General features: G+C 39.8%; 6 protein-coding genes across 19 annotated transcripts; 2 read left to right on the top strand and 4 right to left on the bottom strand.

The window, feature by feature from the left end:
• Window positions 1–31,120: 31,120 nt before the first annotated feature.
• On the bottom strand, window positions 31,121–34,690 carry CLIC5 (CLIC family member 5). Its single transcript, XM_088796331.1, has 2 exons — window positions 34,160–34,690; window positions 31,121–31,252 (listed from the first exon to the last, which is right to left on the bottom strand). The coding sequence occupies exons 1-2, from the start codon at window positions 34,688–34,690 to the stop codon at window positions 31,121–31,123; spliced, it is 663 nt and encodes a 220-aa protein (XP_088652457.1).
• A 45,415-nt stretch (window positions 34,691–80,105) lies between these two features.
• ENPP4 (ectonucleotide pyrophosphatase/phosphodiesterase 4) lies at window positions 80,106–93,106 on the top strand. Of its 3 annotated transcripts, XM_074333032.2 has the most exons (5): window positions 80,106–80,327; window positions 81,652–81,728; window positions 86,413–87,271; window positions 87,940–88,110; window positions 90,108–91,981. In XM_074333032.2, the coding sequence occupies exons 3-5, from the start codon at window positions 86,446–86,448 to the stop codon at window positions 90,467–90,469; spliced, it is 1,359 nt and encodes a 452-aa protein (XP_074189133.2). In that variant the 5' UTR covers window positions 80,106–80,327; window positions 81,652–81,728; window positions 86,413–86,445; the 3' UTR covers window positions 90,470–91,981. The 3 variants fall into 3 exon arrangements, with proteins under 3 accessions (XP_074189133.2, XP_019590286.3, XP_019590287.3); XM_019734727.3 differs by lacking the exon at window positions 81,652–81,728 and having other exon boundaries at window positions 80,120–80,327; window positions 90,108–93,106; XM_019734728.3 differs by lacking the exon at window positions 81,652–81,728 and having other exon boundaries at window positions 80,226–80,562.
• Window positions 93,107–106,232: 13,126 nt separating this feature from the next.
• Window positions 106,233–117,873, bottom strand: ENPP5 (ectonucleotide pyrophosphatase/phosphodiesterase family member 5). 2 transcript variants are annotated; one of them, XM_019734742.3, is made up of 4 exons: window positions 117,614–117,787; window positions 114,502–115,365; window positions 112,399–112,575; window positions 106,233–108,750 (listed from the first exon to the last, which is right to left on the bottom strand). In XM_019734742.3, the coding sequence occupies exons 2-4, from the start codon at window positions 115,328–115,330 to the stop codon at window positions 108,323–108,325; spliced, it is 1,434 nt and encodes a 477-aa protein (XP_019590301.3). In that variant the 5' UTR covers window positions 115,331–115,365; window positions 117,614–117,787; the 3' UTR covers window positions 106,233–108,322. The 2 variants fall into 2 exon arrangements, with proteins under 2 accessions (XP_019590301.3, XP_019590302.3); XM_019734743.3 differs by having other exon boundaries at window positions 108,175–108,750; window positions 117,753–117,873.
• A 41,129-nt stretch (window positions 117,874–159,002) lies between these two features.
• On the bottom strand, window positions 159,003–406,658 carry RCAN2 (regulator of calcineurin 2). 6 transcript variants are annotated; one of them, XM_019734722.3, is made up of 6 exons: window positions 406,321–406,648; window positions 404,679–404,728; window positions 363,689–363,915; window positions 180,958–181,131; window positions 177,029–177,200; window positions 159,003–161,614 (listed from the first exon to the last, which is right to left on the bottom strand). In XM_019734722.3, exons 3-6 carry the CDS (start codon window positions 363,911–363,913, stop codon window positions 161,454–161,456), a joined length of 732 nt encoding a protein of 243 aa, XP_019590281.1. In that variant the 5' UTR covers window positions 363,914–363,915; window positions 404,679–404,728; window positions 406,321–406,648; the 3' UTR covers window positions 159,003–161,453. The 6 variants fall into 6 exon arrangements, with proteins under 6 accessions (XP_019590281.1, XP_019590277.1, XP_019590278.1 ...); XM_019734718.3 differs by lacking the exon at window positions 406,321–406,648 and adding an exon at window positions 405,832–406,104; XM_019734719.3 differs by lacking the exon at window positions 404,679–404,728 and having other exon boundaries at window positions 406,321–406,658.
• Window positions 406,659–455,786: 49,128 nt separating this feature from the next.
• Window positions 455,787–529,864, bottom strand: CYP39A1 (cytochrome P450 family 39 subfamily A member 1). 4 transcript variants are annotated; one of them, XM_088795674.1, is made up of 13 exons: window positions 529,513–529,864; window positions 520,966–521,101; window positions 518,503–518,677; window positions 516,898–517,047; window positions 515,876–515,969; window positions 510,310–510,414; window positions 504,656–504,746; window positions 488,029–488,162; window positions 481,228–481,323; window positions 480,306–480,394; window positions 459,485–459,572; window positions 457,098–457,249; window positions 456,230–456,435 (listed from the first exon to the last, which is right to left on the bottom strand). In XM_088795674.1, the coding sequence occupies exons 1-13, from the start codon at window positions 529,702–529,704 to the stop codon at window positions 456,366–456,368; spliced, it is 1,572 nt and encodes a 523-aa protein (XP_088651800.1). In that variant the 5' UTR covers window positions 529,705–529,864; the 3' UTR covers window positions 456,230–456,365. The 4 variants fall into 4 exon arrangements, with proteins under 4 accessions (XP_019590272.3, XP_019590273.3, XP_088651800.1 ...); XM_019734713.3 differs by lacking the exon at window positions 457,098–457,249 and having other exon boundaries at window positions 455,787–456,437; XM_019734714.3 differs by lacking the exons at window positions 457,098–457,249; window positions 520,966–521,101; window positions 529,513–529,864 and adding an exon at window positions 520,517–520,627 and having other exon boundaries at window positions 455,787–456,437.
• Window positions 529,865–530,099: 235 nt separating this feature from the next.
• On the top strand, window positions 530,100–554,699 carry SLC25A27 (solute carrier family 25 member 27). 3 transcript variants are annotated; one of them, XM_019734686.3, is made up of 9 exons: window positions 530,100–530,422; window positions 532,984–533,175; window positions 535,130–535,214; window positions 538,044–538,166; window positions 540,380–540,492; window positions 540,840–540,924; window positions 545,726–545,818; window positions 546,714–546,816; window positions 552,622–554,699. In XM_019734686.3, the coding sequence occupies exons 1-9, from the start codon at window positions 530,317–530,319 to the stop codon at window positions 552,676–552,678; spliced, it is 957 nt and encodes a 318-aa protein (XP_019590245.1). In that variant the 5' UTR covers window positions 530,100–530,316; the 3' UTR covers window positions 552,679–554,699. The 3 variants fall into 3 exon arrangements, with proteins under 3 accessions (XP_019590245.1, XP_019590244.1, XP_019590246.1); XM_019734685.3 differs by having other exon boundaries at window positions 530,103–530,422; window positions 552,368–554,699; XM_019734687.3 differs by having other exon boundaries at window positions 530,134–530,422; window positions 552,522–552,997.
• Window positions 554,700–555,355: the final 656 nt, after the last annotated feature.

Here is a 555,355-nt window from a genome sequence, read left to right as displayed (position 1 = left end):
AGTTGGACCTACAAGCTGGACCCAGGCATTTGGAAGCTCCTTGCCCCCTCCCCGGTCCTTTGCAATGTGTGTTCTGCTTGCCTTCCCTCCTCCCAGAAGCTGCCCCAGGGATCCAGCTCTGAGATAAAAATGTGGCTGAGACTATCTCGACTGTGTAAGTGATTGAACTATGTTAGGGCCTTGTATATAAACTTTCAAGATTTGGTGGGTGAGTGCGGAGATGTACTCAGCTTGCAGCCACCCAAAACAAGCCTCGTATGTAATTACCCTTGCTTATTAAACCTGCCACCTACCAATCTGAAGTGGTCTGTCTCTGTCTTCAGTCTTTCTCTGCCCTTCACTAATGGAGTCTGGCTTCAGATTGTACCTGGGAAGCTCCCGACCAGGGTCGTGATGCAACATACAGTACAATAAGTTTTGGTCAAAATCAAATGATGAGTTTAAGAAGAAAGTAAGCATATTCTTTCCAATTACAAAAGGAAGAAACATCTGATTTCCTAATATATAATTAGATATAAAATAGACATGTTAGAATACCAAAAAAAAGCTTGAAAGATAAACATTATAACATATAATGTTGTAAATGTTAAAGGGAAAGCTTTACCATAGAAAATATATAATCGATCTAATTATTTAAGGTCTATATACAGTTTTTATTCAAAATGAAGTCACAGGAAATAAATGAAGGGTTTACACACATGGAAATGTAGACAGTAAACCACCACATGGAAAAATGCTCAGTCTCAATAACAACTAAAGAAACGTAAACAAAGACTTTTGAAACATCACAGTACATTGATTAAAGTAACTACAGGCTTTGGCAGTTCAGAGAACGGGATTTGGAGTCAGAGAGATATAGCATGGGTCCTGAACTTGCCATTTTTAGCTGTCTTTTTTCAAGTGTCCTAGGCTCTCAACATCAGTTTTCTAATCAGTAACATGAAGCTATTATATATCTCGAGGGTTATTGTGAGGACAAAATGATTAGTATAAGCAAATATCTATGTATAGTATTTGGCACAAATCAAATGTTTCCATTAATGGTCGATGACAGTAGTGGTGGTGGAATGCAGTGATGGTAGTATTAGTGATGATGTTGGTGGTGGTGAAGGTGATGATGGTGGTGGTGGTGAAGATGAGGGTGATGGCAGTGTATGTTGACAATGGTGGTGTTAAGTTGTTAGCAAAAGTAATGGTGTTGGTGATGCTGGTTTTGGTGGTGGTGGTGTTGCTGGTAGTAATGGTTGTAGATGAGGACTGGTGATGGTAAAAGTGGTGGTGAAGGTAACAGATCATGATGGTTGTGGTGGTGGTGAAAATAATGGTGGTGGTGGTGCTGGTGGTGGATTTGATGATGGTGATGATGGCGAATGATGGTGATGGTGGTGGTGGTTTTGTTGATGAAGTTGATCATGATAATGGTTGGTGTTGTGGTATTTGTGAAGGTGATGGTGGTGGTGGATGATGATGATAGTGGTAGTAGTATTGATGGTGATGGTAGTTGATGACAGTAATGCCATTGTTTTTGGTTGAGTTGGTGTGGTAAAAATAAGTTAAAATAATAAATACCAGTGTTAGCGGATAAATCAGAAAAAATGGAATGCTAAAAATGTAATGTTGTTTGCCTTGTGATCTATTTTTTCGTCTTCCTGGGAGGCACTCTAGTCATAGGTAACAAAAGATATAAGACATTGTACACTTTGACACAGAAGATAAACTCTAGGGAATGTACATCAGAAAGAATTCCCCCAAATTAAAAATGGCCTGGAAATGGTATAGCAGTGCTATTTATAACTTGGAACAATCCAAAGCCTCAACAATAGGGAAATGACTAAGCAAATCATGATACATCAACATGGTAAATAATATTATGCAGCTATTTAAAGTGAAACATGAGGAAATATGCATATGAAAAAACTGTGCTTAGTCAGGGTGCATTTGAGTGTTTTTACCAAAGAACAGAAGAAAATATAAATACATGTTTATAGAGTTTAATAAAGGTTTAATATGAATTAAGCTTTTTCCTTTTATATATACTCACTAAATTAACCATTAATTCATGAAAAGTCATGATTGAACCTCAAGATACACTCACTCCAAATTAACTGGCCTCTAACTGACCAACTCTGAGGTAAGCCAACTCCTGACCTTTCCCTGGAGTCCCATTTACCTCCTATCTTTTAGTCTCCATTGCAACTCTCTCTTCCTCATTTTATCCTCATAATGGTTAGGAAGCACTTTTCAAAAACACAAAAAAAATTTGTTTCAAAACGAAAAAACAGAGGTCATCAAAAACCTAGTGGTATCAATCTAAGTATATACGAGTATCTATTAATTTGAATGTGAGTTCGGTTTTGGGTTGTATATAAAAAGCCCACAAGTTATGAATATTGGGGTAGTAACTTGACTTCTCCGAGCCTCCGTTTATCCGGTTATAAAATGGGAGTAACAACAGTAATGAGCTCATTGAGCTGTTGTAAGAATTAAAGGAGGTACTCCATGTGAAACATGGCAGAACGTCTGGCACATAGTAAGCTAATGTTTATTATTATTTGTATTGAGTATTATCCTTGCTATTCCCATTATATCTATGCTTCCAGAAAGTACCAACGGCTCTGGATTAGAAACAAAAGCATGGGTTACAGCTTCCTTATCTATAAAATGGGAGAGTTAGCCCAGGTGATTTGTGACATTCTATGATTCTCTTATCCAGGAGAGAATTCTCTTTTATTAATTTTTGCCTTGTGTCAGGAAGGAGAATCATAAATAAAAAAATATAAATTAAATGGACTTTCAAAAACCCCTTATTTTTAAAAACTTAAAGTATATTGCATTGATAAAATGTTAAAGTTTATCTTGCTTAAATATTCTGAATACTGTCTTAATTATCTCAATGGAGACATTAAAAAGACTGTACTTTTTTATTAAATGCTAAATTTATCTTTGAAATAAATAAGGGCTGCTCTCTTCAAGTTGAACTTGATTTTTTCTTTTTTTCCAATAATTTCCTGCTCGACTTGGGTTTCTGTGCCTCCAAGTTTTCTCTAGGGTTTTTGTTTTGGTGTTTTTTTCCTTTGGAGATTTTTAATTTTTCAAAAATTCATTTCAGTTCCCATCAAGATAGAAACAACAAGTAAGGCCCGCTTAAGAAGTAGGGCAGGTAACTAACTATAGGCTTCAGGACCCACAGAGCACCCAGGTGCCCACCCAGGTGATTTTCACACTCCCATCCTCAACATTGGCATGCCTCTGAAAAACCCTAGAGGGCGCTGTTTTCTTGCTTGTTATCGCTCCTGCCTTGCCTTCTCCGTTGGAAAAATGGGAAGAAAAAAAAAAGGAGTAAGCGAAGTAGATACATCATAAACAAAACACAGACTGTCCAAGCCCGAGGGAAATGAGAATATCAAATCTAAGTTTCTAGTTGCGTGGGGAGGATGCAGAAGCGCAAAGGGTTGAGGTGTTCCAGCAAAGTCACTTTGCTACTCATTAGTAGCTGAGGCAAAGCTAGAGTTCAGATCTCAGACACTCAGACCTTCTCTGCTCCACCACCTGCCTCTTTCAACAAATAAAACACAACGTCCATCAATCAGGAAGCCCTAACACATACTTCTGGATGCACATTTTTCTTTGCTTCCTTGGTTTTGTTTCTATAGAGCAGAGTTGCTGACTGACAGGCAGGGATATATTTAGAAGTATACAGTTAATTCACAGGGAGCTTCTCTCTTATGACTAGCCCACGCATAAATCACACCTAATGACATTGCCTTGTTAGTACCAACAGAGTTGGTTGCTGCTATTGGATATGATGGTGATGATGAAACTTTTGATGATGATGATGGTGGCTCATATTTACCGAGAGCACCTTCTGTGTGCCAGGTACTGTGCTAAGTGCTTTACACACAGTGGTTTATTTACTCCTTACGATAGCCTTATAAGGCCTGTATCATTTTTACCCCCATTTTATAGATGAGGAAAGTGAGAGTTAGGAGTATGAAGTAGCCAGCCCAGCATCACACATTTGGTAAGCAAGGAATCCGACTGCAAAACCAAACCGATGTCTCCGCCATGTTTTCAAATACTTGTGAAGTACAGAAAAAGAGAGAGTGCTGGATTTAAGATAAAGATTTGAGGTGGTGGAGGTATAGCAGTTACTTTTCTATCTTTTGTGCTGCCAAATTAAATAAGGCAAACTCCTAATGTGTTAGATTCGTGGTCTATTTAGAAATCAAGATGCGAAGAGTTGTCTCAAAATTGGAGGGTCATTGTAGCATTTACAAGAGGCTAAGGTTAAGATCCACGTCAAGGACGGCTCAGGCAACACAAGAAAAAGATGTGAGCCGTGGAGAGGCTCACACAATGGTTGGTGGTGTGGTATTGTGAAGGTGATGAAATATCCCTTCGCTTCTGCCTCATTGACTTCCTGAGGACAGTTCACTCACCTTGTTGTATCTTCATTTTCCCATGTGAATAATGAGGGGAAGCACAGCACAGGGCACCAAGCTCAGGCAGAGAAGCGCTCTGTATACAGCTTGCATAGGGCATCCTGATTTGCCATGGCATGCTTAAAGGGATTGATTGGTACCCCATCCTTCAGTTCATAGACTCACCAGGTGCTGGCTCAGCCTGCTATGTGCAATACCCCATGGATGGGGAAGCGGGGGTGCTGCGGGGTTTGTAAAACAAAGTAAGATGCATTGCCTGCTTCTATAAGCTCACAGTTCTAGCAGGGAGAAAAGACATCACCCACGAAAATGCTGGAGGCAAAATAGTGCTTAGTGTCTATATTGGGTGATGCTCAAATCCAAAAGCAGGCATAAGCCATACTTGGCATAGTACTCAGGGCTTCTCTCCTTGCAAAAATACAAAATTCAGGGGTTCTTTTTTCGTAAAACATTTGAGACCTGAAATTTTCTGAGGGTTTCTTGCGATCGTGGAAGGCTTTTTGACTAATAGCGCAAATATCCTGGTAAAAATAACCACCTCAAACCATATTTATGCTCTGACGTGACTGCACTTACAGGTTCTTTGCTAAAAGCAATGCTCCAAGAGGGTATTTATATGCAAAGAGAGGGGGGTGGGGTGCCAGGAGCAGAGACAGGAAGTAGGTGCAGCAGGGAAACTGTAGCTTCCTGAAGACAGATTTTTACCTACTTATCACTTTGCTTAAGACAAGATTTCTCTAGAAATGTATCTAAATTGGGAAATTGTGTGCTGTGCTTCTGAGTTCTGCTTTCAGGAAAAGAGCTGTAATGAACGTTCCGTGCACAGGTAAAGTGTAAATGGAGATTTGATGAACCTTTGCTTCACATCTGGAAAACAGACCTATTTATTAGTGCTAAATTCTAGGTTTGTTTGGATGAGACTGAATGAAAATGGTTTTGGCAACTTGATTCTCTCATTAAACAGTCATCTAGTTCTGTCACACAATTTGTCTTTGGGGGCAAAGGGGGGGGCGGGGCACAGAGACGCTAAAGGTGTAAAAATGCATACCCAGTGATTCCTAGGATTACAACACAATTAATAAAAGCTGAAATATAAATTTTACCTACTGAAGCCAAAGAAAGCGAGTGATCAGCAGCTTGAATTCAAAATGTATCTTGAAAAATCATCTGGTGACAAGGAAAACCAAATTCAAAACTGTCTCATAAATCATCAAGGCTGTGGTAGATTCATCCGCTATGTCTGAGGACTTTTTTCTTGGAGACTCAGCTTCCCCGGAGCCCCGCTGACACCTAGCACATTTTCCATACATAAATAATTCTTAGTTTGCTGACCTGCAGCAGTGAGTAGGCAGCAGCCCCCTCCCCACCCCCACTCTCCTCTGAGAGTAAAATGCCCTCTTGCATTTTTAATGCCACTCCCAAGACTCTGTGTCAAGTTTCCACAAAGTTTGCCAGAGGAATTAGCTGCTTCTTTTTAATAGGCAGTTCCAAGAGGTCACAAAATAAACACATTTAACAAGAATTTTTGAAAAATCAAAAACCAAAACGAAACAATTGATCCAACATATTGCATTTTCCATTTTCAGAAAGGCTGGCTTCTATAATTTTAACACCTGGCCGGATACACTGAAATTGACTTTAATTCTATAACAAACAAGTTATTATTATTACTTTTGTGTGTGTGTATGTGCTTCTTTTCCTTCCTTCCGCTGGCAGATGCAGGAAGCATGACTCACCCTGGACTGACTCAGAGCAAGTGACTTCATGAAACATTCAGAGAATTGGGTCTCAGGGGGTCATTCTGCATGACACTGGCCACCAAGAAATCACTGGCCTTCTGGGCAACAACATAGTGTACCCCTCAATTTGGGGATCTTGTGTGGAAATCTACTTACTAGGACCTTAAGGAAACATCAGTTTGCATTGAAGGTAAAGAAACAAAGTGCACTTGATTTCCAGAGATGAATCTTGCCTCACTTACCTCTCTGTGTACCAATTCTGATATGCAATTTTGCCTGTTGGGGCTTTAGTTCCCTCCCACCCCCACGCAATGAAGATCATCGCTATGACTCCTTTCTTTTCCCATTGCCTCGGATGCCATCTTGTCTTCCTCACCTAAAAACCTTCCTAGTCAAGTCAACTTATCAGCAAAACAAGCTCATAAATCCCACCTCATTGGAAACAAAAGAAATATCATGAAGGATTAATGCAGTTTCCCAAAAACAGCCTGTGACTGCTGACAAACTGCCAAGAGGGTGGATGAAAGTCAAAAGTCTCTCTAATGTCCGGTCACCTGGTACTGCCTGTCCTGACACTAGACATTTTACTTAAGCCTGTGTGCTCATCAGTGTGGTCACCAGAGACCCCATTGCTAACTTGAAAACTGTTTGTTACATTCAGTTGGGTGTATTATTCCCCCATGCTGATTTTTTATAAAGGCTATTTGAAACAGAGTGCATGCAGAGTAATTTCAATGCCCTTCTGTTAATAACGGTGATTTCCTTACATAGAAATGTGTGGCAGTGAGTCTAACACTCGGGGGGTGTTCAGTCTTGACAGACATCACAGATTCCGGCAGGGAGGCACCCGTTCTTACTGCATGCTGGGAGGAAGTAGGAAACCCAGGATGGCTCAGGCATCGTGTATGTGATGGTTGAAAACTCAGGACTGAGACAATCTGTGTCTATGTACTCAGTTGATATAGGAAGATGCTTGGAACCCTCTGACCTAAAACCAAATAGCATTTATTGTGACATTAATAAAACTCGAAATCCTTGACCCCCTCCTTTGCATAGGTCCCTTCCAAGGCCAAGAAAGGGACCTACCATAATGTTCACATGATCATTTGTTTTGGAAAATTTGCAAATATAAGATGTTCAAGCTGCATTTGGTTAAGACCCATGTGTCCTTCCATTGAAGCTTTACCTGTTACACTGTCCCTAGAACTCGCATCGTGAGGACTTCACCAAGTTAAATTTGGGGTATATTTAGTTTGGGTTTAATGAGATATACTTGTGTGGTTCTAAGTCATTTCTGGTAATAGTTATGTTATTGTTAGTTGTCCTCATGAAGGACTGGCTTTGAGTGATACTTTGACCACCTATCCTGCTGACTTACCTCAGGTCATGATGCAAAGGTGCAAGGTCAGAAGTCACATCGCAATATAAATGTGTCTTATGCACCAGGCACCAGTAGTATATGGTGTGGACGGAAAAGGGGCCACATATTAAACCTGACAAGCTCAAGAGACTGAAAATAACCACATAAGATGGCATGAGCATTAAAAAAATTTCATAACTAAGTGGGCCATGGCAGGAAGTCACATCTTTAGCCAAAAGCTTCCTTCGTAAAGTTAATCTGTACCTTTAAGTGGGCCTGTCTGTTGTCTTTTTGCACCTAAGATGACATCCTGGGAATGTCAGTAATCCCTTTTTCAGGACCAGAGCAGGAAAGTATGGAGTCTCTTATTATTATTCTTGTCCCTTGACTAACATCTTTATGTGAATTATTAACTATCCTGTACCCACCTGTGTGAAAGAAGTACCTATCTCTCCAATTTACTTTTATCCAATCCCGGAGACTTCCCCACTTTGCTTTCTCCCACCCCTTTAATCTATCACCAACGGATTTCATGTAACCTTCTCCTTTGATTCTATGTATAAAATAAGCTGCAAACCGCCATTTTGTGGAGCATTTTCTCAATCCATTGAGATTTTGCTTCCCGGCAATTGTCGTCAGTTTGGCTCAAATCAACTCTTATAAGCTTTCTCTTAGGCTGGATGCTTTTCGTTGACAATGGTTAATAGGGGAGAATCAAGGTTTGAAATATACAGAGCCAGAAGCTAGCCTGTGGTAAGTTCTCCCTGTTATCAGACATGGAAAATTGCAAGCAGAGGATTCATTTCTCACCAACACCTAATCAAAATAGAAGTTCTCTCCCGTCAGGAATAACGCAGTATATACAATAATAAATGCACCATTCATTTTTAAGGGTAAGTACCCCAAATAGACTTTTGTATTTGTAGCATAGAAACCTGTAGTTGTTCAATACATAATTGTACTTTTGCATGCCAACTACCAGTGCTAAAAATCAAATATTGATCAATTGTGCTAGTGGAGGAATTGTATTTCTCTTTGTCCAAAGGAAAGGATATTGCAAAATTATTGTCAAATGAAGAGGCCATCAATGTGTACAAAGTCAAAATAAAATATAGGTTAAAAAAGTACTGTAGATGTGTTTTAGACACAATAAAACATTAAGTTACTTTTCTGGATTTTTTCACGTCTGTGGTATTTGACAGCCATTTGTGGAGAAAGGCTGCTTGGTTGTATAAGCTTTAGACCCTTGAATCTTGGATCTGCCCCTACTCCTAACCTAACTCTTGGCATGGAAATATTTCAGGCTCTCTCTCTTCTCCATCCTTCCAATTTCCAATGCTGTCTCGGCCTGCTCTTTGGCCTCCTATCCAGCTCACATCTCTCTTCCCAGCCTGTTTGACTCCTTATTCCAAATCTCCCTTTTGCTGTTCCTTACTTCGCTTCATGCAATAGACATGCCCCCTCCACGTGCTCAGCCCCAGCTCAGTTCTTCCAGTCCAGTGTCTGAAACCCAAACCCAGGTCAAGGCCCTGCACTTCCTCCCTGCCTGGGAAAGGAGTTCAGGCTGGCAGTGGAGGCAGTTCAGAAAAGTTTAACCAATGAGAAGTTGACAACTCGATCAACTGCCACTTGTCTCCAGGGGGGAGAACTGGCAGAAAGCCTGAACTATCAGCTCAGCCGATCTTGTCATGGTGGCTCAACCCTCAGAATTCATGGTCCAGACGATGGCAACAGCAGGGAAAATGGACTCTTCTTGGTTGGCAACTGATGCTAAAGGTCATACACAATTTAATTTGAGAATTTAAAAAAGAGTGGCCAGTGGCAAGGGAGGGAAACAAAGGAGCTAGCTGTTGGAAAAGCACTTTCCTAAAGGCTTCCTGTATCAATAACCCCTCCAAGTCCTAGGGCAAGGTAGATTTGCTAAAGATAAGAGGCTGATTACACTAATGCTGTTTTGCTTTGCAAATGAAGGCTGAGAAGAGAAGTTTAAGGGGTACTCCACTGGAAAATCTTTGGAGAGTAACCCTAGACCATCTCATTCACAATCATTTTTGCCATCATTTCCCCCTTCTGTGAAGATAGATGGTTTTCATTCTTTAAATAATGGTGTTTTTAACTTAGGTCCAAGTATAGTATCTCCCAGAGAGTTGTGATAGCTGCTGGAAAGTGTGATAAAGAAACAAATGTTAGAAATGCTCAAAAGCATTTTTGTGGCTAAGTCTTACTCGTGCTTCTACAAGGACTTAATCCTTCCTTTCCTCTTCCTGCCCTCCCTTCCCCTTTCCCTCCATTCCTTCCTTCATTCTTCCTTACTCCTTCTCTTCCTCTTCTTTCTTTTTTCATTTCTAGCAAGAAATTTGGGTAATAAAGAAGAATGAGAGTGCCCAGACATTGAATTGTCTTTAAACAGAAGGAGTTTACATGCACTCATATATCAAGCAGAATAACACATAGTGGAAAATATGGGCTTTGGAGACCAGCAGACACAGGTATGAGTCCCAGTTTCAATATGGCCTTCAGACCCAGGTGAGAGTCATCAAGTTGGTTGTAGGAATAGACAGAACTAATTTCAATAAGTGACAAACCATTACATTTGCTAAATCATCTCTGGGGCAAAAATACAGATTTCATGTAGACTAAAATTTTCTTCGTCATCAATTAGTTTTTAGTGTCATCGGATAGCTTCAATCAGAAAGTTTAAGTTATAGTGATTCCACTGTACAGAATGTTATAGTTACTGTTTTCAAAATGTTGGAAAATGTTAAGTTAAACAAGGTTCAAGGTCTTTTGATTGATTTCTCTGTAAGAGGAGGAAGTAGGTCATGTTTCCCAAATTTCTTTAGCCATAGGATCCATTTTTTGTGGAGTATGTCGAGGGACCTGTGTTTTGTGGGATATGCCTTCAGGAATAATCACCAGTGTTAGGACATCACACTGTGACTATTGCCCATACATATCCTCAATAGCAAACCATTCTCAACCACAAGGATGTCAGCAGGCTATTTACTTAGTCCCCCATTGATCCCTCTCTATGTTCCCCTGGTTCCCTGGGGGCTCCTGGGACCACACCCCTATGCAGAACCACCAAAGCTAATCTGCTCCCTGAGAGCAACTGGTTTTGTATGTGCACCCAGTACTGCATGTGGTACACCACGCCGTGGAATTCCCTGTGCTCTGGTTCTTGTTCTTTGGTTAAATTGAATTTTCCAACCTAAATTAAAAAGGGGAGGCTTTTTAAAAAGATCCTTTAAGAAATGGAAACCAAGACAATATGCCATTTGTCCAAACACAAAATGAACTTGGCATCCTGAGATGTTCAACCACATCATTTCATTACTCTTCCTAATAGGAGACAGTGCCCGAGAATTACCAGGATGGAATCATCCCATTTTAGGACAGAATTACTAACAGATGCCAAACCAATTTGCTGCTCTATAAACTTTAAAAATTAAAAATACTAATAGATGCATCGGCCTTCCAAGCATTTCAACACTCAACAGATGTTGTTACTAGGGAAATGGGTGTTTTTTCCTTCTACTTTTTCCCACAAAAAAAAAAAAAAAAAATTATATTTCAGGCAGAGTGGACTCCACTAGTTGGTCCCCTTTCTCTTGGAATTTTTAAGATGAACAAATTGCCGTTGACATTTACAATAGATTTTTCAATTCGTGTCTGTGTATGTTTCAAAGTATTCTAAAGATAACCAAAAAGAAGAAATAAGAGTTATGAAGTAAGAAGAGTAGATAGTATTCCCATACCACAGACATGGAAATTGGGGCTAGACGAAGTTGATTTGTCCAGGGGCATCCAATAGTTATGCTGGTGTGAAGGCTTCCTAAATCGTATACCGGGGGCGCCAAAAAAAATGTATACCAGTGGACACTTTGGTCAATGTTGCTCAAGCAGTAGTTCGCGGTAATCAGAAGTGTCTAGACACTGATGGGAACCACTCTGAGCACCTCTTGTAATTGCAGAAGTCAAACGTGACTTGTATTCATCTTTTGTTATTGGTATAGAGTATTACAATTTTAATACAGTTTTCCTTTCTTAAAATGTGTATACATTTTTGGGCACCCTCTGTATATTATATATGTATATATTTTATATATGTACATAAAATAAAAGTGTAGGTGTGTATATATGTATATATATTTTATATATGTATATATATTTTATATATGTATATATAAATATACATTTGTATATAAATATGTATATATAAAATACATATATATAATCTTATTAAGAAATCTTTGAGGTGAAGGGGTAGAATTTCTAAAAATGGAAAATACCAACTACAAAAATTTCTTTTGTCTATCTCAGCCATCAATAATAACTCTTTCTCTGAACTCCTGGAATGCTTAACTGCACAACCCAGTCTTGAATGATCAACTCTCCTCTGGTGTTTTCCGTTACTCTTTCCTCTGAGCACCTGTGAGCTCCTTCAGGGTAGAAGCCATGCTCCCAGTTGTGTATTCCCAGCCCCTGGGGCAGTGGAAAACCTGAACTAGAGGCTCAGTTAATGTTCATTGAGTTACACTGAACTTGAAGACCTGCTTGCTAGTTATGCTGCTATGCCTCTACCGTTATCTTAATATGATTGGGGGCCAATTATTTAACCTCACTGGACCATAGTTTCCACATGTCTAAAACAAGCAAGTTGGCTCAAACGACACCAAGATCCTCTCCAGAGCCAAAGATTTCTGAGTCTATTTCTCTACCTCAAGGTCTTCCCTGGCAAAGTGGGGATAAAGTCTTGATATATTGTGCAAGCCGTATCTATAATTAGAGTTTCTCTGCTTTTTTTCTAAATGTTATGTATGACCTGTAGCTGGGGCCATCTCTAAATGTGGGATGAGCAGGCAACCACCCTTATGATATGTTTAGAGAATGTTCAAATGTCTTTCCCGGTTACATTCTAACTCCTGTAACATGGTGACTGAATTTTGCAACAGCAATAATTCCTTGTATTTGCTTAGTGTTTTATATTTTATAAAATATAGTCTCACATATTTTATCTTTTGATCCTCACAACTGCCTTACAAAGTAAGAAGAGTAGATAGTATTCCCATGTCACAGATATGGAAATCGGGGCTAAACAAAGTTAATTTGTCCAGGGGCACCTAGTAGTTATGCTGGTATGAATTCAGACTGGGTGTTCTTTCCACCAGACTCACTGTTTGAGCTTAGCCATTGTGACACAAAGTAAATCTGTCACTTGGGTGAAGGGTGAGGGTGGTACTTAAGACTCATCCATTCAGCCTCTTTTTGTACATCCATTCAGCAGACATTGTTAATGTCTAGTGAATTTTAGTCGCAGGGCTAGCTGGTATCAGTAAGTTAATCCAGAATTTTCTACAGTGCATTTCCTAAAACACCAACATGATATAAGATTTCCCTGAAAGAAAGGAAAATCTTGTGGTCAAAGAATTGGGAAATGCTCCATCCACACCCTCTCTTAGAGATCTGCAGTACATATTTGTATATTAGAAGTTCTGAGAAGTCCTGTATAAAGAGCCTTGTTTAAACACTTTTAAACTCTATTTAGAACCCTTTGTGCATAAACTATTATTGACAGGTTTCTGCCCACAGACCCTCTGAAAGCTTGCTGAAATAACAGTACAGAAGTATGAAAAGTAATAATTTCACATCAACAAAGAAAGTAAGACAGGATCGCCAATTATCAAGAGATTTAGACACATTTCTGGGAGAGAGGAGGCAGCTAGGAGCATACTGACTGATGATAGAGGACAGAGAAAATTAGAGCCCAGAATAAATCTCAAGGGGGCTGCAGAGGAAGCGTGGGCCACATTGCATGCCAGCACCCCAGAGACACTGTGAGCTTGGAATTGACCAGTCCTGTAGTGGGCAGGAGGTGCGACGTGGGGTTCAAGTGGAGGAACTCACTGATAAGCCTATGTTAAAACAACTATGCTGGATGGAAGCCAACTTCCACTTTACAGATGGAGGTGGCATTTACCTCCAGGCTGAAAATGGAAGGCTCTTCTCCCCAGGAAACCATCTGATGGGCCGGGGGTAGCACTCCAGTGCTCCAGTGTGGCTGTGGCAGTGGCAGCAGAAAGCCGTCCTCCTTCTTGCATATGGAGATGCACTCCCTTCCTACTCATCCTGAAGTCACAGGATGATTGATTTGGCCACCTCTGTCTCTCTGCCCTCAGAGGGCAGCATTCCTTTGTTTTTGCCCCTTTGGAAAACAAACAATTAGAGAATAAAATGAGTGTTACTAGGAATTAAAATGTAACTGCCAAAAATGAAAAATGTAATGGAAGAGCTGGAAAATTAAAAAGAAAAAAAAATCTCTCAGAACATAGAGAAAAACATTAGAGAGAGACAGATAATATGAGAGAAATAACAAGAAGCAGAGGCCAAACCCAGAAGGGACAACATCCAATTAATACAAGTTACAGAGAAAACAGAGGGCAGGGCCATGCCTGGCACAGTACCCTCTCAGCACAACCATTCAAGTGCCAGACCCCAAACAGGCAAAGTCCTCGCCCCTGGAGCTGGCCAACATTCCAGCAGAGCAGACAGACAATCATAGGTAAAGTGCAATGCCAAGGGGTAGAAAGAAAACAGGAGGATAAAGACTCGGGGCAATAGAGAGGTGCTGTCATAGATGGTGAGAAGGTGACAGTTGAGCAGAGACACTGAATGAAGTGGGGCATTGAGCCACGCTCAAGCAATATTTGCTGAATGAAAGAAGGGATGAAAGTACTTAGATAGAAGCTGAGTAAAGCATATGGTGTGAGTAAAGCACGACCTCCCTTTTCTCATCTGTAAACTGAGGAGTTACAGGAGCTCATCTCTGAGGCCAGTCATAATTAGAAAGTGGCCCTCGATCCCACCCAACAAATCCACTTTGATTGTTGAGGTCGAGTGAGTGATTTCAGAGAACACTCCATGTCTGATGATGTGTTGTTAGGAAACACCAGGCAATGTTTTATCGCAGTCTCAGAGAACTGTTTTCTCCAGGGCCTGGGCGCCAAGGTTTTATACTGCAGCTATTTTTAGTTGCTGTCCGCAGTGGCTGCTGGGACCTATTGCCTCAGGAGACTGAGGAGAACTTTACCCTGGGGCGAGGCATTGCAGTCTGTAATCTTGCCCTGAAGAGCTCTCTAATTGAGATTTGACGATTTACAACCTCTGAGAACTAGATATCCCCTCCATGAAATGCCAGATCAGGTCCCTGCATCATGCATGCAGCAGTCAGCAAGAAAGCGTCCAGCTATTTTGGTCAGTGCATCACTATTTCCCATTCAAAACCTTTGGCCCAGACAAAGGGGACTGTTTTGCTTTGGGATTGATTAATGCTTGTAAAGTCTTGGTTGGAGTCAGGTCAGGGGACAATGCCCCTCCTACTGATTCTTCCCAAGGGTACCCCAGGGTCTGTGCCCCAAACCTCAATTCTGTCCTTACCAGTCAAATAGGACATTCTGGAAAGCAGCTTGAAAGGTCTGGTTGGGGGATTCTGTACTAGGTATTTAATCTGCCAGTGCATCCACTTCTCTGCTGCTTTCAAGAGAATAAAGGCCAGACTGGCTGTGGAACCTACCACTGCCAACGTCATTTTTCCAAAACACAGTTCTAACCTTGTAACTTCCTTCTTTCAACCACCCCCCACCCCAGACACTCCATGCTGCAGACTCAATGCACTCCAAGTCTTAGCCTTTTGCAGTCCAGGCCAAGCCCCAGGTGTAATTTTGTTTCTCCTATGCCTCCACCTTCAGCCTCTTTATGCTCCATCCAAACTATATTATTGCATGTTCCTTAGAAAGGTGTTTTCCCACCTCCATGCCTATTATGGGGTGAAGGGTTGTATCCTCCCTACATTCGTATGTTGAAGCCCAGTGTGGCCGTATTTAGAGATGAAGCCTCTATGGAAATAATGAAGGTTATGTGAGGTTATCAGAGTGGGACTCTGATCCCACAGGATTAGTGTCATGACAAGAGACACTGGAGAGCTCACTCTCCCTTCCTCCCTGTGAGGATACAGGGAGAAGGCCACCTCCCACAAGCCAAGAAAAGAGCTGTCATGAAATCTATGTACTGACAACTTGACCTTAGATTTCTAGCCTCCAGAGCTGTGAGGACATAAATGTCTGTGGTACTTTGGTCTGCAGCCCGAGCTGACTGGCACAACGCCCTTGCATGCACACTCCCTCCTCACGAGTGTCCCTTTGGCCATTTTCATGGGACCAAATTTTTAAAGAAATGCTTCCTTTTCTATGTAGTTTTCTCTGATCTTCTTAGCCAGTAATACCTTTCTCTTCTAAATTCTCAAAGAACAGGGGTGGCTGTGTGGCTCAGTTGCTTAGAGCACGAACTCTGAACAACAGGGTTGTTGGTTCGATTCCCACATGGGCCAGTGAGCTGCGCCCTCCACAACTAGATTGAAGGACAACAACTTGACTTGGAGCTGATGGGCCCTGGAAAACACACACTGTTCCCCAATATTCCTCAGTAAAAAAAATTAAAAATATATTTTAAATTCCCAAAGAACATTGTCAGTACTTTCCTTTTGAAAAATTTTACTTTTTTATTTAATTCTTGTTGCTTATGAAAATGAAATTTTTCCTACTGAGCTAAAGGTCCTTGAAGGTAGGGGTTGTGTCTGGTTCATCTGTGTGTCTCCCATAACTACCTAGCACAGCATTTATGACATATTAAAAATGCTAGCCATTCTTTATTGAGTGACTCCTCTGTGCCAGGCAAGTCTGAAATGCTTTCTGTGTTTAACTGGAACCCTCACAATCACCTTAACAAAGAAGACATTGTTGTCCTCATTCAAAAATGGTGGAATTTCCTGTATGATTCTACTCATGTGTGGTTCCTGGAATAGTCAAATTCGTAGAGACAGAAAGGAGAATGGTGATTGCTGGGGGCGGAGGGAAAGAGGAGTGAAGAGTGACTGCTTAATAGTGATAGAGTTTCAGTTTTGCAAGATGATATGAGTTCTGTGGGTATATGGTGATGAGGTAGCCCAGTCATGTGAATGCATTTAATGCCACTGAATGGTATTAACTTAAAATGGTTAAGATGTTAAATTTCATTTTATGTGTATTTTACTACAATTTTTTAAAATGGTGAAACGGAAGCACAGAGAGGTAAAGTAACTTGCCTAAAGTCATCAAGCTAGAAAGGGGCAGTGTTAGAAAGGGGATGTGAGCCCTCTCTCTCCACTCTTCTTGTTTCGTTTCATTTTGATGCATCTGCTTTCCCCGGGTATTAGGGGGAGGTCCCTTTACCTTGGGGAAGGTGGATCTAGCCCCTGTTCTACTGTGTGATCCACTTGTGAGAGTGACAAGTAAAGAGGGGCTGCTGCAGGCCTCGTCATAGAGTCAGCTGCCCTCCCCCCAGACAGCCACACTCCAGAGCTCTCACTACACATGAAAAACAAAACCCTGCTTTTCAACCCATGGTCAGGGTTCCTGTAATGGGCAACCAAAAGTTCTTCTAACTCACGCAAGGGAAATCTTATAAGTGTTATGATGAGGTCATAATAAGGAACGAACAGGAAGGCCCCCAACGATGAGGCTTGGACGTTCTCTTCCTCCCTCATCTCAAGCTGTGAAACCTCATTATCGCACCCTGATCAACACATCATTACAGGGCCCAGCCCAGCCACATGTGGGCATGGGAACTCTTCTGGCCAATCACAATTCAGGTTGCGTTCCATGTTCCTTGCTGTGTCCTGATGTTGTAAAGGCAGTGTGATGCTTCACAAGGTTCCTCTACATGTCCTAGAGTATCTTTCTCTTAGAAGAACCAGAGAAATGACAGACTGGTCACATTAACTCCATGACAGCAGGGACTGGGTCTGACTTGCCCGCCACTGGATCCCAGACCACTAAGCCAGGCACAGAGGGGACACTCACTAAATGTCAATTGAATTAAATGGAATTGCATTATGTTACCCTATGGAAGCCAGTAGGACTCAAGCATCATTAGCCCATTTCACTCGTGCAAAGGGAAGTCAGTTTAGATCAGGCATCATGGACCAATGAGAAGATGTCGTGTACTGATCAAAGGCTGTCTTGGCACCAAGGCTCAGCCTTTGCCCTCAAAGAGTCTGGAGTCTGGTAGGGAAGAGCACTGATGCAGTGGAGAGGTCTTCCTAAACCAAGTCGTCTCTCTTGTGTAATTCAGGTGTGGCTCTGGGAAACACATTCAGACCCAGCCTCAAATTTGGTGATTAAGTAGATCCTGTCCGGGGCTCTGATGACATGAGTATTTCGATACAAAATTCTGTGGGTTGGTTTGACTGAAGAGGGTGTATTTACTTATCATAAAAATTAAAAATCAGGAAAAGTAAGCTGAGTAAATCATGGAAAGATCAGGTAAATACAAATGATTGCGACTGCTGTTTAAAGAAGAGCTGTTCAGTGTAAATGTAAGTAAAACTAAATAATCCCTGAGAAAAAGAGAGGGGAGTAGGGTAAGGGGTGCTAATAGTTGTAGGGCACTTATTTTGTACTAAGACTTTTATATATATGAACTCATTTTCTCCTCATAATAATCCAGTAAGAAGTTAAACAAATTGCCCAAGATTGCAGAGCTAAGTAAGTGACAGGACCAGGATTTGAATCACACAGCCTCCAGCTGCAGGGTTTCAGCTTTGAGCCACTATGTACACTGCCTCCCAAAGTAACATAAGAATAACAAGGACAAGGTAATTGCTGAAGCCCGGAATCTCCTGCCTGATTCCACCTGCCACCTTGGTGCCTATATTTCCTTCAGAGTTTAAGGCCTGCCTGTTGCACGAAGCCTTCCCTAATAAATCCAGTCCTCTCCGTCTCTGCATGCCTTCAGTGCTTATTCAGGACTGTGAGTACATCGTCTAGAGCCTGACTCTGCCACAACTCTTGTGTTAATTTCTAAATGCTTCACGGTGTTAATCCTTCTTCCTGAGCCAGCTGGTCAGAGCCTCCCAGAAAGGGCCCCCATCTGAGATGGCTTTTCTGTCTCTCACACAATGTGCGCATGGAGTGCAGAGTGCAGACTCCGTAAAGATTCATCAGCCTGTTGCTTAGAAACGGATTCAAGGGACACATAGGAAGGAACAGGCAATTGACCCAAGCTCATTCTTGTATCTATGACATTTTTATTATGCAATAAGAACTCACCACACTCACAAAGTCGTTTAACCTTCAGACCCGTATTTTCTCAATGAACAACCTCCTTCCTCCACACCAGATAACCCTCCCTGGTAATTTCTTTATTTTGTGGGCATGAACACTCTTCTGCCTCACTAAACCCAAGCACCCAACCTCTTATTTTTAGACAAGGGAATAAAGGCCCAGAGAGAGGTCTGTGACCACACAGCTGACTGACCTTCATGCTAGATCTGAACCCAGGTCACCCTACAATAGCACTGCCCTATAGAATTTTCTGTGGTGATAGAAATAGTCCATATCTGCACTTTCCAATATAGCAGCCATTAGCCATATGTGGCTGCTGAACACTTGAAATGTGGCTAGCATGACTGAGGAATTGAAGTTTCAATATCTTTTTTTCATTGAAGTTAAATTCAAATAGCCACTTGTGGCTATCATTTTAAATAGCACAGTTCAAGACTAACCCAGCTAGTTCATAGGGTGTTGCTATTATAAATAGAAAAAGACGATCCACCAATTTTTTTCTTTTCTTGCCACTACAAAAGACCTGGAGAAAAATATTTTCTGTAGAGGGAAAAAAACAACATGCAGTTGTAATGCAATTAACAAAAGGCACTCACGTCAGTTATTCATTATCACCTCACATATGTACTGTGCAATTGTTATCATTGAAATCTTAGAACATTAGTGGTTTCCTAAACAATGAATTCTCTTACTTATTTAGTCTGTTGCCATGTTACAGTGGTATACCAAACCCTGGCAATGATGCCAGGTGACGGCTTCTGACAAGGTCTGGCCCTTCTGCTGACCCACGGGCTCATGAATGGGTGTGGAAGTTTCTGCTTATAAGGTGTAAAACTGGAGCCTGGCTTAAAGCCCAGGTTTCTAATCTTTGTCCTTACAAGACTGCACAAAACACTTGGCTTTAAGGCAAAATTCATGCTGCACTCACATGGAAAGTCATCTTATATGTTTAAAGAAGTGTTATCTGGGAGCAGAGCTGCCAGTCAGCGCATTTTCTTGTACACAATACAATTCATACACAAATTTATTCTGGACACTTTGGGCCTGGGTATCAGAAGGTATCAATTCAAGTGGAAACTGCAGCCAGGAAATCAAGAGCCAGCTGAGACTTGGAAGAGCAGCAACGGAAGAATGAGGAAACATCACCAAGATCAAAGATGTGTCATTAGGGAGCAAAGATCATCACACTCGTATTCCCAGTTACGAGGTATGGATGCTAAAATTGCACCGAAAGAAGGCTGATGGGAAATAATTGATTCGTTTGGAATATGGTGTTAGAGGAGAGCTTTTTTTCATTGAAGTTAAATTCAAATAGCCACTGGTGGCTATCATTTTAAATAGCACAGTTCAAGAATAACCCAGCTAGTTCATAGGGTGTTGCTATTATAAATAGAAAAAGATGATCCACCAAATTTTTTCTTTTCTTGCCACTACAAAAGACCTGGAGAAAAATATTTTCTGCAGAGGGAAAAAAACAACATGCAGTTGTAATGCAATTAACAAATCACCAAACCTGCAATTAACAAACCCTCATATATCACCAGAAAGATGAACAGCGGGTTTTAAAGCAAATTATTAGTTGGTGCAAAGGTAATTATGGATTGTGCAATGATTTTTAACCTTTTAAACTGCAATTACTTTTTTTTTTAATTGGGGAATATTGGGGAACAGTGTGTTTTTCCAGGGCCCAAGTCGTTGTCCTTCAGTCTAGTTGTGGAGGGCGCAGCTCAGCTCCAAGTCCAGTTGCTGTTTTCAATCTTCAGTTGCAGGGGGCACTGCCCACCATCCCATGTGGGAATCGAACCGGCAACCTTGTTGTTAAGAGCTCGCTCTCTAACCAACTGAGCCATCTGGCTGCCCCTAAATTGCAATTGCTTTTGCACCAACCTAATAAACCTGAAACATTGCTGAAGGCAAAAATGACAAAACTGAAGCTGTCCTACTTCAGGAACATCAAGAGAAGGCAGGATTCTTTGGAAAAGACAATACTGCTGGAACACATAGAAGGCAGCAGGAAAGGAGGAGGACCGAATAGGAGATGAATGGACTCCAGAAAAGAAGCCACAGTCGTGAGTCTATGGGAGTTGAGCAGGGATTTGGAGACTAGGACATTATGGGTGTCACTCATTCATAGGGTCACCAGGACTCAAAGCCCACTCAATAGCACATAACAACAACATTAAAGGGTAGCTTTAAAACAGGATTCCGCATTGGTAGTAATAAAGTCCATTTTCCCTAGGGTTTTCCAAGGGAACTCACAGAATCACCAGAGGCTTGTATGGTAAGAGGTTAAAAGATGAGAAGATGGAATTGCAATTTGACTTATGTTGGGGAATGATTTGCTAGGACATCTGTTTTCCTGTCTCATTAATGCTGAGAACTTAGGGTACCTAATAAAGACTTTGGGAAAGAACATATTTTTTAAAGAAAATGGAAAGAAGGAAGGTCAGCAAAAATGGAAAGACACAAGGTCATCCTTTATCCTTTGCCTAAAGGATAAAATACTTGCTATAGATGTTTCTCACAAAATCACTTCTGTGTCATTATCGTTAGCTTTTAGTCGACCTGAGCTTCATGACTATATTCCAAAATGCAATTCAAACTTGAATTCAAGGGACCAAATATTTGGACAAAAGGAAAAGCACCTCAAGAGAAATGGAGGTCTGAAAGTCAATCGGGACAACCTCCTCCACTTCCGGCCAGGATGAACTAAGAGGAACCAGATTTACCTTTAACAGCTGGAACATTACCTTAAAAAACTAATAAAGCAGACAAACTATATGAACCGATGGTTTTCAGACACTGGGAACAGGTAGCACAGGACTCAAATAGAGCCTGGCAGTTTCTCGAAGATGAGGAGACAACAGTTTGGAGTTTGGGAAAGTCAAGGCAGCTATTAAAGAAATTCAGTTCTAAATGCCAGAGAGACTGAAGTTGCAGAGAGAGAGAGAGAGAGAGAGAGAGAGAGAGAGAGAGAGAGAGAGAGAGAGAGAGAGAGAATGAAAACCAATCTATATTTTGTACCCTATGGAAAATTAACTCAACATGGGTCATAGAACTAAACATAAAATCTAAACCTATAAAACTTCTAGAAGAAAATATAGGAGAAAATCTTTGTGACCTTGGGTTATACAAACATTTCTTAGAACACCAAAAGCACAAACCATAGGAGAGAAAATTAATAAATGAACTTCATCAAAATTGAAGATTTCTGTCACTTATGAAAATGAAAAATCAAGCCACAGACTTGTAAACTATTTGTGAAACACTTATCTGATAAAGACATTGTGTCTTGAATATATAAAGAACTCTTAAAATTCAGGAAGACTTAATGATAAAATGATAATAAGAAGCAAAATATTTAAATAGATGCTTCACCAAATAAGACTTAATGATGGCCAGTAAGTACATGAAAAGATGCTTAACGTCGTTAATCATTAGAAAAATGTAAGTTAAAGCTGCAATGACATACCACTGTACTTTTCAATATGCCTAAAACGTAAAAGGTTAACAATACCAAGTGCTGGAAAAGAAACAACTAGAAGTCTCATACAAATTCTAAAAATAATTTGAAAGGTTTTTTTAATGAGGTTAAACATTCACTGACCATATGACCCTTTAATTCCATTTCTAAGTATTTGCCCAAGAGAAATGAAAACAAAATCAGCACAAAAGCTTATACGTGAATGCTCATACCCACTTTTATTAATAATAGCCTCAAACTGGGAAAGAACCCAAATGTCCATCAATTGCTGAATGCAGGAATAAATTGTGGTATAATCATACAATGGAATACTGCCCAATGATAAAAAGAAACCAACTGCTGATATATTCAAAACATCATGCTAACGTCAAAGAAACCACACACAAAAAATTACACAGAGTTTAATTCCATTGATGTGATACTTTTAGAAAGGCAAAACTATAGTGATAGAAAGAAGATCCCTGGGTTTCTAGGAGTCAAGGGGTGGCTGGGAGTGGATGCAGGGCGACAGGTCAAAAGAGAACTTTTTGAGGGGATGGAAATGATCTATGTTATGACTGTGATGGTTGTTACACGACAGTCTACATTTGTTCAAAACTCATTGTACATTTAAAATTGCTGAATTTTAATGTATGTAAATTATGTCACAATAAAATTGATTCCCCCAAAAAGCAAGGTACATAATAGGTTGTATGGTATAAGACCATCTGTATTAAATAAAAAGGAAGAAAAAAGAGGTATTTCAAATATATAAACATACATCTATTTTGCTGGAATGTGTATAAAATGTCTCAGGAAGCACATGCATAAAAATGTTAGAATGAATTGCCACAGAAAATGGAAATGGGGTGTCTGAGGGAGTGTGGTGGGGGAGAGACTCTAGTTTTTGTACCTTTCAAATTTTGAACCATGCAAACAATAAGCTTATCCAAAGCAGGGAGAAAAGTCACCTGGGTTCCAAAACCTGTTCCTTTTCAGTGTGGTTTGAGTCAAAATTCTGTTTCCATGTGAAAATATCTCTATCTTTGTAACTTACCGTTTCCTCCTTCCCCTATTTTAAAAATCACAGGGCTGCCTAAGGGTATGTTCAATATATACTTCAGAGAGCATGAGGATAACATAAATCTGAGATGTGAGGGACAGAGAGAGACAGAGAGAGAGAGTCAGTCCCTGTGGGAGGGAGACTATTTAATATAGGGGAGAACGAAGCTTCCATACACAGCAGGCTACCAGCGGGAGTTCTGAGGCTTAACTCATTCAAACTGTTTTGTTTTGTTTTGTGTTTTACAGGTGAGAAATTTAAGGCCTAGAGAGTACAAATCACTTCCCCAATTTTGCATGGTGAGTCAGCGTCAGAATCCAGATGAGGACCTAACTCTTAGTCCTGTTACAAAGATAATATCAACAAAGCAAGTGACCTAACACAGAACATGAATCACAGTAAACATTCAGTCAATATGAATTTCCCCTTCTCTTTTCCCCTATGTCAGCTGGCTTCTCACCAGGACTCACCATCTATCCATCCCCACCTCAAAGGCAAATATCAATGAATACAGGGACATAGAGACTTTTGAAAGCTGACCAAATTTCCCAGAATACACTAATACGCTTTCCCTTCAAAAAAAGAACTTAACTATTCTTCCCATTACCAGACCAGTTTAATTCAATTCAACAAATATCTATGAGCCCCGACTATGGGCCAGGCTCTGTGCTAATGGCGGGGAGGAATGGGGTGCTGATACAGCCTTACCCAGATGATTGTAGTATTAGGTGACAAGCCCTCAGATGGAGGGAAGCACTGAAGGAGTATCACTCAAAATGACCTGGAGGTTCAGAGATGGCTTCCCAGGGAACATGAGTCCAGTAAGAAAAGGCGGAGTTGGTCTGATGACAGAGGAGAGGAGATGCTATAGGCAGAGGGACTGCCAAGGGCAAAGCCACGTGAGGCAGAACAGCATCCCATTTGTGGGGAGCTCAGCATCCTGGAGCACACTGAGGGAGTCAGTGAGTGGTGGGGGATGGGACGAGAGGCTCCCAGGCTGTTATGGGCAGGACCTACGGCCTTGACACAAAGCTCAAGGGTGAACTTGATGGTGTTGGCAATGGGCAAGGCTTAACAAGGGGAGTTAAATATCTGATTTGCAATTTTTTTCCAAGGGATTGTCTTTACTCCAGCAGGTGGGTGAAAATGATGAGAGTTCAGTTCACTATGACCAACATTTACAGAGCCCCTGTGACTAGCCCAGGACATTGCGCTGCAGAGACAAGCACACTTGGTCCCTTCCCTCAAGGAGCTGACATTCTGGTGAGTTATCATTTCAAAAAACAGGAGCCCGGAAAAGGATCCATCATGTCCCTCACTGTTCTGTTAATAACCCTGCCCCCCTTCCCTAATGTTCTGATTGGCAGCCCTGTCCCAGTCAGCTGAGGTTCTCTCCCCCTAGGGTTGACACTGCTCACTTTCTCCTGGTCACTGTGTTTGGTTTGCCTTCTATGTCTAATGACAAAACAGGATTGGGTCAATTATACGGATGCAGAAACACAAAGGCAGGCCCAAGAACAAGGACACGTTGAATTAGCTGTGGTGACATTCTTACCACAGGCTGCTCCTTGCACAGTAACACCGGCTGCTGAGTGAATCCTCCTTTGACTGGAGCATCCCTTCACAGCTCACCAAATAAATTGAAGCACTTACAATATTGGCTTTCTGCCCAACTTCAGGATGACGCTATGAACATGCCAGGCATTCTCATAAATGTCTGAGAACTAATGAGATGAATGTGCAAACAATCCCTTGCATTTAGTGGGAAATATGGATCCCAGGAGTGACAGGGTTCCAATGTACATCGGAACCGTGTACAGAGGTTCTGAAGCTTCAATGCAACGCAATCCTACCTTCAGGAGCTGTAGAGGGTTGAAGAGTGGCCCTCTCTCCAAAGACATGTAAATGTGGCCTTATTTGGAAAAAGGGTCTTTGTAGATGTGATTAGATTAAGAATCTTGAGATGTAATCATCCTGGAGGAGAATGGGCCCTAAGTGTATTGACAAGTCTTTATAAGAGAAGAGAAGGAAAAAGAGATCCAGAGACACGGGAGAGAAGACCATGTGATAATGGAGGCAGATATTGGAGTGATGCCATCCCAAGCCAAGGAACGCCAGGAGCCATCAGAAGCTGGAAAGGCAAGGAAGCCTTCTCCTCTAGAGCTGTCAGAGGGAGCGTGACTCTGCCAATACCTTGACTTCTGGCTTCTGGCTTTTAGAACTGTGAGAATAAATTCAGTTGTTTTCACCACGAAATTTATGGTAATTTATCACAGCAGCTGTACAAAACTAATATAGGGGCTTGGAGCACCACTCTCATTACTGCTACAGGCCACTGGGACAAGCCTCCCCCTCCCTCAATGCCCTAGGTTTGCTTGGGGTAACTTATTCCCTCCTTCTTTCATTCAATTATCACTTAAGTAGCATGGACTGGCTGTATGAGAATGGATAAAAGACAGACACTCCTTCAAGCGTCCACAGCTAGAGAGAGAGAGAGAAAGACATAAGTAGGTGATCACAACATTAATTGGGCTGAATTATGTCTTCCCAATATTCATATGTTGAATCCTGATTCCTAGTACCGTACCTCAGAATGTGTCTGTATTTAGAGTCAGGGTTTTTAAAGAGGTAATTAAGCAAATGAGATCACTAGGGTGAGCCTTAACCCAACACGACTGGAGTCCTTACAAAAAGAGGAGATTAGGACACACATACACACACATGAAGGACCATGAGAAGACACTGCAGAAGACGGCCTTCTATAAACTAAGGAGAGAAGCCTCAGAAGAAACCAACTCTGCCAATGGCTTGATCTTGGTCTTTTAGCCTCCAGAATTGTGAGGGAAAAAATTCTATTGTTTAAGCCATGCAGTCTATGGTACTTTGTGATGAGAGGAATGACACATTGAGATGAGAGGAATGAATGGACACAGAGGAGACCCAGCCCAACCCAGCCTGGGGATTAGGGGTGGGAAAGGCTTCTTGACGATGTGACTTCTAGGCTGGGTCTGAAAGGACAGTCGGTTTTCTTGGGAAGGGAGAGTACTGAAAGGAAACAGCTTGAGCAAAGGCCCAAGGTCATGAACTTGCATGAAGGGTGTAGGGAAATACAAGTCAACATTTTTCAAGGCAAAGGGTAAGTGGGGAGTGGCAGGTGATGAGATTTTGGCTGAAAGCCTGATGGAGTTGTTTATGTATTCTCTCCACCCTGGACTTTTTCCTGGGAGCAATGGGGAGCCACTGCTTCGCTAGAAGCAGGAAAACGGCATGGTGTGATGTGCTCTTTATCTGGACCATTCTGGTGATTATGTGGGAACTTCTTGGGAGACAGATGAATCTAGAGGCAGAGGGTCCAGTAGAATAACTGTGGTCAAGATGATAGTAGTCAGTGGTGGCCAAGATGGAGAGAAGTGTAATTAACTGGACTTTTGCAAATCGAAGCAGCAGTAATCTAAGTTACTCAAAAGTTTTACTTTGTACAGTTGGTAATACTGCCCACCAAGCAGGTGGGATTAGTTGTGGATGAATTGATATTGGATTTGCAGTCCGTAGGGGGGAAAATTTCCCTTGGAATAAAAGGTGGGTCCTAATTCGGGGTATTTATTTCAAAATATCACATCGCCTCCATTTTCAAAGCTGACAACCCCCACATGATGAGTCAGGTAATGTGTCTTTATTATTCTTTGATGAGGGTTTCTTTCCATGGTTTCTCAAGATACTAAAAGGCTAAGAGCAAGCAGCTGACTCCACAAGAAAGAAAAATGGTTAGCTGGGCCAGTCTTAGAACATTCTTCTCCCTGCATGGGAGGAACATGGACATACAAAGCATGAGTGCCCAGGTAGAGAATGTGGGATGCATTACAGAGATAGATAATATTGAGGGTTCCTGGGCCCTCCTGAAATCATCTTCCACAAAACATTTGCATGGAGTTTTAGAATGTTCCTAAACCTCCTGAAGCATAGTCATGAACATCCCGCACCCCAAGCTAGGAATGCCAATATTTTTTAAACAGTGGCCTGGATGGAGAGGCGGAAGTCTTGGCTTGCTACTGATTCTCACGTAGGCATGGGCAAGGTCCTAACTCCTCTGTTTTCTATTTTCTTGTCAGAGCGCTAGGACTCTGTGACCTCTTTGACTGCTAGCACCCATTCTCAAAGCAAATTAATAAGTATGGATACCTAGAAAATAATTTTGAACAAAATTGGGACTTGATTGTGTTCTCAGTACCCTAATTAAGAAGAAATTATGACCAGCATAGAAAACTTCGATGAAAACAGCTCATTGTTCTATTTCTACGTGCTCCATTGGTTCCAGGAAAGGACAGTTGGGCACATGGAACAAATAGGCTCAGACTTGTATCTTCTCACCAATGTTTCCAAGGACATTCTTGGATGGATCCTTTTCACTGACATTAGAGCAGGCTATTCCTAGGGGTCATTTGCAGCCCCTAGGGAGGAAAATTTCCCTTGGAAAAAAAGGTGGAACACCTTTTTCTCCAGACCTCTGAATGTGCAACTTTTGAGTAGTCTAGCCAGTCTAAGCCAGACCACACAAACATATTTCTTTTAATTGGGTACTATACTGAAATGACCACAATTAATACTTTGTGCTGAATCAGTATCCTCTCCCACAAATATAAAGTAACTGGATACATATATAGATAATATATAAATTAGCACCATACTGGTTAACATATTCTAGAAATTTGTCTGTATGAAGCCAAAGGTCTAAAGATTTGGACACATCTAGATGGTTGAATGAATGAATAACTAAAAACAAAATATAGAGGCTTATTATACACAACGTATTTCCATCTAAACACTTGGACTAATCTTAGAAATGCGGCTTGGTAGATTTCTGTTTGGTCCGGTTCTACAGGGTAGATGGGAATACTTTTAAATCTGCTTATCCATTACCCTAAACATTTCTTTGTTCATGGCACCCTCATCCAAAACATACCATTACTCTCGGTTGAAATCCAAGTCCCCTAGTTGGCCATGGAAGACTGCCCTCCTAGTTCTGCACCTATGGGACCCTCTCTCCACTCCAGCTAAATAGATCTAGTCCTACACAAGAGTGTGTTTGTTGTGCCTTCACTGGCTCCTCAATTGAGCCACATCTCAACATCCAAATCCAGCTTCACTTCCTTATTTTCTCAGTGGGATTTTATGGTTGCTCACCTGCAATGACGAATTTTTGTTTGCCTTCAAGGCAAATGGACTAAAGGTGTTGCTTATGAAAACTCCCAGGAAAGACCTGGAAGGTGAAGGGTCCTGTTCTAACCAGATCTTGGTTAAAAAAACAAAAAACAAAAAAACAAAAAAAACCCCAGGCCCACAGAAGGTGACACAGAAAGAAGGAAAGCCTATGATTCAATAAGTTTTTTTTTCATTGAACAGCCCCAGCAATAACAAATTTAAACATTTACCCACAATATATGTATGTTTATTCATTTATAAACTCTAGCAATGTACTACTGCAAGAATACACTGTGCACGTAATGAAATATATAAAATATTAACATTTAAGAAGATTGGATAAAATTAAATAGAAATATCGCCTAATATTTTAATTCTAATTATAATATTCTAATATCCCATGCATTACGTTGAATACCCTGTTTCGGATAACATGACTCCTGGGACAGCATCAGGCTCCTTTGCTCTAGCAATAATAACAATTACTGACAATTCTGTGACACTTTCCGCGACGCTAAACTAAATTACTACACGGAGTCCCTCCTGTAGAACAAAGATTCCAGGCTATGACATTAAGAAACATTAACCAGGGCTGTTATGTTGTCTGACTTTGGGAGGGCACCACTTCCATTTTCTGTGACTCATGCCTCCTAAATTTGATCAGTGCACAACCTTTGCATGGGCACCCTGTGAGTGTCTAATCAGAGGCAGATTTGCTTTCCAAGGAACAGGCTTCACGTGCACTGAGGATGCAAAGGAGTGTTGATCTCATGTTGGCCTTTGCCAACCACACCCCAATCTAGAGATCATATCATTATCAAGTGCTCTCCTAGAATGGATAACAGGTGGTGCCATCCATGTACACACCGATAAAGTACGAGAGCCACATACCCTGGGAGACTGGATAAAATTAAAGACTGTAAGAGCTGGAAAGGATCAAATTTCAGAGATGAGGAAACTTGGGTCCAGCCAGATATGTTTCACAGCAAATTATTGACAGAGTTATGTTAGCATTTCCTGACCATTGCTCTTTCCATAATATCGCATTGCTCATGTTAGGATCAGTCATGGAACTAAATGTAATCGAACATTTATTAAGTATCTACTAACATTTACTGAATGTGCTTAAAATAAAAATATTATTTCATGGATGGTTCGAATGTATCAGGATCAATAATAATAATTTAGGCTCCTATGCATCGAGCACTTACTATACATCAAATACTATCCTAAGCAATTTACATGAATTATCTTGTTTAATCTTCATAACAACCCTAGGAGGCACATATCATTATAACATTCATTTTACCAATGAGGAAATGGAGGCTGGTAGAAAATACACAATTTAATAGACATTAACTGGCTACGCCAGGTCTCATACCCATGAATGTGACTTCAAAACCTGCTCTGCAACATATACTGCCCTCCAGAGTCAATGGTATCAATTACGTGCAGGACAAATGGTATTCATTTGTACCTTTTTCTTTTCGGTAACCATTGTCAGAATACTTTTTTTTTCCCCTTTGCTCTAAATGAAATACCAGACTGCTTCTCTTTCTCTCCTCTCCTCTTCTCTTCTTTCTTGTCTGTTTCTCTCTTTTTTCTCTCTCTCTTTCTCATACACAGACATGCAAGCACAATTAGGAAACTGTCTACAGGCCCCTCAGTCTTGGCAGAAAGCCGTAAGATGAGTCTCATGATCCTATGTGGCAAATTCTGAACCAACAACGCCTCTTGGTTGCCTTAGAACATGGATGGCACCTCTCACGAGAGATCTGTTTTTCACTGGATCTCGGTCAGTGACCAAGACACTATTATTTCTTCCATCTTATCTTCAGGAGTTGTGTTTCTCCGTCTTTCCCATGGGAGGATTGGACCTAAGATGTGCAGTGTTCATCTCTTATCCAGTACCTGGCATGCAGTAAGTATGTTGTAAATGTTGGATGGATGGATGGATGCAGGAGGAAGGAAGGAAGGAAGGAAGAAGGAAGGAAGGAAGGAAGGAAGGAAGGAAGGAAGGAAGGAAGGAAAGAAGATGTATGAATGACTATAATAACACATTTTCTCGATCATATGTTCCCAGAGAAGGTGTCCATAGCTGAAATGGGAATAACATCTCCATTCACTCAGCAGCTCTGGTCAAAACCCCTAGAGGCGATCTTGGTGCTTTTCTTTCATTATGCTTCACATCAGTCCGTCAGCAAAACCTCTGGGATCTCTCTTCAAAATAATCCCAATGCTACTTCATCCTCCTTCCACTGCTGTCACCAGAGGTCAATCCACCATCACCTCTTGTCTAGTTTTTCAATCGCCTCCCAACTGTTCTCCATGCTTCTATCCTTTCTCTGTTATCAAAAAGACAACCAATCTCCTCCGATGAATTTCCACATCACTCAGAGTAAAAGTGCAAGTTCTTCCAAAAGCCCTTAAGACCTGACATGATCCGTGCCTGCCTCCACCTCTCTAGCCTCATCTGCTACCACCTTACCTCCCTCTCTCACCCAACTCCAGCCATGCTGCCTCCCTGTTCCCTTACTCACCGTCACTCTGTCCCATTGTGGAAGGCGGAATAATGGCTCCTAACCTTGCCACATCCTTACTCCTGAACCCATGAATGGGACTTTTTGTGGCAGAAGGGACTTTGCAGATGCAATTGAATTGAAAGATTATCCTGGATTACCCTGGTGGGCCCACATTAGTCACAGGGAGCTGAGAAGAGGGACACGGGAGGAGTTGGACCAGAAGGAGGCAAGGCAAAGATGGAAGCAAGGGGAGAAAAGGTGACATGCACGGGCAACAAACGAAGAACAAGGTCAGCCTCTAGGAGCTAGAGGAGGGAAGGAAAGTGGTTCTCCACTGGACCTCCAGAAGGAACACAGCCCTGCCAACACCTTAATATTAGGTCCATTAAACTCATCAGGTTTCCTGACCTCCAGAACTGTAAAGAGATTGATGTGTGCTGTGTTAACCCACTAAGTGTGTGATCGTTTGTTACAACGGTAATAGGAAATTATTCGGTTTTATGTTTCTTTATGGCACTATTGCCACTGGGCTTAGTTTTTATTTACTTATTTATTTTTCCATCCATTGTCTCTCTCACTACAACACAAAGAGCTTGTTTTCTTCATGGTTGTAAACCCAGGACCCAGCACAATAACAACCTGTTCGACGAGGGAATAAATGATATATTTTAATGAAGGAATTGGCTGATACCCTGCAATGGCTGAACCTCAATAAAATGTTGGTTAAACAGTGTTACAAGCCTGCATGACATTTTCACTGGCTTGTCTAGAACAGGTGGAAACATACAAATGAGCTCAGGCTGCATCTACACTAAAACAGGCCAGGAAAAGATACCCCAGGAGTACATAGCAACAAGCCCTGCTAGAAAGATGGTGAGCACACCTAACCCCTGTCACATTTAGGGGTTCCAGCATCCCCTCCTGGTTGCTGGGACGATGAAGGAGCCTGAGCAGTTTACACATAGACACTCCACTCCCATCCAAGCCCGTGTTTTTAATCTATTTTCATACATTACATTTCCATTCACACTGAATAAGGTATTAAAGTGGGTATGGGGTGGAGGGCTGCAAAGTAAGGATTCTTACTGCCCCTCTTCATACCGATTTCTGCTGAATAGCCTTAAAAACAAAAGGAGTTCACATATAAGAGCTGAGGTCAACGGTACACATGCTCTCTGACTTTTGGGTAACATAATTACCTGAAAAGAATGTTAATTAACTTACAAAGTTAACTAAATCCAAAATTTGCTTTATAGTGTTACAGATCCTACTCATAAATAAGTTAGGAATCACGCATCACTATCCTGCTGTTTTTTCCTATTGCTGGTACCAGCTGGAAATGCCAATACTGCTTTTTCCTCCTGCGTCTGTTTGGTTCTACACCAGTGGTCGGCTAATTTCTGGTAAAATCAACACTTGGCCAAATGTACACATAATTGTCTTGGTGCCAATGATGATAATGAGGAGAATGAGGGTGACCTGCCCTCCCTGTTGTGTGAAGTTACATGTATTTTTTCTGTCCTGAGAAAAAATACTCCTGTCCTGAGAAAAAAGTGAGGACTTTAAAAAAATGTAGGTTATTTTGTGTGTGGGTTTTTATTTGTTGTTGTTGTTGTTTTCGGAAATGAACACAGTGGTGATATGGGTACGGAGGCTAGAAAGCTGCTTGAAGGCACCCGCTCCCATGTCACGTCCTGTGGGGAGCTCCGTACACACGGGGGCACGCCCTCCTGGAAGGCCCAGCACCCCATTCACTCCTCTCATCACCAAAATTCAGCCCGTGCACATCTGTCTCCTGTACCACACTGTGGATTTCTTTAGAGCAAGGAGCCTGTCTTACACGCCCCTTCCCACCCCCACCAATGCTCAGCATCCTACCAGGCAAGCTTTGTCGGGTAGCTTAGCACGAGCCAAACACTGATAGTTGATTTTTAAAAAGACCTGTGGTAGAATAAATGAGACACAATTTACACACCAAACAACTAGGGGAAAGTACAAAGTAGAAAATAATGAGGGATTAAATGAGTAAATAAAGGGAATTTCATTAAGGAGTTATTAGGAACCAGAAAGGGGAGAAATGCGCGTGGACTGGAGTTTTGTAGGTTCATAGAGTAATCATTTTTATTAGCAAAAAGTAGCAGTATTACTAATATGTTGTCTTCATAGTTTAAAAAGTGTAAATATAAATATTGTGGGGAGGGTGAATTTTGGGGAAAATATTCTGTCATCTTGATTAATAAAGATGATTTTTTTTTCAGCCCTGAATGCTCTGTATGTTTTATAATATTCATAGCCATAATCTTTTTTACAATATCTAATAAATTGTAGTAAAGTCTAATACAAAGATCACCAAAGCCTTGGCGTAAATATCATAAGCATTAAACATTAACACTGAATTAGCGTCTTACTACCACTGAAATCATTTTACTTCATCAGGTATTTTAGTTATATTAGTGCCAAAAGAACAAGCTCAGTGACAGAGGTAACCTTTGTTGACCATATATCTGAAGTATCTGTGACCTTAGAAACGTTACAAAGGAAACTCCCGCGCCCGACTGTAGCTATGACTTTCTCTCTCACAAGCTTTGGTTTTGTTTTTAAAAATCATGCTGACAAGTGCAACTTAATCAGACAGGAAAACGTACTTAACGTCTGTCACAAAGTAAGAACTGGAGCAGCAACTTCTGCTCACTCGTAAGCGAACTCTTAAAATATGCTTTGCCCATGGTATATAAAAGTCAACGATTAGACACACCCTTTAAACGCATTTTCCAGCTTCTGCAATTTCGAGCCGTCTTGGGTAAACTCTGGAATGAGTGATTTAATCAGCCCTACTCCGTTTGCTTTTTTAATTATTTTTTTCCAGGTACAGTTGACATTCAGTATGATTGTGTGTTAGTTTCAGGCGTACAGCATAGTGACTAGACATTTATATAATTAATGCAGTGATTCCCCTGACCAGTCTAGTACCCACCTGGCACTATACGTAGGTATTACCATATTATTGACTATATTCCCTATACTTTACTTTACATTTGTATGATTATTTTGTAACTACCAAAGTATACTTCTTAATCCCTTCACCTTTTTCTATTCTTGAACATGTATTGAGACCTGAGGACCATGCATCTTTCCCTGGTCACTCAGAACCAAACGAAACACCAAGTATGCAATCTGCACGCGCAGGTGTGCTTGTCACAGGCAGCCCTTACCTTCACAAAGAGGTGAATCTCAGGGTCCGTGGAAGCTGATTCATTTTCTTGCAAACCATCTGCAGCAGAATAGCAGGTGGGGGGATCTTCACTGCTCTCCTGGATGGTGAAGCAGGCAGGAGTAGGCAGATCTTCCTTCATCGTGTTTCCATTCTCCTGTGGCTCTTCTGGGCTGGGCTCCTGGTCCTGAGTTGGTGAGTGTAATTCTTCCATTGAGATATCCCTATCCTCCTGGGGCTCACCTGGTGGAAGGTCCTGGGGCTCAGGACATACCTCCTCAGGCAACAGGTAGCCGTCTGCTTCTGGTGGGGAAGAGGCCAAGGTGTTCTCTTCACCCTCAACAGCACAAACTGATACAGAATCGTATTCATGGGTTTCCAGTGTGGTGGCATATACATTGTTTTCTGACCTCAAGTCTTCACAGATGTCATCATTAAGGGTACCTTCATTTTCTGCCGGCTCGTAGGGAACCTCATACACCGTCTCTTTTTGGACGGTGTCATAGATGTTGTTGGGGTCTTGGTCATTCATGTTTATTGATTTGATGGATCCTCTTGCAAGCAGACCTGAAGTGAGTAAAGGATACAGGATGCTGCCTTTCCTTGCGGAGGAATCAATGGGCTTTTGCAATGCAGAAACTAGCGACAGCTATCAATGACAGGTTTCTAACAATCATTTACCGGAGACTTTAGTCAGCAAACCACAAGTCCACTGGACAGAAGATAAAGCTTACACACTCAGTTAACCCCTTCACTCCTAAGGATATTTTCAACTAGACTCTGGGGTTTTCCTCATTGCCAGGAACTCCAAGTATTTTTGGGCCAGCTACGGGTTGAGTTGAATTTCTTCCCAGTCTACATGGACCTTTCTGAATATTGAACCATTTGTCACTAAATGGAACTCCCTCTTCCAATTGTCTCTAATGTTGACAACATTCAAGAAGTCCCTGCAATTCAGTGGAGAACAATTTTTCACAGTGCTCACATCTATTTATACAAAACAATTACACAAAACAATTCATTACACAAAACACTTCTTCAAGCATTGATACCCTAGGATAAATGAGTCGTATGCACTACAGTTAGGTAATGAATTCTGTTCACATTTCTTACCTGGAAACAGCACTAAGTAATTAAATGGCAGAAGGGAAAAAAGATAATGCTTTGCCTATGAGCACATCAGTACAGACCACCAAAAATAAGGGACTCGGAGATTTATGGCTTTGAGTTTGATTTTGCCCTCTTAAATCTGGGTGATCGGCAGAGTTAACAAATATCCACTAAGAATCTTTAAGTACAGGACACTGAGTTGAGCACTAAACCTATGAATTAGGAGATAGACTCTGTTCTCAAGGGACTTTCAAGTATAGTTAGAGGGCCAGGAAAAGAAACTAAAACCCTGATGGACACAGAATAAACGATTCAAGGTTAGCTTAGTGCAATTGGCCCAGGTCTGGAGTAAGAGGCAAAGAACTGAATGCTCACGTTTGCTGGTAGATGTCATCTACAGCTGCCATGGATACCCAGGCTCTTTGTTTATGAAGCTGGGACTCTGTCCTGCTAACTCCTGCTTCTCCTCACCACATCACATACATCTTTCTCTTTGAACTGAAAACCCAGATAGATTGTAAAGAGACTTTAGTGTCTCCAAATCATGCAAAAATTGAGAAGCAATGCAACTCTGGTTGACACGTTTCAAAGCATTTCACGAACATCTTATTGACAAAACTCTATAGGACCCTTAGCTCCAAAATTGTATCCAGGAAACTTCTGGAGTGAAATAGAGCAATATTTCTAGAATTCTAGCTTTGGGGACAGCTCAAAAGATACATAAGGGAAAAGAGGCCAGAGACAGCCTACATAGGCTATTGACACTAGCCCCTTTCTTACTGAAAAGTGAGGTTTGATGGGTCCAAATACTTGATCAGTTACGATAGATTTCATAATCAGTCATTTATAACTGAATGAAGCCCCAGCTCAATTCCTCCTCATAATTTTAGCACTGGAGGAAACCTATGAGATCATTCCGTCAAACAATTTGCTTTACATTGGAGAAAAGCCTGAAACCTAGAAGGGGAAGTGACTGGTCCAAGTCTACACAGAGTTAATGATGAGCTGATTTCAGCTAAAGTCTCCTAACCCCCAGCTCAGTGATCTTCCTGCCACCCACTCCCTTCCTGTAAGTCAGCGTTTTCCAACCTGGCTTTCACGATCACACCCTCCCCCTACTGCGGCCCCCCCCAAAAAAAATCTTTAAAATATATTCCCCATAAAATCACAATACTGCAAATATTCTACATATCTGTTTACATACTGTACATACATCTGTGCTTTATACATAAAAAGAGTAAGTTTTTTGCCCCCCAAGAACCAATTGCTAAAACTTTTCTAGTGTGGAACTCATAATCTGGCACTGGAATATGTGGCATGGTGCATTAATACCAAATAATAATATTCTACAATCTGTGCATGTGTACACAGCCTGCTACCTGCTCCTCACTGTGAGGTACCGTTGAGACAGCAGGGGCTGGTTCAGCTTAGGGCACAAGACCACACAGACATTTTATAAATGTGGTTCCCCCTTTGATCCCTTCTCAGGACACACCTGTCATGATTTAGTTATAGGTCGTAACATGAAACCAGTATCCTATTACAGTAGAAGTCAGGTCAGATCATGTTCGCTCAAACCCCTGCAATGGCTCCCCCTTTCTCTCAGTAAAAGCCAAAGTGCTTACAATGACCCAAGGACCTACACAATCTATACCAGCTTCCCTCCTCTTCTCAGTGAGGCCACTGTGACGGTTCCATTTAAAATAACAACCCACCCCAACTCCTATCTGTTACCGCCTCCCCATGACTAAAAACCCTTACCTGAGTTTGTGTTCCTTTTTCCATAATACTAACCACCGTCTAATAAGATACATACATTAATTCATTATTATGTCGAGAGTTTGTTTTCTGTCTTCTCTCACTAGAATGTAAACCCTGAATGGGCACCAATCTCTCTCTGCTTTTTCATCATTATCTGAAGCACCTAGAACAGTGCCTGACCCATATTAGATACGCAATACATATATGTTGAATAGATTTTGGGGATTGTTTGATCTTTACCCTCCACTGGACATGTAAGTTTCATGAAAGCACAGTCTGCGTCTATTTTGCCCATTGTTGTATACCTAAAGTCTAGCAGATATCTGACATATAATAGGTACTTATTAAATATTTGTTTTATAAACAACTGAAATGGAGGAGACATATATAGAATTCATGTCCTTTGACTCCTGGCCCAGTTTCTTTCTGTATTATGTGTATAATGTTATCTCCTTACTATACTGTAAACTCCTACAGGAAAAGAGCTGACAAGTGGGTCATCCACAGAACTTTGTATAAAGCAAGTTGGCTTGTTTACTTATAAAAGTTTGTCAACCAATTAATCAATCAAAAATATTTTGAGTTATCCATGTCTGTTACTTATAACCTAGGAAAGGAAATAGACATCTATTCATTGTCTTGAGGAATTCTAACAATGAGTTTGCTCTCTGAAATAAAAGTCTGCTTATGTCATACCCGTGTTTGGAAGCCTTCAATGGGTCGCAAGCATATACAGGAAGATGCCTCTTCCAAGACCTTTCACAATTGGAATCAAGCCTATCTGTTCAACCAGCTTCTCCCCTCAGCACTCCCTCAAATGTCCTACTCTGAAGCCAGAAAAGATGCTCTTCCGTGAATACACTATGCCATTTCCTGCCCCTATGCTTTTGCACATATATATGTTGCCTCCACTGGGCACAATTCTCCTCATTCCGCTACATGCAGGACATAAATATACATAAGAGGCGATCTTATGTGCACACACAACTGGGGAAATTTACAATTTAGTAATTCAACGGAAAAGATCCAATTGGGACTTAGAGCAGGTCTGCCGCTTGTCTGGTATTACTTTGAGGTCAACGTGTGCTCTCCTGCTTTGCATGTACAAAGACTCAATTTGGTTAGTTTGCACGGGGTTTTTCCAAACGTTGGAGAACTGGGTCAGTTTAACTAAACAAAAAAAACCCAAAAAAAAAACCAAACAAACAACAACAACAAAAAAACCCTACCAGTTTAGCAACTAAAATACTAATTTATTAATTTACCCACCAAAACATAACTGCCAAATTAACTTGAATACTGGCTTGGTTTAACAAGCATAAGCTCTTTACAGTAGCAAAGTCTATCTACACAGAGAAACAATTAAGATAATATCCTCATGTGATGTTTATGTGATGTTTGTAGGAGCTGCGGCAATACTCCTTTGCTTCAAACTCAATATCAGTGATTTGTGCCTTTTCTTTTTATCTTGCTCAGTCTTATTAGGGATTTATCACTTTTACTTACTAGAGAATCTTTGGCTTTACTAATCATCTGTATTGTGCATTATTTGCAATTGCATTCATTTCTGCTCTTTATTATTTCCTTTCTTCTTCTCTTTGGTTTGCCTTTGATGTTTTTCATCCTAAGATAGTTGTGAGGGATACTTAGCTCATTGGTGTTCAGCTTTTCTTCTTTTATAATATATGCATTTAAGACTATTAGTTTTCCTCTATGTATGTAATTTTATCTGCATCCCACGTGTTTTGATATGTTGTATTTTGATTATCATCCAGTTCAAAACACTTCCCATTATCTGTTTAGATTTTTTTCCCCGTTGTCTGTGAGTTACTTAGAAATGTGTTAATTAATTTCCGAACATTTGAAGGTTTACGAATTATCTTTTTGGTATTAATTTTTAACTAATTTTACTGTGGTCAAAGAACATAGTCTTTATGATTTTAATCGATCGAAATTTTTCTTGGGACTTGCTTTACGACTCAGCATATGGCCAACTTTTGAACTATTCTATGTGTACTTGAAAAAAACATGTGCTCTTCCATTGTTAGGTATCGTGTTCTACAGATGATAATTTGTTTGTTAATTTTTGTTATTCAATTCTTGCATATTCTTATTGATTTTCATCTGCTTGTTCTATTAGTTACTGAAAGAGGAAAGTTAAAATCTTCCTTATGATTGCTTAATTCTTATTTCAGTTCTCTCAAACTTTGTTTTGAGAAAATGTCACTCTTTAGCTCTAGTAACATTTTTTGCCTTTTTCTGATATCAGCTTTCTTTTGCTTAGCATATATACATACATATATATGTATACACTAAATTTTTACTTTCAACTTTTATGTGTTCTTATATATATATATATGCATTAGATAGTTTTATTTTTATCCAGTTTGACAATCTTTGCTTTTTTTTTTTATTAGTTTCAGGTGCACAAGACAAAGTAATAGACATTTACCATTTATATCCCTCACACTGTATGAACCCCCCTTCCCCCATCCACTATCCCTCTGACATCGCACAGAGCCCTTACATTTCCACTGTCTCTATTCCTAATGCTGTACTCCGCTTCTTCTAAGCATATACATACATATATATATATATATATATATATATATATATATATATATATATAAAATTATAGTTGACACTCATTATTGTTCAGCTTCAGCTTCAGGTGTACAGTGCAGTGATCAGGCATCTACATCACCCCTGAGGTGGTCTCCCAAATGGGACACGTGTCCATCAGATACCCTACAAAATCTTTACAACATTATTGATTACGTTCCCCAAATTAATTTTCAAAACCCTGTGGCCATCTTGTGGTTACCGACTGTTTTCTAATCCCCTCACCTTCCCCGTTATCCCTACCCCCCCACCCATCTAGCAACCCTCAGTTTTTCCTCTATGCCTCCAAAACTGTTTCTGATTAGTTCATTCACTTATTCTTTTCTTTAGATTCCTCATGTTAGTGAGATCATATGGTATTTGTCTTTCTCTGTCTGACTGATTTCACTTAACATAATGTTCTCTAGGTCCATCCATGTTGTTGCAAATGGTAAGATTTCTTTCTTCTTTATGGCTGCATAATACTCCATTGTATAAATGTACCACAGTTTCTTAATCTATCGATGGGCATTTCGGTTGTTTCCATGTCTTGGCTATTGTGTATAGTGCTGCAATAAACATAGGAGTGCATAAAGCTTTTTGAATTGGAGTTTTGGATTTCTCCAGATAGATACCTAGGAGTGGAATTGCTGGATCATAAGGTAGTTCCATTTTCAGATTTTTGAGATACTGCCATACTGTTTTCCATTGTGGCTGCACCAATCTGCAATCCCACCAACAGTGCACAAGGGTTCCCTTTTCTCCACATCTGCGCCAGCACTTGTTTTTTGTTGATTTATTAATGATAGCCATTTTGACTGGGGTGAGGTGGTATCTCATTGTGGTTTTTATTTCCATTTCTCTGATGGTTAGTGAGGTTGAGTATTTCTTCATATGTCTGTTTGCCATCTGTATGTCCTTTTTAGAAAAATGTCTCTTCATGTCCTCTGCCCATTTTTTAATTGGGTTGTTTGTTTTTTTGGAGTTGAGTTGAGTGAATTTTTTATAAATTTGTGATATTAACCCCTTATCAGATATATCATTGGCAACTATCTTTTCCCATTCAGTAGGATCGCTTTTTGTTTTATTGATGGTTTCCTTTGCTGTGAAAAAAACTTTTTAGTTTGATGTAATCCCACATGTTTATTTTTTCTCTTACTTCCCTCGCATGAGGGGATATATCAGTAAAAATCTTACTCCGGGTAATGTCTGTGAAGTTTCTTCCTATATTTTCTTCTAGGAATTTTATGGTTTCAGATCTTACATTGAAGTCTTTAAGCCATTTTGAATTTATTTTTGTATATGGTGTAAGGAGGTGGCCCAGCTTCATTTTTTTCGCATGTGTCTGTCCAGGTTTCCCAGAACCATTTATTGAATAGACTGTCTTCACCCCACCGTACATTCTTGCTTCCATTGTTGTAGATTAAATAGCCATATAGGCATGGATTTATTTCTGGACTCTCTATTCTGTTTCATTGATCTATGTGTCTGTTTTTATGCCAGTACCATGATGTTTTGATTACTGTAGACTTGTAATATAATTTGATGTCAGGTATTGTTATACCTCCCATTTTGTTCTTATTTCTCAAGATTGCTGAGGCTATCCGGGGTCTTTTATGGTCCCATATAAATTTTAGGATTATATGTTCTATTTCTGTGAAAAATGTCGTTGGTAGTTTGATAGGAATTGCGTTGAATATGTATATTGCCTTAGGTAGTATGGATATTTTAACTATATTAATTCTTCCTATCCATGAACATGGTATGTGTTTCCATCTATTTGTATCTTCTTTCATTTCTTTCTTCAGCGTCTTATAATTTTCTGGGTACAGATCTTTTACTTCTTTGGTTAAATTTATTCCCAGGTATTTTATAGTCTTTGGAGCAATTGTAAATGGGATTGCTTTTCTAATTTCTCCTTCTGATGTTTTATTATTGGTATATACAACTGCAACTGATTTCTGAATATTAATTTTGTATCCTGATACTTTACTAAATTCATCTATCAGCTCTAATAGTTTCTTGGTGGAGTCTTTAGGGTTCTCTATATATAGTATCATATCATCTGCATATAATGACAATTTTACTTACTCCTTACCGATTTGGATGCCTTGTATTGCATTTTCTTGTCTGATTGCTGTGGCTAGAACTTCCAGCACTCTGTTGAATAGAAGTGGAGAAAATGGGCAACCTTGCCTTATTCCTGATCTTAAGGGGAATGGTTTTAGCTTTTCCCTGTTGAGTATGATGTTAGCTGTGGGTTTATCATATATGGCCTTTATTATGTTGAGATATGATCCCTCTATTCCCACTTTCTTAAGGGTTTTTATCATAAATGGCTGCTGGATTTTTATCAAATGCTTTTTCTGCATCTATTGATATGATCATGTGATTTTTATTTTTCATTTTATTAATGTGGTGTATCACATTAATTGATTTGCGGATGTTGAACCACCCTTGCATACCAGGGATGAATCCCACTTGATCATGGTGTATGATCTTTTTAATGTATTGCTGAATTCTGTTTGCTAATATTTTGTTGAGGATTTTTGCTTCTATATTCATTAGTGATATCGGCCTGTAGTTTTTTTGTGGTGTCTTTGTCTGATTTTGGGATCAGGGTGATAGTGGCTTCGTAAAAAGTGTTTGGGAGTCTTCCCTCCTTCTGGATTTTTTGGAAGAGCTTGAGGAGAATAGGTGATAATTCTTTTTGGAACGTTTTGTAAAATTCACCTGTAAAGCCATCTGGTCCAGGGCTTTTGTTTATTGGGAGATTGTTGATTACTGATTAAATTTCCCTGGTGGTAATCAGCCTATTCAGGTTTTCTGTTTCTTCTTGAGTTAGCCTTGGAAGGTTGTATGCCTCTAGAAAATTGTCCATTTCTTCCAGATTATCAAATTTGTTGGTATATAGTTGCTCATAGTAATTTCTTAAAATTTTTTGTATTTCTATGGTGTCTGTTGTCACTTCTCCTCTTTCATTTCTGATTTTATTAACTTGAGTCCTCTCTCTCTCTTTTTTAATGAGTCTGGCTAAAGGTTTGTCAATTTTGTTTAACTTCTCTAAGAACCAACTCTTGGATTCATTGATCTTTTGTATTGTTTTTCTGGTTTCTATTTCATTTATTTCCACTCCGATTTTTATTATCTCCTTCCTTGTATTCCCTTTGGGCTTATTTTGCTGTTCTTTTTCCAGATCCCTTAAGTGTGAAGATAAACTTGATTAGTGATGTTTCTTGTTTCTTTAGGTAGGCCTGCAATACTATGAATTTCACTCTTAGGACTGCTTTTGCGGCATCCCATAGATTTTGGGTCGGCGTGTTTTCATTTTCATTTGTCTCGAGATATCTTTTGATTTCTTCCTTGATCTCCTGCTTGACCCATTCATTATTTAGTAACATGTTATTCAGCCTCCATGAATTTGTGTGTCTTCCAGTTTTTTTCCTGTAGTTCATTTCTAATTTCATAGCACTGTGGTCAGAGAAGACAATTGGTATGATTTCAATTTTCTTAAATTTATCAAGACTTGTTTTGTGGCCTAATATATGGTCTATCTTGGAAAATGTTCCATGTGTGCTTGAGAAGAACGTCTATTTTGCAGCATTGGGGTGAAATGCTCTGAAAATATCGATTAAATCCAAGTGGTCCAATGTATCATTTAAGGCTGTTGTTTCCATATTGATTTTCTGTCTGGAAGACCTGTCCCTTGTTGTCAGAGGTGTGTTGAAGTCCCCTACTATGATAGTGTTACTGTTGATCTCTGTCTTTATGTCAGTCAATATCTGTTTTATATATTTAGGTGCTCCTATGTTGGGTGCATAGATGTCCTCTTGTCGGATTGATCCCTTTATTATTATATAGTACCCATCTTTGTCTTTTAATATGTTCTTCATTTTAAAGTCTATTTTGTCAGATATAAGTATTGCAACTCCAGCTTTTTTCTCATTTCCATTTACATGAAATGTCTTACTCCAACCCTTCACTTTCAGCCTGTGTGTGTCTTTTGATCTGAGGTGAGTCTCTTGTATACAGCATATACAAGGGTCTTGCTTTCTTATCTGCTCAGCCACCCTATGTCTCTTGATTGGAGCATTTAATCCATTTACATTTAAAGTGATTATTGATAGGTACATAGTTATTGTCATTTTTAAATTTGTAGTTAGATTGTTTTCATCTTCTATTTACAGAAGTCCTTTTAGTATTTCTTGCAATGCTGGCTTGGTGGTAATAAATTCCTTTAGCTTATTATTTTCTGGGAAGCTCTTTATCTCTCCATCAACTTTAAATGATAACCTTGCTGGATAAAGTGACCTAGGTTGTAGGCCTTTGTTTTCCATCACTTTGAGTATCTCCTGCCACTCCCTCCTGGCCTTCAATGTTTCTGTAGAAAAGTCATTTGATAGTCTTATGGGAGTTCCCTTGTATGTAACTCTCTGTCTTTCTCTTGCTTTTAGGATTCTCTCTTTGTCTTTAACCTTTGCCATTTTAACTATAATGTGTCTTGGTGTGGATCTGTTTGGGTTTATCCTGGTTGGAACTCCCTGTACTTCCTGGGCTTGTATGATGGTTTCCTTTATCAGGTTAGGGAAGTTTTCGGACATTATTACTTCAAATATGTTCTCAATCCCTTGCTTCCTCTCTTCACCTTCTGGTATTCCTATGATGTGCATGTTTTTGCGCTTGATGTTATCCCAGAGGTCTCTTAAATCATCTTCATTGTTTTTTATTCTTTTTTCTTTCTGTTGTTCTGTTTGGGTGATCTCTGCTAACTTATCTTCTAAGTCACTGGTTCGATCCTCTGCTTCATCTAACCTGCTGTTAATTCCTTCAAGTGAGTTCTTTATACAGTAATTGTGTTCTTTATTTCTAACTGGTTGTTCATTATGATTTCTTCATCCTTCTTTGTGTCGTCTCTAAGCTCCTTAAACATTCTTATCATCAGTGTTCTGAACTCTGTCTCTGATAGGTTGGTTACCGCTGTTTCATTTGGTTCCATTTCTGGAGGTTTCTTCTGTTCTTTTATTTGGGACATGTTTCTTTGTTTCCCCATTCTGGCTGACTCTCTGTGTTTGCTTCGATGTATTAGGTAGATCCCCTAGAGTTCTTAGTTCTTGCTGGGTTATCTTATGTAGTATGTGTCCTTTGTATTTGACTTGCACTACTTCGTTCTTCTCCTCTGTGTGTGCTCCAAAGGTGACTCTTGTGTTGTGTATATTGTCCTGTTAAAGATCTTTTATTGCTTTTCGCTTGTGAGTAGGTGGGGTTAACTCCTAGGTTGACTAGTTGTGAGACTTGGCTCTGCCCACCACAGGGTGTTCTGCTGCATGAGGGTTGACCACTTAAATGTGGTTTGGCCTCTATGGGCTCTTGTGCCTGTAGAGAATTCCTTTTGGGTGTGTCACTTGTAGGTCAAACCCTGTAGTACTCTGGTTTGGTCTGGAGTTGGCCTCTGGGTGTGTTGAATCTTGTGCCTCTTAAGCTGGGCCCTGTAGGGCAATTTCAGAACAAAGCAAATCACCAAGCTCAACAACAACAACAACAAAGAAAAAATCAAATACATTCACATGTAAAAACAACCGACAACCCCCACTCAACAACAGGCAAAGATATCAAAGATATAAAGACAAAACAAAACAAAACAAAAAGCAGCACCAGTCTTGGCTTAAGCCCACCAAGTAATCTCCAGGTTGTCCTCTGCTAGACCAAAGAGTCCCCTGCATATTGTGCAGGCAGAGCTGGTCACCTGGTGCCCAGAGTGACGTTGGGACTGCAGAGTTAGATGCGTGGGACTAAAGGGTCTGGATGGTAGTTTTTACAAAGTCAGTGCAGTTTCTGCCCTTGCCTGCATATATGCGCACTGAGAGTAGCACCACCAGCCCTGTGTCCAGTTCTCCTGAGTCTTAGGGCACTTCTTCCGTGTGTGTGTGTGTGTGTGTGTGGCGGGTGGGAGATTTCTGAGCTGCTGAAAGCAGGGAGCTGCATCTGCCGCTTACTGCTGGTCCCTGGGAGTGTCTCCGCAGTTGTAATTGCCCCGCCCTAGGCAGGCCAGAAAGGGTGGGGGCTGGGGATGGAGGGGTCTTCTCTCTCCCAGCCCAACCGTGTCACACTCTTCCCGCAGGCCAGAAAAGGTGGTGGCTGGGGACAGAGGAGTCCCCTCTCTCCTAGCCCAGCAAAAACCACACTCTTCCCAGCCTCTTCCCTGGGTCAGAGCTGCCCACCAGTCTTCCCAGAGCCTGAGCACTAAGGCTCCTCTGTAATCTGGCACTACTCCTCAGTTCAGGGGCCAGTTTAAGTCTCTGGAAGGGTGGGGGTAGGACTGGAAGAGGTGGGAGGGGGGCCAAGGTATGGAATTTATGTGCTTTGTCCGACCTAGGGCCCAACTGGAGGTATCAGCTAAGGTTATTGCCTCAAATGCTGGATATGCTGCCCCCTCGGCAGAAGAGATCAGCTGTGGGATGCAGGGAAAGAGCCCACCTCCTGGCTTTTGTGTTCTCTGTTCTGTTCTGGGATCCCTTGCGTCTCTGCAGCTGCGGATGCTGGCCACGTTTCTACCACCGCAGATGCCGGCCATCTTTCCACCGCTGCAGATGGCGGCCATGTTTCCACAGCTGAAGGTGCGGACTGCGTTTCCATCGCCACAGATTCGGGCCGCGACTCCACTCTGCTCCCTTCCTTCTTCCCCTGCTCGCCCAACTTGCCCACCTGCAAGTAATCCTTGCAGGAGTCTTTTAGCTGTTCTGTGTGATGAGCAGAGAGTCCTTTGATGGGTTATATGTCCCGTTTGTGATAAGATCCAGAGGAGAACTCAAAAAGTGCGCCCCGCTGCCGCCATTCCTATGACGTCCCAATCTTTGCATTTTAATTTGATTATTTAGTCTATTAACATTTAATGTAATTGAGATGTGTTTAGGTTAAATATACTATCTTACAATTTGCATTTTTTTATATGAGCTAAAACTTGAATAGACAGTTCACCAGAAAATGATACAGGAATGGTCAGCTCATATAAAACTCATTAAAGAGAGCTCAAAATTATAATCCATGAAGGAAATCCCGTTAAATGAGATCACTTCATACCACTAGAACATCAAAAATTAAAAGGGAAAACAATACCAAATGTTGGTGATGTGGAGCAACCAGAATTCTTATACATTGATTATAAGGGTATAAAATGGTATGACCATTTTGTAAAATTATTTTGTACTTTACTATAAAATTAAACATACATTTACCCTATGACTCAGCAATTACAGCAAATCTTAGAAATGTATCCAAGAAAAAAAGTCAATATGAAAGTAATCTTAACAGGCTTGTATGAGAATGCTTAGAGAAACTTGATTCATAATACAAAAAAACTCAAAACTTCTAGCAATAGGAGAATGAATAAACAAACTGTGGTGTATTCATGTACAGTCATACAGTATTCATACAGTGCTGCATATGACTTTCCATTCAATGATGGACTGCATATGCAATGGTGGTCTCATAAGATTATAAAGGAGCTGGAAAATTCCTGCCTTCTAGTGACATCATGACCTCCATAACATTGTAACACAATGAATTACTCACATTTGTAGTGATGCTTGCATAAATAAACCTACTGCTGCAAGTCATACAAAAGTATAGCATATACAAGTAATTATGCACAGTAAGTAACACTTGATAATGAAAATAAATGACTATGTTACTGATTTATGTATTTACGATACTATATCTTTTATTGTTATTTTAGTACACTCTTTCTACTTATAAAAAAGTTTACTGTAAAACACTCCTGCATTACAGCAGCAGCAGCCTCACACATCTTGCATTTATTGAGTCTTTGATTGCATCATTTTCTCTTGTGCTTGATTTAATCTCATGTTCTTTTATAAATTTAGTGTAGTTTAAGTGTACAGTGTTTTTAAAATCTATAGTAGTGTAGCAGTCATGTCCCAGGACTTCACATTCACTCCCCACTCACTCACTGACTCACCCAGAATAACTTCCAGCCCTGCGAGCTCCATTCATGGTAAGTGCCCTACGCAGGTGTACCATCTTTTATCTTTTATACCATATTATTACTGTACCTTTCTATGTTTAGACATGTTTAGATACACAAATACTTCCTTTATATTACAATTGCCTACAGTATTCAATACAATAACATGCTGAACAGGCTTGTAGCCTCAGCATAATAAGCTATACCATACAGCCAGGGTGTGTAGTAGGCTATACCATCTAGGTGCGTGTAAGTGGTCTCTATGATGTTTGCACAATGACTAAATTGCCTAACAGCATGTTTCTCAGAATGTATCCCCATCATTAAGCGGTGCATGACTGTAATGAATACTACTCAGCAATAACAAAGGAAAAAACTACTGATACAGACAACAAAATTAATCTCATAGACAATATGATGAGTAAAATTTGCCAGACATAAAAAGTATATATTAAACTATTTCATATAATTATGTCAAGTCAAAAATATACCAGTGGTTACATGATTTCTAATAACTCTTTTAATGGGTACTCGAAAAGATTTTAAGGATCATGCCGATAGTCCATGGGCAAGGAATGCCCCATGTTGACAGCTGTCTTGGAGTTCCTTTTCTGGGAGCAAAATTTCTTGACTTACCATCATTAGGTTATGGAAGTGAAACTTACCCCACTACTTCCTGGACTACAGCTGTGGGCTAAACAAGCCAGGCAGAGTAATTTGCATAAGCCCATGGGGCCAACAACATCTTGGCCACCAATGCCCATAGATGACCATCAACAGTGTCATTTACAAACTTTCAGGGTATCTTACATCACTTTATACAATCCATGCATCAGCCAGGGTCTCTCCAAACCTAAAACCCTTGAGGACATATGCCTTAAAATCCCCAGTTTTACAATCGTCTTCCTCATCTTTTTCTCTGAATCTGGGTGCATGCATATATCATCCAAATGCAAAATGCCATCCTTTCATGTTAAATCTATTCACAGTCAAAGACTTTATACCTTTAATGGAGACTTTGGGGTCACAGGGCCCCACCCCAATTCTCACTCACCTCCTCTCTCCCTCCCTTTCTCCTTTCTTCCACTTTCAGAAGAACCATCAACTCGTCCAGTTTCTCCCATAGATGATTTTTCAGACGAGCTCCACTCACGCTTGGTTTGGAGGAGAGATCTTTTCACCTTTCTTCCCAAACAAGCTTTTCCAAGAATTTCTTTGGAACACACCCAGTATTCTCTCTGAAGAGAATTCTAATAGATATGATATCCATCTTGTTGTATCTATGTTCAGATTTGGCAAATCCCTGATGAGATATTTGGGACACTGAAGACCCAGTGGCCAAGAATTTCCGAACAGAAGCAATATCTCTGAATTGCTTGATCTTTAAACCACGGGAATGGTTTAGCTCCCAGAAAAGATGAGTACAGCCACGGCACCTCAGATTTGGAAGCAAGCCACGAGCATTGTTCTACTTGAATCTCCCTCCTCACAGTTGTTCTTATCAGTGGTTTGCAGATTATGGGGAAGGGGAAATGAGGATATGTCAAAAATGGCCGTTTGGAAAGGGCTTGGAATCTGTTCAACCTTTCAAGGTGAAGGGGATGAGGAACGTTATAGGCCTAAATTTCCTGCAGAGCTCAAATATTCGACTTTCACTGGAGAACTCGCTTGAGTTTAATTTCAGTTCATTCCAGCCAATCTGAAAATCCTCAAACTATAGTCTCCTAGGATGAGAAGAGATAGTGAGTCCCACCTACAACAGGTCCTGGAGTGAATGATTGGGCCCTGCTATATTCGATAAACCTGGGACTCAAAACATGACTGTCAGGCTAGAGGTAAAATAAAGTAGGTAAAAAGCTTATTGCCATGCCTGGCTCTCTCTTAATTGGTACTATAATAGTCTCCCCTCATCCACAGTTTTGCTTTCCGTGATTTCATTTACACCCTGATAAACCACGGTTCAAAAATATTAAATGGAAAATTCCAAAAATAAACAATTCATAAGTTTTAAATTGTTTGTTGCTCTGAGCAGCATGATGAAACCTCACCCTGTCCCACTCCATCCCGCCAAGGACATAAATCATCCTTTTGTCCAGCAAATCCACACTGTATCCACGACTGCCCATTGGTCATTTAGTAGCTGTCTGGGTTATCAGATTGATGGTCGTGGTATTGCCGTGCTTGTGTTCAAGTAGCCCTTACTTTACTTAATTATGGCCCCAAATGCAAGAGTAGTAATGCTGGCAATTCGGTTATGCCAAAGAGAAGCCATAAAATGTTTCCTTTAAGTGAAAATGTATGTATATACAGGAAAAAACATGATATATATATATGGTTTGGTACTATCTGTAGTTTCAGGCATCCACTGGGGGTCTTGGAACATATCCCCTTCTGATAAGTGGGGACTACTATATTACCACTATTATTGTTGTTATTATTATTATTAAACTTTACCCCTTAGATAACAATATGAAATCTTCTGCCGTCTTTTTATGAGGAACAAGCAAACATTCTGGATCCATCTAAAGATATGAAATCTGAAAATATACAGGTGATGGAAGGGCTATAAGATATAGCTCATGACTTCAAGAGTTTAAAATCTGATTGAGCGGAAAATATAATGCTTCAGCAATAAATGTTATCTGATAATGTGAAGTACGTTTAGTGACAAGTGAATGGAACGGATCTTTGGGGCTGTTGTATGTCAGAAGACAGCAAGTTCACCCTGGGCTGAGGTGAAGAGTAAAAAAAGGAAGTATCTTAGGTAGTAGATGAGACTTGGGTAGATGGAGTGGAGAAGGGAGGTTAAGGTGTGAGATACAATGCAGAGCTGAGAATTCACAATGACTGAGAGAAAACTAGACTGGATGCGGCATGCAGATTATGGCAAAAATAGAGAAGATGGGTGTACTGGGCTAGACTGTGGATGGGCTTGAATGCCAGGATTAGAAATCTGACTTTTATGCTCATAGGAGGACATTGAAGATGAGCAGACCCCTAACACAGAAAGAAGTTCAATTCCACTACTGTTTAGACTCTAGCTGGATTCAATACAGAGAAAACTGCTCAGAGAAAACCATTTCCAGTAGTTAGTATTGCTTATTGAAGCAACTGGTCTACTGGCACATCACAACATGGCATCTACACTTCAATATGGGCACAGGGAGGCAACTGTGTATAAGCCACCTAATTCCTGACGGTTCATCTGAGTCATTTCAGCGAAGAGCCCCTCTCCCATCTCCTTCTCCTGGTACTCTCCTTCTGGAGCTGCATCAGACACCCTTCCCACCCAGTCATTGCACAGCCTTTGTTTTCATAACCTTCATCTAGTTGTTTCAACTTTCTAAATTTCATTCCTCACGATTCTGATGCTGCCACTATACCCCACTGTAAGTGTCTCTTCATAAACACTTACTTGCATACTATCCCAAAATTTTACATTTTCTTACTTGTCAAATTATAAATAGTCATCCATAGCTTGACTCATTATATTGGTGGTCCACCTCAGTGCTATTTTAGATTATAGAATCTAGGAGAGGTCCTCGAGGTCTTCAAGGAGCCTGGATAAAAGTCATCTATGATGTTTTACTACTTAGAGGAGATGAATAAAGACAATAGGAAAGGGGGGGACATTAAATATTGGGGGGATGACAGATGAAATCCTTTCCACCAAAATAATCTAACATGAATGGGAAGGGACAAAAAGGTTATTTAAATAAATTTAATAAAGAAATTGAGAACCCCAAAGAACACCTTTGAAAAAACAGAAAACCAACAACAACAACAAAAATACCCAGAAGTCTATTCTTTCACAGTTCTGGAGGCCAGAAGCCAAAATCAGTGTGTCCGCAGAATTACATTCCCTCCAAAGGCTCATGGGAGAGCCCATCTTCACCTCTCCTAGCTGCTGGTGGTTCCAGGAGCTCCTGGCGTATGGCTGTATCTCTCCCATTTCTGCTTCTGTCGTCACGTGGCCTTGACCTATTTCCCCCATGGGTCTCTCCTGTGGAGTCTCTTATGTGTATGTCCAGTTACACTTGCCTTTGGATTTTCAAAACAGAGTGAACAATAAGCTCTTAAGCAGGACAGTCCTTGCTTTATCCTCTGCCTATCCCTTGTGCTCTGCCCTGGGGCTGGACTACACACCAACCCCAGGATCCCATTCTCATGGATGTGCTCCAGTTCTCCCTTGTATGAATACTTCCTCTTTATTCAGAGGGGTCTAGTTTCCTCCCTCCTCTTCTTCCCTTTGCTGTCTCCAACATGACCAAAGCATCCTTGTCTGACCTCCTTAGGGGCTCTCTGTTGCTTCTCTTGAACTTCCAGTATAGAGAAAAAGCAACTCAAAACAGACGAACTTGCAGGATGCCCAACGACTGAGGGGCCCAGATAGCTGACTTCCAAGAGGAGAAAGGAAAGGTGAGGTGGGTCTCCTCTTAGTCAGGCACAAGGATGGAAGCACACTGCAGGAGTGAGGAAAGGACTTGTAGAAATAATAACTTTATTGAGTAAGTTCATGGAGTATTACTAGGCCGAGTATTTTTCATCTCCATCATTCTGCCTAAAGAAAATACAGAATTGTACACCTGAAATCTATGTAATTTTACTAACAATTGTCACCCCAATAAATTTAAAAAATAAATTAAAAAAAGAAAATGTGCTTTCTTTCTGCCATGGACAACTTGACTCTGCTGTGCTCTCTCACCTCATTTCATTCCTCCAGTACATTTCTCCATCTTTGAAGATTTTATTTTGCGATTTCATGGGCTTCAAGGTTTTACTCTTTGGGGAGTTTTTTTTTCCCAAGGACATCTGGGTAGTTTGGTTCTGTATGATAAAGCCAAAAACAATCTATCTCAGTAAGTAATCTTCCGAGTAATCACTCTGTATTATATACTGAGGGTGCCAAAAAAATGTGTACACACTTTAAGAAAGGGAAAAAAAAAACTGTATTAAAATTGTAATACTCAATATATACCAATAACAAAAGATGAATACAAGTCACATTTGACTTCTGCAATGACAAGAGGTGCTCAAAGTGGTTACCATAAGCATAATTTTAATACAGTTTTTTCCTGTCTTAAAATGTGTATACATTTTTTGGTACCCTCTGTGTATATATATATATGTATGTATAATATATATATATATTAAATACACTGCAAATTGTTACTGTGAACCATCCAGGAAAGATGGAGAAAGGACTCTGCAAATACAACTTGACTCCTATAATTCCACTGGGTTGGGGAATTAGGTGCCAAGTAAGCTGTCTTTTCATGTTTCAGTTTTATTGATGGAGAAACTTACCTAAAATGGTTCCCTGCCACCTGGAACTGACCTAAAATGGTGACCCACGCGGAGAGAGAAGTCTCCAGCCTAAGCCCCAGCCCACTGCCACATAGCCCCCTCAAAGCCACTCCTTGAGCCAATCACCAGAGACATCTACCTCTTCCCCAACTCCAGGAAGTCCCCAACCCATAAAAACCTGCTCAAAACCTTGCTAGGGGCTCAGTATTTGGGGAAAGATCCCGCTGAGCCCGCCAGGGTAATAAAGCTGACTCTCCTAACTCTCTGAGTGCCGCTTGGGTTCTTTCTGGTCCTGGTATCCATAACATTATATTTTCTAAATAGTATTGCCCAAGGCCACTGCCCTTGATTTACTTCACAAGAAACACATTCTTAACCTTGAACTATGTACACACCTGTCATTTTGAGCTTCTTGGGTTCCTGCCATGGTATCAAAAATGTGTTTTTATATTAAGAAGACTTCTTTCTGATTACAAATGTAGTTCACGCTCATTATACAAAAAGATAATAAAAATCATGTGCAGTTCCACTACCCCAAAATAAGTAAGTTAACATTCTCTTACTCTTTTTCTACCCATATGTATATATAAGATGAATCATGTTCCTCTTTGTATTCCATTTTTTTAAAATGTTTTACATCATGTAGTGTGCATGCATGAAATGTAAGCATATTTGTATAAAACCAGCAGAGTATTTTTCAAACAGTAAACTCAAATATTAGCTGATGTAATTTGTTGGCTTAGAAGATGCAAAGATATTTTTCTTTATTGTAGAGCCAAATGACTTCGTAAAAGGCAAAGGATTTTGCTGAAATAAGTGATTGGCTCAACCCACCGGACAATAAAATGGGAAATTCATCGTCCTTGGCTCTATGTACTTCCCAGGTTGTGACACAGACTGAGCAGGAAACAAGGTCCACAGAAAGGAAAGGCACACTGGATGTTTTGCAAGGGATATTAAGATTGCTGATGATTTCCCTTTGCATTTCCCTGTCTGCAGATAGCATACTCAATGTATCTACACAATATTTAAATTCTGTTTTGGTTTCGGTGTACAATTGGGTGCCGAGTGGGCAGAGAAGAGAAATGATAGAATTGTGGGATAGGAAAATAAACAAAAAAAACAACTTGAGGTTTATTGAGGTGTTGTTTTGTTTCACAGAAATCATGAAGATGAGGAGAGAATGAACTGCATATTGTTTTAGCAACATGCAACATGGGGGAGGGGAAACTTGGGTGCCAAAGGGACCTTTGAGCATGTTCAAATGCTGACTCTGCCACGTACCTTTCCTGAGCCTTGGTTTCCTTTTTTGTAAAAGTGAAAATAGCACCTTCCTCAAAGCATTAGTGGAAATGAGAACACTAGGTGTGAAACCCCGGGGCCGGGCAGATTATATAGGCGTGTTCAGCATTACTTTCCAACTCGTCCCCCACAACTAAGCTACCTTGGTTTGAGAGCTCAGAATGAAGAAATTATGGGGGGAAAGAAACATATATGAGTAACATAAGTAACCACGACATGTTAGTATGTTAATGGAATTTAGTTCTATTGTGCATTGCATTTATTAATATGCATTTTGGAAGTTATTTTCTTTCAATAACTGATCCTCTAAATCATAATAACTACATTTTGCACTTGGCAGTAATTGCAACCTTCAGAAGACATTTACAGACAGTATTTTGCGTGAGTTTACCAAGAACGAAGTAAAACATGCATTACCTAGGGAGTGTTTATAACGTTAAGATTAGGGCCTACGTCCCTAATCTTGACCCTTCGGTTGACACTGAACTTTGCCCATATCTAAAGATTGCTGTGGTCATTAAAAGAAAAAGTTTAAAAGTTATGGTCAGCAAAAGCAGGTCTGTGGAATCATGGAAAATATCATGTCTAGAATTGAACCAGAATGATATATAATGTAATAAAAATGATCATGATTTAACAAAGGTAAACACTAAATATGCAAGAAAGGATAAATTAATTCAGAAATCACCCTCAGGATTTGACAACTCGGAGTGTTTTTGCATCAATATTCCACCAGAGGGCACTGTTGGCCGCTCTCAGCGAGGAACCCTTGCCGCCTCGGGAGCTGTTTTCCCTTGTTTTAGATTAAAAAGCTAGGTGACAGTCGCAGTTCACATTATCCGGTTCCGATGACTTTTTCTCATTTCCTAATTATTTTGCTTTGAGGATAAAGTGCCTCAAATTAAAAACGTACGTTTAAATTTTTTTTATCTGTGTGTGTCACGTTCCTTACAGTTCATTTAATGAGTCTTACATTGTAAAATAAAAGGGGAAATGAGGTCATGAAAAACATTCGATCTTCACAACAACCCTATAGGTAAATTTGTTTTTCTGTTTTGCACCTGAGGAAACTAAATTTCAAAGAAAGTCATAACCCCAATGCCAGGCAGACAGTAAGTTAAGCGGAGAAGCCACACAGGAACCCAAGCCTGTCTGAATCCCAAGCCCCAGTTCTTTTCGCGACTCTTTAACTCTCAATTTTCTAGGAGAAATTATAATTAAATTCAAGCGCTATCTCCTTAGACTTGCTAGAAAAACAAAAGCAAACGGAATAGCATTTTTTAAGAATGCCAGTTACAAAACAATCCTTTGTAGCCCCTTTGAAGTTTTTCTCTCTTGAATGATTTTTTCCCCTCAAGTCAATCTACAAACTAGCTTTAAGTGTGTTGTAGTCCTGCCCTGGTTCATCTTATTACCTAAGTAATTAAGTACCCATAAACTTTACCCCATGTCTTAACTTCAGCACTCAAAATGTTCAAACGAAACAGTAAGTACGTAATGGCATCTGTCTAAGTTATGGAGTGACCACACCAAAATCAGAATGGTTCCATTCTGTGTATGTGTATGTCCATGTGTCCTCAATTTCCATGCCAATATTCTGTGGTACTTTTGGTGTCCTGGGTCTTGTTTGCAGTCTCTTTACTATCACTAAAGAAAATCTGCTGTCACTGCCAATATTCATGGCACATAAGATTTGTCCTATTAGTTCTATGTTCTGAGGCCTCAAACTAAAAGCTAAGAAGTCTCCTTGAATGAATGAACATATACATATATTTATACACATACACACACACACACACATATATATGTTTATATCCATATATATGCAATCTTGTATGTATACGGTGTACAAGATTGGGGATCATGAGGTCCCTGTGGTTACATCTTTGTCTCTTATTTGGACTGTCACTCTAGTCCAAAAACTACATAACTACATTTTCTCTCTCTCGTCCTCTCTCTTTCCCCCTCCCCCACACCACTCAGTCTAACTCCTGCTTTTTACCACGTTAAGCATCCTTCAATGTAGCTAAGAATGCATAAATCTTCCTCCTCCCTTCCTATCTGTCACTCATGACCCAGGTAAGTGGTGCCTTTGCATGAAGCCCTCTCGGATCTCTCCAGACTTTGATTTCATGTCTGTTAGCATAAGCATCATCTTCTATTTATAATAATAGCCTTGCCTTACTTCCATCAGGTAACTCTCTACCACCTTTTCTGTCCTGCCCCAATTCTTATTTATCTTTATATCCCCTAACACAGTGTTTCTTGAACTTTAACGTGCTTAAGAACCATCTGGGGGACTTTGTTGAAATGTAGAGTCTAATTCAAAAGGTCTGGGGTGGGGCCTGAGACTATGCATGTCTATCACGTGCCCATAGAATACTAATGCAACTGGTTCATGCTCCACACTTTTTGTAGCAAGGCACTAATACGCCTTGCATAATATTTTGCACATGGCGGGTGTTAGCTCACATGTACTAGAAAATTCAAAGTTAAAAAACAAAAGCAAAATGTAAATACAATGACACCGCATTACAAAACCACCAATATGGCTACACCAAATGTTAGTGAGTTTGTCTGAGTGCCTGGGTTTTCAAAAATGTTGGTGGGAATGTAAAATAATACACCTACTTTGGGAAAAGATTTGGCTGTCTTTTTGTTTGTTTGTTTTACAAAATGACTATATGCTTACCCTATGATCTAGCAGTTGCCCTCCTAAGTATTTACCAAAGAGAAATGAAAACACATGTCCAGAAAAAGACCTGTATAAGAATGTTCAAAACGGCTTTATTCATAATAGCCAAAAATTGAAAATACCCCAGATGTCCATTAACTGGGGAATGGATAAGTGAATTGTGGTATAGTCATACTATGCAATGTTGGCTACTATTTCTATATTGTGGAATATTGGCTTAGGCTCTCTCATTAGGCTGCAGTCACGTATGGCACAGCTGCAGTCACGTATGGCACAGCTGCAGTCATCTAACAGCTTGCCTGGGGCTGCAGAACCTGCTGCCAAGATGGCTTACTCGTATGGCTGTTGGCAGGAGGCCTCAGTTCCTTGTCACATAGCCTCCTCCATAGAGCTGCTTGTAACAGATCCATTGACTCCTATCATGGAGGGATCCAAGAGAGAGACCTGCTGTGGCCTGGCCTGCCTCCAAGCTGCTTCCAAACCTGCCTTGAGGCTTTGTTGGTCAATGTTGGGTTTAAAGCTCGTAATAGGAAGGTATGAACCACTGATGCACACAACACGGGTAAACCTCAAATACATTGTGTTGAGTGAAACACCAGGACACAAAAGAGCACTTACTACATGATTTTATTCTTTTTATATGAAATTATAGAAGGCAAAACAAATCTATAATTTTTTCAAAAAGTCCTAACAATGGTTGCCTAGGGACGGGGTAGGCAGGAAGGGTTATAAGGGAACTTCCTGGGGAGACAGAATGTTGTATATTTTGACAGGACACTGAGTTACACAGAGGTATACTTTGCCAAAACTCAGAGAAGAGCATGCTTTATACATTTCAGTCTTTGTAAAATTTATTTAAAAATAAAAAGAACTCTAAACAAATTCCGAACTATCATTAATGACATGCTACTGATCTGTTACAAGGTGAAGTAAGTGTACTAATGTCCGCAACTGACATTGAAATGCCTCAAAAAATGAGATGAATTAAAGGAAGGACAGACGGCTAGATATGTAGGTAAAACAAATACAGAAAAATGTTTATTGTAGAATCTAGGTGGTGGACATATTGTTGTTCTTTAACTTTTCTATGTGCCTGAAAAATTTCCTAATAAAATGTACAAAAAAAATCAACAGCAGTGAACAGACAGTTCTGCCTACTTCTGTAGCCCTCACCCCAGCTCAGGGCTGATTCCTGTAATACACATTTGGACAGGCTGGGGCGGCGCTCTGCTGCTCACCGCCTGTGCAAGGAAAAAACCCAGTGTGTTCAGACAGACTGAAAGTCATGTGGCAAAGGACTGGAAATACTGGTCTATGCAGGACCTTCAGTAACTTACAAAGCCTCTCTAAGCCTCCTGAAAAATAGAGATCAACATGGGCTCAGGCAACCAGTAGCAACTAGAGTGGCCAGGGGGACAGGATAGATAATCCGAGACCTGAATTTCATTATTCCAGGCTATACACGATTCACAACACCCTAATGAAACGTCTTGATGGCTAAAATTCACCATAGGTTGACATAGCTTACTTAGAAATGTCTGCAATTCTGTGTATAAATCTAACTCTCAAGTGTATTTTGCTATCATGTAATTCATAATTTTTTTTTTTGCTAAGTTAATCTGAAATGGTAACCTTTTTTTCCCATCAATTTCAATAGAAACCAATGACGATTCAGTCATTTCACTAATTGGTGCTGGACCACGTGATGAGGTGTAGACACAGCTCCTTACTGGGTGGAATGCTGGTTCCTAAAGCTGGCTTCCTATTAGAATCACCTGGGGAGCATTTAAAGAAATGGTGATTCAGGCTCAATTGAATCAACCCCAGGACAATTGAATCAACATGAAAGGGGAGGTAGAAGGAAGGTCTGGGCATCTGTAGTATTCATTTATTTAATTTTTTTAAATTAAATCTATTTAAACTGAAAAAAAAAGAAAAAGAAAACAGTTTGTATTCATACATTCCACCCCTCCTCCAATCTGTTTTCTGTATCTATGAACTTGTTTGAGGGGGTAGTTTGTATTTTTGTTTGTTTTTTACATTCTACATATAAGAGATAATACAGTATTTGTCTTTGTCTGATTTATTTCACTTAGCATAAAACCTTGAGATCCATCCATGTTGTCACAAATGGCATGTTTTCATCATTTTTTATGGCTGAATAATATTCTGTTATATATATATCACATCTTCTTTATCCATTCACCCACTGATGGAGACTTAGGTTGTTTCCATATCTTGGCTGTTGTAAATAATGCTGCAAGGACCATGGTGGTGTATGTATCTTTTTGAATTAGGTTTTCATTTTCTTCAGACAAATACCAAGAAATAGAATTGCTGGATCACACAGTAGTTCTATTTTTGATTTTTTGAGGAACCTCCATACTCTTTTATATAGTGGTTTCACCAATTTACATTCCCAGGTTCTCTTTTCTCGCATCTTTGTCAACACCAGTTATTGCTTGTCTTGTTGATGATAGCCATTCTAACAGGTACGAGGTCATATCTCATTGCGGTTTTGATTTGCATTTCCCTGATGATTAATGTTGAGCATCTTTTCATATAGCTGTTGGCCACCTGTATGTCTTATGTGGAAAAATACCTATTGAGATCTTCTGCCCATTTTTAAATCAGATTATTTGCAGGGTTTCTTGTTTGGTTTTGTTTTGCTATTGAGTTGTATGAGTTCTTTATCTTTTTTATTTTTTAAAAGATATTAGCCCCTTATCAGACATATGATTTGCAATTATTTTCTCCCATTCAGCAGGTTGCCTTTTCATTTTGTTGATGGTTTCCTTTGTTTATGCAGATGTTTTTTAATTTGACATAGTTCTGCTTACTTATTTTTGTTTTTGTTGATTTTGTTTTTGGTGTCAGATTAAAAAACTCATCACCAAGACCTATGTCCAGTAGATTACTGCCCATGTTTTCTCCTAGAAGTTTTATAGTTTCAGGTGTTATGTTCAAGTCTTCAATCCATTTTGAGTTAATTTTTTTGTATACTGTAAGATAGTGATCTACTTTTATTCCTTTGCCTGTGGCTGTCCGATTTTTCTATCACCATTTATTGAAGAGGCTATTGAATAGACCTGTGCATCTGTACTTTTTAAATGCTCTCCTAGTGATCTTAATATTATCACATACTAGACCTTAAATTTTTAAAGTTAAAAAAAATGTTCAAATGGGACTGCAAAAATATATATAATTTTACTTAAAAGAATGCTCTTTAGCGTAAAGAGTCTAAAGGTTTGAGGGTATCTTTTTCTTCCAGCTCTTAGAGATATGTATCAAAGGGTGATAGTGTAAGGGTGACACTGTATCTTCTATTTTGAGATTTAAACCTCTAGTATCATTGAATTTAGCAGTGTAGTTTAGCTTGGGACTTATTGAAAGTTTTTTTCTTCGCTTTGTTTTTCTTCCCTCCTGTCAAACCTTAATGACTCTGCTTATTATACATTTACTATGCATGCCAGTTGTACTCCAGACCATATGCACACCAGGCTCAATTACCCTGTTTCCTCAAGGAAACCTCCAGGACACTGACTTGAAAGAAGTTATTACATCTGCATGAGATCCACTCCTATCCCTGAAACACACCAGCCTGAGGAAAATACTTTTTCAATGATCCTGTTTACTCCAGGCCAGGACCACCTCCCCCACCACCACCACCGCCACCACCACCACCACCACCTTTTTCCTCTATTATGTCTCCGTTTTCATGCCTCTAAAATCTTTTAGCCATGCTGAGAAACTGGGGGTGGCTAGCCTTTGGACTGGAGTCCAGCATCCTCCCCGAGTGCTGAAATTTTGAGTAAACCTTCTTTTCTTTCCACCAACCTCATCTCTCAAGTGTTGGCTTTGTGCAGAGAGCTGCCAGACCTTTAGCACAGTAACAATAGGTCAATGAGTTAAAATAGAACAAACTTCAGTTTTAAATTACCAGAAATAATAAGATCTTACTGGGAGAAATTATTTTAATCCTATCGAAGCTGATATCTATGAAAATGCTGCTAGTTTACCAAATTCTGTTGTGTGTATTGCTGGATTACCCTATAAGAAAGTTAAGCATGTATTTAGGGCAGGCACCAAAATATTTGTTCGGAAAAAATTTTATACTTGATATTTTAAAAGTAGTACTGAAGGAGTCATTATGGTAATAAAATAATAATAATAATAATATTAGAAAAGCCATGTCGACACTGGTAGGAGAAGTAGAGACACAGAACAAGCCCCACTCCTCTGTGTGGTGGTTGAGAATCAGGGGGGATATCTCGGATGCAAAGGTTCCCCCACAAAAGAAGTGAGGGACCCCAGCCCCCCACACTAGACTCCACAGCCCCAGTACTGGTGCCAGGAAGAGGAGCCCCCACAACTTCTGACCATGAAAAACTGTGGGTATTCCAACATCTAGGTGGAACTGAAGGATTCAGGAAACACAGACATCCTCTTAAACGGCCAGAGCACAGACTCACTCGCTCACAGGCACTCACCTTGGGCTCTGGTGGAGGGTCGTTGACTCGGGAGGTGTTGGAGATATACAGGGGACAGACTGAAGTGTGTGGCTTCAGGCGGAGCTGGAGGACACTCAGCATTGTCCCTGTGTGAGCTCCCCCTCCCATGCAGCCAGCAGGCAGACGCCATGTTTCCTGTGTTGAGCCCGCCCCCACCATGGCCAAATCTGAATCTGATTGGCCCGGTGAGCTCTACTGGCTCCAACCTGCTGAATCACTGGGAGCCTGCCCCAAACAAACTCCCCCAACACTTTCTCAGCAAGCAGCCAGCACCACCTGCACTGCACCCTTTCTTGGAAAACTATCAGAGTTTGGCAGGCCCCCAGCCCGCGGTGACTACCCTCAGTGTGCTCTGAGACTTTTGCTGAGTAGCTCCAGGCTCAGCACTGCCATCAAACCAGAATTTACATTACCCTGGTGACCACAACTCTATCCACTCTAGTGACTCCCTGAAACCCTGCCTCACCTAACTTGCATACAACACAAGGCTCTATCAGCAGCTGAAACTTGAAGGAGCCAGCAAGTGGCAGTAGGCCTCACGGTGTCCTGGCTTTTTGCAGAGCTACCCCAGGCCCAGTACTGGTGGCAGACTTCCTTGGTTCATAGTGTGGCCTCTCACACATGCCACCAGGTTTAGCACAAGCATTGAACAGCTGCAGATTGTTTGGTACCTCCTACCAGGTAAGTCCCTGAACAGTCACAGGCAGTGGGTGACCTGGACCTGCACTGGAGCCCCTCCCTAAGAGGCCCCAGAACCAACACATTTGGAGGTTGGCTTCAGACCACAGCAGAACGCCGCCCAATTAACCCCACAGGCAGCACACACAAGAGCCTGCTGGGGCAAATCCCACTCAGAGGGGCAAGCCCCTCCCACAGCAGCCCATAAGCTGTAGACATGGCCAAACCCCATGGCCTGTCAGCCGAAGGGACAATCCCACTCACTGATGTGCCATAGTAATCAACGGTCAACTATAACAGGAAGGCACACACAATGCCACCCAAGGGACACTCCTGGAGCACCTGGTGCAGGTGACCAAGGAGACTGTGCCAGGGCCCTACAGGGCACCTACTACATAAGGCCACCGGCCAAGACTGGGAGACATAACAGATCTACCTAATACATAGAAACAAACAGAGAGGCAGCCAAGTGAGGAAAGAAGGAACTACATACCAAATGAAAGAACAGGAAAAAAAACCCAGAAAAAGAACTAAACAAAATGGAGATAAGCAACCTACCAAAGACAGAGTTCAAAACAATGGTTATAAGAATGCTCAAGGAGGGGCGGCCAGTTAGCTCAGTTGGTTAGAGCACAGTGCTCTCAACAACAAGGTTGCCGGTTCGATCCCCACATGGGCCACTGTGAGCTGCGCCCTCCACAACTAGATTGAAACAACTACTTGATTTGGAGCTGATGGGTCCTGGAAAAATACACTTCACCTTAAAAAAAAAAAAAAGAATGCTCAAGGAACTTAGTGAGAACTTCAACAAAGAGATAGCAAGCACAAAAAAGGGCATAGAAACCATAAAAAAGAACCAGTCAGAAGTGAAGAATAGAATAACTGAAATGAAAAATGCACTAGAAGGAATCACCAGGAGACTACACGAGCAGAGGATCAAATCAGCAATTTGTAAGACAAGGTAGCAGAAAACACCCAATCAGAACAGCAAAAACAAAACATAATAAAAAAACAGAAATGAAGAGAGTTTAAGAGACCTTTGGAACAACATCAAGTGTAACAACTTTTGCATCATAGGGTTACCAGAAGGAGAAGAGAGAAAGCAAGGAATTGAGAACCTCTCTGAAGAAATAATGACTAAACCTGGTGAAAACCTGGTGAAAGAAATAGACATACAAGTCCAGGAAGTGCAGAGTCCCAAACAGGATGAACCCAAACAGGCCCACACCAAGATACATTATAATTAAAATGGCAAAGGCTAAAGACAAAGAGAGAATCCTCTGGTATATACAATGGAATATTGCTCGGCCAGGGAAGGAAATGGGTTGCCATCTGCAGTGGCATGGATGGACCTGGAGGGTATTGTGCTGAGTGGAGTGTATCAGTCAGAGAATGACAGATGCAATGCGATTTATGTGAAATCTAAAGAACAAAATAAATAAGCAAAACAGAAACAAACTCACAGATACAGAGAACATTTTTATGGTTGCCAAATGGGAGGGGATTTGGGAGTGTGGGTGAAAAAAGGGGACGGGATTAAGAAGGACAAATTCGCTGTTACAAAATAGTTATAGGGATGTAGGTTACAGCATAAGGAATATAGTCAATAATATTGTAATAACTATGTGCGGTGTTAGATGGGTACTAGATTTCTTGGGGTGATAGATGGGAGGGGGTTGGGGGACAGCATGATAAAGCTGAAGGGATTAAGAAGTACAAATTGGTAGTTACCAAATAGTCATGGGGATGTAAAGTAAAGCATAGGGAATATATGGTAATAACTATGTATAGTGCCAGGTGGGTACTAGACGAATCAGGGGGATCACTGCATTAATTATATAAATGTCTAACCACTACGCTGTACACCTGAAAGTAATATAAAATAATATTGAATATCATCTTTAATTTAAAAACTTAAAAAGTGTGGAAAAGATGGCGAGTAAGAGGTCCAAATTTCCAGGTATAAAACAAATAAGTCATGGGGATGTAATGTACAGCATGGGGAATATAGACAATTATATTACGATAGCGTGGTACGGTGTCAGATGGTTGCTGGACTTATCATGTGATCACTTCTTTAGGTATATGAATGTTGGATAACTATGGTGTACCCCTGAAACTAATATAATATTGTATGTTAGCTATATTTTTAATAAAAATCTTTAAAAAACAAAATAAAAATTAGAATTGCATTGTCTTTCTTACACTTATTCTATGTATTGGAGGTGGGGAGGAATCATGGCCTTACCATGTATTTCCAACATGAAAGGAGCTACCAGACAAGTTGGGGTGTGACCATTGCTTCCTACCCTCTCTCCTCTGCACTGAGGTGTAAGCATTTTTTCCTGCCTTCCCTCCTCCCATTCCAGTCACCAGCCACTTGTTAGCATCAGTCAATTAGAAAGTCAAAGTACCCGAGGAGGGAGCTTGTGACTGGCTGAGAGAGTTTAAGACTGTGAACTAGATTGAGAACAATGCGCTAATTGTTCTTTGTTTGCTGAGCAGAGCCTGGTGCCAGGGGCAGAGCTGGCCATAAGAATCTTCCAGAGCCTGGTGCCCCAGTGTGGGGAACCAACACTGGCTGCCCTGCTGCCTGGGGTATGTGGGTGTGTGTGTGGGGGGGGGGGGGGCAGAAAAATGACCAGACAGAAATTTTCAGGGACACTGCAGAATAATCCTGTCAACTGCAGGGCAGTCCCCAGGTTGTAAATAAGAGAGAGCCTCAGGGAAGGCAACCTCCCTCAAAAGCAGAACTTTCTAGCAAAGAGAACACAAGGATTTTGCTCCTTTATCATTGTACCTTGAAAGGGTGAAAACTATACAGCTATAATTTTACTATTGGTCTTTCTTATGCATCAGTGCAGGAAAAACACTTAAACAGATGCAAAAGAAAGCACACTTTTCAAAAATACACACACACTGGTCATGAGCAATTATCTCTGGGCAGTGGGATGGTCGAAGAAATTTTACTCTTTTTTCTACATGTTCTGCCTTACTTCACATATGTACATATGTATGTATTTATATGAAGACCATGTATATCTAAAACTCAGGAAGACTATGAAGCTTGTTCTATAGTAAAACCAGTATAAAAATTGCAGATGTAGGCTGTTGCCCGTATGTTTCATTATGGATGGATGGATGGATACATCGGCCTTTGAACTGGCATTCTCTGTGCCCTATCTTTATGACAAGAGGGAAGGGAAAATTTTTTAAATGCATATTTCCTCATTAACATGACGGGCAGAATGTGGTCATGTTGACAGTATTTTGTCCATTTAACCTTCTAGAAGAATACAAGAAGAGATTTATATCTCAAGAAAATTTTACAGTGCTTTGCTGTGGTGATTTAAAATTCATAAAGCCATCGGAAACAGGACTGAGACTTCTCTAATGCCACTCTGACAAAATGCCACTAGTTTTCTTTTCTTGGAAACGATGGTGTTTAGGTCCTGTTTTTAGCTCTCCAGCGATGCCAGACAGAAGTAAGTCATTATGATGTATATCAGTTTGTTAACTCATTCCCATTTGGCTCCAATCATTTTGTCTGCCTTTGACACTTCACCTTGTTTCAGTCTCCAATCACTAGGTCACATTACCGTGCAAGGAAATATCGAGCAGCCAGGAAAAAGCAAAACCAAAGAAATAAAACAACATGTAAGCCTTATGAGTTTGCTGGGGCTGATATCATTGCCCATACGGTCATTTCAAAGATGAGGAAACTGAGACGTGGTAAGGTTCTGGGGTTTGCCCCGAGTCAGACTTTGCTGTAGTACTGCCTGCACCGTGTGGGGGCAAAGGCTGGCCCCAGATGCCATCTGTGTTGCATAGGCTGCAGGAGCTGCTCTACCCACGCCACCCTGTCATCTGACCTGCCCCTCCACAGTCTGCTACCACCAAACCACTGGCAGTGGTTTATTGGAGCCCAAGAGAACTGGTGCCATTCACGAAGTCCATTCTAATTTTAAAAATATCACCTTATATACTTTTTGTTTTAAATGATATAAGAAATACATGAATACAGACACAATGTAAGAAATTCAAAAGTATATAAAACAAAAAGTGAAAGTTCTTCTTAACCACGTCCCTGTGTTCATGTACCTCCTGCGTCAAGACACACACTCAGTCTCACCTCCCCTGAGGTCATCTTACCACCAAGATCGTGGGTACCTATTCCGCACAACAATTGTCAAAATGGTTGCTATGGACCAGTGATTGCTATGTGACTCCTGTTCTAGTTATTTTCAGTTTAGTGTTCCCTAAATATGAAGGCATAGGCCAGGATAGCTCACAAAGATGACAATTCAAGGTAGGGGAGTAGCAATATGGGTTTGACCAAGAGCTGTGGAAATGGAAATAGCGCTGAGGGCACAGGTATGAATCGACCTTATTCAAACACAGTATGTCAATGATCGCATCAGAGCTTGCCTCGCCTTCCACTTCTCGTTCCTTCTTTTACCCTAGATGGGACCTTGAACACCTCTTTTCTCATTCTCTAGCCCCAAGCTGGCCTAAAGAAGGAGGGTTTTAACAAACTCTTTCCCAGCACTCTGTAACTCAGCATCAAGTCAATCTTGCTTTTGGTGTTGGTCTAACCTTGTTGCTGGTTTTTACAGGATGTCTCCAGGGCCCAATCCTGATGTTATACCCTAGATCAGTGGGTCCATGATAGGTCACTTTCTTGGAAATGTGCCCATCACATCAGATACTCTTAATTTGGTAACCTGTCCTCTGTCCTTTAATCCAATAAAGGAGCCTGATGGTCTATGGTGGATGTCCCCAATACAGGGCTCTGGGTGACAGAATGAACTCCCTGCTGGCATCCACAACTTGACTCATCTCTTTAGAACCTCCCTTCCCATTGGGAATGGGTCCAGTTAACTAGTTATGCCCTAAGATATGACAGGTCCCACAAACAGGAGAGAAATAGAAGGCAAAGACACACAAGTATGCTGTCAGGTACCTTGGCCACATTCATTGTCATTAGAGGCAGGAGTGGCAGAGAAGCATGGTCCAGAGCATTTGTTTAAGACCTGGAAAAGGAGCTTAGGTCACTGGTAACCTCTCAGCTATTTCTGTGCACATGCTCTACAGCCATAGGGCGCCAGCCCCAGAGGGGGTGCCAGCTGAAGATAATGCTGCTGGTGGTATTTTTCTCCTCCATCCACCTGAAACCTGTGGTCCATGGCAGGAAAAGTGGGGTATGCAATGCTAGGACCAGTGTGAGCTTGCAGCTAAGGAGCAACTTCAGAGTGCTTCCATCCTAAATGTTGCCATAAGATGAAGACTATACCCTGGTCGTGAATAAAACAAGGAAACCTGCCCTACGCTCTCCTGGGATGCATTGATGAGAATCCCCCAAACATCCGCTCTCTGGACCACAACATTAGATGTATCAGCACAATTGCCCCCAGAGCACGGGGCTACTGCTTAAAGACAGAAGCATTTATGAGGATGTGAAGAGAGGAGGAAAGAGCTCGGGGCTTGCAATGGACACCCAGGAGGACGTTCCAGGTCTGACAATAATGAGCTGTGACCTTGAGCTTGCCCCTCTCTGGGCTTCAGCCTCCTTACCCAGACAGCAAGTGGGATGGGCTCACACTCCTCCCACGGTACTTTCCAGCTTTCATATTTGATGAGTCTATGTTTTCTTCTATTACCGAAACAGGAGAAACCACTTAGTTTCATTTTCACCCAAGCCACTCCGCGATGTTATTAAAACAAGGAGAAGACCTATTTGTATGTTTAATCAAGATAACGTAGCTGGCCACCATTATCTTGGTTATATTCTCCAAGTTAGGTTGACAGATAACTAGATTCCAGTCTTTTCAGAATCAAACTCTTGACTATAGGCCCTCAATAATGTATTGAATCAAAAAGGTTTGGATTGAGACATTCTATCTGTCCCATCTCATCCACCATGGAACAAGTAAAGCCCAGTGGAAGGTTTGGGGATTTGAAATGCATCTTGCAGAAGAGATAAATCTCTGCGCTCAACTAACTGCCCTAGGGTCGGCAAGCACCCTGTGCCAATCCGCTAAGTGAATGGATCAAGACACATGAATCTACTCAGATGAAAGACACTCGAGTTTCACGAATGCTCCACTGCTTAGAAAGTTTCTAAAGTACCCAAGAAGCATATACAAATGTGTCTCAGAAAGCCGTTCAAAGGAGCACAATATAATCTGACAGCTTTAAAATGTTCTCAGGAAAAGAAGGGGTGTTTCATATTTGCTATTTAGAACTAAGTGAGGAATTAAAGCTTCTTACATGTAAAAGGCAGGGTTGAATTCAATAAAAAGGTCCCTTTTGCCTTTAACTTTCTTTGTCATTGATTAACTTAAATACGCTTAGAAACAATCATTTCATACATTATATACCATGCTTAGGGAAGAAATATTTTTAGATTCATTCCAGGTGCACTCTAGACAAACCAGAAAATCAAAAAGAAATAAAATGTGTGTGTAGCTGAGGAGGGTGATGGGTGAAATAATAGAAGGATAAACTCACATCCTAGGTTATTTTAATGTTTTCTGCTTCCTTATTTGCAAAAGGACTCCAGCCATCTTCAAATTATAGGTTGCAAAGATAGGCTTAATAAAACACACATCACAGAGCTCAAAGCGTAGTTAAGTCTTTAAATTAATTTTTAAAGCATGATTCAAGTATACAAAGGATGAGGACTGTTTTAAAATGTGTTTATATATAACTTCACCTTATTCCAGAAAGGACTTAAGATGGCCAATATACGCTAAAAGTAAAAAACTGACAAAAGAAAAGAAACTCCAACAAAGAATGCCGTGTAGAGAATGCGTATGACTGTTCTCCATCTCTCCCTTGTAGAGAGTCACTTACTCAAATATAGCATGAAATATCCAGAGAGTTAAAAATTTATCCTGTCTTTGACTTGCCCTATACTTTCTCAAAGTAATTCTCTCATTTGAGCCTGTCCCATATTAATACCACATAGCTTTTTGAGGATGGCAAATAGAAAATTTTCCATTTTACAAAGGACTTAGAGACATTAAGTAATTTGCCTATAGTCACATAACTAGTTTTGGCAGAATTCACTATTAAGTTCTTTAAATAAAAGGATGGGCTTCTGAAAGATTGTATATCATCTCCTTTCCTAGAGGCCTTTGAGAAATAAGATAACCATCTACCTAGGATGCCTTAAATGTGCTTTTTCCTGAAAAGAACATTAATCAAGGATACATTTTATCCCTATAATTTTGAGTTTTGACAAAATTGCATTTTCAAATATTTGAAATTATTACCAATTGTATAAATAATATTAACCAAGAGAATTTCTATTTAAGCAGAGATTTGATGAGTATGGGGAGTGAGACATGTAAAGCTTGTGTGGAGGGTGATTAGGGCAGTGGGAAGAATGGGGCAAAAGTTCTGAGGCAGGAGCGAGCTTCATGTCTTTGAGAAATATAGAGGCCACTTTGTTAAGAATGTACAAGGCAGTGAGTGGCAGGGAACTGAGGTCCAAGAAGCTGAGGGTCAGGTGATATGGCCATCCTCAGCAGCTGTAGGGAGCCAGGCGAATTCTGAATATGATGAGAGACCCTTTGTGATGTCTGAGCAGGTGAGCCACAGGAAGTGATTTTCTAACTAAAAAGCTCTGGCTGCTGGGTGACGATTAGATGGTAAGGGGCAGGAAAGGAAGCAAGGCTATAGCCGGGTCCAGGGAAGAAGAGGAGGGGGCCTGAGGTATTGCTAGAGGAAATAAGAAGCAAATGGGGGGGGGGGCAGTTTTGCAAGTAGGTGATGTTGGGAGTCAGGTTGTGGTGTTAGGGAGCCAGGGGGTTCTTAGTACAAAGGTTGGTCGCCCAGGCAGGTAGGTGACATTAGCCAGTAAATATGGGACACCGTCCAGCAGGTGGGGCACACCTTTAAGCAGGTAAATCATACTGGCATATAGACCAGCCATCTCTTTGAGTATGTTATGTTATGTTATGTTATGTTATGTTATGTTATGTTCTGACTTGTGTCCCTCATACCTTCGTATGTTGAAGTCCTAACCCCCAGAATGTGACTGTGTTTGGAGACAAGGTCTTTAAAGAGGTATTTAAGGTAAAATGAGGTTTTATGGGTGAGGCCTAATCCATTATGACTGGTGTCCTTACAAGGAGATTAGCACACAGACACACACCATGAGAGAACCATGTGAATACATAAAACAAGGTGGCCATCTACAAATCAAAGAGAGAGGACCTCAGAAGAAACTAGCCCAGCTGACCCATTGATCTTAGTCTTCCAGCCTTCAGAACTGTGAGAAAATAAATTTCTGTGGTTTAAGCCACCTAGTCTGGTACTTGGTTATGGAAGCCCTAGCAAACTGGTCTAGTTGGGTAACTTCCTTGAACCTCTGGGAGGTCCTGCAAAGTCTGCGTGCTGCATCTAAGTAGCTGAGAGGAGTTGCTGAGTCTGTGGAAAACATGAGAGAGTAATATGAAGTTCATGAGTTCCTGGGCAGATTCTGCAAATTATTGGATGACCCTTGCAAAAATCCAAGATGATAGCAAAACAGCTCATTGGCATAAGACTATCTGAATGCTGCAGATGAGATACACAGAGAGGAAAAGGACAAAAATATGGGATTTTGATGAGCAGCTTAATGACTTCATTGAATCCTTAGAGACTGGACCATAGCAAGTGACCCTTGAGAACTTCTGGGCCTGTGGTTGAGAAGCTTGTGAGGACGCTTGGAAACCATGACGCTGGGTGTTGTGCGGGGAGTTGGGCCTGTGTCCTGGGTGGAGTCACTAATGATACCACTGCCATCTAAAGCAGCAATGGTGAGAAGTAAGGATTCCACTGGTTTCTGGAACCCGGGGCCAGACATTGACCTCCTTTTTCACTGAGGCCGTACCTTGGGGCTGAGTGCAGAATCTGACTTTGTCTTCTTGCCAAACATTTTGCTTTATCAAATTTCTACCTAATTTGTGTCTGGGTTTGCAGAATCTGTTAGGACCCAGCCTAGATCTGGGCAGGCAGCATGGATGAGATGCTCCAACCTCTGTGCTCTCATAGAGACCTATACGTTTGTAATGCTCATGTTTATTTTAAAAATTTCAAGTTTTACTATGAAGAGTTACATTTATTAAAAGTTTCCATTTTGTTTGCTGGTAGGATTTTAACTTTAGGAAGTACGAACACAACAAAATTACTGCTGACAAATTTTGTACTCCTTCTAGAAAAATGACTTCTAGAAAACAGAAGCAGCCGTCCATTTATCTCTGAAAAATTATGCCAATGGAATAACTAGATCTTTTATTTGTAATGGATGTCAGAAAGCTTCACAATACCCAGGGCTCCCGTACCTGGAGCAATGATATGTGAATGTCTAACGAAACCAGTTACATAACTGACCCAGATACTATAGGTTAAATAAAGGCAGACTGCATTCATGCCGACTTAGAAATAGGACAGGGTGCAACCAGCTTCCTCATGGAAAAGAAGAAAAAACAGGTATCTTTAGGCATGAAAATTAGCTTAAAACAATCCAACATAGTTCAAAGCTAATATGAGTTTATGTGGAAATCTTGGGTGTAATTATAAAAAGTCACGCTATTTTTTCATCCTCTTCTATAATATACGTCATTGTTAGAACATGGGCCTCAGCATTTAAAGGAACTGGGCGCTGACCTCTTGGGTCTGAGCTTTAGAGTTTAGCCATCATCAAGACGTCAGAGTCTGGAGGCAGCTCTAGACACAATTTGGGACTGGATGTAATCTATTGATTACTAGTTTGTGCCTTCATCATTTAACTCCTGTGTCAAGCCTCAAGGCGGGCCTGTGCACTGATGACTTGGGGCATCTTCCATCCCCAGGCTGCCAGAGCTGGAAGGCATGGCAGACGCCATGTGGTCCAATCCATAGCATCTGCCAGATCTGAGTTTGAATATTCACTCTGCCACTAGATAGCTGCGCAGTCTTGGGCCATTATCTCAACCTATTTGAGCCTCCATTTCCTCATCTGAAAAATGGGCCCTCTTACAGTACCAGTTTCTTACAGTTATTGTCAAATAAGTGAGATAAAGCAAGTAAAGAACTCAGCATAATGTCTGACACGTGGTACGTGTTAGCCATTATTATCACTATGAAAAGTTTCTCAACCTGAACGGTGGCCCGGAGAAGGCTGAGTTCTGGGGAATTTACGTAATGTCCAATTTAGTAAAGCAAATATTCTGGCATTTGGGACATATGGTTATGCATATCCTGTTTGTTCATTCACTAGGTGCTTGATGTTTTAAAGACTAGACAAAACCAACTGCCATGCAGGTCAGGTGTGTAATGGAGACAGCAGCGGGATGGGCATTCGGAAAAAGGGCTCCCTTCATCCACCGCCCATGCAGCTGGGTCAGAGCAGGGATAAGGGACCAGGGACCAGCTCTGACATTCCCACAGAAACTTAGGTGAGCACCATAACCTTGGTTTTTTAGAAATAACACAGATGTAAAGGCCACGCTTATTTACAGGTCAGTGGTGCAAGCCACATAAGACCTTACGTAAAAGCACTTTGTAGATTTAAAGTAAACAAATTCAAAGTTCAGTTGTTATCCTAGACCCTCTTCCCTGCCTTAAGTATTTAGAGACCAATCTGAGGTCCCTCTCTACTTAGTGCAGAGGGCCCCATGTTTCACGCAATAACCTCTTCCTGTGCCCAAGTGTTCCCATGGTGTCCTGTTCTCAGACAGCACACATGATTTACTGGATTCAAATCTTTAGGGGAGGGGCTTGGGACATTTTTAACAAAAGCCCCAGGTGATTCTGTGATTTTGCAAGTTTGGGAAACGGAGCTAATGTATGTGAATGCATTACTTAACTAATACGAGATATGACAATTGAGTTCGCGAACTCATTCTAGAAAAAGTGCTACATACCTCTTTGCTGAATATCACTATGGTCACCTTCAAAGTACTCCCCTTGGGAAGCTATGCACTGATGCCAGTGCCTAGTCCACCCTTTAAAACAATTTTAAATTCTTTTTCTGGAATGGCCATCAGAGCTGTCATCCTGAATGTCATCAAAATGTCTTCCTTTCAATAGTTCCTTTATCTTTGGGTAAAGAAAGAAGTCATTGGGAGCCAGATCAGGTGAGTAGGGAGGGTGTTCCAATACTGTTGTTTACTGGCTAAAAACTCCCTCACAGACAGTGCCATGTGAGCTGGTGCATTGTGGTGATGCAAGAGCTCCTTTAGGACCATTTTTGCACACACATTTCTCATGCCAAGATTTTCAGTTAAGATTTTCTTAACTGTTTGTCTATCGATGTTTACTTGGTCTGCTATGCTTTTGACAGTCAGATGATGATTTTGACACACCATTCGATGAATTTTTGCAATGTTTTCATCAGTTCTGCTCATTACTGGCCACCCTGACTTCTCTTCATCAGTGATGTGTTCTCTCCCGTTGGGAAAATGTTTAATCCATTTGTGCACTGCCGTTTTCTTCATGGCATTATCCCCATAAACTTGGACTGACGTGTCTCTGATTTCACTTCCACTCTTGCCAAGTTTAACAAGAAATTTAATGTTTGCTCATTGCTCTAATTCAAGCTCAGACTTTCTCGTGACGGCACACAAAAACATGCAACAATAATAACACACACCACTCAGCAAGACACCGCCACACGTCGACACGAACACAGCTGTGAGACACTGATATACCAAGGTTACGAAACCTTACCGAGCTGTTTGTACAGTGCTGCCAATGTAAGCTCACGGTGGCAAGTTCGCGAACTTAATTGTCAGATCTCATCTATTACTCTATTTGGACTCAACCAAATTAAAATGTTCAGCTTCTTAAATACTTGAAAGGAGTTATACTAATCCTGGGGATTTCAAGTAGAACCCTGGGGGAAGCGGGATTTATCAGTAAAGAGAATTTCTTAAATAACACTGGTAGGAAGAATGTTTATTAAATTCTACATATTTTTTTTTTGTATTTCCATGGCTTAAGAGAGAAATGAATATCCTTGGAAGAAAAGCTGTAGAGTGATCAAATGATTAGAAACACCAAATAAAAAAAAAAGTAAAGTAATTAAACTCATTTAAGTCCAGAGATGAGCCACTTTGGCAAGAGAGAGTCTTTACATTTGAGAAGAAATATTACCTGACTTCTCTGATTTTGAAATATACATTTCCCCCCCACATTTTTAACACCTGTGAAATCAGATTATCTTACAGCTGATTGGTTACAATTTTTCTTAATGGTATGTAAAATAATAGGGCGTCTTAACGTAGATAGTATCACGGGTTCAATGCAATACTGAAAGGAAACACAGACAGCGGCACTTTTCTCCGCATCTGCGGACACCTGACAAGTGACATAGGTGTAGCCTCTTGTCTCATCACCTCCACAAGCCTGATCACACCTGAAGCTCCCAGCAGCCCACCGGCCCATCGCACAGGCTGCAGGGATCTCTCTCACAGCTCTCATTGTCTGAAGCACCTAGTTTTTGTTTCTCTTGCATTTCTACCACTTTGTTGACCAGCTAATTTTTGCACTACCTCCTCACTTTATAAACATAGTTTTGGACCCTAAAACTCGCTGGTAAACACTTGGAAATGTGCCTGTGTCTCTTGCTTTTCCCCAGGGCCCAACACAGGGCTCCTACCTTGCAATATTCAATACATACTGAGGGTGATGGCACTTAGGTGAGGCGACCATATACTTGGTCATCCAAACCAGGGCATTTTTTAGACGGCAGGGAGTGCACTGTGAATATTTATGTGGGACGATAGGCAAAAACTGCGACTCTCCTGAGAAAATGTGGTCACTCTACATCCAGAGGTCTTTCTCGCCTACTAGATTAAAACTTTTTAACAGCAGGGACAATATTATACTCATTTCTGTTACCACAATGCAAATAGCACAGCACTTGGTACATCGTTACCTACTCAATGAAGTCTAACTACTCCTCTGTCTACAAAATAATATGGTTTTAATTAACCTACGCAGCCTCAACCCAGTGGCTCCCCAAATATAGATCATTAGTTCCCAGGAAAATGCAATTATTTTTAAGGACTCACACACTTTTCTTATCCTGGTCCTATTTGCTGATGTTACTCCCTCAGCCAAACATGAATAGCCTCTCAAAGATGTCTATATCCTAATCCCCAGAAGGTACGGCTCTGTTACCATGCACAGGAAAAGAAACTGTGTGACGATGCTGAAGATCTTGACAGAGGGAGATATTACCCTGGATGACTTGGGTGGGCTCAATGTAATCACAAGATTCCTTATAAAGGAAGAAGGAAGCAGAGTCAGAGCGACTAGAAGATGCTATATTGCTGCCTTGGAAGATAGAGAATGGGGTCACGAGTCAAGGGTTGTACTTGGCCTCTAGGAAAAGGCAAGGAAATGTCTTCTCTCCAAGAGCCTTCAGAAGAATCACAGTCCTGCTGGCCCATTCTAGACTTCCGACATCCAGAACTGTAGGATAAAAGGGTTGTGTTGCGTAAGTCACTAAGTTTGTGGTAATTTGTTACAGCAGCCATAGCAAACTACTAAACCATCTAACCTGCAAGAACCAAGAAAATCCGTCTCATTCTGGATCTGTTTTCTGACTCCTGCAGCTGAATTGAATCGCTGCATGACTTAACCTCTCCCTCTTTCGGGCTTCGCTTGTAGCATTTACCTTATTTGATAGCATAATGTAAACAATATTTCCTCTTCTTATCCCCTTTTTTAGATATAAGTGATAGAAGCCCAGCTTGAACTAGTTTAAGCAAAAGGATTATTTATTGAGTCATATGAATGGAAAAGCGCAGGGATGGAGCTTCAGGTAAACTTAGCGCTCAGTGTCATCAGGTGTCAGGCTCCATCTCTTGGCTCTGCTTTCTCTGTGTTGGTTTCATTCCCAGATAGACTCTTTCTTTATAGACGCAATGATGATCGCCAACCGTTACAGGCTTATGTTCTACCTATTTAGCTGCTGCTGCTGAAAGACAGAACCTTTCTCAACTGTTTCAATAAAAGTTTCAACAAAGGTGTGGATCTAGCCTGGGGTATGTCTCCATCACAGAAGCAATTCCTGTTGTCAAGGAAATGGAATTGGCTGTACCAGGTTGGGCTTGGATCAGAGTAAGTGTGACCAGCTCATCCCAATTTGCCTAGGACTTTTCTGTTTTCAGCACTAGAAGTCCCACGTCCCAGAAAATCCCTCAGTTCAGGGCAAACCAGGATAATCGGTTACCTTACGAGTCCATGATGGAGCTGAGGGAAGTTGTGTTTGGCCCCATATAACTTCCATGACTAAGAATGAAAACGGGATGGTTTCCTAGGGGAGCCACTAGAAGAAGAGAAAATGAATTCTGGGCAGGAAAAAGCAATAGAATGATGATGTCTCTCCATTTAACTTTCTAGATTAAAGGCACCTTGAGGGCAGGGACTGAATCTTATTTATTTTTGTATCTTTTGAAAAATTGAGCCCGTTGCTTTCCACATAGGAAAGCTCAAAGGAATTTATACTTTTTCTCGTACAACTTTATTAAATATTTGAAAAACTTCCTTTAGAGTGAAGAAAGGCTAACACTACATAGTTCATGGTGGATAATATAGAATCACTTTTAACAGAAGCATTTAAAAATATTTTACAAGCTTACTTAATTGAGATTACTCAAATGTAGTATTGCTGAAAATGGAGTGGGTGGAGTTTTTGTTAAACGAACTTTAAAAATCCCTAAACTACTATGATTCCTAAGCTCCTTTCCCCTCTTTATATTTAAGATAAAATCTGTATTATTTTCTGTACATTAACATCTAATATATATTAAAACGTAAAACTTAAAATCCCCAAGCAGTGATTTGAAATTTGATTCAGTAGTTTCAGTTTTGTTATTTAATCAGAGCTGAGCAGTGGACAAGAATTGTTTTTCTGAGCAGTAGACAGGAATTGGCAGGGTGTGGCTTTTGCTCTGAAACTTTTTTCCCGTGACCTCTAACTTCTGTCAGCAATGAGTGATGCATCATAACTAGGAGTTTAAAAGAGAAATAATTGCATAAAGAGCTATTTCTCGATCTTGAAAATAAGATATAGTTAAAAAAATATTTACTATTTCCATTAATGAATAAACACTAAATTTTGAGTCTAGTTAATGAGGAAGGGGGAAGAAAGTGCTTCTAACATGCTACTTCCAAACCCGACATTGGCCATGCGGCAAAGACTCCAGCTGTACTTAATTTCTGTTAATTTAGTCAAGTCCATTTGCTCTGGGCACATTTATTTGCAAATGTGTGTTTAGATTTCCTTCTACATCATTTCAATTTCTAACACAAAGGAACCAGAAGCCAACTCTGTCAATAGCAAGATAGAAAGTTAGAAAGAACCCAGTACAGGGTGACATTGTTGCGATGCTAATCAAACCAGTCCAGAAGCCTGCCCTACCTCTGGACTTCCTGTTTAACAAGATTCTAAATATCATTCTTATTTAAACCCATCTGAAACAGGTTTCCACTTGTGGTTGAAATGGTAAATATTTGGAGGATGATAGAAACTTGGTGCCAAAGGATCCTCATGAATCATTTTTCTCCATCTGTTCACAACCACTTTATCTGTAAGAAGGAGACCAGACTGCATAGGACTCCCTGATCGGACCTCGTCACTTGGATAGGGGCAGTGGCATTGTATAAAGAGAACCATTATTTTCTGATGCCCCCATCTAGCTGCTGTCTCCACTACACATCTGACCTACACGGCAGTTGATTTTGTCTACTCTTTAAACCATCATAAATCTAGTGAATGAACAAGCAGAATACGCATAGCCATATGCCCCAAATGCCAGAATATTTGCTTTACTAAATTGGACATTATGTAAATTCCCCAGAACTCAGCCTTCCCCTGGCCACTGTTCAGGTTAAGAAACATTTCATAGTGATAATAATGGCTTACCATGTGTCAGACATTGTGTTGAGTTCTTTACTTGCTTTATCTCACTTATTTGACAATAACTGTAAGAAGCTGGTACCGTTTCCCCGAAAATAAGACCTAGCTGGACAATCAGCTCTAATGCATCTTTTGGAGCAAAAATTAATATAAGACCCAGTATTATATTATATTATATAAGACCCGGTCTTATTTTACTATAAAGTATTATATGTAAAATAGTATAAGTACAATAAGTAAAATAGTAAAATAAGACCAGGTCTTATATTAATTTTTGCTCCAAAAGGTGCATTAGAGCTGATTGTCCAGCTAGGTCTTATTTTCGGGGAAACACGGTACTGTAAGAGGGTCCATTTTTCAGATGAGGAAATGGAGGCTCAAATAGGTTGAAATAATGGCCCAAGACTACTCAGCTACCTACTGGCAGAGAGACTAGTCAAACTCAGATCTGGCAGATGCTATGGATTGGACCACATGGCCTCTGCCATCCTTCCAGCTCTGGCAGCCTGGGGATGGAAGATGCCCCAATTTATCAGTGCACAGGCCCGCCTTGAGGCTTGACACTGCGATTAAATGATGAAGGTACAAACTAGTAATCAACAGATTACAAACAGTCCCAAATTGTGTCTAGAGCTGCCTCCAGACTCTGGGGTCTTGATGATGGCTAAGCTCTACAGCTCAGACACGTGGGGCCCACATCAGACCTTGATTTCTAATGTCCACTATTGCAGATTAATAACCCAAGTAGTGGGTTTACATCTGTTAACACCTGAAAATATTACAAATAACTAATATTCTTAACTCATTTAATGGTACGTTTTTAAGCACCTACTGGCGTTCCAGTAGTGAACAGGAAAGAAAATGTCCTCTTGGAGCTCACATTTTATGGGGATAATGAATCCAGAGCACCTCACAACATTCCATTAAATTCAGTAATCATTTAGTAAGTACTTTTTCTATGTCAGGTCTGTGTTCGGCACTGTACATACAAAGAGGAGAAAGATACTATCTGCTCTTTGCCAAGTGTACCTGAGTAACCCAAATGTTAACAAACAAATCTATTCCTATTTGGTAATTTCTCTTGCTACTAGTAAGCTTAAAGTTACATTTGGCTGACTACCCTTCCAATTAAAGGGAGGCGCCCAATCCCATATACACCTGTCAAAAGAAGTGCCCATTTCGGGGCAGATGGTTTGCTCAGTTGGTTAGAGTGTGGGCTCTCAATCACAAGGTTGCCAGTTTGACTCCTTGACTCCTGCAAGGGATGGTGGGCTGTGCCCCCTGCAACTAACAACGCAACTGAACCTGGAGTTGAGCTGCATCCTCCACAACTAAGACTGAAAGGACAACAACTTGACTTGGAAAAGTCCCAGAAGTACACACACTGTTCCCCAATAAAGTCCTGTTCCCCTTTCCCAATAAAAACAAAACAAAACAAAACAAAACAACAACAACAACAAAAAAGCCATTGGCCATTTCTGAAAAAAAAAAAAAAAAAGAAAAAAAGAAGTGCCCATTTCTACACTGGTACCCATTACTAGTTCCATACTGCAAGGTCTGTGTTTGTGTTTCTTGTAATCTTACTGGAAAACTGCCTACTACTCAACTTCTCGTGCAAAAGTGCTCACTTCTAAAGTTAAGACAGACAAATACTGCAGTGGTGGAACCACATTGTATTTATCCCAGCTCACTGGAACTAGCTGAAGCTACGTGAGAAATACTGGCTACCTGGTACAGCCAGTCTTTTTTCCTGGGGACACCTAAGCCGCAGGTTGTACATTAACTAAGGGTAAAAATGGGAGTGCAGATAGATAGGTGTGGACTTGGAAACAGCCAGGGCCTTTCTGGGACTCACTTCGTTTCAGGTCCCCTGAAGGACACTCAGTCCTACGATGATATGCAAGGGCCATGGTGGGAGAAAAGAACAAAACCTCTTCTCCCATGTCCAAGTTCTACTCCACCAAAGCAGCTGTCCGCAGGTGGTACCTGAATCTAACCAATCGGAAAAGGAGTTACATGTAACGCGGGTCCAGCATCCAATCCGAGGTCACGTCTCAGACTCCACGGCCCGTTCCCCACCGGCGGGTAGCCAGTTCCGCTGTCGCGCGCCGGGCAGCTGCGCAGGCTCCGCAGCACCCCCAGCAGCGCAGATCTGCAGGAGGTTAGGGGTGTTAACGGCGGCGGGGTGCCCGCTATTGCGCAGGCGCCTCGCGAAGGTCTGAGCCTGGTCGCGGGCCCTGCACGTCGCCCTCGCCCCGGACACCCACGATCCGGCGCCGGGTTCCGCGAGCGCCGGCTTCCGAGCGGCGGCGGTGGCAGCGGGTGAGTGTGAGACTCGCGCGCACGGCGTTCTGGAGGGAAATGCCACCCTCGTCTCACGCATGAGGGGCTTTGAAAATAAAGGTGGTGAGCAACACCCTCCTTCTCTCCCGCCCTCCCCCACGACACATCGTGGGGCGCCGGCGGGGACGTCCGCGACGGGACCGGCGCGGCAGGGGGGCCGGCGGCCGTGGGAAAGGAGCAGGGCGGCGTGGGAAGCGGAGAGACAAGCGAGCAGGTGGGGCTGGGCTGGGAAGGCGCGGTGTGAAGGGTCCAGAGGCGAAAGTTGGCTCAACACCAACTTCGTGGGGGGCGAAGGTGGGTGAGGGTGACAATGAGGGGCGACAGGCCGGCGGGGTGAGCGTTTGATTGAAAAAAAAAACAAACAAAAAAAACGAAAATCAAAAAACAAACCCAAAACACTGTCGAAGGCATCAACATGCATCTGTCTGAATATTAGATTAGAGTTTATGGTAATTATATAATCCAATTTATAAACGAAATTTCCCAGAAAACCAAACAATAAAGGTAACATCTAAGGGCTGCTTAAGAGCCGGACACTGTGTTAAGCACTTTTGCAAACAAAACACTTCCTTTTCTGGGCACAACAACCCTATAAGATAATAATATCCCACTATACGAATAAAGAAAGTCAGGCTCGGAGAAATGAAGTGCTGTGACCAGGGTTGTACAGGCAGGGGCAGGCAGATTCGGGTTTATACCAGGTTTGAGTCCAGAAGGGTTTTTGCTTCACCACCAGGCGAGCTGGTGCACCTAAGCCTGAAAACTGGACAAGTACTGTAGGAAGTCACCTGCTTGTTTTTATATTATGATTTTCTTTTCTTTCTTTTCCTTTTTCCCCAAAGGTTGTTCCAGGCAATTTATTTCATATAAATATCCTCCCCACCTTGCTTTTAAATTAGCTATGAAATATTTGGGAGAAATTTTGATGAAAGCAAAATGAGTACCTGGGGGGGGTGGTATTTTACAGTGTACAAAAGCAATATAACTAGCTGTTTTGAACATACTTGCTTGATAATTCTGCGTGCTCTGAAAAATTGGAGAATAATTCAGAATCCTAGAAAAGACAAATTCTTTTAAAGAGTAGTTATATTATTTCCTTAGAATATTAAGAAAATAATAGAAAGGAAACCACTTAAGTTATCTATGGGCATAGACAATAATGCTGTTTTAAAGCTGTATGAGTTTCATTATAAATAATATTTTGTGAAGCGCTTAGAATAAAGCTATCGTATTACGGAGCAGATGGCATGCTAATGGTGACAAATATCTTTCACTATATCTTGTAACTGTTATACTGTCTCAGCTTCACATGGGCTAAGAATGCCGGTGAGAATTACCTGACGTGCATTTCATCCAGATGAGAAAGCCATCCCAGGCCAGGTGGAGTGTTTTGTCCCCTGACATGAAGAAGACTACCAACTACTTCTGGTTCCCCTTGGGATATTTGGATGTAGTCCAGATGAGTCTGCTTTTTTGTTTCCCCCTTTTATATAGTTTTTTTTGTTTGTTTGAAAAATTACAGTATGCTTCCTCATGTTTTCTAATATAATGACTTGCGATTTTCATTCCTTGAAAGCTACTTGACAACTTCTCACTGGTGTTTTGTTGATAGTTTAACACTCTGTTAAGTGAAACAGAATGTGGTAGATATAGAAATTCAGGCACTTGCTAATGAAAGATATTCTGGCAGAAAAATTCTGTTAATAGTTTGGAGTTTATTACTAGACTTGTTAACTTGCTGCTACTAGACTCATAAATTTGTTGAGGATGTGAAATAAGTAAGAACACAGCAAAGCTACTAGTTTCTTTCTGAACTTGGGCCACCACCAAACTTCCACTTTATCATAGGTAAAAAGAAGGGGTTACATTCTTTCTAGTTATTTTGTTTCACAATAATATCATTCTGCCTATCATAGTACAGACATTTTTATGTAATGTAACAGCTTTGTAACTAGAAGGGATACAAGGAAACTGTATTTGAGGGTCCCTTCTGTAACACTTTATACTTCCCCATTTTACACACAAAAGATACTGAATCTGGGAAAAGTTAGATCTGCCTAAGATCGACCATCTACTAAGTGTGAGCTCAAATTCTGGGATCTGTGTGTTTTCAGAGCCTATAATCTTTCTGCTTTGTCTGTGCTTCTAATCCTGGGGACGAGGACTGGGGCACTTGGATCCAGTAGTGAGTTAAGGGACTACTGACCCCAGGATGGAGAGCATATGCACCTTGAGCATCCTTTTTACTCAAGATTTGGGGAAGAAAGACTTTCATTTGTATGTATTTTGTGTGAGAGAGAGGCGTACCCAGGCTTTTGTTTATTATTTTGCATATGGGAAGTGGTGTAAAATATTTTCACATTGAAACACCCAAGTCTGTATTATGAAGTACAAATTTCACATCATTTTTGAGGTAAAATGACACTTTAGAGATGTTTCCTGTTTTGTGTCATAGCATTTCCAATGCTTTTAAGATTATAAATTTCCCTCTACTATATAAATAATTGGTTTATAGACATGTAATTCACATCCAATTCACTCATTTAAAGTGTAAAATAATATATTACAGAGTTGTGCAATATTACCACAAGCAATTTGAGAACACTTTTATCACCCCAAAAAGAAACCTCACACCTATTGGCATTTATCCCTCATTTTTCCCCAACCCTTTGCTCCAGGCAACTACTAATGTACTTTCCATTTCTATACATTTGCCTATTCTAGTCATGTTATCTACATAGAATGATATAATAAGTGATCTTTTGTGACCGCCTTCTTTCACTTAGCATAATGTTTCAAGTTTTATTCAAGTTGTAGCATATATTAGCATTTCATTCCATTTTATTGCCAAATAATATTCCACTGTGTGATATGCTACATTTTATTTTATTTTTCTTTGTCCATTTACCACTTGATGGACATTTGAATTGTTTCTATTTCTTGGATCTTAGGAATAATACTACTGTGAATATTTGTGTACAAGTTTTCGTGTGGACATATGTTTTAATTTCGCTTGGGCATATACCTAGTAATAGAATTGCTGGGTCATGTGATTACTGGGTCATATGTTTCTTTTGAAGAACTGCCAAAATGTAAAATGTTTTCTAAGTGTCTGCACCATTTTATATTCTTGCCAGCAGTGCATAAAAGTTTCAGTTTCTCCATATTCTTGTGGACACTTGCTATTATCTGTGTTTCTGATGACTGCATCCATCCCAGTGGGTGTGAAGTGGTGTCTCATTGTGATTTTGATCTGCATTTCCCTGACTACGAATGATGTTGAACATCTTTTCATGTACTTATTTGGGGAAGTGTTTTTTTTTTTCTGATTCTTTGCTCATTTTTTTAATTGCATTATTTGACTTTTTATTATTGAGTTGTTATAGTTTTGTATATATATTCTAGATACAACTCCCTTATCAGATATATGATTTGCAAATATTTTCTCCCATTCTGTGGGTTTTTTTTCCTTTTTCTCTATGGTATCCTTTGAAACACCCAAGTTTTTAATTTCAAGGAAGTCAAATTTATTGTTTCTTTTTTGTCACTCATGCTTTTGGTGCTGTATCTAAGAAGACTTTGCCTACCCAAGGTCTAAAGATTTACTCCTGTATTTTCTTCTAAGAGTTTTTTAAAAAATATATAGTTTTAGCTCCTAATTTTGGTTGTCTGCCGAGCATACGTGAATCAGCAGGCTTTGACTAAAAATAAATGATGAAGATTTATTCAAGGGTCTTACAGAACTAGGCAATACCCAGAGTGTTCTGAAAGAAGGAAGAGAAGCTGAGGGTTCTTAGAGGGAAATAACCATTCTTGAGAAGAACCAGTCCTGTGTTTGGGCCTCTGGTACGGGGAAGTAGCTATTCTCAGAAAGAAACCAGGTATCTGCCCAATCCAAGCTTTCATGGCAATCTGTGTGCCCTCCGCACGAGTTCTAAGATCGCTGGAACCTCGGGCAGAGCCTGCCTGGTGTTATTGTCTGACTGAACCCAGTTGTGACTGCCCAAGGGAGGAAATGAGTTCTGCATAAATACTAGGTGAGGGGGCACGAAATACTGAATGAAAAGAGAAGTACTGCTGTCTAGATTCTTGACAGGTGAAATTGCTGAGATGTGACAGGCTGCGTCAATGCAAAGTATGTCTCTTGTACTGATGAGAGTTGTCACTCCTTTCTTTGGAGAGGTGGTTTTTGTTATTCTGTACTGCCTTTGCTTTCTTGGATGGCACGAGCCACAGATGATCCATGCCCCGCGCTCAGAAGGCTGCCCATCTCAGGTTAACATGCTAGAGATTTTCCAGACCCAAAGATCCTCACAAGCAAGGTTCTGTGCCTTTGGTCTTCAAAATTTTAAGTCCCTGGTGTTCAGAGGGTCATGGCTTCAATCACTGAGTGTTTGAATGACTACATGTACACGGATCATCTAGGAAGTATGTTTGAAAGAAAAAAAAGGCTCTGCTTCAAGTAGTTACAGTCTAATGAGAAAGAAGGGCCGCAATACATGACATGTGAACTTAATCGTCATATTAGTTAAGTCGCTGCTGCTTATACCTGGGACATCTAGGTGCCTCCCCCCATGGCCACACCTTGAGTCTTCTTACCTGAAACAAAGAATGCATTCACGTCACTCTGCCTGCAAGCACTCATCCTTGCAACTTTCACTGAAAGTTACTTTTAAAATGCCAGTTCTTTGACTTCAGTAGAGTCTCTAATCTAAAAACCTTTCCACTTCTTGCATCTATTGTACTTTCAGTTTAGATGCTGCAGCTCAAAGTCAGCCACTCTTGAGATACTTCCTTAATCATACTTCAGTTTCTGGCAGAATTTCAAGCCCAGGTAGGATCAGCTGCCTGTTTTGTTCATGCCTGTGCCAGGGCCACTGAATTGCTAGAGAAAACCCATCGACAGTGTCACTCTAAAGCTTCATGGCACCGGCTGTCATCATTGACCACCAGTCCTACTGTTTCCTTGTACTCTCTCCCATTCTCCGCTTGGCCATTTTTCTGTTCCTAAAGCCCCGGCTTTTTCACCACCCCATTCCTTCTCAGTAAGTGACCCTACTGCCTCTTGCAAGTCAGAGAATGCAGCTCCCTTCACCTTCAGCCCTCGAATCTGTTAGCTCACTCCTTTGCTTCTCCTCTCGTTATGGTGGAAGAGGTCTCCTGCCCACCTACAGCGAAGCATTCTATCTAAATCACATGTGCTATTTTCTTAGCGGCCAAAAAAGATGGAGACTGCAGGCAAAGAGATTTATTGTAATCCATGGATTGCTGAAAAAGAATGAAAAATCAGGGAGCGCTCTGAGCCTGGCTTATCAGGTAGAATAGTTATGTCTTTGACAGTAAACGGGATGTTTAAGAGGGATATGCTGATGAAATTCATTTCCACAGCTGTTGGATTTCTTCAGAAGTTACTGTGGCAGTAACTTCTGTTATGGGAGGCTTTGTGTGTCTGTCAGCTTTCTGTGACTATGGTGTAGCTACAGGCTGAGGTGGGACCTTTCTCTCAAATAATATTTCTTTCTTACTCTCCTTTGGTATGCCAATTTTTTCAACAAGAACTGGTGATGAACCAACAGGGTAGAATTTCCACCGCCTATTTCTGTGGTACCGGTCATTAAACTAGAAAAATAATCGCTCTCTCGGGAGCCTCTGAAAGCTTGGCATTGTTTCTGTTTTGCGCAAAAGGATAATTTTTGTTTCTTCATCTGTTCTTATGAAGCTTAATGTCTGCTGCTGCAGATGAGAAAGGCCGCCACACACGAGTATTTATGTGGTGGATGAGAATGGCCCGTTTCCCCTTCAGAGCATGGAGGATGGGGGAGGATGTCTGTAAATAGGACATTGGACATTGGACAAGTAAAGGCAATGTTTAGTTTTTCCAATTTTTGTTTTATTCAGTTATCTTTCGGTAAATGATATTATTTAATTTTTCAGTTGATGTAGTTAAAAACTGGGATATAAAAAGTTTATAGATATTGGTTCTCTTCTCTTGATGGCTAAACTTTTGAAACCTAACCCAAGTCAAATAGTATTACTACTTATAAATTGTATTTTTATATTTTAGGAACCCTGATCATTCTCCTTCAACACGTTCATTATGAAGTTATTAGTAATACTTTTATTTTCTGGACTTATAACTGCGTGTAGAGGTAACTCTTCCTACAGTTTGCCACCGAAGTTACTTTTGGTGTCCTTTGATGGCTTCAGAGCTGACTATCTACAGAACTATGAATTTCCTCATCTCCAGAATTTTATCAAAGAAGGTGTCTTGGTAGAGCATGTTAAAAATGTTTTCATCACTAAAACATTTCCAAACCACTACAGCATTGTGACAGGCTTGTATGAAGAAAGCCATGGCATTGTGGCCAATTCCATGTATGATGTCATCACAGGGAAACATTTTTCTGACATGAATTATAAGGATCCTTTTTGGTGGAACGAGGCAGTACCAATTTGGGTGACCAATCAGCTTCAGGAAAATAGGTCAAGTGCCGCTGCTATGTGGCCGGGTACGGATATACCCATCCGCAATACCACACCTTCCTATTTTATGAATTACAACTCCTCGGTGTCATTTGAGGAGAGACTAAATAATATCACCATGTGGCTGAGCAATTCGAGCCCACCAGTCACCTTTGCAACACTCTATTGGGAAGAACCAGATGCAAGTGGACATAAATATGGCCCCGAAGATAAAGACAACATGCGCAGAGTATTGAAAGAAATAGATGACCTGATTGGTGACCTGGTCCACAAACTCAAGATGTTAGGCTTGTGGGAAAATCTTAATGTAATCATTACAAGTGATCATGGGATGACCCAGTGTTCTAAGGACAGACTGATAAACTTGGATCTCTGCATCAGTCGTTCAGATTATACTCTTATAGATTTGACCCCAGTTGCTGCGATACTTCCCAAAATAAGTAAGTAAACTTATAGCCAAGGGATATTTGAATGGGGCAATGGATTGAGGAAGGAGGGTTTTGTAAAAGAATAAAGCTCTGGCTTTTGTAGTTCAGGACCATGCATTCTTACACTGATTCAGAGTGGTATTATATGTTGTTCCCCCTAATTTACAAGCTTTTAAGCAATTAGTTTAAGGTTTTGGTTCAAAGTGATTATTTCTTTGCTTTTTGATATATTTGGTAATTATTCATACTAATAGAAAACGGAAATTTTTATCCTTATAAAACTCCTTGGATTTTTGTGTGAGATATACCTTTTGTCTACTGATCTTAGAATTAGTAATTAGTAGTAATGTATAACTAGTTTATTTTTGTTTAGGAAGCTAGATGTGAAAACTGTCCCCTTTGTATAAAAGGTTCACCAGGAATAACAAAATGAAAAAAGAGATACGTGAATGCTTTGAAAAAAGAGTGTGTGTGTGGGGGGAGGGGGGATTTATCTCCCAACACTGTCACATGATTATTATTGCTCTTTTTTCTTTCTTTCTTTTTTTAAAGAATTTAAAGCGATTTAATAGCTAGATGATACTGTTCAGGACTTTTTTCCAGTTATTCTAGTTAGAAGTATTTTTTTCATTATCAGTTAACCATGACTTTTTCCCTTTATTATTTCCTTTTTCTCCCAGATAAAACAGAGGTTTATAACAAACTGAAAAACTGTAGCTCTCACCTGAATGTTTATCTCAAAGAGGATATTCCTGCCAGATTTCATTACCAACATAATGATCGAATTCAGCCTGTTGTTCTGGTTGCAGACGAAGGCTGGACAATTGTGCTAAATAAATCATCACCAAAATGTAAGTATTAGGAGAGTTTTGTGTGTCCTAGGGATAAATCATGCATTGTGATACTGCTCTGTTAAGAAGATACTTTGAGAGATGTTGACACAGTAAATTAATTCCATTTCCAGTTGAACTAATGATTGTCGGGTCTTCATTCCATTCTCAGGCTTTCATTTGATAGCAATTTACAGGAACCACAATTTTGCCCTTAGATTAGAAGGGTGGGTGACACTGAGGCTGAAGGTGTAGTTTCACTTTCTTACCAAAGCTGCAGTTAAGCTCAGTCACTTTCAAGACTGGTTCTCTTGATTTGTAGAGAATGAAAGTAAGGAAACAAAGAAATAAAAGAGAGAGAGGTAAAGAAACAGTGAAAGAGGAGAGATTAACTAGTTCAAATTTCTCTTTATTGTTTTATGTTAAAAACAAATTGTCCAAGGAGCCCTGAGTCTTTCCCCAATGATGAAATCATTTACCTGAGTGCCACAGCTATTTAGAATATTTGGCAAGAACCAGAAAGTAAGCAAACAAATATCTAATGTAAACAAAATAGATGTATCAAAGGCTCCTCTAAAAGTGAGGAAATGTATAGGGGAAAGTTACAGGTCTTCCTTGAAAGCAGCTTATTTATCCGTATGTTACATTCAATTTGAATACTTTTTTAAAAAGATCTTATTTTGTAATCAATAGCAAGGGTACGAAAACTTTCTGTAAAAGGCCAGGTCGTAAATATTTTAGGCTTTGTGGGCCAGCTGGTCTCTGTCTTAGCCACTCAAGTCTGCCTTTATAGTGGTGGAAACAGCCTGAGACAACATGTAAGCAAACTGACACAGGGTTTTCTGATGAAGCTTGTTTACAAAAGCAGGTGGGGGGCTGGTTTTACCCCGGGGCTGTGGTCTGCAGATCCTTGATCTGTAGCAATTCAGAAACATCAGGCAAGAATAAGACTGAGGGTTAATGGAATTATACATTATTTATATTTATGTTACATACCTATTGTGGAAAAGTTGAGAAAAGAGAACAAAAGTTGAGAAAAGAGAACAAAAACTATAATCTCTTGATATAGAGGGACAAATATTAATTGTCGGAGGTCTTTCCCCTTCTAATCTTTTTTTCTATTACATATACTTGTATATTTTTATATTATTGAAATCATATCTATATATAGTGTTATATTCTGCTTTTTATTATATTGATCACGTGTTATTATTTTTATTATGAAATATTTTAAACATACAATTAAAGAATAATATAACAAACACCAATACATTCATCACTCAGTCCCTGTACTTTATATGACAGTGGGAGCTTATTAAGTGCAAATGGTGTACATTAAAAGGCAATATTTGTTAAAATAAAGCTAAAATTTGAGAATCTGGTATTGGAATTCTATCTGGGACCATCACGTTTTTCTTTGAGTTAGACTTTTACTGGTGTTACAAGTTGGAGCATCTGGTTAGACTCAATACAAGAATCCCGTCTGTAACTTTCTCAGTTACCCAGCCCCCCAGATATTGAGATGCTCATTAACTGTCAATAAAGCAGGAAGTAGTATATTATTCTTATCACAGGAGCAATGACATAGGTAAGTCTGCAGATTCACTTCTCCGCCATTCACAGGTTTACTCATTTCTGCCCTCCCCAGTAGTCGGGACTCTCAGCCAGACCACTTTTTTTATCACTGGTGCTGTTTGCAGTGGGTTTTTGCAAACAGTGCTGGAGAGTAACAGGTGAAATAGGTGGGGCTAAGACTGAAAGGTAATTACATCAGATGGAAAAATAGTTTTAAAATCTGAAGCCATGACCAACCGGGAAAAGGGGGATGTGTATGAAATAGGGAACATGGCTGAGTCGAAGAAAATAGAAAATGTTATTTCTGACCCCTGACTGGTCCAACTAATCAGAATTCTAATGATGGGAGTTACACTGGCAAGACTCTAGTATATTGACACTTAAAGCAAGTTGTTTTGTAATGGACTGATCTCATTTACTAACATTATTTTGTTCTTTCTCAGTAGGTGACCATGGCTATGATAATTCTCTGCCTAGTATGCATCCATTTCTGGCTGCCCACGGTCCTGCATTTCACAAAGGCTACAAGCACAGCACAATTAACAATGTGGATATTTATCCAATGATGTGCCACATCCTGGGATTAAAACCACATCCCAATAATGGAACCTTTGGTCATACTAAGTGTTTGTTAGTGGACCAATGGTGCATTAAACTGCCGGAAGCCATTGGAATTGTTATTGGTGCGCTCTTAGTCTTAACCATTCTAACATGTCTCATGATAATCATGCAGAATAGACTGTCTGTCCCACAGCCATTTTCCCGGCTTCAGCTACAAGAAGATGACGATCCTTTAATTGACTAATACATGCTGGGGTTTAGACAAAGTATCTTTGCTTAGTCACAAAACCAAGGATAGACCCAAGGTGTGATAACTATGAAAAAGTATACTTTGAATGACAAAGACTTTATACCAAGCATGCGAAAATTAAGTGTTTTGTTTTCCCTTGCGTTTTGTTTTGGTGCATTGTTAGGTAATACAAAAAGAAGAAGAAGAAAAAAACAACACCCTGACTATAGTAAAAATTGCTAGTAAATCATTAGTTAACACCAACTATTTCTCTAACTGGAAACATTTTTTAAGAAAAATACTGCCTCTGTCTTTTTTTCTTTTTGCAATGAAGATTTAACACATCTCTAGATGAAAATATGCCACAATTTAGTAAGCATGCCTTTCTAATAAATTTTTATATTTGTAAATGAAACAATGGAATCTTTATGCAATTAGTGGATTTTTGTGTATCAGAGGAAAAGTTGCCTATATTTTTATATTTACATTTAATAGAGTTTGTATTCCAAGTGAACCCTTGAGTTAGGAAATTCTCTGTGATGGTTAATAAAGTCAGTTACCCAGGCAGAAAAGAGCTAGCATATGAAGATACTATTTTAAGAAAAGCTATCGCAAAAACAAAAAACCAACAAAGACAAAGTGGTACAAAGCCTCTGTACCATGGTGTCTTTAAGACCCTTAAGATGTTGAAGTCTCGAAAGCTTTATCTTTTGAAGGTCATTGCTAATAATAAATTAACAGAATAGAGAAAAGTGCGTTTTTCTATTTGTGCTTAATGCCTTTGTGTAAGTCATTTAGTTGTGTGTGTGCACGAGTATGTTTCATGTATGGCCGTGCAGACTTTATGCGACTTCTAGAAGGCGGTCAGAGGTAGACTGGACCATAGGCAGGCTTCCACGTCCCCATGGAACACAACTCTCAGTCAGGAAGGGTTATATTTGCAGTTCATATTTGTTTGCTTTCTTCTAACTCACAAGTTAAAATTATAATTTTTAAAATTTGTAAATTTTTGTTACTCTTTTTAACTTTCTCTTGTTTATTGTAAGCAGAGGTTTCCCAGTGCAGCAGAAATATTTATAACCTGGTTATAAATATGGTTTTGATTGAGTCAGAAAGAGGAAGAAAGATTTTCAAGTTCACCTTTGGGGCTCTTACGCCTTACTTTTTAGACAATAGAGTAGTTAAATTTAAAATGGAATTTTGCAGCTTTTGATATTTTACATTATTCATTTGTTAAGTGGTAGAATAAACTATCAGCATTGCCTGACATCCCCTAGCCTGAGTGCTAGGTGGTACCTTCTAATAATCAAAATTAATATGAAGAAACTGAGGTGTGGCTGACTAGATTGTATCTGTTAGAGGAAAAAATGGGTTCAAGAACCATTCATTACATAGGACCTGAGACAAGCAATTGATATTAATATGTGATCTTTAAAGTTTTGACCATCAAAAATAAACTGTTTTGCAGATACAAAATTAATCTACAGTAAATAGGCAGTCCAGTTAAACGTTAATTATCTGTGAAGGGTAAGAACTGTGGTGGGTCAGCATCAAGTATGTAATTCACCCTACGTGGTCACTGCTGATTTCCTGATCTGGTATTTAGTGCCTATTGTACTTGGGGTTCTTGAGAAGTCTTCCACGTCCTGCATAAATAGCTCATGCTATTATTGGTCACTGTTGACTGTATTAAGAACAGCAAACCAATGGGACCAATTTTGCTTTTTGACAAATTTTATTTCTGATCTTTTTTCTCACATAAAAGTAATCCTCAAGGTTAATAGTTGATCTGAATGAAATCAGAAAAATTTCTTTCTACTTCAATTTCCATTAAAAAACAACAACAAAGAGTAGAACAGTCACATTTAAAGCTGTGGACATTTTAAAAATAATAGGATATTTTATACTAGTTGAGTAGAGTTTGGTCCTTGGGAGTGGTGTGAGTTTTAGTGACTGCATTAGCTAGACTGGTAGGTATGAGTTTCAGAAATCTGTACATGGCATCCAGCCTGTGAGTAGATTTTATATAGGATGGAATAGGATGTCAGTGTCGGAACTTTGAACAAAAGACATTTACCTTTTTGTCTTGCCTTTCATGCCATTCTCAAAATATTAACTTTAATTAAAATTGTAAATTATATATATGTATATGTTAATGGGACAAGAACAGTATTTATTTAATCAAAGAGACATTTATATGTTATTATATTGACCTTTGTGTTAATTCATTTGTATCTTTAAAACATTATCACTGTTAAAGCCAATGAATCCTGTACTACACAGAGTATCTTTTAGTAAAGCTTGCCTTTTACAGTAAGGTTTTGGTGTATTTTGTTAAATAATTGATTAATATGCTGCTGTGTTTTCTGGGGGCTAGAATTTGGTTCCAGGAAACATTGAACTGGTTATGACAACAATACTCAAAGGTAATAGGTAAACTTCTTATTGAGTGTTTTTTATTCATTGAGTGAATTCAGAATTACTACATTTACTTATAAAGTTCTGCTGCTGTCAGTAATATGCAATTTCTTGTGGTAAACAGCAATAGAATACAATTTTTTTCAATGCTCTGTAGGCTTTGTGTTATTGTTCCGTTAAGCTTGGTTTAAGAATTTAAAAATAAATTATTGGAACATTAAAAGATTAAAAGTGCCTTAGCATTGTTCTTGGATTTCTTCCTCTCTTGCCCATATCTGGTAAGCTTTAAAGATGATTGCATTTAATTCCTTTTATTTGGAGGGTTTTACTTCACTGTGAATACATAAAGCTACAAATGAAGGACAGGGATGAGATGGAAAGTGCGTATTTATTGTCGATTCTTAAAATAGTGTGTAATTAAAATGAAATGAGTGTGCTTTAAAAAAAATTGTATGTAGTGCCTTAAAGTAAAATATATTTTGATATTGTTTGAATTCATGACTTTGTTTATGATTTAAAAATTTATGTGAATAAAATCTCCCACAACATCTTTACTGTATTATTAAATATAGAATGAAACATCATTGATGATTTTTAAAATTTGTCACGTTGCACAATATATATTGTGTGACAGATTTGGACATGATTTAGTAATACTGCAAAATTCCACATAAGCATCCACTACAGATTTTTTAAAAATAAGGATTAAGTGTATAACATTTAACCAAATTTTTAAAACAGTGTATAAATATACAATCCAGCATAACGACATCATTTGAAAGAAAGCCGGTATAAATTTTGCAGAGCTACAATTTATTGGGTTACAGTAGAAAGGAAGAAGTTTGAAAAAGTTGATTAGAAAACACTCGGGGTAAAGGGGATTATAGTATTTAAACTTTGTTTTACACATAGCCTTAAAATGAAGTATCTAATGTCTTGTCTAAATGAGTATAGATTCAACAAAGTTCTCTCTGGTAGAGCAGTGATTAATTCATTTCCTACCCTTACAGACAGTGACCGCTGCTAGGAGCTGTGGGAAAACAAGTGAATAAAAGGTACTTCCTGTACTCTGGAGGAGAGTTCAGTAGCATTTCAAAAGTGGTTTGAAACTTGATACCAACAAATTAACTTATGTCTATTCATGGTTCAGCTCTTGCTGCAGAGATGCTTGGCTCCGGAACCATTTTCCAGGCCCTGTGCTTCCTCAAGTTTGGATGCCAGGTTCCGCTCTTTCCCCCACCCCCAGCCTTCTTGGTGCCTGTGCTTAGGGTACATTCTAGTTCTCCTCACATATAAAGTGCTTCCGAGAACATGTGAGACTCCAGATGGGCCTTTTGGGTCCCGGAGTCCTGTAACACATAAACACGCTGAGCAGAACATACACAGAGGGTGTCAAAAAAATGTATACAGATTTTAAGGAAGGAAAAAACTGTATTAAAATTGTAATACTATGTACCGATAACAAAAGATGAATGGTAGTCACATTTGACTTCTGCAATGACAAGAGGTGCTCAAAGTGGTTACCATCAGTGTGATTTTAATAGTTTTTTCCTTAAAATATGTACACTTTTTTTTTTTGCATCCTCTGTATTTCTGTATCCTAATTTTGTGTGTGTGTGTGTGTGTGTGTGTGTGTGTGTGTGTGTGTGTGTGTAGGTGGTGGTTAGTGTTGAAACTGGTAGGACCTGTGACTCATGTCTCGACCAGAATTCCCTGGCAAAGGCAGAGTCTTACCCAAAGAGCAAGCGAAACTGCTGTGCAGACCTACCTTTCCACATATCTTCTACTTCTTTGACCTCTGAAATCTGATTTCAACAGTCAGTAAACTGACTCTAGGGAGTTCCATCCACTGACAGCTCCACAGTGATGGTTAACAGATAAATACATGCCTCGGGTTCAGACCTCCTTCCTGTGTTAAAGATCCGAATTACCAGTGACCCAATCAGCATTCTTATCTATCATATCTTCACTTTCACAGAGGTGGTGGAAAAGATCAATAGAAATTAACTACAAAATAATTCTAGGCAACCGCTACGATACAAATATACATTTTTATAAAAGGGTTCCTATAGGTCAGAACGAAACCCGGTAGTATAGATTTACACATTGTTTGAATTGTCCACTGAGGAGACTGAACATGTTGTTTTTTTTTTACACAAAATTCCTGTGAACTCTTGTTTTTTATTGTGAAAAGACATAGGAGTTCTGCTTCCAGTAAAATACCAGAGTGTAATTCAAACCCTCTTGCTACAATTTTGGACAAAATACTGGGGGTGCCAAAAAAATGTATACAAATGGACACTTTGGTCAACGTTGCTCGAGCAGTAGTTCCCAGTAATCAGAAGTGTCTAGACACTCATGGTAACCACTTTGAGCACCTCTTGTAATTGCAGGAGTCAAAAATGACTTGAATTCATCTTTTGTTATCGGTATATACTATTACAATTTTAATAGTTTTTTTTCCTTTCTTAAAATGTATATACATTTTTTTGGCACCCTCAGTATGAAAGGTCGGTGCTGTGACACTGAGGAATTAACCAAGAAAGTGGAGAATCAAAAGGCCAAAATTCAGAAGAAGGAAGAAACCTGTAAAAGTGAGCCCCTAATGGAATCTGAATTCTGGAAGAGGAAGCTGAGAGGCTGAAAAGCTAATCTAATTAAAAAAGGGAAGAGGGGTTGGTGTGAGAGGAGAGAAAACAAGATGTAAAAAAGACAGAAACAGAACATTTAAAAATCATAAGAGCCTACTTTACACTACTTGGCACAAATAATTTTGAAAATACAGATGAAATGGATAATTTTCTAGTAAAAATATTGAACAAAGTTGATTCCAGTAGAGAGAGAAAACTAAAACCAATTTCTGTATTAAAGATGGGGAAAGTTATAAACTATTGTTCAAAAATGTATCAGACCCAAAAGACAATAATCTTTTTTTAGTACCTCTATCGGGTTTGATTATTAATGTTATAGTTGCCTCATAAAACTAGTGTTTTAGAAAAAAAAACACATGAGTTTTTGAAGTGACTATAGCATTGATATCAAACCTGATAAAAATAGCACCAAAGGAAGGAAACTACAGACCAATCTCAAATGAGGGGGGGAAAAGCAAAATGGAAAATCAAATCCAACCACATCAATAGCTAAATGTAAATAGACTGAGCATTCCAATTAAATGGCAGAGATTGTCAGATGGGATGAAAAAGCAAAATCCATATGTAGTCTACTAGAGATACACTTTAAATAGAAAGGCAAATTGAAAGCAAACAGAAATTCATATACCAAGCAAACTCAGAAAGCTGGAGTACCTATATTAATATCAGATAAAGTAGTCTTCAAGATAAGACTTCCCAGAGATAGAGAAACATTTCACAATGATAAAAGAATAAATACTGAAGACAACAATTATAAATGGTCACACCTAAAAAAAAAAAAAAAAAGAAAGAAAGAAAAACAAACAAACAGTTTAAAAGTTTGTGGATCAAAAAGTGATGTAACTAAGGAAAGAAAGAGAATCCGTAAACACAACTGAAGAATTTAGCACTCCTCTCTTATGTAATTGATATAACAACCAGACCAAGAAAAGAAAAATCAGTAAGGATATAAAAAACCTCTGAGTGATGGTATCAACCAGATTTTTTGTTAATATTATTGTGATTATTTTTTATAAGTTTTTTTTAAAAAAATACTTGTATGCTAATGCTACATGATGAGTAATTAGCTCTATAAAGTAGGATCACAATAGGTATAGAATTATTAAATGTTAATGCTGGAATAAGCATCTCTAATAAGTCAAAATAATTTAAGATTTGATGGTTAGGATACAATACAATTTCTAAAATTGTTTCATTTGACTTTTTTTCATACTTGGAATTCTTTCCTTTTCCTGGTCTGATTAACTTTTTTCCCTTACTGAAATGCCAAGTCTCTACACTTTGTATTTATAGCAAAATATGCTGGGTAAAGTGTTAGATATATATCACTGTATTATTGAGTGAATATTATACTTATTAGGAATGATAGAATTTAGTTAAAATAATTTTTAGCACTCTCTAAAGACACTTTACTTCCCTTACAGTACTCCCTCTGACACCTTTAGAAAGTTCTTCTAAGCCAATGATCAGGAAGGGAATTAATAACAAGTTGTTTCTGAAAATGCTGAGGTGTGTGCCTGCAAAGAAAAGTCCACAATGAGCACTAAGAGTTTCTCAGCCCTTTCCTCCTAAACCCCTGAAAAGTAGTATTAAAAGGCATGGATTGGGACAGGGGGATACTGTATATTAAATTCAATAATGGCCCAAGCATTTCTGTCTAAATTCAGCACAAAAATTACAGGTGAGGCAAGTTATAATTAAGTGCAAAAGCATATTTCTACCTTTGGAGAATTTTCATGAATTTTAATACCATGAGGGGAAAATATTGATTTTTAGTTAAATAGTTTAGAGAACATTCTATTCCCTTAACCTTCAAGCTTCACCTTCGTGAACTAATTTCTACCATTAAAGTATTATTTCTGTGAGCATACGTCCTACAAGAGAGAATTTTTAAAAGATCATCTCTCTATTCAAAATAAACCCTTGGATGAAAATTTAAGGTCTTTTTTTTTCCCTAGTTGTTCAGACTAGTTGGAAATGGAGCTGTATAACTGAATTCTCCAATGTATTTACAAATGTACAGAGAGCTCTGTTAAAGTTTTTAAAATGAGTTATTCCACAGTAAAACAGTATGCCATGAAAGTGAATTAAATAAAAGATTGGAGACAAGAGAATCAAATCAGGAAAAGTACATACCCAGTTTCATTTCTGAACAATTAGTCAAAACATTCTTCATACAATACTCTTTGCTGTCTTCCATTTCAGCACTTAAAAAAATTCTGTGCAATCCACATTCTTAAACTTGGCCTAGTTAAGTTCTATGCTGAGAAGATACCTGTGCTGTTATTATACAGGTAAATAAATACAAAAAAAATATCCCTCTGTCAACCAAGCATCTTGAGGTTATTTATGTTTAAAAATGATAACAGAAAGCACAGGTTACCTGACACGCAAAGGTAATACCTGCCCTGGAATGAGAACTCTATTTCAATAAACTCGTACAGATTCTGCGAGAATGGCTTACACAGCTTCTTCGTGAAGTCCTCCCTCACCAATGATATTTCCTCCAGTTCCACTTTGCCTGATATCTTGGCTTAAGTTCACCTGTTCTCTCCTTTTGCCTCCTAGATTGTTTGTTTGGGTTTGCAGCCCTTGATGAGTCAGGCCCACCTCCCTCCCAGCCAGACCCAGCTCCCAGTGCCTGCCTCGCGGTCAGAGCCCTCGCTGCGGTATCTGCTCAGTGGCAGCGGCAGCGGCAGCTGCAAAATACAGCAGCGGCACTGGCTCCACCGTCACTGTTCAGCGTCCAGGCTCAAGCAGGCTGCTGTCTGGAGCTCTCCCGTGGTTTGTTGATGGGGGACTACCTACCCGCAGGTATACTTGTGGAGTCCCCTGGTTATTCCGGTCTGGCAACCTTTTCCGGTTTCACATCACTCTGCAGAGGAAGACCACTATCTCAGCTGGATTCCATTATATAAATCAGCTGTCTGGCTCTATTGATTAGCATCGTCTTCCATTAAGAACTTTGCCATCATGGGCAAGACAAAAGGGAACCCTGTTTGTTCCTGACACTTCTGACAAGTCTTTCCCTCTTTTCTTTCCCTTCTCCAATTCATTCAGACCTTTGCTTTTGTGAGAGTCCGCACCGATTCCTGGGTTTGAATCATTTTTATTTTTTTTCTGTTTATTTTTTAAATTACTTTTTTCAGTTATTGTTGACATTCAATATTATTTGTATTGGTTTCAGGTGTACCGCATAGTGGTTAGATATTTATATAATTTATGCAGTGATTCCCCCAACTGGTCTAGTACCCACCTGGGACTATACATACTTGCCTTTCTTTTGCTGCTTTTAGGATTCTGTGTGTTTAACCTTTGTCGTTTTAATTATAATGTGTCCAGGTGTGGGCCTGTTTGGGTTTATCTTGTTTGGGACTTTGTGCTTCCCAGGCTTGTGTATCTATTTCATTCACCAGGTTAGGAAAGTGTTCAGTCATTATTTTGTCAAACAGGTTCTCAATCCCTTGTGTCATGCAGGGTGTCATGTGGGGTCTCTGGTCCCACCCCCCACATAAGAACACAGGACATGGTGAGGCCAAAACGGAACAGCCACGGAGCCACAGATAGGGGAGTCATACCACCATAGTCTCTCGGGCGGCTGGATTGGAGACACAGGAAGCAGGAGCCATATGATTTGCAACCTGCCGTCCACTTCTCTGCCAACCAACCTCACTTGCTAACTGCAATCCGCCTCTCTGCAATCCACAACCCAGAATCCGCGCTTGCTAGTTTAGCCACGGCAGTTATATAAGTGGCCAATCGCTCACTGGTTACAGCTGACGGCCAACTAGCCACAGCTGATGGCCATCCAATTACAGTTGATGGCCATTTACTATCCGAGCCAGCACCTTTCCACGTGAGGCCGAGAGCCTAGAAACTGCACTCCTGGCTCTGTCCCCATACCTTGCTTTCCCTCTTCTCTTTCTGGTACCTCTATGATGTGAATATTGGTACACCTGATGTCCCAGAAGTGTCTTAAACTATCCTTATTTTTTCAGTACTCTTTTTTCTTTTTGCTGTTCTGATTGGGTGTTTTCTGCTACCTTGTCTTCCAAATCCCTGATTCAATCCCATACTTCATCTAGTCTGCTGGTGATTCCTTCTAGTGCATTCTTCATTTCAGTTATTGTATTCTTCATTTCTAGCTGGTTCTTTTTTATGGTTTCTATGTTCTTTTTTTTAAGTTTGCTATCTCTTTGTTGAAGTTCTCACTGAGTTTATCTATTCTTCCTCTAAGTTCCTTGAGCATCCTTATAACCATTGTTTTAAACTCTATCTGGTAGGTTGTTTGCCTCCATTTCATTTAGTTCTTTGTCTGGAGTTTCCTCATATTCTTTCATTTGGGATGTATTTTTTGTTTCCTCATTTTGGCTGCCTCTCTGTGTTTGTTTCTATGTATTAGGTAGAGCTGCTACATCTCCCAGTCTTGGCCAGGTGACCTTATGTAGTAGGTGTCCTATGGGAACCAGTGGTACAATCTCCTTTGTCACCTCTGCCAGGTGCTCTAGGAGTGTCCCTTGTGTGGATTGTGTGTGCGCTCCTGTCATAGTTGACACTTGGTTGCTATTGGCACAGCAGTGGGTGGGACTGTCCCTTACGCTGACTGGCTGTGGGGTTTGACTATGTCCACAGGTTATGAGCTTCTGTGCAGCGGACTAACCCCATGGATCAGGATTCATCCCAACAGGTTCTGGTGCCTGTTGAGATTTCCTTTTGGGTGTATCCCTTGTGGGGTTAATTAGGTGGTACTCTGCTGTGATTTCAAGCCAACTTCCACGTATATTGGTTCTGGAGACTCTCAGGAAAGTCTCTGGTATAACCTCAGGTCAGCCACTACCTGTGACTGGCCAGGGACTACCTGGTAGGAGGTACAAATGGATCTGTGGTTGGTCGCTGCCTTTGCTAGACCAGGAGGTATATGGGAGAGCCCACGCTATGTACCAAGGATGACTGCCAACAGTACCAGGCCTAAGGCAGCTCCACAAAAAGCCCAGGACACCCTGAGGTCTTCTGCTGCCTGCCAGCTTTTGTAAGTCTCAGCCACTGGTGGAGGTACACTCATGTGGTACGCAAGTTGGGTGAATTGAGGTCTCAGGGAGTCACCAGGGTGGGACTCCCAAGTGGTGTTCACTAGTTTAGATTTTGGTTTGGTTCCAGGGCTTAGCCTGGAGGTACTCAGCAAAAGTTTCAGGGCACACGAAGGATAGCTACTGCCCACTTGGGGCTCACCGACCCCTGAGAGTTATCCAAGAAAGAGTGCAATGTGGGCAAGGATGGCTACTCACTGAGAAATTGCCTCTGGCATTGCATGAGTTTGGTGGGGCGGGGTCCCAGGGAGTCACCAGTATGGAGCTCACCTGGCCAATTCAGATTCAGATTTGGCCTTGTGGGGGAAGGCTCCACACAGGACAGATGGCACCCACCTGCTGACTGCAGGGGAGAAAGGGTCTACATAAGGAAGATGGCAACTGTCTCTCTAGTCCTCACTTTGAAGCCACAGAACTCAGTCTCTCCCCATATGTCTGAGAACTCCTGAGTCACTGTCCCTCTGCCAGAGACCAGGGTGAATGGGCAGTTTAAGAGGATGTCTGGGTTTCCTGCTGCCTCTGTCCCACCTAGATGGTCAGAATCCCCACTGATTTTCACAGCCAATTTTTGTGGGGGCTCCTCTTCCCGGCACCAGTACTCTGGGCTACGGAGCCTGGTGTGGGGCTGGGATCCCTCACTCTTCAGGGAAAAGGAAACTCTTCAGCCTAGATAGCTCTCCCGATTGTCAACCACCACTCGGAGGTGTGGGGCCAGCCCGTTCCATGTCAACATCCCTACTACCAGTCTTGATGAGGCTTCTTCTTTTTATCCTTAGTTATACAACTTCTGTTCAGCAAGATTTCAGATGGTTCTCCAGGTTGGTTGTTCTATAATTTAGTTGTAATTTTAATGTGGTCACTGGAGGAGGCAAGTAGGGTGTTTATCTACTCCACCATCTTGGATCCTCTTGGTATCAAACAGATTGACTTAAATGACATTTAGAGATGATTACAGCCCCAAACTGCAGAAGACATATTCTTTTCAAGAGAACGTGGAATTATCACTAAGTAGATCATATTCAGGACCATAAAATAGGTCTCAGTGAGCTCAAAAAATTGCAGTCTTACAAAGTATGTTTTCTGACTGCAATGGAATCAGATATAAGATTTAGAAAAACCTTAAATATTTGAAGTTAAACCATGCACTTCTAAATAGAAATCATAAGGCAAATGAGAAAATATATTGAACTGAATGTTAAGGAATTTATATCATACCAAGCTCTGTAGTATGCAGCTAAGGCAGTACTTAAGTATTTAGAGGGAAATTTATACCCTTAAATGCCTGTCTTTGAGAGGACAAAAGGTTCCAAGTCAGTGACTTAAGCTTCCTCTTTAGGAAGCTTAGAAAAAGATGGAGAAAATTATCCAAAGTGAGTAGAAGGAAGGAAATAATAAAGATAAAATTAGAATCAATGAAATAGAAAAGAGAAATAGAAAAAATTTAAAAAACTAAAATTTGTGTTTTTTTTAGTATTAGTAAAATTAATAAGCCTCTAACAAGATTGATTAAAAAGGGGGGCGTAGCACAAACTAGCAATATCAGTAATAAAAGAGGGATCATCACAATAGATCCTATATATTTCAAAAAGATATTAAGGGTATATTATGCCAAAAAAGTTGACAATTTAGATAAAAATGACAAATTCCTTGAAAAATACAACTTATCAAAATGGATACAAAATCATAAGGTATTTTTAAAAGTCTTATGTCTATCACAAAAATGAATTTGTTATCAAAAACATCCCCACAGAGAAAACTCCAAGTTCAGCTGGTTTCACTGATTAATTCTATAACATATTTAAGAAAGAAATGGTTTTAAACACACTTTTACAGAAAGTAGAGGAAAAGGAAACACATCCTAACTGGTTTTATGAGGCTATATAACACTAGTACCAAAATCTGACAAGGATATTAAAAAAAAATCATAGCCCAATATCCCTATGAACAAAAATTCCTTAATAAAATATTACCCAATTGAACTGATCAATATTTCAAAAGGATAATACACTTGAACAAGTGGAATTTATCCCAGGAGTGCAACACATTTGATATTTGAAAATCAATCAATGTTATCCACCATATTAATAGGTGAAAAAAAGAAAAACATGATTGTGTTAATAAATGTGGAAAAAGCTTTTGGCCAAATTCAACACCTATTTATTATTCAAAAAAACACAAAAACAAACAAACAACTCACCAAATTTAAACTAAAAGGGAACTTCAAGCTGAGAATTATTAGGTTGGTGCAAAATAATTGCAGTTTAAAAGATTAAAAATAATTGCAAAAACCGCAATTACTTTTGCACCAACTTAATACGTACACACACTACAAATTTAAAGCTAATATCATACTGAATTATAACATCATAATATCATAAACCTATGTCTAGTAGACAGAATGGTGAAATGCTAAATGTTTTTTCTCCTAAAATCAGGAACAAGGCAAGGATGTCTATTCTAACCGCTTCTACTTAACATTGCATTGGAGGTGCTAGCAAGTGCAATAAAGGAAATAAATAAGAATTGCAAAGTAACATTCTCATATCCACAGATGACACGATTGCATACATAGGAAATCCAAAGGAATCAGTAAACTAGAAGTGGGCTTTTAACAAATGTTGGATATAAGGTCAATATGTGAAAAGCAAGTGTATTTCTATGTATCAGCAGAAAACAGAAAATAAAATTTTAAAACTGGTATCATTTACATTGGTATCAAAAAGCATGAAATCTGTAGAAAGAAGTCTAACAAAACACATGCAGAATTTTTGCACAGGAAATTATAACATTGAGAAGAATTAAGGAAGACCAAAATAGCAGGCTATATCATGCTTATAGTTCGGGAGATTCAATATTGTAAAGATGGCAATTCTCCTCAAATTGATCATGGTATCTAAGCAATCCCAGCTTTATTTTTATGGAATTGTATAAGCTGATTCAAAATTTTGTAGAAAGGTAAAGGGTCAAGACAATCTCGAGAAAAATAACAGGAGTTACTCTATTAGATGTCAAGAACTATCACAAAGTTATAAGAATTAAAACAGTATGGTATTTATACAGTATGGTATGGTACATAATAGACAAGTAGATGAACAGAATTGATGACCTTTGGTAAAATGATAAATCCATACAATGTGGGTGTGTTAGGCATATCTTGCGTACCGCCTCAAATCCATTCAACCCGCTCCTTACTCCAGTTTCATCCTGGCTTAGACCAGCTTCCCACAGATGCAACCTAACAATTATTAGCCTCTTTCTGGCCCAGACACTATGGCATTGGATGCCTGAGATCATTCGGCACTTGTGCATGTACTACCCAGAAGTCCTTGGAATTAATATACATGTGGCCACTCTTAACCAGTAGAGTTGGAAACTGGTGGATAAATGTTTTGCTTCCCTTTTCCATTCCTCAGGCAGTCAGTTCTGAAACACATTTCGTAAGGGTCCTTTGAAAGCCCTGTGGGAATGAGCACCAATCACCCATTTACAGCTGCCAATTCTAACCTATGCTTGTGTAGGCTTTCTCTGCGTCTCTTTCACTCCCTGTCCATCACTCTTGATTCTTAGGATCACTTCACAAACAGCCTGCATAACAAGCCTTTGTCTCAGGCTCTGCTTTTGGGAAAACCCAGGCTACATTGTGGATCTATACAACATATACAACAAAAAAATGTGTATATATACTCACCAAAGGACATGTAAAAGAATGCTCACAGCAGCATTACTCATAGTAACATCAAACTGGAAATGATCTAAATACCCAAAAACAATGCATAAATTGTGGTATATTAATTTCATGAATAAAAACAAATTACTGCTACACATAGAAAGTGGATCTCACAATCTTGATTGAAAAAAGCCAAACCTAAATGAATATGTATTGTGTAATCCCATTCAGATAAAATTTAAAAATAGGGGAAACTGTTCTATTGTGTTCCTAACTAGGATAGTGATACCTTTAGGTAGGAGGCGAAAAGTAGCGACTGGGAAGAGTCTGAAGAGGGTTTTTCTGGAGCGCTGGTAACATTCTTTTTCTTTTCTAAAGTAAGGGCACATGATTTTTTTCACTTAGTGAGAATTGGCTACATTTACTATTTGCACATTTTTTAAATGTTTGACTTCAATAAAAAAGTTAAAATAAATAATACATATTGCAAATAAACAGAACAAGAAAGAACTTTGGAAACCAAAACAAGACTTTCAATGTGTACAAAAATAAAAGGGCTAAGGCTCGGAAGATGAACTATCTCAAATGGTGTAACGAAGAGTTGGAAAATACTGAGATGAACAATCAACCAATTCAAAAGGTTCAACATCCAACTAATATGAGTGCCAAAAGTGACCAACAGAAAATGGATTAAAGGAAAATATAAACTATGAGAATTTAGTAAAATAAAAAAGATATATATGAGCCTTCACTGTGAAAGAGACCCCTGACTGACAAGTGGAGTGTCCTTAGATAGTTAAGTGTAAAATGGAAGGGAGATGGGGAGAGAGAGAAACTGGCTTTAGACTACTCAATAGCAACCCTGACCACCTTTCTAGATGCCACTGGATTATCAAGTTGCAGATATCAATATATTTTCATGCACAGATTCTCATGTGTCCAGCTTTGTTTTTGTTTTGCATTCCCTGCCCATTATGGAGTGACTTGTGTCCAAAGTTCATCATGTTGAAGTCCTAAGCCCCTAGCTGGATCAGGATACCTGGGTGCAGCTTCTAGCTGGCACTCATAAAGCACGCAAATCATTTCACAGCTTTCCAGGGCCCTTGTTGAATCAGGAGGTTGAATGGTCCCTTAGATATCTCCTGGCCCTAAGCTTCTTGAGTTTGTCACCCTTAACAAATAGCTGAAAAAAACAAACAAACAAAAAACAAACCTGGGAACCAGAAGAGCAAGGATCTTGATTAGATTTTCTAGAAATAATAGGTTCTTATAAGAAACTGAAATAGGATTCTACCGTGTTTCCCCAAAAATAAAACCTAGCCGGACCATCAGCTCTAATGCATCTTTTGGAGCAAAAATTAATATGAGACCCGGTCTTATTTTACTATAACATAATTATATAAAATCTCATAAAATATTAATTTTTGCTCCAAAAGATGCATTAGAGCTGATGGTCTGGCTAGGTCTTATTTTTGGGGAAACAGGGTAGTTTCACCTTAAGAGGTCGGAAAGCATTTTGAAAAGCAATTTTATTTCTTTTTAGCAACTTTAAATTTAAATGGCAGGTAGCAAAGGGAGAAACTGCAAAACATATACTAAGTAAGAAAAAATCTTACCAAGTGACTAATGGTACAAAATTGATGATAGAGGATACTGAGCAAAAATGGTGGGGAGGGTGGATCTCCATTCCTCTGACCTTTATAAAATTCTTATTTACAATTAGTAAGATTAGTGAGGCTAAATTTTATTTCTAGGTGCTAATTTTTGTTCACTGCATACAAAGTGTGACCTTGAATTCATGGAGGTAAAACCAAAACAACAAAAAGCTATCAAAGGATGATGAGTGACTAGATTTTCCCAGCAAAGTTTAAAATTTTATTTTCCTTCAGGTAAACTCTCCTGCTGATATTTTACAGGAAAATAAGTATCTGTAAATAAAAGAAACCATTCAATAATCAAATCTCCATATCACAATTTTAATGATTTCATCAAAGTTACAGAATTTACTTTCTTCTTACTGCTAATGAATAGCACCTTCTAAAATCTAAAATGAATTGAATGAAACAATTAGTTTAAATGTACAGATAGCACTTGAATAGTAACTGTTTTAAATAGATGAATCTCCTCTTTCAGTTGTTACACTGGCATATCCATAATGCAGATAAAATTCATAGCTACAAAACAAGCCAACATGACCAACAGAATATGGTCATATATTCTAGAATGTCTAATCCAGAGTTCAGACTTTTTGAGGAGTTTGCCACCTATCATCTAACTTCTCAGCTTTTTAATCCACAGTACATTTCCAGTGATTCTGTTCTATCCTATGAAGAGGTTGTATAATGAAATGAGAACTAGGTGCTAACATTTTTTATTGGTATCATTCTAAAAGTAATTCACCCACCTGGTTGTAGGAAGCACTTACATTCAATTGTATTTTTAATCATGCCACTTTTATTTTTTACATCTAATTTATCCTTTCTTCCTAAAATACATTTCCCATTTTACCTAATTAGCCAGTCAGTGTATATACATGAAATCACAGTATTTTTTATGGGCCATGTGTCTATAAACTAATTTCTGTTTTCAAGGATGGCTGTTCTTTCCAGGGCTTCCTCTTTCCTCTAAGGAACCATAGGTAATGCCTCCCTCTCTCCAATCCGACTACTTAAAAGATCCAAAGCACAGCTCTTGGTGGTTGGAATGAAAGCAGAGATGACCAGGCAGGTGAATATCTGTCCAGGAGGTAAAGTCTATTTGTGGACTGGGATTCACCTTTGATTCCACTGAGCATCTAGGGAGCAGGTATTCAAATATTCCATGAAACAAGGCTATAATCTCAGTGCCTCTTGTTTCAACACTTGTTATTTCTAAAAGTAATTTTGCTATTTTTTGCTATCAGGCAGTCTTTAGCACAGTGATGGGTACACTGAAAAATGGTCCTGCCTAATTCCCCCCCCCCCCCCCCCAAGATCCATGCAGCTGTTTTAAAGGACTGAATGGCTTACATTATATTAATACCTAATAAAGGTTATGTTCTCTTGCAATTCTGGATCTTCAAACATTCAAATCTAAAAGATGCTTGTACTTTGTTACTACATATTACCAGAAAGAAAACATTGTTTTATCTAATTTGATTTTAATGTGATTAATAGTGATTTAGTTTGCAAAGAAACAAATAATTACAGAGTAACAGAAAATATTGCCGAGATGATGCCTGGTCTCTAAAATTCAGGCCAGTGTTGGACTACAGAAGAAATGTATAGCCATGGTGTTATAAAAATCAGAGTAAAATGACCAATCAGGGAATAGCAATATGAATATGACAGAAACAATATGTTTAGAATGAATCTATCAGTAATTGAACCATTTTGGGAAAAGAAAATAAAAACCCATGTCCTTTGGAAAGAAATATGACAAGGAATGCCCGCAGATGTATCCTGCTGTTAGAAATGCATCTCTCCAAAATTCAATATACAAAGGTTGTCACATTGGATTTTCAACAGTTTTCACTTTCTTCTTGCTCTCCCAATTTAAGAAGATAGATTTCTACATTGTTTAGTAATGATTAGAAATTTCATTCAGTTTGAACAACAAATAGCAAGTATTCTGTGACATGGATGCAAAAATTATATTTTTCAACAAAGTTATAAGACATAATTGTTAATAAAGTGCATTTCACATAAAAGTACCCATTAGGAGACTAATTTAAAGTGCAATATATAAAGTACTTTAAATAGTGCAAAGTTGCTAAATATATACATTTTATGTGCCAAGTCCAAATAAAGCAGGATTTTGTCTATCCAAAAGCCAGACAAAACAATGGAAACATACTTCCACATTTTTAATCTTTTGCAAGTATGTGTATTTTGGTCCATCTGTATGTGTGCATGAGAGAAAGAGAGAGAAAGAGGGAGAGAGAGAGACACTATGCCTGTACAGTACATAACTGCTTAATAGTCTGTGCAAAAGTCTGACAGTGGTTTCCTAGGATTTGAAACCTTTAAACACTGCCATCATTAGGCAATCTTCACTTAAAGTAGCATTAGGCTTGTAATAATGGTTGAGCTATTTCAGCCTGCATATCTGGTAAGGCAGGTATTTGACTGCGAATTAAATGTTTAATGAAAATTATAAAAAATACAATAACTATAATGCTACCGAGAGAGACCCCTATGAAATAAGCATACGACTCCTCTTCCTCATTTTCTCTTGGTTTGGCACTACCATGGAGGCGGGTAGCGCTCTGCGTGTAAGGAATCGCTCTTGGAGCCGTTGAACTGAGCAGACCCTGGACATTCCTGAGTGATCCGTTATGTGGCATGGCAGTAATATTGAGCAGGTGGCAGATCAGTGGGTACAGATCTGTGGAGTTCATGGCTTCTTTTGTGAAATTCTTTTTGAAGGCAGGACCGTGGGCTAAAAATATTGGATGCATTTCTGCTAATGCATTATCATACCCATGGTTGCCTACTGTAAAAGATAAAATGCATGAATAAGTTAACCAACCAGAAGGCATTAAAATGGCAATAACTGTTGTATTGTCAAAGTCTGAACAAGTTAAATGCAAATTTTATCCAATTTGACTTTTAACAGAAAATAATCTTGTACCAACAACCTTTACTGTTATCAACATCACAATTTACTTCAGGAAGTGAGAGGTCAAATGATCACAGATCTTTCTCAAAGGCCAACACTACCTTAGGGGAAGGAAGGGTAAAGAGCAAAGTTGAGCCAAGTCAGGGGAAAATAAAACTTTTATTTATTTTTTTTGGTGGCAGGTAAACTAGTACTCAGCAAATACTTGTTAGGTGCCTACTATGTTCCAAGTATTGCTCTATAGATAAAAGTGCTCTTCTTGTTAAGACAGTAAACTCATAATTACTAACCGAAGGGGAAAAACAATAAAGAAAAACAAAAGACATCACAAAAATGAAACCTCTAGTTATAGCTCCAATCCACTACTGAAAAATAAAGGTCAGGACTTGCCAGGAAAATCTTGACTTTGGTGGTTCAGATGAGTATCCAACTTAGCATCGTGTGCTTTAGCATGGGTACAAATAAACAGAAAACTTGAGGAGTCTCCGGACACATCCAGTGATACAAAATCAAAGGATGAAAACTCCTGCATTATTAAAGCTGCGTTTCAAAGGCATGTGTTCCTAGGATAGTACCTAACCAGAAGTCAGTTTGCAAAGGAGTCTGGGGATTTTAATCTGTAGGGGTCAGTCACTGGTGACACAAAGCAGAGCATGGAAAGGGCAGGGAGCTTGAGGTGCAAAAGTGAAGGAGCTACTGCTGACAAGATGGCAGCCTACGAAAATTGACAGGCTTTATTTTAAAGGTGGCGAGGACAACGCTAACCAATCAGTCTCTAGTACCTACATTACTACAGGGAAATATGCAATGGAAACACAACATTAAAAAAAAAAATCTTAAATCAATTTCTCGGAAAGTCATGAACTGACCGCTAGTCAGCTCCTCAAAGTAATTCCAAATCTGCCTGGCCAAACATATCTAAAGAAGTCTTTCTAAATGCCGTGATTCTTTTGAGTTTATTCAAGTAAAAATAATGCTGGATTTATGAACTCTTGTAATGATCTGACAGAGTACTGTGCTAGTCTCTTTAATTAACTGATAACATTAACATTGGGAAAGATGCCATTATATAATTTGTAATTGATTGGATGGTGTTTATGTTCATTTCTAGAAGAAGTTGGGATTTAGACTCTTAGTCATGAAGGCAAAGATAATTCTCTCATATCAAACTTATTACTAGAAAATCAGGTTTGAAATGAACTCATTGACTTATGAAATGAAAACCTTTCCCATGAGTAGGGACTTTGTTTTTGGTGATAGCACCTACCATAAATGCTTATCCAGCAGACAACATTTAATAATGGATGCCTAAGGGCAATGGTTCTCAAAGTTCAATGTGTCTGAGACTCCTTGGGGGTGGGGGTGGGGCATGCAAAAAACACAGATTGCTGGGCTCTGCCCTCACAGTTTCTAATTCAGTAGGTTTGGGTTGGGCTAAAGAATTTACATTTCTAACAAGTTCCCACATGATTTGAATGCTGTTGGTCCAGGGAACACACTTTGAGAACCACTGCCTTTGGACATCAGGGCTTAATCTCTTGTGGAACTCAGGACGAGGAAGACTATGGTGGTCAATATTTTCTTAAATAAATGATCATAATGTAATATAAATGGGAACATTAAGGTTTCCTATCAAAAATAGGTGTGACCAATCTATTGCATAATTGTAGTTCACCAAACCAAATTTCAAGAGAGCCCTTAAAATCATGTTAACTGTAAAATTTTGAGCAATCCGACTAACATAACACAATACATGAAAATTTGAACATATAAAGGTAGCAATTATTCTCACGGCCAAAGAAATTATTTTGCAAGGCCTTCTTAAAACAGTTCCCCAGGTGTGATTAACTATTGTTTTACAGATCGGTATCTGTATGTAGAACCAGTTTTAAAAACCTGAAACCGTGTACCTGTACAAATTATACAATGACACATAATCTGTCACTATGACTCATGTATACATTACAAGTACCATTGTCAGGCAACGGCTTTTCTTTTCCTCAATAAACATGATAGGAGCCCAATTCTACCTAAAGGGACATTTTTATACATCTTTTCTATATATCAAGGACCAATGCCCAAAAAAAGCATTTCTAGATAGTTTGACACAATGTGGTTCCTTCAACATTCAAGAAACGGGGTAGAAACAAAATCCACTGAACTGATCAGTAGTACATGTTATTACCTAAATCAACCAGGAAAGCCATGCCAGGTAGTCCAACAGAGGGAATTTAATGTAGGACTAGTTATAAAGGGGTTGAAACACTGAGAAGCAGAGATAGGATGGTGAGGTTATTCAGTGTTTAGGAACAGTGGAAACCTTCTACAGCCCCTAGGGCTGGAGGGACAGATGGAAGAGTGGTGTTATCAAGCCCAAAGACAGGGCTACTTAGTAGGAGCTGAGGCCATAGAGAAAGATGTAGTCCCGGGGTGGCTGGTTAGCTCAGTTGGTCAGAATGTGGTGATAATAACACCAAGGTTGCCGGTTCAATCCCTGCATGGGCCACTGTGAGTTGTGCCCTCCTTAAAAAAAAAAGAAAGACGTAGTTCAAATGGAGTTGGGATCACAGAGGAAATGAAGCCATTGTTAGAGACACAGATTGAGGCAGAGAGGGGGGGGAGGGGGGGACAGGGGGAGAGGGGGAGAGAGAGAGAGAGAGAGAGAGAGAGAGAGAGAGAGAGAGAGAGAGAGAGAGAGAGAGAAGGGGACAAATACCCTGGCTTCTCCCTTCCTCCTGGCTTCCACACTCCAGCTAGGGTCAAACCTAACCAGAAATCAGTTTGCAAAGGAGTCTGGGGAATTTAGTCTGTAGGGATCAGTCACTGGTGACACAAAGCAGAGTATGGAAAGGGCAGGGAGTTTGGGAGCAAATATGCAAATAACAGACACAATAAAGATGAGTAAAATCCTGTGGACGACTTTTCCATTTGCCTAACTTGTTAAAAGCTACATAAGAAGAGAAAATTACACATTAAGGATGGCAGTGAGCACCTTATTCTGCATGTTTGAATTTTAAATGGAAATTCCATTATCTTCTCCAAAATTATATCACTAGGCACTAGGAAAACACGTCTTGATATATTATTTTCTATGACATAGCCACTGCTTTTTAGAAATGTTTCCAAGGTATAATGCAAAGCTGGTAGAGCCAGAAGGCCCCACACAAAAAACTAGAAAACAATGGCAAATAAAAATAGAGATTAAATTCTTATGAAATCAGAATATAAAACAGATACAGAAAATAATTCAATTTATAAATTTCAGTTACGTTTTTCTCAGGAACATAATGGTTATAATGAGCAGTATAGGTCACTGCATATTTTTTGTCTGATGGCTTCAGAAAAGTAAATGTTTCACTTCTAAGAGATTAATTCTTTTTAAAGCCCCAAGGATCTTAATTTTGCTATTAACGTATGACAGTAGTGAGTTATTTAATCGGTAAATAAATTGCTGCATTATCCACAGTGTCCACTTTAGCAAGCAATGATGCAGAATGAGAGGAAATACTGTAACATACTCACACAGAAAGTCATCTGACTTATTCTGTACAATATACCACCCTTCGTCAGCCACTGCTATAATTGGTTGAATCCGATTATTGTATCTGTAACGCCATCTTTCTGGAATCTCTTCTTTTTTATAAACAGTAAGATTAGGATGAGCATGAGCTAGTGCTTCATAGATTTCATCAAATTTACCTAAAAGAGAAAGTAGAGGAGAGGCACGTGGAAGACACTCACTGCTGCAATCAAAGAAACTATTGGCAACAGAAGTCAGTCAATGCTGACACCCCACTGAGGGAAAAAGCCAGCAAGCCGCACCGAACAGAGTACAGCCAGGCACTTTACAACTCCCAACCTCTTACAGGGAACAAGCTGGAGGGGGGAAACTGAGAAATAATGAATCTTCTGTTGTAAGTAAATTCACCTCATGGAATTAAGAGAACATTTTTTTTACAACCAGAAATCTCTAATTTGAGATGTTTTAATAACTTACACACACACACTAATTAGTGGTGCTAAGTAAGATGTTTAGGGCACTGCAATACCCAAAAGAAAAACAAAGTTACATAGTGACTTTGCAGAGACAGAGAATCTCTAGATAAGAAAATATGGTAATTGGAAGGTGAGGGTTGGGAAAGGGCAGACTGGAGGTGGAAAGCATACTGTAAAATGGAAACGTACTTTAACACGCAGGAGGTGTTGCAAAAGTCTCCCTGTAACTTCATATGCAGTAAACCTCACACTGTCTTCACTCCTTTTCTTGCTTTCAAACCCATTTGGTGGGGGTTCCTCCCTGCCTCCCACACCCCAACAAGGCAACACCGTACCAATTTTGTACGGAAAATTGAAGGGTTAATGTGATTGTCTTAGACAACAACACAACACCTGCTATTTTATATTGAATTTGTTGAAAAGTTTGTGTGTAGGCACACATGTGTATTTCAACATTCACTGTTTCCTATGATCCTTTTAATCTACCCTGCTGTGAGGGATAGGACTCTCAGCTGAGAGGTATTCCGCTTTTCAGAATCTGCTCTCTCCTTTGATACCTAGACGAACCCTTGGAGGTGAGAAAAATAGAAGTCAGAAGAGCAGGCCTGAGTCTTGCTCTGCACTGACATTGTGATCTGGAGATGAAACATGTAGGTGACCTGGATGGTATGAGGCTTAGAGGAGAGGTTTAAAAATAGTTCAAGGTATTGTTAGCACTTCCCCTACTCATAGAGAAGAAAAAGGAATCTTAGGTTAACCCAAGCGTCCTCCTTCCTACACTCCACTGCCTTCCTATTCAGCAGGTCCTAACTGAGGATCTATAGAAGGCTTTTGGGCCCAGAAATCACTAGAATTGCACGCAAATTTTGTACGTATATTCGATGATTCCAAAATGGTTAAATCCAACTCTCATAAATACATAGAGAGCGTCAATTGCAATAGTCTAGGAAAAAGTGAAAAAGTGTACTCCAAGTGATATCGTCAGGTTGGTTTGAGGAAATAACAAAATATTCTGTTAGCCTATTTTTCAGGGAGTAGGTGGGGCCTCCAGAGAAGCACTTGCAGACACCACCAAAGGAGGCCAGAAAAGAACCAGTTCAATCTGGTTCAGGCATCTATTACGAACTTAAGGTGACCAAGAGCTCATTATAATAGTAAAATCCCCACCTATGGGAAGAGTTTGGGCACCATTTTCTGAATATGTGACGCATGAACTGCTACGTGCCAAGCCGACACCACTCCTTACAGGCTATGACAAAAATTTCCATCATGAATATGCATTAATTTGATGGGTAAAAACATAGAGGCTCCCTAGTTCTGGGAGCCACGGCTTTGGAAATTATTCCTTGCGGGTTCTTTATTTACTGCAAATAAATTTCGCTTTGCGTGGCAACAACTCTTGGTGTGATGTCTGGTTCCTTGTTCACCAAGAACAAACCAAATTCAATTCAGCAACAACAACAACAACAAAAAGAGTTTGTTTGTTTTTTCAGAGTCTAAGGGTTAAATTCCAGAATACTACCATGACACAGGCAAGCATACTTCAAAGGCACAGAATCAAAATTTCCCCACAGAGTCAAACTGGGCATGTGCAGACCAAGTCTCTGACCACTGCTCCGTCAGACTTACCTTCTTTTGGCAAGATGGCTGCTACTGGAGATCGGTCAATCAGGACATAGTGGTCTTTATCCAGATACTGGTCAAGTTCTATCACCCTTTCCTCAGAACACTGGGTCATTCCATGATCGCTTGTGATAATAAGGTTCAGAGTGTCCCACAGCTTTGCCTTTTTCAGCATTTGTATAAGATATCCTAACTTGTTGTCAATATCTGAAATGACAGGCCCCATGAGCGGACTGTCAGGTCCCAAATGGTGGCCCATGTCATCAGGGTCTTCCCAATAGAGAAGGCCAAGATTTATGGGCTCTTCTGATGTGAACCATTCAATAATTTTGGCAACTCTGTCTTCAAATGAAACGGACTCATTGTAAAGCATGTAGTGAGTAGGAAAGCTCTTATGTATTTTTACATCCGTTCCGGGCCACATGGCTGCACCACTAGTATGTCCTGCCCTCTGATTTGTGATCCATATTGGAGTTGCTTCTTCCCAAAACTCAGAATCATAAATATTCATGTTATCCAAGGAGAAAGATTTGTTCAGAATAGGATCAAACATGTCATTTGCAACAATCCCATGATTCTCTGCAAAGAGGCCGGTTACCAAAGTATAATGGTTAGGGTAAGTCTTCGTAATAAAAATATTAGTAACTTGTTTCACATGAACACCATATTCCATAACATAATGAAAATGGGGTGTTGGAACTCTATATAAGTAATCCCAACGGAATCCATCAAATGAAAGTAGAAGAACCTTTTGCTGGTCTGGTTGGAGAGAAAATGTAATTGACAGTGTTAATGCAGCAAGTATGAAAGCCACCCAGAGAAGTTTCGAAGTCATTTTCAAAGTACTTGATCAGTTTAGTGTAAGATGATCTGTATAAAAAACATAGAGAAGTTAATAGCACTAATTTTGCTTCATATACTTTACCCAAAACTGAAAGTGATGGTGCTTAGTAATCCCAATTATACCATAAATCACAGCCTGGAAGGATTATGATGTAGAACTTCATCTTAAACAACAGACCTGGGGCTGGCTACCTGTATAACAAAGCTAAGAAGTTTAGTTGCATTAGAAACTGTTTTACTTTCCAAGAATTTATCAAAAGTCAAAATATTCCTTAAAGGAATTATTTAAATAAGTTCCCAAATAGCATTTAAAAAACATAATTGACATACGACATTTCAGAAAAAAAGTTTAGGTTGACCCAGACTTCTGACAGTCAAATACCTGCGAACATATTTGTGGTTAAACCAACTATAGGAACCTAGCAACAAGGAAGTACTATTAGCAAATCCAATAATAATGCCTATATATATATATATATATATATATATATATATATATATATATGTATATGTATATATATATGTATATATATATGTATATATATATATACACACATATATGATATATGATATATATACCTCTATTTTTCAAAGCCAAGGCTTATGTTTGGTTCATTATGGTTAGAAATATGGTTAGAGATGTTACTAGAGAGGAGAAAACAGGAACTTGGTTTCTTGAAGTGATCTTCATCCATTTATTATTAATCAAATCATGGGATTTGATTAATAATAAATGGAATCTAATTGTTTAGAGCACCTTCTCTAAACAATTAGATTCTGAACTAAGAAGAAAGAGAAACATAATTTTGGAAGTTGATGTTGACCTTCTTAATGTCAAAATTGGTAACATTTAATCTTATCAGTGATATATGGAGAAAAGACATTTCCCAGGTTAAATAATCTCTTTGGAACAAGGTTACCGTTTCTTCTTTTTTTTTTTTATCTGCATATATTTCGAAAAAGTTTTTATTCTATTCAAGAAGCTAATGAAAGGCAACATGGATAAATACATATGTAAATGTTTTCAGTTCTCATTGAGCTTGCAAATCTAGCAAGGGTCTTTTGTTTTCGCCTTTTCTTGTCCATTCTTGCATGAAGGTATGTATAAGCCCACCCAAACTTGGAACTAACCATACTTTGTGCCAAGAAATCTCAGGAATTCAGCTTTTGATATCTTCCTCATTTGAAGATGCTGAGGACATTTTTAAACCTCAAAAATAGACCCCCTTGCCTTGCTATATTATAGCTATAAGTAAATAAAAACTGCTTGGCATGCTTGCTTTGCTTTCAGATGATGCAATAATTAGGTTTTGTTTGTTTTTAAATCATGATTTGACCACACATAGAACATTACTTAAACAGAAATTGTTTTAGCTACTGGTCTCCAGACAATAGTTCAAATTTAAATTTAAAAACGATTTCTCACATGGCAATAATGCTTCCAATTCTGGAAGGAACACTAAACATCAGTTCCAATAGGGAACTGCAAATATATTTGTTAACTTATGTGGATGAGCATGGTGGTTCCTCCCTCTTTGTCCCATCTCCTTCACCTTCCTAACAAAAGGAAGGCTAATATGAAACAAATATAATTTAAGGCTAAAAAAAAAAAAAAAAAATCAACTACGTGGAACACCTGATTTTCCTCTAAGTACATTCATTCAGGTACAGTGGTAAGAACTGATTTCCTGGGACAAAGGAAAACAAACAAAGGCTAAGTGTTGTCTAAAGCTTAGGAATGTTTGCTAAGCAGAACCAACATCATCACATCGATGTCATAAAGCAATAAACAGAGAGATGGGGGAAGGATGCATTTTTCTTTTTCATACACAAAAAAATGCTGCGGAATCCCTAGCTCTGGGTCCAAAATTCAGTGGGCTGCTCCCCAATTCCTCCTCCAATCCTTCCCCCCCAGACAGCCTTGGACATCTGGAGGGAAGAGGCGACAAGAAACGCGAAGAAGAGGGAAAGTGGGGGAGGAGTAGGTGTGTGTGTGTGTGTAGTGCGAACAGACGTCAGAAAAGGGTGATGCATCATCCCATCTTCTCCACAGGCATTCCAACCCAGCTCAAGGAAGGTTCGAGGCTAGGGTACGCCCACCGAGATCGGTAGAGGCCTCAACGTGGAGTGTGTGTGTGTGTGTGTGTGTGTGTGTGTGTGTGTGTGTGTGTGTGTGTGTAGGCGCGCGCAGTGGAACTGGGGGGTAGTTTGCGGGAGCCCATAGGAGGCGTGTGGGTCCGCTGGAGGCAAGTCGCCCACTCCCCTGGACTCTTACCTTCGCAGCAATCCGGTCAGACCGCACTGGATTGGGGCAATGGGAAGGAGAATCTGGAGGGGGATCCCTCCGCAAACCAGGGGCTATAGCGGGGAGCTGGCGAGAGCAACCGGCGCCCCTTGAACCCGCAGCCGCTCACCTGCACGCAACCTCGGCGCAGAGCACCTGACCAGCATCGCCTCCCCACCGCAGGCCCCGCCTCTGGGCTCTTATTGGCTACAGTAGAGATTGTTACTAATGGCGTGCTCCTGGGAGTCGCTGCACCGCCCGTCAATCAGGGGAAGCGGGGCGGCCGCTGCCTGGGTTTGGAGGATGGAGGGGGCCGCAGCCCACGTGAGCAAAGGGCCGGCGCGGACCCAGCAGGGCGGCAGGAGTGGAAAGGAGTCAAAGACACCTGATGCTTGGTGCTCGCGAATCTCCTCTCCCTGCCTAGTCACCAAACCTTTCCGCAGCGTGCCTTTTCTAGGCGGGCGGTGCTGAAGTCCGAGACGCAGAGAGATTATAACACGCTATCCCAGTGTTCTGTGTGCTCTCACACTCACTGTTTTTGTTAAAAGCTACTTTTATTCCCTGATCTCTCAGGTTTTTTGTTTGTGTTGTTTCTTATCACACATTGGTGACTTTGTTCTGAGGAACACCGCAGGATGTCGATACGACGATGAAATTTTCTTTAATTCTTTTTCTTTATTAGTTGGTGTTGGTACCTGCTTTACCTCACACAAAAAAATAATTTTAAAATACTTCATTTAGTCAGCTCACAATCCCAAGGTTTATTGTCCAGGTCTTTGCAATGTACGGTCTCAGGGATCTGCAATAGTGCGGCACATGAGAGTAAATAAATACATTAAACCAAGTCAGGTTCAGGGTTACGTTAATTTGCACAGGGAGAGAGGCTGACCAGCTACTCTGATAGTTGCATCTAGGCTGCAGACTTTGCTTCTAGCTTTGTTTCCAAATACTATGTTGCAATGCTTTGAACTTTAGGTCTGATTTCTCTTTCAGAAAGTCTTCTTTGGCCTTGTTTCTTCTGTTCCCTTACTGTACAGAATTAATTTTTTCAAGTATTTTTGTAATCAATGGTATTTTTAGGTTGGCGGGAGTGTGGTGGGGGGTGCAGTTTGCCAATTTGATGTCGACTATAATTACCACATATTATAGTAGTGATTTGGAGCTCCCCTGAAAGATTTTGTACACCTACACAATTCTTGGGACTAATTCTGACCACTCTGCAATAGGCAGTGATATCTGCTTGATTGTCACGAGTTTTAACATATAATTAGCCCATAAAACAGAGTCTAAAACCAGTGGCTTTGGCTTGGTCTGGAGTTTATATTCCGTCTGGTATACTGGAGCTGTAAAATGCATAGACATTCCTGTTGATATTTAATTAAACAAGACAAACATTTTGGTCATGGTATTTCCTCTCTCTCAATTTCTCATAGAGGGGACAGTCCCTACCCCAATTGTTCCCTTCTGATTGTGTCATATCATCCCAAAGGGCATAGGGGCACTATCTGGGGGCCTTTTATTTGTAGTAACTTGAATTTATGGTTTTCTACATGTGGGATGGGGATTAAAAGGGAGACTGGTTTCTGTGTTTAGCCAGACCCGGTGACAGTGCAATTGTACAGGATGTTCCAAGTCTCCAAAGCCCTGTCCTTTGAAATTGCCCAAACTTGGAACGGGTAGTCTAATATTATAAGTCCTTGTTCCCCCAAAATATGCCAATCCTGTGTTCTCCCCAAACACTCAAAGAACAGCTTATGCTGATTAGAGAGCAGAGGTAGGAGAAAACGGGCCATTTATGTGGGTCATTGAACATTGCTGGACTTTGTTCAGATGACACCCTGCCTTTATGGAAGGCACAATTGTATTTTCCAGCTACCTCTGTGAACTAGGCATGGTACAGCTGTTAACCACAGCACAAACTGGGAAAACGACTCATGAATGCCTCAGTAAGTGCCAGACACACTTCCCAGATCTCCATATAATGATATCTAGTGTTCAACTGGGAAGCTTATTAAATGGGAAGAAAATGGCGCTTAAATTGTATAGACAGAGGAATGATTGTAAAAGCATGGAATCCTGCTTACACATCTGTGACAGCCCTCCTGCCAGCTCTGTTGCCTCAATTCTGTCCAACTGCAGTAACGACTCAGCAAAATTATGGAGGTAGAAGGCACAACCTGATATTGACTGTAGCTATTCCTTTATTTTATATTATTGAATTAATATAGTTATCATTGAGCTAGTAATATTTTTATGAATAATGGAGTGACAGAAGTATCAACTTTTTTCATGGATTTTGGGGTGGAGATGGGATTCCCTCTGCCTCCTTAAGGAAATCTGCTAGGAGTTTGAAGACTGGATTATTTTCTTCTTGAGGAGTTGGATGCAGTTTGTGCTGAGACTGAAATATGATCTATTCTTTATGAAAAAGCCAAGACTGGCTCTGCCACAGAAGTTTTGTTTTCAAAACTGGTCTATACCTCATGGTAGGAAAAATGAACACATGATTTTGCAATTTTAAAAATCTATAAGGTTGCACAAATGACTAAATTAAAAGAAAGTCTATTTCTTCATCCTTTATAGAACATTCTGCAAAATGTGGGTCTCACATATTCAAAAGCCATGGGTGAGGAACCAATGGGACTCTGGTACTGGACTGACCTTAATTCTTGATAAATAGTACGTCTTCACTAATTTGGACTCATTAGCAGAAGTTCAGCCCAATGAGAACAAAGGTAAATTATAGATTATTCAAAGACTTAGTCCAAGTATGTTTATGTCTATTAGTAATTTAGGCTTCTAATGAAATATTGGTACTAATTAGAACTATATTTTCACACAATTATACTTTTATCCTCTGAAAGCTTTATATAAGTCAAATATAACCTTATAAACTTCTTTGTATTATTATATTTTGTAAATTGTATTCAGAGTGTATTATTTTCCTAGGGCTACTATAACAAACTACCACAAACTGGGTAACTTACTTGTACAACAAGAGAAGTTGATTCTCTTATAGTTTTGGAGGCTAGAAATCTAAAATCAAGATTCCAGACTTCACTTTACAAGGTGAAAGAGCATGACAACCAGCAGAGCAGGGGCCCCAAGGGTCTGTTCTGCAGACTGAACGAATATGCTGTGCTATACACAGAAAATTGACTAGTAGAAGTCAAACACCACTAGGCCTAACTGATGAACTTTGGGGCGACATGATCACACAGCAGGGCTTATTTTTTTGTTGCTATTGTTAATTGAGGTATATAATTTACAAATGGTAAATTTAAATATTTTCCGGTATATAGTTCTCTACGTTTGACAAACGTACACAGTTGTGTAATCAAAAGCATTTTGCTAAGTGAGAGAAGCCAGTGTTGGCAGGGCCACATTCCCTCCAGAGGCTCTAAGGAAGAATCCTTCCCGTCTCTTCTAGCTTCTGGTAGCTTCTGTTGTTCCTTGGCTTATTGTATCATAGCTCTAATCATTGCCTCCATCGTCACATGTTCTCCTCTCTGTCTCTGTGTCTTCACGGAGCCTTCTATCAGTCACTGGAATTAAGGTCCACTTTCATCCAGTAAGACCTCATCTAAATTTACCTAAATCATCAGCAAAGATCCTATTTCCAAATACGGTCACATTCTGAGGTTCCAGGTGAATGTGCATGTTAGAAGGACACTATTATATTCAATTCAGTACACGTAGCCAGCAGAAGCTTTCATTTTATAGCCCAGCCTAGACCCAACGTTCATTAATTATTACTCAAATGGCTCAAATCAAGGGAACCGAGAACATCTAGTGCTGACAAGAATGTATAGCAACAGCAACTATCATGCATTACTGGTGGGAATGGAATAGCCACTTTGGAAGACAGTCTGAAAGTTTCTGATAAAGCTAAATATGCATTTACCATACAACCCAGAAATTCCACTCCTAGGTATTTAGCCAAGAGAAATGAAGAAGATATCCTTTCAAAAACGTCTAAGCAAATTTTAGTAGCAGTGTTATTCATACTCATTAAAAGCTAAAAACAACCCAAATGTCCTGCGACTGTGAATAGATAAATTGTGGTCTATCCATAAATGGAACACTATACAGCAATAAGAAGGAACTGAGTACTGCTACAGGCAACGACCTGGACGCGTCTCAGAAGCATTTTGCTAAGTGAGAGCAGCCAGATAAAAATGGCTACATATTGTATGATGCCATTTGCATGACATCCTAGAAAAGGCAGAATGGTGGGACAGAAATCAGTTGATGGTTTCCAAGGGCTGGGGTGGAAGGGAGGAGATTGGCTACAATGGGGCACAAAGAACTTTCTGAGGTGAGGGAATTTTGATTGTGATGGTGATTACATGACCGTGTACGTTTGTCAAACGTAGACAACTATACACCTGAAAATATTTAAATTTACCATTTGTAAATTATATATCTCAATTAACAACAGCAACAAAATATAAGCCCTACTGTGTGATCATTTCTCCCCAAAGTTCATGAATGAAGCCTAGCAGTGTTTGACCTCTACTAATCAATTTTCTGTGTATAGCAGAGCATATTCGTTTGGTCTGCAGGACAGACCCTTGGGGCCCCTGCTCTGCTGGTTTTCATGCTCTTTCACCTTGTAAGTGAAGTCTGGAAACTACATAGCAGAGAAACAATTACTTTCTAAGCTAGAGCTGAGTGCCGTTTGTTGACTAACTAGATCAGTCTAGGATGTGCTAGTGGAGGCAGAAGGGACAGTTGTCTTTTGGTGTCTGGTTCAAGGCCTACTTTGAAAGACATATTCTCAGAAGAAGACAAGAACAAAACTGCACACGCATTTGTGGTGTACGGGGTGGAAACACTGGGCCAAAACCACATTCTCAGTTCTTAGTAAAGAACATATATCCCTTAGAAGCTTCAAAGTACTTAGTTTAACGTCACCATTTATGTTGAAAAGTATTTGCTTATCATGAGTATTGTAATTCTGAAAATTTGCCAGAAGAGTGGGAGGACCTTAAAAAATATATTGTCCTACTCCCAGATCAAAAAGACACATGTCCCACTATAAATGTAAATCTAAACATCCTTTGCAACTATTATGTTGCGAGGGTGCACTGGATTCTTTGGTAAATATTACACTTTATGCATGAGCCAAGCAGGTAGCAATTGCTTTATGTCTTTGCGGCTTTCTTGACATGGAGGCTGGGGAAAATGATGGGTGGGTATTCCTCACTCCATTCCTGGATGGCTGCAATTTCATAATTGGAAATTCATCTCTTTACCTTAAGGTGTTTCTTCCAGAGTGATGCCAGATCCACCTCCATTAGCCTTTTACTCACATGTGTGTGTGACTTAGTCTATATGATTCACTCAGAGTAGCAGAATTTGTTGGGGAGAAAGATGGTTGGGCATTTTCAGTCGGTTGGGCATTTTGTTTTGAGAGGTGACTAAGTAGACTGGGTACCCTAGAGGAAAGTGAAAACAGAAAAAGGAAGCAAAAGGAACAAATCCAAAGCCAACATCTGTTATAAGTAGCTTAAACTTAGCTCTGTTCTTTGACAGTCATTAAGCAGCGGATCACCGAAGGGAGCTACAAGGTTATAGATGACAAAGAGGACACTTGCCTTCAAAGGCACTCCAAGTTTTTCCTTAATTTTTTTAAAATAGACTTTGGTCTAAAAACTTCATATGAAATGTTGAAATTCGTCAAAAAGTCAACATCTCGTGAATGTTCTGATGTAAAATCCTTGAGAGCTTTGCCATTCTTTAAGTCACTTTCATCTTTATTCATCCACACCTGTTGTCACCTGCTGTCTGATTCCACAAAGGACTTCATCCCCCCACACCTTGCTATGAGCCTCAGTATGTAGCACTTTTTCTAGGATGAATTCACAAACTTAATTGTCTGACCTTGTATAGCTAAACATTTGAATTCAGGACAAAATATACTTCCCACATGAGAGAAACAAACGAAAGTGATACAGAAAAACATCGGACTGAGAAATTAGCTCTGACTGAAGAAGACATTGGGATTTCACGGCAGTAGTAGGCATAGAGAGTGGATCGTGGAAAGGCTAGTATTTAAGCAAGGCCTTAAAAGATGGGTGGGATTTCAACAGAGTAGATGGAACTGAGTGAGATAACTGTCAGTGAAAGCATGGGGTGAGAAAGTCCAAGATCTAGTTGGGAGTAGCGAATAGAGACATAGTGGAGGGCATCAAAAACTGGGCTGGGCATTTGTAGTCGTCTATGTGGGCAGTGGTGGGATGGGCAGTTGAAGATTTTTGAGGAAGGGCACGTTGTGACTAGAGCAGTGGAGATCATTTTGAATCACCAGTGGTGCCAGGTGGCATAGTGGTCCAGCACGTTGACATTTAAGTAAGGTCAATGTTTAATTGATTTTGATGTTCACATTACTTCAACTCATTTGGCAGGAATCGCCAGTTCTCATGCCACAGCCCAGGCTCACCCATTCTTTTGACTTTTTTACTGAAAAATATAAAGAACTTTGGCTTTTTATGTAGTGCACATTGAATTGGTATGCTTTTCTTTTCTTGTTTTTGGACATGTGTTGGTCTATTCCTAGTACATTGTGTGGCACATGTTGTCATGTCCTGTGTTTTCAGTGCCACCCAGTTTTAGAATATGAACCTGTCATCAAATCTTAGCCTTGTGAATCAGAAGAAATAGGCATATCAGTATAAATGCATGTATACTTTCCAGTCCTTTGTGGAGGTCACCTCATTGTCATATGCTGCAAGTTTGTTTGTACGTTTTTATTAATAGAAAAGGTTATAGTCTGCAAAGCAAGGGGAAGAGTAGGAAGGGCATTTTAAACCTTTCCAGAATGGGTACTGCAGTTTCACTGAAAAATAGAACAAATCACTAGGCAGTGTATGCAGGAGTAGAAGGAGTGTAGAAGAGATAGTTCCAAAAGGACAATTATAAAGCTAGAACAAGGGTCACCTGCATTGGAGGGGAAGTGGGCATGAAACAGAGTAAGTAACAATATTAGTATAATTATACTAACAACGCTTATTATTTAGCAGCAACCAGATACCAGGTACTGTGCCAAGCAGCACACAGCCTGGTGCAATACAAATGGGTCTCTTCCTATGCCAGCTCAGGAAAGGAGATCTCAGAGAGAATAAGTCACTCATTTATGATCACACAACTACTATGTGGAAGAACCAGGCTGTTAATTCAGTTCACAAAGATCCCAAAGTGTAGCTATAAGAGAGACATTCTGGGGACAGATTCGATCTTCAGACAGACCAGAACTTAGCTCTGTAGGAACCGAGCTCATGTATTTTCTGACAAGGGGTCTGTGGATTTCATACCAGAGCTGGAGATTCTGGATGTGCTCCTCAGCCTGGAGGTCCTCAATGGCGTGCGTCTGAGGGGTGGAGAGCACAGAGGCAGAGTGCCTGAGCCCAGTACTGCATCCATCACAGGAGGATTTGGTATTTTGCCAGCAGTTGAATAACTCAGTTCCCTTATCAGGTGATGCAGAGACGGGGAGCTCTCACAATCCTTCTTTCAACAGCCAACACACAGACACTGCGAGAGGTGGGCAAATGGGACTGGCATGGTCATCCAGAGAAGGGCCATCCTTAGAACTGAAGTGACATGGGGTTAAGGATGGCCACTCGTATTGAAATAAGAGGTAGAAAGATCTGTGAGGAGGGGTGAAAACCTTGATGGCTAGTTTATAGGAGGAAGCATGGGCATCAGTGATCATGGCAAAGTAATCATGGCAGAATTGAAAACAAAAGAGCCCCAGGATGGCATAAGTCTGGATCAATCAGTCAATTTAAAACTACTAATGTGAGTAGCTGCTGTGATCCTAGCCCTCTGATGGGTGTTGGGGGAGTTCAACACAGGGAGGCAGAAGACACACTCCTGCCTCCAAAGGGATGAAAATGCGAATTAGCGAGATGACACAAAAGTACAGGAAAGCATCACAAACAATACAAAGTTGTAATTAACCAAACACTAAATTGATACCTTTTCAAGTTCTCAGGGATTTAAACCATTTTTTTTTTTTTTTTGAGAGGTATTATTTTCCCAATGCCTAAATGCTAACAGAAGTGCTCCCTGCATTCTCACTTTCCCTTAAACTGCCATGGGTTCTTTTCTTTGAAGGAATTTCACTACTAATGACTGCTGTGAAGAAGTGGCTTTAGAGTGGAACAGTGGTGTTTTGAAAGAGTGTCTAGGGGGGTTTTTAGGTCTCCTCCCATAATCTTTTTCATCACTTATCTGATCGCTATATAAGATGGGCAGAGCTTTGAGCAGCACACTTGATAGTTCTATTTTGTGTAGAAGGAGAAGTTGCTTTCATTATGGAAACAGAATAATGGTGAATGACTTGGCTAATTTATCAGGGCCCTGGAAGGACCAAGATTGGAAGTGTGAGGACAACGCCGTGGGGGAAAGAGACATGTGGGACCTACGGGTGTGGGCACCACGCATGCAGATTTTTCCATCTCTTGTCCACCAAGCTCCTCTTACAGAACGGGATCTCAACCATCTGGGGGATGGGATGACTAAGCCTACGAATGTCAGCCAACCCTTCTTCTCGGTCATTTCACTACTAGTGCAATGGGCCCATGAACATTCATGGTGGCAAAGATGGAAGTGTGCTGGCACCTCATTGAGTGGGATTCAGCTCACCAAGGCTTATCTAGCCACTCCTGAATCAGCATCAGGGACTGATGGTAAGCTCTCACTTGAGGAAAAGAGCAGTAATTTGTCTTTACTGAAATTTATATCTACAGTGGCACCTCGGTTTTTGAACATAGTCCATTCCAGAAGGCCGTTCTAGTTCTGAAACATTCGAAAAGAGCTGAGAACTAGGCCTCAGGATCTTACACTCAGCAGAAGCCGCATGACATGCTCGACTTCCGAGGCGTGTTCAAAAACCGAAGCACTTACTTCTGGGTTTACGGCGTTCGTAAACCGAAATGTTCGTCAATGGAGACGTTAAAAAACCGAGGTACTACTGTAATATCTCTATCAAAAGGCATCGGAATGCCTAATCTAGCGATATGGTATCCTACAACATTTTTTCAGACAAGGGATTGATTTTATTGCAAAGGAGGTATAACAATGATATCAAGTATCACGCAGGGTGTCCTGTGGGGTCTGTGGTCCTACTCCCTGCACAAGAACGCAGGATATGGTGAGGACAAAAAGGAACACCACAGGAGCCATAGATAGGGTAGTCATACCACATATTCTTGCTGGCAGCTGGATTGGAGACACAGGGAGCAAACATCTGCCAGTACCCCAACAAGGGGTCTTCCTGCACCCCAGTCTCGCTGGTGACAGGGCGAGACACACACAGGAAGTAGGATCCACATCATCCACAATCCACCATCCACTTCTCTGCCAACCAACCAACCCCCTAGCGTAGCCACGGCTGTTATATAAGTGACTAATGGCTAACTAGTCACAGCTGATGGCCAACTAGTCACAGCTGATGGCCATCTACTATCTGAGCCAGCACCTTCCCACGTGAGGCCGAGAGACTGGAAACTGCTCTCTGGGACTCTGTCCCCATAGCAGGATTCACTGGTTTCACCATGTATTCCACTGGCCAGATGCAGCTGGTCTAGTTGTATGGTGCAGCAAAGAACACACCCTAAGGGTTAGAGTTTAATACTCCATTTTGGAGAATATGCACTAAAAAAAGGGCAATATATGGTGCTATATCCCCACTAGTTGGAATGCACATGTCTGGGAACCAAGGTATGGAAGTAGGAGTGGTCCCTATACCACTGCTCCCAGTGAACAAATTTGTGGAATTTGTTCTTTCTATCCCCATAACTTCAGGTTCTGGTAAGTTACAGGCCCTAATTCCCAGGAAGGGATATGTCTACACCAGCAGACAAAGATAGGGCTCTATGAATTTGAATCTGTGTCTACCACCTGGCCGCTTTGGGCTTTCATGCCAGTGGATGAGAAGGGAGTCATAGTAATGGCGGGATAATTGACCCTAATTCTCTTAATGAGGAAGGGTTGGTACTATAATAGGGCCAAGGAGTAGTATGCTTAGCTTTTCTATTTTCTATTTCTTCGTCCTTCTGATTGCTGAGAGATTTCCTTCATGTCTCATTTTCCAATTCACTAATTCATTCTTTATCTGTTTCTATCCTGTTCTTTATTCCATCTTTTGTGTAATTTTTTTCAGCTATTATACTTCATATATTGTCATTTTAATGATTTCTTATCCTTCATATGGCTTATATCATGCTTTATATCTTTAAGAATATTACCGTATTTTGCCATGTATAAAGCACACATTTTGCCCAAATTTGTGAGGGAAAAATAAGGATGCACATTATATGTGGGTAGTACTAATTTTGTATCTCTATGTGTTTTTAATTCTTTTATTTATGCTTATGAGTTAAAAGTGTAACTATGAATCAGTAACAATATCTGTATGCAAAATAATACCCTGGAATATGGTAATCAGTTTTGTTGAACTTACAACAAACTTGCAACAATGAAGAGTTCTTGCCCTTCTGTGATGTGAAAATATTGTAAATTTGTTACTGGTACATAAAATTTGTTATACCTTGTATCTGTTCTTGTGTTTTGTAATTATTTGTTACATAAAATTTCTTGTACCATAATATGTTAAAAACCAAATACTAAAATTCCTTTATAATACAAAAAACAAGTACCTAAATGTAAACAAATAAAAATTTGATTAAAAAATTAAAATGAAAGTTTTTTTCCCCTGGAAGTTTGGGCCAAAAACGTGGGTATGCATTATACATGGGAGTGCATTGTACACGGTAAAATATGGTATGTTTATATAAAATGCTTGATCTACCTCAATACTTTTACTTTAGATGGAACAGCTTCAAGATGTCTGTACTTCTTTTGAGTTTGAGGTAATTGTACTCCTTACAGTCATGGTGATTTTGGACTTTGAATTTAGGTTTCTCTGTAAGTATATTAATAAGGTGTGGGGAAGGACCGAAGGCCAGGCCCTAGCCTAGAATAAGTCAATCCTGATGCAGTTAAGGACAGGGGATGGGCTGAGCCTGTGGGCAGATGCTTTCTCCTATAAACTATACTTCAAGGTTGTTAAACGTCTATTCATAGATCTTTGTACCATGTAGAATCAATTTTTGTGTATGGAGTGAAATAGGGATCCAAGTTTTTTGTTGTTGTTTTTTCATGTGGCTAGCCAGTTGTTCCAGCACCATCTGTTGAAAAGCATTTCTTTTGTCTTTGAATTTCTTTGGTTCCTTTGTCAAAACAATCCACCTCATAAGCATGGGTCTATTTCTGGACTCTCTATTCCGGCCCATTTTTCTATTTGTCTCTCCTTCTGCCAAAATGACACTGAGTTGATTACCAAAGCTTTATGGTGCATCTTGAGGTAAGGTAACGCGAGGCCTCCAACGTTGTTCTTTTTCAAGATTGCTTTGGCTACTCTGTCCTTTGCCTTTTCATATAAATTTTAAGATTGGCTTGTCCATTTCTATAAAAATGCAGGCCTAGGTTGTCATTGGGATTACATTAAATATTTTGATCAGTTTAAGGAGGACATTGAACTTAACAATATTAAGTATTCCAAACCATGAATGTGGTAAACACCCCCAATTTTCAAATGATCAGACAGGTTTAGAGGGACTAGGGGACTTGCCAGGGTGATAAACCTAAAGCAGCAAAAACTCTCAATCTATTTACACTTAACTGACTCATCAGAATGGCCTATACTCTTTGACCCCTCTGCAAATCATATTGACTGCTACCCATGGCATGCTAAGCTTTGCTGGCTGCTCTATTTCCATCTAATATTTATGCTGCTGCCTGGTGAATTGCAGGCTTATCAAGAGCCAGTTATGTTTTTTCCAGTATCATTTTTTTTTTGGCCAGTAACGCTTATTGTGATAATTAAGTAATTTTAGGAAAGCATATAAAGTCTGACCTAATAATTTTACTTTTTAGAACTTATTCTGTCAGAGATGGAGACAAAGATTTTGATATGACAATATTCCAAAGTCTTATTACTAATACTCCTCAATGAGAAACAGCTTAAGTGTTTCACAAATAGAAATGATTAAGAACATTTTAACTTTTTCATATCATGGCCACTATTCAGCCATTAAAAATGCACATTTTCAAAGAATACTTAATAATAAGGGGAAATTCTTATGATAAAGTGTTAAAAGAGAAAAGCAGGATATAAAACTGTATACGAGATCTGACAATTAAGTTCACAAACTTGTTGCAGCCATGTTGCTAACCTTTATGATATCAGAGGGATTATTCATTATGAACTTGTACCTACTGGACAAACAGTTAACCAAGTTTACTATTTGGAAGTGCTGAAAAGGCTGCGTGAAAAAGTTAGACAACCTGAACTTTTCACCCACAATTCATGGCTCTTGCATCACAACAACACACCAGCTCACACGGCACTGTCTGTGAGGGAGTTTTTAGCCAGTAAACAAATAACTGTATTGGAAAACCCTCCCTACTCACCTGATCTGGACCCCAATGATTCCTTTCTTTACCTGAAGATAGAGGAAATATTGAAAGGAAGGCATTTCGATGACACTCAGGACATCAAAGATAATACGATGACAGCTCTGATGGCCATTCCAGAAAAATAATTCCAAAATTGCTTTGAAGGGTGGACTAGGCACTGTCATCAGTGCATAGCTTCCCCAGGGCAGTACTTCGAAGGTGACTGTAGTGATATTCAGCAATGAGTTGTGTAGCACTTTTTCTAGGATGAGTTCACAAACTTAATTGTCTAACCTCATATATACTCATAGGAGGATATTGATATTTATAGTATTTATTTTCCTGGTTTTCCAACTATCCCTTGCCTAAATTTTAGAAGTCTTTCATGTTATTTGGGAGGGCATATTCCCCTAATCACCTCAGTTCTCTGTGTAAGGCACACAAGTGGCAAATTTGGCACACCAACACTGACCTTACAATCTCCCATTCCCAGTGGCTTTATTACCAGGCAATTCCATTTTACCGCCATTCTCCCACCAGCTGTGCCCTATGGACCACCAAGGATGACGCTCAAAAATATGAGCTCCTGGCAAAGCAGGTGAAGCAAACAAGGACAGACTGACTGCCAAAATTTGAAGCAAAGAATATCCTTTTGAGAATTTCCTTGATTTGTGTATATAACCCCTTTTTCCAGTAGAAGGACAGGCCAAACAAAATATCTCTCTCTCTCTCTCTCTCTCTCTCTCTCTCTCTCTCTCTCTCTCTCTCTCTCAGAACAGTTCAGTGCTAGAGACACACATCACCTCTAAAAGTCCTACCGGAGCTCTGACCCCATACTATACCTTTTATGTGTTCTTTTTCCCTAAGCGACGCCCATGCTGCTGTGCATTCTGTGAAGAACAATTTTGACAACTTCCATGATTAAAGGCATTTTATAACATTTAATTTCCTCTATGGGATCTTAGAATCATCAGGTAGAACATCCAGGGATGTGTTTTGTAACCCAGAGCTGGCCATCAACATTTCCCTTTTTTATAAATGATGTTAGCTGAATCTTCCTGCATTCTAGATAATGGCTGTGTGACTCTGTTAGGAGCACTGTTTATAGTCAAATGATGAAGTATCTTCCTCTATATGAAAATGGGAAGAAAAACAAAATAAGCAGGACCAACCTTATCTCAGGATTCTCCTATCTTCTATTCATTTGTTCATCATTTTCCCGAGAAATTCGAGGTCCTGTACTTTTGATTCACTGTCTAATGTTCATCACATCAGAGTTAGAAAGGGAAGGAATCTATGCCTGGAGAAAGGTAGACATGAAATCAGGAGGGAAGTAATGCTCACACATAAAACGATGACTGAATCAGGGCAGTCACTGGCTTAATAAAATATAGGAAACTCCCTGGATATTATCTGACAAGGAGTAAGTGAAGAGACTGGCAAAGATGAATGCGGGTATTTGAATTGAACATGATGTGGAGAAGAGTGGATTGCTACTATAGTATACTATATGTATATTATAATATATGTGTTACATATAGTATACTTTCTTTACTGCTTCAGCTCTTGGACAGGCTATGAACACGCCTGTTGTAAAGAAAAGTACAACTGCAACATAAACTCGGTAAGGGGCCATGGGGAATTTCCAGAGAGACTGGATGTGATCCCATAACTGCATTCCATTCCTTCTTCACATTGAGAGCATTTGAGGACCCAGAAAACATAACTTGCTATGGGATTTGACAAAATCCCCACTGGAGGAAGCTCCTCATTGATTCAATAATGATACAAAATCTGTATCAAACACTTAATCGGCTTCCTCCTATTAATTTCTTTAGTTCTCACAATGGCGCAGTGAAACGGGCACTATTGTTATTCCCCAGGTTGGATATGAGGACACTGACCCAGACATATTCAACAACTCGCCTAGTGTACCCAGTTAGGATTTATCAGAGCTGGGGTTTGAACCTAGGAAGTTTGGCTCTAAAGTATACACTTTTAACTGTCTCCTATCTCCAATCTAACTTCTGATGCTAATAGCACAACAGTAATTTTAAAGCAATTCATTAGTTTGCATCTTCAAGCCATCACGCTTAGGCATTTCCTTTAAGTCTACTTACAGTTGGCTTTCTTTCTTTTTTTCTTTCTTGAAATGATTCGTTCTCAATTTAGCAATACTGTGGGAATGAATTTCAAAATCTCACTGTCCCACTGGTACATGTTTAAGTTGGAGTTATTACCTATGGCAAAAAACTAATACACAAAAGAGCAAGATACATTTTCTGTTGTCAAGTCATACAACCTAGTAAAAAGAAAAATCAAGAAAAGAGAACCTCAACCTCTTCTACGTATAACATTTCCCTCCATTCTTGGGCAAGGCTGGTGCTTATGGAAAGCAATAGTATTCACAGCTGTAGATGAAATAGCTGAGGAGAGAAATCTAATGTGGACACTTCTTTGTCTACTCTTTGCCACGCTCCCTCCTTCAAAGTTTTAAAGCCCAAACTCAGGAGCGACTTCCTCTAGGAAACCTCCCTCTCAGCCCTACCTGGTTACGTTCCTCTCCTCCATGCTCCCAGTGCCCTGCTTACCTCAGCCATTACACTTACAACTGTTGGCTAATATGCCAGGTGGCCGAGACTGGGCCTGATAAATCATGTGTGACCGACGACTGCTCAGGAAACGTTTACTGAATGAATGGATGAGTGAAGGAGGAGGAGGAGCAAGTGTGGAGAGATGCAGAATTAAGTGATCCTGTTGGGTTCTAAACTTTGGTGTCTTTTGAGAATGAGGATTCTGCTTCATTCACAGCACGGATCCTGACACGTTAGTTTTGTTCAATGTTCTTCATTTCCTGTTCTTTAATATTTGAGGAGGAAACGGTTCATCAAGTTAAACAAGGCTTATCTATGAACGGTTTGCTACAGCTGGCAGCTGCATATTCTCAGCAGCTTTTCTACCAACTCACTTTATTTTTAGTGGGACTATCTGGAGTGTTTCCAGGATGAGAGATTGGCATGCTTAACAGAATCACTATAGCAAGGGACAACTTATGTTTGGGTGAAAATGAACAGCCCAGCGAATCCTGTATAGAGTCCACATGAGGAAATGAGATTAAAAAGACAATTGTGGACTATATTAGTGACTACAGTCAATATTATAATAACTATGTTTGGTGTCAGATGGGTACTGCACTTACTGGGGTGATGACTTTGTAAGTTATATATAAATGTCTAATCACTATGTTGTACACCTGAAATTAATATAATATTGTATGTCACTGTAATTAATTTTTTTAATTAAAAAAAAATAAAGGAGTTGAAAACAAACAAACAAAACCACACGACAATTGTGGAAAGCTCTAATCGCCAGCCAGGATCAGTAGTTTACACTCTGGCCCATTGGCAAATTGAAACCACAGAAGACTTTTGATTTATAAAATAACAAGAATACATATGCACTATAAGAGAGCTTGTAAAAAGATTAAATAAATCTATTATCTGTTTGAAATGTATCTTTGAGCCCCTGGATTTGGGGTTTTATTGGTAACCACAGTTTTGTTTACCCTAAGTAATATCTCAGTGCCTGGCTTGTTAAATCTAGTACCCATCTGATACCGTACATAGTTATTACAATATTATTGACTATAATCCCTGTGCTATGCTTTACATCCCTATGGCTATTTTATAACTACCGATTTGTACCTTTTAATCCCTCCCCCGCTTCACCCATCCTCTTATCACCCCTCCTATCTGGGAAATATCAAAATGTCCTCTGTATCTATGAGTTTGTTTCTGTTTTGTTTGTTCATTTATTCTGTTTTTCAGATTCCACTTCTAAGTGAAAGCATATGGTATTTGTCTTTCTCTGTCTGACTCATTTCACTTAGCATAATGCCCTCTAGGTCCATCTATGTTGTTGCAGATGGTAAGATTTCATTCTTTCTTATGGCTGAGGAATGCTCCATTTCTTCCTCATCTATTGATGGACACTTAGGATTTCTTTGGATAAATATCCAGAAGTGAAATTACTGGGTCCTTCTTTGTCTTTTGTTACAGCCTTTGTTTAAGTCTATTTTGTCTGGTATAAGTGCTATAAATGTTGCTACCCAAGCTTTTTTATTTTTTTCATGAAATATCTTTTTCCATCCCTTCACTTTCAGTCTTTTGATCTGAAGTGAGTTTCTTATAGGCAGCTTATGTAAGGGTCTTGTTTTTTTTTATCCATTCAGCTACCCTATCTTTTGATTAGAGCATTTAATCCATTTACATTGAACATAATTGCTGATAGATATGTAATGATAACCATTTTATTATTCTTATTTTTTATATTGTTTTCTTCTTCTTCTTAAAGAATTCCCTTTAACAGTCCTTGTAATACTGGTTTGGTGGTGATGAACTCCTTTAGCTTTATCTTGTCCGGGAAACTCTTTATCAGTCTGACCATTGATTCTAAATGATAGTTTTGCCGGGTAGAGTAATCTTGTAGGTTGTAGGTCCTTGCTTTTCATCACTTTGAATATTTTCTGCCAATCCCTTCTGGCCTGTAAAGTTTTATTTGAGAAATCAGCTGACGGTATTATGGGAGCTCCCTTGTAGGTAACTAACTGCTTTTCTCTTGCTGCTTTTAACATTCTCTCTTTGTCCTTAACATTTGGCATTTTAATTATGATGTGTCTTGCTGTGGGCCTCTTTGGATTTATCTTGTTTGGTAGTCTCTGTGCTTCTTGGGTTTGTAGGTCTATTTCCTTCTCCAGGTTAGGGGATTTTTCTGTCATTATTTATCCAAATAGGTTTTCAATTCCTTGTTCTCTCTCTTCTCCTTCTGATACCCCTATGATGTGAATGTTGGTATGCTTGATGTTGTCCCAGAGACCCCTTAAACTCTCCAATTTTTTTTGGATTCTTTTTTCTTTTTGCTGTTCTGATTGGGTGTTTCCTGCTACCTCATCTTCTAAATCATTGATTCGATCTTCTGTTTCATCTAACCTACTACTGAGTCCCTCCAATGTATTTTCCATTTCTGACTGGTTCTTTTTAATGTTTTCTATCTCCATTTATGTTTCTTATCTCTTCACTGAAAGTTTTTACTGAGATCACTGAGCATCCTTATAAGCAATGTTTTGAACTATACATCTGGTAGACTTTTTGTCTTTATTTTGTTTGGTTCTTTTTCTGGAGTTTTGTTCTGTTTATTCATTTGGGACATGTTTCCTTGTCCCTCATTTTGGCTGCCTCCTTGTGTTTGTTTCTATGTAATAGATAAAGCTACTATATCTCCTGGTCTTGGTAGAGTAGCTTTATGTAGTAGGTGTCTGGTCAGGTCCAGTGGCACAGGCCCTCAGTCACCTGAACCAGCGGCTGCAGGTATACTCCTTGTGTGGGTGTGTGTGCCCTCCTGTTGAGTCTTGATTGCTGTTGGCACATCAATTGGAGGGATTGACCCTAGGCTAATTGGTTGTGAGGACTGGCTGTGACTACTGTGGAGGAGATGTTGTGCAGGGGCTGACCCTACAGAGCAGGGTCATAGCCTTTTAATAAAAAGGTGGGTTCACTGATCTCAACTTTTTGGAAGATGCTGTGGGCAAGAGAGAAGTACTTTTGCTAATGACCTTGATACCGCTTCTTGGATTGGCTGCTATAAAAAAAAAATCAATAAACAACTTGATATGCTATGTCTCAAATGTATTATGGAGCTGGTCCCTTCCCCTTATCCTATTACAGAATATCCTAAATACAGTTTCTTGATTTGGTTGACTCTTCAGGGGATGCTGATATTTTGAAGTTTCTCTGGCCTAAAGACTGGAACAAATGAGGAACAATGCAGTGAAATGATCCAGAAGAAGGCAGAAAACCATCTTCGAGGGAGAGAGGTGACAGTGCCCCAGAGAGAATTCAAGTTTCAAAGCCCTCACTGGATTCTTGTCTAGGTTTGAAAAGTTTTGAGAGGAATACAAATGAAATTCCTGAAAGCATACAGCCTGCAGGACACACTTTGATAATCACAAAGTACATAGAAGAAAAAAATGGAGGAGAAACATTCAGAGGGGGAAAAAAAATCACCCTATTTAGAATACACTCCATCTAAACTCACTTATCATATAGGTTGGTAATTCTAAACTTTTCCTTTTAATGACCGGCTCACATGCATGTGTTTGTGTAAATACCCCAATGTTCCAGCCAATCTCCTGCTCAGTTAAGAGATAAATCATAAAGAAATCCGAGATCTGATTTCTCATCTGCTCTTCAACTATCCAAGCACAGATAATTATTCTAAAATGCCCTTAAGCGTAAGAAGTTATAAATCTGTGTCATTATAGCTCTTAAGAAAAATAGCAGAGAATTGTTTTGGTGCGTATTGGAGAGATAAGTCTTGAATAGAAAGGAAAAATCAAAAGAAAACATAAAATAATAAAAGCAGAAACTGCAAAAGAGAATGTGAGTACATGGTTCTCTCTAGCTCTGCCTCCACTCTGCCCCATCCCACCCTTTCCCCAGCAGTATCCCAGAATGCCCCATTCTTCTATGTGGTACATCTTATGTGTGAATTTTAAATCACACTGGACTGACTGAGCCAAGTAAACCAGGCTGGCTTGGCTAAAGATATAGAGTCCAAAGGAAATAACTGCTAGAACTCCATGTGAAGGAGAGTGATTTTTCTTTAACCTATAGAGGACACAGAAAGTGTGGGATTTCAGTAGGCCTGCACTCCTGGTTTTGGGGGAAATACCTTTTAAGACTTACTTAGACATTGGAATTTATTTATTGAAGTATAAACATAGTCCTATTACCATAGGTAGAAAGAAGAGGACCATGGGGAGACAGGGGTAGGAGAGGAAGAAGGAAGTAAGGGGAGACCAAAGAGAGAGGAAATGAGAGCATTCGAAGAAAAGGTGCAGCTACCAGACCGCCCAGAACTAGATTTTGGTGACTGAAAACAGACCCAGGACGCCATCTTGCTCCTCAAGATGAATTTCAGCTAATTGTAATGGATTGTAATACTATTAGCATCGCAGGCAGAAAAATACCTCCACCCAGTGTTGCCATGACAGTTCCGACAAGGGCCAAATAAGGACAAGGGAATCCCACTTCTCCACAGGAAGGAGTATTCCACGAGGACCCACCTTGGGAACACCTATAATGTCACCCCTAAATCTTGAATATTTCTTGCCCTCATTCTAATAAAATCCTAAGCCTCTTTGTTCTTTGGGGCAGTTGCTATTCTCCTGGCCTGCCCACTCCCACTATTTTGGGAGTGTACTCTCTTCCTTTCTTTTTATAAATCCTCTGCTTTTTGGCTTATTCGGTGTGTCCTTGAATTCTTTCCTCTGATGCTCACCAAGAACCTGTTTTCTGGCAACGGCACTTACTATTGTTAAATTAAAGTAAGGAGGTCCTTAGACTGAGGTGGCTGAAACGCTGTGACTGCCTATGTAAGCAAACTAACTAAGATCTACTCCTGTAAATGCCTCAAGGTTATGAAATCAAAACTTAAAGACAACCAACCAATCACAAACAGCCATCTAGGCTTTGCGCTATTGCCAATCAATAATTTTTTTACCAGAGCCCCTGTCAATGAAGCACTACTAACCACTTCTAGTTTGGCACTGCCCAATTAGAATAGATTTTTGCTGAATTAAACTTAAACATTTTAATATGCCTCAGTTTATCTTTTTACATTATAATCTGGGTATTTAACAATGTTAACTCATTAATAAATTTTCTGGATTTTTTCATTTACAAATGAGGTAAGTGAGGTACAGAAAAGTTTAGTAACTTGTCCAAAGTCACACTGCTAGTAAGTGACAGAGTCAGAATTAAAACTGTGAGGATCCACTTGGAACATCAGAGTTGCTTTAAAGATTATTTTAAGCTGTAGGTCTTTGAGATTCAACAGATGCAAGAAAGAAAGCTTCTCAGAGCTTCCCTTGTCTGACCCAAAGCAGCAACTTCTGAGAAATGAGGACTGCCATAAATTCCCTCTGAGGGCCAACCTCTACTCCCGAGAGAGACCAAGAGTAAAGCTACACATCAGAAATCCCCTCTCTTGGAGAGTTTTGTGATCCTGAAAAAGACAAAAAGACCACTCAGACATTAATGACAAACATCAGGAGCTTTATACCCTGTGTATTCTTCTAAAAACCCATTTGTTTTTCCTAAAGAAACCTATTGGTTCTTCCCACACAACCCTTTCTCCCCCTTCCCTTTTCTCTAAGTTCAGCATAGAAGTCTAACCTTTAAATTCGCCAGTGACTTTGTTTTGTAGGCCCCAGGTGTGCATATGAATATGCCCTTTTCTCCCGTTAATCTGTCTTTTGTCAGTTTAATTGGCAGTCTCCAGTCATTAAGCCTAAGAGAATAGATGAACAAGCTTTTCATCCCCTACAAAATACAGGCATTCTGGTTATGGAATCCATGCGCTAAATCAGGGCTTCTCAACCTCAGCACGTTGAAATTTGAGACTGGAAATTTCGTTGTTGTGGGAGGCTGTCCTGTGCATTGTGCGATGTTAGCAGCATCCGGCCTCTACCCACAAGATGCCAGGAGCATCCACCCTCTCCCTCAGTTGTGACAAACAAAAATGTCTCCAGACATTGCCAAATTGTCCCCTGGGGGTCAAAAACCATCTCCCTGGTTGGGAACCACTGCTCATTATTCTGCCTCTCCTTGCTCTGGTCCCATTTTCTCACAAGACTTTCCTGATTCTGTTAAGACTTAGTCAAGTGCTCTGTGATTCCGCAACATTTCATGCTAAGGGCTACTGGTATGTACTGAGTTCTTACCGTGTTCTAGATGATACCCAGCTTTTTACAGGTACTTCCTTGTTTAATCCTCACAAGAAATCTGGGTGGCAGACCTTATTATTCTTTCTTTTATAAATTAGAAAATGGACTTAGCAAGGTTAAGATCTTGCCCAAGGTCACAGAGCCAGGAGCCCTGAAATTGGGATCCACACATGGGTCTGTTCCTTTCCAACGTGTGTGCTCTGAATCACCCACTCTTATATTCTCAGGCCCTGTGTGTATCTTGGCCTTCTCCACTTGTCTGTAAGAGCAGAGACCAGTGTGTCCCTAACACCCACCAGGCAGCACTCAGCTTAATGTTTTTTAAGCAAGTAAATAAAAAAGAGTTGGTTAAAATCTTCCGAGCTCTAAGGGGGAAGATTATGTAAACCACACACAATTTTCCCACACAAGAGAGGGCTGCCATTCTACCTGCATGAAACAGTTTCCAAGCCGTCACTGGATTCTGATGTCAGAATATTCTGCATTCATAAAATTAATTCAAATGACACAAACAGACTGCACATTCTTTCTCAAAGCCACAAAAAAAAAAAAAAAAATATCCTGTAGAGGCCTTTAGGATTCAGTCACGTAATCACAAAATTGTTCTATAAACTACTACATCCTAAATAAAGTTTTATAGGTAAATATCATTTAAGAAAATGCAATACAGAGCTAATATGATTTTCTCTTTATAAGAAATAAAATATTTTCTAGAATACCAGAACCTCAGCCCTAGAAGGAATGCCGAAATGGCATCTCGGCCTTGTGCCTAGTACTCTGACACACACTTTACCTCGTTGCTTCTCTCCAAGATGCAATCTGCCCTTCCTCATCCAACAAACCCAGCGAAAGAACATTAACCTTAGAGTTTTAACTGGCTTGCCTCCTGGCACTGCCACTTCCTAGAGGAGTATTATTGAGCAAATCGCTTCTTCTCTGGGTTGGCTCATTTATCTGTACAATGGGAAATTTTCCATGATCTTTTTCTTGCTTTTCTCCTAGTACCGTCATGAAGTTCAATAATAAAGGAATATATTAGTTGTATTTTTAAAAACTATTTTCCCCACTTTAGCAGAAAGTTGAACTTCGTTGGGGGTGTTGGAAGGGGCTACTGGTTAACATGTTTTTCAGGCAGCTTTGAGGGACATTGTGCAGCGAGCTCTGTGTACCTTTTGGGGTAGTTCTATTTGTGTGTTTGTCACTCCCCCTCCCAAACACTATCAATCTGCATTTCTGGGGAAGGCACAGAACCATTCTTGGGGGCATTAATCCAGGGAAAGTTACATTGTGTTCTTTTCTGTCTCCAGTACCTACCAGTTCCCAGTCTGAGGGAACTGGTTGGTGGCTTTGAGGGAATAAAGGAATCATGTAGTGTGTGACCTGAGGGGTTTGTGGGGAAGCAGGGAGGGACAGTCCCATAACACTTGTTGTGAGGATTCGGACCACAGGGTGGTCTCTGAGCCAATTGTATGCACGTGTGCCTTCAGGTTGTTTTAGCCCCGGCTCTCTGGCTGACTTCTTTTCCATCTTGATTCTGGAGTCAAATGCTCTTGTTTTGGGTAAGGCTGGTTCTGCCATACATAGACACAGTTACATTATTTCTCTATCCTGTTCCTATTTTCTAGCTTAAATCATTCAGCATGAACTAAAATGTATTTGTTTTTTTTTTTTTGTTTTTTTAATGAGATTCTACAACTTCTGTTAATGCCTGGCTCTCACTGTGGCAGCCTGAGTGGGAGGAGTTAGAGAAGGTTAAGAAACGAGTCATTAGAGTCTTTGTTGCTGAAGAGATAGGAAAACATCTCTGTGTTATGCAGCTGGGATTATGGAAATTACTTTTCTGATTTTACATATACTGCTATTTTTCTCAGCAGAAGTTAAAAGGTGTGCTTACAATATCACTCCACTCTCATTATTAGGACTTTTAGATTAAAAAAAAAATATTCTCTACATTGTGGTATCTCAGGAAATAAGGAGAAAGGTCTTCCTTCTCTGGAAGATAATGATAAAGGTGTTTGCATTCACACACATGCACATTCCCAGGTGGTCTGTCACACAGTGTCTAGCCAGGCCTTGGAATGGCGTCACTTCTCCTTAAGCAAAGCAAAACATTTTTCTTCCCAATAGAACATTCATCGTTACTGTCTTCAACTGGGAATTGGAGAGCCATTTCTTCTCCAGTTGCCAAAAGACTTTGAACAAATTTTCTTTTTATTTGCATATCCTGGATTTCAGAATCACCACACCCATGGGAGAAAAGATGGAAGAAGAGAATATTGTGAAAAATTGTGTCACAAGAGTTCACTGGCTCTGTCAGGGAGGAGTTTACCGGCTCTTGTCTCCCCAACACTATCTGGGAATTGGCAATCCAAATGAAGTCTAGGAATGAACCTGGGTTGTGTTATTGTTTTGCATTCTTTGGGTTGTGACCCAGTAGTGAGCCCTGAAATCAATTCAGCTTGATTCACTTTGGCCCCCTGGCTTCTCTGGATTGAGATTCCATAGTCAAAGCTGAGATTCTGAACATACGTATACAGCCTGAACTAAGATGCTGGCTGCCATTTTGTTAGTTGCCCCAAATTCTATAGGTATATCTCTGAGAGTACTTTTCAACGTGGGGTTTGTGATTCACTGGCTGTCAAATTCATTTAGTGGTTGGTGACAACATTTTAAAAGTAATGAAATAGAATACAATGGATCAGAATAGGAAATATCCAAGTGTCTCACATGTAACAGGGATAGGCATTATTTTATGAAACCTTTCAGTTTATACACACACGTACCCCAAACATGCATATACGTATTTGTGTACTCAGTCTCAATGTAAAGTACATTTTCAATGATGGGTCCCAATATAAACAGATTTTAAAAACACAGCAGGAGAAGGAAGAAAATGCATCAGACTTCTTACTAGGCTAGCAACCCTCTACCAAGTCTACCTTGAAATATATACAGTCATATGCTGCTTAATGATGGGGATGTGTTCTGAGAAATGTATCGTTAGGCCATTTCATCATTGTGCAAACATCAAAGAATGCATTTACACAAACCTAGGTGGTCTAGCCTGCTACACACCTAGGCTGTATGGTACAGCCCATTGCTCCTAGGCTGCAAACCTGTGCAGCATGTTTGTACTGAATACCGTAGGCAATTGTAACACAATGGTAAGTATACACACACACACACACACACACACACACACACACACGCACATATATATATATATAAACATAGCTAAACACAGAAAAAGTACAGTAAAAATACTATAAGGTATAAAAGATAAAACTGGTACACCTGTGTAGGGCACTTATCAGGAATGGAGTTTGCAGGGTGGGAAGTTGCTCTGAGTGAGTCAGTGAGTGAATGGGGAATGAATATGCAGGCCTTGGACACACCGTACCCTCCCGCAGACTTTATAAACACTGTCCCACAAAGCCTTCTCCTGCTTCCTTCCAACAGGGTCAGAAATAGAATGTCAAAGCTGTCAATGCTGCTGACGAACAGTGGTGTGGGCTGGATTGATTGGAAATGTCAAGGGAGAACTGGCGAGGTGAGGCATAGTTCATTGTAATGGTCACTGTCAGGAGGGAGTAAATGATGGCCTGAGGATCAGTAGGAAAAAGGAATCACGATGGCGAGATAAAGGAACATAGGTGATTGTCATGGCAATGTAGTTTTGGTTATTGTATGTTGGGGCAGTGGTGAGATTACGGAAAATTGCGGTATTTATTTAAAAAAGAGGGTGTTTAATATGGAGAGGATGTAGAAATGAGGACTCAACAATTTGACTTTGGCCATTTGTTTGTGTTTCCATTGACCCAATTTGGCACAAAGGGCTCTCTCTGGCATTGAATTGATGGAAGACATAAAACTCAACCATGCTTTTCATCATTACAACCTGAAAATGTTTCCAAAGTACAGGAACAGGTTGGCTCCACACAGGAAGCTTTTACTAAAGCAGCAGTAGCTTAACTTAATACTTGTTAAGGGAGCTCCTGTGGATCTGTGTCTTTGTGCAGGATCTTAGATGCTCAACAAAGGATTTGCAGCTGGGTACCTTGAAGACCATCAGGCTAGATCTGGGAGGGCTATAGTGCCCTGTGAATACGTAGCCTGTGGGCACAGGCTCCTCTGTGCTGAAACAGGTCAGTGGATGACTGGTGGGGATGTAATCTGTGCACTCCAAATTGAGATGCTGCGAGTGAGAGGGAATCCACTGCCAAGCCCCACAGATATTGCTTCATCAGAGAAAAAATATTCCTCCTAAATAAACCACATCTCTTTCTATTTCTTACAGAAATTATGCTCCATTATAATCTTATGGGACCACCATCATATATGTGGTCCATCATTGATGGAAACATGATACTATGTGGCCCAAGATTGTAGTCTTCTCTTTTATAGCCTGGGTTGGGTGATGGGGTAGAGGTTATAGGTTTAGTTTGGCTATTTTGTAACTAAATCCCAAGAGGAATATGCCTCATAGCTTGCTTTAGAATGTAGGGGGACTTCTATCATGTTATTCTCAGAGTTGGGGCATTAGATGAATTTTTGAGACAATTGGAAATAGGCACTGTGACAGACCACCAAGTAATGGCTCTTTGCCCCAAAACATTTGGTGGCAAATGTTTCTGCTGACCCATAACTGGGGCCGAGTGGGGTTTTAAATCTATTACTTATGGGATTGTAACTCTCCTACCGGGCCATTAATCTGATTGTTTATTAAAGCTCTGCTGACCCATTCATTTAATGGGTTGCTCTAGCACAGCCAATACTCTTCAGAGAGAAAGTGCTAGGGGACTCCAGACTCTTAATGTAAACTGACTATATATCACAGGGGATGAAGACCTTGATGACTTTAAGCAGAAGATGGATGAGATTCTCTGCCTGCAGCTCATTTCAAGAATAGTGCGGCTGTTGTGTATCTGAGTTAAATGTGTTGGTCTCTGCTGTGTAGAAAAACATTTGTCACTTTGGTTCCATTTGGTCACCTTGCAACTAGAATTGTAAAATAGCTCATGGATACCGAGAATCCCTGAGAAGGTGACTGAGGTGGACAAAGAGTACAGGAAGCAGAGAACGACCCAACAAGGTGGATGGAATGGGTACCAGGTGGGATGGTACCATAACCAAAACATGATTTTGGAGCAAACTGTCCTCTTTAAGGATTTGCCCTTTGCCTCCATTCCCTTCAGCCTCATCTAAAACTAAGTAAGCATGCTCTCCATTCGTCAGAATTACACCCACTTTCTGTTTAGACCTCTCCTTTTCAACCTTTCTGTCCTCCACACAGAAGTGTCCACATCCTGTGGCTAGTCTATTTAAAGTACAAGTCTTTTGATGTAGTAAATAAAATTGGGCCACAGTGCTCTACTAAGAGCCATCGCGCTCTAAAGCAGTATTTTCAAATAAAAATATAGTGAGAGTTATATGTATGACTCAAAAATTTCTAGTGACCATATAAAAATAATTTTTTTAAAAAAAGGTAAAATTAATTTTAGAGATATATTTTATTTTAGACCAATATATACAAAAAATTTTCATTTCACATATGGCCCTGGCCACATTTCAAGAACTCCATCGTCATAGGTAGCTCATGGCCATTGCAGTTCTAGAGTTAGTCTTTTTTGCCATATCATCTGTACTTTGGTAATTCTCAAGACTGCATTTTCAGCCAGATATTGGCATTTGCCGGTAAGACTGTAGACCAGATATTTTTGTAGCAGGTAAGTCTTTACTGGGCCCTTAACTTACACTGGTTAGAAGGCACAAAGAAGGCATATGTCTTCTTTGCATGTTGCCCATCTGATGACTATATATGTCTCTTATGATCCTAAAATAAGTCTTGGGAATTTTTAGGAAGAGACAGATTGAGGAGAAAAGTCTTATAGTCTTGTAGGCAAAGTCTAAGGTCAATACTGTAAGAGGTTAGAAATTAAGGGCCAATGTTGCATATGATTATATTGATATGGTTTTCTCCTTCCTCTTCTGTTTGTTTTCTCTTTCAGAGGTTTCGCCTTTTTTCCTACTCATAACTTTCCTATTCTCCTTGCTGCTTCTTTGAGATAATATTGGAGACTTGAATATGTGGAGTTCTTTTCATTGTCAGGAGTATAATTTTTAACTAAATGTAATAACTTAATAATAAGAAAGAACAATGGGAACATATTACAAAATTTCCACAATTTCCCTGCATTTGTACCATCTACAAGAAGTTACCCAATGTGAAAAAAGAGAGAATTTCAAATATTGGATTGATAGAGGTTGTGACCTTGACCTAAATGTCTGACCTAAAATTTCAGATATTTGAGTTTCACACTATTGAAACATATATCTGTTAGGAGTGCTTTCAACTGAAAATAACTCTTTTCCAAAGTAATTGTACCATTTTACAACTTACTTGAAAACAGCCAGCAAGGCACTGAGACCCTCAGTCCAGCAGCCCTTGAGGAACAGAATTCCGCCAATAACCTGAGTGAGCTTGAAGGTGGACCCTTTTCTAATCAAGCTTTCAGATGAGATCACAACCTTGTGAACAATTTGATGCAGCTTTGAAGTAGATGAGACTTTGAACTTGAACTGGTTGAGACCCTGAAGTAGAGAACCCAGCTTAGCTGGATTCCTGACCCACAGAAAGGAAGAGAATAAATGTGTTTTGTTTCAACCACTACAACTCTGTGGTAATTTATTAAATGGCAATAGACAACACATACAAACATTTCAAATTTAGTGGGAGCAGGGACCATGTAGCAGTTAGATGGGGTACCTGTTCACCTAATTCCAAGAGCCAAGGGAGGGCAGACTGTCTTGGTGATTCAGAAATACTTCAGAGAGATTACTTATTAATGGAAACAAAGTACCCAGTTCTCCAATTAAAACCTTAACTGAGAATCAAAGGATTTGGTTCGCAGGAGAAATGAGGAGACCCTGAGAGGGATGTGGCTTTATTTAGGCCAGACGCTGAGCAGCAGCTGCTGGCATCTGAATGGGGCTGAGACTTGTGATGGGAGTAGGCTGTGAACCCCAGGAGGTAAACATTAAACATAACCATACAACAAAAGGCTTTAAAGAGGATTAAGAAAGCCAAGTAATCATCAAGGGAAGTATCAAGGGAAGTTGAAGATTCTCCTTTCCTGGAATCCATAAAAAATTAGTAACTTGCTAAATAAATGACAAGAATCCTAATTGATGATCAAAATCATTCACTGTTCTTTTTCTGTGAGTAATTTCCTCTTTTTGCTTTTTGCCTCGCCTATCTTCTTGGGGCAGCCACTGATGTATTATTAGTCTGCTCAGGCTGCCATAATAAAATATCGCAGGTTGGGTGGCTTAAACCACAGACATTTATTTGGTCATTATGAAAAGTGGAAGTCCACGATCAAGGCGCTATCAGGGTTGAATTCTGGGGAGAACTCTCTTCCTGGCTTTTATTAGGTTGGTGCAAAAGTAACTGCGGTTTTTGCAATTAGTTTTAACCTTTTAAACCCCAATTACTTTTGCACCAACCTAATAAATGACCATCTTCTCACTGTGTCCTCACATGACCTTTCCTGTGTGTGGGTGTGCAAGATCTCTGGTGTCTTTTCCTCTTCTTATAAGGACACAAGTCCTATCAGATTAGGGCCCAACTTTAATGACCTCATTTGTTATTAGTTATCTCCCTAAAGTCCCTATCTCCTTATACAGTCACATTGGGTGTTAGGGTTTCAACACATGAATTGGGTTCTGAATAGATCAGACAGCCCCGTCTCTTTCTAAGCATAGGAGACTGAACCCCAGTCTTTCTCATGTTTCTTTCTGCTCATGGATCTGTGATTCAAGGGACCCAATGCTAACTTCCATTTTCCAAACCAGAGAGAAAGCACAAGGAGAACTAACAAGGATACGTGTTCTTCTTACCTGAGCATATCACTCCTGGGCAGGTCTGTCTACTCTTCTGGGACCAGAAACAATGTTAGACACAAACCAAGATGGCATGCTCTGCTGGAAATCACGGAGCTGAGGCTGAGCAAATCCAAGGACAGGAGTAAATGGTAACCCTGCAGCATTCTTGCTGCTCTCTCTCTGGAGATTCCACATGTTGTATTGTCTCTGCCGAGCTATTCAGAGTAGATTATTCCACCTTTGGCGTCAACTAGTTTCTCATTGGCGTTAAATGTGTTCAAATAATACAGTGCATGTGACAGTATTTCATAAGCCCTAAGGTCCAATGATAATGTATAGATTTAGCTGCCTCTGCTGTCACTATGCTATCACTCCTACCACCCCCCCACCCCCACTTTGGGCGGGTAGTGCAGTTTCTTATTTAAAACTGTAGGCTCTGGACTCAAACTGCCTCAGCTCGAGGCCCAGCACTTTGGGCTAAACTTTGGTTAATCTAGGCTTTCTCATCTGCAAAATGGAGGAATAAGAATCAACTTTATAGATTGTCATGAGGACTAAATGAGAAAAATTCAGGGAAAGGACAGTACTGGGAACAAAGTATTCAGCAGATGTTAGTTATCATTCCTCCAGGGAAGAGAGCTGCATGCTAACTTTTCCTGGGTCTCTTTTCCTTTATGAGATCTTTTCAACACATTGAGTTAACACTGTCACCTAGAGTGCAATAGTCTAGTTAAGGCAAGAATGAAGTATATCTAATGATTAGGAATTGTAATAAAACAACCAAAAAAGATAATGCACTTCTGTAGGCTCGGGGAGGTCATGGCCCTAAAGGATGTCACATGCGACACCTTGAGAAAAGCCCAGGTTGGGAGAAAACATTGGTCCAGCACTGTTACCATTGCAAGAGACTGATGGAGGTTTAAAAGTCTACAGTTGCTTGTCTCTTTTCTGGCTTCACCCAGGTGACTTGGTGACATTTCTTATTGCGACACATCTAATAGCGAGAAGAACCTCAAGTCCCATTTTCAGGAATTCTGTAATTCTGCAGAAGTGAGAGCATGTGAGTGACCATGAACTACAATGTTCCTTTCAAAAGCCCTCGGGCGGTCTAAGGAAGTTCGACAACGTGTTTTTGTCAAGAAATTATCTGGGAAAGGAAGTCACTCCGAAATCTGGCTACACCTGGTGAATGAAACACATGAGTTTATTTTTATTCTTTTCAAAATCTCGGTGGAAAGAAAAAGAAAGGTATAAGCGCACAGGACAAGGAAAATAGGAAAAGAGACGAGCAGGAACATTTTGGAAGCTAGAGAGCTGAAGAAAACAAGGTGACTTACAGATTAGAGAAGCTAATCTCAGCAGGAGCTGGAGGCAGGTAGGAGGCTAGTGCATGGGGACGAACCTCAGTAATATTAAGCACCAGATACTATGTTTCCCTGAAAATAAGACTGGGTTTCATATTAAGTTTTGCTCCAAAAGACGAATGAGGGGTTATGTTCAGGGGATGTCCTCCTGAAAAATCATGCTAGGGCTTATTTTCTGGTTAGGTCTTATTTTCGGGGAAACATGGTAGCTCTAAAAGTGGGGTGGTATTGGGCTTAAAAACAGGAAGATTATCTGAAACAGTGAATAAGGGGCAATTAGAACCCCCGCTCAGCCTCCCTGCCCAGTCAGGCATCGGGTTTCATATGATAGACTATGGTTATTTTCTGCTGTAATGATTCCTTGTTCCCATGGTGATATAACTTGATGTTTTCTGTTGTGGCTGCTCCTTTTCCAGACTCCCTAGACTAGAGGCCAGACCCCCTGAGGAGACTGAACTAGAAAGACTTGGGTATCAGGGGTAGTGGGTACAGCTGGGGTGGGTGGTGGTGGGTGTGAGCCCCTGTAGACAGACTACAGACTGAATGGCTGCCTCTCTGTCATCTCCTAGAATACTGGTTGTGTTACGGTAGACTCAAAGGACCCTCTTGCCTGCATGCATCCAAGCCAAGTATTTCAGGAATTGGTGCCAAGCCTGGAGACACAGGTGAGCCTGTGCTCTCAAAATCCTGGCTTCCAGAAGGCCTCCAGTGATTAGATTATATAAGGAAAAAATCATGAATCGTTGTTGCTATGGGAGTTGGGGCTGAGGGTTTTACTGATTGGTCAGGGCTAAGGCAGGGAGCCATTGATTATAGCATCAGTTCCTGATGTCAGTCATGGTATTATTTGGTCTGGTTCCCAGGGGATGTGGTCTGTGGGGCTGTTCCACTCTCATGAGTCGGAGCCAAAACATAACTGAGGCGAAGGTGTTAACTTTGTTTGACTAAAACCTTATTGTAGTTTGAGGTTTGGTTTTGTGTCTTGGTCATGGTTGATGGACCTGAAGCTTTATTCTTAAAGCTGACACTGACCAGAACCTAATGTCCCAAGGGCTTAATGATTAAAAGGAGTGGACATACAGTATATGCATAGCTAGGAGGGTCTGGGGAAAGAATGCAAGTGAGTCATAGCTCTGTCCGGCTAAACCAAGCTGGCTTGGGTTAAAACAGAATGCATGCTAGAGATGTGAAGTTCATGTGTGGTTACAATTGCCAGACTTCAACCCTCCAGAGAGGAGATTGGACAGCTCTTCTCAGGATAAACTGATTTGAGATGAACTTTAGTTAATGATAACATATTAATATTGGTTCATTGAGTCTAACAAATGTACCTTGCTAATGTCAGCAATTGGTACTAGGGGAAGGTGGATACAGAACATACAGCAACTCTCTGTCCTAGCTTCACAACTTTGCTGTAAATCTAAAACAACTCTGAAAAATAAAGTCTATTAAGAAGAATGTCTATAATGTTGTATCAAACTTCATAAATGTGTACTTAAATTATTCTTAAACTACATACAAAAAAAGATGCAGAGAGTTTGAAGTCCTACAATGAAACTGATATGTAGATCAATCTACAATAAAATTCACAGTCAATGAGCTCTACTCATAACCACATAATCAATTCAATCATATTTTCAGTGTTTCACCTAAATGTGACTAAAGCACCAAGAATCACAAGACATTGGAGAAAACTTCTAACACACGGTTTTGGTTTCTCAACATTAGTACTATTGATATTTGGGGTCAGATAATTCATTGTTGTGGGGGCTGCGCTGTATAATGTAAGATGTTTAGTGGCATCCTTGATCTCTACCTGTCAGATGTCAGTAGCACAGGTCTTCAGTTGTGATGACCAAAAATGTTTTCAGACATAACCAATTGTTCCTGAGGGCAAAATCTCTCCTATTGACAACCACTGTGTGTGTGTGTGTGTGTGTGTGTGTGTGTGTGTGTGAGAGAGAGAGAGAGAGAGAGAGAGAGAGAGAGAGAGAGAGAGAGAGAAGATCAAATAAACAGAAACCAAGAAATAAGAAGAAAGAAAATGTGAAGAAGAAAAGAAATAGGAAAAGGAAAAAACAACAAGCAAAACATCTCCAGAGTGATAAGAGAAAATATTGTTTAAAACAAGAACAGAAGGCAATAGAGAAAAAACATCCCAACAATGAAAAATACTCTTAAGAATTAAATACATGTCAACAGAAATAAAAAATTAAATGGAGGATTTGGAAGAGAAAGTTTAAGAAATTTCCCAGAAAATAAAACACAAAGGCAATGAGATAGAAAATTGTAGAGGGAGAGGATTAAAAAAAAAGAATTAGAGGATAATTTCAGATGATCTAAGATCCAAATAATATTTCAAAAGAGAACGGAGAAGATATAGAGAAGGAACATGTCACATAATTCGTTCAAGAAAAGTGTCCATAATTGAAGGCTATTGTAACCTAACCTACGCATGCAGCTTAGCACGTGATCTAGTATAGATTAACCTCTGTTTAGAGTTTATATTTTTGCCTCGATTAACCTGTAACCCCACTTAGATCACTCTAAAATTTATAAAGTTTGTGTAATGCTATTGTAGGGAAAGGGCCAGGAGAGCAGTTTCCAGGCTCTCGGCCTCACGTGGAAAGGTGCTGGCTCCGTTATTAGATGGTCATCAGCTGTAACCAGTTGACTATTAGCCACTATTGTTTTGTATACAGCTGCCGTGGCTACTGGCTACGCTAGCAAGTGTGGATTGCGGCTAGCAAGTGCTGTTGGCAAGCGGATTGTGGATTGCAGATCGTGTTGATCCTGCTTCCTGTATCTCCTGGCCGCTGGCAAGACTGGGGTGCAGGGGGACCCCTCATTGGGGTACTGGTGGATGTTTGCTTTTGTTTCTCGACCAGCTGCCATTGAGAATGTGGTGGTGTGACTCCCCTATCTATGGCTCCATTGTTGTTCCTTTCTGGCCTCTCCATATATCCTGCGTTCTTGTGCGGGGAGCGGGAGCTGAGTTCCTGCATTGCAGTTATCTTGTAATTTGCTGAAAGTTACAGAAAGTTGCAGAAAGACCAAGAATTAGTCCGATGTTTATCCATACCCACAATCCCTGACACTGATGATGGCTAGACCTGTGTCTCAGGAACAAACCCAGGACATTTTGCAGGACCAGAGGGTAAACCAGCTGAAACCGCCTGAGACCAGCTGGAACAGCCTGAAGGACCCTCCAGGGACCTCATGAACTTCCCTCATTACAAGACTAAAATCTCCACCCAGAGGTGGAGATCTTCCGCCATTTTTTAACATGTGATATATGTATAGCCATGTTTCCTGCCTGCATGTGGGCTGGAATGTCCCCACCTATACATGCAATGATAAAGCCTACTACCTTGATGTTTATGCCTGATTTCCCCTAATAAAAGTGGATTAGATGCTTTGTTCGGGGACACACTGCTTTGGGAACGATTCCTGGTGTGTCCTTGCTTGCTGGCTTGCAATAAATTTCCTTCTCATAAAATCATCCCAGAGTTGTGTTTTGGCTGGCAACTACTAAGCATTTGGACCCGGTTTGGTCCGGTAACAATCCGCGTTTCCATATTGAAAGGACCCATGAGGTATCTAGTACATGAAATTTCACAATGGTTTGGGACAAAGCAGTCCTAAAAGCTTCCAGGAAGGAAATAAAGGCTACATAAAAGAATCAGGAATGAGAATGACATGGGGCTTCTAGAAGCTAGAAAGCAATGGAGAGATGCCTTCAAAATTCTGAAGGAATTCCAACAAAGCAAACTATCTTTCAATTGTGAAGGTGCAATAATGACATTTTCAGACATGCAGGGTTTTGTAAATTTTACCTTTAAAGAGTTCTCTTCTTAGGGAAGTTATTGGACAATACCCTATGTCAAAACTACACCTTTTTCTTCATCCATGGGTTCAGTGGAAGCAGAATGGTTATGAGGCTCTGATGGGCCCCAAATCACACTAGGAGTACTCACCAGGCAGCCCTTTCACTTTGTTACAAAACAAGTCTTGGGGATGTGGCCCCGGCAATTCTGCCGCTGTGGCAGGGAGAGGCTCACGTGGTCTCAGGTCTTCCAAAAGCGGTCCTTTTATTTCCTGCCCACTCCTTCTCTGTATATTTGCTGACACTGAGCTCAGAGTTTCTCTTAAGCTCAGCTGGAAATAATGGTTGTGACATCCATGGTAGCCTTCACCTGTACAGGTTTTTCTGTTGTGGCTTTAGCAGATCTAGTTTCTCTGTTAATGTGCTTTCCGCATTCCAGGAATGACTCAGATTTTGTGGACAACTGATGATACCCTTTATTGGCTTTCACAGCTATTATATGTATTTTCTTTTGACGACTTTTTCTGTAATTTCCAAGAGAATTGAGAGGATGAGGATCAGTAAACATGTGTGTTCCATCTACCATTTTAAACAAAAGGCTCATAAAGAGATTTTTCCCTTTCCACCATATTGACACATATGGAGCTTCTGCTTAGCTGAGGCCCTCAAATATTTATCATGTTTCTCTTCTCAGATTCAGTGTTTCATCCTTATACTTGTATATTTTTAAACAACTAAATATAGGACTTCACATTTATGCCTATTACATTTTATTTACTATTTATCTGGTCACTCTTTCAGTTGAAAGTGAAGAAACCCCATTTACACTGGATTAAGCAAAAAGAAGTTGCTTGTATCTGCAAAGTCCAGAGGATTTTAACTTCAGGTATAGTTTGATCCAGGTGCTCAAATAATGACATTAAAATCTCCTCCCTATTTCCCTCCTTTCCTCTTAGTCTTTCATCTTTTCTTCAAGTATACATGACCTCTCCTACACCAGCAGTGGCGGTGACCTGTGTTTGCTCTGAGAGGGGCAGTTGCCTGCCAGACAGGGCAAACTGGGGGGTGGCCAGGTCCTCTCTTGAAACCAGTGCAATTGTATATTGAAGACAAAAAAGTCTTTTAACTTATAAACAGCTAAAAACTTAACGTATTTATTTGTACGTTTTTGTCATTCGAAGCATCTCTTGCACAATTTTGTAAAGCTAATATAAGATGCAGTTAATCATAATCCTATGGCCCACCCACCCCTCTGCTAAGTTATGGCAAAAAGTAACAGAAGTGGACTGAACTGTACATAAATAACAGTTGAAGGTAAAGGGAAGGATTGGTTACTACTTGTAGCTCATCATCTGCCTTTTTCCTCAAGTTTACAGAAACTTCTGGAATGGGGCTTCTGCAGCTACTGCCCCAAAAGACTATAATGAAGGGTTTGATTAGGTTCTGGCTTTTGCAACTGTTATGTTTCCTATGTTGGAGGTCATCAAGAGAGCGTGACCCCAGTTGACCCGAGAGCTGGGCCCAGGCAATTGGAAGCTCCTCACTCCTTCCCTCATCCTTCAATTGTATGTTCCGCCCACCATTCACATGCTAGGAGCTGTGAAGGAGGAGGCAGCCTTGAGAAAGCAATGCATTGTTGAGGCCGTCTGGACTGAAAACATGACTGAATCCCGTTAACGCCTCTATACAATAATTTAAGATGTTGGCAGGTGGGTGAGGAGATCTACTCCGTTCAGAGACACCCAAGACAAACCTCTTATGTAAGTTCCCTTGCTTATTAAACTGCCACCCACAAATCTTTCCTTGCTCTCTCCTTGCCCTCTGTGTATGGGGACCAATTTTGGATTTTACCTGGGAAAGTCCTGATGTTGACAGCCAACTCTTTACAACCAGGTTCATCAGTGTGAGAACAGTATCTGAACATGGTTTCCCACATTCCTAACATGGTATCTGAGAATAAGAATAAAGACAGTGGTTTTCTTGGCTGTTCACTTAGTCTAGCAAGAGGAAATGACTTTGTTTTTGTTTTAGCTCAGTGTATACTGCTTGCTTGCCTGAAACCATGCTGTTATTCTCAGTATTCTCGTCAGGAGTAGCTGGTTCTCAGAACTCTGGTGTGCTCCTGGGGTAACTACCTTTCTGGCAATCACAGTAGAGCTTATTCAGAGCACTTTTACTGGAGGTCATTGGAATGGCCATCGGCAGAGCTTTATCTGAGCCTGAGGCTTGGCAGCAACGCCTGGGTATTTTTTTCAAAACAGCAAGGTCAGCAAAATGGAAAGGATGGACTGAGGATAGGGACAGAGAAGGCAGCGTGGTCACACTAATAATTACTGCGGGGAGGGAAATTGTACACTTTGAGCTTTTTTTTTTTTGATGACCACTATATACACAGAAGTAGTTCAAAGTATCGGCTCTGTAGTCATAGCTCTGCTCGGGGTGTGATATAACCCTTGAACTTGAGTGTTCCCTAAACTGTACTGTGCATAGAAATAATGCAGATTCTGCTTTAGGAGATCAGGGGCGGGGCTGAGGCTGCATCACCAACCAGCTCCCAGGGGATGTGGATGCGGATACAGGCGGTGCATGGAACACTGAGTATCAAGGACGTAACTCTCCTGGGCTTTAGTCGCCTCACATGTAAAGTGGGCCATCGGTACCTTCCTCATAGGGTCACTGATAGACTTAAATAAGAATGGAAAGCACTTAGAAGAGGTCTTGGCACAGAGTAAGCCCTCAAACAGTGACTATTACTTATGGAAAGTAGGAGTAATGAAATCATCACCATGAAGATTAAGTGAGAGTATGAGTACCAAGTGCTTCCCATGGGCCCGGTGCATTGGTCGTGGACCTCCTACGTGCTCAGCTCTTGATGTGTGCTCTCATTTAATCCCTCCTAACTGTCTGCGATAGGTACTAATATCCTGCCTCTTTGCAGAAGTGTAAACCAAGACATAGTCTAAGAAACTTGCAGAAGATCACAAGTTTACTAAGCAGAAGAGCTGTGGTCATGTGGTACCAAAATTTGTGAACTTAGTCACCAATAATAATTGCTAGTGTTGTTAGTATTATCTTATTAAGTCCTCATGGCAAAGGTGGGGTATTATATCCATTTTACAAGAAAGGCAACAAACTTTCAGGGACCTTAGTAACTGGCTTAAAGTCATGTACACAATCTATAGCCCTTTCCCATACACACGGATGGGCCAAAGGTGACACACTTGTCAGAATTTGGGTCCTGACTTCCTGGCCACAGACCCCTCTGCATTTTTTTTCCATAAGGGGCCCTGACAACAGCAGAGCAGGCATTCACTGTCCTCCTCACCCACAATGGTGTTGGGAGAAGCCCTCCTTCCTGCACTGCGGGATTCGTTAGCAGCATGTCTACCCCATCACCCTGCACTCTGCCGTAACACACAAAGCAAGCATGGAATGGAGTTTGGCTACGCTGCTTTTGGAAAAGCTACTAATGCCTGGTATCACTGATACATATAGGAATACAAGGGCAAGGGGACGAATGGAAATGGGTTATACAATTCCAGAGAGCCCCAGGTGATAGTGAGAAGGCTAGTGAGGTTGTGTTAGGATAGTTTCTCTGGAACACAGACTCTGAGAGGGAGAAATTTATTGGGAAGCCTTTAGTGTCCCAAGCTGTGGGGAGTGAGGGAAGTGTGTTTATGGAGAGGGGGGAGTTGAACTGAGATGCAGAGGCCTCAGCCAATCCCACAAGTAGCTCTGGGGTGGCCCTTCAGAGCTGTCTCATTGGGCCTTCCCACTCCCCCATGACCCGTTATTGCATGCAGGCTCTCCCTGGGGTGGGGGTATGTGACCTTGAGTGGGTGTGGCAATCTCTCCAGATGAGTGCAGTACCACTTGGTGGAGGGTCATGAGCCACCAACACGCCAGCATGTGGAGGCACGAGTGCCTCTACCCTCAAGGGAAGGCTGGGGCTCATACCACAGTACCCACTACAGCATATCATGTGGCCTGTCAGCTGCTGAGCGTGGCAGAACTATGGAGACAGTTATAAATCTTGTTTTAAGAATAAAATGATGCCATCGGCAAATCCAAAGCCTGTTTGGGGAACAATAATGATTGCACTAATGGTTTGTCACTAATCAAGGAGGCTCCGAGGCCTGCCCAGTCCTAAAAGTTTTCAAACTTGATTATTGGACGAGAATGGAAGATAGTGCAAAAGAGCCAAGGAAGTATTGTGCATGAAAACTTTTAGCACAGAGTATTTCAACCACTTCAGCCTATTCTGGGTTTATTTCTGATTTATACCAAGTACACTTGGACACACACACACACACACACACACACACACCCAGGAACACACAATCTTGAATATGGCTTCCTTTTAGAGACAGAAAATCTCCTGAATCAACTCCAATCGCATTTCCCCAGACTATCTTCAAAGGCAGCAGAGGAATGAGTTTGACAGAAAACTTTTTGCTTGAAGTTTTCCCTTTCTCAGATTGCATAAATTTAAGGGGAAAGTCTGCCAAGTGTTCAGTGACGCTCTGCACAGTGGCTTCTGGCAGGGACACTCTGTACCAGCAGCTAAATGAATGCTTTCCTGAATCACTGACTTATCATTCTTTATCACCTGCTCTGCACCCCCTTGCTTGCGCCAAGGCCTTCTAAACGACTTGAAAAGGGATAGGAAAAAAAAAAAAAAAAGCAAATTTTCTAGAACCGTGAAAGACACTACATATTGATGTTGGTTGCTGAGAATTTGTTTGGTAGATAAGACTGCAGTGATGCATGCCGCTAGTCAAAGCTCTTTTTTCAAATCTAAAGTGGGAGTAGGGGGTCAATCCCCCATACTAGAGTATCTCGACATTTAGGGCTGGGGTTTTGTGTTAGGAAGTTTCCTCCATGTCTTCCAAGATGAAATTGAGTCATCAAATCCCCCCACTGAAAATCCTATCCTTGAGCTTAAAACGAATTCCAAGCCCCCAAGCTTGGCCTACCAAGCTCTCCAGAGCCTAGACCCTGCACCCTTTCCCAACTTCATTTGGGGCCACACTCATTCTCCCTGCTTCTGCCCTATGGATGAAGCTTTAGGTTCCTCCAGGATGAGGAGGCCTTTCCAAACAAATGGACTTCCCCCCTGCTGCCTGGAATGCTCTTCTAGCACTTCAATGGCCGGCTTCTTCAGTTCAGCTTCAAGGGCACCTCTTCAGACCCTGATCCTTCACTTTTATTCTCTATTCTCATCGTCCGTTCTTGCTTTTCTTCACTGTGCTCACCTACCAGGATTAATAAGTATTTTTCTGCTTGTTTTTCATTTATCGTCTCTTTCCCACACTTGATTCTACTCCTTGAAATGGCCGGGACAATATCCACCTTGCTCACCACTGGAAACCCAATGTCAGGTACTTGGTAAATGTTTGTCACTTGAATGAACAGTGTCTCACTCAGTGCTTAAGTCCTATGCTTTCTATTTTATAACATACTTATTTATAGATTTTTAAAGGAAGGCTTTGTATATATGGAAATGCTTCACCAACGTAAGATGGATGTATTTTAGGATGAGGGGACATTCTGAATTATTTTTGCAACTAATGGCTCCTTTCGCCTGTTCTCATAATGGTTTTGTTTCAGTTGAGGTATAGTTTACATACAGTATATTGCTCACATTTTAAATGAATTTTGCATATGTGTACTTCCATAGAGATCTAGATGGAGACATAGACTGTTTATAGCGTCCCAGAAGGCTCCCATGTGTCCCCTCTCAGTTGATACCCTCCAAAAGGTAACCACTATTATAATTTCTATCAATATAGGTCAGTTTTGACTGCTACTTAACATAAAAAATGGACTCATAGATCATATACTGTTTCATGTCTGTCTTTTTCTACTCCAAAGTATGATTCTGAGATCCATCCATGTTGTTATATGTCTCAGTAATTTGTTTCTTATTGCTTTGTAATATTCCTTTCTGTAAATATACCACAGCTTATTTATCCATTCTACAGTTGAAGGACATTTGGTTTGTATCCAGTTAATGGCGATTATAGGCAATGCTGCTGGGACATTATTGTATAAGTACTTTGGTAAATGTGAGAATTTGTATCTGCTGGGTATAGGTCCTAGAGTGGACTGGCTCCCCGATAAGCATATGTTTAGCCTTAGTAGATACTACTAGTGTTCTAGGGTGGCGTTACCAGTACGTACTCCTCCTTGCTCTATATGTCACCGGCACTTCAAATTTCCCCATACTCAATTTTGGCCATTTTGCTAAGTGTGTGGTATATGCTTTTGAGGTTTTGAGTTGCCTTTCTCTGATGCAAAATGATGCCGAATACTTTTTTAAAGTTTATGGGCCCTATGGGTATTTTAGGTATGTGCATGTAGGAATTTCCTATGTATGTGAAGTGCCTGCTTGTAGTGTTTTGATCATTTTTTACAAATGAATTGTCTTTTTCTTAATTGATTTATGGGAGGTTTTTTTTGTTTTGTTTTGTTTTGTTTTTTGTTTTTTTACATTTTGGGTATGAGTTATTTAACAACTATATGTATTGTTAAGTATCTTCTCCCAGTCTTTGGCTTTCCTTTTCACTCTCCTCCTAATGGTGCAATTTGATGAACACATGCTCTTAATTTTAATGAAATACAATGTACTGATCTTTTATGATAGTGTTTTTTGTCTTCTATGTAACAAATTTTTGCCTACTTTGGGTCTCTTATAGTCTTTCAAACTAAAGCATAGAGTTGGATAGATGTTAGAAGAGGGGCCTAGTACGCTTGATATGTCTTTTAGGACCAAGATGGTGGAAGCATGAGAATAAGACAAGGGTGCTCCCACTTTCCCTTAGTAGAGCCCAATCCAGCCTTCCAGGCCTTGCTCAAATTCCCCTTCCTTCATGAGATGGCTGCCAACCAGCTTCCCCCTCTGCTTATTTCAGGAAGAGCTCAGATGGGTTAACTTCATCTCTTGGTAACTTCTTAGAAAGTCTACAGGCTGAATTGCATTCCTCCACAATTATCACTCAAAAATATTCAACTCAGGCAGACAACACAGAAATTACACTACAGGGACAAAGAGTCATTCACCAGGTATATTTGAAATCTAAGCTCTTTGAGCTATACACGTGCACAAATGATTCAGGTGGTGGAAATCTCCCCCCTCCCCTCCATATTTAAACTTTTCAAACTTAAAATAGTGCTAAAGAAGTTTGCATAATGTGTGTCATGGAAATGCTGAGGCAAGTCTGACTTTCACAGTGCTAGGAGCGTCCACTGAAACACTTCAAGGAGTTTTTCCTGCTTCTTACCACTCTTCTGGAAAGTTCTTCCTCTCTCCCCAAATCCAACCTAATGAAAGAATTACTTGATCTGAGACAGATTAACATTGACAGTTTGCAATAAATTTCACCAAGTCTAATCACTTAGGTCACACACTCCACTGAGTCTTTATTTTACAATTACACAGACCGGTCATTTCAACTTTTACTAAATTTGGTTGGAAATGTCTGATGTATCTGTTTTAAAACATTTAAAAATCACTTCCAAATATTTTCTCTCATCCAGATTTCTTTAGAACCTGCATTCTGAAAATTCTGAGTAGCTTAAAAAGTCAAACAACCCGCAGATGACAGAGAAGATTCAGCACAAAATGGCTGACAGCTGTAGTTCTCCCTTCATCTCAATACCTGAGGGCTATTGAGATGTTCATCTTCCACTAGAGGGCAACGCTTCCCCACTATTAAGACTAGTCTTTCATTTGTCAATGAAAAACCAAAAATCTCCACAGCAAAGGAAAGTCAAAGCATTTGCTTATTATACACTCCTCAGATTTTATTTTTAAGAGGAGCCTTCATTTTTTCTTACGGAAACTCAGGATTCTACAGGCAACGCTGTCCTCAGTTTCACCAGTACTGTGTCCAGTACTATATTGCTATATTCACAGTAGAACGGACGTTAATTTCTGAGTGATCTAGTCTATGTTTTAAGTTTCTGATGAAACTAACATACACCTTAGTCAAAAACCACAACAATCCTTCCATCCGTTGGCTAAGTTATTGTTCTTGTGTGTTTTTCTGAGGCTTGGGTAATGAAAGTATTTCCCCACTCCATCGTAGTAATTGGCATTTGCAGCTAATGAAATTCATTAATGTACAGGAGTAGATGAGGCCTGGCACATATAGCAGAAGGTAATGGTTCTATAGGTGTATCTTGTGTAATGCACTTTGGGCTAGAGAAATAGAAAAATCACATGTATCGAAAACAAATACATTTTTGAGTAATATGGGCATTTCATGAGTAGGATTGGCATACATTTATCTCTCATCCTTTCCCTCTTCATATGCTCAGCAGCTGCTACACTCTGGAGATATAGCTTCATCCAAATTGTCTCCTACTGGACAATTGCATCTTCACTTTAAAAACAAGTGGTCTTGAGAGCAAAGATGTTGGCTAATCATTTATATATTGGCATGAGAAGTTTTGTGCCCTTTCAAAATTCAGCATTATCCATAATAGAGTGTAATATTATCAGATTATCTGTATTATTATATGAATGCATTCATAAGCAATGCATATATTATGTTTTTAAGCAGCTAACGGCTGAACAATCACTAAATAAAAAAACATCCAGATTTTAAAAGCACAGCTGAAACATTTGTACAAATATACAAAGAGAAAAAACAATCGTTCAGACACCGTGAAACTTTTGTAATAAATAGGTTTGTCTGAAATCGGTCTCTATCACCCTGGACAAGCCTCGCCAATGAGGCTGGGAAAGTTCTATATGGAAGTGGTGTTCAAAATCTACTGAGGAATATCTTTGGGGCCAAGCTCAGTTTTGCCTCCAGGAATTTTAACAGAGTTATGAAGTATTGACTCAAAATATTGAATAATACCCAGGCTTGTTGAGCTGGACAATGCTGATAATTTTTCTAATCTAGGTAGGACATGGCTGGATGCTGACAATCTGTGAGTTATAGTATATCCTCAAATCATGAAAATAAATGCTGGTGACCATGCATGTCCTGGGAATGTTGGGATGCAGAGGACTGAGTGAGACCAGATAGGAATATCTCATGCAGTCAAAGTCAAGTTTACTTAATGGTCCTACTTAAGTGGCCAGGAAAAAAAACAACAATACAGACATGTCAGGACGACTGAAACGGCTCACAAACAACACTGGTGCTATTTGTTACTGATGCCTCTGGCTTAGATCACCATGACAGAATGAAAGATATAGACCGTGCTGATTGTTTAATAAGAAAATACTACTTTTTTTTTCCTAGAACCTTCTAAATAATGGATTATACTTTATGGGTATGATATGATCAGGAAACATATCACCTTTTCCTAGCCCTTTTGTCCGAGAGGCTTGATTACAAGGAAGGAATCTCAAACAACCAAACACCCAGGGATTTAAAGGCAATTCTTTTTTTTTTTTTTTTTTTTTTTTTTCCCCGACAAACAACAAGGGAGAGAAAAGCATGATAAAGAGGAGACAGATATTATCGTCGAGGCGGAGTGGTGAGCTCAGTTGGACACGGAAGGTGGCAGGCCGGGACGCCGGGTTTGGATGATTTTTGGCTTTGGGGAAGTCTTTGGATCCTCTTCTTCCTCTATGTCACTGTCACACACATGCACGACGACACTTGGGGTGGACTCAGTCCCTGCATGGAGCTCGTATTTCTCTCCTGAAAAGCAAAAAAAGTGAGTGTCTTAAACAATCAAAGTTGATTGACTCAAGTTTTGGCCAATTAGAAGTCCGATATCCAGTTGTTGCTAGGGCCACGCTCCCTCTGAAGATGCTAGGAAAGGACTGATTCCTGGCCTCTGTTCTAGCTTCTGGCACTTCCTTGGCTTGTGGCAGCCATAACTCCAGTCTTCCCATGGCGTTCTCCCTGTATGAGAGCCAGCACCCACAATTCCCCTCTTTATAAGGACACCAGTCATTTTGAAGTAGGACCCACCCTAATGGCCTCATTTTAATTTAATCATCTGCAAAGACCCTAATTCCAAATAAAGTCACATTCACAGGCATTAGGACTTCAACATCTTTTGGGGGGCCATGATTCAACTCATGACAACAGCTGACTCTGAATGTTTGCATCCTTCCCAGCATGACTTGCAAGAGCTTTGATACTTATTGCATTATCAATGCTCCTCCTTCTCTGACGTCAGAATTCAACACTGTACCTACAAGAACCTAACACCGAGTTTGCTGTTTTCACCAAGATGTGCACAGTAGCACATAAAGAGTGCCCCAGATCTGGAACTGATGGTATTTGCTCTAGTCACCCAGAAAGGGCACGTTTCACTCCAGGAGGAGGATAACAGGCATGGTTCCTGAACTGGGTGGTATCTGCCTTTGATCCATGAGGGAAGGCAGGATTTAGGGAATCTCAGAGAGAGGTAAGGCCATGCTTTGCAATTCTGAATGAGAGACACCCTCACCCAAGAGACAGAGGAAGAAATGACTTCTGAGTAATCAAATGAGGTGGCTCTTGTTTTTGTCGACATGGTTTGTTCGAAGGGCTCTCTCTGCATGTTTGGAGGAGAAGCGCCTTTTGAAGGAACACTACTGGCTGCCATAGTCCCATTCATGGTTCTGCTGGTTGTGACGCAGGGATGATGCAGGCAGCAGTCTCTTGTCATCTGTTGCAGGGCTAACAGAAAAGAATCTGCCATAGCAGAGCAAGTGTGGAGACTGTGGTACCTACGGGGGAAGTGGTGGGTGAGGTGGTGACACCGGGACCCCAGCCAGGGGGCTAGGGGACACCCTGCCCCTTTCCTCATCTGTTGGTAAGAAGCTAGCTTTTTTTTTTTTTTTTTTTTTTCCCAATAGTAGTAAGATATACATAACGAAACTAGCCTTTTGATTAAACCATGTGGTTGCTCTGGCTTGGATAAAGAACATCCACTCAAAGACTGGTCAGGTTGCAATGTCTTTATTGCTTCAAAAGTGGATGCTTTCCTCTCAGTCTAGGTGTGCTGGGGGCCCACTCAGGACAGGGGAGGGGGCAGGGCAACTTTCTCCTGGATTGAACAAAGTCATATTGCTTGGTAGTAGAGATATTTTATGGCTGTGATCCCATTAACTTTTTTTTCATTGTTCTATTTTTGGAAACTTTCTTACTATTAAAATCCAGCAAAGCTTAACAGCTGTTGAGAGCCCACAAAATCAAAAGAAATAGCTTTGGTCTTGCCGAATTGAATTTCTCTTTTTTTGATCTCTCTTTCCCTTTGGGCTTCAGCTTATTCCTCTACCGTGGGGGCGGGCGTCAATGCTGTCACCCTGCATGGGGACCAACGAGGCTCAGTAGGGGTCAAGGACTAGGGTAGGTCCTGTCCCGGTGCAGTGAGCAGGGCCACACAGAGCAGCATGTCTTGGAAAGGACAAGCAGAGTTTCACCCATCACACTCTCACTCCTCTAGTCTGCATTCAAACTGCCCTTCCCTGTGAGCAGAAAGGAGTGAAAGCCCTCAGAAAATGCATTGATCAGAGTTTTCCAACTATCCCTGTGAAACAAAGTCCCAGCCACGCAAAGGCAAAATCCTCCGGCACATGGTCAAACGTTAAATTCTCATTCAAGCCTTTGGAACTGACGTAGGCTTAGCCACTGCTCAAAACAGACGCTACAGTTCTGTTTTTCTTCTTTTCCTGTGAGGGGGGAGACAGGTTGGTGACAACTTCCAGATTCCTGCAAGTGTGGAGGAAGTGGAGATGCCCCCAGGCTGCCTCCTGTTCTCAAGAGGGAGGAGGTTGGGTCCCTGTGCTGACCAGGGGGCTGGAGGACGTGGTCACGTGCTTTCTGTCCAATCCCAGACTTGTGACCCAAGACCCCTGGAAGTTCTCCATCATGTCACCTATTGCATATGGGTCCTGAGTTGGTCCCTTCTTGAATTCTAAAATAATCGGTATGATTATGCACAACTTATAAAAATCAGCGTAATGCAGACTTGTTAAGGGCGGGCTGATAATACAGATAACACTGTATTTACGTGTAGTGAAGCACAGTGCAGACTCAGATTCCTAATAAGAAAATGTTCGTGATGGAGGGAACTTCAGTGTCTCCAGGACAAGTCCTTGAATGGATTCTGCCAGGAATAGATGGAATCCCTGCAGTGGAGGCTTTCAAAATACAGCAAAGTCTAGCTGGTACCAGGTGAAGGCTTGCTTTCTTTATTTATAAAAATTATTGATTTATTATTTCCAGTTATATAGTTGACATTCAATATTATTTTATATTAGCTTCAGGTGTACAGCAGAATGGTTTGACATTTATATAATTTATGCAGTGATCCCTCCACTTAGTCTAGTACCCACCTGGCACTATACATCATTGTTGCAACATTATTGACTAGATTCTGTATACTATATCCCTGTGACGATTTTATAACTACCAATTTTATAACTACCAATTTCTTAGTCCCTTCACCCTTTTCACCCAGCTCCCCAACCCTCTCTCCCCTCTGGCAACCATCAGCTTGTTCTCTGTATCTATGAGCTTGCCTCTGTTTTGTTTGTTCATTTATTTTGCTCTTTAGATTCCACATATAAGTGAGATCATATGATATTTGTCTTTCTCAGCCTGACTTGTTTCACTGAGCATAATACCCTCTAGGTCCGTTCATGTTGTCGCAAATGGTAAGATTTCATTCGTTCTTATGACCGACTAATTTTCCATTGAATATATATACCACATCTTCTTTATCCAATCGTCTATTGACAAGCATTTGGGTTGCTTCCATATCTTGGCTATTGTAAATAATACTACAATGAACATAGGGCTGCATATACAAGAATACATTCAAAATGGATTAAAGGTTTAAATGTAGGAACCGAAACTATAAAACTCCTAAAAGAAAATATAGGCAGTAAACTCTGACATTGCTCTTAGTAGTATTCTTTTCTGACCTCCTCAAGCAAGGGAAACAAAAGGAAAAAAAAACAAACAAATGGGACTACATCAAAAGTAAAAAGTTTTTGCACAGCAAAGGAAACTGCCATGAACAAAACAAAAAGGTTTGCTTTATTCCTCGGCTGTTTGTTGTTCTCAGAAGATTCTTTTTCTGGAACAACATGAGCTTCCCACTCCTGTCCCTGTGAGAAGTAGAATGATTTATTTTCCTTGTCAATCTATGTTTCTTTCCCAACTATCACATTTCTCTTAGAGACTCCATCATTCTTCTAGCCTTCTACATGCAATTCCATAGAGTCGATCATTCTTGAATCCTCTTTCTTTCATCCATTGTAGTTAAGTCACTGAGCGTTACTGAATGTCACTTTGAAACATTTCTCCAGGTGTTGCCTCCCACACCCTGCTTGCAATGACCTTCCCATGGTTCACCTCCTCCCACCCAGAGCACTCTCAGCTGGTTTCTTCATCACAGGAAGTAATCTTCCCTGTCAGAATAACCTTCCTAAAAACATTTGGAAACTTCACCTGATCGTTACTAGTGATGTGACTCTGAATGTTATACATTTCTAAGCCTCAATTTTCCTCATCAGTAAAATGGGAACGACTACCACATCCCTGGGATACTACGAAATAAGGAATTATGTGTTAAATACTTTATGCAGCCCTCCCGAGATGCATGATATGCTTATTTAAGGTGCTATTGTGGTCAGTGCGGCCCACCCCACAATAACTTCTGGTTTTCAATGTGATAACTAAACTAGTCACACTACACGATAGTTAAAGAATGAAGCAGCTGAACAATTGCAAAGAGCTTTCACTCAGTGGGGTCACTGTTGGAAATAGCAATAACGGGGGGATGGTGACCTGCTGGATCCCACAGTTCAAGTAACTGGGGTGCCGTGGATTCTGATCCTCAAACTCGAATGGTCCTTTTTCGCTTGACCAGTGCCCCCTTTCTCTCCTCACTGGTAAGTTTTTCTCCTTTTGCTGATCTCCTCTTACCCATTTCCAAACTTCTACTCCCATGAGAAGGAAAAATCTTAAGTTGCTTTTTTAATGAGATGTCTGATTTTGTTTTTCTGAAAAAGCGTGGGCTACATATTTATCATGCTTGATTATATCCCCTTTTGTATTACTCGTTGGTTATTTTATCTGGTGATGTTTTATACTGCAAACCACTGAAGCCAGGATTTAAACTTCTTTTGTGATTGCTGCAGCTTAGGGTGCGTGCAAGTGCTCGGTAAATGTGTTACGGATTTGTGAAGGCACCAAGCTTGACCATTTATGGCCTACTTGTGTAATGTGCAGTACATACGCATGCATCAATTTGTCTCCTATAATGAAACGTGTCTAACTTTAGCTTTTCAACTGAACTGAAAACTACTTAAGGGCAGGCATTTGTCTTATTTTCAGTATGCTCTCAGTGCTAGGAATAGGAGGTGACAGAGAAACTGGCCATCTGCCTTAAACAGAACTACAACTTACTGAGTACTTACCAAGGCCAGACACAGCTTTAAATACTTCACATAAGTTAGACATTTAATTGGGACAGCAGTTCTGTAACACGGGTTATATAATGTCTAGATCATACAGGAGGAAAGTGAGATCACACAGGTAGTAAACGGCAGAGCAAGGATTCAATCAAACTCGATCAAACCCTGTCTGACTTCAAAGAGTGTTCTCATAATTAATCTCCAGGCCTGCTTCTCATTATTCCCACTGTTTTCTACAAGAGACTCTACTGAAAGGGAGCCCAGTTTTAACTTTTACTTTTAATACATTTTCCTGGCAATTCATGTTTTTAATGAAGATTGGTTCTCTAGCTAAAGAAGGACTGTTTATTCCTTTTGCATCTTGTTTCTTTTTGTTTTGGCCAACTGCTAGTTTTCGTAAGCACCGTCTCCTTGACAATGAATCTTCTCAAAAGACAACGCTAAATAAATTATAAAAAGAAAAGGACTATAAACTATAGACTGAGTTAATTTACATCTCTTAGGGCAGCTCTGGACTCCGGACAAAGATCCTCCCTGTTTCCTTCTTGCTTTCACTTTATTATCTCCCATATTGAATTCTCAACAGGAACGTTAAGTGTTGTAGCACATTGATTGTGTTTTGCAAAGATGGTCATACTATCTCCTGCCCAACATTGTTACTCTTTAGGAATCTTGCTCCTCCTTCATCGAGCACTGTTCCCGGTGTGTTTCCTCTCCTCAAATCTGGGCAGGCCTTTATGACTGCTACGAAGACTGTGTGGCAGAAGCAACCAGTGTGACTTCTGACTTAGGTCACATTTCACTTTGCTCTGTCGGATGCTCAGTCCTCGAGCCTCAGCTCCATGTTGTAAGGAAGCCCCAGCGGCCCATGAAGAGGCTCACTTGGGAAGGAACCAGGGTCCTTGGCCCACAGCCCATCTGAGCTATCAGCCAACAGCCACCTTCCAGCCACAGGAGCCAACCACCTGGAAAGGTGATTCGCCAATCCGCAGCTGAGCTGCCCCAGCAACAATGCACGGAGCAGAGACGAGCTGTTCCCTGAGCCCTGCCCAAATAGCAGATTTGTGGGCAAAATAAATGATTGTTGTTTTAAGTCCTTTATTTTGGGGTAGTTTGTTACATAGCAGTTTTTAAGTCATGGGTCATATAATTCGTTTTATTTAGAAGCAAGCTAAACCACTACAATTGAGTTGAAATTAATTGCCTTTAATGGTCTTCCCCCCCCCCCCCCTTTTTCTCCCCTGCTCAAGGGCTATGTTAGAGTGGATACTTCACCAGTTCCAGTGGTTTTTTGCAAGTGGAGGGAACTCTATTAGCATACCACTGGGACCTCTCTCTGGCTGCTCCTGTATGCCTCTCTGGGGGAAGATGAGCGACACCTGATGGTAACTTTGGGGGAGAAACCTGGAAATGCTCAGTTTTCTCTCTCCCACCTTTTTCTTTGAGCCATTCTGCCTGCAAAGGGCCTGTGCTGTGTTTTACTCTGAGCCATCTGCTAAGCCCCGCAGAAAAGACCTGTTGTGTGTGGGGCAGTCTGACGTTTTCCATCTCTGTGACAAGGTGAGTAACATTGCGTGGTTCTGGATTTCAGCATTAGGAATCCCTGGCGGTTCCGCGATGAGACCACATTTTCAGCCTCAGTCTTTCATCAGAAACAAAGCTGGCATTACTGAGCTCATCTGTTGCACTTCTTATCTCACCCTGAGTGAGTTCTGAACCAAACGGGAAAAAGCACGTGTCGGTTATTAATCTATCTTGGATTTTAAGAAGGGATGATGGCTTATCCAGGCAAGTGCCAAGGAAGTTTCCAGCAGGATCCTTGAACGGAACTGTGCTGGGCTGTTTGCTGAGCACTAAATATTAGGTTAGATTAAGAGCTCTTTATAGTTGATTAAGCAGAAGAAGAATGGAAATTCAAAATTAAAATCATTTTATACTTGCTCATGTTTAAAAGGCACTTCAAATCTCTACACAATGTTTTTATTGTGATTTTTTTTTTTTTTTTTCTGGGAGGAAGTAGGGAGCAGTGGTCCTAGTCTATGAAATAAGTCAAATGGAATTTCTAGGTGTGTTCGTTTTACTAAGCATGCTGCCCGTTGGTTAGATGGAACACAGAGATTGAGGGAAGAGTTCAGAATAATTTGAGACGCGCTTGCAAGGTGTTCACATTTAGATTTCCTTTCCTTTTAAGTGTTAGGTTTAGGACTGAATCAGATTTGGCAGGGAGAGGAAAGCCCACAAGGCTGCCAAGCCCGTTTATTGCTTCCTTGTCAACGGTAGAGATGACGCAGGTGCTTGGCACGGATCTACCTCTCAGACAAACGGGACAGGTGGAAAGGAGAGTGACATGCCAGAAGGAGGGAAGGCGTGAGGGGTGAAAGGAGATGGGTGAACTTCCACTTTCTTCCCTCTACCCTGGCATTGGCCAGTATTGGAGTTTACCAGGTCTCTTAACCCTCCGTCAGTCCTGGCATAGCTAATGATGGTTTGCTTTGGTTTGTTTGCAGCCAAACGTGTTCCTCAAGAAAAGGACTGACTTATAATGAAAAACATCCGGAAGCTTCCCTGAACTGCACCCCCTCCCATCCAGATATACCCTTTATCTGTATTTGTAAGTTACCTGCTGGCAATCTCGTCTTCCCCTATTTTTCCAAAGGGAAGGAAAGAAAGTGTGTGTCTGGGAAGGGGGGAGGGAATGGGTGACACTTCTCTGTACTGTCCACTGTCCCCCTCTGTTCCCGTTTTCTGTCTGCTCCACACTGGTACCTCTGGCTCCTTACTAGGCACTCCTTGCTGCTATGACTCTGTCACATTTGAGAATCATCTGATAATACTGCTAAAGTGTAATTAGTGTGTACACTCTCAGTGGTGTCTGAAAATGTGATGGGATTTTTTTTTTTTTTTTTTGTCATAGGGACTGGACACTGGCATTTAGCAGGTGAGGCCCAAAGATGCTAAATGTACTGCAATGTGTAGGAGGGTGAGTTCCAAAATATCACATTGAGAAACACTGAGCTAAGAGCTTAACGTGGGCATTTACACTGTAACAGGAGACTAAGATATGGTTTAAAAACCAAGTGACAATAAATGGGTAACACACTGAGCATTTACTATGTCCAGGGATGGACATTTGGATGTAGATGGATGATCTCATTTGATGCTCACAACCATCCCATTTTACTCATGAGGAAGCTGAGGCACAGAGAGGTTAAGAAAGTTCCGGAAGGTCACATGGCTACTACAAGGTAGAGTCTGAATGCAAACTCACATCCTGAGTTTTAATCATCCTCCGCAAGCAAGAGAAATCTCTCTCTTCATGTTGGAGCTTCATTTACAGCTACAAAAAAAAAAAAGAAAAAAGAAAAAAAAAAAAAAGAGGAGGTATTCCAGGGCAGAGAGACTTATTGGAAACTTAAAACCACAGCTATTTGGTAGCTGCCTATTAAGAAGTTCCATCTGAGAGTGGAAAAAGAACTATTTTCTAAGCGGAAGTGCAAAGAGGGATTTAGGATTAAAAGAAATATGCCAGGGAGGAAGGAATATCCCAGGGAGGGAAGTCCTTTACAAAATATTTTACTCTCCGATTCCTTTGTGTACCCATGAGCTCATATTTAATTTTGGTAGGCCCTGGAAAAAAATGTTATATAGACATGAGGGCGGGATCAATCATTGAATAGCAATTCTGTCCCTTCCCTTTTGTGCAGTAGCAGTTTCTGTCAAAGAATGCCATCTCAGCCTGAGTGCCAGACAGTATAAAGCTAAGCACAGACCAACCCAAATAATTTCATTGGAAGTTCAGAGAACAGGCCCATTTAAACAACCACCACCATCACAAAGAACATGCACGTCATTCTTACTGGCTGTTAGACATTATTCCAAGCACTTTACATACCTTAATTCATACAATGGTAGAGGAAACAGCTCTCTGAGGATGCCCTGCTAAACACTATTGCTCAGAGCAGAATGATCACCACCATGACTTTGATAGTTTCTACACGCCAACCCCTGCGCTAAGTGCTTTACGAATGAGGTGTAATCAAACAATACAGTAAATGTTTACATTAAAAAAAAATTATTACAGTTAAAGACACATTGCCATTAATCCCCCTCAAAATACTCCCCCTTTCTTTGAACATACTTATCCCATCATTCTTGCCACTTTCTGAACCAGTTCTGGAAGTCCTCTTTTGTGAGTGTCTTTAGTTGTGCTGTTGTGGCTGCCGTGATGTCCTGAATCATTTTGACTTTGGGGAAGAGCCAGAAGTTGCATGGTGCCAGATCTGGTGAATAAAGTGGATGAGGACACACCGTAATGTTTTTATTTGACAGAAATTGCCGTATAACAGAAGCGACATGTGACACGGAGCATTGTCATGCTGGAGGATGATTTATGGCACACTTTAAAACACACCTGCTTTCAACCGTAGCTCACACCCAATTGACTGCACCGAACACGTCAAAACCTGTCACACACTGTTACTAAGGTTCAATGTGCAACTTCCCGTATTGAAGTTCCCTGCCTTTCTGTTGGATGGCACCCGGCAGCAGCATTCAATGTATTTTGTGATCACAACAGAAAGGATCCATGTCACACATCATTTCTGCCACGGCAATTTCTGTCAAATAAAAACATTATGGTGTGTCTTCATCCACCTTATTCACTGGATCTGGCACAGTGCAACTTCTGGCTCTTCCCCAAAGTCAAAATGACCATGAAAGGTAAACATTTTGAATCGATTCAGGACATCGAGGCAGCCTTGACAGTGCAACTAAAGATACTCACGAAAGAGGACTTCCAGAACTGCTTCAGAAAGTGGCAAGAATGATGGGATAAGTGAGTTCAAAGCGAGGGGGAATATTTTGAGGGGGATTAATGGCAATGTGTCTTTTACTGTAATAATTTTTTTTATTTAAACATTCACTGTATTTTTTATCACACCTTATATATTAATTATTCCATCTTCAAGATGACCTTGCAAGTTATCAAATAAACACCATTAAAAAGGAAAATGAGGCAGAGGGGTGAAGTAAATTGCTCAAGGTCAGCACAAACAAGTAGTAGAGCCAGGACTCCAATCCCAGTCTGCTAAGGTCAAAGCATGAGCACCACATTGCCTCTGACATTTAGGAGTAAGGTTGGGTGCAGAAACGACATCAGGGCTGCACACCCAGCCTCTGTTAGTATGAAAATAGGGCAAGTGACCTGTTTTCCTATGATAAGCAAATACTGAAGTGAGCGATTAGAGTCTTCTTCCTTGCCCCCCCATCCTTAGTCCTGACCCACATCAAGGGAAAACAGAAGGGGTTCTTGTGAAGAGGAAAAGAGATGGGGGGTGAGGGGGGGGGAGAGAGAGAGAGAGAGAGAGAGAGAGAGAGAGAGAGAGAGAGAGAGAGAGAGGAAACTTCCGTAGTTTTCTTATAAGAGGTGCTCTACATCAATAAAAGAAAGTTTGCTTGTCTTCTGGGCATTTTTAAGACTGGATTGGAGCAGTCTTTATTTCCTCCTGAGTCACTCAGTCCCTAAAGTACTTCATGGAGTCAACTGATTGATTGAGGACCTGAATTAGTGGTAGGGACAAAGACATGGAGCCCTAGAAGGAAGGAAAGGGTGAGAAAGACTAAGGAAACCCTACAGGGAGAAGGGGTGGGAAAGTCAAAGGAGAGCAGAGAAGAAGGGCTCTCTGAAGCTTGTGAGGTAGGGTAAGAGGAAAGTAGCTGACATAAGAGAAGAAAGAGCTGCTTGTCCAAGCTATCTGTATACTTGGTCATAGAGTCGTGAGGTTTACCTTTCTGGGAATGGCTACCCTGTCCTACCTTCCCAACATGAGGGACCAGGTCAAAGGAATAGTTACGGGGATGTGTGAGTGCAAGTGTATTTTGGTCCTGTGTGTTTTTTTAGTTTTTCTACCATGTTCATGTTTTACCTGCGAAATAAGGAAGTATTTTATATTGCCACTCAATAATGATTGAAAATAACTGTGGAATATATGCTGAGAAGAAAAGCCTCTTAAAATTCTTTTTTTCCAGGGAAAATTCTTTGAAAGGAGATGGAAAGTTATGAGCATATGTTCCGGGATCAGAAATCTGCATCCCTTGGGTGGGGAGTGACACATAGAGACTGCAGTAAATGGAACACTGGAGATTGGCTGTTTTGTTTGCTTTTTATATCTGTGATCACAAAATGGCAATTGTTGAACAAGAATTGAGTCTTATATAAGAGTCATATACCACATGCACCCAAAATATAGGTGTCCATCTATATTTTTAAATGGAATTTTCTCTGCCTTTGAATCAATTAGCTTGGAATAGAAAATGTTTCTTCTTTGTAAGTTACAGGAATTAATGAAATATATTCTTGGAGGAAACAATATATATCAAGCAGCAAACCGGCAAAATTGCTTCAGTATGGCATGTTTTGATGGAGAAGAGTTTGGAAAAAATCTAAATATAGCAGATGTACGCAACTTGAAACTCGAGCATCATTTTAAGCCTTCCTCTGCAGTTAACTAAAATTGATCTCCCTAACAAAAGCTAAAAATAGTGGGCGGAAAAAAAAGGAAATAGACAATGACTTTTCATATCACTCCCTGCAGGCATTTTCAGTGACAATGAACATGACCTTCCAGAGCCACAGCTAGACAGCAGAACAAAGGCTGGCATTTCACATCCCACCTCTGATTTACCACCCATTTAGTACGTCCTTAGTCTCTATTTTGCCATTTTTACTGATTGGTAGAGATAAGCTGTTTTGCTGGGCTGGGTTTTTGTTTTCTTGTGTTTTGTTTTACATCCAAAAGAACACAGCACTATACTCTTTCTGGAATCAGGAACAATGGGTATTATACAATAAACCAAAACAAATACTCAACTAATTCTCTACCTGGTCAAAGTCCATCCTATTTTGTCTCGGTCACTGTTAAATGACGGGCTTCTCTAAAGTCACCAGGGAGACTAATATACATATAGAAAGCTTCTATTTTTATAGACCTGATGACTGTCCTTTAGACAGAGCAGAGGAAGACAAATTCTGATCCACATGTCCCTCGGGACAAAAGAGGAAAGCACTAATATGCCCTAAAGAGAGAGTGCAGTGGATGTGTTTGAGAGGCATGTCAATAAACAGAGGAACAAAATGTGGAGGCACAAAATGAGGAAGGTGTTTTGTGTTTTTAAAATTTCCTTATGCAACACTCGTGAATTTCTTCTGGAGAAATTAAGTTTACTCTTTAAGAGATCTCTCTGGTTTCTCAACTCCCCCCCCTCCCCCTCCCCAGTATGCTTCTGGCTGAGGGACATATTTTAACTTACCAGCTGCAGGCAGCCTTGGGCAGGTTACCTAACCACTCTGTGCCTCATATTCCCCAGCTGTATACATGAGCAGAATGACAATGCCTGTCTCATAGAGCTGTTGTGAGCATTACATGAGATAATAGACATACAGTAAGCCCTATATATGTTTAAGCCATTGTTTCTATTTAAGACCCCCCACCCCCATTTATCTATTTTTCTTACTTTGTGGATCAAAAACAACATACAGACATGGGGACAATGATTAAGAGTGTTTGAAAGAGTGTTTGAAATTGTGTTCTCATGTTTTCCAGAATATAAACTTGTTCTCACTATGATAAATAGAACTGAGGGATGCTTCTCCAGTATGACGTGGCCCTGGTCTTGTGTTGTAACATCCTGTTAAGGATTTCAAAGGAAACTCACAGGTTTGGGTTGATCATGGTTCCTTTGGAATTGCTCTGTTCTCTCCAAGCTTGTTTTAAGAGCCTCTCCGGAAGTTCCAGGGAGTTCTGGAAGAGGGTCACCCGTGTTCTTTTCTTAGAGAATGGGGGCGTTGTCTTACCCGTTTGTCTAAGCCCAGTCCTGCGTCCTCTCCCTCACAGGTGTCCTCCGTGAAAGGGTTTTAATAACGCGTGTCATTGCCTTCCATGGTCAGCGAGATGTGTTACAGCTCCCACAAGCCAGCCTGTTTGCAGACGTGATCCTGCGTACCTTCTCACCCTGTGTGCTAGCCCCAGGATGTTCTTTCCTTAGACTGTCTTTTTCTCAGTGTTTTCTAATTTATGCATCTCTTCTTAGTCACCCAGCTCTACCAATGTAGCGTTAGCAGTCTCTCCTCCAAAGCAAAACTCCATCCTTTGATCATTTGAGACGCTTTTCTCTGCTTTCATTCTAATTTGTTTCTGCATTCCCCAAACTGAGGTCATCCCTTCACATGGAATGAGTTATAATTTGTTCCTGAAATGATTCTGCTGAAGGATTAAAAATGAATTTTACTAAATCATTTTTTTTATCCAAAAGGAAATGCTAGAAGTCCTCTCATTGGAGAAAAGCTTAATTTAGTGCTGCCTGGCTCAATATGGCTAAAGCCATAGAAAAGAACAACTTGCCAGGGAAGAAATTATCTCTAGGCAGGCTAATAGCTCTATCTATTCACTCATTCATGCACTCAATATTTATTGAGCATCTACTACGTGCAAGGTGCCATTAGGCACTGGAAATACCAAAATAAATAAAACATGCTTTCTCCTCTCAAAAAGTAGAGAAGACAGGAAGTTGAACAATATAAAATTACTATAATGAGAAGTGAGCATTTGTGCAAAGTGCCATGAAGACTGCAGGAGCAACTCCTTGCTTTGGCACCTCACTGGGGAGCGGGTAGAGATGTGGGTGGGGAGGGTGCAGGGTGTGGCCCCCCTCCCTCATCATTGCAGCTGAAACAGCTGCCAGAGGCCCAGGCCTCTAAAATGACCGTTGTGATATTTTCAACTCAGTTGTGACATACAAATCATTCATCTGTGTGGGGTGAAGAAGCTTCAAGGACACAGGAAAAGGACAAATAAGTAAATAAACAAAGAGAAACAGCCTCAAATTACTGTCAAAAGATGGAGAGACAGGTATCCCAGGGACAAAATATCAGTCATCCTTCAAAAGCAGGAAACCCTCATTTTCACACGTGCACATGTAGTACGCAGGCCTCCTTTTGCACAGTTACCAGACCCTCGGTTAGGCTTTCTTCAAGTTATAGTGGTGTTAGAGATAATTGTTAGTTCAGGGTTACGATACACATTTTGCCTGTGTTAGAGCAGAGTAGGTTTCAAGTCCACTGGGGCAGCCAGTATCCTTAACAGAAGGCCATCAGAAGTGGCTGAATGGGGGTCAGAGGAGCCAACTTTGACATTTGCCTCTGCCACCAACCAGCTCTGTCACCTGGAGCAAGTTTGCTCACTGCTCTACAGCTCAATGTTCTGTTAAATGGGGATATTAATCGTTCGTATCTCTGCTTATTAACCAGGTCAGCCTCACCCTAATCTGAGGACTCAGGAGGGTGACCAGCTCTCCCCGCTTTGCCTGGGAATTTCCTGGTTTTAGCAGTGAAAGTTCCCAGGAACCCCTCGGTCCTGGATGAACCAGGACAGCGGGTCACTCTAATTCCCAGGTTTCTCACATTTCAGTGTATGCAAGAATCAACACATGGGATGATTAAAACTGCAGATTTCTGGGAGGGGTGATTCTGGTCCAAATGTTTTCCTGACCACGCTAAAGGATACTGGCAAGAACTTATAAATGTATCATCCCCGACATTTGGCATTTGGCTAGCAGTGGCCCTTGAATTCATCTGCACATCAGAATTACCAGGGAACTTTTAAAATACACGGATGCCTGGACTTTACCTAAATCAATAAAATTAGAACCTCTTGGAGTACAGTCAGGGCATTGGGATTCTATTTTTAAAGCCCCCTCTCACCTCAGGAGAACTACCTTTAGTAGAAGGAGCAGACGCAATGGCCATTATTTCCCTTGGGATCCACAGTACCCAAAACCTCCGCTGCCACCTGGTTGCTGTCTCTCCATTTCCCACCATTTCTCCTCCGGCTATACTATAGAAAACATACTTTGGAGTACAAGGGGGCAGATGTGGCAACATCTGCTGAAATTAAGGACACTATCACTTCTAAGTATAAAACATAAAGAAACGTTTGGACGAGTGCATAAGAGATACGTGTGAGAATGTTAACTGTAGCTTTGGCTGTAACGGCAAGAAGCTGGAAGCAATCTAAATGTCCCTCAACCAGAGAGCGGATGAATCACGTGTGACGGTATATTCACCCAACAGAACACTATATGGCAGTGAAAAGGAGCGAGTCTGAGATACATACACCAACGTTGGAACAAAGTGACCTCACGATGTTTCTAAACTTTGAGGCTACTGTGACCAACTCCTTGGGTACTTAGAGGCTTCACTTACAAGACAGGCTGATTGTCTTGTAGCAGAGGGTTCCCTGGGCACACCTGTGACAGCAATAAAACAGGGAGGCAGAGCATGGAGGCCTCATGCCAGCTAGTAGAGGTCATTTAGCCTGTTCTGAGGAAGCAAATTTCTTGTGATACAGAGAGAAATCTCCTAAGAATTAGGGAGCTCTTTGCAATCTTAAAATATCTGCACTGCAACCCAGAATTTGCACAGCCTGACATTTTAGTACTGGTTCCTGAACTGCTTCTGAGCAGGTACAAAATGTGATGCTGCATTCTCATTCATCATTCTCGCATTGTCCACATACAGCAATAAATCCATTAGAAATGCAAACGTGACCGTGAACCCAGGATTTCAAGGTCGTTCATCTTGTTTGGCTTTTCTAGGTTGCTGACAAATGTTTATTTTTAAAAGGGCCACAGAGCTTACCTGGTCCGAGCTTGGCCACGGCATAGAGGAGGTCATAGTTGAGGACTGGCGTGGCATCGCTGATGGGCTGCCAGCCAACGGGCGGAGAGGCAGGGGGTGAGATGAGAAACTGTTTGGCGGGCTGTGGTGGAGCCAAATGCAGTTTGTCTCCATCTGTCTCTGGAGTCTGAACCTTTCAAACAGAGTAGAAAAGAAGACACATGATTCATTATGGCTTCTGATGTGCCTCATTGGTACACGAAGGTATCCAGTCTCACTGTCAGCCTGTGACAAGTGAAGCAATGGACCAGGCTATACTAGTACGACTACTAACTACTACTTACCAGACACCACATGCTCAATCAGCTTATTTCATTCATAAAACAGTAGCTCTCAATCTTTAGCGTGCATCAGAATTAACCTGGAAAGCTTACTAAAATACAGATTGCTAAACCCCACTCCTGGAGTTTCTGATTCAGTAGATCTGGGGTGGGGCCCAAGAATTTGCATTGTTAACAAATTCCCAGGTGATGCTGATGCTACTGGTCCCCAAACCTCTCTCTCTCTCTCTCTCTCTCTCTCTCTCTCTCTCTCTCTCTCTCTCCCTCCCTCCCTCCCTCTCTCCCTCCCTCCCTCCCTTCCTTCCTTCTAATTGAGGTAAAATTCACATAACATGAAATTAACCATTTTGAAATAAACAATTCAGTGGCATTTAGCATATTCCCCACATTGTACTAATAGAACCAAACACCACTTCCATCTAGATCCAAAGCATTTTCATCACCCCAAAGGAAAACGTGTACCCAGTCAATAGTTACTACCACACTTCTGTCTCAAGTCAGACTCTGGCAACCACCAATATGCTCTCTGCCTGCCTGGATTTACCTATTCTGGATATTTCATATAAATGGAATCATAGCATATGTGACCTTTTGTGTCTAGCTTCCTCCACTTCTTAGCATAATGTTTTCAAGGTTCATCAGTGTTGTAGCATATATTAGTACTTCATTCCTTTTTACGGTTGAATAATATCCCACTGAACAGATAGACCTCAATTTGTTTGTCTAGTCACCCACTGATGGACATTGGGTTATTTCTACCTTTTGACAATTGTGAGTAGTGCTGCCATGAACATATGTGTACACGTGATTGCTTCAGACCATTTTCAATTCTTTTCAATATATACCTAAGAATGGAATTGCTGGGTCAGATGGTAACTCTACGTTTAACTTTTTAAGGGTTTTAATAGATGAGGAAACTGAGATTTCTGTAAGTCCCACAACTAATTAGCAGCATAAGATTTGAACGTGGGTCTGAGGCCAAAGTCTCAATTCCTTTTCTTTTTAATTTTAATTTAATTTTTAGTTTAATTTTCTTTTATTGTGATAAGAACACTTAACATCTCATGTTAAGTGCACAACACGTTGTTGTTGATTACGGGTACAATGGGGTAACAGCAGATCGCTAGAGCTTATTCATCTGTTTTGACTGAAATTTTATGCCCGTTGATTAGTAACTCCTCATTTTCTCCTCTTCCCATTTCCTGGTGACCATCATTTCACTCTTTGATTCTATAAATTTGACCATTTTATATACCTCATATCAGTGGAATCATGCAATATTTGTCTTTCTATGACTGGCTTACTTCATTCAGCATAATGTCCTCAAGGTCCATCCATGTTGCCGCATATTGCAGAATGTCTACACTACCCAAAGTAATCTACATATTCAATGCAATCCCTATCAAAATCCCAATGATGCTTTTTTCACAGAGATGGAAAAAAATAATTCTAGAATTCATACAGAACCACAAAGACCACAAATAGCCAAATCAATCTTGAGAAGAACAGCACACTTCCTGATTGAAACATATATTACAAAGCTATAGTAATCACAATAGTAGGGTCTGGCACAAAGCCCGGCATATACACAAATAGAACAGAGCGCTCACAAATAAATCTACACATATGGGGTCAACGGATATTCAACACAGGTGCCAAGAATACGCAATGAGGAAAGGACAGTCTCTTTAACAATTGAAGTTGGGTAAACTGGATATCCACATGCAAAAGAATGAAATTGGATCCGTATTTTATAACATACACAAAATCAACTCAAAATGGATTAAAGACTTAAAATCTAAGACCCGAAACTATAAAACTCCTAGAAGAAAATACAGGTGAAAAGTTTCATGACATTGGCCTTGGCAATGATTTCATGAACACGACACCAAAAACGCAGGCAACAAAAACAAAAATAAACAAGTGGGACTATATTAGACTAAAAGTCTTCTGTGCAGATAAGGAAACAGTCAACAGAGTGAAATGGTAATCCACAGCATGGAAGAAAATATTTGCAAACCACGTATAGGATAAGGGATGAGTCTTCAAAATATATGAGAAACTCATATAGCTCAATAGTGAAAACAAACAAACAAACAAAAAACCCCCAACAACTAATAACTCAATTAAAAAATGGTCTAAGGACTTGCATAGACATTTTTCCAAAGAAGATATACAAATGGCCAATAGGTATATGAAAAAATGCTCACTTAGTTCACTAATCATCAGGAAAAGGTAAATCAACACCACAATGAGGTATCACCTCACACTTGAAAAAACAAAAGACAACAAGTGTTGGCAGGCATTTGGAAAAATTAGAACACTTGTACACTGTTGGAGGTTCCTCAAAATATTAAAAATAGAACCATAGTATGATCTAGTAATTCCATTTCTGGGTATTTATCTAAAAGAATTAAAACAGGCTCTTAAAAAGATAGCACTCCTGTGTTCATTGCAGCACTATTCTCAATAGCAAAGATATGAAGACAACTTAAAAGTCCATCAGTGGATGAATGGATAAAGAAAATGTGGCATGTACATAAAATGGAATACTATTCAGCCCTGAAAAGAAGCAAAGTCTATATTCTTTTCACTGTACCATCTTTGTAAACGCCAAAGGTGGAAACAATCCCTACTGACCAATAAGAGATGGGTCAAGATATCTAATGATGAAGTGAAGACACTGATAGAACGTTATGAACATTGATTTTCTATGGCTGTGGACTTTGTGTACTTTGTCAAGAATTACTCATCCCTTTTTGAAATAGCCAGTATTTTTTTTTTTTTTTTTGCATTTAGTCACTTATTTTCTTTTTTTTTTTTTTTAATTTATTGGGGTGACAATTGTTACTAAAATTACATAGATTTCAGTTGTACAATTCTGTATTACATCATCTATAAATCCCATTGTGTGTTCACCACCCAGAGTCAGTTCTCCTTCCATCACCATATATTTGAACCCCTTACCCTCATCTCCCACCCCCCACCCTCCTTACCCTCTGGTAACCACTAAACTATTGTCTGTGTCTATGAGTTTTTGTTTCTCATTTGTTTGTCTTGACCTTTTTATTTTTTTTGTATTAAGTAAAACACAAAATTGATTCTTGTAATGATCCATAGCTTGTAATGATTTCTCATGAATGTGAATCACTGCAAAGGTATACAGTCTACTAAGACTGTCATATAATTTAAGTTTTAATTATAACTTAATTAGGAAGTTTAGGAGTAGTTGCAATTAGATCATTCTTTACAACTAGCGTTTTTTTGTGCATTTACCAAATGCGAGGCATTTTAATACTCAATAATTCATTTAATCCTCATAACAACAGTATAGGGGTGTATATCATCATCCCCATTTTATAGATGAGGAAACCGAGACCCTGTGAGTTATGTAACTTGCCCAGGTTAGAGCCAAGGTTCTCAGCCCTCAGACCTGCTATCTAAACCTCCATGTTGTCCCTTACTGGGAATCATGATATAGGTTTATTTCTCAGTGGCCTAATTATGGACTACAAATCAATCTGCAAGTAGAGAAGAGCTCCATTTACATTTTAAACAGAAAAAAATAATGTATGTCAAACAGATTAACTTTGCTAAGAATTACCTTACCTGTGCAAAGTAGAGTTTTAATTTTTTCCCTCTGAACTGGGTTTCATGAAGCTCTATCCTGGCTCGGGCTGCAGATTTGGGATTGCTGAAGTTTATTCGGACACGTCTGAAACTTTTAAACAGCTGGAACGTCACACAGTCATCGTAAGTCCGGAACAGACCCTCAAATTTTTCCTGATAAAAACAAACACAGAGGAAAATGCATTGGTCCTGTATCTGACATGATGCCTGATCTGACGAAACAAATAACTAAGTAAGTAAATAGTCTGTCCCTCACATATATTTAAAACAGAACATGGTTATATATTTTTTTCATCCGTCGCCCTGTTACCAGGTGCTAAACATGCCTGTGGATTCAGTTGAAAGATTCATAACCAGTTTTCAGGGATCTGTAGAGGATAAATGTGCATGAAAAACCTGAAAATTAGGCAAAATGCTGAGAAAGGTTCTGCATATATGTATTTCTTTCTGGGGAGAGAGATCATAGCTGTCATAAGATTCTCAAAGTTCATTATCTCCAAAACATTACAGCTACTGAGTAAAGAAAGCATATGGTAGACATTATTAGTGATGCTTGATCTTGGTGGCACTTTTGTTGCTTAAAGATATGGGAGCCCATACTCCCCAACCCCTTCTAGTCACACAGTGCCATGCGATTAGTCCTGGTCAATGAAATGTGTACAGAAGGCAGGAAAAAGTCCTTGAGAAAAGTTTCAGTCTCTTCCTCTGAAGATGTCATGTATTCCAGATGGTACATCAGTCAGAAGCAGGATTCTCCTCAGCCTGGGTCCCTGAGTGGCTGTGTGGAGCACAGATATCTTTCTCCCTGCTCCCACCCCATCCTATAGATGACTTTGCCTTGTTCAAGGGAGAAAATAGCCCTCTACTGCATTAAACCACTGAGATATGGGGATCATTTTATTCCTCAGGCATAACCAAGCATACCACAACACAAAGCAATTATTTAAAAATTTCACTTCAATGCAATTTTCAATTTGATTGAATAAATCTCTATTAAATGCTCACTTTGTACAAGGCATGGTCTCTTGGTTTTAGGAGGATACAGAGATGAGTATCGTTTTGTTGTGACTCTCAGTGATCTAATGTGAGAGGCAGACATAGACACAAATTAGAGAATACCCATATGACTGAAAAAAAGCATAAAGGGAAAATTAAAGAATGATATATACGTGTGTGTGTGTGTGTGTGTGTGTGTGTGTGTGTGTGTGTGTAACACCATCTGTCTGGTTCCTCTTAGCTTAAAAAAAAAATCCTTATTATAAGTAACAAAACCAGTGTATGTTAAGTTACTGCATAGTCTTAAAGGGCAGACTGCAACTAAGGAAATGACTTCTATTCAACAAAACCCTGATTCTTCTATTTCTACAATAAGAGGTATTTTGTCATAAGAGTGAGTACAAGTGGGAATGAAGATGCACAAAAGATTAATACTGATGGGTAAGGGATCTAAGGGATAATTAACTCAACCTTTCCCTCCTCTCCTGTATCATTTTACAAATCAGGACTCTGAGGTCTGAAGAGATAAGGACCTGCCCACGGTCACATGTCCAGTTAGTGGCAGAGCCACAACCTGGCCCACGTCCTTGTGACCCAAATATAGAGATGCTTTCAACTACAGAAAAAATTACACTGCCAGATTGAGAGGAAAATGACGTTGCTTTAATAAGAGCAAGAAATGAATAGCAATAAACTGATCCAATGCTCATGTGTGACTCATCTAAGATGATGTGGGGTTGTAAACTCCCTGACCTCTAATTGCATAGGAAGAGGAAGTCATATATCAGAGAAGGTCACCCTGCTTCTTGGGCATCCAGATGGACTTGTCTCAGACCCCAAGTCCCTGGCTTGTGATGTTTCCAAATGCTATTGCCCATTTTTCAGATTCCCCAGGATGTGGCCCTCCATATTCTCCCCATTTTTGACTCCTGTGTTTGTACACACTCTCTCTTTAATACCATATCTATCCAGTACAGAACCCCAAAGAATACACTCAAAGCAAGTTTTTTTTTTTTTTTTTTAAGTTTCATGACAGTATAGAGAGTTAAGGGCTTATTCTCCCCCTTTTCAGGCCTCAATTCTTACTCCCCTTTCTCTATCAGGAGTAAAACAAGAGTCTTTCCTTGTCTGTTCCTTGGCCAGTGTTTTTTTTTTTTTTTTGGTCTCATCTCTCAAGCCTTCGGTTCAGCCAACTCCCAGGCTCAGCTACCACTCCAAGTGGGCTCATTAAGGAATTCTTTCCCAATGACACTGTGCTTTCCTGAACAGAAATCTTGGTGAATGCAATGCTTTTTGGTTCCCCAGAATCATATGATAGTATTCTCAACTGGTCAAAGCACAGCTGGTGGTTTGATTAATTTGGGGAATTTTCTGGAATGGGAAGAATTAAGAGATTAAAAACTCTTAGTTCTATGTAGAGTATCATCTTTTAGGACAAAATCCTTGGGTTTTCTTTGTCGCTTAACGTTTTTCCATTTCCACCTCCCTATCCCCACCCCAAGGCCTCAGCCTGGGCATTAAGACAAGACTCAGCGGGGGAGGTGCTCTTTTTCTCTAACTCACTGCCTTTCATTCTGTATTTCTCCTAAATGTCCTACATCTCAGTTGATTAAAGTTGTTTGGCCTTCAGAGCCTGGATTAGGAGAAAGGAATCAAGGAATCCAGGCTTTAAGCTTAGGGGGGAGGTGACACTAATGACCTAAGTGCTCCTTTGTTGGGAGGCCTTGGCAGATCTCCATAATGATGGCAACTGTTTACCTCGCTGCTCCTCAAAAGAGGGGTCTGGGCAGCTACGACCATCAAGCTGGAGTCGGCAAATGACAGAAACCTTTTGGATACCCCTTGTTTGGGGCTTAGGCAGATAAATCCAAAGAGCCCTTTCACCAAAACTGGTGCTTGGCCCAGAGCTCAGGGTGTAGAGTTTTCACTAGACCATCTGCAGACCAAACTCTATAATGATAATAATAATAAACAAATAACAGTAACTTGACGTGTCCTCTCTGCACATGTCTTTTGGGAACTTGTAGGGGGTGGGATTCTCTGTGTGTGTGTAGGAGGGTGATACCTGGCTGAGAATTAGGAACATGCTGGCCATCTGTATTTTTTTTTCCATAAGTGACATGACAAACGTTTCATTTGCTGAGGCAATATGATACCAGATCAAACTGGTTAGAGGCAGATCCAGCACAGTGAGCCCACCAGATGTACCCTAAGGCAAAACAGTGACATGAACAGAGCCAGCTGCAGGGGTCCTCCACCTGCCCATGCATCAACTCTTCTTCGGTTTTGATGCCCAGATTCCCACCAGGCACACAGTAATATTTTGTCGTCCACTGGCAGGCATTTCCTCCAGTGTGGTACCCCACAAACCCAATAAATTCCTCATTTCCTCAATAGCTAGTTCTCTTTGTAGCCACTGGTTTGAGTAAAATTCTACAGCAGCCATCTCAGACTTTGGTCTCAGGACCTTGCTATAGTCTTAAAAATAATGGAGGATCCTATAGAACTTTGGTTAATGTAGGTTTTATCTATCAATGTTTATTGTACTAGAAATTAGAACTGAGAGATTTAAAAATATTTACAAACCCATTTATAAGTAATAATCGTAAACCCATTATATGTTAAAATGATATTTTTATGAAAAATAACTGTTTTCCAAAACATAAAATATTCAGGAAGAAGATTGTCATTGTTTTACATGTTTGCTAATGTCTAACAGAATAGACGATACCTCGAATTCATATCTGCTTCTGTATTTAATTTGTTGCACTATGCTGTTTTGTCGGAAGGGTATGAAGTAAAACTGACCTCACCCAAATATGTGGTTGGAAAAGAAAGGAGCATTTTAATAGCCTTTCAAATTATGGTGAGTATTCTTCCTTGATACGGCGTTAAAACTTGACAAGTGGCAGTCACTTAAAGTGCACTGCAATGTTGAAACTGAAGCCATAATCAAACATTTTTATTTGATTACATTAAAACTCATTGATCTATTTTGTACCTTGAATGGATTTTTTACTGATGCATGCTTTTGTCATAGTGTGCATTGGTCATTTGGAAAATGTTGGTTCCCTGAGTCATTCATCTTTTCCAAATGTTGACACATTTCACTACACAATATCAAAAATCACATTCATTGATATTACCACGTATCTTATCAGAAAGTCATTACAGATTGGAAAGCTGTCAAATTCAAATTTTCCAAAATTTTGATGGATACAAATTTTCCCAAATTCTAATTTTTGCTTAAAAGTTCAGTTTTTGTCATTGGCAGGAAACATTGTCGGTTATTTTCCTTGAAGTAACATGCTCACTCATTCATTTTTGAGAGAATGGCTGCCAAATATCTAAGTCTGCATAACAACAGCTTGTCTGTTAGTTGTTTTTTCAAGTCAAAATGGTGTTGCATAAGAAAAATAAGTGCCTAGTTCAGCTTAGAACGGCTCAGAATATTTCCTCAAGTCAAACATTGTATTTTGGTATGCTACAGAAATGCTTTATGTGTACTCCCCATTTCATTTTTCAGATTATTAAAAAGGCTCAAGGGTAAAGAATTAATAAAATTCATAACTTACCATTTCATCAAGAATATTCTTATCTAAAATTGGTATTTTCTTTCTTCCTTTTTTTTTTTTTTAATTGTGAGTGTGTGGTTGTGAAGGATACAAATACTGCTAGCACAGGTTGGTGCCACTGCATTGATTGATATCAAAGTTTTAACCACCACTGCTTCTGTGCCGTGGGTATAAATGTCAACACGGTTGAAATGGCAAATCATGTCTTAGTATTAGGTTGATGCAAAAGTAATTGTGGTTTTTGCAATTATTCTTAACCTTTTAAACTGCAACGACTTTTGCACTGACTTAATATTATTATGAAGATAGTTTTGACCTCACGGGAAATGGTCTTGGGAATTCCCAGGGGTCTGTAGACCTCCCTTTGAGGACTGCTGTACTAAGGACCTCAGAAAAAGTAAAGATTTGGTTGGCTAGGGGTGAAGATAGGTGGTCTTGTGAGAATCTTAAGGAAGAAAAGCGATCACATAAGGACATGTGGGCTTAGAAATTGAAAGCTGCAGGAAGGGCAAATAGGATGAGGGTGGTGTTGGCAAAAGTGAAATCCCTGGGGATCCTACTGAGAGCTATCTGAACACATATGGAGGTGAAACAGATTATTGTAGATTGCGGAGTAAATAACGGGGGGAAAGTTGGAGAAAGCGAGCTTTGCAGTGACAAGGAGAGAGGGGCTGATAACCACATTGGAAGTCAGGGTCACGAGAAGATTCTCAGTAGTGTGAGGAGACACTGATTGGTTGAGGAACTAAAACGACTGGTGAAGGAGAGAGAAGAGACTGGGAAGGGAGAGGGTAGTAGATGATGGAGAAAAGAAGAGTCTTCAGGAACAGTTGCGGGCATTTCTTCCTGTGAGAGAGGAGGTGACTAGGGAAGGGTGGGTGAGTTTGGAAACGGAACAAGCAAAACTAAAGATGGCTTTTTTCCTCTGGAAAGTGGAAGGTGAGCTCCTCTGTTCAGAGTAGGGAAGGTGAAGGGAGACTGAAGGCTTGAGGAGCTTGAGGAAGCTTTAGAACAGCCGCTGTCATCAGAAGGAAGGAGAGTCAATGTGGATGAATCAAAGGACCGTGTTATGGGTTGAATTATGTCGTCTCCCCCCAAAAAGTATATTGAAATCCCCAGTACCTTGGAGTATGACCTTATTTGGAAATAGGGTCACTGAACATATAATTAGTTAAGATGAGGTCATCCTGGAGTGGGTTGGGCTCCTAAATCAACATGACTGCCGTCTTTATAAGAAGACAGCCATGTGAAGACAGAGAGATGTAAGGAAAACATCACATGAAGACAGAGGATTATACGGAAGCATTTCCACGCCAAGGAATGCCAAGGATTGCCAACAGAATGCAACAACCATGAGCTAAAAAGAGATGAGGGAAGATCCCCTACAGGTTTCAGAGACAGTGTGGTTCTCCTGACACTTCGATTTTGGTCTTCTAGCCTCCAGAACTTTAAGACAACGAAGTTCTGTAACTTTTAGCCACTCAGCTTATGGTTTGTTACAGCTGCCTTAGGAAACCAATACAGGCAGTTATGCAGCACTAAGTGACCAACTGAATCTGGGGATGGTACAGTTTTAATAGAATCAGGCAATACAATTACGCCATTTTTCTTTTTCTAGGAGCACAGGAAGTAGAGAGCTGAGTCATTCTAGCACCGGGTGTGCAAGACAGGTGTGTGTACATGTGTGTGTTTGGGGATAGGGAGAGGGTGGAACAAGAGAATGTTCAATATATTCTACTTGACTGGTTGATGCTACAAGGTATTTTATAGAATATTAAAATATTACCTTCACTGTAATTCTACACCAGGCAGGCTGCAGATAAACGATATTGTCTAATATATTATCTCACTGAATCCTCACCTTTCTGAACAGGCCCTTTGAGGGAGAGTTGGAATTACCATCCTTGACTAGTGTAGGAAGCAACTGAAAGCCAGAGAAGTTAATGACCTCCTCCACAGTTACCCAACGAACTAGTTAGCAAACCCAGAACCAGTAAGCTCTAGTTATCTATTCTACATAAATAGCATTGATGAAACGCAAACAATTGAGAAGTCTGAAAAACAAGAATGAGAGGCTTTCCGCATCAATTGGAAAGAACAGGGTTGTCCCTGAGGACGTGGTACCAGAGAAGTCCAGCGGAGCCTTTATCTGCATTCCAAACAATGCTGTATGCCTTTATGTATTTTTCAATTTTCTCACTTATGATCCCTTTGGGGATAAATTATCTTAATATGAAATTCAGCTCAAAATGACACAGATAATACCTCCCAGAAACTGCCAAAAAATGAAACAACTCATTTAGACTTATCACCTCTGAAGGGATACCACGAGCAGGTCATGTGCAATGCCAAGTTTAGGGATCACCTTGGATTTTCTAGGCAGTTTAGGAGGGCCTCCTGTCAAGGGGACTTCTATTGTAAATCTGCCATAAGGCAGACTCCTTTTGTGAAAGGAATAACCAGGCCTGCATGGAGGGGTTTTGTACATCTGTATTTTAACCTGTCAGGATTTCTTAGGTCAGGTCTTGTATTAAATCATGCTTTGTTGCACTAATGGTCTTGATATGACCTAAATAAAAAAATCATCATGGAAATGAGGCTCTCAACCCTCCTTAACTGGTAAAAGGAGTGGACAGACCTCGTGTCACATAACTGTTTCAAGAAAAGAGACTTCACTGATAAAGACACAAACGACTTTAGCATTTCTCCCTGGAGTCCTTGGGGAGACAGAGATCTAAACCTTGACTTCAAACTCTAAAAGGACCCGCTCTGTCCTAAAACCTCATGGATTCACCACCGGATTCTCTCAGCAGAATGCTATCCATGGTCTATGTTCGATTCCATTCTTTCGTTCCCAGCGGTGGCCCTAATGTTCCCTGTGGCTGGGCACCACCGTTGTGCAAGAATGTGTTTTTACTTCTCTTTGGTTAAAGAAGTCTCCATTTCTGTGATTCCACCAAGCCATCATCCATGCATTTAGAACTGGAAAAACAAAACCCACAAAACTCCTCCAGAACTAAGAAAATGTACAGAGACTATAAACTGGAATGATCTTTGAACAGCAGTGAATCTAAGTATTGGGGAGCCTGAAGCTTTGACAACCTGGGAAGCCCTCTTTAGGCAAACGCATACAAAATTCGGCACAAAAGTGGGATTTTGTTGTTGTTGTTGTTGTTGTTGTTGCTATTTTTCGAATGAGAAGAAAAAACCCATAAGGAATAACTTTTGTCAATTTTATCAAAAAATATATGACCATGTGAACACAATGCCCGAGCCCTACCGGGGTTTTGGTAGAGGCCCATGCAAATGAGGGGCCCTACAGCTAATACTGTATTCACTTTCCAGGAAATGTGACGAAGAGACTGAGTCTATGGTGCCATCACCAAGGACTCTGGAGTCTAGGTTTTCAGAACAGCTAACACAAGTGCAACATTTACATTACTTCTAGCTGATGAGGTTCATTTCCCTAATGAAATGGTATTTGAACCAGCAGAATGAGAGCCAAGCAATTTGCATCTGTAAAGTTTCAGCCCGTGTATCATATTATAGATGGCTCTGATAGGAGCCCACCTGAACCCAAGATGGAGTACTGAGGAGGAGGCTTGCTTAGGGGCTTGCTTGATACCTGTCCTGCAGGTGTTCAGTAAGGGGGGGTAAGTGTCAGATGAGGGGACCGAGAGACGAACCTACATGTGGCACCATCTGCATGTCTAGGACCCATGTTGAGTAGAACTCTGTGCAGTGTACTCTCCCCTGGAATGAGGGAAACCCTCCCAGCATCTGAATGGCTTGTTCTGGTGGGTCACACTGCCTCCATCGCATGCCCAAGGGTTACAGAACCTGGCTGTGCCAAGCAAGATACCATTTGAAGGTGCCCGCATGCTTCCTGCTTGCCTCCAGGACACTTGTAAGCCTCACAAGGGTGTCTCTGAATACATAGGAAGTATTAAAGAGGAGCACCCCAGTTACTGGGGGTAGGAGGGGTGCACCTGGCAAAACTGGAGACTTGTGAGAGAGTTGTGATGAGCACAGGTCTCTATCACATGCCACAAAATTGGCCATATCTGCCTGGTTATAAATACAAAGAAAGGATCTGACAGTCCAGGTAATTTATAATAATATCATAGCTGCCTTGGTTCAAGGCATTTCCTGAGGGCTAATGACAGCTTCATCCTTCTCTGGGCCATCAACTCTTCTCTGATCATCAATCTGCAAGAATGAGTGGAGCTGTCATCAGTCCTGATTAGATAGATGCTCTAATTGTGCATGTGTAATTGATGAAATACACAGCCTCCTTTACAGCTTACCCAGTCTCACAAGAGGACAGGAACTGCATTTTAAATCCAATTAGATATTGATTTTTCTATTAGATGTAGGTAAACAGAGGCAGCATAAGGCCATGTTACCAGCACAGACTCTAGAGTCACTCTACCTAGTTCAAATCCTAGAACCCAGGATTTGTGCAACCCTGAGCAATTAACTTACCTATTTGACACCTCAGTTTCCTTATCTGTAAAATGGGGATAATAACATTATTGACTTCATAGGAGTGTCCTGAGCATTAAATGAGTTAGTACATTTAAATTGCTTAGAAAGGTGCTGAGCAGAGTGTGTGTGAGCTGTTATTACTATGAATCCCGGAAAATATGTGTTTATTTGGCCTGCTGGTTCTAGCTATATGAATCTCCCTCTATCTAGATCCAAGTATATCTATATCTATGCCTACATCTATCTATATTTATGACTACACTTGTACCTGTATCAAATCCTTAAAGATTGTAAAGAGCAATTATAGGAATGCCCAGAGTAATATCTAAAAATTAAGTCTAATTATGATAACCTGATTTTATTGATGTTCTTCTCTACTTAAAATGTAGAGTTCAAATTAACCATCAAGATTTCTTTCTTGGCTGGTAAGCTTCACAAATTTCCTCTACAAAAACATCATGGTAAATTAAATAATTCTAAGGAGGAAATCAACCAGGTAATTATTTTCAGTCCTGCCTTTGAAGACCCTTCACCATCAGCAGGAGTTGGGGCTCAGAGAGACAGTGAGCAAACTACAAAGATGCAAGCCACAAGCAAAAACATCTGAAGCTCAGACCCAGGAGCAACTGGTTAAGCCCCTCCCACCTGCTCCTTCACCTGTCCCAACACACTTCAACTCACTTTTAGAAAAACTCATCTCCACGAACTCTATTCTCCGTACTCAACTGTTTCCTGAACACTTCCTTTGGGGGTATCCAATAGGTGCCTTAAACTTAATGACTCCAAAGCCAAGTTCTTTGCTGGGGCTTCTAAATCTTTAGCCCCTCTATCTCAGTGAATGGCCCCAACCTTCACAGTTGCTCAAGCCAGAAAGCTGAGTATCATCCTGATCTTTTCCCTCTCCCTCACCCTACATCCCACCAGTCACCAAGGCCTGTTTGCTCTCAGCCTTTCATCTGCCCTTCGTCTTACCCCCAATTCTTTGGCTCACCACAGCTCACATTATTACTGTGCTAAGTCTCCCTAGCTTCAGCCTGGCCATCCTCGAATCAACCTTGAAAGTCTATTGCAAGAGAAGTCCTTTTAAAAGAGAAAATTCTGATCATGTTTCTCCTCTATAAAATCCTTTTAGCATAGGTTTTGTGGCAGCTGTAAAAGGACATAACTTTTAGCATAAGGCTTAGCTTAGTATTAAAAGCCCTTTATAAAATGGCCACCACTCACCCCACTAATGTCATATTCTACTTTTCCCCTCACCTATATCCTTTATACACCAGCCAAACTTCCACTTACAGGTTCCCAAAAGCAGGCTTTTCTGTATCTTTAAGCCTCTCTCACTTGCTCTCTCTTCCGCCAGTGATACCCTTTTCCTTTAAGTAATTTATTTTCCCGTATTCTTACTTTTTCTAGTTTTATTGAGATATATCAAACATATAACATTGTACAAGTTTAAAGTACATAACATGATTTCATAAGTGTATATACTGCAAAATGATTAACACAATATGATTAGTTAAGATCCATCATCTCATGTAGCGACAAATATTGTTTCTTGCGATGAGAACTTTTAAGATCTACTCCTCAGCAACTATCAAATATCCAATACAGTGCTATTAACTATAGTCCTCATGCTGTATATTACATCCTCATCAGATAACCTCTCATTGTGTCTCAAGTCCCAGTTAGGTCTCTAGCTGAGAAATCCCTCCTGCATCTCACTGAGGTTTGAACATCCTTCCAACCCTGTTCCCATAACAGAGTCATCCAGTTAGTGAGGGGAACTGCTCCCTCATTAACTAAGCTATAAGAACTTCAAGAGCCAGAGTGGCTCAGTTTTTTTTTTTTTTGTTTGTTTTTTTTGTTCTATGTCCCTTGCTCATGTGTTCATCATTGAGTGCCCTCTGTACCATGCAGGATGCCTGCACTCTGGGAAGGGCTCATTTGGTAATGAAATGAACAAGGCAATGCAAATAGCACAGTCCTCTCCCCCCACCCCCACTATCTTTGGTGAGTTTTTCCTCCTCTTCAAAGCTACCCTTCAATAAAATCAACAGATATGTATTAAACATATGGATTAAGATTCTCCATATTATAATAGGGAAGCCAAAAACCCAAAATCAAATGGTACACGTTTCTTCCCAGAAGTGTTCCTTGATCCCTTCCCCTGATATACCCTTCCTCCATCTAGGTTTAATCTCTACTTCCTTCAATTGTTTTACAGCACTCTGAATCTCGTCTCAGAATAATGTATTGAGAGAGAAAGAGAGAGAGAGAACAGGGGTCAAGAGAAACTTCAGGGAAGAAATGGTAAGTGAAAGAGGGTTGGAATTTTGACGTGTGGAAAGGTGGTAGGAGCCCTCAGAAGAAGCTTTTTCTTCCAGGCAGCAGGACAGCAGCATTATCAAAGGATTTATATATAATCTGATGTCACCTCTAAGAAAACTTATTTTGGGGGGCTGAAGAAGAAGAGGACAGAAATAAGAAATAGTTGGTCCTAAGCCCTGTTTCTGTAGGCATGGCCCAGCTGCTTAGTCGCACTGCTATTAAATATTTAGAGAATTGTACAAAATGTAAAACAAATGAGATTTGAAATTGCATTATTTTAAGGGTCAGCTCTTACATGTTTCTTACAACACTTATTTTCCTAGCAATATACCCCGCTGAACACATTTCATTTGAATTCTAAACTACGGGTCACGAGCCTGCTGAGGCAAATGGGAAAAACTGCTCACCAGCGAAAATACCAATTTAGGACATCATTTCTTTCCAGAATGCCAAACAGTGTTGTAGTTGAAAAGAGGTAGGAAATGTACTTCTAAAAACAAATAGTGTTCTCTCTTCTCAAGACTGAAGTGAAGCCTCTGTTTTAATATAGGGCTGTCAATAATTGATGAGGACATTTTTAGTATGTTTAATGTTAAAAGGCTAATTCCTAAATATGTTCCATATCACATCCTTCTGAAGATAGACGATTTAAAATTTAATACATTCATTTTGCCATTTGGCATAAGATCAAAGTAAGCTTTTCAAAGGCAGTCTGGTATCCTTAACTTATTGTGCCCATGAAGTTGAAATGGCATTTGCATTTTTTTGAGATGCAGATAATGAGCAACTTTTTAGACTCAACCTTAAACCCACAAAGAAAGTGCATAGCTTGTTTTCCTCCTCCTGGCCTTCCTTTACCTCCTCTGCCTTATACCTTTTTTATTTTATTTAGGTTCTCTTCTATTTTTTTTTATGTAATGACATATAAAGAATACATGTTAATGGTAAAAAACCTTATATAAAATTTAATCTCTTATGTTCAAATTCCTTGAGATTTGAAACTAAAACGATCGTTTCAACCCATCACAAATTTGGGATGCAAGATACCTAAAAGGAGGTGCTGCTCCAAACTGAAACGTGACAATCATCTCCCACGATGACCAATTCTACAACTGTAGCTAACACTGAGCATACTTTTTGGATTGCGATTTTGCACAGTGGTTACATTTTCACTTGGACATTTAAGAGACGGCAAGTAGGTACTTCAGGTATGGCTAAGAATGGCTAAGGTTCAAATGGGGGGGCTTTTGCTGTGCCAAGCCTTCCCTAAGCCGCTTCCAAAAAAATAACACATTTTATTCTCATAATATGCTTATGAGGCAGATGAAGAAATGGGGTGAAAGAGATTCAACAGTATGCCTAATATGGCCAGCCAGTCAGTGACAGAATGCAGATTTCATCCCAGATAGTCTGGTACCTGTAGTTATTGTCTTAACCTCCAGGCCACCCCACCCACGGCAAGAGAGAAGTTGGGTTGTTGCATCTCACTCAATTAGATGGGGACATCTTTTGTCTTTAGTCAGTTTTGCTCAAGCATATCTCACAGGCCAGCAGCAGAGTTTAGAATTTCTGTGTAATCCTAGGAAAAATGGTTGGAACCCAAAAAGTTTTGTCTGTGAAAAGGATGAGAGCTTTACAAAGGAAGTTCAGAGTGAACGCATCTGCAAACTGTACCAGTGATGAAACTCCCCATGAAACTAGGTTTCTTCCACAATACACACACTGGCGTGTGTTGCACACGAAAGTTCAGGATTGTTGAACATAAGCCTGATTTAGGGCCCAAACCGTTGCCAGCCAAGAAGGATGATTTGACCGAGAATTCTCTTCTTTTCACGTACTAGAAAGTTTGGGGAGAAGCAGGCAAGTTGAATGAAACCAGGAACTCGCCACCACTGTCTGCTATAATTGGGATCATTATACGATGTCTTGCTGAAGCCAGGACACTGTGACAGGGGCAGTGCTATGGATTATGCTGGGACCTCAGGATGTCCTGGGCACACTGGGTAAGTGGTCACCAATTGATTGTTTCCTGAGTCACTGATTCTGAAACTGTGGCCCACCAGAAAGATGTGACAGTCCTCCCGATGGGTGCATCTTGTCTGAACATGTACATCTTCTCTGCAGTTCTGGGCAGCAAATCATGTGCACACCATAGACTTATTTCCTACGAAGGGCTACTTATTTGTATGAAATCTAATGAGAGAGTCACAGAATACATTTTGAAGGGTTACTAAAATCCATCAATGAGTGTATCAAATGATTCTAGTTAGGTATCCAACTGAAAAACTCTCACTGCTGCACAACTCTTGGTACCACTGCCCACGACACACCGAGATTTGGAATTCCTGCACCTCTCAGCAATAATCATAATAGTTAACCTTTATCAGACCTTCTTAAGTGTAGGCACTGTTCTAAGTGCTGTAGGGTATCCTGACAATCCAACCTGTGGATTACTGCCCAGCAGCAGCCTAGAAGGCTTGTCAAATAAGTATTATCTCAGGTCCTACGCCCGGAGGTTTACTGATTCAAAATTTGCATTTCATATCCCAGATAATCAGGATCCCCTTTCAATTTGAGAAGTACCAGATAAGGAGATGGGGGGATGGATCATTTGAGACTTAAGAGCTTCCAGACTTAGTGAATAAACTGACTTACGTAATTGTGCTACTGAGAATTACCAGTGCTGCCCTTGGTGTCAGCGGTTTCCAACTCTTTGCATTAATTTATACATTTATAGAATTACGCTTGGCAATTACTTGTGTTGATCGCTCTGTTCTTATAAATACAAAGGACAAAATGACCCGACCCATCAAAGAGAATCACTGTTAACATTATATTTAATAAAAGCATTATCTTTATCAATTTTACTTAAATTGATCAGAAAAAAAGATTTAAAGCAAACTAAGAACTTGTTGACTGTCAGAACAAGACTTTGTCAAAACAAGAAATATTATTCTTCTAAAGTTTTAAATAAAAAGTCTTAAGGAAAATAGGTTTATGTTTTCAGGTATAAAAATCTAAGTCAAGCGTCATGAAAATCAGAAGATAATGCTGATATCTAAATAAAAATTTAAAACCTCTATTATTTAATTTGAAAAAGAACCTAAGCTTAATTAAGAAAAAAAAATCATAGAAAAAGGCAAATTTGTAAAATAGTATATAAAACCAGCAAAAAGCACTGGCAGGAAAATAAATAGCAGCATAGCGAAGGAACTGCAACCAACATGTATTAATACAATAAGTATAAAATAGACTAACCAGAACTATTCATTGCACTCCTAATTCTCCTTACTCTTAAATTTCTTCAGCTGTGGGGCTTTGGATTTTTTGTTTCAGAAAACACTATGTCTTTCACTTCATTAATGGTGCAAAGTTTCACTTGTTCATTATAGAACCATGTCTGTCTCATTTTTCCTTCCCAGAATTTCTAAAATGCCTTTCTATTTTTATTGCAGAGAAGAGTCATAAGGTTTTATTTCATTATAGTAACACCATAAAATTATACTTCCAGGTTCCTAATTATATAATTTGCATTATCATATCAAACGTCTTAAAGTAATTCACCATAGACTCCTCTGAATTGATGGTCCATATTCAACCGATCAAGTTTTAGGCCTGTGGTACAATGGTCGTAACAAGATTTCTTTTCATCTCAGTTGTGGGCTATTTCTACTGTTTTATAATATGAATCTTCCTCTTTCTTGGAGTACTATTTTCTGTGATGTGGGAAAACATCTTTGAGTGGTTCCCCTTCCCATACAAAGGTGACAAGTGGTAAACATTCTAAGACATCGCATTGTCAAATATGTATATATTTTCCAATCATATTAGACTGATCGGCCCAAAAAAGCCCTCAGCAGATCCTGTGACAGCAATGGGGGGAGGGGTGGCCCCCATTCAGGACCGTGCTTCCCTTAGAATAGTTATTGGATGACAGCTGTCCCTAAAGAAGGGGCATGGCCATGGCCTTGGTGAGGTGACTCCTCATTCTCCTTGTCTGAGGCCTATTCTCACAGGGGGACTCAGCAGAGAGCCTTACAGCTGCAAATTCTTCAGAAACTGGAGAATGCGTGCTTCAGGCATGCCGAGAGGATCTCAAGGCCTGGAGGGTTCTTGGGTGAGATGTCCTGACAGACTTCTGACCCAGAAACTGGAAGGGTTCAAGTGAGTACCGGACCCCAACACTACCCAATGAGGGTCACTTGACTCTGTGGGCAGAGCTACCTTGTCCTTCGGCCTCAAGTTCCCTTGGGCTCAGCTCAGCTTTTCCCTGCAGCCCCAGCGACCCTCAAGGAGCCACGAAGGACTGATTCTGCATTTCATTTAATGATTGCTTACTCACAGGCTCAGCCTCAGAGCAAATGCTGAGGCTGAGAGTGTGAAGGTAGAGGCCCTCACCTGCTGGCCAGGTGGCTGCCCTGTGGAGCCTGTGCTCTTTCACCTGGTCAGCCAGTGTGACTGTCAGTGAGCTGGCCACTCCCTGGGTCTCAGACAACAGGATCCCTGCATCGGCCTGCTCCTGCCCACAGGACTGTGTTCCAGAACGTCTGACCTGCTCGTGGCACGTGCCCCTATTTCTGACTCCGTGGATTACTTCTTCTTCTTTTATTTTGTTCCTGCCATTTCAGAGAGATTTGGGTAGAGACAGGAGTCAAACACTTCGTAAGCCTGCTCTATTGAGACAGTGACTTCTTGTTGAGATTATATTAGGTTGAACCACATGAAACTGCATTCTATGGAGATGTAAAAACCTTCGAGTCTTGGCAATTTCAATGCGGCTCAATCTAACAGTAAATCCACAGGGCACTGAATAAACCAGATAAACCAAAGAATACCTTCCTAACTCCCTTGAAGGAAAGAACATTCATTGTCAACTTTTTAAAAAGTATCTTTCTTTTTTCATGCATTCGCTTTTCAATTCCAAGGAGGGGAACTTATAATTTAGTTCCAATGTAATGTTAAACACTGTACTGGGAATTGTCCCCTCTGTTATTTCACTTAATTCTACTACACCACAGTCATGCTGACATTCTAACTGGTTTATGGTGGCAACGCCACTGTCTGTGGAGGATACATATCTTAAACAGCACAGGGAATGGACCGACTAGATGCACATGTGCTACAGGGAATCTGTGAAGGAGGTGGCTACGTGTTGAGTGAGAGATCCAAGGGAACTATAAAAAAGCTGAAGAAGCTGTCTCCTTGGGTGTCCTAGCCATGTGGTGTCACATGATTCATGTGAGCAAACCCACCTCATTCCCTCCTGCCCCCTGAGAAGCTACTGCCCCAGTGAGGGTAGCTTGTGCCCTGTCCATGAAAAAAAAAGCCCTCTGACTTTCAACTACGATGCCACTAAGAACAGAATTCCTCAGCAGCACCGGAGCTGGCTTTCCACCCTTCCCTTGAGGTGAGAGCAGCTAGAACTCATCCCACGGACAACTGGGTTCTGGATGCATCGGAGGAGAACTCCAAGAAGAAAGCAAGGTGTTTCACAAGAGGCAACACAGGGCTCAGAGTCCTGGATTTGAAGGAATGTGGTCACTATTTGTGCCCCGTGCATGAATCTGAATATATTGATTATATCACTATATACTCTAAAGAAGGAATATGTTCCCAGAAAATTCAAGATGGAGTCAAAGTTGATAAGGCAAGTTGTAGTCGTGTGTAACAGATGCTCCGGAGGAGAGACACACTAACTCTGAGGCCTGAAGAATGCTGGGGCTTGGCTGAGGGGCAATGTGCCTCACCATGAGCTGAAGGATTCTGTACGACCATTCAGTTCCCTCTGCTCTGTACCATGCTCACCCAGGGAGCCTTTGATTGCTGATTCCTTCTGTTGAATTCTCCAGGCTCTCCGAGGTCTCAGAGGGCACCATGGAGAGGGTGGGTTCTGCAATCAGACTGAGCTTCATCTCCCCACCAGTGTGTATTACCTGGCTGTGTGTGGTGGGCTCCCTTTCTCAGTGGCTCTCAGTGATCCTTGCACCCTGGCGTTCATGCCCTCTGTGATCCCCTCCCCTTGAGCATGGGCTGGATACAGGGATTGCTTTAAGGACCAGAATATGGCCAAAGTAATGGGATGTCATTCCTGAAATTAGTTTACCAAAAAAAGTAACTTCTATCTTCTTTCTCTCTCTCTGGCTCATCTCACTGGCTTGCTCTGGTACAGCAAGCTGCCCCTTCTGGGCCACTCTCTGGAGAGTCCCACATGACAGGGAGCAGAGGGTGACCTCCAGCCAACAACCAGAGAGGACCTGAGGCCTCAGTCCAATGACCTATGAGGAACTGAATCCTGGCAACAACTCCTCAGTGAGCTTAGAAATGCTTCCTTCCCCAGTCAAAACTTCAGACAACACTGTAGCTCCAGCCAACAATGTAATTGTAACCCTGTGAGTCTCTGAGCCCGAAAACCCAGATAAATTAAGCCATTCCTGAATTCCTGACTCTTACACACTATAAGTTTAAGGGGTAATTTGCTATTATATTTGTCAGAATTCTCCAGAGAAACTCTGTGTGTGTGTGTGTGTGTGTGTGTGTGTGTGTGTGTGTGTGTGAATACATATACATATGTGTCTCTCTCTATATGGAGAGAGAGAGAGAGAGGAATTTATTTTAAAGAATTGGCTCATGTGATTATGGAGACTTGCTGAGACTAAAATCTACAGGGTAGACCAGCTGGCTGGAGATCCAGTGAAGACTTGTAGTTTGAGTTCAAAGGCAGTTGGCTGGCAGAATTCCTTCTTGGTCAGGGAAGGTCAATCTTTGTTACATTAAGGGCTTCAGTTGATTGGATGAGGCCCACCCACATATAGAGAGTAAACTGCTTTACTCAAAGTCCATCGATTTAAATGTCAATTTTATCCAAAAAACACCTTCAGAGAAATATCCAGAATATTTTTGACTAAATATTTGGGTACCACGGTCCAGTCAAGTTGACACACACAATTTACCACCACAGCTGCACAGCCATAGATAACAAACACACTGAATGAACTGGGGCCAGTACTTAATCCCATTAAGCTTCCATCTTGTATCTCCTTAACAATTGCAAAGGTTATTGTGAAAATTAGCTGGTAAGACATTTGTGTAGCAGTTGATACATGGTAGGCAAGTGTTGGTTTCTTTCTTTTGTTTCTGCTCCCTTTCTCCTATGTGTGGAAGTAGTAGTGAGGATACGTTGGATAATCTTCACAATCATTCTGGGCAGTGGAAAGAAAGACACCTCATGGTGAATTAACAAATTGGGATTCTCTGTTTTGTATACTAGCCCTGTTTAGGTTTTGTTATTGTTTCCTTATGCCTGAAAAAACTGGTGAGTGTCATATGTATAGCTAGAGTGAACAGCAAAGGAGGGGACCTGGATCTACACTGTGGTGACTGAGCCAAGGCAAAGCCAGCCTTAAACATTTTTTAGGTATAGGAGTTCTGATGAGTAAGTTCGCGAACTTGTTGCAACAATGTTGCTAACATTTTTTGATATCAGAGGGATTATTCCTTATGAATTTGTATCAACTGGACAAATTACCCAAGTTTACTATTTGGAACTGCTGAAAAGGCTGCGTGAAAAAGTTAGATGACCTGAACTTTTCACCAACAATTCATGGCTCTTGCGTCATGACAATGCACCAGCTCACACGGCGCTGTCTGTGAGGGAGTTTTTATCCAGTAACAAATAACTGTATTGGAAAACCCTCCCTGCTCACCTGATCTGGCCCCCAGTGACTTCTTTCTTTACTTAAAGATAAAGGAAATATTGAAAGGAGAACATTTTGATGACATTCAGGACATCAAGGGTAATATGACAACAGCTCTGATGGCCATTCCAGAAAAAGAGTTCCAAAATTGCTTTGAAGGGTGGACTAGGCTCTGGCGTCGGTGCATAGCTTCCCAAGGTGAGTACTTCAAAGTGACCGTAGTGATATTCAGCAATGAGGTATGTAGCAATTTTTCAAGGATGAGTTTGCCAACTTAATTGTCAGACTTCGTAAGCTTCATATCATTGAAACTATAACAGACATTGTCTCTTTTAAAGATAAAACTAATTGTAGAGAAGTTAAGGACCTTGCCAAAAGCCACTCAGCTCATGACTGTACAGCTGGGGTTTTATCACTAATGCTTGCCTTGAGCCCTTTTCAATGTAGCATAACTTTTTCAAGGGCTTACAAAGTGCTGTCCATTGTTATCAAAAGTAGCTATTACATTGTTTTGTACATCTGAAACTAATAAAAAAAAGGTAGCTGATACTGCTAATAACATGGACATAGCAAACTAGTAACATCCTAACTAACAATCATCTAAAACTTCAAAATGAAGTTAAGGAAGGTTGTATCTTTAGGAGGTGTCTCTCAACGTCCACCTCTCCCTCACCTCCAGCCTGATGGAACTATCATATCCTCCTCTGACTCTTTAAAAAAAAAAAAAAAAATAGAGTTCTTTTGTGTTTTCTAGCCTAAATGAGATGTAATTGACACATATCATTGTGTAAGTTTAAGAGGTCTGATGTAACGATTTGGTGTATGTATATATTCCAAAATGATTACCACAATAACGTTAGTTAATACATCCATCACCTCACATTGTTACCGTTTTTTTGAGTATATTTGGTGAGAAGTTTTAAGGTCTAACCTCTTAGCAACTTTCAAATATACAATCTTGTTACCCACAGTTACCATGCCATATATCATATCTCTAGAACTTAGCCATCATATAACTGGAAATTTGTACCCTTTGACAACATCTTCCCATGCCACACCCTGCCGTGGACCCTGGTAACTACCAATCTGTTCTTTGTTTCCAAGTTTTGCTTTTTAGATTCCACAAGTGAGATCATACAGTATTTATCTTTCTTCGTCTGACTTATTTCACTTAAAATAATGCCCTCAAGGTCCATCCATGTGGCAGGATTTCTATCTTTACTATGGTTGAATAATATTCCACTGTGTATAAACACCATGTTTGCTTTATCCATTCATCTGTTGATGGACACTTAGGTTATTTCCATGTCTTGCACATTGTAAATAATGTTGCAATGAATATGAGGGTACAGATATCTCTTTGAGATAGTGATTTCATTTCCTTCGGATAAATACCCAGAAGTGGAATTGCTGGATCATATGGTAGTTCTATTTTTAATTTTTAAATGAGCCTCCATATTCTTTTCCATAGGGGCTGCACCAATTTACATTCCTACCTCTCTGATGAAATTATAATATTAGCCCCTTGAGATAAAGAACAATGTCTTGTTCCTAAGTAAAGGGGTAGGTTTATAAAGGTTTACTTTGTTATGCTTCATAAGTTACATATATGTTATGTAAATATTATATAATAAAATACACAAAAAAGAAAACAATTGGAAGAAGACACATCAAGATATTAAAATATTTTTCTGTTACAAAACTGTGTTAATATTTTTATCTTTTTGGTGTATTTTTCATTTTTCTATAAATATCTAATGTTTCCATTATTAGTAAAAAGCTAAATGTTATTAAGGGTGAAACAAAACTTTTTTTTTTTTTAATTAAATTTATTGGGGTGACAATTGTTAGTAAAATTACATAGATTTCAGGTGTACAATTCTGTATTACATCATCTATAAATCCCACTGTGTGTTCATCACCCAGAGTCAGTTCTCCTTCCATCACCATATATTCAATCCCCCTTACCCTCATCTCCCACCCCCCAACCCCCACCCCCCTTACCCTCTGGCAACCACCAAACCATTGTCTGTGTCTATGAGTTTCTGTTTCTCATTTGAAACAAAACTTTTTGAATGAAAATAACATTTTCAGCCTTTATCGCCCCTAGAAAAAATTAGTTCCATAACTTTTTTCCAGATTCAGTAGATACTTCTGTAAAAATATAGATCTTTTTTATTTATTTATTTATTTTGGTCCTGTGTTTAGCTTTTGCAAGTTTCAAATTGAGGTTTCCCGGCTTTGCTATACTAAGATATAATGAATAAGGGTGATGTTCACCCTATAGCTCCCCGTGGGTAAGCATCTTTCTTTGCAGTGTTTTTTGTTTGAGTTTAAGGGTACCTAAAGTTTTACGTATTTTAGAATATTTCACCTGTCCAGTTTTAAGCCTTTGTAGGCCTTGGCTATGTTTTTCTCAAGGAATGGCAACCAGAGCTACGTTATCATTATTTCAGGAGCTGGTGTTCCAAATATTGGATGGGGCAGCTCACACTTATGAGGTGTGATCAAACAATACGATGAATGTTTAAATTAAAAAAAAATGTATTACAGTAAAAGACATAGCTATTAATTCCCCTTTTCTTCGAACGCACTTATCCCATCGTTCTTGCCACTTTCTGAAGCAGTTCTGGAAGTCCTTTTTCGTGAATGTCTTTAGTTGTGCTGTTGTGGCTGCCTCGATGTCCTGAATCATTTTGATTTTGGGGAAGAGCCAGAAGTCGCATGGTGCCAGATCCAGTGAATAAGGTGGATGAGGACACACCATAATGTTATTATTTGACAAAAATTGCCATACCAGAAGTGATGTGTGATACGGAGCATTGTCATGATGGAGGATGATTGACGGCACACTTTAAAACACACCTTCTCTCAACCATAGCTCACACCTGACAGCACTGAACAAGTTGAAACTTATCACACACTGTTACTAAGGTTCAGTGTGCCGCTTCCCGTATTGAAGATCCCTGCCTTTCTGTTGAATGGCACTCGGCAGCAGCATTCACCATATATTTCGATCATAATGGAAAGGCTCCATGTCACACATCGCTTCTGGTACAGCAATTTCTGTCAAATGAAAACATTACGGTGTCCTCATCCACCTTATTTACCGGATCTGGCACCGTGCGACTTCTGGCTCTTCCCCAAAGTCAAAATGACCTTGAAAGGTAAACATTTTGAATCCATTCAGGGCACCAAGGCAGCCACAACAGTGCAACTAAAGACACTCACGAAAGAGGACTTCCAGAACTACTTCAGAAAGTGGCAAGAAGGATGGGATAAGTGTGCTGTTTTGAGGGGGTTTAATGGTAATGTATCTTTTACTGTAATAATTTTTTAAATTTAAACATTCACCGTATTTGTTGATCACACCGTGCATACTGTTTTCCTCAGTGCCCTTCCTGATAGTGTGTTGTCCTTTAGGCCACTGGTGCAATTGAGCCAATAGACTTTTAAAATTTTGTTTTTCCTTTCACTAAAGATGAAGGCATGGAATTCAGAATGTCATTGTTCTCTCTGTTTCACTCATGAAAACATGTCTTACTACTGCTACTGTCGAAGATGACGATAATAACACTAACAGCAGGGTGTTTGTATTGTACTTCGGGGTTTACTTCTTGCTTTTATATACGTTCTCTACCTTTTATTAGATTACATCATTACTGTTCACAAGCCTCTGAGGTGTGTAGGGGACGCTTCATTACTGTTACCACTTTCCAGATTAAGAAAACAAGCCTTAAGGAGCTTAAGTAATTTTCCTTTGCTAAAGCTAATCTCTCCATTCTAGTTAGAACAGCTAAAAGTAATTACTGTATTTCTTTGATTGCATTAAAAATGTACTTGTACATTATTTTTAAAATGCATGAATTATATAATAAACAGATATACATTAAGGTCACAAACATTAAGGTATTTTCTCCTGTTATAGTGCAGAAAAGATTAATCAACACAGACTTAGCTGAATGGCTGTGTCCATTTATGGCATGGGCATTTTCTCTAATGAATTGTGGCTGTTGACCTAATCATGATCATCTTCTCTTTAGAGAGCTGAAAGAATGTGGCAAAAAAAAATTGCCCCCCTTCCCCGCCTGCCCCTTCCCCCACTGCCCAGTGTGTTTCTTTTGTGAACAAACCTAACCACTGCATTTGGTTCTTAGGGCAAAGGTGACCTGTAGTCAGCTCTGTGAGGCTGGATGCATAAAATGCTGATAAAGATGATGATGAGAGTTTTGGCTGAACAGGACACAGCACGGAAGGTTCCTGTGAATTATGCAGCAAAAGCAAATGTGAACTGTGATTATTTTATCATCTACTTTCCAGCAGCATTTTAGCTGTCTTCCTGTTTGTCATTCAAAGTTAACATAGAGCTTAGTTCAGACAAGAAGGTGTTCAACCTGTAAACCTTCGCTAACACAGGCAAAGTGTTTGCTAAATTTCTGTTTTGGGGATGTTGGTTGTACTGGTGGATTTCTTTGAATCCCATGACTCTATTCAGGTAGCTAAATGTGGTTCATCTACTCCCTTAACTGTGGCAAGAGAAAACAAAGGGGTCAGATCTTCAGCTTTTGAGTTCAAAAGCTGAGGTCCAGATGTTAATATTTAGAAAAATATGTGTAGAGTTGGTTGTTTCCATCAAAGAAGATAAAAATTCTCTAGACTAGAGAGAGTTGGAGAGAAGAGCAATATGGTTCTACGCTGGTATGTGTCTGAGTCGGAGCCCTTCATCCCGCCCCAATCATCATCAAAACCTCCAAGGGGCTAATCGAATTCTGAGATCACCAAGTGAGGTTAGAGGTCTGAGAACAGATAACACCTGTGAGGGAAGGGTGTTCAGAAAAGCAGCAAGGCCCCAGAAGCCCCTCCCTCACACCCCTTCCCCCCACACACCCTAGTTTGTACAGGAACAATAGGGTGGACACGGTTTTGTGGCAGCCCCAGTCGATTTCCCATAGCTCTAGAATCACAACAGAGCTTCAGAGACTTTTTGGCTTCTTCCAAGAGAAGCACAGACAGAGGCAGAGAGGGCAGGAGACCCAAGGACCTACTTTGTGGTCAGGAAGAAGAAGAACCGAGAGTAATCTCAGATACTTTTAACAGAGGAACAGATGGACAAATGGATGCAGATGACTGGGGACCAGCAGCCTGAGGAAACAGCAGTGGATATTTGATTGGCGAAATTTGAACAAGACCACCCTCATTCCCAACAACCGTATCTTAACACTTTGACAATGTGTAACGGTTTTAAATTCAATATCGGTTTAGAGGTGGTCCACATTGACTGAGAAAACCCTGTCACGACTAGGAGAAAAGCCAGCAGTGGCTAACATTATGTTTTTAAAATCAGCAGACTAGCGTTTTATAGTAGATATTATTTTGGCTGTCAAAAATAAAGGCCATTGTTGCTTTTGTATCCCTGAGTCTATGGGCCGTGAAGTCGATACTTTCTATGCCCTTCTCAAGGTCATGATGAGAATGCGATCACAGGCAAACAGTGGGCAAGTTTGCCAAGACTGGACTTGGATCCACCACCTTCTCCCAAACACAGACCTCATCTAAGTCACCAGACGGCACACACAATCACGGCTGTTCTTTAATCAGCTTGTCACTAAAAGTCACAAATGTTTTTTTGTGAGCTTGGTATAAGCATCGCCTACTTTGTAATTCTTGAGAAAGAGAAACTATTGATTTGCTTGTCAGGGACAGTGATGACACAGTGTTTATGGAATGACCACAGAACTAAGATCCTCACTTTGACACTGCTATTGAGATATAGGCTCTTCCCCATTAGCTCCTAGAGCCTGGTTAGCTTCTCATGTGGCATGCATGCAAATCACACATTAAAAAATGGTAAAAGTGGATTAGAAAGTTTCCTAAAATATGGAAGATGATCTACAAATGTAACCACAGTGGAGGAACATCTGCTATGAGTTCATCACCATTTCAGTGAGCTGGTTTCTCTTCCCAAATGAAAAGTCTTCAAGAGAAAAAAATATGGAGCCACAGTTGGAATTCTACTGGATATCTTAACATACCATAAAGGGTTTCCTAAGGGCCAGACCAGACCTTGTAACATCTGCCTTCATTTATGAATGTCAGCGGTGCCCACGGAAGGGCATATGCATATTTTGCCACAATATAATCTTTGAAGAAAGACAAGCCACCTGAAGTAGCAATTATGTCCCGGAGCCTATGAGGTATGGCCCCAGCATGGTCTCTATGGCCACAGGATTTAAGTGTTCATTCATCAACAGAGGCATCCATGAGACTTGTTCATCTACCTCAGCTAAAATAGGAAGAATGTGTTTACACTCTAATCTTGTCACAATCAAATTGTCCCTCTCTCTGATCTTGTGAGCTACACACAGTATTTCCTACAAAATGCTGCTTTTGGGAACACTTTAAACATGAAAGCCTGTTTGTGTTTGAAAGAAGCCATCCCATACTCTCATAAATAATTTAAACTGCAGTCACATTTTTTCAAAGCTCAAGCACGGGAGTTGAAATTGCATTAAAAACTCTCTGGACTGCATTCAATCATCCCTTTGGCTGTGCATCGGCCACCATTTATTTCATCTTGATGGAGCTTTTGCTTCCCAGAATGAATGTGTGCATCATTTTGTGATGTAGACAGGGACAGAAGTTGGTTGAAAGCTAAAGAAGCAGCGAGCGGCAGCCTCCACCAGATTTTTGGGTTGACTTCTCCTGAAATGATGTGCATTTCATTAGGTTCTTGAACAGATACCATCAATACTATTGGGCTCTTTTGTGGAAATGGAACACAAATGCAGGCTGAGAACATACGGCTCTTTCTGGAAGGGCAAGGAGGAAACACAGCTTTGTTCTATGAAAAAAATAATTTAGAATGACGGTTGAAGAGAAAAGAAAGGTCAGCAAAACTGTCCTGTTCAACTAACTTTCTGTTCTGGAGTCTTTTATTGTTTCATTTGTAGAATGTGTTTACTTTCTATTTTTACATCCATATCTGTTCTATCCCAAATGGGCTCAGATTTCCACATGCTTATTTACTGGTTAATTTTTCTATTATGAAGCCCAATGATCTGAATACTATGCCTCCCTATTTGAGTGAGAAATGGCTTTTTCTACAGGTAGAAGACTATAGAATTTAATATCCAAACTGGGACATTTTTGAGTATGAAAGGGGACGTTGACAATTGTGCTAGGAGGAATAGTACCTACCCAAACACACTGAGCAAATTGAGGTGTGTGGTCACTCTACCTGTGGGTTACAAACATTTTCTCTGAAGTAGACAATGATCTTTGTGCCCAGAAATACTCATTTATTTCACCCTTTTCACTTTCTTTCTAAAAAGCGGCTTTTAATTTTATTTCATATTTTCTTGTCTATAAAGAAGAAACAGTCCCTACACCCTTTTCTCCACCTACTGTATTTTGCAATGTATAATGCACACTTTTTTGCCCAAATTCGTGAGGGAAAAATAATGATGTGCATTATACGTGGGTAGTATTAATTCTGTATCTATGTAAATGTTTTAAATTCTTTTATCTATGCTTATAAGTTAAAAGTGTTACTCTAGAAATCAATAACTATATCCATATGCAAAGTAATACCCTGGAATATAAGAATCAGTTTTGTTGAACTTAAGACAAAATTGCAATGACAAAGAGTTCTTGGCCTTCCATGATGCGTAAATATCATAAATTTGTTACTGGCACGTAAAATTTCTTGCACCTTGTCTCTGTTCTTGTGTTTTGTAATTATTTGTTACATAAAATTTCTTGTACTATAATATGTTAAAAAATAAGTGCTAAAATTCCTTTATAATACAAAAAACAAGTACCTAAATTTAAAGAAATGAAAATTCGATTAAAAAATTAAAACAAAAGATTTTTTTCAATGAAAATTTGAGCCAAAATCATGGGTGTGCATCATACATGGCAAAACATGGTATTTTTAAATTTATGCCAGAGAGAAGCATGGATGGGCAGTGTTATAGACTGGATGTTTGTATCTCTCCAAAATGTATATGTTGGAATCCTAACGCCTACAGTGATGGTGCTCAGAGATGGGACTTTTGGGAGGTGAGTAGGTCATGAGAATGAAACCCTCATGAATGGCATTAGAGCTGCTATTAAGAGACATTAGAAAGCTCTCTCACCCCTTCTGCCATGTGAGGAAACAGCAAGAAGATGGCCATCTATAAACCAGTATGCTCTCAACAGACACTGAATCTGTTGGTGTCTTGATCTTGGTCTTTTCTGCCTCTAGAACTGGGAGAAATAAATGTTTCTTGTTTAAACCACCCAGTCTATGACGTTTTTGTTATAGCAGCCTGAACAGACTGACAGACAGGGTATGGTGAGTATGGATGGGGAAGGGAAGTGTGCTGGAGGGTATATGTAATTGACTAATCTATTTTTCTCTTCCTGAGAAGTCATTCCTCTATCCTTCCATCCCATCACATGAATAAAGACTTTAAAAAGAGGAGTACTGAATTCGCTGAGACATAGCACTAAAAGTAGCTGCAGCACTTAGATGACCCGGTCACCACAGTGATGATTTAGATGAACTTGATTCAACCAGATGTTCAAAGAAAGAGGCTCTTTGAAGAGATAACCTAGCTCTATCAGGAGACACACTTAGGGGGGAATCTCCTAGCTTAGAAGTCACAATTCAATTTCCCTGATTGGAAAAAAAAAAAAAGTTATCTCATAACCTTCAGACTATCTCTTGTACATTTCCATTTATTCCCTCTTCTTTGCTCAACAGATGTCACCTAACTCATTCAAGAAAAGTGGACATGCATCGTAGTCCCAAAGGACTCCAGAAACCGGAATCGTTCTATCACCGTTTGGAGTATTTTAACTTTGTATTTCGGTATAATTTCAAGGTTTACAGAAAATTTGCAAGAATAGAAGAGTCCAAAGAGTTCTCATATACCCTTTATCCAGATTCCCCAAATGTTAACATTTTATCACCTTTGCTTTATCCTTTAATTTCTCCCATCATACTCACACACTACTTCTGAATCACTTGAGAAAAGTTGCAGATAAGATGTGCTTTTACCTTTCAAAGTTTTGTGTGTATCTAATAAAAACAAGGACATTCCCTAACACAACCATTGTACAGTTATCAAAATCAGGAAATGAACATCAACACAATAATCTACAAACCTCTTTCAGTTTTTGCCAATTGTTCCATTAGTATCCTTTATGGCAAAAGAAAATCCACCTCATGTATTGAATTCAGTTATCATGTTTCTTTGATCTCTTTTAGTCTGGAACATTCCTCAGTTTTTGACAGTGGCATTTTTGAAGTATACAAGCCCGATGTGTTGTAGAATGTCCCTCAGTTTGGGTTTGTCTGCTGTTTCCTCATGATTACATTGAGGTAATTCATCTCTGGAAGGCTGTTGCAAGTATTTTAAAATCCCCTACACTAGATGCTTAGTTTTTAGTGGTATACTCACCTCTAAAGTTGCTATTTCATACAAGTTCTATTCATCAACTGCCCACCTTGATCCAATACAGCACATAACTCTCAACCTTGGCTGTGCATTGGAACTACCTAGGCCACACCAGATCATATTAGCCAGAATCTCTTGGGATGAGATCTGAGCACTAGCATTTACAACAAACAAACAAACAAAGAAACAAACAAAAAACCACCCCCAAAAACAAACAAACAAACAAACAAAAAACAACAACAACAAAATCTTCTTAGATGATTCTAATGTGCAGCCAAGGATTTTTTTCCCCTTTGAAGAGGTGGTAGGTTTTCTTGGCAAATGTGAGAACTCAAATAGTTAGAAGATCTTTCTATTCAACGCATCTTTGCTTTACACTTGATTAATGAAAGCCAAAGTCTTGCTTACTGGCAAGGAGATCAGTTGATTCTTACTGTAGCCCAACTCCTGATAGTTTGAATTGTACATTTCCTAATGGACAGACATAGGTACTTCAGCAACCAGACAACACCAAAGAGTTCCCAGTTGTCTCCTTCATTGGAGATGCATACACAGAACAGTCTTGCTCTAGAGCAAGAGGTTTCTCAACCATGGCACTATGGACATTTGGAGGCAGATTCTTTGTTGTGTGGGGCAGTCCTATGTTTAGTGCCAGCTGTGGCTTCTGTCTACTAACTATAAGTCGCATCCCCTAATCATGACAATAAAATTGTCTCCAGACATTGTTGAATGCCTCCTGGAGAGGGAAGAATTGTCCCTTGTTGGAAACCACTGGTCTAAACTTCCCTGCCTGAAGGCTTTTGGTCAAACTACTCCTCACTCCCATCTCCATTTATCTAATCCCCTTGTCTTCTAAGCCCAGCTGGATTAGGGCAGTACAGTATATATGTAATTATACACTTTGGTTTGGTTACCACACTGTACTGGGTTCACGTACTGTAGGTGAGCCTTGCTCAAGGAAGTTGGTCTTTGTAACTTTCAGTCTTCTCTTCTGCAAAACGGGAATAATAAGAGTAGCTCCTTCACAGAGTTGTTGTGAGAATTCAGTGAGATAGTGTATAAAATGCAGATGATGAACAGTAGCCACTCACAAAAGGATTGCTTAATGAGATAGTCCTTGTAAGGAGATGAGAATATACCTGGCAATGATAAGACCCTGGCAATGATAAGACCCTGGCAGCGATTAGTGGTTTTTATCCTCATCCTCATTGATGAAGAAATTGTAGCACAGAGAGATTAAGAGTCTTTGTCAAGGTCACAGAGCTGGTTAGTGGTAGAGCTAGCTTTACTATTAGAACATGCTTTACTACTCCCAGTCAAACGCTCTTTATCCTGCACAAAGCTTTGAAAGATCAAGGACAATTCCAGGGATGAGCTCTGGGCAGTGCTATAATAACCAGGACTCGGCAGTACAGGTGAGGTGATGAATCATTCTAAATTAGAGAAGTCAGAACTCATGCTGTCTGAGGGAGCATTTAAAGGCACAGAATCACGTAAGTACCTTGCCCTGAAAATTTTTCACAAAGGGAAAAGAAAAGTCTTAGGAATACATTTAATCTCTTTAAGTGAAGTATTGGCATAGAAGAATGCACAACCTTTAGAATATGCCAACCCTTAACTGTTAAAAGGGCCTTTGTCTATGAAAACATAGATGAACATAGGGAAAACAAATTCTTCAGTCTAGGAGACTACAAAAAAAGAAAAAAGAAAAGAAAAAGCAGGCATTTCCAGGCACCCCATAAATATAAAGGATTAAGAAGTCTTGTTCTCCCTACGGAGATATATTTTGAAAGTTCTGTTGGTTCCAATGGAGGCTTGAGAAATTACTTCTACTATTAAAAGGCTGTAGCTTCTTATGAAATAATAGACCAGAGAAGTTCATTCATCATAACGAGTGGGGTTGACAGCCCTTGTCATCCTGTTCTTTCTCCCCTTCAGTAAAGAAGCTGGATATTAATTACACTGAAGGTCTCTTAGGAAAGTGGTTATCAAGGTGTAGATGCCTCAGGGAGGTCTATGGGCACAGGAGAGGATATGTGTGGTGTGTGGTGTGGTGTGTGTGGTGTGATGCGGTGTGTGTGTGCTTTATCCAGAAACAGAGCTGTCATCTTTCCCCTATAATCAGTCATTTTCAAGGGCAACATTAAAACTATTTATCAATCAGTCCAGTTCTAGAGCAGATCTCAGTCACCTCCCTATAGCAGAGTCCCAGACTGTACTAGGCTCTTGACTGTGTTTCCCCGAAACTAAGATGTAGCTGGACCATCAGCTCTAATGTGTCTTTTGGAGCAAAATTAATATAAGATCCGGCCTTATTTTACTATAATATAAGACTAGGTATAATATAATATAGTATAACATAACATAACATAACATAACATAACATAACATAACATAACATAACATAACATAACACAATACCAGGTCTTATGTACTATTATTATATAAGACCGGGTCTTAGATAATATAAGACCCGGTCTTATATTAATTTTTGCTCCAAAAGACGCATTAGAGTTGATGGTCCAGCTAGGTCTTATTTTCAGGGAAACAGTAGTTGCTCATTGCTTCGAAGCTCCTGGGGAAGATCAAGCAGCTGAGGCTTGGGGTGGGAGGGAATGAGGGAGGCGAGGGGGAGGACGCAAGGCCCCCAGGCAATAGCTAGTTGGGCGTGGTAGTAGGAAATTAGCTTGATATTTTAACAGTTGTGTGCTGTCTAATACCAGCCCTGGATACATATCCAGCTTATATCTGGCTTTATTTTATAGGCACAGGTTCACAAAGCTGGCTCTCAAGAGCAGACTTTCTCAAACTTGTGTCCACAGTTGGTCTGTACATGAGAATCCCTTGTCACAAACACAGATTCCTGGACTTGCTTTCTGGAAATGTATGTTTTAAACAAGTCTCCCAAGTGATACTTGAGCAGCTTTTAGGTTTTTATCTATTCCTCAAAAAGTGTATTCAAAAATAAGAGTTTTGGTGGGTCATAAAGAAGGCCTGGCCCCAAAACAAGTGAAAAGGGAGATCTAAATTATTTGATGAGAGAGAGGAAAGGTCCAAACATGAAGTAATAGCTTTCAGACAGTTTCAATTAGCATGTGCTCCAAAAAGAGCTTGAAGGAGAGAACTGAGCTAAACATTTTCCTCTTGTTTTATTATTTTTCTGTCAATTCTTATTAGTAATTCTAATTTATTAATAATCAGAGATATCATGTATTCATGCTTACTATACCTCAGATGTTATTCCAAAGACATTAAATGGCATCTTTTTAAAACATTTTTTATTTATCAATGGACTTGTAAGGTATATATTCTTGCCCCCATTTTCCACATAGGGACGCTAAGGCTCAGAGAGGTTATGTAACTAATTTGACCAAAGTCACAAAGTTAACAAGTAGCAGTTTTTCTCCAGAGTCTGTATCATTAACCACTATACGAATCAGCCTCCCAGTATCATTTTTAATGATAACTTTCTTTCACTGAGTGTCAAATATACTGGAAGAAGCGAGGGGCCATTTTTGTCTTGTTCACTTCCTTTTTCCCATGGTCTTCCAGAATCCTGAGCTTCCCAATTAAAAAATTTTAATTGCATAAGAGAAAATTTTAAACACGTGTATTTTAGAACAAATAATTCACATGTTCCCTAATGATTTGAAGATGCTTATCAAAAAGAAATCACTTAAATAGCCAATATGCAACTTAGGTTACTGCTCTATGCAGTAACTAACTCAAAATAGGTCACACAGATGTGTTAGGAGAAAATGATGTCATCTTAACACAGGTTCCTCTGCAAAGAAGCCCTCTGTCTTCATCTATTGCAACTGTTTCTGTTCACTTTCTAAATTACACCATGAAACCAAAGTCTGCTTCGTGGACCACTAAGTTAGAGGCCTGGAGGGGCTATCCATCTTTAGGATGCAACAACGGTGCCATCAGTCATTTTACACTGGCAGTGATTGACGGGCCAAAGCCCAGATAAACTTGGCAGAGAACTGCTTTGAGGCTCTTTCTGGTCTTCAGTGCAAACAGAGCTTAACACCCTTTCCCAAAAGCCAATTCCAGAGGTGAAGAAAGAGTTCTGGCTCCAAGTCAAGCCTGTCTTTTCCTTTAAATATTAAAATAGTATAGAATAACACTTCAAGATTTAGAGTTAAAAGGAACCTTAAGGGTTCTCTCCTCTAAATCTTCATTTCAGACCTAAGAAATCTTAAGCCCAGAGCAGGGATAATGCTCAAACAACTACTTACTCTTTCTGCATGAACACTGATCAATCAGGAGGGTAGGCAATAGTGCTGTAGTGACTAGATCCCGGGGAAATCCAGAGAGTTTCAGGAAAGCAGCCAAAGAAGCCTTGGAAGGGGCTTGGGCAAAGGCTACCTGCCAATTGTTCCCACTGTTACAACAGTATTTTAATAATTTAAACAAGAGGTACAGACATACCAGTGTGTACTGACCAGTGTGTACTGACTAATATTGGCCTGGGCTCAGAGGAAAAATGGCTTAATTACAAGAAGTCAGTGTCAAGGACAGGAACTCTGGTTTTCTGATTCCCCTGCCAAGATACAGGTGTGGTCTTCATCAAGACCACTTTGTCTCTCTGTTCTCAATACTCGCCTACCTTGATGGTGGGTTGCCATTCACACGATACTTGGTTACACTTTGAACACCATGATTTCCTGTTAGACTGGTTAACTGAGAGGTTAGACCCCTTTTCCATTTGATTATAATGTTTTAAATGAGTTCTTTATAACTATAATTACATGTAAGAGTGAATATTACAAAATCATCACCTGGATTTCAAATGGAGAGGAGAAAGGTGGGCCTTCCTAATGGTAGAAGTCACCACGATAAATACTGATGTAAGACCTACTGTGTGCCTGATTTATTTTCTACCTCACGAACCATTCTAAGGACCTAGACAATGAATCCCGGGGCTAGCTGGTCATATTGCAGGTGCCAGGTGATTTTGAGAAAAAGGGAAATGTGACTTGTATATTTTAAATTATGTTCTGGTAAACTTTTTATAACATCATATTCCTTCAGAGAATGCCTTATTGTTTTTCTCTACAATTGAGAAACGGAGTGAACTATATGTATCTTTAAAGGGTAAGGGATAGATTTAATATAAGCAGGAGCAGTGAATTTGTCCCTTTTCATTGCAAAAAAACAAAACAAAACAAAACAAAAAACAGTGGTGAAGAGTTAAGAACTCAAATAACAAAAAGAAGGGAGCACCTCTTAATGTCCTCTTGAGTTTCTGCCAACATAATTGGAAACAAAAAGGAGAGTACAGGAGACCACCATTAAGAAGTTAGGGTGCTGGTGGTGCTGGTGGTGCTGGTGGGGGCGGCGGTGGTAGCAGTGATAAGGAGGATGGATTCGCTATAGTTTATGCAATACAAATCTGAAACTTGAAGTAACCACAGCTACACTTGGAAGGAGTTGATCATAGCCTTTGATCATAAGTGGCCTCAGGCAAAAGTTACCTCCACACCCTAGAGGACTTTTAACTCCAACCTAGAATTTTCTAGGACAATTAAAAGAAGTGCTTGACTGAAGCTTGGGGGTAGGAAGAAGGAGGGTTGGATTATCCAGAGTTGCCACTTTATGAACTAAAGTGCAAAAGAAATGTGTATTATTTATTTGTAATAAATGTTGGAATATTTAGTTGAAAGGCGTAGGAGCCAAAAGGCGGCCAGGGTAAGGATATTGAGTCCTGGCAGAAGGGCCATCACTACAGTGGCGGGAACTTGCAAGTGCCAAGGACTGGTATGGGGATAGGAGGGAGAGCAGCAATGATAGTGGTGAATGATCCAGTCCAGTGAGGACAGTGCAAATGTTCCTCCTGGCCCAGAAGGGAAAAAAAAATGTCACAAATATCTAGAAGGGAGTGATTTGCAAACATGGACTTCACAATTGGTACAAGGAAGAAAAATAACCAATTTTAATGAAATGTAATAGATCAGAATCCATAGGTACTGCTGCTGCAGACACGTGGTAAAGGAGGAACTGACATTTTGAGTTTTGACTATTCCTGAATGGCCCTGAGGCTCTAGGACATGGAGCGACTGAAATTGTGCTGAAGAAGTATGATAGCACGAGCCTGAGTCACTAGTGACGCAGGGCTGATGCGTTGGGCGAGGCTGAGTGACTTAGCTATGTATAGAGAGCCGGCAATCACGGAGCATCCGCAGCCCATGTCACTTCAGTATTAGCTACTCCTGGTGACTGCATTCCTGGAACTCTGACTCTGAAGAGCTGATGCAATTATGCTTTACCACAGTTTATTGGGGAAAAACAATATGCCATTGCAATCTTCATGAATTTGGGATTTGGAAAAGTATTAAATACTTAAAGAAGTATTAAGTACTTAAATACTTAAGATGCATCTCAAGACACACATTCTCCATAAAAAGAAACTGATTCTTTCAACCTCATTAATTTTTCTCTTAGCTACTCCTTTTAGAATCAGATTCTGTACCACACAGTATTTGATTATGCTGTCTTATAGGATCTATTCATTGATCAATAATATGTCTTTGTCTTGTTTTCTCAACTATTTACTGGTTCTCTAATAGAGGCCAGGTCTTAATTTCTTTAACTTCCCCCTGGCCATACATACACACATACAACCTAGAACCCTACTGAAACCCTAGTTCTGCTTGTATGTAATCGTGTATAATGAGAACATGTAATGCTTAAGAAAATGTGTGTTTAAAAATAGAAACAGATCTTGAGCTCTACCCTATTTCCAGGATGGAGTCTGGGACTCTGCATTTTACATAACCATTCTATGTGACCCGATGCCTGTGTTCCAAGATCATACTTTGAGAAACAATAGCTATCTACTACTTGCTTTGGGCCTGGCAAAATTATCTGGGAATGTAAGAATGACCAGGCAGAAAAGAGCTATTAACAATGTCTGGTCCCAAGTCATAAACACAGAGGTTCTAATGGAATGGGTCTGGGGTGGGGCCCAGATGATTCTGAGACAGGTGATCTATGGGTCAAATTAGAGAAAGACCACTCTAACAGATGCCCAACAAATACTTATTGATAAGTTGTCCTAGCTACTTGAATACTCATATAACCACATACTGAATTTGACTATGGAAAATGTCTTCCTTGCCTACTTTTTCTAAAGGCAGGTCTGGAGTTAGACAGACTTAAATTCTGGCTGTGCCATTTACCAGATGTTAGGTAAAGAACCCACTCTTTGGGTCACTGTTTTCTAATTTATAAAATAGAATACTAATGACTCTTAATATGGCTATTTTAAGAATTAAAGATGAATTGTGTGCAACTCCTGGCATATAGAATGTTATTAACAAGCTGTGGCTATTTTAAGTAGTCATTCTATAACATGCATCTCTTCTTGTTGCTGGAAAAATAAGGATATAACATTTCCCACAAATGCTGTAACTTTACACAATAATATAGATTTCCAAGGATCGCTAGTGAAAAGGAGAAGCAGAAGGCATCAAATTTCATTTTGGCCAAAACAAAGATGGCTCCTCCAGGCTGGTGTGACAGGATTGGTATAATTCTTGAGAAGCTAAATTTACTTACTGAACTTCTGGGATTCTAGAGAACATGCCAATAACTCCTCTCTGGGGGCTGAAGAATAGACATTCCCAGTCAGTTTGAAAGGCCACTTCAAGAACACAACCAGGCAAAGAACCCTCACTCACTCCCTATGGTTATCTAGAAAACGACTGGCAGAACCTTCTATCATGCTGTGATGGAGACTGGAAAGAGGCCCTTTGTGTGGACACAAAATTTCCCCAAAAGGGAGGTTAATGGATGAGAGCACAGCTAGTACCAAGTCCCCGGAATGGCACACAGAGTGACTCTACAAGTAGCAATATCTAGTCAGCATGTATATCTTTGCTGGAACTGTGGCACAAACAGATTTTCAGTTCACCTTTCAAAGTAGGACTCAGTCTGTTTTCTGTTCAGTTATACACACATTTATGCAGCTTAGTTCTGGACACTGGGCTGGGCTCTTTGTGGAGGAAGATAAATCAGAGAGGCTGGCATCCTGAAAGGGTTTAATGGTTATACAAACCTTTCCTTTCCCCACTATGATCCCTGAAACACATACATCTTCCATCTTAGATTAAGGTGAACATTTCACTGAACGAATTCCTCTGTCCTGTGATATCACCAGAGACATGACTTTCATTATGGGTCCCTTTCCATTTAACTTCTGACTAAACTTCACACGGAAAACCATTCACAGGAGTCAAGTATTCATGTTTCTCAAGTATATACACATTTAATAGGCTGCCACTGGCATAAGTTTAACCACTTTAGGGAAGACTCAAAGCCAAATTGTAACACACAACACGATATATAGATGATGTATTACAGAGTTATACACTTGAAACCTATGTAACTTTACTAACAATTGTCACCCCAATAAACTTTAATAAAAATAAAAAATAAAAAGCCAAATTGTAAGGTCAAGTTGTGAGACTTTTCTTGGAGCCTGGTTTGCAGCTTCCTTTTCTTTTTTTCTGGAAAGAATGTGGGACTCTCAGAAGAGGCCGTGGATTCTAAGAGTAAACGGCTGTTCTTAAATTTCAATTTCTTTATCTATGGAGTTAATATTTGTCCCGCCTACTTCAACTGGGTTACTGCAATAATCAGAAAAGTTATTTGATATTAAAGTGCTCTGTATATGGCAAAGCACAATACAAGTTGAGAATATTAATATTTTTCCTCCCCCTACCCAAACACTGCTCTCTCTTTCCTTCTTGCAGGGAGAGTGGGGGTCTTACTCTTATCCATCAGATGACTATATTACTGAGAGTTCTGCATAATCAAGAACTTCAATAAAAATGTAGTCAAGCCCTCTGCCCTCCAGTGTCCCTTTCTCTGCCCTCCATTCTCAAATTATAGCAACAGGGAGCTGGGGCAGAGAGAAACTTCACATACCATAAAAGGCTATAATAAGACATGATAAAAAAAACCAGTCAACTACCTGAAACAGAAGAAATAAATAAATACAGTGGTGACTTTTGGAAGGTAGGTCAGCTTTCTCTCTCGTGAGGAATCTCTCCCATTCAGGAATCCAGGCAAACAAGAACTGAGTAGTGCAAATGAAGAAAGGGGAGATTCCTGGATCCTGGATACAACCTCTGGGGGGCTGTCCCCATTGCCCACATGTGAAGCAGGTCTTGAGTTCACATACCTTCTAGACCCTCTCTAACCTTGGATAAGTAGAGGTTGGTAAGAGAATTCTAATGCTGGATGATTAGGATTCTAATGCTGAGGATCTGGGAACATGGCTACTACATTTCCCAAATCTAAAAACTACATTTCCCAATCTCCTTTGCAGCTAAGTATGGCCACGTGACTAAATTTGGGCCAATGAAATGAAAGTGGAAGTGATGCATGCAACTTCTCAATCTCATTTTTAAAGAAAGCTGGTTGTCCTCTACTTCATCTTTTTCCTTCCCCTACACTGGGAAGTGGAGAAAACTGGAACAGTCAGCTACCTTGAAGTCAGAGGTGAAGCCAGGTATGGAACATGGCAGGCCTTGCTGTGGGGATCCCTGGATGACACTGCAGAACACAGCTATTGATGCACCATGGACTGCCAGTTACCTCTGAATTATTGTGCAAAAAAGAACACTTCTACCTTACTACATCTTTAGTTTTCTTTCTACAATGCCTTACCCTGTACCCTAGTACAGGATTTTATCCATCGAGCACACTGAAATATGCAAGAAAAACATGGAGAATCATGAACTAATGCAAAGGAGGAAAGAAATTCCAATTTTACACATGGAATTAATCATGATATCTTGTGCAGTAAACATGGTAAGTCAATGCTGACATGTTAAATGATGAAAAACAGAAAAATACAGAAAGACTAATTGGAACAAAGCGTACAGGAAGCTACTTTGTCTCCTGTTGGTTTATTGTTCTGTTTAGTGACAGATGAAACTGCAGCACTGAATTCTTTCTCCCCCTCTCATGTTATTCAGTCACCTTTAAATTGTCTATAAATTACTGTTCCAGAATAATCTTAAATATCAGTAAATCGTTGTGCCTAAAATAATAAAGAAAAAATCCAAAAAAAAAAAAAAAAAAAAAAATCTATCTCTCAAATTCAGGAAAAGTGTAGAGGAAAATGAAACATTATAGTAGTATTAATATGGTGCTGTCAAGTTAATAGGCATTAGTCAAAATATATGACTAAAAACATGAAGATGGAAGCCTGAGCAAAAGAACTATATCTTATCCAGTAAGTATGAGAAAGTATAGTATCATGATGATAAGATTTAAGTAAAATTATAGTTGACCCTTGAACAAGCTGGGGATTAGGGATGGTGACACCCCTCCCCCCCACACACCTTTGAAAACCCACATACAACTTTTGACTACCCTCAAATTTAACTATAGTCATCCATCAGTATCAGCAGGGGATTGGTTCCAGGATCCCCTTAATATCAAAATCCGTGGATGCTCAAGTCCCATACATAAAATATCATAAAACAATGCATACAGGAGGCCCATTGTACCCACAATTCCCAACCACAGATGGGAAATACTGTTTATGATCCACGCATGGTTGAACCTTCAGATTTGAAACCCTGGAGATACAGAGGGCTGACTGTATATTTATTGGAAAAAACCCCACACATAAGTGGGCCCTGCAGTTCAAACCCATGTTGCTCAAGGGTCAACCCTACTTTGAGCAAGATAATGACATTTCTGGATGGAACTCGGAATCCTGATTAAAACTCATGGGGAATGGGAAAATTGATATTATACTATTTTGTCACAACCCCTGACCTAAAAGCGTAAGGGAGAGAACAACCAGAACTGGTCCACAAAGCACTGCTCAGTAACTGTGGCCGAATTACACCCTCCACCCGATGGACAAGCTGAAGTTCAGGAGTCGAAAGAGCTAAAGATTCCGGGGGAGTTAAAGGCAGCTCGCTGAGGTCTAGCAAAGAGCAGAAGAACACACGAAGACTTTTAATGATAAAATCAGAAGGAGACATTTAATCAGTGTGTTTCTAAGAGGTCTTTTTATTTACATCTTAAAAACTCAATAATAGACTAAAAAGAAAATGCTGAATCCAGCTAAACTGAAAGACATTAAATATAATTAACCTGTATTTTCACTAATGTTATTTGTGCTTTTTGAATAAAAGCAAGAAGGGTAGGAGAAAGGGAAGGGGTGAGGGAACATGAGGAGAAGGAACGAGTGGGTATTCATTAGGCTGAGGGCCTGGTGGTGTGAAATGAGGCTGTTTTGGAGTAACAAGGGCCCAGGGACAGGAGCAGAGGCTGCCTTCAGAGCCTCAATTAGGTACCATTAGCTTCAGGGATGACCCCTCCAGGCACTTCAGTGCTCGGATTAAAACCTTAGAGTTAAGAAGAACAAAAAATGATACTTTGTGTCTTTTTCTTAATAACTAAAATACATTTACACAAAAAAATGCACCGTAGATTTTATATTTTCTGCCATAGACTAGGTCATGTTTAATTAGAATAAGACTTTTCCCATGACCATTTTTATCACTGACAATTTGTACTTCTTAATCCCTTTTACCTTTTTCACCCATCCCTGTTAGTAATATTGTAATAACTATGTGTAGTGTCAGATGGGTACTAGATTTATCAGGGAGATCACTTTGTACGGTATATAAATGTCTAATCACTATGTTATACACCTAAAACTAATATAATATTGTATGCCAACTGTAATTGAAAAATATAATAATTTGAAAAAAATTAATAACAAACTAAAACAACAACAAAACACTTTATGGCCTTTTAAAAACTTAAAACAAAAACAAAAACAAAAAAGCTTTTCAATTCATAACCAGACATGTTCTGCAATTCTGTAGCCATACTTTTCTAGGTGTCTTTTCATCAATGTCTTCTAAGGATATACCTGTCCCTGAAATGCAGCTTCACTGTGCCCTAAGCATACCTTAGAAGCAACCCTAGTTATACAGTGGCACACATACTTTCTTTATCCATGAGGAATCACTCACTAGCAGATGGGGAGGGATGTTGAAGTGTTGAATGGTATTTTACGCAGACAGACCAGCACTTGCAAAGGCACAGAGGCATGAATGAGCAGATAGTATTCAGCAATCAGCAATAATAGCTCAGATCTTTCCAGTTGCTTATTGATGTCTAAAAGTTCTCCAAAACTGAAATTAAAAGGCTTAAAATGCAAATACTTCTTGTAATGGCCCCATCAGCAAACTTCCTACATTAAATTGTAATTAGTCTGTATCCCATCAGCAAACTTATTATACACTAAATTGTGATTAGTCAGTCAGGCAACTGGTATGATGCCAACGTCAGTTCTTTCCTGTTCTATAGAAAAGAGAAGATAAAAATGTAGCGCTTGGAAAGCTACTAAGAGGTGAGGCTATGAGCGCTGACGAACATGGCCGACTCTGTACTTGAAAGATTGGTTGGTTTCCAAATCATTAAGACAACTCATCAACTAAATTACAGGCATGCAATTATTATTTCAATTTCCTCCAAGACAAATCTGTTTAAAATGGGAATCTTGGTTTCTTAATATAATTAATTCATTTGGTGATGTTCTTATTATGCTACCCTTTGACAGATTCTTGGGAGTTTATTATTATTATTATTATTATTATTATTACTATTTTGCCTTAAATATACAATACAATTTTGTCAACTTCCCTTTTGGAGGTGCACTTACTATTTTTTATTTTAGAATGTAATTTAATTCAACCTCAATGGTCTGCTGAAATGATATAGAACCATTCTTAGATAATAGAACACTATGGTCTGAATATTTGTGTCCACGCCAAATTCATATGTTGAAAGCTAATGTCCAATATTATGGTCTTAGGAGGTGAGGCCTTTGGGAGGGGCTTAGTTCATGAGAGTGGAGCCCTTGTGATGAGGTTAGGCCCCATAATAAAAGAGACCCCACAGAGCTCCTAGTCTCCTTCTGCCATGTGAGGTTACAGAGAGAAGAACCAACCTAGTACCCATCTGACACCATACAACATTATTACAAATTACTGACCAGGATGGGTAAAGAAGATGACAGGGATTAAGAAGTACAAATTGCCAGTTGTAAAAATAATCATGAGAAAAGTTTTGTTCTGATGAGGTTACAGGAAGCAGTGGGCTCTCACCAGATATCAAATCTGCTCACGCCATGATCTTGGACCTTCTAGCCTCCTGAAATGCGAGAAATAAATATTTGTTGTTTATAAGCCACCCAGTTTATGGTATTTCATTATAGCAGCCTGAATGGACTAAGGCAATAGATAAATTTATCTTTTCCAAATGAACATGTTCTCCACTCAACAAGTAAAATTTAGATCTATTTTCCATCCATTCATCACCCATCCATCCATCCATCCATCCATCCATCCTCCTGCCATCTTGCCATTCTCTGTGTCCTTAGCATCTCACTATGTTCTTCTTAGAATTAAGGTGAGAAACCAAAGGCTATGATAACTGAACACAAGTACTTATAATTTCCAATTCTTTGTGCTTAATAGTAAATGAATTTGGGAGATAAATAATTTTTTCCTACAACTTCATGAGGAAATATAGACACTAGATGTATGATAACCATACATTCTACTACATACAGTGGCTTTAATAGATTAGAAAATACTATAGCTCTACCTACTTGGACAGAGTAAGGGCCAAAACCTATTATTATAATATTCAAATTGGAATAAAGTTCCTGGGCAAATACAACTCTTTTTAGATGGAGATAACAGCTTCATTCATTCTTCCCTTTATTTCTTCAGCCATTATGGAGTATCTTATATCTGCTAGCTATTTTTAGGGCAGATTTGCCCTCTTTGTGGAAAGACAACATGGTGGAGTGATGGCTATGAGAGAGCCTTTCCCAGATGCTATAAGAGCACAAAAAAGAGACACATAATTCAGACCAAGAGGTGAAGAGCAGTTCCCACCTGGGGGAGGTAACTCCTGAGTGAGTTCAAAGGTGAAAGGGAGTTTGCGAGGCAAAACAGCAGGCAGGTAGAGAATGGTGATTTGGGCAGGATAAAAGAGCACGTTGAAAAGACATGAGGCATAAAGAACAAATACATTATTCTGAGAACTGGAAATAGTTCAGAATAGCCTGTAGTGTATTGTGTGCCTCTTGGTGCAGAAAGGGCAGTGAAGGGCAAGATAATGGGAGGCCTTTTGTGCCAAGCTAGGGGATTTTAACTTCACCCTGAGATGTATAGGGAACAATGAAGGATCTTTAAGCAAGGCTTACATTGCAGAATGACTGTTCATTCATGAATAATAATAATAATAATAATAATAATAATAATAAAATAACTAAAACCTTAATATAAAAACAAACTGAACACATGAATTTGCTATTCACAGAATAACAAATAGCTATAACTAATAAACATATGCGAACACATTCCACTTTATTTAGAAAATACCAGAGTTTCAGCTTTCAATTACTGACTCACAAAATATATTACTTAAATGTGAACATTCCATTCTGGCACATGTGAGTGAGGCATACACTACAGACAGAATAATTTGTTCCCTAGTAACTGGAAAACAATTGGGCAAAATGTATCAAAAACCTCAAAAATACTCATATTCTTTAATCCACTAATTTTACTTCCAGCAACTGATCCCAAGGAAACAATAAGAGGTAGGAGTTACCGATTAAAGCCCAAAGTTTTTCACTTAGTATTAATTAAAATGATAAAAGACAATGGACACAATCCAAATGCTCCACAATAGAGAAGTGGTTAAATTATGGCTCATTTGTTTCATTTTCTAGACTACACTGTGGTCATTAAAATAACATTTTAAATTAATTTTTAATGATATAGGATAATACACTATATGTTGTATAAAGAAATCAAGCAATAAATTAATACATGGGACATGATCCCAATGATGATTAGAAAAATTACACATGCTTTTTCTTAACTGGAAGGAAATGCATCAATATATTTATAATGGTTATACCTGAGTTTTAAGATACTGAAAAACTTTTTAATTTTCTTTGTTATGTTCTCAAAGTTTTCCAAGGCTTAAGGATAATAGCATAAGCATACATCGCTTTTATATTTTAAAGTTATTTTTAAGACAGGCGATATTAATTTTTCTATGATGTGGAGGCTGAACTGGAGGGTGACAGAGAATGAAGACAGGAAAGCCACGTTCAGGGGCCGCTGTTGTAATCCCAAAGAGATAGGTGTGGGCCTGGGCCAAGTTCATGGCAGAAGCACGGAGAAGAAAAGAAGACTTCAAAGAACATCCAGGAGGAAGAATCCTCAGAAAAATCCACATTGTTTAGAATAGGGGAACAGGAGGAAGACACATGGGTGGCTCCCAGGTCCTTGGTGAATCTGAGGGGAGCAGCTGATTTGCAGGAATAAAGATAAGAGACACTCCACTTTGGACCTGTTTTGTTTGCTATGCCTTTGGAATTATCCACGCGCCGATGTCTAATAAACATATAAGCAATAAACATGTAAGTTCCCTCTACAGATCTGAGCCTCAAGAGACAGACCTGGGCCTAACAGACAAATCTGGAAGTTGTAAGGATTATGGGAAATCTGAACTCAGAATATGAGACAAGGGGCAGCGAGATGAGTGCTGGCTAAGGACAGCACCTGGGCAGAGTGACACTGAAGGAAAGAATGGGAGAAGAGAAGATGACAATGAAGATGAGCGGTAGCTGGAGAAGAGAAGAAAACCAGAAAAGAAGAGCCTGACAGAAGCCCAGGAAGAAATGCATTTCAAGAAGCAAAGAAGGGTCACCTGTGTGAAAGCTGAGGAGGGGGCAAGATCTGGACTGAGAATGTCCACCAGAGGTGGGAGTAAGCAAAGTCAGTTTCCATAGGCAGAGGACAAAGGCAGGATTGCAGTCAGTTGTAAAGAGACGAGTAAGCAGAGGAAAACGCAGTCTACTGTTTAAAGACCCTTAACAGTGAAGAGAAGGAAACAAGATGGGAAATGCCAGAAGGAGCATGTCTTCAGGATGGCATCTGTTGTTAGGATGAAATCAACCTGAGCGCACTTGCAGATTGAAAGAAAGGAGCCAGGAGAGAGGGAGGATTTGAAGAGTCAGGTGCAAGAAAGATAGTGATGAACGCAGGAAGGCTGCAGGGGAGAAGGTCCAGACACAAGTGTCATCTTAGGCCAATGAAGAAATATTTCTTCGGGTGAAACAGGAAGGAAAGAAGAAAGATAATGTAAAGAAATGGGGCCGATTTTTATTAACAGCAATTCTTACTGACTATAAGGACAACTCGTGTGCAATGGTAAGAATGCCCTAGAGTAAGACTGCCTGGGTGTGTAATCCTGTCTCCCCACTTGAGGTGGGGGGAAACATATGGAGAGGAGGGGCTTGTTTTTGTTAATACCTGACGAGCACTTACTATATGGCAGTTATTGTTTTAAGACGCAAACAATCTTATGAGGTATGACCTGTTACTATCCCCATTTTTACATATTGTCTTAATGACTCGCCGAAGATCACACAGCTAAGAAGCAGGGAGAGGACATGTCTCAGTACTCAATCAAGCACACGGACTCTGGAGCTCAACTACTTGCGTGCAAATCCTGGTTCAATCACACTGAATCTCTCTGGGTCTCAGTTTCCTTGTCTGTGAAAAAATGAGAATGATACTGAACTGGCCTCTTATCTTGTCATGAGTATGAAAAATGAGTTAATAGATGGAGAATATTTTAGAGTAGTACCTGGAACAGAGAAAGCACTCAATAAATGTTAGGCATTATTATTGAAGTGTTGTTTATAATGAGACACTGAAAGCCACCTAAATGTGCAATAGAATAGGATTGTTTAAATTGATTTTACAAGGATAAAAGCAAGCCCTCCACCCCCCAAAAGAAAACTTAACAATCAGGAGTTCTTTTAAAGATGACATTGTGGAAAGTCACCTAGTAGCCAGGCAGTAAGACATGTAACTGAAAAGTGCCCCCCAATCTGGAGCCCTGGATATAACCTTGAACATATCGGAAGTTGTTGCTTTCAAAATGTTGTCAAACAGCATGCCCCATAAGAACTGGCAAAGGTCTGCTGGGCTCTCAGCACTGCGTAGGGGCTGGGGTCTCCTGCAGGTATACCTCAGATACAGAAAAGGATACATGACAGTTATATGGGTTGAATTGTGTCTCCCCCCAAAAAACATGTTTTGGAGTTCTAACCCCAAAACCTCAGAATATGACCTTATTTGGAAGAGAGGATTTTTAGAGAGGTAATCAAGTTGAAATGAGGTCATGGGGGTAGATAGGCCTGAACCCCACATGACTAGTATCCTTATAAAAACGGGGTATTTAGAGACAGACATCTGCGGACACACTTCATGCCACATGAAGACGAAGGCAGGTATTGGGATGATACTTCTTCAAGCCAAGGAATGCCAAAGATTGCCAGCAAACCACTAGAAACTAGGTGAGAGGCATGGAACAGGTTCTCTCTCACAACCCTCAGAAAGAACCAACCCTGTGGGCACCTTTATCTCAGACTACTAGCTTCCAGAACTTTAAGATAATACACTTCTGTTTTGTAAGCAACTCAGTTTATGGCACATTGTTATGGCAGCTCTAGCAAACTAAAACAGTAGCCATAACGCTAAGCCGTTAAACACACAGATCTTGCTTTGGTTCTATAATCACCACGCAATCTTGGGATTATTTTTTGGCCTGCCATATTGATCTCCCTACATAGAGAACTGGTCAGAGCATGTGAATGCCTGGTTGCTTTTGTCGTTTTATTTCTCACTGCAAGTTAGTGAAATGGCTTTCTGGTTTACACATTAGTCTCTCATGCATTTGTATGTTGCCCAAAGAGAGTGAGTCATTCTTGGAATATTGATAACAGCAGGCTTGTTTAATCAAAAAAATGGAGGGCCATTCCCTGGAATGTAGTAAAGACTTCGCCAATGCCATGTCACCTGGGGACACTTCTTGTTGCTTTCTCTGATGGCATATTTTGGGATCAAACATTCCCTTTCCACTTAGAAATAATTACACTAGGCAAAAGGCTTAATCAATCCTCAGTAGATCCCATCTAACTTTGAAGATACCTTTGAAGACAAACAGATGTTTACATTTCTCTTTCTTTCCTTAATGCATTTACTTAATACATAATTCTTTGTATCGAACTGAAGTTCATATTTTATTATAAATTTTAAAATTTTTAAATAATTTATGTCACTATAAATCATTAAAAACTAAATCCTAACAGATGGAGGAATAGCAGCATGAAATAAAGTTATATGATACCCAGAGGCCATCTGACCCACCATTTGGCCTCTTATTTGTACATAAATATTCTCTGAACATTCTGTGATGTTCTGAAAAACTCCAGGAAAAGATAAATGGCATAGTGAAATTCCCAACCTACGACAAGATTCATTCCAACACTGAAGCATTTTCTCATGCAGTAAGTTAAAAAAAATATGTCTCCTGTAAATCTTTCCCACTACCAATTTCTGCTTTTAATAGACTGGCCACATAGGTAACTAGTTACATAGAGAATATTTAAAGCCAGGCCTTCAAGAAGTCAAATCCTGTCTCTTTCCATTACATGCTGACGCATCCACCCAAAATACTTTAAATTCCTTCTTCATTTTATCTCTTTACAGTGAAAACTCTTCTACATTTTTTTCCCTTATTTCTGAACTCTCAAGAGAACTTCGTCATAAAGGCTCGGTACTACTTGTAATGTCCTTTTATTAAGTTTTAAGGGCCTGGTCCTGAACTTGCACAGCTCTGCAGAACTGGCACCCTCTCACTGCAGCAGCCACCTCAGTGGGCATCCAATTTTGCAAGAAAGGATTGCAGTGCAAAGGTTCAGCAGACACTGATTGGCTCAGCATGGGCTCTGCCAGGACTTTGAGATGAGAAGATACAGGCTCATGTCACTTCAGCAGGAAGGAGGAAGAGTGAAGCTATTCTCAGAAAGGGAATAATCAGAGCACAGCTCCTTAGGCCTGGAATGGTGAAAGGGTTTTATACAATCAATGCCTCTCCTTTACCTCCCGGAGGGTGTAGAAGTGCTAACCACCCAAAGTCTGATAACTACTGAACTGAACAGTCCAGACAGATAGAATCACTCCCCCCCCACCACCCCGCCCCAAAAAGTAATGTGGAGGCAAAATGCTAAGAAGAGCTAGACTTTCCCATAGGCAAAGGCAGAGAATATGTATTTTTTTTCAGATTCCCCGAAGGGCCAAATTAAGTGTGAACTTGTCTGTGCATTCTAAAACATTTACCACTATGGATTTAATTATTCTAATGGAAACTGAGATAACCGTCTCTAATTCTTGGAGTTGATAAGAAAACTCCATTTTTAAAAAATTTATACTATTTATTAAGACAGAGAAGTACGTAATACATTTTCAAAATGTTTCCTGCTAAAAGTAGGTACAATAAAGGAATAAATTCTAGTGTTCTGTGAGAATCACTTGGCTATAATTCTTTTAGCCTGAAAACATTTTATAGAGAGAATGGACAGGGAAAGAACTAAAATAATAGACTGAGGTAAGGACTTCCCCCAAACGGGGGAACAACATGAGTGAAAGTAGAAGTGGAAGACCTGGCAACAAATTTCACTTGCTCAACATTCCACCAAAGTCAAGGTGGCTTGGAAGCCTTAGTCAAGCCCCAAAGGTCCCACACACACCGGAAGACAGTTGTTAATATGTAAGTTGTATTACAAAGCCTGTTTTGGGGGGTGGGGGGTGGGAGATGAGGGTAAGGGGGATCGAATATATGGTGATGGAAGGAGAACTGACTCTGGGTGATGAACACACAACGGGATTTATAGATGATGTAATACAGAATTGTACACCTGAAATCTATGTAATTTTACTAACAATTGTCACCTCAATAAATTTAATAAAAAACAAAAAAAAACAAAGCCTGTTTTGTTACTTAATGACAGCTGTGCCTAACATTAACATTGTGGTTTCAAAAGCCAATTGTCCTCCCAGCAGGTCACAAGAGAATAAAAATACTAAAAATAATTCATTTATAAATTACCTTGCCGTCAATACTGTGAGATATTTTACATGCTTTCCCAACACAGTTGACTTTTACTCCTAGTTGTAAACACGACTGATTTTATGTGAGTGTCATAGATGTTGCTCATTGCTGGGCAGTAGTACCACGTCCACCTTCAATTGATTACAAATAATGTTGTCAGGCTGGGGGCAGCAGTGAGGGCAATATCAAGCAAGCCAGGTACCCCAGTCCCAGAGGTCTGGCGTGGGCTTGTTGATTCTGAGCTTTATTCTCTGCCTATCGCTCAATTTTCACAATGCAGTAGATTCTCCCTCGCTTCAGTAAATATCACACAAACTAATCACAGTTGAATATGCTCTTTAAAAAGTTACCCAACTTAAAAAGGAGTAGAAATGTCTTAGTCTGTTCAGGCTGCTATAACAAAGTATGGCAGACTGGGTGGCTTATAAACAACAGCAATGTATTTCTCACAGTTCTAGAGACTGGAAAGTCCAAAATCAAGGTGCCAGGAGACGTGGTGCGTGGTGAGGGTCTGCTTCCTGGTTCATAGATAGGTCTGTCTTCTCGCTGTGTCCTCAGATGGCAGAAGGGGTGAAGGAGCTCACTGGGGTCTCTTCTAAGGGCACTAATCCCACTCATGAGGCCTCCATGCTGAGCACCTCCTCAAATCCTCATGAACAAATACCATCACATGGGAATTAGGTTTCATCAAATGAATCTGGGGCTGGGGGGAACCCAAACATTGTCTATAGCAGAAACCAAAAACATCATCCAAACATAAGTGTAGTGCAGCTATGAAAGCTGATTCCTCAGGGTTACATTATCAATGCACAAGGCTCTCAAGAGCAACCGTACTGGTCCCTCCAGTGCAAACACTTTTAGAGCTTGTAGTTCATCACAGAGAAGATGCAGGATTATTCTCAGCAACAACAATAATAACGTTACAATGTGGGTACCTACTCTATATCAAATATTTAATTTGCTTTATCTCATTCAATATCTGTCATGCGGGAGACCCTGCTCGCTGCGCCATTTGTCGTGCAGGGAGACCCGCGGGGTCTCTGCTCCCGCTCCCCATACAAGAACGCAGGATATGGTGAGGCCAAAAAGGAACACACAAGGAGCCATAGGTAGGGGAGTCATACCACTATATTCTCTCTGGCGGCACTATACTCTCACTGGAGGCTGGATTCACACTGTCCGCAAACCGCCATCCACGCTTGCCAGCCCAGCCGCCATCTTCTTGCTAGCCCCCATTCTTCTCTTTCCTCTTTCTTCTTCTCTCCGTAGCCACAGCAGTTATATTGTGGCCAATGGCTCACTGGTTACAGCTGACGGCCAACTAGCCACAGCTGATGGCCATGCAATCACAGTTGGCCATTTACTACCTGAGCCAGCACCTGTCTATGTGAGGCCGAGAGCCTGGAAACTACTCTCTGGGGCTCCGCCCCCACAATATCATAATAACCTTGCAGGGTAGGTCCTATCTCCATTTAATAGATGAGAAAAGTAAGCCTCAAAAAGATGGTGGGTTGCTTGTTATAGATCCAGGGCTGGAAACAGAGGCCTTCAGAAGCCTCTTTGCAGGACCCTACACATGTCTGAAAACAGTAAAGCAGTTACCTGAACAAAATATGGACAGATATAAGCAACTCATTGCTCTTTTCAAGAACTTCTGCATGAAGTTTACAATTTGAAGTTGATTCGCCTTGGAACCACTCACCTACACTTCAGCAATATCGGGAAACCTGAGACAATGCTATCACTTTCAGGAGGCCAGTCTGCCTTTGACCCAAAGGGTCCATAAACAGGGGGAAAGTCTCAAGGACTCTAGTGTTGACTTGAGTCATTTTTATTTTAATGTTATTTAAATATGCATGAATGTAGAACTAGGTATATAACTATCTTATTAAAGCCCTTATAATTTTTTTTTTTTTTTTTTTTTAAAGCACACAAATGTTCGAATGAGATACAAACTACAAAATCGGTATAGCTGAAGTTTGCAGTGGCTCATTCGGTGCTGGCTTCTGGGCGCATTGTTCCAGTGTGGCTTGCCACCACCACCTTGTCCTGAGAATACAGCTTTTCCTTCTTTTCTTGCCTGAAAACTTGAGCAAATTAGAAGCCTTCATTCCCCTCCCCTTTTTATAGATTAAATCCTATGCTATTCTTTCCTGCTAAAATAAAGGTAGTATTGCCACTTACTGCCTTCTCACCTGGGGTGAGTTATTTGATTTCTCTCTGCCTCATCTTCCTCATTTGTAAAATGGAGCTAAAGAAATAGGACCTACTCACACCAGGTTGTTTTAAGGATCAAATGAGTCAATCGATGTAAAAGTTCAACTAGTAAATGTTCCTAGTTGTTATTTATTATTATTATTATTAATTATTATTATAAATACAATTATTACAAAAAATATTAACATGGAAACTGAAAGACAGCTTCAATACTCACTTGGTTATAAGGTGATCATACCAAAGATCCAAAGTTTAATTATATTACATTTTTATCATATACATGAAGATAGACTAATCAATTAAAGGTGTATATTGTATACATATTGCAAACTCTAGGGCAAGTAGTAAAAATTTTACAAAGAGATATTAAAAGAAGCCAATAGTTAAGATAAAATGGAATAATCAAAAAATGCAAAATTAATCTAAAAGCAGCATTAAAAAAGAAAAAAGAAAAGAAAAAGAAAATGAAAGCAGATGGAACAAAAGAAAACAATTAGAAATGTAGTAGAATTTAACCTGACCATACCAATAAATTACATTAAATGTAAGTGATCTAAACAAATGAATTAAAAGACAAAGATTATCAGATTGGTTAAAAAAGCAACACCCAACTATCTGCCACCAAGAAGTCCACTTTAAACACAAAGCTATATGTAGGTTTAAAGTCAAAGAGTGGGGAAAAATAACATGCAAACGCTAATCAAAAAAAGATGGAGTTGCTATATTAAAGTTTTGTTATCATAGAAATGAATACATAAAACTTTAAAATATACAAGAACCATATCTATATCTAAATCTCTTGTCTATCTCTAATTCTTCTAACTCCCTATTGAAAACACTCACAGATCCTTGAGGGAAAAGACTAGGAAACAGAAGTAAATTAATCTTACTTAATACGCTGCTTCATATGCTCTAGAGATACTACATAAAATTTATTAACGCTTTTTAAATTTCATTCTTTACTTATTCTTAAATACCCTATGGAATGGTATTTATTTATTTGGATGGAATTCAGATAAAGTAGAATAATTAGTGAGCAGGAATGTTAGACTGAAAGCTGTATATAAATTCCAACTAGCTAAAATCAAATTTGAATTTTTATCAGAGTAGGCACATATTTCACTATTAAATGACCACATTCCTATTTAGTTAGAAGAAAAAACTAAAATGGGATCCTATTTTCAGAATTTGCCAGCTAGTGCTAAGCCTTAATTAAAACCAAACCAAACAAAATAAAACAAAACAGCTATGTAAACTAAGATTTTAGTGACTAAAGGGACAGCAAGACTCTATTCTCATTTTAAAAAATCAGAGGTGCCAAAAAGGGGGAATAAAAATCCCAAAAGCCTAGCATGGAAAAGCTGAAACATCTTGTCCCACAGTGAAAATCTGGGAAATCTGGGCCACATTTCTTTCTTGTAGGAGGAAATGAGATTTCCAACAGTGCTAAAATAGAGTAGGTGTAGATGAAGGAAAATATTTATCAACATGTAGTCAACACCACTGCTTTTAAAAGACAAAGATGCCGAGATGTTTAAACAAGAACAGATGAAGCACATTCTGCTAACATAGAAATTGACCGGATTCAATAATTGAGAATGCCCCTTATTCAGTGTGGGCTTCAGTGTCTGCACCTGTAAAATGAGGACGAAGCCTTTTTAGGATGGCTGTCAGGGTTGCAAAGATACATAGGGATGGGCCTCCAGATGCCAGGCCCATGCTCAGGAACCTGGGAGCTTGGCTAGCAGTGAATGGCCCAGGGGTAGACCTTGTACACCTCCCCACGCTGGGACAATCAGATCCTTTCTAGCACTTGACATTTCACAACCAACTTAATGCATTTCCTCACTCATTCATTCATTCAACAAATATTTATTGAGTGCTTAGTAAGGGTACTCTTACTAAGGTTCTAGGTTCTGCTGAACAAGACTGACAAAAATATTATCCTCTTAGAGCTTACATCCTATTGGGAGCTAGAGACAACCAACAGACAAGAAAATATTAGATCCCATGCAATGGTGAACATATAACAATGGTGAAGTGATGAGGACTTGACTGAGTAAGGGAGCAGCTAGTTCAAGTTGGGTGGTGAGAAAAGCATCTCTGAAGAGCTAATATAAAGGAGTCAATCAGGTAGAAAATCTAGGGACGATCATTCCAGCCAGAAAAGCTCAACAACGAAGACCAGTGTGGCCTGAGGTATAATGAATGGGGAGTGGGCAACATAGAGATGAATTCAAGTCAAGTTCTGTGGGGCCATGGAGGCCGTGGTAAAGCACATGGATGTTTTTCTCAGAGCCACGGGGAGCCACTGGAAGATTTTGTGCATAGAGTAACATAACCCAAGTTGTAGTTTCCAAAGATCACTCTGGTTGAGTGGTCTAGAGAGTAGAGTAGAGACCGGATTATACGAGAGCAAGTGTGGAGGGAAGGGAACCTGTTAGGAAATGACCTCCGTGTCCAGAAGGAAGGAGATGGGACTAAGGTTAAAGTGGAGGAAGTAAGAAGTGGAGTTCGGAGGTGAAATCAGTCCGGGGAGTATGGGAAAGAATTCAGTCAAGGAAAACTGCTACTTATGCTTCGGATCTGAGTGACCGGGTGATTGATGGTACGATTCCCTGAACTGGGGAAGACTGTGGGAGGAGCAGGATTTTTTTGTTTTGTTTTGTTTTTTTAAACCTAGAGCTCTGGTGTGGCCAGGTGAGCTCAGAATGCTGCATTAGGCATTAAGGGATGTGTTGGGTCCTGGTACCGGGAAACGTGAGAGCTGAGTCACATTAAGAGGACGTCCAAGGGAGGCTCTGCAAACCCTGCTGCCCTCAGGGTGGTCCTGATTCCTGCAATTCTGCCGGCTCGCTGTTTAGCTTTTCCCGTGATTGCACAAGACGTTCCTGCATGCTTTCAATAAATTGCCCTTTTTGCTGAAGCTAGCGTTTCAGCCTCTATTGTTTGCAACCCAGAATGACCTTAACAGACCCTTGGTGATAGCAAGAGCATTTCTAAGTTTCTTTCCTGCCTGACTACTTTAGGAAAGGAAGAAGCTACTTTATAACTAAACATGATGTCAACTGAAACACAGAGCATAGATGGGGGACAGTCGGCACTAAGAAAAATGGCTACACTTTATTGACTACTGCCTATGACAGAGGCACTGCACTAAGACATACTTTATATCTCATTTAATCTTTACAGCAACAACTCTGAACTGGTGCTGACTATCCTGTTAGAGAAAATGAAGGCTTGGGGCTGATGTAACCAGTGTCACAGAGACAGTGAGTGTTAGAGCTGGGTTTCCCAGGTCAAATTAATCCCCAAAGTATGTCAGTAACCACTGCAACGTACTGGTAGAAGCAGGTTTTCCCTGCCATTACTGGAGGTGATTCAGTGAGGGCCTGAAAGAACATTCATTATCCCTCTGGTGATGGCACAGGAACTGCAGCAACCCATTGCTGGGCTCACTGCAGTGTTGGCCAGTGCACAATCTGCCATGGGAGAGCTCTAAATAGAACGCGTAGAGTTCCAAGCATTATGCTCTCTTCAGCTTGAGGCTCTGGGTCCCTCAGAGTCATCCAGCAAAGCAGAACCAACACAAAATGGGCATCTTCCTACAGGCCTTGGGCGGGAAGGCCGTCACTGGGATCTTGTGATTTGGGAGGACACAAGACATCCTGAGCCATTTTACAGATTGGGAAACTGAGGCCTACATAGGTTAAGTTCCAGGATTCCATGGCTAAGTAGTAAAGACTTAAAATTTGAAGACCAGGCTTCCTGAGTCTACGTTTTATTCAATTATTTTCCAGTCTTGTCACGGTGCTCTCTCCTTTCCCACTTGACAATGAGGTCTTGGAGCCTTTCCAGGAGGGAGGGGGAGAGGGTCATCAACTTTCTGTTCTCAACCTTGTCCCTTCTTAATTTATTTTTATTGAGGTATAACATACAAATATAAAATGCCCAATCTTAAGCCTACAGCTCAATGAATTTTTACAGTATAACCACCATAAATAACTACTTCCCAGATCCAGTATAAAATGTTTCCAGCACATTAGAAGGCACCCTTCTGCCCCTTTCTGGGCAATAAGCACCTTCCCCACCCCATACGGGAAAAACTGTGCTGACGTCTATCACCAAGGATTCATTTAGTCTGCTCCGAAACCTTATGCAAATGGAATAATAAATATGTACTTTTTAAAAAGATCTTCTTTTATTCTACATTTTTAATTGTGAGAGTCATGCAGGTTGCCTAGAGTAGCTTATTCTTTTATATTGCTGTGTAGCAGCATTCTGTTGTGTGAATACATCTAGACTTTTTCATCCATCCTTCAGGTCAGAGACATTTTGGGTATTTTTATCATGAATAAGGCTGCTATAAACATCCTTATGCATGTTTTCTGGTGGATATATGCACTCATTTCTTGAGGGCAGTAAAAGTACGAGATCATAGGGCAGACATTCTATTTAGTTCTGGAAGACACTACAGACAGTTTTCCAAAGCATTTGTAACAATTTGCTCTCCCACTGGCAATAAATGAGAGTTCTAGTTGTTCCACATTCTTGCCAATGCTTGGCATGGACTGTTTTTCTGCTTTTAAACACTCTGTTGGCTGAGTAATGGTATCTCATTGTGGTTTTAATTTGCATTTCCCCGATAAACAAGAGTTTTGGCCATGTGGATATCTTCTTTTTTGAAACCTGTTCAAGTATTTTGCTGATTTTTAATTGGGTTGTTTGTCTATCTTTGACTGATTTTTGGGATTTCCTAATACAAGTATATTCTGGAAACGAGTCCTTTGTCAGATATATGCATTGTGACTATCTTCTCTCAGTCTGTGGCTTGTCATTGTATCCTCTGAGTGGTATCTTTTGATGAATACAGGTCCTTAATTATTAATAAATTCCAATTTATCCGTCTTTTAAAAATTATGGTTATTGTTTCTTGTGTCTTGTTTGAGAAATCTTTACCTACCCCAAATCTTGCCTCTTTAAATTCAGGAAGCCTAGAAGCCATTTGAAAGTTGTGGATTTGACAAGCTTGGAAAATTCTGACAATGAAGCTTTGTTTTCAGGCACAGGAGAGGAAAGATGTTGAGAGGTCAGCAGGGTAGAAGCACAGTGGTGCCGAAGGGGGTGAAACCTGATGGGGTGCCCTGGAGGTGTGTAGAGGGACGTGGTGATCAAGGACTTATAATCGGAGTTGGTGGCGGGAATTTTTCTTGAGAGAAAATAACAGCAGCAGCCATCATACAAATCTGATCTACATCAAGCCTGGCACTGATACCATCCCCATGCTTTTAATAAAGGCAATAGTCAGCACCTCCCTGAGAAGTTGCTGCCATTTCCTGACCAGGTTTAGAAGAGGGGTCCAGCAGAGTGCTGCACCAAGGTGCAAGCTGCAAACAACCTTATGCCTTTCTTAGAATAAGGAGGACTATAAATAAATGATAAATAGCCACAAGCATCCAGTTTTGTGTTGGATATGTCTAGTACGTCCCTTCATATTCTCAAGGCCCCACCTGTCTCTTATTCTAGTTACTGCTGCGGACAGCAGCTTTGTGTGGGCTCTGATCAGTTTCATACAACGTGCAACCCAAGGGGCTTGCTTCACCTCAGTGCCTGTATCTTTCCATCCCAGGCTTCTCTGCTGACACAGAGGCAGGCACCCCAACAACACACTTGGTATTCATGCATGCACAACCCCAAAGGGCAGGGGTGCTAACAAACTGTGGGGAGAAACTTGGACCCACGGTGGCTGGGAGCCAATGGGTGAATGCTTCCCTTTTTCTTTCCCTGGACAGAATGTTCTATATCATATGTCAAACAGCTTCTCAGGCTTTCCGCGGAATCCAGCAATCACCATCATAGGAGCCTGCTTCACTACCCATTATCTTTTCACTGGCTCCCCCTCCTTCCCTGTTTCACTCCAGCTGGCCCCCACCCCTGCACCGTGGCTCCCCCTCCCCAATAAAACACTTGCACTTAAGCTTTAGTCTCAGGCTCTGCTTTCTGGGGAACCCAGGCTAAGAGGGCACTCTCTAAGACACCTGCTTGATTGATTTTTCTTCATTAGATTTCAAACATGCATCAATTTTACACTTTTATAACTTCAAAGGGGAACTCAAACCTTTTACAGGGAAGTTGTCATCATGAATTAAATTCGACCAGCCAGCTACATAAGTCAGCTATATGGGAAATTTATTCAGGAATCCACGTGATTCTCTGCTAGTCACAGAACTGAAACTATTTCTCTTTAGTCTTCCGTTGGAGAGGGGTCAAAACCAGAATCGAAATTTATGCTGCCTCATGAGCTAAGCAAGGCATTGAACGTGGTCGAAACAATTCACTCCATGAGAAATGTAGTAAGAAGCTGACTGTCCAGGCAATGTGAACTCATCATGGGCTTCCATGACCCAGGGATAGTCCTGCTCTTCACTGGAGGCCTTTTCAGTGACGAGCGCCACTTGGTATGGCTGGCACCACTCCTGGTGAGCTGAGGTGCTCAGCACATGTTGCCGAGGTGATCAAGAGGGAGCTTCTGTAGACACTGCCGGAGGCAGTCACGTGGCTGCGGATGGAGCCTGCACGCTACAGAGTGGGCTGTGGTGTGCAAAACGCACACCACAGAAGGGAATGTGGTGAGAAGTAGGCAGCACATTAATAGCAGCGTGACGCCTCAGGGGGCTGTGTGGCTCCAAGACTGGTTTGTTTCCAAGTCCGAATTACCAAGTGATGAGAATTGGCAACAGACAGTTCAACTGAAATCACCTTCTCCCCAGCCTTCTGGGTGTGTTTCTCCTCCAGGAATTCCAACTCAACAGCGACAGTGTGTATTACTGAGACGAGAAGGCACACAGACACCTCTAGACCAATGGTTATCCCCTAATACCCTCAAGGTTCTTACAACCCCAGAAGACTACACTTTTTAAGTCTTCCAGATAAATGTACACGTTCCAGCGTTACCATCCTAGCACTGTGGGCACTTTCAAAGGCTACGAGGCAATGTGGAAAAGAGCATGGGAGGGTTCAAGAGAGGTGAAGGTGAGGATGGCCTGGCCACAGTTACAGAGCGTTGGAAGTCAGTTCTCCATTCACACAGGCTACTGGCATCCCACTTTATTTCAGGTACTCTCACATTCAGCATACTCTGGCTGATGGGACCATCTTCTCACTAGTGCGTAAGCTCTATTTTGGAAATGTCAGGCTTCCACAGGGTGCCTTCCTCCTTGTAGGGACTCATAAATGTTTCTGGAAGGCTTCTGAAGTCTTTGCTCCAATGCTCCCTTCTCAATGAGAGCTCGTCTCGCCGTCTTATTGAAAGTTGTACCTCCTGTCCCCGTTCATAACCCCCCTCCTTCTGGCCTGCTTTTACGTTTCCTCTTTAGCACATATCACTCTTGGTATAGTACATAAATTATTTAGTCCTTATCATCTCTCCTCCCACTAGAATGTTCCATGGGAGTCATTTTTTACATTTTTTTTTTTCCTCCTGTGATGCCTCCCTATATTTAGAACAGGTCCTGGCAGGTACTGGGTACTCAGCAAATACCGATTGATCCCAAAATGGCAATTTCTGTTTCTTAAACTCACTCAGGGCTACTTTATGGGTCCAAATCTCCACTTAGGAAAACAGTATTTTTATTTCACTAATTATTTATTGAGCACCAACTCTATGCCAGGCACTATACTGGGTGCTGGGGAGACAGACCCGAAGAAGAAAGGGTTTCTGCCTTCAGACACTTTAGGGCTAGTGAGGAGACGCCTATAAGCATGGGCTACTATAATTCAATGCAGTGAGCATAATGATAGACCAAAATGTAGGGTGTTAAGGAAGCACAGAGGGGGCCTCAGGGAGGGGCTTAAGGCCTCAAGGAGCAGCTATGGCTCTGGCATAAATCAAGCACTGATGAGATGAGGCTTCAAGGCAGAGTAGATATTAGCAAGAGACTATGTGTGAGGACAGGGTGAAGGGGGCAGGCGGTCATGGTGGTAGCTGAGAACAATAAACCCCAAAGCTCTGTGTTGAAAGGTGATGTAACTGCTTGATTGTTGTGACATTCATTTAGCACACATTTGCTGTGCTCATACTCTGTGTGAAGCTGGGAGGCAGAAGCAAACAAAACAGAAAAATATTTGCCCTCATGGAGTTCACATTCTCGTGAGAAGAGACAGATAATAAACTAAATAAATAAGTGAATTATATAATATGCTATAAAACAAGTGCTATGAACAGAAACAGAACAAGGAAGGGGGATGAGGAGAGCTGGAGAAATGCACTGCAATGCTTAGGGTTCGAGTATAGCCTACTCTCTTTGGGCCATCCCCTAATGTCCTCTATTAGAAATCTTCCTGCGGGTGATGGAGGCCAGCCTGTGGTGGTAGAGGCTTTTTCTGAAGCAAGCAAGAGGAAGAAAAGAAGTCTCCATGCATTACAGTAATGATAGCAGCAATTACATTTTCTATTAAATCCTGTGAAAGCCCTCAAGTAATTATCCAACAAATACACAGATGAAAGGATATTCAGAAACGGGCATCAGACAAAGACATTGAGAGAAGGCCCAGCAGCGATGAGGAGTACAAGCTCTGAGCCAGGCAACCCCAGTTTGGATCCCAGCTCTGCCACTTCCCGGCTGGCTGGCGTGGGCAGGTGGGAAGTTCATTAACCTCACAAAGCCATGCACTCGCCAACTGTGAAAGAGGGATGGTGATCACGGTACTTACTTTACATGGGAGTGTGACCAGTCAGTGAGATGAGGCAGATGTGGTGGGGTTGTGCGGGGGTGCTTGTAGGCACAGCCTAGGGTAGAATGTGACTAAAGTATCCAAGCGCAGGACTGCTGGATGAGATGGGACAGAGAAGCACAGCTGCTGACTGAAATATGGTGTAAGTTGGGGAGAACGGCAGGATGGGGGGTGTGTGTGTGGGGGGGCTTGTGACCATGTCATATAGAGGATAACCTCCAGAAACTTCGAATTTAGTCTGAAGAGGAAAATCCAGGTGTCAGGGGAAGACTGAATAACTGTCTTCAAAGAACAAGAATATTTTTCTGGGAAAGAAAGAGCAGACTTGCTCTGTTTGCTCACGGAACACACTGTACCTACTAGGACAAACAGGTTGAAGGTCCAGGGTTTCAGGGGGAAAAAAAAGAATCACCATGAAAACAGTCTCAGTAAGGAGTGAGGGCTCTATCTGCTCTGTCACTGGAGGAGTCTAGGTGAGGCTGCAATAGTGGAGGGGAGACGCTACATCAGTTGGGGATCCTTCATTGTCTCTCGATTAAGTCCTTGTAGGAAAGATGTTGAGGAAAATTTGTCTTCATTGGCTGATGTTAACTTTTGTCTATTAGCTTTTATCTGGGAGGTGACGGTTAGCTTAGGGTTAAAAAAAAATTCTGTGATCAGGGGTTGAGAGAATTCCCTCTTTGTTCTGTCTGTTTCACCCGCATCAGCAGATGAAGTGAAGAAGTAGCTAAGTTATATCAGGACGACGTGACAGGCACATCGCCAGGCCTTGTTGCTCATCTAGATGAATTGGCCCTTCAGCCAGATGGGCAGCACTCATATCAGTAACTGCTGGACCCCCCCCCCCCCCCAGAACTGGCCATTCCCAGAGGGGGAGGCAGGAACAAGGAGCTTAGCTCTAAGGCACAATATTGCATATTGTTAATAAGTTGATTAGATGTTGCTAAATAAAGATATATAAGACAGACCTCAGTTGGCAGTGCAATCTCGTAATTTCGTCATTTGTCTTTGGTGATTCTTCATCATTCTAACATTTTGGAAACTTCCAGCCACCTGAAGCTTACCACACCTGGAGACACCATGTCTGACTTCCAGCCATGGACCTGGTGAGGTCTGGATGGTTCCCGGACTCTCCAGTGTTGTTCCCCAAGGTTAGCCTTCTTGAGGACTTGCTAGCATTTTGGAAACTTGTATGCAGCTTGCAGCTTGCAACATCGGGAGACGCCCTAACTTCCAACAACGACAACAACAGCAACATTCTGGGGAACTAGCAAGCAGCAGTGGGAGACGCCCGAGTTTCTCTCAGCTGCAGACCTGGCAAGGTTTTGATTCCTGACTGTTCCAGTGTCATTGTTCCCAAGGATTGGTGAGCTTCTGGCACCCACTGTAATAGTTGCTGTGCTGTAGAGTGTATCACTGCTTTTGGATACTCCTATCGATGTTATTTGTGTATTTAGCCAAGTGATTTTTGGTCAACAGTAAATGTATGTTGGGATCTCTTAAACTTATATGGATGTGTATTCCTTTCACATGACATTGTTATCAACGTATATAGTTTAGTCTTAACCACCTTTACTTTCTGTCATTAGCATATTCTATTAATTGCCTTCGTCTTTTGCTATCGCATATTGCTAAATCAGTTGATTAGATGTTGCTAAATTAATTAATTAATCCGTCTAGTGTGCTCCTCCCCTCCCCCCCCCCCCCCCATCATTATAGCCCTTAATTAAGGAGGCAAAAAATAAGACGCCCTGGAGGGCTGGCTCCAAGCTTGGAAATAATTAGAATCAAGTCAAAAGTGATCAGTGAAAAAGAGATGGAGGTGAGTCTGCCAATAAGGAGAAGTCTATAGAAATAAAGTCAGGAGGTGATGATAATAGTCCATGAAGACTGTCCAAAGTGCTGTTTTGCTTAATCCTCACTGCAATCCTGGGAGGTCAGTCTTACCCTCTTTTCCTCATGAGCAAAGGGAGGCCTGGAAAGCTCCACTGTTGCCCATGCATTTTGCCAGCAGGGCAGCCCTATAACGTCAGCCCAGTTTTTCGACTTCAAGTCCAGCATTCTTTGCAGTTCACTTGACAGAATTTCCATGTAGGATTAAGAAAGAGGGATTAAAAAAAATGAAGACGTGGGTGTTTAAAGAATTGTAACAGCCTCCTCACCTGCCTTCTCCCTCTCCCTCTCCCTGTTTTCTCCTCTCTCCTCTCTAGGCTGGACTCCTGGGACACTGTGATCTTCCTAAGTTGGGCTTTGTAACACTGATGATTCCCCACAGTTTGTGGGGTTAATTGTCATGCTTTGGTTGGTGCTCAAGGTCATTTATAGCACGACCCATCTTCACTTGTCTCTATACAGTGCCATCTTCCACTGCTCTCTGCATGACTGGTAGTAGGTCAAGTGTAGGCCAACCAAGTGTGTGTGTGGGGGGCGGGGGGGGAGGAACTGGAGAATGCTTGTTCTGTTGAAAAGGACAGACTTAGCTCATCTTGAGCCAAGAAATGACGTCATGATGTGATGATGATGGCTGAAAAGACTGTCCGAAATGTTGTTTTTCTTAATCTTCTCCATAATCCTGGGAGGTCAATTGTAGCCTACGGGAGAGGAGTTTCAGTGACGCCAGCTCTACCAACCTCTTAAGAGAAGCTGGGATGTAGCTTGTACATAGAAAATCTCCCTAATGTTTAAAGGCTAGCAACAACTTCAACGTAATAAAACAACACTATACAGGACAAATAAAACCCACCTATGGATCTGGTTCCACAGGTGGACATTTTGCAACTTCTGATCTACAAACGCTCCCTTTAAGATGAAGCTGGTCCTCATGTGCACAGTTTGAAGTGAGTTGTGATCCCTGGAAGCCCTGTTATGAAATATGCACCTTTCTCAGGGCATTTCTACTGGTCAGCCCTGCTAGACCATTATGATTTTGAGGTAATGGGTTTTCTTCCATTTGGGGACTACATGATACCCCACTCATAATAAGTACTTACAAACAGGTTTTCAACTTGGATTTAGTAGAAACAGATCTGAAAACACCAGGGGTGCCAAACAAACGTATACACATGACTTGTATTCATCTTTTGTTATCGATATACGATCTTTTGTTACCTGGATAACACGGCACTGCTATAAGACTGTTTCGCTCTAACACGGTTTGAAAATTAGAGAAATCCACGAACAACATGGAACGTAATAAGAGCTTTTAAGAGCAAAAGACGTCTCCTTGGAAATTTTTCAGTTGAGTGTGGATGTTGTATCAGATTTGACTGCAGAATTTTAAAATGTATTAGCATTTTAAATCCACAAAGTTAAAGAGAGAACTTCACAAGTGCTTAGCACCATACAATGAAATTTATAAAGATCTCTCAGCTAAAAGCAAGCAATCTAAAATAACAGGTTTTTTGGCAGAAAGTACAGAATAGAAGTCAAGATAATGCTGAAGAAAGTTCAGAGGATGAAGATATCTTGTCAAAAAGAAAACACCCTCGGCTAATGGTGCTTAGTAGTGATGATGAAGAAAACATTTAATACCTATTAATATGTTATACTTTTGGTGAAAATTGCTTTAATAAAGATATTTTTCTAAATTATAAAAATACAATAGTGTGTGTTTTAAATTTTTGAATGTAACCCCCTTTTTTGTACTAGTTCTTTGTTTCATAAAACACGGATTCACATAACACGGCTTTTAAAAGAAACCTAACAACCATGTTATGCGGGGGCTACCTGTATATTATTACAATTTTAATACAGTTTTCTTTTTTTTCCTTTCTTAAATGTGTATACATTTTTTTTATTTTTTGGTACCCTCTGCTTGGTTTTGCTTACATGTGAAGTCCATTAAAGGGGTTAATGAGTAAAGATGGTTCCAGGTTCCAAACCTAGGTAATGACGATAATTGCCTGGAATAACTGCTTAGATGGATGAAATAGAAGGTTCCAGGGAAAGCTGAGGCATTCAGGCTTTGTTACATTGTGCTCATTCAGAATTCAAGAACTTAAAGTACTTCTGAGTTATTTCACTTCCCTCCACAAGAAAGAATCTGGAGCTGGAATACCGTCAAGAATTCATTATAAAATTTTTGTGCCCAGAGCTTCCATTCTATAACATAAATTAGAAGGAGGATTGACTGAGAGCACATACTGCCCTGGCCCAACGCACTCAGTGAAGAAATTTTGTTTTCCAATATTTGTAAAAAAAAGAACAAAGACTGATTCATATTTCCTCCAAAGAAATCTCTTACTTGACCTAACAAAAGAAGATCACTACTTGCTTATCTCTCCTTAGTACCGGCAAATAAATAGCTGCTGTTAACAATTTTTGATTTTTGCCACAGTGTTGAATCAAAGGAAGCAACGGATACCATCAATAGCAGTAATCTCATGGGAGAATTTGACTGAATTACCAGTTTTTGCAGTCTTGAAAGACTTGATGGATTTTTTGTCACTAATACAGATGATGCCCTATGTAGGAATGTTAACCAGAAATTGCATGTATTTCAGAAAAATGACGTGATTTTGTGGGTGAAGCTAATCTGTGATTCTCGATGTAGCAGAACTGCTGTCTTTGACAGAGCTAAATCTCCTTACTGGACTCAGTTGAATTTAAGGTATTGTCATCATTAAAATCTAGAAAAATAAGTCATTTATTGAGTGCCTCATGCTTTCAGTACATTCTTATTCCATTTACAACACTTTATTATACCCACTTTGCAGATGAGAAAACTGAATCAGAGATAAAGAAAACTTCCCAAGACTGCAAAACTAATTAGTAACTGTTAGGGTCAAGGTTCTAAGCCTGGGCTGGTGTGGCTCTAAAACCCATTCCCTCTGCATACTGTTTGCTGCTCATCTAGGGTTCTTTCATTCCAGTGGACTATCAGAGAGATTAAATTATTTCTCCAAAGTGAATGTTTGAAAACCTGTACCCAGAGCTTCTGCCTCCTTATTTCATCCTCCTTCTGTCTCCCAACAGCCAGTGTCTGTATTCTGTGCCCCGTTGCCTCTGTAAAGGGCACAGGAAGGCTGAAGACGTCTTAGTACCCACATGGACAAACTGGCTGCCCTGTTTAACATGCACATAACTCTAGCCTGATCCAACGAATGCAAAGCATCTGAATGATACACTGGATCTGACTAGAGGTCTTGCCATCTGTTAATAAAAGTCTGTCTGCCAACAGACAGAACTACCCAAGTGGATGGCAGCAGACTACAAAGCAGGGTAAGTGTGTGGAATGCTCTGCCAGCATGGAAAAACAGCAAGGGCCAAGGCATGGAGATAAGACAGGAGAGGCAGCCTGGTGGGCTCTCACGCACCAGCTGACCCAGAAGGGAGTGGCCACATTGGAGCATGCCTCATACTGGCCATGCCTCTCAAAACCCAGATCAAAGCTTACCTATTGCATGAAACCTGACAAACTTCTCCTAAGACTGTGTTTTGAGATGTCATTAACTCCTTCTGGGCTGTCATACAACATATGTGAATTCTGGGACTTGAGTTCTCAAGTCATTTATTTAAAAGGTACATTTGTCACCTGCACTAGAAATGGCTACTTGTCCCTCAAAATCTACCTTCCTCTTCTTCTCTTTATAACAGAATCCTGATGTTTAACCTGGCACAGCACCACCAGGAAGAAGGTGGTATTCTCATTCTCTCTTGCATCTCAGTGTGTCCATGTGCCCACATTCTGCCCAGGTGAATCTGAGAGGAGGTGATGCGTGCAAGTTTAGGAGCCTGCCCTGACAGAGAGGCTCACCTTTCTCCCCCCATCCTCCATCCTGCTGCCTAAAACAAGGCCTGCAATAAACTCAAGCACCATTAATTCATTCCCTCATCTAACTTTTATTCGGCATTTACTAAATGTAGACTATTGCACTGAGGTAAAACTACTGGCATGATAGCAACAGGATGTGTTATCAAACTTTTCTTTGTCTTTGCTTTGTGTATGTGAAACTTGGGGGGATATTAGCCTCGAGAAACATATTTTAGTAATGATACTGAGGATTTGGAGGATGGGGGTTTCCATGTGCACTTGCTCTCTTGAGGGGTCCAGAATATTCCAGGTCCAGCATTTAACATCATTGAATCTCTATTTCCATACTGTCAGAAATTTCAAGAGGCATTAGGGCAGACCTTTTGGATAAAGGGCATCAACCTGTGATTGTAAGTCTGCCTCCCTCCCTCATTAAGTGATTTTCCAGGTCAGGGACAAGGGTTTGGAGCCCTGATTTTAGACTCCTAGCCCTAGAAGACAATCAATATAAGCCTGCTGAATTGAATGCACTTCCTAAATACCCAAGGTGTAGAGCTAGCATATATGCCCTTCCGTGCCCCCCAATCAACCTTGTTAAATGGCAACCTAATGTCATCCTCAAGATTGTTGCTTTTCTATTTTGACTTCTTCCCTCTTTAAAAAAAGACAGAAGAATAACAAAAGATAATGAACCTGATTCTTCAAGGATGCTTAGACTCTGCAGCTGAGTCTCTCAGGCCCTCATCCTATCTGGCTGGGATGTAGGGGCCCCTCGTCTCTACTCGCCTCTTTGCAGCATCAGCCTCAGTGTAGCCACAGTCACACTACAACAAGAGGACTTTGGGTCAGAACAGGTGGATGGGTCTCTCCTCTTCTTAAGATGCTTCCCATGAGCAATCCAACTGGATTTGAGCGTAAGGTCCAGACTCCTTCACAATGTGGTCCTGGCCTCTGTATAATTCTGCAACCACCCAGAGCTCTACTTCCTAGAAGTCACTACTTTCCCTGGCATTTCCACTTTGGTGCAGGCCCCTCCCTCTCCCAGGGATACCCTTCCCTATTTCCATCTTTCTTCCAGCTGTTGAATAGCTACTTAACCTGTAAAGCTGTGACTTAAGAATTACCTCTTTGGGGAAACCTTTCCTCATCATCTGAGACCACCTTCTTATAGGTTTCCGTAGTGTACTGGGTTTACTCAAATCATGGTGTCGTCCAAACTCTGTGTCTATTCACCACCTTCACCCCCTCCATCAGCCTATGCAACCCTTGAGGGCAGGCGGCAGGCCTCCATTCCTGAATTTCCAAGGACTGAAGCAGTGCTTACTACCTAACAAGGGCTCGATCATGTTTGTTAAATGTGTAATGAATGGATGAGGTGCCTCACGAATCCTGTACACGGACATCAGTGATTATTTATCGATCACCTAGGCCCTAACAACTTTTAACCTAAGTCTGCACCTTTTTTTTCATTTTACACGTCTGGAGAAAGTCATAAATTAAGAGGTAGTATGAAATCAGGTCTTTTGGCCTCAGAAGACCAAGCTGCTTTCCTCTAAACCAGTACACCAAATTCCTGGTTCCACCTCCGGAAACTATGCAATAAGAATGTGAAGTAAAAATGAGCAAAGTTCAGTCTTTATACAGATTGCATAGATCGTTTGGGGACTACTTCTAACCTGATTTTCTCATGAAGAGAATAATACTTTCCACCTACATCAGAAGGTATGAGGAAGTATTCATTGAAAGAGGGTTCAAATCTTCTGAAGCTTACATAAATGTCGATTGTTGTTGATTATATGCTAAGTGTTATTTAAATATAGGATATTATTTTGCTGAGCACTTTTCCTTACAAAGGGAGAATATAAAATAGACCATTCACTATCCCTCTCATTCACAATTCAGATTTACTGCTTATTCATTCAGGCAATAGATAGTAGGACTTTTAGTTTAGCCGTTATTTTATTATTTTTAAGTATTACAGAATTGTTTGCTGATTTTATAAGTTAATAAGCAGTCAGAGGTAAGTATGCATGGCAGAATACAGAGTTTCTAGGGCAAAATGCCTATTAAGCAAAAGAGATATTGAGCTCAGCTCAGGTAATTAATCTAATTTCTACCTATCTCCGCAGTTTTAATGTAGAAATGGGAAGTGAAGGTCAATGTTAAAAGTACTGCAATTATACTTTAGTGTTACTGTGGTGAAACCAGTCTCTAACTTCATTTAAAATTCCTGCTCAGAGACAGATGTAAATAGATTTGGAAGAAATTGCTTCTGAGCTCCATCTCTCTTTTCCTTAACGGGCTTCTTGTCTTAAAGCCTCTGTATGCTGCCATATAAACCTGGTCCTGGATCTAGAAATCTACATAGACCATCCCTTTCAAAGAAGGTGGTCTAACAGCCTGTTCAAGGTCACTGAGAATTGGAGTTTATCACTCATTTGTTAACACACGTTTTCTCGATGTTACTGCATGGCAGCCTCTAGGAACTCAGAAGTGGACAAAGGGGAAAGGCCCTGCCTTCATGAAGCTTCCATTCAGAGGTGCGGGGAAGGCAATAGACAATGGACCAGTAAATAAACAAACTATGTCACCTTGTGATTGTGCTGTGATGGAAAATGAGGCAGGATGAGGGGTGGAGAGCAACCAGCAGGCTGTGCGATTTTGGATTCGGCTGTCAAAGAACAGCTCTATGATAAATGAAGAGGAAGCCAGGTGGACGCCAGGAGGAAGAGCATTCCAGGCAGAGGGCACAGCAATGCAAGTTCAAGGGGATGCTTGGCATGTGCAGAGAGCAGGGTGGCTAGTGCCGAGTGAGAGGAAGAAATGCACGGAAGACATGAGATTGGCAAGGTAGTTGGGACAGGTCTAATTGGCCTTGAGGACCACAGCGAGGACTTGGTCTTTATTCTGGGTGAGATGGGAGCCGCAGAGCTTCTGAATTTGGGCCAGGTGGAGGTGGGGGGTTATTCAGGCTGCTTCCCTTTCCATGAACTCAAGTCAACATCAGCAACTTCTATGGAGCGTCATCGCTACATGCCCCACCCCCAAGTGGCTGCAGAGTGAGGACACTTCCTGTTTATCCAGACACCTCATTTCCTGCTGCCTCCTACTCTAACGGGGGCCCTTTACCCCGGGACACTTGGAAAAGACAAGAAAAGTCACAAACAAGGGACGAGACATAGCCTGAGAATGGCAGCATCCATGCCACCTGTCTGGGTCTGTGGTTCCTCACTCCTCTCTGAGCCAGTTACTTCGTACTCTGCTTCTGTGACCTCCCGAGTGTCACTGAGGTAGGTCACTGCTGCCCCTGTGCAAAGACGAGTGGAAAACTTCAGGGGAAGAGTGTGACATAATTAGGGGCAGGTAAGGTAAAGTGCCCTGGCAAGAAAACCCCAAACTCCATGTAAGATGTATACTAATAAGAACAATGACGGTGACGATGACGACAATCAGAAGGGTTAACAGTACTTGTGCACACTCTGTCTGCCGGTCACTGTTCAGCTTCTTTAATAGACTCAAATGCATTTCTCTTCACTGCCAAGCTATAAGGGAGGCACTATTGCTTTCCTCATTTTGTAGTCGAGGACATGGAGGCAGAGAGGTAAGGCAGTTTGTTCAAGGTCACACAGTAAAGAGCCGGGTGGCCAAACAGAGAATTCTAAGCAGAACGTCTGACTTGGGGGCTGAGCTTGCTTCCTTCTCACATGTCCTACGTGGGCATAGGAGTCTCTTTACAGGTCGAAACAGCATCGTCCTTTTGGGGAAAATGGAAGCGAGTGGAATAAAGGCCAGCGCCGCATGACAGGGCACAGGCTTTTGCATCCAAGGGACTGATAATCTCAGTATCTTCAGACTAGTGTGAGGCCTAGAACATGGAAGGTACTCAGTACATAGCCGATGTATCAATGAATGAATAAACACACTTTGCGTGGTGCCTGACAAATAGTACGTGCTCAGTACATTGCTGCTATTATTAAGTTTGCTCCTGGCTTGTATATCCTGTTCCAGGAAGAGTGGTCTGAGATGACTGTTTTCATCAATACCTAAAGGCCATGTGAAGTCACAGAAGATGAAATCAATTCTATCTGACGTCCTATTGATGCAGGTTATAATAATATATCCAGGCATCTTGTGTTGTGTCGAACAAATCTCCGGTCCAAGTTTTCTCCTTATGAATTATGTGATCTTGCTTCCTTCCTGAGATCTATGAGAAAGCCGAGTTTCGCATAATATGGAAAGCACTGTCCAAAGTAAAATGTCACTATTATTATAATTAATATTTTCACCACTGCGGCTCTACAATTCATCACTCACCGCTCACCAAGTCAACAAAAAGTGTTTGGTGACATCAGAAAAGAGATGGAATTCTCACGCTAGGTGTTACCTGGGTTTTCCAGAAGACTGTTTCCCCAACTAGATGGCATAGTTAAAGTTTGGAACACATTTTAAAACAAAATCCAAAACAGATGCTATACCTACAAACACCACATTAGATTGACGGAGAAAAGTAAAATGATCTCAACTACTGATTATGTAAAGGTAGTGTTCCCACCTCTGAGAAGAAACAGAAGACAAAAGCAGTGTTTTGAATACTAGAGTAAATATTACAAAAGAGCTCAATGTCTTATCTTCTAAGATTTATATTTTTTCCCAATAATTGATTAATAGCTTATTGATTAATCCTTAGAGATATTTTGGTGTCAAAGAGTGAAGCCGACCACAGTCTGAGTTCCACTTCTGTCAATTAATAGCTGTGTGATCTTTCGCAAAAACTTAACTTCTCTGATCAGGAATCTGTTTACCAGGGGGCAGAAAAATAGATACCTTGGGCTATTACGCAGGTGACACGGAGTACCTGTTGTGTGACATGTGCCTGGCACTTAGAGGTATTTAGTAAATGAAAGAGTTAGAATTTTTAAAGCTGCCTACCTTGATAACGTATAATATTGATCCATACAGATGCACATTTCTGGGGGTTTACATTTGTCATCATGTGGGATGATTAATGGTTAATTTAGGGAAATGCTCTGTATAAAGTCCAATCTTTGGGGCACAAAATGAACACTGCTCATATATTCCTTCAGCGACACCAGAGAAGGAGGTGAAAAAGCATACAACTAAGCAGCCAACTACCCTACCATTGGGACAAGTAGAATATTAAGGAGGATTCGCTTGGCAGGGTTGAAAGCTGGTGTATAGTTCTATACAGCACAGAAGGATAGATTTGCTGAAGTCATCTTTCTGGAAACTCAAAGGTCAAGATCTTTTTGAAAGCCTTTTAAAAAATGTCCAGAGCTAATATATCAGATTCTGGAGAGAGTAACTATGCTACTAGGCTGCAAGGACTTAAACACTCCTTTGGTGTTATAACGATTTTTAAAAAGGCCATGAATTTCTTAGTGTTTTTTCCCCCTGAAGGAATTGTTTAGCAATTGTTTAGGCTTCTGTTCAACTATTTTGCCAAGAACCTCCAGGCTCCAAATCTCATACATGGTTAAGAGCACACAGTTTCTAATCGCTAGATAGGCGAGAGCAGAACAGAAAATGCTTTCTACGACCATGGAGATAAAAAAAGAAATATACAGTATATACATACATACATTTTCAATGCGTGTGTGTGTGTGTGTGTGTGTGTGTATGAGGGGTTATCAAAACATATGGTGAATGTTTAAATAAAAAAAATTTATTACAGTAAAAGACACATTGTCATTAATTCCCCTCAAAATACTCCCCCTCACTTCGAACACACTTATGCCATTGTTCTTGCCACTTTCTGAAGCAGTTCTGGAAGTCCTTTCCTGAGTATCTTTAGTTGTGCTGTCATGGCTGCATCGATGTCCTCAATCGATTCAAAACGCTTACCTTTCATAGTCATTTGGACTTTGGGGAAAAGCCAGAAGTCGTACGATGCCAGATCTGGTGAATAAGGTAGATGAGGACATACCATAATATTTTTATTTGACAGAAATTGCTGTACCAGAAGTGATGTGTGACACAGAGCCTTTCTGTTGTGATCAACAAACACAATGAATGCTGCTGCCAAGTGCCATCCAAAGGAAAGGCAGGGATCTTCAATATGGTAAGTGGTACATCAAACCTTAGTAACAGTGTGTGACAAGTTTCAATGTGTTCAGTGCAGTCAGTTGAGTGTGAACTACAGTTGAGAGAAGGTGTGTTTAAAAATGTGCTGTGCATGGTATTGGCAGAAAAACAGACACATAGACCAATGGAATAGAATTGAGAACCCAGAAATAAAACCACATAAATATGGACAGATAATTTTTGACAAAGAAGCAAAAAACATACAATGGAGAAAAGACAGCCTCTTCAATAAATGGTGCTGGGAGAACTGGATAGGCAAGGGCAAAATAATGAAACTGGACTGCCATCTGTCATCATGTACCAAAGTTAGTTCAAAATGGATCAAAGACTTAAGCATAAGACCTGACACAATAAACTGCATAGAAGAATATATAGGTACTAAACTTACGGACCTTGGGTTCAAAGAGCATTTTATGAATTTGACTCCAAAGGCAAGGGAAGTAAAAGCTAAAACAAACGAATGGGACTATATGAAACTTAAAAGCTTCTGCACAGCAAAAGAAACCATCAACAAAATAAAGAGGCAACCAACTGAATGGGAGAAGATTTTTGCAAACAGTGCCTCCGATAAGGGCCTAATATCCAAAATATACAAGGAACTCATGCAACTCAACAACAGAAAAACCAACAACCCAATTGAAAAATGGGCAGAGGACTTGAAGAGACATTTCTCCAAAGAGGACATACAAATGGCAAATAGACATATGAAAAAATGCTCAACATCACTAATCATCAGAGAAATGCAAATCAAAACCACAATGAGATATCACCTCACCCCAGTCAGAATGGCTGTCATCAACAAGACAAATAGTAACAAGTGTTGGAGAGGCTGCGGAGACAAAGGAACCCTCATCCACTGTTGGTGGGAATGCAGATTGGTGCAGCCGTTATGGAAGGCAGTGTGGAGGTTCCTCTAAAAATTATGAATAGAATTGCCATATGACCCAGCAATCCCTCTCCTGGGTATCTACCCAAAAAAATCTGAAAACATTTATACATAAAGACACGTGTGCTCCAATGTTCATTGCAGCTTTGTTTATGGTGGCCAAGACATGGAAACAACCAAAATGTCCTTCGATAGATGAATGGATAAAGAAGTTGTGGTATATATACACAATGGAATACTATTCGGCGGTAAGAAAAGATGATATAGGAACACTTGTGACAACATGGATGGATCTTGAGAGTATAATGCTGAGCGAAATAAGTCAGAGAGAAAAAGCAGAGAACCATGTAATTTCACTTATATGTGGTATATAAACCAAAAACAACACAAGAACAAGACAGACAAATGAGAAACAAAAACTCATAGACACAGACAATAGTTTAGTGGTTGCCAGAGGGTAAGGGGGGTGGGGGGTGGGGGGTGGGAGATGAGGTTAAGGGAGATCGAATATATGGTGATGGAAGGAGAACTGACTCTGGATGGTGAACACACAATGGGATTTATAGATGATGTGATACAGAATTGTACACCTGAAATCTATGTAACTTTACTAACAATTGTCACCCCAATAAACTTAAAAAAAAGTGCTGTAAATCATCCTCCATCCTGACAACACTCCATGTCATGCATCACTTCTGGTATACAGCAATTTCTGTCAAATAAAAATATTACGGTGTGTCCTCACCCACCTTATTCACCGGATCTGGCACTGTGTGACTTCTGGCTCTTCCCCAAAGTCAAAATGATTCACACCTCTAGATACATTTGCCTTGAAAGAGGAGTATGAAAGCACATATAGTGAATATTTTCTAGGGAAGGTCTAGTTGGGGGATATTTTATTCTCAAATACTTTTAAGACAAATTCTCCATTCTAGGTAGAGTAGAGAGGATATATAACATTTTATCTGCTTGAAGGCCTCATTAAATTATCTCAATTTTTAAAAAAATTGTGGTTTAGAATCAGCTTAGATTTAGAGTTGAAAAAGGATACATTCCCTTTACATAAAGATAACATAAATTGTCCCTTTACATAAAGAAATTCTGGACCAGGCATGGGTTGGAGAGTTTGTGACCTCCTTGGAAAGCTGGGCTATTCACTACAAAGTTGCAATGCCTATTAAGTTGCCTATTAACCTAAACAGGTCAAGTGATAATAAATTTTCAGTTATCACATTCTTTCTTATTTGTCAATTCTAAGCATCATTAGAAAGTACTGAAACAGCCGATTATAAATTATTGATAGTGATACTCACACAGAATCACTAAGGATGCAAATGGTACTCTGAGTTTTACAGTAAAATCTGTTTCTTTAGGAGAACAGTGTTAATGAAGATGCTATTGTGTTGTTGTTGTTGTTTTTAAATCAGACACTCAATTTAGAGGTAGCAACTGTCAGAGTCTCTGTGACTTTCTAACAGTTAAAAGACCCTTTACATAGATCAGCAAATTTTTAGTTGACTTTCCTGCTTAACAATGTCATTAGTTGAACACTATACCTTGTCTTTCCCTAACATGACAGGTGGCTGAAAAATTTGCCTATTAATCTTCTCAGGGAGCCTCTGTCACTTGCATAAAATCACTTCTCACTCTGTCAAAGATGTGTTCTACTTTCTGCAGAGGCAAGAAAATGGTGCACATTTAAGGATGCTGTTTCTTAAACTATTTTCTAGGGTTAATTTCTAACATTCACTCCTGCGTAATTCATTTATTTTCAAAACAGCCCAATTCTAGTCCATTTTATTATCAAAGAAAGAGCAAGTTTTTGTTTTGCTAGAGTGTTAGTATCAGTTATGACCACCTCCTCTCTGACTATCCCCCCACCCCCCGCGCCATTCTCCCCACACACTCCCTTTTGGTTTTCAGAAGGTAAACATGGTCTGGAGATATATAACACATATTATTTAATATTACAGCCATTGAATAGAGAATGAGAGTTTCTGTTAACATTTTGATTACTAAGTGTTACCATGAATCTCCCTGGAGGGTTTCAAAGTTTGAGAACTAAATCATGCAAACTCTTCTAAGTTACTGAGTGAACACAGGGTTTTTGAAGGTGATGAAAGAGCTTTACAGTTCGGCAGAGCCATGGGGTCATGGCTGTGGCCAGATCCTCTCTCCAGCACTACATTTGCACATAAGCCTAAGAAATAGGCCTGGAGCTTGCCCAGCTGTCCTGAAAAATCAACACAAGTTTCTCTTTCAAATCAATGCCCGATACCCAATACCCACATATTCACGTGTGTCACTTGTCTCTCCTCAAATCAGAGTATCATACCAATTTTGCCTCATGCTTTTCCTCCTACGATTCCCGCCAACCACAACAAATAATTTTAAATGTCCAGTGGTTCAAATGACAAAGAGACTTTATTGTACCAAGGGACCACACTGTGCTGGTATTTTGTTTTGTTTTGGTTTTTTTCATAACTCACCCAACAACATGAGGCAGACTATGAGTCAGTCACATCATACTGTTGTGTGAAAAGGAAAACAAAACACAAAGCAGTCAAGTACTTTTCTCAGTATGATTATCATGTGCCCAGAAGGGTTAAGAGACTTCCCAAGGTTACATATTGGGAAATCCTCAAAAGCTGAGGAGAGGAAGGAGGACTATGAGTCACCATATAAAGGCCCTGGACTTTCAGAAGGAGAAAGAAAAATCTTAAGATTCCAAGCGTAGGAAAACTTATTATGCTGAGAACAAATATCTCCTTATCAACAGGCTTAAAATATAGTGAGGCAATTTGGTTAAGCACAATATCTAAAAAGGGGCATCCTTAAAAATATAAATGATGCCACATGATAGCGATAGCCTAGCAGGTCCCTGAATGATTGAATGATAAAAATAGATTACAAGGGGGGCTGGGTAAGATATGATCACCTCTCTTTGTATTTACTATTCCCTCTCCTGAAATGCTTTACCCTCAGATCTACATGTGACTCTCCCACTCGATTCTGAATGACACTGGAACTATGACATTTAATAAACTGTCACCTCCCCAGAGAGGCTTCCATTGGCCATCCATTCAAAAGTGGGCAAAGGAATCTCTAGAGTAAGACAAATATGGCGGAACCTCATTTGCCTGATTTCCTCTTCTTTTTGGTATTATGATCCAGCAGTGTTGGGTGCGTCTCAACATTTCTGACAGTTTAGATATTGCTTCTAAAACTGCATACGTTAAGTCTCATTTTGGAGGATATAAATCAACGTGTTTAAGCAGAGGTTATATTCTAGGTGATTCTTGACCGACCTCACCCATGCCTACCTGTGTCTAGAAGATACATGACACTGACTTTATACGATAATCTATGCCTAGGCTCCATTCAGATCAAAGTACAAGTTCTAGGCATGGGGCTGGGCACTGTCAATATTTTTAAAGCTCTCCATGGAATACCAACGTGCAATCAGGTTTAAGAACTACTGGACTAAAGTAAAATATACATTTAATCACCCATCTTCGGATCCCTTTCATTTCCCAAGAGTTTGGCTCTTTGGGGAGGGGAGACTATTTTCAGAAACACAAGAAGAATACTGAAGAAAATTAACCCTACACACACACACACACACACACACACACACACACACACACACACCTCTACAGTTCATCATACCATTGTTTTTCTATTAAGAGCTTCATATTTCTTCATCTCCGGAGGACTCTTATGCCATAAAACAGACAGCTAAGTTCACGACACAACTAATGGAATTTCTGGAGAAAGATAAATACGGCAGAACTCCATTTGCCCGATTTCCTCCTTTTTTAGTACTATTGCTCTAGCAGCTTTGGCAAAATTTAGGAAATTGGAGTCCAAAGGGCCCCTAGTGCAACCAGGTGACAGCCACCATTGACGATAAGGCTTTCTACATTGAGATCAGACACTGGATTTGCATGGACCTCTATCCCCTTCAAATAAACCACTGCACTTAGGAAGGGTACCTGCTGGTTGCCTAAACCTGGGTGGTTGCTTTCCCATAGGGGCAACATGTGGAAAGGAAGGGGCTGTAAAAAGCAATAAAACCTGAAATCAGGCAAGCAAGACACAGGCAGGCAAGCAAGACACAGGCAGGCCTCACAGAGGCCTCCCTTTTCTTTGATAGTAGATATTAAAGGCTTTGAAGAAAGGAACTCCTGGCTCCACCACTTAGCTGTTATTGGCAATTAATAACATTCACCTTTGGAGAAACTTTGTTTGGTGCCAGAATTTTACTTTTGAACACGATAATAAGCAATGCCCACTCTTGAATAAGGAACATAGAGGTTTTCTCAACAACCCTCTTTGGCCAACCTTAATTTATTCATTTTCCCCCTTTTTAATAAACACAAAGTAGATCTTCGCTTGATAATAACGTCACTGTTTTACATTAAATGATTAAATGTTTGAAAGGAAGGGCCATGTTTTCTAAATTGCTAGGGTGTGTGGGGGTGGGGGGCGTGCGTGCATGTGTGCATGTGTGTTTGCATTTGGGGGAATGAGAGGGAAAACATTTTCTGTGTCCTGGATTGTCATTGTAAACTCAGTTAGAAGTAGGACATTCCAATAAACTGGCAAATGTCACCTATCTCCTTCAGAGAGGGTCTAAAAGATGACGATGATGATGGCAATAGCTAACATTTACTAAACACTAAATATTTGTCAGGCACTATGCTATTTTTTTTACATGTATAATTTTCTTTAACCTAATACCAAACCAATGAGGTAGAAACTATTATCCCCACATTAGAGATGAGAAAACTAAGTCACAGAAAGGTTAGGTAACTTGTCCCAAAGAGACAAATCCATTGTGATTCAGAGCTATTTAGCAGTGAGGACATACGACACATCTTTCCAGTGGGAGTTTTCCCAGAAAACCCCATAAATATCTGGTGAACAGTGTCAATTGCTCCATAATATGATACTGACTCATCTTCTTTCCTTATTTCCCCTCCAATCTCTTAGAATCCTATTGCAGTCAAATGCAGTGACTCAACTGGACTGCAAAATGGAATGCTTTCCCATCCCCATGCCTTTTCTCTTTCTGTATCAAAATTTACCCATTATCAAATTCAAGTACCACTTTCTCTATGAAGCTACTCAAGTACAACCAGCTGTAAGAATTTTGTGTCCCCTTAATTCCATAAGACACTCTGTTTTGAAGAAATACTCGGCAAGCGGTTGCTTTTATGTCTATCTCACAGATACCTATGTTCTACGAACATATCTCAAACTCCTTCCTGTATAAGCACAATGCCTGGCATATTGCATGTGGCTAATAAATATTTTTCACTATCATTTCTTGGAACAAAAAAAGTTTAGACTATCTTATGCAGGGCAAGCATGTAAACAACAGAGAACTGGCGAGGAGAGGGGAGAAGTATGAAGTTTTAATTCAGTTTCAGCAGTTGGTGAAAGATGTCTCTCTACCCAGTTACCCACACCAAACTTCAAATTGGTTTTCAGCTGGAGAGCCTTTGAGGACTGCTCTCCCTCTGGAGTGCTTAGGGCTGGTACAACTGGCAGGACTGTGAGTCTTTGCCGGCATGTTTCCATTCCGGATGCAAATATAGGCATTATTTTATTTTCTGACCTCAGGATGACAGGCGTAGACACTTCCACAGCACTGGCATTAAGAGTTGGTAAACACAGGGTCACACATTTAAAACACGTACGGAACAACAACCAGACTTTTTCCTCCATTTCAAAAGAGTGATCACAACCACAACATTGAATGACAGAACCATGTGTTATGCTAGTGAACACATAAATCTCCACCTGGGAAGTACCTGCACACTCAACAATAAAGAATTCAAGGTCTTCCTTTAAAGGCTAAGGCAAGGGCTGAAAATGATTATGCAATATAACTCCCTCTTTCTTCTTTCCATCACACAATGAGCAAACTGTCCTTTGTGTGTGTGTGTGTGTGTGTGTGTGTGTGTGTGTGTGTGTGAGAGAGAGAGAGAGAGAGAGAGAGAGAGAGAGAGAAAACTGTTTAAATAAAAAGCTTCTACTAGTTATTATATTAAATATGAGATCAGAGGTGAAAATTCCCATTTTATAAACCTGGAATCCTTTTAATAATATGAAACCAAATGGGAAAATAGATGAGAATGACTACCCTCAGGGAACAATTACCATGACAATTAAACAATTGCTGCAGACAAACAGCCAAGGCCAGAGCCACAGAATACTAAATCTTAAGATGGAAAATTATGCCTGAACTTTCTTTATGGACAACTGCTCAGGGAAAACGACTTGCTTCCTTTGCCTAACAACAACAAAAAATTAGACAGCTGCTCTCCAACTTTGATTTCCAGAGAGCTTGAGATTGAAACTGCCATCTGTAGGGCAGCTTTTGTTCAATTTGAAGACCAGATCATGGCATATTTAAGTGACATGCCGTGAAGGGGTTAGTGTCCCACTAGCAGGGTGTCCTGGGTATGACGTTTATTATGTGTGCTTCCTTCATTTAATCATAGATTCAAAACCCTCCTCAACATTCAGGACTGGCAAATTCTCCTTATTGACACAGACAGGAGACTACAAAAACATGTCTACCGTGAAAGGGATGACCAGGGATCACCTCATAGAAAAGGCGAGAAAAAACAATGGTAGACCTTATTGCATTCAAAATGAATGTGCTGTTCCCCTCTTCTAACTTATTCTAATTAATACTGTCACGCTCTCGACACATGCATTCCTAGTATACATAGTGAGCCGAAAACTACCAACCAAAGTCTTGTTTCCTTAAACTAAAAAGGCTGTGCCACGCAGCCTCGGGGACAGCAAGCATGACACAGAAGACTGCAGGTGCATACCTTAACCTCCTGATTTGTAAAGACCTCGATGTCCATCACACAGGCAATCAGAGTGGAAACATCACAGTCCATGCTAGGGGCTGGCATTCCCCTTCCTGATTTGCAAAAGAGTTAGGCAGCCTCTGAGTTGTGCCTGACGGGGTGATGGGAAGAGCGTCCTCCAGGTGGATGGTGCCGTGGCCGGCTGGGTGCTGCCTTGCCCTGGGGACGGCCAGCGCTCTGCACCTGGAGCCCACTCCTGCTGAATGCACGCAGCCCTCCGCGTCTGAAGGAGCACACAGCAGAGTCACGAAGGGCTGGCTTTCTCATGGCAATGACATCACCACAAAGACTGACACAAGCTGAAGCTATTTTTTTCCCCCAAGCCTTTTATCTCTAGGCAGTGCAGTGGAGCAAATTGAACCTGATTATGTGCTAAATCTGAACTCAGACTAAATCAATTCAGGCAGCGCTAGCTAGGAACTGAGTCATAGCTGTTGTTTCAGCCGAGTGCTTATGTTTGCAAAAAGCGGTGGGGGGCGGGGGGGAACTGACACCAGAGGCTCTATTTGAGGGAGGGGGAAGGGAGGAGGGGGTGAAATTATTCTGCAGAGGGAGCCTCCTGAGGTGAAGGTGTGAGAATTTTCTGCCTCAGAGACAAGCAGGAAGTCAGGCATTTTGCAAATTGCTTTCCTTCTGTTAATTGTCCTGTGCTGCTCAGAGAAGCCACACATGTTCTGGGCATCCTAATGCCTCCCAGTCCTGGGCACCAGCTGAATAGAAATCCATTCTTGGAGTGCCTCAAGATCTGGTCGTCAGTCATTTAGGCAGCCTGGTAAGAGGAGATAATTAGAGGTTTGTGAAATTCTATTTGAAGCACATAAGTGCAGACCAGTAACTCTAAAAGCACCCTTCCAAGCTCGGGATTTCAGGCCACCTCCAAGGTCATTCACACCCAAAGCAGCCTGTGGAAAGGAGTTACAGCAAACGTCTCAGGTGGGGACAGATGGCAGAGTCTAATGGGCAAACACACTGATGTGGGTCATTGTCAGAGCGGCGGGGCTCTGTTTCGCTTGAGACTCTGAACACGTCCGATTGCTTTTTCAGTCTCTTTTTCTGGTTGTGAATCTCTGGAGGACAGAACCATGGATAATTCACCTTCATATCTTGAGGCTTTAGCAGAGTGTCTAGCACGAGAAGGCAGTAATCATTTAAAGAATAAAACAAGAGAACGGGGATGGCCTTTCACAGAAGTGAGCCAAATATATATATACATATATATATATATACATATATATATATATATATGTATATATATATATCAAATTAGTTTTTATGTCTCTTTAGTTATAAAAGCACCAGTAGAACTCACTAACATTCTAGCAGGATTATCCTCCGTAAGAGTGCAGTTGCATCTCTGGTGGCCATCAGAGCGTAATGATTTGTAACAGATTGGTGCCTTTCTAACCCATGGTTGAACAAAGTGGTCCAATTTTGCATGCAGTTGAGAAAGGTGATATTTCAGACTAAAGGTAGACGTTCTGTGATTGGTCCTCACTGGACTACATTTGATCCTAGTGTCCCCCTTCAAAAAGGCATTTCCCATGCTCACTGAAACCTGTCCACCAATACAAACATTTACACTGATGAAACTGTGTGTGTGTGTGTGTGTGTCACTTACTACATTGTCCAGGGACTGTGGGGAATATGAAATCATATATGCAGATAATTCAACGAACATTTACTGAACGATGACCAGGTGCAAAGCTCTGCACCAGATGCTCTAAAGGATAAAATGAGGAATAAGCAAAATTTGCTATCCTCAAGGGCTTAAAATCCAGGGGAGGAGATAAGACATGGAGACCAACACCTATACGAGACAGTGGTGACGGTGGCTGAGGACGTACAGACAGCATTTGGGGGTGCTCTGGAGAAAGAGCAACAATGCTGAAGGGAGCTGTGGCAGGAGCATCACGGAGGAGATGACCTCTGCTCTGATCCTAAAACGTGGGTAAGACTTTGTCAGACAGAGAAGGGGTGAGGAGAGCCCTCCACATAGGGGCAGCAGACTCGAAATGTCCAGAGGCAAAAAAGAATAGGGGACTTGTGAGACAAGGTACATTGAAGGTTAAATTTGACTGGAGCCAGGGGTAGACAAGGCAACAAGAGAGAGACGACTCAAAGCCATGAGGGGCCCTTAGTGTCTATCTGATTAACCATGGAATGCCAAGCAAAGTTTTTGAGAAAGAAAATGGAAGATATACATATATACATATATACATATATGTGTATATATATGCCTATATATGCATATATATATATATATATATATATATATATATATATATAGTCAGCTAAACTGTAAAAGATATACAAAAGTGAATGCAATTTTGAATACCGTTAACATCTATTCAAAAAGCAAACTGAAGAAATGGCTTATTTTTTCCTATGCCATGGCATATGCTAAAATATATGTTTAAAAGGTCTCATGGCAGCAGCATGCTGGTAAGTGTGTAACAATCACCTCTGTGGAGACAAAAGCTCAATGTGTAGTGTTTGCTGATTTCTGGAGTGTAAATAATCCTATCACAGGTGATGTCAAGCAATCAATATGAAGTCACTTGAACGCAAAGTTGGAAATTGATGACTATCACCTATTCACACCGCAGTGTGAGCTGCCTCCAGCACACACTGTTTCATAGTCATGGAAATGCTGGTCCATAGAGGGTGAGTCCAGCATGTGTGTCCAGAGCTCGCCAAGGAGCATCCGGGAGTTAGGAGCAACGTAAATCAATGGGATTGTGAATTATTTTGCACTTTCTATTTAGGAAAGAGCTACTAAAAGACATATGTGTTATTTCAAGAAAAAGCGCCTTGCTATACTAAGTCTTGGCAGGAGGACATTTGTCTATCCAGGAAGCAGAGCCCTGCTCAAAACTGTAAAATAGGTAGTTTTTCGGATGTCGCCTCAGTTTCTCCTTTCTGATTTGTTTCTGCCCTGGAGATTCCCTCCTATACTCAAGAACCCATGAACTTTATGCTTTCCTCTTTTAAAACAACTCTTCAAGGACACAGCTCTCAATTCATTTATATTAGCATGAAATGACGGATAACTCATAGCATTACCCATCGCAGAGGAATCTGTATTTTAACAGGGGACCAAATCTTAACTTGAGTATATAATGTTTTCCGGGTAGAATGATAAGGCATTAAGAGCATATGATGATTCTGAAATAAAATTACTTTTTTTAATAGGTTGGTTCAACAAATTAGATATACAACACGATTGCCTATACAAAACACTCATTTTTCTATAGACCAGGGCCCCTATGGGGCTTCCCTGTTAAAAGAATGTCCTGTTTCTCTAGACAGAATGTACTTCCTAGAGCTGGGAGATGACTGACAGCCTTGGAGGTGTCTAGGGTGCATTTATAAGCAGCTGGCTGATGGCTACAAGGCCCTACATACCCTGGCTCCTGCTTACTCTCCCAGCTCATCGCATATCATTTTCCTCTTTGTTCTCCACGTCCCAGGACCACCAGTCATTTTGACATTCCAAAAAAAAAAAAGGCAATTATTTCTCATCTCATGGCCTTTGCACTTGCTATTGACTTTGTCTGAAAATACCCAGATCTCCTCACGGTGGCTGGCTCCTTCTTCTAATCCAGCACTCACCTCAGATATTGTCTCCTTGGCGAAGCCTTTCCTGATCATCTACAATAAAATATGTGTACACATGCGTGCACACATACACACACACACACAGAATCAATCATTACCTCAGCATCTTCATTTTAATTTTATTCATAGCACTTTTCACTATTTGAAATTACTGTTCATATAGTTCTTTACTTGTTTATTGCTTATTTCCCCAACTAAAATTTAATCTCCACAAAAGCAGAGAGTTTTGCTTATTCTGTTCCCTTCTATATTCTCAGGGGCTAGAAAGTGCTTTACATTTTCTGGGTACTCTAATAAATATCTGAAGTATGAATAGATAAGTGAATGAATCTTAAAAGTAAAGGGACTCAACCCAATAGAGGTGCCTCCTGATCTAGTGTTATGGGAAGGTCCTTGCAGGACGATACATGGGTGTCTGAGTTTAGTAATCACCCCCATCCCTAACAGCTGAACTCCTTGGCACACAGCTCTGCTTAGGAACACACTTCCTAGCTAGAGTGGTCAGCAAATCTTAGTCCTCATCCAAACCCCCGCTCTTCCAATGACTGACCACATTAAGGGAATAGACAACATGGTGCCAACCCCTCAAGGGAAGGCCATTTCCCTGCCCCTCAGGCCAGGCAGTTCTCTAAGAGGACAGACAGCCAAGCTGATGCACTGACCTCCAAGTGAGCAGGAGATGTGCATCTTTCAATCCTAGGAGCAGCAGCCACATCTGTTTTGCTAATGAGCATAGATGGTCCCATTACAACTACGGATTGCCAAAGGCTTTGCTCCTCCGACGTGTCCTTCTGGATCACTTAAGCTGTTTTCATGTTTATTACAGAAAATTTCAAAGACATCCAGCAGTAGAGAAAATAGTGCAATGAGCTTTCATGCACCCATCACCCAGGTGCAAGAATAACTTAGGGCTGATCTCTGCTAGTGGGTCCCAGAGTGTGGTCCCAGACCCACGGCCTCAACACCTCCTGGGACCTTGTTAGAAAAGCAAATTCTTAGGCCACAGTCAAGAATGAATCGAACACTTTGGAGGTGAGACCAGTATCGTATTTTAACAAGCCCTCCGGGTGATTCTAATCCAAGTTCAAGTCTGAGAACCACTGCCCCATGTCCCCACCCACCCTCCCACTCACTCTGGGTGATTTTGAAGCAGACGTCTGACATCACAGCACTTGATCTGTAAATAGTTCCATATAGGTCTCTAAATGACTAGGGTTCCTCTTTTGAAATCATAATACCTCTCATCATGAAATCCCAAAAGCAAGGATAATTCCTCAGTATCATCAAATATCCTACCAGGGTTTACATTTCGCTAACTGCACCACAGATGTTCTCTTTACTCCCCACCCCTCCCTGGGCCCATTCTGCTGCCCCTTCCTTCCTTCTTTCCTTCCTTTGTTCAATAGTTTGTTTACATTGGGATCCAAACTGCTGTATCTCTCATGTCTCATCGATAGCATTCTCCTCCATCTCTTCTTTATTTCTTCCTTGTAGTTTGTTGTTGTTGATGATGAAACCATATTATTTGCCCTTTAGAACGTTCCTCAGTCTAGATTTTCTTGATGACCTCCACTTAGTGTCATTTAACTGGTTCCTCTGCTACCTGTTGGTCCTGCTAATGAGATCCAGAGGCTTGATAGATTCAGCTTTGGCAAGACTCCTTCCTAGATAGTGGTGTGTACTTCCACGGGGTGAGGGGTGGGGGTATGTAAGGCCCAGGTGTCTCTCTTTTGTGTATTGGCAGCCTCTCATGCTCAAGGCCTAGATTCATTCTTTCCTTCGGAGTTGCAAAATGATGGTAATACGTCTTCATTTCTCTATGGAATGCTTCCATTGAGAGGAACTACTTCTCATCTACTATGTAGTTCCCCTGAGCTGCATTTTTGGAAGACAGGCAAAAAAATACACGTGATTCTTTTCCTTTATTAGCTAGTTAAAAAGAGAGAGAGAGAGAGAGAGAGAGAGAGAGAGAGAGAGAGAGAGAGAGAGAGAGAGAGATTTGTTCCTGTATTATCCTTCAAAGATCACTGAGGGTTTTTTCTTTTTTAAGCATCATTATGAATTTGTTAAACATATTTGATGGGTTTAAATCCATTGTAGTTTTGTTATTGATACTTAAGTTGCCCATCTTTGGCTGGTGAGAGTCTCATGAGGTTGGTTCCCGTGTCATTTTGACACAATTCCAGTCACCTTCTGGCATGACAAGGTGTTCCAGGCTCATCTTGTCCATCTCTTGCCCCAGATAAGGAATCGGCCATTTCTCCAATGAGCCTCAGTTCCATTTAGTGAGTATGTCAATGTATTTTAAGATCCTAGTTGATATACTTAGGTACACAGAGAGGTGCTGTTTTCACTGGGTGGTTATTGCTTATAAACTTTTTTAGCGGACAGGACTAGGACATACACAAATATATTTTAAAGTTAGTATACATGAATTCAGACTGATGATTCCAATTCAAACACAGGACTACTGTGTTCATGCTGAAACTCGCCAGTCTTCCATCTGCATCCTCTTAATTCCACATCAAATATCTTGGGTCTAACCAGCAACACAATTACCCATTTGCCTTACCCCACACTATACGCACAGCAGCCTCAGAATCACATTATTAATTCTACCAGGAACAATTACATATTTTCCCCCATGTGTTTTTTGGTTTTTGTTTTGTTTGTCCTTTTGGGTAGAGCCTACACAGCAGGTACATAGTACTGAGACTTACAAGTCACTTCCAATAGTTCCTGTATTCCACCAACTGGACACCAAGTTAGGTTCATCGGTTTCTAAAATGTTTACTTTTAGAAATATTCACTTTTAAAGGTTCATTTGTTTCTAAAAGTTTTCAAAATTTGTTTACTTTTTTTCAAAAGTAAAACCTTTTGATTCACAAGGACTGCCTTCCCAATTAAATTTAATTTTGTTTTATAATTATGAAAAAATTATTATATGGTTCACAAATCAAAACCAATCTACAAAGAAATCTAGCTTTTATCCCTGTTTTCTCCAGCAACCAGAATTAAATAACAAGGTTGTTTAATCTAGGTGCTCGTATGAGTGTGTGTGTGTGTGTGTGTGTGTGTTAGCCAGGACTTTTCTGGTTGCAATGTCAGTCCCCTGTGTTCCCAGGAGCTTGGGGCTACTGCCGGCCAAGTGTTTCCACCATTAAACCAAATTCAGACATAAACAGAAAGAAAACGTAGAGAAAGGAAGTCCTTGGAAGCATTGGAGTCCTCATTTCTAGTTATTCCTGAGGCCCAGTGGCCCCTGTCCTTCCATGGGTCACTTATTCCACTCTCCCCTTGGTTATGGTAAATATTCTAGTAGCATACCAACCAATGCCTCCCTTTTCTCCCAAGCTAATTCAGATATCGTTGCAACCAGACAAGTCCTGGCTAACACACACACACACACACACACACACGCCTAAATTAAATTACAAGGGACAATAAAGTAGGAATCCTTCATCGGGGCCATTCAGGTTTCCAAATTGCCCCCAGAAATGCCCTCATCCACCCAATCAGACTTGAGGGGAGGGAACTGGTACCATCCTAAACCTCCATTCTGAGGTGACAGCCGAGTCCCAGAGTGGGTATCTACAAAGAAAACCTCCTCACAAAACCATCTCTCTATATCCACTCACTTTAGCCACTCATCCCTCCTTCAGGTTGTAGAGCTTTCTAACCAGCTTTTGGTCACCTGCTTTGAAAATCTGTATGTTAGTCTGATACCTACTCTGTTTGGAATGTCATAGTTACGATTTTATCCTGGTCTTAGTTGAAACTTGAAATTTATCATCCTGTCACACTATCATTTACTTAGGGCTAATCTTGTGAAGTCACGCTACAAAAATTCATTAGCATTCTGTTATTTAAACTTCAGGATAGGCCCCATTGAGGGAGTAGAAAGTAATTTGCCCAAGGTCAAACAGCTGGAGAGGGGTGGCGCTAGGTTACATCCAAATGGCTGGTCTCCAAAGTGTGAGGTCTTAAAAATCTTTAATGTTCTGGAGGAGAGAATGTGAACACGTCTGCATTCTGGGAATAATTCTAGTGAGGATGTGAAGACTGGATTGGAAAGTAACAAAGGCAGGAGTGAAGAAAACTGACATCTCAAAGGAACTTTAGGAGGGTAGAAATCAACTTGGCTGCATTTTTTTTTACTGAATTATCAAAGTCAGTGGCAATGATGAACCAAATTAGGTGCTGAGCAATGCCATAGCCATTGTAGAAATATAAGCGAGAACTCAGTGACCAGACTGGGCGGGGGCGAGGGGGAGGCGCATCAGGGACAGGGAGGGAGGTGTTCCTCAGGTAAGGTTTCAGAGTCTTATCTCCAAGGTGAAGATGGTGCCAGTGACAAGGAGAGGTTTCTTAAAGAGATGAAAGATTCCCATCTACCGGCAAAATCAAGAAAACCTTCAAAGAAGAACTAAGAAGGTCTTATAAGCAAGGTCTTATAAGCAAGGTTAGGGGGTTGTTCATGGACCAGTGAGCAGCCCATTTAGTTGGAATATAAAGTCTGAGACGGGCAATGATAAGTTACAAGATCAGAAAGGGGTAAGGGGGGTTGTGGCCACACAGATGAGGATTTTGAGTGCCAAGGTGAAGAATGAATGTATTTCACTCAGGAGGGTATGGGATCTATCAAAAGTTTATGAAAAGATCTAGGTTGAACTGGAGTGGAGAAGAACTGCAAATTTTGGTAATTCCAAACTCTTGCCAGAAGGCACCAAAGGCCTGGATTATGGAGATGCAATAGGAATATAAAGAAAGAAATGGATATGAGAAACACCGTGGAGATAAAATGTTCAGGATTGTACGAGGAACTGGCTGTCAAGGTACTGGCTGGGATGGGGCGTGAAATGAGAAGGGAGGCAGGTTGGAGTTAGCAGAGAAAGGGAGGCAGGGAGGTCAGGAGGAAGGAAGGAGATTCTAAAGTTCCAAGCCTGGGGAGATGGAGACAATTTTATGTGAAACAGCTTCGGTAGGCAGGTGAGAAGAGTAAATTGTGGTCAGTTTTATACACCCGTTATCATGAGATACACATTTAGTCATTTCAATCTTTAGCAATTATCATTAATCGTCACATTAGCAAAAAGGCAAAAAAGGAGGGCCTGGGTAACAACTGAGGTGATGGCTTACAGTGGTAACAGGTACTTGTCTTTATAGGTATTAATTAGGGATGGATGTTACGGCAAAGCTCTTACAGTTGTGAGAAATCAAGACTCTAGAAATGACTCCTTCTCACCTTATCTCCGTTTTGCTCTCCTGCTAAAATCTACCGCATGGAAAAAAACAACAGGACATCTGTGAATAGTGGCCCTTCTCTGCAAATGTTCCTCCTCTCTTTTCACAAAGGTCTAGACTTTAGTTTGAGGTGTATGTACATAAAAGCATTCGATGAGTCTCACTCATTATTTGAAATTAAAGAATCGTGAAGCAAAACAATACTTGTAGAAAAGCAACTGTATCATTTTTTAACCTGAACTTGTATCCACTAAGCCTGCTGGTCTTCCTGTGCTCCCTGTTTTAATAGTGACACCACCTCCCACCCAGCCACTAGCGTCAGAGACACGGTCATCCTTGACTCCATCATCAGCAGTCCATAGCCTGACGACGGTGCGGGGCTGGTTGACCCAAAGGATCAATGCGGTCGTCAAAAGGCCCTGTCTCTGTGACTCTGTCTTCTGAAGGTCAGTGGCATGCTAAGAGAAGGACTGCCTATGTTTGCCGTAGGGAGCGGGAGTTAGAGAAGCTTTCCCTAAGCAAGGAATGTTTGGCTGAACCTTGAAAGGTAAGCGGTTTTCTAGATGGCAGACACGTAAAGAGATGACATCTGAAGTGTAGGTGGGGGTGGGGGCGGAATGACGTGTCGAAGTAGGAGACATCGTGAGTAGCCCCATGTTGCAGAAATTCCCAGGGGGAGTTAAGGATTAGGGGTGGACATCATGGAAACACAGCAAGACTGTTAGGCAAGGGCCTGACCATTTTACAGACAGGAATTTAAATGTTGTCCCATAGGAAGAAAGAACTAGTGAAGGTTACAACAGTAGCATCTTGACTTTCTCTGCCTTTAATTTCACTGCCATTGATTCCATCCTGCAAACAATCTGCGGTCAGAAAGATCTTTCTAATAAGAAAATACGATCATATTACTGTCCTTGAAGAGTGGAATATAAAGTTGGAGCCAGGGCTGCATATATGCAAGGAATTATACCGCGGGTCCTCCAATAACATCATTTCATTCAAGTTGTGTTGTTATAATGTTGATGAGGAAAAAAAATTTGATTCCCGGCAGAAGCTGCGGTCTGTGTGGAGTTTGCATGTTCTCCCATTGTCTGCATGGATCTTCTCTGGGGACTCCTGTTTCCTCCCAAGTCCTATAGGTGTGAGGTGACCTGGGTGTCTACATGGTCCCAGTCTGAGTGAGTGTGGGTGGGTGTGAGCGCGCCCTGCAATGGAGGGGCGTCCTGTCCAGGGGTGGGTGCCTGCCTGGTCACCGTGACCCAGCACTGGAATAAGCTGGTTGGAAAATAATTATCTTACTTGTTTTTATTAATCGTTCTTAAATGTATGTATAGCTCACATTTATTTTACTGTTGAATATTAGAAGTGTTTCGGGTCTTTATTTAGAAGTTTGGTGATGATTTTGTGACCAGAAATATGCCTTGGAACTTAACTCTTGTTTATGTCAGCTTGTGGTAAAACTGGTTTCGATATATGTCGTTTTGCTTAATGCTGCAGTTTCCAAGAACCTATTGATGCTGCTGCAAGGAAATGTTTGAAATTCAATGGGTAAATAGGCCTCTGAGACTGTGCTGCCAATTCCTCCTGTTGCTTTAGTGGAAGGCCAGCCTCCTCCCCTAAAATAACGCAGATTACTTCCACATACATAAATCCATTATAGCTCTTATCCTGCTGTATGGCTTAAATGTTTTATTGTATCCTCAGCACTTAGCACTTTGGCATAAAGCAAGTAAACAAGATAATGTCTGATGAATGAAAGAATGCATGAGTGAAAGACAAGACAAGCTAATGCCATCTTCATTTTCTTTTCATGAATGGATTATTTCTAAGCCATTCTCTGCTAGTAGCAGCTCCATTTGCTTTAGTCTTTGGTGCTTAGCATGAAGTCTCCTACCTCACCACCCTATTCCTTAGCTCCTCAAGCCCTGAGGTTCCTGGATACTTAGACTGGAAAAACTAAGAAGCATAGCCATGAATGTATTTATGTGTATAGAGATGGCTGAAAGTCCACCAAAGGTTGTGCTCCTTCCATAGTATAAATCCATTTCTGGAAAGTAGTTTTCCGATCAGGGTTATAGTTCCCAGTCCAAGAGTGATCCTGTGAGTGAGTTCTGGCTGTGGCGTGGGCCAGAATAATATAATGCAAAGACAGAATTAACGTATGCCACTCTCAGGCTTGTCCCATAAGAACTCTCTGCAGGACCCTAATTGCTCTTCTTGCAACTAATCTTTGGAGCCAAGTGTTGAAAATGGCAGAGCCTCTTTCAGCCTGCGTCTCTGAATGACTGCATGGAGCACACTCCCGTTCCCTTCCTCCTCCTCCCCTATAACACTGTCAGTGGGGTTTCACGTGAGTGGGAAATAAACCTCTTTTCTAGCAAGCCCCTGAGATTTTAGGGCATATCTGGTGGAGCAGAAGCATTACCTTAACCAATACAACATGTGTGTGTATGCGTATGTGTTAAAGTATGTGTTCTCTGAATGCAAAATCCAATTTTATATAGAATCAAAAACCAAATGGAGATAGAGCCAGAAGTAAGAGGATTTAATTCTTGAATGTGGGAAATCTTTCATTTTACATTTAATTTGAATGCCTTAATTTAGCAGCTGGGCAGGTGGTCATATTGTTCTTTGATATATAATGGTTAGTATGATTCAAGGCAGAGACCAAGGGAGAAAATGGAGCTCAAGAAAAGAGCTGAAAGCAAAAAGGACAAAATGAGTAAGGTCAGAAAAGATTTTCTGGTGAAATTGATAATTTTTTTTTTTAAACAGCTGATTCAGTAATAGACATTGATTATGATTGGTGAAACAAATAAATCATCACGATTATATGTAAGAAATATAGATTACCAATACATTATGATTATGTCACTGGATCTTGTCAAACTGCTAATCCCCTGTACTTTAAGATCCCTCCTGCCTAGAAATGCTAGGGAGGGACATCCCATGACTTGCTCTGTGTTTCTAACCCTTCTAGGGTGGGCCTAAGAACAAAGGCATCATCTGAAAAAGTAAATTTTAAGTCCTACCTCATGTCTTCTTTCATTTACTCTCCCTTTTCAAGAAGGGGCTCTGGTAAGTCAAAAAGCTTTATCAGAGGGAAGTATAGAGGAAGAGGTAAGAAACCACAGGTAAATGCACAAAAGGGCAGTTTCTGGTATGTCAGGCTGATTATACACACTTCCCACTACCTAGATTGGGATTTGGGGTGGGGTGTCCATTGGGCATGTCAATTCCTTTGGAAATTTCCAAAACTTTGAGAAATCAAATTCTTCCTTTGACTGAGCTAGGTCTTTTGAGTGTTTACATCGAAGTAGAGTGTCAAGTGTAGAAAAAAGTTGGCTATGCAGTTGGCTATGGAGGACTGGCTTTAGGCTCAAGGGAACAAGAGACCAAGAGAGTTTTTCAAGTTACTTTTTAGGTAAGCCCGACTAATTCATCAGAATAGGTAAGGAGAAAGAGTCTCGGGGCAATTGCATCACAAAGTAAATATTGTTTATTTGGATGGAGTTTTCTTTGTGCTGTGTCTTTAGGACAGCTGGTACGGAAGGCAATGCGGGAAAAGATACAGAATTCCAGCAGAGGATACATAAATAAACTTATCAATATAAAGTTGTGAATAAGCATGTATCTGGGGGATGCATTTAAATTTTTGGTGTTGTTATTTTTGGTAGAGTATAAATGGAGTGTTCAATACTCTGTTAGTGAAAATGTAACTTTGGAACAATCTTCCCAGAATACAGAAACCTTTAAAAAACTTAATGAAGTACACAGAAACTCCTACTTCTAGTTAAATGTAGAACGTTGTAGGAAACTACTGTGCCACTCTCAAAAAGAATAAGCCACACACACTACACAATCACAGATTTAAAAAACCCCTTCAGAGAGTGGAAGAAAAAGAAATCTAAATGAACTAAATTCCATAAAGCAATAGCCTTTCTCATGAGAAAAGAGGTATGTGTCTGTTTTCATCTTTCATGTAATGGTGGAAGGAAGTAGAATTCACCAGAGACAGGTGTAAGGAGGAACCAGATGAACTCCTAACACACGTTTATAGTTTCATGCAGGCTGGAATAATGGATTAGAATCCCCCTGCGTACCAGGAAAAGAGCAAGTCTATAAATTGAATACTTTATCCAGACTAAAACTAAAATAAAGAAAAAGAGATCTGTGGGACAATCTAAACTATTCTAACATATGTATCATCAGAGTACCAAAAGTAGTATCCAAAAGTAGAAGAGAGAATGATGCAGAACAAATATTTGACTAGATAACAGACACATTTTCTCCAAATTGACTAAAGGTGTCAACGCATAAGTCCAAGAAGCTCATTAAACCCCGAGATGACCACACCCAGACACATTATACTGTGTTTCCCCCAAAATAAGACCTAGCCAGACAATTAGCTCTAATGCGTCTTTTGGAGCAAAAAAAATCTTATAGTAAAATAAGACCAGGTATAATATAGTATAGTATAGTACAGTACAGTATAACATAACATAACATAACATAACATAACATAACATAACATAACACCGGGTCTCATATTAATTTTTGCTCGAAAAGACACATTAGAGCTGATTGTCTGGCTAGGTCTTATTTTTGGGTAAACACAGTCGTTCAACTCCCTAAGTTCAAAATTAAAGAGAAAATATTAAAAGCAAGAAGAAGAAAAAGACATATTACATACAGAGGACAACAATAAAAATGATGACTGACTTCTTATGAGGAATTACGATGGCCATAACCAATGAAACCATGTATTTAAAGAAACAAAAATGATAAACTATCAACCTACATTTCTATATCTAGCAAAAAACAACTTTAAAATATGAGAGTAGAACTTTATCTGTTGTTTATGAAGCTATAAAGCAGCACGCCACATTGGAAAACAGTTTTGTAGTTTCTTAAAAAGGAAATTACTATGCCACCCTCAAAAAGAATAAGCCACACACACTACACAATCACAGATTTTAAATCCCCTTCAGAGAGCTGATGAAAAAGAAAACCAAATGAACTAAACTCCATAAAGCGATGAGCCCTTCTCATGAGAAAAGAGATGTGTGTCTGCTTCCCTTTTTCATGTAATGGTGGAAGAAACAATTCACCAGAGACAGGTGTAAGGACGAACTGGATGAACTCCTAACAAACTTTTATAGTTTCATGCAGGCTGGAATAATGGATTAGAATCCCACCGAGTACCAGACAAAGAGCAAGTCTGTAAATTGAATACTTTATCCAGACCAAAACTAAAATAAAGGAAAAGAGATCTGTGGGACAATATAAAGAGGAACAGAGAAATATAAACTAGACGGAAGAAATGAAAAACAAATGGCAAAATAGTGGACTTAATTGCAACCATACTGATAATTAATTTAAATGTAAATGGATTACAGACACTTTAATTAAAAGGCACAAAATTATCAGGCTGGATAAAATACAAGAAAGCAAGAATCAATCTCTCTCTCTTTCTCTCTCTCTCTCTCTCTCTCTCTCTGTATATGTATATATTCTATATATACTATATATATCATATACAAACACATATACATACAAAACACATTTTTTAAATCTAAGGACACAAACTGGTTAAAAGTAAAAGATTAGAAAAATATAAAACATGCAAACAGAAAGCATAAGAAACTTGGTGCGTCTATATTAGTATCACACAAAGTAGAATTTGAGACAAAGAGAATTACCGAGATAAGTATATTTTATCACTCAAAAATCAAGACAATAGGGGTGGTAAGTTAGCTCAGCTAGTTAGCGTGGTGCTGCTAACACCAAGGTTGCCGGTTCGATCCCTGCATGGGCCACTGTGAGCTGAGCCCTCCTTAGGAGAGTCAACTATGCCACTGTAGCCTGAAAGCAATATGTAACTAATGACCATGGCTATTTCCCAAAAACAAAAAACAACAACAACAAAAAACTTTACAAAAAAAATCAAAACAATAATACAATCCTAGATGAGAATGCACTTAATAACAAAGATTCAAAATACATGAGGCTGAATTTGACAGCACTAAATGGAGAAACACAGATCTACAATCTCAGTTGGATATATTAACACTTCCCTATCAGAAACTAATAGAAAATATAAACAATCATTATAGATAAAAAACATTTTAACAAACCTACAGACCAATTTGACCTAATTGACATTTACAGAACACTATACCCACCATCTGCGGACTATACATTCTTTTCAGATGTACATAGAACATTCATCATGACAGACCATATGCTAGACTACAAAACAAGTTTCAATAAATTAAAAAGGGTCAAAATCACGTAGGTCAGAGTTTCTCAAAATTTCTAAGCCCATGGGGTCTTTGAGATGCTTTTAGGAGATCCTTAAGGACAAAACTACTTTCAAAATATTGAGATATTGTTTTTCTTTTTCATTCTCATTCTTTCATGAGTGTGCAGTGAAATTTTCCAGAAACTGAATGACTTCTGATGTCATACAGATTGAATAAAGAAACAAATGTGAAAAACCAGTTGTTTTTTATTAAGCCAGACATTAAACATGTTTTCAAAAATATAAACCACTCTGTTCACTACTTTTTTGTTGTTCTGAAAATTAGTTTTTTCATAAAAATACTATTTACATTAAAATGTTATTTTTAAATGGCTTAATAAAAAACGTAAAAGCTTCTTAGTTTTAATTTCTAACATGTAAATATAAACAGATATAACCCACATAATTTTTAAGAGTATAAAGGTGGTGAGATATAAAATTTTGATAACCCCTGATATATAATGTGTTCTTTGACCATAGTGAAATTAAGTTAGAAATCAATGAAAATAAAACATCTAGAAACCCCCAAGTATTTGGAAACAAAACAACACTCTTTTGAATAATCCTTCAGTCAAAAAAGAAATCTAACAAAAACTTTAAAAACTATTTAAAAGCCAATGATAATAAAACAATATAACAAAATTTGTGGGACATAGCTAAAGCACCGTTTAGAGTAAAATACATAGCTTTGAATGCCTACATTGAAAAGAAGAGTAAAATTAATAAAATAAGCACCAATTTTACTCAAAATCTTTCAGAAAATAGAGAAGGAAAAAACACTTGATGATTCATTTTATGAGGGCAGCATAATCCTGATACCAAAATTTGTTAAAGATATAAATATAAACATGCATAATCTTTGCCTGATAGTTAGTAATCTCTTCAAAGCAATCATTAGAGATATAGATAAATATTTAAGTGCAAGAGTTATAACAGTGAAAAACATATTCAATGATTAGGACTAGTTAAATAAATTGTAAGTCTGTACGATGAGACACTATGTGTCTTAATTATTAAAGTATGTTCTCAAAGGAATTAATGCCATGGCAAAGACATAAGTTAAGTAAAAAAATGTAGTCTGATCCCATTATTACATGTAACATACATACTACATATAAAAAGCCTGAAAACAAATGCATCAAAATATTAGTAGTACTTAACTCTGAATTGGAGGGATTGCCATTAATTTTTTTATTTTTTAATGTATTTTCCAAATCATCTGCAATGTAAATGTGCCTCTTTAACAACAACAACAAAAATCTAATCTATTGTTCCAAAAAATTTTTGAATAATGCAACACTGTAATTCACAGAATGATATTTCTCTGAAGACCCTTTGAAATTCATCAGTCCTCTGCCTCCATTTGACAGATGAGGAAATTCAATTTCCTTTCCTGGGTGGACACATATAAGGTACTTAGGTTATACATCAAGTTAGTGATAGAATCAAGTCCAGAATCTGGATTCCCCTCCTCCCAGTTCCATGCCTTTCCCTTTAGGTCACAATGTAAAGAAAATGACATTTATTATCATATATATGAAAATTCTTCAGATTTAATCACTGCTCTCTAGTCTGTGAACCCAGGAAATTTATTCTGGTTTAAGTCATAAATTCAAATGTAAAGTATTTGAACTTAGGTTTAAAAGTATACTATTAAAAATCTCAACAAAAATGTAAGGAATAAGTAATTTCTACATATTTTATAAGGAGATGGGTATTTTTCCTACCTGAATTTTAATAATATTTTCCCATGTTATCTAAAATACACCAATTTACTAAAAATCTCAAGACAATCCATTAAAATTAGAATTACCAACTGCATAAAAAAGCTTAATGGTCTATTAAAGAATTCTGGCAAAAGAAAAAAGAAAAAAAAAAGATAAAGAAAGAAAACTAGTCATTGTTCAAAGTGTCCAGGTTTCACTCAATGGAAGATTCAGCTTAAAGATCATTCTCACATCCAAAATTTAGGTAGACTTATGAAGAGATAGTTCTTTAATAAAAACTTTCCCAAAAAACAAAAGGCATAGTTCTCTCTTGGCATATTAATAAGTAAATCAAGTCTGTATGAGAATAAATAAGCAAGACCCTTTTTTTGTTTAAAACCGGGAGAAGATGGCTTGGTATATGCAAGACCTGAGCAGAATACTATATTGTGATTTAAACCAAAGCATACATCACTTTCAACCATGAAAAGTAGATTTCCAGCAACAGCACATCTAGTAAAACACCTGAAATGATGTTTGTGTCACTTTCTGAGAAATTAAATGCCATTCTGTGGTGGATTTAAGGTGACTGAACCCAGAAATAGTACACAAAAGGAAAAAACAAAATTCACATTCAGTGGCAGGATTAGTACGTCAGATCACAACCATCACTATGTGATTGGGTAAAAGAGGCTAATACAGAGGGTGCCAAAGAAATGTATACACATTTTAAGAAAGGAAAATATATTATTAAAATTGTAATACTCAATATATACCAATAACAAAGATGAGTACAAGTCACGTTTGACGTCTGCAATTACAAGAGGAGCTCAAAGTGGTTACCATCAGCGTCCAGACACTTCTGATGACGGCGAACTACTGCTTGAGCAACGCTGACCAAAGTGTCCACTTGTATACAGTTTTTTGGCACCCCCAGTATATGTTCTTTAATAGTCATAAAGTGAATTAACAATCCTGGATGACAGCCAGCCAGCTTTTCCTCCAAGGTGCAGGAAATATCTGTGGGGACAATGGGCTCTGGGACCCCTTTTCTATTCCAAGCCTATTTTGAGGGGCTTCCCTGCCTTTCCACTAATTCTGTAGGTCCACTTATGGCCCTTCACATGCCCACAGAGTTTCTTTCTGTCACATCTGATCTTCTCTGCATGATCCCTTATTCTATCAATTTCTGCTTGAAAACACATTGGCCTGGGAATCAGGGTTCAAACTCAGGCTCTGGTTTTGCCCCCAACTGCCTGGGAGGGCTAGGGAAAGGCATCTACTATTTCTGGGCTTTCATTTCCTCAACGGTTTGATGAGTGGAATGGTTCGGGCAGGAACAGCAACTTGGAGTGCTATATTGAGAAAGACTCTGAGGCCACTTTCAGACCTCCCAGGAAAGAACACTCAGCCAGCAGTGTCTGCCTGTGACACAGGGGAGACTGGTGACAATAAACCCTCCAAGTCTGAATAAATGATATGAAATGAAACCTCAGTAAGACATTTTCCCCAAATTATTTCCATTGTTCTTTCTCCCTGACTATGGATAATCGAGGACGCTATTCTCAAATTGTTTGCCACCCACTGTTAGATGACAATGACACTGTACTTCCATGACAAAGGCAAATGTGACAAACCCTATGTCACAACAGGAACCATCAGTCAGAAAGTGAGCCATTTTCCCCAAACCATACAGCAAATCCAAAACAAATACTAAAATTAAGGGACATATATTCACTAATAAATATCTTAATGCATCATCTGTATTTGTTTCACAGCTTTTATTGTGCACTGACTCTATGCAAAGTCCTAGGAGAGTCACTACTAAGGGGAGAAGAAAAGGGGAAGAGAACAGAATAACTCAGGATTCTTAGTCTAAGAAATTCTAAATCCAGTGGGCAAGAAAGATATACACAGATAACACAAATTGATACACAAATGTTCATCTCGGAGAAAGATGGAGTCCCCCTTTACTCCTCTCTGTCTCCCTCATCCACATCCAACCCATATGCAAATCCTGTTGACTGAATTTTCAAAGTTTATCTCCAACCTGACCATTCTTGCCTCTTTTACCCCTATCACCCCTGTTCAAACCATCATCTTCTCTCACCTGGACTAATGCCAGAGTCTCCTGACTGGGTTCCTGGTTTTCCCTCTAGTGTTAATACAGTCTATGCCCACACAGAAGCCAGGATGATCCACCTTTTAAAATGCCAATCAGTTCATGTAATTCCCTGTCCTCACCTCCCCATGACTTCCTATTACACTGAGAACAAGATCCAAAATCTTCATCATGGTCTGTAAGAACCTATTTCATCTGGTCTTGGTACCCACTGGACCTCATTTCCCCCTGCTCTCCATTATGATGTTCTTGCTGCTTTAACCCACCAGGCACACTCCTGCCCCAGGGCCTTTGCACTGTTGTTCCCTTTACTTGGCATATTCTTCCCCCCAGATGGTCACATGACTCCCTCCTTCACTTCATTCAGGTCTGTCTTCAAATGTCACCTCTTCAAGGTGGCCTTTTCTTACCATGTCTAAAATAGCACCTGCCCATTCCCTAACACCTTCCCCTGCTTCCTTTTGCCCAGTAGCACTTATTACTACCTACCATGTCATAAATTTGTTTACTTTTTTATTGGTTTCTCCATTATAATTTAAGAACTATGAGGGTAGGGACATTGATGGTTGCATTCACTGCTGTAGCCTCAGCATGGACAATAGTATGCGGCAGGCACATGCTAGCTCCTCAGTAAATATTTGTTCAGTGAATGAATGGATGAAATTAGGAGAGAGCTAGAAATTGGAGAAAAACCTGATGTTAAATAGCACCAGGGAATATTATATTATTGTCTGTGTCTCCACTTCTAGATTTTCTGCCAGAGCAATGGTTGATGTTAAAAAATGTTGCTTGGCTTATGGGCAGGTGAGCAGGCTGGACAGAGGTACCTGGAGAGTAGCTGAGATGGAGGTGACTGTCTCATGTTGAAGGCACATCCTCCTGGGTCTGGGACACACAAAGCCATCAGCTGCGTGGAAGGCAGTGAGTGATCCCAGAAATATAGCATTTGAGGTGAGCCATTTGGTATAAATTACATTATTTCTGAGCATTTGGGTCTATAGCCCCAAAATAGGAATGGTAAAACTGATACAATTCTTTCCATGCTGGAACAAGCTGTGGGCTGAACAAAACCACTGAAAGGGATATGCAGGAGTCACTGCTGCTCTAGGAATTGAGTTGAATGGCTCTTGTTTCTGCAAACAGAAATCTGAAATCTGCAGACACTGCACGCATCAATGACATAAAGGGAGATCCTATTTCCCTCAGCGTAAAACACTACATGGGAGTCTTTCTGTAGCAGGTACTATCGAGTTTTTTTCCACAACTACTTAACAGCAGAGCTCAGAGTGGAACCCACAAAATCTGGCCCTGGGATCCATTCACTTAAACATGTGCTATGCTGCCTCTCATGAGTGTACTGACTAACTCGAGCTAGGGTGGGTCATCCTCTCTGTGCCTCAGTTCCCTGGACAGGACAGCAACAGGATTACCTCTTAGGGCTGTTGTGAGGCTCTAATGAGTTCACACATGTAACGTGTCCTGAAGAGGGCCTGGCATATAGTAAGCATTCTCCTATTATCATAGTATCTGTAGGATCCATTCTTAGCAGAGGAATTACTGGTTCAAATACAGATGTTACATAACTTTCCCAAAGTCATGTCTCCAGTAAGTGGGGCCAGGATTTAAACCCAGCTACGTTTGGCTCCAAAGCCCTTGTTCTTTCACCCTGTAAGCCACTGTCAGCAGCTTCCAAGGCTAGCATCTTCCTGGCATTTGACAATTCTCAGCCAAAGCTTTCTGTTCCCTTTTAGGCATTTCTTTGTGATATCTAAGTTTTAATTCTGTACACAGAATCTGTTAGTGATCTAGCACTCCAGTCAAAGTGTTTCAGCCTGGAACATGTCTTGTTACGGTGGGGTGCTGAAACCAATAGGGCAGCTAGTGTGGACACTCCATTTTGATTCTCATCTGAGATTGCTTAGCAGGGATTTGAAGGAAGCCATGTCCTTGAAAGTCTCTCACATACCAATGCTCCACACTCCAAGAGGCTTTATCTTCTAGCTGCAGCTCTCACAAGACACACAGGTGAGAAATTTAATAGCTCCTCTAGTAAACAGTACGCACCGCCAAGCTGGCAAAACAGGCCAGCTCACGGACAGGAAAATAAGTGATTCAGTGGGATCCAGATAATGAAAACCTTTGGCAATGATGGATGAACAAAACAAAATACACCTGCATGCAGACGCGATCATCCAGGGAGTCGATGGTACAGATTGTTTTCATTTATTTGTATAGTGAGGGAAAGGTGGGCGGGAAGTCAGCAAACGGAGAGGAGTCACATTTTTTCTATGGCAACCAGCTCGCCCAACTTCCATTCCGATGTCCGCAGGAAATCAGTGTACCTGGAGTTTTCTTTGTTCTTTATCTCCTCACCCTGTTGAATGCTGGCTTCTAAAAAGGGTCAAACACGTCACGTGATGCTGTAAATACATGGCTCTTACCTTTAACATCATGTCACCCATCTCAGATTATAGTTGGATTTCAATAGGCCCCCAGTAAGCATAAGTCATGGGTATAAAAGTGTACACTCAGGTGTACCATGCAGGCATTCTCCCGTGGGGGAAGGGAATTCTGGAGTAGGCCCCGACTGGGGTCTCTGAATGCACAGTAATTATCCAGTCACCCCTCTCTGTTCATAGGAAAGGCTTGACCTGAATATTCCAAATCCTGTTGTCCTCATCCAGCTGATCTACAATAATCAATGTGTCCCAACGACTTTACCCAGGGCACTTGAAGTTCACAGCTTTAAGTGAAAAATGATGGATCAGTGGATAGAATAAAGAGGAGAAAAGGATTACTTGTACCAAAATCTCTGAGAATGGCCACTTTCCCTCCCTCCCATCCCCTCCTCCTTTTCCTCTCAGGACTGATTTTGGGGCGTAGGCCTAGAGCAGGAGAGTTACATAGTGTGCGACCAGAGACTCCATCAGCCTCTCCCCTGGGCTGACATATTTGGGGCTCTATCACAGTCTCTCCAGGGTCTTCAGCAGGCCTCCCTGAGCTCCTGTAAATGCCATTCCAAACCGGAACCTCTCCCTAAAATGTTAGGTAGAAAGAATATTCTCAAAACTCAAATATTCGTTGTGCTCTGTAACTTCACGGAACTCATCCAAGTCAAATTCCCCTGGGAGATCTGGGCTCCGGGCCAGGAACAGGAAGTTGTTAGGGTGACACAAGGACATGGAGTACTTTGGAGGGATCAGGGGAAAAGAGAGGGCCTTGTGACTGTAAAGGAAGAAGACACACAGAAAGGTTGTTTAGGAAGGCCTCCGAAAACAAGAGGCATCCATTCCACTAATGAAATCTTCACCCATAATCTGCTTCTTGGAGGAGGCATTCTGAGAGACCTGGAGAGACCAGTATATACAGGGGTGAGACCAGTATATACAGACAGAGACCAGTATATACAGACAGAGACCAGTATATACAGGGGTGAGACCAGTATATACAGATAGAGACCAGTATATAGAGACAGAGACCAGTATATACAGGGGTGAGACCAGTATATACAGATAGAGACCAGTATATACAGACAGAGACTAGTATATACAGGGGTGAGACCAGTATATACAGATAGAGACCAGTATATTCAGACAGAGACCAGTATATACAGACAGAGACCAGTATATACAGGGGTGAGACCAGTGTATACAGACAGAGACCAGTATATACAGGGGTGAGACCAGTGTATACAGACAGAGACAAGTATATACAGGGTGAGAGCAGGCAGCATCTGACGAGTCCTGCGTGGACAACCCTTAGTAAATAAATTCCAGACACTATGGCAAGATTCTCCATTATCTTGATGAAAATTTCATACCAAATAAGGGGAAATCTCCTTTTTGTATAAGGTAAGGGCAAGTTTTGTACAATGTCCCAGGTTTGGCCTAGAGCTTGTTATGGTTATAAGCGTCCCTATTTAACATCACAGTTAATCCTGATAGTAGACCCTAGGATGAGATGGAAGGTTTACTCATTACTCCCACCGCTTAACTGCCATTTCAACTCTTTTTAAAGAGAAAACGTATGGAGACTTGCCTAGGACAGTGTTCATTTCCTATGTAGCAGAGAAGGAAACACTGACTTATTTACAAAGAACAGTAGTGGCTTACACACATTTGAAGCATGACAAATGAGAATTTTATATACATTAATTGTTACCATGTTACCAGACTTTAAAACTGAAATTGTGTCTATAAACGATATTTCAAAACCCATAGCATTTTCTTATCCCTTATATGGACTTTAATGCTGGGAGTCATAAACCTGAGTTTATTTTCTCAGGTACCATAGATACCTTTTGTGTGACATAGGATCCAGACCAGGATATATTTTATATAGTTGTGCACTTTTCAGGCGGTTAAGTTTGCTTCCAAATGTCAGTCATTTTTATCCTGCAATCTGTTATTAAAAGTTTTAAGTATTTAGGATGCATATGTATGAGTGTGGTCTCCATTTGCACACATACACATATGTACATTGTGTGTGTGTGTGTGTACAGAATCTCCAAAAGTAATTGCAGTTTAAAAGGTTAAAAATAACTGCAAAAACTGCGATTACTTTTGCACCAAACTAACAGTTAACATTATGATTCCAACGTCAATTTCTTGGCTTTGATGTTGGACTATCGTCATGTGAGATGTTACCACTGGGGAAAGCTGGAGAGAGGGTACAAGGGACCAATCTGTTGTATCTGTGCAACATCCAGGGAGTCTATAATTTTTTTCAAAATAAAAGGGTAAAAATCCGAATGTATAGGCCATGCGCTGGATCAATTAAACCAGAAGCTCTGGGGTGGGACCCTGGCATCAGTCTCTTTGAAGGCTCCTAAGGCGACTGCAAAGTGAAGGCCAAGGCAGACAGTCACTGATCTAGTTACCTGATGTTTACACGTTTTACAATCTCCTCATACATTGCTATTTAATAGTGATAAAGCACATTTCAATTACTGAACAAAATATGTATTACGAAGCTAACCCTAAAGGTTTCCTAGCAATTGTTCATAGCGCCAGGAAAACAACATGTTATTACGGTATAAAGACTTAAATAATTATCTTTGTAAATAAAAACATAAACACTTTTCCCACAATTAAAGCTGGTCATAAATAGAAGAATATTGTATTTGTTGTTTACTGGGTATGCTTAAACTTCAAAACTCCTGCAATGCACAATCAGAGTTTGTCTCCCTAAACATCCACAGTAAAGGCGAACGACCCTGCTGAGATATCAGCCTGAACTAAAAATGAATTTGCAAAAAAAATGATTTCTCAATCTAAAATTCCACGGTTCTGATCTTGAATGCTCTGTATTAAACCTATGTGATGTTGTTATTAAAATACTTTCAGAAAACCCCCTCCATATATCCACATGCATGCAGACTGAGAAGAAATACTGTCAGAAAAATGGAAAACCATGAAATGAAGGAAGTTCGTTATTAGGGCATTGCCTCCTTTGTAAACAAACCAGAGCACTTTTCAAACACTGAAGCAAGTCATTAGAATGAATGAGTGTTACACCTGTCAGGAAACCCAAAGAGGTTTCTCAAGAGCCTAAGTTGATCACGTAGTTCTCACTCCCCACTGGCTAAAAGCATCTATCTAAGAGTCCTCTGCACAAGCAGTGAGTCAGTCATCTACGTGCAAACGTACAACAGTTTAGGAAGTAAGACTGCTCCAGAGGCATAAAGTAAAAATTAAAAAAGAAAAGAAATTCTTCTTCCACAATAACTGCCACCGGTATGTCCGTCCATAGACATGATTTGATAGGCAAGCAATGTAAAAGAAACACAACTCGGTATCTAACAAATTATACTTTCTCTTAACCTAAGCCTACATTGCCATCAGTCACCAAACAAGCCCAAGGTCAGTGACTGTCCATAAGACCACCACAGGAGTGGGCCTGCTGTTTTTTTTAAAGGGCAAATAATATTTTTATTACAAGCTCTCAGGGAGGCAAATTTAGGACAAACACAAGCAGACATGGTAACCAATTCAAAGGTTATTTCAATTCAAATAACCAATTTATAGGTTATTAAATTTCACCTATATTCGTACTGTCTGAGCCCAATTTTAGATCTGATCTCCTCTTCCAGTTACCATAGACGTTTAGACAGAGGCAGCCAAATCCTCTAGGCCGTGATTATAAACTCAACGTCTTATTTCACATCATGAAATAGGTTGAAATGCATGGAAAACACCCAAATTACAGGGTCTATAGTGAAAAGGTAAAATGAGGGATACATATTTGGGATTTTTTGCTTGTTTATGTGTTTTTAAATATTTTATTGAGGTGTAATTGACATATTATATTAGTTTGAGGTGTAAAACATAATGATTCAATATTTCTATATATTGTGAAATGATGACCACAATAAATCTAGTAACATTCATTACCACACAGTTACAATTTTTTTTCTCATGGTAAGAACTTTTCAGATCTACTTTCTTAGCATTTTTCAAGTATATATAATACAGTATTATTAACGATTGTCACCGTAGCCCTGCTATTCTTCACTCAGGTCCTCGACCATATGCAGCCATGCTTCCCAGATTTTATCGTGCCCAAATTCACCGGAGGAGCCTGTACAAATGCAGACTCCAGGTCAGGAGGGCTGCAAAAGCACTGAAATCCTGCTTTTCAAACACTCCCCCAGAGGCTGCAGCTGCTCCCGGGCCAGGGCTGGAGGAACCAGGCACTGTCGCACCCCCAACGTGGGCGGCCAGCTGCCTAAGTCCTGCCACTGCATCACTTGAGTGACCAGGTGAAGGCCACCATCGCCCCAAGATATCTCCTCACCACCACCCTCACCGAGAGTGTGTCTTTGTGACAGTGGCACCAGGGAAGTTACAGCACAAGAAGTAGGCAGCATGAAAGAAGAGAAAATGATAAAGCTAGCCCCAGGCTCCTTTTAGAACTCCAAACATGTTTTGTTCCCTCTTTTTACCAAATTAAGAGTGGAATCCTTTTGAAAAGTATAGAGACAGAAATCTGAAATTATGGATTGTTCAAAATCTTCTTGAAGTTGTCATTGAAGTCTGTGCTTTGGTTTCCTATGCGTTTTAATGCTTTAGGGTGAGATATCCTACTTCTGGCTGAGGACAAAAAAAAGCAATGTTTTACGACTTGTAGAATTGGCATTGTGATGCAATTATTATCTCTTTAATATGCCACAAAAACGTCTGCTCATCGTTATGAATGAAACTTGCCAAAGGTCAAGGAATGAGTAAATGGGAGAATAAGTCAAAGGGTAACAATGTGTAAATGGGATTCTAACTGAGAGCCTGCTTTGCATACACCAGCAAGCCGCTTCTCTGCAATGAACCCTTGCAGAGGATCACAGGTAATCGCTTCCCCATATGTTTAGACCAGTCTTCTCAACCGCCCTATGAGATACACATTATATTATACCTGTTTTACCAAATAAGAAAGCTGAAACTTAGATGGGTTAAGGGACTTATCCAACAGCTACATAATTAAATAGAGCATTCCAGTCTTTCCAATATTTACTTTTTGAGGCCAGGCTTTATTCAGTTCTCCTTGTGATTCTGTTGTGATGTCCTTGACCCTCGCCTGCTATGCAGGCTGGTAATTGCCAGGGACGGGGGTATGTCAGTACTAAGGAGTAAGTGGGGCAGGCTGCCACACCACGCTGCCGCTGCCAACACACGACGGCCTCGCTGGCCACAGGCTGAAGACAGAGTGAAAAACACATCCCTGTGTGCTTGGGATTGTCACAGGCTGAACACCGAAAGTCCCAGCTTCTAGAAACCCCTCCTCAGTTAAGAATTAGTTATTAGTTAGTGATATTTAGTTAATGATTTTAAATATATATGGTAATAAAACAGAAAACATTCATATATTGCTTATTGCATGCCAGGTACTGGCTGCTTTAAAACCCACACTAACCACCGTCATGCAGGGACTCTGGTCTCGATCCCCACACAAGAACGCAGGATATGGTGAGGTCAAAAAGGAACACCAATGGAGCCATGGATAGGGGGCTCATACCCTATATTCTCGCTGGCGGCTGGGCTGGAGACACAGGAAGCAGGAGCCACACGATCCGCAATCTGCAGTCCGCTTCTCTGCCAACCAACCAACCCTCTAGCGTAGCCATGGCAGTTATATTAGTGGCTAATAGCTAACTGGTAACAACAGCTGATGGCCACCCGGCCACAGCAGATGGCCATCTGATTATAGCTGATGGTCATCTAATAACCGAGCCAGCACCTTTCCACATGAGTCTGAGAGCTTGGAAACTGCTCTCTGGGACTCTGCCCCCACAACCACTGACTCCTCTCAGGAGTCCTGTGGGGACAGAGTCCCAGAGAGCAGTTGGTGTTCCTTTTTGGCCTCACCATATCCTGCGTTCTTGTGTGGGGAGCGAGAGCTGAGGCCTATGCATTGCTAAGCCCTATGATGAGGGCACTAGCATTCTCCCCGTTTTAGAGATACAGGAGCAAAAGCCCAGAGAGCCTGACAGGTTCAAGGTCACACAGCTTCTAAGTGTTGAGGCTGGGATGGCTTTGTCTTAAGAACTTCTTAACTAGGTCACTAACTCCCTGGCATGTTGTGTTAGCAACAGGAATTGCAAATTGCTTGGGAAAAGCAGGCAACATAAAGGAGAGGCCAGGACAAGGAAATATATTTAAAGTACTTCAGTTTTTACAGGAAGACTCAGGCATGTTTCAGAGTCTCTCCCAGCAACCAGCCAAGATATTATCTTTTCTTTCCCTCACCAGAGGGCGCAGAGGCTTCATGTGAACTTGGAAAAATTTATCTGGTCTATTTAGAAGTAATTTTTGTATAAAATCTTCAGTTTATTTTTACAATATGCAAATCGCAGGTACAGATGGAAAATTCAATAACATTATAATCCTGATGATGCCCTAGGTGTAGGATGACATTTACATAGGCAAACACACATTTGTGGTCCTAGGAATGATTGTGGTGGCATTTTAAAGCCTGCTGCAGAAATCCTTTCCCCTACTTTAAATCCTATGGGATAAGACAGAATTTATCAAGTCAACGAAAAACACACGTCAGTAATATTAATAACTGTACTGCCCACTGACTGCCATGAGCACACTTCAGAAGAGCTCCTCTGAGGCAGCTGATTTGGGGCAAGGATTGTGGCAAAGCAGGGAAAGACAACACCCCCCAGGTGGGGGAAGGCCCCAGGCCCCCTGGTACTTCCAATGGCCAGTCATAGGGTCTGGGCTTCTCCCACCTCAGATCGTCTTCTCTAACCTTAACTGAAATGTCCCCAGTTGAAATCTAAGTGCCCAGTGCGGTGGGAACATTAGCAAACACTGACACCTGAAGAGGGATCTTTGGGAGGAGTTTTTTACATGTTCTCACCTAAAATGTGAGGCATTCAACTTGAGTGATTCTCAGTCTTCCCTCTATATCAGGGAAGAGGCCCTTGTACAACCTGCAGGCGCCCAGGACCAGGATATTTGGGTTTAATTGGCCTGGGGTGGGGCCCAGGGATTGTTACAGATCCCAGGTGATTTGAATATGCTGCCAATGGTGGTTCCCAACCCTCTACATTAGAATCACCTAGGAGATTAGAAAAAAATCCCAATGCCCTGGCTACACTCCAGGCCAATGAAGTAAAAATCTTCAGGGAAGACCCAAAGTATCGATTTTGTTGACAGCTGACAGGTGATTCCAATGTGCAGCCAGGGTGGAGAATCACTCAGCTAGATGACGGGTAGGAGACTATTCAGTGGGAAAACCCTGCCGTGTTTAGAGTCCTGCCGTTCCTTCCATATCTAGCATTCCGTAGAGCCTTCTAACGCAGATGGTTCCCAAACATGAGCCTCTCAGAATCACAGAGGTGGCTTGTGAAAACAAGCCTCACCCCCAGAGGTGCTGATTCATTAGTTCTGGGTAGCACATAAGAATGTGCACTTTTAATCAATTCTCAAGGGATGCACCTTGTCACGCGGGGCGTCCGGCGGGATCTCAGCTCCCGCTCCCCGCACAAGAACGCAGGACATGGTGAGGTCAAAAAGGAACACCCACGGAGCCATAGGTAGGGGAGTCATACCACTATAGTCTCACTGGAGGCTGGGTTCACACAACGTGCAACCTGCTGTCTGCTTTTCTACCAACCGACCGACTTGACTCTCTCCACCACAGCCACGGCAGTTATATCAGTGGCCAATTGGCTAACCGGCTACAGCCGATGGCCAACTACTGCCCGAGCCAGCACCTTTCCATGTGAGGCCGAGAGCCTGGAAACTGCTTTCTGGGGCTCCGTCCCCACACTACTGCTGGTGCAGAGATCACACTTTGGAAACCACTCCTCGAAGACGTAATGGGCACCCGACTTAAACCTCAGAGAGAAGAGAACCCAGGACAAGTAATTTTGTTGGGTAAAAATAATCAGCTGGGAAAACTAATTACACAGGGCTTCCAGGATCAGCACCACAGACAGCTTCCGGACGTTTAAGTTGTGACCCAGAGATACTCACTGGGCACTAAAATGCCAAGAAGATGATGGCCTGAGAAGTGAGAGGACAGCAAAGATACACTTTATGTCTGTCAGCATTTGGTCTAGAGCCTGGAGCTATTTGTCAGGAAGGTAGAAATGCTGGAGCGTGTGCTGACTTCATCAATAATTTCATTCTAATTCTGTTAACACTCTCCAGTGTATTTGCTTACAATCTTTCAACTATTCATATTTTATGAGTTGTTATTTATGATACTAGTTTTCTGGACGCATCCATTTAGATAGACCCAAACCATGTCTGAACACATAAAAAGCGTGTAATCATTGCTCTGAATGATTTGGGATGCTCAAAAGACAGAACCATCAAAAAGGGGGGACAGGCCTATGGTAGGGGAGGATGAGGAGATGAACATCAGCTTTGGGTGAGTATGTCCTGTTTCTATGACTATATCTTGTTTAATTCGCACGCAAAATAGTTTGGTAATGGAAGTTACAATGTACAGATGCTAGAGCTAAGGCTCAGAGACCACAAATCACTCGTCTACGTCTTCAGAGCTCCAGTAACAAGTGCCAAGATTTGCATCTGGGTGTGTCTGACTCCAAGCCCGGGCCCTGTGCACTACATCTCCTATCTCTCACTCCAACATCTCCTACGCCCTTATTTCAGCTACGCAGAGGCTCTGCTAGCCTTTTTAATCTAGTGCTTCTCAGACTTCAATGTGATAAGAACCGCTGGAGGAACTGTTAAAAATGCACATTCTTGGGTAGATACCCAGGAGAGGGATTGCTGGGTCATATTTTACGGTGGCCAAGACATGGAAACAACCAAAATGTCCTTCGATAGATGAATGGATAAAGAAGTTGTGGTATATATACACAATGGAATACTATTCGGCGGTAAGAAAAGATGATATAGGAACATTTGTGACAACATGGATGGATCTTGAGAGTGTAATGCTGAGCGAAATAAGTCAGACAGAAAAAGCAGAGAACCATGTGATTTCACTGACATGTGGTATATAAACCAAAAGCAACAAAAGAACAAGACAAACAAATGAGAAACAGAAACTCATAGACACAGACAATAGTTTAGTGGTTGCCAGAGGGTAAGGGGGGTGGGGGGTGGGGGGTGGGAGATGAGGGTAAGGGGGATCGAATATATGGTGATGGAGGAGAACTGACTCTGGGTGATGAACACACAATGGAATTTATAGATGATGTAATACAGAATTGTACACCTGAAATCTATGTAATTTTACTAACAATTGTCACCCCAATAAATTTAATAAAATTAAATTTAAAAAAAAATGCACATTCTAGGATGGGGCCTATGATTCTACATTTTCAAACCACCTTCCCTGGTGTTACAGATGCTGTTGGTCCAGGAATCACACTTTTCACATCAAGGTCTTAGGAGATGTGGGTTGAAAGACAGCTTTATGTCAAAAAGAGAGGGAGACAACAAACTTCCCAAAGAACTATTTTGAAAAAAACATTGTTAGTCTATGAAAAGGAAGCTAGTGAACAGACAGTAATGGAAGAAAGTGAACAGAGGCTGGGCATACAAGATACAAAACAACATTGTGCTTTTAAATGGACAATCAACCATCTGTTTGGTACCAAATAGGCAAATGAACCATAATCTGTATTGGCTCAATCAAGCTAATGAATTTTTCTCTTTGCTACAGTGGTGAAGAATCTGGAAAAGTGGCTTACCTGTTGATAACAGAGGGAGAAATGCACTATTATATATGGTTCTAGTCTATGTTTTAAAATGGTCATTAACTTTGTACAATGGTTGTTGAAGACTGATGATACAATAACAGGCCTCTTTCCCTTCCCCTCATGTATGTGTAAAACTTGACTTGAATTTTCAGAGAAATAATTCAACTATAAGTTTCCTGCCTTCTGCCCACATACGCAAATTTAAATGGAACATGCAAGGGGACTTTTGTTTATAAAACAAGGGGCATTCACAGTTGGAGCAAAGCTACCATCTCAATATGTAACTTGTTCTTGTAGGATTTAAGGAATGGTTTAAGAAATGGAAAAATCCCAACTGAATGTACTATCAGGAGAGTGCATTTTATTTGGTTATTTTTCTTCACAACCATTGACAATTCCAGGCTTATCAAATCACACCGTCAGGTGGAATTATTGGATTTTTTTTTAGTGAAGAAGGTTCAAAAGAACACCTGTTCTTGCCAACAAATATCCTAGCTATCTAGTGACAGCCTGAAGGTTGCATGAGATCCTGACTTATTTAGAAAGCTTTTGAAGCCCCAGTATTAAAATTATGCCATTGTGGAACTTCAAAGGCTTGGTGGCTTAAGATGAATTCGAAATATCAGTTCACAATCAAGTTAAATCATTTATTCTGACCCATTATTTTCAGTCAAGATGTAGAATCATTCTTTCATTTTTTTTCATACTGCTGAATCTCTTTGCATCAGTAATGGTTGATCTACTCTACAATTCATCTTTTTAAGTATGGGGATTTCTCTTCCTGATTTAATTTTTTCTTACTCTTGAAATACATATAATCTCAGATTATAAAGTCACCAAAATAAACTACATGTGGGCTACTTTTTTCTTCTCTTTTCTGTGTACATTGCAATTTCCAATTTTTGTTGACATACTTGGCAACTAATTCTAGCATTTTGAAATGCATGTGTGAGGCGAATGATAATTAACAACCAATGTATTCTGGCTTACATTCTTCTAAATTCGTCTTCAAATTCCACTGGCTCAAGCTTCTCTACTTCATGCTATAAATTGCATATATTATCCAGATATATAATTTAAGAGCTGTTTGTTTACTTCTCAGTCTAGAGCAGGATGGACAGATTTTCTTGGGGCTTTGTCATCCCACACTCAGATCACCTTTCCTCTGGACTTGACCTCAGCACATGTCTCTATAACCATGACCAAGACCCTGTCAGTGCCTCCTCAGCACCCATGAGCACCCCTACACTTCCCAGTTTCTTTAGTTTTGCCTAATCGTCTATAATGGTTATTCCATGTGCCTTCTATGATAATGCCCCACGCTTCTCTGCCCTGCTCTGGACCCCAGCCAGCTGCCTCATGGAATGCATCCCCCCAGCTCCCTTATCTTCTGGCTTCTGGTTGCGGTCAGCCAATGGGAAGCCCCAGCAGGAGATCAGTGGGCAGGGTGAGAGAGCTGGCATTCCGTGTAGCACAGCTCCCCCTGGCAGATGATGCCAGCTCCAGCGACACCTAGTAATGCTTCTGCTGCTTGCTCCTTCGCTGAAGTGGTAACACCTCCTTACAGTTGCTACCCTCTGAGCGCCTCAACGTCCTGTTTAATGATCTAACACTGCCTTCATTTCAGTGAAAAGCCTCTTCATGAAAGTCTCTTTGTTTAAACCTTCTGAGTGATTCTGTTTTCTGCTAGACTCCTGACTGATAGATGCTCTGAAACTTCACCTGTGCAGCACCCCCAGACCTCAGTCAGTGCCCAGCTCCCATCTGTAGTTACCTCGCCACATTGCTTTCCCAGGACACCACCCCAGGTCACCTTCAGCATTACACTGCTGTCCTCTGCAGGCTTCTCTTCTTTCATGTATACTCATTGCTCAGTGAGTGACCTTATGATGATTTAACTCAGTGGTCTTCACCTGAGACAAGTGGACCTGGAAGGGTTACACAGGTAGATTTGGAGAGGGATACATGCATACCCTGACAGTGTATAATTATGTGTTTGTGCCATTTTCTGGGGAGAAGGCCTGTATCTTTCATTAGACTTTCAAAGGACTTAGGACCCAAATGACTAAGAACTAATTTTAAGTACAGATGGAAAAGAAGATCTGCAACTTGGGACCAGCTTTACGATTTTAATTAGTGATGCCTGATTTTCACATTGTTTTACCCTAGCCTGGGCAGAGATTTCTGACAACTCCCTATTTATAATGAGAATCAATTCCGTTGGGTGTCCAAAACATAACCTTGGTTCTAAACAATTTGGTGAACAAAATAAGTAAAGATGGTGGCCAAAATATAAGTCATTAATCCCAGAGGCCAACTCAGTGTGAGCTAACATAGTAAGAGCCAAATGGGCTGGCCAGACTTCCTTCCACAATCACCAAAAGCTGGGCCAGGGCAGACTTTCCCACTGTGAGTTTGTTCAGGTAAGACTTACATCGAGGATAGAAAAGAATTCCTGCTTCCTTCAGGCAAGCCCAACCTCAAGAGGAAGAAGAAATAATAAGTGAAGCTAAGCATTTCCAATTTTCCCCTCAATTTACCAATTCGATATGTCACTCTACCTCCTCAGGGGTGAGTAAGTAAAAGGATATAGAGGGGCAGAAGACAGCCCTACCTACAACTATACTGTTTTTTCCACACTTTGTCCTAAATTAGATAAGATTTTAAGTTACCGCATTTAATACCTATCATGGAACACCTCAGAAGTATAAGCATAGATCTGTTGGCCATGCCTGTGGCTGTGTACTAGGCTTTAGCCATTCTGTCTCACGGCATCTCCAGGCCAGTTCTACTCAACAGCCATTCACCACGCAACATTAGAGCAATTTATGAAATAAATAAAAAATGCTAAGTTGAAACATGTATACCATGCTAAGTGGGTGTATCAGAACACTCTCTACAGATTACAGCAAGCCCAACCCAAACTGGGTTAAACAACGTGTTTAGTTTACGTAGCTTGAAGCCAGGGTGTCTATTAGGGAGCCAATCTCTGCCAAGCAGGATAGGATTATTCTTAGACTCATCATGCTGTGGTGGAGATCAAGATGGGGTCAGCGTTCCCCAGGAACATGAACTGAATGTGAGAACAGTGGGTATACCTGAAAAAAAATGGAGTTCTCCAGGAAGAAAAGGAGAACCAACAAGTCCAACACAGTTGTTGCGTTCAAAGTTGTTTCTCCTTTATGGAACATCCCTGTATAAATAACATTTTGGTCTATCATTGAGATCTAGTTTCAATCAGTTGAATCTCACAAGCAAGGAACAGAGTACAAATGTTCAATAAACATGTGTTGAATAGAAACCAAATGTACTGAACCATCATATGCATGGTCAGGAACTGGGGTTGGACTAGGCAACCACAGAGACCCCTTCCAACTCTAATTCAAAAATAACTTACGAGAACTCTATGGACTACAACCAAAGGAAGAATTCTCTCCCAGGCAGCAGGCCCAAGGATGTTTCTTATTACCAATGGAGAAGGTAATGCTGAAGAATAGTACATGATTAGCATAATCATATTTCCTAGCAGTCAACTGGGACTGGAGACACGAAACAGATGTGATGGAAGAAAATGGTCATGACCACAACAGCACCTCATTTGTACCAGGCTCTGTGCTAGACATTGAAATACATTTTATTGTTTAATTTAAACACTGCAACAATTCTATGAGGTGTGGTAGGTATTATCTCACCAATTTGCAGGCCAGGAAATTGAAGCTTGGAGGTAAAGCTGCCCAAGATGACCTGTAAACTCAAGCATGTTACTCTGCAGCCCTCAAACTAAGAGTTGTGGACATAAGCCAAGCCCACCTCAGGGACTCTTCTTATTTCACAAAGATAACTCCTCCGAAGCCATGCCAACGAGTAGCTGTCAAAAGTAGAGCTACGTGTAGGTCTTGGTTAATGACCTACTGGGTCCTTTAACTATCAGAAGTACAGGTTGTTCCATTTGTCAAATAAGGAAAATAACTTCTGAGCCAATGATGCTGTAAGGTAACGGGAAGATAAAAACGAAATGGTATTTCAGATGTGTAACAGACACTAGAGACCCTGAGGTCAAAGGAAAATGAGTCCCAGAGAAATGGAGTCCCTGGTCCCCTGTCACATTCCCAGTGAACAGAGGCGCTCGGATCAGCATGCAGAGCTGCCAGTATTGTGTGTTCACTCTGGATGTCACAGACACCCTAGCAGTGAGCTCCAGTGACATAGTTGGACATTTGGTATTATTTCATAAAGGGTGTTTTGTTTGAGTTCCTACTAAATGACTGTTAATTTATTTTTATTGTTTGATAGGCAGTTCAATCATTGGCAGATACACAAAAGTTAAGCTACAGGGTCAAGAAACATAAAACCTGAGAATCTCCTGCTTTTATGAGGTTGGTATTTTTTTTTTTCACACAGTAAGAATTAACCAGTCATTAAGCAAGGGAAAATGTACCACTGCATTTGCCCTCACATTTTTCCTTATCTTTAAATAATTAGTCAAAGAAGATAGTGATATGGTACTACACATATCTAGCTAAACGCAAGCAAGGAAGACAGGGCACCTAAGAAGAGTAGCAAATATAACAGAGTCTTGTTGACAGAACTTGTTGACTGTGACCCTTGATGTATAAGAAGACAGAAGATGAGTGAATTTCCTTCTCTGTTTCTTCCCCCCCCACCCTGGTCCCACTGCAAACCCTACCCTTATCTCCCCTCTCTTCCCTCCCCTTAGAACCAACCTAGACTTGGATGCTTCAGGTGAAGTCCATCCCCTGACGTTCCAGCCAACAGATGCCAGCACAGCAACAGCCCTAAAAGTCTTCTTCCACCGTGCCCACCCAGCACGTTGACGCTGCCTGCATTACAGAACTCAACATATGTTGTGATTATTTCATTGTTTGGTTCCCCTACGAGACTGTAAGCTCCTTGAGGGCAGGGACCATGTCTCATGCATCTTCATTTCTCCGTGGTATATCACACTGTTTAACACATAGAACACACAAACTTACCGGCTATGTGAATAACCCAAAACCTACCATGGCTCCCCCAGTACTTAGTACATCAAAACTCCTTTTATGAAACACCTTTCCCTGGCTTTTTCCTGCTAAATAAATTCATTTTCCTAGAATCCACTTCAGGCCTTGCCAAATAGCTCCCTCCACTGAAGTTCTATGGTGCACTATCATGTTCTACCTTGTACTATTATTTTAATATTTCATACATGTTGCTCCGGTTCTTTAACAAAAATTGTTTTTTAAAGTTTTTCAGAGCCCAATATAATTATACATATATGTATAGGTGTGTGTGTGTGTGTGTGTGTGTGTGTGTGTGTGTGGAGCGCCAAAAAAATTTTTACACATTTTAAGAAAAAACTGTATTAAAATTGTAGTACTCAACATATACTGATAACAAAAGATGAATACAATACGTTTGACTTCTGCAATGACAAGAGGTGCTCAAAGTGGTTACCATCAGCGTCCAGACACTTCTGATGATGGCCAACTACTGCTTGAGCAACATTGACCAAAGTGTCCACTTGTATACATTTGTTTGGCACCCCCTGTGTGTGTGTGTGTAGACACACATATATATAAAATGATGCTTATTTGTTGTACAAATGAATGGATAAAATATGAGGCCAATAGACTGTAACACCCATACCATTTTCAGCCTTATGAATCTAGGATTTGATTTTTAGAAAGTGATTTCTAGATTCGATAGGTCTAACACCATAGAGAAGCCTAAATTTTGACAATGAAAATAAGTAACATCAGTGTGACAATTTCATCCTTTCTACTTTAAACTTAAATTCATCAAGTCTGTCTCTGTTTGCGCGACACAGCCCAGCACTTTTCCTTATCAAACCATCTTTGTAAGAGTACCATTTGGAAGCCATAGAAATGCAATGAATATTTTTCAAAGTTACAGAAAGATGAAAGAAAACACCTTTGCTGACAAGAAAAAGAAAAATCCATGTGTGGTACTCACAATTTAAAGTTCAACTCATGAAATTCCATGAAAATCAACACAAGGTTCTTTAGAAAACAAAACTAGCCTGGAATACTCTTCCCACACTTAACCTATTACACTTAGCCTCCTCTTTCAACCCTGCCCTTTCTCAGCCTGCATAGTTTTCTTCCCAAACACACGCCCTACGATCACATCTTTCCCCTGTTCAGAAATCCTTCAGTGGCAACCCATCACTTGCAAACTGAAGTCCTAAAGACACACCTTTCAAAACCTTCTTAAATGTGGCCTTTGTTTCCCTTTCTGGCATATTCTTTGGCCCATGCACCAACTTGATCAACTAATCTGCCATTCTAGGAAAACAACCCTCCATACTGATGCTTCTTTGTCAGGGATCAGCAAACCTTTTCCACAAAAGGCGAGAGAGGAAATATTTTAGGCTTTGCAGGCCATACAGTCTCTGTCAAAACTGTTCAACTCTGGTGTAGCTCAAAAGTACCTGTACGCCACATGTGAAAAAATGGCTGTGTTTATGTTCCCAGAAAACTTTATGGAAACAGAAATTTGAATTTCATATAATTTTCACATCATAAAATATACTTCTTCTTTAGATTTTTTCCAATCATTTAAAAGTATAAAAATTATTCTTAACACCTGGACCATATACTGGGTGGCCAGATGGCATGGTGTGTCACCCTCTGTTCTAGAACACTGTACCTGTTCTGCCTGCCATGTCTTTCTTTTCTTCTCATCTATGAATCCCTTTTTATTCTCCAATGTCCAAATCAAATATCATGCTCCCCGGAAAAAGTATCAATTCTTCTCAGAGGTGATGCTGTGCCTCTTCCTGTCTTCTCCCAGCACTTCTTGGTTATATCCCTAACAAGGAACGTGATGCAGTCAGGTTTGGCTGTGGTTGTTTGGAGCTCACTAGACCATGCTTCTCTGCAATCCCATGTCTAATTCAACTCCAATGAACTTCACACCCTCGTTCCCCTGCTATACAATGCCTAGCACGGAGTTAATACTCAGCAAAGGTTTATTTAATTATAAAAATGTGTTCCTTGCCTCTTTCCAAAATCTACCTAGAGTATTGATAATGACATCACACTGGAGTGCTAAGGCCATAAAAGTCAGGGTAAGCAAATCCTAAGGACTGATGCCATCATGGAGCCTGGGCTCTGAGCCTCCTTGCCAAAAGGCAAAGATAATAGTTACAACGTCTTATCCGAAAGGAGGAAACAGACCGCATCTTCCACATAAGCAATTGTTTCTTTTTTCACTCCCAGCATTAAGTTTTAAATGCAGTTGCTCATGTGGAAATTTGTGTAGGGCATTTGGCAACAGGCTGGATTTTGTCCACCATGACGACTAATACTGCAAAGTAGGATGTGATCTTTAAAGGGCTGCATCTCAGAACAACTTAGGAATGCCAAGGCGATTCCATGAGAAGAGGTCCCAGGATGCTGCCTTCTGGAGCTCTGACTGGAAACAATGACAGAACTGTGAATCTACCCAAGGCCCAGTGGGGGACCAACATCCTGCAGCCTCTCTTCCCCAAAGCCAGGCCTCAGACTGGATCTCTGGCAGGAGCTGGCATCTCAGTGAGAGGAAGGTAGAACTGACATTCTCTCCTAAAAAATGGAGGCGCTGAAACACATTCTGCCCCAGCTGGATGCTCAGGGGAACCTACCGATGAGGTCGCTGGTGTGCTCCAGTGGAAGCCTGGATGCTTCTCAAGCACTACTAGTTCAAGGATGTAATTAAGACCCCAGAGATCTCCTCCAAGGAGCCTAGTGGGAATGACTTTCGCTTAGAAAATGTTCAGAGTGGGCGGTGCCTAATCCTGGCAGGAGGAAACCTTCCCTAATTATTTCTTATGTGATTGAACCAGAGTAGCAGAATTCCCAGTAGAACTGGCAGGGCGAGTCAGCTATGAAGTGTAGCCCAAGTAAAAGAACTTGGTGTCCAGAGTTATTTATTATTAACTAACTGAAAAAAGACCATCAAAGCCAAGAACCCAGCTGTCGTTTTCTGGCAGAAGTTAGCTAATGGGGCACAGTGCCTCTTGAGGTCACTCTTAATTTCTGCTATGGAAACTCTTAAGTTGGCATAAATAAGAATCTTACTTCTTGCTTGTTACAAAGCATTTGCATTCCCTTTATCTAACATAGTATCAGTCCATTATACTAGGAGTCAGAAAGATGGGGGCTAAAGCCTGACCAGCCTAGGAGGGCAGGAAGGGAAGAATAATGGGGGGTACTAGTTCAGAGCACAAACTTTGGAGTCAGAAGGACTTGGGTTCAAGCCCTGTTGGGACTATTTATTAATTACATGAATTTGGATTACTCTATCTGCTCTATGCCTCAGTTTCCTCATCTACAAAATAGAGATACTGATAGTGGCTTCATAAAACTTGTTATGCAATTAAAAGAATCACCACTTGTGTAATGCATGAACACTCAGAACACATCAGCTGCTCTTATAATTATTTGCGTCCCCTCAGTATCTGTCACAGCAGCTTGCACACAGTAGGTACTAACCAAACATTTGCTGATTAATTGGCTAATTTCTTGCAATTAAACTGATGGCCATTTGTTTGCTAATCATGCTGCCAGTTCAGAGAGGCTGAGATTTGCCTCACAGATGCCATGAGTTTCATGAGTTGCTTATAAATAATAAAAGCTTGTCATTTGTAAAGGGCTTCTTAGGAGTGAATAAACACGAGAGAGAGAATGGAATGTGATGAAAGACAACTTAAAAAACATTACTCAGCTTTGATAAACGGAGCCACACGCTGCTCAGCAAAGCTAAGGAATGCCAATGCCTAAGCCCCTCAAAAACCAGTAGATGCTATTATCATTATTCTACCTTATGAGCTTCAGATCTGGTCTTCTGGTCTAGCGATCCTATCCTGATAGAAGAAATACAGGGTTTACAGGAGTATTATTAATAAGCTGGCATTTATGTAAATCCCACACGTCTTAGGAGGCACGGACCTGATAATGACGGCAATGAGTCCTGTACTCTTGGAATACTTATTTATAAAGCATGAGACACTACATAGAGCTGCCACATCAGATGGTGCAAATTGCACAAGCCTCAGGGCACAAGTCACATGGAGCAGGATGTCCCTAGGGTGATGGAGTGTGCAAATCAATGTGGTTGCAGCCCTGAAAAACAGCGTTCAACCCTCGAGTATCTGAAACCTTCTTGTTCCTCATTGAAGATACTGAACCCAGGGTAGAGGTGTCTTAAGAACAAAACTGGTATACATTTTGAGGAGATATTCAGCAAACTGAATGTTTACTGATAGTGTTGATGGAGTAGAGAGTTACTTTTTATGGGAAATTGGTTAGATTATACTTTGGGTGTATCAAAAAGGTTCTGAACCTAACCTGCACATTGAATCAAATTGTTTGAATAGCAGCCCGACATACAAAACAGGCCTCCCAGAGTACAGAGCACTGCAATCAACTAGAGACATATTAAGCTCTATAAGTTGATATGATTAATGAATCCCATTAATTCTGGCCCTAGATGAGGAGTGTGCATGGATCCAGAAAATAGAAGGCAGGTGAGTGAGAATTACAAAGCTGGGAGAAACAGGTCTCCCAGTGGGCGGAGGATGTCTGCTGGTTATGTGGGTCCATGAAACCTGCTTGGCCTTAAACACAGGAGACAAAGAGCCTCTTTGCTACTGGAAGGAGAGGCTGACTGCTTCCGGGCACGGCACTCTCTGGACACGAGATATGTGCCAATATGAAATGATTAATTCTCTGAAAATGATTAGCTATTCTGGGTCTTTCAAGCACCATCCAGGAGAAGAGGTTCTGGAAAGCATGGCTAGAGACACAGCCACATCAGTTCAGTGACAGAAGACCTCAACGATTCCAGGAATAGAACGCAAAATTATAAGCTCCAGATAAAAGGATTGTGAGGGCTTAATTTTATTTTTTTCTCTGTAACTCGTTTTAGCTCAAGTAATTTCATGTAATCCAATTACAAAAAGTGTTAGTGTTTCCTGATGAATATGCTTTTTATGGTTTTGTAATAGCACTAAGAAGCAGTCTCATTTAAATGAAATGATGTTTGAGGGATTTGAATAGTTGTCTCTGATCTAAACTTGACTCATTGTTAAATGAAAATACTAAGTTCTCCTCTCCTTCCCCCTTCCCCCAGTCTGCAGCCTAATGACACCTCATTCCCAGGTAGAAAATCAAAGCTTTAGAAGGAGCATAGTCAAAAGCAGGTTGTTATTCATGGCATCCCTAATTAAATGTAATTAAGCTTCAAGAAATATTCATTTCAGTTCACTGTGTCCTTGGGATTTGCCCAGGTAACTGGGAAAGGACTGCTAAACATTTTTTTTTTTTTTTTTTTTTTTTTTGCAGTTCAGCAGGCAGTAGCATTTCTGCAGCTAAAGCACAGACGTTTTTGAAAAATCCTCCAAAAAGATGTCTCAAAAGGTATGTATCGAGTTCAAATCTTTTGGCTACCTAAAAACGGCATTTTTTTGCAGCAGCAGCAAAAGCAAAAACCACAATTGCTTTTGCCAGGTTAGTACAGATGTACAGTCTCTTCTCTGAAATCTTTGGCACTAGATGTGTTTTAGATTTCAGAATTTTTCAGATTCGAAAAGGAATTACAGTAGGTCTGTCATAGAACCCCCCCTCCCCCCGAAAGGTCTGGGGCACCTCGTGCGATCCAACATATTAACTTTTCTGCAGCAAACTATATGAACACTCACAGCAAGGGATAAAGAAAGACTATTTATTAATAGCCTCACCTCAGTTCAGGTCAGGCGTTGCTGCCAAATGAGATTGCGCCAACCTTCACAAGAAAAGTGTTTAGTGTTCAGGGCTTTTCGGATTTCGTATTGCAGATGAGGAACTGACTACCTGCCAAATGTTAAAGATGTGATGGAAAAGCCATAGAGCGGTGGGTAGCTAAGCGTGGCTGCCAGATCAGCAGTGTCAGCATCACCTGGGCATGTGTCAGAAATGCAAATTCTCAGACCCCATCCCAGACTTACTGAATCAGGAACTCTGGAGATGGGGCCCAGTAATCCATGTTTAACAAACGCTCCAGGAGATTCTGAAACCCACTGCAGGATGAGAAGCATTCCCGCAAAGGTTCAAGCATAAACACTGAACGTAAAGAGAACTGAATCCCGGTTAACTCGCTGTGAAACGTAATCTTTTGGGGGTTTTTGTAATTTGGTTTTCAATCTGCGAAAATGGGGATTGAGTCTCCCTGCCCTTTCGTCTAGCAGGATTGTTATGAAGATGTCGAGAGATAATGCACGTAAAGAAGGTACTTTATAAACAACAAGGTACTATGTACATATAAGTTATTTTAAATAAGAATAAAATATAACAGAATGTTATTTCGTGGAATAAGACATCATTAAATGGAACAAAAGTTAATTAGCAGATCAATGATACACAATAAGAGAAAGTAAATAAATTAGAAATGTAAAATGGTATTTCTGTGCTGGGAAAGTGATATAAAAAAATACACTCATAATATTATCGTCCTCAGGTTTCTTGTCTCTGGGAGACCCAGAGTCATGTTCTCTATCAGATCACATTAAAACGTGACAATATGCAGAAGATCGAAATAGTCAATGAAGTACACATACAAATGCATTTTCATATACCCTACCCCATGTCATTCCAGAAAAGATTTAAGACAATGCTGAAAGATAGGTGACATGTTCTGCTGTTTGGATTTCTGTGCGATGACCAGCAAAGAACAATCCAGACAAATGGATAATACAACGACACGGTCCTTGAATGGAGAATCAGAAAGCCTGAATTCTAATCCCAGTTCTCCCACTAATGAACTGTGTGACCTTGGGCCAGCCCCTTGAACTTCTCTGGACATCAGTTTCCAGCTCTAACCACCGCTCTTTGGTTCAGCTCACTTATCCACTGCTTTTTTTCCACTTCCTGGAATTACACTCTATAAAATGAGGGTGGGGTGGCAATACGTTAATTGAGTGAGAACGAACATGAGATGAGCTGTCTCCCCTTCTACACACACAGGTAGGGGACAGAAATTCAAGCTGAATTGGGCTTCAGGGTATCGAGCCTTCATAAAGTAACCTCACTATACGTTCTAGTCCCCCCTTAAAGGCCAAGAGTTTTATTTGCAGTGAGTTTCCTATAATGGCGATTATTACTGTTAAACAAAAAGTCTCACTAGGGAAAGATCAATCCATGCAGGAATTCTCCTCTCTGCCATAGCCACAGCCCAATAATTAAACTTCAGCCAAGATCACTGTATCCTGTTCCCACTGCTCATCTTTGGTCAGAGGTGACAGCATATAGCTGCCCTATCCAAGCCCTTTTGGCACTTTTTATCTTATCGGCAGTCTGTCTTCAAGGGCTTTTTGGCTGAATCAACTGCCCCCTGAGGTCAACAGCCCTGCAGAGGCACTGGCTTATATTCTCCAGGCCCATGTTTCCCATATGCACAGATCAAACGTTCTTAGACGCACGTCACACTGAGAGCACAGGGGGTTGCCTGGGAATTGAAAAGCTGGACCCTAAGCAGCATAACACGCCTTTTTCAATTTTCCACTACATGATTTCCAATTTTCATATGTTCAGGGGGGAGGCTGTATAGTGATGAAGGATAGGACTGTTGGGTATGAGATGGTCTTCCAATGGTTATGTCTATCTTGGATTATTCATTCAACTTCTCTATGCTACGATTTCCACATGTATAGAAACTGGGAATACTAATAGGAGCAGCCTAAGTAAAGGCCTAAACATAGGCGAGTCTCTGTTTCCTCTTCCCACAGCATTTACTCTTTCTAAAGGAAATAACTCTGTGACATCACTTGTTAATTCTTTCTTACTGGACAAGAAGTGTTTGAGTTCCTCAGGCTTAGAAGCACAGCTCTAGTCCTCTGGGTATTTTCAGTTCCTAATACGGTGCCTGGGTCACACCAGGCGCTCAAACATGCTTACTGACTACACACATGAAATGATGGATCATTTATCATGAACGGACCATGTTCTACAAGGTATACTGTGCAATATGGTAGCCACTAGCCCTTTATTCAAATTTAAATGAATTAAAATTTAAAAATTCAGTTCCTCAGTTGCACTCGTGCCCTCTTAAGTGCTCCGTAGCCACACGTGGCTAGTTGTGGACAGTGCAGCTATAGAATATTTCCATTATTACCGAAAGTTCTATTGATGAGTCCTACCCTAGAAGGTAAGAAGTACCTCAAGAGCTAATTATTATTGAGGGTAATTTTCTTAACTATCGTGTGTGTGTGTGGAGAATGTTTTTTGCCTACACATACTCATTATTTTCCTGTTGGTCCCTGTCTTCCTACTCTGCTCAGTACTGTGAGTCACTGACTCTTGCTGAACTTTTCCAGGCTCCCTGTACACAGGCTGCGTTCACAGAAGACTGGCTGCAGGAAAAGGGGGAGGGTCTATCGCAGCACACTGCCCCATGTGGGCTTCAGGAGGCATCCCTGGAAGTGGCTGCATCTCCTCCATATTCCCAGCAGCCTCCAAAGAGGCTCCAGGACCCACTGGTGGCCTTCACTGATGGGAACTGGAGATACCACCTCTTTCCCATGGTCCTTCCGCCTTGGGGAGGGGGAGGTTGGTGGCTTCCCGCTTTGCTGATCTCTGCTTTGCCTCTCACCATTGCCTGTTTGCCTTCTCAGCGCTTTCAACACCTTTAAACGAGTTCCCAGTAATAAATTCCTTCTACCGAACTACCTGGTGTGAGATCTGTTTTCTTGACTAGATGCTGACCAGTACATTATGCCTATCCAGGCATCACACTTGAAGACAAGCAATTATTGGTAGAAAGCCAGCAAATATGGACTATCTTTTCAGACAGGAAGTAAACCTTGAAGGTGTTCATGTTCCTACGTCCCAGCTGCTGTATAATTAGCATTAGTTTGCATTAGAGAAGACATCTGTATCTTCCTAAAGCCCGTTTAATTTTTGTTCATTTTTATTGCCATTATTCTGCCATTTTCTAGAGAAGGCAATCGAGTCTCAAAGAAGCCTAGTAACTCATCCAAAGACAGATACAAAGAAGAGACTCTCAAAGCTAAGTCTGTCACGATACCTAACAAATGAAGCCCTGCACACAAATAATATACACTGTGTGTTCCATTTATATGAATTTCTTAAACAGGAAAAAACGTATCTGAGGTGAAATAAATCAAATAGTGCTTTGGGGAACAGACAGATTGCTTGGGAAGTGATACAAGGGAACTTTCTGGAGAAATAGATTGACCCTCTGTGGTGAAAGGGGGATGGGGCACACAACTGTAGGCAGTTGTCCAAATCATAAGTTAAGGTTTTGCATTACAAAGTATATAACTTACCTGGCAAATGAAGCACTGAAAACAAAAAATCTACTCAAGCTTGAGGAGCAGGTGGGATGACTGATGAAACAAGAATGGCCGAATGCTGATCGCTATGGAATCTGGATGATGGCTATATAAGGGGTTCATCATACATATTCCACTTCCTTTGAAATTTTCCATAGTAAAACATTTTTTTATTTAAATCAGAAAAAGAACCACTAGGTTTCTCAGACTTCAAGGCTCAAGCTCTTTTCACTAGCCACTTTGCTTCAAACAAAACCTCTAAGCATATTCAAACCCAGGAGGACAATTCCAACTTAAGGGAAATACAGAAAAGAGGTACAAATCCACAAGAAGGGGGACTGGGTAGCCAATCAGAGCCGAAGCAGAATTTTACAACAGCCAAGGGGTTGCATTTGATAGAAGGGGCACCCATGCCTTGCTCCTCATTTGCATTTTTATTATCATTATCAATAACATTCTGGCTGGAAAGAGCAGAGCACCACTGGTATGAGGAAGTAGAGATGCAAAACATAAAGACATGCAAATGAAACAAAATTCTAGAAGCAGAAAAATTCTTTGAACAACTTTGGAGGAAAGTGGGGAAGAAAACAAAAAAAGCGCCAGAAGACTAAGGTCAGACAAATACTGTCCTAATTATGTAAGGGGAATAAAATAGTTTGAAAGGCTCCCCGGGAACACAGAACACAGTCTGGATTCCACAAATAGGAAGGTAAGCAATGTGCTCTGTGAACTGAGCTGCAGCTTCGTTTCCTGTCTCTCCTGGCTCCTTCTTTGCACTCTGAGGATAGTGCATTTTTTGGTGTATACCAGCATGCAACCTGCTGCTTCAGGCCTTCATAGTTTGTTCAGGCTGTTCCCTCTCACTGGAATGCCCTTATTGTCCCCTTTAGTTATTCTTGCAGACTCAGTTCAGGAGTTATCTCCTTCAGGAAGAGTCCCAGAAGCACAGGTTCCCCTCAGTGCTCCCACAGCATCCTGCCCATTCGCCTCCTACAGCACTGATGATAGTCAAGGTATCTGACTGGGTACCAACCTCCCCACTAGCCCATCATCAGCTCCTCCAGAGCTCCATCACATGCTATCCATCTTTGTACTTCTAGCTCCTAAACCAGTATTTCGTACGCTGTCGCTGCTCGCTAAGTGCTTGTTGCACCATTATTCAGCTGTTTTGGAGCTGGTGATTCTATGTGGCTTGTGAATACAACGAAAATAAAGTTCTGGTGGCCTCAGAGCCTTCCTGAGACTTCTCAGCACTCATCCCTGTCCCCCACCAACGGTCTCCACTGAGACCAAGAGTCCTGCCTTCAGTTAAGTTGCCAAGTTCTGACAGAGCGATGTTTCAAGTAGGTATTGAGATTGCCAAAGAGCCTGACTATCACTAGCCCGTCAGAAGATTTTGGAATGGAGGCTAAAGCGATGCTGGCAAACTTCCTGCATCACATCATAAAAAGTAGTTTTGTGAATCACCCACCTCAATGATGATCCTTTACCTTATGAAATGACAAAAACAAAGAGAAATAAATAATCAAAGAGAACATCATTATTTGAGACCAAGAACACCTGAAAACTGACCATGCCATCATCTTTGAATGAATTCTGGTTAAAATATTTAGATGTCAAACGTTGGCTTGATGTTATGAGCAACACAGTTGAACATATGACCACAGGAAAACCAGAGGAGATTTCCAGACAGTTGATATCAGAGACTGATATCACTGAAGTAGAAAAATCTTGAAGAGAACTCAGCATGGGGAGAGCAGTCAAATTCTGTGCCACTGACTCTGTAACATTGTGAAATTGTTCCAAGCCCTACCTGATAACCTTGTTCAAAACTGTTATTATTCTATAAATATTCATAGACAAATGGAGCACCGAATACACTGCCTGAACAGGATAATGTTCTCACTGCACATGTGGACCTTTTAGAATACAGATTCAAACCCCAGAACTGAGCCTCGCCAAACAACAAATCAAGTCTTCTTACTTTGCTTTGCATAAAACATAACTACAGGTAGGTTCTCTATGGAATGTGATATTTGGAACGTTCCTATCTTCCTTTTTTATTTTTTACATAATGCATTGCTGTTCAGTTATTAACCTGTTATAATTAAAAAATCAGACAGAAAAATGGTGGTAACCACACACTTTCACTGCTTTACAGAAACCCAGTCGAGCCATGTTACCCTCGTTTCTTTTAGGATTACTAGTATAAGGAATGTCATACGCAGAATGTTGGGAATAACGTCAAATAGAGAACTAAGGCACAGGGAGTTAAAGGAGAGCATAATTGCGACCTGGAGCTGTGAGAGTCATTTTTGGAAGCATACTGATCTTGGGAAAGTTTCTCTCTCCATTTCCTGATATATAAAAATAGTGATAATAACAGCTCCCTTGTAAGAGGTTGAGTGAAAAAAACGCTATCACTGTAGCACTATTCACAACAGCCAAGATTTGGAAGCAACCTAAGTGCCCGTCAACAGACAACTGGATAAAGAAGAGGTGGTACCTATATACAATGGCATATTGCTGAGCCATAAAAAACAACAACAATGAAATCTTACTATCAGGAACAACATGGATGGACCAAGAGGGTATCGTGCTGAGTGGAGTATGTCAGACAGAGAAAGACAAATGCCATATGAATTCACTTACATGTGGAATCCAAAGAACAAACTAAATATAAAAACAAAACAGAAACAGACTCATAGACACAGAGGACAAACTCATGATTGCCAGATGCAAAGGGAGTTAGGGAGCTGAGTGAAAAAGTTGAAGGGATTAAGAAGTACAAATTGGTAGTTATAAAATAGTCAAGGGGATATGAAATACAGTGCAGGGAATCTAGTCAATAATGTTGTAATAACTATGTATAGTGTCAGGTGAATACTAGACTAATTGGGGGGATCACTTCGTAAATTATATAAATGTCTAACCACTATGCTGTACACCTGAAACTAATATAAAATAATACTGAATGTCTACTGTAATTAAAAAATAAATAAAAATATAAAGTGCCCAGTTGGATGTCATGGCAGCCACATGAGGGATAAGAGTATTTCAGGACAGCTCTGATCAAAGGAAGTTGAGGCAAAAGCCAGCCAGGCCTTGGAACCACAATTCCTGTGTCAGAGGGAGAGCTGTGTTCTGCAGAGTCAGGCAGCCTGGAGCATATCCCAGCTCTGTTTCTCGAGATCTCAGACTTGGGAACATTACACAGCTGCCCCACACATCAGTTTCCTCATCGGCTAATATGATCAGTCCCCTGAATTGCTTCCCCTATGATAGCGTTTTCAGACAGATCGGTGATAAGAACAGTCCCTACACTTCATGAGGCTGTTGTGAAGACTGATGGCGATCATGAAAGGAAAGTGTCTGGCACACAATGAGGTCTCAGAAAATGTGGCTGTTTAACTGCAGCTGACAGGCTGGGAGGGCAGGCTGGTCCAGGAGGAGGAATGTACTGAACCAGAGCGCTGGGGAAAAGCCAAGGTGCCTGACTCTGTTGGAAGCTGTGCATGCGTAAGTGGGCGTCTCTGCTTAGTAGGCTGACAGGTGTCGTAGAGTTTGTTGCCATTTGTTTCCTTCTTTAGTGGACCATCTACTCTGTTCTCGGGGCCACGAGCTGACAAAACCATGGACAAGTCTCTCATGCCATCCTCAGGACCAGTGTGGGCTAGGTGACAATGGAAGTTGGAGGATTCATACCTGATTAAACTAGCAATTGCACAAGTGTTGATTATTTAGAAGATGTCAACTCAGAGGATGGTAGCAAGTCAGAGAGGTGACAATACAGAGAGTGTGTTTACTGTATTCACCAACAACACAAAAGTGCAGGGGAGGGGGGCACTGAAGATGGGGCCTGACATTTTGTAGGTGCTCAGAAATTACTGATTGAGTGAATGAGTGAATGAAAAATCAAGATTTAGAAAGCTCTCTCAATAGGTTAAATGATAGGTCAGACATCAAGATGGAATGTAAAGGGGATAAATGTTATGTTTTGCTCAATTGTAGAGATTTTGCCTGACAGAAATAAAGGCAACAAAGATTTAGGAGGTGCCATCAATTACAAGCTTAATAGGTAGCCATATCACGTGACTTAAAAATGTAAACTGAAGCCATGCTATGACATTCAGAGAAGAAACAGACCCCCGGAATCGGCCAGGGCCTAGCCTCACAGTTTTAGGGCAACGTATTTGGTTTTAGGGCAATGTTTTAGGAGCTTCATTTATGCTCTGGAGTGGGCACAAAGGTGGAACATCCATGAGAATCTGAAAACTCTATCATAGCGGAAGCAATTCATGGGCCTGATCATTCTTAGTCCAGAAAAAGAAAGAAGACTTCCTGGGGTCATGAGAGCTGACTTCAAATATTTAAATACTATTTAAATCTATCGGGTAAGGAGAAGTTAGCTTTATTAGTAAACTGACCAGATACTTATTGAATGTCTATGCTTGCTACAATATGGATTGGCCACCTGTCTGTGCCAGGCACTGTCTTAGGGGCCGGGGAAAAGGTCGCTGTATTCATGAAGTTGACACTTGATGGGAGGTGGAAACGATAGTCAATAAACAAGTAAACAAAGAATAATTTCTGATAGTGGAAGGATGCAATTGTACATGGTGTCTGCTCTGAAACACTTGCCTTCAAATCTAATGGGATATTCTTATTCTTTGTTGTTCCATTAATTAGATAAAGATTCTAATTCAATAAAAGGAAGAAATTTATCCCAACAGAGCATGAACTCTGTCCAAAAGTGATAGAGTGAACTCTATCATTGGAAACATTAAAAACAAATCTGCAGGGCCAACTTTTAGGGCCGTTGCAGGAAATAGCTGAGTAGGGGATGAAACTGGATCAATGATCCCAAGAGCTTTGGATTTCTTAAACCAATACAATTGGTAGGTGGCAACACAGTGCTAAGTTTTTATATTTCTAAGTACACTAACAGAAACCCTACTCTTAGTCATAGCTTTTCATTATAGGAAGGTCATTTTTAGGGACCTACCAAGAAATAATGACACCATATCAGAGTAAACAGTTCTCCAAGTTAAGTGAATTTGGTTATATTAAAATTTCATTAGCATTGGCCTTACTTTGCTAACTTTGCAACAGACCATCAAAAATTTCATCATCAGCCTAAAATAGTCCAGAGACTAGAATTTGAAAATGGAACCAGATGACCTTTAAGTTCCTCCCAATATTTTTTAAATGTTTATGTATTATCAAATTTTAGTATACTGTTGACATGTGGGGTTTTGGAGTTATGTCCATGAATGTAAAGCCAAGCTTCAAACTAGCTATGAGAAAGTTATTTAACTTCTCTGAACCTCAGTTTTAATTGCTGAGATATGGGGATAACAATATTACTGACTCAGGGTGATGTAAGAATTCACTGAAATAATGCAAATGAAGCACTCAGTGCAGCCAGTGGCTTGTAGCAAGCGTTCAATAAAAATGATAGCTACCACTCCTCTTTGTCAGATCTCCTGCCCCAAAGGAAATGATGGGATGGGGGGCATTTCTTAATGATAATGGTGTGAAGTCACACCATTTTCTAAATACTCTAATTCCCCACAAAGGAATAGATTGCCTTATTTAGCATGTAATACTTGAACCCTGTCCCCTATTGACAGAGGAGAAAATACGCATCACAAGTTACTAAAAGGATAGTTTTCTCTTCTTCTCCTATATTACTCATTCTCCTGTGCTCTTCTGACTTCCGTTGCCTACCTTCTCTGGCACTCAATAGTTACCAGATCACTTACTACTTTTTCTCTTGCCTCTTAAAACCTCTTCTATTTTCTCTCCCACCTGCCTGCTTTCAGTCAGTCTACCAATGGTACTGCTTCCGCTTCCTTCCTTCCGACCCTGCCTGCCATTGCCTATGTCACCAACACTCTTAGCACACTTTTAAAGTAAATCAGAACCTTTGGCATTAATAGCAATACAGCTTGCTCCATTTCTTTAGCAGGCAATAGAATTCGTCTGAATGCTGTGGAAACTTGTACCCTGAGGCCTGTGACTTCAAGTCAGAATGTTCAAGCAGCATTAAAAGATGACTGATGTTTGAAAGTTGAGCTACCAGCCAACCACCTTCCATGGCTCATGCTTTGTGACAATTCTCAGCAGCGCCTATTCAAAAGAACGCCTTGTTCTAACAATAGCTAGTGCTTCTCTTGTTTGGTAAGGAAGTGATATTGGGATTTCATTAACAGTGATCAGATTTAAGTGCTTGACAGGTGCTTGAACACCTCTTCAATTCAAGCACTCTCCTCTTCAACAGCAGTAAATCTAGACAAAAGGGTGCTGAAATATGATCTTTATACAGAGGTCTTCACCGAGAGACGTCAGTGGAGTGACTATGATTTGGCATTTGCGTAAATGAAAATGTGCTGAATAAGTCCCGAATTACTTTTCATTACTGCCTATGCCAGTTCCACATTTATGACTTATTTGTTTAAAAATGTGGCTGGGCATGCTGGAGGAATAAAAGCTTAGAGAGGTATAATTGTGAACACTGGCCAATGGATTAAAAAACTGGTCCAAAAGTCAAGACATTCAGACTCACGTTAGAGAATTCTTATCATAGACATGGGTGATGTCTAAACAATTCTTCAGGATCTTAATGAATAAGTTGGAGTTCTTCCCTGACTGAGATATTGCTATCCTTTTCATATTTTTGCTTGTCTCTTTAATGAGATGGGAGCCATGGACGCATTTTGAGCAAAGGGGAGAATCTGCCTCGCCTTTTACCAGGATATCTCTTATTGCTGTGTGGGGATTGGGGCAACGAAGAAGACCAGGTAATAGGCAATTGTAGTAATCCAGGTGAGAAATGAGTGTGGCTTGGTTCAACCAGGGTGGAAGCGCAGAGATGATGAAAATGGCAGTGATCATTGAGTTTGAAGAATCAGTAAACGGATTCATTGATAGACTAGATGTGCCTTAAACAGAGAAGAGTCGTGGATGACTACAAGCCCATTGGCCTGACCAGCTATTAATAGAAGGCAGAGTTGCTCTTTCCTGAGATGGGAAAGACTTGAGAGAAATAAGTTACTAGGGTGGTGCTAAGGTGGTGGTAGATATAGTGCACGGATTTCGCTTTAGATACGTAAAGTTTGAGAGGCCTTGGTATCAAGTAAGGAGCAGATGAAGACCCAGGTTGGGAGTTCAGGGCAGAGGGTCAGGCCAGGTACACACATCCGGGAGTCATCAGGTAACCTGTGGTGTTTAAAGCCACCAGATGGGATGGGGCCAGGGAGAGAGGAAAGACAGATCCTAGGCTGAGTCCAGGACACTTCAAGTTGAGCTTGGGGAAAAGAGGAGGAATCAGCAAACGAGCAAGAAGAGGCCTTGAGTAAGGAACAGTCTCAAGAACCAGAGGAAGAGAATGTTTCAACAGGAAGGAATGATCAGCTGTAGCAAAGGCTGCTCTCTTAAATATTCAAAAACAATTTACCAATGTAATGAAATTATTTTACTCCTTTCAAAATTAAATAACATGTCTAATATTAATTGCACATTTCAAATCAAAATATCAAAGCGAATTTGTAGATATTCTAATAGGTCAGACTGTTTCAAACACCTTTAATAACAAATAAGCACAAATAGAATTAATGGTGACAGGATGTATTCTTAAACGTGGCACAAAAGCATTAAGGCTGTGGAAGGTGGCTCATTTCATCATCTCTCTGCTTCCTTTAACATCTTCCATGGACTGTAAAGTCATTTTCCAATTCAGGAGGAATCATTTAGCCTAACATAAATTTATCCCATGTTCCCTAGGCCAAAGATTCAGGACCGGGACATACTTAATTATCTGTCAAATCCAATATGAAGACATGGAACCTAGGTACTGTGTATTTCAAAGCTGATTCTCCCCAAATTTCAGGTGAACAGCTGACTACTTTCTAAATGTTAAGGTCTGTGTACTATGTCAGCCGGGGACCTTATGCCCAGTTATTCCACCTGGAGTCGAGTTTCACAGCTCTGAATATCACACATGTCCTAGAATATATTTCAAGCGACAGCTTCATCCGATTTTTTATCATAAGCTTGTTTCAGTGTTTTATCACCTAATTTAGGTAGAGGAAATTGTGCACCTTTAACCAAGTTGCAGCTAATTTCTTTTATCCCTTGATTAGATTCTACTAATGTATTTGTTCCCTGATTGAATTCCACTTCTTTTCCAATTTTTCTTGTCTGGATCTCGGCCATATGCTAGAATCATTTTTATTGGCAAGAGAAGATTGAATTTGAGGTCCATGGAAGCAGTTGGACCAAATACAGACTGGATTTCTTTATTCCAGTGCATAGCACTGTTGGCTACTGCCCCAGGGTTTGTTAGAATGGTGTTCAGAGCCACCGACTGGGAAAGAACCACAGCCTAGACTTGCTTAGCTGTGAGAACACCACAAGGAAGAGCTATAGACTCAGGGATGAGGGCTAGAGGAACCATAGAGGAGAGTCGATATGCCTCATTCATTCAAAAGACATTTATTTGGCACCCTGAAATGGACTCAATGTTTGTATCTCTGTAAATTCATATTTTGAAGCCCTAACCCCCAATGGGATGGTATTAGGAGGTGGAGTCTATGGGTGGTAATTAGGTCATGGGTGGTAATCCCTCATGAATGGGAGACACACAAGAGTTTCTCTCTCTCTCTCTCTCTCTCTCTCTCTCTCTCTCTCTCTCTCTGTCTGTCTGTCTCAGTCTCTGTCTCTTCCCCATGTGAGGGCACAGCAAGAACATGGCCACGTGCAAAACCATGAAGTGGCCCCTCACCAGACACTGGTTCTGTAAACACTTTGATCTTGCATTTCTCAGCCTTTAGAGCTGTGAGAAATAAATGTTTGTTGTTTAAGCCACCCAGTTGATGATATTTTTGTTATAGCAGCCCGAGCTGACTAAGACACACCTACCATTTCCTTGGCACTGTACCAGGTGCTAGGCCAGGTCCAGATGCAGCTGTGTCCATCGACATGACATGTAAGGTTGACAAGCACTACGACCCTAATTCTTATAGACTAATGAGGAAAGAAACAAAGTCATGTGCAACAGGCAATGTATTCCTAGCTTGTAAAACCACTGCACAAATTATGGTTTGCAGAATTTCCAATAGAGAAAATCCTGGGAGAATACCAGGTATGTGGAACTCAAAAGAACTTCACCCTCCGCAGTCAGTACCCAATCGACAATGTGACCAGTGTTGAAACTGTAACAAAGATTCAGTCAGACGAATCAGTGTTTTCGTGTTTGTTTTTAGTTTGCATTATATTTAATTTATAAATTTGTTTTGGTCTTATAAAAAAAAACAAAGGTATGGGGAGTTTGTGTCTTTTTAGTTTTGGGTTGTACTCATTTAAGTTGTATCTTGTTGAAAATATTAAATTGACGGGGGGTCTACAAAAATCTTTTTCCTTTTGAAAATGTCTGCACACAGTTCAAGTCTGAGAAGTACTGTTCCAGAACCAAAAGTGTTCCCTGTACATAAACAAGTACCTTCAGAAGCTACATAAACTCACAGCGCTAAGATGTTATTTAATCTTGTGCACTAACCCTCTTAACAGGATGTCACGAACAGAGGAGTGGATCTGGTTCCAAAAGTTTGTTGCTAAATTGATTATTTGGAACCCCAGATACATTTTTTACCTCATAGAAATTATATTAAAAACAGTGTTAGACACCCAGGTCAGTTGACCAAAGCCCTTTTAATATAAAATGTTCCCGAAGCAGAAAGAACGATGCGTCCTGATGATAAGAGGACATTTTTAAAGGGCTCCCTGCTGCAAAATAAATGCTATCATACATTTATAGAATCCTCCAAAATTTGCAAACACCTTCACACAAGTCTGTCTGTTTTAATTCTCAGATTACAACAGTTTGATAAACAACATCACTGTTCTCATTTTATAGAATTGTAAGAATGGCTTCTCTCTGCCTTGGGCCCAATTCCCTATAGCAGGAAGGCACTTCTTAAAATACCCCCCCCCCCCCCCCAGATCACCTGAAGGAGAAACACCTACGATAGTTGTTAAACATGAACATTTCTGAGCCCTAATCTAGAATCTCTGGGAAAGGACACAGGACTCTGCTTTTTAACAAGTTTCCTAGTGGTTATTTTACACACTAAATTCTGAGGCCTACCAGCCTAGTATAATCAAAGGTACGAACACAGCCATGTGTGCTGCAGTTAAACTAGGCTCAGTCAAGGAGCCCGATGTCCACAGTGGGTTGAATATTCTGGGAAAGTTATTACTCCTTCTGTTCACTCACAAAACCCTTCCATGCAGCCCAGGTTTGCGCACAAGTTTGGATAAGAACCTCATAGTCCCATAATCACCTTCCCTCCTCTGTCCCGCCAACTCTAGGACCCAGCCCACAGCTCTCTTTCTGCTTGTTTGGGGGAATTTGTTGCTCATTCCTACCACTAGGCCTTTGCCAGCATCTCCAAAGGTCTCCTTACAGTTTGAATTTGGGGAAGAACGTTGAAATTTGGGTGTCTCCCCCCACAGAATATCCTTGGATTCTTTGTGCAAATAAGTCCATCCCTCTCAGAACTCTGGTTATGAAAGACTTTGAAATGCACAGAGAGAAATAAAAAACACAGCAAAATTATATAACAAAGGAAGCTGGCCTGGGATGCCCCTAATTGGAGTATGCTCAGGTCTGTTTTGAAGTAACTTGGAAACTACAAGTGTAATTAGCTGGCGTTAATTTAATTTCTACCCTAACATCTCCCTGAAGCTTTCTAAAGCCTTCACAATTGTCAGCACATCTTTATTTCTGTGGCAAACTCTGTATTTTCATTCTAAATAATAAATATGGTAACTCCTTGGACAACGAAACTACATATAGTATAATCAAATGTCTTCCTTCCATTCCCATGAGAACCCCAGGGACATAAGATATCTGAGCTTCTGCTTTCATAATGAAGAGACAAACTGGTATTCCCCAAACACACCCCATCAAGCCTAAGAATCAGAGGTTTACGAAAACTCCCCCACACAACTGACAATCTAGGGCTAAAGCAGTGCTGGATGCAAAGCCTGGGGAGAGTCGGTACAGTGTGTCTGAGAATGTGTATGGAGGTACATATAAATAAATAAATACAAAAAGTTAAAAAAAAAACAAAAAAAAACAAACAGTGTTATTTGGGAAAATAGGTAATGTTGCCACTGAAATAGTAAGAATATTAAGGGCATATTAGGGGCGCCAAAAAACTGTATACATATGAGCTGTATTCATCTTCTGTTATCAGTATATATTGAGTATTACAATTTTAATACCGTTTTTTCCTTTCTTAAAATGTGTATATCTGTTTTTGGCACCAATAGTACCCTCTCTATAGGCATCTGACAAGCTGAAGCAGCACAAGTACAAGAAATAGAAACTTGAAAGAGTTTGGTTGGATTCAGTTCACCCACCAACATGTGATCACCAAGTACTTATGTGCTATTTTAAAAATATTTTATGTATGTGTTATATGTCTAGATGTGTGTGTGTGTTCTGTGTTTTCCAAGGTCTGCTTGCTAGATTCAGGTTAGTGGGATGTGCAAAGGGCCGAATACAGAATATATTTTTCTATTTCCTATCCACCCTTACGTGCTCCCATACTATTTAAAGTAGATCTTCACATGAAGGGAGTTAACAGTAACAAAAGTTTTATAAAAATAAAGAAGATTTTATCTAAAATTCCCAGCAAAATGGTATAGTAATACAACGGAGAGCAGGGCCTGAAGCGCGGACTGACTACTTTTCATTTGTATTTTGGGGACATGGGGGGTGGGAGTGGTATAAGCTTAGAAGAGGTGATTTGGGGTAGGGAAATGATTACTCTTTTGACCACAGGCCATACTGTCTTAAAATATTAATCTTCATCATTTCATAACTGCCAAATATTTATATCTAAGGTACCACATAAAGGTAATTTGTTATAAACTAAATACTTCAGTATATTTTTCGTTCATGCTATTGGAGACCTTCTTATGAAAGCTGTCCTTGAAACCTTACTCTTATCATTTACCCTCCAGCCAGGTCTAGAGTACCTTATTAGCTATATATTCAATTCATAAATGTGGGTTGAAATAATTATTCTACAAATTTAATAGAACCCACAAAAGAAGCACACCTTTCATACAGGGATTAAGGTCTTAATACCATTAATAATTTAGAGATGTGGTCCTTTGGTATGCACCAAATGTACTGATTTTGTATCTACTAATTCCTTTTTAAATGTAATACAAATAAAGTGTTGCATGTTAAATGTTGCTAAAATGGACAAAGGCTAACCCAGCCGTTAAATAGATGGCAGGACCCAGAAAACCTGAATTATATGACACTAAGCAGACTGCTTACCACATTGCAATATCACTTCCCCATGGAAATCTGTACAAAAGACAAAAATCCCACAGAAGACTGTACCACACTTCTTACTACCTCTTCCACATACTGGGATAAAAACACTTTCATAAATTTTGAGCAATTTTTCTTCTGAAGAAAACTACTTATCTTCCCATGAGTGTGTTGCAAAGACTCAACAATAGCTGGATGTAATCCATTTCACAATAAAAGATGGCATATATCAACAAATTATAAGCTGCCAAGATTCGTACTACCATCTTATAACAGGCTTGGGGATGTGGATGAAAAGGTCTCCATGCATGCTCAACATAAAAAAAAATAGATATCTAATTTTCTCAAATAAACTAATTCCTGCAAATGTCATTCAATTCTGGCAGATAAGTCTTAGTCTGTTTTCATTTCTTTCTTAGGGTTTAAACATGTTTATCAAAACAATAAACCTTTAGTTCAGTCCTCACTGATCACTCAGCCTTCCCAGCATTAATGATTTTGAAGAGAGACTAAGAATAGCTGGTAGAGTTTCAGGGCAATTTTAAGTAAATGTTTTTGTCAGCTTTTTCTTTTAATGCTTACAAATGACTCAGAGAGAAACAGGTCTCAGCATCATGCTTTTCGTAAACCCTTTGCTTTAACATCAGTTGGCTGTGAAAGACACATTTGAAAGACACATTTTCCACTTATAGAGGCTACTTTCTTGAATGGCTTAGCTACAATTTATTGGCGGAACTTTCAGTGTAAATGACAGCACTTCAATCCCTAACATTTTACGCTTTATTCTCATGACTTTATGTTTCAAAAAGCTAGACAAGTAGCCGATGGTTTCTCTGAAAGAAAAATTAAAGCATTTAAGTTGGAAATTAGGGCTGGGGAATCAGCGACAAATATGCAATATCTGGGTTCCCCTTGACCTTCACAGTCTAAAAATTACAGAGACCCCTGAACTTTACAACCCAAAGTCTGAGTTTCTGGAGCATGGAACTGAGACTGTACCATATCCCAGTGACTGGAAGGCATCCAGTGGCTCTTTTTCTTGTCGACTCCTATCATTGGGCTGTTTGGTGAAGTAGCCGCAGACTACACAAGGAAAGAGGCACCAAAGGAAATAGACTGACAGCAGAAATGTGACAGAGGAAGAGCTCCCTTTTAGCATCTTCAGTATAACTAAGTTGATGTGAAACTAGATCCAAATGCAGTTGTGAGTCAATAGCAGTATATACCACTATTTTTGTCAAACTACACATTTACTATACCGGTAGCAACCACTCAAATATAAAGATCTTAGTGGAAATGAAACTTTGATTTCTCATGAGAATGAAAGAAAGTGATGATTTAAACATTTTTAAACAGCTGCTTTATTTAAGTCCCAAAGAAGACTCAGACAAAGCCGCAATCTTCAAAAAGTCCACGTTCAAATAGTAGTTAAGAACAGGAAAACTACAATACTTTGACCAGAAGGATGAAAGAGCTTCTTTTGGTGTGGGCAACTGCTTCATGGAAAGAATGCTAAATCTTGAAAGAATGAGGATTTTTTAAAATATAGGTGGAGTTAGGGGAAGGGCATCCATTTCAAGATTGGTAATTTTGCATCATTTTTATTTTGTATATGTCAAGATCCTATTTTGTGACAGGGTCAGGAAGTGTGTGTTTGTGATATGTTATATTGATGATTTTATTTTCAACCAAGTTTGGAAATCCATCCCCTGACCTACAGCTGCGGTTCTCTAAGTGTGGTCCCAGAACCAGCAGCGTCAAATCTGCGTTAGCTGGGGACTTGTTCAACAGGCAAAGGCTCAGGCCCTTTGGCAGAGCTACTGAAGCAGAATCCTTGAGGGAGGAGATGGGGGGCCAAGAATCTGTGTTTTACCTGGTGTCCAGGTGAGTGAGATACACTGAGGTTTAGAACCACTGGCCTACAGAGATGCCGAGGTTCCCTAGGGGCCTCTTCAGGTGATTCCTGAGAATTTCAGATAGACGGATAACTGAACAGTACTAGATAAACGTGAGCTTATATACACTTACAGACGGGCAGACCTTTAGAGGCATGCTGCTAAAGGGAGACAAAAAAGAAAAAGATTGATTGAGGACTACGTAAAAATTAAAACCCTGGGGTGTCCCGGAGGAATATAAACACCTCAAGAAATTAGAGGTTAAAATGGAATTGTTCTAGCCTACACTGACTTTGCCCATCTGGAAAGGGGCAGTTTTGATTTTTTCAAGGTCATCAGTATGTTGAAATTTTCAAAATCCATGATTAGTCTCTCAGTAGGGAAGCTGTTGATAAAGCAACTTCTGAGGATTCTTTGGTCAGAAACCTAGAATCACAAAGATTTTGTTTCCTAGGAAGCCTCTGACAGATACTTGGAGATAGCTTTTGTAAGTTTTTTGATGATGTTCTACCGCATTTCCCTGAAAATAAGACCTAGCCAGACCATCAGCTCTAATGTGTCTTTTGGAGCAAAAATTAATGAGACTCAGTCTTATTTTACTGTACTATAAGACCTGGTATTGTGTTATGTTATGTTATGTTATGTTATGTTATGTTATGTTATGTTATGTTATGTTATGTTATGTTATGTTATGTTATGTTATGTTATGTTATGTTATGTTATGTTATGTTATGTTATGTTATGTTATGTTATGTTATGTTATGTTATGTTATGTTATGTTATGTTATGTTATGTTATGTTATGTTATGTTATGTTATGTTATGTTATGTTATGTTATGTTATGTTATGTTATGTTATGTTATACCCGGTCTTATAAGACCAGGCCTTATATTAATTTTTGCTCCAAAAGATGCATTAGAGCTGATGGTCCGGCTAGGTCTTATTTTCGGGTAAACACGGTATTACTTCCTTGCGCGCAATTCAAACCTCTCTGTTCTGCATTATTTTGCTCAGGTAGCTCTTTCCATGTTTAGAGCATCCAACATGGGGTTACACATCTGCGATGTCTGCAGGCTCTTTGTAGCAACCTGCTGCCGATGGTACCAGCTGGCGAACGGCTCAGACTGCAACATGGGTTCTCTTTGTCCTGCTATGGAAGAGGGTGATTAATTAGCTAAACATGTTAGCCTGACCTCCCTTCTATGAGCTAGATGTGCTACCTCTCACATCCAAAAGATTCTGCTGGGAGGGAAGTGTGTAGAATTTGAATATTTCCAGCACCGTCCCCATTTCTGGTAATGGTGACAGAGTGATGCTGAACACTGCCATTCGAACTCCTAGGGCAGTGACCAAAGTTCGGATACAGTTCCTGCCAGCAAAGGAGCGCACTTTCCAGCTCACGCAGAGAAGAAACAGCTCCTCGGCCTCCCTACCTTGGTGCTCTACCCAACTGAGTTAGTCAATTACTTTCAATAAGCAGGTAATAAGGAATATGAAAAGGATTGGTTAGAGGCTTGACAAGGAAATAAATTTCTACCTGTTTTGTTGCTTTTTGTTGTTGTTGTTATTGTTTTGTTTTGGTTTTTTTTCCAATAGGATATTGGCCTAGAGAAAATGCCATCCTCCTAAGGATGCCTGGTAGCAAGTTTACGCCTGCACTTTTCTTTTATATGTCAGGGAGTCAAGAAGAAGCTAAGAAAGGGCAGATGATCACATAATATCCTGGGTCCTGGGAGACATGCCAGGGTCCATGAATTTCACAGGGATGTATCAAGCTACAAAAATTTGAAACAAGATCATTTGCTACTAAGATGGTTTTTTAAATTATGCTAATAAAATAGATTCCTTATATGCTTGTTTATTTTAGTGAAAGAGTTGTCTTGGAGTCTTTAGGACCATAGTATGTAAATATTAGGAATTCTGCGTAAAGAAAGGAAATAGTCTAAAATACTGTCTCAAGGTTCTTATCCAACCCCTACAGATTAACTTTCGTTTGTGTACATTTCTAGAAGCAAATGCGAATGCAATAACTTAAAAAATCACATTTAGTAGATACAGAAAGAAGGGTTATATAATAAAATCAGAAATACAACGCCGAGCTTGTTCTTACATTATTATTCACCTTCCAAAAGTTTATTAAGTCATTCATGGGCTTCAAATACCACCAAATAAATTTTGGCAGCAGTACAAGTCATATATTCATTGACTTCTGTGGCATTACATTTCTAAAACATGTACTATAGGTATACAGCTAGACTCACTCTATAATTGCATTCCACAATGTCAAAAGAGCAGAGACCAAAAACTGGTGGACTATAGTTTGCATCCATGAAAGTACTAGACCACTTTTTCCAATATCACTTCTATAATAGGCTCTTAAATGTACTACTCATTCTTTCACAATATAGAGAGATCCTGTCGTGTGTCAGGAACTAGTCTAATATTTTGCTCTTTTACATTAACATTTTTTCTCCATGTAAAAGTTCATAAAATATTTTTGACCAAAGTTTTGAGATATCAGTTCATATATCTCATATGACATATATGAGATATATCAATGACATATATCAATAATAGACCCCATTTTATTTGAAGTTGATTAGGACATGCTGGATTTGGTGAGAAAAATCCTGAGTAGAGAATAGCAGTGAGGTATTTGACATGGTATGTCTCCACCTTCTGGCCACAAAGCAAGAAGGCATGGCTGAGAAGTAGTCAACCACTTCAGGAAACAGACCATCTCCTGCAAAAGGAATCTCCTGCCTGTTACGACAGTATTCAAGTATTTCCTGATTCTGGGTGAGGTTCCAGATAAGATGCAGCCTCATCAGAATAACCTGTAGGAAATATGCTTCTTTTATTTGGTGAAAAAAAAAAATCCTATCTTTTAGAACAGATCTTTGATCAATTCAAAAGCACATTAATTAATAATTTTGTTTGGGGAAAAAATTTAGTGTTAACAAGGATGATATATATGACTCTAAGCTATTTGTCAGCTTGTGGTTTTCAAAGCCCTTTGACTCATGATGTTGGTTCTCCTTCCAAAAATCAAAAGGTGGCTGATTCATGTAGGAAGCTGAGAGCAGGAGGGAACCCACAGGCTTTGGACTTCAGCGGGGGGAAGTTTATATATTAGCAATCCATAGCTCAGCATTAACTTTGAACAAATGCCTTAACTCTTTGAAAACTCATTTCAAATATCAAACAGTGAGAAGAACCTTCCGAGAAGGTTCCTGGGAAGATCACACAAAATAACCTATTTAAAAGTGCATAGAGAGTCCAGGGAGAGATGAATGGATAAACAAGACTGCCCTCAGTCTTAAAAAGGAAGAAATTCTGACAAATGCTACAACATGGATGACTCTTGTGGACATTATGCTAAATGAAATTAGCCAGACACAAAAGGACAACTATTGTACTAATATGAGGTCCCTAGAGTCCTCAAATTCATAGAGACAGATACTAGAATAGGGGTTTCCAGGGGCTAAAGAGAGGGAGGATGTGGAATTAGTTTTAATGGACATGGAGTATCAGATCGGGAAGATGAAAAAATTCTGGAGATGGAGAGTGTTGATGATTGTGCAACAATGTAGATGCCATTGAAACGTACACTTAAAAGTGGTTAGAATTGTAACTTTCATGTTATACATATTTTCCCACAATTCAAAACAGTTCATAGAGAGATACCTGGTCCACAGTAAGTATCAAGTGAACAGGTGGTCCTAGAAGCTATAAGAACTCTCATTCTCTGCTACCATTGTCATTGGTCATTTAACAAATAACTGAGGCAAAGGGTGGGATTTTAAATGATGGGCCTAAGGCAAAGCCATCACCAGGACTAACTGGACTAATTGAGGTGGTATTTCCATGGGAATTTTAATGTTTAGGAATAGTCCAACAGCTTACACCGTGATGTAGGTACCTAGTAGGATATGTTGTCTAAGAAAACAGGCTCATGCCAACTACAGGCAGATTTAAACATTTCTACTGAATTTGAAAAGAAGGGCTTCCGTTGCTTGTTATAGCTTTGCTTTAGGTGAGGTCAATTTTTAAGGTAACAGACCATCTCTAGCACAAAGGCTCGGACCTATATAATGAAGCATGATATCATTTTATTATCTATTTGGCGGGCATCTCCCTCTACCATGTATTAATATAAACTCAGGTTTTCAAATGACAAAGTCATCAGCTGAGACGAGGCTGTGGCTCACCCTATAGTGTAATTAGAGCCCTACAATTTTCACTTAGTCCTGGAATTAGGATGAAAATATTTTTAAAAATAGTAATAAACCAGACTAGATTTCATGAAAAGACCAGGTCCCTGAGTAGATTTTGAGTATCCTGCTTGGTGTGTCAGGAAAGTCCTGAATCTGTGTTGCTTTCTGCAAAGGCTGGGGATAGAGGGGCTGGACTGGAACGTGGTGGCAAACAGAGTGGAGGGGGTGTATCTGCAGCATTTACTCAAGGGGGCTAAAACGTCCCTGCAGTACAGAATTATCAGGGTTTAAATTGGGATGTTTAGTAAAGTCCTTTACTCATGTGAAGATGCCCAATAATGTCACTGTAGGATTCTAAAGTTCTACACAGAGGAAGGGAAAACCTCAGAGGGCCTCAATCAGTGACATAACAGCCACCCCCAAACAAAAAACATTCAGAAGAGGTTCTTTTAATTTGTTCATCCATGGATCATGTGGTCTGTTAAAGAACTCTTAGTGACCTTTCAATATTTAAATACAAGTATCAAATAACTGTTCTTTCTTACTTTCATTTTAGCTACTATTTATCGCACCCTTCTTCAGTATACTTTTCCTCCATTTCAACTCTCCTGATGCTTGAGCTATGAAGGACCACGGGTCAGTGATATTAAGGAGCATTTGCAAGGCCACCCAGTTCCTAAGTGGCAGAGCTGGGTTTTCAAACCCGAGTCTGCCTGCCTCCAAAGCCTGTGTAATTACCTACTGGATCTGCCCTCATTCTTCAGTGTAGCAGTCAACTCATTCCCGAGTATTCAAAAGATACATGTATAGAAGCCAAGAGGAAACATGGCTTGCCTCACTACATTTAATTTCAGTAAGCTAAGAGAGTCCTTCCGCTCTCTGCATCTAGCTCAGCATCTGACACTACGGGAAATGTTGGTGGACGCGACTGATCAAACAATGGGCTCCTGTGTGCAGCTAAATGTAAAGTTTGCTGCAAGGAAGTACTGATTGATGCGGGCCATGAACAGCCACCTCCATAATTAGTGAAACAAAACTACCTTGGGTGCATTTTTATGTTGGAAAAATATGACACACTGACACCCTTGCTCAGGGCCAAAGTGGTCGAAAAGCTGGCAGTGGGTGGGAGACCTGAAGGAGAGGAAGCCGCTGGGCAGGCAGGGCGAGTGGCAGCAGGAGTCCCGACGCCGAGCGCAGTGCCCGGCACATGCTGAGTGTGCAGTAAATACCTGAATGATTCAGTCAATCTGGGAACAATGGCTGGGCGGCCCTTAAAAAGTCCCTAAGGACACAGGAAGCAGCAGATCTCACAGGGGCCCCCATTCGTCCTCTGGGACAGGGGCGTCTCCCTGGATACCCTTGAAGATGCACAGTTTAGATGAGATCTGCTCAGGTACCTGCATCTAGGATCGGTGGACTTGGTGGTGGGAAGATGAGGGTGGCGAGTCCCTGCTTGTTTCTGGATTGTCAGCGACGTGTGAGGCAATATCATCATCTGAGACAGGGTTTGGAGGAAAGATGGAAAAGTGTGAAGCCACCATGTTAGAGGGTGAAAAAGTGGACACCTACAGTAGAAACACCAGGCATCTAAGGAGTCCAATTGTGGTTTCTTGCACGGAATGTAAAGTGAGAACAGTCAGCCAGTTGTGTACTTTTTGCCAGCTACTGTTCAAAGGCAGACTCATGACTTGAGGTAAGCTAAGGTGAAGCCTCTCCCAAGGGAGTGTAATAAGACAGCAGGACTAGTAAGGGCACTCTGAAGGAGGATATAATGGTGGGTTATAACATTTACGCTGCTAAGGAAGGTCATGAAAAGGGACAAATTGGAGGTCTACCCTAAAGGACTTAATGCTGGCACTCAAGAATTCCTAGAATGGAAATATGTGAGTAGATAAAGGATAATAAAAAGCGGGATGCTTGGAGTAAAACTTTTCCAAGGATATCTATCAACAAAGAATGACTTGCTTTATCACCTCTTTCTAGAGCAGCTGCAGTTCTAAGCCCTATGAGGTTGAACTTGGCTTCTCTGCTTACTTTCTGAATGCCCTTGAGCAACTCATGTAACATCTCTGAGCTCTTATCTATCAAACAGAGATAGTCATATCTTCCTATTACTATGAAGGTTAGAGATAACATATGTGAAGCACTTCATATGTGGCAGGTGCTCAAGTCTGGTTGCTATTTATAATGATTTCCATTACAGCACGTAGACTGGTGGCTGTCCCTACATTATATGGCCACAGATAACTCTTCTCTTGGAACTCGTGTTCCTGATTTTTTGCAGCCTTTCCATCTTTTCTTGTCAAATTTGTAACTGTCAGTCTTTGTAGCTAGCATTGTTACTGCACACAGAATAGCACTGAAGACCTGGAAACCAGAGCCTGAGCACCTATAAATGCAGGCAACAGGAGATGGGACCTTTAGAGGAGCCAAGCTCTTGTGGAGACTTTGCAATGCTTCTTTCCTTACTCAGAAGTCTATTTTAAGAACGTCTGGTCCTCCTCTGTTGTGCCAGAAACTTGAGTTTTGGCTTTGGGAAGAGTTATTATTGCTGTTTTCTACTATTCTGCCATCTAATGCAGGATCTTATACAGCTAGAAGGGGGAAAAAAGCAGGAAGTGCCTACACATTTGAGGGTATATTTGATTTCATCTAATTAAAACAAACGAGAAAAAAATGCACACTGTAATGCAGAAATAAATGAGATGGCAGTCTAGAGTTCTATGACCTTCCTGGCCAAAATGCCTCTCATTTAGGCTCCCTGTTGAGTGTCCCAATGGTTATTCTTATATTATCCATGGCAACTTAAGTTGTCATAGAATAGGAATGAAAGGAAACTTAGGTTACTTCTAGTCCATTCCCAACCCTTCTCCACCCCGAACTGATACTACATATGTATTCTCTTGATTTAAATTTAGCCTACACCGTTATCAAGAGGAGTCGATAAAGTTACTCATTCTACTGAATTCTGCAATTTCTTTTCAAACTTCTAATTAACAGAGAGAGAGCCAAATGAGCCAAGAATAAACCATGAAGCAATCTCTTCATTTTGCACTCTTAGGCTTACACTTAATCTCTTTTCTTCCTATTAAAAATGATTCTTTAACCAAAATCGTTGCTCTAATAAGAGGCAATGAATAAACTGGGTAGTATTAAAGATTTAACTTCTACTAAAGAAACACACTTTTGTTAATAGCAGCACAATATGTAAGTAGAAAAAGAGAAGCAAAAACTTTATTATATTAAAAAAACAAATCTTTTCTCCCGGAGGGGAGAGAGACAGCACTTGTCAAAGGTTCTTAGAGACACACTGAATGAAAACACCAGAGCTAAAGTGTGTGTCATTTAAAGAACAGATTACATAAATGCTCCCATCAAAAGACATAAGGTGGCTGAATGGATAAGAAAAGAAGACCCCTACATATGCTGCCTACAGGAAACTCACTTCAAATTGAGAGACACACACAGACTGAAAATAAAGAAATGGAAAAAGATATTTCGTGAAAATGGAAATTGAAAAAAAAGCTGGGGTAGTAATACTTACGCCAGGCAAAACAGACTTTAAAACAAAGGCTATAACAAGAGACAAAGAAGGACTCAATAATTCCACTTCTGGGTATTTATCCAAAGAAACCCCCAAATATATGCATACGCATATATCAGTTCAAATTACTGTTTGGGGGTTTCTTTGGATAAATACCCAGAAGTGGAATTATTGAGTCCTTCTTTGTCTCTTGTTATAGCCTTTGTTTTAAAGTCTGTTTTGCCTGGCGTAAGTATTACTACCCCAGCTTTTTTTTTTTTTTTGTACTAATATGAGGTCCCTAGAGTCAACCTAAATGTCTACCAATAGATGAATGAATAAAGAAGCAGTGGTACATACATAGAATGAAACATTACTGAGTCATAACACAAACACAGAATGAAATCTTGTCATTTGCAACAAACTGGATGGACCTAGAGGGCTTTATGCTGAGTGATTAAGCGAGACAGAGACAAATACCACATGATTTCACTTATATGTCGAATAAAAAAAATAATAAGCACACAAACAAAACAGAAACAAACCCATAATATGGGAAATATTCTGATGGTTACCAGATGGGAGGGGGGTTGGAGGAATGGGTGAAGGGGTGGAAGGGATTAAGAAGTACAAATTGTTAGTTACAAAATAGTCATGGGGATGTGAAGTACAGCATGGGGAATATTGTCAATGATATTTGAATAACTATGTATTGTGTCAGATGGGTACTAGATTTATTGGGGTAATGACTTCATAATTTATATAAATGTTTAATCACTATGTTGTGCACTTGAAATGAATAGAATATTACGTCGAATGAAAGTGAAATTTTTTTTTAAATCTTTTAAAAAAACAGATTACATCCTGGAAACATGATAATAATTAGTCAGCACTTAAATGTATTAGGCTGATTAAGTTAGGAAATGTGGGCAGTTCTATTGAAAGTAGACTTCCTGCTAAGATTGTTAGATTTTAAGATATTGAGAAAATTCCCTCTGGTTCTGTAGGGCGGTTAAGAGGCCTCTTGTGACTTATGGTTTAGCTTAAGTGGAAGACACTGAAGGAAATCGTTACAATGGAACAAGAGTGCGAGTGCAATTTCATACAAATGAGTCTTTTCCCCTAAGCTTTGGGGTTATAAAAACCTTTTAAGAGTATATGATCTTAAGAAATACATAAGATTTACTGTGAGTGATGGATCTCTTAGATCAGAGTTGACTCCCGGGGTGAGCACTGAAAGCCTTGCATTTTCTCTCTGCCCCCTGCTGAGGACGCTAACTTGTGGAAGGCCTGGGAAATGAAGTGTCTGTGGTTACAGAGCAGAACGCACAGTTCTGAATTACTTCTGCTCACCACACTGGGCAGATCAACCCCTGGCAGAGTGAAAAGGAGGCTTCCTTGAATGAGAGAAGTGCTGCTACCTAATAGTAACATTGGTGGATTGGAGTCAGGAATGAGACCAAGACAAAGCTTGGTGACCAACCCTAGAGCTTCCCCACCACCACCACCAGTTTGATTCTGAAAACAAGACCATGAGGCTGGCCGTTCGGCCCTCTGAAAGTAATGAAGCGCTTGTTTAGATTTTGAAACATTCAGAGATATTAAAGGCTAGCAAGGAAATGAGGGTAACCTGCAAATCTGTGGAGATCCTGAACATTGTGTATTAGAAACCAAATTAGAGATTAAATACCAATATGTCAAAGTACTTTTCAATGCTAATATATTTATTAAGTGTCTATTTTGCATAGTGCCCTATGCTGGTATCATAAATAATACAAAAATTAACGAGGCACAGTGGCTGCCATTAGTATAAGTGGGAGATAAACAAACGGCAAAACTACAAAGACCCTGTAGAATGTGGTAAGTGTTGGAAGTTTCCAGACCAATGGCTATGGGAGTGCAAAGGTGGGAAAGGTGACTCACAATTAGAGAAATAACCGAGACTTCCTAGAAGCTGGATCATTTTAATAGGTTTTGAATAATGGCCAGATTTTAATTAGTAGAGAGGAGGGAGAAAGTGAATCACGGAAGTCAGTGCACCATGATGGCTAAGTGAAAGGGGTGTATTCAGGGATCACCAATTCTCAAATCTGGCTGGATTGTAAGAGAGTCACAGGGCTCTACAGTGATACGTAGGCCTGGAAAAGTCATTTGGGGCCGGACAGTGTATGGCTTTGATCACTGAGAGAAGCAGCTCGAGCTTATTTCATAGAAAGGTTTTGGAGCAGAAGACTGATCTACCCAGGGCTATCACTAAGAAGATGACCCTGGTGACAGTGTGGAAAATAGAGACAGGATGCCCAAACACCACCCAATGAGGGCAAAACCAGGGCACCGGTTATGGGAATGGCTTGAAAGGTACAGAATCAAGATACTTAAAATACACAGGGAAGCAAAGGAAATAGCAAAGAAAAACAGAATCAAAGGTGTCTCTAGGACGTCGACCGTGATTAACTTGCAGGACTGTGACACCATTACTCAGGGGGAGCTGAAACAGGGAGCAGAAATGAAGCTGTACAGCAAGGGACACAGATAACTACCCTGTGGGCCCGTGAGCTTTCGGGCAGTAATGATGATACATGCGGGTGAAGAGATTCAAAAGATACACCAGGCTGAGGTGAACTGAGACCATCTACACAGATGAACTGGTGGGGACGATGCTAAGAAAGAGAAAAGAGCATGAAGGATGTTGATGTTTGAGGGCTGCACAGAGGAAGAGGACCCAGCAAGGAAAACTCAAAAGGAACAGCAAAGAAAGGTTAGGAGAATAGTGCCTGGCACGTAGGTAGTACCCAACGACTGAAAAAAAAAATGAATTAATAAACCAGGGTAGTCCTCAGTCATGGATACTTTAAAAAGAAGAGCATTTCAAGAATAAAGGAATGACTGTATATTTTTAAAGGGTGAGTTCTATTATATGTAAATTAAATCTAAATCAAGCTTAATTCAAAAAAAGAATAAAGTGGCCATCAGTTGCGTAAGATGATGTAGAGAAATAGTAAACTGAGGGCTGAGAAGAGGCTTGTGGAGTTGACAATTTAAGGAACCAATAACCTCTAAAGGAACAATTCCAGTAGAGAAGAAATGGCAGAAATCCAACTGTTAGAAACAAAGAAGGAGGTTGAAAAGTGGAAAGATCTAGTATTGTACCTTTTTCTCAATAAGTTCAACATCTTTTAATGTGCTATTGTAAAGTATTTGGAAAACGTAGAGATTTACCAAAAACAGGACAAAATGAAAATCATCTGATTTTCTATAACACTGATATAACAATGGTTAATGTTGCAATAGATTTACTTCAATAATTTCTGGGCTTATTACTTATAGAATTGGGATCAAGAAAATTCAATCTTATAGCATTTACCATTGCATGGATGTGCTATCATTTTAAAACCATTCTGCTATTGCTAGACTTTGGTTTGTCTCCCCTTTACTTACTTTGCTATTTTCATTGTAATGAAGATACTTTTCCCTAAATCTTTATCGTATACTTTTATTATTTCCTTAGAATTGCTGTCAAAATAACATGAGTATTGTTATGACTCTTCTTATATTACCAAATGGTTTTTCAGAAAGACTGAACCAATTGGCAAGAATTCACTGCACATCCCCCCTTACTGAGTATTATCATTTTCTTTTCACCCATTTTGCCTATTTGAGACATAAAAAAGGATTCCTCACTGTTGGTTTAATTTGCATATCTTAGCTCAAAGAGCTCTCAAATAAGATTTCTCCTTTAAGATCTGTGATTTGTTTCTAAGACTCCTGATTTAAAAAGCAATAGAGAGAAACAAATTGATGAACAAAGATTATGAAAATGAACTCAGTTTAAAATTTAGTTCTATAGAACCAACATAGCAATTTGGACCAAGAGAAAGAAGACGTTCATTTACAATAACCAAGCACGGTGGGGAAGGGCTCTCTCCCATTCAGTTGTTAATCGTTCTGGCCATTTTCTGAAATCTGTCCTTCCCCAAATGATCAAAGGACATGGAGCAAGATACAGATGCACCGATTTTCTCGGATTCCTTATATACATTGCATTGACAGAATCCAACATATTCAGCTTCACTTAGGGTAATGTATATCAGAGAAATAAGCTCAAACTCTTTCCTAAGTATTTGTGTTCAAGGTCCAGTGATACTGGAATAAGAATAGAGCTGCCATGTCCTAAGGGCCAGGCACTGTGCCAGGTGATTTACACACACTGTTAACTCCTACATTTACTGGAGGAAACTCTCAGACCCATTTCACTGATGAGAAAACTGAGGTTCAGAGAGATTTTTGCTGTGCTCCACACCACACAACTTTTAAATGAATGATCTGAAATTCACATCCAGCTCCTGTTTGGTATGTCGTCTGACATTAATAATCTGTCAGACAATTTATTATCATTATCCTCATTAGAACTTCATGAAAGGAAAAGTATGATAATATAGCAATTTGGTAGTATCTCAACAAAACATCGTAAATGCTGTAGCTAACTGAAGTTGATTATTGTGAGATCAGAGAAAAATAACCGAAGTTTTTAAAGCAAACATTTCAAGCATCCCTCTCTCTGACTTTCCAATGATTCTTCCACATCATTCAACTCTCCAGTCATTACGGCTCCCATGCTTCTACTCTCCAGAATCAAAGTAATGCCATGGCCTCAATTCCTTACATCATTTGAATTCCATGCCCCATCATTATAATCAGAGCCGTACCAGCACCCTTAATTACTGCACAGATCTCTTTCTCCATCATTCTCACCTGACCAGCCTCAGGCTCCCCAGTCAGCTATCTCCTCTGCACCAGCGCTCTGGCAACTCAGGGTGACGAGCAAAAAGGATGAAACCTTGCCATTTGCTCTCACTTTACATTCATAATCCAATATTTCCAATGGCCCCTTAACATTGCCCAGCAATTCTAAATGTACTTCCTTAGCATATTTATTTTTCTCCCACTCCAGAACGATTACGTCACCTCTCAAATATGCAACACCCTTCCCCAACTCGCAGGCGGCAGTCACACAGGAACTGGCTCACCGTCACACTCCCATAATAACTGCCCGCACCTGTATCCCACTGTGGCCTTCCCAGCGGTCACATTGGGTGAGGTAGCCCTGCTCCTACCCAGGAATGTCCTACAGGATGCTCTTGATCCCAGCTTTTCCATGGCTGGAGTTTTCTCATGCTTCAGGGCTCAACTCACATATCACCTTCTCAGAGACCCTCCCTTCCCCATCCAAACTAAACACCCAGTCACTGTTCCTTTCTAACGCAGTGCTTCTCAGGATGGGCCGTGGAACAGCCTGTGGGCTTCACCTGGGAGTGTTAGAGATGTAAATTCTTGGACGCCACCCCAGAACCATGAAACCTCCTCCAGCCTCTCTGGGGGGAGTGGAGGGTGCACCCAGTTTTGGGCTGGAGCCAGCTCCTAGCCACACTGGAGGACAGACTGCTAAGTTTCCAGGAATTCTACAAGCTGACGGTTAAACACAACCATTACTAAACATTAAATCATATACACTTTGAAGTAAATAAGTGATATTCAAAATGAAAATAAATATTCAACACTCAATACTACCTAATAAGACAGCTACGTTTTACTCTTTTCTATGCCCTTGAGGTTATTTGCATCAAGTGCGGATGCACAGAAGAGAGGCTACGACGATGGCATGGTGCAGTGCTTCTCCTCTTGGCTCCACATTTAATGATGCCTACGAGTCGCTTCAAATTAGCTGCGGTGGGAGCATTCATACCATGGAAATCAGCAACTGCTACAAATCAGAGACTTGTTTCCAAGGAGCCAGTTGTTAAACATTTCCCAGGACATCACTGGATGGGACCCGATAATCTTCATTCGAACAAGCTTCCCGGGGGATTCTGATGGAGCTGGAGTGTGAGAACCACTGTTCAGGGGCCCTTTCCTGCCTATCTCCCATCACCAACTACCTTCCTCCCTCCACTAACCAGTCTAACTTCTCCATCATCCATACCCACAGTGCCTGAGTTTGACATTGATTCACTTCAAATCCACCTCAGCTTCATACGAACCTGATTTCATCCAAGGAAAGTATGTTTTCTGTAGGGAAGATATGACTTTCCTTGGGACCTACGGTAAATCCCTGTTTTATTTGATATTTATGTCCAAGATTCTATAAAAAGACATTGTTATAAGTCGTTTATTCATAACCACATCTCATTTTAGTATTTACTTCTATTTTAATAACATAATGAAATTACAAAATGATTTTTTTTTTCCTGAAAATAACATCTTACTGAAAACCCTGTCAACCATTCTCCATTTAGAAGTTTGCTGCTGAATAACAAAAACCAGCAGATGGCAGCAGGGACTCTTAGGAAAAAAAGCCTGACGTGCTCAGAGCATTTTGGCTAGGAAGGAACATAAACTGTTATTGCATAGTCAACACAATTCTAAATAGTTTGCTGCTTTCTCATATTCTTTGTGTCAGCAAACTGCCCTTAAAAATGCAGGATAGATTATGTTCTATGGTTTCATAAGAACAATAAAACCAAAAAAAGTCATTTATTCTTTTTATGCAAATTGGTCCATGAGCAGTGTATCTGGCTACTCTGTTTTCAGGTTTAAAAATTTCAGATTGTTACAGATTCACATTTATTTTACTTCACTAATATTGTTAAATGTTTTTTATCTTACTGCTTCTACAACCAGTTGTCTTGTAAATTTCAGGAGACACAATATACAAATAAAGAGTACAGGTTATAAACCACAGAAGCCCTGCATTTTTAAACAAACATGAAAGACCAGAGTGTTTAAATAGATTCTCTAGGCCTACAGCATCACTGAAAGCCATGCGAGGCAATTAAATTGTCTGAGATTAGAATGATACAAACACACTACTATGTGCATGCCGTCTTCGGTTGCATAATTAAGGACAGCTGTTTACAAGGAGTGGTCCTGCATCTACATAGCACCGAATGTTAAGAATCCATTAGGGAGCTTGGGTTCCAGAGTGTTCCTCAATTACACCATGAAGAGGTGATTCTGTGACTGCTGAGCAGCACGGGGAAAAACAGTATCAGCACTGAAATGTGGCGGAAACTATCTTTCTTATGATTCCATTTCAATATCGTGTGATAACATAATTTCTATTGGGCACATAAAGATGTGCAGACACTAGGGAGGAACAAAGACGCGATACAGTACTTGCTGGCAACACTGCACTAGGCACTGAGGATGCTGAAATGAACAGTGTCATCTCTGTTTTCCAGGAGCTCACAGACTACTGGGTTATAAATTGAAGAGATATTCAGAAGAGTACAGTATTTCTTTCACAAGATTGTCTTGATAATTAAATGAGATGACAAAGAAAAGTACTTCACAAACTATCTAAGCATTGAACAAACGTCAGTTTGCCATTCGTTTTGAACAGGTGACAAAAATCAAACTGGTGTTCATAAAAGATTCATATGGCAATAATTTAAAAGACAGACTAAATGGGGAAAGTAACCTTAGGCATATTGACCAGCTAGGAACCCACTGCAATAACACAAGGAGGAAGTGACAGAGTATGAGTTGACTGGGCAGTGGGAACGAGTGAACAAAACGATGAAGGAAGAATGCAGATGACTTTGTGTCGGACAGTAGGCAATAGAGGAAAAGAGACACAAGTGCCTACGGTGTATTTCCTTGATGATTGCGGGGACAATAAAATGGGAAAGTCAAGTGGGTGATATTGTTTAGGGAGGAAGATGGAGAACGTGACTTTTGGCATGTTGAGTTTGAGGTGATAGCAAACATCAGAGCAAACACAACAGAAAGTAGTTTGGAGATGTCACAGCTCACAAACTCCTACTCAACCTTCAAGACCCATCTCCCATATCCTTTCGTCTGGGAAGCCTTTCTTGGCTAGCCCTCAGAGATTTAGTTACTGTTCCATGTTCCAAAAGCGGCTTTTTTTTTTTTTTTAATACTCTATCTTAGCACTTGTCATACGGGGTTGGCTTTATCAGACAGCTTTATTAGCACTTCAATTAGCCTCCATTAGAATAGGTGGAAGGTAGAGAAAGCCACCCCTCTTTATATCCTTTATATCATTAGCTCTAGCACTATATATCATTCAAGGTACTCATCAATATCTAGTGAATAATGAAAGTGATCAGGTGATGGAAAAATTACCTGAACTATCAAAATACAGGTTTTGGAAGTCATCCGCTTAAAGGGAATGTGAAGCCGTCAGTGGATACCATTTCCAAGGAAGACTATTTGGAAAGAAGTAAGAGCAAAGGATAGGACATGTATAGCGAGTCAAGAAGAAAGAAAAGTTAGTAAAAGGCAGTGAAAATGAGCCGAAGCCTCAGAGAGAAAGATGCAGTCACTAACCAAAGAAGACATACTCCAGCAAAGGTTTAAAATGCTACCGGCATCTAAGGGAATGAAGATCAAGAATGAACCACTGAATTTCAAAAGCCAAGTTTATCTGAGAAAATTCAGGTTTATTTCACCAAGAACAAAAACGAGAGCAATGAGTAAATGCACTTAATTTAGTGGCGAAGTCAAGGCTGTGGGAATAATCTATTCTTGTTATTTATACGTTGTGCAAAGAGTGCACAAAAGCAAGAGCAGGCTGGGTGCATGTCTCAAGGCAAAGAAGTTGAAAATATTAAAAGGATTAAGAAGCGAATTTTAAAACATGATGAAGAACAGGAATGTTAGCACAGTAGTACTGGTGAGCTACAGAGGAGGAGGTGAACAGGATGAACGAAGCTCTCAAGGGCATTTTTTTCCCCCAGGGAATGATGTCTGTGTCAAGATAAACAACCGCTTGTTAAATTTGTGTTAAGTGAGCATTACTTTAGGAGCGTACACACTTACCTCGCTGGGGCTGTCCTTCCATGGCTGCCTGCCAGAGGCTCAGGTGGACGTTTGTTCCCGCGGATCTCCAGATGTTTCAGTCGGGATAGCTAGTGCCTTGCCGAAGGGGTGGGTCTAAGCATTAGAGCTAAACCATCTGGATTCCAATTTTCATTCCAGGAAGTCCTAGTATTTCTGGGTAGTCTAAGTGAATTCCCAGAATCAGCCTTGGGAGGGACTTGAACAATAATTTAATTTGCCCTGTTTATTTCCAAATGAGATGCCTGGGATCCCAGGGGGTCCCAGTATTGGCTATGGAAGACCAAGAGTAAAACCCAGGTCTCCAGACTGCCAATCTTATGGTCATTAGTTTTACACTTTTCAATACCGTGGGGGATGAGGGAAGGCAAAAGCAGAAAAGAGACACAACCAGATGTGACTTCTTTGTCACAGGACTGGCCCTTTCCTGTGCACTGTGGAGCCATCAGCTAACGGGGAAGGTGAGCCCATCCTCTCAGGACTCAGTGCACAAGGTTTTGCTTTCTTCATACATTTTCTAATCCACTTGTGTACAAATTGTAGAAGCCCTATTATTTCATTGTTTTTACTGTGATTCAATTCCCCTATTTAAAAATCCTCTTTTTTTAAATAGGTACGATTTTTGCCACATCCCTGAGTGGTTGTTGAGATGAGACTGAACTTCTGTTCTCCGGTCCAGACCCTTTTCTAAACATTTTACATCCATTAACTCCCTATTTTCCATAATTCATTGAGGCAAGCACTCTCATCTCCACTTTACAGAGGAGGAAGCTAAGACACAAACAGCGAATAATCCAAGTTTATACAGCCAATAGTAGCAAAAGTGCCAGAGCGTTGTGCTAACCACTTTGCACCATCATCCGAACAGCCCTGCCTCTGATTCTGTTGAAACCTGGATTCATCTCTTTTGCTCCCAATCAATATTTATGAGTCCCAGACAATCACCAATACAAAAAAAAAAGCTCACACTTATACAGACATATATAGAATTTACTAAATAAATGCAATGCACTGTCTGAAGGGGTATACGTATCTTATTAGTTCATTTAATTGCAAGCAATCCACTGAGGTTGATGGGAATATTATCATCACACTCATTTTGCACAGAAAACTAAGGTACAGGAAGCTTAAGCAACTTGCCAAAGGTTACAAAGGCAGCGAGTGGAAGAACCAGGGCTCAACGCCCCGCAGCCTAGCTCCAATGTCCTCCCTTCCTAATGACTGTGGTGCTTGGCCTCATAAGCAAAGAGCATAAAACAAGCCAGGAAGTGGTTTGTCTTTGTCATGGAGTGACATTATCCATGTACCTCCAGAGCCTGACCTTGACACTAGATTCTTGTTGTTCCCTTCCTGAATGAGTTGACCTCTCTGGACCAAACTCCTTAAATTTGCGATACCTGTAACACCCCTACTGACCTGGCCTCAGCCAGCAGCCAATACAGCAGAGTTGTTCAGGTAGAGAGCAGGCATGGAGGTCAGCAGACCTGGGTGTCAGTCCTCGCTGTGAAGGACTAGCTGTGCGACCTGAGGCAAGGAACTATATTTCTGAAGAAGGAGAGAGAATGGAGATAACAATAGCACCTCCCACACAGCACTACTGGGAATGTTTCAGATAATGCACATAATAAGATGAGCACATAGTAAACAGCTTAGAAATATTTCAATGTCGTGGTTTGAAATCCATTCATTCAATAATACTTATTGGGGGGCTACAGGATACCGCTGCAAGCACTGAAGCTATAGAAGAAAGCAGTCAGAGCTCTCACCTGAAGGAGCTTATGTACATGTGGGGAGACGCAAAGAAAACATGTGAGCCAATAATGATATGATTCATATAAAGTAATTATACTGATAATGAAAATTGAACTTCTAAGGCCGTGTATGTGGTTCCCAGTCTCCAAGTGTCTGGACAGCAGCAGCACTTGGAAGATAATTCCCTTATCCGTGTGAAGCTGTCTTTCAGTAGAGCAGGGATCTCAAAGTTTTTGGTCTCAGGAAACTATTATGCTCTTAAAAATGACTGAGGATCCCAAAGGGCTTTTGTTTGTGTATATCAGTAGATGTCTTCCATACTAAAAATTAAAACAGAAAAATGTAAAACGTAAGCATGCACAGAGTATGTTGTATGAGTTATCAGAGCAATGACATCACAACACGTCATGCAGCCTTTAGAAAGCTCCACGGGGCACCTGAGAGAGACTGAGAGTGAAAAGGCAAATATATCTTAGCATGTAGGTGGACTCACAGACACTTTAAAGGGTCTTGGCAACCACCAAGCGGTTTCAGACTATACTTTGTGAGCTGATATTCTAGTGAAAATATATTTAGACTGGTACCAGCTTAAAATAAAATAAAATAATTAATTTACTTTTCCATTTCTGCTGATGGCTTCTTGCTTATTTTTCTACAATCAGAAGCTGAAAAAATTAAATTACAATTTGAGCTACATGGAGTATGAATATCTATGATTAGTTTGAGTTGTACATTTATGTGCCTACTTACTTTTAAAAACCAAGCAAATATCAAAACCTTAAATCCGGATCTTCAGAAGCACAGCCATCCTTATGAAATAAAATTTACTTCTCTACTAAAGATTATATATTAAACATTTCTCAGCAGTTCAACTTTAACTCTCAGAGTTGGTTCAGAAAGAAACTGATTACTTCTTTTAAAGGTGTGTCATTATCCTTTCCAAAAACTGTACTGCTCTTTAATTGCTATTTTAAATGAATACAATTCTTCAGAGTGTTTCTTAACATGGTTAAAATGGTTTCATGACTGCATTTCACTATATTTGAAGGACCTTCTCTAAGTTTTATTTTCAGTATTCCTATAAAATAATCATTCCTAAAGGCAACAGGGATTTTGCAATTGTGATATTTTCATCATCCAGCAGTTTTATAGAAGACCTTATTTTACTACTTCTAGTACTAACCACTTTAATATCTATAAGGGAAAAAAGTAGGCAGTTGAATATTCTGCAGTTCATAGACAGTATTGAATAAAAAAAGCAGCTGGCTATGCAAATATGTAAAGGTAAATGAATGAGCCCTAAAGCTTAGAATGAAAAGCTGAAATCCCTCCTCAATACAAAACCCATTTGGCATCCTGGAAGGGAAAAGGAAAAAACAATAAATCTGTAGATAGCAGAGGAGGTGTTTTTTATGGCGCACTTACTGGGAACAGGTCACGTTCTAGGCACTTTATGCAAATCATCTCATTGAATCCTCACTCAGTTATTCATACATTCAATTGACAATGAGGAAAGTGAAACACAGAAATATGACCTAACTTGCTCAAGGTCACACAGTAAGGGGTAGAGGTGGGATTTGAACTCACGCAGACTTGCAAGAAGCACAGCATAAGCTTTGAGTCAGCAGACCTTTGTCACCGCTTAGTAGCTGGGTGACCTTGAGAAAGTTACTTCACTTCTCTAAACAGAATGGAGACAACAATGCCCCTCCTACTGTAGGATCATCGGGAATATTATGGAAGGAACTATTCTGAATAACATGAATTTAGAAATCCTAAAACTAAGAAATCTTTTTCTTTGTTTCTTTTCTTTTTTTTTTGCTAAAGGAAGACCCTCTAGGTTAGGCAAATTGATCAAAACCACACTGTTTGCAAGTGGAAGAGCTGACTTACACCTAGGCCCCGTGTTTCTAAAGTTGTGCTCTACCTGGCTTTACTTGCCTTAACTTTATTAGACTGCTTATTTTTTAAAGAAAGAGAAAAATCAAGATTATTTTTAAGGCAAAGAATTACAGCAATAATGGGTGAAGATATACAACAAGCAGTCACCAGTTTAACTTCCCTGCTGAGGAGATTTAAAGTGACATTCTAATTAACTGAGTAGAGACTTGTACCAAGTCCCACTTCCTGTTTACCCGTATGTTTTTCCTGCAAATAACAAAGTTCTCATCACTTCTCTGGGGCAAGGTGTTGCCAAAAAAATTGTGATAACTTTCACACGTGTTTTTTATATATATAGGCAAAGGGTGCCAAAAAAATGTATACATTTTAAGAAAGGAAAAAAAAATTAATTGTAATACTCAATATATACTGATAACAAAAGATGAAAACAAATCACGTTTGACTTCTGTAATTCCAAGAGGTGCTCAAAGTGGTTACCATCAGTGTCCAGACACTTCTGATTATGGCGAACTACTGCTTGAGCATAGGTAACATCTCTTAAAATGTATATACATATATACATTTTTTTTGGCACCCCTGGTATAGCTATATGAAATCTTGATTAATGTTTAAGCATTATTTAAAGATTGACTAAATCAAATCTGTAAACTAAAATCTCAGGGAAATTAAGTGAATAATCACAAAAAATATATAGTTAATTCCTTTCTTAAAAAAGTACATCATCTATCATTCTGTCCATTTGGCAGTTCCTAAAAAGTGCTATTTATTCCTCTCAGTATCCCAGCTTACTAACGACGTGCATGGGCTTTAGAGCCAGATTCTCTAGGTTCACATCCCCACTTGACCTTGGACTAGTCATTGATCCTGTGCCTCAGTTCCTCATTGGCAAGTGAGCATAAACAATAATGTCATCTGCATTGCATTGCTATTAACGGTAAATTAGTTAATATATGTAAAATAATTAAAATAGTACCGGGTACATCGTAAGAGCTCCATAAGCACTAGCAATTATTATTCATTAAATTGTTTCCCAAGGGCTTGGTACAGATCAGGACTGGACAAATACTTGTACTGAATACATAAATGACGACATCACCATCAGATGAATGTCTGAATACTTACTAACATCCTACTTCCTTAACCCAGCTTCCAGAGTCACATGGCCATGAAAGCAATATAGCTGTGTTGATGTATCAACAGTAGCCTCTGGATTTTCAAAAGAAATGGGAGAAACCAACCAATGGACAATTGAAAATTGCAAGCAATCCAAACAGAAGTGTGTGGCAGACTTTGTCAGTTGATTCCACAGAAGCCATTCCTTCCTCTCTCACAACAAAAGAGCTATTTTATACCTCGGACCCAATCTCCTGAGGACCCAGGTCAGCTGCAGAATGAATCCTACTAGAGCTAAACCAGGCTCGGCTATCCTGTTCCTTTTGATAAATGTTTGTGTTTCCAGCCTCCGTTGCATCTAGGAGTTCTGGCCAATAAGAAGTCTGCTGGGGGGAAGGGGAAGTAATTCTGGGATTTTTACTCCCCGATCGAAAACGAGAATGATACATGTCACCTGGTAGCACTTATCCCCATTGAAAAATCATATCATTTCTTCCTCTTTTTCCACTTTTTCTTGATTTTCTTACTGTTTTACTTTGCTGTCTTGGTTGTTATTTCTTAATGTGTTAATTGTCTATCTGTCTCCACCAGGAGATACACAACATGAGTGATGGCATTGTTATCTGTCTTATTCACAGTGCTTTGAACAATGACTAGAACACAGTTGAAGTTCAATAAATATTTGTTGACTGGATGAATAAATAAATGACCTGCCTGTGATTTTTCTGTGGGGCAATGTCTTAGAATTTCCAGAGAATATTTCCTTTGGCCTGGATATTCAGGGCCCAGGGCAGGGGAGGATAGTTAAGCTGATATTATGCCCCCCTTTCCAACCACGCAGCTCACCTGTTCCTTTCCCTGTCCCTGGTGCTCCAGAGCCCAGAGCTCTCAGAAGTTCTGTGGGCTTGTTTGTTTTCTAGGGTCTCCCCTGACCCCAAGGAGGCACTTCAGCTGGCAGCTCCCCCCACTCTATTAAGTCAGATACCATTCTTCTATCTACTTTCTTCTCAAAATGTGCTGAAATCTCTTTACAGGTGATATCGTCTCTCCATTCTCTTCACATCATGGAGATTATACCTTATTATATCTTTACTATCAAGAATAAAAGGAGATAAATTTATATGGCCAAGGTGTCAGCTTTAAGTGGAACTAAGAACATTTTTAGAAGGCAAAGGAAGATGACTCCAGCCTCAGGGAAAATATCAGGCAATCAATTAAGTACCAGTTTGTAATATGGTATAAATTAGATTTATAATTGTTTTAAAAAAGCAAACCACAGTGTGAATAATAGAGGAAAAAATATGATGATCTAAGGTTATATTATAGAAACCAGGGTCCATTATGGGACCACGCCTGAAGTATCCTGTTCCCCATTCATTATAGGGGAACACAATATGCAAAATATAAATAACAGCATTGCAGAAACACTTCTACTGGGCCCACCCTGAATGTGCCACTTAACAAGGCAACTCAGCACAAGAGGCATTTGGACTGGGAGCCAAAAGACATGGTTCAAGCCCTGATTATGCCAGCTCTCTGTGCAGACTGGCAAATGATGGCAACACTCCACATTTTCTAACTCACACCTTTGCTGTCAGGCTCAAATGAAATAATTCAGGTAAAGTCCTTTGTAGATGACAGCAAACCCCTCAAGGGTTTTCTTAGTTATTACACTGAAGAAGGAAAATATTATCTGGAGAGTAAGCAAAGTTTTAATTTCTGAAAGAAATAAGTCGGTTCCATGTGAAAAGTCTCTATCAGTACAAGCGGGATCTGGAGGGACTGATACATGAATAAGTATGTGTAAAATTTTATATAGAAAACATAGAAGGTATTACATGGTCATTTCTTCAATGAATGTATATAGGCACTGTGCTAAGTGCTGGAGCATGGCAAGTAAGGCAGACATGTTCCTGCTCTCATGGACCCTAGATTACAGTTAACAGTCACGTAAATAGATACATCATTCATGGTGAGAAAAGCACTCTGAAGGAAAGAAACAACACACTATGAAAGTGTATAACAGAGGAACTAATGAGGTCTAGGGCTGGCACAGGAGACATAAGGATGGGTGTGTATATGACAGATGCTGGCAGAGTTAACTGTACATGCAAAGGCCCCAGGGCACAACCATGTGTTGTGTGTACAATGTCATGGGTATGACCTATGGGTCATGGGAACAACTATGACAATGTTACCAGGTTTCCCCGAAAATAAAACCTAGCTGGACAATCAGCTCTAATGCATCTTTTGGAGCAAAAATTAAGATAAAACCCCATCTTATATTATATTACATTATATAAGAACTTATATTATATTATACCCGGTATTATACTATATTATATTATATTATACCTGGTATTATATTATATTATATTATATTATATTATATTATATTATATTAATTATACCAGGTCTTATATTAATTTTTGCTCCAAAAGATGCATTTGAGCTGACTGTCCTGCTAGGTCTTATTTTCGGAGAAACACGGCAGTAAGCTGAAAAAAGGAGAGAAAGTTAATGGGCTGAAGGCAGAGAGCGTGGAGCACGAAAATGTGAGGGAAAACCTTTTTTTTCGGGGTGGGGTGGGAGGCTTGAGGGCCCAGGCTAAGAATACTAGGAATTAAAGGATAATTCCTTTATCTTCAGAGGAATGAGAAAGCTCTGGTGGGTTTTACACGTATTGGATTTGAGCTTTGAAACAACCAAAAAAAAAACACAAAGACTGAGTCTACCGTGAAATGGCTTGAAGAGAAGCAGGAGCAAACTAGTCAGAGACCAGGACAGAAGCAACGGCAATAGACCAGATGAGAGGTGCCTGGAGCTTGGGCTGGGGATAAAAGGAAACGGTCACATAGGAGGGCAGTTTAGGAGGTCAGATCATCAGGATTAGTTAATGATGGTGAGGAGACAGGAGAAGAGCGTTTCTGATGTGAGGAACTGGGTGCAGGGAGGTACAGTTCAGGAATGCAGGCAACAAGTAGAAGGAAACCTGTGAGCCGGAAAGAGCAGGAGCTTCATTTTGAACTTGCTGCGTTTCTACATCATGAGGCATCAAGAGATGTCAGATGCCTAGCTCAGAGAAATGGTTTGGATCAGGAATAGAACTTTGGTAGGTTATTAATTCGGGTGTAGATGGCAATTAAAGACTTGGACAAAATTGCTTAGGGGGAGAAAAATGGGGGGAATAAGAGGAATATCTGAGTGACAATGCCCCCACCTTTATAGTCTAATTCAATCTTCCTAGGCCTCCTAACGTGGTTTAAATTTTGCCTTCTCTTGGGGAGTTTGTATTTGCAACCCCCTATCACCTACTAGGTGTGGTTTCACTTGTATTTATACCAACCGAGAAATAAAAGGTTGCTTTCTTCCAAGAGAAGGGCAATAGCAAATTCCCTGCATATATGTAGCAAGAATAGGAACTAGGACACAACAGACAAGGGCACAAAAGGAGGCCATTAGCTGTAGAGTCTATAGGTTATTAAAAATTGAGGGAGGAGGAAAAAGAAAAAAAAATCATCTTCCCGATACAGCCTTTAAAATACTCTTGTGTAGATCACCCCAGATGCCATCCATCAGGAAAATGATCTCTGGCAGAGAAGACTATGGCTGGTGTAAATAATTCATGAATAAAGGCAGAAACAGAATATGGAAACGGGAGGTGCTCTGGGAGGGACTTTCTACGGGAAAGTTCAGGCAACAGCTAAACGATTTTCTTCTCATTGATTGTCTTCCCAGCAGTGTGTGTGTGTGCGTGTGCGCGCGCGTGCTTTTATTTTCCTGGTTAAATTTTGGATATCATGGCAAATCCTTATTTTTCAAAAAAAACAAACCACTTGCTTTCAAGTGCTAATGAAAGCTGCCAGATGGAAAAAATAATCAAATTATATCAAAGTTATTTAGTACATATCGGTCCTCGATAAAATCACTCAGGAAAAACAACCTAAGAAAGTCACCTCCTCGACCTGGTTAACACTGAACAGTAGTGAATGCTGGTAGTGATTCATTCATATGCCTTCGTAGCACTCACAGGTAGTAGAACAACTCAGACATATTTGCTTCTACAGACAATCGAAGTGACTCGTGACATTATTAAAATCATATTTTACAAGAAATGCACACATTAAAGTCCTCACATAAGTAAAACAACACGCCATTTAGTAACTGGCCTCCTTTTATTTTATCCCAACCTTTATTCAAAAGTTAAGAGTTAAAAAGGAAAGAAAACCATACTCCAGAGTTCACCTAGCCCAGAGTTGGAGCTGACAATTAAAAGTGTGATTAGTGTTAGAAAGAATTTCTACTTTCACAGTATCAGAATAATTTCATGTCATTTCTAATTAAAATGGGGGGGGGGAACCCTGATACTTACTTACTTTGTGTTATAAGCGACACCTATATATTTATATACTAAAATCATGGCAATTTTGTTCAGAATTAGATATGGGGAAGACCAAACACGGAGACAAAAATGTTGTGACTGAGATAGAAGACTTATAGTAAATTCAGTTACTCTCAGTTACTCCCACCTTCCAATTAATGAATTACATACTGTTCTTCAAGATAGTTTATAAGCTGTACTTACAAACTTGAACTACACTTTGTATCAGCTTATGAAAGCCAATTCACCATAATAACCAATTTTGTGTGTTAATTTTATTTTGTGTGCTTTATCAAAAGCCATCAGTATCTTCAGAAACAATGCTGTACATGAAGCATCAAAAAAGTAATTAGCAGCAAACTTGGCTAACATGTTCATTGACTCAACTGTATCATAATTGGCAAGTAATATATAATAAAATAGTAGCAATACAAAAAATCTTTATCGTTGATAATAATCAACTTAGCTGAGGACTCATCTGACTCTGTCTTTTTACCACTTGATCATGAGAAAGTAGGATACATAAGTCATTCTGCTTTATCTATAGTCAAAAAGTCCAGTTAGTATAAATCTGAAAACACAGGGACGTGTTTTATAACATTTTGAACAAAATTATCCCTGAATCTTTTAAGTATACTTATTTTATTTTGGGGGGCAAAAAAAATCCCATCTTGGCTCACCAATTAAGAAAGTCCTAAATTAAAGCATTCTCTAGATGGCTTTAGGTAAATAACTAACTTCTTCAAAAAATAAGTTAATAATAATCAGGGATATAATAACAAATCTTAGTGTTCCTTTTTACAATGCGGAAATCATGGGGTAGGAAGAAAATTGTAGAAGAGGGAAGGTGTCAGTGCATATACGATCCTCAGATTGCCCCCTACTCCCAAATCCAAAGAAGCTCGCTGGTAAATGACTTTCAGGGGGTGGTAGACAGAATTATGTCCCCCACCCACAAAGATGTTCATGTCCTAATCCCTGAAACCTATGAATGGAATATGCCACCTTACATGACAAAAGGGATTTTACAGATAAGAACCTAATGATGGGGGGCTTAGCCTGGATTATCCAGGTGGGATCAATGTCATCACATCACAAGGGTATTTAGGGAGGCAGGTGTTTGGAGTCAGTTGGGAGATGGAAAAACAGAGGGAGAGTGAGAGGGGCAGAGGGGGGAAGAGGGAGATAATTTGTTACAGCAGCAATAGAAAACTAATACTGTAGAAAAACAAACAAACCTGATTATAGAGATTGCTCATTTCCACGATGTAAATACTCCCATAACCAAATTTGAAGCATGTCATTAAATGCTGCTCACCATCAGCTGGGCCAGCAAGAGTCCACTTCAACATACTACTGGGTAGCACTATAAAATGACACCAATGACATAGGCCATCTGTAAAATTCTGACCCAAGACTTTCATGGGATTCTTACAAGGTCATTAATTTATCTTCATGATTTTAAAATGTCCTTCAACTGACCAATATGCTGACTAACCAGTGTCCCAGTACTGCCTTTCTCCAAGCCCCATTCGTACCACAAGCCTGACAAAGATGGTGACTCCTCCTGGCATACCAAGTACTGTATACATCAAAATTATACAAAGGCATTGAGCCTAACCACATGGGTACTTGGTCCAATGATAATTCAGTGAACCAATTTTTTTTTTTTCAAACAAAAATCTTCATTGGCCTAAATGCCACAATTTTTGGCATCCTAAGTGGGAGGGCAGTAATGCTAGCAGCTGATGGGGAGGTGTCAGACCTCCAGTGGTCCAAGGACAAAAATTCTTGGGAGATGTTACAAAACAGTTTTTGAGGAAGGGCTACTCAGAGGGCTGTCTTACGGGAACCTCCGTGTCATTAAGCCAGAAACTGTCCAAAATGTTACCGTAGGCAGGAAGAACAGGGATGGGGGAGTGGGGAGAGGAAGTTCGGGAAAACGAAGGAGGGAGGAAATTGGATTATCCTTAAGAAAAGGTGCGGTCAACAGACTGGTCAGAACTATATTCCAGGACGCCATCTTGTCCCTCAAGGTGAACTTTAGCTCATTATAATGGATTATTATATTACCATATTTCCCTGAAAATAAGACATAGCAGGACCATCAGCTCTAATTTGTTTTTTGGAGCAAAAATTAATATAAGATCCAGTCTTATGTTACTATAAGACTGGGGATATAATATAATATAATGTAATTAACATAATTAATATAATATAATATAATAGCGGGTTTTATATTAATTTTTGCTTCAAAAGATGCATTAGAGCTGATGGCCTGGCTAGGTCTTATTTTCAGGGAAACATGGTATCAGCATTACGTTAGGGACAATCTCCACTCCCTGTACCACCAGTTGCAGTAAGAGCCAAATAAGGACAAAAATCTTTCCTCCCAATGGGAAGGGGTGGTCAGTGAGGACCCACCTAGGAACACCTATAACGCCACCCCTAAGTCTTGAATATTTCACACCCTCATTTCAGAAATAATAAATTTCTAAGCCTCTTTGTTCTTCAGCACAGTTGCTCTTCTCCAGGCCTGCGCTCTCCCTTCTTGTGAGTACACTGTCCCTTTTTAATAAATGCACTGTTTGCTTGGCTTATTTAGTGCGTCCTTGAATTCTTTCCTGTGATGATACCAAGAACCCATTTTTTGGCAACAAAAGAAATTCGCAAAGACAAGACTGGAAGAACTTCAGCCTCCTCGTTTGGAATGGAAAAAAGAAAAGAACGCAAAATGAGATGTAAAGAATTGGATTAAGAACAACTTTTTTTTTTTTTTTTTTTTTTTTTTTAAGTACTGCCTCCAGGGACCCACCCAGGAGATTCTTATCCAATAAGATGAGGTCTTAGAATTGGTATTAAGAAATGTCTAAGCAGATCCGTTAATGGGTTGCTAGGAACTATCAACTAGACCAATGCTGCTTTTCACACAGAATGATTCTGCCCACCCCCACTCCCCCACCACAGGACATTTGGCAATATCTGTGAATATTTTTGGTTGTCACAACTGGCAGGGGATATTACTGGCATCTTGTGGGAAGAGGCCTGGGTTACTACTAAACACCCTACAATGCACAGGGAAGCCCCCATGACAAAGAATTATCAGACCAAAATGTCAGTAGAGCCAAGTGAAGGACCCCTGAAGTCGATCAGGCCATGGGAGGTTCTACGCCCCCCATATTATTTCTATTCCTGGCAACAAAATCTCTGACAATTAAGAATGCTGGTGCAATGCATTATTTATTAATGATGACATTTCTGTATAGATCAGAATATAAATCCTCACACTTTGTTTGTGCCAAGCAGTGATTAGTATTACACAAATGACAACCTGTGTCGAAGGAAATTTTAAAAGGTTACCATAGATGATATTAACTATCATTCTGTCTACACCAATTATATAGGATTCTCTAAAGAATTATTTTTTTTAAATCACCTCTTTAAGTGTAATAAAATCATCCATACAAATTCAAATCCTCTTTATAATGATATTTTTGTTTCAAAGAAACACCACTTTTCACTTATCTATTTTGTTATGATGTTTCCTGTACCATCTTCTTCAGAAAAAAATATGCTTGGATTGAGTGAAGCATCTTCTAAGCAGAACTCTTCGAGTACTTAATGAATACTTAAAAAAAAATCATATTCCGATTTTAAAGGCTCTCTTCTCATTTACTTTTTCTTTCTAATGTAAATGTTAATCCCTTCTAAAGTAATTGGGCATGCTTAAATTGCCAATCACAATTGACGCTTAAATCAAGGAAGAAACACCAGCAGAGAAAAATATCTTGTATTCAGTAGACTTTTGTTTCCGAAGTTAAAACCTGAAATGACTGTAATTATTCACAAAGAAGGCTTGCTTGACCAATACAGTTTTCTCTGGAAACTGGTGAAAAGCTAGATCAAAAGGAAAAAAATCACGAATGCAAAATTAACTTGTCTTTTCAGAAAACTTCTAAGGACCTTGTTCAGACTGTAACATAAAATCCAATCCATACCACGCTTCTCACTGAAGTATGTAAATGGAATTGCCAAATTACTCTATCTAGTCTTTTCAACTTGACATTCAAGATTAAAGAAAATGGAGCTTGCTAGTGAGCATTAGGGAAATGAGGACATAGAATTGGCAATTGATTGGTCCAGCTGAGAAATGAGTGGGTTTTCAAGACACTGTAGAGGAGCCGGCAAATGGGCTTTCCTCTGGGTTAATTCTTGTGAACAAACTGGCAGTTGTTCAGATTTCAAAAGGCAGTCATCTGGTCTACCCCTAATCGCGATTTAGAAGCTCTGAGGGTAGAGAGAATGGACAATGGGAGCTGACCTGTACACTGTTCTATGGTGAGTTATGCAACAACCTAGGGAAGGAAAGCAAAAGAGTCCTCTAAATTTTAGATGATGCAAGATGCAGAAAATCAGACTGATAAGCAGACATTATTATTACTACTGGCCCACATTTGCAGTTACTGTGATCAAGGCATCGTAGTTTACATCACTTACATCTTCACAGCAACCCTACGAGGTAAATACTACTTATTACTTGATGCTATTTTACAGGTGAAGACACTGAGGTTTGTACAGGTTAAATAAATAAGCTGCCCATGGTTACACACGTAATAACCAGTGGAACTGGGTTCTGGACCTGACTTACAGATACTAGCGCCCTCTCTCATAATCACTATGCTAGGCTGTTTCCCTAATTAGAGGCAGGATGGCCCATGTGGGGAGGAGGTTTGAGCTCTGAGATAATAAGAGTGGAACTAACTCTATCAGAGTAGGCTCAAAAGGGAGCCTTCCCAGCATGTACTTAGCAGCAAGCCCATCACACGCACTTGTCCTTTCGGCCACACTTAGACACAGATCACATGACTGCCCTTCTGTCACCTCCAGACACAAAAGATTCACTATAATGTAATATTGAACAACTGCCTCATTTTATGCCAAGCAGCTGCTTTGCTTTATGCTTCAGTTAGAATAGCATTTGGCTATGCTCATGAGCCATTAGTTCTCCTGTGGGCTCAAAAGTGCCACATAAAATAAACTGATCATATGTGAGTATATGCTCTGAATGGGCAACGGGAAAATCAGCCTCAATATTGACCCACCGATATCCACTTCTGGGCTTACTCAGTCCTTTTTATTGCCCTGTCATCAAGTTCCAATACAGTTTACAATTTATATGCTTATTTAGTTTAACAGGCTATAGTAACATTTATTTCAGCTGCTCTTCATTGATCCTGCAAAGATGCCAATAACAGTACCCCTATCCCTTGTCCCAATGAGAGGGAGCTAGAGACGCTTAATCTGTGAAACCAAAGGCATGGAAATGTATCTTGAAATATTTTAAAATGGGGTAAAATCACTGATTAAGGTATTCACCAACCAAATGGGCGTTGAGTATAGAAAATAAGAAGCCTGTGACGAGAGGGAGGGTTTTTTTTTTTTTTTACTTTGTTGTTCTTGTTGTTATTTACAACAATAAATATGTTTGATGAAGAGTTGAACAAAATCAAGTGAGAGCTCCTTACAAAGTCATCAGGTTGACTACAGACAACCTAAAAAAGGCAGGCTGTTTGGGAGGTAAAATTCTAAAATGTGTGCCCTGAACCTAGAAATTCAGAAAGCATTCCGTTCCAACTGTGGAGCGGTGACAGGACCTTTATTGAGGTGACTTTCTGTCGAGTCCAGACACAAGGGCTATTCTTAGCACAACCAAAAAAAGCATGGAGCTGCCTAAAAATAATGATGACTCAACACCTAGAGGCTTCAGTGATGTAATTTTGTCAAAGAACACCCTCTCTCCCCACAGGTTGCAGGGTTTCAAAGAAGCAAGCTCCCAGCTCACCTTCTGAGGAAAGCAGATATTTCACACGCTGGAAAAGAAAATGAGGACACGTGGGTCACAGATAGAATGTCCCATCCATGCAGCGCCTGTCTCTGTGCCTTGGTTTACTTGTTGAAGAAGCCACTTCCAAAGTCAAAGGCAGTTCTTGCCCTCTGCCACCCCCACTCATCGGTTGTCCTTTCAAAACAAGCCCTGTGAGGCGGGACAACAATGCTGATTACACAAGAGGCGGGCCTGAAAAATCCTGTCCTCAAGTCACCACAGGCACCACATGGCAAAGGATGGGTCCACTTGGAGACTCCTGTATAGGTGCAAGATACCACTCGAAACAGAGCACCAAAACGTATCCCAGAGCCTTCTCTCTCCCCTCTCGGGTGTGCTCAGCTCCTGTGTTCCTACCGTGTTTCCCCGAAAATAAGACCTAACCGGAAAATAAGTCCTAGCATGAGTTTTCAGGATGACATCCCCTGAACATAAACCCTAATGCAGCTTTTGGAGCACAACTTAATATAAGACCCGGTCTTATTTTCGGGGAAACATGGTAAATATGCTGCGTTCATCTCAGTCTCTCACGTTACCTATCTTGCACTATAATTTTCAGACACCAGGAAACATTAAGCTTCACGAGGGCTTGCATGTCATTCATCTTGGTACTGCTAGTGCCGAAAGCAATCCTTGGAACATGGCAGATTTTCAATAAGTGTTCAATAATCGATAGCTAGATTGATTGATTGATTAATGCAGTACTCTCCCCCCTTGCTAGCATGTTTGTGAGTCACTGCCCTTCCCTGGGTATGCAGATCATATAGCTTAGAATATCGTAGGATATATTTTAAGTATATTTTAGGATATAACATCTCCTGGAGGTATGTTCATTAAAAAGAGAATTCTTGATCAGAAAATAGCCTTTCCATTTCAAAAGACTCTAGACCACTGTAGGAGGTACTTAGGGACAGGAAGTTCCTCAGAACGCAGAGTCAATCCATTTGTTCTTAAAGCCTGCTCTGTTCAGAAATGAACAAAGCAAGAGACAGGGGTCTGAGAGTCAGGGTTGGGTGCAGGTATAATAAAAAAAAATTCTGAATCATATTTAATATGCACATGTACATATTACACGTACGAATGACCGTTTCTTTTTTTTTTCAAAAAAGGTGATCGTGTTGCAGCAATGCCTTCATCATGCATTTCTAGAATTCCCAAAAGTCAGTTCCCAAGCTCCAGAAGAAAATCATTCCTATTATATTGTTGCTTTTTCTGATTATGGCATCAGTCGATGTTGTTTTTAAATAAAAAATTATTTTACTCGGGCCGGTTACCCACCTGAATCACCACGATACATGATTCTGAGTGACTTGTCTATTTTTACAACTTCAAATCTGCCCTAAATACAAAGGCTTTGCACCGATCAAAACATTGCAAAGAATGTGCTATCACTGATGCCAGAAGAGGGGTCCCTTTGAAAGGCGCAGAGATGTTTGTTTAGGGGAAAGACAAGCCACTAGAGCTGAGAGTCCAGCCGTCAACAGGAAGCACGTCTAAAGCATGGCTAGGAAACCAATCGTACTCATTTTTTCTTCCTATTTCTAAAGGACAATGGGGACAATATCCCTATCCTCCTGGCTCCCACATTTACAGCAGTACTATCTGTGGGAAGCAGATTTAATGAAAACTAGTTATCAGTGCCAAGTTCTGACACCAAAGACGGATTTCTCTGAAAATTTCAAGAGAAGCTATTTGAAGAGCTTCACTCATTTTCTCATCTACGCTCCTTGCAAAGCCTTGAACTTCATCTGCAGTGATAAGTTTTAAGTCGACTTCTGTTCCAAGTTTTGCAGCTGGACAGAACGCAATACCAAGGAGGAAAATAATCTGTTTGAGGGAAAGAATAAAAATCTCAAGTATCAGGCATTGAAACTAGAGCACCTTTCCATGAAATAATTTGGCTCTAAGCCTTTAGACTTCAAAATTAGACTGATTTATTATAAGGACAAACTTCAATACACATATCCTCAAATGGTTTACATGTGTTCATTTTCTCACCAATTAGTATTAAAATAACAATCAGAGTTCAGAGTCAAACGTAATGTATAGTTATGTGACCAGGTGCTTTTCTAAAAACACGCAGCCCACCTGTGCTGTGGAAGACGCTGCTAATTGTCATTGCCAACTTACACTTTTGCCTTGAAGATGTTTAAAAACTATTTGCCAAACAATGTGAGTTATAGAAAAAAAATTGTGCATGTTATTCTCAAAGTATATAATCTACTAATTTAGGTGATTTTTTTTTTTTCTATTCATAGAGGAATTTAAAACATCTGCAAAATACACCCTACGTGACTCCTGGCCAGCCTCCTTCTGCATTGAAAGATGATTGTTAAAGTTCTCATAAAAATAAGAACAAAGTTTGATCAGATAATTCAGAATTTTTTCTTGCATTACACCTATACATAATTAGGTTAATATAAGAGAAACAGAGTATCAAGACCAATATGAAGAGAGTGGCTACGATGGAGTATCAATTTTTAATCTGAGCTTCCTAAAAGCCAAAAAGAGAAATGTGTAACTTACATAATTTTCCTAGTGAAAAAAATACCAGTTTTCCTGGGTGAACAAAGTTTTCTTGGCCCTATAGTCTAAATGAAATGTGTCACGTGAACCTTATGCGGGGAACAGTGAACAACATGTATCCTACGACAAATTTCAGGTGGCAAAGACCAAAATTAAACTTTCTTGAAACCCAACGTTATGATACAAAATTACAACTTTAGTAGAATTCTACAAAGAGCTGGCTAAATTAAGCCTCTCTTCCACTTTCCACAGCACATGTACCATCGCAATCTACATGTTTGTAGAAGTGCTCCTTCCTTCCTTGAACCAGAGACAGACAGTCACAGGCTTGGGTGGTGGGGAGGGGAATGAAGAATGAGGAAGGGAACCAAGTTTACCAATACCTAGTATCGTGCCACCTTGTCTCCTCATTTCACCTCATTTAATCACAGGAAGAAGGCACGGCTAACCCCATTTTATGTAAGTGGGAACTGAGATTCAGAGAAGTTACGCTGGCCAGGATCACATAACTGGTATGCAGTTGAGGCAGGATTTGGACCCTATCGCTTCTGAATCCAAAGCCCTTTCACTGGGCTCTTCTGTCGCCTTGTAAGTGCCCATGTGATGTGCAGAGCTGTGTTAGACATTGCAATACACAAAAGAATGATGTGCTTGCTCTACTGCCCTCAAAATAATCATCCAGCTAAAATGTAAGACTAGACCATCATATAAGGCACTGTACTCTCTGTATACACAATAAGTGTACGTTTCTGGAGTTAATCATAGCTACATTTGGTGGGGTGGGTGGAAGAGAGTATAGATAGGCTTTGAACAAAGTACAAGGTATGATATTTCAACATGTTTGATAAAAAAATCTCAGCTATGTCATGATCAATGCAACTCTCTCACAAAACACTGATAGCGATCAACATGTTTGTGTTTAAAATGATGGTTATGCTGTAGAATACAGCATTCCCAGCAAAGCATACCATTACCAAAATATTACCAGAAACTGATCAAACGTAAAAAACTAAACTACACGTTCTGTTTCTATACATCCCTTCTGCTTAAAAGGTAGGAGTGTATAGTTCAACACTGTATGCATAAAACTGTGAGGAGATCATCGTGAAATATAAGCTGCAGGCTCATAACCCTACTCTCATAGAGTAAATAGCACACGACATTACTGGAATTGCTGCTCAGATAATCTATATCACACTGCTCTCACCCACCGAGCGAAATGTCAGCCCCGCTGTGAAGGATACCTGGTGCGAGTTTTAAAGTTCATGTCCAAACTCGCTGACTTTTCTCTGGTTCTGTCTGAGTTCATCAAGAATTTCAGGGCCACCACACTGAGACCAAAATCAAAAAAGTCAAAAAAGGCTGGGTGAATGAAGCCTATGCCATTTCAGCTGATGAAAGCAAATAATGATAATTAATAACAATAATAATAACAATGATAAAGCTTATTCTTCCCCTGTTCCATCTCTGAAACTGCCTCTGAAAAAAAAAAGAAAGGCAACGGAACTCAATAGTTATCCTTGAATTTATGTACCCTTTTAAATTTGAAACCACTGACAATTATCTCATTACGACCGGGGCCACTGTGACGGATGTTTCTTTGGGGCTGGTCTCAAGGGCTCTGAGCCTGGGAAGAGAGTGGAGGATGAGATCCAGCCTGCCCTCCACATGTCAGGCCGCCCACAGCTGCTCAGGGCTTTATCCACCCCTTCAGCCCAGAGGAAAGGGCGTGATTTTCTTAAATTCACCTATCTTGCCCCAGGCAGTATACGCTAAGACTGCTTCTGTCCATGGCAGCAGTCACTCGATAGGCTAGCAGCAGCTCTGATGAAAACCATGTAGATTCCAAGTCCTTTCATTTTTCCGAAAAGGGAAAAAGGTCCATGCCCCTCTGTCATATCATCCCAGACTAACTAGAACACGGCAGCATTTTTTTTCCCCCAAAGTGCCATCAAAAATATATGCTTACCCACCCTTTGGCACAGAAACCAAAGACTCTCAACTCAAAGCATCGGGCTTAATTCTCTCCACTGCCTCAATTATTTCCAGGTAGTTAAGTGGGGCATGTGGCGTGGCTTGTCAGGCTCTTGAACCCCAGGGATCGCTCAGTGCTGAGAAGAAGCAAGACACCAAATATGCCTCTGGAATATTTTTGTCACTTTAAGAAAGGTTAAGGTTCCAGGGAATGTCCTCCAGCAGCTTTCAAACCTGCCCCATGCTGGGCCTCTCATCTGGCAGGAGTCCCCAAGTGGTTAGCAGTGACTAATTATGGTTCCCACTCATAGTCCAGAGAAAAGAGAAAGCAGGACTAACTTACTGAGTACAATATGCCCTGTCTTTTTACAATGTAAACATTCTGTAAAACCACAAGCAAATCTGTAAATGTCACTTCTACCTATAAAGAATGAATAACACAAGAGATACAGTGAAACGCCTCTGTCTTTCCTGACTATCTAGTGTCTGATTTAATACTGCTTTAATACTTAAAATGAATATTGAATATTCATTTAATTTGTTTGGTTATCGTTTCCCCACCCTCAGCTCACAATAGTTCACTTTTACTTTTTTCAACATATATTCAGTGACACAAAGTACAGTAAGTTACTATCTGCTTGTTCATCCTTTGCTACACATCCTCAGCATGAATTTTTCAACCAGCTTTAAATCATCCCCGTGATGTTTCCTAAAGCTTTCCAAAGCACTGGATTTCAGCTTTCCTTAATGTCTTTTCTTTTCTTATCTCTCCCTTTTCTTCTTTTAAGAGTAGTCATGGAAACGATTGGGCTTAAGACACTCCTAATGTTTTACTCATTTGGCTTCCTAAATAAGCCAGTCGTCTCTAAAGCATTTAAACACCACGTGACTATAAATTGGCATAAAACAGATTTATTTATATGAGCATCATAGTTTCACTACAAGAGTGATTTGGGCTCCAAGTATTTATGTTTAGCTTGAGTCTTGCTGTCGATCCCGTGAGTTCTCTCTGCTTTACATTCTTTTACTTGCAAGTTCATGCTGAGGGACAGCCAACTTTATTTCTAGCCCTGTTTTCCACAGTTGAGTCAGCAAGGCATGGAGGATAAAGAACTAGACTTAAAATTTGTCAAGAGGTCTTTTGCTCTGCTTTTTGCTGTTATCTCTAATTAATCAGCCAATCCTGCAAATTCAGGCTGCTGTGTCTTAATTTAGTCAGCATTCAAGTATAAGTTCAATTCAGTCTTGAATGAGTACCGAGTGTGTGTCTTGCCAGGCCCCCTGCAAGGTGCTGGACATACAAAAAAGAAGAATACAAACTTTGTATGTCATTCCTTCAAGGACATCAGAGTCTGGGGAGAAAACAATGCAAATGAAGAGAAGCAAAATGTTTTACAATAGATGCTCCCTGAGGTGAAGAAAAACCTGAGCCTGAAGCAGTCAACTGTTTCCCTGATTGCGCAGGAGTGTCTCCTGTGGACCCAAACTAGACCATTAGTCAGGAAGGAGGTGAGGAGATGGGCAGCACAGGCAGTGACAGCAGGTCAAGTCCAGAAGCTTTCAACTGGAGACACTCAAAGGAGGAGACTCAGAGACTGTCAGAGTTTGTCTCAGGAAGGCCACACAGGCAGAACCCGTGCCCAGGGCTCATCCGGGCTCCAACACGTCCTTCATTTCCAATAGACACAAGCATCTCATTATGGGACACTATATTTAACCCCTCTTCTTGATGCTGTTGACCTTCCAGATTTGGGTGATGCATTCGTTCTTCTTTCTGAACATAGGGTGAGGGTACATTTTCATATATTCTACAGGTCCACAACCTGCTACCTAACTCGTGGAGCCTGATATATTTGGGATTCCAAATTTGGGGATGTGGAAATGTCACCTGGTACATGTGTCATATCAGGTAGTGGCTCCAGCAAGGTCTGGGGCTGCCCCCCTGCAGGAAAAGACAGGAATATTTCTGCAGAGAGATGAATGAATGGTCACACGAGGAGGAGTTTCCCATCAGTGCAGGTTAGATTTTGAATGAATCAGGTCAAGTAAGATTTTGTCTCAAAATGGGTTATGAAGAAAGTCTTGGTTTTCAGAGCTTTTCAGTTTTCAGCGCTGCTGCTAAGGGACCGTAGACCAGCAGTGGTTAAGGTAAAAAGTGCACATCTGCCTAAAAACTAAAGTGGAGGCCAATCTTACATGGCGAATACAGTAAAAATCGCAAATCGTCAGATTTAACTTTGAAAATCTTTGAGGGTGCCCTCCTGACACTTCCAGTGTGAGACTAGATCAATGCTTCCTCAGCAGAGCTCTCAAAGAACTGGGTTATATGTTGGTCATCCGCACTGAAAAATATACATCTGTGAACATCAGAATCGCTCCAGCCACTGAAAATGTATGGAGACGATACATTTATGAGAAGCACAAAGCCTAAGAGACCCACTAGAGTTAGGTCTCTTATGCTCATTCTGGTACCATAGGTTTTTCAATGGTTGGCAGAAATGCTCTCTTACTGAAAAAGAAAGAAAAGAAAAGGAAAAAAAAAAAAACTAATAAAAAACAACAAGAAAACCTTGTGGACATTTTGTGTGTTTATGTGTGTATGTGTACAAGGTCTGACAATTAAGTTAGTGAACTTGTTGCAACGATGTTGCTAACCGTTTTTGATATCAGAGGGATTATTCATTATGAATTTGTACCAACTGGACAGACAGTTCATCAAGTTTACTATTTGGAAGTGCTGAAAAGGCTACGTGAAAAAGTTACACGACCTGAACTTTTTGCCAACAATTCATGGCTCCTGCATCACGACAATGCAGCAGCTCACACGGCACTGTCTGTGAGGGAGTTTTGAGCCAGTAAACAAATAACTGTATTGGAACACCCTCCCTACTCACCTGATCTGGCCCCCAATGACTTCTTTCTTCACCGAAAATAAAGGAAATATTGAAAGGAAGACATTTTGATGACATTCAGGACATCAAGGATAATACGATGACAGCTCTGATGGCCATTCCAGAGAAAGAGTTCCAAAATTGCTTTGAAGGGTGGACTAGGTGCTGGCATTGGTGCATAGCTTCCCAAGGGGAGTACTTCGAAGGTGACCATAGTGATATTCAGCAATGAAGTATGTAGCACTTTTTCTAGGATGCGTTCATGAACTTAATTGCCCAACCTTGTATGTCTCTGTGTGTATAAGGCAGTGAATAATAGTTGAAAATCTATTAAATGCCCTTTTGATTTAGTGTGACTGTGAGCATTTATTCTATTTATTTGTTTGCTTATTTTGAGTTGTCTTCTCTTGGTAGACTTTAAATTCAATGAGTTTATGCTATCTGGCTCACCACTGCATCCCCAGAGCCAAGTATCATACGTGTTTTCAATAAATATTTACCCATCAGGAAACACTATTACCCAATGTTGAAGCGCACAAACTCCGTAGCTTGGCCATCCAGGCTTGAATCCCTGCCCGCCACTACTAACTGTGAGACCGTGGGCAACCTCTCTGGGCCTCAGTGTCCTCATCTGAAAAATGGAGATCATCGTATTTACTGAATCAACAGAAACGGAGTAATGTACACTGTCACAACAAACACTGAAGGCCCAGTGGCTTCAAGCTTCAAAGGCTTTTGTTTCTCTTGTCACATTATATGTTCATCATAGGTTGGTCGGGACTCTGTATTATCCTCGTCTTCACTCCATGACCCAACTGCCCGAGCAGGCACTACCTGGCACAATGCCAGGTGCCCTAGCAGAGTGAAAAGAACATTCTTCAGGGTCAAACACTGACCATGAAATGCTTGGCCTGGAAGTGACACAGATCACTTCTGCTTTCACATTGTGCAGAACTAGCCAGAAGGGTCCAGGGGACACAACCCTGCCATGTGCTCAGGAGTTAGAGAGGCAGGCAGACATAACCCTCATAGGGTTACCATGGCGACTAAAGGGGCTTATGTCCATAAAGCACCTGGCACCTTGCCACAAACACGTGTTTGCTCCTGCTGCTGCTGTTATTATTATTATTATTATGATGATGATGATGATTATGATTAACGAATTCATATTTTTGGAGGCCATTATAAAGTCACCTTTCAGGCTTCTCCTTACTGAATTGTATTTGGCTAACTGTGTGTTTCATGGTGGTTGTTTCACTGTTCTCCTTTAGCTCTCAATGAGTGCCGAAGTTCCATCGAGCAGACCCTTGCCTACCTTCAGCACAGACAGAGGGCAGCCCACAGGACGCCCCTCCAGCCTCACTTTTCTCAACGTGACTTTTGCAGCCCAGCTGGATGCAAAAAGGCAAACCCAAGGGAGCATGCCAAGGGGAAAATGAACCCTAGTAACTTTTAGGTGTTGCATGATGTAAACATCCTACCTCTTAATGTGTTTCATACAAAAATATTTATGCTTCAAGCTGTAGCACACAAACAGCAATCTGCATTTATTGGTTTCAGATGCTAATTTCCTATGGCTCTGGTTCTCCTTTGTGTTCTATAAACAAATCTCAACCATCTGGACCCCAACAAGCCACACTGAAGTATGTGCTCACTCCTGGCAAGAGCATCAGATCAAAACACAGTCTCACAGAATTCTGCCTAACAGAAAACATCATGGCCCTCACAAAGCTGTTTTTTTTTAATGTTCTTTGGGTGTCAGAACTTAGAACTGAAATAGGGTAGCAGAAATGAGCATATTAGAATATGTATCATTTTGATAAACAGAAACAAACATAACCAGAAGATCATATCCTGTGGCGTAACCTATATTAAGGGGAATCCAATTAGTACCTTCCGAATTACCTCAAAAAGGAAAAGGGCTTGGAACAGTGTCTCAGACAGGCAGGAAAATAGAGAAGATAGCAATGCAATACCCATTCATGATAGAATCAAAAGCTTTAATTCCTATCTTGTTAAGGAACTTCAAATGTATGCTTTATAATAATTATAAGCAACAAGTTGAACTGTAGCCCACCAATATCAAGAAACAATGAACTGAAAGTAAAAAGTAGGTTGTGCCAAAAAAGAAAGGACTCTGCCAAAACAAGCTGCATATATTACCACCTGCCCACTTGGACTTCTGAAATGAACACTGAGCATCATTTCTGATGCCTTATCTCTCTGATATAATTCCAGGCTGCTGACAGCATCTTCTCAAAGCCAAATAAAGAGGGTGCCAAAAACATGCATACACATGACTTGTATTCATTCCTCTTTTGTTATCGGTATATATTATTACAATTGTAATAGTTTTTTCCTTTCTTAAAATGTGTATAGATTTTTTGGCACCCCCGGTATTTTAGACAATCACCATGGTCAGCCTTGCCCATAGGCAAATAAATACACGTGCAAAAAAGACTTCTTGCTTCCTACCCCCCCCCCACCTCCGCCTAAAAATATCTCCTTACCAATTTAGCACAATGCCCCTAATATCCACCCTTGGGGAAAGATAACAATCACCATACTTCATGGTTCAGATTTATGAACTTGGAACATTGTGATAAGACTGTCCTGAGAGAAAGTATATAAGACAATGAGTTTCATTAAGATAGTGAAAAAAAGTGGAGGTAAAGAGAAGAATGTAAAGGACTGGAACTTGAAGAGAAACATACAGCAGTGAAAATGAGGAGCCATGAGCGTCCCTAAACCCTTTTTCTAGAGTTCCAATGATCATGCTTTCTGGCTATTGTCAACTCGTTTGGTATCTGAGGATCTTGCTTTGTCACCCTTGAATCATGTACATATAATTAAATCTAAACAGAATCTACATCAGATTATTTGATATCCTAGAGACTCTCCACATACAGGGGCTACAAAATTACACCAAAGAGGAAGACTTTCGATCTGATTTAGTAAGTTTAATTATGTGGACACTGGCTAATTACAAAATTCACCTCCTTGGTTAAAAATATGATCCAAATAATTTGAACCTGGTTCCAGTGAACTACATACATCTTGTTGATTTCACCTCAATAGTTTATCAAACTCCTTTGAAAACCAAATACTATTTGTCAAGATGCAATGTACCAACTTTGTATTCAAATTAAATGAGAATATATTATAAGTCGTCATTCAACCACAGATCAGAATATCAAAATTGATTTGGGCAAATTCCCATGAACACTCCCCAAACCTGTCTTTCTATATAACCAGTTCTAGTTCAGCTGATCAGCCATTCTTAAGCAGCATTCCTGAATGAGATTAGCTCCTTCCTAGGTCTTTTGTTTTAATGTACTGGGAAATACTTAATCAGGAAAGAATCAAAATCCTCATTAAACCTCCAAGGAAAATCCTTTTAATTCTTGATATTTAGATAAATAGATGATAAAAATGAGGAAAAAAGGAACCTTGTTTCATAGTTAATGAAAGTAGATATACTTCAGGGGAAATTACTTGCTCTGAGTAAATTATAAACTGGGTTATAATCTGATTATAATCCAAGAGCAAAATTCTCAGTTTCTGTCAGATAGGCTATTTGCTATTTTCTTACTTCAAGTAGTCAAGTGATTGCAGCATTGGAGGTTCTAATCACATATAAATCCTTGGATTTCAAGCTATTTTTAGCCCATTTTTGTTTCAACTGTTCAACTCTAAAATAATATCATTATAAAACTATCTTTAAGTGGTTTGAAATAATTCCTAATCCTCTGGGCTATCAGAATTGCTTACAAAACCAATAAACTACCACTCCCCCCCACCAAAAAAAAAAAAATATATATATATATATATATATATATTTCCAGCAATCGTTTTCAGCCAATAGAGTTAGGACTTCAGCAACCGGTAAAAACAGCCCAAGTTTGTGAAGCAGCAATCAAAAATCCTACTCTTACATCTCACCCAGAGTCACGTATTTTAGTTTCAGGAAAAAGGCCCTTCCTAAAAAAATGTTGGCCATGTTTTACAACATAGCATGGATATTTACAACTACAAATCCATGTCCACTAAAGAAGGTTTGATCTATTTAGACACTCCACTTAAAAGGTCAGAGGAATCTGAAATGAAAGCTCTCCAAATTGAATATTTACTCTGATTTCCAGGAATACTTAACACAAAATCAAATTGGTCTCTTAAAATTGGAAGTTTCACTTTCTGGAAAAATACTCATACATAGACAACCTCATTCTCCAATAATTTAAAAAAAAAAGTTAACCACTTTCATTCAAATTCTTATAACACACATAGAACAATTCCACCCACTGTGGCATCAGTGAGCAAAGCAAGTGTCAGAGGGCTAACCAACTTACCTTTCTAACAACTGTACTTAGATTAGAGCCATTTTTAGAATACTCATCAAACTGCAGGAGGGATAGGGATGAGAGAGCTTATATTGTTTTGAGAAAAGCAAATTATGTTTTTGGCAAAATAGGAGAATTTTCTTTTTTTAAGTGATGTCTGCTTCCTAGCCCAAGGCATATCTCCTGCAATCACTATTCCCACTACTTGTTTTGAGTCACAGAGGACAAGATTTGATTCAACACAGTCTCGTCTATAACCTTGTCATGAGTACCTCCAAAGTTGGTTGATAATAGAACAGGCTTTTCTCCTCCTCTTCTGCATACAAAGAATAAAGCTAGCTAAAACATTTTCAAACACTTCAAAACAACAACCACAAACGAGCCACAGAAATATTTTGGGAGAATGCCACAGCCCCCCGTGTTTCAGGTGTAAGAAAGTCTTATTACCTTGCTCTCTTCTCCTTCAAACACTGACTGGTGAACGTTGCATGCAAACAACGAGTTGGGGAGGTCGTTGAAATCAGTGATTGCTTGAAAGGCTTCCTCTGCGAAACACTGAGTTACAGCCCAGTCTCTGTCTATGCAGCACAGCAAGAAAAGTCCTCCATCTTCTGGGATGTACCCTCGCTGCCCAGGCCTCCTCATTCCAATGAAGTAAGATTCTCCCCTCATTCCTGAGGATGCAAAGATGGACATGTGTTAGAGTAGAACTCGAGTCCTTAAAACTTGGTGTTAAGGTTGTAGTTCTGGAGTGTCTGGAGCACAGCAGGGAAGTATAATTAGGAAAAGAAGCAGGAGCTATTAGGAGGAGGAAGACCCAGCAAGTTCACATTAACCCCTTGATCTCTGAGACACAATTTCCCATCCAGTTCTGCTTATGGGCAAGAATCTAGTCAGTGTTATGGTAAAAAAAAAAAAACCCACTTAACCAGGCTCGAATTTGGAGGCCATGGGCTCCAGCCTAAGCTGCCCAGAGTTTACTAGACTTGCAACCTGGGAAAGTTGTATAAGTTCTCTAAGCCTTTGCTTCCTTAAAAGAATCAAATGGACTCAAACAAAAATGCATGTGGGAAAGTGCTTTGATAAATTACACGGTGAATTTTATAATACCATCACCACCACCATCACCACCACCACCACCACCACCACCACCACCACCACCAATGCCTATCATTTACTGAGTTCCAGGAACTGTTCTAAATGATGTACATGCGTTAACTAACCTCTTTAATCTCTATAATAGTCTATGAGATTGGTACCAATATTATCTCCATTTTACAGACAGAAAAACTTAGAGACAAAGCAAGTAAGTAACTTTACAAGGTCAAGGTCAAAGTGGCAGGACTAGGAATTAAACCCAGGGAGTTTGGCACCAGATCTCACTCTCCTATACCACAGAAATGAAGCAGAACAAAATTAGTGCAAGTCTATATTTAAGGAAGGATAGTCTGCTTCATTAATACCTGAATCCTGATTATGATAACTCTACTAGTTCATAGTCTACCCATAATGAGGACACACACACACACACTCACACACACACATATACCTTCTTCTGCATGGGATCATTACTCGAAGCAATTTGTGAACCCTGTATCTTGCAAAGTCTGTACTATCTTGGCTGACCCACGGTACATAGATTCCCCTCCGTCACCGACTCCACCATGAAGCTTTCCAGTATGAATCTCGTCTAGCTGTGTTCCATCGTTCTATTATTTCCTCACCTCTTGCATTCAAAATTCTATCCAACTATAACCAATTGGGGAGTTTTTCCATTTTTTGATACTGGTACATAATTTAGTAGGTTTTGTCTGTCTCCCCACATACTTCAAGGACAGTATCTACATTTTTATTTTATATCTGTCCCCTTGCCTATCATATTATTATCATCTTCAAACCTCAATAATTAGAGGCTCGGAAGGTCAAATACCTTGCCCGTGGATATACAGGTAAGATGGTCTGACAGTTATGACACGGCTACTGGATCATCTTCAGTAAACTCCATTTTCCCCAATCCCAGCCCCATAATACCTCAGAGTAAAGAACAGAAAGGTGGGTCCACAGAACACCATGAAGTTAAACACAAAGTCTGGATCCCCAGACAAATATAAGTTTCTGCTTATTTCTCTCTTGAACTCTGAATGTATCATAGTGATGAGGTTATGTTTTTTGTTTTTATTTTTCCTGGAAACAAAACCCAAATGGGATCTTGATAAGCAGTATTTGATGACAATATAAATAATACATTACATATAAAGTCATAGGCCTGGCTGGGACAGAAGCCAAAAAGTAAAGAAACAGAGGTAATATCTCTAAAGTCAGATCACTATAATTCTGGTAAATAAAAATCTTATCTTACATAAAATATCATAGAATCATTCCTGTATCTAAAGTTCTTAAAACTCCAATTAATACAACATTTTCTGTATTGGAATCAACAATATATTTATTTTAAATAAAAATATGGTACACATTTTAAGCTTTGTTTTATTCTATGATTAATCCAAAATATATGAATATTTTTAATTAGAAGGAAAAACTTCAATGAACTCCTTATATATACTTATTTTCCTTCATATTCAATTATAATGTTCCTTCAGATAGTTTAGTGTAACATGCATAATAGCCAACATTAATTGTTATTACAGTACTAATTATTTTAATAGTAAAAATAATTATTAAAAGCATTAAAATACTATTATTTTAATTAATGGATTATAGGAAAACCTTTTGATAAAGAAGTCATAATCATACAGTAGCATGAAATATAAATATTAAATGTCAATTCTGATTTTATTCTCAATCCTGTCCCTCTTATTTAAAAATTTCTAAATTACTCAAAATGGATCTCAACATGTTCTCAAATGGATCTGAGAATGCTTCAATTATTCTTTTTCCAAAAGGAATTAAAATCTATTGCTGAACAAATTAATTAAACAAACCAAATAATAAGCTTCACTCGGACTCATTTTAATCTGCTCAAATGGCCTTAACTTCTGTTCTAAACTGTAACAGTACAATTATCTTCTTGAGACTTTATTTTAAGCTCATTACTTTCAGTAAAGATTTATAAAGTGAATGCATTTCTGGCAAACAACCTATTCTACTTCTATGGAGAAATATTTTAGAATTCAGAGATTTGAACAAAAGGAAACCTGATTTCTCTTTCCAGTTCCATTACTGACTCACCTCATAATTTGGAAATGTCAACTGATCATTCTATGACTCAGTTTATCCTTGTAAAACAGGAACAAAACATCTATTCTGCTTCCCTCAGCAGAGTAGGAAGAAGTAGAGGAATGAAACAGGAATGAAAGAAGTGAACCAAACCAGTATTAGCCACTACATAAAAGGATATACAATATGAAATACTATAAAAAGACATCATTATGATAATCTCAGAGCAAAACTATTTACGCTTTGGTATTACCACTAACCTTTAGTAAACCCAAATGTACAGAAAGGGAAACTCTGAAGATTAAAAAAAATCTCCCTAATAACGAAATATAAACGTCCTACAGCCCCAAATTATTAATTTATCTCTTTAAATTAATTTCAAACTCTTAACTGTTGTAAAATACCTTTGAGGCAAAATTGCCTCATAGCATAAGAAGTTTTACATGTATTGTCTTTATTTCTAAATTTGAAGTTGGTCATCCAAGAGAGAAGAGCTTACTTCAGCTCAAAAAGCAACTCCCCTGGGAAGATTTGCCAACCTCCCCAGAGCCCATGAGGTGGCAGGCATCCTTCCTTCACACTCCCTGAGTGTCCCGCACAGATCATTCTTCACTGTTTTCCTGGTTTATATCACAAACCAGATGCGTATTTCTTAACAGCTGAGACTGAGCTGTCTTCACCAGGCTGGTACATATAGAAAACCCTCAAAATCATGACTGAATTAATGAATTGTGTAAAAAGGAGTCACTTTTGGAACTAACAGACAAGCAAATGAGTTATAATGACCAACTTAAAATATAAACACTAATATTATGCTATTTTTTAAATAATACACTATTTCAAATTTATACACTAATAATGAAAACACCCACTCATTTCAATTAAAGGTTTAATTTGTGTAATTTTATAAATCAAAGATAGCAAGTACTCAGAGGATTCCTCTAGCTAACACTGAAAAAAAAAATCTGTGGCGTATAATTAAAATAACATTTGTTTTTTGAGTATACGAGTTCACTTAAGAAAAAAACTGGGAAAATCAGAAAAGTATAAAACAAGAAAAATAAAAGTAAACCATAATCCTACTATACAAAGAAAACTCTGCTAATATTTTGGCATGTTTAGTTCCAGTACTTTTTTTCACACGTATCATTTTTTAAACAAAATTGAGATCCTGCTGTTTAGTTTCCCACTTCATTCTTAAGACATTGATATAATCAAGAGCAGTTGCCTGCATCATTATATATTCTTTGAAAATACTCATTTTAATAGCCACACAGTAACCCAGTGTATGGATAGGTCATATTTATTTACCCGTTATTCTGTTGTTTTTACATATAAAGCCTCCCCTGGGAGAATCTCAAAACTTTTTTAAAGGCAGGGAAGAGACATCTTTATGAAATACCGGAAAGAGCCCCAGGGGCATACTTGGGTTCTAGTCCTATAAATTGCGTGCCTTCTGGGCTGTGGTTTTCTTGACAGCAAAACGGAGAAACACTGTGGCCTTGTCTATTGTGACCCTCAAACGAAATACAGCAAGTGAACATCTTTTGAAGCCTCCAAAATAATATTTGAATTAAAGCTACTTACTACTGTATATAGGCTTGTCAAGAAACAGTCAGTAGTAGAGGAACCTGGCACGACAGAGGTGGTTGCCATCTATTATCGTCAAGTGTATAAACAAATTTCACACTTCCAGTGAATGTCCATACATGTTAGACTCATATCATTAAAATGAGAAACAAGTAGAGATGCTCCTTGAATAGCTGGGATGAGCCTGGTTGGAGACCCCATTAGCAGGTAAATATATTCCTAAGAAAAACAACCCTGCCTTTCAATAAACTAAATAAAGTATAGTTTATTTAAATGTTACAAAGTGAATAGCAATGAGAATATGATTGAATTTGACTCACTTTAATGGAGGAGGAAGCCTGGAGAGAGGAAGATTTTCAACTACTTCGTTACTTTGCTATAATGTGAAAATGATTTCATCCAAGAGGCTCAGATAGCCTGATAGCACTTATTAATTTACATTGAAAGACCTAAAATGGAGACAGTATGTGTCCTCCTGTGAAGACTAGCCACCTGAAACTTAAAGATGCCTGTTCAGCATCAAAGAAGTAGAGACTGAATGCTTGTTGCATAAGTAAGTGAAAAAAATTCTCTCTTCCTCAATAAACTTGGATAATCTAGACATTACTGGGTTTCTACACAAGGAAATGATCATTGGAATTAATTCGAAAACTCCTTCCTTTCATTCCTAACATTTATATGATACAACTAAATCCAGGGAAAGTGACCTCAAAGAGACTCTGATTATATACATGAGGATTCGGATTTCTGAATTGCGGAATCCTAAAACATTACACCTTCTAAGAATAAGGTATATCTCATGAGAATGGAGAAACCGTACATTTGCCCATAGGAGTTCTGGTCAAGAAAGTCTTAAGTTATAGAAAAGGAGGGAGGAAATCACAAATAAGCCCATGAGAATGGCTGTGCACCATGACAAGAAAAATAAAATAATTAACATCCATGGAGACACTCATACTAGCTTCACTACCAAGTAAAATCACCAAGTAGTGTAATGTGTATGTTAGTAGTGGGATGTGTGACCTATAACAAAGGCTAATGCCACCTTGGAAGGGTGACAACCTCATCTTGAGCCCCCTCACCATGGAGAGAACATCAAGGGCAATTCTGAGTACCACTGACTATAGCAAAACTGCAATTGTTTCTAAGGAGACTACCCAGTCTTATCGAGGAACCACGATGCATGTCATCTAAGAAGTGGGCATAGTAAGACACAGCATACGAAAGAAACAGAAGGAAAAAAAACCTTGAATGAAATCACAGTTGCCATCAAATTTTGGTGCTAAGAGATTAGAAGTCTAATCAGGGAGAAAGAATTGAATTTGATAAAAGGAGCCATGGCTCTTTTAACAATTCCGGTTAAAACAGAAATGTCCTGTCTCATGTCTAAGTGAGCAACTTTTATCGGTTACCAAGTCACCTCCACAGAGCAGGTGACAAACATCTGGCAGGATGTCACAGAGGATATCCAAGGACCAGGGAGATGGCTGGCTGGCATTTCCTTTAAGGCAGGAGTGTCCAAACTTTTTTTAACGGTTTTCACCAAGGGCCATATGCGGTAAAATCCACAAACAGCCGGGCCACTCACTCAAGGTGAAGTACGTATTGCCTCACCTGATTTATTTAAGTAAACTACATGTATTTTTGGAATTTGCTGCGGGCAGTTAACAATGGATTGCTAGCCGTAGTTGGCCCGCGGGCCGCAGTTTGGACACCCCTGCTTTAAGGTCTCTTTTCACTTTGAGATTCTTATCTTTTCAATATTGGAAGAAAACAAGAAAAGAGACATCTGTTTATTTCTGGGCTTAAAAATGCTCAAGAAAGGGAGGCTTATAACCTTTAACAAAAGCTGTCTTCAGAGTTGAAACCTTTAATTTGATGCTCATAACATACTTGCCTATGTTTCTCATCTTCCAGGTTATTTAAACTGCAAAGTGAGAATTTTTTTTTTCTTTTTTTAGTAGGAAATAATGATCCACAAAGGGAGAAAAATGAGCAAGATATACAGAAACCAACGCAAGTTTGGGTTCATTTTTCCTTAATCAAAAGAATGCTAAAGATTCAACTCATCTGCTTTTTAAATTAAGAACAAGAATCTAAAATTTTTTTGCAACAGGGGCAACAAAATAGGAACAAATATGCCTCAACTCATGCTATGACCAGCTGAGAAAGATAAATGAAAATGATTAATGAATAATTCATTATGGCTCCAATATCAATCCTATATCAAATCGGACTTTAAATTCAGTTTTGATCGGAAAACAAGTAAATGAATTATGTGAGATTAGTTAGTGTGGAGGAACTTAAAGATAAGAATGTCAGCTTGAATATTAGTGGTAAAAACTAAGAATGCAGTGTTGTATAAAAAAGCTGTAGGGAAGAAATGCCTATAGCTATTTTTAAGTTGAATACTTAAATGAATCCAGTTGAAAGTTTTAAACAATAGAAACCTCAACTTAAAGTTTTGCAGTGTTTAAAATTCAGCTCTAGGGGCAGCTGGTTAGCGCAGTTGGTTAGAGCGTGGTGCTAATAACACCAAGGTTGCCGGTTTGATCCCCAAACGGGCCACTGCAAGCTGCGCCCTCCTTAAAAAATAAATAAACAAAATAAAATACAGCTCTACAATTAAATGATTCTTTAATGATACCTGGAACAAAACGAGCTTATGAGAAGAACAATTTTATATGAATAGCAATAATCATTGACCATTAAATCATATCATTGGTTTTCATTTTTAGTCTGTCCTTATGGGTGAGATCCTTTTGACGCCTTTTGGTATTTTAATATCTAGACCCTCTTAGGGCTAAGCCAGGCCTTTTGCTTATTTTTGCCCATCTTACAGGGAGATTAAAGGATAATATTAGTAACAAAAAACCACCCCAGCCATCCTGAGATACAAAGGAGAGACCTAATATTCTTAGGCTGTGCTCCAGAGAAAGCCATTAGCGCTCTTTCTGAAATATAATGGAACCTATTTAATTCAGCTGCAGAATTTTCACACCTGCTGAGCTGTGTGAACCTCATGCTATTCCTGATACCATTTGGGATCAGTCTTGAAAGAATCATGAGCATGCAATTTTCACCTCACGGGTTTCAAAGGAAATTATCCACATTCCTTATTCATGGCTTCCCTCAGGACACCTTCTGGAGCCCCTGGTACACCTTATATGCCCATAGGACAATGATCAATTAATTCAATTCTCCAAGGAGGCAGCTTCTTAGGGATTTCTATGAAGTTGGACAAAGAAAAAAGCAAATTGTTTCCATCCTCTCCTTTTGCACTGGATTCTACAGCAGTGATGGGACGATAAATTTGCCCATGATAATGTCTTTACCCCTGTAGGGTTTTAATGCCCATGATATCCCAGGAGGATTTGTAGATCCTGTATGTTCTTCCAGTGGACAAAATAAAAAGGGAAGAAAGACCCTCAGATTTACTCGAGGACAGACAAGACAAGCAGGACATTTGTATTCCATTCCCACAAACCTAACTGACGTTATCAAAATAATGCGTTTCCAACAGGCTGGCTACAAGAGCAGGGAGTCAGGTAGAGGAAACATCATTTTTAATGAACGGTATGATGGTGAAGAGGTTGTTCTCAAAGACAGAAAAATCTTTCTACAAAGAATGACCTACAACGAAGCATAGATTCATTGTATGACACAAGCAATATTGGATCGTTCACCCATAAGAGAAGAGCTTTGGTCATCGTATGAGTCAAGCTCTGGCAGCAAACAGACGGCATGACTCAAATCCAATCATTTGAAAGGGTTGAACAGAGGGACTGTTTGCAAAGGTGTGGGCAGGGTACAGGGAAACCACAGAAGATAGTGCCAAATCCAGGGCTAGCATTATCCCTCGGCCTGGAGAGGTGAGAAGAGGGGAGGTGTTTCCAGAACAGGGAACACACAGAGGGTTGAGAGGGGGAGCAGAGTTTGTCACCCCAAACTTTGCCTTTTGGAGATATTGCTTATTTTAAGATGGTTATTTTCTCAGGCAAAACCGTTGACTTTCCCCCTAAGTGCCTAAAAATCTTTAGATAGAGGACATGCTCCAGGAAGGGAGCTCTCATGTTACATGACCATAGTTTAGCATGAACTAGTGTGTGACAGACAGGGAGGAACCCAGCAAGGCCCATTTGATCAAAGTCCTCTCTGTGTCCCATCGTCAAAGCTGGCCCAGCAAACATTTGTTTACCAAGCATTTGCTTTCCATCTCCATGTAAATTGCCTTCCTGCCCTTTGAAATCCCACCCTTTTCTCCTGAACTCAGGATGGCACATAAGCCTCAACTGCCCGATTTGTCCTCAGTTCCAATATTCTATGGATCCCCCATATGTACATACATAATAAATTTGGTTAGTTTCCCCTGTTAGACTATCTCATGTCAGTTTGATTATTAGACCAGCACGAAGAACTTAGAAGGGTAGGAGAAAAATTACTTTTCCTTCCCCAAAGCTGTGAGGAGAAGGCCGGGACCCTGTCAGACTTTGTTTGAGGAATATAGCTAATCAACGGTGGCACCACAAAGAGGGCGCCAGAGGAATAAATATCCCTCCCTTCCTTTCTTTCTCTAATCTGCTCTCACCTTCCATTGGCCAAACCCAACTGGAAACCAGATGGCAAAGGAGGTGCAATATGGAGTATATGTGTCAGCTTCAGGGGCACGGTACAGAATGGAAAAGAATGGACAGAGAATCTCTGGGATCTACTAAAGAAACTTCATTTCTAACTGGGTAATAGTCTGGAAATGTCATACGTTAATTTCAATAAAACTTGATTTAAAAATTTAAACCTGAGTTATTTGTATAATGTAATTGTATAATTAAACAGGGCCTGTATAATGTAGTTTCAGATTCACCATTTCTGACTGTGTTTTTCTTAAGAACAAAGAGTGGAAGGGAAATGAGTGGCTCCGTGTGGTACCCTATACCTGCACCACTGTGGAACAAGTATTCTTGAGCTCATGGAGGCAGAGACCATCCTTTCACTTATTGCTATAAGGAGCATAAAAGAAAACCCCGAGCCTCTGGATAAGCCAAGCAATTATATGCAAAATAACTTTTCACAGGAGGGTGACACTTCAAAAATGAGTAGCAAAGCAGGTGAAGGTTGCTATGGCAGCCAAAGTAAGATTTATCCTGTCATCTTTCACCTTCTGCTTTCAGATGGGGCATCCAGTGGTTGGGAGAAATAGAGTGAAAAGGAAAAAGAGCAGGGAGGGACACATGGGGCACCTTTGAGGAAAATCCAGCCTAGAAAATTCCATTTCTTTCAAGTAAGACAAAAAAAAGCCAGACTAGAAGGCTGTCTGCAGGGGGTGGAGAGCTGAGAGCTGGTCAGAACTCATTAGGAGGCCAAGGAGGCGGGTTTCACTCCCTCTGATAGGATTAGCAGATAATGATGGGCTGCATTGTAAGGATTTTTTTAATGCAAGAGGAAAAGGAAGGGGGAAGAGAGAGATAAATATCCTTACCCTGTGCCCAGCGTACAGTATGCTACCTTTTTTCTCAAATACAGCTAAATGTTCATGTAATTTCCACATTAAAAATCTTCCACGACTCCCTAAGATCTATCAAATTCAATAGAAACAGTTCCTTGGCCCAGCAAACCAGGACACTGACACCATGATAGTCTTCCAGTCCAAATGTGTCTGCTCTCGCATTAGTGCTGAGAAAAAAAGCTCAAGTCTCAGCATCAAGTTCCAGCTCTGTCAGGAACCATAATAGCAATAACAACAGCAAACAATTATTGAGTACTTCTTTTGTTCTAAGGGCTTTATCTGTATCAAATTTACAGGAGATTGCTGTGTGGCCCAGACCAATTTACTCAAGCTCTCCTCACTTGTAAGCTTTTTCTCCTGATAGCAAGCCCCCTCCCCACCTACCAACATTCCACTCATCCTGAAAGCCACTTCTGGGGCCACTGCCTTCAGACCCCACTAGGAGCTCCACCTGCACAAGATGAGATCACGCCTCAAGGACCCCGTTGTTTTCTATGTATCCTATCTCTCAGGACCCTTTGTCTCTTCTTGTACTTTTCTTATGCTTACCTTCCACTCAATGTTGAGGGCAGGGGCTATGTCTTCCCCACCTGGATAACCCCTGTAGCTGCGAACTAGGACCCTTACCCTAGTAAGGTAACCTCTGACATTTCTTGAATTGAATGCAATTCAAGGAGTTCTAAATTTATTTCTCAGTTCCCCAGCATACTAGCTGTCTGACCTTGGGCAAGTTACTTAATTTCTCTGTGTTCAATTGCCTCACCCATAAAGGAGGCTTAATAGGAGTGTATCCCTTAGAGTGTGAGGATTTCAGAGCCAATATGAATATGGCATTTTGAACAAGGACTGAGACGCACTGTGAGTGCTCAATAAATGTTAACTAGTATTAGCGTTGAGCACCTTAGTTCTCAACAGAGCAACTCTATCTCTCACATGACATAGGAGCTCTTCTTCTCTCTTTCCTAGAGTCATCAGTCACTTTACACACAGAGAGACATCGAGTATAGAGGACAATGAAATGGGCTTTGGAGTTGGTCTTTCAGGTCTGAATCCCGGCACTGCCACTTTCTAGCTGTGTGACCTCGGACATGTTACTGAACATCTCTGGGCAGCATATGCAATATGGAGACTGTGATGGTACCAATTCACAGAGTTGTCATATGGATTAAATGAATTACCCAAGCTCACCCCCTCTAAAACCCTCCTCATTTTTGGTAGGTACACTATTTTTCAGTTCTTTAGAAGGGGCGGTGCTTCCACAGTGAGAAATGTTAAGAGCTTTGAAGTCAGACGGACCCAGATTGAAATCCCAGCTCTCCATTCATTGCAGGCGGCCCATGGGGAGAAGACCGACTAGTGGTGGCAGCTAGGCCCTGGGGTCTCCGTCTGAATCCGCCTTTCACAACCATTTTACTTGATGACTGTAGGCAATTTTCACTCAGTAAGTCTCAGTTTCCAGACCTTTAAGTTGGGCCTATTGAGAGGTCCACATGAGATCATCCTGGTCAAGAATTCAGCCCAGAGGCCAGCAGCTATGATCATTCAGGAATGCTAGCACTTGACAGGTCCACTGGCTTGCGCTTGTTCATATTATGGTTGGTTTCATCTTTAACTACTTACATGTTCTTAGGTAACTGTTTACCTTTCAGAAAAACACATTTTGTGTTAGGCCCGGATTTGCCATAATATTACGACCAATAACAAGGACTTTCCTTGAGTTTTCTCAGCCCCCACACGTATAAGTACTTAGCTTTCTAATACATGCTTCCTGCTTCAGATTTAAAGTTTTACTTGCCATTCTCCTCCTTCTCAGCATCATTTTCCAAATTCGATAAAAACGCCATCAGTGCTTATTCAGAGGCTCCAGGTTGCTTCACAGGGAGGGTGCTTCACCCCACCACAGCCCCATCAACACCAGCCAAGCAGCCTCCACCCCGGGAGGACTGCCCAGTGCCTTCTTTCTGCTCTCCTGTCTGCACATGTGTTGATATTTACCACATTTGGCAAAGCAAACCCATTTATTGACATATTTACATCTCCTCCCATATGTTGAACATTCTTGCTTCTTCCTGTAATGGCTGGCAGCAAGCACAGTTTCCATTCCATGGTGCTGGCAAAACAAATGGGATGTAACATCACCAGCCGCTACCCAGAGCTATGGCTGTTTTCTCTCATTCTCTTCTCTCTCTCTCTCTCTCTCTCTCTCTCTCTCTCTCTCTCTCTCTCAACAGATGTCGCATAGCTTTGCTCACCTTTGATTATTACCTTCTCAATTGAGTAACTTCCTGCATTCTAGATTTTCATTGTCTGCTGCCATGTTAAACCCAGAAGGTTGCACATTCTCACCTTCCCTTTCTTATCATTTATTGCTAATAGCAATTCACCAATTCACTCTTGATCTGAAAGTAAGCCCCGACTGATTCAGGTCACATTTGGAATCCCTCCTTTCTTTCTATATCCTTTGCTTGAAGTTGTTCTCTCTCTCTCTCCCTCCCTCTCTTTTTCTCTCACTCTCTTTTTCCCCCTCCCCTTTCTTATTCCACCTCCTTCTCCCTCCCTCTTTTAAGCTTACAATCACCAACATCTGTAAGGTTACTAAAGCAGCAAATACTGATTGGACTTCCACATTGAAAACTAGTGTCACTCTCCTCCTCTTGAGATGGAGCTGCCTGCCCTCAGCCTGTTAACCAAGGGACCCAAATGAGAAGGTGACACAATCTGGGCATTGTCAGAAAGTCACAGTTCAGGATGATCCATAATTAGTCCCCCACTTCTGGTGTCACGTGTTGTTTACAAGAAAGAGCTGACCCAGATTCTAGCTTAGGAAAAAAAGACAGAAAAAAACCTGAAAGCTTTATTAAAGTCCTCTCTGGCCTGCTGCAATTGGGACCCGTTATTCCAAGGGACCAATAATCCTCTGGTCTCACTCTTCCAGGAGCTGATCAGGGGCCAGGCTCACGAGGCTAGAACCTGTGCTGGGAGTAAGGTGTCTGGGGCAACTTCAGAGAGACCTCCGGAGCCAGTGCAGGAAGCAGGTCGGAGCAGCCAAGTGAGCCTACTCACTCATGTACCTTTCCGAACTGGTGGAAACCTTTCCACTACATCGTGAGGCCTCTACGCTGACTTATGCCAAAGACCACGCTTGAAATGCAGTGGGAAGAAGATGTGTTTCATCCTGCTACTTGTCCAAAAGAGCAGATGGAAACACTTTTAATTTGAATGAACTGAAACCGTGATAATCAAGATGGCAGCTTCACTCCTGCGGCCTGCAGACTCCTGACAAGTCCAACTGGGACAGTATGAGGGGCGTCGCCAACATTCTTACATGACGTCAGAAGCTCTTTACCTCAGAGGAAGAAATTAGGGCCCCTTCACCTTCCTGCTCTTCTAACCAATCCCAGAGCCATTCCATGGGTTTACATGAACAAACAGCCAATGAAATTGAAGCTTCTTAGCAGTTTTGCCTCTCTGAAGTTGCCTTTTGGGGATACTGATTGTAAGCTGTTTATTAAAAAACAAGACTCAGAAATAACCTTTGACCCTCGCCCCTTTGCTCCCCAAGAGATTCAGACAGAAAAACCTGCTTCAGGAAGGCAATCTTAGAATGCTGCCTTCACCTAACCTGCAGCTACCCGTAAGTATGGTAGATAAGCAGATGTCAGACGGGCAGGAGCCTGTTAGCTGGATACCCACTGGGTTCCATTGTGTCTGAGTTGCCCAGCAAGAATTGTCCTGCTATGTATGTTCCACTCTTCCTCAACTGCCTGTAAGTCACCCACTCTCACTTCTGAAACCTAATGCCCTGCTCCAGCCTTTCTTCTTTGTCCATAAATGTCACACACACGTGTATACCCAATGCGGCCTCACGGTCTTTGGAATGCTCATGCATACTGCATTCCCCATGCTCATGCACTAAATTTAATTTACTCCTGTTAATCTGTCTCTGTTAATTTGATGATTAGCCCACGTAGAACTAGAAGCTGGGGGGAAAAGCATTATAATTTGGTTTTTAGTCTTTATTAAGATGTCACAGCTCAGTGTTCACCACCGGATTCCTAAGCCAAATTGAGTGTCAGGCAAGGGGCAATATGAAAGACGCGAAACATTATGTTAGCGTAGCTTGTCTTTTTGAGAGATGATTACTGTTTGCCCCTTTATGTAGTTACCTAATAATTCTACCTTTCAGATGACAGTGTCTGTCACATAACAGATACTCAAAAAATACTTGTTACATAAATCTAGATAGTTCTCTCTTCTTCTCTCCACCAGTTCACGTCCTCATCTTCTCCACTTTCCCCATTTCTTAAAATTGGTCTCATTATTGTCCTTCTTCCAAATAGAATCTTAAAAGAGTCTCTTCACTTATAATGTACAATTACCTCAAATACTAAATATGGAACATTAAAAAATGTAGTAACTATATGTATGAGTCGTTCAAAAGGACTTGTAACATGCATCCTATGAGAGAAAAAGCAAGCAGGTCTAGTTGACTACACAGGCATAGTTGGCCTTGGCTCAGACGTGGGAGGGTGAAGTCTGCCTGCAACGTGCACAGCTCGTCTTGTTCCCTTCCCTCCTGGTGTTTTTACCTCTCGGCACCTTTAGGCACAGTTACCCTTCAGAGTATGCTACCAGCCTGTTGAAACCTGTGTAGTGTGACTATTGTCTAGCTCAATGCTTATTTTACATAGGGACAACAGCAATGGGTCTCTCAGAAGGAAAGGGGTGGGCCATGTAGCTGCCCAGTAAAAAGACTGGCAAGAAAACAAAAAGGCTGGACAACGGGAAGAACTTGGTACGTTCGAAGAACTGCAAGGAGACCTCCCTTGCTGAAGTGCGGTGAGGAATGAGTTCAGGGGGAAAGCAGGAGGCCAGGACGTGGAGCACCTTACAGGCTGTGGAGAGAGAACTTTGCTATTTACTCTGAGATGAGAAGCCCCTGGAGGATTTTGAATAGAGGAGCTTCACAGACTAATTTATGTTTTCAAAAAATTTCTCCGGCTGCTGTTTGGAAACTAGTCCAAGACAGCAAGCACGGAAGGAGGGGACCAATTAGGTACCTATTGACAGTAATTCAGGCAGGAGGTGATGGTGATAGAGATCAGAGAGGTAGCAGTTGAAATAATGAGTAGCAATAGGATAATTTTAATGTATAAGCAGTATTTGCTAATAGACTGGATATGGAGTAGGGGGATTCGAGGATAATGCCAAGGTGTGGACCGGAGTACCTGAAGGACAAAGCTGCCATTTACTAAGATGGAGAAGACTACGGGGGGGGGGGGGGGGGGGCAGGTTTGGAGGGATGAAATCAGAAGTCCCCTTTAGGACATGTTGAGGATTCCTACTATTTACCTAAGTGATGAGCAGTGAGTGCCATGAGTCCAGAGTTCAGAGGAGAGGTGGATGTCATAGGTGACACGTAAAGCCATGGGGCTGGATGAGGGAGTTAAGCAAGAGAAGAGGTTCAAGGTCTGAACCCTGGAACACACAAGCATTTTTCAGGAATAACAATGGTACAATCTCATGGGTGTGTTGTAAGGATTCAATGACATAACATACATCAAGCATTTCAAATAATACTGAGAGCCTTCTTCAGCAATTACAGCCATGTATACACGTCTTACCACTTGCTAGCCCCTCCTCTGCCAGAGCCCCCATCCGAAGTTCCAGGGGTTTGGACCTGGTGGAAGTCTTCACAATGCTCAGGAAGGAGGGAAATGGGGAAAAGGAAATCTTGTTCTCCCCATGAGCCAACAGTGGGGAAAGTACTCTGGCTTGTATTCCAACCTGGAATTCTGACCGTTTTCCCACAGTAACATAAACAGTTTCTAAGATCTCTCAAACCAGAAACCCAGCACTTTATATCAAGTATCTCATGCATACAATAGCTTTGGGGGCTAGCCTGAGGACCTGGTCATAATTTATGATGTTTCTCTGAGAAAATGCATTCCAAATTCCAAACAACTCAATAGAAACCTACATTTAAGAGGAAGCAGGTTGCCTCCTTACATAAAGGCAAGCATCTAAATTCTAAAGATGGATGTATGGGGGCTTCCTTTTAACAGCAACGTTGTGTAACATACAGCAGTATTTTAGATCCTCAACCATGACTAACAAAGTCCAGCAATAGTCCCTTTGTAGCTCCTTGTTAGTTGAATCCTTGTCATATGTGTCTGTGACCCTCTCCACTTTACTCCCCAGTGCTCAGCCAGGCAACAAATAGATCATCAGAAACTTTGAACTCCAAGATAAATTTCCCATCATGCTGTGTTTCCCCATCATAGCCCTTACCTTGCTGTATTATAATTGTTTAATCGCCTTCTTCCCAATTAACTCTGCAAATGCTGGGCTGTGTGTATTTGGTTAACTGCATTTCTAGAGCTCAGCATAACATCTGGTACTTAGTAGAGAATCACTAAAATTTCTTGAATGAATGGGGAACTCGAAACTCAACCTTGGTCCTAGACCACTCCAAGACTCGTAAGTCTCCTTGAAAGAAGAAATCCCGAGGATTCTTCCAAATGAATGAAGGCAATCAATGTGAGAAGGAGGGTACAGGGCACTGGGTCTCTTCTGCAGTAATAAGACTTGGGGATTTGCACTCAGAGTAGAGTTCCTTAACATGGCTTTCGGAAGCCCAAAGAGAAGGAAAGGCTTCAAAGGACTAGCTTCAGGGCTGCCTAAGAGTGGCTTAAGCTTCACATCTCCAGTTTTCCAGAAGACTGTGCTTAAATGACAATGTCATTTCCCTAGGCTCCACAGCCCTGAAGTCTTAGGAGTCATGATTTTGGACAGTTTGATCAGCCACATTCATGCATACTTGTCTGCTTCTATAAACCACGTTTAAAATTACATATACATTTAAATGTTCCCCCATTCATTTGCCAACTCCTGAAGCATAACCATGCTTTCCTCTCCTTTCTTTTGCTATATACAATGTCTTAGAGTGTTGTTTAATACTCCATGATCAATTATGACCCGACCCTATAGCTTCTAGATAGGAAGGATTACATCACACACATACACACACATTCTCTCTCTCTCTCTCTCTCTCTCTCTCTCACACACACACACACACACACACACACACACACACACACACACAAACACTAACACACCCCTATTTCAATACCCAGCATAAAACAGGCGCTCAATAAATTTCTAGTGAACTTAATTGTTTACCTGGCTACCTGGGCTATTGTTTCCTTCTCTTTATTCTTTTTAATGATAAACCATAAATTATAAATCACCAATAAAGTCTCAGAGATCTAATGGGCTGAACTCTTCCATCTCACTACCAGGAACCAAATGTTAATAACAAGACCATATAAAATACATCAGTGGCAGTGCTAGCTCAGTCTATGCTCAGCCAGTCGATGGCCTCAGCAGTATTTTCACAGATGAAACCACAGGTTGTTATCTACAACTAGCTTGGGATTTTTTTAACCTGATAATTGTTAGATCAACCACTGAAATATTTTTACAGTGGATAATTAATGACTGCTGCTTACCAGTGAGGTCTGAATAATTTATTGAAAATATCCATGGGGATTAAACCACTTTCTTCTGTAATTTCATTCTTTAAGGGCACTCTGTATGTAACTTTTCATGAAAAGGATGAGAATGAATTGACAAAACAGATAATATTTTAACTTTTGAGTATTACATATGAACTTGTATATTCCTCCTTTACAATTATGTATTGAGAATCAATTGTGTACAAAGTACCATGAAGCCTTTTAGATGATTCAGAGTTGGAGGGAAAGACCCACTCCTAGGCAGGTAGTAGAGGAGGGGCACTATAATTGTACAGGGACACACAGGCACGGGATGGAGGGAGCAGTGAGGTGAGCACCAGAGGAGATGAATGGGCAGTGCTCTGGGGATTCAAAGGAGGAAGACATCCAGCTGGAGTGGGGAATCAGGAAATGATTTAGGGGCAGGCAGTATTGGAGAACAGATGGTGAGGAAACAGCAGACATTTAGAGAAAGAGTAGGGGGTGGGGGTGGAAAACATTCCAGGCTGAGGGAAATCTGGAGCAGATGCATGGATGAAGAAGAGCTCAGGGAACATTTAAAAAACTAATGGAGTCCAGACTGACATACAGAAGAGAGGTAGTATGAGGCCCTGTAATGCGGGGTGTCATGTGGGGTCTCTGGTCCCACTCCCCACATAGGAACGCAGGACATGGTGAGGCCAAAAAGGAACACCCACAGAGCCACAGATGGGGGAGTCCTACCACTATAGTCTCACTTACGGCTGGGTTGGAGACACAGGAAGCAGGAGCCACATGATCCGCAACCCACCGTCCACGTGTCTCTGCCAACCAACCTCACTTGCTAGCTGCAATCCGCCTCTCTGCGATCTGTAACCCACACTCCACCACGCCAGGACGCCACACCACCATGCCACACCACTACACCACCATCTTGCTAGCTTAGCGATGGAGTTATATCAGTAGCTAACGGCTAACCAGTAACAGCCAATGGCCAACTTGTCACAGCTGATGGCCATCTACTACCTGAGCCAGCACCTTTCCACGTGAGGCCGAGAGCCTGGAAACTGCTCTCTGGGGCTCTGTCCCCAAAGGCCCTATTGTCATGTACCTTTCATGCTGCTTCTAGCTGAATGGTAAAAGCCAGGGGCAGGAGTGTTGATGACGAATCAGCATGCTATCATCAGAAATTCATTTTAACAAAATTCCTAAGCAACTCAGCTAAGAGTGAGAGGGTTATACTGTTGAAAGACTACCTAACAACTATCAATTGTTTCTGCAAGAAGTGCTATGGACTTAACTGTGTCCCCCCAAATTCACATATTGAAGCCCTGAGCCCCACTTTGACTATATTTGGAGAAGGGGCCTTTAGAAGGTAATTAAGGTTCAATGAGTTAATAAGGGTGGGGGCCTTAATTCGATAGGATTATTGGCCTTATGAGAAGCGCGCTCTCTCTCTCTCTCTCTGTCTCTCTCTCTGTCTCTCTCTCTGTATCTCTCTGTCTTTCTCTCTACTTTGTTATGGCACCCCAAGATGACTGCATGAGTAAAGTGAAGGTAGGTTTCAAAAGTAAAAAGAGAGGAAATCCAAGATGGCAGAGTAGAGAAACACCATGCCTGCTTCCTTCTGTGAACACACTAAAATTACAACTAAATCACAGAACAATCAACCTGGAGAATCATCTGAAGTCTAGCTGAACAGATATTTTATAACCAAGGATATAAAAAAGAAGCCACATCGAGACAGGTTGGAGTGGTGGAGACGCAAACCAAGCTGGTCCCAAACCTCCGTGTGGTGGTTGAAAATAGGTAAGAATATCTCAGCCACGGAGGTTTCCCCCGGAGAAGCAAAGGATCCCAGTCCTAACCTACAGTATTGCTGCTGGGAAGAGGAGCCCCCACCCCCCAATATCTGGCTGTGAAAAACAGTGGGTATTCCAATCATCCAGGTGGGATGGAAAGCTGCGGGAAACCCAGACATCCTCTTAAATGGCCGGCACACAGACTCACTTGCTCACAGGCACTCACCTGGGGCCCCAGAGGAGGAACAGTGAATCGAGGGCCATCAGAGGCATACGGGGTAGCAGACTGAGGTGTGTGGCTTCAAGGCCAGGGCTGGAGGATAGCTGCCATTTTCCCTGTGTGGCGTCTTTCTCCCATGAAGTGGGCAGGTGACCACCATCTTTAATGTATTGTCCCCGCCCCCTACGCTTACGGCCAAATCTGAATCTGATTGGTCTGGTGAGCTCCAGGGCTCTGCCCTGCTGACTCACTGGGACCCCACCCCACCCAACTACCCTAATGCCGGAGGCACTTTCTCGGTGAACAGCCAGCCACACCCGCATTGTACTTTCTTGGAAAATGATCCGAGTACACTGGTCCCAGGTGAGCAATGACTAGCCTCCGTGTGCTCTAAGACTTCTGCTGAGTAGCTCCAGGCTCAGCACTGGCACCAAACCAGAATTTACATTAACCTGCTGAACGCAACTCTTCCCACTCTAGTGACTCCGAGACCCTGCCTCACCTAACTCGCATGCTGCACGAAGCTTTATCAGTAGCTGGACTTTAAGGGAGCCAGCAGGTGGCAGCAAGCCTCGGGGTGTCCTAGCTTTTATGCAGAGCTATCCCAGGTAGGGGTGGCAGCCATCCTCTTTTCACAGCGTGGCTTCTCCCCCGTGCCTCCAGGTTTAGCACAGGCAGCGAAAGACCACGGATCACTTTGTAGCTCCTACCAAGTAGTCTCTGGCTGGTCAAAGGCAGTGAGTGACCTGGGCCTGCACTGGGGACCCTCCCAAGAGGCCCCAGAACAAACATACCTGGAGGTTGGCTTCAGACCACCCAATTAGCCCCACAAGCAGCATACATAAAGGGCAGTCTCATCATGCACCAGAGCCCACTGGGGCATATTCCACTTGCTGGAGTAAGCCCCCTGCATAGCAGCCCGTAAGCTGTGGATATGACCAAACCCCACAGCCAGTCAACCTGAGGGTCAGTCCCACCCATTGACATGCCAACAGCAATCAAAGCTCAACTATAACATGAGGGCATATACAACCTACACAAAGGACACTCCTGGAGCACTCTGAGTAGGTGACCAGCGAGACTGTGCCAAGGCCCCACAGGGCACCTACCACATAAGGCTACCCGGCCAAGACTGGGAGACACAGCAGATCTATCTCATACACAGAAACACACACAAGGAGGCAGCCAAAATGAGGAAACAAAGAAATACATCCCAAATAATAGAACAGAAGAAAACTCCAGAAAAAGAACTAAACAAAATGGAGGCAAGCAACCTACCAGAAACGAGTTCAAAACAATGGTTATAAGGATGCTCAAGGAAATCAGTGAGAACTTCAACAGATAACAAGCATAAAAAAAGGACATAGAAACCATAAAAAAAGAACCAGTCAGAACAGTCATGGGGATGTAAAATACAGCACAGGGAATACAGTCAATAATATGGTAATAACTACGTATAGTGCCAGGTGGGTACTAGACTAGTCAGGGGGATCACTTCTTAAATTATATAAATGCCTAATCATATGCTGTACACCTGAAGTTAATATAATATTGAATGTTAACTGTAATTGAAAAATTAAAAAGGGGAGAAAGGTGAAGGGCAATAAGTGGTCCAGATTCCAGGTATAAAGTAAGTCATGGGGATGTATAATAATATACAACATGGGGAATACAGTCAATAATATTGTAATAGTATAAGTACAGTGTCAGATGGTTGCTGGACTTATCATGATGATTAGTTCTTTAGGTGCATAAATGTTGAACAACTATGGTGTACACCTGAAACTAATATAATATTGTATGTTAGCTATATTTATAATAGAAATCTAAGAAAGAAGGAAAGAAAGAATGGGTGGGGATGGATAAGGAGGAGAATCCAATAATACACCTCCTCACAGCAGCAAAGGGAGTGGGTTTCAGGAAAGGGAGATGGTCCAATGGCCTCTGGGGAAGCTGAAGACTAAGAAATCACTGGTTTTACAGATTGGGGGTTCCATGACCTTCAAAGGAACAGTTACAAAAAGGAGGAGCAAAAGATTAATTGAACAAGATAAAGGAGCGAGTAGCTGCGAAAGAAACATAGGTGGCAGCAGGTTGAGAGTTTTCTTTCAAGAAATGATATGCAAAAGCCCTGCCACACCCTTAGTCTTATTTTTCTCTAGGTGAATGTATCTGTCTTATTGTTTAATTACAAGTACTGCCAAAGCGAGCAGCATCTTATTGTTTTAACACTCTTTTTTTTTTTTTTTTTTTTTTTTTTTTTTTTTTTTTATCTTTTTTGTAAAGCAGGGAGTTTTTTTAAGCACTGTTGGGGATTTTCAAGGATTTGTTTTGTTCGGGTGTTTTGTGACATTATTCAATTTCTGACACATACTAGATTAAAATGACTTTCCTCTTTCTCCACATAATAATCTCGCAGAAGCTTTGGAAATGTTTCTGCTTGGTCCAGGTGACTATCTGAAAACTCTTTATTTCATTGAAGCTGATGTTAAAGCAATTTTCAAAAAATCCTCGGAAAACCCTGACAAGCATCTGTGTCATTTGGAGCGGAGTAACCTCAAAACCTGCCCGAGACTGCAGGCTGCTCGACTTGAGCAATTTCCCTGCTTGCACCTGGCATTATTAACCTCCAAGCAGTTTATTTCTATTTCTTTTACCTCTGCTTCAGCCCATGTTCCAACATGGAGAGCCCCCATTTGGCCATAGAGGAAACACAGTTTGGGCCCATATTCCATCCCTAGCCCCTAGCACATGTCCACAACCACCGGTGAATACCTGGTCACCTGGAAATCAGGTTGGACATGAAGTCATAATGAAGATAACTGAGGATTCTTTCTCAGGACTCCAGGGTTATTTGTTAAGGAGAGAAGACACCCCGTAATAGCTGCATGCTTCCTTCCACTACTTCTACGGAAGGCAAGAGTAAGTATGGACAGGAAGTCACAGAAGCATCTCTGCCATTTTCAAAACTTACTCATTTGAGCATGTGCTGGTAGTTTACAAGTCGTGTTCTGCCCAGGCTGACTAATTTCTTGACAGTAAAGATCAGTGGCTTATTTTTAACACCAGGCAGGCAGTGAATTGTTAAGTCAGTCCATTGGAATTGGGTGTTTTTATTTTATTTGTTTGAAAGGCTATGGGAGACTAGGTACTCTGCCCCCTACTTCTCTAGTGTCAATCCAATTGAAGGGAAGTTAAGGTTGATTTTCGAAGATTCACTTCTCTTCAAACAGGCAGAACAAATGTAATTCAGACATTCTTTAGAAATTTCAGCTTCAAATTTATTTTGCTGTAATCACTTCTCTCCGTCCACTCTGGCTGGTTTCTGTATTTACTTGAAAACAGAATAATTGAAGTGTAATACTCTCCAGCGTCTGGTGATGTCTCTTGCTTCTGCTTCTGTGCAAAGCAGAGTGTCTACTTGATTCTATGAGCTAATACTGGATGTCAGGAGTTGTGATTATTCACTCAACAAATAATGAAGGTCTACCACATGCTTGATGCACAAAATAGCAAAATGAACAACCAAGATCTCTGCCGCCATAGCTTTCATAGTCAAATGGAGATATCATGAATCACCAAAAAGGGACTTCTTTCTCTTCTGTCTTTTCAGTGCTCATCAAACAGGTGTTCTTATGAACTACTTTTTAAAATTTGAAACAAAGGAGGAAATATGAAGATGGGCGAAGTGACACCACTAAACAATGGGGAGTAGATAATGGGAAAGCACTGGTGGGTGCTACTGAAAATAATTCCTTGCGTCTATTGTTACCAACACTATTATGCTATCTGACGCTCTATACAACTTTATGAGATCACAGGAAGTTATTATCATTCCCATTTTACAGAGTAGAAAACTGAGGTTCAGAGAGGTTAAATGACAAGGTCTCATCTCAAGAACAGCAGAATCAGGACTAGAACAATGATGCCTTGAGTCTTGACCCACCATTCCTTCCATTTCACCAGGCCAAAATAATAATAATAAAAAAAGAAGAAGAATTTTTTTGTATGTTGGCATGCATGAAGTAAAAACAAATGGCCCATAAAATATATGAAACATTGTTTTGATGATTAGGTAGAAAACAACCCAGTGAATATTAGTAATAATGTGACTAGAATGCTATCAAGAGTTCTAATCAATCCAAAAACTTCACTACTACTTCCTGAGGACTCCTTATGTGCAAGGTGCTCAGGCACGGTGGATACAACGGTGAATCACAAAACATGGCACCAGCCCTCACACACTGTAAGACTCCTGGAGACGGAAGGTCCTTTTGTTTTGTGCTCCTTACCTTGCCCAGGTTATACACTCAATACTTACATGTTGATTGAGTGACCATTGCAGGCCTTTGTGAAAGGGAAGGCATGAAAATATTTAAAGAGGAAGAAGGCAAAAGTAGACCTTGGCTACAGTAAGTGCTCAGTAGCATCTCTGCTTTCATAGAAGCCTCCCCTACCCCCTCTCTGACTCTGGATGCAAGCACTGTATGGATTAGTAATAGATTATGTACTAGACATAAAAGGTCAAACACGGGAAAGCAAAGGCAAAAAGTCTGAGCACTAGTTGATCCTTTTTGGGATCAAATTATTGGTGAGCTCTTTAAGGTTCAATTAAAAAAAATGATAAAATTGAGTCCGTAACATTTTTGTGTAATACATATAAAAACTAGCATCAAATAGGGTTAAAACTGCAGATGCTGGAGCACTGTGCCTGGCTTTGAATCCCAGCTGTGCGATTTACCAGCTGTGTGACCTTGGGCAAGTTATTTAAATTCTATGTGCCTCAGTTTCCTTATCTGTCAAAGGTAGAAGAAAATACTGTGATGATCAAATGTCATGTTATAGGCAAATGTCTTAACACCTTGCACATAACAAGAGTTAGGTAAACGTTACCTATTAATACAAATGTGATCTACCGAAAAGAGATCTGCCAGATAACACACTCAGAACCATGACGAAGAATAAAAATAAGGTAAACTTAACGATTCCTTTTCTCCCAATGGTCAGTTGAAGACCTGGCTGGGATATAGGATCCATCCATCTTGCCATCCTTAGGATGGAAGTACCCTTGCAGGGTCTTTTAGTTCAAGCTCTTCCTAATGATATTCTGAAAAGCTACTGAATACCTGTCTCATTAAAGACGACAAAAGAATTTTCATTGCCCCTGCTTACAAATGGCCCTGCATTTAAAGATGAACATTAAAAACAATAACAACCAGCGGTCATTCTCATTCATGGACTGCAAGCTCGACGGATGCCATAATGATCTTTAGCAAAGACGCAAAGACTAGACTATACAAAGAATGAAAGAACTGGCAGAAATTTGGCGGATCATTTTGCCCAACCCCTTAATGATGTAAAGTAGGACACTGAAGCCAAAGTGACTAAGGGAAGGTACAGTCTCTCATGGGAAATCACAGCCACCCCGGGACGAAAGCCCAGCTCCTCTGCTTTCCCCACTCTGCATGCAGCAGTGTTCTCTCCGTACCATGCTGGCTGTCAGGGAATAGTCATCACGATAGTCATAACAATCACAGCAAACACTTACTGGGCACTCTGATGGACTATACATTTTTCTACACATTTTATTAAAATAGGGAAACTTTATTAAAATTTTAAATAAGAGGAGGACAGTGAATTGTACACAGAAAAAAAAAATGCCCTCTCTTTTAAAGGACACCCAAGGTTGGCAATGCTCTTATGACAGCCTTTACTTCTGGGCGTCCTAGATCTCAGCCCATAAGCTATACTTCATGCCCACACGCTATAAAATTATCCTCTCGTCTCTTTGCATCAGATCTCATTGTTCTCTCTTTCAGTGCTCCAAAACCTTACCAGGAATTCATCAGAAGCAATACTAAAGAGCTATGGATACGTACATCATCATATATCACCTCCCCTCTGAGTTTCTGCATTTAATGAGGCTTTCCTTTTCTTCATATAAAAGAGTAACTAAAGCAGTCATTTTACACCAACTTGGAGACCTTTCAGCCAGAAGCCTTTTAAGTCCTAATACACTGTCTTTCTCTTCTCTGCTTAGGTGGAGCTGGTACTACTTCCTAGCCTGCATTCACAAATCGCTATGATGACGATGAGAAAATAATTATAAACCATGGATGATGTGCACACACCACTGTCAATTATCAGAATTAGGACAAAGAGGGACAAAGAATCCAAAGGTACGTGGACTGGCAGGGCCTGTCAGAAGAGACCCACAGCAATACAGAGTTTCACCCAAGGTCAAACTGTAACCTTCCCAGATGGCATTTACAGGTTGAAAGGAAATGTCAATGCCTTATTTTAATAAAGACTTAGGCAGGCCTGGTGGGTGGAGGAGCATTTTTTGAGAGAACAGTTCTCATTATGTAGTGCAGAGGAGTTCAGTTTGCTCATATTTGAAAAATGTACACAGCACTTGTTTTAGGGGGAAAAAAATGATACTGCCATTCTTCCCAATGTTTGACTTAAATGTTTTTTTATGGTAATGGTACTTAAATAGGTACAAACATAAAACTAATTTCTCATAGTTTTAACTCCTTTCTAAAACGATCAAATTCCAACTAAATATTCTAACCAAATGCAAATGAAATTTGAAAACCAATTCACACTAAGAGCGTTGACTTAATATTCAGATGATGATGTTTTGGTAGAAGTAACGCCTCACTCTCATTATGACTCTGATACTGAAAACTCCAACAACACAGGTGTTCTGGAGTTCAGAATGTTCCTACATCCTACCCGGTAGTGGGACCTTCCTCCCACGTTTCTTCATTCACAGCAAAATTAAACATTACTGGATCAGTGCTCCACGCCATCACATGGCTTTCACATAAGGCAAATTACATAATAAGGCCACCAGTTCATTCCCATAAATCCATAGCAACTAAAGTAGTAGAGGCACCAACTTGATTGGAAATAAAAAACACATATTCAGCACCAAAATCGTATGGCAGTATTATTCATTATAAGGTGGTCCTCTAGATGATCCAGAGTATGTTAATAGTACTTTAGATTATCACTGAAGTGAAAAAACCACAAAATTTAAACATTACCATATAGAAGTCCTATGCCCCTCTCCAATGAGTGCCCCTGCAAATCCCACATGGACAAAGAGTGTGGGGCTGTGGAGGCAACAAGATCATTAGTGAGTCCTGGCTCTACCACTTATTACCTGTAACTCAACTTCCCTGTTACTCAGCTTCCCCGAGCCTCAGTCTCCTCACCTAAATGAACTAGGGATAAAAACAGAACTACCTCACAGAGTCGCTGAGAGGACTACGTATGATAACATGTGGAAAGTACTTAGCCCAACGCCTGGTATTTAATTGGTGCTCAATAAATAGCCACAATTATTCCTGATCAGTTGCTTTACATCCAAGGTCTGCCAAAGAGGGAACGGTGCACTTTCTTACTAAAACCGAAGCATTTCAAAATAATGTGTGTTTGAGACAGAAGCCTTTAATAGGTCTGCCTGAGGAAAGTTCAGACATTGCTACCAGTCATGTTTGTGCTTTGGCATATAACAGAGATGTGGCACTAGATCATATTCTGAGAAGAGGCCTTTTGACACATAAAGTGAAAGTAGACAAACGTCTTATGGAGTTATTGTTATAGTTAGCAATTGTGAGAGGAGAACGAAGGCTTTCAAAGACATTTGAAGGTGTTGAAATCTTCAATCTTGTGCTTCTCAATTACTTAGAATGGATATAGTAATCCGTTCATTTTACCACTGACTGAGTACCCACCATATGCAAGTCATTGTGACCTGCAGCAGGGATCACAGGGATGAATGAGTACACACGGTCTTCATCCTCCAGGCACTTACCAGCCAGAGGAGGTGGAGGTAAAGAAGTAAGAAGCTTAAAGTCTACTGGACTCTAATTTCACTAAACACAGAGACTATGTTCTTCCATTTTTTATACCTTAGTTGCCATCACAATACCTGGTGCATAGTAGGGAGGGAAGGAAGGAAGGAAGGAAGGAAGGAAGGAAGGAAGGAAGGAAAAGGAGAGAGGAAAGGAAGGAAGGAAGAAGGGAGGGAAGGAGGGAGAGAGGGAGGGGGAAGGAAGGAAGAAGAAAGGGGGGAGAGAGAAAGAAAGAAGAAAGAAAAAAAGGAAGGAAGGAAGGAAGGAAGGAAGGAAGGAAGGAAGGAAGGAAAGAAAGAAAGAGAACTATATGAATGAATGAGATATAAAGGTTAGACTATGTGCCATAAAAACAGGTTCAAAAAAAAAAAAAGAAAGAATGATGGTTCTTTTGAGAGATCAGGGATTGAGGAAATCTTGAAAAAAATGGAAATTGAAGGAAGACTAGAATTTAAATAAGCAGAGATAGGAGGATGTCCAATTATAATTTTATACAATCGCAATGTGCTTTAAATTAGTTCTCACTAATAAAACAATTCTCATGCTGATTATTATTATGTATAACATTTCTATAACATTCTGTATCTGTAAATTGCAGGCAACTGCTTATTAGTTTGTTATTTATTATAAGGTCTTTTGATTTACTTATAAACAACTTGGTGGTTAATTATTTATTATAATAGGAAACTGAAGAAATAATATCTGGTCTCTAGCAGCCATGCTTCAATTATTGCTATTTGTCTCCTGGGGCTCTCTAATAAGTAGCCATAAAAAGTCAATTTGCAATTAGGAATAAAAAGGTTTATATTTGGCAGCGTTTATACCGACATGATTGACAATAGATATGAGTGACAGAAACTCTACAAATGTAAGAAGAATAACCTCATCACGGTATTAGCATATTGTCTCAAAAACAAACCATTATCAATCCTAGGATGAGAAAAGAGGTATAGGAATGGTTTTTAAAACAATGATTAGGATACTATAAAGGCTGCATAGAAATCTCTCAATAGTAGAAACTCAAAAGCAAAAAGAGACATAATTTTATTGATACTTTTGGAAAACCACTAAAAGGACTTGCCTGATCAAAACAGGAATAATTAAAACTGAATAAAAATAAAACTATTATCTCAGCGATGATCTCACACCAAACTAGGTAATGAACTATTTCTACTGCATGTTTTTAAACCTAGATGACCTTCAATGACTACCAGTCATTTTTTAAATTTTTTTAATAATGAAGATTTTTAATATTAAAACAATTGTCCTTTAGGTCAGTGCTTATAGTCTACTATCTGAACATCACTCCCTCTTCTGCAACAATATCTATAAATTTATCTATTTGCTTGTCCATTCTTTTGGAAGGAAGAAGTACTAGGTTGGTGCAAAAGTAATTGCAGTTTAAAAGGTTAAAAATAATTGCAAAAACCGCAATTACTTTTGCACCAACCTAATATGTATTATTTTAGCTTTTTAAAGTCTTCTGATCACTGAGATTAGGGTGTCTGAGAAGATAAATAGGGACAGATTCTAAAGGGAAAGTCCTCAAACAGAGTCAGGGAGGATCTGCCATGACCTGGAATCGCTCTTCTGAAAACGGAATAATTCAGAGAGCTAATGGTTGATGGGGGTGGGGTAGAAAAGTTGCTGACATGATCAGCTGGGAAATCAACCCACCATGTCAGACTCCCAAGTACACAGAAAGAGTCCCCAAACACCAGCTAGGGAAAGGTCTCTGATGTTTATTATTCCTTTGATTTTCTTTCCTATAAGAGATGCCCTTGAAATTTACACTGTAATAAAAATACCTAGGATTGGTTTACATGACTACCCATGAAGGTACTTCTTGCTTTGTTCAGATAAAATAACCTTCTCATAGTATCATAGCTTGGCTTGAATTGTAAGTCAATAGCCAGGTATGGTCGTGAGGACATCTGAATGGTTGAGCCAGGAGGAAGAGGTTAAATAAAAGGTGAGAAGAAACACTGACAGCATGGTACTATGTGTGAGCCTTCTCACCCAAGACAGAAGCCTTTGCGATAAGTATAGTTATACTTAAATGTGACATTTTAAAAGCAATTTTAAAGAATAAAACTAGAAGCCTCATGAAGAGCTAGTACATTTGGAGATTTCCACATTTGGAGACCCTGAAGGTCATTTTATGAATAACTCAGAGTCATTCGCTAGAGCGCGTGCCCTTGTGGCCTCCTGGGAACTATCCAGGTTAATTTAAAAAAAAAGGATGACAGAGCAAAGCATCACACATGCATGCGGATTTTCTCACATGCCCCATGGCCTGTCCCGTTAACTATTTCACTAGCACATAACTGATCCTATTTAGAGCCATCCTAAGTTTCTTAATATCCTCAGTTTCCAGTTAATGGTTTGAGGAGTTTTCATAGAGCCTAAAGGAAGTGATTACGTGCTTGAATCCAAAAGTAATTTGGATTCTGGGGGGGGGGGGGGGGGGGAGAGTCAACGGCAGCAGTTCAGGTTTATCATTTATCTCACCTCCACCTGGAAACAACCTTTCCAAATCGGCCTGCACACATGCGGAGGCTGTGAAAACCTTCCAGACCTTTTGGAATGATACCGGACATCCCAGCATGGTTGCAAACCAGAATGAGATGGCGATACCCTCTCCCCGTCCATGTTATGTTCAGGAGGTCAAAACCAAACCGAGCCCCAGGTTGTAAGCCAAGAACCCCCACGGGATCGCCATGAGCTGTGGCACTTAGATACAAGGTCAGAAGGTACACCTTGAAAATCTGACCAAGCAAATATTTCAATTCAGAGTTTCACCTAAATGTCACCTTGTCAAATTTTTAAGTTTAATGCAAACAACAGTTGTATGTGGAACAGAAATCACCAAGAGACAGAATAATAAGAAAACAAAGGATACAAAATAAGTATATTTCTGATATGTCAGTTGCTGAATATCTTCCCTGACCAAAATTTAACCTTTTTATAATAAATGGTTGTCTGCACATCATAAAATATCGAATGAATATCATTAATGCCTATGGCAGGAAGAAATGAACATATTCATGAATTAGTACTTTGCTTTCACTTGTCTTGTCAAGGCTGAGATTTTGGTCTTGAGCAAATACAATTTTCTTTGAACTACCTTTAACTGATATGGTAGTTATACCACATCATCCTCTATATCAGAATTTATGATGATACCTGTAATCAAATAAATAATTTCTTTCTGGACTAATTATTAAACCTCAAAAAAGAGGTACAAATTAGACTTTGATTTGTCCTAGCCCGACTCCATTACCGGGCTTTTATCTTTAACAGCTAGAGAAGTCAAAATAAAAAATAAATTATATTAATTTAGTCTGTCTCTCAGATAATTTTATGGGGGGAAATAATTCAAATTGGCTGTTTACCTCAACAAGTTGGTCAATATAATCAACTTAGCTGATGGTAGCCTAATAGCGAATGCATTGACTTTTTTTGAAAGGTTAACTTAATTAGTCCTCACATTAAAATTCTAGAATAATGACCATGTAAGTGATTTTTAAGGAGGTGCGAATTGATAATCCTAATTATTTATTCAAGGTGGTTTACTCTGCATTGCATCTCATTTTGTAGAAGGTAAAAAAGGCATACCTGTCTGAGGCATGCCCGAGTGGACTGTCAACAGTAGAAGGGGAACCAGTCAGAACCAACTGAAACAACAACAGAACTAATGCAAATAAGCACACATACTTGCTGTTAATATTTTTCTGGATTTGAATGGCAAATGGAACCAGTTCTCACTTAAGCAGAGGTTGCTTTATACTATTTAGTGTAAGGCAGCTTTAGTAGCTGCAGTGATAGCTGCCACCCCACACAGCCCACAGACGGTATGGTATCCCAGGCCTCAGGTAACAGAACCGCCAGAAGAAAAGCTAATCCACTGAAGTCAACTCACCGACAAACACTCATTTGTACATGTGAAATCTACCCGATCCCCATCCTCAAGTCCCACAAAGAGAGCTCAGCCTCCTTGAAGCAATTGCTAAGCAGGAACATTTCCACAGTGGGGTTATCTCTGGAAAGCACTAATACCACCCACCCTTTATGGCTAAGTACAAAACGAGTATTTAGAAGCAGGGTGGAGGTAAGATGTGCATTCTCATGCAGTGCTTGGAGGACTGTTAATTAGTACAGTCTCCTGGAAAAACAATTAAAAATGTAAAAATACAGAGAAAGCCTTGAGAAGATTCATCTATTGAGCCAATACTTCTACTTCTAGAAAACCATCCTAAGAAAATGACCTAAAACACAGAAAAAAAATCATGATCAAAGATGTTCATCAAAGTAAGATGTATGATATTTTGGACAATTGGGAACCATCTAAATGTCCAACAAAAGGGGAGAAGGCAAATGAATTTGGTAAAAATCATACAAGTATATGAGAATGCTATGCAGCTACTGAAAACATTGTCCATAGAGATCATTGACTTTACATGAAAAGTGATTTCAAATGCTTGGTGAAATACACAGGCTGCAAACTTCTATACAGTATGATCCTAATTGTATAAAAATATGCATATTAAAAAAGACAAAGGAAATACACCAAAATGTTAATAGTAATTATTTGCTCATGGTAATACATGCAATTTGAATTTTCTCTTTTTATACTGTTCTGTGTTTCCTAAAGATTTTACATAAAGCACATACATCCAAGAAAAAGAAGCCATTCAAAACATCCGGGCAGAGGGTCCCCAGTTTTCCCAGCAGAGACTGGGGAACGTGGCTAGCCTTCGTGAGCAGATTCCACGCCCAAGCTGTCGCTCACACTTGACATAAAGCCTGGGGATGACTTCTTGCATTCCCCATCACGCCTTTGCCACCTTCCCCAGCCTTGGCTCTGACTCTCAGCCTTCGCTGTTTATAAACAGCCCTCTGGCAGTTACCTCTTCTCTGTAAGCCATGCTCTCCTGCCCGCTTCACCAGCAGGACCTACGGTAGCTCCATGACCTGGCCAGCCTCCTCCTGGCTCAGCCTAGCGGAGTCTTGGTACTGACAACAAATAAATTACCCTTGAAAGAAACAGGTATCATAAAACAAACTACCAAAGAACAGGGCAAGGAAATACAGTTTTCCTAATGTCTTCCATACAAGCCTTTTATATACAATGGACCTCCCTCACATCCTCAATATCTGTGCAGAGCATTGCATTTTGTGACTGTGAATGCACAACTCACAGATCCGCAGCAGTTCACCCTCAAAAATTGTAAGGTGGGAGATCGAGTATTATACTAATTGTACAGATAAGAAAATTGCAACTCAGAGACCCAACACTGAGTGGCTTATTCCCCCTGACCTTCAGGGTGTGTTCTTCTGTAAATAGTCATCATAATACCCACATGGTAGAGCTGTCCTAAGGGTTAAATGAGATAACAGATGCTGAGCACCGTGTCTTGAACAGGGGCAGCATTCAACAAACGCCAGGTCCTTTGACTGTTAGGTCAAAGGGAAGCTCAAGGTTACATAGTTGGGAAGTGGCAGTGCCAGGACGGGAATCCAGGCCTTTTCATGCCAAGTGCATGCTTTTTATACTTTATTACCAACACTGTAAGAAGGCATGGCTTATGTCCTCAAAGAACTTACAATATTTTGTAGCTGGCATATCTCAACCACTTGAAACAAGAAAGCCATTATTCCCACAAAGAACTAACACAACCATAATAAAAACTAGGATATAGCTCTCAAACTATACAATTCTTTTGTCCAACAGCGACTGTTACAATACCTTCTTATGCATACCTCTCAAAGCTTAGGGCCCCATGTTTCATCCCTGTTTCAGCGAGTTGAGTATGGGGAAACCAGGTAAGAAAATAAATCTCTTTCCATCCTGACTATAGAATATATTTTCTGTGGGCATTCTGAAATGCAGGAAGTTTGAGTTGTTTTTGGAAACTTTTTTCTGACTTCTAGAAAGTATCATTCTCAATCACAAACTTTTTTTGTTTTAAGGGACAAAAAGACAGCTTCAGTGGAGTTTAAGACTGTTTCCATCTTTCAAAACAAAATCCTCAACTTGATTAATTACTTGAACCTAAAGCATATGACATGTGGCAGTGGATAACACAAGAAAAAAGACACAACGAGAGGGAATATTTTAGAGGCAGAGAGAGTTCTTCATGATGCTAGAAGCAGAGCGTGCACACAGACACACACAAGGTAGGAAATTTTTCTGTCTCCTGTGTATTCAACGTCATCATAGCGAAATCCAGGACCAGCAACCCTAGGCATTGCTATTTCTATACCGCAATCTTCACCTCTTTATCAGCTGACAAAAAGAATTTAAAACTGTGTTGTGCAATGTTGAAGCTTCTTTATATCTAAGAGGATAATTTATTAATACTTGAAATTCACATGTTAAAAGATATTTAATGTCCTGTGTGTTTTTGTTTTTTTTTATATAGTTCCACTGTACACTGCTTTCTAAGGTGAATAGGTAAATGATGCCCTCGAACAGGTAGCCCTCAGCAAAACTGTGAAGCAAGGGAGACGTTTTTCTTCAGAAACACTCCACCTCCCTTTTCTGCATGTCTGTTCCTCTCGGGGCCTGGGGTGAGGCCCCCTATTTACTGAGCACCTTCAGTGAGGCACACTTCTCTGTGGCGCATGCTTTACAGTGTCTGTTTCACTCCTTACAACACGTGTATCAATCCCCCTAATTATTCAGAGACGAGGAAGCTAAGTCTCAGAGAATGTGTGACACATCTACAACAAAGAAACTGATCTGTGAGTACGGATCTTCCTCCACTTGAGTGTTCATCCAGTTTCTACCCAAACTGGGCTCCCCCAACAGCAGAAACCCTCAGCAGCAGCTGCCCTGGGCTCGTTTACATCAAGCTGCTAAGGACAGGCCACCATTGGAGTTAATCCCTCTTAGAAGTGTTCTGATTCGACAAGTGACTAGGCAGGCATGAGTTTAAACCAAATCAGTGGTGAAAATTGAGACCGGATGGGAGAACTTCAGAATGCTGAGCGTCTTTAGAGATCATCTCATTAACCTCTTCTCTGATTAACACACGGATTTAAAATAATGGAAGCGTGAGAGGGGACGTGACTTTGCAGAGGTCACATAACAAATCATGTGCCCAGGACTCCTGACTCAGTCCTGTGCTTTTAAGGCACCAGCCATGATATTCAGACACAGGGTCAAAAACACAGGCTGAGCTAAATGAAAATTATTTCAATGTTATTAATTCATGTTAGCGATCGAGAGTGCTGGTCAGACTGTCTGAGCTTGAACCCTGGGCACATCTCTTACGAATTGTGTGGCCTAGATAAGGTACCTTCTCTTTGCCTTGGGTTTCTTTTTTTTTTTTTTTTTTTTTTTTTTTTTTTTTTTTTTTAGCAATCAACCAAATAATTTTATTTATATATTTTTTTTTAGTGGAAGCTTTCATTTTATTTTATTTATTTTTTTATTATTATTTTTATCAATTATATAAGAATAACAATTGTGCCTCAGAGGTTATCGTGAGGATCAAAGGTGATAATCTATGTAGAATTCTAACTTCTTTGTGCTCAGCAGACACTGAATAAATGTTAGATATTACTATTATAATTAAAATTATTTTTACTATTATTACTACTACTACTTAAGATAAGTGACAGTTAATATTTTCACTTTGGGGGAGGACGGTAGAAAAAACTTCCTGCTATCAAATTCTCTCCCTCTTTTCCAAAGGCAGCCTGGACAGTCTCTGGGATGAAGGTAAGATGAGTAGAAAGTTAGCACCAGGAATGAAGAAATCACCTTGGAAAAATAAAATTGCCTACTGAACATTTTCATTTGATGTTCAAAGTCAAGATTCCCCATCTTTCTCAAACTATTCTTTCTTATTTACTTCCTCCCCCCCGCCCGTTTTATACAGATATGATTAATACATAACATTAGTTTTAGTTGTACAACATAACAATTTGATATATGTATATATTGCAAAATGATTACCACAATAAGTTAACATCAATTATCTCACAGTTACAATTTTTTTCTCCTCATGAGAACTTTTAAGATCTACTCTCTTAGCAACTTTCAATTATACAATACAGTATTGTTAACTATAGTTACATACTGTACATTAAATCCCCAGGACTTATCTTATAACTGAAAGTTTGTACCTCTTGACTACCTTCATCCATTTTGCCCACTCCCATCCCCCACCTCTGGCAACCACCAATCTGTTCTCTGTATCTATGAGTTGTTTTTCTTTTTTTAGATTCCACATATAAGTGAGATCATGCAATATTTGTCTTTCTCTGACCTATGCTAAGTGTAGCAAAATGCTCTCAAGGTCCATCCACGTTGTCACAAATGGCAGGATTTCCTTCTTTTTTATGGATGAATAATATTTCATTGTATATGTGTCTGTGTGTGTGTATATATTTCAAGTATTCATTAATAAATTACCCTCTTAGAGCCCAGAAATAAACCCATGCCTATATGGTCATTTAATCTATGACAATGGAAGCAAGAATTTACGGTGGGGTAAAGACAGTCTATTCAATAAATGGTGCTGGGAAACCTGGACAGACACATGCAAAAAAATGAAGCTGGACCACCTCCTTACACCATATACAAGAATAAATTCAAAATGCATTAAAGACTTAAATGTAAGAACTGAAACCATAAAACTCCTAGAAAAAAATATAGGAAGAAACTTTACAGACATTACCTGGAGTAAGATTTTTACCGATATATCCCCTCGGGCAAGGAAGTAAGAGAAAAAACAAACATGTGGGATTACATCAAACTAAAAAGTTTTTTCACAGCAAAGGAAACCATCAATAAAACAAAAAGGGATCCTACTGAATGGGAGAACATATTTGCCAATGATATATCCGATAAGGGGTTAATATCACAAATTTATAAAAAACTCACTCAACTTAATTCCAAAAAAACAAACAACCCAATTAAAAAATGGGCAGAGGACATGAAGAGACATTTTTCTAAAGAGGACATACAGATGGCAAACAGACATATGAAAAAATGCTCAACCTCACTAATCATTAGAGAAATGCAAATAAAAACCACAATGAGATACCACCTCACCCCAGTCAGAATGGCTATCATCAGTAAATCAACAAACAAGTGCTGGCGAGGATGTGGAGAAAAGGGAACCCTCGTGCACTGTTGGTGGGATTACAGATTGGTGCAGTCACGATGGAAAACAGTATGGAGGTATCTCAAAAAACTGAAAATGACCCAGCAAGTCCACTCCTAGGAATCTACCCAGAGAAATCCAAAACTCTAATTCAAAAAAATGTATGCACCCCTATGTTTATTGCAGCACTATACACAATAGCCAAGACATGGAAACAACCAAAATGCCCATCGGTAGACAGCTGGATTAAGAAACTGTGGTACATTTATACAATGGAGTATTACGCAGCCATAAAGAAGAACGAAATCTTACCATTTGCAACAACATGGATAGACCTAGAGAACATTATGCTAAGTGAAATAAGTCAGACAGAGAAAGACAAATCCCATATGATCTCACTTATATATGAAATCTAAAGAAAAGAATAAATGAATGAACTAATCAGAAACAATCTCAGAGACACAGAGGAAAAACTGAGGGTTGCTAGATGAGAGGGGGCGGTGCGGATAAGGGAGAAGATGAGGGGATTAGAAAGCACAATCGGAACCACAAGATTGCCACAGGGATATGAAAGTCAATTTGGAGAATGCAATCAATAATGTTGTAAAGACTTTGTAGGGAATCTGACGGATACTTGTCCCATTAGGGAAACCACCTCAGGGATGATGTAGATGCCTGATCACTACACTGTACACCTGAAGCTGAGCTGAACAATAATGAATGTCAACTACAATTATATATATATATATATATATATATATATAGTTACAAGAAGTGGAGTACAGCATTAGGAATAGAGACAGTGGAAATGTAATGGCTGTGTGCAATGTCAGAGGGGTAGTAGACGGGGGGAAAGGGGTTATCACTGTGTGAGGTGAATAAATGATAAATGTATATTACATTGTTTTGTTCACCTGAAACTAATAAAAAAATAAGGTCCCCTCTTAGATATAAATAAGTTTCAATATTTATATATTATATAAAATATATAAATATAAAAATAGGTAGGTAGGTAGATATTTATCTCCCATCTTCTTTATCCATTTATCCACTGATGAACACTTAAGTTGTTCCATGTCTTGGCTATTGTAAATAATGTGGCTACGAACACGAGAGTACAGATAGCTCTTCAAAACAGTGATTTTGTTTCCTTCAGATAAACACCCAGAAGTGGGATTGCTGGATCATATGGTAATTCTACATTTTAAATTGTTGAGGAATTGCCATGCTGTTTTCCATCATGGCTACACTCCTACCAACAGTGCACAGCATTTTCTTTCCGTCACAGCCTCACCAACACTTATCTCACTTTTTGTTTTGTTTTGTTTTGATAATAGCCTAATAAGTGTGAGGTGATATATTTCATTGTGGTTTTGATTTGCATTTCCCTAAGGATTAGTGATGTTGAGCACCTTCTCTCTCTCTTTTTTTTTTCAGTTATAGTTGATATTCAACATTATTTTACATTAGTTTCAGATGTGCAGCATAGTGGTTAGACATTTGTACAATTTATTCAGTGTTCCACTCCAAGTAGTCTGGTAATCACCTGGCACTATACATAGTTGTTGCAATGTTATTGACTATATTCTCTACGCTGTATTTACATCCCTGTGACTAATTTATAATTACCAATTTATACTTCTTAATCCCTTCACCTTTTTCACCCAGCCCCCCAAACCCTCCCCTCTGGCAACCATCAACCTGCTGTCTGTATCTATGAGTCTGTTTCTGTTTTGTTTGTTCGTTTATTTTGTTTAGATTCCACATACAAGTGAGATCATATGGAATCTGTCTTTCTCAGTCTAACTTATTTCACTTAGCATAATACCCTCTAGGTCCATCCATGTTGTTGCAAATGCTAAGATTTCATTTTTTTATGGCCGAGTAATATTCCATTATATATATATATCATAACTTCTTTATCCAATCGTCTATCGATGGTCACTTAGGTTGCTTTCATATCCTGGCTGTTGTAAACAGGAGCATCTTTTCATGTACCTGTTGGCCATTTGTACATCTTCTTTGGAAAAATATCTATTCAGCTTCTCTGCCCATTTTTAAAAGCAGATTATTTATTTTTTGTTATTGAATTGTATGGGTTCTTTACATATTTTGTTTATTAACCTTTTATCAGATATATGGTTTGCACATGTTTTTTCCCACTCCATGGACTGCCTTCTCATTTTGTTGATGGTTTTCTTTGCTGTGTAGAAGCTTTTTAATTTGATGTGTAGTCCCATTTGTTTATTTTGCTTTTGTTGGCATTGCTTGGCTGATAAACTTAAAAAAAAAAAAAAAAAAAAAAAAATCATTGCCAAGACCAATGCCAAGGAGATTATCCTCTATATTTTCTTCTAAGAGTTTTATGGTTTCAAGTCTTATGTTGAAGTCTTTAATTCACTTTGAGTTGATTTTTGTGTATGGTGTAAAATAGCGGCTAAGGTTCATTTTTTTGCACATGGCTGTCCAATTTTCCCAGCATCATTTATTAAAGAAACCAGACTTTTCCCACTGTATATTCTTGGCTCCTATGTCATAAATTAATTGACATAGATGCATGGGTTTATTTTTGGGCTCTTTCTTCTGTCCCATTGATCTTTGTATCTCTTTTTAATGCCAATGTCATACTGTTTTGATTACTGTAGCTTCATAACATAGTTTGAAATCAGGAAGTGTGATGCTTCTGGCTTTGTTGTTCTTTCTTAAGACTTCTTTTGGCTGTTCAGAGTCTTCTGGGGTTCCTTACAAATTTTAGGATTGTTTGTTCTAATCCTGTGAAAAATGCCATTGGAATTTTGACAGGGATTGCATTGAATCCATAGATTGCTTTGGGTAGTATGAACATTTTAAATACTAATTCTTCCAATCAATGAGCATAGAATATCTTTCCATTTATTTGTGCATTTGTCAATTTCTTTCATTAATGTTTTACAGTTTTTAGTGCACATGTCTTTAACTTCTTGGTTAAATTTATTCCTAGGTATTTTATTCTTTTTGATGCAATTATAAATGAGATTGGTTTCTTAATTCCTCTTTCTGGTAGTTCACCATTAGTGTATAGAAATGCAACTGGTTTTTGTGTATTGATTTGTATCCAACATTTTATTGAATTCATGTGTTAGTTCTAACAGTTTTTTCTGTGCAATCTTTAGGGTTTTCTGTATGTATTATCATGTCATCAGTAAATAGAGACAGTTTTACTTCTTCCTTTCTGGTTTGAATGCCTTTTAATTTTTTTCTTGCCTAAATGTTCTAGCTAAAATTTCCAATACTATGTTATATAAAGCGGCAAGAGTGGACATCCTTACCTTGCTCCTGATCTTAAAGGAACAATTTTCAGTTGAAATTCCCCATCTTTCTCAAACCTACTCATTCTTATTTCTTCCTAACTCAGTTAAAAGCCTAACCATATTTAGACATCTAGTCTTAACCTTCCACAGCACCACCCACTTGATGACCAGTGCCACTGATTCTCCCTCTTAAATGGCTCTCTCTAGATCTCGCTTCTCTTTCCTTATTCTACCTGGTTCAGGCACAATTATTATTATTATTTTTTTTTTTTTTTTTGCCTGACCACTGGAGTGGTCTAAAATCTGACCTCACTGCTCTTTGTAACCCTACCTACCCACTACTTTCATAGCCACTTTTGCAAAACACAAATTAAATTAAAGCATTTCTCCCATAAAGTCTACATGGTTTCTCCTCAACAGGGTATAATCACAACCCAGGTGAACTGGAACCCCCCCACTCCTGTCAAACTCTCCTGCCAATCCCTCACTTCAGAACACCTAGATATTCTTTGAACACGACCTTTCCTTCAACGTGGAATGCGTAGTCCCTTCAGTCCCTTCTGTGGAGAACTCCCAGGGCCTACCGGGATCTAGTCCAAATGAAGTTCTCTCCAGGCTCTTCCAGATTCTCTCCACTCACCTTTCCCTGAGCTCTCACTGAATTTGTTCCTGTATTTCCATCAAACACTCACCATGATGATCATTAACACTTTTTTTCTTATCCTTCTTTTTTGGTAAATTGATTTCTGAACGACAGGGGCCTCTTTCATTTAGTCTCTGGCACAGGGCCTCCACATTACATAGTATATGCTTAACAAACAACTGCTGAATAAACTAAGTGGATAGTACAGAAAATACAGGAAATGAGACCACAGCCACTATCAAAGTTGGTCTCAATAAAGCTAGTTTCTGCAACATACACGACTAACTGCAAACGATTACTCAAGCATTTTTTATTTTGTTCTTTTTTAAAGAGAGTGATGTCTACTTGCAAATGACAAAGCTCTCAAGCTCCCACTTATGCCTATTAAATGTTCATCAATGGTGAGAAAGCCATACTCGCCCCAATTTAGTTGGGTTCTGCACGACCTGCACACACAGGACACTTTGAAAGCTCTTGGCATCTGGAGCTTAAGTTGAGGATACTTTTCCCGACGCAGTGCTATGGACTGGACTCTGGTAAGTAGGTGCTTAATAAATGCAGATTTGCTTTGCCACAGATTTCAAAGCAAAGTGCAGCTCACATTTTAGACTAATTCACCTCAATGACTGATCATACTTAAGAAAATAGCTCTAAAGCTAAAGAAAATCAATGCGTAAACTGAAAAGCAGCCAACGGTACATTCCCCTGCTTTGTTCTACAGTCAGTGCTGACCTGCTTCTTGAGCCTTCCAACTTCTAGGTTTTTCCAGCTCTGCCGTGTCCCTGCAATGGAGGGGGCCGGTTAGCAAGTGTTGCCCTGAGTTTGTGATGCATTTGTCCTGTTTTGAAGTTGATGTAATATGTGTGAAAGTTGAGTTGCATTATTTAACATGTCCTACTTTTCCTAAAGCCTCAGCTCTGTACCATAGGTTAAGCGGGATTCTGGCTGAAGGAAGGGAGAAGTGTGGGCGGTAATGCTCCAGCATCCTTTCATTTCCAGTTGTGGGACTGTATGCTAAAGGGAGCCCAGCAACTTTTGCTGTTGCTAAAACGATACTTAAAAAAAAGCCTTGGCTTTTGAATACCCATTGAATACTTCTATCCCAATGTAGGAAATAGTTAAGATTCAAAGCATGCACTCTGCTATACAATTCATTTCGGGATAAGAAAAAGACTGCAGTGCCTTGGAGAATAAATCATTAACTAAAAGTCAAACCGAGACGCCCTGGAAACCAGTGAGACCAGGAGGCAGCAGACGGATCAGGTGGCGGAGATTTGCTTGTTCCCCCTGGTGACTTCTAGAGCAAAGCATCATCCCACAGGCAGGACGCACTGAGAACACTGTGCTCCCTTCTATTTCACTTTTCAAACTTGAAGTTATTTTTAGATGACCCAAGCCCGTTAATCCCAGGCAGGACAATTCCCGCTGCGCCTGAAAGCACCTTCCTCTTCCCCAGCACTTTTCCTTTAAGCACTGGGAAAGGAGTCTCTCCGTTCTTTCCTCTGCTCTCTGCATCCAGTCCACCTCCACTAACCACCAGTCCAAACCTCAGTCCTGGGGACCACAGGCGTCTTTATTATCCTCCACTTACGCACCTGCTGCTGCTACTAAGAAGGCGAAACCTGCAGCCACCAGGAACGGGAAAGGGGTTCCTGGAGACCCGCGCCTCCTATAAGAGAGACCTCTGCCCCCAGAGCTGCCTCGGGGACTGACGACTGGATCCGGAGACCACTCCCCACCCCCGCCGCTGCCCCTTGCCCACTCCTTCACCCAGCCGCGCTTGCCCGCCCCCTGCCACGGTCCCCGGGCACTGCCGGGTCGCCGCACGCAGCTTTGGCAGGACAGGGTGCAGGAGCGAGCGGGCCAGCGCGGTTACATAACCGACCTGCTGGGCGTACGCGATGCGCCGAAAGAGGCAGCGGCGGTGTGGCTCTGGCGGTCCGCGGGGGCCGGCGACTGCGGGCGCGGCGCTGCCGGCTCACCTGCCCGCGGGTGCGAGCGCACGTGGGGGCGGGCGCAGTGCCCGCTGGCTCGGGTGTGGGGCGTGCGCTGCGCGCCCCGCCTTCGTGTCTCCGGGTCTCCCGGTCCGTCAGTCCGTGGGTCTCTGCCTCCTGTCTGCTGCTCCCCACAACCTCCGCCGCGGTCACCCGGGACAAAGCGGCTCCGGGGAGGGGCCGAGCCCGCGGCTCTCGCAAGAGCCAGCGGAGATGGGCGCGCCCCCAGCTCCGACTCATCGAGCCAACCTCCAATCAGACCCCAGGAAACCGAAAGCCCCTGTCTGGCCTCCTCTCATCCCCTCCCCTCTGACCGGCGCTCTTCCCGGTCCCCCACGCACTCCGTTACCCGGGCTCCCACTCTGCCCTCAGCTGCTTACCGCCTCCTTTCCACTTGGGGTGCCCAGGAAAGAGTGAAGACCCTCAGCTCAGGAGTCTGTCCGCAAGAGTTCCGGCTTCAGCGGGGAGATGCTCCTCGGGGTTACAGCCGGGGTCGGGGGGCTTCTTGGGGATCGGAGTGGGGAGGGGGCCGATTCAGAAGCGCAGGGTGACTGGCCAAGAAGAAATTGGCCGAGAAGCAAAGTGGGTAGCGAGTACTGCCAGAGAGACACTTCTCATGAGCGGACTGAGCCCCCGACTCCCACTAACTGAGGAGTTGTCGGGAAGCCCCTAGAAGGTCCTCATAGGCGTTCGCGCCGGGTAAGCGCTGGCGTCCTCTGGCTGGAGCCCTGTGTCCGCCCCGCCCACGCGGCTGAAGGTGCCCCGCCGGCGTTCACAGTTTTTGCCAGGATTCACAGCCAGCAGACCCGGGAACAGAAGGGCTTCAAGGACTCCTATTGTGTGAGTCTGTGACACAAGGAATGGGAGGCTGGTATCATACAGTAAACGGTTGCATGTGAAACAGAATCTAGAATAGATCTGTTGTTCAACAAACTTAACCCCAGCAGAAGTCTCTGCTTTACAAAAGAAAGCAATTCAGGGCAGAGGAAGCCTGTGGCTTAGCGGGGGCACCTTTACAGGAGGGCTGAAAATATAAAAAATGTGAAAAGATCATAATGGGGAAAATGGGGAAAATGGAAGAAACGCGCGTGTGGGGGGGTGGGGGGGTTGAAGACAAACCTGAGTGAGGAAGTGAAAAACAGATTTGTCAGTTTTGTTTTCTGTCATCGTTCTAATTGCGACCCAAGTAGGCCTTATTCCTTTTCATTTCTACGGCTTTCTGTTTCCTAAAACGATATTAAAATGGGATTGAAGCAATCTATAAGTTTCACAATTATTCTTCACTCACCCAGACGCTGCATTGTTTTTTTCCCCAGGTTGATACACAAATGCATCCTTTAAAAAAAAGAAAACAATCCGAACAAAAAAGTAGACCTTGGCTCTTCTGTCTGATTAATCTGCACTAACAAATAAAGACAGAATTTCAGAGTTGAATATGAACTTAGCCTCCTACTCTCTCAAACGTTCTTCTGAATGCGTAAATCCATAAGTAGTCGCTGATTTAGATGAATTACAGTAGTCTCTCCTTATCCACAGTTTCGCTTTCCACCATTTCAGTTACTGTTGGTCAACCACTGTTTCAAAATATTACGTGGAAAATTCCAGAAATAAACAATTCATAAGTTTTAAATTGTGCATCATTCTGAGCAGCTGGATGAAATCTCTTGCTAGCGGGCTCCGCCCTTCCCAGGATGTGACTCTTCCCTTTGTCCAGTGTATCCACACTGAATATGCTACCTGTTGAGGAGGCACGTGGTAACCATCTAAGTCATCAGATTGGTTGTTGTGCTTGTGCTCAAGTAACCTTTATTTTACTTAATAATGGCTCCAAAGTGAAAGAGTAGTTATGCTGGCAATTCAGAAATGCCAAACAGAAGATGTAAAGTGCTTTATGAAAGTGAAAAGGAAAAAAAAAATCTTATGCTGAGGCTGATAAGATCAACTGTAAGAACGAATCTTCTATCCATGAAATTACCTAATTTAGAAATTAAAATCTACCATAGATATGTAAGTATGTAGAGGGAAAAAAGATAGTGTATAGGGGTAGACGGGTGGCTCAGTTGGTTAGAGCGCGAGCTCTGGGCAACGGGGCTGCCAGTTCAATTTCCACATGGGTCAGCGAGCTGCGCCCTTCGCAACTAGATAGAAGTCAATGAGCTGCTGCTCAGCTCCTGGGTGGCCAGATGGCTCAGTTGGTTGGAGCACAGGCTCTCAACCACAAGGTTGCCAGTTCGACTCCCACAAGGGATGGTGGGCTGCGCCCCCTGCAACAAACAATGGCAACTGGACCTGAAGCTGAGCTGCGCCCTCCACAACTAAGATTGAAAGGACAACAACTTGACTTAGAAAAGTCCTGGAAGTACACACTGTTCCCCAGTAAAGTCCTGTTCCCCTTCCCCAATAAAAAATAATAATAATAACAATAATAATAATAAAAAGATAGTGTATATACAATTTGGTACTATCCATGGTTTCAGGCATCCACTGGGGGGAGGTCTTGGAATGTATCCCCTGCAGATAAGGGGTGGACTACTGTACTTTTTTGATAGGTTTTATTTGAAAGGGCATCCTTATATTGAGCCCAAACTTGCCTTCCTAGGATTTTCGCTCGTTGGTTCTGGTTTACTTTTTGAAGCCATGGAGGTGGAGTCCAATTCCTTTTCCAATTGACTGTCTTTCAAATATATGAAGAGATCCATTATGTCTCAGTCACTCCAAGGCCCACTTTCTGAGTAAAATATCCTCAATCCTTTACACAAAATCTCCCTTACAGTATTTCTAGAATCTTCACCAACCTGAAGACTTTCATCTTAATAGGATCTATTTGTTAACTACATGTTTACAAATACAATTTTCTGGATAGAGAAGTAAGATTTTATTGCAGAAATTTTGAAAAGTTAGAAAAACAAGATATAATGTGAGGATTAATCAAAGCAATACATGTAAAGCTCTTGGCATAATACCTGGCACACAATAACACTCAATATATGTTAGGTGTTACAAAAAAAAGTGAACATGGTCATTTTCCTGACTCAGATACCAGTATTATTTTTTTATAGACTATTTTTTAGAGTTTAAGATCCACTGCAAAATTGAATGGAAGATACAGATATTTCCCATATGCCCTCTGCCCCCACATTTATTTAGCCCCCCCCCCCCATTGTCAACATCCTCACCAGAATGGTACATTTCTTACAATCAAATTTACATTGACACATCGTATCAATCAAAGTCTGTATTTTACATTAGGCTTATTTGCCATATACATTACTTCTTCGGTGAGGTGTCTTTTCAGATGTTTTGCCCTTTTTTTCTTGGGTTGTTCATTTTTCTTAATGTTCTTATTGTTTTCTTGTTATTCTTTTAAGGGTTCTTTTAGATTTTGAATAACAGTCCTTCATCAGATATGTATTTTGCAAATAATTTCTCCAACTTGTGGCTTCTCATTCTCTTGACAATGTCTTTCACAAAGCAGGTTTTAATGTTATGAAGTCCAGCTTATCAGTGACTCATTTCATGGATCATGCCATTGGTGTTTTAATCTAAAAAGTTATCATCATACTCAAAATCATCTAGATTTTCTCCTTTATTATCTTCTAGGAGTTTTATAGTTTTGCATTTTACATTTAGGTCTACATCCATTTTGAGTTAATTTTTGTGAAGTGTGTAAAGTCTGTGTCTAAATTCTTTTTTTTTTTTTTTTTTTTGCATGTGGATGTCCAATTGTTCAGTATAATTTGTTGAAAAGACTATCATTGTATTGCCTTTGTTTCTTTGTCAAAGATCAGTTGGCTATATTTATGTGGGTCTATTTCTGGGCTTTCTATTCTGTTCCATTGATCTATTTATCTATTTTTTTCACCAATACCACATTGTCTTGGTTACTGTAACTTTTTGGTAAGTCTTGAAATCGCATTGTGTCAGTCTTCTGATTTTGTGCTTGTCCTTTAGTATTGTGTTGGCTCTTCTGGGTCTTTTGCTTCTTCTTGTAAACGTCAGAATCAGTTTGTACACATCCCCAAAATAACTTGCAGGCATTTTGACAGAAATTGCATTGAATCTATAGATCAAGGTGGCAAGAATTGTCATCTTAATCATATTCAGCCTTCTTATTCATGAACATGGAATATTTCTTCATTTATCTAATCTTTCCTTGATTTCTTTTATCAGCGTTTTGCAGTTTTCCTTATATAAATTACATATATATATATTTTGTTAGATTTCTGCCTAGGTATATCATTTTGGGTGGCTTTGAACAATTTTAATTGAGTTGTTTGTCTTTTTGTTTGTGTGTGTGTGTGTGTGTGTAGAGTTGTAAGAGTCCATTATATATTCTGAATATATGTTATCAGATATATGATTTGCAAATATCTTCGCCCATTCTGTGAGTTGTCGTTTCTCTTTCTTGATAATGTCCTCACTATTAAGTACAAAAGTTTTTAATTTTGATGGAGTCAAATTTATCTATTTATTGTTGTTGCTTATGCTTTTAGTGTGAACAATAACATTATTTTTATGGCTATGTAATATTCCTGATAGCTATACATTTTTTCTCTTTTTTCTTGAAACAATTTAAAACTTACAGAAAATTTGCAAGAATAACACAAAGAACTTTTATATACCCTTTGCCAGAACCCTTTTTTATAAAAGGATCCCAGACAGGATTTTGCCTTTCAGCCAGTTGTCATGTTTCTTTAACCTCCTTCAATCTGAAACAATGACCTTGACAGTTTTGAGATTATGAGCCAGTCATTTTGTGGAATGGGTTTGTCTGACGTTTCTGCATAATTACACTGAGGTTACACGTTGTAGGCCAGAATATCATAAAAATGATGCTGTGTGGCATATGGTTTTTATTTGTCACAATGTTTTTCCACTTTTATCACTTCTTTTATATTAATTAGCTCGCATTCCACGGCAAGAAAGAGTTTTTGTTCCCACTTACTCATTTAGTAATATGAACGTGTACTCACAGATTCCTAGTTTATTCAGCGGGTCATAATTTATTGTCATAGTTATTTTAATGCTCATCACCCCAGGTTTGGTCAGTGAGAGCCCCTTCAAGCTGGTTTTTGTGTCCATTGACACGTCCTCATAATTGAATGTTTTCTTACTGTCTGGTACAAAATATTCCAGACTCAACTTATTCATTCTCAGCCCAACCCTTGGAATCAGCCACTTCTCCAAGAAGTTCTGGTTTGTTTTTGGTGTTTTTTTTGTTGGTGGTGGAGAATGGTAATTAGAAGCCAAGAGCTGGGTGCTACGTGTGAGTTGTTGCTGTTTGGGTGCTACTATCCAAGGCCCTCTCGGTAAAAGGGCTGGGAAATATACACATGTATATTTGTATATACGAGTATACCCTTATTCAAATCATTGATAAAATTTAAATGAGGTTAGAGCCTGGGGACCACCACTTCAGACTTTCATTAATGTCAGGAATTGTCCAGGGCAGTTGGGGGCTATGCTCACTTTGGGTGAATCAGAATCTCTACAGGATTTCCCGCAATACGCACTGCCCCTGTGACCCTGATATGCCACCCCTCCCCCAGGAGACCCATCCTTCTTCTCCTTCACCTTTTCTTGCTGAGTTGAGTCTCATTTCTCTTATAACTGAACGTTATTAATATAAGAACATCATATCTCTTAGGTCTATGGGGGAAAATAGATTGAGAATTACCACTCTTGATTAAATCAGAACTCTATTTATAGAATATTCAAAGTAACAGAAAATAATTAAAAAGCATGTATTTGTCTATACGGCAAACGTTCATTTATTCATTTAACAAATGTCTGTTGAGTTTCCACCCTACTGCTGTTGGTGCTAGAGATACAATAATGAATAAGACAGTCTTTGTTCCCATGCGGCTTATACTCTTGAGTGAAATGTTTTCCTCATAGATTTGCCTGATTCATTCTTGGCTTAGAGGAAAATTTAATTCATTAAGGGAAAATTTTATTAAAACTCATTTGTGACCCTAAAAGAACTTCAGATTTCCCAAAGATATATACTCAGATTTTTTTTTTCTTTTTTTCAAAGACAGGACTTCAGACTCTTTGCTTCCTTATTGGAAGACATTCTAGGGGTTTGAATTTGTGAAACAATTTGAAGATTACTTACCACTACCAATAGAAACCAAAACAACAATATTAAATATGTTTTGAAGTCATTACTAAGTGCCAATCACTTTTCTCTGGAGTTCATATATATAAATTAATGTACCCTTAAAACATCCAATGAAACAGGTACAGCTATTTTTTTTTTTACTTAAAAAAAAACTGTCAATTACAGTTGACATTTAATATTATATTAGTTTAAAATGTACAGCATAGTGGTTAGACATTTATATAACTTACGAAGTGATCCCCAAGATAAGTCTAGTACCCACCTGGCACTACATATAGTTATTATTATATTGTTGACTATATTCCCAGTGCTGTACTTTACATCCCTGTGACCAGTTTGTAACTGTCAATTTGTATTTCAGGTGGAGAGCAAGGAACAGAGTGAGTGATTCTACGGCAAAGTTGTTGGTTGCTCTCAGCTACTCTAGAGATTTTCCTTGTGGGAGTGGGGAACAACACACATACTCCCTAAAAAATAAAATAAAATCAAGATGACTGAGTGTATTTCTAATAGCTAAAGGAATCTCTGGTGTCAATGTCTTCCAGCCAAAGACCACCGAGAACACACCAGTTAAACAAGTTGGGTTTATTGCTCATTGCAGTGAGGGAGAGCTGTGTGCACGGACACATGGGCCATGGCAGTAAGAAGATTTTCGAAAGAACACCTCTTAGGGCTTGGACTAGTTTTAAGTGATTGGGGGAGGGTTCAAGGAAGGAGTACTTTGCTCTAGATTGGATGCTGTTAGGATGCAGGAGTAATTCTTTACTTGGGTATATTAATAAATCTTATCTACAAGGCAGGAGGAATGAAGCAAAGCTACAGCTATAATTGGAAGAGGGGAAAAAAGCAGCAGTCATTCATATTAGCCAGGCTGGGAGAACGTGTGAATATGTTCACATTTTGCCTCTGTTTAGAAAGGATTGCAGATCGTCCTTTTGTCTTGTTTCATCATGGTCCTAGGATGTTTTGTGAAACAGTTTATATTCCACAGGAGGATACCAGCACCGAGCTGCTCACGCCTATCATGGCAGATCACAGCTGTCAGGGCCACTTTTCTCTTCCTCACTACTGAGTTATTGTCACTGTGATAGATAAATCCTCCCTCACCTTGGCAACCTCACATAGTAACCAGCCCATCAACAATTTCTAATAATAATCAGCAAAACCTAGTACCTAATAATGTCCACCACCTTTTCCACAAGTGAAAAATAAGCAAAAGTAGTACGAGTACTTTCAAAGGGCTCTTTTAAAGAAAAACGAGTAAGTGTAAAGCTCCCAAGACAACCAGAGAAAAGTAAAATATGTGACTGTGTGATGGGCATTGAAAAAAAGGCAAGTTCTGTAAATACTAGAGAGGTCTGGGAAGATGTGACAGAGGGTGAGACTTGGGCTAGGCTTCAAACATGAATTGCATTTGGAGAGGAAAAGAAGTAGGTGGTGGACCTTTCAAGCGAGAAGAACCACACTTACATCGAAGAGGATGAGTATGGCAGACAGGAAGGGCGGCAGCCAAGGCAAGATCCACCCTTAGGGCTGACCAAGCATGGAGATGGGGGAATAGATGGGGCCGGAGAGAGAAGGAGATTGGCTGTAGCGCTGCACCAAATCCAGTCCAAAACACTCATTGTGGTCCCACAATAACACCACAGCAGACAAAAATAACTATCCAGGTACATTATTACCAAGAAGAAGTCTCACATAGAGAAGCTAGGGCTTATCTTGACAACCAAAAAGCTTGGAAGAAATAGAATTCAGGATAAGACAGAGACCCCATTACGAGAATCCTAAGGTGGGTACTGGTTCCTGGAAGCTAAGAGGCTCAGGAGTCTCTAAGGCCAGCTTGACAGTGGATTGTATCGATGAGGCTGGAACTCCTTCCAACATTCCTCTCATCTAAAGTTTGCATCATTTCTAGAGACCAGGATGAGCCTGAATTGCAGGCAAGGGTCAAGAGCTCCAGGTACGAGAAGTGGAGGGCTGGAAACACCGGGACCCAAACAGGTCTGAAGTATTAATATCAACTGCACTATTGACGAGCTGGATGTCCTTGAATAAATAAATCACTTTACTCCTTAAAACTTCTGCAAATTCAGGATCATGGTAACCATAGTATACATTGTTCTGAAAATTAAACACCATAATGGTTATGAAGCATTTGACCCAGGATCTGGCCTCAGTAAATTTTAGCCATCATTCCTCTCTCATCGTTATCGTTTGCTTCATCGTCAGCTGCATTAACATCCTCAAAAAGAGAAGAATGCTCTAAGGGAGAGGTCAGCAAATTATGCAACCACCCCCCGCAGGCTAAATCCTCTCCCACATGATTTTGCAAATAAAGTTTTATTGGAACACAGCCACACTCATTCATTTATGTATTGTCTATGGCTTCTTTCCCTACAACAGCAGTTAAGTAGTTCCAATAGACACCTCAAGACCCACAGCCATGAAAATACTCGCTATCTGGACCATTACAGAAAATGTTTGCTGACTTCTGCTCTAAGGCAAGAAAAGTCAAATGACCACGCCTATGCTGGAAGCTATGAAGACTCCCTTGTGAACAAAGCACAGGGTAGGAAGTAGCATGAAAAAGGTGAACAGGTGAGTTGAAGTGTACACATTTGGAAAAGAATAGCCTTAAAAGTCAAGAATTTTTAAACGTGCCATATTCCAAGCATCTGAAATCAGTGAAACCAACTGTCTCTAGAACCAGCTACATAATTTGGAGGGTCCAGGGCAAAATAAAAATACAGGGCCCCTTGTTCAAAAAATATTAAGATTTTCAAGATGATGACAGCAGAGCGTTAAACCAAGCTCCGGAACTTGTGCACAGGCTGTACAGCTCTGTCTCTCTCTCTCTCACATAAGAATGCTCACAGTCGTGCACACACACACACACACACACACACACACACACACACACTCCTACACTCACAAAACTATTCTACAAATGAAGAGCAACTTAAAGGCAGGCAATTGCAAACTTAGACTTGGATTTGCTGTCTCTCTACCTGCCTACCACAGCATGTTCTCCTATAAATGATTTCTCTACGCCCACAGTAAGAGCAGTTTTCATCTGACTCTCCCTCTTCATTTTAGCATGATACATCCATATTATCACTCAGATGGCAGGAAAAATAAGCTGTCTGCCTCTGATTTCCCTTTTTTTTTTTTGTTTGTTACAGCATGCCATGCCCAAAATAGTCTAGTCTGCTTTCACAGTGGCCTAGGTTCACCATGCCTGGATAAAAGCCACTTTGATATGTTAGATCTTACTTGGTTCTGGAGTGTGTAAGTTGTACAGTTCAAATGTTGGGAGAATGACATGTACAAGAAAAGCCACGAGGGCAGAGCTGATCTGTGTTTCCTTCTCTGAAGGAAGAATGTACAAGGGCCTGCAATATGGGAATTGTCTATTAAACTAAAACTCATGAATTACTTGGTTTGTCCAAAAGTGGAAAAATAATCACAAAAACAAAAACAACAAGACGGATGGGTTGTATTTTATTTTCAATGTTCTTTTGACAGTCCACGGAGAGGAAAATGTGTATGTAAATAAGTGTTTTGTGGTCCATAGTGGGGAAACTATTCATAGATTAATAAATATGATATTTACAAGCCTTTCAATGTTACTGTACTTTTTTTTTTAAGTCTGTAAATAAAAGCAAGATGCTTTTGGGTATCAGGAGTATGAGTGCAGATGCCAATAGGCCTACTCCTGGTGTGATCACAGATCTACAAGAAGAGTAGGTCCCCCCACAGGGGTTTGGATGACTGAGTACCCTCAAGAATGCCTGTGACTGGTCTAGGTTGATTTTCCAGAGGAGAAGCACCAGTCTATTAGGGCCATCCAAATTTGCCAGGTATGAGCAAATTCTTGCTGTATTCTGAGACAATGATTCTCAGAGTTGTCTGGTACCAGCAGCATTGGTATCAACCCAGGAAATCATTAAAAATGCAAATTCTCAGGCCCACCCCAGATCTATTAACTCAGAAACTTGGGCTGGGACCCAGAATCCTGTGTTTTAACAAGACTTCCAGGGGATTCTGACGCGTGCGAAGGCTCAAGACCACTATTCTAAGCACTTTACCTACATCAGCACATTTCATTTTCACAACAACATGCTAAGGTAGGTGCTAAGATTGCCTCCATTTCACAGATGAGAAAACTGAGGCACAGAAAGTTTAAGCAACTTGACAGAGGTACTAAGCTGCTAAATAGTGGAGCTGGGCTTTGACTCCAGGCAGTCTGGCTTAAGAACATGGATATTATCTCAGCTACGTAACATATGTCGGCTGTGTTACAAACTTGAGCTATGCTACCTTTCAAATCATTGCTTCTGTGAAGCCTTTTGTGACTCCAATCTCCCAAATCTCACTAGACAGTATCAATAGCTTCCATGTCACTTTCTTATGATGCTTGTGTTTTTCCTGATATTCTATCACTGGTACTCAATACCTATATTGCAGTGAGCAAACTTTGGTATATGATGAAAAAATGAATAATTTAATGCATCGATCAGTGTCTTGACTCCAAAGTAATTTTACTAGAATTTTCCAGGGAGCTTAAAAAAAAACAAAAATTGCTTCTAGAGTCCTATCCTTTACCTACTTAATCTGAATCTCCAGGAGTATTGCCTCCAAAAACAAGAATCAGGTTTAAGAAGAAGTTGTACCCAACAAACTGATTCTGATAAGACCAAATTGAGGGTACAAATGGGGAAATGGGGGCTCCCTTGACCCTTAAAATCCTACCTTATGGGAGTTGCTAACCCTGTAGCCAACGCTTTCTGGAAGAAAACCTGAACACACTTCAAATTTAGGCACATTATATGATATTCCTTGAATAAGATCAGTATAAGAAACATTTGCAGTTGGTACCACCGAGCTGTTCATGGGAAGTTTTTTTACCCCTGGTACAGGCAGTCCTTGGCATATATATAAATGGGTCATATTCCAAAAATGTATTTGTAAGTTGAGTTGTTTGGAACTCAGAAAACACATTCCCACGGAAGTAATATTAGAAAAGAGGGTTCCATTCCTCTGCCAAAACACAAAACCTGATTTAGAACACTCTGTCTCTGAAATAGCAGTTCAGATGGGCTATATGGATATCCATGGGAAATGTGACTGGGAGTCACCAGCTTTGAGCTGGGAATTATGAGAGTGTGACTTCTGGGTAACACTGGGCTGTGACAGTGTCATGGAGATGACTTGGTTCTCCTCCCTCCCTCGTACACACACACACACACACACACACACACACACACCCCTGGTGGCTGCTGGTCACATGATAGAAAGACGAAATTATCATTCAAGGAATACTACTTGGAATGCTGTGAAACCTTTACTCCCTTTACCTGTGCAGCCAGGAGCTGCCCAGACCTTAGCTCAGCGTTCACCAGATCAGGTACGGACAATCAGCAGTGCTTGCACACTTACCTCTGATCACCTCTTTCCTGGGTTTTGGAAATATTACAAGTGGTAATACAAAAGTGGTAAAACAACCTGTATTTCCAACTTCAAGGCAACTTCAACCACCTTCCCTTGTATACCTAGAATAATGTTTTGGGGACAAATTTGGGATAAGAGCCACAAACAAAATTGCTGCTAAGAAGTGGAAAAGAGAATTAAATTTCCAGTTTTTCTTGTCCATGAAGGAATAGTGGTGTGACATCAAGCTAGGTTCTCTGGGCCTCAGTTTTCTCATTTATAAAATGTTAGGAAACGGCAGTGGTTTATAAAATCTATCAGTTCTTTCTAAATCTAATATTCTGGAATGCAGTAAAAATAGTTCTCTCTACTTCCTTGTGAAAAGATTTTCAGTCTCCCAACTGTTCTCCTACCTTTTCCATACTTGGCAGTGAAATACTGAAAACTCATCTCATCTCAGGCCCAATGATGCACCAAGCAGAAACAAGGCTGATGAGTTACACTTTTGTTTCATACTTATTAAATTAAATAAGAATTTAATTCTTATTTAGTTCTTACTTGCTCACAGCCAAACTTCATTTGGGCAATAGTTCACTGAGCTTAAGCCATGTATTTGGTGAGGCATTAAGACATTTCTTGGCACACAGCAAATTAAGGCTCAAAGTGGGAAAATAATAATAATGATGATAATAACAAATTATCAGAATTTTGACAAGGAAGGCAAAAAGAGGAAAAGAATAAAATAATTGAAGGGAATTTAAAGTTATTTCACACAAAAAACCTTTAAAAGGAATCAACACACTTAATCTTAACGTACATCATCATCGACTTGACTATAACTCAGAACAAAATATATTGTTTCTTTTATAAAAGCCCCTTCTCCCAACAGTAATATTATCTAGAGGGGGGAAAAGTGAGGAAATGTGGTTATTGATAACCAGTTATGGTTTGGGATTGGTGATATCTGATAGACTTTAAGCCCAGGTACTTCATTTCAGACGTGAGGAGAGTGTGTCCCTGTCTTCTGGGGATGTACCCGGAGTCGGCATTAGAAACCTCAGGGGATCCAGTTAGCTTCCACTGCCATGTATCTTCAATGAGATTCAGTTCTCTGACCAGAATAAGAACAGAAACTTTTGCGTTCACTCCCTTACGGGTGGGGGAGAAGCCAAATTAAAACAAACAAAACAAAAGGCAAAATTATCCCAATACACAACAAAAATTTCCGAAACCCCAACGTCTTCCTAGCCAGCTGTTTAAGAATACTGGGGAATTGTTTGGGGTAAAGCAAAAAGGAAGTCTGGTTCTAGAAATTGGAACTTCAGGTCTCAGAACCAATGACTTCATCTAACTAGTAATGTTTTATAGGCCTTCTACGTACTGTGTGTCTACTTACTTCGACTTCCTGAGTGTTTTTTATCCATTTTTTAACACAACCCTTCAAACAACCTAGTAAAGTATGTGTTGGTTCCACTTTGTTTAGAAAGCACTTACAGTCCCATTCATAGAAGAAAAAAATCAGGAAAGGATGGGCAGATGGTCCAGAAAAATGACAGGACTGTGTGTATCCCAAGCCCAGTCATACGCACAGCCCAGTGTACCTGTAAGAGACTAAGATTTTAATCCTTGCCCCACCACATCCTGTGATTTGGAGGAAATTACTCAGTGTTCCTGTTTCTTAAAATGGGAATAATTGTAATGCCTACATTTCAGGCTTGTTATAGGTTTCCAATGAGACCCTATACATAACAGACTTAGAACAGCACATCTGCCAGGCCATAATATGCAGTGACTGTCAAATAGTTCTTTTGCCTGGCCCAGCAACTCCCTGTGTTCTCACAGACCAGAAGCCTGCTCGCATCTGGGCAGATTGCAAGCATCACATACAGCTCAAGCGCAAAATCAGGAGCCTGAAAACAATTCATTCTTATTCCCTAAGAATAAGCCTTGATTCTCAAAGTGGGATCCCTGGACCAGCAGCATCGGCATTACCTGGAAGCTTATTAGAAATGCAAAGGGTCAGGACCCATCCCAGACCTCCTGAATCAGACTGTGTATTTTAACAAGATGGCTGGATGATTTGCATGCACAGTGACTTGGAGAAGCTCTACTCCCAGGTACACACAGACGAGCAATTCTCTTCGGTCTTCTGAGAGTGCATGCCACAGGCTCCTCAGCCCTCTTATTTCAGGAGAAAGGGAGAACGTGCAGTGGCTACAAATGTGGCAGACTGCTGGACCTCGCTCTGCCTTCCCCATTTGGTCTCATTAGTTCAGAACGGCCTTCATCTTATAATCTACCTGGTGAGAACCATTATTCCCGACTCTTCCTATTCAAAAAGGGAATTCATCACTTCCACCTTCATTTTCCCATTGAAGATCACACCAATCCTGTTCGATTTCTTTGATTGTCATCTACGGTAAGAACCATATTTTACAGACACACCTGAACAACACACACACACACACACACACACACACACACACACACACACACAATCTGTATACTGCTGAAAGAAAAATTTCATGAAAGAATACTTTCATTTACTCTAGGCAATAGACTCAGATATTTTTCAATATTACTCTGTTCTGTTTCACATGTTAGCACGCCATATGGGTTATAACTGACAATTTGTAAAACCCTATACATAGCTATTTCTTTTAGAGGAACTACCACACTAGATTAATGATTTAGTTTCACGTTTATCTCCTCTTCTGGATGGAGAGGACATGATCTGAGACTGGCACTTATAGGGAGTCAGCATTGTTTGTTAAATAATGAATAGGTGAGTGAGCTTATTACTGTAGGCTTGTTTTCACACACTGCCACTATTCCTGGTCCCACTGCCTTAATTAATAGAAAAAAAATATGAGGGCCTTATTGTGTAATAATTTATCAACCACTAGCCATAGCTATAAACCTATACAATGAATTTCTATGCTCTCAACAGGAATTTTCGAATGATAAATGGTTCTACAGACTTTTGGGTTGAATAATAAGAGGAAAAATTGTGAGTTTAAAGAGGAATACTTTGGTTTTGCATATTTTTGGATTTTTTGTTTCTGCTGCTCACGCTTATATCTTAGTCTTTCCCTTGTAAATTAAATGGAGCTCCAGTCGCTGTCCCTGAGACACATTTAGAATGTCCTATGTCAGAAAGACGCCAGCCTGCCACTTGAACTTCTCCATGGTACTGTGCCAGTTCATCTCCATTTTTTTCTTTCAATGCCTCTGCTCTTCCAGCATGAGATCCCTTGGGAAGAGGTTTATGATGAGGGAAAATGATGACCAAACTCATTCATTTATCATTTATATCCCGGGCTCGGACATGACACTCTAGTACATAAGACAGGAAGGGGATTTTGAGACCAGGTGTCAGGACCTTCACCTCTGCTCCTGCAAGTCATACGACCCCTGTATGCTGCCCCTTCATTCATAAGAAATGGCTGGAAAACTTGAAGACCAGGAAAAGAAGTCTGGAAGGAATAGCAACGTTGTCTTACCTTTCACTATAGCACAATGATAAAACAAGTCACCTAATAATCCTTTCACATTTTTGCAGCGTATTCTCAAACATTGCGTTTATATATAACATTTAAGAGTTTGACTGTCTGGGTTTTAATCATGGTTCTTAGCAGGTAAATGACATGAACGTCCTCTGCCTCAGTTTCCTATCCAAATGGAGATAACAATAGTGTTTACCTCATAGCGCATATGTGAGGAAAAAATGAGGTAGCACATATAAACCACTTAGAATTGTGCCTAGTACATAGTAAAAGTTTAGTCAATTCTGACTATTTTTAAGATTATCATACACAGAACCTGTATATACATGTATTATTTCTTTTCTACCACATTTAAATACCAAAAGTAATGAAAAATCTTAAAATTAAGTGGCTACACATACTAGGTGCAATGTGGTATCCTGGATTGAATCCTGGAACTGTGAAAGATATTAGTGGAAAAACTGGTGGCATCTGAATAAAGTCTGCAGTTCAGTTAATTTAGTACCAAAGCTAATGTCTTAGTTTGGACAAATATAGGAAGGTTATGTAAAATGTTAACACTGGGAAAACTGAGTGAAGAGTGTACAGGAACTTTCTGTACTGGCTTTGCAACTTTTCAGTAAACCTAAAATTATTCCAAAATACAAAGATTATTTTAAAAAATGCCTCTCATAGTTGTTGAGTGTGTAGTAACTACAAAGTTGTACTAGGCACGATGGAAAATCAAGAGATAAGAAAAATATGTCTGTCTTCCAAGAGCTTGCAGTCTCATTCTGAGAAAAGGACAGCAATGAACTTACAGAATGTAACAAATGTCTCAATGGAAGTGGAAGTACACTCTCGTCAGCCTAATATTAAGGACCAGCTTCACAAAGACCCTTGTTCTCCATGATTAAATCCACTGGTTAATTAATTAATGAACATGGCTTTGCAATTCCTGCCTCCGTGAGTGGTTACTCTGCCTGCTTGGTATTAAAGTGGTGGAATTCCTTCTGTGTTGGAGGTGCTATCTGATTCCTGACTAATGCAGATATAAGATTTATTAACTTATTTTTTTTTATAGGTTGCGGAGTGCAAAAGAAAGTGCATGGATCTCATCAGGCAAAACTGAGATCAAACCTAGTTTCTTACCAACTTTGTCAAGTTCATGGAGCCTCACTTTTCCATTGTAAAACAGGGGAAAGAATACTGAACTTGGTGGCTATTATAACAATCGAATGACCAAACAAGATAATGTCGTAAGGACCCCTGGCCTACAACAGGCAGGTTGTATTATTAGTGCTATCATTAAAAATTATCCACTAGGCATGTGCCCTGGCAACCGTATTCAACTACCTACTACATTGTCAAGTATTCATTTCACTTGTCTAAGACCTTACTTTGGAGGGTCCAGGACTGTTTTACCGAATGGAGAGGGTGGTAGACCCTGGTAGGGGAAACTGCCATATATTAAGGGTTAATCACATATGCTTTAGAGCCAACTGGCCTGGATTTAAATCCTGGCCTTTCTACTTACCAGTTTGCTACCTGTATGCCATTGGGAAATCGACTTAACCTCTCAAAGTCTCTGTTCCTCTGTCTGTAAGATGTGATAATAGCATCTACCTCGTGGAGATACATTATAAGGAATTCACACCAGTATAGTCTCTGGAACAGTGCTTGGCACATAGCTAGAATTCAATAAATAATAGCTGTCACCATTAGATATTATTATACAATAACCACTTCCTCTTTTCCCCAGATGTTCAACATCCCGTTTGTTCAGATATGGGCATGCAAAGTGCTGAGGGAAAGAGGGTTCTTCCCTCTAGCCCCAGGGCATGAACCATAATTGGTATCAATCAATCAAATCATCCCTTCTGTTCCTGTTTAGGCATGGGTATGTAGCTGAAGTCTGGCCAATGGAATCCACTGGCAGCTTCGAGGTAATTGTTTTTGCTTCCTGTCTTAAATGCTGTCATGATGGGATGGGATGGCAGCCATCATATGGCCATGAAAGGAGCCAGGAGAACAACAGAGACGCTACCTCAGAGGCCAGACATCAATGAGCTACTGAACTATCTACCTTTGGAAATCTTGTTGTGTGAGATAATAAATGCCCTGATTGTTTAAGCTACTTTTAGTCAAGTGTTCTTTACTTGTAGCCCAAAGAAACCTAACTAACGTTGGAGGTCACAGAGTGTGAGAGGCAGTATCATTACTCGCGGTATCATAGATGAGGAAACTAAGTTTCAGGGAGATCACAGTGATTTCTCACAGGGCTACATAGCTAATAAAGAACAGAGAGTGAGTAGGGCTTGAACGAAACAAGTTTCTCTCTTTCCAGGAAATCTTTTTTCGGTCCATTAACGTATTCAAAAATCTTTCTTGGGCCTACAAGACACCCTCATAGACCGTGTTGCATTTTCTGGCATCACAGCTGCGTGGAGCTTCCAGGAGGAAAGCCCGGTGAGCACAGGTCCAGAGGCTGCCACTGTGTGTATGTGTGTCTAGGACTTCCTAACGCGTTCAGGGCAAGGTCAGCCACTGGATAACAGAGGGACGAGTCTCTTGTAAGATGAAATACTTCCAAGAGGTCTGAGGCGAGAATTTGGTTTCCCATATATTCGAAAAATTACAAAGTCCACAGCTGTTTAGTAATTAATTATTAAACCTAATACCAGTCTGACAAGATATTTGATTTGATGCCAACATATCTTTGGAACATAAAAACACAGCATCAGATAGGAACGAACCAGAGTCACTAAGTATATGCTCTCTTCTTCTTTTTTCAGTTTGGGGTGCTTCCCTGTATCTCTGTCTTTAAGAATAACTCAGATCCTCCTGCCTACTAATAGCTTTGCTCCTTATTCATTTATTCAATGAATTTATTCAATGAATATTTTAAAGCAGCTAGTCATTTATTTATTCATTTATTCAATGAATATTTTAAAGCAGCTTCTATTTTCTAATCAAGTTTAGGAGAACAGTTAATATAAGCATCCACTGATGATGAAAACCAAGCATCATGGTATTAAAACAGCTATGATTTCTTGAAGTACTTTATATACATTATTATTAAACATCTAAACTATTTTTTCAGGGTAAGTATCGTTGTTTCCAAAATTATGGTCAAAGAAGCAAAGTTTCAGAGACCTCAAAGCAATTTTCCACAGTTATAAAGCTAGTCAAGTGTAGATTGGCTTTTGAACCTGGTCATTCAGACTCCAAAGGCTGAACTTGCCCACATAATGAAAGTGGTGACTATAGGAAAGAGAAGGGGTTTAGGGGACCCAACCTTGGAAATCTGGGACTGGAGTAAGAGGTGTGAAAAGGGGGTGAAGCTCAGGCAGGGATATAAGCCAGCACAGGCTCTGTGGTAGATATGAGAAAGATGTGTGGAGGATGGGAAAGAAGTGAGTCTGAGGGGAGAGAAGGGGCAACGAGAAGGGAATCCATGAGGAGTGCTAAGCTAAGGAAGATATCTAGAGTTAATCTAGCTGCTCACAGTCTGTTACATAGAGAGGATGAGCCATTTTCTTTTTTTGTGTGAGAGATAGAGATAAGAAAGAAGGCAAAGTGAAAGGATACACCAGAGAGGCCATATTACTAGCGGCTCAAGGACACAAGAGTGTTCAAAGGCATGAATTCTTTGGCCAACATAAATTAGTTGCTAACACTTCAGAAGCAGACCTCTCATAAAATTCTGCATTGTCAGTGTCTCTTGAAAACAAAAATGAGGACGTCTGGTTCTACATTTTTAGAGTCCTCCCTTCTGGAGAGTCGTAGGTAACCTGAGCTGAATAACGGCTGCCATCGTTAGGCGGCAATAAGCTCGTCCATGCCCCACTGTTTCACTCTCAGCCTGCTTCACAATTTTACAATATATGCCTGGGCCCTGTTGGCGTTTTAGTTTGCTACCCGTAATAATCACCAAAGTATTAGCTATGGATCTCTCTGGACAACGGGATTGTTGCTCTTTTTTTTTTTTTTAAATCAGCAAATTACCTAACTGTATTTTCTAAATTTGCTCCAATTATTGTGTATTGCTTTTATAATAAAAAGTGTGAATGCTATTTTTATAACTATCAAGTGCACAGATATTGAGGGAAGAGCTGTGGCTGGGCAGACGTCCCTGTGGAAAGATCCAGGGGTTTTATTGAAGTCAGGCTCAGTGTGAGCCAAACCATGACACAGTAGCTAGAAAACAAAACAAAAACAAAATCCTAACCAGCCATTGGAAGCCCTGACTCCTGGTACTCTGCATGGGCCAGGCCTTATGGAGCACAAACCACATTTAATGGGAGAAAATAATAAACTAGAAAGAGTTTGTTCCTGGGAAACCAAGGTAGATGGTGTCTGGAAGTCAAATAGTACGAGGAACAGTTGGAAGAACATGGACATTTTTAGCTTGGGCTTCTTTACGAAAACCAAAGAGACATGTCATAGCTATCTTCAGGATTTGGAAAGATGAAATGTGGTCAAGACAGTGTCCTCTTATCCAACACTGATGCGTAAGGCAAGGAAAGCACCAGTGAGAGTAATGGGGAAGAGATTCCATTTTGATATAAGAAAAGGATTTTAAAATATGAATTCATGCAACAGTGCACTGCCTTGTGAATTGGAAAGCTCCACTTCGTGAGAAATCTTCAGGTAGAGAGCGTATGGCAGCCTATTTTAGGTGGAAGTTTGGACCAGACAACCTCAATGTGCCCTCCAGATCCAGAGGTCCTCTCTTCCTGTGACTAAGGTCAAGACGGTTTACAACCATCAAAGTGCCGACCACTTTGGGGATGACAAGAAGAGTTGATAACAGTCACTCTTCCGAAAGACATGAATTAAGAATGCCAATGGTTAATGTGTCTCAGTTTCCCCAAATTAATCTTCTTTTGTGAGGCAGAACACATATTATTTTCCAGAAATCTAAATAAGCAAAAGGCACATCAGCCATATCTGTGTTGACACATGGAAAAACCCTCAATCAATCTATTGGGGAAGGGCTCAGAGAACTCACACTCTGTTAAATTAGAGGTTATAGTGTTAGTACGGTCAGGAAAACAATGGTCTCCAGATATAGAGCACTGGGCATTTGCTTTAATGATCAGAATTCTGATTTCATTTCCTTATTTAAACTTAAACCCTGGAGTCTTGTATTTTTAAGATGCCGGTCCCCGTAGCCAAGTAGTCTGTCCTCACTTGAGCACTGATCTCAAATTTTCCCAAAGGATAACCAACACATTCTCCTTCAGATGGAAGAAAGTGGATCATATCTGAGCAGTTCCTGCGAACACTCTTTCTAGTATAAGCAATATTTCTGGTGAAGCACTGAACAAATAAAAATGTTACGAACCTCAGTGTGAATATAATGAGATGAGTGGTGCTATGCGAAGGGTTCACTAAGGGACAAACACCTGGAGCTACAGATTGAAGGTACCTGGGAGCCAGCTGCTAAGGGTGGGTGCTCACACGCATTTTCAGGGGAGCAGCATCTTACTTAGAGGTCTCCGAACACTCACACATATAAAAGGTGGGTGATGGCGTGGATATCACCTTTTGGATTGGTCAGCTCTGGGTTCAGAAATTGACATAGCCGCAGTGTTTGCTTAGTTATTCTCCCTCTTTCCTTCTCCATCCATTCCTTCCTAAGCCCTGGGTGCAGCCCATACTCACTGGCTCCTGGTTCCCAGTGGGAGGTATTACAATAAGATCAGGGTGCAGAAGAGATAAATCCAGGACTCTCCTCCCCATTCCAGGCTCTCTCCACTCTGTACTTTTGGCAATGATGGTGTCCCTCCATCACTACGGCTCCTGTGAGCTGGCCTATCCTCTTGGGATCCAGCTCTTGACCCTCAGACTGCAAAGTGGCTTTGCTGTGCCTACATTTCCAGCTCCTTGACAGCCTTTGCTGGTTCCCTTAACGCTGTCTGCACCTCCTCAAATCATCTCATCATTAGTCTCTAACTACTTGAGCTAGATTCGGTTTCCTGCTGGATTCTTGCTGGTACAGTTACTCCCCAGCTATGTGACATTAATTATTTTGAGTCTTGGATACATTTGTGAAATTTAGATCATACTTATCATTTTTTGAACTGGGTCTTGGCCCTACCTCTTATTTTAAAAGCACTCTAAATTCTAGGAGGAGAAACACTCTCCACAGTGAGGTTTGAGCATGTGACTGAGAATGCATCCAAGATTTAGCCAATGAGAGTATCAAATCCCCTTGGCAACAATGATTGGATCCGGCAGGATCACATGACCCAATCAGAGTCAATGAGATGCTGCCTCAGATTTGGGGCTACTGAGCGAAGGGATTCTTTCTCCCCCATAGACTTGAAACTGTAAAGATATAAAAATGCAGTCACTGAAGGTCGCAATGTGGAGAGCACCTGCCTGAGAGCAGCCAACAAAGAAAGAAAGCAGAACCAAGACATGAAGAGAGACAGGATGCCAAACCCTTGTGTAGACCCCTGGACCTAGTCATGCTTGTACTCCACAAACTCTGGGATTTTCATTAATTAAACAGAGAAGTTCTCTCTTTTTGCTTAATGCAGTTGGAACTGGATTTCGTGTCACTTGCCACAAAGGGCCCTAACTAGTATAAAACACATATTTTGCAGATGTTTAGTGAGGATTAGAAATAAGACATGTAGGGGCGGCCGGATGGCTCAGTTGGTTGGAGAGTGAGCTCTTGGCAGCAGGTTCAATTGGTTGCCGTTCAATTCCCACAGGGGTTGATGGACTGTGCCCCCTGTAACTAAAGATTGAAAACGGTGACTGGACTTGGAGCTGAGCTGCGCCCTCCACTCGATTGAAGGACAATGACTTGGAGCTGATGGGCCCTGAGGAAACACACTGTTCCCCAATATTCCCCAATAATTTTCTTTTTTTAAAGAAAGAAGACATGTAAAGTATTCAATACTAGCAGAGTTCATTATCATTCTTTCAAAGGCACAGAGACCTTATTCACTATCAGAAACAACTGTATCATAGACATTTTAAGTTAAAAAAATTGGAATTCATCTGGATTTGAAGGGCAAGGGTTGAATAGTGTTGTCTAAGGTTGAGAGAACAATCATTATCTTCTGGTTGGCCTTGATTTGGAATCCTAGACCTGGAATTGTGAACTATAATCTAGTCTGAGATTCCATAACCACCAGACCAAGATGCTATAGGCAAGATTAATATGCTCAGTGGGGGACCGGGCCCAAGCGACCTCTGAATACTCTTTATTTTCTAGAATGTCCAGGTAAGAGTGCTAAGGACAGTACGTTATTTGCAGTAGCATCTCAGTGGTGTCACTGACAGTTGTGGGTAATTTGAAAAAGGTCCCACCAGTGTTTCAAAGCTTGTTTAAGTCTCTCCTCTTTTCGAATTCATTAGATCATTCCATGGAACATATTCTCACCCTCGTTCTCCCGGTTCACTTTCTAGGTACTTCTATTACAATGTTGTTGCAGCCTGTTTTATGCCCCCAAATATGAAGGAGAACCTGCGGAGGGTGGGAGGACCTTGGGGTTCATCTTCATATTACTTTCATGATTCATTCATTCATTCATTCATTCAACCATTCACTCAAATAGCATTTATTTATTACCCACCACCTACCAAGCACGATGATAGACACTGGAGCTACAAAGAAACAAAGAATCATGGGTCCTACATTCATTACTAGTGGGAGAGGCCCAGGTAAATGAGTAAATTAATAATTTCAATTGCATGACAGGGGTTTGTCCTCAGAAATCATTTTTAGAATTTAATTGATTTGAATTAGAGAGTGAGTTCTGTTTCTAAAAGGTTGAACTCCTGGTTTTATCCAAATGTTCAAGTGTGTGTGCGTGTGTGCGCGCGTGCACGTGTGGTGGTGGGGGGCAGTTATTCCCAAAGCAGCTGGACACTTGAAACCAGGGGAAAGAATCAGTTATCAAGGCTAATTCTGGAGTTACATATAGAGAGAAGACATTTGGAAGCCAAGAATGAGAAGGGGATCTCTGAGGCAAAGAGTTCAGAAGGGGGCGGGGGGAAGAAGACCGACTTCCAGGGTCAAGGGCACAGCTAGTAGCATCATTGGTGCTCCAACTGCCACCTCCTCCCCCCAACCCCATAGGTCATCTGCAAACACCACTCCAGAGCATGTCCTCTGTGGGTGGGTGACCATCTACGTACCTGCCTGGAGAGAACACACCTACCCTGGGGTTTGGGTGAAACTCCAACAGCTGGAGGAATGCATTTGCTTTAGTCAGATCCTGGCTAAATTTGTAAAAGCATTCAAAGCACTAGCTCAAAAAGTCCTTGTTCTTGGAATAAAGTACAACTATTTCTTTTTCTGTAAATAGCCATGAAATAAAAAAAAGAGGGAAAATAATTTAACTTTATTTTATAAAATTAAGTAATCAAATTCCTCCTAAAAGGAGAACATGACTAGATTTTCAAATGTTCTTAATACTATTTTTAGCACTTTAAAAGCTCTATGCACAATCTCTTGACATTTCCTAATTTTACTGTTTGAATATTTAGAGTAAAAAATTACATTTTTCTCATGTTTTCATTCTCTTTATTGACTCATATGAAAGATATTTGATACTTCAGACTGCCAAATCTGCCCTTACTGGTTTAGTTGTTTTTCAAATAATACTAGAACATTTTTACATGTTCATATAAATATTTAATTACATAAAAATGTTCATCATGTTGTAAGTATTAAAAGCAAATTTATAAAGTTCTCTATGGTATGATACCATTTTTGCCAAAAAGAGTTAAAAATGTATGAATACATATATACAGAGAGAGAGAAGCAAATTGAAAGATGCATATCAGAATATTAACAGTGATTATATCTGAGAACTTCACATCTAGGTATTGGAAATACGGAAGGCTTTTAATTCCTTATCTTTCCTCATATCTGTTTTCTAAATTTTCTGCATTACTTTTACAATGAGAAAAGAAACATTCTCTTCTTTATAACAAGAACGAACATTTGCGTGACAGGCACTATTCTGCAAGCTTTACAAGATTTAATCTGTTTTAATTCTCCTATCAACTCTTTAAAATGGACAGTTATTACCCCCACTTTATATATGAGGAAGCTGAGACAGAGAGTGGTTCCACAGGGCCAGGCAGCTGGGTTTCAGACCTGTGCTCTGCAGCACTTCAGTGTCTGGACTTATTGAAGCAATAAGTCGCCCACTCATGTCTGTTTTTATTGTCCTAACATAAGAAAATGACAACCCCTATGCTCTATGTTTCAGGTTTTCTCTGAAAGTCCTTTGACCTGGAACCAGCCTTGACCTAATGTTGGTCACGCAGTCCACTCATATCTCCTGGGTATTTAGCTTACAATATCTCTGAGAAGCAGAACACTCAGATATAAAAAGACAGAGCAGTGAACGCCAACTTCCAATGTGAGTGTTTTAGGGGTCAGAAGAGGAGAAGAAAGCACTAAGAAAATAAAGATCACCACTACTTCACCATTCAAAGTTATCCACTGGTCGTAGGTTTAGTGTATTTATTTTTAGCTCTCTCTCTCTCTCTCTCTCTCTCTCTCTCTCTCTCTCTCTCTCTCTCAGACTTAACTTAATGCTCATCAAGCAGTCCACTCCTTTATTTTGAATGTTTAGCTTTGAATGTTTTCCCTGAGAAGGCAGAATTGATTCTCCCTCCCTCCCTCACTGCTCCTCTCCGTCTCCATCTCCCTCTCCTCTCCTATCTGATTATATATCCATCATCTACATATCAATCTCTTTCCCATCTATCTATTATCCATTTTTGTGTCTTTCTATCTACCCAGCATACTTTCTTTTTAACTTTGTTTGGAAATAATTCCAAATTTATATAAAAGAGGTAAGAACGTGACACTCATAAAAACAAAATGGGAAAATATCATAATTAGGTTTTGTAATCTGCTTGTTTCATTTAATAATCTATAAACTTTCTTCGCATGATTTTTACTTTTATAAAATCTGAATGTTAATGGCATCATGGTATTCCATTATTTGAATCTAAAACTAATTTATTTTTCCAACTCTATTCTGTTGGATATTGAGTTGTTTCTGATATTTTTTTCTTTTTTTACTATTATAAACAATACTATAACGAACTATTTTGAGGATACATCTTTTTATACATCTTTGATTTTGTGAAAACAAATACTGTTAAAAGCAGTATTCCTAGACAAAATTTATGTTTCTTTTGGTAAAATTTAATATAAGCTGCCAAATTCCCCCCTCAAAATGCCCCCTCAACATTGGACACTTACCAGCCAGCCATAAAGGAACCTTTTTTATTTTTCTTTTTGGCCCATTGAACATTTTAATTTTTAAAGACATTTTGCCAGTTATGAACAAAGTTGCTATAAATACCTATGTGCAGAGTTGTTGAAGAGATTATCTTTATTCCATTACACCTTCTTTCTTTTTTGTCAAAGATGAGTTGATTGTATTTATGTGGGTGTATTTCTGTAAATGGTATTGTGTTTTTAATTTCAAATTGCACTTGTTCACTGCTGGTATTTATGAAAGCAATTGACTTTTGTATGTTAACCATGGATCCTGCAACCTCACTGTAACTGCTGCTCAGTTCCAGGAGTTTTTTTAACTGATTTTTTTTTTTTTCAGGTTTTCGACACAGACAACTATGTCATCTATGAACAAAGGCAGGTTTATTTTTCCTTCCCAATCAATATTCTTTTATTGCCTTTTCTTGTCTTAGTGCATTAGCTGGGACTTCTGTGCAGTGTTGAAAAGGAGTAGTCTGAGGAGACATCCTTGCCTTGTACCTGATCTCAGTGGCAAAGCTTCAAGTTTCTCACCATTAAGTATATTAGCTATAGGTTTTCTTTTTTTAGATATTCCTTATGAATTTGAAGAAGTTCCCCTGTGTTCCTAGTTTATTGAGTTTTTATCATGGATGAATGTTGAGTTTTGTGAAATGCTTTTTCAGCATCTATTGAAATGATCATGTGATTTTCCTTGTTTAGTGTGTTGATACAATGAACTAATTGTGCTTGTCTTCCTTTGGTTTGCTGTGAGACCTCAGCCAAGAAGCTCAGTACACAACAGATACTAAATGCTCTAAAATAAAAGCTCAGAGGCTCTCTTTACTTCAGTTCAAAGTGTATGAATTTCCTACAACTCTTAGAAGATGCATTCTCCATACATTCAAAAATGTGTATTGTAAAAGGTAACTATCAATTAAGAAAGTTTTATATAAGAAAAGCAAAATTTTCCTGATTTTCTTAGGCTCCACCTCTACGTATCAGTCCAAAATGATGTGTAATAGACAACAAAATTTAAAAGTTGATAGAAATAGATTCTGTCTTAGTTATTGTCTTTCCTTCTTTTTTCTTTCCTTCCTTCCTTCCTTCCTTCCTTCCTTCCTTCCTTCCTTCCTTCCTTCTTTCCTTCCTCTCTTCCTTTCTTCCACCTTAACTCCCTTTCTTCTTTTTTTCCTTTCTTCCTGTTTTAACTCAGGACCAGAGAAACTAGTTTTTCAATATCACATTTTAAATTAGAAAATAAGATCCCCCAAATCTAGTTGAATTTTCTATTATAAAACTCCATACTTAAAAGAAAGTGAACTCAACTCTTTAGATGTATCATGGTTTGGACATATTAGGGCTTGTTCAATGATCAGCTCCTTAATCTTTTTTTCCCCCTGTCCCTAGCTAGTCTCTGAAATACCTCTATCATTTAAATTTTTAGTTTTAAAGTTTCTTATTATCATTTCTAACTTAACCACCCTGGACTCAAGTCTAAGAATTTGAACACATTCATTATTTTTCATATTTTGTATATATTTGTACAAAGCAGAGAAGCCAGAAGAAGTATACTCTATGTTTATAAAACTAATTGAATTATGGAACTGTAACAACACCTCCAATATGCATGTCCCTCTTCTTCTTTAGTAAAATAATTCCCGTTTTTACCTGGACAAATTACCATCCAGCTAAATGATCCCATTTTCAGGTCGCCTTTATGGCTAGGTAAGGCCACACCACTAAATTTTTACCAAGGAGAAGTAAGTAGCAGTGTCGTGTACTACTTGTGGGGAAGCTCCTTAAAAAGAAGGTTAACTCTTTCCAGTTTCCCTTCTGGTGGATGGACTGTGACAGCTAGAGCTCAATCAGCCATCTTGGATCATGAAGTGGAACCCACTTGCTGATAATGGTGGAGCCACAGGGAAAGAAACTCACACGGGCACTGTGGGTCCACTATGACTGCATATTTCTGGACTTCTCTTTTATGAGAGACAAATACATTTGTATCTTACTCAGAAATTATTTTTTCAGAATTTAAAATATGTGGCCAAATCTCATTGTAACTAATACAAACATCTACTTGATTCCAAACAAAAATTCCCTTTTCTCTTAAAGTTAGTCTGAGTGTATTAATGTCACTTGCACCAAAAAGTCCTCACTGAGTTAGACGTGTGCTCATCATGTAGTGTATAATTATGCACACTTATCTGCATGTGAACATATTACATGCATCCATTCATTCAGACTGTTCAGAATATTAGAGCATTTACATATGTATGCAAGTGTGTGTGTGTGTAAAGTTTAGTGGTGAAGGAAGTCCAAAATATTTGAAGGAACTTACTTCCAGTCTTAGTAAGGGGCTATGGTAACAATATATATGAGGTCTGACAATTAAGTTTGCAAACTTATTGCAATGATGTTGCGAACCTTTTTTGATATCAGAGGGATTACTCATTATGAATTTGTACCAACTTGGACAAACATTTAACCAAGTTTACTATTTGGAAGTGCTGAAAAGCTGCGTGAAAAAGTTAGACGACCTGAACTTTTCGCCAACAATTCATGGCTCTTGCATCACGACAATGCACCAGCTCACACGGCACTGTCTGTGAGGGAGTTTTCAGTCAGTAAACTCACCTGATCTGGCCCCCAATAACTTCTTTCTTTACCCAAAGATAAAGGAAATATTGAAAGGAAGACATTTTCATGACATTCAGGACATCAAGGCTAATACGATGATAGCTCTGATGGCCATTCCAGAAAAAGAGTTCCACAATTGCTTTGAAGGGTAGACTAGGTGCTGGAGTGGGTGCATAGCTTTCAAGGCGAGCACTTCAAAGGTGACCATAGTGACATTCAGCCCTGAGGTATGTAGCACTTCTTCTAGGATGAGTTCGTGATCTTAATTGTCCAACCTCGTATACACTTTACTTTTGAGAATGATAGAAAATATTTGTAAGAGTTAGAATTTATAACCATGTTAGAGTCTGGGTCACATTTTATTAGGTTAGTGCAAAAGTAAATGTGGTTTAAAAGGTTAAAAATAATTGCAAAAACCACAATTATTTTTGCACCAACCTAATAGTTCAATTGGCCTGTAATGAAGTCAAAGGAAGCAGGTCTTCTAGTCCATTCTGATGGTGGCTACCATTTGTTGAGGCAATTTGTACTCCCTGCTCTTCACATTGAATTCCTTTCTCTTTATTACAGCCTGGTAGAGTTGGTATTTTCATAACATTATCAGGAGAGAAAACTGAAGGTTAGAGAGGTTAAAAAACTTTTCTAAGGTCTAACAACTAAGAACAAATGAGCAGAAAATAGGAAATTTTACTCTTTCTCTAATCATCAGTTAATAAATTTCCTGAAGTACTTAATATGTGCACAGTACTGTGCAAAATATAAATGGAAGTTAAAATGCAGCATCTACTAACAAGGAGCCACTGAGCTTAGTGGAGATACAAATAGAGGAGCAGAAAAGGTGGGCGTGCTGTTACCATACCAGGCTTACGCTGGCAGCCAGCAAGTTCCAGGTACACGTCAGAGATGCAGGATGAATCACCAAGAGGGCTTCACTGAGGAAGTTGGTCAGCTCGGCCCGAAAGGAAGGATGAGGTTGGAATAGGAGAGAATGGATTTTCCATGATACGCCTTATCAATCTAAATATATGGAGATGAGAATGAGAGCTGTGGGTATGGGGACAGTGAAGAAATGCCTAGACCGAACCAAACAAGCAGGTTCACCAATGCAGGGAAGACAGAGCTGTTGGGTGAGGCCACGTTTGCAGGGCTCTGAAAGTCCAGCAGAGCCACATGGGTTTGAGGCAAGGAACATGTGGTATCCAAAGACACCTCCTTCATGTATGGTTAGGGGACCAAGGCACTTTCATTTCATACTTTAAGTAAAATGGACATTCCATATTGCGTGAGGTTTATGATAAATAAATAAAAGAAAAATAGAAATTGACTGGCTTAGAGGCTTTAAAACATTCCAGACTTTGTTTATACAGGGAAGGATTTTTCAAAGGTCATACTTCCACTGCTGTAATCACCTTTATATATCCGTGTTCAGTATTATTCTAGTTCCATAAACAAACTTAAAATAGGAGTTGATAATACCACCAGATTTTAAAAGGGGAAGAGCTTCATATTTCCGTATATCTACAGCCAAATACATTTTTTTCAAGCGAGGTCAGTAGTTTGGGAGAAACGGCAATTATGAAATGGATTTAAGCAATTCACCAGGTATAGCTTCTTGTTAAAACTTAACAGGAAGCAAAGTGGTAAAGAAGTAGCATAAAAGATACTTGAATGAATGCCTTGAAAAATCAGAAAAGAGAGAAAAGGTTATGGATTTTAGGCCATGACAGAATCAGAAAACTGGAAGACACCTTAGAAATAATTCATGAAATCATCATTTTACAGAAGAGCAAAGTAATACTCAGAGAGTAACTTGTCTATGGCAGTGGTAGAATCAATACTGGAACCCAAGTCTCTGGCCTCTTAAATCCAGGATTCCCCATATTCTGATCATGTTTTATTTTTCCTCGTATTTTTCTCGTATTCTGATGAAACAGAACACATTCAATAATTGTGCCCATTTCCTATCAGAAGGCAACATGTCTTAGAAGAAGCTAGAACATGCAGTGGAGTGTTCCTACTCCCCTAGTTCCCATGATACATGGCTTCCCTCTCTTCATGCCAGTAGTACGATTCCACTTTTATATCCCACAGCTTTGAAATCAACATTAAGGTCAAAACTAAACAAGCAAACCAAACAAACATAACACTAGTTCAACTTTGGGTTAATATTAGGAATGACTCTTGAAGCAATTCCTAAGAACTGAAAACATTGTGTGATGTGGTAGCGCTCGGTACAAGTGGGCTCAAAGCCCTTCATGGATGTTCTCTAAGGGCTAAAAATATGGTTTGTTAAACAATCTTCTAAAATGGTGCTCCTAACTTAATCAGTCATTTTCAAAGTTAAGTTATTGTTGCGTTAGGTTGGATGGGGTCCATGGGAAACAGTGTAGCCATGTAAGACCTAGACAGACTGACTCGACTCTACAATGCCATGGTGGGGGCAATAGTTGGAAACTGTCCATAGTTGCTATACAGCTGATGTGACAAATTCAATCATTACTTGTTGAGATTTTCTACTTCTTTAGAATATTTTAGGGAGCTGAGGAGAGACTATTTCATTACCCAGGGACTCCTGTTAGTTTGGTTTGGGTGAAATAGCAAAGTAAAGTATCTTGATAAGCCCTGGCTCAGCATGTATATCCTCCCTGGTACTTGCTGAACAGCTTATTTCACACCTATAAAATAGGACACTGATTTTACTTTTTTTACTAATTGATTCGATAAGTCAGCACTCTGTGAGTCATCATTGTGGGAACAAAGAATAAATATTCTGTTTTTCCCGTTGACTCTCCTATGGTGAATTGAAAAGTCTTATAGGGGGAGATCAGTCCCAGTGAACTTTTCAGAAGGAAGCTGGAATGACACTCTCCTCCAGGCTCTTTACATTAGCTTGACTCCACCGCAAAGCAGGATATGGTAACTTCTATCCCTATTTTCAGATGAGAACTGTGAAACTTTGAGAGTTTGAATAATTTGCTTAAACTCACCTCTAGTAAGTGATGGAGCTATGGAACTAAGTGTGACATTCACATGTTAAATTTCATGAAATTTTTGCATTTTTACTGATAATTTTACTGATTGCCTGGTACTAAACTAGACAAAACCAAACCAAAGGCAGATCTGCTTGAATGTTATTGACTCTCATGAAGCAAAAATAGAAGAAACCCAAATATACCCCCTTTTCACATCAGAACTTAAAAAAACAAAAACATCAAGTAGCCAAAAAACGAAACATGAGCAACTCTCTTATTAGTTCAATGGGTTTAGTTAAAGTGGGTAATGTATGTAAATATGATATCTAGAACTTATTTTAAGTTTCTGATAAGCGTGTGTAAATATCCCATTTTAGAATCACAAGGCTTATGGGCAAAGGATTATCTTCCTCCTTTTCCCATTGTGCCAAAATTTCATCTTTAATACTATAACGGTATTTTCCCAACTGCATTTTGATGTTAATAAGTGTACAGAGAGAGAAAAAAATAAACTTAAAATAAAATGTTAAAAATAAGTTGAGAAAACATCATGCAATACACGCTGTTCTACTTTTGGACTTCTCTAAGACTTTAATACGAGGTATGACAAGGAAGTTTGTGAACTTGTTGCAACAATGTTGCTAACCTTTTTTGATATCAGAGGGATTATGCATTATGAATTTGCAGCAACTGGACAAACAGTTAACCAAGTTTACTATTTGGAAGTGCTGAAAAGGCTGCGTGAAAAAGTTAGACGACCTGAACTTTTCACCAACAATTCATGGCTCTTGCATCATGAAAATGCACCAGCTCACACAGCACTGTCTGTGAGGGAGTTTTTAGCCAGTAAACAAATCACTGTATTGGAACTCCCTCCCTACTCACCTGATCTGGCCCCCAGTGACTTCTTTCTTTACCCAAAGAGAAAGGAAATATTGAAAGGAAGACATTTTGATGACATTCAGGACATCAAGGGCAATAAGATGACAACTCTGATGGCCATTCCAGAAAAAGAGTTCCAAAGTTGCCTTGAAGGGTGGTCTAGGCACTGGTGTGGGTGCATAGCTTTCTAAGGGGAGTACTTCGAAGGTTACCATAGTGATATTCAGTAATGAGGTACGTAGCACTTTTTCTAGGATGTATTCATGAACTTAATTGTCAGACCTCAAATACCAATGTTTGTGGACTGGTTCACAGGCGTATTTGACTACAGGACCTTTATTTTTGGAGGGCTACATCTATGACCATCTTAAGTCTACTGGAAAACATACCCAATACAACAGTTTCAAACTTAGTTACCTGGAGAGCCTAAAGCCTCAGGATTCCCAACTTTTGCAAGACCTACAAAAAGAGCTGCATTTATGACTGCAACCATGGCGTTAACAACTGAAGAAAATGCATCCAAAATGAACTAAGTAGAGCTGTACTAATTTAAGTCAAATGAATGTAATATAGTGCTTGCTGAAGAAATCTTCAGCTATAAATATAGATCATCCTAAGACTGGTTCTTACTTATTATTCAGTACTTCTATGACCATCTGATCTAAAGCTCTTTTTGCCCTCTTCACATTTCTTGAGTCAATTTCTGTCATGTAATCCTGTTTAATTTTCCTCATAGCACTTAATCATCATCTGAAACCATCTTGTTGGTTTGTCTATACTTAGAATCTGAGAGTCATGAAAGTTAAGTCTTCTTTATATTTCCAGTAACTACTACAGTGCCAAGTATGTATAGAATCATGAAAGTTGTTTCATTTCATGCATGTGTTTATTCATTCAACAAATACTGAAAACTTCCCACGTTGGCCCCAAACATTCTGGTTTGGGATGCAACAGCAAGTAAAACAGATGTCCTTTTGCTACGTGAACTGTTTATACATTGGATTTTTTAAAAATTAAACAAGACTTTGCATTTCCTTTGGGAATGGTACATCTTAAACCATTGTAATTATTATTTGAAAATTCAAATGATCAATACCTAATTTACCTAAATTCTGTAAACATGAATTTCCATATGACGTTTTTGTTGTAGTTTGTCGTGATCTATTGAAAGCAGAAGGCATGAAACATTTATGTATATTATGTCACTTAATCCTGACAGCCACTGTCTGAAGTGGAGACAATTACATCTAGTTAACACAGGAAGAAATTGAACTTACGGAAATGACTTACCCGAAGACACTTAATTAGTAGATAGGTATCTGAATATAAGCCAAGAAGATTTGACATCAAAGCCCACGTCCTTTTCTACCACAACCATTGCCATCATGTGATATTAGTATAACCCAACAGGCATTATTAGAGAAAAAAGTTAAAAGCACGAAAAAATGACTGAGTCCGTGGGACCCTTGTGTCCCATTTTGTAACCCTGTGAATTCTCTCTGATTCTTTGCACTTACGGTCACTTTCTAAGCTCTGGGCAGTGCATCTCCTTACATCCCAAAGATCCTGTCAGGGCTGTAAGTAGGTACCTGCACCTTCTCAGAGGGAGTGGCTTCTATATTTCTGACACTTACTGTTTTCCTGATGGCTAAAACTGAGCAGTGCATTTCATTACATGGATGCTGCAAAGGGAAGATAAAACTAATAAAAGATCTGAAGGAAACCAGAGAAAAGAAGATAAGGAAGAAGAAGGCAAGTTCAAAATGACTGAAATTTAACAATCATTTGGCGTTCCTGTTGTTCAAGTTACAAAATGTGTCTTGTTCTTCAACTGTTCAAGTTCTGTAGTAATTTGATGTGTGACCTTATCGGGTCTCTTTGCCCTTCTATGTGTCAGGCTGATGACACTATAGAGTGTCAAGCCAGGCTTGGCCTGCTAAACTGGGACGTCCTTAGTGTGAGATGATGATCCCTTGTATGTTTACATCACTGTTGTTTTGGAATTTCCTGTTATATGTGGCCAAACATAATCCTAACTGAGACAACTGTACCTTTTTAGTATTAAAAATGTACATTTTGAAAGAACCCCTTGAGACTTGACTGAACACTGAAAGACCTGGAAAAGTGGTAATGTAAATATTGACAAGGAAAAAATAAGAAGGAAGAAGAAGAAAGAGGCCTCGGAGGAGGGAGAGGAACAGGAAGAGATAGAAGAGCAACAACAACAACAACAAAACAAGGAGAAGATTCCCTTCAACTATAGACTGAAACTCTTCAATTGACATTCAGATAATATTTGCCAAACTGTGGAACATTGGAGGTCCCCTTACTCAATGAATGTATTTTTTCCCAAAGATTTCATTATTACATTCTCCTGTCATTCCCATCAAAACCCGGAAAACCAAGGTGCAGAGTTCCTATTGCATATAATAGGCAGCAACATTTTTTATCTTTTAAGTTAACTTGATCAAATACTCAGCTCATTCATTAACTAAATTTGTCAATTACTCCTTACTACTCTCCTCTCTGAGGCCAAAGTCTACCTGGGGTTTGTATCCGACTTCAATATTTCTTTCAAACTTGAAATCAAAATCCCTTCCCTCTGCCTCCTTGCTGCTCCAATCTGGAATAAGTTGGCCCTCTGACTAGTCTACAGGCCCAATCCTATCTACAGCAGACTGGTTAGAAGGAGCTTGTGGTAGGATGATAGCCATTCCCCAAAAGAGGACTATAATGCTTCCCACGCTGATATTCAGCTAGGGTATGCGATTTGTTTTGGTCAATGAAATGGGAGAAAAATAAAATTTGAGAACTATAAAGGCTTCTGTTCACCTCTGATTAGAAAATGATTCTCTGGCTGAAGGAAAGAAAGATGAAGAGGAAATAACCAAGAGAGCTCACAGGAGAAATAGGAAGGAGGTGGTAGCATGATCTGAAAGGAACTGAAGATGACACAGGCTCTACTCTGTCAACACCTTGCATTAGGCACAGCTGGGGACCAAAAAGGAGCCAGCTGAGTGTTCCAGGCCCCACCCTTGTGAATCTTGTACATCTTCTGTATGCAAGAGCAGACTAGTTTTTCTTCCTGTTGGCATAAAATAAAGATTACCCTTAGCAGCAATCAGCATAATGCATATTTATCAATTAGTAGGTGTGATTTGAGCCCTGGGTCGTTGCTTCAGCCAAGTTTGACTTACATTGTGTGGATAGTCTCCTACATGGACAACCATGCCCACCACTCACAACACACAAACACCCATGGGGCTCATCAAACCTGCAGGGTGGAGCTAAATCACTACACCCACCAAGTCATTTTTGTTTTTCTTTCATACCTGTAGTCACCCCAATCCTGGATCTGCCATCCATCTTTGCCTGCCAGGCATTTTCCTTCTGCAGATGAGCGGTTTTCTCTAGCATAAGAGTTAGAGAGGAGTTAATTGACCTCTGAGCACTTAACCATCACAACCCTACACTCATACTGTCTTCTTTACTAAAGAAGAATGCTCTAGCAAAGAAGAAAAGAAGAGAAAAGGAAAGGAAAGGAAAAAGAAAAGAAAAAAAAGAAAAGAAATAATTAGAAAAACGAAACAAAACAAAACAAAAAAAACAACTATCATGAAGTTATAAGTGTGAAACCTCGTTTTTCCAAATCAGAGGGAAGTAATTCTAGCGCCCTTCCCCATCCCCAACATCACCCTGTTTTGGGCTTTTGAAGTTAGTGCTTGTGTTATTATTAATTTGCACCAAATGGATGCTTAGCAACAATCAAACATGCTGTATTAAATATAAAACTACTTTCTGAAGTAGCTCAGAATTACAAAAACAAGCTCATTGGGACATAGCTCTTGAAGACACATATAAATAGAACATAAAAATTTGGCAAATACATAAAGAGATTTCATCACGTTCGTTCATTTATTGATGGATGAGCCTCAGTAAATCAAATCAGATAAAGTTTTAATCTGGTTTGAATTAATTTTGTTTCATTTTTTTTATGGTACTTGCACTCCAAAGTAAGAAAACTCAATTTAGTTTTCTTCATAGTATGGTAACAGAAATAATTTTGAAGTGATGTTAATTTAAAGCTTATTTAATTCAGATCCAAAGGACAGCACAGCATTTAAATTATGTTACATGATTTTTACATAAATGATATAGGGTAGGTTATCTGCTGGAACTAACAATCCCCAATTTTTAGTGGCTTCACATGGTAGGAGTTTATTATTCCATCTTTACATTTCAAAGTGGGTTGTACTGGGAGGAGGTGACCTTTCTCCACACAATCATTCAGAGACCCAAACTTCTTGAATCTGTAACTTTACCATCTCCTAGGACCTCAGAGCCATTCACTGAAACCCTGACAGAGGAAGAGAACAGAGTGGTACACGAAGGTGTGTTGTTATAGTCCAGATCTAGAAGTGCTGTACATCACTTTTGTCCACCTTCCATTGGTCAGACCTCTGTCACATGGCCACACCTAACTGAAAGGAAGGCTGGGAAATGTAAGGCTGCTGTGTTCCTAAGCGGAAATGGGCATCAGTTTGGTGAAACCGTTTCTGGTGATCTCAGCGGAGATAGGAAAAGGCTCCTTACTCAGCAAAGGAAAACCAGAGACAGAAGAAAGTGGCACTGTATGAAAGGGCAAAGACACAAAGGGAGGGGTCTGTAGTTTCTACTTTTATCTTTCCAGCATGACAGAAGATGTGGATTGCAACACTAAAAAGAGCTGACAGCATGCTTCGCATGATAGAACTTTCTCTGGGTTCTGGAAGGTGTGGATATAATGCCCACCACTGAGGGGGTGACACAATTCTTCAGCCAGCCTTAGATTTCACAACAGTTATTTCAGCATCCATTGTGCTTAATGATGCCCTATTTCCTATCTTTTGCAGTATTTAAATGTATTCATATAATCTTATGACAAAGAGGCATGCTTCATATTTTAGGAAGTCCCAGAAAATTCTCTCTCTCTCTCTCTCTCTCTCTCTCTCTCTTTCTCTCTCTCTCTCTCTCTCTCTCTCTCTCTCTCTCTCTCTCTCTCTCTCTCTCTCTCTCTCTCTCTCTGAGTAATGGAGAAGGGAAACACATAGTGGGCTAAAATATACTAGCAAGCAATATTTCATAGAAACCAACTGCCTGGGAAAATTTGTGGAAGGTTGAATAGGTATTTCCCCCCAGCTATGCTATCAAGCATTATAAGTGTTATTTACCACCTACTGGTGGCTGTTGGAAATGTGTGGAAATTCTGTCTTATCAACTGTGCTTGCCATCGACCACACATGGATTCTGTATACTGGTCCTGTAGCTTAATGGAATGTTGATGGAACTTAGCGGATATTTTCAGAGTGAAATCACTGGAGCATCTTGATAACATGGCTAACAAGCCAAAGTAGATACTTTTTATTACAGTTTAGTCTCCTTGCTCTGATTATGTTATTCCTCCCAATGATGGCCACAATAGGAAGTATGAAAACATTTAGAGAGAACATATTTTTAAAATAAGAGCTAAAAATGCACTCAATCATCCTGCTGGTGGACAGCATTGCTCGAAGAGAATTTAAAAGTCTCAGCTATGTTTGGGCTTGTAAATTACTGGAAGAGCTGATTGCTGACTTAGTGCTTAGTGTTGTGGGAATTGGAAAGACTGCAGTGTAGTATCTGTAACATCTGTATGACTCACTCTTTTGGAGGAAATCTCTGACAGTGGCCTATAGAAGAAGCAAAGACAAAGTTCACAGCACAGATCCTGGAGCCAAAGTGTCGGGATTGAATCCTGGCTCACCACCTATTACTTGCGTGCCTTTAGGAAAGCTGTTCAACCTGCTGTGCCTCAGTTTCCTCTTTTGAAAAATGGAGATGTTAGCACCTACATCTGAGGGTTATAATAGGTACCTGATGTTAGAAGTTCTCTTGGAAGGGAGATAGTCTAACTCTTCTACTAATAGGGACGTCCTTGAGGGCAGAGTGTCTCTCTCTCTCTCTCTCTCTCTCTCTCTCTCTCTCTCTCTCCCTCCCTCTATTCCTCTATTTCTATCTCTAGCTCTCTCTTTGCCCAGTGCCTGGAACTCTGTTGACTCATTTCAGGTGATGAATGAATGACCTCAAAAATAGTTTTTGGCTTTCCATGAAGCCATCTTGAATGACATATGATGATATAGAAAAAGCTCAGCAAAATCTCAATGTGTATACAATCTTATATTTTTATGAAGCTTAGACCATTTATGCAGACCCTGAGCTATGGGGGATAATACCTTATTTTTATTTTATACTTGTTTTTCCTTTGGGCCAGATGAGAAATTAACCCAGTATGGGAAAGGATGCTGGGAAGGTAACTTACGGGGCTAACAAGCTTTTTTGTCTTTTGTGTTTGGTTTTGGTCTTTATCTCCTCCAAAAGTGTGTTTTCATGAAAAAGACAGTTCCGGGATGCATTGCGGCCTCCTCCACAAGAGAAAGAAGAGGGACTAGAGATCTCTAGAAATTAAGGTAGGAAAGAACTGAGGTTGTTCATAGCGAGCTAGTTGAGGTGAACGTGAATCACATGGTTCTCAGATAAGAAGCTTGTGGGTCTAAAACCATAAGTAAGAGTCAGGACATCTGTGACAGAAAACACAGAGCGGCAGTGCTCACAACGATCACAGAAAAACACAACTGGGTTTCTGAAAAAGTGATAGCTAGAAATTTCCTATGTCTAACAGTGCCGAGAGCTGCAGTAAATATTGACTTCAGTTTTCAGGGAAGTGTAAGGGGCTGGAAACTTGATCCAGACACATTTTAAATTATTATTGTATCTTATAACTGTATGCCACTTCATAGGTTACAGAGTTCACAAAGTGATTCCGTCTAAACTCTAGGGTGAGGTAGCTATTATAATTATCCCTGCTTTATAGGCTAGGAAACTATGGCTGAGAGGTCAAGTAGCAACAGAGCTAGTAAATGGATGAGGCAGAGTTAGGAGGTAGAGGATTGGGTCTAAATTCACTGTGCTTTCCACTGCTCCAAACTGCCTTTCCTTTCATCCCCTTCATGACAAAAGATGCAGAAAGGCCTATAACTGTGACCTATTTACCCCACAAATTCTGCGTTAATGGGCACCCACTAATGCAATATTTATCACACAATCATGCGTGTGCAGCCATCAGAGGATATGAGGTTTGTGGAAGGCCTTACAGCTCCTCCAGGCTAGGCCAGCCTTCTCGTGGGACAGAGGAGACATGGGGACCCATGAGGTTCAGTTGTCAACCAGGACTCAGTTTAGAGCTTTTTCTTCTAAGCCCCACGATACTGTCTAAGACTGAGGCCTCCCTTCTTTATCCTGGGTTTTCTCAACAGGACAGGGGCCGCTCTTTGTTGAGTGTTGAAAAAAAACAAAAAACAAAAAAACACACGTTACGTTGGCATTCTAGTTCTTAAGTGAAAACTCTGCTTCCATTTCTTTTGATGGGGAAATGACTTGAAAAATAAAACACTATTGCCTATTTCCATCAGTGCAGGAAACTATAGAGCAAGGACCCCTGATTTCATACCTAACGTTCTCAATAAAGTATGGGAAACAACTTCAGGATGCTTATTTTATCAATCAGTTTGTCACATTTCTTGGAACTGAGGACCAAAATCAATATTTCCATACTGAGTGTTGTTCTTATTTGTTCTTCTTGGAAGAAGAAAGTGCTTACACAACACCACATTCAAAAATCAATCAATATTTATAATTACTATTACAGCATTAATTTTTTATCATTATTACCTTTCAATCAGGATGCACTAATATTGCAATTTATTCTATTTGTTCTTTCCTTCTGCACTAGAAGAATGGAATGTAACTATTTCTCATCACCTCCTAGAAAAATTTTAAGTCATTTCTATCCTTAAAACTTCGCTCGGTGGTGGGTTTTGTGGCCATCAAGGTCATCTTTTCATGTGCTATTGGCTATGTGTATATCTTCTTTGGAGACTGTCAATTCTGATCCTTTGCCCATTTTTTGATTGGGTTATTTGTCCTTTTTTGTTATTGAGATGGAGTAATTCTTTATATATTCTAGGTATAAGTCTCTACTCAGATATATGATTTGCAGAAAATTCTTCCCATGCTGTCTTAGACCATTCAGGCTGCTATAATAAAATGACATAAGTTGGGTGGCTTATAAGCAATAGAATTTATTTCTCACAGTTCTGGAGGCTGGAAGTCCTCCATGGTTGGGTTCTTGAGAAGGCCCTCTTCCAAATTGTAGACTGCTGACTTCTCACTCTGTTCTCTCGTGATGGAAAAGGGGCCCAACACGTCTCTTGAGTCTCTTTTTATAAGGGCACTAATCCCATGGCAGAGCCCTCAAAGGGCCCCAATCAGCTCTCAAAGGCTCGACCTCCTAATACCATTACCTTGAGTGTTAGGCTTTCAACATGTGAATTTGAAGGGGACACGCACATTCAGACCATATAGCACATGTTGTGTGCTGTCTTTTCACTTTTTTTCCTTTTTTTTAAAACTGTTTTTATGCTGTGTATAAAGTCTTATTTTATCCTTTTATTTTTACATGGCAATGCACCATTTAGTGTTTTGTTTGTTTGTTTGCTTGCTTGCTTGTTTTTTTAAGGAGGGCGCAGCTCATAGTGGCCCATGTGGGGATCCAACCGGCAACCTTGGTGCTACCAGCACCATGCTCTAACCAACTGAACTAACCGCCACCCCCTCTTTTCACTTCCCTGATGGTGTCTTTGGAAGCACAAAAGTTTTTAATTTTGATGATGTCCAGTTTATCCATTTTGTTGTTTGTGATTTTGGTGTCATACCTAAGCAATCTAAGCCAAGGTAATAAATATTTGCAGCTATATTTTCTTCTAAGAATATTATAGTTTTAGGTCATATATAGGCCTTTGATCCCTTTTGAGTTTATCTTTGTGTGTAGTGTGAAGTAGGAATCTTATTTTATTCTGTTGCATGTGGATATCCTGCTATCCCATACATAGTCTTTTGAATTAAGATTATATTATGCCCATTTAACATGTGAAGAAACTGAGGCTCAGAGGACTGAAATGATTTCTTCACTATTATACGAAATTAAAGAGGTAGAATTTGAACTTGTGTCTTCCACAATACAACTAATATTCTTTTTGTTATACAAGAGTAGTCTCTTTATCTCGTCTTTCTGATCTCAGAGAACCTTGGATATCAACTGGAATTTTTTTCACTATTTTAAATTGGTATTTTATTTACTTTTAAAAAGTAGAAGGTATTAATCTCTGTTAAACTAGTTCTGTCATGGTTAGTCTCATATGTTAATAACAGATAAATATAATTTAGACATAACAGAAAATATTTTCTATAATCCGTGAATCAAATTAATAAAATACATACTGGCCAGTTAACAGGTTGAGAGGGAAAGAATGAGTCACTTCTGGTTGCTTTTGGATCAACTTATTTCACATTGAGGTGATTAAAGAGAGGGAGCAATTTAAAATAATATTCCCGATTGTCACGTATGAAAATGTCTTCAATCATGCAACATATTCTGATAGAGTTAAACATTGTCCCTGTTCTTATACTTTTGCATAAGAAATGAATTAGTGGTATAATACTAACAAGACTTTTTTGATAAAGCAGAAGGAAAATTTCAATATTAATAATAGAGTTGGTTAAAGTCACCCAATCAACAATATTATTTATATGTGTTTTTCTCTTACTATGGCTATGCTTTGTGTTAAAGTACTCATTCAAGTCACAGGAACCCTGAGAGTTTGTTTTATCAGTTTCATTGCAGTCCCAAGGCTTCGGGAGAGGAGTAACTTGCAAAAGTTCACACAGTCATAAAGTGGCAGAGTTGGGTTTTGAATGCAAGTTATTAGATACCAAATTTCATATTCTGAACCTCTGTGCTCTAGTCCCTACATAATTACAAGCACGTGCCTAGTACACAGTAGGTGTTCAATAAATAATTTGTTGTTTAATGCCTCTTTTATAAGGGGATAACCTATGTGACTCAGCTAGAAATTATTTTGTGTGGCAATCCTTTCTTATTTAATAAAGTGAAAATAAACACAACAGCTAAAATATAATTTTGACTGCAGTATTATGACTTAAAAAAGGTTATTGCACAGCATATCCATAAAGTTATTTTAATGGAATCCATTGCAACTCTTGAGTTGGTGGGCAGCATGCTGGAACTATGCATAAATAAGATCAGAATAAAATAAAATCAGATCAGAGAAAAGAGGACTAAAGACATAAAAAAGAATAGGAACCAGAGAATTTCATTTCTGAGGTTGTGCAGCTAGTTTCTGCTGAAGTAGCAAACATCTGTGTCTCTTGCTCAAACGAGGAATAGTGGACTGCAGGCAAGGACCCTTCGCTCTGACACTCAGGGACCCAGGGTGATGGAGGGTCTGCCTTCTTGTTGCTGCATAGCTTCCTCATCATGATACCAGAAGAGGGAAATAAAGACAATATATATTCCTATGTCTATGTTTCAGCTTGGAATTGACACTCATTGTTTCTACTTACAGCCCATTGGCCCAAATTGGTCACATGAGCCTTCATAACCAGTCATTTGAAGTTACATGACTTCTAATTGGTCACATGAGTCAAGGCCCTGGGAAATTTGCGGAAGCACCTAACATTCAGAGGCGTAAATGTCTCTGCCATACAGAGCTTATCTAGTCTCGTGCTTTTCAAAATGTGCCTCTTTGACCCCTGGGCTCTCAGAGGTGTGTAATGAGTTCTGCAAACAATGAAGTGTAGTTAACTAAATGTTGAGTTGCATTTATCATGTTGTATCTGCTTTTCTTATTGGGAGATCCATAAATTAATGTATTGGGGAAAGAAAAGTTTTGCTACTAAAAGAAATTGGAAATTTACTCATTTATTCCTTTTTTTTTTTTTTTTTTTTTTTTTGTATTCAAGAATCACTCACTTAAACTATCTGACCCAGAGGGTTGTCTTCACTAGCCACTGACCATCCTACAAGGGCACATAACATGACATTTCTCCATCTTCTTAAGCAGTAATGTCAAGATGTTAGGCTGATATCTCTACTTATGGATTATGGATTATGATCCTAAACATACATATCTTCAGCAACAACAAACAACAATAAAAATCAAAGGAGAGCTTGCATGCATTGTGAAGCAAACACTGCATCCCTTTCTTTAGGTCCCTTTTTCACAATTCTTCCCAAGCCCTTGAAGACAAAGCTATTTAGCTAGTTCTTGTCTCTGCCAGAAGAGAAAATCCACACATCTTCCTTACCCTATGGCCCATTGGGTCTCTAATGATCAGGGCTATTTTTCGTGAAGAAACAAGGTAGAACACTGCTCCAAAAAGAGCCAATTTCTATTATAGATAACGCACGCCATAGCATATCATTAGAACTGATAATATTTGTTCAACATCACCTTTATATGCCCTTACTAAAAAGATGCATTTTTATCAGATGTTTTTCTTGAAACAGTGAATGGTGCCCTTCCACATCTGCTAGGTTTAATTCTAGACCGTTCTGTTGCATAGTTCTCACAAGGGGGAGGGTTGGGGGCTTCTGGAGAAGGAAGCTGAGAAGAAAGGAAACTGTGGTACCCATCAGGAGTCCTTTGCCTCTTCCATTTGTAATGTAGGCTCTACAACAAATTAGCCACTTTGTTTTAAAGCGTTAAGAGAGAACCAAGAGTGTGGATTATAATGACAACAAGGTCAAAGGTGCTGTGTCTTGGGGTTAACATTTTCTTTTTAGGAAGGATGCAGTGCTGTTCAGTGTTAGGAGGACATGTTCTGGAGGCAGACTCCCTGAGTTCAAACTCTGTTTCTGCCACTTACTAGCTGTGTGATCCACTCTATCTCCAAGCTCCACTTCTCTCATGTGTAAAGTGGGGATACTAATAGAAACAAACCTAATGCATTGGATTATTGTGAGAATAAAATAAATAGATGGATGAAATGGGATTAGCAAAGTTCCGGGCACACAGTAATTGCTCAAGTGATACAGGGTCATATTGTTGGTTTCTAGAAAGTAGGCATTTGGTCAAGAAAACAAAGTTTATACAACTTACACTCTTGTGGCTATACAACTATAGCCAGTTATTAAAATACCAAGACATAAGATTTTAAAACTACCAACAAAACTCTAATACGTTTTCATTTTAATTATCCAAGCCCAATATTAATGGAGAAAGATGGAGACATTTATTCTAAAAACATTTTTAAAACAAAAGACGCTGTGCTAAGAAAAACCAGGTGTCCCGTTCCACTCCCCTCTGCAGACTCCTGGGCTGCTTCTCCAAGAAGCGTGGGGCCTCTGAGCCAAGGGCTCACCTGCACCTCATTTGTGAGGGCTGTGCAGGGTCCTCCAGTGGAGAAAAATCATAGCCAGAACTCCATTTAGAAAGTTAAACAACTGTGGGGGATTACTTCCTGCTATGGTCTGACTGTTTTCATTCCCCACTGCCCCCCACACACCCCAAATTCATACATATGTTGAAATCTTAACCCCTAAAGTTGATGGTATTAGGAGGTGGGGCCTTTGGGAGATAATTAGGTCATGAGGGTGGGGGTAACCTAAGGAGTACCAGGTGGAGACAGAGGGAAGTGGAGGCAGAAGGCTGATAAGAAGAAATAGTCAGTTGGGACATTAGGCTTCCTGTGAACTCAAAAACAAGTGTAGTGGGAATAAATGAGTGAGAGAACTGGGAGGGTGGAAGGCTGTGGCCAGAGGATGCACTCTCTTGATTTAAAATTTCAGAGGTCAAGCAGCTAAGTGTAGAGTGACAGTGTTCAAGTGTTGACATAGGAGGGATTGCAAAGTGCTGGTTAGGTAAAGGGAATAGAATTGTGAATGTTGTTTGGATCGTATTTTAGTACCAATGTGAGATCACCAATATGCACAACGTCCTTGTGGACATACCTATTTTGGCACACATGATAAAAAAAAATCAGCCCTCCTTTTCCTTGTTCCAAGACATGGGCACAGATTATAACTTCATTTTATTTGATAGCCTGGAACAGAAGAGTTCCTGTATTTATGGACAGAACTGCAGAACTCAATGGTGGTGCACTCTTTTTTTAAAGTGCATAAACTTGTCAGCTGACATCCGTCCTTACCAAGCAGTAACAAGGAGGTAAACACTAGCCCTGAGTGGCTGTAATTCAGCTGAAGTGTATATAATATGCAAATACAGTGTTTCATTGTAGGCCTCACCTACTTGGGAGAATACTTCCCTGAGAACACATCTGCCATAGTTAGCAAAACCTGCCAGATTACACCATGCAACTCTCTGATCTGCTGTGGACTGCTACACTTGTGTCAGCCCCTTCAGTCTCCAGACCTTTAAGCTAAGCAACAACCTGCTAGCTAAGATTCAAAATCACTGTATTAGGAGATCCAAGATAGCAGAGTAGATAAACACTATGCTTGCCTCATCCTGTGAACACAGCAAAATTACAAAACTACAACTAAATTATAGAACAATCAACCTAGAGAACTATCTGAAGTCTAGCTGAACAGAAGTTTGAAGATATAAAGAAGAAACTGCGTCCAGACTGGTAGGAGAGGAGGACATGCGAAAGGGGCTCATCCCACACCCACCTGTGGCAGTTGAAAATCCGGAGAGATATCTCAGCTACAGAGATTACCTACAAAGGAGTGAGGCACCCCAGCCCCTCACATGAGGCTCCCCAGCCCAAGTGCTGATGCTGGGAAGAGGACCCCCCCACACACAATTTCTGGCTGTGAAAAACTGGGGATGCTGACCATTCAGGTGGTATGGAAGGCTGTGGGAAACCCAGACATCCTCTTAGGGAGTCCGCGCAGGCACTCACCCTGGGCTCCAGTGGAGGGATGATGGTTGTGGAGACATCTGAGACATACGGTGAGAGACTGAGTTATGTACCTTTGGGGCAAGAACTGGAGGGACAGTCCCCATTTTCCCTGTGTGGGGCCCTTCTCCTAGGCAGCCGGCAGGTAGGTGCCATCTTTCCTGTGTTGAGCCCACCCCCACAGGCCAAATCTGAATTTGATTGGCCTGGTGAGCTCTGCTGCTCAAACCTGCTGACTCATTGAGACACTGCCTCACCCAACTTGCATAACACAGAAGGCTTTATCACCCGCTAAACCTATGGAAACCAGCAGGTGGCAGCAGGCTTCGGAGTGTCCTGGCTTTTTATGGAGCTACCCCAGATCCGTACTGATGGCAGATATCCTCAGTCTGCAGCGTGGCCTCCCCACGTGCCGCCAGGTAAAACAAAGGCAGCAACCAACTGTGGATAACTTTGTAGCTCCTACCAGGTACTCCCTGGCTGGTCAAAGGCAGTGGATGACCTGGGCCTGCACCAGAGCCCTTCCCAAAAGGCCCGGGAACCAACATACTTGGGGATGGCTTCAGGTTACATCAGAGCACTACCCAATTAGCTCCACAAGTGGCACACACAAAGGGCAGTCTCAATAGGCACCAGAGCCCACTGGGGCAAATCCCACTCTGAGGGGTAACCTTCCCTGCACAGTAGCCCATAAGCTGTGGGCTACCCCACAGATCGTCAGCCTGAGGGTCAATACTGCACTGACATGCCAACAGCAATCAAGGCTCAACTATAATGGGAAGGCACACACAACTCACACAAGGGACACTCCTGGAGCACCCAGAGCAGGTGAGCAGGGATACTCTGCCAGGGCCCCACTCGGCACCTACTACGTAAGGCCACCCGGAAAGATTGGGAGACATAGCAGCCCTACCTGATACATAGAAACAACACAGAGAGGCAGCCAAAATGAGGAAACAAAGAAATACATCCCAAATGACAGAACAGGAGAAAACCACGTTTTCTGGAGTTTTAAACACAATGGAGACAAGCAACCTACTCGAGTTCAAAACAATGGTTATAAGGATGCTTGAGGAACTTGTTGAGAATTCCAACAGAGAGACAGCAAGCATAAAAATGGACATAGAAACCATAAAAAAGAACCAGTCAGAAATGAAGAATTGAAATGAAGAATGCACTAGAAGAAATCACTAGCAGACCAGCTGAAGCAGAGGAATGAATCAGCGATTTGAAAGACAAAGTAGCAGAAAATATCCAATCAGAACAGCAGAAAGAAAAAAAAAAAAAGAATTAAAAAAATTAGGATAGTTTAAGAGAGCTCTGGGACAACATCAAGTGTAGTGGGAATACATGAGTGAGAGGCCTGGGAGGGTAGAAGGCTGCAGCCAGAGGCTTGACTGCTTGATTTAAAATTTCAGCGTGAGAGTAAGGGTAAAGTGACAATGTTCAAGTGTGGCCACAGGAGGGGATCACAAAGTGCTGATTAGGTAAAGAGCATAGAATTGTGAATGTAGTTTGGATCATATTTTAATACAAATGCGAGATCACCTATATGCAGAACGTCCATGTGGAAGCACCTGTGATAACAAAAATCGGCCCTCCTTTTCCTTGTTCCAAGACAACAACACACTCATCGTAGGGGTACCAGAAGAATCTATTTGAAGAAATAATGACTGAAAACTTTCCTAACCTGGTGAAGGAATTAAACATAGAAACCCAGGAAGAACTGAATCCCCCCCCCCCAATGAACCCAAACAGGCCCACACCAAGACACGTTATAATTAGAATGGCAAAGGTTAAAGACAAAGAGGTAAACCTAAAAACAGCAAGAGAAAGGCAACTAGTAACTTATAAGGGAGCTCCCATAAGACCGTCAGCTGATTTCTCAACAGAAACTTTGCAGGCCAGAAGGGATTGGCACAAAATATTCAATGTGATGAAAAGCAAGGATCTACAACCAAGATTACTTTACCCAGCAATGCTATCATTTATAGTCAAAGGAGAGATAAAGAGCTTCCCAGAAAGAAAAAGCTAAAGGAGTTCACTGTAGAGGGACTTAAGATGGAAAAAAAAAAGTCAAAATTATGACTAATAAAATGGCAATGACTACATATCTATCAACAATTACTTTCAGTGTAAATGGATTAAATATTCCAATCAAAAGACATAGGAGGGCTGAATGGATTAAAAAAACAAAACATATATGCTGCCTACTCTAAGAGACTCACTTCAGATTGAAAGACACACACAGACAGAAAGTAAAGGATGGAAAAAGTTATTTCATGGAAATGAAAAACAAACACACAAACAAACAGACAAAGCTGGGGTAGCAATACTTACACCAGGCAAAATAGACTTTAAAACAAAGGCTATGACAAGAGACAAAGAAGGACCCAGTAATCCCTCTTCGGGATATTTATGCAAAAAAAACAAAACAAAAACAAAATTGCTACCTCAAGGGGACATGTGTAGCTATATGTTCATTGCAGCATTGTTTACAATGGCCAAGATGTGGAGGCAGCCTGGGTCTTTGTCCATAGAAGAATGGATAAAGAGGAGGTGGTCCATATATAGAGGGTGCCAAAAGAATGTATACACTTTTTTAAAAAAGGAAAAAACTACTAAAATTGTAATACTTGATATATACCAAAAACAAAAGATGAATACAAGTCATGTTTGGCTTCTGCGATTACAAGAGGTGCTCAAAGTGGTTACCATCAGCGTCCAGACACTTCTTTTTTTTTTTTTTTAATTTATTGGGGTGACAATTGTTAGTAAAATTACATAGATTTCAGGTGTACAATTCTGTATCACATCATATATAAATCCCATTGTGTGTTCACCACCCAGAGTCAGTTCTCCTTCCATCACCATATATTTGATCCCCCTTACCCTCATCTCCCACTGATTACAGCGAACTACTGCTTGAGCAACACTGACCAAAGTGTCCACTTATATACATTTTTTTGGCACTCCCAGTACAATGAAAGGGAATGGGTTCTTGCCATCTGCTGCAGCCTGGTTGGACCTGAAGCGTATTGTGATAAATGGATGTCAGACAGTGAAAGAGAGATGCAATGTGATTTCAATTATGTGTGGAATCTAAAGAACAAAATAAACAAGTGAAACAGAAACAGACTCATAGATACAGAGAACATTTTGATGGTTGCCAGATGGGAGGTGGGTTGGTGTGGTGAGTGAAAAAGGGAAAGGGATTAATACAAATTGGTTGTTACAAAGTAGTCGTGGAGATGTAGGGTAGAGCATAAGGATTACAATCAATAATAACTATGTATAGTGCCAGTTGGGTACTAGATTAGTCAGGGAGATCACTTCTTAAATTATATAAATATCTAACCGTATGCTGTACACCTAAAAGTAATATAAAATAACATTGAATGTCAACTGTAATTGAAAAATTAAAAAGGGGGGAAAAGGTGAAGGGCAATAAGAGGTCCAAATTTCCAGGTATAAAATAAATAAGTCATGTGGACGTAATGTACAGCACAGGGAATATAGTCAATAATATTGTGAAAGAATAATATGGTGTCAGACGGTTGCTGGACTTATCATGGTGATCACTTCTTTAGTCCATAAGTGCTGAATAACTATTACGTATACCTGAAACTAATCTAATATTGTATTGTAACTATATTGTCAATGCATTCTTTAAAAAAACATAGCTCTTTGGGGAAAAAAAAAAATCACTGCATTAGTCTGGAAGAGTTAATGCACTCCAAAGTAGTTAATTTTCTCCTAGGGAGTCATCTGCTCATTGATAGGAAATAGATGACTAAGCAATCATTATCAACCCCACGAGATAATTTTAGCACAGGGGAGCAAATAATCCAGAGGAAAACATGCACTATGGAGCTTACTTATTGTGAAATAAATGAGGCAAGCAGCATTTTATTGAATATTAGAGGACACATCATGACATCACTGATCACTCTCTTACTACTGTCATATATTTCCCCTAAACATGATAGAATTTCTTTTCTGGAGTTCATAGTAAATATTTCAGGCATAAGTTTTAATAGAATCAAAATTATTTGCCTTGACACATCATTATATTTGTGTTTCCATACATTAGCAAAAATATTATCTCTTAAACTATAGTTACAAACACCTTGAGTGCTTTCACCTTAATGAAAATACAAATCAATACATGAATCAACATACGTTTATTGACTATGCTTTACAGAGAAGGTGCTGTCCCAGATGTGGCTGGGTGCCGAAATGAGAGTCAGACACAATCTCTGTCTTCATAGGTCTTAGAAAGATCATATTTTATTCATACTTTTAGCATTAGACATGTTTACAGTAAAGAATTATATTAATGGAGTTGTTTACAGTAAAGAACTATATTAATAGAGTTCCAATTGTTAGTAAATATTAAGAAAAATAGACTTTCCAGAAATCATTATTTAAGATTTTTTTTCAGTCTAGCCTTTTTCAAAACAGAAAGTTAAGTATGTTGCCTTCACACCAAATTAATGTACTAACATTTTCATTCAAATGACATGATTTCTATTTACAGTTTTAATACAGTTTTGCATGAACAAAATTCCAACTTCTTTAGAAATGCCTCTTCTTCTGGATCATTTAAACATTTTCTATAAACCATGTATTCAGGTCTCTGCATCAGTGAGAGAGATGTCAGTTTCTCGGGCTAGTCTTGCGATCTCAGACACAGGGGCCATTTGGACACTTTCTTGAACTAAATACTAAAACAAGGGACAGCAGCATGTTTTTGTTGAGCTCAGGTCTGGGTACTGCTGGGCCAGTGGATGAGGGGCAGTTCATCCTTCAGAAGGCCCGCCCTCCTTAGCCCCGGAAGATGTCATTTTCTTCGTTTATATTCAATTTGGCATTGCCCTTCTGGCTGCTGGACACCCAGCAAATGGAGAGAACTCTAAAAGCAGAAATGCAGGAGAAATATGGAAATGAATAGGTAAAAGCCAACAGTTTTAGACCCAAGGTTTATTCCGTTACAATCATCCCTAAAAGGCACAGAGTTTGTATTTGGAATATTGAAAGTGTTTCTTTGATGAGTTTCATAATGGCAAGCATCAAATTGAGCCTTCCATTCAAGGAACAGAAAAGAAGGCAATCCCTTACTCTGATAGCAATCCCTTCACAGTTTCACACGCCCCAAGGTTATGGGCCTGCCAGCTAACCTTCACTTTGGCTAAAGAGGATACCACAAATAAGGCTCTTTCGACATTTCTGTCCCCACACTGTGACACAGTTGTTTATCATTTCTGGGTGAGACCTCTACACCAACGTCTCATAGATGTTTAAAAGCACCATGATGGTGGTGGTATTTCAGTGTACAAAGATCATAATTTACAAAAGGATAGTTTGTGGGTTCCAAGTGTTCTGTCTCCCTAGCTACAGACAAGGAATGAATGTGTGTGGGAGTGAGGGGAGGTCAGTTCATTGCAAATAACACAAAGCGATCGTTGAGGCTTAGGAGCTTGGGAAAAAAAAAAAAAAGCAACCTGTTATGTCAAGCTTGAGAGTGGAGAGGAAAATGGGAAGCGAGGAAGAAGGTCGATTCAATTTAGGTCACCAGTCTCCTGTCAAGTTTAAATGTAACAGGGCACAAAATGGGCTCCTTAGCAAGGAGAGTCTTAGGGGAGCTGATGGAACGGGTTCAGGGTTTCCATGGACTCCTTGAAATTGCAGCCACAATTTTGCATGTACAAAAAGGTGTGTATTTTTCTAGAAGGGGAATCCATAGGTTTTGTGACATTTTATAAAGATCCATAGTGCCCCCCAAAGTAAAACAGAATAAAACCAACCAACCAAGCAAAACCCCACTGTGTTCTCAAAAATGTGCTTGCTTTTACAAGAGAATTGAAGTTGGTCTTCTCATGAACACTCAAAATAAAATAACTCTCTTTGGCAACCTCTGGACTCTGCTGCCCAGTCATGGATCCTGGATAGCTTTGTAGCGTTTCCTTGTGGTTCATAATGGGAAGAACTGAAATTCAATTAATTTCTTACTATCCTCTGATGTAAAATAAAACACTGGGCTGTTGCATAATTAAATGAGGGATTCTAGCATTTGGTTTTTGCTACAATGACAATATACTCCTTTTGGGGAGCTCATTTCCAAGTTCAATGTCCAGAGCATGTCCTGGCAACCCATCCCCTTCCATATCTTTCAAGAGCTTGGTAGTTTGAAGGACATTTTCTGCAGTTTTTGATAACTTCATTTTACAACTTAGTAAAACAAGTCCAATAATAATTTTAATTGATCTTTCTCTTTCTAGAACAAGAATTATGAAATAAAATGCCCTTTGAGATCATGAGAATTTACTTAGACCTGTAGTTTTGATAAACTGAAATAGCATTTCTTTAAAAAAAATGTTCTTAGTAGTATCAAAACAGAAATAGGATGTGTGTAAAACTGTATAATAAATACAACTAATAGAATTCTTAGCTAGGAAGAAAGTACTGGGAAAAATCCTGCCTAAGGATCTGGTCAAAATTACTGATCTCCAGGGTTAGGTGTCATGTGGTTTTGACAAATGTCATCCTTCTGATCTGAAAAGGCATTTCTGCATCCTCTTACTGGTGGGAAAATAGTTGAATGCTGAGTCAGTCCTGCAGAAAATTGTGACATCTCACTCGAGGCACCAAGAACTAGTATTTGGTGTCTGCAAAGCCTTAAGCTAATCATTTTGCCAACAACACTGTACTTGGCTGAGAACCTTTGGAAGGGTGTTTTGATTTCCCTTTCATTGTAGGATTTTGAGAGCTCTTTATGATTGGTAGTTACTTACACTGAAAATAGAAGTGCAAAAGAAATCAAGGGAAAGTGCTGCAATGTGCATATTTGTGAGTCATATAATACTGTCTATGTCACTTAAGCGCTTACATAATTTCCATTGAAATATCACCCAAGAGTTTTGTTTATCCCTCCACACATTAGCCTTAATTATATCAAGCATAAATCAAAGCACAAAATTCTATGTGAATAGCCCTGAGATTGCAATGCTTAATTCTGAGCTTCACTCTCAGTTTAAATCGCACCTTTTATCCAGAGTTTTCAAACTGACTTCCAAACATTTGGAATTAAACTGAACTTCCCCTTACTTCCTAGGACAGTGGTCCTCAAAGTGTGGTAACCAGCTGCATCAGCAAGCGGCACCAGAACCGGTTAGAAATGCGCATTCTTGAGCCTCTACCCAGACCTACTGGATCAGGAAACCTAGGGGTCGGGCCCAGTATTTTGTGGTCTGACAAAATCCACAGGGATTCTAATGCTCGCATAGTTTGAGAACCGTTGGTCTCAACTCCATAGAGGAGCTGATGGAATGAGTGCAGGGTTTCCATGGACTCCTTGAAATTCCAGCCACAATTTGGCATGTACAAAAAGGTGTGTATTTTTCTCGAAGAGGAATCCATAGGTTTCCCCTTTTGGTCTATGAGAACAAAGCTACAGAAATACAGAAAAGCTAAATGACTGGAATATTCAATGGTCAGAGAGCAACAAAGTTCATGGCCTTTTCATTTTTGTTCACTGTTCTTACTGTTGGGTTTGTTTTCTTCCATGCTATTTCTTTCCACATGGACTAAGAGCTATGGGTGGCCTCCAAAACTGATAGTTCATTTTTGGACCCACAGACATACCTTTCCAGGAAAACAAGCCCAAAATCAAAGCTGTGTTTACTTAACCCAGGAAAAAAGGGTTAAAATTGGTGAATCAATTGAAGAGTTCCTCACACTAAGTGGTGGAAACACTGCTGTTAGGTTCTGGTCTGTGATAAAGGGACACACAGATTAGAGCCAGAAATAAGGGAATAACTTCTCAGTCTGGTTCAACGTAAGGCATCTGTTAAGGTCAGGCCTAAGCGAGGAAATCAGAAGCTCATCCCTAGTAATAATTAAAAAGTCAGAGTTTATATCAACTTTGAAAGTCATGCTATTCGAAATTTTGAAACCACTTACCTGTTTTGGCAATGGGTCTAGAAGACTACAGTCATAATAATAAAAGAATAAAATGATACATAGCTCAATCTCTAACAGAGCAAGCCACCTGAAAGAAAAATATAAATTTGTTACTTGGTTGTGAAAGATAAATATCTACCAGTACAAAATATCTAGAAAGTACTCATGTTTCAGAGCAAATATACTCTTCTTGGCAGTATAAACTTTTACTATTGAAAGGATAGAGTAATGAAGAACTTACTTTTTTCTCTCACAGGCACACCTTATTTTACTGCACTTTACTGTGCTTCACAGATGTGGCATTTTTTTTTTTTTTTTTTTTTTTTTACAAATTAAAAGCGAGACGCTCCACCACCATAAGGATGATGACTCACTTTACTGCAGTGGTCTGGAAACGAACTTGCAATATCTCTAAGGTACGCTTGGAAAAACCTGCCTATTCGATAGTGTAGTCGGAATGATTGACTAGCTGAAATGTGTATTTAACTTGCTTAGCCAGGACAAGCACTTAATAAAGGAAAGCCCAGGTCTTTCTCTTAAGTTCAGATCTGTGCTTTCCAATATGGTAACCATGAGCTACATGTGGTTATTTAAATTTAAATCAATAAAAATTCAACAAAATGAAAAATTTCAGTTCCTCAGTTGCATCAACCATATTGCAAGTGCTCAGTAGCCATATGTGGCTACTGGATACCGTATTGAACAGTACATATTTAGAACATTTCCGCGCTCACAGAAAATTCTTTTGGACAGTCTTGTCTGATAGAGACCCTTACTGCCCACTGGAAATTACTGCCTAAATGTTCGATAGGCCCCTCAAATTCCCCATAAATTACGTACACTTGCTACTGTATTAGTTTACTATCTACTTTGTAAGACACGAATAGAAACTAAAAAACTGAGGAAAAGGTAAATAGAATTCTGCTATTTTTTCTTTTATGTTTTGAGCTCTCCTCAGGGCATGCAAACCCTTTTAGAGGTCACAGCGCTTAATGAATACAATTAGCCCCACAGCTCAGAAGCCTGGAAATCACCATGGACTCAATCCTCTCCATCACCTCCATATCCAATCAGGCACTGAGACCTTTTGTTGTATCTTCTAAATACTTCCCCAATCCCTCTCCTTTTTCCTTTATCTCCAGTCCTCCCACTACTTCGTCATTTGTTTCTGGTTTATTGAATCACTTTAGCCTCCAGATTGATCTCTCTGCTTCCAGTTTCATTTCTCCCTACTCTATTCTTCTTCACTCTAACACTGGAGTGAACTTCCTAAAACATGAATCTATCACTGTCTCCTCTTCTCTCTCTCTCTCACACAGTCAGTGCTTCCCATTTCCTCCAAATGCCATAGGAGTACACAGCCAACCCTTGAAGATCCACTCTCTAGCTATTTCCTCAATAGCTCCTCTTTGAAACTCATGCTCTTGCCGCACTGTATCCCCGATACGCCGTGAATGGAGATGCTCTCTATTGCAAGCCCTTTCCCAGAGGCTCAGTCTTCTCTGGAGGCACCCTCATCACTTGCTTCTGGGCTGAGGTGCCCTTCCTCTCCACCTCCGTGGCTCCTGTGTGTATCTCAGCCATAGCATCTATTACACTGAAGTACAATTGCTTATTAGCTATTTCTCTCCTAGAGGAAGAATTGTATCATTGGGTCTTAGCACAGTGCACAGTACACTACCGGTGCCTAATAACGTTAACTGAATGAATAGATATGGAAGGTGATGCCTTTTATAAAGCAGATTCAATTGCCTGCACTTTCCAATCTTCTCTGTGTTTCTGTGGCACTTTACACATCCCTCAACTAACGTCCTTGTCCTATAATCCTAGTCTGTATCCTACTATACTAGTTAATTGTTTGCATTGTCGACCGCCCCTTATAGACTACAATCTTCACGAAAAGCAGGAATTATGTCTTATTTATCTTTGACTCCTCAATGTTTGTTGATTGAGTGACTGAATATGAATGATCTGATATTCACATCACATAATTAGATTTGTTTCCCACGGGCATTCTTGAAGCACCTTGGCTTTATTTTATTTCAAATGAAATCTGGAGCACTCAGGGTGTTGTTACAACCCACTAGGATATCACGTCAATTCTTCATGAATATTCATGATGCAAATTCAACCCTATTTACTTGTAAATGCTAAAGATAATTTATTCCAACAGAGTATCAATGTCTGTGAAATAGAACACACCCAATTCTTCCTGCTTCAGATCAAATTAAGCAGCAATTCTAAGAAGAGAGCAATTTTGCTAGCTTGTGTACAGGTTCAGAATTTCTCACCACTAAATTTTTGTCAAACTTTTTACAAATTAGAGCTTCTATGTCTAGCCATGATGGAGTAACGAAAGTCAATATTATCCTCTTGCCTTCAACAACTCAAAAACCAAGCAAGATTCATAGTGCGGGGTGAAAAATCCCTAAAACCAAAGAAAGAAATAAGGTGAGCTCTGTGGCTGCCCAGCTTATTGCCAATGGCAGTTTCCAGGCAACAGCGCAAGGGGGAGAGAGCCCACACAGACCTGGCAGTCTCATTAAATGAAGTATACAGAGATCAAAGTTCAGGCAAGTTAAAGAGACTAGAATTTTCAGGAATGAATATGAGAGAAGGGAGTTTCACAGGGAGCAAAAGTGCTCCAAAGAGCTACACAGGGCACTCCTTGAGTATTTGGCTGAGTACTGATCTCTGCATGTGTGAGAAGAAACTACTGAGGATGGAGAAGAAAGATGCAAAAGCTAAAGAGCAGGAAGCTGCTGGATAACGCCCACAGGTCAAGTAAGACATGGAAGTCTGCGTTCCCACAAGCTAGAGTGGAAAAATCTTGCATCACATGGACCATTGGGTAGAGTCCTTAAAAAGGCATTGCCTTAGTAGTGGAATTATATCACCTTAAATTAAATACCAACCTGGATTTACCTAAACAAAGACTAGGAACAATAAAGCCACAAACTAAAGGAATACAATAAAATCTAGTATCCATGACACTTGATGTCTTGCATCTATTCAAAATTACCAGGTCTAGGAGAAACAGGAAAATACGAGACACAAGCAAGGAAAATTCATTCAAAAGAAATTGACCCAGAAATGACAGATGTTGGAAACACCAATTAAATACACTCCACATGTTCAAAAGGGTAGAAGCATGATGAAGAGAGAAATGCAAGATGGAAGAAATATCCAGATCAAACTTCTAGCAATGAAAAATACAGTATCGTCAATGAAAAAGATACTGGATGGGATTAGCAGAAGATAAGATACTGCAAAAGAAAAGACAATGGAACTTAGCAATGGAAAATATCCAAAATGAAGTACATAAATTAAAAAGACTGAAAAAAGAAATAACAGAGTATCAGTGACTTATAAAATAATAGCAAGCAGTCTAATATACATGTAATTTGGATATGCTGATAGGTGGGCAGAAAAAAATATCTGAAGAAATAATAGCTGAGACAGTTCAAATTTGTGAAAACTATAATTTACAGATCCAAGATGCTCCATGAATCCCAAGCAGAATAAACATAAAGAAAATCATGCCAAGGCAAATCACAATCAAACTGCTAACAACAACAAAAAAAAGTGAGACAGAAAAAATCTTAAAAGCAGCCAGAGAAAAAAACACAATAAATAAAGTAAAACAAAATTAAAAATGATCATAGACTTCTCATCAGAAACCACTAGGGCCGGAAGACAATAGACCAACATCTTTAAAGTATTGAGAGAAAATATAATAAACTGTCAAAGTATGAAGAAAAAGTACTAATATTGTCTTTTATAATAATGTACTAACTACTATGAGAGGCACTAGTCTGGAAAATTTGGGGGTAAATATTTAATTTCCTTTTTATGGATTTAGATACGATCTCAAAAGCATAATTGTTGGGCGGAAATAATGTGAAAGAGAGAAAGAGGGAAAGATATTGAAATGAGAGTCGACCAATCAGTAGACGATATGAAGAATAAACATTTGGGCATATCTTAAGGGAACTGGACATGGCGTGGCATCGTGGACTGTTTTGAAAACCCCAAGTTCCAAGAACAGCCACGGACAATATTGCTGCAAGTCCCCAGTGTTATTCAATATACTCAGACTTTGAGAAATGTACTAATGGAGGAACGGAGATGGATCCTGGAGGGAAATTAACTCCTCAGGGAAGGTGTAAGGCTAAAATGAGGGTGTCTGCTCTGGGGTTATTTTGCAAAAAAGAAAAGCACATCCCCATATATATATAGGAGTAAACGTTTAGGAATAGGGGATTTTCCGTGCAGTTCTCAACTTCAATACTTTTCTCCTAGACTATGGGCAAAGAAATATTTTATGTAAAATTTTAATAATTTCCTGCCACACTGTAATTTCTGTTACCTTAAGATTTTAGTCAAATCTTATGCACTTATACTGTTTTGTGTGATAATTCAGTAAATACTAAAGAGATGACAAAAGGACAGGAAGTGTGGTGAGCCTCATTTTCACCCCTCTGTTAGGGAGAGTGTGAAAGAAACAGCATCTCATCTTCAGCAAGGAGAGAGGAGTGTAGCAAAGACTGTAGAACAGCAAGGGTGAAATTCTGAATGGACAACTAGACTGTGGATGTAAGACACCCACCTTTCCTCTCTACTCTCCCCGAAAGAGAGTGACATTTATGGGAACAGGAACTGACACTTAGGTTACATACTAAGATAATACAATATTCATTCATTCATTCAATACTGAGTAAACATAATAAAATTAGATCTCCATTCACTTATTCATTCAATATTTATTGAGTGTCTTCATGTACTGTATACTCTTCCAAGTGCTGAAGTTAGAGCAGTAAATGGAAACAACATTCATGCTCTCAAGAAGCTTCAATTCTAGTAGAGTAATAGTAAGCAGGCAGTAAACAAGTTAACACATATATCAAGAAAGAAAATAAGTACTAAAATAATATAAATAAGACAACACAAGGGACAGGGAGGGATGGAGGTGTGGGCTAAAATATTTTCGATAAGGAAGGTCTCTCTGATAAGGGAACAGTTTAGCAGACACTGGAATAAAGAGAGAGAGGGCGCCATATGAATATCTGGGTACAGTATTCTATGCAGAGGAATTATAAGGAGCAAAAATCCCACAGAAGGAGAATGAGGAACAAGGAGGCGGCTAAGGCTGTTAGTGACGAGCAAGCATGGGGGACTGTCAGAGAAACATCCCAGGCACGCAGAGAGCCTCATGGGACATGTTAACGATTTCATTTTACTCTGTGAGATGAGAAGCCATTGGACAGTTGTGAGCAAATTTGACTTAATGTTTTAAAAGGAGCATTCTGGCTGCTACACTGACAATAAAATATAAGATGATGTGGATGGAAGCTAGAGGACTTATGAGAAAGCCATCACGATTTCCAGAGAAAGTGGTGACTTGGACCAGGATGGTAGAAATAGTTGTGAGCCATGGTCAGAGTCTGGATACGCTCCTTAGAATGTGCTGATGGTTTACATTCTAGATGTGAAAGACAGAGAGTCAAGGATGACTCCAAGTTTTTGACCCGAGGAAACGCAAGGATACAGCTGCCATTTACCTCAGCAATGGGGAAGACTGAAGGAAAAGCAGGTTGAGGAGCTGTCATGTGAAACTGTTTTGGGCCTGTTAAGGATAGCTTGCTATAAAGATCAGTGCCTTGGAGACATCCAGCGCAGATGTTGAGTGGAATGGGTCAATGAGCCTGGTGTTCAGGAGGGATTCAGTCAGGGCTGGAGATAGAAGAGCTACAAATACAGTCATCATTTTTCAGAAAACTATTTAAAGCCCTGGGACAGGATGATATGACGTAGGAAGTGATTTGAATAGAAAACATAAGAACTCTGGGGAGAGGGCTCTGGGATATTCCTGAATTTGGAGGTCAGGAAGATGAGCGAAGGAGACTGAGCAGAAACAGCCAGAGGGATAGAATAACAAACACAAAGTGGTATCTCCAAGGCTCTGTGAAAAGTGTTTGATGGAGGGCATGAGACCCCTATTAAATGAAAGGGCCAGGAGGACCAACGTGTGAGAGTAGACATTAAAGTTCCCACTTACATTAACTGACCAATTGTCAGTGCTTAGCTCCCTTCCTAGAAAAAAATCAGATGAGATCACTCATTCAGATAATTAAGCTGACATTCTGTGTTCAGCAGAATATGCAGTGACTCCCCAATATTCAATATGTACCTGGCAGCACTAAGAAAATGCTGGCTACATTTGCATTTGTGAATTACAAACGTTTTATAGGTTCCACTTTATTCAAACAAAGGCTCTTTTCTTATTACTCTGTTTTTAGCCTTTCTGTAACATTAGCTTGCTATGGAGCAGGCATTCCACTGAGCTCAGCCCCTGCACTCAAGGCCCCTTGGCCTCTTCTCAAGTCCCTAGAGGAGAGGCCGTGCACAGAGAGTAAAGGCAATGAGCAGTCTGGTGGGGCAGGATGGGGGCTGTTCCAGTGAAGAAGGCACCTGGGCAGAGGGATAACCTGTTCTAAGGCACAGACTTACAAGGGGCCCTGCGGGCCTGCTAGCTGTGTACTCCCTGCAGAAGGTGAGGTGATGAAAGACGGAGCTAGAGAGAGCAAGAGGAGCTGGTCCATGGAGGGTCTGAATGTGTCATGGGACAGTGTTGGGGCTTTGATCCTGAAAGTGCTTACAGACCTAATGAATAAACTGTACGTATTGAAAAATTATACCGATGTGTGAAAACAAAGTTTCTTTAAGCATTATTACACATAGGAGACCCTCTAATAAGTATTGTATCACACAAATGAGTAATGCAAACAAGACCAACATTCACTAGCTACAAGAGCTGACAATTAGATTCGCGATCTCAACCTAGAAAAAGTGCTACATACCTCGTTGCTGAATATCACTATGGTCACCTTCGAAGGACTCCCCTTGGGAAGCTATGCACCGATGCCAGTGCCTAGTCCACCCTTCACAGCAATTTTGGAACTCTTTTTCTGGAATGGCCATCAGAGCTGTCGTCATATTACCCTTGATGTCTTGAATGTCATCAAAATGTCTTCCTTTCAATATTTCCTTTATCTTCGGGTAAAGAAAGAAGTCACTGGGGGCCAGATCAGGTGAGTAGGGAGGGCGTTCCAATATAGTTATTTGTTCACTGGCTAAAAACTCCCTCAAAGACAGTGCTGTGTGAGCTGGTGCATTGTTGTGATGCAAGAGCCATGAATTGTTGGTGAAAAGTACAGGTCGTTTTTGTCTAACTTTTTCATGCAGCCTTTTCAGCACTTCCAAATAGTATACTTGGTTAACTGTTTGTCCAGTTGGTATAAATTCATAATGAATCATTTCTCTGATATCAAAAAAGGTTAGCAACATTGTTTTGACTCTTGATTTGGACTGACGAAATGTTTTTGGTCATGGAGAATTGGCTGACTTCCATTGTGCACTTTGACACTTTGTTTCAGGGTCGTATTGGTACACCCATGTTTCATCACCAGTGATAACATGGCCCAAAACATCATCTTGCCTCTCCAAAAGGTCTTTGATTCTCCTTTGCTTTTGTTCATTGATGGCTCCTTCAGGACCATTTTTGCACACACTTTTGTCATGCCAAGATTTTCAGTTAAGATTTTCCTAACTGTTTCTCTATTGATGTTTACTTGGTCTGCTATGCTTCTCAGTCAGCCAACGATTTTGACACACAATTCGACAAATTTTTGCAATATTTTCATCAGTTCCACTCGTTACTAGCCACCCTGACCTCTCTACATCAGTAATGCATTCTCCCCTCTCAGAAAAACATTTAATCCCTTTTTACACTACCGTTTGCTTCATGGCATTATCCCCATAAACTTGGACTAACCTGTCCCTGATTTCACTTCCACTCTTACTCTTGCCAAGTTTAACAAGAAATTTAATGTTTGTTCATTGCTCTAATTCAAGCTCAGACATTCTCGTGATGGCACACAAAAAGACACAACAAAAACAATGAATGCCACTCAGCAAAACACTGCCACACGTCGACACGAACACAGCTGTGAGACACTGATATACCAAGGTTAAGAAACCTTACCGAGCTGTTACAGCGCTGCCTATGTAAGTGCACGGTGGCAAGTTCATGAACTTAATTGTCAGACCTTGTATTTACCAGTATATGTGTAAACATTTTAGAAATACTATGCATATTTTGATTGGAAATGAGGTTTATCAACTCATTAGAAGAATTTTCCACTAGACTCTCTAAGAAAGCACTTCCTTAACTAACTTCAGGTCCTGTGATATTCTTAAAAATCATAAAACTGCATTCCCCTTGAGGTAAAACTATAATTCAGGCTTTTGACAAATTTATATTGTGCATTAGTGAGGCTTTAATGTTTTTCTTTTATTTTTTAGTGTTAAGTTAGTTATTAAACTAGTACTAGCTATTAAAATAGTATTAAATATTCATATCACATTCTAAATATTTTGATATCCTAGTTAAAGGAAAAGTAAGATGAATTAATAAATGGATAATAAAATAATATGTGCTAAAAATATTATTTTCTCCCAATCCAAATATTTGGATATTCTAGCAGAAAATTACCCCAATTATCTACTGAATAAAGTTAACTGTTTTGCAATGGCAAAAAACTAATTGTGTTTTCAAGCAGTTACCATGTTATTGAATTTTGCTCAATATCTACAATATGAGAGACTAATGGTCTCTCATTAAAAGTGACATTAAAAGTTTTTTGTGCCAAAGAAAATGGGTTTCGTAAATTTGTATTTTTACAGAAGCTCTCCAGAAGCAAGCTGAGCTATGTTCATGTTAGGAATGTATCCTTAATACTACTTCTAATGTCAAAACAGTGAAAATAATGAGGCTTATTATTTAGAACAGATTTATTTTTTTACACTTACAAGAACAACATTACACATCCACAAATAAAGCTCATTAACATACAAACATGTTGAAAGTTCCTTAAATACTTAGTACTTGCGTATTTTCCTCATTTGTAAATACATGTGTAAGGAACATACCCAGGCCCTGAGAACACAAGTCTGACAAAACACAGACTAGCCTCACACTGCTAGTAAAGCATGCGGAGAGATGGAAAAGATAAGAATGTACGATAAAGGTGAAAACAAAAGGGCTATGGAAATTTGGAGTCTGGAAAGGGCATTCCGACCTGAAATAATCAATATTGACTTTGTGTGGAGATGAAACTTGAGCTAGACCTTGATGGATGGACAGGCTTTAAATAAGCAGCCGTGTTGAGTGAAGCTACTCCTGACTCAGCAGATAGCATGAGCCAGGGGAGGAACGGACCCTGTAGTCAGGAGACAGAGAGCAGACCCTCTGTCTACTCAGAGGGCATTCCCAGAGGTTTGGAAAAGTACAAGTGGCGTCCGATTTTGGGGAGCCTGGAGTGCGGCGCTAATGAGTTTGTCCTGCAGGCAGTGGTGCCAGAGTCTGAGCAAGAGAATGACACTCGGAGATGATTATTTAAGGAAAAGTAATCTGTATGTAATGAGTAAGCTGGATTGAAAAAAGAGAATATAATAGAGCCAGGGAGAAGGGCTGGGAAACTGTGCCATCACCTGATGCTCAGGCAAAAAGACCTGGTTTAGGAGGTAAGAATGGACATGGAAAGCCAAAAGGCGGGAGGAGTAAAGGGTGACTCTAAAAGGCCAGGTGTATAGGAAAACAGTGACGTATTGAAAGGAAACAGAGAGTACTAAACGAATGACAGGATTCGGGGCCAACAATGATTTTGGTTTTCGATGTCTTGATTTTGAGACTGAATTCCTCTCTTGAAGTCATTGAGGGCGGTGCCAACAAGGGCTGGAAAACTGCCACTGTTGCCAGGAACAGGGGCTCTGAAGTATATTCCTACTTGCTACCAGCTGCAGCTTATGAAAATAGAATGATCTCGCCCTGGAATGCAGAGAAGGCAGTATACAGACATACTTTCATAGGCATGCTTCATTGAAGCATGGCTATTCAAGTTAAAGGGGAATCGCTTTGCCCACAACGTCACCCCCTTAAGAAATCTTTCAGGAAAATATAATCAATTTTGTGACTTGGAGGAAACATAATCTAGACCAATGATTCTCAAATTTTATCATACATCAGAATCCCATGGAGGACCTGTTAAAACACAGATCGCTGGGCCCTACTGCCAAAGTTTTGGATTCAGTAAGGAGAGGAGAGGATAGAAGAGAAGAGAGGGGAATATTTAGAAGAGGGAAAGGAAATACTTAGATGAGAAAGCAACAGGAGAGGACTGGAGAACCTTAGCCCTTCTTGATCTAAGATATTGTTTCATTGGGAAGATTAGAACCGACTCTCTCGGGTCACTTTTTCAGAGTTGCAGCCAAGATTGTTCCCACGGTGATGCTACAGCTACTCCTAGAAGTGAAGCTCCCATGTAAGAGCTGCGAGTTGAAGTGTGGACACTTCTTTTTAAACCTTCTTATTCAAGAAAAGGGCAAAGGAATAGTATTGACTTACGATCAGGTACTCACCAGAGAGAAATGATCTCCTGGTATATTTTAAATTCCAGACCTTCCAGGAAAAAATTAACAAGTGACATTTGTTTTTGTTTTGTTTTGTGATATACCCGAAGTAAATGAAACTCAGCCCCTTTACAAAGCACAAGGTATTAGAAAGCTATTAAATCATGTGGTCAGTATATGTTAATACAGTATTTCATGGAGGTCCAATAAATCTTGAGAGAAAACTTTTGCTTGAAAGAAAATTATATTACATAGGATGCTTTTGGTTGCAAGTGAGAGAGAACTCACATCAGACAGGTGGCTACACTGAAGGGAATGCATTGTTTATGTGTCAGAAAAACCTAGAACTGGTGCTGGTCCCAGGCAGAGACCACTCCAGCAGTTCAGTGCTGTTACCAGGAAGCCAGTCTGCCTCTTCAGCTCTGCTCTGTGGTACCAGCTTCATCCTAACATACAAAACAGCATGTCTGCTTTTGTAGTCTTAACATAGCTGCCAACCGTTTCTAGGACCAGATCCTATTCACATCCTGCAGGGATGGTTATTTTTGACCCAAAAGTCTCAACAGAAACTTGGGCAGTGAATTCTACTGCTTCAAACATATGCCAACACCTAAACCTGTCGCTATAGAAAGAGACGAGGGCGACAGGGATGGGATGTGAGGATTGGCGTAGGGGACAGGGCTCCGCTGCTACAGAGCTGGAGTGGAGTCAGCAGCTATGGGCCATATTGTGATATGGTACCATTTTAATTCCATTCCTCTTTACCCAGGAACTAAACCCTCTTTCTCAACAGCAGACACTTAACTTATTTAAGAGCAGTCACTGAGTTTGATGAGGGGAGAAGAGGCCCATCATATAAAGCGCAGGGGTGAGGAGGAGCTACCCAGTCCAAAGTCTCCTTTCTTTCTCTCCATAGAGAAATCATGCTCAGAAATTGTGTGCACAATAGACGGGTTGGACATTTATTTTGTAAAAAAAAAAAAAAGGAGAAAGGGGTCCTTTCTGGAATTTGGCTCAGAAACGAACATGCTTATTTTAGAAGCACTTTGGCCGATCAAAGTACTAAAAATCACTCTTGAATTGCTTCTTCTATTCTTGACAGACTTAAATCTTAGCCTCATAATGAACTGGCAGAATGAGACGGCTGAGAAAGTAATGACGGCAATTTTGACAGTTTCTGTGCTGCTTTGCATGAGTCACTGCTCCTCAGGAAAGCAGAAAGAAGAGAGAGGCATGGCTGAAAACTGGCCCCGAGTCTTAGAATGAACCACATGCACAGTTCCCACCCTCATCCTCACCCTGTTATAAAGCCTCCAGGCCATGTGCACACTGTGGTGAAAACACTAGCAGACAATTGTATCAGCAAATACAGTTTGTGCAATTCTATTCACCAACCGGAGTGGAGGGGTCACATTTGTTTATGTAACAAGTTTCTCAGAATAAACTGAATGTGCAAGTTCTCACGAAACCCACAGGGACCTGAGGTGGCTCACTCCTCAAAAGTGGTCAGCGATTTCTAAGGACAACAGGGAGAAGAGCTGCTGACAGTGCTTCTCAAAGGCAAGACTGTGCAAAGATAGTTTATTGCATAAGACGCAATTATTAGAATTACGTTCTCTTTAAAATAAACAGAGCCTCAGAGCCTGTGCTCAGAGCCTCACCAACCCCAATATATAGTTGCCTTGCCACCATTAATATACAGGTCCATTACATTCCTATGAGTACTTCATTTTTTGTCTTCCCTCAAAATTTGAGAGCACTGCCCATTTGGGAAGATGTGCTTTCTGCTATGCTGTTTATTGATTATTCCCATCTAGGCCATAAAGCCCGTTCTAATGCCCTTTCCTCTGAACTCCTATTGCAATTATAATGCACATGACCCATCTGGCAGTTCTCACGCACTCTCTAATGCTGTTAAGTGGGGCTTGTTTTTCACGTTGCTATGTCTCATCTCCCCAACTATATTATAAGCAATTCAGGAATGTTATAGTCTTTGAATTCCCTGGTATTCAATAAAGTGACTTGAGTTAGGCTATAAGCTCATTGAGGGAAGGGACATTCATTCCTTATTTTGTTTTGCACGGTAACTCTGAGAGCCCTACCCTAACATATAGCATACCTTCAATAAATATTTATTGAATGAAATAATAATTACATTAATGCTGGATGCTCAAGAAGTATTCGTTAGGTTGAATCGTACTACTGCTGATCTACTATTAGCTGGACCTATGTTGGAATTCTTTTTTCAATAGCTGTGTGATTTTCATTAGTAATTTAAGACAAATCCGTGACTTCGTGGCCTAGTACTGCTCTAGGATACATGTGGGACTCAGACACACACACAAAGGTAGAAATTCCAGTTTCTGTTCCCGAGGAAGCCATGCTTCATTTCCATCTCCAGTACTTCAGCCTTACTTTTATATACCCTCTTCTTACCCAAGCATGCCTTTGTAAGTGGGCTAATCTCACCAATAATCCAGGTAATTGTTCAACACTGGAATTTAATCCCTATCAATTAGCACAATGATACGGCCCTCTAGGCACTCTACTGCATGGATGGGAACCAAGGAAAATCGAAGCTGTTGACTTTGCTGTACACTCTATGGGGTGGTTCTAGCAAACACATCCTTTTCTGCTAAGATCATCAACTCTCAGAGACACCCATGCAACACTGGAAATCCCCGTGCTATTCCTTCATTTAAATTCATAGTTTAGGAAAAGAATGTCCGCTGTAGTGCGACTCTTCATTTTGTATACTGCCATGGCTGAGGAAGTCGGGCAGTGCACGCTGCTTTCTCCTGTTTGTTTGCAAAAGCACCATTCTTCTCCAGCAATAGAATTACTGGGACAGGTTCCTTTGCTGTGTGTACCTAGCAGCTTCCCAGCTCCAGGCAAGTGCCTAGCAAGGGGCTCTTCCTCTAAATGCATTTTCAGAACTCCCACTATTCTGAGGAGGAATTACAGTTCTTCCATTCTGATTTTTAGTTGGCAGATGATGGCAGCGATGAGTATTTATTTAGCAAATACAGCAAAATCTTCTGTGTTCACTTGTGAGAAGGGCTCTCATGCTACCTTTGTGGCCTGAATTCCAAGGGGTCACAATTATGAGGCCACAAGACTGTGTTCATGACCAACTTTGATTGCCAGATACTTTACAGGCAACTTTCTCTGACTCACTGAGTATTTGGTACATGAGAAAATTGGCTCCCGGTACACAAACTAAGAATGAGTGCAATTTTCTGGAGATTATGCTAAGGGTTTGTGGTATTAAATGTCTAGTGCAAAGATCTATCTTGGAATACATGGTCCAAATGAAGTCATTCATTTTCCTGAACAATTTTCTGTTTTGTTTGTCTAAAAAAGACATGTTTTGTGGGTTGGCTGTTTAAAAGGAGTAACAGAAAAATTAAGGACTTTTAAAAACAGAAACTTACTAAAAAAATGACACTAAGGAAGTTTTTCAAAAACAATTAAGTCATGTTAATTCAACATTCATATTTAACCCACAGATTGTGGTTATATGATATATATATTTTGCCATACCTCACACTCAAAAGTTGTCAAAGGAAAACTTCACATCTTGTCCCCAGACTTGTTCCTGTTCCTGATTTCTCTATTTGTACCATCTCTTCCAGCCATTTAGATTCAAAACCAGTACTCCTCAAACCCTTCCTCTCAATGAATCCCAATTTCCAATCATTTTCCAAATCTGGTACTATCCCCTGCCTTTCACATGGAATTTTAACATAACTATACACCTATGTCTTGCCCCACCATAGTTCATTCTATCCAAACCCTTTTAATACTTCATTCCCTGTGAGCTCCATTACCTTGTGTGACAGCTCCTAAACCAGGTGTTAAGGCGCCTTCCCATTTGGGCCAATGTACCTTTTCGATCTTTCTTCCTGCCACTACCAGTAATCTGGTCCCCATAACAGTAAAGCCATAAGCCCTTAACCTCCATGCCCTGTGCTTTAAGACCCTTTGATCACTCTGTTTCCTCAGTTGGAAGTCTCTCCAACTCTTCAAAGGCCACTTTCCCCAGAAATTTTCTAAAATCACCCTAACCAGATATGCCCTCGCTCTTAAATCTCAAATGTGAATCTTATCCTGCATTCCTTGCACTTAAATAAGATATTGTCTCCTAAGGGTTGAGAATGTGTCTTACTATTGTCTGAAGCTTCTACAGTACCCATGACACTACTTTGCATATAGTAAGAGCTCAGTACATTAACAAATGTACAGTTTCGGGAAGCAGACCCAAGATAGCAGAGTAGATAAACACTGTGCCTCCATCCTTTCGTAAACACATTAAAATTACAACTAAACTATAAAACAATCAACCTAGAGAACCATCTGAAGTCTAGTGAAATAGAAGTCCTATAGCTAAACATATAAAGAAAAATTCATGTCAAAACTGGTGAAAAGAGGTGAAGTTGTGGAATGGGCCCCAAACCTCCATGTGGCGGTTGAGAATTAGGAGGGATATCTCAGTCGTGGAGGTTCACCACGGAGGAGCAAGGGACCCCAGCATCCCACACAAGGATCCCCAGCCTAGAGAACCAGTGCCAGGAAAGGGAGCCCCCACAACATCTAGCTGTGAAAAACATCTGCATGGGAGGGAAGGCGGCATGAATCTCAGGCATCCTTTTAAATGGCCCACACACAGACTCACTCGCTTGCCGGCACTCAATTTGGGCTCCAGCGGAGGGATGGGACTCAGGAGGTGATGGAGGCATATGAGGGGCAGACTGAGGTATGTGGCTTTGGAGGTGAGGGCTACAGGACAGGCGGACGCCATCTTTAATGTGTTGAGCCCGCTCCCTATTCTTACAGCCAAATCAAAATCCGACTGGTTCGCTGAACTCTGTTGCTCTACCTTGCTGACTCATTAGCCCCCTTGCTGACCCTGACCCACCCAACTCCTCCACTTTCTTCGTAAGCAGCCACCACCTGCATTGCACCCTTTCTTATAAAACTATCACAGTCCAAGGGCCCCAGGAGGGTGGCAATTGGCTCCAATGTGCTCTGAGACTTCTACTGAGTAGCTCTAGGCCCAGCACTGGCACCAAACCAGAGTCTACATTAAGCCGGTGACCACAACTCTTCCCACTCTAGTGAGTCCCTAAGGCCATTCCTCACCCAACTTGTGTACCACATGAGGCTTTATCAGTGGTTGAACCTGAAGGCAGCCAGGTTTCAGCAGGCCTTGGAGTGTCCTAGGTTTTTGCAGAGCTACCCCAGGCCTGGTACTGATGGCAGCCATCCTCAGTTTGTAGCATGGTCTCTCCCATATGCCTCCAGGTTTAGCAAAGGCAGCGAACATGGGTTGCTTTGTAGCTCTTACCAGGTAGTCCCTGGATGGTCACAGGCAGTAGGTGACCGGGGCCTGCACCAGAGCCCCTCCCAAGAAGCGCCAGAACCAATATACCTGGAGGTTGGCTTCAAACCACAGCAGAGCACTGCCCAATTAGCCCCGCAAGTGGCACACACAAAGGGCGGTCTCAACAGGCACCAGAGCCCAGTGGGGTGAATCCCACTTGCTGGGGTAAGCTCCCTGCACAGCAGCTCATGAGCTGGGATAGGGCCAAACCTCAACGCCAGTCAGCCTGAGGGTCAATCCCATCCACTGATATGCCAATAGCAACCAAAGCTCAACTATAACAGGAGGGCAAACACAAACCACACAAGGGAGCACCCGGAGCAGGTGAGCAGGGAGAACGTGCCAGGGCCCCATTGGACATCTCCTACATAAGGCTCCCCGGCCTAGACTTGGAGAAACAGCAGCCTTACCTAATACATAGAAACAAACCCAGTTAGGCAGCCAAAATGAGGAAACAAAGAATCACATGCCAAATAAAAGAACATGAGAAAAATCCAGGAAAAAAACTAAACGAAATGGAGGCAAGCAGCCTACTAGACAGAATTCACAACAATGTTCGTAAGGGTGCTCAAAGAACTTAGTGAGAACTTCAATAGAGGGTAGCAAGAATAAAAAAAGACATAGAAACCATAAAAAAGAACCAGTCAGAAGTGAAGAATACAATAACCAAAATGAATGCACTAGAAGGAATCACCAGCAGACTAGATGAAGCAGAGGATCGAATCAGTGATTTGGAAGACAAGGTAGCAGAAAACACCCAATCAGAAGAGCAAAAAGAAAAAAGAATCCAAGAAAATGAAGATAGCTTAAGAGACCTCTGGGACAACATCAAGTGTAACAACACTTGCATCATAGGGGTACCAGAAGGAAAAGAGAGAAAGCAAGGGATTGAGAACCTATTTGAAGAAATAATAACTGAAAACTTTCCTAACCTGGTGAAGGAAACAGACATACACGTCCAGGAAGTGCAGAGAGTCCCAAACAAGATAAACACAAACAGGCTCATGCCAAAACACATTAGAATTAGAATGGCAAAGGTTAAAGACAAAGAGAGAATTCCAAAAGCAGCAAGAGAAAGCCAACTAGTAACTTATAAGGGAGCCTCCATAAGATTGTCTGATTTCTCAACAGAAACTTTGCAGGACAGGAGGAATTGGCAAGAAATATTCAATGTGATGAAAAGTAAGGACTTTTCTAAGATTACTCTACCCAATAATGCTATCATTTAGATCCAAAGGACAGATAAACAGCTTTGCAGACAAGAAAGAGCTAAAGGAGTTCATCACCACCAAATCAGTATTACAAAGAATGTTAGAGGGACTTCTTTAAGATGGAAAAAAGAAAAAAAAAGAAAAATTATGAAAAATGGAAATAGCTACATATCTATCAACGATTACTTTCAATGTAAATGGATTAAATGTTACCATCAGAAGACATAGGAGGGCTGAATGAATAAGAAAACAAAACCCTTACATATGCTATCTACAAGAGACCCAGTTCAGATTGAAAGACACACACAGACAGAAAGTAAAGGACAGAAAAAGTTATTTCAAGAAAATGGAAACAAACAAACAAACAAAAATCTGGGGTAGCAAAACTTATGCCAGACAAAACAGACATTAAAACAAAGGATATAACAAGAGACAAAGAAGGACTGAGTGATCCGATTTCTGGGTATTCATGAAGAAACCTAAATGCTACTTTGAGGAATCACGTGCATCCATATGTTCACTGCAGTATTGTTTACAATGGCCAAGATGTGGAGGCAGCCTGGGTGTCTGTCCATGGATGAATGGATAAAGAAGAGGTGCCACATATATACAATGGAGTACTGCTCAGCCAGGGAAAGGAATGAGTTCTTGCATCTGTGGCAGCATGGATGGACCTGGAGGGTGCTGTGCTCAGTGGCGTGTGTCAGAGAAAGACAGGTGCACTGTGATTTTGTGTATGTGCGGAATCTAAAGAACACAATAAGCAAGCAAACAAAACAGAAACAAACTCATAGATACAGAGAACATTTTGATGGTTAGCAGATGGGAGGTGAGTTGGGAGTGGGTGAAAAAGGGGAAGGAATTAAGAAGTACAAATAGGTTGCTACAAAGTAGTCATAGGGGTGTAGGGTAAAGCATAAGGAATATAGTCAATAATACTGTAATTACTATGTATGGTGTCAGATGGATACTAGATTGTTGGGGTGACAGATAGGAGGGCATTAGGGACAGGGTGAAAAGGTGAAGGGATTAAGAAACACAAATTGGTAGTTACAAAGTAGTCATGGGGATGTAAAGTAAAGCATAGGGAATACGAGTTTCATCAATAATATGGTAATAACTATGTGTAGTGCCAGGTGGGTACTAGACTGGTCAGGGGGATCACTTCTGATAAATGATAAATGCCTAACCATATGCTGTACACATGAAATTAATATAAAATAATACTGAATGTCAACTGTAATTGAAAATGTTTAAAAGTGGGGGAAAGGAGAAAGGCATAAGAGGTCCAAATTTCCAGGTGTAAAAGTAAGTCACGGGGATGTAATGTACAGCATAGGAAATATAGCCAATAATATTGTGATAGACGGTACGGTGTCAGACGGTTGCGGGACGTATCATGGTGATCACTTCTTTAGGTACATAAATGTTGACTAACTATGGTGTACGCCTGAAACTAATATTGTATGTTAGCTATATTTTTAGAAAAAAATATTTTAAAAAGTACAGCTTCTGTATAAATAAGACACTAATGATTGAGTTGAAATGTCATGGTTCCCTCTGCTGCTCGCAACTCATTACTCTCAAACTCAAGTAAACGTCTGTCAGCCTCAAAAGACATCACAATAATGTCATAACAGCTCCTCTTAGAAACAACAGTCATCAGTTGACCGTTGGCTCATACTACAAATTTTCATTTTCAAGCATTTCAGTCACTGGTTTTAAATACTTCTAGGTCGATTTCAAAGGTGATTATAATAAACTGTCTAATTGCAATAGAAATACATGTAAAAGGAACCAAAAAATATATATATTCTTTTTAAAAGAGCCACTCTTACGACACTGAAATGTAATTGATGACAAAAACAATAAATGTGTTACCAGTTTAAGAACTACTTCTCTAAAGTAAACACCATAAGAGGCAGGTTTTGGGTTATTGCTATTACTGTTGTTTTTGTTGGTTACACTATGCCCCTAAAGTATCTGACTCTCAATTATAATGTCCAACTTTGGAGTTTTGGGTGGGGATGTGAGCATGCTTTCATCTCTGAACAATAAAACCTTCAACGGAAACTGCCTTAAAAAGAATGAACATTTATTATATGTACAAGTATGTATATACACACTTACGTATACACACACTTAGTATATATATTATTCATAAAACTAAAAACATTTATTATCTAACATAACAAGAAGTAGACGAGCTCTTCAAAATGGATGATTCAATGACACAATGACACCACATGGACCAGGTTCTTTCCCTGTCTCTATTCTGCTGTCCACTGATTCTCCACCATCACAGGGCTATTCCACTTGAACCTGCGGCTCGCAACAACTGGGACCGCACGCTTTCTTCTTCACTTCCAACGGCAAAGGACAAAGGGGGCCTCTATCCTAACCTTGGAAGAAGAGTCTCTCCTTTCAGTCTCGTTGGCCAGTTTAGGTCAACTGTCTACATCAAGGCACAGAGTTGTCTCCAGAGAAACATTAGGCAACAATTTGCTTACCTTTAGGCTTCCAGAATAACTTCTTTTAAAAAGGAAGATTCCACAATAACTTCTTTTAAAAAGGAAGACAGAACTACCATGGCTGGCTAAAACTCACTGAAATCAGTTTTGGGGAGGTGTACATTACTAAAAGCATACTGATACTATAAAACATGAAACAAAAGAGAGGTAGAATGGATGGTGTGGAGGAAGTCAGAATTGCAAAAATGAGCTGCTATTACTGTTCAAACAAGGAAGACCCCTCACGTCTTAAATTAAGAAGCTACAAATTTTCCAGTATAAGATTTTTAAAGGCTCTGTACATGCACTGACAGAAATTTTGTTAAAAACAGGCACCGACATTTCTCTAACAGAATCACCACCAATGACGAAATGGACCTTATTTAATGTGAGGTATAAGTTTTATGAAGTCAGGGACTACAACCCCCGTTCTCAGTGCTCTCCCCTGAGGTTTAGCAGAGGGCATGGCACAGGCGAGAGGTTCAAAAAAGTTTCTGCTTAAATAAACATCAAACATATTTCATTAAATGATGAATACTTGCCCTAGAACAGGGCATCCCACTGAAGAGAAGTCCTGGGTGGCAGATTCATTTAGCTATCAAAGGGATCCAGTTAGAGTTTTTATAGAACCAAGCTAACCCAATAAACAAAAACCATCTAGGAAGCTGCTGCCATGCTCCAAGCTAAAGATGTTCTGTAACCCCAAGAAATGTCCATCGTAAGTTTGTAGTTAAAGAAATACTGTACTTTTATCTTTATCTTTCCGAAAAAGTATAACTCAGACCACTTTGAATTATCCTTAGAGGGAAGCCGAGCATTTGACACATAGACCCTTTCTTTCTTTTTTTCTTTTTTTAAGTGTGTTTTTCCAGGACCCATCAACTCCAAGTCAAGTAGCTGTTTCAATCTAGTTGTGGAGGGCGCAGCCCACCATCCCATGGGGGAATTGAACTGGCAGTCTTGTTCAGAGCTTGCGCTCTAACCAACTGAGCTATCTGGCTGCCCCAACATAGACCCTGCTTTCACCTGGCTGCTGGAACTGTAATATTTTGTTCTCATGAGGCCCCTTTAGATATTCTCACAAAGACAGGACACAATGTAACTGGCCAACCCAACAAAATGTGGTCTCCTGGCATTCCCTGTAGTTTGATAATAAAGAAAAGAAAGATTAAGCCCAAGCTTTCCCAGTCTGCACCATCCCCTTTCTGCAGGCGTCTGGATAACTGTGGCCCAGCTGTCTCACTGACCTTCCAGGACACTGGTACTTCCCGCTTCCAAATGCCATGAAGCAGTCCAAGAAAGCATGCTTCTCTAAATTTGCCTTTTTCCAACGTTCCTGTGGGAAGAAAACATTTTTTTTTTTTCCAAATCAGCCTTATATAAATAAGCTTAACTTTATTTCTCTAGGCTAAAAATGACCTTGTACAGCTAATCCTTGCATATAAAGTTGCAGGGTTGTTGGTAATTTTTTCCAACCTGTTATTAATATCAGCCATGATTATGTTTTTGGAACGTGAACTAATAAATAAAAAAAGATTTAAAAAGAATTCTGTTAAGTGGTAAATGTAAATCAACCACAGAATTGACCTCCGAGAGGAAGAATTATTTACAACAAGGCCTAAGGCCCCATCATAAAATGGCCCTTTGTAATAAATTTAGTAGTAAGATGTTGACAGCCCTGCTGTTGCAGAAAGCCTGGGATGCAGAATGAATACATCTGGATGCCATTTTTGACAATTTTACTTAAAGGCAGAGAATAGACTAAACGACCTCTTAAGATTCTGCTCAGCCCCATAACTCCCCAATTCTTAGAAACAGTTTAATTTGCTTCATTTTTATTTTTCGTACTCCTTGGAAACCAACAACAGGAACAATTGCCTGAAGAACATGAAATGTCTTCTATCAGAACCAGGCATATTTACTTTAACATGCCCTGCTGGTCTCAGATAAAATTTTATTTTAAAGTTGGTGAAGCTTATTCCAAAAACTTTTCTGTCTGATTTGTAAATGCTGTCTATACTGCAAATTTAATCTGTACTTTGTAGCCTTAATTAGTAGAGAAATATAGCTGCTTACTGATACAGTCCTAGTTAATTTATGAATTCATACTCGCGTCATAAAAATAAATTAAAAATCAAAGGGCAATGTATATTGAAAGAAATAACTTACGGGTTTGAACAATTCCGGTTCAGGAAAATACTTTGGATTTCTATGTAGCCAAAATGGAGACAACATCAACAAGTCACCAGCAGGGACAGTGTAATTCTATGACAGAAAAATCGGGTCCAAGTCATTTTTTGAAATCTGCTCTAAAGAGAGTTTGGGTCATTAACAAATAAAGCTACAAGTATATTGTGGAGAAGACATATACATTTTATAATCAGTGGCAAGAAAATTTAACTCTTTCCTGGATGGACAGTTTCTATTTTGCAACTTAGGGCAATGACTGATTTCTAATTCTGATGATTCGTTACACGTACGTACATATTTGGTTACATGGGGAAAAAATATTAGATAAATGTAAAAATCTTAGAAACTAATATAAGTCCACTCTAATGCAGTTTTTGATGTTCAATATTGGGGATTGCGACACATATTCTTGATGATGGAAACCACAGTGGCTCTCCAGATTCTGGAACAGAAAAATCTAAGTCTGAGACAGGACACTGGCCATAGCACTGAGGAGAGGGGCAGCAGTGTTCTGTCCTAGGGGACACGCACGACAGTGTCAGTGCAGGGACAGTGGATTCTTTGTTTTTTTTTGTCACTCTAGCAGCAGCTGTTAGGGCAGAAAGAATATGAAGACAACTGGTTAGAACACACAGGATGAAGCAAGTGTCATGCGTTGTTTGGTGGGTTTTGTGCCTGAGGCTGAGGTGGCTGTGGGGCTGAGGATAAGCAGTGTTATTCCTCAGACAGCAGGCCTGCGTGATCCTTCTCCACTCGCGTGACAATAGGTTTTCATGCTATGTAAACTTATACCGAGGACAAAAACCATTTCACAGTCACCCTTACCTCACCATGCTCCGAAACCATAGGACAAACGGCTGTCCCACAGATTGTGTGTGATCACTAGATAGCTACCAACTTCACCAAGCGAAGCCATTTTATTAGTAACTCCCATCACCAATCATCAGAAGCCACATCTATTGAATCCCGCGTATTTTGAAGTGTCCTCAAGATATTTGCAAAACATTAAGTGCATGTCTCTAGGATTAGCACAACTAAAAACATGTCTTTTTATGGTAGCAGTGAGGGGAGGATGGGGAGAGGTCACCATTTTTTAACCCATTGTTGGCTCCCATGGGAGCTGAGTATTGCTGGACTCTGGTACCAGGAAAGCTGGAAAGGGTCAGATCCAAAAGTGGGAAGAAAGCGAGGCTTTTGCTGGTACCCTCTTAACCACTTTTAAAGTAGAAAGACACTTGTGAGATCCCAATCCTGTGTGCTGGTTCTACCTCTGCTGGAACTGAAGCAAGAGAGGTCATGACTGCTTCTGAAATCAGCTGGGGAGGGACCTGATATGTTCGAGGGCCGGGCTGGAAGCAGGCCTCCCGTCGGGACAATGGCTGCCCTTCCCCTTCCGACCCCATTGTCCTCTTTAGTGACTGTTGACCTATGATTATGACTTTGAGGCTGCTGACTGCTGTAGCCTACAAAGTGGGCGAGGAGAGAGAGACTTCTAACGGGGCCTCAGTCACAGCATTAACATTAGCAACAGGGAGGAGACCAAAAGGACGTTCCTGGTGAATCAGCAAATGCCAGGCTGGTGAACAGAGTAAAGGAATGTGGGAGCGGTTGTATCAAAAGAACCCTCTGAGCAAACAGACATCATCATGCCCAGTCGAAACGGTCCCAGTCATCGTTTACGTGACAAATGAAGAGAAAGGTCAAGAGGGAGACAAAACAGTCACAGGACCAGAACACAGATCACTAGCTAAGGGAAGTCACACAACACGGCCTCTCTGTGTGGTGGTGACTGCATCTCTCATGTAGATAGAATTGAACCTGGCCAGCCCACCTCACAGAGATACTGTGCGGCCAAATAAGCTTCATCAGCTAGACCGGAGATGGGGTTTTCTTGTAGAGGGTAGAGAAGGCAAGATTCTCTGTTGAAACTCAAGAAGGATACTGGAGTAAAGTGGGTGCAAGGAATGTAGAATCTTGAAGAGAAAGGAGGAATACTAGTATAAAGGCAAAGCATCCATAAGAGAAAGTCCAGAGCACACAGATTTTCTCCCAGCTCTCAGCAGGAGCTTGGCTGTTATTAGTTGTTAAAAAAAAAAAAAAAAGTACTTTAAAAATGAAAGAGTATGCTCTTTCGTGTGATTAAAAACTCTCTATAAAAATTTTGGACAATTCAGAAAGATAGAAAAAACAAAACAAAAGGAGTGCTGACAACAAAAGACAGTCATCAACGGTGAGACTTCCCTCCAACACTTTTTTATTTTTTAAACTTTTATTTATTTTAAATGTGTTTTTCCAGGACCCATCAGCTCCAAGTCAACTAGTTGTTTCTATCTAGAAGTGGAGAGCGCAGCTCACAGTGGCCCATGTGGGGATCGAACCGGCAACCTTGTTGTTAAGAGCACCGCACTCCAACCAACTCAGGCATCTGGCCACCCCTTCCCTCCAATACTTTTACCTAATAACAGCAGTTCAGTTTTTTGTTGTTGTTATTCTTTCTAAACAGTTTTTATCTTACTAAATAAATAATTTTTGAATCTTACTTTGTTAACTTAATATTATAGCATAAGTTCTTTTTAATTTATATTGTATACTCATGCATAAGTTTCTCCCCAATGCTTGCTTAAGCTTTCATTTGGGTAGATTAAGCCATGATTAAGTTCATCATTACCTATTGTTCTTTTATTTAATAAATAGTGCCATTACAAGCATCTTCTTCCACAAAGCATTTTTCATGTAAAATCTTTTAACATAGATGTTCAGAAGACATAGGACATGGATATTTTTACAGTTATTAATACATGTTGCTCAACTGTTTCCTCAAATTTTGTAGGAAAATATATTTCTAACTACAATATTTGAGTGTTAATTTCATTGCCTTATTTGCTAATCTGACATTTCCAGTGGGTTATTTTTATTGCTATCTAAAATTTTACATCTTTCTTATTTTTCATGTTATTATCTTTTACAAACTCTTGTGTTCATGTCCTAGTCTTATTAATCGATTAATATTAGTGCTTTACTATTGATTTGTGAATTCTTTCAATATTAAAAATTTTTACCCTTATGTTGTACACATATTGACATTTATTCTTAATTCTTCGTTTACATTTGAGTTACACTAAAAAAATAAGACATGTTAAATTTTGATATGGTACATTCAAATTTATTGATCTGCTTTGTGTTTTCATGGATTAATCCAAAACTTAGGCAGCTCTCTTTTCTCTACAGTAGCTGTCAAAGGTGGCTTAGGGACTTCTGGGAATCCATAAGACCTTTTCAAAGGATCTGCCAGGTTAAGTACTGTTCCTAGGGAAAAGACTCATTCAAAGTATAGGCTAGACCAATGGATTTTAATGTAACTGAATATAAAAAATTCAGATGTATTTTCAGATTGCAACAACTATTAAGAAAATAGCACTGCTGCATTTTAGTGTAGTATCAAAGAATAGCCACAAATATCTGAAAAGGCTATTAAAATACTCTTTCTTTTTCCAGCTACATGTCTATGCAAGGCTGGATTTTCTTCACTTCCATCAATGAAAACAATATATCACAACAGATTGACTGTAGACACATACATTGTAATCCAGATATGTTCTGTTAGCAAGGCATCAGATTTGCTAAAACTTAAAATGATGCTATTCTATTTTTTTTTTTTAAAACATAGTTATGTGTCATAAAACCATGCTATTAATTTAAAATGTAATGGGTTTCTTGCTCTTTTTAAATGAATTAGTAAATAAATACTTTTTAACAATTTCTCAGCTTTGGTTTCTAATACAGTTAATATAGATAGATGTAACTCCCACAAATAAAAGCTCTGTGGGGTCCTCAATCATTTTAAAAAGTATAAAGAAATCCTGAGACCAAAAACGTGGAGAACTACTGTGTACCCACTTTTATCCAGTCACTCCCAAGCCATATATTAACCTCTTCCCTCTTCATTGACTTATTACAATTCCTTTATCCTATATTAAATTTTTATGTAGAATGGGGTTTTTGTTTCTTGGTTAACTCTCCAAGTCTGTCCTATTGGTCTGAACACCTGGTCTGACATCACTATCAGGCCATTTTAATTATAGTTTTATAACATGTTTTAATACCTCATGATGATAATGAATATTCCTTAATTATTCATAATTTTCAACACCTCCTTGTTTATTCTTTCCTGGGTATTCTTGCAGATTAACTTTGTACTAAAAATATAAAACCTTGAAAAGAGAGCACAGGTAGAAGTTTAAGAGTTTCTGAAAGGTGGCATAAAAAAGAGAAAGAAGGATGGAGTAAATCAAAGAAAACAGACAGTGTGTGTTCATTTCAATGTATTCCAAGAAATAGAGAAAGGAATGGTTACAGGTGCAAAAATAAACAATAATGCCCTGTTCAGACTACACTGGGGAAGTGTAGTCGCAGAATACCTTTAGCATTCATAGCAAGAAACCTTGCCCAGTTGTCTAATAGGAGAGAAAATATGAGCCTCGTTACTACTAAACATAGATGATCCCATAGGAAATGTTTTCTATAATCCAATTTCCTGGGAACATGTTACTATACTCGGCACAGACATTCCACCTGTTTTAGAAAATATACGAAGCCCCTAAAAGGACCAAGTTGTAGGAATTTATACTATGGAAATAATTAGTAATATACACAAACATTTATCTATAAGAATGTTCATCTTTACACTGTTTATGATAGTGAAAAATGGAAGCCTCGTTCATATTCAAGAACAGGGAGCTGATTTTAAAAAGTATATTATCGGGGGCTGCCCAGTGGCTCAGGGAGTTAGAGCTCCGTGCTGCTAACTCCTAAGGCTGCCGGTTCGATTCCCACATGGGCCAGTGGGCTCTCAACCACAAGGTTGACAGTTCAATTCCTTGAGTCCCGCAAGGGATGGTGGGCAGCGTCCCCTGCAACTAAGATTGAACAAGGCACCTTGAGCTGAGCTGCCACTGAGCTCCCGGATGGCTCAGTTGGTTGGAATGAGTCCTCTCAACCACAAAGGTTGCCGGTTAGACCCCCGCAACGAATAGTGGGCTGCGCCCCCTGCAACTAGCAAGGGCAACTGGACCTGGAGCTGAGCTGCGCCCTCCACAACTAAGACTGAAAGGACAACAACTTGACTTGGAAAAAAGTCCTGGAAGTACACACTGTTCCCCAATAAAGTCCTGTTCCCCTTCCCCAATAAAAAAAAAAAAAGTATAAACTATCGAACAAAACATGGAGATACATTTTTAAAAAAAAGTATATTATCTCCATATATTAATTATGCTGCAATTCAAAATTCTATACATATATTTTATTGATAGAGAAAACTATTTGTGATCTATTACTAAATAAAAGCAGGTTATGAGAAAATTAGCATAGTATGACCCAATTAAATTTTTTAAAATGCACATACATGAAAAACATCTGAAATTATACCAAAGTATTTGTTCACAGTGATTACCTCTGACTTATGAGATGATAAGCAATTTTTAATTTCTTCTTTCAGTTTATTTATATGGTCTCACTTTTTTTTTTCTAATTACCGTGTATTACTTATGTAATAAGAAGAAAATTCTGTGCAGGTTATTATTTTTAAAGCTGAAGTCTCATCTCCACCAGAAGATATTCACAGTGATTAGTCTGGGCCTCCCAACAAGAAAGGCTGTGTTTATAAAGGAAATAGTAAATAAAGGAAACACTGAACCTTTTACAAATATTGAAAAGATATTATGAAAAATAGTGCAAGAAAGTGCTGGAACATTCTTGGAAGATAGCAGCCTAAGCACAGGTTTCTGTGGTTGCTTCACCACTAAGATAGCCTTCAGCTGCTAGGGTCTGGAAGGACACTGAATAGATCTGAGCCTCAGGTCCTCTAGGAAGAAAGCATGAGTGTGAAGAAGTAGAGGTAAGAGACTTTTAATTTTTAAAAATAATTTCTTCATTCATTTTTGGATAGCTATTATTTTTAATTAAAAACAATTATTGGGAATTCATAGATTTTGGACTTATAAAATAGTTCAGTTTTGTTAGAGGAAAGTATGTCATGAATCACGAATGTGTTTATACCCTTGGACCAGTAATCCACCACTAAAACATAATTCAAGTATAATCATTAAAAAAGAGAATGTATTCTGCACAAAGATGCAAATACTTACATTAAAATAACCACAAAGGAAAACAATCTAAATTCTCAAGAGTCAGGAAATAAATATTCAAGCTATCACCGGACCATTATGTGGCAATTGAAGTAAATATAAAAACACTATAGATGCATGAAAAGTGAAGAAAATGTTTAAAACTTTTTTTTTAAATGACAGATTTACACTGTAAGGAGACAGACATAGATTTCTGTATTGATGTCATACAAAGAGAACGTTGGATAGAGTTGTAGTACAGTTAAGAGGTTGCGGGGGTTGTGTATACATGAGTATATACAAGTATGTGTGTGCATGTGTTCAAGCATGGATGTTTCTTTTGGTAAAGTTGTTCAAATAAGTAAAATTAATTTTGAAAAACTATCCAATCCACCTGCTTGATTGAAATAGGATTATACTAATTCGGATACAGAATCACATAGCCAAAACCATTATTAAACAATTAGGTTGTAGCTAAAATAGTCGCCATGGGATAAAAATCGATACTACTAAAAAAAAAAAAAAAAGTTGCTGCACAACTCTTATCAGTAACCTGTTTCAGATAGAACTTATGGAACTATCTAATAATATATGAGCAAAATATGTACTTTTTTTTTCCTAGAAGGACTATTATTTTAAAACCAAACCCAAAGCTCACCAAAATTTTAACTGGTTTCAGCACTTTTCTAGTAATGGCACCAGGGGCTCTTAAACGAATGGTTTCCAAAATACACCATTTAATTAGAGGGAGTTTCTTCAAGTCATCGTCAGACACTTTAATCTTATCTTTACCTGTAAAGAGAATTAAAAAAGAAAATGGGCTTAAAGAAGCCAGAAAGTGATTTTAGGTAAGTTCATCAACATAGGTTAGATACTGCCTCTAAGAGCTACTGCTAAAATTATTATTACTTTATGCATTCTAACTTTAGTAATTTATTGCCTCTTTTAATCATTTTCTTTTTACCAAGATGAAAGATATGGCATAAAAAACTAAACCAATGTTGATTACTGTAACATCAGAGATTGGTATCCAACCTTGGTTCTCACAATCCTATCTCTACCCGTCAAAAAGGTTCAATTTTTACTCATTTCATTCTTTCTTGTCCAAATTCTTACTCCACTTAAGAAAACAGCAATAAAAGATTGGCATCAAAAGCACAAAGTAAAAGATCTGAGAAACCACCTGGCTTACTTCTTCTATCTCTTCCCTGTCGATTCACTTTTGGTTTTCCCTTTTTTTTAATCATCTATTTCAGAAGGTCCCCCAAAAATACAAGGAAAAGGGTGATGGGGCACATGTATTTCATCTGGAAACATGATTTCTCTAAACATAGGTGCATCAGATGTTCCTATTGTAACATGCATACTTTAGCTAAATAAAAGCAGGTTATGAGAAAATTAGGCACCTAAAAAAGTATGGGGTCCAATCTTTTTATAACCCAAAGTATGATGAGGGCTTTCAGTCAAATCAGACAATTTAGCTAATGGTATTTCAAGTAAAACGTTTGCATTTTGAATATTACTTTCTTTCAATTTGGTTTAGACCGAATTTTTAATAAAAGTCAACAACATTATCAGTTTAATTAAGTTGACTATCTTATTTGTCTCCAACTGTACTGGGAATGAGTGGTGACAGGAGTGGAATGTAGGGTCTCCAGCCAAGTCTCTCTTTGACTCTGGATGAGGCTTGTTCTAAAGCCTGTTCTGCAGGAGGGCTGGGTGGGTACTGCCTGGGAGGACATGTGGAATTCCCGGGTAGTCAAAAGCAAATGTCTTTGGTTAGTGGAGTCGGGGCACCAGGGTTTTTGAACTCTGGTTCTACTAATCCCCATAGGGGTGTCTATACACTCCATTAAACTTGATAGATTCTTGAGCACAAATAAAGGCCAGGATCTGAGTTAGGCTCTACCAGGGTTACAACAATTAAGGCATTCTTGCAATACACTTAGTCTAGCACCACAGGCGTCTAGTTAACTGGGACACCACATAGGCAAGGAAACTATTTGGGGAGATGTAAAATATTCTAAAATAGTTCAAAGCAGGGAGGGTTCATATCCAACTAAAGGTAAAGCAAAATATTCTATGAGTATCTTTCTCTAAAATTACAAATATAATTAGTTTCCTGCCTGGTGAAGCCTCAGTAAATATACACTGAATTAACAAATGGTCCAACTTCAACATGGGGAGATGAATCTCTGGTTATTCTAGGCAAACAAAAGAGGAAGAGCAAGGCTTTAAAAAAGTTTGGAACTTCATATACTGTGAAGTTTCTGACTTCCATTTAGAAAAAGAGATTTTATTAAGAATGCTTAGCAGATTAATTGAACTATAAAGTGCAAAATGTTTTGTAGTATATAATACAGAAACAAAAGCTTGTTTTTGAGTTGAAAATATTAATACTTAAAATCTATTATAAACTATAAATAAATTTATGAGAGATGTAGAGTACACTTGGAAAACAAATGTTTTGATAAAATATTTTTAGTTTCTCAAATCCCAGTGTGATGTGGGAAAAATAAGGTAGTATTCTTGGAGGAGACAAAGAAAAAGCAAAGGAAACATACTAAGTTTTTAAACATCTTTAGGTTAAAGACCTTTCTTATAATAATTCTTAGAAATGGCTCTGTACTCATACTGTGCATATTTCAATGCACATCTGTGGTTTGTTCTTCCAGCATTTTGACTCTATAATTAGAAGGCTCCACTTGGAAGAATGCCAAGGTAATCATCGAAAGGGCTAGAACCTAACCTCCACCAAGACCAGTACAGAAGACAGGCAGGGAGGAAACGATGGGTGATTTGGGGTAAATTTCCAAAACTAATCGTTTAACTCTTGGCATAAATACAATCAAAGTCAAACCAAATCTTAGGGCATTTGAAACAAAATAAATGAAAAGATGATCCTTATATTCAGAAATGGCAAAAAAAAATTTTCTAAAATATATACAGTGTGGGGATTCCACAGGCATGATGGCACGCATGTTATCACACGGTAACTATACATTATATCTACTAAGGATGTATAACAGATTGAAATTCTATATTTCAGCCACGTATTTACTCAATAAAAATTTGCTTCGTATCTGTTATGTGCTAGCCCAAGCAAAGGTGCCGTAAGAGACAGGAAGAGGATAATACTAATTTATCGACCATCTAATGTCACAAATACTTTGGACCACTTCATTTATTTCTCATAACTGCCTGCCAGGTATGGAGCTTCAGAGAGGTTAACGTGTTGGAGGAAGCAAGCCTGAAAGCGTCAGAGCAGTCTTCAAACCTATGTCTGTCTACACGGAGAAACCTTAAGCTTTACCCTTGCTTACTGTACCCTATCGCTTCCCCTAAGAGGAGAAAGGAAGGAGAAAGATACAGTCATTGCCTTAAAGGAGCTTGGACACAAGGACACAAAATAATATCTAGATATAAATAGTCCTAATACAAGTTTCATAAGAGAGGAGTCACGCTCAGTGGCATTCATCCCCTCTCGCCTAGGGCTAGAATTTCAGCTAAGCCTGGAAGGATGAGTGAGACTTACCCAGACAGAAAGAAAAGGAACTTAAATGCCAAAATTAATCATAAGAATATGATTTCCTGGACTTAAAAAGAAAAGAAACACAAATCAAATAGAATGACCAGAGTTAAGTTCTTCTTTGAGAAAGAGCTCCTCCGGTTCCTTAATATTTAAGCTTCCTCTCCTTACACACACACACACACACACACACACACACACACACACACAGAGTAAATAAGTAAACACACAAAATATAAAATACAAAAATCTTGTTTCTAGAGTCCTGGAGTAACGTTACATAAAGATTTAACTAATAACTTTGGAGAAATAATTAATGTTTTGACAGAAAAGGAGAATAGTTGGTATTTGTTGAGTCATTCAGACTATTTGAGAAATAATTCTGAGGAGGGAGAATCAGAAGGTGAGGTTGCCCAGTGGGGTTGAATATCGAGGAGGCCCTGAGTTTCCCCACAAATGAAACACAGGTGTATATACTACCAAGGGACACGTGGAAAGATGAAGAGCAGCAAAGAATAAACTCCACTGAAATTTAAAGAGTGCATTCCTACACATTCCATCATCTCTTTCTTTACTTTTTGAAGCATGGATTCTCAGTTCTGTTGTTTTATGCTGTGAGGTAAGCTTTCTGTCACAGAGGTTGCCTTTTCATATTTGTAAAACACCTTGTTTAAAACTTTACAGTTAAGGTGTGTGTAAAAAGTCATAGTACACATGAAAGAGAATGAACCTGGGATAAAAATGCATGACATAAATGTTGAAAAATAAAGAAACTGATGTAATAACGTCAAGCAATAATTTCTACCAAAATTTGGTCAAGAAATTTGCTTCCCAGATTTTATAATAATTTATTTAAAAAGTAAAATCAAATAGCAAAAGTTAGTGTTTACTTGAGACTGTTATTAGGGAAATTATGTAATAACGTTGAAAAAATACAGCATTTCTATGACTTCTGCTCAGAAACAATGAAGCAATGACATCAATTGCTGACAAAGAATAAGGGCAGGAAACTAGTTTTCTGGCATATTTTCTCAACCAAGGACCTCATGATAAGTTCCTAAAAAAAATAAAAACCAGTTTTTAGAGAACAGAGACAAAGCTAAAAAATAAATAGTAAATAAAGAATTTATAGTATGCCAGAGGGGAATAAAGGAAGATCTTACATTCTTCCCTATATTTCAGGAATTCAAAAACTTTAATATTTTAAGGAATGTTCAAAAATTCAATTAAAAAAATTATACCTCTACTTTATTTCAGGAATATTTTCTTATATTTACAAAATTGCTGCCTTCTCAGAAGAAACGTGTATTCACTGGAAAAGGTTAGCACATCTCAAATAGAAGGAGAGGACAAAATGTTCTGAAGTAGATAATATCATTAACAATAGGTTTTGTATCTCTAATGACCCTAAAATAGTTATTTATAGGTAGTGAGAATGTACTGATTACAGATTTCTGGAAATTTTCAGGGAGATGAGAATTTGTTTGTTGACTTGGCTTCCAAATGCGAAAAGCAATACATCCTTTTCTATAATTATTCTTTTAAATGTGAAATGAAATACTGTAAAACTGATCTTTGATTATTGGAAAGGAAAATCAATTTTAAATTTTGGATAAAGGCCCCAATGACCTTTCCCTTCTCCAAACGTGTAGTATTACCCTCTATTCCTGAGGACTAAGAGACGGTAAGAGAAATGCCTAGAACAGGGGTAGACCAGAACTGAGAAACAAAGAGTCGCTGAGAGGAGAAGAGAAGAAACGGTTAAAGAATGAGTGGGCAAATAAGGTCGCAGAGCTAAACTGGTTAAGCAAGGTGCAAAATTTGAGGGACTTAATTATTCTACACAATAAAACAGGGTTTTCCCTAACGTGGCAAATTATGTTTTGCGGCTGGACCTTCTCCACTGGTAACAGTAGGATACAGCTTCAAAAGATTCAAAAGAGTGTGCAAGAAAGGAAGAGGTTGTTTTCTTTTAAGAAGGGAGAGTGATGGAGAGGTCACTAGGCAGAGCAGCTGAGAATAAAACAGGGCTTCATTTGTGTAGGAGAGTTGAGCTTTATAAAACTGCAGCCTACCATGACAGAGAGATCCTCCAATTTCTAGTCCTTCTCCCTCCCCTCTTCCTCTCCTCCCACCTTCTTGCCTTTTCCCTCCTCCCCCTTGCAGAACATCCAGGTCCTTCTGCATATACAGCGGGGGACTCTGGATTTATGGCATCTGAAGATAGAGAATGGGAGGTGGACACCTAAAATAATTAGGAAGTAAATATAATTTTTGAAGAGAGAAAGAGCGAGAAGAGAAAGATAATGAATTAAAGAAAATAGTAGAATGGGTCCCTGGTGGTCCGTTATGTCTTGCTGCCTCATTTAGATATCTCGCAGAAACTTCTGGAATGTGAAGAAAGGGCTGATAGAAGGAGGTCCACCCAGGCAAGCTCCAGAGGTGGTAAGACATATGCAAAAGGTATTTCCACCCTTCTTGAAAACATGAGGCTGCACTACCATATCAAACAAATTGTAAGCTGACTGTGCTAAGACCCTTCAAAAATTCAATTTAAAAATCAATATTCCGTGTCATCTTCCAAATAGGTTTTTAAGAGAGAAAAAAGATGTACTCTCTAGGTTTTTGTTTTTTTTCATAAAATATTAACTTCCTCCATTATTGTGGAAGTACATTATTGTACATGTTCTGTGAGACAAAATTCTGTGAGAAAGATATTAAGTTAAATTTACAGAAAATTTAAGAGAGAAGATGAGAGTAGGTGAAAGACTATGAAGTATATGGTAGCCTATGAAGTTAAATGCTTTTTAGTTCACTGCTGTTCCCTATGAATTCTTTACAGGTAGCGTCTCTGCAATGACTACAAGTTTCTAGAATATTAGTCCAATGCAAATGTTGGTAGTTTAGAAACTTTTGTGTCAAGAATGTGAAACAGAATGGAAGTTACTATTTTCTTCCTTCCTTCCTTCCTTCCTTCCTTCCTTCCTTCCTTCCTTCCTTCCTTCCTTCCTTCCTTCCTTCCTTCTTTGGCAGAAAAGATTGTGAATTTGCTTTTGTTGCCAATTGTGTTCTCTTTTGTTAATAGCAGTGTTATAATCAATTTTAATACCTGGTAGAGCAAACTGGCCTTACTAGTTTATATTTCTAATAATTTTGATGTCTAATCACATTCACTCTTCAAAAACTTTTAAGTCATTTAGTTAATTTCATTCAAAAAAAACACTGGAATTCTAATTAATGAAATATGTATTAATTTAAAAAGTATTGGCATTTGCATATTAAGCCTTCCCATACAGGAAAATGGTATACTTTTTCCTTTACTTAGGTTGCTTTTTAAAAAATATGTTTTTATAAAATGTTATAATTCCTCCGTATAGATCGTACCCCAACCCAATCTCTTTATTCAAGAGAAATACCAGTTAGATGAATAGAAAGGACGGATGTAAACGGAAAGGGAGGTTTAAAAAGCACCTTATTGTGGTATTTGTGGTGGAAACACACTGGGGAAAGCAAAGAATCAGCCTAGAGATTGTCCATGCACCCTGAATATGGGTGTTGGGGGTTTAGGGATCACAGCGGCAGCCTGGCAAGCCACATCTTCACTTCTCCTCTAACTACCAGCTTTTTCCAAATACCTCAGTCATTTCTGAACCTCCAGCTCTGGTTCTTCTGACTTTCCCAGGGATGGATACGGCTTTTTGGCATCTGAAGGATTTAGGATAAAATTCTATTATCAAAGACACACAGTCCTATTGCTGGGAAGGGCAGTCTCATGTGCACAGTCTTTCAACCCCAACTTAGTCACATAAGAACGCGCCTTTGGCCTGAAACACTTCCTTACCCAGAGATAATGAGCCCACACAGCCTGGGCCGGGCTTATCAGCTGGTGTGGGGATACCTTTGCTTCAGGCACAGTCTCTGATTTTGTCTCTGCTCAAAGTGCATGCAACACATGGTACTTGTTCAACCCCACCGCTGTATCTGTCCTCCAAGGCGAGGGGACAGGGTTCCTTCCATTGTGAGTATAGCATTGTTCCATCGACAGCATCACCGTGCTGTGTTTTCCTTGGCAACTCTGATACCAAGATGCAGAGGGCAGAAGTATTGAGAGTCTTCCCCGGGGACTGAGAACCAGTGTGTGGTACTCTGCTTGACACCTATTGATAAACTACAAGCAATCATCTTTTGGACATAAATTCTGCTCAGCTGCTTCAGTTTGACATTCATAACTACAGACTGACAGAGGCAGTGATAACAATGCATTGAGAAAGATATCAGGGACTGAAATACTGCTTAGAACAGGTTATTAAGACTGATGGGAGCTAAGGAGTTAAGAACCGACAGACTGTCCTCCCCACCCCTTCCTCTGTCCATACAGGCTGCTGTAAAAATATGCCAAATCTTATTCTAGCACTTCAAGAAAAGTCTGATACTACTATATCAAGTCCACCGACCAAGAGTCTCTTCTGAAAAAATAATACCTCATGTTATTTTCAGAAATACTTCTCTCATATGTTAAAAAGGGGGTTATGAGTTTCTCTATTCACGGGAACATAAAATTAAGACTGCTGTATAACCGTATCACTTTTTTAAGAAATAAAGGATACAGGACTTTATATATTTATAATAAATTAAAAAGTGAGATATTAACTAAACAAGACAATATGGGTAGATAATAAAATGTAAAATACATTTCGATCTAGAAATACCCTTCATTTATAAACTCTGAACAATGATTCTAAATGTGGACTGTGTTCTCTGAAGAGATGTTGACCCAACTGAAAGGCCTTTACCTCAGTAGTTTCTAAAGAGGAAAATAGATTGTCCAAATGCCTGAACAACTCTCCAACAGAACATTCTAAAAAAGAACTGCGTCTAAATGAAAAATGCAGAGGATAGATAAAGCAGATTAACAGTGCTGTACTGGGGTGGGACAGTGAAAAGACTTAATAAAAAAAGGACCTTCTCCAAACTTATAAATTTGAAGAGGGATAACAAATAATGTACAGCTATCAGATGCATCTCTTCCCTCCTGTGGAAGCTACGCAATAAAGGACAGGGTGACTTCACACAAAATCTCCTGAGTTAGTGTCCCAAGTCATAATTCATGTATTAAAGGCAGAAAATGGTGGAGGGAATGTAGCCTCCTGGGAAATCTCTTGTGGACCAGATATCATACATGCCAGTTCCACTGGGGCCTTTGTGGCTGGGCTAGTGCATTGGAAAGCAACAAACGGTCATTCCAAAATGACGCCATCTTGGTCTTTAGGGCCAAGCAGAAAAGAAGGTCACAAAAGAACAGTTTCAGATGCAATCTCCTGCATTTATAAATACTTTCTTAGGAATCTACATATGCTCTTCAAGGTGGATGAATGAGAAGTACTTTGTGAGATGCTCCAGCACAATTTAATATTGTCTGGGTCCATTCCAGGATTTTAAAAGTTGGGCGAGCAAAGAAACACGAGACTATGTAAGACATTTCCTGTACAATATGCCATCGCCTCCAAAATCTCCATATTAGGTTCATAGCGTCAGGCTACCAGTGGGAGTGGAGAGATTTTTTTTTTTTTTTTTTTTAATAAAATAACTTTCCTGTTCAGAACTCTATTGAAGTGCCCTTGGCTCTGCTACTTGATCTTGCTCCTCAATATTTTGGTCAACATGCAGTGCAAAGGGCCAAGAATCTATCACAGCCACAACTCTGGCTATCAGCCATTGAGCCCTGGCAGGCTGCAGAGCAGTAATGAGAGTGAGCTTCTTCTGTTAGCTGGAGGGACTAGGTCTTTGATGGGCCACAATGGAGTCCCCGAAGAACGCCGTTATTGGTTGCTAAGATGGCACGGGGACATATCCATGTGGACAGAAGCTGCATACAAGTTATAATACTGGTAAGCGATCACTACAGATAAGGTTTCAAGAACAAATGAACATGTTTCGTTGCAAATAAGTACAACTGATGAAGTAATTGAAATAATGCAAACAACATGGAATTTGCCTAGAACATCAGCATAGGAGCTGAGCAGCTTCATTAATCACTCTGCTCGTTTTTATACCTGTTTCTAATTATGAGCAGAGACAGAATCTTCTCTCACTAGTGTAGGGTGAGTGTAGCTATCTGAGTCAATGTCACCACGTAACAGCATCTGGCCACTTGACAATGTTGTTATGTCCCCACACTTGCTGCTAAATCAGAGCACAGTGGTAGCAAAATCATTATTATTTATTAGTTGCTTCTGAGTACATTTTCTCTTTTACCCCAAGTCACACAATTAGTGATTGACAGGACTGACACTTATACATCAAATTTCTGACTCTCATGCAACGAAAATGTTGTAACGTATGCCTCTTATGATGCACACATCATGACTTTATGTAAGAGGTCAATCAATTCGATGCAGGTCCAGTTCTATTACAGAACCTGATTCATTGTAATTTAACAGAAAAAAAAGTTTATTATTTTTTTCCTTATGTAAGTACACAGTAAAACTTAATAGCAAAAAAAAAAAAAAAGTGTGTGTATATGCTACCCTACGTTAAAAAAAAACAGGTGAACAGAGTTCAAAAATTCAAGTGCATTTCTATTTGTTTTTTGTTTGTTTTTTAAAATAGAATGACTCTCTGCTAGTGGGCAGATACTCACAGTGAGAATCCTGAATTAGAAAAGAACATTGCTTTAAAACACAGCCTAAACAGGACCCAAATATTAATGCCTTGGGAGTGCTTTGGGTCATAAATATAACTATTGACGCTGTGTTGATTAATCTTTTATGAGCTAGTAATCCTTTAGTAGTTATCTTGAGAAAACAAAGTACAATGAAGCTAAAAATGCAAGAAGCATCTAAACATGTATTCTTACATTTTAAACAAAATAAAAAAGAAAAGTAAACCATACTGGTAGGTTAATGGAATGTCACTTAAACAAATTAAAATGTAAATACTTAAATAAATAAAATGGAACATAAGATATAGTTTAACATTAAAATAAAAATCTGAACAACTTAATTCTCTTCTTCAGCTCTGTGGATACAGCAATGTTCCCTGTTTTGAGAACAGAGCAAACCCTATAGGAAGAGGAAGAGATTTAGGGAAAAAAGTTCTCTTTATCAAAACATACAAAACAAACTTTGGTTGACCTATCTGTGTGCGGCTTGTTCAATGAACAGAATAAAGGAGATGAGCATTTATCTTTGTTCAGCACACAGGTGTTTCAGTCAATTATTGTGCTGTTTATTAAAACTGTCCATAGTTCATACAAGTATGAAGTTTCATGAGAAAGGTGGGGAGATTTAATTGTACTTAGTCTGCTTTCGGGGTCTGTAAGCAAGTAGTCACCTCAACCTGGAATAAAGAAGGGATGTATGTGTACACACACAGAGATACAGATACAGAGCTACATAGTTATACTTATAAAATGTATTTATATTTATAAAATATATTTAGATAATATAATAAATGTATTTATTTCTTATTCTCACATACATACGTAAAATATATATACTCCATTATCTACACACACATTGACACGTGTCAGTTTTGGCTATGCAATATCTGAACCCCAAGCTTCAACAGACACTTGCCTTGCATCTAATTCCTGGCACCTAATAGGAGCTCAATAAACACTTGCTGAATGAAGGAATGAATATGGCTGTGGCAAAACAAACAAGGAAGAGGGTCGCAGAGAGATTGTTGAGATGACAAAGCACCTTCATTAAGGCTTTAGACTTTATTCTGAGTGAGATGTGAAGCCACGAGATGTTGCTCAGCACAGAGTCCCAGGATCTGACAGATGAAGGGGAAAGAACCAATGAAGGAAGAGAACTTGGATCTACCAAGAGACTGGTGATGACTAGATCACAATATGAGAGACATTTAGAGGGGTTGGGATCCACATGTCTAGGTGACTTTGGTCAGACGAAGACATAGGTATACAATAAGTTGCTTCTACCTATAAACCTCAAATCATAGCTCTCTAATGGTGTTTATTACCAGTCACCATTATTTTGTTTGGGTAAATTTCATGGTCAAGACAGCCACACCACATTGTTTTAGAAAAGGCTTGTTATAAACATGGTTATCCTATTTTCTGAATCAAAAATGAGGTGCTCCGTTTAGAAAACATTTTTTCTAATCTCTAAGTTTACTTAGGAGCAAAGTCTTATAAAGGGATCCAAATTAAGTCACAGTTGATGTTACAAATATAACACACAGCAAAGAGAAAATGGAGAGTGTTTTTAGAGAAGAGTCAAAGGTCCACCTTAGTTAGACTTCACTCTGCACACAAAGATGGGTCAGAACACCGAGGCCGCAGCATCGGGCTCAGGCAGCTGCACGTGATTGCTCCAGGAATACTTTCTGGGTACACGTGTCGCGTCACTAGAGCTGTGGTTTAGAAAACTTAATATGGAAGCAACTTGGAATGGAATAAAGCTAGAAATTGGATCTAATCATCTTACTTCAGGCATTCTGAAGAACATTTTAAAACAAGGAGATTTGCTAATTTGTATAGTCAACTCTAGAGCCAGACAAACTTTGGTTCAAATCATAGTTCTTCCATTTACTAGCTGTGTGGTCTTGAGCAAATTGCTTAATTGGTACTTCATTTTCCTCATGTTTAAAATAAAGGTAAATAGTATCATTGAGATGGGATGATTCAAGAAGAGCACTTAGAATAGGGCCTGGTACTTAGGAAGTGTTATCTTAGTGAGCGCTATTCTCATTGCTTTTGTTGCTATCCTCTAGGATAACATTAGACATAAATAGCCTCATGATATATTTTCTGCTATACTTCAGTCCTTTCATAAGATTGCAAATGCATAGAACAGTAATTCAATTATTGCTATAAACATTCAAGGAAACTATGTTATTTCAAAAAACAAGGACTAATATTTGGAAGAAGAAGGCTCATAATAGTTACTAATTTCATGACGTGGGAAAATTATAAAATTTCATATGACTGATATCGTTACATCAGTTTGGGTCATAGCTAAGATTGATAAAACATGCACTGTGCTATCTACTTTATATTTGCTATATTCTCCTAAGAATCCCATGAAATGGGCATTCTTCTTTTGCCATTATCACAAAAATAAAACAGGCTTAAAGAATTTGGTAACTTGAATAAGGATACATCATTAGTCAGGGTCTCAGACTGGATTCAAACCCAGGAAATCTGATTTCAGTTCTTGCAATGTGTTTTTTGAGGCTATGACAGGTTATTGAAATAATGTGCCATAATTTACAAGTTAAAAGTTAAAAAAAAAAAAAGACTAATTTCCAGGAATTGTAACCTAAAACTCTGTAACCAAGCAAAACATTCTTTATCAGATTCTCAATGGTTTGATAATGTACATTTCACCCAAGACCAAGGGATAAAATAGAATCTTAGGCAAGAGAATGCTTTACAGAGTTCAAAACCCTAAGGAAATGCTAGCATTCACTGGATTCTTGGAATTGAGACTACTCAAGTGTCTCAAATTACTGATCAGATATTGGCTGAGACTAGGGTTCTGATAACTCAAAAATTAAGCATAGAGAACTGTCAAAAACTTTACATAAAATGCTCATTTCCTATGGGATGGGTGACAAAGCTGCAAATGAAGGTTAGACTAAGACACTCATCTCTTAAAAATATATTCTTGTATTTGTTCATTAAATTCATTCAGAAAATATTTGTTGAGTAATTTTTTGATTCAAAGCAGCCGGAGATACTATACAGACCAACACAGACATTGTTCTTTTCGTTGGAAAGATTATGTTCTGGTAAATGAGGCAGAGGATAAATGAATAAATATACTAAAAACGAAATAATCATTCTTCGGAGGTAAATAAAGAGTGAAACAAGCCAGAGAATCGCTAAAGGGAACGTGACTTTAGACAGGGTAGGTCTAAAAGACCTACCTAAGGAATGACATTTGAGCTGACTAAAAGATGAACGAAAACAAGGTAAAGGTTCCAGGCCCAGAAAACCTACAGAATTCACCAGCAGGTGCACGTCTCCAGAGAAATCATGTAAATATTCCCTTTTCTCTCCTAGCCTCTTCTGGAAACTTCCAAACCTGCTTTCGTGGTTATGAAAAAGCACTTTCCAAGCTTCCTTGAGAGCAGCCCTGGTACTTCACACAGTGACACAGTGGGCACTCAAAAGACATTTGAGGGCCAAGCTAATAAACAGACAAATGAAGGGTTAACCCACATGAATGCGGAAGGGTTCATAAAAGAAATTTAAAAATGTATGGCTCAGGGTGATGTCGGCAAAAATGGCAGAGTAAGGATTCCAAGAATTGCCTCTTCAAAACCAATGAGAAATCTGGTAAAAAAAAATGGTCAAAATCAACTTTTTCAGAACTCTGGAAATTAACTAAAGGTTTGCAGCAATTCAGGGAGTGTTTACCCAATTTACCCAAATTAAAAAAAAAAAAAGAAAAAAAGGCTAAATCTTGATAAAAACAGCAAGCATAATGACATTTTAACCTGCCCTATTGACACCCCCCTCTCTGCAGCTCCACAGTAACCTTGAAAATGAATAGCTTGTAATCATAGTGCAAACCTGTAGCCCAGCAGCCACTGGAGGGGGCAGAACTGGGTTGGAACTACTCCAAAACCCCATTCCTAGAAAATTCTCATTATTTGACCTGGCTGGCAGTCCCCTGGAAAATCCCACTTGCAAGATTGTCTTTATCTGACCTGACTTGGAGCTAAGTGTGTGTGTGTGGGGGGGGGGGGGGGGGGGGGAGTTGTGGTTGAAAACTTTTAAAGATAATGGTTTAACTTTGCAGCTACCAGAGGCAATAGATAATAATTGGGACAAACAATAGGCAAAGCAAAAAGATTAAAATAAAAAGCTAGGAAATGACACACCCGAAGGCTTTTTGAGGAGGTCCTGTGCATTCCTGCAGACATTGAATGCCATGCACTAGTGTAGGGCTAAACAAATGCCCAGGGCTGTATTCATGCTCAGGGAAGACCTGAGAAGGCCCCAGGTATCACCAATGAGTAACTGTGAGGTTCTGTGCAAGCAGGAAGTGAAAGCTATGGCAGAGTTGTCAACTGCCTGGCCGAGTGTTGAAGGCATGTATTTACATGCACATAGAGCCCGTTGGTAAAGAACTTGTTCATTCCTAATGTAAAGAAAGTCCAAGTATCAGTTGACCACTAAACTAAACAAGCAGAGAAATAAGTGGCCACATATGATAAAGAATACAAATCTTACAGAATTAATTTTAGAAAGTCACTAAACAAACAAAACAAAACAAAACAAAACAAAACAAAACAAAACCTCTCACAAAGAAAACCTCTGAACCAGTTTACTTCACTACTGAATTCTATTACATGGTTAAAGAAGAATTCATATCAATCTTTCACGAACTCTTCCAAAAAATAGAAGAGGAGAGAACATTTCTAAAGTCATTCTGTAAAGCCAGAATTATTCTGATACCAAAACCAGACCAAGACATCTCAAGAAAAGAAAATTATAGATTAATATCCTCTATTAGATATTAGATGTGAAATTCCTCAACAAAGCACTAGCAAACTGAATCCAGTGATATATAAAAATTACGTTTTATATGGATTATACACCCTAAGTAGGATTTATCTCAGGAATACAAGGGTGTTTCAATATCTGAAAACCAATTAATGTAAAACACCACAATATAAAATAAAACATTATGTTAAGTTCAGGGCCAGAGGGATGTGGAGTTGGAAATTCACTATGGACATCTCCAGAAAGGAAATGGTGATCTTGTGACAGAAAATGAAATAAAAATGGGAAAACTGCCATATCGAGTCAGATTCTTGTTCCATTATCTTTAATCTTCTTTCTCTGACAGGATCTTTTGTATGTGCACTTGGGTATCTGCCTTGATACCGACCCCCGAAGATCTGTGGTCTCCTCTTACAACATCTAAATTCCTGAGCTGCTACTCCATCTTATGTAGGAATTGATCTGAATTGTTTCTACCTAAGCATGGCACAAATGTTTTCTATATTTTATTAAACTGTTTTCAATTCTGTAAGCGTCATGAACTGAAAGCATTGACATAGTGTAGCTATTCCACTGGTACGACGACGATTTGAAGGAGCAATTTTCTGCCAGAGAAAATAGATTCTAAAAATAAACCAGAATGTGGAGGAAGAGAAAAGGTTTTCTCTTTCTCTGTTACAACTGTGTTCAAGATTGAAGCGTTGTAGAAATTCAGATCAATGTAATACTTGTGTTGTGGCCTTGAGGTCAGATAGGTTTCCCACATTATCCCCACTGGTCCCACCTGTACCTTTTTGTTTCCTAAAGACCAGGAATTTGGAGAGCTTTAAGTCAAGTGAAGGCTCTAAGTAAGGAAATGTAAAGGAGAATTTGTGACAATCAAGGACGCAGTCCCTTTTAACCTTTGTAGACATGCACATTTTCATTAGCTTTGTGGATGTAAGCGCCATAAAGGCATGCGGTCTTCTCTTCCATTCACCATTGTGTCTCCAAATCTAACTTGATAGCACTGTTGATAGCCACTGGTTCCAATGTTCACCATTTCTATGAGATGACACCCAGCACCTGCTGACTTACACTCCAGGCTCAGAGACAGGATGGCTTAGACATTCATGTTGGTCACACAATTTGCTTTTTCGTTTAACTCAGTAAGGAGCAGTCAAAAGAAATAAAAAAATCCAAAGAAAATATTTTCAGCAAACATGAAGGGCGGGTTAACTGTTAATTGGCATCATATCTTTTGTCTTACTATTACCGTGTTTCCCCGAAAATCAGACTTACCTGGACAATCAGCTCTAATGATTAATTTTTGGAGCAAAAATTAATATAAGACCCGGTCTTATATAAGACGTGGTATTATATATTATATTATATTATTATATTATATAAGACACAGTCTTATATTATATATAAGACCCGGTCTTATCGTAAAATAAGACTGAGTTTTATATTATAGTAAAATAAGTCCGGGTCTTATATTAATTTTTGCTCCAAAAGACGCTTGAGAGCTGATGGTCCGGCTAGGTCTTATTTTTGGGGAAACACGGTATATTGTTTTCTTACAAGTAAACCAAGACATCTGTTACCTTTTTTATATCAGAATACATAATATGACATATTAATTAAGATATATTTTTTTTTAAATTCTACTCCCAAAACAGGTCAAATTATGCTGAATAAACAAGTAGTTGAACAGTCTCCATTTAAGCTTATTCCTGCTTTTTAAAACAGATTACAGTTGCAGAGCTTGAATTTGAAACAAAAAAGGGAAAGGCAGCAATCCCTATCTGTAGTTCTAAATCCGGAAATCGCTAACAACTGTAACTTTTAAAATAATTCCTTTGGTGGTAAAATGTTACCTGACCTCCTTACCCATTAGTACTGTTACATAATACATGCAATATGCACCATATTACTTTTATAAAATCTGGAAAATCCTGAAGTCCAAAACTATGGACTGCAGCTCAATTGAGGTTAGGGGCCAAGAGATTAGAATAAAAAGCACTGTACATTATATATTTATGTTTATGTAGGGAGGTTAGGGAAATCCCTATCTCTCCAGCTTTATTCCATCATTTGGAAAACAACGGAGTAATTAAATTCTAGGATTCTACCTGATCAATTTAGATCCTGAAATGCATATAAAATTAGGTTCAATTTTGGACTATGTTGAATTTCTATAAAATTCTGGGCATTTGACTTTGCCCGTGATGTGTGACAAACACATATTATTAGACGTCTGTTCAATTATGTAATTTAATTCAAGTTTAGTACCTGCTGTGCCATAAACAGATGATATGCCTTCCATAATGGTCCTGTGGATATTGGGATGAGAGAGGACAAATCCAAGTGTCCAAAATGCAACCTTAAGAAGAAAAACATCTATCAAAACATACAACCTTCCTTGAAAGTGAAGAAAAAAATACTTAGCATTAGTCACAAACATTTAAAAGAAACAAGAAAAATGTTTAAACTAAATGTAAAGGTGTGTTAGTAAACAGCATTTTTTAAAACTAGGTTTTATGAACTACAGAGGGGTTACTTATCTTTAAGAGGTCCAATTTATAATTTTATTCTGTCACTATAGTTTCACTGTACGAGGTCTGACAATTAAGTTCACGAACGTGTTGCAACAATGTTGCTAACCTTTTTGATATCAGAGGGATTATTCATTATGAATTTGTACCAACTGGACAAACAGCTAACCAAGTTTATCATTTGGAAGTGCTGAAAATGCTGCATGAAAAAGTTAGACGACCTGAACTTTTCATCAATTCATGGCTCTTGCATCACGACAATGCACCAGCTCACACGGCACTGTCTGTGAGGGAGTTTTTGCCAGTAAACAAATAACTGTATTGGAACACCCTGCCTACTCACCTGATCTGGCCCCCAGTGATTTCTTTCTTTACCTGAAGATAAAGGAAATATTGAAAGGAAGACATTTTGATGACATTCAGGACATCAAGGGTAATATGACGACAGCTCTGATGGCCATTCCAGAAAAAGAGTTCCAAAATTGCTTTGAAGAGTGGACTAGGCACTGGCGCCGGTGCACAGCTTCCCAAGGGGAGTACCTCGGAGGTGACTGTAGTGATATTCCGCAATGAGGTACATAGCACTTTTTCTAGGACGAGTTTGTGAACTTAATTGGGATGAGTTTGCAAACTTAATTGTCAGACCTCGTACTGTTTATATAGATTAAACTGTCCTTAAAAAATGAGAAAAGTGGGATGTTTCTTACTAATACACAATATAAAATATTATATAGGCATACATTAAATATTTAGAAACAACAAATTATGACACTTAAGAATGTTAATTCAATCTAAAACAAAAACATTTTTCAAGATTTAATTTCCTTGAAATACAAATGAATTAGCAAATCATATATTCTGCAAATGAACCATGGTAATTTTAAAGAAGTCCCAGAAACTATACCTAAGGTCTCATAAACTAAATTATGAGAGTACTCAATATAAAAAAATCAGGTCCTTTCACGCCTTATTGAATAAAGGGTGCTTGCAAGCTCATGGGGTGCTACTGCGCGTATAGAATGCTTGCAAGTTCGCTCTCTAGACCAAACAAAAGGGTTTCAGGTCTTTCCTCATTGTAGTATTACAAAATAAAATCATACTGCTATATATCTCAAAAATTAGCTTTCCACTAGCTCAGGTAAATGTTTTCACTTCTATTTTTAAGTTATATAGTGAAGGAAACCTGTATAAAATCATTAAAAGATGCTTAGGCTTCCCTCTCATGTTTTTTCAATGAACATGTATTGCGAAAGAAATGTCATCTAGGAAAACCAGTCCTGAAATGACTCAGACAAAACGGTGTAACTTTAGTCTTTCTGTCTCATTGGTGAAGTAACTTAGGTACCTTTAAATAATCCTAACGCTCCCCTCTGTGGTCAAAAGAGGAAGAGCAATTGTCTGAAAGGAAGTGCTGCGACAAAGCCAAATTCAATACTGCTTACTGTGTTTCCCTCTGTGACATTAAACTGAGAGTGCAAGGATAAATGTGGTAAACCAAGGCCACTACAATCGGAGACCCGCTTTCTGTGGCATTTTTCAGATTATGAAAGAATTACCCTAGAGATCACCTACTGCATTTTTACAGAAGATGCTCAGAGAGCTGTCTTCTGTCTCCCTATTCAGGCCCTTTTTACTATTATCTATAGATGGAAGTGCTGAATTACTGTATTTAATTAATAACCACTCCATACTCAATTCATCTTTTTAAAGAGTCACAAATCATGTCCGGGGAAAAAAAATCTTAGTGATCGTACATAGATTTTCAGTTACACAAAAAAAGAGGGGAATTGGCACTTTATGTGCTTAATTAGAATTTTAGAGATTCACTAAAACTGCGTAATATTTATTTTTATAACAAACACAAGGCATTCAGCGAAACGAGAAGGGGTGGTACAATGATGCTAGCTATCATTTTTAACTCCTCTTTTCTTAACAGATTTCACATCTAAAAACCGATTTTCTGCTTTAGAAAACCAGGCTACTTTTTTTAAAAAAAGCAAAAGAAAAAGCATGTAAAAGAGAGTCAAGTTTATAAACATTACGGAATCAACAAACAAGAATAAGTGATCTTGAGGTGTTTATGCACCCACATTTGATAAGGAGTTAAAGACTGCTCCCCAAAGTTATCACTTAATATTTTGCCAAAGGGGTCAAGTCCCTGGTGAGGGCTGGGCAAAAAGGGGAAGGGCCACCTGGCTCACTGAACTTCAGAAGCAGCCACTAACATGCCTTTCATTGCCTTGGAGAGGTAAGGACAAAGGTGTCAACGGACAGGGACGGAAGTTCTGTCCTGATGTGTCACAGAGAAGATGAATTGAGTACGTTCTTCAGCATCACTTATTCCTCCATTCAAAAAAAGATTTAACAAATATTGATGGAATTCTCTATAACATGTCACGTAGATAGTCTTCTGCCACTCACGGTAAACACAAATTTCTGTAAGACATAATTCCTGCCCCAAGAACTTCCACGTATTTAGGGATATGAGATACACCCAGGATCGAGAATAGCTAAATGTACAAGGGATGGGAGGCACAGATAATAAATGCTGTGGGAGTTGAGGGTGGGATGGGGTGGCAGGGTGGGGGTCACTACTGAAAGTGTTCAGAAAGAGCTTCAGAGAAACAGATTTTTAAAAGGAAAAATGTCAGCTTTGACATTAGACTTGCAAAAATGTTCTTTAAAAGTTCATCTGGGAGTCAGAAATTTCTTGGGACTTGGAAATGGTTTCCCCATAGAAATAATTTCCTAAGTTGTAGTTAACATCTTGGGCCAGTCCAGCAAAGTTCACCTAGGCCATCACGGAGCCGCCTAGTACCTGTGGCAAGTCAACATGAAGCCTCAGCTCTAAGTTCCATGGGCCTTGGGGCAGAGCACAGAGTAGGAGAAAAGCTAAGAATATGATCTGGGAACGAAGAAAGGTCAGGTACACTTCTGGCGGGATTTTCAGGGGCCGTCTAGGTAGCAGTTGGAAATCACAGAAGCCAGGATACCGGTGGCCACTCCCACCCTGGGGCATTTGAGTGGTTTAAGTTTTGGAAGCCAGGGCGGTCCATTATTTACGCGTCATTGGAAAAAAATGATTGATTGCAACCATGGCTTTACTTTTTTTTTTTTCCATGGCTTTACTTTATATAAGGTAAAACTAACATTTATTGAGCACCTACGCCTGCTTTGTGCCAGAGACTGTTAGCCACTTTCCATTTATTACTAAAATAATCCTCACAACTCTCCTGTGAGGTAGACAGCATAAAACCTGTGTTAGAGAAGAGGACACTGAGTCTCAGAGAAGTTAAATAACTGGCCCACCGTCGTCCAGCACTGGGATTTGGCTTTGGACCTGACCCAAAGCCTTTCCAGGGTCTCTGCCCACACACCAGCTGCCTCTTGAAAGTGTCAACAACAGCCAGTGAGACAGACCTTTCACTAATCATCAGACACTTTCTTTCTGAAATTAATGATTTAAATCCTTTCAGACCAGTGCCCGGAACAAATTCCAAAGAACTGACTTCCCCTAGGTCAGATCAATGGGGCTTTGTGTCCCTTTCTTCTGGGGAATTTTTCTAATGGGATCTTGAAAAGTAATCCTGTGACAGGGGTTGCTGCTTTGAGAGTTGTTTTGATGTTTGCTTTTTGATTTTGCTATATCTTATTCAGTTTCCAAGAAAATTATGCAAGGAGCAATCAGAGATTAATATTAGTGCTACATAAAGAAGGGGAAAAGATGAACTATTTATTTGCCCACGCCAGGTGAAATACATATTCTAGTGGTTGACACACATTTGAGCAGAGAAACCAGAATTTCTATTTCTGCTCTTTCCCCAATAAAAACAGGTTAAAGGAAACTAGATTATCAGTATTAGAAAGTCTTTAACAGCCCGGCCCATCATAAGAGGAACGAGAAATAAATAATACTTAAAACATCTTATTTCTCTTGGTTAGAAGAAAAATGACATCTATCGTTAGAGATGGTTTGAATGTTCCTGTTTAGTAGAAAACAAATATATGAAAAAGGTTACCCTTTAATTGCTCAGATAATATAAGTGCACCTTAGGCTAATGTGAAATCCTCCTGACACAGGAAACCGGTGTGCATCGAACATGAAGTGGCAGTCAAATCTCATGGCTTTAATCTAGTTCATAACAGCTTTAAAAAGAAACAGTTAAAAAGTCTCTGCTCTCTTTAGACATTTGGTGAGTTCCAATGTCACCAGCTTCCTTGAAGGGGAAGCTTACAAGACCAAGACGCCAAGCAATACAAACAGAATGGTACACAGAAGAGGGCGGTCAGGGGAAGACAAATAACTAATATTCATCAGGTACCAGCTGGGCTTATCTCAAATCCTCACAGCAACCTTGTAGAGAAATGAGAATGACTATTAATAAGTCCCCATGTCCTTGGATCATACTAGGAGTTGATTATCTCTTTTTTACCAACAAGGAAACGGAGGCTCAGAGTTTAACTGACCTCTATGAGATTCCATACCTATGCCTAGGGATATTGGGGTTTAAGCTCAATTCTATCTTAAACTATCTGTTTACCTACTCTCTTCCCAATACAAGGTAGGGGTCAAGCCTTATTCATCTTTGCAGCACCCAGACTAAACACACTGCCTGACACAGAAAATGCTCCATAAGTAGGTATTGTCACGACTGACTCTAAAGAGCAAGGTTTCCCCTTTAGTCTGTGACATCTTATATTTCAGAGACAAAATTCACTTCAGATCTCTGCTTCGCCTCCTCTGTGATCTTATGAGATTTCATTAGGCATCAGTTTTGTTTTTCTGTCTTACAAACAACTCCATTGCAATCTTTTCCTTCCCCATAATAAGAAGTGAAAAGACTGAAAAAAAGGGGAGAGGCAGCTGGTTAGCTCAGATGGTTAGATTATGCTGCTCATAACACCAAGGTTCCTGGTTTGATCCCCACATGGGCCACTGTGAGCTGCACCCTCCACAACTAGATCGAAACAACTGCTTAACTTGGAGCTGATGGGTCCTGGAAAAACACACTTAAAATAAATAAAAGTTAAAAAAAAAAAAAAAAACAGCTTTCAGGAAAAAAATTGTGACAGGAAGATTAGCAACGGAAAAAAGAAATTTAAAAAGAAAGGAAGGAAGGAAGGAAGGAAGGAAGGAAGGAAGGAAGGAAGGAAGGAAGGAAGGAAGGAGAGAGAGAGAGAGAAGGAGGGAAGGAGGCAGGGAGGGAGGGAGGGAAGGAAAGAAAAGAAAGAAAGAAAAGAAAAGAAAAGAAAAGAAAAGAAAAGAAAAGAAAAGAAAAGAAAAGAAAAGAAAAGGAAGAAGGAAGAAAGAAAGGTAAAGAAAGAAAGATGAAGGGAAAAATTGAAAGTGTATACACAGACATGTAACTCTTATTTCACTAATATACTTACAGGAACAGCATTGGACAAAGAAGCCCAAAGTAGTAGAAGCCCATAATTTGGACTTTTCTCATTTGTTTCTCTCTCTATGATGTCCAGCAAAGCCTGCATTAATGTCTGTTTAAAGGAAATAAACATTGTCAAACCACAGGTATGTAACAAAGACTGATGTTAATAAATGAAAGACCACGCATTTTTCTTTGATCTGAAAGATACTATTTTGCCATTACTAGGTTTGCAGTTTGAGGCAGGTTAAGGGATTTACATACTTACTCCTAGTATGGTAATTAGCAGTAGGAGCTCAACTCCCTCATTGCACTGGTTCAAAACTTGCCATAGCTTTCTTTTCTTAAGACTTTACTGTTTCAGGTTTACAATAAAACTGAGAGGAAAGTACAGAGCTGGCTCATATAACCCTTATCCCCACACCTACATAGCTAGCATTCTCCATTATCAACATGGCTCATCAGAATGGTACATTTTTCACCAAGGATGAACCTACACTGACACAATCATAATTACATAAAGTCTATAATTTACCTTAGAGTTCACTATTCATGTTGTACACGCTATGGGTTTGGACAAATGTATAATGACATATACATACCTATCATTATAATCCATTCACATACTAAAAGTGTTATCTCTGTTGCTTCCAAGTTTCAGCAAAAATGAATAAAGCTGCTATAAGCACTGCTTTTGCTACATCCCAAAATTTGGTAGGTTGTTTTCATTTCATTTGTTTCAAAATATTTTTATGTTCTCTTAGGATTTCTTCTTTGACCCATGTGTTATTTAGAAGTGTGTTATTTAATCTCCACATGTTTTGGGATTTTGCTTTCTGTTATTGATTTCTATTTTAATTATGTTGTGGTCTAAAAGTAGATATTACATGATTTCTATTCTTTTAAATTTGTTAAGGTATGTTTTATGGCCAAAAATGAATAGGAAGAGCATAGAGGATATTTTAGGGCAGTGAAAATACTTTGTATTGTGTTGCTTAGAAGGAAATTTGCAGCATAGATGCATATATCAGAAAAGAAGAAATCTAAAATAAACAATCTAAGTTTCTACCTGAAAGAAGCCAATTAAACCCAAAATAAGCAGAAGAAAAGAAATAAGAATTTGAGCAGAATTCAATTAAACTGAAAAGAGGAAATCCATAGAGAAAATCCATGAAATCAAAAGCTGCTTCTTTAAAAAAATTAATAAAATCAATAAGGCTTTAGCCAGGCTAAGTAAGAAAAAAAGACACCACAAATTACTACTATCAGAAATGAAAAAGGAGACATCATTATAAAACCAAGACAATTAAAAAGATAATAAACAACTACGTTGAACAATTCTTTGCCCACAAATTTGATAAGCTAGATGAAATGGACCACTTCCTTGAAAGACACAATCTGCCAAAAACCTTACAAGAAAAAATAGATGATCTAAATAGGCACATATGTATTAACAAAATTGAATCAATAATTAATAACTTTCCCAAACAGAAAGCACCAGGTCCAGATGGAGTCACTGGTAAATTCTACCAAACATTTAAGGAAGAAATTATACCAATTCTCTACAATGTCTTTGTTAAGCCATATTTAGGCCAGGAGCAGAAACCTATCTTAAAAGCCATCGTGTCTTGATCCTGTCTTGCTTAATCTTTTAGGGGCCTGTGATCAGTGGGCCTGGATAGCTGTCTGGATGGTGACCTGGGGCCAGGGTGTGGAGCCAGAGGGCTTGATCATGCCCTGAATGAAACCTTTTGTCAATGAAAACCCCCTGAAGCATGGGAGGGGGAACAGCCTCGCTTACCCCTTCCTATAAAACTCAATACCCCTCTTTGCTCCCGGAGGTTATGATCTTTTCTTTCTGCTCTAGCCTGACCTCCCGCAGCTCAAACACACCAAATAAACTCTAATAGACCAATCCTGGTCTCCTGTAACTCATTCCACCAGCCGTGCCTAACAGTCTTCAGGATAGAAACAGAGGTAGTACTTCCTAACTCATTTTATGAGGTCAGCATTGCCCTAATATCAAAACCAGACAAAACATTGAAAGAAAAGTACAGACCAATCTCTCTCATAAACATAGATGTAAAAATTCTCAATGAAATATTCATTAGGTATTTGCGTATTGGTCTCTCCAATCCTGGGGGGAGTGGTTTGACCTGTATCCTCTCTCACTTAATGGATCCAAGAAGAGTTGTTGATTTTTCAGTCTGCTCAGTTTTTTATTTGTTGTTAGGATGAAGCGACAACTTCCAAGATTCTTACACGTAAAACTGGAACCTGGCTTAGTTATTTAAGAACTAGGTTACCTTGGACAAGTTACTCTAAGCTCTTGTGTCTCAGATTCCTCATCTACAACATGATCATAATATGGTACTAACCTCACAGGGTTGTTCTGAGAATAAAATGAGTTACTATTTATAAAGTGCTTAAATCAAAACTACATACCATGGGAGAGAAATCTACCAAGCCAATGTATTATAAATAGGGCAATTCTCTAAAACCAGAGACCTGACATTTGACTTGAAAGGAACCAGGTCAGATCATGGCCTCATCCAAGGCTACCTACTATATGATTGTGCTCAGGTCATCGCATGAATTCCATGAAGGTATTTTCTTCATAGACAGGTGTCCTCAGATTCGTCGGTGCCTATTGCCCATCGTGAGGATGAAATTCAGACACTGTAACATTTTCATGACGTTACTCATGAACTTGGAATCCTAAATAACTCAGGGTTAGGTGATAGAAATAATGGCAGCTAATGTCTAGTCACTGATTGCTAAGGCAGTACTGTTTTCAGTGCTTTATAAGTATTTAATCCATTCAATCTACCCAACTCCAGGAAGCAAATACTATTGTCTTCATTTTACATTTGAGGAAATTGAGCATAAATAAGTTATGGAATTTTTGACAGGGACATATAGCTTGTAGATGGTCAGGCTGGGATTCGAACCCTGTGAGCATGGCACTGACTCCAGAGCCCACATTCCCAGCCACTATACTATCCTGTCCCATTAGAGACACAATCCATAACTCTCTTGGATTAGGGATGAAGAGAACTGCATTGTACCATAACGTAGTAGTTTTGCTTCCAATCCCACAACACAGAAAATAAATCACTATCAAAGAAAATATAAGCTGAGAGGTTGTTGTTGTTACTTAAGTAAGGCATGGAATGTTTCAAAAGTGATTAACCATTCTAATCCCCAGATTTCTAGTTTTAATAATCCCCAGTTTTCGGGGTCTGAAAGTTCTTGTGTGAAATGAGTAATGAATCTGTGAAATGTGTAACAGTAATACTATGCCTGGCATGGAGTAAACACCCCATAAAGGTTAGCAATGTCTTATTGGTTTTATAATAATGGATTAGCAGAACTGAAAATAGTTCAAGTATAAATTTCACTGAAAGCTGGCTTCTGTCCTACTTACAATATAAGCTGTTACAACACCTAGTTTATATTTCACGAAAAATCCTATGGATGTATTTCATTCTTTTGATATGCTATTCTGTGAATGAAAATACTAGTTATATATATATATATATATATATATATATATATATATATATATAAAATAACATGGAAGAAATCACATTTGATGTTTATGATATGACAAAAATGTGTGTATAATATTTAAAAAAAAAAACCCAAACAAAACAACTTCATTCAGTATTCTGCTTAACTAGGCCACTGAAATCTACTTAGTGGTAGATAGAAGACAACACAATCTTCTATTTTCTTTAAAACGGGGGTATGAAAACGGGAACAGCAGTTCAGCGGGACTACTGCTGGAAGGAAACAGAATACATAGAAAAATGGAAGTTACACTGCTCGTGAATATCCACACTGAATTCTGTCTCAAAGTCTTAAACACTGGATTCGCTTCAGCTAAGTTCAAAATTTGCCTTTATTCAAAAAGGGAGTCAGACTACCTATGATTAAAAATGCCTCATTTCTTTAGAGTAAGAAAATAGATGCTATTATAGAAGTAGTGCTGGTAGGGAGTTTTACTTGGGGCATTGAAAACCCTGTTGCTAGGCTCATAGATTACAGATGTATCTGAGTGCAGCTTTTATACCCAAGTAATTTTACCCCTCAATCCTAGAAAATGATGCAGACAAAATGTGTGCTTGTCTTGGTCTGTTTGTGAGATAGGATCATTCGCTGAAACATAGTTTGTTAATGAAGGGCCAAAAGGATCGCTTTTTATTCTCTCAATTTAGGAGAAAGGTACCTAAACAAGCACACATTCCTTTTTCCTTGGGCTATCTTCCTCTACAGGGTCAAGGAGAGTTGTTTATGATGCTATCAAGACAAAAAAAAAAAAACTTTTGATGTCATCTTTAGATACTAAAAGATCTGAAGTGATTTTTTAAAATGATAATAACAGTGATAAGCTTTCAGGCAGTCCTTACATATTCTAAGCTTTACAAACATCAACTCAATTAATCCCCACCATTCTGAGGTAGGTGACAAAACTGAGGCCAAGAGATTACATATTATGCATTCTCAAGGTCATACAAGGGGGGGGGGGGCTGGATCTGAGTCCAGGCAGTCCAGACTAAACGAATTCCAGTCTCTGAGGGGTGGGTCTGAACAATCAGGCAATTTTCAAAAGCTCCCAGAGGTTCTAAGGAGCAGCCAGGACTGAGAACCATTTATTAGCAAGTATCGGAACCATCTGGAAAGCTGATTAACCACAAATCGCTTGGCTCTGCTCCCGTTTCTGACTGTGTGGTTTCCAAGTGACGTTGGTACCATCAGTCTGGGGGCCACACTTAAAGAACCACATACGTAGGGCGGCCAGATGGCTCAGTTGGTTAGAGCCCGTGCTCTTAACAACAAAGTTGCCTGTTCGATTCCCACGAGTGCCAGTGAGCTGTGCCCTCCACAACTAGATTGAAGACACCGACTTCATTTGGAGCTAATGGGTCCTGGAAAAACACACTATTCCCTAGTAAAAAATTTTTAAAAAAGAACCACATATGTAGACACTTAAGATATGAACACCTAATGCCCAGCTTTTCAAATTATTGTAGAGCTTTATTATCCATGTCTAATTTGCCATAACTCCCACCTGTCACTGTTGATACAGCCAACTGTATAATATCCAGAGGGTGCCAAAAAAATGAATACACATTTTAAGAAAGGAAAAAACTGTATTAAAATTATGCTGGTAACCACTTTGAGCACCTCTTGTAATTGCAGAAGTCAAACGTGACTGGCACTCATCTTTTGTTATCGGTATATATTATTACAATTTTAATACAGTTTTTTCATTTCTCAAAATGTGTATACAGTTTTCAGCACCCTCTGTATAAATAAAGAACCTCAGAATTTTGTTTTGTGATCTGTACCCTCTGGTATTTGCTATGTAGAAAGGATTAATACCTGCTTCACTGTTGTGAGGATATGACAATAAAATGTGTGTAAGTATGTCTAACACCAGTGCTTGGCACAAAAATGGTATCTAATCTCATGGTTTTTAACAAAAATATATTTTTAACAATCATACTTTATTACTGTCTTCGTCTTCATCTCATCTATTTTAGCAAAAAAAGCTAAGGTATACTTACCACGGAATTATCTTTTTCAGATTTGTATGCTTTTATATCTGGAATGTTTTTCTCAAAAAATGCTAGAAACCACCTTTTAGATTTTGACCAGTTGCTAAGTGAGAAAAAAAAAAATGTGTGTATAAATTAATTTGTAAGTACTTTAGGCGTAACAGGTCACAGTATAAACAGGGAAATGTCTACAGAATTATAATTATTTCTCCAAGTTTCTTTTTCATCTTCAGCTAGAATTTAATAAGAGGTACCCCTTCAGATTTATTCCTCTACAAGAAAAATAGCGAGGGGGCAATGCAGCCACATTTTAGTGTCTTTTGCAAATAAATGTTTAAATTCCTGTAGGATTAGCACTGAATAAGAAAACAGGGCCCACATGGATCGATCTGCTTGGTCTACTTTTACTCTGGCTATTGTCAGTTACAAAAGGATGAAAAACTAGGACCCATTGCTGGATTAAGCCAGGAAAAGCAAACTGGCTGTAATCTCTTTCATATTTTCTGGCCATTAACCATTGTAGACCAATTGCCAAGAAATAAAAAAAACGTGAGTTACTTTGCATTCGAACCATTGTAGAAACATTTATCTGAACCAACTTTGAGAAATGCGTTTGACCACACCTATTTTTGCCTCAGAGGGAATGAGGACAATGTCTGATTCTGAAACGAGCCACACTTGATGATTTAACACGGATCCAAGCTATAGCAATTAATGCGATAAGCTGTAAATAGGATAAAAAGCCTCAAAATAAATTCTTCATTTCATTCTCATATTCCTATTCATTCTCTCTCTCTCATCTTTGCTCCCAAATTTGTTTTAAAAAAAGGAAAACGTGTATCTCTTCTTCTGTACCTCCCTCAATGTATACACACACATACACACACACACCAAAAACTGGTCAAAAGAAATAGTTCTCTCTCTTCCACTTAAACTGCTGTTACATCTACTTAGAACAGAAGACATTAAGAGATGTATGCATCGGTGAGAAGAGCTTGGTCAATGAATTAATGACAGGCAACAACTTCTACCTCAGGAGAAATTCTGGCATCTGGGACCCATGCTCAAAACCTTCATCATAAGCTTCAAAATTCTGATAAAACTCCATTGTTTTCCTCTTGTTTGTGGGAAACAAACCTTTTTTAAAGAGCATATTCACACTGGCTGGATAAAGGAGATGCCTACAAGGAGAGAAACATATCAAAAGTCAGACCCAATGACCAAAAAAGAATATAAAATCAGAATACCAAAAAACGGCATTATTTCATAGCTATATATAAGGGGTAGATAATAATACATGACAGATTCTTTTGGGAAAACTCACCCTTAAGAGGTTTCAATATTTGCCTATTGTTGTCAAGACGACTTAGGGGTAACTGAAATTGTAGTCTTATTTATCTGAAGGTTTTAAAATGCTTTTTAAGTAAGCGTTGTTAGATTCTGACAAATGTGAGATGAAATAAACACAGAAATAAATTGATTCAATGCAATTTTAACAAGCATTTATTTATAACTAAGATACAGTCCATTCTTTAGATAGCAGCAAAAAATAACCAAAGAATCAGGACAATATTAGTCACCGAATTTCCTAATCTTACAGGATCCTACAAATGTGAACTATTGCATATTGAAATACAGTACCTCTCAAGTTTTACTGTTAAGTGAATAAAATGATTATTGTGGCAAACTTAAGTAAATGAGTATCAATGATTTTTAATATGTCTCCGATTAGTAACACTAAGTACTAGTTATTTCATTTTTATTTTCCATCCCTTTCTCCCCAGAAATTGTTAAGGCTCTTCTTGCCCCCAAATTTCAAAGATATCTGAGAATTTGCGGTTTTCTCGCAGATATTGAACGTGCTAAGAGTTTGGTTGGTTGGTTGGTTTTCTTTGTTCTTTTCTCTCTTTCTTTCTGGACCACTAACAAAATATTAAATATTGTTCTGTTTTTATGAGCCTGAACTGTTGAATCTTGCCCTCAGTAACCCAGTATCCCACTGAGATGGAAAAGTGCCTAAGGAAACTTCAATTCCCACATCTCCTATGCATGTGGAGAATTTTTCTCATGGCTGCCATGCCCCAGCCCTTTGCCAGAAAGCTTCAAGAACATGGCTGACATGTGCTACTTGGCTCCCCTCTGCAGCCCTTTCCTGTCTCATCAGTCTCTCAGCACCTCCCCTCTAGGACGACCCTGGGGCACACTGACTTTGCTTCAGCCAACTTTCATGTCTCACAAACATCTCCTGGACGCCTGTTGTCTACTTGATTCGTCTCTCCTCTCCTTGGTTCTCTCAATGTCCACTTGTTGTAATAATCACAAATGGCACTGAATGTTTTATCAAAATTCTGATGGATACATGACAATTATAAGAGGTAAATCTTATATGCTCTACACAATTGTAGAGAATTACTGTAAATGTATTAAAATGTACTGGCTATTTGCTCACCATAAAACTATACTGCCAAACTGAAATTTTCTCATTAATTAGAATTTAAAATAGTAACATAATCTCTTAACTGCCTAGGTAGGTACAGTTCATTAATTCACCTGATAATTTTTGAAGTCCAATGTATGAATTCAAATTTTTTTATTTCAAAAGAACGAGATGAAATAATACTAATGCATCTATTTACCTTACTAAGTTGTTCAGGTCCATTGTCCCATGAGTGCCTAAATGGTCCAGTTGTTCATGTAATTCTTCAGTCAGCTGTCCAGTGAATTGACGTAGGTTGGAAGTACCTAGTTTCCCTTTCATTATGATATAAAGTTTTTCATGCAGTGCTAAAAAGATATTCTTTGGAATGGATGCTATAAACAGAGAAAACTATTTTCAAAAGAAGCAACAACTCCTTGAAGCAAACAGTAAGTATACCTCTAGTATTATTTGGTCAGTAGGAAATACAGACAGAGTCCACCAAATACATAAAATAACCTGTGAATAAAACTAGGTGAAGATTCAACCTATACTGTGAGATAGTAAAAGTCTGTAAGGTAGTTTACTTTAAGAGATGATCTCTAAATGAGTGATTAAGAAAGCCTCTGGGAAACACGTATCTAGTGATTTTATTTCCATGTTTAAAACCTTTCACTGGCTTCCCGTCCTTATCAAAGTTTACAAGGCTTTCTACCAATGTCCTAGCCGTCTCGTGGTATTTGCAGCCCTCCCCCTTCTAAATCTAGATTCCAGGCATATTGAAAACACACTCTTTTATGTTTCCCAGCATTTTTATGAGCTGTTCGATCTGCTCAGAACATTCTCTACTTGACCAACCTCACCCCACTCCCATACACCCACACCCACAAGCCCAAAATATTTCACGATTTCTATTTCTTTTTAAAGCAGCGTCTTGAATATGACTTCCACCAGGGAAGCCTTTCCAAAGCCCACGAATAACGCTGGCCCCACTATTTCCTTTTTACTAGTGTTCAGGATCCTTCCACAGTGCACACTCCCGGTTGGGTTAGAGTAGTGAGTATGACTGAGTATTTTTTACTCATTGTTCCTTTATATTCTTCTTTAAAATCCTGTTTGATGTCTTCAAACCGTGTTTCCCTGAAAATAAGACCTAGCTGGACTATCAGCTCTAATGCGTCTTTTGGAGCAAAAATTAATATAAGACCCGGTCTTATATTATATTACATAAGACCCAGTCTTATATTATAGTAAAATAAGATCAGATCTTGTATTAGATAAGACCCAGTCTTATATTATAGTAAAACAAGACCAGGTATTATATTATATTATATTATGTAAGACCCAGTCTTATATTATAGTAAAATAAGACTGGGTCTTATATTAATTTTTGCTCCAAAAGATGCATTATAGCTGATTGTCCAGCTGGATCTTATTTTCGGGGAAACATGGAAATAATTTTTTCAGAAAAAAATGTTTAATTTTGTATTTCATCATCTTGTTATATGTAGGTTAAGTTTTATGTAGGTTAATTAAAAATAATTTTTAGATACCCTGGAGCATTCATCTCCTGTGTTAGGGAAATATATGAGAAGAATGAGAAGCTGTGTCAATAGTAAATATTAACACATTTTGTCTGTTACATAGAAATATTTAAACATGGAAGTCCCCAGGGGAGAGACAGGTATAAAAACTTGATCACTTCCATACACCTGACAGTTAAGTAAGCTGGTATATTTTTCTGAAGGCGTATGTGACCTTACAGATGAAGAGGCTTCCAAGTGTTTACATTCTTTGATTTGGAATTCCATAATCCAAATATCAAGAAGTACTAAACAGTCAAAAAAAATTTAACGCACATGCTGTAATTTTCATGCAGGCAAGAAGAAAAATAATCATGCTCTTTTGATCACTTCCAGCTTTTAAAACAAACTTTTGTTGTCTTAATAGCAAACAATGCACTAGAGGATACATGAAAAGGAACCTAAGAAAGAAACAAAAAGGGAAGCAAAGAGAAAGAAGCCACAGACAGTAGAAGCAAGCACAGGCATTGTGACTACAGAAAAGAACTGGGCTCAAAATGAAGCAGCTCTGCATTCTTGAAAGGACAAACAGCGTGAGCCTGCTTATCTGTGGCCTGGGAAGAAACACAGTCAGTCACACAGGAAGCATGCTGAGCAGTGCAATCCAGCAGGCTCCGAGGATAGAGAATTGGCAAAAGGGTACCCACTTACCTTAACAGCCCTATGGAATACGGCAGGAAATGCCACTAGCAAAGGGCTTACTAAGCAGAATTCTACTTTCAGGGAGCAGAGTAGCAACATGTGCTCAAGCCAAGAGCTACAGCCTGTAGAACATTGTACACACAGTAGCAGAATGGTTAGCGGCATCTTGGGAGCTAGAACAGGATGCAGATTCTAAACATTGTCCACAGAAAACATCAGGGAGGCAGTAACCTCATCTCTTACACATCTGAGATCTAAATGTATTAGGCTGCTTATAATTTGTTTTTGCAACGACCAAACTCATTATATGCTCTTTTCTCCTTCTAGCCCTACTCTAAAGAGTAAAATAATGGGGCCTCATCATTCTTGACAAAGGAGTAAGGATGTGATTGTTACCTAAAACTAGTCCTGGATTCCAGTGCTGTATTTCAAATGAACTATCTGAAAATATTCTTTACCTGTACGATAGACGGGATTTTGCACGGCTAGTTCAAAATTTACTTCTTTGGATTTGAGAAACACATTAATTCCCTCTTCTTCCATAACAAAGGTCATTCGAATTCCCATAGCAAAGACAGTAAATATTGGTCCATACTGAAAAAAAAACCACATAAATACAGACTGTATTAGTAAACATCTCTGATAAATAAGTTACAGACAGGGCCATGCGTCATATATGTTTAAGATAGTGTTTAACAAGAACCCCAATGATGAAATGATAGTCAAGAAAAACATTACCATTATGTACTGTACTTAATTCTGAATGTTGACCGGTTCAGCCAACTCTATGTAAATACTAATTTATTCTGTCCTATTGGGACCGTGCTAAAGGTGCAACTGCTCGCCGCACGAAAGCAACACTTGAGAGATGAGGTTCCTGGAAAGAAAAGCAGGTTTATTCAAAATGCTGGCATTCTGGGACGATGGCCATCTCCAAGGCCACTCCCCCTCTCAGCATGGCCAAAGGTTTTATAGGCACATAAGAGACAGAACAAAGGAAAATGGGGTGGGGAGAGATGGTCTTAGCCTGGAATAAACAGTCATTGAAAAGGCACTTTCCACAGACTAGTTTGTTTCGGGGATAGGAGTGGATCTTCTGCAGATGTAAAAACTTCTTTCAAGTCAGTGTCCTGGAGGTTTCCTGGAGGAAACAGGGTCCTTGAGCCTGGTATGCATATGGTCTGGAGTAAACAGAATCATGGCACGTGGTATGCATAGTAAATGTATAGTAAACGGCGTCATTAAGGTTTTGGCAGGTAGAGAGAGGAGCAAAGAAAAGAAAAAAAAAACTTTCAAAAAGTCCCAAGCTAACCTACATTGTTAAATCGAATTACACTAGAGGTTTAAATCTCAAAATAGAAGATACAGTGTCAGCCTTACACTAATACTTAATCCTCCTCTGGATCATGTTACTATTTACTTGCACCTTCCTTTCTCGTAGTATGAATCATTAGATACAACTATTAAAAATTATGTGAAACTCTGACATTTGAACATTGTTTTCAAAATTCAATTGGTTAAAAACAACCTATAGCTCAACTTTGTTCAAGAGAAAGACATAAAATTGCTGACAGCTTTTACCATAAATCCATGGTCACTCAACCACGTTTTGCAATCCTAAAAAGTTCTCTAATGTGTTTACTTTCTCACTTTCCAAAATGACTATGTCACCTGTACCACTTGGCCCAACCCTCAGCACTGTGAGCGAGTGTTCCGAATTTGTAATTCACTGGGAAAATGGAAGCAATCAAGTACGAGAGCTCTCGACTTCTCACCCCCAAATCTTGCAAGGTGTACACATTGTACCCATTCTCCAGGCTTTCCCTGTTTAACACAGGTGGAAAGTCCTGCCCCTGTGAAATGCCAACAGTCCTTTCCTTGTGTTATAGATTCCACACTCTCTTACCTTGTCTTTGTTCTAATTTATGCCTTTACTCCCACATCATCAGCTTTACCCCCTCCATCAGATCACCCCTAATTGTCTATAAGCATAGTCTAGTGAGGGGTTTGATTTCAGGAAGTCTTCGAGTACAACTTTACTGGGGAACAAATATATCATTTTCACTGACCTCTCATTGTAATTTAGCATTTTCGTCAATTATGAATGTAGACAATTAACCACAGTCGTATCCATGAGTCTATCATCAAAAGAACCCACTATTCCAACTATACTTTCTTAGACTGTTTCTATTTGGCATCCATTCATCACAGAGCCAACTATATATTGGAGATATTTTCTTATTCTTGCTGCTCTGGGACTGAAGGCCTCACCAACCAGGGAGACTGCCCGCCCAGGGCTAGCCAATTCTTACACACAGCAAGGGCTCAGCCAGCCAAGAGCATACCTTTCATATGCAAACCAACGAATCTTGCCCCAACTGTCTCCTTATCTAATTCTCAAATACCAAGACCAATATTTCCCTGGGATGCCCTATGCCATCCCAGGGCCAGGTACCAGGCAATGAGAGACCACCCCTAAAGTCCTCAGGAATTATTCAAACCACTATCCACTCCTAAATTGTTTACCCTGCCCTGCCCTCCCTGGCAGGAAACCCCAATAAAGGCTCTGGCGTAGGCTTTTCTCTTGCTCCTGTCTTCTGCTTCCTGACTGACACTGGAGCTTTCTCCGGTGGCTTTGCCTGGTATGCAGTGACCCTCTGGGACCTCTGAGTATAATAACCTTCCTCCTTCCGTGCTTCATTTTCATTTCCCCGGTGGCCACCGTGACGTTACCATTCCATATCCAAGATATACACTCTGAGAACAACCACCCATATTCTTATATCCCATTATAGTTATTATAAGTATCTCTAAATACCATTTATGCTCATCACTAGTTCAGTATTACAGTCATTTCTGACTTGCCTTGAACTGGCCCACAGTTGTGGGCACTGTCAGGCCACTTGTGGCCAGGATAATCATAAAGCCACCAAACTGAAGTCTCCTTTTCTTTCACTGGGGACCCAGAGATCTACATTGTGCTTCAATATGCCCTGTCTACAACTGTTTGTTAGTCAGTACTCAGAAGATGAGTAATTTTCATTGTTTAAGTTTTGTCCGCATGTGAATTCTTAACGTCCCAAAGGAAAGGGTCCCTTTGTAACATGAATAGGCACCCAGTCCACAGTGTGGACAGCCAAGTTCAAACAGACAATCGTTGCGATAAAGGCTGCCAAGTGGTATTTAAAGTAACTTATGGAAAAAGACTGCACAGCACACATGCTCTTGGGTGGGGTTACAAATTCTGTGACAAAGCGTTTTTTGTCTTCCTTGCTTTCCTCCCGTGTTTTGTGCAATGTCAGCACTGAGGGTTATGAAGTAAAGAGAAGCACATGCAGTATGTAATAGAAGTGGTGCTTGTATTTTTCTATTACACTTTTTATTTTGAGAGAACTGTCGCCTAACATGCCGTTGTAGGAAACAATACAGAAAGATCCCAAGTCCCCATTACTCTGCTTCCCCTCGTGGTAACACCTTGCAAAGCTATGGTACAGAATCATAGCCAAGCTAACGACATTGATAAAGGCAAGATACAGAATATTTCCATCACCACGAAGATACCACGTTTCCCTTTTATAGCCAGAACCATTTCCCTCCTGCTGCCACTTCCTCCTAAACCCTTGGCAACTACTAATCTGTTCCCCATTTCTGCAATATTGAATTTCAAGAATGTTATATAAATAGAGTCATATAGTAGGATGGAAACATTGGGGATTGGCTTTTTTTTCACGTGGCATAATTCACTTGAGATCCATTCAGATTGCTGTATGTATCAATAGTTTATTCCTTTATATTTTGAGTAGCATTCCATGGTATGGATATGCCATAGTTCGTTTAAACATTGTTGAAGCGAGTTTGTGTTGTTTTCAATTTCAGGCTACTATGAATAAAGTTGTTATAAACATCCATGTACAGGCTTTTGTGTGAACGAACCTAAGTTTTCAGTTCTCTAGGTTAAGTGTCCAGAGTGTAATTGCTGGGTCATATGGACCAGCTTTTCCATCAGCAATTTTACCATTTTACATTTCCACGAGCAATATATGAATGACCCAGTTTCTTTGTATCCTTACCAGCATTTTGGTAATGTCATTATTTTTTATTTAGCCATCCTGATAGGTGTATAGTGATGTCTCGTTGTGGTTTTTATTGGTATATCCTTAATTGTGAATGATGTTGAACATTTTTTCATGTGTTCATTTGCCATCTATATATCCTCTTCAGTAACGTATCTGTTCATGACATTTGCCCATGTTTAAGTGGGATTGTTGTGTTTTTTCTTTAATCTTGAGTACTGAGAGTTCTTTATGTATTCTCGATACTAATCCTTTGTTAGATATGTGGCTTGCAAATATTTTCTCAGTCTATAGACTGTCATTTCATCCTCTTAAATGGAGACTTTCATGTTTTAATATTTCTGTTTAACAGACAAAATATACTAATATTTACTCTTGAGCCAGCTGCCCATTCCGCTAATGTATTACCCGCCCCCCACCACTGAGAAGATGAATGCTCCAGGGTATCTAAAAATTATTTTTAATTAACCTACATAAAACGTAACCTATACATAATAGGATGATGAAACACAAAATTAAAAGTTATTTTTTCAAAAAGTCACTTTGAAGAAAATAAAATAGGATCACAGAAAAATATAAAGGAATAATAAGTTAAAAAACTCAGTCATATTCTCACAACCCCAACCCAACTGGGAGTGTGCACTGTAGAAAGAGCATGAACACTAATATAAAGGAAATAGTGGGGCCAACACTATTCATGGGGTTAGGAAACTAGGCAGCTGGAGGACAAAAATGAAAATACTTTTCATTGTATATATGGTTATGTTTTTAGAATATAAACCAATTTGAAAAAAAAAAAAACACAACTTTTTTTTAAAGAAGATGGATTTCCAATTTTGGTAGTGACACGGTGGCAACTTCTATCTGAATTGCTCCACTTCTTTCCTAGAAGCCACAGAAAGCCACAAGGAGAATGAAACAAATACAAACACAAGCAACAGATTAAGATTAACCGGAAGAAAATCTACAAACTACGCAAGTGTAGCTCATAGCACCTGAAACGAGCAGAATTGCCTGTGGAAGCTACAACAGTGCAAAGGGGGGAAATGAGGCATGTGCAGGGGGTGTAATAATGGAAAGGCTGAGAAATATACACTCTGAGATAGGCTAGGGCTGGAACCACTGTGAAATCAGCTAAAATAAACAGGGCATGGATATTGGGGGAGGTATCAAAAGATCCCACGGAAACTATTCATAGGATTCCAGAAAAGCGCCACCTTCAAAAAGTGAAGAGAACACCCAAGAAGACAGAGCTGTGTCTCTTAGTAGAAGCAGCAGATATCAAAGAAAGGTAGTGAGAGCTCAAGTGATTAGAAAAAATCTAATCTACTGAAAAGTAGAGAAGCCTTGGCAGCACAGAGGCACTATATTTTCGCTGTAGCAAGAGAGGATACCAAACTTAAGCTGAGAAACCTGGAGAGCAACTACCCCCAACAAAATGTCCTGCTTACAGCTGGTCCAAGACAACTCCACTCCTTAAAACACGATTAAACAAAAGGGAAAAATTCAGCACTGTAAGAAAAATTCTTTAATTAAAAAAAAAGAGAGAGAGAACTTCTGATACATAAAGAGACTCACAGCAGAATACAATTAGAAATTCACCAAAAATTATTTTGCCAGAGTAGCTGAAAACTACAATGCAAAATTATTTTTGTGAATTAAAAAAAACTTAATGTCATAATTGCAGCTGCAAAGAAAATAAAGCAAAAATATAAGAAACCCATGGAAGAAATAGCTAGACAATAGAGAAAATTTAGGAAATAAAGGAACTCAGGAAAGGAAGAGACAATAAATACAGTTCCAAATAAAAGACAACTATTATATGAAGCACAAGGGAGACTTACAGCCCATAAAAAACCAAACTAAGAGTCTAAGGAAAAGAGTACAGAAATGTGAAAAATACAAAAAATATCAATAAACTAGAAAAGAATTGCAGGGAAAATGACAGCTATAGAAGATAGGCAGAAGAGATTAAACCTATGCATAATTGGACCTCTTTCCCAAACTCCAATTCGTTTATCCAACTGCTTAATTCAACATCTCTACTTGGATGTCAACACCCCAAACTCCTGCATATCTAAAGCTGACCTTCCCTCCCAGTGAGTTTTGCAATCTTGTCCGTCTCACTTGATGGCAATCTACTTTCTTGTTTCTCAAGCCAAACTTCTTGGAGTCCCCTTTAACTCTTTTCATTGGTTTACATACTACATTCATTACACCTGTAAATCTTGTTGCTTCCATCTTCAAAATATATCCAGCCATTTCTCAGACTTCCACTGCTACCACCATGGTCCAAGCCACCATGATCGCAAGCTTGAATTATTGCAATAATCTTCAAATTATCTTCCTTCTTTTATGTCCCTATTTTTACTAGAGCAGTCAAAGTGACCCTTCAAATTTTAAATCAGATCACATCACTTCTCTGCTCAAAACACTCAAAAGTTTTCCTATTTCAATTTAAGTTACAAATGCATTTACACTTTGAATCTGATAATTTACTCTACAGATATACTTGCACATACAGAAATGACCATTGTTGTTACATTATTTAAGATAGTAAAATAAGAGAAACAAACCATGTCCATCATTAAGGGACTGTTTAAATGAACTACAGTTCCGGGAATACTTTGCAGCTTTTAAAACAAATACATGCTTATGTCTTTGTGTAGGATGTGATAGAACCAGGTGAGCCAAGGATCTTACTGCCAACTAGGAAAACGGATAAATTACAAAGATCATATTTTTAAAGGCATCAGAGGATTGGGGAAACAATAAGAACTACTAAATGGACTAAAACTCTGCAGAGGAGAGAACTGTGCAGAAGTGAACAAACAATAGGTCACTATTTATTGCCCTGGTGGTATCTGTGAATTATGGGTATGGGCTGAAGATCAGGACTGAAATTGGTACCTTCAAAAAATCTATAGCTAGTATGATACTTAATGGTGAAATATTTAACACATTTCCCCTAAGATTAGGAAAAAGACAAGCCTGTCTACTCTTACCACTTCTATTCCATAATATATTAGAAGTCCTACTGACTGTAATAACGCAAGAAAAAGAAATAAAAGATAAAGATGGGAGGGGGAAATAAACTGATCTCTTTGCAGGACATAATTTTAATGCATAAAAACTCTAAGAATTCTACAAAATAACTATTAGAACTAATATGTGAATTTAACAAGGTCACAAAGTTAATCTCTCAAAAAAGCTGTATTTTTTTTGTGACAGCAGAATACAATGAGAAAGCAAAAGTGAAAACAATTTTATCTATAATGCCCTCAAAAATAGAAAATACATAAGAAAAATAATTAACAATCATAGACCAGACCTCATGTCAAAAAAAACTGCATATTTCTGAAAGAAATTAAATAGCTAAATAAATGGAGACATACGGCTTTCATAGATTAGAAGACTTAATATTCTTAAAAAGTCTATTCTCTGCCAATTTTTTTTAACAAACTTATGACTTAACAAACTTTCATAATTCCAGCAGTCTTTTTTTGTAGAAATTGACAAGCAAATTTTAAAATTTATATTCAAATTCAAATAATCTTGAATGTCAAGGCAATTACAAAAAATGATTTTTGTAATTCACTACCTGTTTTAAAGACTTACTATAAAATTATGGTATTTAAGACAGAGTAATGTTAACAAAGGAATGGGCGTATAAATCAATGGACTAGGATAGAAAAGCTCAAAATAGATCTGCACATATATGGTAAACTAATTTATGAAAAGCTGCAAAGTCAATTCAATTAGGAAAGGAAAGTCCTTCAAGAAATATTGGAACAATTGGACATCCAGGTAGGGAAAAAAATGAACCTTACCCCTTACTTACACCACACAAAAAAATTAACTCAAAGTGGATCATAGACCTAAAGGTAAAACGCAAAACTATAAACTTTTTTGAAGAAAAATAAAATAATCTTTGAGACCTTGCTTGACCTTCTCAGATAAGCTTGTAAAAACATTCCCTGAACTTATCAAAATCGTATGCCTAAGAAAGGCTGTGGGACTCAAAGGAGAATTTCTTCTAAAGATATCACTTTGTATCTATCAGACTAGCAAAAATTATGGCTCCTAGCGTGGGCCAGGATTTGAGGAGCTAGGCAATCCCCTACACTCAAAAGAAAAGACTAAGTGTATAATATTATATCCTTTTTGCAAGGGTAACACAATAATATAAACAATTTAAATGTTTATGTTCTTGGACACTTCCACTTTTAGCAATTTATTCTGAGGAAACAATCAGATAAGTGCAAAAAACACAACCACAAAATACATAACGCATACACACGATAATGTTCGTTGAAGCATTGGTTGAAATAAAAAAAAAATTGGCGGTATCCTATATACTATGTTTGCAAGATGTACTATATTTGAAAGATATTTTAAGGACAAAACATCTACTGCAACAATGATTACTAATGTGCTTACTTTGCAGTGAAAATGGATTTCATCATCATTAAATAACATCAGATTAAAATATACTGTCAGCAAAATTTGTAAAGACCAAGTTTGCAAGCAATTTTTACAATTGCCTGGTGTTAACCCTGATTTGGATACTAATTTATTATGCATTTTCATAAATTGAAAGTAACTGCATTACATTTGTCTTTTCCAATCGTTACAAGCATTTATTTAATATGTATTCAGAGGATTTTCTAAACCACGATGAAGTAACTAGCATTTAAACCTCTGCCTCCAAAAAGGCAGTTAGTTGCAAGCTGCATTCCATTTCATAAAAATCTATCTCTTTTGAAAAACCTTGCATAAGACATAATTGTCGTTAGTTGAGGAATTCATAAATGACTAGATCGTTTGAGGGCAGCATGTTCCCAGTGTTCTAACACTGCACTTAAAATCCAATGAAAGAAAATAAATGAAACACTACCTTCTCCGGAAACCCCACCCGCTAAGGCCACATACCTTGATTCTTGCTTTCTCTATAAATTCTAGAGGGGCTTTTCCAAACTCAAATCCAGCTCCAATCCAAGGAATCCAGCCCCTTATGCACGGAGGTCCCTGCAAGTTCTTCCACTGAAGGAATAACAAAAGAGCAACGCAACCTAGGATTATAACCACTGTTGGGAAAACTAGTTCCATATTTTTGTCTAGCATCTTCCAGAATCTGCCGTGGCACTTGTTTCTTCCCGGTGGGATAGGGCGCACCCACCGGACCTCGCAACCTTCCTGCTACAACTTTTGCAGCTTCCTCGCCCTCCTAATTGTAACCTCCTCTCCCCGCCCCAATTTTTAGGTGACTTTCGCAACATCGCTCCCTCCCACCTCCACTTCTCTTCCAAGTCTCGGCCAACCCGGACAGAACGCAGGGGCTGGACCGAGGTCAGTGGGCGGGGGCGGAGGGGCGGAGCAGAAGAGGGTAGTGAACATGCGCCGTTACCATGGAGACCAGGGGCGGAGGCTCAGCGAGCACCTCGCTCGCGGCCAGAGAATGCGGTCCGAGAGGGGCGGAGCCCGTAGGACTACATTTCCCAGAAGCCTCATGGGCTCGCATTGTTTTTCTGCTGTCAGTTCTCTGGACCACTCAAGCTTGGGGCTGCTAGGGAGGCTGTGTGTTCGCGGAGCCGGCCGGGCCGACCCGAGCCAGGGACATGATCTCCGCCGCGCCTTTCGTCGGTTGAGGAAAGGCCGTCCTGGCAGGGTGGCAGGCCATCCGCAGCGCGGGGCGCCGGTCACAAAGCGTGCATTGTCGTCCTGTCCTGCCGCTGAATGTCGGTCCCAGAGGATGAAGAGAGGCTTTTGCCGCTCGCCCAGAGATGGCCCCGAGCGAGCAAATTCCTACTGTCTGGCTGCGCGGCTACCGTGGCCGAGCTAGGTACCCGGTTGCCCAACACCTGGGCCTCTCCAGCGAGTCCTTGAGGCGCCGCGCTGGGTGGTGGCGGCGGCGGGGAGGGAAGGACCAGCGGGCGGCTTGGTTCCCGGGTGCTGCGCCCTCTTCTCCCACACGTGTCTGGTAGATGTGGCAGGGTGGGGGGCAAGACCAGCTTTGTGAGGAGGTGCGACTGGAGGTCACTGAGGTCTTTGCCTTCCCATTTCGATCCTCCCCCAGAGGTGTGCTGTTGCTCCGGATCGTGGAGTGTTTAGAAGCTTCATGAGCCATCATTCCTCAATAGGAATCATTTACCTTTTAATGAGGATGACCATTTTAAAAACACAATCCAGTTTTCATCCTTATGAAATCATCTCTGTGATTTACATTCTTACACAGCCTCACTACATCATTGTCTGTTGGGGCCAAATTGGTGGACCCAACGTGTGGGACTTCAGTTATTAATCTATCGCTTATTAAGCATCTACTCAGCATCTGCCACTTGACCTCTTTGAGCTTAATTCGTCTATATTGTGTTTACCTTGCAAGATTCTGAGAAGGCAGTAATATATAAATGCTAAATCCAAGGCAGGGCACCCATTAATTATGACATTATTATAATTACTACAATGCTGAAGACTGTGGAGATATCGTTAAAAAGACCCGGCCCTGACGTTACAGTCTAGTGGGAGACAAGGAGAGAGACAGACAGTTACATTGTGCTTATTATAATGAAGGTATTAATAAGCATCATAAGAGCGTATAGATAGATGGAAGTTACATCTGCGTAAGCAAGTCAGAGAAAACATAAGAGGCCACCTAGAGTAGAATGACAATGACCTTGCATGAGCAGGTGGTGTTTCTGCCAAGGATTTTGTGACTAAACTGCCTGTGTTCCCTGTGAAACCTTCATGTGCATTTTAAGGTTACCCTTGCCTTTTCTTGTCCATTTAAAACAAACAAAAGGCAACAGCTTTGATGTGTTATCATTTGTAAATGTTTGTCCTGTTCTAAAATGAGTTAATTTTGCATATCCAGCAGAGCCAGCACTTGATCTGTTGTTTTGCCCTTTGTGCTCCTCCACTCTTGCCCTTTGGACCCTCTACTTTTTTTCTCTCTCTTCCAAAGCTGATGGAGTTTTTTTGTTGTTGTTTTTTTGTTTTTGTTTTTTTGCACAATTGATCAACTTTTTACAAAAATTTAAAAGCAGATTGCTGAATGATTAGATATTTCCAGGTTGTTTTTCTTTTCTTCTTCTTCTTTTTTTTTTTAACCTGATGTGTCCCTCTGTGACCAATACTTTTGTAAAAGAACATTCCTTCTGTTAAAAATTGGTGGAGAATTGTGTGGGGGCTGCGATGGGAGATGGGGATACCAAAATATGAGGTGGTTTTGAGTGCAAAACAATTTAGGATCAGAACCTGAAGCATTATTTAAGTAACCAGCAAGAAAACCAAAATTATTTTGAGAGGCATAACCTATGCTAATATAGAGGCTCCCACATCTTTCATATTTCAATAAAGCATTGCGTGAATTCGCTATATGTAAACTACTTCTGTTTTCGGGAAACTATCAACAAGATATTAACTTTTCCAAAGACCAGTGGTAAGATTTGCTCTCTTCCACTCCTGTTTTCTTTTTGGAAAAGGCGTAGCTATAGTTTTGTATCAGTTGGTAGTCATTGAAAAGACTTATTATGTAATGTCAATAATGTTCATGAACTTATCTGAATCTGGTTATTTCAGTTACTCAGGACATTGTGTGTATAAAGTTACAGGCTTGATCTTTGTAATGTGGGACAATTAGCTTCACTCTGTGTCAAGGTAAAAGGTCTGTCTCTAATTCAAAATGTAATCATTAGAAAAAAGTTCTTCACGTACACTTGGTACTTGTAAAGAGGTCATGCATAGAAACTTATCAGGGCTGGAAAAACAGCTCAATATGTGCCTGAATTGAAAGAATATTGAGCATGCCACCATCCTTGTATATAAAAGACGGCATTATAAACTCCATATTGCATATTCTGTATCTCAAACATCAGGTCAGTGACTCATCATCCATGAAATTATAGAATTCAGCTTCATCCAGCATTTATTAAGAACTTAGCATAAGTACGACAGTATTCTAAAAGTCACACTGAGTCTTAATCATGGTTACAGTCATGAGGACATCACAGAATATGGATACCTAAAATTATTCCCATTGGAAAGCAAAAATTAAGGATAAAAGTCAATTTTAGACAAAATTTCTAAATAAAAAGAACCCAGGACTTGTCACTTTTTTTCCCTGGTCATCCGGGGGTACTCGAGAACAGTGATTTATAAATTTGGGAGTACGTAAGAATCAACTGATTTCTAACTCCCCATCAACCTACTGAGAATTCACAAGCATGGGGCTAGGACAGCTACAGTTTTTAACAATATCCCTCAGTGAGTCTCGTGTTTTCTAAAATTTGAGAAGTATCAGTCTTGTGGTGACTGAAATATTAGTCCAACGATTTTAGATTTTTTTGTTTGTTTCTCTGAATACTGTGGGTTTCCTCCTTGTTTTTCTTTGTTTTTTGTTAGCAACCTTTCCCCTCGATCTCACAAAAACTCGACTTCAAATGCAAGGAGAAGCTGCCCTTGCTCGGTTGGGAGACAGTGCACGAGAATCTGCTCCCTATAGGGGCATGGTGCGCACAGCCCTAGGGATTGTCCAAGAGGAAGGCTTTCTAAAGCTTTGGCAAGGAGTGACACCCGCCATTTACAGACACGTAGGTATTTATCTTGATTCTGGCTGGTAAGTTTGTTATGAGTTCTGTGTTAGTCTCCTGTGCTTTCTGTTTAGCTGTATCCAAAAACCAGTTAGTTTTTTTCTACTGAGGTGATAAAGAATATACAGAGGATGCCAGAAAAAAATGTATACACATTTTAAGAAAGAAAGAAACTGTATTAAAATTGTAATACTCAATATATCCCAATAACGAAAGACGAATACAAGTCACATTTGACTTCTGCAATTACAAGAGGTGCTCAAAGTGGTTACCATCAGCGTAATTTTAATACTGTTTTTTCGTTTCTTAAAATGTGTATACATTTTTTTGGCACTGTATAGTCTCTAAAGAAGAAAATTAACTCCCAATTATTATTAAGGCATTATTGCCTTAAAATTTTAGAAATGAGTACAGAAGTATTTAGCAATGAACTGTCATGATATCTGTAGAGCACTTTAAAATAGTAAGCAAAAGAAATGAAGCAAATATGGCAAAAATGTTAGCAATTGATAAATATCAAATACAGATATAGAGGAAGTTATATTATTTTCTCTACTTTTCTGTATGTTTGAAACTTTTTCTAGTAAATGTTTTTAAGTTTAAGAAAGAAAAACTAATTGATATTTTTCTCCACTTCGAGACTTTAAACACAAAATTTTATTTTTTTATTTTCTTTGAAGATGAAAAGACAATGCCACATGTCACTCATCTCTGTCCCATACAGTAGAGACCAGGCTATTCTGAAAGAGAATAGGGATGACTGTCTAATCCAGCTCTGGCAACAGAGTAAATGCAAAGCAGGTGATTTTTGCTTCAGTTTCCCAGGCTACCTAACTAGCTCTGCAGGCCTTTGGTCGCTCTTAAAGGAAAATAGTTGTAACTACATTATAGCACAGGAGAACGCTTTTTTGCTCTGCTTCCCGAGTGGCACTCAGAAAGCGAGGCGTTGTTTTCAGCTTGTGGATAGAACATAAACTTGGCTTCAACAAAAGGTAGGACAGGTGTGGCATTTTTCTCCTTTACATCCCTAATGTTTCCTCAAGTATGAAGGGATCCTTGATCAGAAAACTGCCCAGTACTAATATTTACTGTTTTATTATTTTTAAAGCATCAGCTCTTCAGATGAGTAAGTGACAGTGTATTCTTCCAGAACTATTCATCCAGAAGTATGCATAGAGACTATTATTGTTTTTGTACTTTGTATATTTGTGAATATCTTAAAATATTTCATAAACTTCCTGAAGTATCAAGAAAACCTCTCTGTATCAATACCATGTAGTGATTTTAATGGTTTTTCATTTTCCAACCTTTTAAAATATTTTTCTGCTTTGCTTGTTTTGAATTTCATTTCTTTTCATTTATATTTTGTTGACCACGATATTTGGTTTTACCATTAAGATTAGTTTCATATGTTTGACACTGGATGGAAAAATTACCATACTATAATAAACTATCCAATAAAGTTATACATGCTTATTGAATGAAAATGCCTGCCGTGCACCAAGCGCTGTACTAAGGCATATAGAGTAATGAAAACCTACCTTGAAAACTCATGGTCCGATGGAAAGATAAGAAAGAAAATCAAGTTAATTTTCAATCAATATGATAAAGACCATATTAGATATATGCCAGGGTAGTTCTCAAGGGACAGAGGAGAAGCATGGCAGGTGCAAAGGAAAGCACAGCAGAGCACTTTCTAGAAAACTAGTTCTCTGAGTTGAATCCTGAAAGACTACTAGGAGGAGTTAGCAAAGCAGAGAAGGGAGAATCCATTCAAGAAAGATCAGACAGGATGGGAGAACACACGTGGAGAAGTGTCAGGAAGTCTGTGTGTCAGAAGCATAGGGTGCACAAGAGAAAGACACAGCTAGAGAGGTCGCCTGGGCCAACTCAAAATGTCCTCTCATTTTATTAAACACGAAGCTAAATTCACCTGTTTAATGATCTGTTTTACACAGTGTACTCTGGAGGTCGAATGGTCACATATGAACACCTCCGTGAAGCTGTGTTTGGCAAAAGTGAAGATAAGCATTATCCCCTTTGGTAAGTTTTGTTTTGAAAATAATATGCTATTGCCTCTAAGGCTTAAATGTTTATCCTGTAGATTTGTATAAAACTGTGCATTTGTACCAAAATTACCTCAAGTTATAGGCTTAAAATAAATGTTTACTATATAAATCCAAATAATCGAGCATTTACTGCACATGTTATACAAACATACATGTACACAGGTATATAAAAATTGTCTCTATATATTAATTAATATTTTCATATTAGAAGAATCCTCATGCAGCACCTTTATTCCTTTTTCTACCGAGAAATCCTGGGCTTTAGAGTCAGACAGAGAGGGGCTCAAATTCCTACTCTACTACTATGTAACTTGAACACTATATGTTCAGTTTTCTCAGAAGTAGAAGTAATACCTACTGTCAGGCTTTTGTTTTCGTAGGATTGGAAGAGATGATGAATGTAAAGTGCTTATCTCTTATCACATTTATAACAGAAACAGAGACAAAGAGATTATTATAAATAATATACATAGAACGCCTATAAATCAAGAAAAAATATATAAAGAACATAAGGGGAAAATAGGAAAAGGTTATCAACAGGCAATTCACAAAAGAATATAAATATTCATTAAACATATAAATGTTCAAACTCACCAGTAATCATGGAAATTAATTAAAACTGTCTTTTAGCCATTAAACTGTTAATGGGAACGTAAGTTATGAAGCCTTTTTGGAGCATAAAGTACCTGTTAGAATTTTTAAATGTATAATCTTTGGACCCAGCAACTCTTTCTTTATAATTCAGCAATACTTGGACCTGTGCATAAATACACACACACACACACACACACACACACACACACAATACTGATTGTAGCAGTGTTGATAATAGCAAATTTTAAAAATTTAAACGACTAATATTTTGCAGTAGTTAAATTATGATATGTATTATACAGGGAAATATAACACAACTTTGAAAGAATGAGGTAAGTTTTATATAACTAACATACAAAGATACTTATAATATCTTTTCTGGGTTAAAAAAAAAAAATCCAAGTCACAACTATAAGAAAAGGGCAATAAGCAGAATTTCACCTTCCAGGCAAAATCTCTTGGCCCTGTTTTTGAAAAATTGTAAGGTACTAAGCTATACTGATTGCTTTCCCCGAGTCAGTGATGGAATAGATTGCATACGGTAATTCCCACCAGAAGGGAAAGTATAGGTAAGGAGTTCAAAGCAAATACTTCACTCTGAAGGCAACCCTCAGGTGCATTGGCGTGATGTCTTTTGACCTAATCAGAACAATTCATTCAGTCAGTAGGTGAATGTTTATAGTGTGGCAGTCTCGTCCATAATACTGAGACTGTAGTAATGAAAAACACACATCTCTTCCATCGTTGATCTCACAGTAATAGAGACAGAGGCCTGAACCATCAGAATTCTGTCTCAGTTACAGAGGAGGTAGTGGTTATGAGATCCACAAAGAGAAAAAAACGATCATGTCCTGTGCTCATCACTGAGGAGAAACAGCCTCCGATAGATTGTTGGTGGGAGTGTAAATTAATACAAGTTCTATGGAAAGCAATTTGACAGGACCTATCAAATGTCACGGAAATGTTCAGATTTCTTAGTGAAAAGTTATGCTCGTTGTATGCGTTAAGGTGTATCCATAACATGGAATGCTATTAAACTATCTTTTAAAATGAGGCGGCTCCTATGGACTGATAAGAATAAGCGTTTAAGATACACTATTAGGAAAAAAGATCAAAGTGCAGAACAGCATACAACCTGGCATCATCTATGTATGTGCTTTTAAAAAGGAATAGTTACAGATACATGTTTTGTGTGCACAAACTGCCAGTTGTAACCCAGTGGTTAAGACCAAGGGCTCTGCACTCAGAGTGCCTGGAATTACATCCTGCCTGTACCACTCACTAGTAGTTGTGTGATTGGAGCTGTCATTTAACCACTTGATGCCTCAGTTTCCTCATCTATAAAGAGGAAATGCAGTAGTACTGATGTCAGGGTTATTATGAGAATTAGATGATATTTTTAGAAAGGCTTAGAACAGTGCCTTAAACAATAAGCGTTCAGTAAACGCATGCTTATTCTCTCTAGAAAGGCCTAAGAAACTAGTAATTGTGACTGCCTCAGAGGAGGGGAAACGGGGATAGGGACCTTTCTTTCATTCTGTACCCATTTGTACCTCGTCAGATTTGTTTCAGAGTAAAAAGAAAGAAAATACCCCTTTTCCCCCAAGAGACTATTGCAATAATCTACGTAAAAGATGTTTGAGGCCTGGCCTACGACATGAATAGCTGGAATGAAAGAAAAATATAGATTCAAAGCCGGTTAAGTATAATAGTCTAGACTCGATCACTATTGGCTCTAGGAGGTGAGGAGGAGGAAGAATCTAGGGACAGAAAGAGTTCCTCAGAGAGAGCGAAGTTTTCAAAGCCCCCTCGGTTTGGTAAACTACTAATATATTAGTTTATACAATTTAACCAGCCTTTGTCTGCTAGACCGATTTTTACCGTTGTGCTGTTCTTATTCTCCTGTGGTCAGAATTAAACTGCAATTATCAGTTCAGATGTTTATATCTTTGAACCAATTGCCCTTCCTTTGAATTTCAGGCCCTGTGAGGCCTCTGAAACTTCAGATTTGAATTTCCATTCCTTGTGGTCCTTTAACCCTTCCATCTGTCAGCAGACAAACCATCTACTTTCCTCTTTGATTTGTTTGGGTCTGTTCCTCACTGTCTTAAACCTCTTATGCAAGGGCTATACCAGTATTGTTTACTACAAAATTTGTGAAATTAATGATAACCTTTAAAAGTGTATATATATATTTTTTAATAATTAGGAAATCAGTGATTGGAGGGATGATGGCTGGTGTGGTTGGCCAATTTTTAGCCAACCCAACTGACCTAGTGAAGGTTCAGATGCAAATGGAAGGAAAAAGGAAACTCGAAGGAAAACCATTGAGGTAAGTTCTCCATTGAACTGATTCCTTTCCACTTTGCCAGCATCATATTTTGAACATCTACCTAATGGATGTATGTATGCATTTTATAATTCAACAGTCAGTAAAGACATGAATTCTGACTATCTTCATTTGGAAGTTATATTCATTAAGAGGAGCGCTGTGATGGATCTTTTCTCTGCATGACAAGGTGTACTTGTTCTTTACCAGACAGATTACGTGTGTGCTGCTTTCCCCATCCATAGAAGCTCGGTATACAGAGTTTGGTCATTAAACTTATCTCTCGTGTGAACCCCAGTTTTACCATTGTGGCTTGCGGTTGTGGAGGTCACTAAGCATTTGTTTCTTTGTGCTTAGAAGAGGCCATCTCAGAAGAGTTGCGTGATAGCTAGACTGCCTGGCTCCCAAGGTTCCCCAAAACTTGGTTTCTTTCCCTTGCTTTCTCGAAGGAGGGAAATAGCTAGGTTGACCTTGTAAATTGTTCCCACTTCCCTAATGCCAGGCCACCTCTTTTCCCAAGTTTATGTTTTAAAATTATGCCTTTGTGATATAAAATCCTCCGATTGCATTACCCTATATTATCAAAGTCTGCCTTCCTTTAAAGGGCTTCATGTTCAATAATTTACAAGCATACTACTTAGCTAGTTTCCCCTGGGAAAGGGGCAAAATCTTGCAGATAGATAGGCTTCTCCGAGGATGAAAAGTGCAGGATGCCTTGAGCTGAGTGGGAAGGGGTCTGCTCGTCTGAAAACTGCAGGACTGTGGCTGAGCCAGAGATGAAGGAGGGTTTGGAGTCTCCTTTGGGAGTTCCCCCACTGACCCTGCTCTCCCCTCTGCTACTCGTCTAGCTGACTCAGTGGAAAATGAGGTTGGGCTGCAGCAGCCCAGGCTTCTTTTTGGCCTTCCCAACAGGAAAAGAACATGCACTGCAGACGAGGAAAGGAAACCACTCTGACTTAACCAAGTGTTTTACAGGATCCTGGGGCCTATTCTGTCATCTTGTAACAACGTCCAATTACTAAGTAGCAGGGAGAAGTGATCTTGCCTTGGTTGGATACATGGAGAGAACTAACTATTGGGATCCAAAAATAATCTGAATTTTAAATTTATCACCTCAATTTTTTTTCCCCTCTCTTTATCTCTAATGGTGGAAATTTTTGGTTTCCTGTAGTAGTAAAGACATTGAATGTCATTGTAAAGAACATGTACCTTGGGATCAGACGACCTGGGATTCAAACCCAGTCTTACCACATTTTATCTCTGTAACCCCAGTCACGTTCCTTAACCTCTCTGAGCCTCAGTTTCCTCAGATATAAATTGGAATAATACACGCTTCAGAGTTTTCAGGAATAAAATGTATCTTATGTATATTTAAAAGTCTGGTGCTTAATGAGCACACAATAAATTTTAGCTACATTGACCACTGATCATGAGCGTAATTCCCCATGCAGCTTAATAGCAATTATGCATGCCCCCGCCGAAATATGTCATTTTATCTTTTTTGGTGAGACTCAGAGCATGTAATGCCTGATTAAAAGCAACACAGCTAGTAATTGGTAATGGTAGCATTTGACTCTAGGTATTTCTAACTATATAAAATCCAGACTTTTATTTTATACCAGAGGTTTCCAGATTTGGTTCATTGTTCAGCACCATTTTTTATCTGTGTATACAAAAATGACCAAAATAAGAATAAGGTAGTAAATTTTCATAAACCAAAGTATTCACTTTTAAAACCTCTTATGATGCGGCTGTCCTTCTTACTTTTTGATCTAAAACTACCATTTCTTTTATGAGATTTTGTGAGGATCGATTTTTTTTATGTTATTTGGTAAAATTACAAAATTTACACAAACTAGTAAAATGAACCTAGATGTCTGATAACCCCGGTCCCTCCTATAATTAATTTGTGCACTGATGATATACAATGTCAAGAAAGAAATTTTAATCTGTTCAAAACTATGAGAAGAAGAGATGATGCAGTTTATAAAGATTTCCATTAAAACTGTTTGATGAAATGTTGGCCATTTCCCTAAAGGATTATTAAGTTTATCTGGAAATTAGACTTATGCGGATTGCTTTAATTTCTAACAATTCTGGATAATTAGGATGTTATTTTACTCCAAATCATAACAGCTATAGGCAAACCTTATCTGATTGCATTCCACACATAGGAATGCGTAGAGTTTTAACATTTCATTATTATTTTCCTTTAGATTTCGTGGTGTACATCATGCATTTGCAAAAATCTTGGCAGAAGGAGGAATACGTGGGCTTTGGGCAGGCTGGGTACCCAATATACAAAGAGCAGCACTGGTGAATATGGGAGGTAATGGAAACTTGATTGATTTCTGCAAAGCCTAATTACCTTAATCATTATCAGTAGTCACGTCAGGGAAAATGAAAATTTTTATTATTTTTAATAACATATATTGGCAAGTCTTTTATTAATATGTTGTACTATCATAATTGAATATTTTCTTTAGGGCATTTTCACTCTTTTCTACAGTGATATATGAAAAGGATTTCCAAAAATACGCAAATTGTGACAATAAGGAGATGAGACCAAACTATTTTTAAGGTCTCCTCTCTACCCCACACCTTCCTCTAAGATTCAAAAGATATTAGTTGTTGAATGAATAAGCATTTAAGTCTTCTTTTTCTTTACGTTGCCAGATTTAACCACTTACGATACAGTGAAACACTACTTGGTACTGAATACATCACTTGAGGACAATATCATGACTCACGGTTTATCTAGGTAAGTGATTGTTTTAGTCTTAGACTCTATTTTTTTCTCTCTGTCACATTTTCTTCCATATTTGGCATCCATTCTAAATGTTGTCTCTTTTGATTGGGAATCTAGTAATGTCACACTTAGAGAAAGGTGATAGATAGTACATTTATAAAGAGCAATTTTCTTCAAGTTTGTAGCAGTTAAAATAGGAAGAGAGACAAAGTTGCAGAATGTTGCAGGGTAAACCTCCCCAAAGACATGCACCTTAATGGGGGCCCTCCTGGGGTCAGACTCTGATGATTGATTCTCCAATTCAATTTAAGAATTATGTTTGAATATCTTTTGTGTCAAAGGCACTGGGCATAGCGGGTCCCAATGTTAAACCCAGCTCCTTCTCAGGGAGTTTACCAAAGCAGAAAACAAGACAAGTTTAAAAACTCTGTATAGTAAATGCTAAAAGAAAGTGACTAGTTACTGTAGAGTTGAGAGGAGGGAATAAAAATATGGAAGGGCCCACAAAGGAGATAGAATTAGATATGCGTTATAAAGGATTGTGGTTCTTGACAGACAGACGGGAAGAAGCACATTCCAGGAAGGAACAAGTAGTCCCTTAATCTCTTTGCAACATAGTTTCAAATATCCATTAGAGTGAGTTATTTTATAGATGTGTGCTGTCCTTAGCATCACAGTGCTTTTATTTGGCTTCTGATCCTGTTTCCAAACTCTAGAACCGTTTATGCTATTTAGATAATCCCCAAAGCATATTAACAGTATCAAACCAATGACATTTGGAGATACATAAATATAGATATGATACCTAATTCAGGTTCACCTTAACTTAATATTCCTAGAGTAGTTTTTCTTCATTGTTCCTTTTTTAAAATAACCGCTACCTTTAGTGTTGCTAGGGCAATCTTTTGAAGGCTTTGCTCACTGCTCTTTCCCATTCCAACGCTCACCCAGGCGTGTTCACAATCTACCATACCCTCTCCATCCCACAGTCTGGGCTCCTCTTTCACAGAGCAAACAGGATGTTAGCCCTCCTTCCACTTTTAGCTCCATCCCTAAAACACGTGTACTATCTGTAGTCTCCCTTACCTTCTTTCTGCCTGTCTTTGTGCAAGCTGTTCACTCTGCCTGTGAGACTTTCTTCCTCAATTGCTACCCAGTCAAGACATCTTGTGAGACTTTCTCATCTTTCGCGATGCTTGTTTGTTCCCGTGTTAGGCTTTACTCTGGGAGCAGCACATTCAGGTCTATCTGAAAGGCCCACAGTGATATTATCTCCGTTTCTTTTTCATTGTCTTTTTACCCAAATGGTCCTTGAAACCCCACCCTTCTAACCTAAGATTCACGGATTTCCCAGCAGGTATAAATCTGCATAATGTACACCGCTCCACCTAACAGATGTGTCTTTTTTGGAAAGGCCTAAGATATCTATCTGTATATATTCCAGGCCTCGTCTGAAATAACTTAGCCTTATTGTTCTAATTCAGGCTTTGAGAAAATGGGATGATTGGTATTTGGTTCGTTTTTGAGCTCCACCCACGGAATTAGGTTTTTAAATGGGATGGTGTGAGTGTGTATGGAATATGAGGCAGCTCAAAGGTTGCTAACTATGAACTCACATCTAAGCAGGTAAATAGTGCTGTGTGATCTGAAAGTTCTAGATGCAGTGTCATGGGATAAAATGAATGCTCACGGAGGCTCAAAGGGGATTGCAGCTGTGCGGAGAACTTTATACAAGCCATCAACATCTGAGGAAAAAGGAGTTTGATATGAAGAGGATAATAAAAATGGTGGAAGCACTGAATTAGGCAATTAAACATGGTGAAAATGGCATATTGTATGCTATGTATGTTTTAGCACAATTTTTTAAAAAATGGTGTGAGTAAAAATGAAGTCCTGGGATAGGGTAGGAGCAGAAGACAGTGGCCAGGATTTTAGTGAGGTGGGAAGGCAGGTGGCAAGGTGTGTTAATAAGGGAAGCAGAGAAAAGGTGAGGAGTTGAATTAATGGCCAGGAAATTGTATAGAACAGGAAGACCAGGATAATCCCCCTTTCTTTTCTTTTTTTTTTTTAACTCATGAGGTTACTGAGAGCTAAAACTATGCAAAAGGTGCGTCTACATTGTATGAAGATTATACATGACCATGATTAGTTGATTCTGAAGAGAATCACTGATTCTGACACGGTGCTGATGGAACATTTTAAACTAGTCTTAGAGATAGCCATTTGGTCTCCTGCAGAGAACATGAGACTTGCCCAGTCACTTTCTGTTACCACTTCGGCTGTGCCCTGGACTGCATTTGGGGGTATTACTAACAAGGAGTGATAAAGGTCAATAGCAGCAACACCCATTACAAGTAGTTTGGAAAAACCGATGTTCTGTTACTGCTCTATCTTCTCACTTTGACTCTAGGTGCCATCTTACTTGAGGCCTTTTTAATTTGCTCCCTTTTAATATTTATTTATTTATTTATTTATTTATTTATTTATTTATTATTTATTTATTTATTTTAAAGGGGACGCAGCTCACAGTGGCCCATGTGGGGATCAAATCATCAACCTCGGTGTTATTAGCACCACCCTCTAACCAACTGACCTAACTGGCTACCCCCTAGTATTTATTTTTAAAAGAAATCTAGCCAGATCACACTATGGCCTCAAAACAATTTGATGAGAATGGGATGAGGCCATTGGCAGTTGCATCCTAACGTCTCGGTGCCAAAAAGTGTCATCCGTTGCTCAAGGACGTTTTTGATGTGGTTAATGCAGGTGAAAGAAAATCGCCTAATAATCAATTACAAGAGCTGCCCACATTTTAAAAACAGAGTTTATTAATACTAGCACTCTGTTAGAAGTAGCTTGACTCTTGCCGATTATGCGGAGAGGCACCCAGCCCTCCCTGAAGCAAATGAACAAGTAAAAATGTAGTGTTTGTTTCTAGTCTTTTGGGCAAAGAGGGAGAAGTTGTGTATCTGTTTTTACTGTATTTCTTTGTTCTTCCTTACCTCTTGACTCATTTTGTGGGCTGTTTCCAGGCGATAGTTTTAGAGGTTAGGTGAATTTTGTGCTAGTGGAGACATTTGTGTGTAAAAATATGAAGGTATATTAAAATCAATGATATTAAACTTTTAATTCCGAAGAATCTGAACAAATAGGAAACAATGTGAAAAGAGCAGTAGTCTGCATTATTAGAATATATACAGCGAAATGATGCATTCTTTCCACATAGTAAATGCCTTCATGTGGACAGAGACCCAAGGACAGTTATATGACGGTTGGGTCATGTGCTAGAGTACGTACATAGGTTCTTTTTGTTCCTTCTCTTAAATTCAAGTAGTTCTAAAGTGCTTTTTTTCCTTTGAATTTTGAATCTTGACCCAAAAGAGGTAGAAAGAGTTTGGGTACTTTCTGCTACAGCAGTTTAGAGTAAAAGAGAATATGAAGATTCCTAATGCACTTTCAACTTGCCTACCACAGAATCTTCAGAGATTTCAAAAGTCTTGGCACAGAAGTCAGTGGTCCTTATCTCTGTAAGGTATTTGATGCACCAAAAAAACATACAAATTTTACACAGTTTTCCTTCCTAGCTTTCCATGTGCCAAACATACGCTATTCTTCAGACTTCCATCATGACCCTGGTCTATGGAATCAGGTGCCAACTTCTGGGACTGGGGCCTTCTGTTTTCTTTGACTCAGATTGACCACCCCTCTTTTCATCACATGACTTACTCCTGAAAAAGTTTAAAGCAGTTGATTTTATGTTTGTGAAATTTTGATCATGTTCCTGTATTGCCCCTCTCATGCCTACACACATAATGAACTGCTAGTGGTTTCTAAACTTTTCAGTCACTCATTTATACACTCTTGTTTTACTCATCAGTAGATTGACCACATCAATTTCGTCTCTTTCGTGTTACAAGAAGACTTTTTCAAGGAGTGATTATCCTTGTTGGGTAAAGAGAGAGGGAGCAGCAGAAACACATCAGACCCTGTGCCTGAGCGTAGTTTGAAGAAAGAACAGAAATTTTCCAATTAGATGGGGTGTAGGACATTCTAAATGAAAGAATTAATGGCATGGAGGTGTTAGTGTAGTAAGTACAGAGAACTGCACTTAGTTATACTATTGTTAGAGCGTAACAGGCAAAGAGAGAATATCAAGAATGAAATCAAACTCCCTAAATAGCCTTCATGGACGGCTCTCTGCCTACTTCTTTGGTCTTTCGTCTGGCTGCACTCTTCCTCCTTCAGGACACTGCCGCCATGTTGGTTGCTTTCTGTGTCTTAAACACACCGAGAGTGTTCCTGCTTCTTTTCCTGTGCTCTTCCTTCTGCTTGAAAGACTCTTCCTCTAGATCTTCACATAAACACTTCTTTCTCACCAGGTCTCAGTTCTTCTGTCACCCCAAGAGACTTACTATTACCATTACTATCTATTACCCAGTTACTCCCTATCACGTTATCCTATTTTTTTCATAGTGCATATCAGCATCTGAAATTGTTCATTTCTTCTCAGCCTTTCCCCAAGCAGTGTAAATGCCTTGAGGGCAGGATTCACCTTATGTGTCTTGTTCACTGTCCAGAAGGGTACCTGCCACCAGTAGGTCTTCAGTGTATATTTATTGACTGACATTCTTTTGTTCTTTTTTCTACCTCATTAATGAATTAATTTAGCATTGGTTTCAAGCTACAAGAGCATTATTTATGAGGCATGCTACAGTAATATATTTATTGTTCATTCTAAATAATAAATTCCCTTTTCTTAAAATTGAGAAACTGATACATATTACCTTTCAATTTCATTTATTTGTATCTATAGTTTATGTTCTGGGCTGGTAGCTTCTATTCTGGGAACACCAGCTGATGTCATCAAAAGCCGAATAATGAATCAACCACGAGATAAGCAAGGAAGGTAGGTAGAAAGTCTTCAGTATCCATGTGTCTAACTATCTATAATAACACTGTTCTTTAAAGATGTTTCCCTTTATTCTTTTTATTTTATTTTATTAGTTTCAGGTGCACAAGACAAAGCAATACTTAGACGTTTATCATTTATATCCCTCACACTGTGTCCTTTATTCTTGATAGAAACGTATTTATGTGTTTATGTGTTCAACCAGGAAATTGTTTTTATGCAATTACCTGTTCTTTGATGAAAAGGTACTGTACCTTTAGGGAAATAAGCTAATTTAATGATCAAATTATTTAGACACAAGATATTTATTGTGACTTTATAGTTTTCAAACAGTTTTTGAAAACATCTCTGCTGAGAATTTGCAGAGCACTTTCTTCAGAGGCTTATGACTTACAGGTAACATGGAAAATTTGATCTGATATAAAACACTGTGTTCTCTCTGGAATAGATCAGGTAGACTGAATTCTAAGCATAGTCAACCATGAAAATATCTTTAAACTCAAAAGAGGTGATCTGTTAGGTTGGTGCAAAAGTAATTGCGGTTTAGAAGGTTAAAAATAATTGCAAAAACTGCAATTACTTTTGCGCCAACCTAATATAATGTCATTTCCTTATAATACTGATGAAGATACCGTGGGAACTTAACTCGTCTTTATATTGGTTAGCCTAGGTAAAATTGGTTTTGTTATATACATCATTTTGCTTAAAGTTGCAAAACCTATTGACATTAAGTGAGGACTTGCTATATACAGAACCACAAGTATTAATTGTTCTAAACTAGCAGAAAATATTTAACATATAGTAAGTTCCTTAGGCTATTTTTTGTTTAAATTTTATTTATACATCTATTTACATACAAGTGATTTAACAAAATTGTCTTGTTTCCTTTCAGGGGACTTTTATATAAATCATCTACTGACTGCCTGCTTCAGGCCGTTCAAGGCGAAGGATTCATGAGTCTGTATAAGGGCTTCTTACCGTCTTGGCTGCGAATGGTAAACTTAGGTCCTTCCTTCCTTTGTTTTTGTTTTCTATGGACTTAAATTACTTTGAATCTATAAATATTTTCCCTTTTCTCTTCTGGTTTTTTGCCTGGCCCTGTCCCTAAGCCACAATTCTTTCTTTCTTCTTTATATTTCTTTTTCTTTCCTTTTACCTCTCCTCAGAGGTAGATTAAAGTAATTCAGTTATGTCTAGAAATAAATAGGCTGATATTCTGTTATTATAAAGCCAGTAGATTTTCTGCAATGTAAAGCCTTTAGTAGTCTATTTAACCAAAATATTATTCTTTCGGACAGGTAGACAGATTACATACTAGGGACTATTCCTATGAAAATGTTACTGTTTCAAACACAATTTGTTACTTTGATGGCAAATGTTGTATAACCCATTAATACTTACCACAAAGCTCTGCTTAGTAAGAAAGCATTATGTTATTTTTATTTAGTTTGGATGTTATATTTTATGAAGTGAACTAAGATGGAGAATTAGACAGACTTATTTAAGTAAAATAATATACAGAGGGTGCCAAAAAAATGTATACCCGTTGAAAGGAAAACTGTATTAAAATTTTAATACTCAATATATACCGATAACAAAAGATGAATACAAGTCACGTTTGACTTCAGCAATTACAAGAGGTGCTCACAGTGGTTACCATCAGCGTCCAGACACTTCTGATTATGGCAAACTACTGCTTGAGCAACGCTGACCAAAGTGTCCACTTGTATCGCGGCACATGCTGTTTGAATTTCCTCACACAGCACCATGCGTCTCAAACTTATCCCGAATGTGGACAGTTGTGAGGCGTGTTGGAGGTTCTGTTGCAGACTCACACCTCCATTGTCGTACTTCTACAACAATGTCGAATTTCAAATACCACTTCAAAATGGTCTTGCGCTCCTCGAATGACAACCATGTTTCCACCATTTTATTTGACTGTCCTGCCTGTAGCATGGTGACGCTAGCATTCATTTGATTAATGCCATGTTTTGAGCTACACATTGCTACCATAATTCAACTTCAAAAAGTAATACATAGATAACATCTCTTAAAATGTGTATACATTTTTTGGCACTCCCAGTATATAATAAAAAACAAGGTACTCAATTATTTTGTAAGTTAGAAACTATTTGAAAGAATGAATGAGTTATGGGTTTAGAAATTCAAATAATCAGTACTTTATACAATATAATATCAATTGAGCACCTACTGCATGCAAAGCTCTGTACTCAGTGCCTGGCTGTGGGATAAACAGAAGAGTCTTGGCCCCTGGAGCTGCGAGTCTAGGTGAGAACAAACATTGAATAAGAAACTAGGAGTGATGAGCAGTAGGGGAAAAGTGTGTGGTACCATGGAAATATAAATATAAATATAAAACACATATATATATTGCAAGTAAGTGCAGCCTAAGTCGAGAGATTGAGAAAACCTACTTGGAGAATAGACTTTTAAATTGAGATTTGAAGAATGAGTGCTAAAAGGGGTAGAAAGGAACATTCTAGGCAGATGGACTATTTGGAGTGGACAGAGAACATGATGGGTTCCAGGAACTGAAGGAAGCCCAGCTGGCCAAGGCCCAAGACATGGAGGAGAACTGCGCAGGGCGAGGCCAGAGAGAGGCAGGGCTCAGATCGGGAAGGGCCATATGACCCATCAGAGTGAGGGGCAGCCCCTTGATGACACGTACATTTTTAGAAAGATCATTCCGACTGCCATGTGGCTTGGGCACATTTGCAGGGAAGATTTTAGTTTAGTTTTGGACAAGTTTTGAATGTCACAGGACATCTAAGAAGAGTTATCTAGATGATAGCTTAACATATTGGTCTGGATCTTGGAGAGAATATGGGGATAGAGATTTAAATTTGAGAACTGTCCACATATAGATGGTAATTGAAGCTTTGGTAATAAATGACATCACCAAGGGATAGTAGGTATCTATTAATATGAATTTAATAGCCAAAGCCCTTGGGGATATCTGATACAAAAGTGTACCCAAGTTGTGAAACATTTTGATTGTCTGGATTATACCTTGATATTATCTCATCTGTGGATATTTCTTACTGAAAAGGAAGATTTTGATTTGGCCTGCATGCACCAGACACTATTACAAGTTCTGGTAATACTAAGGGATAAGAATGTTTATTTTTTTGCACTAGAAAAGCTTACAATGTGATGGAGAAGATAGACTTACATACTTAAAGAAGATAGATTTAAGTACTTAATATTACAGAAATAACAAAGCTAGTATTACCAAATCACTTTGGTATACGGCCAACACTGTGCTAATCGTTTTTATGGCTTATCTCTTGGAATTCTCCCAACAATCTATTTAGTAGGTTACTATCAGTTCTCTCTTTTATAGAGGAGGAAACAGAAACTTATAGAGTCCTATAGATAACTTGGCCAGGGTAGGTGGTTATTAACTAGTGGAGCTGGCAGGTCAAACCCAGGCAGATTGGCTCCAGAGGACATAGTCTTACCAAGGAAGTCGTATTAGTGCTCTACCAGTCGTATGAACAAAACGCTGCGGCAACATGAATAGTGGAGTAAAAATGGCTTTCGCTGTTTAAGAAGTCTTAAATGGCTTCACAGTGGTGACATGTGATCTGAGCCTGAAAGGGTCAGTAGGCATTTGTCAAGAAAAGCATGAGGTACTAACAATTGTCACCCCAATAAATTTAAAAAATAAATTAAAAAATATATATATTCACACACACACACACACACACACACACACAAAAAAAAAAGCATGAGGGATCAGCACGAGCAGAGGCATCAAGTCATGTGAGGGCCTGATACTCGGAGAACCACAGGAAGTTCAGTGTGGCTGGAGACTGCGTCCCAGAGGGGCGCAGTGGGAGAGAATTCTAGAGAAGTTAAGGACGCAGTGGAGAAGGACCTTGTGGGCCAAGTTTTGTACTTTCCGTGTAACCATAGCCAACAAGCAGCTGCTCAAACATGGGAGCAATGTGCTAAGATTTGTTTGGGGACAAGATGACTTTGGCAGCAATACAGAAGATACTTTGAAAGCTAAGACACAAGAAAGGAGGCCTAGACAGTGGTCTAGCCAGGAGATGGCTGTAGAAAGGGAGAGAAGATAGATTCTAGGGGCATTTATGATTAACTCCGCAGCACTTAGTAACTGATATACAGAAGGTGAGGGAGGGAAAGAAGGAAACGGGACTTTTAGGTTTCTAGTATGGGAGACTATGAGGATGGATGAGACCATTCATTAAAAACAAAATCAAGGTTAAGAGGAGTGAGGGGCAGAGAGAACATCGAAGGACAAAGGAATACTGAGACCACTTAATTGACCCATTGTCTTTTACATGAGATTCAGGGAGTATAGATGACAAAAAAAAAAAAAAAAAAAAAAAAAAAAATGAGTACTTAACACGTGACAACAACTGGGCAAAGCTCTTTACACACATTATTTTTTAAGGTCTTACGAGAACCTAGTAAAAAGGTTGTGTTATCCTCATTTTTCAGGTGAAAACCATGGCTCAAAGTAGAAGAAACTTGGTTATGTTCATACAGCTAGTCTGTGGCAGAGCTAGGAATTGACCACAGGTCTGTTTAACTCTAAACCCACGCTCCTAAATAATGCAGTATACTGAGTTACCCAAGATCCTATAGCTAGTCATAGAAGTTTTAAAAGAAAAGAGACAATGTGTAGTGATGGTGAGCTGTTCCCCGAGGAAGGCTGGCTTACAACCAGAGCTCACCAGGATGACGCCGCCTTGGTCATTCACCGCAGTGCATGACCCTGACCTCAGAAACCTGACTCATGAGCACTTTCAAGTAAACTGGCCTCCCAAATGCAGGTTCACTTCAGATGACCTCACTGAAATTGATGAGCGGACCACAGCGGTCACCTCATTCACATTGAGAAACCCTTGGCAAGTGACCCTCTAGACACCATGCTTCCTCCTAAATTCAGGTTATGCAGGGAGCCCAGTTATAATCAGAAGGTAGCTTGCTGAACACAGAATAATAACAGGAAGAGCTTATCAGTAGACTTAATACTTAAGAATATTAAGCTAAGAGCGCTTATGTGTTCCGCTCCACAATACCAGGCATGGAGAAGGGCTCGGCTTTTGTTCCAATAGTTAAGGCAACAGGAAGAGCAGAGAAGACGACATGAGTTCATATATCTATACTTGGGTTATTTTCAATGGTACAGCTGTGCCAGTGAGGGAGAGACTAGTAGACATGCACGACCCACATGCATTCCTGCACAGAAGCTCAGTACATCCCGTTTATATACTCCCCGTGTTATTTGGCTATATGATCTCCCTCTTCAACTTCCATTCAAAACCCAGCTGAACTCAGTCCCAATCCCTTCCACTAGGTAGAGGTAGTATGACCTCGTTTTGCTCAATCCCTGATTAATACACATTTCATTTGATATAGTTTAGTTGCTATGTCACTAACATGAGGAAGTCTAATTACCAGAGCAATTAGGAATGACTGCATAGTCCCCTCTGACCTAAGACCTCTACTCCTTGATCCGATTGCAGTTATATCCTTGGCTCACTTTATTTTTGTTGTCACAAGAAGACGGGATCACCACAGCTTCCCATTCTTTATTTTGTCTATGTCTCCATACATTGAACTGACCAAGATGTGGTCTCCACTAGTAAATTCTCAGTCTATCAATATAACATGCCTCATATTTCTAAACACTTGTGACATACATATTGCTTTACAAACTAACCAAATACATTTTTCATTCTAATTGCTGAAGCCTATTTCTCTAGTATGATTGAGTTTCTCTCTGATCATTATTACCCATCATCAATAAACAAAACCAGATAGGAAATGGATCCAAGACACCCTTTCTCTGATGGTTCCTTCCAGTGTTTACTCTGTGACTTCCCTCTGTCTCTCCAGCATTTATATCGCCTGTTGAATAACTCTCATCCCCTTACATATAATTCCTTTGGGTAGAGTTACACCTGCATTCAAGTTAGTCAAGTGTTGTTGAGTTGGAAGCTCTTTCCTCTATTTAACGTAAATTTTTATATCCACTATGTGATACAGCAGGTGTTAGTTTTGTGTCCTAACTCTCAGAAGGTAATCTTTCATCTTCACTTTCAAGTTCTTGAGTGACTCCTTCTCATGATCCACATACAAACTACATGGAGAGGAGCCCAGCCTAGAATGCAGGCATGCTGAGTTCAAGCCTTTTAGCCAGTGACGTTCAGTAAAAAGAACCGTCGAATGGAAACCAGAAGTCTATGGTCTTGACCCGCAACATGCTAATAGGCATTTGATTTTTAAGCCTCAGTGTTTTCATCTGTAAAAATGGGATATCGATCCCTTTCCTTTCTATTGTAAATTGTTCAGAGCAATGTATCTCTGGGAAATATAAGACAGGAATATGCTTTCTCAGTTATAAAGTGCTTTACAAAGGCGAAATATCAAAGTATTTGTTTTCAGCCGAGGTGGCTTCAAAATGACTCTGTCATTCAAAGATGTGTATGTTTATGTGTAGAATAATTGCTTTGAAATATGCACTAACTTCTTTGGTTAATCTTTCAGACCCCTTGGTCACTGGTGTTCTGGCTTACTTATGAAAAAATCAGAGAGATGAGTGGAGTCAGTCCATTTTAAGCCCTTACAGATACAGTGTTCATTCAGTATCATTGAAATACGGGCATCTGCAACACACCCCCTATTATTTCTACCTCTTTAGGAAGACACCTTACTCTACAGAGACTGTGATTTATAGGGGGCAGCACTTTATTTTTCTCTGGAAACCCGAGTTCTCTTTGACTCCTCTTTTTGTTCAAAAGCAATCTGGTTGGATCACACACGGCCACCCAATTGAGACCCAGCACAGCACTTTCTGAAGAAGCATGGAATCCTGGCCACTTACCTTGAGAGATCTGACCTTCGAGAAGTTATTCTATGCTCAAGAGCCCGCTTAGAGGAGAAGTGCCAGAAGGGAGACAGCATCTCAGAACCAAAGCAGACAATAGGAATGGGGGAAGACCACACACATACATACATGCAAACATAGTGATTAAGAAATATATTTAACCTGTATGTCAGTATTTTCAAATGGAATTTGACAATTCATTTTTCTGTTGTTAAAGTGCACATACTGTAAATTAAAGAGAAGTGAATGAAAATTCATAAATAAACATTTTGAATTTCCCTAGTGTTGAAGGGAGCTGATGTACCTTTTCTTGCCAGGAGGATGAAAAACAATCAAGTTGAGATGATGTTTGGATTTCAAGGAAAGCAGCTGCTTTCTGTCAGTGCCCTCTGTTAGTTAGATCTGTGTTACTCGGTTAGCACTCCATTGCATATGCTAAGGACTTCCTGCCAGCCACGCACGTTGAATTTTGACGAGAACAGAGAGTATTTACTTTGTTCCATATCCCGTTGCAACTTGGATTTGTTGCTAGCTCTCAAAAATGTTCAATATATTAAAAATCCAATGTATTGGATTCAAGTTAAGGTGGATAGATCTTTTTAATAAAGCAACTTCTGTTATAAGCTTTTTAGTGGCATTTTAGATGCAAGGCTAAGATGAAGTCAGCCAGTTCTGACGTGCTTCTTCTTGTCTCCCCTTCCCTACCACTACGGGCCCTAGAGAGAGAGAACTCAGAAATGATTCTGAAGCTATCTCTAGCCTGAGTCGTATTCAGTTTGGCAAAGCCTCCTGCCTGAAAAATTCCTAAGCATAAACTGCTTATGGTATACAGTTGTCTCCAATCCCTGAGTCACATCCATGTTCTAACTGTAGAACAGTGATTTCCTCAGATTCACCTGTTAACCACCTACTCCCCCAACCTCAGGCAGTAGGCATTTCTGGATGGATGGCTACAGTTATGGATAGAGAGAGGCTGTAACTGTCAAAAAAGGAAAACTCAAAGCTGACCCAAAAAAGACCTTGGAGCAGACGAAATAGAATTTGTTACGGACATGGATGCTGTTAGTCAGAAAAATGTTTACATGCTCTGTAGTTGCACTAATGCATAATCACTGCCATTTAAGAGGGGAAATATCCTTTAAAATATATTTTAATGTGATGTGCTAATTTGCAGTAGCTTATTGTTTTTCTATAGTTTGCATAATGTGGAGTTTAATCTCTTAAAATCTTCAGAGGGTCTACTTTTCCATTGTATTTGTCAATCTGAATTGAATTGTTAAATATATTTAAAATAACAGTATGTACTTAAATTCCCAAATGTTCTGCAGTGGAACCACTTGGGGAACTTTTGATTTTTTTTATGCTTTATAATATTTAAAATTACGTAAAGACTGGATCAAAAAAACTATATGCAAACTGGATCATAAAAAAATTTTACTTAGCTTTATTCTTTGAGGGACTTGGGGTGAAAAACATTGCTTAAGTACTGAGACTCTTTCTTGATATCTGGATTCGGCATGAATAATTGGAATTTTTTTTAACCTGAGATGATTTCTTGGGATTATCTGGCATAACCCTTTCATTTTACATGTTTGGAACTAAGCCCCCGAGAAGTAGAATTGTTCATGCTCATAAGTTACTTAGTAGCAGAGCCAGGATAATAATACAGATCTCCTAATTACAACCGAAATTTATTGTAAAGGTTTTTCTTTATGACATTTTTTTTTGCCATACACATGTTAAATGAATTTGAATTGTCTTTAGCATCAATTTTAGAATGGAGTCACCGTGCTTTAGCTTGAACATTAAGACCCTCCATAATCTGACCAAATCCTGTATATTCAACACATATATATCCCATCACAGTCATACTTCCTAGTGAAATCATATTCATTGACGTATCTTGGAACTTTGTTTTGGCTTTACCCACTTGAAATCATCTTGCTCCGCTCCCAAATAAACAACAGAAAATAAAAAGGCATAAAAATTTCAGTAATTTTGTGTCCATACTGAAAGACTCAACCATTTCAATCTCACTATCTTATTATACTGCTACTATATGTGGTATCTATCTTCAGCTCAGTATTGATAACACTTAACATCTAAGCTTCTTTTGCTTAGCCATGTCTTTTCTCCTCCCAAATGATTTTTTTTTTTGGGGGGGGGGGGGCGTGTGAAAATTTATTACTACTGTGTTTTCACCATCAAAATTGAAAAATACATATTTTAGTTATATAGTTGTCATTTATATGTATAAGTGAATTAGCATATATACCTAGATAAAATGTCCTAGATTTGCTTTTAGTAAGGAATAATGTGTCTCCAAATCCTATCTGATTACAAGTGACTAGTGGTAGAATTAAGTCTTGTTTTTATATAAATCTCTACTTTCATAAGTAGCATTTATTTGCTGTTAGGTACTCAACAAAAGTTGATTACAGTTACATATAACATGAATCAAGTTTGTCTTCATTATTTTAAGAATATCGTAAGACTAGTCTGAATTTTTTTTCACTTTGTTAAGAAAAAGGAAACAAATTCAGGGAGATTTTAAATGTAAAAATTTTTGCTGTTCTGTGATTTTCAAAGCTGTGAGCACAACCATTTATTTATAATTGAAATTGTTATGTATGGTTTCTGTTCATGAA

Source organism: Rhinolophus sinicus, chromosome 2 (genome assembly GCF_057876585.1).
Source record: "Rhinolophus sinicus isolate RSI-liver-muscle chromosome 2, RSI-T2T, whole genome shotgun sequence".
Classification (NCBI taxonomy): domain Eukaryota; kingdom Metazoa; phylum Chordata; class Mammalia; order Chiroptera; family Rhinolophidae; genus Rhinolophus; species Rhinolophus sinicus.
Note: the sequence above shows the minus strand (reverse complement) of the source record. Positions and strands in the feature narration are given on the sequence as shown.

Excerpts from the sequence above, each read along its gene's own strand:
- CYP39A1 (XM_088795674.1), bottom strand. The coding sequence starts at position 529,704 with ATGCTAGACAAAAATATGGAACTAGTTTTCCCAACAGTGGTTATAATC. Across the intron at positions 488,163-504,655 it reads ATCTGTTTATGGCACAGCAG|GTAAAGATAAGATTAAAGTG; the intron begins GTACTAAACTTG and ends TTCTCTTTACAG. Across the intron at positions 456,436-457,097 it reads TTAAACTTGACAGGAGACTG|TTCTCTCCATTTGCTGGGTG; the intron begins GTGACCTAAATT and ends CTGCTTTTAGAG.
- ENPP5 (XM_019734743.3), bottom strand. The coding sequence starts at position 115,330 with ATGACTTCGAAACTTCTCTGGGTGGCTTTCATACTTGCTGCATTAACA. Across the intron at positions 112,576-114,501 it reads AGCCATCTTGCCAAAAGAAG|GTAAATTTGATGAAATCTAT; the intron begins GTAAGTCTGACG and ends TTTCTCTTTTAG. Across the intron at positions 108,751-112,398 it reads TAAGTCAGATGACTTTCTGT|TAGGCAACCATGGGTATGAT; the intron begins GTGAGTATGTTA and ends TATCTTTTACAG.
- ENPP4 (XM_019734727.3), top strand. The coding sequence starts at position 86,446 with ATGAAGTTATTAGTAATACTTTTATTTTCTGGACTTATAACTGCGTGT. Across the intron at positions 87,272-87,939 it reads TGCGATACTTCCCAAAATAA|ATAAAACAGAGGTTTATAAC; the intron begins GTAAGTAAACTT and ends TTTTTCTCCCAG. Across the intron at positions 88,111-90,107 it reads AAATAAATCATCACCAAAAT|TAGGTGACCATGGCTATGAT; the intron begins GTAAGTATTAGG and ends GTTCTTTCTCAG.
- RCAN2 (XM_019734719.3), bottom strand. The coding sequence starts at position 363,913 with ATGAGGGGAGAATCTTACTTCATTGGAATGAGGAGGCCTGGGCAGCGA. Across the intron at positions 181,132-363,688 it reads TTGAAGGAGAAGAGAGCAAG|GAAAAATTTGAGGGTCTGTT; the intron begins GTAATAAGACTT and ends TGTTTTTATCAG. Across the intron at positions 177,201-180,957 it reads TAAAACTCTACTTTGCACAG|GTTCAGACTCCAGAGACAGA; the intron begins GTAAGGTAATTC and ends TCTGTTTGAAAG.
- SLC25A27 (XM_019734685.3), top strand. The coding sequence starts at position 530,317 with ATGTCGGTCCCAGAGGATGAAGAGAGGCTTTTGCCGCTCGCCCAGAGA. Across the intron at positions 530,423-532,983 it reads GGCTACCGTGGCCGAGCTAG|CAACCTTTCCCCTCGATCTC; the intron begins GTACCCGGTTGC and ends GTTTTTTGTTAG. Across the intron at positions 538,167-540,379 it reads CTCGAAGGAAAACCATTGAG|ATTTCGTGGTGTACATCATG; the intron begins GTAAGTTCTCCA and ends ATTTTCCTTTAG.
- CLIC5 (XM_088796331.1), bottom strand. The coding sequence starts at position 34,690 with ATGAATGACCAAGACCCCAACAACATCTATGACACCGTCCAAAAAGAG. Across the intron at positions 31,253-34,159 it reads AGATTCACCTCTTTGTGAAG|CTCCTAGAGGCTGACCTTGT; the intron begins GTAAGGGCTGCC and ends TCCCTCCTCTAG.